This window comes from Argiope bruennichi, chromosome 2 (assembly GCF_947563725.1).
Source record: "Argiope bruennichi chromosome 2, qqArgBrue1.1, whole genome shotgun sequence".
NCBI lineage: Eukaryota > Metazoa > Arthropoda > Arachnida > Araneae > Araneidae > Argiope > Argiope bruennichi.
Genome location: NC_079152.1, coordinates 115,997,866 through 116,457,818, shown reverse-complemented (window position 1 = coordinate 116,457,818; position 459,953 = coordinate 115,997,866). Strand labels below are relative to the sequence as shown.

Sequence of the window (459,953 nt, the reverse complement as noted above, 5' to 3'; positions counted from 1 at the left end):
TGTTTTATTCTCTCTAAAACATTTGTTTTGGCAAATTTATAAAAGAAGTGTATCTTTATATTTTTGTAAAAAGATAAAGTTTATTTCATGAAAATTGCTCTTGGCTCATTTATTTAAAACATTCATTATCACATTAAATTAAGTTCAGCTATGACATTTTGTAATGGGAATTAGCTTTCTTCATTTTGCCACAGAAGACTTTTAATCTTAATTAAATTTATGCGATGTATTTTAAACTCAGTTTAAAAAGATTGTATTGTCAATTTTAAAATTTAACAAATTTTGATCTAGATAGAGGTGTTACTATCTTGATATATTTATTAAGACAATTATCTCCTTGATTGAATTCAGTACTATGAACTATTGCCTAAAAGACATAAAAATTCATTGAACATCCCAGCGTACACAAAGTACAAAAGTATTGTTTTCATTAATTAAAAATTACATTTTGAAAATGTCTAGATTTTAGGATTAGATATGTTAGATTTTGCTTGCATTATATTTTAATAATGCAGAATTATAAATATTTATCGAACTTCTTCTGATTAATACTTATTTGGCATTTTAATGTAATGGAAATCTAAATTTTTCTTCTATGATGTTTTTTCTGTGTATATTATATTTGCGAGAGTAGAAAGTCTTTCTTGAAGTTAGATAAATTAAACAATTATAATAAAGAAATGTATTATATATCTGTGATAATAAATGAAACAAGGGAAAGAAAGAAAAAGATATATAAAGTTCCTTCTCTCCCCCTTTCAACCCATAATTTTAAGAATTTCAATGTCAAGGCTCACTTGATGGTTAACAGTTTCAATTTTAAATACTTTTTTGAAAATGTCATTTATAATTTTACCTTATGGAAGGAATTTTCTAAATGGAATGCAATTCTAGAATCTTTGAAAGAAAGGAGAAATAAAGCACCTGATCAGAAAAATCAAAAAAAGTCTTAAGTTTTAACTTTTGAGTTTTTATTGAACTCTAATTGATGACTGGATCCATTGTTTTTATGTGAAAAGTAGAAATGGATGAAGTAAGTAGCAAAATTTGCATTGCATTCTTTTTCCTAATAGTGAAAAGACCCTTATTGTTGTAATTTCAGTAATATCAGCTTTAGTTATATTCATGTTATATAGTTTTTAAAAATATCCAGACATGTGTGGTGAATTATTGCATCAAAGAAATCAATTTTTTATTTATATATTTTGTTATTGAGAAAAGAGTTTTGCCCTATTTGAAATTCTATGAGATTCTGTATGATTTTTATTTTATTGTATAATACTTAAACTTGCATAATTTTTTCCCTTTTAATGTCATTGGCATACGTAAACATATCAAACTAGATTTGGATATCTGTTATATGTGATATACTGAATGGATAATGTTAAAATTTTACTACTGCATTCATATTTGCATTTTTATTGCACTCTAACCAAAATTGCTTTTTCCTCAACAGCATTATTTTAAATTTATAACATAAATATATGTTTAATTTTAAAATTTTGCATTTATTATTATTATATGACCAATTTTTGTTACATATTCAGTTTTGCATTCGCTTTTATTTTTTTTATTTAGTTTGTAATCTTATCTTATTGATTGTATTATCATTTTTTAGTTAGTCTGACAAACAAATCAATGAGATTTAAATACTATAGAAAATAATTAAACTATCATGACATGCAATCAGTTTTTATAATCAATAGTGAAAGAAGCTTTGAAACAATAGCCTGGTGTGAGTAATTTTTGTTTTTTTTAAATTCTATACCTATTTATAATGCCATATCAATAAAATAAAAAAAGTAAGTGATGCATTTTTATTGTCTACTATAATATATTTAATATTTGAACTTTACATTTATTATACTGCCTACTTTTAAAAAAATATTTATTTTTGTATTCAGTATTGTTTTTAGTTTGTATATTATCATATTGTAATTTTTTTCAATTAATTTAAGCAGCAAACTATTGGGAAGTAATTCCTGTTAATCATCCTGCAGTTAGTTTTTATAAGGAATAAAAGCTTTTAAAGAATTGCATACAATCAATAAAGTAAATATATGATGTTAATAAATATCTGATTATCATTAATTTAATTTATTTATTTATCAATTTTGCTTTCTACCTAAAAAGGAAATGAATTTTGAAATGTTAAGAAAGAGAGAAAAGCTACTAAGAAATGCTATTTGTTGATGTAGCAGAGATAGATATAGCATCTCACAACTTCATTATCTATGAAGGAGATAAAAAAGAATCTCCATATTCAGTTAGCCAAAAAAAACAAATACACAACAAATGCTTTATTGAAATTGTTTGTTACCTGTTTAGGTTGGCCTGCATCTATAGAAATTTTACACTGGAGTGTAATTTATTTAACGAGAGACTTTATTAGAAACTGCCTTTAATCTTTAATATTGCCTTGTTAAATTATGTTAAGTCTGGATTTGTAAATTTCATCCATCGGTAATTGCAAAGATCTTGTGCAAAATACAATTTGTAATTCCAAATACTGAAACATTTTAATTATTTCTGTGTCTCTAAAATCTGTAGCTTGTTTTGGAACTGTAATCTCTGTAATAAATTAAGATAGAAATTTAAACAAAAAAATTCCATAATTTTTTTTTTTTTTTTTTTTAGTTTTCTTTATATATAACATTGATACGATATGATAAGTCGGCCATTTTTATGAAAAACTCATGTCCCGCAATCGAATCAATCACGCGCCAATACGTGTTCCGAAATGGCCACCTTGGTATGTAAATGATCTCCAAGGGGTCGTCAACTATGTCTAACCGCCAGTTCCAAAAATTCCAACTGCACCTTTCATCCGACGGCCTGTTTTACGAGGTCTAACAACGTGGCTATTAAATTCCTCGAGCACCCTCCACCCCTCTTTCCAATTCGCATTACGCCACCGTTTTTTCTCGTGCCCCTTTTATTGAGGGGGAGGGGGTTATTGGAATGTCTTTTGCGGCTGCTGAATGAGCTCTTCGGAATGCGGAGCTTCGTCATAAAAATAGATGATGCTCTCATCATCTCGTGCGTTTCCGTCATTTTTTGGGCTTTCATCCGCGTTTTCCGACGCCAAATTCTTTTCCTTTTACGAGGTGGCACGTGGGATGCGGCCCTCCTCCCCCACCCCCTTTTTTTTCTCGCGATCTCTTCCTCCTTATCAATCTTACCGCAAAAGGGGTTTTGCTTTTCTCTTCCGCCACGGTGACTCTCTGAAAGATAGCGAAATAAATGGGACGTTTGGTGGGAATTAGACTATAGTGGTAAACAGGCTTTGTTAATATTGGGTTATTGCTGATGGTGCATTGGATTTACTATTGAAGTTTCCAGCAGTTGTAATTTCTGAAGTAAACAAAGTTTATGTCATAATAATCAGCTGATACTATTCACTTTTATTTGAGATGCTTACTATCTTCTATGATATAAGATTTTATAGATTAACGATAACGATTATTGATATTACGTAGTACAAATATTTAATTTTGATTATAAATGAATCTTAAATGCATAATAAAAACTGATAATATACTACTATTCTTGATATATTCTATATTCATTATAAAATAAATATAGAATAAATCAAGAAGAAGGAGCCGTATTCGATTTCATTTATTTAATTCTAGTCAATGGGAATATCACATGACCAGAGAGGGGAAAATAAGTCAATACTTGAAGTAATGTCTTGGTTTGAAATTTTTCAACTTTGATGATTTCTATATTTTCTGTCTGCGCCCAATCTAATGACGTTTTCATTCTTCCTGAAAGTTTCTATTTCCTTATATATTAAGCAGAGAGTTCATCATATGTTTTCCTGCCCTATACAAACGCAATTGTTCTTACAATCTTCTTCAGTTTGGTAAATGGAATAGCGATTGGAGCATTGCGTTCATTTTTCGTCCGCTTTGTACGGTTAAGAAGCCAAACTTCATGTTTGACATCTGGTTCACAAGCATTCACGTCATGTTACTAATAAATATATTAAAGATATATTTTTTTTAAAAAATTACATAATTATAAAAAGGATTTTAATAAATGAAAACGTTCTTTTCAAGTTTCCTTTACCTTGAAATATGCTATATCTTTCGAATCAGGCTAATTTTTACAGCAATGGGCTGCCTAATAATTTACAATTATTCTATTCGATGAATTATCTTTATGATTGAATTTTATATCTTCTAATTGTTTCTGTCTGCCTGATTTCCTGATATGAATGAACCGTATCTTATGAAGCAATAGCCTAGCAACTAATAATAGTAATAATACAAAAAGTATCTAAGTAAATAAATCTATATTCCTTCTTTTATTCTTCAAATAACTTCCATTGTGCTCATAAAAATGTAGAGTTCATTTATATAAACAAAAATCGCGTATTACAAATATTCAGCTGTTGACGAGTTATTCAAACTTCGAGAATATACTGCAAATGCATTACAGGGCTCTCTTTGTTACCGAGAAATCTCAAATCTAAGACAATATCAATATTTATATTCATCCACTGCCGCCTATAATGTTGGGCAGAATTAAAAAATATCCCAATCCTTTTAGTCTGTGTCATTTTTAAATGCGAAATCTCAACTTTTGCTTCGGTGTCTAGTAGTTTTATAAATTTAAATTGACTGATATCTTGATAGGCGAATAAACCTAAGCATGGATAAATAGCAAAGGTTAATGAGCTGAAGTCTGAAAATTTTATTATTTTGTATATATGTTGATTCTACTTTCACATTCTAAATGGATATCATTAATATTTTCTTTCAATATATATATATATATATATATAATATACGAGGGGTGTTCAAATGAAAAGGTTCAAAACATCGTACTATGTAACCGTTAACATATTTGCCTGTGCCGCTATGGGAGAACGTAGCGAGACATCTAGGGATGCGATTGGAGTCCCCGGCGTAGATCGGAGCATGCGCAGGAGAGAGCAGACTCTTATAAAGAGCTCCATCCAACAGTACATGTGAAGACAGGATAGCGTTCACATTGCAAAATTCGACGATATCTGAAAGCAAAAAGTCTTACACCGGCCGCTATTCATCGTCGGATGGTCACCGTATACGAGGAAAACTGTGTGTTTAACAAGTCAGTGAGAAAATGGAGTGCCCGTTTTCGTGCAGACCTTGAGAGTTTGGTTGATGACCCGAGACCAGGCAAGCACAGTCATCACGGCCGATCTCATAGACAAGATGGCCGACCTAGTGTGAAGTGATCGGCTTGCCACATTGCGAATGTTGGCGGTGAAGGCGGATGTCAGCGTTGGATCAGTGTGGGCAATTGTTCACGAAGGGCTGTGTTATCGGTAGGTGTGCACGCAGTGGGTTCCGAAGCAGCTGACCGACCAGCACAAGGAACTGCATATGGGGCTACATTCATCACTGTTTTAACATCTGTTTCGGTATCATGAAGACCCTGCTTTCCTGGAGCGGATCGTCATAGGTGATGAGAGCTGATGTCATCACTACGAGCCAGAGACAAAGCGGAAATGATGCAGCGGAAGCATACGTCGTCACCTATCCTTGAAAAGTTCAAAGCCGTGGCGTCAGCAGGCAAGGTGTTGCTCACCGTCTTTTTCGACGTTCAAGGTCCACTACTTGTTGAATTCCTTGAGCACAGAAGAACCATTAACTCCGATGTGTACTAAGATACACTCCAAAGACTACGCAGGTCCATCAAGAACAAAAGACCGGGGCTGTTACTCATGGAGTGTATGGTTTGCTCCATACTAACGCACGTCCACACGTCTCCGGGGTCACACACTCGTAACTGGTCAAGTTCAAGTGGGAGGAGCTCGACCATCCACCCTAAAGCCCGAACATGTCGCCCTGCGATTTTCATGTGTTTGGTACCCTGCAAAAATATCTGAAAGGGAAGTGCTTCAACTCGGACGGCGAACTCAAGAATGTTGTGAACGACTGGGTCTCGTTATGGCCACAGAAATTCCGGAAACAAGGAATCCTTTGGCTCGTTAATCAATGGGATCGTTGTGTTCAGGTCTATGGTGTATACTTTGAATAAAGTCTCCATTTATACCTACAGTGTCGTTTCGGACTTTTTTTATTTGAACACTCCTTGTATATATATATATTTAGTGACTGGTTTCGATTTAAGAGTTCGTGAACATTATGAAAAGAAGAGATACAAAGCAAGGAAATAAAACTTTTAATCTTGCTGTATGTTTACACCTTAATTGAACTAAAAATGATACTTTTTTTTTTAAAAAAATTTCTTTTAAAGAATTTGCTAATGAGCATGATATATTCTACTACAACTTTAGTTAGTTTATCTGTGACAATCAGTTCTAAGATATTGTTAGCAGCCTATTTACACGGGAGCATCTTTTATTGTGAATAATATTGATCGATCAGTTTTTTTCAATGGATGATAATATTGTAGCAATAGTAAATAATTCGGTTTTTTCTAATAAAAGTTATTTCTTGATTTAATTACATAATTTTTTTGAGTTTATATAAATGTTATTTAGGATGACGTTGAATCTTAAGAAATAAAATCACTAATCTTTTTCCACTTTCTTCAGCACATCGGTACATATGAAAGAAACGGATTAACCATCGTCTTCAAGGATTGCTCTGGCCTTTAGCAAAATGTTTAAGGTAGAGGTAAGTTTATTTCGTAGGGCTTCGACGTTAAGATTGATGGGCGAAGCTCTAATGTGAATACCAAATTTCATTTATTTGAGTTATGCGTACAGTTTGACGGATTTTATACAAAAGTGAATAAATTCTACGTTTTTGTTGCTATTTCATTTATATAAGTTGTGTTTTTAAATTATCGCGTTTACATACGTGCAAAAGTAAGAATAGATAGACAGTCTACTATTTGACAGATTTTATTTAAAGTATATTACCGATCTATCTTTCATATCATTTTTTTTTATCTATCTAACTTTTATCTTTTGTCATAATCGTGTTCACTTGTACTCGAATAGCCTGACAGAATTTCTGTCGGTGCAGTGGAGAATTTTCCTCCCTCTCACACAGTTTTATCGAGTTTGACTCGTTTCAATTTGAAAAATTGGATATTTATTCAGTTTTAATTAAATTTCGGTGACCATGCATTAATCTTTAGTCCAATTAAGATATTTGAAAAAGCACATTTCAACCAAAACCCACATGCCGCATCTTAACAGATAGTCTATTAATTTTTCTGTATTTAAATTTTTTAAATTTAATTTGACATATAAATTATATTTCATTATGAGGAAATTCAGATTTTTCCATCAATATTTTATGCATTTTTAAAAATAAATTATATGCTTTTTCCAATGCTAAAATTTATAAAAATAATGCTTTATTTGGTCATTAGCACCCAAATGGGATTTTGTTTTCCGCTTCTATTTCACATTACTCATACTTTTCACTTTGAGTAGACTGATAAAAATTAAATCCATGTGTTTCAGTCTTAACAAATAGCATGGTAAAATTTTTTTTAAAAATGCACTTTTTGTTAAAAAGACAATAACCTGGCCGAACAAGCTGGTCACAAAAGACGATTAGTAGTTAAATCAATATTATTAAAGACGAATTAAGATGTTAAATTAAGATTAATCGAAATGTCAGGCGTGTCCCAAGAATATCATCATGTATTATATCATATCTACCTTCTACCAATGACGGGACATTCCTCCTATGGGGGAGGTTGTACCGTCGCCAGTGATGGCCTTTAGAATCACGGTGTTCCGAACATTCAAATTTTCTGTGTGTCTTCGGGCCTGTAGTAGTAGCCATTTTTATTTACACTTTTTGTTATTCTAAACATCATATTTCAGTCCTCCTCTTATGTAATAAATTGTTGAGTTTTACTTGTCCCTCTTTTTTAAAAAGTATTTTTTTAAAAAAGTTATTTAAAGTCTGTCTTTATATTGCTTTGCTTTAAATAAAGATGTAAATAAAAATGCTTTTTATTACTACATAATTTGCACATAATTATAAAATCAAGATTTTTTTTTTTTTAATATCATTTACGAAATACTTTTATTTGTTCTAACCAAAGACTTTACTAGTGTGCGTTTTGAAGAACAAATCAAGGCTTTTGGGTTTTAAAAAATTCTACAGCTTTGCCAGGATTCAAATTTGATTTTGAATATACAGAGATGTGTTAATTTTGAAAGATGAATGATAAGAACTTGTAACGCAGACTTCTAATGCTCATAGAATTGCTGTGACCAGTTTAGAATATTGAGAAACAATATATTGATATGTATTTGGTGCAAAATTTAATATATGCATAGTTGAATATCAAAAGTCAATGCTTTATAAGATCTTATACCATTAAAGCTACATCGACTAAAGCACATCATCGAAGAATTTCATCATAGGACATTTCGTGCTGCCATCTAGAGATGAAATGGATAATCTTTTTCCAAAACATTAAATTATAATTTTAAGTACTGTTTTTTGGAAGTGGCATGCAATATTTTATGATGATGTTTTGATCGGTGGATTGATTTTTTTTTGTTAAGATTTATTACTGGGTTAACATAATATTCTTTTCTCGCTTTCATTTATGTAATAATTTTTTTCTATGTGGAAAAAAAATCTTTTTCCAACTAGAAAAAAAAAAAAAGGGTTTTCTTACCATTTTATTGAAAATCACTGTTTTAAATGAATAATAGAAACAATTTTTAAAATTAATTTTTATTAGTGTGTTATGTGGTAGTTTTTTTAATTAATTAATTTTTTACTTTTCATTTCATAATTTGTAGTTCATCATTGTCAAAATTTTTAAATCATGAAATCAATCATTTTTGAAATTTGCTATCCGGCCTGCGCTAATAATATGAAATCAGAAATAGATTAATTAAGTTTTGGAAGTATTAGAATAGGATATAATCATTCAAGTATTCAAAACTATATCACACAAGTATTCAAAATTTTAAAATATAAAGAAATGAGTGTAAAATTAATAACAATAAACGAATTACATCTTTATATACATACAACATATCAAGCTCTATAAAAGTATATCTGTATGTGGAGATCGACTTTATTCAGCTTTAAAATATCTTTGTTGTTTTGATAAGCTATATTTTTTAATATTATCTTTAAATGGGTTTCTTATAAGCTGATATAAAACAAAAATATTCTTATTGTTTCTAAACTTGTCAGTTTTTGAAAATTATCTTACAAAAATGAAATGAGAATTCATTTTAATTTTATTTTATACAAGTAATATATAAGCAGTCTTTTTCCCATCAAGTTCCGTTATAAATTGAAAAATCTGCATTAATTAAACATTAATAAATGCTGGAAAATAGCCACAATTTTAGTGTCCAGCCGACTAGATATTATAGTGGACCACACGCGTCAGAGTGGAATGAAAAATTACTATTTTTTGTATATTACCGTTTGATTTTTTTTTTATTCTGTTGGCAGTAAAATTATGCATTCTTCTTCTTTTTTTTTCATGTAGTATTGTTTTCTTTTATTATCGTTTGATTTTTATTATTTAACTAATAGTTACATTTTGCATTATTCTAATTTAAAAAAAATCTTGTATTGTTTTTCTTTCTTCTGGTAAAGAACGTTACTTTGTTAAATAAAGTTGTTTAATGTAAGATAATTATTTCCGAATTGCTATAAACTTTATATTCTTAACAGCAATCATTATAAGAGCAAATTATATTCAATTGAATGCTATCGAATTGAATCCTTTAGAAGAGGGGGGGGGGAATTCATTATTTGTAACAAGTATTTTGCTTCTTAAACATAAAAATGCAGCAAAACAGGTCAGTAGTACCGTTTCAAATTCAACAAATTTTTATTCATTTATTTATTTTTAAGAAATGTAAAAAATAAATGTTAAATATAAGAATTCTTGTAAAGTTAAAAAAAAAATCATCACAATTCTTTTAAAGAAAAATTGTAAGAATTCTTCATATGAAAGTATATCCTTTTAAGAAAGAAGAATTTTGTCAAAATTCTTCTACTGTGTAAAATTGGATATTGTAAGTAAAAGGTTTTATTTTATCACACACTATGTTCTTTCTGGTAACGATTTCTTAAATGTTAAACGATTAAAAATATTTTCTAGTAATTTGAAACTGCATTAAAATTGAATGTTTGAAGGCATGTATTTTATTACATAAAATAATTTAAAACGAAAACTGATGAAGAAAATTTTTATTACAGGATTAAGATAATTAATTACATAAACATCTACAAAAAAAAAATATATACACACGACTTTAACATATCGAAGTATTACAGAGGCTCTGTGTGTTATATACTTTCTTTAAAATTTCTAACTTACGTTAGCAGAAATTAAATGGAATTTTCATTATATATCAAAGAGGAATTTCAAAGGACTATGAATCATTAAAATGAAATTCTAAAAGATCAAGTCTTTTTTAGCACTAAAACGGAGATGATCTTCAGCTAACAAATTAATAAAGATTTTTTAGTTGGTGTTAATAATTTATTTTATATCTCTTACTTTTAAAAATAATTTCAGATAACCTTATAACGAAATGAAAATACACAAAAATTATAATGTAGACATTAGTATAACGTATCATTAGTAATTGTATCTTATGGCATATGAATGAAATTTGAAAGTAAATCATATATAATTATTTAAATTATAAATTTATAAACGTAGATTTATTAATTTATTATTTTATTTTAAAATAAAAATATAATCCAATATTAAAAGAAAATTATTAATTAATTGACAGAAGTCATTTTGATTAATTTTCAAACTTTACCTTTCAATTCCTCCACAGTTAAGGTTTTGAAAGGTAATAAATTTTATATTTAATTATTTTTTTTAATTATTCCATTTTAAATCTTTTTTTGGGCATTCTGATTGAATAACAAATTATATACGTTGAATGCATTTCACGAAAAACAAATATACAAGATACAAAATATTTTTCCAAGAACATTTTTGTTGAAAAACGAATTAATACACAATTTCAGAATGATTATATTATTATAAAATGTTGTATTGCTTTTTTTAAAGAATACCATAAAATAATCTGTTAAGAATTCTACGTTTATTGAAATTTCGAATATAATATATTGGTTCTTAATTCATTTTTTTTATTTCATTATAGAACATCATTTTGAAATGCCATAATATCATGATTGACATGATATACACATGATATACTGAATCATATGGAGCTAAAAGTAATAAAAATTGCATGCTTCAAGAAATTAAAGTAGAATTATTATAACAGAATTTCTGTTTGAATGGGAATAAACAACTTTTCTTCTGCTTTTCGTTTTCATTCACTTAAAAATATAATAGATTAAATCACACAATATATATATATATAATAACAAGAACATTTATCTTATAGAAAATGAGCACCAAAATGATAAGTAGGCTAACATATAAATGCATAAATATGACATGTAAATTATAACCTTTTCCCTTGAGAAATAGTTTTAAAAGAAAGCACTTCTTTTAAATCAGTTAGTGCTTTAAACAAATACACTCTCTTGCTCAATAATTACACTTCCAAAATTTTCTTTCAATTCACTCTAAAACTTCGATACACCAAAATACATTTTTATGTACAATATTATAATTTCTTTGCCCTTTTTCAATGATTTCAGTTCCTGCTGTATCCAAGAATATTTCCTTCATCCTATGTACAAATACATCACATAATAATTAATAATTCTGTGCTATCGAAGTGTACCGGTTTTTCAAAAATTAAAGGTGACGATTGGAGGATAGTAATATTATTCCTAAATTGTATCGATTTTCGCTTTGCTATGTGACAGAAATTTAAAAAGTAGAAAAACGCAACTGTACATGCTACAGCTAGTATTTCAAAGTGCTAAATATTTTTAATCGTGTAAGTAGACTAAAATACAAAATAGCTTTTCAGTTCACTTTTCAATGATCTATACAATACAGATGAGTTTATCTATATTACTTTATAACATGAAAAGGAAACGTACATTTGAATTGGACAATCAACCATAGAAATCACAAAGAACCCGACAAATAGTATGAAATACTTTTTTTTTTTATTCCCTACCGAAGTCTACGCGACAAAATTGTGGAATAAGCATTAAAGGTTCTTTTATTATTTAGATATCGTTGCTTCTGCTTGAATAAGCTTAAACAGAATTTAAAAATCTAATTCATGAAACGAGATTTTGTCGGTCATTATCTGTATCTATTTGACGATTGGTGTAATAATTTGCACAGCGACTGAAGCAGAAATTTTAAGAACTTTATTTAATAAAATGCTTCACATTTGTTTTATAGAAACGTCAGTCGACATTTCGTCAATTTTTCTTTTTTGCTGCACGAATTTTTCGAATTTATCAAACGATTATTTATTGTTGAAAATTAGGTGAATAATTGCAGACGATTTTATTGGAAATAATTATGTTTATTCTTTCATTTAAATAATATTTATGAATTTTTCTTTTATTTATTTTTCAGTTGTATTATTGTAGTAATCAGTTGTGGCAACAATAAAATATTCTGTTAAGAATAAAATTTATGGAATTTGATATTTTGTACTCCAATTAATATCAGCCAAGTGTGAAATAAGTTCGCAGAGTTAAAGTATATTCCACTAGAAGTGTAAATACATGTTCCAGATTTAAAAAAGGTAATGTACTTTTACTTATTTTCTTAAAATATATTCTCATAATTTCAGCACAATTTTTGTTGCTTGCTAGTTGAATTGAAATTTATAGTTTAAAATAAATACTAGAAATGTCAGTTTTATTTAAATTTCATTACTAATGAAGATAGTATCAAACAGAAGCATTGCATATCCACTTGCTAATTTTAATAGCTTGAACGTATAATACATATCTTGATCGCCAGATGGCAGTGCACGGAAAGAGAAAGCATAGTTTTATTTACTTGAGGAAATACCACACGGATGATGAAAAGTTGGATGAGAAATATAGTTAAAAACTGAATACTGGATGCAGGAATTGTCAGCAAAGAGATCAACTTTCAAGAGAATTCTTTCCAACATTAATATCAAAAGTGAGTCATTGAATGTTCAACTGGACTATGACTCCATGAAATTAAATGACATACAGCGTAGTGTAGCTATATTTAGACCATTCTATTTCTGAAAAATTTTCCTATATTGAAATATTTAACATTTAATATTATTTTATAACCTTTGAGTCAATTTCATTACAAATCATAACACATAACTCACGTCCCTATTATTTCGGAATATATACGTAAGGACTAATACGTAATATATCTCCGATAATAGTTGTTTTAAGAAATTATAATTTTTAATTCTATGTTTCTGACTTATGAAGGTAAATGGCATACGACTGGTGGATGATATTCTATTCTCGATTCTTTTGTTCTAATATGGGTAATTTAATGAGATTATTATCTATGTATTATTTACAAGAATTGTTCGATTTTATACATGTGTTTAACTTTTCCTAAGTGTTTAATGATTGGATCGATACTGTAACACAATACCAGGTTTATCGTAAAGTTCAGTACCTAGAAAAGAATTAATGTAAAAGATAAAGCAATTTATTAACACATGTAATCGCTTTTTAGTATTTAAATTTTATGTTAACATTTTCTATTGCTACATCACAGTTAAATATACATTGCTAAATTAAATGCAGTAAAAAGTATTGGCATTTCTATTAAATTTGTATTAGTAAAGATTTAATACGCAAGGCATAATTTTTCTCGCAGAACAAATATAGATGTAATATGCATGGACTATTGTTGAAATTTTCAAAATTACTTTAATATCTAATCTAAAATGCCAAGAATTTGTAAAAATTTGCATTAAGATTCCAAATTGAAATTCAATAGATTTACAGAACTTAATTGGATTTTTGATATGAAATGCTGATAAATATAGGATCACCTTTTCATCACAGATTCTGCGCACATCACCGCAAAAGCAATGCAAACTTGGTGTGCATTTTTAGTTGATTTCTAAAGCAGCTTAGATTTAACCAAGAAGCTTATATGCTTTAGCTGAGCTAATATTTTAAATCTATCAATTGAAACACAATTGTAACACATTCTACAATGTGCTTCAATATCCATCTAAAATTTCGCGTATTTTATCGCAGATTTATAAGCAATTATCCTAGTTAAAAATTCTTGTCTAATTTTGTACCACAGAATAGAAAAAATATGTGGCACTTAAACATTTTAGTTACCAGGTCATTTAATCATTGTACAATAGCCCCATTATTCAGAGACAGTAATGACAACATTAACATTTTAGTTACCAGGTCATTGAATGCTTATTTAATTGTTCAATTATTTATAAGAGTCATGACATGTGAATTAAAAGCGTTATGATGTCAGCATTGATGATAAACATTTATATGAGCAATTATTTTCAAATCATCAATTGCTTATATGATGAATCAGTTTTTATGTTAATGACACATAGCAGATGCAGAGAGGACTAGTAAAAGCTGATGATGGCAACACAAGATCATACTTCCATTTTGGTTCTGTTCATCAAGTAACTATTCCTTCGATACAATCTTTCGCAGCAAAAGCTAGAGATAAAAAATTCTCCTCATATAATCATAATTTTATCAAAAACGGGGAGAAAATAGTTTAAAAAAATGGTATCTGCCAAAGAATGGCGTCACTTGCAACTGGTCCCTATGTAGTAAAACAGCAACACTAAAAAAATTTACAGTCACATTAAATGTTTCTTTTGTTAGATGTCTAACAGAATATAGCCAAAAAGATAGTAAAGCTGCTGTAAAATTGAAATAAAATAACACAAAACGTTTTTAAATTATAGAAGACCACTGCAGGATACTATTTGTCAAAAGCCATTTAGCAACCAAATGAGCAAATTCAAATTTTAGTCTGGATGGCCTATTTATTATTACATCTATAAATCAAATTCAAGACTCAATGAATTTATAATTTGTGCGTTTAGCTAACGATAAAAATAAATGGCTGCCTCTTTAATGAACAAGCATGATCATGTGCAACCACATCCACCCATAAAGAAAATGGTAGTTGCTGGCGTCAGTCTTTTCAGTCATGAGGAAGAGACCTTTCCAGTGAATGCACCTGAAAATTTGTTAAAGTCAATCCTGGAATTTGTCTAAAACAGCTATGGCTCCATTTTTTTACTGATTTGGTGAGAGCATGGTGGTTTGATTAGCACACTCCTTCTGGGCCTTCGGAGATGTGAGGCAGAGGGAACCTTGGCGGGTCTTGTGGACAATTACCATCGCTGGTTTCGTAGAGATGACACCTGTGAGAGTTGTCGTGTAGAAGGAATTCCAATCAATGTACAAAGAATAAGTTAATTTAATATCTGAAAATGAAACTAGATTACTTATAGTTTTTTTTTTGTATTTATTAAGAGTAGTTGTATGGTATTTTTAAAAAATAATTATAAGCATCCGGTGCTCTAAAAATGCGTACGTTCTTTGAAAAACTTGCTAAAAACATTAACTTTTATAAAATTTTCGTGACTTAAATTAATGCATTAATCTTGATATCTCTCCTACTGAATTTTTTTTCGTTGTTTTACCTAGTGTTTGCAAGTTGAGAAAAGGAATTGAAACAGAAAGTGACCAAAAATTGAGTGTTATCAATACTTCCTGGACAATCAAATAGCAATCTGAACACTCTTAATAACTGATATAATTTTACATTTTACATTATTTAATTTGAGTTATAAAATTTCCACGCGTGTTATTAATTTTTGTAAAAATTATTCAAAGTATACATATATATTTTTTAGCATGCACTGCCCTATAAATTTTATTTTCCTTGATTGCATTAATAAATTTATTGAAAGTTACAAAAGATTTTTAAAAATTAATTAGATTTGCAATTTTATCCGAAATATCGTTGCACAATAATGTCTAAAAATGTATGTTTATTTTTATATTAAAAATCTTCTTTTAACTATATAGCACCGAAAACCTGAATACAAAAATATGTATTTAGCATCGAAACAACGCACGTGAGTATAAATTCAGGACTGAACGATAAAAAGTATTATTTTAAAATGTATTAAAAAATTTTAAAAATTGAATAGAAATAAAATTGTTGGTTTTGAAAAACTTATTTTTGAATTTTAAAGTGACACTTAAGTGATTTTTGTCCAATAATATATTCTGAAAAACATTTTAATTTTTAATTAAAAAATATAAATGAAATTTTTGAAAGCATTTTCTTATTGGTCTCTATTATCTAACAAATAACTACATGCTAAACTTGGTAACTCTAAATCGAGTGATTTGACTTATAGTGCGTTTTAGATTATTTTTTTAACCTGCATGCAATTTATGGATAGTATGGCAGTCTATAAATATTACGTTGCCAAAATGAAAGTAGTAAATTTTCAAAAGCATGACTATTTCTGACTAAAGCAAGATCTGTATTTTTCGCGACAATTCTTTTGTTCACTAATCAGGGGTTTTTTTTTTTTTTTTTTTTTTTTTTTTTTTTTTTTCCAATATACCTTGCAAGAGTGAAAGGTAAGTAACAAAAACTCTGCCTCAAAAAATTTTGTATGAATAAAAACAAGTAAAAAAAATGATTACAAATTTTATTTTTTATAGCGAAAACGATTATTTAAAATATAAATAAATAGCATGTGTAGATTTTCATCGCATTTGCAAATAAAGCAAACATACATCGAATTTAAAAATGTATTATGATAAATCAACTGAATATTCATATTTTTCACATATACCAATTTTTAGCAACAACTTTAAAGCGAATGATTGTATATATTTAGTTAAAGTAGAATTAACAGTTTTTGTACTTTAGGAAGTAATTTTACGCTTTAATACATGTTTTCTAATTTCTTAATGTAAATATGTGAGTACAAAATCGGAAATTATAAATGGAATAACCCGATAGAATATATTACGCTAAGCATTCAGAATAAAAATTGAAATTTTTATAATAAAAGATGATATTTAAAAAATTTCTAATTGAGTATTTTTTTTTCATTTAGATTGAAATCAGTTTGCTATAGTAAAATGGATGTTCTATTTTTAGTATTACACTCAACTTATTACAATTATTTAGTATTACAATTTGTAAATTTTATTTTTATGAAATGTAAATTTAAAGTCATTGTGTCGAATTAATAAAAATGATAGCTATATTGGAGTATATATAAAAATAATATGACGATACATTAAAAAAATTAAATATATTCAAAATATTAAATTATCAACTAAAAAAAAAAAGGGTAATAAGAGAGCCAAACAAATAAATCTCTTGTTTCAGTTTTTGAAATATATAATAGTAACAATTTCTTCAATAAAACAAAATCTTCGACCAAAACATTTTTAATTTTCTTAAGTGTATTAGAAGTGAGATTTTATAAAGTATTCTTAAATAGGTATTCGAAAATTAAAAATACGTTTAAAGAGAATAGTTACATTACGGGAAATCTTATTCTAAAGAGATATATGGATATTCAACTAGTACTTGTATTATGCATGAAAACGCTATTAATCTAACACATTCGTTTTACAGTAAATAATGGAAGCTGATCCTAGCCGAAGAGCAACTGCACTTTTAATTAGAAGCAAATGATGATTGTGTGGTAAAAAGAAATTTTTTTGTTCTGATATTCTGGTAGAGCACTTGGCACCAAATGGCATATTGCATCCCAAATATACAGCTTTATTTTTATAAAGTTCAATTCTAATTTTATCTAAAAATCTTTTTATTCGCATAAATTTTTTTTCTGTAGTTGTTGTATAAGATATTCATCAATTTAAATGTTATGCAAAGGATTTTTTGAATCAGGTTTTTTATTCCAGAATATAGGCAACCGTTTATTATAAAAATGTATAGTTTGAAAAAGTTATGCGGTTTTTTTTTTTTTTGAATTAGTTGTATATTCGTAAAAGAATTTTTTTTTTGATAATTACTTTTTATTTTATCTAAAAATTTATGCACATTTATTAACACTAAACTAGAAAATCAATTTAATACATTTCACAGATAATAAATAATTATTAATACAAAAAATAAATTATTAATTTGAGAAACATAATGAAAATCGTGTCATGTTTTTTATCAAACATCCTTGAAATCACAAATGTTTTACGAACTTTTTGAATAGTATATTTGATAACTATAAAACCTTCTCAGATCTAAAAAGCAACAAAATGTGACGAATCTTTTTTCCAATTCTACATTTATTGATAGTTAACATAATTTCTTCAAATTGGGTAATTGCTTTCCGGCTAGGATCAGTAGAAATATGTTGACCCCTATTAACAGAGAATTCCATCTGAATGCTTGAACACCAAATAGAATTCAGTAAATGCATGACTTGTTGCTTTTTCATTTTTAATTGCATGAGTGATTTAGCGATTCTGTAAAAATTAATCTAACACTTTTTCATTTAAATGATTTTTAGTATTGGAAAATGACCCATGATAAAATTATTAACAAACTGGAATGCATACAAAAGAAAAGTTATACATAATATATAGTGTGAAAGTCGATACAGAAAGCAAGTTTATACCGTTTATATTTAGATGCATAAATGTTATCAAATATTGGGGATGCTTTCATTTAATATTCATTTTACTTTATACCAATAAAAAATTTTGTTTTGTGTTACCTAGTCATCAGTATTGAATAATAATAAATTTCAAAATGTTTTGCGTTGTAGTGAGGAAAGCTACGTTTTGTAGTTGCATTTGAATAGATGGAACTCTTAGGAAACGTTTAGGATTCAGGATATACAGTTTGTTCATCCTAATTGAATCATATTCAGGATATGTGATTTGTTTGGCTCAGTTATTCCCTCTAAGTACAGATTTAGAAGAATGAAATTAGGTTAACCTTATATTCTGGAAATTTTTTCTTCCCTTTTCTCTTAGCGCCTGAGGGCAGTGACCCTGTGGATACTGCGGAAGGTGGACCCAGGGGCTCAGGTTCTACTTTAGCTGTTCGGGCGCCCCTGATGGAAGGTGGGGCGGGGGGCGGCAGGAAGGCGTTTTCTTCCGATGAATTGGCATACGAGTCTTCGGAAGGCGGTGGGCTTGGGGCGTAATCACATGGCTCAGGCACACGTCGAGCTTTAGATTTTCGAGAGTAAGAGTAGTCCCTCCTGCTGGTAACAGGCAAAGCTTCCTCGCTGGCACTTCTGACAAGTTGGTGGGAGGAATAAGTGCTGCCTTCATCGTCTCCACTCTGGTCATCAATATCGTCATCTTCCTCCAGTGAGTAGTGATGTCCTCTTTTGGCGGAAGAGGCGCCGCTTGCTTGAAGCCGACCGAGAAGATACTGAAGGCCAGGATCTACTTTACCCTCGCTGCCGGAACGGTCTTGCCTGCCGAGCAAGTAGTGCCTGTCCGCTTCTGGTTCACTCAGTCTGATCTCATCCGAACAGGCTGGGGACATGTGCTGTTGTTGCTGTGGTTGTAAAGGGTGGTGCTCTAATTGTCGAAGTAAGTCTTCCAGGTTCCGAATTCGTATAGGGACAGGCATGGGTTCCTCTAGGTCGTCATCTCTTTGGTCGTCTCTTCCTTTCACGCTACCCAGTGCAGAATAGTTCATGTCGACAACACTTTTGTGGCTATCTTGGGATGGACTCCTTTTGCTGTCACCCATCCTCTGCGAGGCTGAATGCAGTGCTTCTAGGATCTCTTCATGATAGCCATTGATGTTCTTCAAGGTCCTTTCGACATCACTGGATGAGTCCACATTGTTCTCGTCTCCCTGATCGTCTCCGTCTTCCCAGTTATCTGGTCGGCCGTGCTTTAAAATACCCTTTTCAGGCACACGAGTCAGATTATCTGGCGAGAGTTCGATGAAAGTGGACATGTCGCCCATGGGTTGTGAGCTTTCCACGGGCAACTTGGGTGGCGTGTCTTGCTGTCGTCGTTGCAACTCCTGTAATTTGTCCTCCCTGTTGGGGCGGGGTCAACATTCTGTATCGTCACAATTATCGAATCGAGGTTTAATAAGTCGGGCTGGGACATAGCCCTGCTCTCTCCTATCTGTAGACCTTTGGTCAGCGTGCTCAGAAAAATCCTCTTCAGTCGATCTGTTACAAGGGATATAGCCCTGACCAGAGCTGCAACAGAACAGGATAGAAACAGGGCTAGATCCGAACCCAATTCTATATTTAATTTTTATTTATACATAAAAAAACTAATATTTTATGTATAAAAGATTACTACATTTTGGAGATATTTAAGCCAGGAAATTGGAATTCTTTTTATTTGAAAAGCACTTTAGTAAACCTAAGAAAACAAATAGACCGAAGTTTGTTGCGATAGGTAATTATGTGGCTACTTATTTGATTCTTACTTTTAAAAGCATTTATAGTATAAACAATGTAGCTGTTTGTGATGTCTCAATCTTCATAGTTTAATAAAATTAGTGAAATAATTGTTTCAGTTGTTCAAGGAATATGTTTTTTGTAAAGGGTACATTTTCCGTTAATGAATTTTGCAATAAGCCATATTGCACCAAGTGCTCTTCTTTTTTATGTTTTAGAGAATGATAGTAAGGAATTAAAAATTTTCTTTTTTAACTTATTAAATTCTCTTGGTTTTTAGTAATTTATTTTAATTCTTTTTTAATATGAAATTATATTAACAACATTAATTTTTTCTATAAAAATATCATTTTCCCTACTATACAAATATTTCTTGCAAAAATGGTTATACATATTAAAAATTCAATAAAATCATTGATAAAATGTATGTTGAATCCTCGAATATAATTTTAAAATATAAGATTAGTAGGGAATTGCTTTTATTTTAGAAACAAGAATATCAGAGTTTTTTTGGTGTGTGTAAAATTCCGTCGCTTATAAAGCTACAAATGTTTTCAACGCTTTGAAAAATTGAAGAACTAGTTATCAAATTTTATTAAATAGCCTTCTTGAGGGAAAAAAATAGTATACCTCTCCTCTCTTTTAACGGAAACTAAATAAACGGCAGCTAGTAGAGAACAGTACTAGTATTTACATAAGTATTAATGATTTTGGATATTCGTGAATTAGCGAAATATTGTAAGTCTTTTCTTTGAATTTTCTTATTCTAAAATAAATATAGTTGTCATATTATTAAACAGTTTTCAATGTACTTCCAGTACTTCTCTAACATGATAACACAATTAAAACTCATCGATTCTGTCAAATAAATTTGAAAAAATTGTTTTATCCTGCTAATGGTTTAACCTGATAAAGTTTTATTTTTACTGTAAAATGAATATATGGGTGCAAAACATTTTATAACTTAAAATGAATCTAAAATGTCTAAATTTAAAAAAGCTAGAATACTTACCTGTAGGAGGGCATACTGCCGAAAGTTATGATACGGTTGACATTCTCTTGGGAACCATCCATTTTTTTTGCTAGTGGCATGTGCAACTTTTTGCCGAAGCGCTTCTTCAGATAGTCTGAAGCGCCTTTCGGCAGAATCCCGCTGCGTCTGAAACAAAAATTTATTCCTGGAGTCAGAATACGGCAGTCAACAAATCGATTTAAAAGGTGTTGAAATCATAACTTTGAAACGAAATGAATGGCTGATTACTGAAATTGATAGCTTTAAAAGAAGACAAAATCACGATAATTTTACTAATAACTTGTAATATAATATATTAATTTTTCATATAATTCAGATTTTCCCAGCCCCATTTAGTAATTTATTTCTAGAATTCCCTTGAATCTTGCTTGCTTGAGATGCTCGAATTTTTCATGCCTGGCATTACAAAATAATTAATATTGATTTGCAGTCTTTATATATCTTAAAATATTTGGAGTATTTTGAGTGCCATAAAAAATGTAAAATTGTAATTGTGAAAATAATTGGAGAGTTGATTGAAAATTTGAAACAGAAACTATTATATAAGTTTTTTTCTTATTTATAATTTTTCAAAATAATTGTCCTTTATATGTCATCTAACTTATTCAGAATTTTCTTTCCGCTCACTTCGAGGATACAGATTTTTACTTAATAAACGGTTAAAAAAAGTTGTTTATATATTTTAGAGATGAATTTTTATTTAACCAATAGTTTAAGTTTATAATAAGCTTATTAAGTTTATATAAGTTTTAGGGAAAAAATTGCGATGATTAGTTTATTCATGGGAAGTATAAATTTTTAAATTCATTATTGGCACCTGACCAATTTTTTTTCAAATCTGAATTACATAAAAAGTTTTGGAATAAATAATAATATAACTTATTTATTATTAATAATAATAATAATTCTCAAAACCTACTTTCACGCGGAAAGGCTTTTCTTCTTATTTTTTTTCTTTTTGAAATTGTTATTGATTGCATTTTTAATGAACTCTAATTTAACTTTCCAGTAATATTTACTCTTCTTATTTTTTTATTTCTTGATATTTTTAGAACTAACAAGTAAGAGTAAGGAAAGACAAAAGAATTCTTAAAATCTCTAAACATAATATATTTCAGTAATATTGCTTAGTTAATATTAACGTCAACACTCTTAGTAACGTTCATATAAACTTGGTTTGTGATTATTTCTTTCACATATATAGATGCAAAAGGTATTATTAGAACTGTTAATATGATTCATACCTGTAACACGTGGCTAGGAGAGCAAAAAATATGAATACACTTCCCACAATTGTAACCAAAACTATAACCAAAGAAGGTGTACTTAGAGTTGAACCCTTGGTTACTGGAAAAAAAAGAGAACATTTTTATCATAAAAAACTAACTTTAAAAGGGCATATTAAGATAATAATATAACAAGAAAGTAAAAACAAAACAGCAAAGCTTGTATAATTGCAATTCTTCTCAATAAAAAGGCATACAGATAATTATTCGTAGCATCAACGTCTAAATAGTAAATCAAAAAGTTGGATGTCAAGTTATGTAGATTATTGAAGTGGATTAAATGGCAGAAAATTAAAGAGTAAGCAAATGTGAAGTGTTGTTATGGAAAAGTTATTTAAACAGTAAAAGGACGAAATTTCAGAATGAAAAAATCTCTCTCATCAGTTAAGCATTTCATATCGCAAGATGAACAGTGTACTTCTTCTTGTGCACAGCCGAGCACCCTGTCACCGATGAACGAAGCAGTATAGACAGGATTTATTGTGACCGTCTGCTATCTTAATCCATCCACAAAGCAGTCAAACTTTAATCTTCATCTTCACCTACACTCATCATCCTATTTAACAGGGAGTAGGTCACCACTTTGAAAAAACCACCTCAAAATTCTCCTTATTCCTCCAAATGTGCATACAACAACAACAAAAAACTGTCATTTTTTAGCATCATGTCTTTCGATGTTTTAAGATTTTTTAGCACCGTTAACGCTGTGTCAAGTCATTTGCTCAACTCTTAGATTATTTCTTAATTATGAGACCGTTGAACAGTGCAATAATTAAACGAAATAATCATTTTGACTTGACGACAAAGCTGCAAAGATGATTATTGAATATATATGATATAAAAGCAAAATGACTTATGTCTCAGAATACATTGCTTTGCAAATGAAAAATAAGCAGAAATTTAGCATTGCCAAACAATACATATATAAATATTCGACATGTCTGAATTAATGGGCATAACTGTAGAATCTATCTAACACGATGGTCACAGTAAATCTATTTGCTCAACTGAAATACTCATGCTGGTTGCAGGAAGAGGATGTGGATGCTCACCAACGAAGGAACTCCGGATTGTTTTGTTCTTCCAGTCAGCGACGGCGGCGGTGGAGGGAGCTTCAGGGGTTGTGAAAAGGTTGGGAATGGGGCCGAAACCTTCTGGATGTGCTCTTTCGTCTGCTCGCTGGCTGCAATCGTATGATGTCCAGCCACGATCACAGTAACAACTGTTCAGATTCGAACACACCTGAAACAGCAAAGCATTTAATATATATTTTGTCACAACGTAACATTTAAAAAAAAATGGAAATTTTTAAAATTGTTTGAACATTGTCCCAAACAATGATTTTTTTTAATCGGTAAATGGATGAAAGTTGAAAGGCGACTTTTCTAATTTCTGAAATTAAGTTTTGCTACTTGTTTCTTTGGAAACCACTCATTTGGAAGAGCCTATTTTACCTGGTTAGAAAAGTGGGATGTGATGAAGAATATACACTGACTAGAAATCTTCTTCCAATTAAAATTATTACTATTTGAATTTCTGCAGCATTTTCCTCTTTCGCCTTTTATAATGTATTGACTGTTATGGATTTGAAAATAATTCCAGAAGAATTTATATACTTACGAATATTAAATATTAACATTAAGATAAAGGAACTAATTGAGATGTAATTATTTTATAATTTCATGGCTAAACTTTACATTTAAGATCTTAGTTTGAAAGAGCAATTTTGGAATTAAAATTTTCTTTAAAATAGAATATTAAGTTTTACACTCATGTCCGCCGGCGTCCTGAAATAGGGGTAGCGCTTCTTCCCCGTGATCTGGGCTTCCTGGATTCGAGTCCTGGTTCGGGTATGATTGTTCTTCATCTGTTCTATCTGTGAGATTTTTGAATGTGCTTCCCCCCTGTAAAAAGGTGTTGTGCAAGCGAATGTGATGCGTGAGTAGCAAAATCGTATTCTTGGCTCTAGTTGGCACTACTAAAAACAAGAGACGCTCTCCCCCGGCTTAAAATCACTGATTTCGAAATTAGCGGGCTTGTCTATGGCAAGTGTCATTAGAAACAACAACACTCATATCCATAAATTAAGGATAATTCAGAGTGAAGCGGGAAACCGAACTCTAAAATACATATACCACCCTTAAAATGACTACACACGTCTTCAAAAATCATATGCAAATTGCAAGAAACCACCAAATGACACCAAAAACACGTCAGAATCACGAGAGTGTAAGAGAGTGATGTTTAAGGAATAGAGGCAAAGAAGTAAAATTGTTCGCAAGCGCTTTATAAGCCTATCAGTGCAATAACCGCATAGTTATGACACAAAGAACACATTTGAATAATTTTTTACGTGGTAGAATTATCGGCTGTCTGGAATGTGGGCGTATCCAGCTGGAAGTATCCGAGGAACTTGGAATCGCCCAGAGTGTCATCTGGCAACGATTCCAAGATGATGGTAATGAAAGTAGACGTTACAGCACAGATCGCCCACGAGTTACAACACCGAAAGAGGACCGGTTTTCAGGTACTGCCGAAAGCAACAGACGGAGCACATCATCAGACCTGTCTCGTCAGCTCTCTTCAGCCATTGGTACGACAGTTTCAAGGCAGACCGTGTACAGACGCTTAGGACTAGATTGGTCTATATGCTCGTAGGTCTGTCAGATGTGTTCCACTTACTGCAACTCACTGTCGCCTGCGGTTAGCCTTTAGTAAAGAACATGAATTGTGGACACCGCAACAGTGAGCTTGTGTGATGTTTTACGATGAGTTCAGGTTTAGCTTGCAATCTGATTCTCGCCGGACTTTCATATGGAGAGCGCCAGGTATCCGTTACCACCAAGAGAACATCATTGAACGACACCGTTACGGTGGTGCAGAATTGTTCGTTTGGGAGGAATTATTCTGGGTTCCAGAACTGACCTGCATGTTCAAACTGGAACCATGACAGGCCAAATCTATCGGGACGTCATTCTGGAACAACATGTACGTTTGTTTCGGGGCGCTATGGGCGCAGAGTTCGTGTTTATGGATGGCAACGCCCATCCTTACCGTTTAAATATCGTAAACGAATGCTTTCGATCGGAGAATATCACCCGAATGGACTGGCCAGCATTCACATCGGACTTGAATCCAGTAGAGCATGTGTGGGACATGCTTGGCCGACGAGTTGCAGTCCGTCAACCATCTCCTACATGTCTAACGGAACTTCGAAGAGCATTGCTTGATGAGTGGTGTAATATTCCCCAAAATCAGATCGATAATTTGATACTCAGCAAGCCTAGGCGTTGTACGTCTCGGAGACATACTATGTATTAACCATCATACGAACCATGTAATATTGGTTTTTGTAAATAGTTTTTTTTTTTTTTTTTTGTACTTTGCTTCAGGGAGCAAAAAATCGCAATTTTTATTAATGATATCAAACATATAGCATCTTTTTTTGCTCTTTACCTTTTGTTTAATAAATAGGCTTTACAAATAAGTCGCATTTGTTTTGCTTCTGATTCTTTCTTTTCTTGAACTTGCATTATCCTTAACTTATGGACATGAGTGTATTTCAAAAGCATGTTGTGCTTTTGAAATGCAAATAAAAAAATGCATGACTTGAATTCTCCATTTAGAATCTTTATAAATTAAAAGCAAACATCTTAGGATATATTTGGAGGAATGGTGACGATATTTTGAGTAACTCTAGCTCTTCAGAAGAATACTAAAAGTGAAACCATTCATCATTTTTTAAATTAAATTTTGTGAAATTGATTTGCTACTATTTAAAGGAAATTTGAGCCTTCAAAATCATGTTTTGAAGGATTTTTTATTTAAAGAAAAAATTAATTTAATAAACTAATCTGTATTTAAATCAATCCAATTTTTTTAAAAAAATATTTACATTTCGATTAATTTATACGACATATGAATCGCTTTATTATTTTATTACAACTTACTAATAGTTGCATAAAAAATCAATCATAAGTGTAAAAATAATACTAATTCAAAAATTTCTTACCCCGTGTCCGGAGCAGACGAGTCCCATATGGGATGTTGGGCAATTTCCGGGCTCTATGAACTGGGTGATGCTGACGCAAGTTTGATTTACACATATCTGGAAAGAAAGTATTCATTGAAAATCTCAATAATTGTAATAATCCAGTATAATATTTTTACAAAAATATTAAGAAGTGAAAGATTTGTCAATCTAAAAAGGGAGGTGACGGTGTTTTGCTGATTTCAAGATTACCTTGGATATACAAACCATAATCAACCTCAATTTAAGCAGAAATTATATTTTTACATTGTAAACAGAAATAAGAAAATGTCTAATTAATGATATGAGGAAAATTTCCAATATTTTTTTTGTTATAGTTAGAACTCAAGAAATGTAATAAATTATAAAGCTGGCATTAAAATAAAAGAATTAAATCAATTACAGAAAAGAAAGATTTCATGCCAAATTTTGGCAAATTTGTTTCACCTATTTTTATGCTATATGCTTAACATTTGATGAACATAAACAAAAAATTGACTTTGGATGTTGGTTATTTCTAAAATAGATATATTCATATTTTACTTCTTTGGAATCCCAGATGAATTTTAGTGAAATGTTACGATTCTTATTTACGGCTAACAATGCTTTTAATTTTTCATAACCGTTTCTCTTTTTTCACATATAAATAAAATTTTGTTCATTAGAAATTGTATATATTAAAACTAAGGAAAATTTTTTTCATATAGTTACAATAAAAAAAATGAAATTCTAAAAGATACTTTTTTTTTTCTTCTTCTTGCAAAAACTAAATTTGGATTTTAATTTTCAGAAAGTACGCAAATAAAATACATAAATATTATATATTTGATCTAAATCAATGTTTTAAGTTCATTTTTTAATAATCTGCTAAACATAATTTAGTTTAATGCAAATTATTACTTATGGTATTTAAATTCTTCCTTTTTTCCTCATTTAGATTTAAAAAAACATAATTGATCCATAAACTCAAAATGTATAGAAAATTTTGAAAATAATGCTCGGAATTAAAATTTTATATAATTTAGTAAAATTATAAGAATAAGTAAAGAGTTCCTTACCTTTTCTTCAGCGCATTTTGTGCCGTCTCGCACCATGCCTAAATCAGGAATGTCGGGAACACTTAAAGTACCTCCACTCATTCTGATTTTTTTTTTTTTGGAAAAAAAATCAAAGAATTAATTTAAAAATTAACTAACATTTCACAAACAAATGAGATTGTAAGTTCATCCATTTTTGAGCGCATCATTATTAATATTAAAAAGAAAAGAAAAAATAATTTAACAACATATTAAGGCAGAGAAAAAATAAAATAATATAATAGCTTAATACCAATTTTCAGAGAGAATAAATAAAGGGAAATGCTTAACAATAAATTTGAATCATGAAATTTGTGTAAAATATTATTACTATTTTTAAACTTGAGGATGTGCCTATATAGACGAGGCTGTTATCCTGTTAACAATATCTCAGATCTGACCGTGACAGATTAAGAACAAAAACTGACACACATTGGCATTACGTACTTTGGCAGAGTGTTTCAGATATGAAAAAAAAAAAAAATTATTACCTACAACACATTTTAGATTTGAATATATGATAGTATTAGAAATTCTGTTTCCTTGTATAACTCAATAATGATTTGAGCTTGAAGGGTGAGATTTGATACGTGATCTTTATGCTAAATTTGTAAATTTCGGTCAAATTTTAAAGTAAATTTATTTTAAAGAAGTTTTTTTTTTCTTTTTTTTTCTTTAGCTGTCTAAGTGAACATAACTATAAAATATAAATGACTGGTTGTATGAAATTTAATGCACAAACTTAGCACCTAAAGTGTAGAATTGGCAATCAAATTTTGAATTCAGCCGATTTGAACTCAGCTAGAGGTTGACTGTCTGTCCATCTGTACTTTCACAAACATGTAAACGCGATAAATTAAAAATGTAATGACTTCAATAAATGAAATTAGTTCTGTGATCTAACTACTGAAAATGTAATTCTGTATCAAAGTTTGGTTTCGATTAATTAAAAAATAGATTTCTGAGATTCATACTTGGTTTTCTTCTCCGTACCGCGAAACACAAAACGGTCATATTTGAGACTCTTAACATTCTCGGTATTCATGACGTAACCCAAGGTACATAATTTTTATGACTCTTAGGAGGGGGCGGAGGGGGGGAGGCAAAACCTTTATTAGAGATCATGCGAGAAAATCTCGGAAAGACCACAACCACTGGTTTAGATTTAGAGGAATCAAGAGTTATTTTTTTAATTTCATTTTTTCCAAATTCGTTCCTCTGTAAATGTCATTAAAAAATTCTTCTTAAAGATTTTTTTTCCATAGAATAAGAATGAAATTTAGAGTAAAAATTTTTATATTTGCTCGATTCTATGTAAATATAAAAAACAAATTAATATTTAGTGGATCACTTTAAAAGTATTTAGTTATTTTGTAAAGAAAAAAATGAAAATGTTAAAATAATTAATAATGTTAATGATTAAATAAGTATAAATACATTTTATATGTGTTATTTTGTTATATGGTTAAGAAATTCAATTAAAAAACTGAGATTCGTCAAAATGTGTCTATGTTGAAATAGGATATAGCATTGAGTTTGAAAATGACCAATGTGAGAATTCTTTATTTAGTTTTTGTAAATTAACGAATTAAAAAGGTTTCTTAAAATATACCTCTTAATGTATTAAAATTTTAGAATCTGATTTCATCTTCTACTTTTCAAATGATTTTTACATACATTATTATGTTTTATGAAAGAAATTCGGAGATCTTCTTTTAATTGCTTTTTTATATATAAAATAAACGGAAAACTTATAGATCTATTTTTAGATAAATTCCACAACCTTGATCCATATCTATTATTAAGCTTTAATTAAGTTTGAAATATTTGAGTTCATAATCTCCAATTAAACAGTTCAACATTTCAATACACTTTTATCTACTTACGCTATATTATATCCTGCAGCACTTGATTTATTTGTATTTGAAGTATCAAATTTCTGAACTGCTCTGAAAAGATAAAAAAAAAGAAAGAAAAGAGTGAGAAATAAGTTTTGATAATCAGAGAATGACAATCGTGAAGTTTTTTACATCACACATACATACATACAAAGAGAAAGTAATCACACATTTAATTAATTTCCAAAATGCATTAAAAAAGTTCAGGCGATATTTATTAACAATGAATGTTAAAAGCTTAAGTTTTTATTTATATAGATTTTACCTTGGGTAATTTATTCTTAAATCCACATTCTATGGGCTATTTTCAGAAAATATTATGAGAAAATTCTAAAGTTGCATTATTCAAAAATTAAAACAATTTTCAGTATTTCAAGATTGGTTCCCACAGCAGAATTGCGAATCAAAGGTCATTTAGATGCGCCGCATTTTATGCGATATGAATTTTGTGTTATAAATCAGATCCGAAATTTTATAGCCTAATAAATAATGCATTATTATTTTTCGATAAATATTAAGAAAGCTTTATAGAATTAGTCTTCTAATTTTCCTCTCGTATTTCGCCATTCACTTAGAGAATTTAGTCTAGACTTAAACTAAATTAATCCTTAAATTTAATTTTTATAATCATAGGATATTTCGTCTAGAGAGGCTATATTCCCAAAACAAGCTCCATTTTAATTTTCCTTAATAGATTGGAAAATTTATTTTTAAAATAGATTAATGCGTCACTGAATCATAATTCATAGTTTTAAGAGCTATTTAGATTACAGCATATGAAGAAATATTACAGTGCACTCACTTGCATTCGTATTCTGACCCACCAAGGTACACTATTGTTCTCGAATACTGCTTGTCCATGCCAGGGACGAGGGGAGTTCTGGAGCCTCTCTGGCACTGCAACGATCCGCAACGGACGTTTCTAAAAAGAATTATTTTCATTAGGAATTATTAAAATATAATTATTGTTGATTAATTTTCCTTTTCTATTCACAAACAACTGTGTACGTTTATAATTTGTTGGCTGCTGCTGGTATATGATTCACGCCTGTGATTCACTCCCATATCTTTTATAGTTAATCGCTAATAGAGTGGATCTAATAAAACAGAAGGCGTGAGTCACGATAGAGGATATGTGAATCTTCAATTTTTCTATCATTTTGTGTCTTCGATACTTTTTGCTACATTCTTTGTACTTCGTAACTAGTGATTCATGTAAGGTATTGTTGTGGTTGAAAAGTTAAATTGTTCATTCATACTGTTTAAATCTTGTAATTAATATAATTAAAAGCCTTTACTGAAATTATTATTATTATTTATTAAATAATATAGATTCCATCTGCCCAAAGGATTGTAAGGCATATGCATCACATATGGGTTGAGTGGAGACTTGCCATGAACAATTTCCACTCAACCAATATGTTGTGTTTTAGGACTTAGTTATCATTATAATATATTTCAATATATTATGAAATATGAACATATTACATATTAAATGAAACATATGAAATATGAACATATGAAACATGAACATATGAAATATGAACAATATATTATGAAATAGGAACATATGCCATGAACAATTTCCACTCAACCAATATGTTGTGTTTTAGGACTTAGTTATCATTATAATATATTTCAATATAGAAGGGAGTCATTGCTAACAAACATTTCTACAAATATCGTATACAAATCAACAGATTAAGCATCCCATCAAATTAGCTCTTAACGATCTAAATGCATTCTTCTACGTGCCTTAGCGGTAGTTTCCGTTCTAATGAGTTGATAAAAAAAGATTTAACTTCACTATGTTTTTATTTCGACAAATAAAAATATGTAAATCAAATCTGATTTCGGTCGATGTACTTATATTGACAATTTCCTTATAAACTATTAATTTTGTAAAATCTGCCAATTTTTAAATTCAGAATCTTGTGAGCGGTAAAATACTGATTTTTAAAATTTTGAAAAAAATACTCAATTTATACATTTTTATAACTTTTTAATTCTTTCTTGAAATTATATGGAAACATGGAAAATAATGTAATTCTATATGAATATTCTATTGTTACATTTTCAAATTTCACAATTGTTTCATATGTAAATTAAATGGGTTGGGGAAAAAATTGGTTTCTTCTTCTTTTTTCTTTTTTTTTGCTTCCATGTGTAATTGTTAAGATTCCTTAGACCCCCTTAAGGTTTGGAGATGTATACTTACTCCTCAGCGCACTTGACGTAGCCTCCTCTTCCGTCGGTCCCGCAGTTTCCATTTAGACTTCCCTGCGTATTGAAACGGACAAAACATTCTTGCTCCGAAGCAACCGCCCCTGTAAGAAAAAAAATCTTATCTTTAAATCTTGTTGTGATAAAATCATTTTTTTAATTGCATATGCAATGGACCTTGAGTAATAAGAATATTTCTAATACGATTTCATCTGTAACTCGAACTTTTCTCTTCTGATGTCTTGAATTTCTCGTTAATATAATATTAATATGCTGTTTACAATTAGTATTTATTTTGTTTGATACAAGGTCAAAATTAAAAATAGCATTTAAAAAAATACTGAGTTGTTTTCATCAGTTAAATAATCTGTATCACTTATCCTCAATTGTCGTAAGTCAATAATTTTTAGGATAGTTCAGTCGAGGATTTAATTGTTGTTCAGCCTATTCAATAAAAAAATAGCATAATTTTTAGAATTTGATTTTTAAATTAACATATTTTTTTAAAAAAATAGTCTTGTTTATTTTGATGTTTGATTACACTGTAGTTGCATACGTTTATTGATAACAATGGTTAATTTATTAAATTATTAAAATATTTTGAATATAAATAAACTATTTTGTAGAATTACTTGTTGCCTTTCTAGAATAATTTGTTTCTTATTTAGAATTGCAAAATATTAGAAATACGTATTTTATCATTATAAAATTGTCATTTTTCTCTGGCTACACTCATTTTAAAATCATGTATTCTTAATTAGTTTTTGTGTCAATCGAATTTGAGTTGTGGTATCTTTGGTTTCAAACTTATTGAGTAACAAAGTCACACTAGAATACTATTAAATCGATGTCCGGCAAATCATTTATCAATGAAATTTCATAATTTCCTTTCGGAAATTTCGATTCTTGGAATTCTGATATAAATTTAGAAGAACTTCTTTCAAAATTCGTTTGAACTGCTTCTTAGAAACCTTATCTAACTGAAAATAAAATAGGTAATGTGCCAGAATCATTAAAAAAAAGGAATGTCACAGAAATTTTTTATTTAAAGTAGTTATTGATAGAATTTTTCTGAATCATTAATTAAAATTTTTTTTCTTCTCTTCCAAAATTTGAAGGAATCAAAGATAAAGAGATTTCATTGAAAAAATAATTTTGAGTAATATTTCAGCAATAAATTAAAGCAATCATTTAAAAAAAATTATAACTTGTTTGAAAAATAAATATTAGGAATTGTGTGTCCGCTTTTCAGAAACATATAATTAAATGTTAATTTTCAATTTATGAATGGCATCAAAGTTTTAACCTTCCTGTCGGCAGCGTTCAGATTGCTATACTTACCGAAAGAGGCACGTCTCAATTACAGGCTTATTCTTAAAAGTGTCAGTGTTTGGACAGAGGGATTGCTTTCCCCTTTTGAGGTCAGTTCAGCTCTACATGGTCTCAATCATTAGCAGACCACGTGGTGTAAATGGCAGGTGTTGCTTATCTCTGTCTTTCGATTTTTAAGAGCATTTTTCTTTTAGTGGTTAGGAAGAGAGTGACAATAACATAGATTGAAAATACAGAAAGTGTGATTGTTTTTTAGAGGTTTTTCGATTATTTCATAAAACACCGTATAAAATTTGCGTTAGGAATAAATCATTGTTATATTTAATTTGATAAGTATCTAATTTTTATAAATTGAAAGTGTTCGTCTAATATTTTTTTTTTCACTGTAATATGTTTCTCAAAATTTTTTATCCCCTCTTACTGTGAGATTATTTCTCGAAATTACGTACAAGCGATTTAATTCTTGAAAAACAATTTCCTTTCAGCGCATTGCCAATGTATTTTAATATTTTAAAATGCGCGTTTAAAACATTAATTGCGATAAATAACATCAAATTAAAATTTTGCTTCTTCAATATTTAGAAAATAATTATATAATTATGGAATTTCATATGATATTTCAATTTCCGAGATATCGATTTTTAGTGTTTATCTGCATGATTAAAATTTTGTAGTTAAATATATTTTACAATAATTCAGTAATGCTGAAATAACTGGATTATGCAGCTGATGCACCTTATGACTGCAACAAATAAAAGTAATTGTCAAAATATTTCTTTGTAATATCCCTGATACAAATTTGGCCTGGAAAATAATTTAAATAATACAGGTTATTTAGATTATAATTAACCATTTGCAACTGAAATTTTTCGAATGCTTCTAAAGAAAGCTCCCACAGAATATTAAGAACCATTTTAAAATAAATTACAATTTAAAAAAAAATTCAACTTTAAGTTATTCGGGTTACAATCAAAGCTCTCACTATTTTGCAATCGGATAACGACATATCATGGGGTAAACGAATCATTAAAAAAAATTTTCTGAATTTAAAATATTTGCAAATGCAGTTGCAATGATCTTTTTTTACTTATTTCTTCCTAGCTGCTGTTGGCGATCAACACATGTGCCGAGATTGCTGGTCAATATAAAATTTTAAATTAAATGGTTTCTTCAGCAAAACATCTTGGAATTTTAAGTTTTGATAATCATATAACTCCTATTGTTTCAGACACCCTTCTATACTACATAATTTTTGAATTTCCTGTCAGCTGCACGACCGTAAATCCTTAATTTAAAACGGGAGTTAATAAACTTCAATTAATGCAAAACTTTTTTTGTTGAAACCAATTAGGCTTATTAAATTACTAAATTCGGAGAATAGAATCATTCAGCAATAAAACTTTATGTATACTACTGAATATTTCTTTTTAATTTTTGAAATGTTTCAGATGATCTATCATATATCTTATCCAGTGAAAATTTTTCTGATTCAACTGTAATTCAGTTTATTATAATAATAATGTAATTTTCAAGTGATAAAAACAATCATATATTCTATATTTTTATTATATTACAGGATAGAAAGATATTTTAAGAAGGAATGCAACGTTTAAAAATTTTCTTCGCTGCTTGGTTGTAAAATTAAACTTTAGTTCAATTACAAAAAAAATAATCGAAAGGTATATTAAATGCAAGATTTAACAGAAATTTACTAATTATGGAAATATAAGCCATGTCTTCGTAACTTCATCTTGAACAATAGAAAAACAATTTCCATGATCAAATATGTGTAGTAATGATGTAAACGGCTTGAATTATTTTATAACAGTCAAATATTCTGCTGCTGTTAAAACGGCTTAATATATGCTCTTGAATTTATTACAAATAAATAAAAAAAATGAAGTACAAAACAAATGAATCATTGAAAAAAATAATATTTTGAATTTTTAGATGATACAAAAAAAATCCTTTTCATACAGTAATAATTGTGAAAATTGTAATAAAAAACTCATCAAAATCTCATTTAATTTTTAATTAATAATTTTTTTAAAATTTTCAGAAGTAAAAAAATGGTATCTACAATGCACAGTTTCCTTTTCTAAGATGTATGTTCCATCTCTAATATGTAAGCTCTAATAGAGTGCCAAAACGCACAAACATTCGTCTCTGTTAATAATAAAGATGGATGAGTGTGTGCGTCATTATTTGTCTGTATGTTTTGCTGATCTTCAGACCTCACAGTTTGAAATAGAATTACCAAAAGCAGCAACTACATACTTGGACAGTGGAACTCATTTCTTTAAAATTTTAATTTACCCTTTCTAAGGGCATGGGAATTACGCTCATCACCAAATTCATTAATCTTTGAATAAAGTTATGTAAGTTGGCATAAATTCTTACGAATTTTTTTGTAAGACAAAGAGGCTTCATTTGTTTATCTCAGATAAAATGATGTATCTTGAATTGTTTCTTAATTATTAATTGACAAAATTAATTAATTAATCAGATTAAATTTATCTAATAGGTGAATCTCTTTTCCTAGGTCAATCTCAATTCTAAAAACATTTTGTCACAAACTAAATGTCAGTTGTACGCATTAAAATTTATTAAAATGCTAAGATAAGAGATAAAATTAGATCAAGGAGTTAAAAAATGGCAACAATTTAAAAAAAACACATAGTGTAATTATTTAACTAATTAATTATTTACTAAAAGGACAACTCTATAACAAATAACAATTATATGGTAAACTAATTGATATAAGAAGTTTTTTCTCGGCATGAAAATGTTTGCTTGTTATTAATTAAATGATTATTACAGAATTTTCTTTAAATTATTACTTACTCTTCAGAAAGTGAGAACAATTTCTAGCAAATAAACATTTTAAAAGTAGAAAAATTATATTTACCACATATCAAATCAGTGGTTGACGGTTACATGGTATAAATTTTATATGAGAGAAAATGAAATGATATTTAATTTTAATACGTGATAGATACCAACGAACACTTACATAAATGCAATTTTAGAAATGTATTATATACTACCAAACTACTCAATTTGTAAAAAAAAAAGAAACTTTTATATAAAATGTAATGAAAAACAAAATTATAATCTGCTACTTTATATTTGATAAGAAATGAAAGTATACCAAACAATTATTAAATAACGAACAGTACCAAATATTTTGGAAAATCTGCGGAAAGTGAAATATTTTTAATAATTAATTAATAATTTTTATATTAATAAAACAATGTGAATGGCAATTCTGAAGTAAATAAATAAAATTATTTGAAATATATCTAATATTTACACTTAATATAAAATAATCTTTATGCATGTAAATACATTTTTTTAATTAATGAATACTTAATTATTTAATAAATTACCATGAAATCTCCATTACAACGTTTCTTTTACTGCATAATATCTGTGAGATAATTGGAGAAAATGCATCGAATAGTTTTTTTTTGTAGAATACAAACTATTTTTTAGTTTTCTCTCTCTCTCTCTCTCTGTGTGTGTGTGTAATCAGTCTTAAATATAAAGATTTTCAAAAGAATGATAATAAAGCTAATTTGCAAAGTGATTTTGACAGGTTATCTTTTGGAAAATCCAAATTTTATAATTTTTAAGATTAAAAACTCACATTAATATTAGAGTATTTATTAATCGAATGCTTGTGTGAGTATTATAAATTACTTTAACAATAAGTTTACTAAATCAGATCTTCCATTAATAAGCAAATGTGCAAATTAAATGAATGTATTTTAATAAACTTTTTACTTTTGCATTTAATACAAAAACTAATAAATACGTGGAATATTATGAAAAAAAATTATAATGCAGCGCATTTAAAAATAATTTAAAAAAATTAATTTATCATATTTTTATTTTACATATACAGAAATATGAATGGGCAATCATATACACAAAAGAATTTGCACAAGACTGAATTCTCAACCCCCTTCCGAAGTGTCAATATATCGTTTTGTTATTATCGGAAATGCATTAAACTAGGTCTTGAAATTAATAATTTGTTTCATCGAAGAAATGATCTTCTAGGATAAAAGGAATGAAATTATAGGAATATCGATTTTTGAAATCGAATTTCTATCTCGAAATGTCGAAGGTTGTGAAGATGCCAAAAAATACACATTCAATGGAATTCTTTCTCGCTTTACGTTATATTTAACCTTTAGACTAGCTATGCAAAACACATGAAAGAAATTCGATTGTTTGATGGTATGCAGTGAAACACTATCTAAAACATCTATACTATCAAAATTAATGATATGTAAAAATTCCGATTACAGTGCCAATGAACGTTATGAAATAAAAATTCTACATAATTAAAAAAAAATGCTAAAAAGGAGAATCACACTAGGTACTGGTACAAACTTGACTTCCTTATAAAAATAGGAATATAAAAAAATCTACATTAAATGAAACACAGTGAAATTAATAAATCTTCATTTTCATATGTTACCATACGATTCTTTGTATTATTCTTTTTATTACTGAAATTAAGATTCATCTTTCTAAGAGATAGATAGGTCACGATCAGTGGAATCAATCATTAATTATTAATAATAACGGTCAATCCCATTGAATGTAACAAATATATTGAATAGAATACCACAAATATGAAGGAGTTCAATAAGTATCAAATACTAAGATTGCAGTAAAAAGCAATGCAATAATCATGTTTTATCTTTCTTCTGAGGATAATCCGAAATCGATCATATTTATTTCTTGAATCAGCGTAGTGAGGTATAATCTAATCATACTTTAGCCATTACTTTTTTATCCTGATCGATACTACCGGGATAGTTAGAATTTTCTGGAATAAGTGTTACCAAATCTTTGGATAAGGATTGGTTTTCTGCATCTATACGGCTTTTGTTCCAGATCCAGTAAGGTATTCCATGATCTTTGGTCATTTCTGTTCTACCTTTGTAATCAAATAACGCTCCATTTATTCAGCAACAACAACAACAAAAAATCGAATTTGACAGTCAGCGCATTTTCTAATGACTGGACGATTTAATATTTCTGGTCGCGTATCTTGTTCATGACAGATCCAATAATAAGCCGAAAACTTGATTGTACATATCACACTATTTTTAGGGAAGTCCGAGACTCTCTTAGAGTTTTCCGTAATATACTGATTTTTTTTTTTTTTTTGCCACAGATGTGAGTCTTGCATTACATTTATAAAAATGTCGTGGATGTCATTTAGAACAGTTTCTTTGACCTATATTATATTTGCTAGTGTGCTTTTTTTATTGAAAGACGTAATCACTTAAGTAATATCTTTTCATTTCTTTCTTTCTCTCTCTCTCTCTCTCTCTCTCTCTATATATATATATATATATATATATATATATATATATCAGCAACTGTATATCCATTCTTCTACTGTATTGGCAGGCATCATCTAAGTATATTAATTCTACAGAATTTAGGTGTATTAAAAGATGCGTGACAATAAGGCATCCTTTTATATATAAACGGCAACACAAGTATATGACATACATTAATTTTCTTTTGAAAGTCGTACAAAATTTAGCGAAAAAATTATCCGTTTCGAATTTTTAAAAGAATCCTTTTCGGAAAATGTTCGTGGTGGCTGAATTCCTTGTTCGGCTTTCATTGTCTTGAACTGTTATTGTCAACCCAGAAATTACAAGGATGCAACCAGATATCTATTTAGTATAATGCTTTGAGCCAAAATAATTTCCTAAATGCTTAGACACAAGTCCACAAGCCGTAATCTCACATCTTAAGATACCCTATTACCACATTAAGCTCAACAATATTGTAGCGATATCTCCATGATATTGGCAGGCATTCAAAATATCGGAAAACATCGTGAAGATATCGTACAATATCTCAAGCTAATAGGGTAATGATTAGGAAGCCTTACAACGTTGGCTTCCTATTTTGAATGTCATTTTCGATAGAATTGACGCTTAGGGCTTTTTTTTAAAAAAAAAATATCGTATATTTAACCATTTAGTGCTTGTTTTAGATAAATAAATCAATTCCTCTTAATTCATGCAAGATGTTTTGAATATAAAGCAAATTTAAAAAATATTTTTCAAAAAGAAAAAGGAAAGTTTTGTGAAATGACTGTCATGTATTAAATAAATTCTTACCATATCCCCATAGGTATTCACATTGGTTGTCAGGTGTAGGGCAATTCCCATGGTAGCAGAAACCTTCGCCGTTATTGCAGGGGCTGGCATTCTTTTTGTACAAATCTGTCGGGCACTAAAAGTGGAAAACAAATGCATTCAGTTTATTTAAAGAAAAGTTGATTTTATGGGATTAGGTGGTTTTTGAAATATTTGGGATATTGCAGTTTTTAGTTTGTTTATTACTTTCAAAACAGAGCCGAAAAGAACCCGTCTGTTGTTCAGTTAGCGAAGAGTTTCTAAGGATGTTATCTTCAACGATTATGAACAAAAAGATAAAGCCATCGTTCAATGAAATGGAGATTATATTTAGGAAAGATTCTCTTATTGATTCGATATTGGCTTAGATACGATAACTCTGAATAGAATAATGAGAGTCGGAGCTATACTAATATTAGTTACCTCAATTGAAAACAGCCAGAAAAATTACGAAGAAAATCGCAATCTTTTACTATAAGCATAAAAGTTAAACCACAGTTATGCTTCATATATTTAAGTAAAATCTAAAAAAATGGATATATTTTATAATAAATAAATTAGTTCTAAATGTACCTTTTTACGTTTTATACCTTTTATGAGTATTATTCATTATATGAATAAGTTTGTGTCAGACTTAATGAATATTAACTAAGCAACTAACGATGTGTCAATCGTTCAAAAGGAAACTCTGAGGACTCCTAACTTTTGCCATCTTAAAAATGATGAAAATTTTAAACAAAATTAATTCAGTTTCAAGATATTCCTTATTGCTCTAAAAATTTGTTCTTATTTGATTTATGAATTCACTCACTTGCCCAGATCTTCCGTCACAAAACTCAGGAATATCGCATTCTGTTAAAGCAGGACGACACAGATGACCAGAAGGTCGCAACTAGAAAATACAAAAATAAAGGTATGAATGTTTTAAAAAATTTTCTGACCTTACCGTGCTTTACTTTGTAATGTAATGGTTTGCACCATATGTTTAATAATGAAATTAGTTGTTACAGATTCTACTAAATATTTCGTGTTAGAAGAAAAGAACTTCTTAATAAAAATGGAAAAGATTTACAAGATTTTATTTAATTCGGTTTGGTTTATGTTTGCAAAATTTTAATTTTATAATCGATTTTTCACTCATATCCTGATTTGCTAAGGTACTGAAATTTTGTACAGTTTGTATTTTAAAGTAATTATGCATTATTTTTATATGTTGAGAACAATTATAAGTAAATGGATTGGTTTAATTACATTTTTATACCATATAATTGCATTTAAGAAAAATGATTAAAATAATCCTATTTTCAATACTGAACTAGAAATTTGAAGATTAAAAGTTGAAAGCAATACAAATTAAGAAATTAAAGATGTATCCTTTTTAGTAAAATTAAAAGTAGAAATATTTTTTCTTCAAAAATATGGTGGTCAAAAGAAAAATGTAAAAGCTTGAACTCTGTAACAAAATTCTTCTAATAAATTTCAAATGTTGTTATATGATTTGTATAACTAAAAATACTGTAAAAAAGTTACTAAGAATTTCATAAGAAAGGCATTTCCTAGACACTTATTAATAATTAAAACAAATTCTAAATGTGATTAAACTGAAAATATTTCTATTTGTTCTAAAATAGAAATAATCATAGTCATTAAAATGACTGATAAAACCTTTGACCCCTAGAATATTTGAAATTTTTTTTTATAAAATGAAATCAATGTATCAATATTTATATATAAATAATTATAAACTGCTAAAGTATAAACTATTTAAAACAGCACAATTTTTTTACAGCTCATAAAAGTTTTTAGTAAGTAGAATTATGATGAATTATGAAAGCAAAGATGAACTTAATGAATTTTCAAGTATGGAAATATAAAATGGAGATAATTATGTTTTGATTTATTATTTGATTCGTAGCTTTGTAATAAAACTCTTCCGATAAATTTCAGATTATGTTGATATATAATTTGTTATGATCTTGTATGTACCTAATAATCAAATTAAGCATATAAATAAGTATAATTTCAACTTATGAAATATAATGCTTCATTTGAACAGACTAATTATTAATTATCTAAATCTCTACTGTAAAGGAGAATGTAAATGTATTGGCACTCTATAAGTCAGACCATTTGACGTAAATCTACAAAATTTGGCGCATATTTATTTTGGAAGGTAAAAATATGTATTTTAGTATTGTTTTCTGTACATTTTTATTTATAAAAAAAATAAAAACAAATGTATCGTTTTCCATAATTTACCGAAAATATTATAGCACAAAATAAATTTTTACACCAATAAGAATTTACATTTTTTTAAGAATAAAAATTCAATTGCTGTACAATTTTTTTAAAAATATTTTTAACATTAGAAATGGAAATTCAAATCATTTTCATTATTTCATCAAATATTTAATTATGTGATTTTCTTTCATTATTGAAAACTAATGAAGAAGGGATCCTGTGTAATATTTGTGTTGCATATGTGATGAATAAGAAAGTGAAGTTACAGTGTCGCGAAAATTAGAAGACCGTTTAGTTTAGTTATATTAACGTCCCGTTTGAAGCAACACTAGGGCTATTTTGGGACGGACCTCGTAATTTTGAACCGCGGTCAGATGACGAGGACGACATCTGAGCTGGCACCCCCCTCTCCACACTACACCACACCAGCGGGAGGACGAGTTAGAAGACCGATGAATCGAACAAATGACATTTGTAATAACACTATAAATTCATAAAATTTGGACGATATCGGGTCGGTTTATATGCACAGTGAATAGAATAGGTCATTAAAATAACATGGCTTTAATATCTGCTACAATTTGAAACTTCAAAACATTTGTTGAAGAAATCATAAGCATCAAGTTATACAATATATGCATAATCGAAATAGAATATAGCCAATATTTCCAACGAAGCAACCAGCGACATCCATATAAAGTTGATAAATAATATTTTATTGAAAAAAAGCAGATAATATCCATATAAAAATTTATATGCAAACATTAAAACCTTATTTTGAAAATAAGATGCACATATAATATGGGTATTTAGAATGGGTATTTATTTGTAAATTAATTTTTTGGAAAATTTTTGCTACTTAAATAACATTTGAAAGAATATATATAGTTGAAACTTTTAAATTCAGTTCATAAGTTAACATTAATATATTGATTTAAATATTTTGTAATTAATTATTGTAGTTTTTGCTATTAAAATGCCATTCTGTATATTGAGCTTCTACTGCATGATATTTCAACATAAATTGGGCACTGACGTAAATTAATAATATCATAACTTCCCTTTCAAATGATACTTCAAAAATAATCAGAGTAAATAATTTTTTGTTGTTTGCATGCTATTACAAAAGTGCTTTCAATTGTAGAAGTGCTAAATGATGCGTGCACTAACTGAAAAACTGAAGTTATTCTCACCTTACAGTTTTCACAGCAGGGACCAGCGGAACATTCGGCTTCAACTCTTAATTTGCAAGTAATTGGATCACAACATGGATCACTGCGTAGACATTCCTAAAAAATATGTCAAAATGATTTATTTTACTACTTGAAGAATTATAATTGCAATATATGTGATTATGAAGTATTTAAAATGACATTGCCGCATGTTAGTAAAGAAAATGGATTTCAAAATTTTTATGGCATTTAGAGACATTTTAAAATGATATGACTGTAAGTGAGATCAGGGTGATTTAGAATTATTATGATATGATCTGTATTTCATTTTTTACTGCGTTTTATAGCTTTCATTAAAAGTTATTTTAAATTAATATTTTCTAAAAAAAATTAGGGAAAGGGAAGTGCCATCGAGCTTTCCTGTATCGAAATTCTTTTTTGATAGTAATCTTGGATATTTTTACAGAAAATTTCTGTTTATCGAAAAAAAAATTTCTATATAAATTCTCATAAAAATTAAGTATATTTATGTATAAATGATTTTTCAATCAAAAAGTGACTATCATATTCATTAATTAAACTAAATATAAATAAAAAAAATAGTTTCATTGATTCTTACTGCAACATAAAATTTCGGAAAACCAGAAGTCGATTAGGAAATAATAAATACATGCCAATGAATTACATGTTACGATTAACTTTTGTTCTACGAACCCCTTTCTAAACTTGGAGTTCAATTTTTTTTTCTTTAAATTTAATTTAGCTTTAAATTTCTAAAAGTGTGTATGGCTTCTAAGCTTAAATATTTAAAGAAGAATGAAGAATTTAAGCATAATAAAACACGCAAACAGAGGATGAAAAATTAGGCTTGCAAACAAAGTATTAAATTTGGCAAAATCATATTAGTACAGAAAAATCTTTATATTTGCATTGTTTCAAATAAATTTTTTTGATACTTTAATTCTCTTAAGTTACATAAATTCTAAAAAAATAATCGTACATTAAACTAATTGTACATAAAACTGTACAGTAAATTAATTAGTTTTAGTAAAAGAAAACAGAGCGTATTTTGCAAAATTTATATCTGTATTTTGATTTTCTACATATTAGAATTTTTATACATTTAAAAAGTTTCTATTTATTATCATTATTTAATTGATTGTATTTTCCATCATTTGATCTTTTTATCAATAAAGCGTCAAATGAAGGAACTATTTAATAGAAATATTTATGATAATTAATTTTCCTTCAAAATTAATTTTAATTATCAAAAATAAGTACAATGGCAAAGTATAAAACTCTAACAGATATTTTAACAACTCAGACATATATAAATACAATTTCAAACATATTAATAAGGCAAACAAAGCATGACGATCATTTAAAGTTTCATGAAATAACAATACCCATTCAAATGCTGATAGATAATATATTCTACGGGAAGTTCCATTACATTTTCAACGAGAAATCATACGAAACGGATACGATGAAGACTTTAATATTTTTATACACGTTAGGCAAACTAACATTATAAATAATTCATTCATATCTAATTTGTAAATACCATTAAAAATGTTATTTTTTTATTGTTTTCCGTAAATAATAGAAGAATCAGATCTGTTTTCTTAATCTTGTATAATTTATAAAGGTTGTAATATTTATCCCTAATCTCTTATAAATTCACTCCTATATTAGTCATATCAATTTTTTGTAACAATGGAAATATATCGGAATATGTTACAGAAAAAGGCTGCTTAAATTTATTCGATAACAAATTTTTTTAAGTTAGCCCTTACTTACAGACATTTTGTAATATATAATTCTTGCTTCACGACAATTTTTTAAAATTTATATACAAAGATTCCATACACTTAAATTGATTTTTTCCCTAAGCTTTATTTTTAGCATATTTCATTATTCATTTGAAATTTAATTTCACCTTTTTTCATACACACATTTTGTTGAGATATTAATAATTTTCCAAAGAATCTCAGAAAACTGAGACATGGACGATATACTAAACTTTTTCATATAAATTACAAACTTAAGTAAGAAATTTAATACACACACACACACACACACACATACACACACACACACACACACACACACACACACACACACACACACACACATATATATTTATAATTTTTAAATTCACCTCTATACTGCCACAATCGCATTGTTCGCCGTCTTCTATAACTCCATTACCACAAGTACGGAAATCCTCCAGCTAGAAAATTAAGAAACTGTAATAAATACTCAAATAAAAAATAGATATCTAAAAGAAAATTATCTGCTTATCTGTGTAAAAGGAATGATCTTATCAATTAAAAACTCACTGAGTATGCAAATAACAGAAAAAGAAGCAACTTTATAAATATGTTTATACGCAAATATTTTTATTTACTTGCTAGATATTCATAAATTTAAAATTTTAATAACTCTTGAGAATTTTTTAGTGGTTTTTGATTAAATTAACTATATTCTTCAAGAACATATTTTTTTATTATTGAAACCTTTATAAAACCCCCGTGCACCACAAAGTATCACACGGGGCTTACAGATGTAAGTATGCAACACATTGCATAATGAAAAAGAAGAAACTTTAACAGTTATGAAGGATTACAGATGTCAACAATAAATTTACAGAAATTTTCAAAAGCACTTCTGGTGAAAATAAGTTGGTGAAAATCTGGTGGCCAATTTATATTAATGCCCTTGAGAGCCAGTCTTAGGATCTGTCTTTCTTTGACAAACTTGGAACATAGAAGGAGCACATGTTCAACATTTTCCTCCCCACCAATATCACAATCGCAGGAAGATGACGGAAACAAATTAAATTTGTACAAGTAACTTTTAATGTTACCATGACCAGTGAAAAATTGGGTTATTTTGTAATGAGTATAAAAATGATGGCATGACAGTCTTTTATTAATGGATGGATTCTTGTAAAAGGATTTAGGAATATTAACGACAATATCAATTTTGCGCTTAGTGGCAGCCTTTGCAAACCATTTGCCAGTTCATTTCTATAAATGCCCGTTTGTTCACGAACAAATGCAAGAACTATCGAGATATTCTTATCTTTCAGGCTTTTAATTTGTTTTTGGATCTTGACGATTATGTTGTTAAACGAAGAAATACACTTCAGTGAATCCAAGGATTAAACATAATCGGTACAAATGAGATAGTCTGAGATTACACTATTTTGTTCAGTGATCCATTTGATGGCGAAGTTTAAGCATAAAAATTCAGCTACAAAAACTGTGCATTCATCACGAATTCAGAATTGAAAGTGCCAATACCACTTCTGAAAACAACAAATGCGAAACCAACTCTGCCATCAATTTTACTGCCATCAGAATAGCAAATAACAGGGAAAACATCCTTGGTTTTGTCACTACATATAGAATTCAAGAATATTGATAAGAAAAATATTTAAGATATTTTGCAAAAAATGAAATGATAATTAAGTCAGCATTCGAATAAATGTATATGTTACTTGTGCTCGGTTTGAAAAAGCTTTAATTAATATTGGAATGTCTTACAAATTTATACACTAGGAATGATATTAATTCGCAGTTTATATGAACATGCATGCTTATCTATTAGCCATATATAAGCCTCTGGTTCGGTCGTCCCGAAGCTCTTATCTACTCATGAGGTGATATATCAATTGAAGCGAAGTTTCCACACCTATTGGCAGAGACCTACCTCATGAAGGACTACTTTATGTACGATTTGCTTCTCCTGTGACATGATAGAGATCTTTTCTTATAAAGGCTTAACCTTGGTGACGAGACTTGGATTTCGTATCAAAATGTGCACCAGAAAAGCAGCCGGCGTCCTTGCATAGGGGTAGCGCATCTTCCCCATGATCTGGGCATCCCGGGTCGAATCCCGGTTCAGGCATGGTTGTTCTTTATCTGTGTTCTATCTGTGAGGTATGTGAACGTGCCCCCCCTGTAAAAATGGGTTGTGCAAGCGAATGTGTGAGTTTCATCTTCATATGAGCTAGAAATCAAATTTCTGCCCTTGGGTGCTCAGGGGTCTTTACCCTCAGAAGCTATTGCAACCCCTTTCCGTGGTAACGCGGACACGACATCATTAGAACAGTATTTGGTCTAAGGACAATAGACCTTCAAATACCACTCCCCTGGGATTCAAAGGAAGAAAGTTTTATCCGTTTGCTGAGATTAGAAAGGTGTATTCTACAATAAGCTGCTTCCTTAAGGTGAAACTGTCGATTCTGTCTAATACTGCAAATCAGCTTGATAAATTGAAAGTAGCTTTTCAACACATCAATCATTGCAAAACCATATGTTGCATTAGCTGTAAGAGAAAATCTATTTCAGGTTTATTTGACATTCTACCGTATCTTCCGCAAATCCCAGATCTTGCTCCATACGAATATTGCTTGCTATTAAAATGCACCTCGAGAAGTATTTTTCAAGTAAACTCTAGAGAGGGAATAATGAAGTTTTCTGAGCGATGGTAAAAAGGTAATATAACGAAACGTTTCATATATGTTGCAATAAATCAACCTTAAGCAACAAATATTGAGTATTTATTTCATTAGAAAAAAGAAAGAAACCTATAGGACATTCTAATATTTATATAATTATTAATAGACTTGATTTTCAATATTTATGCAATGAATTTGTTGAACTAATCATTTGAACAGAAGATATGATAGTATACCTGATTTGGTTTGTTGAAGAGACATATACCATGCCCTACTCGGAGTGCTCTAATGTAATCTTGGAGACTGCATGACGAAAAATGATATGGCTGGATTTTACTTTCCCCTCTGGAAATAAATATTTTATTCTTTCCAAAAGAAAATTTCCATTCATTTCTAAGTACTTATAGATAAGAAATTAATAAAAAATATGATTAAGATTGAAAATTGCATATAGCTGTTTCAAAATTTAGTAATTAAAATTTCACTCACGATTTAATTATGAACACATTTAAAAATTAGTGCATATTTTTTTTTCATTTTTATGGTTAAGTGTAGTTTTGTATTACCACCTTTAACTTAATAATCAAACTTATTTTATTAAAAATCTTATTTTTATTTTAATAACTGTTATGACTTCTACTTAATTTTTATAACTAAATTAACAGATACAACTTTATTTTAAAAAATATATTTGTTGTGTGGATATTTTCAATAAATATAAAGAAAATCAACAATAATTGTTCACATACAGCACTAATTTATTTCTATCTCTTATAGTATCTTTACTAATTGTATAAAAATGAAAAGCCGAATCTTAACAAATTTATGATTTTTCTTTTACTTTTAAAACAAATAAATAATTTTAAAATTTTTACTTTACTAATATTTTTTTCAGAACTTTATTTCTAATTTAATTTTTATTAATACGTTTTCTAGATTTAAAAATTAATTCGCTACTTTATTAAATTAAGAAAGGCACCGCACTTACAGAATATTTTGAGACATAATACAACTCCACCAGTCCTGACATTTGCAATCCTCTGTAAAAAATCAAAATTAATTTCTTCTTTATTTAATAAAAAAATAATACATATACATAATAATTTTATTTGTAAAATAATACGGAATTACGAATGGGAATGTTCAAATTAACACACACATTTTCATTTTTTTAAATTAAATTCTGTATGAAAATTAAAGCAATAATTTAAAACAAATTAATTATAAAATCGAATCAAAAGTATACATCTCCTTTCATCAGTGTAAATTTTATTGAAGAATTTATAATATAAATATTAAATTTTGTTGCTTTTAACACATGTTTTGTGTATGAATAATGGCTATTAACATTCTTTTCTTATTATTCTATTATTATTCTTTTTTAATTTCATTCGTCCTTTCATCTACTTTAACATGGAAAGACAGTTGTAATGGGATCAATAGAAATTAATAATAAGTAAAGACAATAATTCAGTAATAAATTCATTGTTCAATAACCCCACTGAAATCTGATTACTCCATTAACATGTAAAGATACATCTGAGATTTTGCTTAAAATTGGCCTCCAAAATCAAAATAAGTACAAATACTTTAATCAACGTTTACTTAATTAAAATTAATTAGTAGTTTTTCTGTGGAATTGGTTGATTAATTTTTTTTGAGTAAAACTTAAAATGATTGGGTTTTTTTCCCTGTAAGGTCAATAATAACTGTTATAAGTCTATGTCTAAAAAAAATACCTTTCTTTTAGTATATATGGCTGTACAAATTTATATTTTAACAAAGTTCATAAATCTTTTAATATATGAATACTATCATTTGAATAAATTATAATTTGTTTAAATTATTGGTCATTGTCATGTGAATTAATTATAATTGGTTTGGATGATAATATTATGACTAAAAGGATTTTTTAAACACTCTTAATGAGGGAAAAAAAACTTACCTGGGCCTCCTGTACCATCCGTGTGGTCATGACCCATACCGAGATTGTGACCAAGCATATGTGTTATGGTACTGGCCACCAGCTGAGGTTCGTATATATTAGTATCCTGAAAATCACAACTCTTTTAAAATCCAGCAGCTAAAAGTCAGCTTTCGTACAAAATAACAGAATTTTAGAAAAATAACTAAAGTGGAGCAATTCATTGATTAGGCAAAACCAAAAACTTAAATATTCTAAAACAAAAATTAAAAACAATAATAAGCTTGTAAATGGTTACATTGAAATTTTTTTTTCTTAAAATGTCATATAGTTTGTATTGCAGATTATAAAATCTTCATTTTAATGCTAATATTTTTTCAATGTTTGATCCTGTTTCGATTAACAGTAGGGTAGTGGATTTTTAGTAGTGTAATTCGAAATGTAAATGAAATAAACTAATGCCATGCATTTATATTTCGCTTGTATTTAATCCCCACACACGCCAATTTCATTTTCCAGTGAATCAAATCGAAAATAAAATTGTGAATTACATTTTTTTTCTTGTTCCTGTAGGAATTTTGAATCTTAAATTGATTTATAAATTTTCTTTTAATGTGCCTAGTAGTTAATTAGATTACAAATTCCTTTAGGCTCTATCCTAAATATATTATATTTCAATAATCTAATAGATAAAAGAAATTCGATGATTTTTATTTGCATACGATTTTTGTAAAATATTGAGAGTTTTCGCAATTTATGTTTTGTCTCACTTTCCTCCTGAAAGAAAAAAACCTTTTTTCCATAGAAGAATTATTTTGCTGAGTACCAGAAATTTTTTTGTAACTGAAAGTATTTCCATACTTACAAAAAAATTCTGAAGTTCTTATTTTCTTACAACTTTCTTTCAAAAAACGTGATCATGAAAAATTTCACGTTTCTCATTTCAATTCAAAATTTCGAATTTCTATCTTTCAAAACAATTTTGGATATAAAATTGTCAATAAAAAAAAAGCCCAAAATTATGAGAAGTTTCTTCTGCCTGTAAGTTACTGCATACTGCTTAAACAAAGTAGAAGGGCAGTCGTTTTCTGTAAATTTTCTTTTATATTTGTATTTATTATTTTCTTGGCTTATAGATTCTTATTTTGGTTTTATTTAACTATGTGTTCTTTATTTTCATGTAAAAATGAAATATTTTTCACTATTTAATTAAAAAGATGAAAATATATGATTTACAGCGTGTAAAAAAAGTAGAAGGACACCTACTACATTTATTTATTTGATTGAATGTGCACGAGTAGAAGAGTAGTTATATACTTTTTTAAAACTTTCTTTTGTCAGGAAAACATATTTTGTTAAAAATTTCACTGATGCTTTAATTTCAGAATGCCTAGAGGTATACCCTTAAATGATTTTCAAAAGAGTCAAATTGTTGCATTTAAATGAAGGTAAAGGTATTAGAGAGATCGCACGTATACTGCACCTCAGCCCCAATACAGTTTCTAACTTTATTAAAAATCTAAAGAAAAACGGAATAAGAAAGAATACTGGTAGGCCTAAAAAGTTAATGCCTCGTGATGAAAGAAAACTTTCTCATGAGCTTAAAAAGAGTACTGGAAGTGTTGCAAAAGCTCGAAACTAAGCAGGACTTATTCATGTGTCCAAGCAAAAAGTATACAACTACATCCAAAGGTCAAAAAATTCGTTTTCAAAAAGCGGAGGCATCATCCAAAGCGGAAACAAACACATATTAATAATCGTTTGTATTGGGCTAAGGAACACATGTCATGGACCACAGAATGGACTTCTGTGATATTTTCATTGAAAAGAAATTTAACTTAGATGTTCCAAACGATTATCAATATTACTTTCATTGTCTGAAAAATGCAGAACAATATTATTCAACCAGACAAATGGGAGGAGGAAGTTTGATGGTCTGGTTAGCAGGTGGTTATGGGGGAAGAATATGTTTAGTCTTTCTCAATGATAGGCAGAAGCGTACAGACTACATTAATGTTCTGAATTCTGAGCTTTTTCCTTATAGCTCTGAATCAGGAGAAGAACAGTGGATGTTTCAACAGGATGGAGCCTCAATCCACACCGCCAACGGAGTTAAAAATTGGTTCGTTGCAAATAATGTGCAGATTTTACCATGGCCAGCTAAAACCCTGATCTGAATATAGTAGAAAACATCTGGGCAATGCTTGTTCGTCGAGTATACGCTGGTGGGAAGCAGTTTGAATCTCTCTCTGAACTTCGAGTGGCATTAAATACCTCAATGGATAATTTTTGTCAAACAGAAATACAATCTTTCTATGATTCACTTCCAAACAGAATATTCGAAATCATAAAAGTTAAGGAAAATAATATTCCTTACTAAAACCGCTTATATTTTGTTCTTTTTATAACTGTAAATAATTTCAGTAAAAATAAAAAACAAATACTTATTTTTTTTAAAATCAATTTACCTTCTACTTTTTTTACATAGTGCATAAGGTGTCTCAAAAAAGTGGATCAGGCGTTTGATTATCTAAATATTACATTAAGAATATTTAGAGAATTATATTGTTACTATATATCATCATTACATATATTTCCAAATACAAAATTTCATGAAATAAGGTGGGAAATTGTTCAAATTCTTTGATTTCTGCGGAAATTGATAACAAAAAATTAAATTCCTGTAATGTGTCCATAATGTAAAAGTGTCAGTTAGTAAAACATTACTTTCCATTCACCTATGCACATTCAAAGGTCTCACCTTTTTATCTACAAAACGTGCAAAGTAATACTTATTTTTAAATTTAAACCTTTAAAATTAGGGTATGGAAAAAATTATATTAAATTGCAAATTTATTCGGTACTTGTTAACGGCGACCAAAAAGCGCCAAGAAATTTTTTTGCCAAATTTTAAAAACATACTTAAATGCATAAATATATATATATATAATAAATATGTGCATATATATGGATCAAATTATGTGCGAATCACATGCTGCCAAATAAAATCGCCAAATTGGCGAAATTTTTTCTTGGCGCTTTTTGGTCGCATTTACAACCGCAAGTAATATTTATTCAATACATGAAAACTGACACAAGGAAATGTTTGTCTAGGAGTGCATCATCCAATCATTATGACTTGTAAAAAATGTAATACTCACCTATATTGTTGCTCTATTACTATTGCTACTTGGTATAGTTTAAACACGACATTTCTATTGATTACGCTGTAATCGCAGATATGTACATCTGTCATCGAGTATATTTGCTATATTTTGCGCAACTAGTGTTTTGATTTCTGTCATGTTAACGAAAGATTGTAATTTAATGTATCAAATCAAGCTAAACTATTCGATTTCGGAATTTTGTACAAATGATCTGAATAATTATAATGAGAGCACAATATTTTTTTGGTCATAATAAAAACTATAATAATTTTGACAATAATCTAGTCAGACATATGCAAAAAAAGTGAATGTGCAATTAATATGGAGTAATTCTATTAATTTTTGGGAATCAGTAGAATGGACTGATATAAAGAGGAAAAAATGAATGCTTAATATAGAGTAATTCTATTAATTTTTCGTGAATCAGGAGACTGGACTGAGATAGAAAGGGGGTTGTGAATGTGTAATTAATATATAGTAATTCTGTTAATTTTGGTGAATCAGGAGGTTGAATAGTGATAAAGAGGAGAATCTCTCAACTTATGAAATGGTCTCACCTCGCTGATACCAACAGCTTTAGCAGTACAAATGCTGTCTGGAACAGCCATCCCTACTTCACTTCCTCGAAAATGCTTCCCTCTATTAAAAGAAAATTAATCATTTATTCATCAAAATAAAAACACAGCAATATGAATTTATTATTATTTTGTTTAATGTTAAATATTTAATAAAAGTGTTCATTTCCTGAAAATGCTTCCCTCTATTAAAAGAAAATTAATTATTTATTCATCAAAATAAAAACATTGTAATTTAAATTTATTATTATGTTATTTAATGTTAAAATATTTAATAAAAGAGTCCACTTCCTTGAAAATGCTCCCCTCAATTAAAAGAAAATTAATGATTTATTCATCAAGATAGAAACATAAATTAAATTATTGTATTATTTAATATAAAAATTAATATGAATGTATAATTTTAACTGAGATTTTTAGAAAAATGTTTGGCACAGGATCGTACAGGATGTCCAAGATAGATAGATATTTGAAATTCGAATGCACAATTAAATTGGATTTCGAAAATTAAAATAGACTATATATATATATATATATATATATATATATATATATATGTAGTATGGGCCCCTATGCTACTCCCTGTACCTCGCCGGCAGATGGCAGTAGTGTTCCAACTAGAAGTATAAGTGAGGCAAACGGCAGAAGAAAGACACGGGGTGCGAGAGTGTGTGAGCTTCTAAGTTGAAGGATAATAGCCATGCTATGTTCGCCTGAACTGCAATCAACCCTATACTTTTGTTCTTTTGCTTAATGTTCGTGTAGTCCTGTGTTCGTTTATTAAAATATGGAAAAGACAAACGTGCAGTCTTCTTTCGATTGAGGACACGATCCTACATGGGAGCTCTGGCCGGTTGGATTTTGGCCACTCAATACCCTAGACAAGGATGATGATCATACAAAAGTAGTATCTTCCACAACGGCAAACTGTGAGTAAAACTCTTTAATTGATGATTTTATTCGAAAAAAAATATTTGATGCTTAATCTAGAATTTTGATGTAATACAAACTTTTAAATTTGATGAAAATTACAAGTGTAGGAAAATTGAGGAATAATTCATGAAGTTATTTGATGTTGAAGAAACAAATATTCTTTGAAGAAATTTGTTGATATTAATCGCCTATTTGATGTTCCTTTGATGCTGAATTTAATTCTTCTGTTTTCTTCCACGGTTATTTCATTTTTGAAGATAATTTTGAATTACTAATTTGAAGATTTCCTAACAAATTTTGAATTACTATTTGATGTTGTATTAAAAAATTTGTTTAGAAGAAAATTGTGAATTTATAATTGGAAGATTTCGTAACAAATTTAGAATTACTATGTGATGATTAATTAAAAAGTTTTCTAGAATATTTAAAATAATATTGCTGCTTATAATGAAGTTGATGCTTATTTGAATTCATTTCTTAAGATTACTGGAATGAATATTCTTTGAACGAAATTTCGAATTAATACATTGCATCAAAATATTATTTTTTCATTTTTGAATTTATCTTGCATATTTTCTTAACATTTGTTGATAGCATATTCTGATTGAATATTTGGTGTCTTCATTTTGAGTGTATAGTAATCGCATAAATTTTTGAATAATTCTGTGAAAATTGTCTAAAAACATAGAATAATGGCTACTCTTAACGATTATCCACAAATTGAAAAGTCTTTAAAAACTAGTAGTACGAATAACATAAAACTTCTGCATCGTCTTGTTTTTGGTGAAGACGGCGATAGACAAAATCGATCAAGATTAAGAAAATTTTCGGGATTTCCAACTCCTTTCAATCTAGAGGAAACAAAACAAAAAATACTCCAAGATTTCTCCCTTAAAGATTTAATCGCGATTTGTAATATACTCCATTTAGAATTCTTTACTGATTTGGAAAAATGTTGTGATGTTATCCTTACTAATTTATGTGATATCTCATTGCTGAAAACGGAAGTTTCCGATTTGAGCACTGACAATGACCTTGAAACGGAGCCACAACAAAATCCTAGCCATAACGAAATTCCTGATGCATCGAAAGAACTTCACTCTGAACACCGGAAATCGCCGATTGATTTAGATGCGCTGACTCAGAACTTTCCCCTTTCCTTGAATACTTCTGAGAGTTATTCCGAAAAAACTAACAAAACTTTTTCTGCTTTTAGCTTGAAAGATATTGTCGAATTAATAAAACCTTTTTCGTCTCGTGATAACTATAGTGTGGAAACTTTCATTTCTGATGTGGAGGATATTTTTGATTTATACCAAATAAAAAATCCAATTCATCAAGTTATTTTTGTAAAGAAATGCTTAACTGGCCCAGCTTTAACTCTAATAAGGTCTATTCGCGGAATTAATAATTGGGAACAAATGAAAAAACACTTGATAGAAGAATTTTCTCAAAAAATTAATGGTCTTCAATTACATAATTTGATGCAAGCTAGACGTTTGAAACCTACCGAAACTTTGCAGGAATACTTTTTGGCCATGAGAGATTTAGCACATAAAGGCTCTCTTGATGAATCGTCCTTAATAGATTATGTTATAAATGGCATTCCTGATTCTTCAAACAACAAAATTATTTTATATGGCTGTAAATCCATTTCTGAATTTAAAGAAAAATTGAAAATTTATGAAAAACTCTTTTATGCTTCAAAAACTTTTAAACAACATGTAGATAGGAAAAATGATGATCACACACATGATGCAAGGCTTGACCACAAACGTATCACGCAACCACAACCCACTTGTTACTCATGTGGACTTAAAGGTCACAAAAGTACCTCGTGCACAAATAAAGAACGTGGTAAGAAATGTTATGGATGCAAAAACTTCGGCCATATACATGCTAATTGCCCCAAAAATTCTACCAATTCTATATCAACAGCTAATCGCAACACCTCCACCCCTTCGGATAGAACTGTTCACCCAATTTCTGAATCGTCTGGACAAATTTCCGCAAATCCGATGCATATTCCCATAACTCTTGCCAAAATTCAATTTACTGCTCTTTGTGACACCGGTTCACAAGCCACTATAATTAACGACAAAACATATCGAAGCATTGGATCCCCACCATTGCATCCTTCATACATAACATTCTCAGGAATTGGTCGAGACAAAATACACAGCATTGGATTTTTTCAAGATTTTATTACAATTGAAGACACAACACTCCCTGCCAAAATTTATGTTGTTAGCGACACTTCAATTCCCCTTGATGTCATCATTGGCATGGACTTTTTGCAACAAACCGAGTTTACATTTGGTAAACAGGGCATACGTCTATGTAACAAGAGTACGGATGACATGTTAATTGCTATCGCTAATGTCTATGAAGATTCAGCATCTGTTGTTGATCTTTCCCACATTATTAATAACAAAATTCGTGATGATGTTCAAAACTTGATAAATAGTTACAAACCTAACAAAATTAAGGACACTAAATTGAAAATGAAAATTGTTTTGCAAGATGACATTCCCGTTTGTCAAAGGGCTAGGCGACTCTCTTTCCCTGAAAAACAAAAGGTAAACGAAAAATCACCGAATGGTTAGATAAAGGAATTATTAGGAACAGTTGTTCCGATTACTGTTCTCCACTAGTGTTATGTAAAAAAAAGGATGGCAACTTAAGATTGTGCATAGATTATCGTAAATTGAATGCTAAAACAATTAAAGATAGGTATCCGTTACCGTTGATTGAGGAAGTTCTTGATCAATTACATGCCGGAAAATTTTTCTCCACCATTGATCTAAAAAATGGATTCTTCCACGTGGAAATGGAGGAAGACAGTAAGAAATATACCTCATTTGTCACACATGATGGTCAGTACGAATTTAACAAAGTACCATTTGGCCTTTGCAACAGCCCAAGTATTTTTCAAAGATACATTAACAATGTGTTCCGTGATCTCCTTAAGGAAGGCATTGTTATTATCTTTATGGATGACATCATTATACCCAGTTCCAATGAGTTGGAAGGTATACAGCGCTTAGCCATGGTATTAAAAACTGCATCTGAATATGGATTGGAACTAAATTTGAAGAAATGTAAATTCTTAAAATCAAAAATTGACTTCCTTGGCTATATAATAGAAAACGGCAAAATCACTCCCTCTTTGGATAAAACCGCCGCTGTTCAAAATTTTCCACAGCCCAAAAACGTCAAACAAATTCAAAGTTTTCTCGGACTCACTGGCTACTTCCGAAAATTTATCAAAGATTACGCACTAATAGCCAAGCCATTAAGCGACTTACTTCGCGCCAACACAGTATTCTATTTTGGTCCCGAACAACAATCAGCATTCATAACTTTAAAGCAAAAGCTTTCTGAAAATCCTGTATTGCATATTTACAGACAGGGTGCAGAATTAGAATTGCATACTGACGCAAGTAAATTTGGCTACGGCGCAATTCTCTTGCAGCGATCTGACGATAATAAGTTTCACCCAATTCACTATATGAGCAAAAAAACATCCCCCCAAGAAGAAACTAACTCAAGTTACGAACTTGAAGTTTTGGCGATTATTGAAGCTTTAAAAAAATTCCGCAACTATTTGATAGGCACTAAATTTAAAATTGTAACAGACTGTTCAGCTTTTCAAAAAACTATGAGCAAAGCACAGCTCACACCCAAAATTGCTAGATGGGCATTGTTTTTGGAAGATTTTCATTATGAAATTGTACATCGCCCAGGGAAGCAAATGAAGCATGTAGATTGTTTAAGCCGATATCCTATTATGATGATAATACATGATGACTTGACTTCTAAAATCGTCCACTGTCAAAAAGCTGACGAATATATCAATTCCATTAAACTACTTCTGGCAAACAAACAAATTAACGACTTTATTCTGAAGAATAACATACTGTATAAAATTGTAAACGATTCTGATCTCCTAGTGGTCCCTCAACAAATGCAAGCTGAAGTCGTTAAAAATTTCCACTCTAAAGGACATTTCGGTATAAATAAAACAGAAAATAGTCTAAAACAAAGTTTTTATTTCCCAAACATGCGTAAATGCGTAGAAGATGTCATATCGAATTGCATTGAATGTATTCTCGTGAACAAAAAGCGAGGTAAAAGTGAAGGATTATTAAACCCCATTCCAAAAGACGATGTACCTTTCAGTACATACCACGTTGACTTTTTAGGACCCCTGCCTTCGACTAATAAAAAATACAACCACATTCTTACAGTAGTCGATGCATTCACAAAATTTACTTGGATCTATCCTGTTAAATCTACATCTTCACAAAACGCCATAGAGAAACTCAAACAACAAGAAATAACATTCGGAAACCCAAATCGGATCATAACAGATAAAGGCAGTGCATTCACATCTAAAGAGTTTCAAGAATATTGTGACACTGAAAAAATCCAACATTTAAGTATTACAACCGGAATTCCCCGCGGTAATGGACAAGTGGAAAAAATTCATGGTACAATTATTCCAGTTTTAGCCAAACTTTCTATTGATGACTCCACCAAATGGTTCAAATTCGTCCCCGCAGTCCGAAAGACACTTAACTCCACAGTTTCAAGGAGTACACAAAGAACACCTTTTGAGCTTTTAACAGGAGTAAAGCTCAGAACCAAACAAGATTTACAAATCCTTGAACTTCTCGAACAGGAGAACATCAACGCTTTTATAACTGATCGTGAGAATATCCGAGATGAAGCCAAAAAGAACATCCTAAAAATTCAAGAGGAGAATCGACGTACTTACAATAAGAACCGAAAAACTGCTCATCAGTATAAAAAAGGTGATTTGGTGGCAATACGAAGGACCCAGTTTGGTACTGGCTTAAAACTGCGACCAAAGTTTTTTGGCCCGTATGAAGTGCTACAAGTCAAGCCTAATGACCGCTATGATGTTAAAAAAGTTGGTCAGCACGACGGACCAAACTCTACCTCCACTGCAGCCGACAACATGAAAATTTGGTGCAGAGACACTTGAAACACCGACTTACTGCACTAAACAAGAAGCATTTGTGTTTTTTTTCTCCATGTTATTGTCTACGTACTTTGTCTGTTTTGGTTTTTTTGTTCCTTTCAGGTTTTTCTTCAAATTCCCTCTCCGCTGTGGGCAGCTGGAAGTGTCAGGACGGCCTGTAGTATGGGCCCCTATGCTACTCCCTGTACCTCGCCGGCAGATGGCAGTAGTGTTCCAACTAGAAGTATAAGTGAGGCAAACGGCAGAAGAAAGACACGGGGTGCGAGAGTGTGTGAGCTTCTAAGTTGAAGGATAATAGCCATGCTATGTTCGCCTGAACTGCAATCAACCCTATACTTTTGTTCTTTTGCTTAATGTTCGTGTAGTCCTGTGTTCGTTTATTAAAATATGGAAAAGACAAACGTGCAGTCTTCTTTCGATTGAGGACACGATCCTACATATATATATATATATATATATATATATATATATATATATATATCATGGATATAAAAAATACCGATTCTATATTCTTACGTGATCAGATGCGTAGCATCCTTGGCCACTTTATAGAGTTTTCTGGAAGTATAGTCCAGTAGATTGAGCAGCGTCTGCCGGACATCGGCTATTATATCGATCTGGTCACCGTGAGCCCATGTCTCCACGTACACGACAGAAACACGGGTGTTCACAGTCTTGAAGTACTGCACGAATAAAAGAGATCAAAGGAGGTTATTACAGCAAATTCTACAAATAATTTTCCAAAAATTAATGAAAACATTGAAAATTTGTTTTTAAATTATGTTATACTATCCCAAAGAAAACAAAGATGTCTTATACAGTAGATTCTCTCTAATCTGACCCTCATTACTCCGATATACCTATTTGTCCCATGCACATATTAGGACATGTTTATTTAATGAACTCTTTCCACCACTCTTTCCTGTTGAAGCCTTTCAGTACTTTGTTTAACATACTCCTGTTCAATACATAGTGTTTTTTATATACAGAATGTTTAGTAAATAAGGTTTTTCCCAGTAACATTATTACCTCATTTCTCACATGTTGAAAAATAATTCTTTAATTGAGTGATGCCTGTATGATTCTCTATAGTTCGGATACTCTTTATAATCCATCCAGTGTTGTCCAGTACCATATGTATCGGATTAGAGAGAATCTGTTGTAGTTATTAATCGATAATATATGCATAAAAGAAAAGCAAATATGTTTTTTTTTTCTCACCGAGTGTTTTTAAGTAAGAGTTCAGCAAACTCTAAGATAGATTTGATAGACCCAAACATATCATTTGTATATTAAAACAAGAATTTAAAAGCCCTCCCTTTCCAGCAACACAATTTATATGTGCACACTAGCGACACAAGATAAATAACAATGCAAATGAATGTAGATAGAATTTAGAGAACAGATTAATGCTTTATAAAATGTTCAAACTGTACATTTTCTGTAAGGAGTTTTGAAAAATTTATACTCATACCAATATTCGAAGTAAACAGTTCATAATAATGTACGTATATATTTGGAAATCTTTCCTGTTACAAATGCTCTGCAAATCGATTTGAATTAGATATCCCATAGATTCAATGGTAATTAAATATTTTCCCCAATCTAGGCAGTAAACATCATGGAGTCTCTCTTTAATGAAATGGTCAATTTAGTTTCAAATTCAGAAATATTTTTAATTTAATCAGCGTGATAACATTTTTTTTCTATTTCAGTTATTTTATGGAAAATTTGTATGTTATTGTTTATTTATTTTGATTCAGGATTTCACAGTATTCTCGTTTATACACATTATTATTTATGTGGATATTCGCTATTTATAAACGGTATTAATAAAAAGAATGAAAAAAAAGAGATGGGAACCCAATTAATTATATTTGACAAAATATCAATTTATCTTAATATTTTTGTATATAATTCAAAAAATTTGTATTTATTTTTTAAATTTGTTAATTTGGCAAGTGCACTAATAATAGATTTAATAGATTTGCCTGTTCGCCTTTCTTCTTCGGCTCAGTGGCTTTAGGCAGCTGCCTAGCCTGTCTAATTGGAAATCCATCTTTGTATACTTGTATACGCTAAATCATATTTCCTGCTTTCGGGCTACTGCACAATTTCAACTTTTGATACGTTTTTATTTGTAATAATTACTTGTATTGCCCAGTTATCTTTAGATATTAGAGCGCCCTCTAGTATTCGCTGTAAAAGTGTCCGTTTAAATGTATGTCATTCATTGCATTATAAGATTTTTCTTTAAAAAAAAGAAAAGTATTACATTTTTTTTCTATGAATTAGCATGTAATTCAGTGAAATTTCAGTATGGTAGTGTTCTGATCAGTATTTTCATAATTTACTCATTATGTTAGGCTATTTTTTTTCTTTGAGCCTTTCAGAACAAAATTTGTAAATAGCAGAATAGTTTAAGTGGAATTTTTAATTATGCAGAAAAGAATTCCAATCCCAGATAAATTTAAATCACTAACATTGTAACATTTTGGCAGACACATTTTATCAATACCAGTGTCTGAAATGGCTTTTATCATAATCAGTTTACAGCTCTGATTCGCTTACAAAACTGACCAGAATAGAAAAGAAAGCACTTTGTTCAGAAGGTAAGAAATTCTCTGAAATTGATAAATGGAATTGATTAACAATGAAATAACAAAAACCACTCAAGACGGCGCGAAATGTGAGACCCACAAAATGTCGTATGAAGAACATCGAATGCAAATCCGTTAAATGTCTTAGTGATCATGGATGCAATCCAATTTCAGTTGTTTCAAAGCTGAAAAAGTGAAAAAGACATTCAGATACTAATGCAATAAGCCAAAGCCAACACATGGAAGAATAAAATAAAACAAAACAAACAAACAAAAAAACCATTTGTATTTTCTCGGTAACCGAATTTGTGATTGAAACGGAAGTCTTGGATGAAACGAAGAAAAACTACGATAGAATTCTTTTTTTTATCAAGTTGTTGCGATTAAAAAAAGAATCCAATTACAAAAGGACAAGGAGAACGCAAAAAGTTCGGTAGTAACAAAATTTTTATTGGAAATAATCTTTTATTTTCGTTTTTAGAATGAGATGAAATGAAAATAACAGGCGATAATTGAAATGCGGGAAATATAGAGATAATACCAATAGATGTTACTCAATTTCTGATGAAAGAATAAAAATGTTCTTTCAGATTTTAATTTTTTTTTTTTCAGCAACCACAGATAAGATTAAGAAACAAAGTAGATTTTTGCAAGAATTCAAATATGAATGTACTAAGCTCTAATCAAGTTAAATATTTATACACTTTCTTTTAAACATTTTTGTTCGTTTAAGATCTATAATCCTGCCGTTTGAATGAATTCATCCGGGTATTAAAATGTTTTGTCATTTTTTTTTCCGAATAAATATAAGAATGAGGATTTCCAAGTGATTTGGCAAGGTTATAGAAAAGCAGGAAATTTAAAATCACCTGATATATTTTACTAACTAAAGAGAAAATCATATTTAACTACTTCATTTTAAATATTGCTATTTCTATTTTAAAAAGTTTAAAGCTAATATATTAATATTTAAGTTTTAAAGTAAATAAAAATTTAAAAAAATATTGAGAACTGTATGTTATTTTAGAAAGAAAGAATTTTATTTCATTTGATTTTCTATATATTATTAGGCACTTTTGGGAATTATTTTCTTAGGATTATGAAGCTTTTATGCATATGCATAAAAATTTAAATAATTCAAATGCTTTAAAAATTTATTTAAAACGAACTATAATGTTTTAAAAAAATTTAAGATATATAAAAATTTCAAAATATTCCAGGCCACATAATTTTAATTCTTTTATATTATTTTTTTCTTTATTTTTCTATATAAATTTATTTGGAACAAAACTGCGTGCGATTTTGGAATTCCAATTAAATGTTAATTTTTTAGAAATATTTTTACACACAAAGACTGAATTTTCAATAGAATTTTATGTTTTTCTGAACCAAAATGACTTGTAACTTCTAAAGAAAGTCGAAACATAAAATACATGTCTAGTTTTCTGCTAATGTTTAACTGAAATATTCATTATCAATTTTACTCAGATTCCATAAAAATTAAGACACCTGGAACATTTAAAAAATATTTAAATCTAATTGGTATATTATTTTGAAAAAGTAATTAAATTTTTCTTTTCTGGGCCCTTCAAATATTCCTTTTTTTTTAACTAATGCATTTTATAATGCTATTATATTTGAACACATATTATGGTAATGAAGCAATAAGAAGAAAATTTTATATTTTCCTCCGTTTTTGCTTACTTTAACATTCACAGTTCTCCTAAAAAATTAGGCCTTGAAACTTATCACTTTTGTATTTATATTTATTGCCCTGTAGACTAGAGTTCATAGAGCTATTAAAAACAATTTTTTTGATTCATAATTATTATTCATAGTTTAAATAAGTACAATTTTATTATAACAAAAATTAATGCACGTACCAGATCGACGCAGTTGAGAATCTGTATAGCGTCGCTGACAACTTCTGCTTTTGTAGAATTTCTGTTTTCAAACTAAAATACAATTTCATTGGTTTATTCAACAAAAAAGGAAAAAATTATTTTTGTTAATTTTTATTTAAAAGAAATATAAACCGACTATACAAAATTTAATTAATTCATTAAATTCATACTTACCATAGCTTGATCTATCACTAAAGCTAGTTCTATATATTTGTACACTTGCCGAACATCCCTCTGAAAATATAGGGGAATTAGCCTATTTAAGAATATTATTTTTAAACAGTTATTCTTCAGAGTAATGTAATATATACACGTCATTAATAATTGCATCCTGTGTGAATTAGTAAACGTAGGTAATGGGATTTAACGTTTTTTCTTCTTCTCAGTAAAACATGGATTTATTAATTAAAGCGACAAACAATTGGTTAAAGATATTAAATAATATTTCACAGTTTATTTAGGACCATGTTATAAATGCCTAAAGATTTTTCGTTTATTTTATAATATTATCTGTATATTTTAAAGCATTTTCAATAATGGGTAGATTTTTATTAGTTATTTTCTTACTGATTGCTTCTGTTTTTTCTTTTAATTTTTTTATATGAATATTCAACTGTATAAATTTATAACAACAGTTTCTTTGCCTCTACTTAAGTTAGATAGCTATGTATTTGAAACCCCTGATTTCTCTGTCAAGTTTATAATTTATTAAATAGTAATTCGAGATTCCAGAACATAAGAAAAGCTGAATATCTTGTTTTACACGAACCACCTCGTGGATAAGTTAATGATCCGGATTAAGTCAAATATCAATTACTTTAGATAACTTCAAACTATAGTTAGCCCTCATCTTTTGTTTCTTCATGGAGATAATACCAAACTCTACTTCTCTTTTGTCTAAGTAATTAATTCTTAAAAGGATAACGACAAACTATAGATAGTGCAATTTATCAACTCTCGAAGATCGTGGCATCTAATCTCAAAATGAGGCAAATTAAACAATGGATTCAATAAGATAGATTAAAGAGTATTTTAAGTAGAGGTAGAAAATTAGCCGATAAAAATTAACTTTTGCTTAAAGTATTGTTACACGTTTTTTTACTTGTTAATTTATAAAATGTGTAGGCAGCAGAGCATGAAAATTTAATTACGTTGCTAAAAATTTCGTAAAAATACATATTTTAAGCGTAATTTATTTGAGTACTTAAAAAAAAAATCAAATGGAAATCACTGACTTACCTTAATTCTTGTGGGTGGGCGTATTCTGAACTGCTTGAAACCCCACTCGTGCATACCTGTATTTCCTATAAAATAAAAATTAAGTATTTCACCTTTCATTTCACATAGAAGGGTTATTCAATGTTTTATTATTGATGTATAAGTATATTTAATTTAATTAGTTAATTTCCAAGCAAAAGTCTTCTTTTTTATATAATTTCAAATGCGGTTTAGAAACTTTTAAAGCAAAATTATTTATCAATAAGTTTGAAAAAATATATGGTAACTCACCACAATGAGCTGCCTTCTCCAATAATAACCCCTCTTCATAAAACCAAACTGTCATCTTTTGTTATTTAAACAATTTATTTGTAAACTCGTCGTATATAATTCTTACTCTCTCTTTCATAATTTTGCCTAATCATTAATGTCAGTGCTCTTAAAATACTGTTTATCTATTTGTTTTCATGAAATATTATCGTCCCTGAGTTGTTATTCATTTAATATGTTATTTGCAAGGCATTATATTATGACTTAAATCCCTTCAACATTTTAAATAACGATAATTTTTCTTTTCTATTCTTTTTCATATGTGTTAAAATTAGTATGATTTGAAACATATACGATGGGAAGGCTTGGACGATTAATTTTAATTCAAATCACCATTTTGTACTGTTGTATGTACGTACACCAGAACTTGAAAAATTTCTTGACATGCGAACGATTAGACAAACTGAGGAAAAATAAATTGCTAGAAATTAATAGAAAACTTAAAAGAAATATTGAAAATATTGAGATGAAATTTAATTGGTTGTTCAAGAGTAGGAGTCGCAAAGATGGCTTCTATAACCGAGAGAGAAATTATTAATTTAATATGTTATTATATGTTATTTAATATAACATATTCATTAATAATGTTTATTTTATATGTTATTTTATAATATGTCATTTAATATGTTTAATATTTAATATGTTATATGTTATTTAATATGTTAATAAGTTATTTGAATTATTTTATTCTAAGAATGAATACTTTTCAAAACAAAAAAAAGTTTCAACTTTGCTATTTCCCTTGTATTGATAAGACGCTTAAATTTCAAGTTTGTATCCAATTATTTAAATATCTATACGATTGTGTGTATTTGTATCTCTCTGTATATAAATGACAGAAATTTAATTTAATTACAAATTTTATTCGTGCTTTTAAAATTATTTCTTTTTTTCTTGCAATTTAAATCCAAATATAATCACTGTAACTTTAGCTTTTAAGTTTCTTGATCTTTTGTGTTTCCTCTTTCCTGTCGAGGCTTAATTACTGTAAATGACAACTGTCTAACGTTAATTTGCAATATTACATGAATGACAAGTCCCAAAGAAGTGCAATGTCATCTCCCTTTTTTTTTTTTTTTTTTTTGGAAAAAGCTCCCTTTCAAATGCATAAAAACATAGAATGCGTTTCCACATTCTACTTTTGTCGTTGATCGCTCCAAAGAGAGCGCACGAGCGCAAATACATAGTTATCGAAAATGGAAAAACAAGGTATATTCAAAATTTTTTGCGAAACTTCTACCAACTACTAATAAAACAATAAAAGATGTGATAGAACTGGAAATTCCCTACTTTGTGTGTGCGTGTGCGTGTGCATTATAATGTAAATGTATTCATTATATGTGTAACTCTTTTTTGAGGAACGATTTTTATAAATGTGTAAGTCTATTTCATATATAAATGTATTTGTAAGTATCCTCCTCTCTTTATACATACGTCTTCTTTTGTAATGTATATAATAATAACTGCACCTAAAAACATTCTATTTTTTAAAGTAGTTTATTTTAAATGAAAAATTCACAGAACTTGCAGTTCATCAAACTGTGTTTAAGGTAAGTTTTGGCATAATAAGTGTTACTAGTAAACTTTTCGTTTAAGTTACATCCTAAATTAATAACAATAATTAAATAAATACGGAAGAAGAGAAAAACGTTAGAATTTCCTGCAAAGTAAAACACATAATTTCAATAAATTGTGAATTTGGTTGGAAATCTAAAATAAATTTCTTTTATCATAATCGTTTCGAAAATGATTTAATTAGTAAAATGTTTATTTTAATAACTTACCACAAGTATGCTTGCCTTTATTTTCTGGGAAAAATCTAAAAAGCACATGAGGGTGCTTCCGCTATAACAGAATGATAAAAGAAATTATTTATTACAGCTTTATTTTTAAAATCTCTAGATAAAGTTTTTTCAAACTATGAACGACATTGGAACTAATTCTTCACTAAAACGAACATAATTTCATTACATCTTGCATGAAATTGTCAGAATATTTAGAATTTTTTATGGTTATTTGTCAGAATATTTAGAATTTTTTATGATTAAAAAATAGATTTCATTAATGTGCATTTTTTTATCTAATTATATTTTCATATTCTCTTGAAAATAATATTATGCAAATTATGAATGATATTAGAATAAATTATTTTCTAAAACGAACATGATTTCACTTATATCTAATCAAAGTAATATGCCAGAATTGTTAATTGAAACTAATTATTCACTAAAACAAGCTTTAATTTAATTTACATCTTTCACAAAATAATTTGTCAGAATTGTTACATTTTTCATGGGATAAACAAATTTACTTTATTTCTGTACATCTAAGGTATCACATTTGTTTTTCAAAATATAATTTAAAAGATAATTTTTAAGCTAAAAAATAGCATTCACTTCATCATAGTATGAAGCATATACAGAAGTTTTTCGCAAGTTAAAAATTTAACTTTATTTCTGTACATCTAAGGTATCACATTTGTTTTTCAAAATATAATTTAAAAGATAATTTTTAAGCTAAAAAATAGCATTCACTTCATCATAATATGAAGCATATACAGAAGTTTTTCGCAAGTTAAAAATTTAACTCTCGACGCATGCTTAAAAATTATTAAATTTGTTACAAAATATATATTAATAAGAATTCTTAAATAGTATCCAATACTTCTTAATAAATACTCAGCAGGCATATAATCAAAATATTAATCGATTGTCCTTATTTTTTTATTGAGATGCTTTTCATCTAGTAATGTGAAATAAAGTGGAAAAAAAAACAATATTTTTGTCAAACCAAACAATAATCAAACCAAAAATTCAATTCAAACTGAAATTAGAACTTACTGATAAGTCCCCTCCATAGAATGGGTGAATCACAAATGTTTCGTTCCCCACATGAATTACTCCACTGTTAAAAAAAGAACAGTAAAAATTATTTTTTAAAATTTGGAATGCTTCACAAAATACCACTTTCACAATGCAATGAAAAACAATTCACAGTCTTTACATTTTATTTCTAATTTGTCAATTTCCCCCACTTTCAGATAGCATGATAATGTAGGATAGTAATGAATGAATAAATGATAATTAATTTCATTCATTATCATTTATTCATTTCATTTTTTATTCATTTTTATTTATCATTCATTATATAATGAATGATAAAAGATCGACGGTTTTTAAAATGGTATAGTAAACAATTTATAACAAATATTTTATTCTTGCTAGAAATCAATGAATGATCTTCGGATATTTTTACTGGTATTTGTCTTTGTTTTATTACCACAGATGACAGGTATTGTTCATTCTCAGTTTCAAAAACCCTCCGCGCGTTTACGCATGCGTCAGGAGCTATTTATTTCATTCAATAAAGGGTTGAGAGGGAGAAAAAGGTAGGAGAAGATCTTTACATTTAGCAAAAGGGCGAACACAGATTATTCACAGAATTATGAGGCGTAATAACCTTTCATTTTCCTGCGTACCATCCCTTTAGCAAAGTGCTTGAGTAGTTCTAGACTCGGTTCTGAAACGAACAATATGTGGCGTTCAGACTTCAAAAGCTGTTGAAGACTTCCATTGGGAAAACTAATAGAATTTTCAAAAGTGATTCTATGTAAATGAAATTCTTATATGGTTTTTTCTGTTTGATTTTATTAATATCCCCTTTTAAAGCACATCGAGGACCATTTGGGAAAAAGTTTGTAATTTTAAGCCGTTATCAGATGAAACGATCGATATCTGAACCTGGCAAACTCATAATATACCATTGTAGAATGAAAATCTCCGGCCCCGAAACCAAAATCTCATTACCAGACCACAGCGAACCAATTATTATATGATTAACTGCAGGATTGATATCTTTAGACCTATTATTATAGGAAATATAGTTAATACAAATTTGTAAGCAAGAATCTTGCAAGAATTTGTGGCCATCCTTAATAATTCTAATGATTTTTTATGGATGCTTTAGAATATGAAAGATAATGAGAGAGATCTCAGTGCTCTAATTAGATTTTTATTTCCTGGAAGAATATCGTAATTACCACATTATCGTACTGCATTTTATTGCAAGAATAGGCTTAGTGGCATAGATTCTATTGAAAGATGAGGTGTAACAATAAAATCCATAGCATTCTGACAGAATTGGAACAACTCATCTCTCGATGTGCAGTCATCCCATTAGCGACGTTGCTAAGGTTTTCTGATAATTTCCTATTTCGATTCCACTATATTATTGGTTGAGATTGTGGGCATTTCGAGAGCATTGTCTTCTTTTTTGTCTATTTATCCAACTATTGATAGATTCTGAATATAGAGAGCTAACTATTGGTGGCATTCAATGCTAATAATAAGGATACGAGCTGAAAGGTTTTCTGATCATACTCATTTATTTTCCACAAAAATCACTTAAGATAGTTGATTATGTTAGATAATCGATTTTTTGCGAAAATATTATTTTTTAAATTTGATATTCTTAATGTTTAAAAGTTTCTTTTAAAAAAAGTTTTGAATTTTATTTCCATGTCCATTTTTTTGGGAAATTACACTGATTTTTATATTTGCATTAATATCTGTTTTAATGCCATTTTAAATCATTTGATACTATTTTCTAATGCCTATTCTTGTTTAAATTTGGTATACTATTTTCCCAATATATTCTGCATTCCCTGAAGTAGGTAATAAGTAGTCTATTAATTTAGGATCATTCTATAGTTGTTTTAATACTTCAAAATGCGAGAAAATTGAAAATAAAATTTTTATGTCATTTATCAATCTTATCCCAATACTTAAAGTGTGGTTAGAAATACAGCTTATTTTTTAGTTCAGGAACTATATAATATATTTCATACGTTGTCTGTAACATTTTAAGCAAATCGATAAACCTGCAAATTAACATATCTTTGTTTTACATCTTTTTAGTAAAAAGAGCTTTTTATTCCAATTTAAAAAAACAACTTACTTTTGTCATTATCTGGAATATTTTGGTTTCAAATATATTTTATACAAAAATTCCGAAATGTAACTATTATAGAGCGTTTTTTTAAAAAAAAACTCATCCCAAATGTAGTTACATACATTAAACAGCTGTCAAAGTCTACTAAATAATCTTTTAAAAACCGAAGAGTTTTTTTTCTGAAGAGATGATGGTTTAAAAAAAAAAGTAGTGGGAATATTTTTTTTTAAATTTTCTGTCAGCCAATTTAAAAAAAAAAAATGAAACAGTTTATCATTTATTATCATCTAATTCATCTGAAGATGTAAGAATTTTTTTTTAAATGGAAAAAATTTATTTTATTTATTACTTTCTCATATTTTTTTAGTTTATTTAGAATATTAAGCTTCTAAAAAATAAAAAAAATGATTGGATTCTTATTCAAAAATCTCGATAAAATTGTATTCATAATTTTTTTAAACATTTTTTAAGTTATTCAGATTAAGAATTCCCTTATAGCAAGTCCTTATTAAATATTTTTTTTTCTCCATTCATTTATTTCCAATTGAAGTGATTAATAGATATTATTTAATGTAATGGCATTGTGGTTTTATTCGTTTGTAAATGTAAAAGTAAATGCTTTTAAATAATTTTACAAAGAATGGTATATATATTTGAAGAAATGTTTTGTTCAAAAGTGTAGCAAATCGAAATTTCTTTGGGCCATTTTTTCATTACTGTAGATTTATTTGCAAAGATCCATTTAAAGTTTTCCTGTTATATTGGGGGAAAAAATGAGAATATTTGAGATGAAATTTTCATAAAAATTATTAGATTTAAAACATAGACTAAAGACTCTTAAAATTAATGTTGGATGAAACGATATGTGGGTCGTTTGAAGAGTGCAAAGCTATAGGGGGAGTAGAGAATTCAAAGATCGATAGGAATCAAATGCAAATGTAAGTTTGGGAACGTCATCTTCATGCACAAGAGAGCATTTAAATACCTCCATATAACACCAGATCCATATAATCCAGAAAAATGTCGATCCGGCATCTTTGGGGAAAACAAATGGATAAATTTGCCGAACATTTCCAGAATTTTTGAATGAATATCAAAAACTGTGAAATCTGGTTCCAACATCTCTTTAACATTAAAATATGATGAACGAGGGATTTAATTGTTTATATACTGGCCAGCAGGATCGCCCAAGTTATTCTGCTTTAATTACTTTTTCTGGAATCCCCTGAAGTTTTGTAAGAGTGACACCTCCATGAATAGTGCTATAGATATTGTTTCACAAATCTTGACACAAATATTGTTTCATAAATCTTGATATAGATATTGTTTCACGAATATTGATGCAGATATTGTTTCACACTTCATACTGTTTCACGAATATTGATGCAGATATTGTTTCACACTTCATACTGTTTCACGAATATTGATGCAGATATTGTTTCACACTTCATACTGTTTCACGAATATTGATGCAGATATTGTTTCACACTTCATACTGTTTCACGAATATTGATGCAGATATTGTTTCACACCTCATACTGTTTCACGAATATTGATGCAGATATTGTTTCACACTTCATACTGTTTCACGAATATTGATGCAGATATTGTTTCACACTTCATACTGTTTCACGAATATTGATGCAGATATTGTTTCACACTTCATATTGTCTCACGAATATTGATGCAGATATTGTTTCACACTTCATACTGTCTCACGAATATTGATGCAGATATTGTTTCACACTTCATACTGTTTCACGAATATTGATGCAGATATTGTTTCACACTTCATACTGTTTCATGAATATTGATACAGATATTGTTTCACGAATCTTTTTGAATACTTATGATTACACTATGTCAGATATTTTCATGTTATATATTAATAAATCATTTTTATATGCATATGTTAAATTCTCTTTTTCATTTCTTCTGTACGGCAGCATGTGAAGATAGCGCTACCGACTCTAAATCTGTAATGTATGTTTCTGATTCTACTTTCTCCCAAAATTCATAATTGTAGAAAAATAGTATTTTTCAACAAAGGATGTTTTGTTACAAATAACCATGGTACTTCTTTTGTACATGGTATGATAATCAATGAATTAAAGGTTTCAAATCAAGAAATTTTTGAAATCATGTTTTTGCTTAATATTTATATTCTCATCTTTTAAAAAATTTACTGTGCCTTTAGAGTAAATATACAGTGCAATTTTAAAACTGAAAACTTTTTGTGAAACTAAATCCAATTTATAAATTATTATGAACAGTTATTCTGGAAACTCAGGTAGAAAAATATTATTTATGCTTTTCAAAAACAAAAAAAAAAAAAATCCGTTTTTATAAGTGAAAAAATACTTTTAATATTCTAGAATTACACAACTTATTTTTAAGCCCAGTAAAATTTAAAAACTCTAGATTCTTATCAAATTGAAACTTAATTTTCAGTTCCTTTTACTTTTATTTCAATTCGTTTTTTTTATGTATGGGGGGAAAGAATAACATTTTTGCTTGGTTTTTGATTTTTATAAAACAGGATTTTCCTAACATATTTCTTGTATTACTAAAAAGAAGTCACATTTTTTTGCTTTTAGAAAAACATTCGTTTGCTTATTTGTTTACTTTGAAGCAAAGAAACAAAACTTTTCCTTACATGTTTATTATCTTTCAGAATTTGTTACATGTTTGTTATTTTTTATCTTCTGTTTTTGTTAAGATTCATTTGATCAAAGAAATAATTTGGGTCAGAAGGATTTATTTTCGAAAACAAATAGTTCAATAAAACTGTTTGAGTAAACAATATTTCATTATAAATATTATTCATCTAACTCAAAAAGGCTTTTTAAAAAATTTAAAACATGAAGCAAAACATTTACTCTTTTAAAAGAAATAGAGAATAACTGATATAAAAAGATACAATAGCAGATTTTTTTTTTTTTTTAGTCAAAACCTTTAAGTATATTTTTTCATTTCCCTGCTTTTTGTATGTGAGCTTCAAAACTATGACATGAAAAACCTTTGAGTTTATAAGTTTGAGAAACAAACGTTACATGACGTGGTTTTTAAAAGTATGCCTACTCTACTAATGTTTATAGTAAAAGAATCGCTGGTAAAATTTCGCAGATTCTTTATTTTAGAAATTGCACCAGTATCTTAGAGGCAGATGAAACATTAGTTGCATGATAATCAGTTCAATTTTCGGCACGGCTAAAACTCCCATATGCTGCCGCAATTCAGACAGTAATTAACAATGGATTAATCAGAGAAATTATAGTATATTTCTTACATCTTGCTTGACAGCGATTTTGCAAGTTCTTCACCCTTGTCTTAGGAACACGGTACTGTAAATTAATTTTTTAAGTTATCAGAAGATTGCAGTATTTGAACTCTTTAATAGCCTACACAATTCTAAAAGCATCGGGAAATCACCATATTAAAGATCCGGAATTTACAGGAATGATTTCATATGGATAATTCGTCTATATTAAATGCGGCGAGCATTGCACAGTGTCATGCCTCTGTGGTGGTAACTTAATAAGCCAGACAACAGCCCCCGGAAAGGAATGTACACTTTTGTCTAGTGACTATGTTACTCGGCTATGAACCATAAAGTTGCGAGTTCAACATGCACAAACTTGCACATTGGTGACCCTGGTTCTGAACAAACGCATCCTTCGAGCAGCTGTCGTGGTTCCACCTACCAGCAGCAACCACTCACACACGCTCGCCATAACGCTTGGCGCGATAATCACGTTCGTCGCTCGCCATAACTGGCGCGTTAAAACTCCACCGACTCACTGGTGGGGGAGTATTGTGGTGATAACTTCATAAGCCAGATAACAACCTCCGAAAAGGACTGCCCACTTTTGTCTAGTGGCTATGTTACTCGGCTATGAACCCTAACGTTGTGAGTTCGAACCTCAAACTTGCACACCTCTAACTTCTACGTAGCTGTTACGGCCTCACAACTGATGAAATGAAGAGAGGGGTAGAGTTGCGGAGGGGAGTTGGTGGCTGACACCTGTAAAGTGCGTTTGTACGAGCTCCCGTGGGAACTCTGAGAAAGGATTTTAGATTTAAAACACAAGTTATTATGATAATATCTTATGGATTAAATGATTGATGTCTATTTATATATGTACAATTAAATTTCGATTTAAACTAAAATCATTTCTTGGAGCTCCAATAAATATACACGCTTACCGGTGTCACCCACCCACTCCCCTCCGCAACTGTTCTCCTCTCTTCATTTCATCAGTCGTGAGGCCGTAACAGCTAGGCATAACACACAGGTTAGAGGCATAACACACAGGGATGCTGGCAAGAATTGTATCGGCTTGTTTGCTTATCAATGATTCCCAGTAAAATAAATTCTTACTTGTTTCTGCAGATTAAGCTCAAACTACTATTCATTGTTCCAAGCCCGTCGAAAGGGTATTGCTTGATTTATACATTGCACATGGCTGATCATGCTATTTCTGCTTACGTCAACTGACCATACGGACCAATTGACATTAGATTCCTAAATCTATAAATGATTCTTCACCATTTCGCTAGCCATTTTCTGACACTTAGTGTATATATGTATGGATAAGGCTCTTATATAAAAATTCTCCAATACTTGCCTAGAAATATAAGTGAAATCCTACGATGAAACTGGCAACGAAGAAGTTTTCTTAGATATTATTCATGAACATTATGAATATGTGTTTGTTACTTATACTAAGAGTCACATGAAGGAACATTTGTTTGAAGATAGCAATTGCTGCTTAATAAATTTTTCACTCCATAAAGCTATCATGCCTTCATTTCAAACCACAAAATAGTTCAATGCTAATAAACTTTGCATCATTTAATATATAGTTTTAAAGAGCATTTAAAAACAGTGTGTGGTGGTAACTTCATAAGCCAGATAACAACCTCCGGAAAGGAGTGTACACTTTTGTCTAGTGGCTTTGTTACTCGGCTATGAACCCTAATGTTGCGAGTTTGAATCTCAAACATGCACATTGGTGACCCGGACGTGATTTGAACACGCAACCGTCTGATTATAATATTATTTATTATATTGATGAAAATACATGTTATCAAATAACAGATCATGCATCTAATAGAAAGTTTACCTTATGCCATTGCATGTTCGTAGAGCCGCTATCCCTCCTGGATATTCTTTAATCGTCCCATGATAGTAACACTGTTCTATTTCCTGGAAAAAAAAATAAGTTTTGGAATTTATTCTAAAGTTTTTTTAAATTAATTAATAATAAATTAAACTTTGCACGAAAGCAGTAAAAATCTCCTTCGTAAATATTAGAATTCAAATTTAAATTTATGACACTACTTAACTATTAAAATAATTTCTATTTGTTTATTATATTAAAAACATTTGGATAAGGAAATCATAGAGCATTTAGAAAAAGTTAAAATTTAAATTTTCAGTTTTTCACTAGCAAAGTGGTTGTCTCGTAAGTTTCAATGTGAGCTCATTTCTTCGTGTATTAGATCAAACTAGCCGTTAATTCCTGCCACATAATGGCATTGACACTTATTATTGTCATGGAGTACTCATATTTGCTTCAACATTTTTTTATTTAATAATTTCTAATACGCGCTCAAAAAAAAAATAAAAAAATATGCTAACTCCATTGTTTCCTACGCCGTGAGCGAAAGGATAAATAAACCTTAACACCTATGCATCTTTTCCAAAAATACATAAAATTCCCATGGTTAAGTCGACGCCTGCCAAAAAAAAAAAAAAAAAAAAAAAAAAAAAATTCTATCAGAATTTTGTAATGAACCCATTGAAGGGGGAAAAAATCTGTAACTTTCGCTCTTGTCTTCTGATGCGAATGTAAGCATCGCGTCTTTGTTCCTGTGCAAAAATTATGCCTCCCATGGTAAAATAAATCGTACATCCAAAAAGTCTCTTACTTTCAGTCACGTAAAATTATATATACATATATATTTTAATATCTAACTTAATCCAAATTAATTTCCTAAATTTTTGCCTCATTCGGCCCATGTCGGGGTCATTCTAGAGTGTTCTCTTGTTTCCTGATCCCATTCCACGTATGAAGCTTTGTAAAAATGATGCGGCATCAGTTCCATGTGTCAAGTGAAAATGATCCCTTCGGTGCCCTTATCCAAGGTCAACACGAGTATTCAATCGACACGTGGCCGGAAATCCCATGTTATATTAGACTAGTGATCATTTGTTTCGCCCCTTCCTTACTTCTGCTTTTTGTTCCGCGCTGTTGTGTTTTTGTTCCACACAATGAATTTTAAAATGTAAAAAGTCTCTTCAATGTCTTTAAACCTGCTGCTTTAAGCAAAATAATGCTCTCTCTCTCTCTCTCTCTCTCTCTCTCTCTCACACACACACACACACACACACACAGACAGATATATATATATATATATATATATATATATATATATATATATATATATATATATATATATATATATATATATAAACATTGTTGTTAAATAAACTGAAACCAAGTAATGTAAAATATAATATAAAATAATATAATCTAAAATGTTATAGGGAAATTAGACCTTTTTTCTTTTGTATAATTTGAATTGTTTTTGATAACATCCACTCTTCATTTTAATTTTAATGTAACTCTTTATTTACAAATCGAACTTGGATCAAACTAGTTTATATGAAATAAAAGCATTTCAGACTTGTTCTCACTAGCTGTTATTAATTTTAATTAGGTATCGTTATTTTTCGTTCAAAATCCTTCTTTAATTTTCAAAAGCCACGCATTCAGACTCTAAGAATGTAATTTCGTGCCATCTCCACCCAGATGAGAAATGAGAGTAGAATTTATATATAAATGGGAGCGTTAATTACACCTAAAAGTGTCAGCGGCAGTTTTTATGATATGTTATATCAAAAAGAAAGAAAGAAAGAAAAGAAATAATTCCTCTCGGATTGCAAGAAAATCTACCATTCAACATAAATGATTACAAGCAATCAATAATATGAACCAGTAACAAGACACTGAATTATTTCACCTAAATTAAAAACAAATTATTTCGTGCATTTATATATAGAATAAATTACGAATTAAACAGTTTTTTTCGCAATATAAAAATATAAATTAAATTTATTAAGGACTTCAGTGCTGAAATATTTCAGCTTCTTACTGAATATTCTGGAATCGAAAATAATAAATTGGAAATCATTGTATTAGAAGTTAATTTTCTTATTCACTCCAAAAACTCAATAAAATTTTAGAATTCCATGAAGTGACTAATAAATTGCATTCATTAAAGTTAATTAGTTAATTCTTTCCCTAAAACCATACTTTGATGATGTTTTTTTTATCAAATCAAATTATCGAAGAAGGGAAAAAAACTCTTAATCATGAAATAAATAGAAAATAAAAGATTAAATTCGATTGAAATGTTGGAATGAAAGTAAAATTCCAACTGAAAAAAGAATAACCAAAGAAGAAAATTAAAGAAGATTCTCTAGAATTATCTGAAGAATTGCTTTTAAGAAAAAGTGGTTTGAAAGCCAATTACTTGTTTGAAGCAAAACAGTTTTTCTTCTTCTAATTAGTGTTCTTGTTTTAATGGAAATACAGGTTAAAGCAAATATCTAGTTTTATCAATAGTGATAAGGAAATAGAAGATAGAAATCTGATCAGAAATGAGTATTTTTAAAATGGATTTTTGATGGATTTGTTAAAATTGTTATTGTGGCATCATTTATTTCTAACAAAGGTAATTTATTTAAACTTTCTATTACATAAAAAAGCTTAATTTGGATATGCTTTAAATTACTTTGCGAAAAATTAATTAATTTACGTTCTGCTTCTGTTTACTGTTGCTTGCTTTTTTTTAAACTCATCTAATCGAAATTAACATTTGAAATAAAGAAGATATAGAAGTTGTTCTACAGATTCAACTCTTTTCGTGTGATTTTATTTAACTTCTTCCACTGTTTTAAATTTAAGTCTTCAAAAAAAAGTTTATAAATATTTTCCCCTTACTTTATAATCTTATAGCATTTAGAAATTTTCTATAGTTTTTTGTTCTTGGCATTAAGGAAATATTTTGATTTTGATTATCAGTTAATTTATTAATTCCAAATGAACAGTGATGAATTCAATAAACATTTATTTCAATTTGTAATATTTTATATTTATACTAATGAAATAGAATGTATAAAAGAATAAAAGAAACTAGAAAATTTTAAAGATACGGTTTTAAAATAACATCCTATACACATAACGACTGAATTATAATAACATCAAATTAAACGTCACATAAAGAGAAAGAAAATTTCCAAACATGAATTAAAGATTAAAAATGTATTGTAAACGTGATTAAAATTTCAAATTACTTTTAATTTAATATTTCTGTCAACGTCTTATGTACCTACGATTTTTCTTTAAAATCTTGATTTTTTTTGGTAAAAAATGTATTTTATACTTTTAATCTTATTAATAAAAATATTTTTTTTAAACTTTTTATTTTTACTTGAGATCTACTTTATAATGCCTTCAACAACTAGTAAAAGCTTTATTAATTAACTGTAGAAACAATGAAGGATTGTAAGACACTAAAAAGTTCTTTAAATTATTGAAATACCAGAAGGAAAGGCCAGATATGATGATTGTTGTTATGAATTTAGTTTGGACGCCCACGTGTTTTGAATAGAACTTTAAAAATATAGATTTATCATACATTTAGCACACACATTAATTTAGTTGATATTCAAGTGCATACATTATGACGAATTTAAAAATTATACATTGATAATTCATAGTTTTGTCTCTCTCTCTCTCTCTCTCTCTATATATATATATATATATATATAAGGAAATTTAAAAATCTAATTTAAACTTAATTAATTCCCTAATTCTTAGCTCAATTCAGCACATATCAACTTTATTCTAAAATATTCTCTTATTTCCTGATCCCATTCCACTATTTCTATTTAATTAATTCAACACAAGTACTAAAATTGCTGAATCGGCTAAAAGCCGACAAGTTCCCACACTCCGAGTGAAGGGATAAAAACTGCCCAGCCGAGCACATTCTATTTAAAAGACCCCTTTGTTTCCCTTGTCTAAATGGGTGTGTGTGGAGAAATCACTATCAAAATCTCATTGTATATAAGCACTGCGAAAATTATTTTCCGTCTCTTTTACGCTAATCTGCTTTTGTGCCTCGCTGTGAGTGGACGTGTCTTGTCCGCGCCTCTTGTAAATAAAGCATGCCTATAGGGTGAGAATAAAAAAGAGTTAAAAAATTTAAAATGTCTCTTTTTTACTTCAGCCTGTTTCTGCTTTTCAAAAATTTCGATGAATTCGATAGATTATACAATAATACTGCCTGTTAAAACGTTAATAAAACAAACATTATAAAAATAGTCTAGACGCTTAGTTTTGTCTTTTAGGAAGAATGCAATAACTATTTTAAATATCATGTTTCAGCTTTATAAAGATGAAGCAAACTTTATTTTGCAATATATCTCAAATGAAAAACGATTTTAAGTTCTGTTAATTCTTAATTCCTTTTATATTATTAAATAAAAGAAGATAAATTCTCAATTATTTAATATAATTTTATAATTATCTTTATTGTAATTGTGTATTAATTTTAAACTAAATATTTAGCATTTGTATACCACTAAAATTTTATTGTTTATTGTTTCGTATGTCATTATATCAAAAATTTGTTAACCGCGCATTTTATTCCTACCAAATGGAATAAAAAATTGTTGAAAATTGGCAAAAATTATAAAAGTGAACCAATTATAAAGAATATTCTTCCAAAAATTTGTTTTATTCCTACAAAAATATAATAATAAATGTCGTTATATACAATACAGATTAATATCTATGCAATAATAGTATATTTTGAAAACATGAAGAATTAAAATTTAATAGCAGGCTTCTTTGTTACTGCAGGTCGAAATAGCAATTTTTTAATTCTTTCTTTAGCACAGCTATTGTATCTTATACTAGTAATTCACTGAATTTTTTTCTGAACAATTTTTTTGGTCAAAGATTTGAGATGCTGCAAAATGTAAAATTTTGCCTTCAGAGGCTGGCAGCAAGCGATATATGGTATCAAGAAAACCTGTAATAATTATTTAAATTCAGAAAATTTAATATACCACGTTTTTAAAATGGACTCGAGAGTATAAAATAATTTATTCTTGTCTCGTACAGATTTATAAACTTAAACAAATTTCTAATCCCATAAAGAGGGTCTTGAATATTTGTGATTTGGAAATATAAAATTCATAGAATGATGTAAAATTTGCAGAGGAATAAATTATTTTATACTTTTTAGACCGTTTTAAAAACGCAGCAGATAAAAATTTTTAAAATTTAAGTAAATGTTTTTTGTTTTTCAGAGTTGTCTATGTGATATGTTGCAATCAATTTTAAATTCATTTCCTGATGAGCTAATGGCTTGTCAGGGCGCCATCTGTTAGTAATAAAAGCATTTAACGAAATTTTTTGGCAATGAAATTAAATTTGTGGTAATGAAAGTTTTGTAAAGCTTTTAGACGATGAAAATGAACTTTTATGAAATAACTTAAGACAATGAATTGACTTTAAAGCAGACAAAAAAGCTAGTTAATACTGCATTGTTATTCAGTTCTGAGATATGTTTAATGTGTTATATGTTCTGAGATATGTCTCCAGCTCATCGGGAAGTTAGTTTAAAATTGATTGCGAAATTTGAAATGAACAAGCAAGCAGTCAGAGAAAAAAAATAATAATAGTCCATTTATAAATAAGACAGTCTAATAGATTAAAAATTGAATTAACAGACATTATGTAGGCAAAAAAAAGTGTTTCAAGACTGTTTTGTTCCAAAAAGATATTTAGGTCCATTCGAATTAAAATTTATGGTGGTACTCCGGTCATACAGCAATCTTCTGAATGCCTTTTTCGTGGGGAGGAGTGGCTAATTGGGGTATCTAATACATTTTTATCTATTAGACTGGTTTATTAGATGATTTTTGATTCCATCACTCATAATCAAAATTTCCAGAAGTCGATGGTACTCAAAGCCTTGATAAAGAAACTTAAGAAAAATTTTAGGCACTGTAGGCACTTTTTGCACAGCGAAATGAATCAAATTCCAAAACATGTTAGTTCGAAAAAAATGTTTTTTTTCTCTGCCAAACTATAAATAAATAAATATGCTAATCAATGCTATTCTAGTCAATAAATGTATATGTAAAAAAGATGTAGTTCTTGATAAGTTCTACATCTACATAAGATGTAGTTCTTAGGATCTTAAATGGAAATAAGTAAACTTTTCATTTTTTTAAAGATCATCATCGGAAACACAGATTCGATCACATATTGTAAAATAAAGTTAAAAAAAAAGTTACTCAAAATTCTCACTTACTTGGGTAGACAAGCGTTGAATTCCTTCTGGTAGAAAATGTTTTTGGATTAAATTCGGTGCCAAAAGATGGCTGAAAAAAAAAGGATATTTGAAATTACAAACAATGATTTAACTATCATTTAATAATTTGGATTGTATGAAAACAGAAATAATGGAAAAATTATGGACTGATTTTGCTAAATGATTACACTTTAAAACAGCAGCTTGATTCTCTGCATTAGCAGAAAAATTGGAGCCTGCCAATTCACTTCAAAATATGATTTTAATGCTCTTTTATATTCATTTAATAATATAATGAAAGTATTAACATTTAACCTCTATTTATATTTTATTAATTTATTTTTTAGAAATTAACCTTTGTCCAGGAAGGATTCCTTTTCTTTACTTTCTTCATTTTTATTTATTCAAGACATATCCACAACTAAGAAGAAATATCTGGAATACTAAATAGATTTATACTATGAATAAAAAAATAGATATTCTAATGTTTATTACATATAAAGATAGATTAAAATATACTAAAAAGCTTCTATTGTAAATTAAAATAATAATTTAATTAATAGTTTCAAAGAATACAAATTTTTAATAAAAATTAATTAATAAATGCAAATGAACATGGTGAGTCCGTGAACCATGCATTTATCGTTGATGTAACAAGGGTAGTATAGTAGCCATCTCTTAATATCACTGTGGGACTTAAGAAATTAGTTACCATTAATAGATAGGTAAAAATAACCGACTTTGGTAAAATCAATTGTGTATTTGGGTATATTTCATTGTATCAAAGGAAAAGAAGAGAAAAAAAACAAAAACATTTATCTAAGAGCTTTCTATAATTTATTTCAAAAATAACATGTAAAAAAAACTAATTGTTGCCTATCGACAATTATTTCTTAATTGTTAATTTATATAGTTTAAGTAATCTTAACACTTTTTTTAAAATTGGTTGAACGATGCTGAACGCAATAATTCAAACAATTAGCCTGTTTCATTTGGTATTCATTGGAGGATTTTCTACAAAACGCTTGTCTCTGTCGGATTCATCACCATTTATAGCTTGACAATGATCAATTTTTACTCGAACAAACCGTGAAATTTACAGTTGCGCTGCAGTGTTACGTTCTCTTATTTTAAGCAGACCTTCTTATCTATTAAGGATTTCAGTTTTTTTTCTTTAACATTAAAATCAGTTTTCTTTTACTTTCATAATTCAGTCGCATGCAACATATTCAACAGATTTCAAAGCAAACTTGGCAGCGCAACTGTCCCTTCAAACTGACGCAGAAAGTTCTAGTCCAGACGAAATATGAATGTCTAAAATGGTTTTTTTTCTGCTAATGGTGCAGGCAATTCCCGAACATCAATCGTTTACGCTGTTGGAAATGAATCATGAGTCAATTTACTGCTTTAAACTAATGACATTAAATAATGTAGTAATCACCCCCCCCCCCCCGAATATTTTTGAATATATCGGTGCGGGACCAGAAGATTTTTATAATATAAAGCTGAATAGATTATGATAATCTAATCTAATCTAATCGCCAGTTTTATGTATATGCGATTTAGAAATTGTTGAATAATTTAAGTATTGCCAGTTATGTGTCATAAGTATTGATATAAGTACAAGTATTAAGTATTGCCAGTGATTCCTTAAGATTGCATTTTGGAAGCCAATTATTATCATTTAGAATTATTTAAAGAATATGGAACATGATAAAGCAATTTCCACCCCCCAGCGACCAAGCAAATCAGTTATTGCTTGCTACTAAATTATTTTGAAGTATAAACAGAAATATTACGCAAATTTCAAAAATAATTACTAGAATTTTAGTTTTAGTTTCTAAAAGTTTTCGGGGAACCCCCCCCCCCCAAAAAAAAAAAATATACTAAAAATTTAGTAAATTATGTCAGATATCAAAAGAAACTTCTGAAGAACAACAACTCTTTGACGGTGTAGAAAAATATCAAAGTATGATTAATAATCATCCAACACAAAAAAATAATTTTAAAAAATTCTACAAAATTTTAGAATTTGATCTTGAAGGTGTATTGAGTTACCATTCCAACCTGTGTGCTATGTTTTATTTTTGTAAATGAAATAAATTTGTCTGAACACTTCATGAGTGAAGACCGCATACGAAATAGCATACACAGAAATAGACATTCATTATGCCAAAAATGCTTTTCTGTCTCAAGGAAGAGTAAAATAAAAGGATTCGTCAGAATCTCAAGTCTAATATCTTGATGATTTGTTCTTGTTGTTGTTGTTTCTTATGGCACTTGCCATAGGCAAGCCCGCTGCTCGAAGACAGCGGATTTAAGCCTGGGGGGGGCGCCTCTTGTTTCTATAGTAGCGCTATCTAGCGCCAAGAGAACGACTTAGCTACACACACGTCACAACCCTTTTTATGGGGCGGACTTCACTCACGCATTTCATTCAGAGAACGATCACCCCTGATCCAGTATCCCCAGTGGTATTACTCTCGACATGGAGAGACTTTGTGACCACGACAGATTTAACGCGCGTCAGCCACCAAGCACGCGGGGAATCTTCGGCCGACGGGGTTCGAACTCGCAACCTAAGGGACGCGAATCCGACGCTCTACCAACCAGACTATCCTGGCCATTGATTTGTTCTTAATTGACTTAATTGATATAAAAGAGGGTGGAAAATAAATTCTTATGATCAAACGATGCTTTATTTTATGATCTATCATATATTTTCATTGATATTATAATCGTTTCAAGAATATATATTATTTTTCAAAAAGAAATTATGCAACTTTTGGGAATAACAATTCTATTTTCTCGTCACCCTTTAAATGATTGTTAAAACTATTTACTTACTATTATTTACTTTTATTACTATTATATATTTATTGCTTTTATTTACTTTTCGTGTTCCCCCCTTTTTTATTTCTTTTTTAAAGCAAAAGAATTCGGATTTATTTGGTTTTTCTATGTCTACATGTTGCTTTTTTTTTTCGAAAGATTCCTTTTATACAATGAAAGATTTTCCATCTCAAGGGAATGTAAAATACGAAGATTCTTCTAAATCTCAGGTTCAGATGTCTTGATGATTTGTTCCTGCAAGACTTAATTAATATAAAAGAGGGTGAGAATACATTAATTTCTCATGATCAATTAACACCAAATTTGTTATATGATCCATAGTATATTTCCATTAATATTACAATTGTTTCAAGAATATTTTTTTTCAAAAAAAAAAAAAAAAAACAAATTTTGGGGGTAATAATTATAATTTCTCACCTCCATTTGAATGCTGAAACTATTTATTTACCATTATTTATTTTTATTACTATTATATATTTATTGCTTTTATTTTTATTTACTTTGCATTCTGACTTTTCCTTTTCTTTATTAGCATTTTTACTGTAACAGAATAGGTATTCATTTTCTTTCATTTCTTTTACTAAAGAGTATTTTTTTTTTTTTTCAAAACAGCACAAAGTAATTCTAATTTTATTTAGTTTTTCTATACCTTCACGTTGCTTATTTTTCAGAAGACTCCTTTTTTACAATGAAAGTGATTTTTTATCACTATTTTATATTCATATAATCCTTAATTCATCGCCAGAGCCTCTGTTAAAAATGAATAACAGATACGTCAAATTGAGGCAAAAGTTTCAAAAAGATATATTTTTTGTGATATTAAGCTTAGTATTTTATTAAAATTTCTTTGAGAACAATCTTCTTTTGGCTCCGAAATTTGAATAGTAATTTTTTTTAAATAGGTACTGAGTTTATTTAACTGAAAGTGAACTTACAAATGCTGTTTTTTATTAAAATTTTTTTCCCTTGATTGGAGAAATATTATAATACAAACCTTTCCTAAGAGCAAAGTTTTGAAGAAAAAAAAATCCCCCAAATAATGCTTTTATTATAAAATCATTTTAAAGACATAATGGCACCATCCATTAATATATTTGATTTAGTAAACGAGCTCTGATATTCTTCTTTTTTTTTCACTTCGGATGTGCTCTAATAGCTGTTATTCAGAAGAAAAAAAAACACCGCTGTCTTGTATTAAAAGAGGCTTTATTTTAAATTACGATTCGAAAGAAACTTAAAGAGTAACAATTTTTGACTACTTGCTCCGTTTATAAGGATAATTAATCTGCTAGCGCCTAATTTCCTATTTAGGGAGTTTCAATTCTATATCTAAAACAATTGTAGCCCCTTTTTTTTATTAAAAAAACTTTTTTTTCCACGAAATATATAAAGAGAAAGCACTGTAAGCTTCAAAAAATTCGAACATTGGATGAATCAAACCTCCTTGAGTTTGAATAATATATTTTTGGTTTTATGTGTGTCTCTTTACCTGTAAACACGATAGCTCAAAAAGGCTTTGAGCTAGATAGATGAAATTTGCTATATAGGTATTTAGATTCCTATCAAATTGGGAATGAAATTTATTAGCAGAAAGTCTGTCTGTCTGACCAAGTAATCTCAATAGCTACAAAACGCTAAGACGTGGGCAAAAAAAAAGGGTATACAGGTTTAGCATCTAAAATATAGATATTTAACAAATTTTGAATTAAATCCGTCAAGCAGTTGACCGTCTGTTTGTCTGTATTTTCGCATCCATATGTAAAAGCAGAAATTTAAGAAAATCGAATTTGATAAGTGATTTGTGTCTATAATTGTAGTTCTATGTTTAACCCTGGATTTAATTGGATGTAAAAAGGCGTTCAAAATACAATTATTTTTAGCTTCTTGTGTATTAAATGCATTATTAGAATTAATCACTAACAATCAACGACCGATTCAGTAAAAATGCTAGATTCATACCAACTGTCCGCCAATGCCATACAGCAAATTTCAGGCTTTAAACAAAGTCCATAATTTTATGCTGGGGAAAGGGGATAACGTTTTTATTATATGGAATGCGAGAAAGTTTAAGGGTTTGAGACTCCCGATGATGTTGATACCAACTCAATTTCTTATTCCGAAACGTCTAACAAGGGTTTTAACTGGCATATATCACACATTACTTAATTTTTAAAATCTACACACCGTAATATTGAAGCGCTTTTTATTTTTTTTACTTTCGAAGCAGGGCAAGGATTCTATTTCTTTAAATTTCATGCTTTTAACCCTTTTAGCCCTAATGGGCATACACGTTCCAGACACCAGACATACATTCCTTAATGGTAAATAAATTCTGCTGTCACATGGGTTATCGTAGAAATAACAATTTTTGCATGGGATTTCAAATTTTAATCATGCAAAAGTCAGTTCGAAAGGGTTATTATATACCTATAATTTTTAATTAATTTTTTCCTACCGAAAAAATAAATAAAAATCCACTAAGAATCTTATTTTTCGGTTAAAAATATGAATTAAGGATAATAATAGGAATGACATTTTACTTTGCGGTTATGTTAATCTTACTTTTTTAGCATAATTTTAAATAATTTCAAAGGATTCTATATTAAAATTATTCTAGACGTTAAATTAATTAAAGTGTGTGCATAATTGTAAAAAATTATGATATGAATTATTTAATTTTTTTAAAATGAATGAAATGATTAGCAGTTTTATGAAAATTTAATATAAATTATAATTTTAAAATTCTTTTAATTTGTTTCTTAAAATTTTTTCAGAATATTTTTTTACCTAACAAAATTTATCTTCGAGGCTTTATTCACAGTACATGCTTAAGGATTCTATATTAAAATTATTCTAGACGTTAAATTAATTAAAGTGTGTGCATAATTGTAAAAAATTATGATATGAATTATTTAATTTTTTTTAAATGAATGAAATGATTAGCAGTTTTATGAAAATTTAATATAAATTATAATTTTAAAATTCTGAAAAAATTTTAAGAAACAAATTAAAAGAATATTTTTTTACCTAACAAAATTTATCTTCGAGGCTTTATTCACAGTGCATGCTTATTTGCGATATGCATTGCGTTTGTATTTCCATAGGAAATAATTTTAAAGATCCTTTAATAATGAATTATTATTGTGCAATAGTTACAATTTATACTATGGGAATCTACCATACATCGAAATTTGTTTTTCTCGCTTAGTTTTAAAATTTTAACGGATCATTTGTCTCAATTTATTTTCAATGTATGACGATAAATTTGAGAGTTTCATGGGATACTTAAAGTTAAAAAAATCATAAGATACTTAAAGTTAAAAAATATATTTCGTGAAGAATTTCAGATTTCTCAGAGCGTTATTTTATAAAATTGCTTTACTTAAACATATCACAGTAATTAAATTATAGATTCATCTTAAATCGTTTAGATGAATGATAAATATATTATTATCGTCTGCAATTAACTTAACCATTAAAATTCTGAAAAAAATTTACGAAACAAATTAAAAGAATTTTTTTTTACCTAACAAAATTTATCTTCGAGGCTTTATCCACAGTACATGCTTATTTGCGATATGCATTGCGTTTGTATTTCCATAGGAAATAATTTTAAAGATCCTTTAATAATTAATTATTATTGTGCAATAGTTACAATTTATACTATGGGAATCGACCATACATCGAAATTTGTTTTTCTCGCTTAGTTTTAAAATTTTAACGGATCATTTGTCTCAATTTATTTTCAATGTATGACGATAAATTTCAGAGTTTCATGGGATACTTAAAGTTAAAAAAATCATAAGATACTTAAAGTTAAAAAATATATTTCGTGAAGAATTTCAGATTTCTCAGAGCGTTATTTTATAAAATTGCTTTACTTAAACATATCACAGTAATTAAATTATAGATTCATCTTAAATCGTTTAGATGAATGATAAATATATTATTATCGTCTGCAATTAACTTAACCATTAAAATTCTGAAAAAAATTTACGAAACAAATTAAAAGAATTTTTTTTTACCTAACAAAATTTATCTTCGAGGCTTTATCCACCGTACATGCTTATTTGCGATATGCATTGCGTTTGTATTTCCATAGGAAATAATTTTAAAGATCCTTTAATAATGAATTATTATTGTGCAATAGTTACAATTTATACTATGGGAATCTACCATACATCGAAATTTGTTTTTCTCGCTTAGTTTTAAAATTTTAACGGATCATTTGTCTCAATTTATTTTCAATGTATGACGATAAATTTCAGAGTTTCATGGGATACTTAAAGTTAAAAAATCATAGGATACTTAAAGTTAAAAAATATATTTCGTTAAGAATTTCAGATTTCTCAAAGCGTTATTTTATAAAATTGCTTTACTTAAACATATTGCAGTAATTAAATTATAGTTTCACCTGAAATCGTTTAGATGAATGATAAATATATTATTATCGTCTGCAATTAACTTTATTTCAAACTGAAATTATTATCTGACCTTGAAAGAAAAGAAAAAGTATATAAAATCTGGTTAATTTATCAGGAATTTTTTGCATTTAGATTTCTAAAAAAAACTATCAAAAAATCCTAAAGTATTATACATAAAAATTATAAAATTTCAAAGCTATTTAAAATGAATTAAAGAAAACAGAATAGATATTTTTAAAGAAAAAAAATTCATTTTGAACAAATTAAATAATGGACGATAAAAGCTTCCACTTACAATGGCCCTCCTTTACTCAGAATACCAAATGTTATCAAGTTTGTAGCAGAGGATGCTGCGCTTTTTCAATTTCACAAAGAAATGGGCTTTTAGGATTTCACGAAGCGTGTAATGAAATTATCGGCGTCACGCTGTCGAGCATTTTGCGAAGAAAAATGATAAAAATTTTTAAATAGAAGCTGGTTGCTGTAAAAAATTGTTTTAGGAATTTGTTTCAAAGCAATAATTTCGAAGAATTGTTTTCAAGAAACGAGTAATTAATTATACTATCTAAACTTAACTTTAAATTGTACAGTTATTCATAATATCGATGTTGCAATATTTTAGGCTTTACTTTTGAGAAAAAGATGTTAAGAGTATAAGAAAACGTAATAATGGTCAGAAAATTTTGTCAGAAAATTTTTATTAATGTTTTAGCAGTTCAATCCTCTGTTAGAAAACTATTTTACTTTTTCGTATATGAAATGTACAGGGGAAAACATTCGAATGCGATATTTTGAGGAATCTCTCCATTTCAAACATTTCTGAATTCCTAAATATGAATTTTTGTCATTATATCTGCCTGTAAGTCAGTCTGTCTGTGAACAGATAAATCAAACATTCTGTGAAATAGACGAAGTTTTGCTATATGAATTTTAGACCAAATGTTTAGATTTCTATCGAATTATGAGCGAAGTCCATTCGCAGGAAATCTGTACGTCTGGTTGTTCCAGTACAAATGAACTCAATAAACACAAAGAGACAAAGAGATAAGGAGATAAAATTTGATACACAGATTTAGCCTCAAAAATATAGATACTTATCAAATTTTGAACTAAATCCATCAAACGATTGACAGTCTGTCGATTTGTAATTTCACATGCATATAAACCTAATAAATCACAAACGCGATGACTTAAATCTATGAAATTTGATATTGCGACTGCAACTGTAGCTTTACATCAAATTGTCGCGTCAATCGGTTTGTAAAAAAAAAAGAAGTACCCAAAATATATTATCATGAATCTGTAATGTTGTTTCACAGCACAGTTGGTTCCATCGTAGGAAAGACCCTTTTACGATCAGCTAGCTCTATTGGATGCTTATCGGATGCCAGTTCAGTAACCCTCGGGATTGACGACAAACTTGGCGACCATCTGGCGACTTTGGCAACAAAATGCATGATACTGGAATCTTCCAAAATTTTTGGCGATAGAGCCAATAAGAATCGAGATTTGCTTGATTGTTCGAGAACCTTCTTAGCCGTGTCTTGGGAACTATAAAAGGCCGTGAGACCGAGCTGGAGACAATCTTTTGAGTTCTTCTCTAGTTAAGAGTTGAGCAAGTTTGTGTATTCTGTCTACGCGTCATTATTCGCTACAGAGGTCTGCTGATTAATTTACACCAATAACCCACTACAAGGCGAACCCGTTCACTTTACGGACTTAGTGGATAAAGATCCGTAACAAAAAATTCTCACCACAAATTCAAGAAAAAGATTAGATTCACATCACCGATCTATATTTGTTAACTATCATTCGCCAATATCATACAAGGTATTCGTCGCTTTACCCAAAGTCCACAATTTTATGTGGATAAAGGTGGGATAAGACTTTTATCAGAAGTATGTGAAACAATTGAGGAGAGACCACTCCTGCTTGTTGGCATTATGTCTATTTGCATGCTAACGAAATGATTCCAACGCGGAACGAGACTGAAAAATCAAATTCAGTAAATACTATTATCAATAGATTTAAAGATATGTATCAAATTCTTAATAATATTCAATATTAGATTGGATTGTCTATAGATTTACCTGTTTGTGAGTATATGAAAGCGATAATTAAAAATAAGCAACAAGATAAGTGAAATTTGGAGTTTAGATATTAGAATTGTTGAACTGTAATAAATTTTAGACTCAATGGTCAAATGGTTTGGTTTTAAGTTAAATTTTTAACTCAAATAGTTAAAAGTTTCAAAATGCTGATATTATTTTTTCTACCTTGTTATAATAAAACTAAATAAAAACAAACATCCTCTATTATGCAATTATACGAGACAATCCAGGAGATAATATCTCCCATAAGTAGAATTAATTTCGAATGATTTAATAATCAATTGATTAATTAAAAGATTATTTCGATATTGTTTTTAATTTTTCTTCCTGTGATTTTTGCATGTTTAATGTAGTTTTATTAAAGTTTTCTTACGAATTAAAAAAAATTAGCAGCATTTTGTTAAATGCATTAATTTCGAAGTTTACATTACTGATATGCCTCCCTAAATACTGTGTAAAATGAAATATTACGAACTAACTTCTGATGATCCTGATTTTCATATCATTTTCAAAATAGATGTGAAAGCCGAAAAGAAAATCTATGCGAATATGTATTTTTTAAAACTAAGAATTTATTTTTAAATAAATATCCCCTTTTTTTGTAAAAAAAAAAAAAAAACATTTGCATTCTATTTCACACTTAACTGTTGCCTTTAAATACCCCATTATTTTTATTTGTATGATAATCATAAGAATTCATATCACTCATGTAATATTCTAAAAAATGATTAAAACATAAGCAATTTTCTGACACTCCCATATTTCGAATTTTCTTACATTTCTATGCTTAAATTTCTTTGATTGCGTTAAACAGAAATTCAAGTGGCGGGCAGATAAAAGTTTTAACCATAATTTTTAAACAACGTGAAACAGAAATCCTGCATTTCCAACATAACATTTAAATGTGAATTCCTCTACTCAAACATTTTTAGAATGCTTGCATATGTGAATCAAAAGTAAGATCCCAGTTGATATGAACATCCATTTTTGTTCATGTTCAACAAAACTCCATTATTCACTCTGATTAATCGGTTTGCTGATCTTTTAATCTCACAAATGATTTATTGATTTCTTACTCTGATAAAGGATTCGCTGATCTTTTACCCTGATTAATGATTTACTGATCTTTAAATATGTTTATTGATCTTTTGAAAAACTAAAAAATAAGCGTTTAGAGATTCATATTTGTTACATCCGATAAATCAAGGATTGGGACAACATATCAATTCAGAATAAATTAGTGCAGAAATCTTATAACTTTATGTGCCTTTCTTGTAGAAACGCGATTTTTACACTCACTAAAACATTTTTTATAACTAAATATTAGAACATGTATAATATATGGGCAGTATAGTATAGTGGTCAGAACACCATGAATGACGCGTGTGTTGTGGATCCTCGGTTCGAACCCCGCTTTTTGCTTTATTTTTTACTTATGCATATATATTTAATATTTTTGCTTTTTAAGTTTGTCTACATAGGTGTCTTTCCTGAAAAAAAGACTATTTTACACAAAAACAACGATAATTTTTTACAATTAACTATTAAAGCTTTTTTCTATCTGCTTTCTTCTAACAATATCATATAGCGCCATCTCAGATCCGATTTCACCATGATTAAAACTGATTGTAAGCTCAAAAATATAAGTAATTATATATAAACTATAAAATGAATACTGTAATGTAGCAGATTATTTCGAATAACATGTTCAGTTAAGTGTATTCATGATTTAAAAAAAATTTAAATGACCAGTTCATATTTAGGTGAGATTGAAAAATATTCATATGTAATCAGTGTGTGATTTGCATCTAAATAATTTCTCCAAAAAAAACAAGGTTTTACAAAAAACTGCAGGAAAAAGCAAGGTCTTCTAGATATTAACAACTTATTTAACAAAAATGAGTCAAAAATTGTAAATAAAATATTAACTTCATAGAAGGAAAGGCTTTCTGATACTAAAATTGCTTGCGAGTTCTTCATTACTTCCATTGCTATAAGAGAAGGGAAAAAATATCGCAGCGCCCCTTCTGTCGAAATAAACCAGAAACTGTTAAATTGAACACGACGTAAGAACAAGACAAAGGTCAAGTAAGAATAATGACACATCTGTCAATTATCGTCACTTAAGCAATACTTCGAGAAACGGCGAACACATGTGTTCACTAAGGTTTCATTCCCTTAGAAAGAGTGCCATTGGCCAGCGTAGATTTATAGATTTTTCAGTCTACTAGCGTAACGCATTTGTCCAAAATTGGGAAGAATGTGTCACCTACAGATGCCTGATCATCAAACATGTCTTATTTCCTCGTAGGAAACATGACAAGCTTAAAAGCCAACAGTGATCAAATAGGATCTAAGTTGATTAAGCAAAAAACAATTTTTTGTTAGTGAGTAATTTTGGTCCATGAAAATCACAGCATAAAAAGCAGAAATGGAAAGGTGGAATTAGTGTTTTTTTTCTTATACTTGTTATGGCGTTTTTGCTGATTTGGAGGGATTTATGCTCATGGGCATTGCTTCCCTGGTGAATATCACTAATTACATAGATACTGCAATGAATGATACTGTAATGCGTAATACTGCAATGAAAAAGTATCAGTAAAGCAAGGTTTTTTTTGTGTTGATCAATGAAAAGTATATATATATATATTTTTAAATTTCAACATGCACAATTTTATTCTCCAAATCAGCAAAAACAGCTTTTTGTCAGTGAGTAATTAACATTAACATCGCAGCATAAAAAGCACCAATGGAAAGGTGAAATTAGTGTTTTCCTTCTGATACTTGCCATGGCGTTTTTGCTGATTTGGGGAGATTTTTGCTCATGGGCATTTCTTCCCTGGTGAATATCAGTAATTACATAGATACTGCAATGAATGATACTGTAATACGTAATACTACAATGAAAAAGTATCAGTAAAGCAAGGGGTTTTTTGTGTTGATCAATGGAAAATATTTTTTTAAAAAATCCAACATGCATAATTTTATTTTCCAAATCAGCAAAAAGAACTTTTTGTCCGTGAGTAATTTTGCAACATTAAAATCGCAGCATAAAAAGCACAAATGCAATGCTAGAATTAGTGTTTTTTTCCCTGATACTTGCTACTGCGTTTTTGATGATTCGAGGAGATTCTTGCCCATGTGCGCTACTTCCCTTGTAATATCAATAATTACAGAGGTCTGCAATAAAAAAAATTATCGGTAAAGCAAGTTTTTTTTTTCGTGTATTAGCGTTGTATTTATACTATATCCTTAAGCCTCTTCAAGTGTCTCATTTTTATAATTGCTTTATTTTTTCATTCATACTGTTCATTATCATGTTCACTTATCCAGTTTTATTGTACTCCAGATATTTTTCATTCTAGTTTTTATCATTTTTTGTTATGTTGCAAGTATTCGTATTTTGTCATTTGTATGTTTCTTCCCAATTGATTTCAGTTTTTTTTTAATAAAGTCCATATACGTCTATCCCAAATCGGAAAGGAGCCACTTGAGCTCTAGAAACGGAGGTGTGGTGTGGTGTAAAGTTAAGACGATGATCGGTAGAAAATATTGAAAAAAAATCCATCATATAAAATTTCATCCCAAATCGCAATCTATTTTTTCCTTCGGATATATTTCGAATCAAAGAAAATATTGTTTAGACGAGCCCAGGATAAACATATTTATGCACTTAAAATAGAAAAAAAAATTAGTGGATTAAACTACTAAAAAAGAGAGAAAAATCTATTTTAATCCCGGATGTTTGTCTGAAATTCTCAATTTTATTCTGAATAAACAAAAGTATTATCGCAAATGGGCAGTTTGCGTGATATGAAAGTCATTTCTACATTGCATAGTCAACAGAAAGTTACACGAAATTTCTCTTTTTTCTTTGTGAATGGGAATAGAGATTATATTGGAAAAAATGGCCAGTCAGAAAGACATTAGACCCTGGGGACAAAAATATTCGAAGGAAATATCTGGTTGATTGAAAAAAATAAAAACTGTTATTTCGATTGCTTCACTTAAAATTAGCCCCTCCCCCTTATCTTCCAATTTCGAGAAATATCGCAAAATAAATCCTTACCAAAGTAGTAAGTATACCAGATTCAACAATTGTCCGATATTTTTTTGTCAGCTTGCTTGAGGAACCATTAAAATCAAAGGATATATAAAAGGTTTCATTGAAATTTCAGCATACAATAACTTTAGTGCATCACCCCATAATATATATCTTGTATTATTCAATCGTGTTCTGTTTCTGCAGAAATGCAGAGTACTTCAAAAATATTTACCTGCTTTTACAATTAATGTTTGCACTTCATTTTTGTTAGAATATATACATAATATATTATTTTATGAAGATATATTAATGCTGTCGTGACTGTAACATGTATAATATGACGTAACAAGATTATTTAATAGGCAAAATAAATCATTGACTAAAGATAGCGGGACCTCAAGATTTCTTTTGCCATATTTTTTGAAGTTATTTAATCTTGTGCTTTCATTTATTCATAAAAACTGTGTAATAGAACTCATATATCAGCTGATTGAATCAAATTGAAATCATATATCAGTTAAATTCTGGAACTCTATTCTAGTAATATTCTTCATTAATTACCATTTACAAGCTTTATATATGTTAATGTTATTTTATATATCTAAAAAATACTTTATAATTAAAAGAGGCTTTATAATAAAAAAATCCGAACATAGTATTAAATATAATTTATATTGTGTCCAAGAAAGTTTTGTTATTATTATTATTATTTTACTATTTTGTTTAAAATTAACTTTAAATTTTAATTGTACATTTTTATAGGCATTACGCTAAAATTAACTCTTTTGAAAGTGATTCATAATTAAGTGTTTTATTATCTTCCTTTATTTAAATTTTTTTGTTTAAAAATATATACTTATATCCATAAAACGTACTTGATCTTGAAAGTTGGAGAGAGAATAGGAGTATCCGAATTTTGCAAAACCTAAAGACCTTACAAAATCCAATTCAGACCTATAAAATCCTGAGAATATAGTTGATGCTATTAGCTACGATTTTGAGTATCCTAAGTAACTGCATAGGTGCCAAAAATTTATATTAAACCTATGATATATAAATATTAAATCTATAACTGTAGCAGTTGCATTACTCTTATCTTCTCTTTTGGATACTAGATGGCGATACCTGATTAGGCCATCCCATATGTCAAGCCATAGTGCATTGCGATTGTAACTAGAATGAGATGCGATGCTGAACTGTGAAGCCGCGCGCATGAATGTCTTGTCTTTGTGTTTGTGCTTGTTTAGTGCGTGAATGTGATTATTAAAAGAAATGTTCCTAAAAACATTCGTCCTGTTGCTTCCTGCACGGATCATAGTAATCTACATACCACCACATAATTAAATTCATTTTTATCACAGTAAAAATTATCTTTCGTTAAACGCATATACATTTTTTGATGGTTTTGGTATAACATTTTTCATTTTAGATATTCGAAGGAAAGCAAAAAATGTCCCAAAATTGAGCATAGAACAAGACAGGATTATCAAATAGGCAAAATAGATAACCCTGAGATTCCTTTTATGCAGTATTTTCAGGTGAATTTAATTTTGGGAACTCAATTTATATCCAAGAATCCTGTTTCCGAATATATTCAAATTAATATGAAACATCGTTTAAATATCAAAATATTATTCTAAGGAATTTTTTTCATGTTTTTCATTTCACAATTTACATGCACTGATGAAAATTTGCTTGCACTGATCTGCGAGCAAATTTGGGAACATGAAAAATGAAATCTGTAAACATCTGAACAGAAGTTTTTGGCAAATTTTGTATTTAATATTTAGAATAAGCCAGAAAAGTATGCGATTTTTTTCGTTATAATTATATCTAATACTTGTATACAGATTTTAAATTCACATCAACAAAAAGTATCTAGTTTCGAAAGTTTAGAGGGGAAAGTTGCATTATCTAATCACCCCTACATACCTTAAACCGGCCCCTGCGAAGAATAATATGAATTTCAAACGAATAAAAGATAACCATAAATAATGATATAAAATAGTTACAGATCACATACTTTAAATAATTTTTTCCTATTTTTGCGATTCAAACTAAATCAATAAAATACAACTTACGTGTTCAACTCAAGGTCTAGCTTGAATTTATAGTTGAAAGCTTTCACCAACAAAGATGTCGAATAATAGTGCTTCCCAGTCTGAAAGGGAAAAAGAATGTTTTGAAATTCAAATACGGCTTAAGAGCAAACTCGATATACTTTTGCATCGAAAAGTAAGCTTATATAATTCTCTTACATGAATATTAATGTGTAAGAGAATGAATAATTCAATTAAAGATTTGCAACTCGTTTATCTACTCTTTAAAGGCAATTTATTTCAATAAAAGGCTTGAGAATAAATGATGTACAATAGATACAAACGAAAGTACAATACATGCATGCAAAAAATTATAGTTCATTTCAAATACTGTACACTTTCTAATACCGGCGGTATGGCAGGCTGGCTAACAAAAAAATGTTGGAGTTCTGTGAACTCATCTCTTTGCCCACCAATACCAGAAGACACAGTTTTTATACCAAAACTCACTGTTATAATACGTATTTCTTCACTTCTTATTGAGTACTAAGCCCTCCATTTATCTCAATGTGAACGCAGCTGCGGGTCGGTGAATCATAGAAGTAGCTGCCGGTTACTTGTTGAGTTAAAATAGAAGGCTCTGTAGTTTATATATGTTTATATACCTCACTGCAAAAATTTATTAGAGAAAAAGTAAGTCAAAGGATATAAACGATTCACATTTTAATATGAATTCTGTACACTTCACTGTGCTATACTTAAAAAAACATTAATCCTACCACAAGAACAATTTACGAATACTGTACGTACTGTACAGTTACAATCAGAAACAGCGGTTACAACTAAGGTTCGCTGTACACTGACGAAATAATGAACATATATAAAATCGCTGCTCTTTTCTTGCCACAACTGGTATTTTGTTGCAGGATCGTAGCAGACGCCCGCTTCCAATGCCTTGGCTTGCCTCCCTAGTTTCTGTCTTCAATTACGATAAAAGAAATCTAGGCCGGATAGTCGCGAACCGGATACTTGGGAGTGTGCTGTATTTTAAACAGAATGCATATTATGTATCTTTACAACATATTTCTCATATAAAATTAAAATTACTTTACCATTGCAAAAAACGGTAATTTGCAAGAATGTATTAAAAACATATAAACAAATCTGATAGAAATTACATTAAAATACAAATTTTTCTAAACATAAAAAATTGCAAATATTTTTCAAAAAATAAGAACTAAATTATCTAATTACAATTCTGAATGGAATATAATTGACTAAAAATAGACTCTGAGAATAAAAAAAATATGCACAAACGCTCTTTTATTTGATTTAAAATATTAAGTCTGTAATTGAAAATTAAAAATTAACATAATCCCATAATTTCCCATAAGTTCTGAAAATATATTCATATTTTCCTCATTTAAGTTTAAGATTAAAATATGTATGGCAAATTTGTAATTAAATTAGAAACAGGAAAGGAAACTGAAAAAATTAGAATTTTTAATATTGTCTTTGCCTATTGTTCTAATTATCCATGTATTCAGAATTTTAAATAGTTTTAACCCATAAATGTTTCTATATTCATGACTTCAAAGACAAAAATTAAAATGTTTGAAGCACATATCAGAATAAAGTATACACAAAATGTTCCCTTACCATACGTACCCTTAAAAATCTAGAATAATTCCAATGTGAAAAATGCTTTAAACGACATAAAGAATTACATTGTATGTTGCTTGAATGAATACAGAAGGAATTTTGAAACGATTATGAAATCCAGAATATTACGCAATTATTCATTCACATTAATATCATTTTGTAAAATATTCTAGAAACACTTTTATCTGAAAAAAAAAACACATTCACTCTTTTACAACGAATACTGACAGTTATGAAATTCAAAATTCTATTATTTTCCCATCCAACCAATCAATGCCCTCAATTCCTAGAGGCATTCATTGATAGGAAGTCTTTTCTAGGTAGCCGTTCTAATACCTAAAATTGTGTATTAAAAGCTTCAAAACTAGACTAGTTTTGATCATAATAGAGTGGAATTTTTTTAAAAATTCAATGATTAAAGTTTTAATAATATTTAATTCATTAACTCAAACTTAACTAAGAGAATTCGAGGATTCTATATAAATTTAGATTTAAAATAACATAAAATGCAACTAATTATGTTATTAAGAGAAATCTTTCTGACTGGAAGTATACGTATACTTTTAATCATTCAGAATTGAGCTGTTAGGCAATTATTAGAGAAGGCAGCTATTATAGTTTCTAGCTAAAAAACACGAGTTAAAAAAGAATAGGATTGTTACGCTACTAATGTTAAGTGAAACAATGTAAAAGAAAAAAAAATTCTGAAAAGTTATTGTTAAATGTGTTCTGAGAGTTGAAATGTGATCTGAGAATATCAACTCTCAGAATGCATTCATGATAAAAATTACACTGATTTCTGTATTGCCATTAATTAAAATATTTCACTTATAACAAAAACTCGCCTAGAGTTTTCGTAATTTGATATCTGTCGTGTCTTTGTTTGCCTTTTTTTGAGAATGAAATGAATTCAAAATTTCAATGAGTATCAGTTTGGCATCAGGCGAATATGAAATGTTTCCATTGGAAACTTTTTTATCATAATAGCATTTCAAGTACTAATAGGATTTTAAAATAAGATAGCATATTATCTTTCTTTATCATATTAATTTCTAAATAAAGTAAAAATATTTTCTTCCAGTAAATTGACTCTCATTTTTAAAAATTTACAATAACATAGTAAGTTAATTAATTGTTAAAACATGGATTGTATTTCTGAAATACATTTGGTTTTTTGTGAAAGAATTTTTTTTTATTTATAACCAAATATTGAAACATAAATTATCATCTATTATAAAAAAATCATGGACTGAGAAAAATATTTATTTTAATGCTTATTATTTTTTCATACTTTCATTTCATAAATCATATTTCTAATGATACCTCTCAAAATAATGAGTTATTTTTTCCAATTTACGCATTAATTATCTTGTCATTCTTCTGAATTACTTTTCTTCTTACTTCGTTTCTTGGAAACGTCTTTTGTAATTAATTTTTTTTTCATTAGAAATTCAAATTGTATTCATATTTTGCTAACATCAGAATTATGTTCCCCCAAAATCCTCTATCTTTCTCATGTTTTCTTTGGAACAGCTTAAATAAAAAATCTGCAAGTACTCAAATAAGGAAAAAAAATAATCTTTTTTTTTAACGTTTTGTTTTATTATTGAGAATTTTGACGTTCAGCTAAAAACTTCTAATTTATTTCCTACTTTTGTCAATTCTATATTCCATTCAAACAAATTATTATTTTTTTTATTTGGAAAAAAAATCTATTCTTTTGCTTATTACATGATGACAAAAAACATTTTTTTTTTCATTTTGCAGGTAAGACATTCGCTACAACTTTATCTTTAATAACTGCTCACAGCGAAACTCTTTATTCCATATCTGGATTAATTCTTCATACTGCTTGTTTTTGAAAGAACGGTTTTTTGCTTTTTCGTTACAATGTCAAAAATAATATTTTTATGGTTAAAAAAATGTACTAGAAAGTAAAATTTCTTCATACAAAAAATTTCTACATTCTACGAAGAAAAATATTTTCAAGCTAGTGTTAAAATTGATTTTTTCCTGCTGTAGCAAACGTCATTTTTAGACGACGAATAAAAGAAAAAATAATCTAAACGTTTGAGATTTTATGAAAAAAAATATCGTCTGCTTGCTTAATGCATAAGCATTTCACTTTATACGTAAGAGTTATATTTTGAAATCTATTCAAATTAAAATGAAGCTTCATTTGAATATCAAAATATTATTCTAGGATTTTTTTTTCATGTTTTCAAATTTTCTTGCCGATCAGTGCAGATTTTTACAGCTTGACAAATTTTGTAGTTAATATTTAGAATAAGTCTTTTTGCACTATGAATAAAGGAAAAATATCCAAACAATTCAGGTTTTATGGGCAAAAAATATCGTCTGCTTGCTTAATGCATGAACCCTCTTTTTCAGATTGATTGAAAAAACATTAGAAGACTGAATATTTGATATTGCTGCAGATTGTTATCTAAAGGAATTTAAAAGAACTACTGATTTGAAAAATCTAATTTTTTTTAGATATGAACATATTTGGAAGGAAGTATGAAAACAGTTGTAAGAAAATGGTTAAGGCGACTTTAGAGGAACGACCCATTTGGTTGCAACTTAAGGCAGGAGTGTTTTTTCGTTGATTCGTCTACTGAAATCACGAAATTTTACTCCAAAAAATTAGGATATAAAAAATAAAATATTAATAACAAGCACATCTGTATTATATAATGCAAAGCCTATTTATATTATATAGGTATAAATAAATGGTTATATAATTCTGAAATGACATTAAATGGCTCAATTAAGTTGTAACAAAAAAATTTAATTTGAATATTAATTTCGCAACTAATTCTATTAGAATAATTTGCTTCCATCACTGTCATTGATTTTTTAACTAAACTAATTTGTTTCAAGAATAAAAAAACTTGACAAAGGTTAAAATTATTTTTTATTAAAACAGTGAATAGAATAAATTGTAACTTTTACTTCCATTGCATATTTTCATATATTAAAAATTTGACTGCTATAAAATGTAAAACACTGAATGAGCGTATGATATTTATTGATATATCATGATTATATACAATCTCATTGGTTGCATTCAGTCGGAAATAATTTTTGTACTAATATACTGAATGTAACATCACTATGGTTCTATAGATGGCGCTGTCAAAACGTTACTCGCACTGGTAAATGACAGGATCGATTTTGATCAGAGAGGAAAAGAAAAACAATGGCGGCAGAATCGTTGAATTTAAACGACTGATTTTGAGTTAATTTTTTTTTTATTCTACTTAATTATGATAAACTTCGGATACATTTTCTTTTTTCTAATTTTGTTTCCTTATGTTAATTTTTGTCGTGTTAGTAAACAAATGGCTTTAAAAAACAATTATGTTTTGTAAAATGATATTAGATGTAATCGTAAAATCAATTTTATGTCACCTAAATACCAGCTTTTAAGGATTAAAAATTTATAATTTTTCTAATTTGTACATGTAAGTTACTCCATAAATCTTATCGTATAAAGAGCACATAATATTTTACGTTGAAATTTTTTTAAAGAACATTTCTTTATTTGAAATATTAAACTAGTATCAGTTTTCTGAAAGATACATTCTTGAATCATTACTTTAAAACAACTGAGTAATATCAGATAAGACGTTGAAACAAAGAATTTACGAGTATCTTACTTCTGTAGGCGGGAGGTTTTGAGATTATAAAATGACAATTCTAGTAGAGCTGACTTTAAAAGAAATTCAAAGTAGAATTTTTCTAACATAAAAAATACGATTTTTGATGATGGCCAAAACACACAAATGTTTGCATATAATATTATTTTGAATAAAATTTATTTTTGATTGAAAATTTTAAAATTATATACAAGATGTACTGCTGTATCATATACATGTTCAAATAGTTTAGAAAATGAGAGGAGAAAGGATATAAAATATTAAGAAGAGTTAAGAATGAAAAATAAATATTTTGCATGAAGTAAAAAAACTTATGTTTATTTTCATTTTTATTAAATTTGCAGTTTTTTGTATCGAATTGGTGCACCCTGCTTGGTTCTGTCACTATCAAATTCTTGTTTAATAACGGAAATTTCATCTTGATTTTTTTTATTTTGATGTAACAAGTTTAATATGTGCATTTCGAAAGACTTTTTATACTAAGTAAACGATAAGAGTAACATCTGTTTATTGAAATTTACACGGGAGAAGACTGAAATGTTAATTTCACAAGCGATTATTTTTACTTGTCTTTTATCTCCATGCGAGATAAATATATTTTTTTGTTGTCATTCGATAAAATCATTTGCCTTTAGCAATATTATCATTTGCCAATTATTCGCATTGGCTAAATAATCTTATATATCATGTCAACAATCTATATTTCTATCTTTAAATTATTAAATACTTTTATTTTTAAATTATTGTTCAATTTTTGGTTTAGATTTTGTTACATACGGGTATTATATCCTAAACATAGTTTTTTCGATTTTATAGAGTCTGCAAGATATTTCTTTCAATAAAGGAAATATTTTTAATAAATATTAAAATATTTCTTTAAACATACTGACTGAAAAAATAACATTTTACGTGTTGTTTTAAAAAATTATTGTAATTATGTTTCTCCAAAATAAAATGCTACTTTCAATTATTTTATCACAATTTGACAATAGATGTGAGTAACATGCCGACTAAAAAAAAATGTGTGCGTTTATGTGTGTGTGTGCGTGCGTGCGTGCGTGCGTGCTTAGACGAAAAGATGGAACTTTTGGAATTTTAAACTTCGATTCATTTCCTCCCTGAAAGCATAATTCGCACAAAAAATAAACGATGATAAAAGATGCGCCAGTCTACATCGCGACACAAGAGCAAAGGAGACAGAAATTTTAACATTCAGTGATTTTACTATAAAATTTTGATAGGGATTTCTTTGACACATGTAGATTTAGGAAAGAGAATCTTAGGTATCTTCAAAGAATGTTGTAAGCATTGGGGATTCTTATCTCTTCGTTCGAGTAAGAAAATGCTTCAGTCATCAGTTTTCTAGAGCATTTGTAGAATTAATTAAATAAATAAAATGGAAATTGGAATTGGATCAAGAAATAAGAGAATATGCAAGACGTTATTGGTTTACTTGAGAGATAGCGTGCAATGATTTTATTTTTAATCTAATACAAAAAGGAATATTTAATAATAATGGAATGAATTGAAAATGCATTCAGGTTTTTGTTTGCAGTTTTACTTACCGATCCAACTTTATGATAAGTTCCGCAAGAAAGGACTGACTTTGAAACTTCTATAAATTTAATATTAAGAAGTAAAATAATTATATTATTTATTATAGGGATCAAATATTTATTCCCTATTTATTAGGTTTAAGTTCTTATGTATTGATTGGAAATGTCCTTTTTCTCAGTTATGGCTAAGTTTTGATATTGATCACATAAAATGTGACATTTAGATCTCCAAGAAGTCCTTACATGCTCATGAATTGTTCGAAATTGAGGGATGGTAAAGTCTTCATTACTTTTCACATAATTTGTCACCATATTAACCTCTTGAACATTAAGGATAATAACTGTAACTGTTATTTTCCGCACATTCTCAGCAACTTCAACTCTTCAATAATTAAAACCCAACTACGAATTGATTTGTCACTTTTTTAATTTAATAGTTATTAATTTTTACTGTTTATTTTAATTCAACTGAATCAATAATATTCATTCTTAACTTCAAGGTCAAGCTGAATAGGAATACTTTGGGTCAATGCTATATATATATAGCATGCTCATTTGCTTTGCGTTATTGTTTTTTCTTTAACTTTTTTTTTGTCTTAACTGCTGCGCCGAAATAACTTAATCCACGGTTAAATCATACATTACGGATCATCTGTAAGTGTTTTGTTTACCGATACAGAGCCTTTGACGCGATATTTCTTGGGGAAGAGGGGTGTCTCTTGTCTCAAAAGTTGAAAGTCAGATACTTTCGTAAGGGTAATCTGTGGGTTCGTGAAATTGAGAAAAAACTTGCTTGATTAGAATGGATTGAGATTTTAAGAAACAGAGAACCGATCGTTCTGCGCCTGGCTGCACAGCACAGCCTCTGGTTTTCTAATTGAATTGGATACATCTAAACTCATTGTAATTCAAATATGAAATTTTTTTGTTATTGAAATTAATTTCTAAATGTCATAAACCTCGTATTAGGAACTGTATAAATAGTGCAAATAAGCGCAATTAGTGTAGATACCAGCTGTGCGTTTTTGTGTAGCTTGAAACTTGCTTTTAGTACATTACATAGGAGCCATTATAGAATGTGATTAGCAAATGAGTAAAGGAAATGTCAGTAATTAAGAAAAAAAAGAAACCGACTGTTTTAAATTATTGTAATGGATGTAGTTTATTTATACCCATTGTGGACTAATTGATGCTAAGTAAACTTTTTTTTATTACAGATAGTCACTCGTCCAAAATTTCTTACCTTGTTGGCGTCAGTCTCTCTTGTCAGAACTCCCATCTTTTGATGCTGCCTCACCTGCACCGGATAGATGACCTCGTAGTATCTGGAGGGGATGTTGGCGATGAACTTCTCGTTCTCAGGGTAGAGTCTCTTCAGTCTCTCTGCCTCCGCTGGCATGGCGTGCAGTTTCAGGCCAGCAATAGGGAAAAAAGGGAAAAAAAGAAAGTAGACACACACTGTGGATTATCACTCGCTACTAAAGCTAGGGATTCACTTCTAACAATTCCTAGCTCTACAAATACATGCATGAAATTACTTGCAGATACATGAATACATTTTCAAATTAGTTATGGATAATATTTCTACTTCTACTATCACAAAATGCAAAAAACATAATAATTTTTGTTTTAAAAATAACAAGAAACACAATTCAGTTTTACGAATTATTTTGAGATATTCTACGTTCTACAAAAACATAAGATATACATCAACAGACATTTTCATGATATTTATTTTTTAAAAAATCTCTTTTTTTTAATTGCAGTAACATATAAATTTATAAATGATTCAATAATTATACTAATTTGTAATGCTCAGAATTATTTTTCCTTTCAATAATTAAATCAAACAAGTTTTTTGAAAAAAGTTTTAGATACTTTAAACTTCCGAATAATAAAGTATATTTAGAGGGAAATATTATTTATTTAACCTAAGAATTATCTAATAATCAAGGAAAAAGATTATAATTAAGTATTGAACAATGCGTAAAAATTGTAATTAATTTGACCTGAAATTAAAAGCAAGTGTTTATTAAATTTGATTTGAATTATGGATAATCAAAAACATTGAAATAAATATCGTTTCAACATGATGCTCTGAAGCATGCACTCTGTTGTGATTTTTGGTTCAACAATATCCGTACGAAATGGTTATATCAATATGATGAAGTCCAACACCAAGGTCGCAAGCTATTCCATATTGCGTTATTAATTATTATATAGCATAAAATTTGTTTTAGAAATACAGATTTTTTACAAAAATGTTTGCAATTAGGGCTGTACATTCTAAAATTTATCAACCTATTACAAGCCACAAGGTTGCTAAGCTTTTTTTGGTGCAAAATAACCAAAATGCGTCATTATTTTTTAAACCTTAAATATCTTGCAAGATGTTCCCCTATGAAATAAAATAATTTATGGTAATATATCTGGTAATAAGTATTTTACTTTTCAAAAAAAATAATAAGATAGAAAGCAGTATATCTGATTTTTCATTATAATGAATCATATTCATTTAGTTTTAGAACGGAATATAAATTTAAATTGTAAGATTTTTCTACCATATATGGGATACTTTAATAGAAAATACAATTTTTCTACCTCAAAAGTGCAGAAAACTTCAAACGCATGCTGCTTTCAAAATCAGTAACTAAAATCATCATTGAATAATTTTCACTGATTCAAAAATCAATGAAAAACTATTAAAAAAGCATTAAGACGAAAGGCAGTTCCTTATATATTTCAAACAATTTTTTTCTTTAAATTCATTTGAAATAAATGTTTCAGATATTAATTTTGATGTGTGACTATTTGATGTTGATGCAAAAGGTTCATCGTCAGTATATTTGAACAAAGATACAACTTCAATTTTAACGACAACAAAGTGATTAAATTTTATTCTTTTACCTTAATTTTTATCGCTGAAATCATTTTTATAAACTTTTTTTATTAATTGTTATGTGTAGGTACTGCTTCATAAATCTGCTATTAAATGGAATTTATATCATATGCAAGTAATCGTATTCTGTATTCTGACATGTAAAGTTTGCTATTAAAATTTTATATGTTTAAAGAAACTTTTGTGTTTTAGGGCATTTTTGAAAAATCATCTTTTGTGAGCGAAACTTTTATTTTCCATAGCTAATAACACCACTATGTATAATTATTATTGGCAGCCTATATTATCAACTTTAATTAATATTTTAAAAGAATTTAAGCAAGATTTTAATAAAAACAAACGCATTTAAAAACATTCAAAAGTTGCATAATTACTAAGGATAACCTTTTCTCTCGATATTTATAAACTGAAGTAAATTCTAAAAATGAAAATGTTAATAGTTTCAGTATTCATTTAAACTTTTGCCACGTCGAGTGTATTTATTTCTCCCTACAGCTATTGCATGAAATTAGCTGTTTGAATAGATCACTAAATATTTTTAATTTTCATCAATAGTTTTAATTTGAATAGTGATGCGTAACAGAAGGAAAATAAGAAAGGATAATAATTTATTGTATTTCTTATATTTTTTCTCCTTTAAAATATGTTTATTAAAATTTAGATTTATCGTCAGAGGATGGAAGATTTTAATTAATAATTCTGTGAAAGATAAAAGCTTTTGTTATAAATAAGCGTTTGTAAGGAAAAAAAATACATATTCTGACATTTTACTATTTAAAATGATTCCAGTATTTTATTTGTATTACTTTTTGTGTTCTAAAAATTTTAAACGGTTTATTTATTTAAAAATATTTCTAAAAAGAAATGATATATTGAATACAGAGAAAATTATTATACTATTCTTATGAATACTAAAAGAAAATAATAAAAAAATAATGGAAATATAAAAAAGGCATAACAAAACAATATGTCTGTCAAATTTAATATGAAAGAAATCCTTCGATCATATTAATTATACAGTTTCTTTTTAAAGATATGGATAAATGTAATATTTCTCTTCTAGCAATATTCAAATTTCAAATAGTTATTAAAAAGCAATCATCAAAAGCAATCTGTTTTTTTATTTTATTTAAATTCTTTGAGAGCCGCATTATTTTGACCTTATATCTTTGAGATTTAAAAAAATTTTTTTTAACTGTGTGAGCCGAATATTTTTGTATTTCATTTTAATAATACTTTGTCTTGGATGTTTCAAAAACAGATATGAATCTGAATTATTTCCTTTTGAATTCAACATGCAAAATGAAAATAGTTAGTTTCGTCACTCAAAGAGTTAAATTACTATTTGAAAATATAAAATATAAGAATGGAGAATTCTATTATTTATATAAATATCATTGGGACTAAAACACTAAATATTCGTAAAATGATTTGAACTACTTCATAAATTGAACAGACAAACAATGTATTGCACTTTTAAGATAATTTAAGATATGGGATATCATTTGTTGTTGACTCGTTGAAGTTTTCTCTTTTGTTACGTTGATTAAATTGGATCTTTATCGTTTCTCGATTCTAATAAATATCTAGTGACTTGTGACGCAGCAATGACATTAACAGAATGGCCATTGTGACTGCGGATTGTGAAATCATTACTTTCTTGTATGCGGAGTATGCTAAAAGAAAGAATCGTCAAAGAATTAGACCTTGACATTTTGTCGAAACTTCAAGTTCTCAGACTTCTCAGAATCTAAAATACATTGCTGGAATTATGTCTCTCATGTTTTCTCTCATATTGAGTATTGTCTTGTTCATGGCTGTGAACATGGCAACTCATAAGCGCTTTAAGATAGAGGAATAAAATTTGGTATATTGCCTGTATCTACAAATTTAGAATAATTTGTAGAATTATATCAAGTTTTGAACGAAAGCTATTTAAATGAAGTCCGGCATTCCGAGTACAAGGGAACTCGAAAACTGTAAAACGTAAAGAGCTAAATATTAGATCAAATTTCCTATTTTATATTTATTCCTAAAATGCAGATTCTTATCCAATTTTGAACCTTATCAGTCGAAGTTTTGACCTTCTGTTAGTTTTGTACTTTCACAAGCACGTAAATGCAAAAGCTTATAAATACAATGATTAAATCAATGGAAAGCGGCATGTTTTGTGGCGCCTACAATTGTAGTTAGTTCCTTGCCGAATTTTCTTTTCAGTTGGGGGCTTTTATGGATAAAAGCCGCCTAAAATATATTTTCGCACGACAGATTCAGTAAAAAGTTATGCCAATTTAGCATTATCTATATTTCTAAAGCTATGCTGGCTGTAGATACAGATCTATATTTCTAATTATTTCTATAATTTGATCTATGTTTCTAATCATTGCGGTGATTTAATTCAAATCATCTCACATTAAAAAAATATGTAAGTGATCAAATAAAACAACATTCCTTCAAGCCAAATCCGAAAGCTTTTTTTTTTTTTTTTGTATTTTGATTTACCTTTTAAAGTGAAAAATGCAAAAAACAAGCTTTTTTACTTAAAACAATTTACAATTAAAAAATACAAAATATAGCTGAAGACCCGAAAATAAGTTCGAAACCTGAATATCCTCCGGGAATAATCAAGTGTCAGATTTTTCTTTCTAAATCTCCAAATATGGAATTATCAATTACAGATTTAGTGCGGGATTTTCCCAAATGCGGTATTTTTTCAAATTATTATCTCCTTAGGGATGTTTCAGGAAATTAAAATGAAAAAATATTTTTATTTAAAAAAAAGAATTTGGTTTCTAATTGAATTTTTTACTCTTTATTGTACATTAGTTTGTTAGATAGAATTAAAATTATTGGAGTTTTAGAAAAAAAATTGACAAGTGAGAATTTTTTTTATAATATTCATATTCAAAATGAAAAAAAGATATTACTTATTAAAATCATTCCAAGGAAATGATTATCTTCAAATGATTAATTGAGATTGAATCAAAAAATCCAAATTGGAAATTAAGATTTAATTAAAGGAAGTTTTGTTTATGCTGAAACATAAAAATAAAAATTTTAAATAGAAAAAAAAAGTTATTTGATACTACAAAACGGTTTTTTTTATTTGTGCTTCATTTTATTGCTTTTTGCCATTTTTCGATTATCATTACTTCTTTTTTAAGTTACAAAATTAAATATTGTATTAGTTGGAAAATGTAACAACAATTAACAAACAGTTAATAATTGCTTTTCATTTCTAAATGAATATGCTTTTATTTTAATGAAATTGTCTCTTCTCCTATATTGGAGCTTGATGAAGATTTCTATGTTCTTTAAAATGTTTTTTAGCCAAACAGAGATCGAATGCTAAAATAATTTCTTAATATTGGAATCACTTTCTTGACTTGCAAATGCTATGTTAAAATGAACAATAAACATTCTGATATCATCTTTTTTCTTATATTTATATTTTTCTTTACTTTACCATCAAATTAAATATACCATAAGTTCATACAATAAAATTTGAAGAGTAATATAGCGTTTCTAAATATGTTAAGCAGCTATGCTTACAATACCATTTTTCTTTTCTTGCATTAACTGAAATGAAAAGCTTTTGAGTTCAAAACCTCTGTCAACTCCCTGCGCATCAACTAATCATGATAAAATAAGAATTATTTCACTGTTCCTTTTAAAACATACAAAATCTTCTTTCAAAAAAGATTTAAAATTGCACGATTGATGTTATTTGTCATTTTTTTCTATGTTAGGTATTAAAATTCTTTAAATTGAAATTAAGTTTTGATTAACTTTAGAGATTATTATGATTGAACGTGAAGTATTATTTCCTGTTATAAAAATTACAGACTAATTTTAACAGGTGTATTATAACCTATTATTCAAGCTTGATTATTTTTAACTTGAACTCTTGATCTACAGCACTTTGCTGGAATTAGTGAATGGATAAATTCTTTACAGAAATAAATTAAAGCACTAAAATACAGAACAGATTAAGTAATTGTCAGTACTAATATAAATAAATAACTCGAGAAATGTATTTTTATAAAGTTTTCTATTGAATAAAAATATCTTTTCGATATTATTGAGATAGTTTCTTTTTTTTCATTTGTGATTTATTAACTAGTAATTATTTAGCAAATGATAATTTTTAAAGCTTTTAAACAGTTCCTATAAGAACAATTTATATTTAGAATTCAATAAATTAAGCTGCAGCCATATTTAAAAGGAAAGACATGTTCCTTTATTTAGTATATCCACCAAATTAGGAAATAATTATATGGAGAGATTTTATAAGAAATTAACCATATTTTCAAATATACAGTTTATTTCTAGAAAATGGCTGATTTTTATAGTAGTCTAAAAGAGAAAAATTTGCATTAAAAAAAATTGATAACCACTAAATTAATTATATAAAGCAATTACACTTTCATTTATGGATTATCATCATAAATTTCACTATAAAAATAATTACAAGGTAACTGAAAAGTCCGGAGTCACTTTGAAAACAATAATTCGGAGGCAAATATATAGAAAAATGCAGCTTGTTTGAAATAAAAGGGGGTTTCTTCTTTTTAGTTTTGAAACCAGAATTTATTGGTAATATAGTTTACAGTTTAAAGTGGCAGATGTTTCTGCAGTCGACAGAACATCTGCTGTATGCATGCAGTTTCTGCCATGTGTTTTACAGAATGAAACACTGAGTTAAGTAACGGCTGACGAATGCTTAGTGTATCGTCTTTCTGTTTGGAATACAGCTGCCTAGAAAGAATATTTTATATACCATATTTTTCATAGCAATAAACACAAATTTTGATTTTTTGTTACTTAGAGCTACGAAAAATATAGTTTCTCACCTGATAGCCGGACTTCTGAAAGACGATTATACATCTTATAAATCGGTATGTCGGTCATTATCTCACAGCAAAATGCATACCTTCGACCACTGCAGGGACGTTTAATAGTAGATATTATAAATTATATGCAATAATAATATCTAATTACGTGACAATAAACATCTGGATCCGTACTGTGATTTATGTGCAAATGACATTTTTCTATCTTCGTGCTCTTGCTAAATGTTGATTTTAAAATCTCTCTATACTTATGAATAACCTTATAATTTGTTTTATTTTCATATCTGTATTTCACACAATTCAATCAGTCTCAAATAGATGCGGTTGTTGATTGGATGAATTAAATCGATTTGAATAAGGTATTTTCTACAATACGTCAAACATGTTGAAAGAAAGCAATTGTAAATTTAACATTGAGAATAATTAATTTTACATTAAAATAACAATTAAAAAAGGAACGACAACAAAAAATAAGGAAGAACCCACCTGTGGGGATGCAACAGCCTGTTAGCGTAGCAAAAAAAGAAAAGAAAAAAAGAATTGTAATAAAATATAAATCTAGTCATCCCCTGCCAGGAAAGCATACAACTAAGAAATATAACGAGGATTTATAAAACCAAAAGGACAAAGGATTTTTGTAAATAAAAGATAAATCTAAGGAAGTGACTCTGATAAAAGGGTTCGTTTATTTTATCGAATTTTTTATGCTTTGCAAAAATCTTTTTTTAAAGTAAATAAATAAATAAATCATTCATCAAACGAAAAAGCAAATATCAGCAAAATATTTTCTATCTGAAAAAAAAATATGTTTAAGCAGGCTCGTTTATCACAACTTCAAATATACGACTAAATCCAATCAATAACTATGACATTTTATCTAGAAAATGACATTTTATCCAAAAAAAAATGTCTAGCTTTCATTCAATTGATATGAGAACTCTGCTGAAAAATGGACGATGGAAATATAGAAGCGATTTTCCTTTTTACTGTGTAAAGATATATTGCGAGCTGGCGCTACTTTCTTACTATGAAACTTAATGAAATAAAAATGTTTTTGTAACTATTAATTTGAAATATGAATGCAACATTTTTGTGTTTCTGTATTATTATTCTTATTTAATTTCAGGTATTGTATTCAAAGTTTATACAATTACTATTTATGTACCGTTATTATTGTTGTTACCGGTAAAAACAATATTATATATATTATATACATATATATATATATACAAAATTAGTAAGTAAATTTTCAATTTTTTGCTTTTAGCCGTCGTCAATAAATCCTGTAAGAAATGGCTTATTATTTTAATTTATTATTTGAAATGTCTAAAAAACATGATAAAATTGAGTTAGTCTATTACAATTTACTGCGCATGCAAATTTAAGAAAAAAGGGTATATACTAAAAAATAAAAGCGGAAGTGAAGATGCTACATCTGGGTTAATAATTGGCAAAAGCACACTATTATATATTTGATGTATGAGTTTCATCATAATATTAAAATCATTGCTACAGACTATGTACAAATTAATTATTTAAAAAATTATTAAAAATAAAAGCAGTTTTATGGAGAAGAAACTGATATCATTAGACAGACCTTTTTTCATTTTAAGATAACGCAAGAAACATTTTTTTAAAGATAATAGTTAGGGAAGATGTCAGTTTCAATTCATACATTCCAGTCATAGTAATTAATTATCTGGTGAAGACCGAGATTTTTCGAGCTCGATCAAACTTTTGATATGACGCTTATTTCAATCATTAGCATCTTCTACTTAAAGAATGGCAGTTATGGTGGCATGGAGATTCCTCCATCGGGCATTTCTAATAATATTTTGTAGCTCTACTAATTAGCTAAGCAAAACGTCGAATGTAATGCAGCTGTAAAAAAATTCAATGAAGTAATGATTTATTAACATTTGATGGTTGTTATTCGAAAAGAATAAATAAAAGCAATTTCTGCGCCAAAGGATTCGGTGCAATGATGCACGGTGAAACAGTCTAACAGGCTCCTTAACAAACACATAAACAACAAAATCACAATCGTAACGTGCACAGGAAGAACATTTGCAGTAAATGCAGTACGCAAGCAGTAAATTAGTACAAAACAACTATAAGAAGTCCAAAGAGAGATAATACCGCAGGAGAGACTTCGTATGGTTACTTAAGCCTCTCAAATGTCTACTATTTTCCACTGACCTCTCGCTTGAGCTGAAAGCTGAACTCAACTGGCGACTCATTACTCGCCTCAATACTAAATGACTACAAACAACACGACTCGTGGACTACTCAATAGTGATTGACTGTACTTGAGTGTTCCGGATTTTTATAGTTTCCAAAACAGGGCACAAAAACTTTTAGAAGAATCAGCATAACTCGTGTCCTAATGGACCTATCGTCAAAATTCTTGTTATTTCTAAAATTTTCCATTTTGCAACCAAAGCAATATATATATATATATTACTATAGTAAATAAAAATCGTCAAAAACGTTTACATGTTAATTAACATCCTTTTTCGCTTCTTTTTGGATATTTAAGCGGATAAGCGGAAGTTTACTACATGGTAAATATGACAGTACAGCTTCAAAATAATCATTTTAGTTTTGTAATTTAGTAATTCTTTCATTGTCGAAAGAATTACTAAACTACAAATTATTCTAACCCACAAGAAAATATAATAAATATGACAACACAAGTTTTGAAAAAAATGCATCAATTCTAATTCCATAATTTATTAAATTAATTTAATTTAATGTAATCATTTAGTCATAGCTAGTAATGACTGAAGGATGATGAAAAAATATCAATTATGTAATTTTTGTAAATTTTCATGATGTAAGAACCATTTTATTAATTAAAGTTTGCCAAATATATGGTTAGAATATCTGGAGGCAGAAAAAAAAAGGATTGACTTATTCACATGGCATGTACACTGGCTTGTAATTTTTCGTCTACTAGACTGGGTATCATTTCCTGAATGACATGGCCCAGCACATTTTAGGTGTATTATGTAGGCAAATATTGCTTCTCGTAAGTAAGATAACAATGAAGCAATTGGATTAATTAAACATAGCATCAATTAATTAAGCATTGAAGTGAATTAATTAAGCATAGCGTCACCATCTGGAAGATACTAAGGAGTATCATATGTTGTTCTTAAAAGTCCACTTAATCAATAGATATTATTTATTTTAAAAAATTAAAATTCTTACAAGAATTTAAATTGTGTTCTGAAGTTCAATGAGTACTGTTACCTCAACACTTACCGGCAGAGATATTTTTGTTTTATTCAATTTAATTACTGATTTTTAACTGCAAAGAAAGGTATTTATATTATATAATACTAGGTATAATAAATCAGTTAATTGTTGGTCATTATCAAAGTGAAAGACTGTGAAGATAAAAACATAATTAGAATTTTCACATTATTAAAACTCATTTTCCATAAAATGGCAATATTGCTGAAAAATCTTTTATAAAAGCAGAAATGCATTAAAACTCCTTCCTTGCAAATTTTTATGCTACAAAATGCTCGTTAATAAAATTAATTTAGTGATAAAATAACTTCTCTATTTATGCCTGCAGCTAATAACTGAACAAAGGGGCCGAAATAATAATTTTTTTAAAAAAACTCCTTATACGAAAAGAGGGTACTAAGACTTTAATAAATTATAACTTAGCCGCATAAAAGAGCTGTTTAGTATCTCTTTATGAGCGTGAGTGTTAATAGACTATTCTGAATTGCGAAACGTCCTGATGATAGATGGAACAGAAACCTTGCCAAGATCTGCTTTTCAAATTTGCTGTCTACTTAACTTTTCAGGCAAGTTTAATTAGAAAGAAAGATTTTCCCACTCAAACTTGGAAAGATAACCCAGTTTATTGAGCAAAGTTTGTGGAATGCGTCACCCTTGCGATATTCAACCGGACTTTTCCACCACAAACAGAAGGGTAATTACCATTTTCTAAGTGACGTTAATCACATAAGACGTTATGACAGCAATCTTGCGTTATGCTTTTAATTTATACAATCGGTTCCATTTCGTTTAATTATATCCTTTTGGAAGATTTGTGGAAAGATAGCAAAATAAATTGCTTGAAAGCTATTCAGGAGGGAGATTTATTTGAATTGATATTTATTTAGAGTAGAAAAGGATGATGACGAAAAATAAAATGAAAAATTAGGGACTTAAAATTTTGTTGTCCAGTTTAACGTTAAGTTTCGAGGAAATAGAGCATAATAAATGAAATGAAAGTTAGTGAGGCGTATAATTTGGTTCTAGCAATATTTATTGTGAATTCTAAAAGAAGCATATGATGAGCAAAATGGAAAATATTTTTCCAGAATTCTTTTTACTACAAATACCGCCAATCAATCGTAATATCGCAGCGCATTTAATCGCTAGTTCAGCAGCTTGCTTGCTGCCTAATCCTCCAATTCTGTTACTTGTCGGTGACTCCGACTACTCTCACACACGACTTATTCGCAGCTTTAGAGTGCACGTCATTTATAGTTCCGGGAGGCGGGTCTAGAATCTTCACCAATCAGGGCGTACCTGGGTGTATCTCGGGTCTTAGTGGATGGATCGTGAAAATTCTCTAACTTTCAAGTATTATCCATTTAGTCGCCAAATTCATCGCCAAGTCTCCAAATGGTCGCCAAGCTCTGAGGTCATTGACGCGGCACCCGCTCAGCATGCACAGGACAGATCGTACAACGGTCTTTCTTACGATGACACTATTCGTGCCGGGTAGCAAAATTACTGATTATTACTGATTTGTAACAATATGAAGTTCCGGTTTGTGAAAACTTTTGATAAGGTTTAGCTAATAGTCATTTTAACATTTATTTTTATCATCCAGTGTCAAAATTTAACAATTTTTAAAAATCAGTCATTAAATATTTTCTCTGAGCAATTTTAGGAAATAAATGAAGAAGTGAAGCAAATCATGAAATACAGTTACGTGCAAATAAATTAAAATTCAATTATTAAACAATTTATTGCAGAAAAACCGGATAGTAAAATTTATTTCGAATTCCTTGAAATTAGAAACACAGATGAGGAACTGAATTTGTTGTTTGAAGTTGTAATTCATAATGTATTTTTGATTTGGAAAAATAAATCTTTCTTTATGCTCTCCAATTTTACGTTAATATGTTTTAATAGATTTACAAAATTTATCGCAAACGAATATCATATTACTCCAGATTACAAATATCTCACTTTATAACGTTTTCTAATCTTGTTAAGCTTAAAATAAACATGCAAAATATAAAATAAGTCTACAAGAAAATAAATATGCCAATTTATTCTAATAGCAATACAGTAAAAATGCAAATAATAAAAACGGCATTTTTTACGAAATACTAAATTATAGCTATAATTCAAGATAAGAAAATATGAAGCTTGCTATTACAGTGAAAGTTAGGATTTAGATTACTTATTTACATTCAAGATACCAAATTAATATTCATGCTGTTATTTTTATAATACTAATCATTATAATTAGCATTTCAATTTATAATGTTTATATCTTCTAAAATTATATAAAATATATTAGAATCATATCATTTAAAGTTTTCATTGTATCATTAATATTACATTAAGTGCTTAGAGATTTTGTTTCTCATGATACTGCGGCTGTTCATTAATTGTGAAAAAAAATTTCTTCTCGGAAATCTGGAAGGCAAAAGTAGATTCCTTTATATTTAAGTTACTTTCTGGCAGCATAAATTGTTGATGTTAAAAACAAGCAAAATCAGAGCGAAAAATCACTTTTCAGCCCCTAACTTCTAAGATATTGCAAGTATGGAAAAACTTCAAATGCAAAAGTTTTCCATCCCTTTTGAGCTAGATGGCCCATTTACGAATTCATCCGAGATTTTTACTTTTCTAACAACCTATTCCAAGCCAGTTAAAATCCAAACAAAACTATCTAAGCTATCCTGTTTACAAGATAACTTGGACAAAGCGTTATACTTTCTATCATAAACTTTGAACGGAGGGTGGTTTTGGGTTTTAGGGACCATGATCGGTGAAGAACTGAAGAAATTTTCACGAAGTCTTGCCATGCGAATCATTGCAATAGGTAGCCTTCCTATAGGAGCCAAAAAAGAATTCCTTTATAAAATTGCCTTATTGATGTCTCACTTCAACTAATTATTATTTATTTTCAATTACTAACAAAACTATTCGCAAAAGTATTTGTTATTTTAGAAAGCAAAATGAGAATTCATTTTAAATTCAACGAAAAATACTGCATTTGAAGTCGCAATTTTAGAATTCCTGCAGTTATACAGGGTGTTTATAAAGTCCCGGACCCATTTTGATGTTTAATAACTCGTAAAATAATAAAGATATAAACAAACTTATGGCATTTATTGATGGAATAACTCATATATTTTCCTTTTCAGGTTTGAATATTTTTACTTTTGTAAATATCGTCTGCACGTGTGGTTATTTTCAGATAATTTCATTTTCCAGTCTAAATATCTGTACTTTTCTAAATATTGTCTGCTTATTAATTGCATTTTTCTCTCTTTTGTTTTTGGCAACTATTGCAATGTTACTTTTGATGTGTTTGTTCTATGTAGTACTTTTGTATGTGATGTTTTATTCGAGTGGATATTAAGAAGAATGCGTACACCACAAGAGAAAGCACAGATTTTATGGTGGTTCATAGAAATGAAATCGATAGTGCAAGCACAGAGAAATTTCAGAAGAATTTACCAAAAAGATCCTCCATCCAAAAACAACATCTTGCGGTGGAAAAAGAATTTTCTAGAAATTGGAAGTATCGAAGATAAGAAACGTTCCAGACGTCCTTGCACAAGTGATTTTGATGTTGAGCGTGTCAGAGAGACATTTTTACACAATCCTAGAATATCTGTGAGATCAGCGGCAACAGAATTGGATATGCCAATTTCGACGGTGTACAAGGTTATTAAGAAAAAATTAAGACTGCATGCATACAAAGTTCAAACTGTTCAAGTTTTGGAACCGAACGATAGGCCTAGGAGGATGGCCTTTGCAACAGATATGCGAAGGAGGATAGAAGATGCTGCTGATTTTCTGAAGAGCATAATGTTCTCCGATGAAGCATCCTTTCATGTTTCTGGCATTGTTAATCGCCATAATGTGCGCAAATGGCTCTGTGGATGCCGACATGCTTGTCGCTACCTGGCGTGAAATTGACTGTCGACTTTATATTCTCCGTGCGACGAAGGGGGCACACGTGGAAGTTCATTGACAAGGGTCATGAAACTTTTTGAGTCTATTTAACCATTTATGTTATTAATTTTAATCTATCTTTATTATTTTATGAGTTATTAAACATCAAAATGGGTCCGGGACTTTATAAACACCCTGTATATTCTGAAAACCAATGTTCTTCTAAAGTATTTCGAATTCCTTTTAAGACACATATTCTGATATAATTAATCGAAATACAAACTGTCTTGAAGAATGTGATTTATTGATTCAAAGCATTAGGCTTATAACGAATGTAAATGTGGAATCATTATTTTAAAAGCAAATTCGATAACATATTTCTCTCTGGAGGAGAATGATTTATAGCGAACGAAGCTATAAATCTTGAGACTGTAAATGGCATTATTCCTTCCATTACAAAGCATTTATTTGCAAACGATAATTTTATTAAGAGAACGAATAGCGAATACATTCGATAACTTAATAATTAAGATTTTTTTATTCGATTCCTAATCAAAGCGTTGTTAAATTAAATGTGTAAATACAAATATATAAATGAATAAGTCATATTAAATTATAGATTATTTAATTGTAAGAGTAATAAGTATGAAACTGAAATAAAAGTTGTGTGTAAAATTTAATTATGTGTCGTGTGTTAAATTCAACTATGAATTGTGTGTTTAATTTAAATTTCATATAATTTTACTGAAGTCATTTCACATCTGTTTCATGCAAGATGTGCAATAGATGGCGAAATAAATTGGAATGGCTCATTTAACGCACATCAAGTGACTTTGAATAAATAAAAGTTTGTTAAATAAGGAAGAAATTAAATAAATAATATAAACTAAATATTGCATGGTATAATTTCCTTTCTTTTATTTATTTTTTCTAAAAACTGATAATTATGAAATAATTTAATGAATTTCTTCTAATAAGGGTTCTGAAATTTAAAATAATGTTTTAAGTTATTAATGCTTCATGAAGTAGATGCACTTTTTAACAATATTTATTTTATTCTCTTAGAGATACGAAAGAAAAAATAATGTTAAAGGATATTGCGTAGGAAGTATATAACAAAGAGAAAAATAATATACTCCCTTTTTGAAAAGCAAAAATATGTTTAGCCCTTATTTAGCAGAAAAAAAGTTTATCTAATATAAATTTGTTCTTTTGAAATTTCCAATTCTTAAACAAGAAAATGGTTTTCTTCATATCAAGATATTTGGGCATATTTGAATAAGTAAATTCTTTCATAAAACTTTATGCTTTGTTTCTACCACCGAAATAATTTGTAGAATTTCATATATGACTTATATAAATTAAGTTTATACTACAAACAAAACCCTTTGAAGTCCGTTGTGATTGTACGCTTATTCGAGAAGTATTTGTAAATGAAGCCATTGAGCCTTTTTTGGTTCAGTTAGTTAAAAAAAAATGCTGAATTTAATTTTCAACCTTACATAAACAATAAAAATTTTCAACAATTTTGTTTATATTTATGTTGAAATTTAGCAAGGTAAATGAGAAACTGAGATTAGATTTAGGTGAGGTAGGTTTTTTTAGGTTATTTTATTTGGTAGAAACCATGAAAAAATGACGAAAAACTATATCCTCTTGTAGTCATTATGCCTTTGTGCCATCATGACGTATGAGTTTGAAATTAATGAGAAGACAAGAAAATTCTACCATCCAGATGGTTCATAAAATATTTCCTTTTTATGAAGCTTAGAAGATTATTCAGTGAAAATAATCAAATGTTTAGATTCCAGATAATCAAGAATTAGCATTCCAATCTGCTTTTCAGCAAATTAAATTCTGTTTTGATGTTAAGCAGTTTTTTTATCACAGCAGGAAAAATTGTATAATTTACGAAATATATTTAATAAAACAATGATGTTTATTTCATTTTTTTTAAATTTAAAATTAATTTTACTATATAATAAATTAACACGAAATATAATGACAACAGACATTATATAAGAAATATAATGTCTATTGTTATGACAATGAAACATGTTTTTGTGATAATATGACAAATATGTATTTACGTATTATTATGTAAAAATGTACTGAAGATATTAATTAAATCGAAAATTGGCATTTATTGTTAAGATATCAAAATAATTTTTAAAAAATTAGTATATATGAAATGAATTAATTACATGGCTTCAGGAACCAATTCAAAAAATCAATAATATATGATTTAAAAAAATATATAAGAGAATTAAAGTGAAAATTATATTATTTGTTATTATGCTCAATAATACAATATAGATTCTTTTTAATTTTAAATAAAAATTGCACAAATATATAAATATTTGCATTCAGCATGTAGGAAAATAATTAAAATTTTATGAACTGAATTATTTCTTTAAAGTTAATTAATTAAAAGAGTGGAAAATACTGTATGAGGGGCCAATAAAAGAATATTAAGGACTACGTAATATCATTCATGAATCATCACTGTGCTTTGAAAAAACAAAAAAAGCTGAAAATAAAGATACAACATAATTTCTCACTGTTATGAATGTCAGTACATGCATGCATATAACAACGAAAATTCTTTCAAATGTAATATTAAACATTAAAAATATGTGAATTAAATATAAATTTAATAAAATATGTAAAAATATTACAATTAAAAATGTCAATCTTTAGAATTGAGAGTGGGTTTTTAATTTTTCAACGTGACTGAAAGAATTTTTTTAATAATATATATAATTTACTTCAACATTCTATGAGTTATATAGCTATTCATAAAGTGACCTAATAATTTACCTTATTTTTAAGGATTTTGTTATGTATATGCTTTTAAAGACCGACGTTTCTCTCAAACGCGGTTTGTACCAAAATTTGAACTTTGGCAGTGAAAAAAAATTTCATCAAACATATAGATTTACTTGAAATTGAATTCTATTTCTTCACGCTATTTTGGGTTGAAATAATTTAATTAATGCGCATATTATTATTAATTAAAAAATTTTAAAAAAATTGAATGTAAGATAATAATTTGCTTTCTGAAAATATATTTTTTTAATAATGCTTTTTAGATTTTTATTTTAAAATATCTTGTATGAAATGATAACGTTTTTCCAAAATCTTTAATAATCATGAATCTAGAATGTAAGATATATATATATATATATACTCACACCACACACACTATTTACTAATAAGTATTTGGGCACCGATGCAAATGAGAATATCTGTGTTCCTGATCTACACCATGCCTTCTGTATTTAAATATCGTGTAGTAAACATCATTGGCATTGGTTGCATGCAAGATACCATGAAATTCAGAGCTGTCTGACTTCTTTGTTTTGATAAATAACATCCACAAGGAAGCATATTTGCTTGGTTTCCATGGTCATGCTGCCACCCCTAAGCCTTTGATTACAAAATCTAGCCGCATTGCTCGTTTGAGGTGGTGCAAGGCGTATCGAAATTTGACAGTAAATGTGTGGAAACAGGTTCTCTGGAGGGATTAATCAAGGTTCAGACTCTATTAGGCGTATACATGAAGAACGCCTTTCGCCAGAATGCATTGTGCCTACAGCAAAGTTTGGCGGAGTTGGAATTGTGGTCTGGTGATGATTCTTGTGGAACGGATTGGGACCCTTGATCCCAATTCATGGTAAACTCAACGCCGATTCTTACTCCACTATTCTAGACAACTACTCTGTGACAATTTTACGGGTTCGATCATTGTTATTTCCAGGTTGACAACGCCACTTGTCATTTGGGAGGTCAAAAAATGGATTAGTATGATGACAATGGGACGAATCAATTGAACTAGCTGCCCAGAGTCCAAACTTGAATCTTAAAGAGAACCTCTGGTTCGAATTGGATCGCAGAATTAAGGAGTGCAGCAACAGTCCAAAATCGGTGAAAAAACTTACATGTCTTTTCCAATCTGAGTGGAAGAAAATAGCACTGTCTATCATCCAAAAACTTGTGTAGAGCATGTCCGGAGGGTAAAGGTTGTATTTATCTCAGGTGAATGCTCTACCAACTATTGAATATGAGTAAATTGTGTTTTTCTCTTTAATCACAGGTACACAATTACTTATTGTTAGATAGCGTATATTATATTATATATATATATATATATATATATATACACACAAGATCCACGTCGAAATGTAAGAAAGCATCAAAAGCCAAAAGAAAGCACCAAAAAAAAATGCCAGGTTACCACAGGACAAAACAGAGAACCGGCAGTTGATTTATTTCTATTTAATGTTTTTCAGAATGACAAATAAAAGGACAAAAAATTAGAAAATAAAAAATAAAAATAGGAAATAAAAAACTATAAATAGCAAAAAATGGGAAAAAAATTGAAATAGGATAGGAAAAAAATCCAGTAAAAATATAAACATAGAATAATATAGAACGTAAAAAAAACTAATTATAGCAACACAATTTTTTTTATTAATTTAGCTTATTCCAATTATTTTTTTAATTAATTAGTAATCAATTCTATTTTAATTAAATTTAATTTCGTCAAAAATAATACAAATCGCAAGTTTTAAATAAAATGAAAAAGCTTATATTTAGAAACCGATTCTGGCATTACGCTAGCAACAAAAATAAAATGATGTTTTTACTAAATATAATCGCTTTATACTAAATATAATCGCTCGAATCTAAGAACTGCTACTGTTTAGTTGAACAAAAAAATGCTTACCTTTTCATAATCGATAAATAATTTATATCATTAGCCATTTTCAGTAAAATGTATGAACGAATTTTTTGTTTTGCTAATCACCCGTGATGTCTCAGTTGAAAAATAATCAGTTCATATTTTAATCTTTTTAGGAAAAAAATAGTTTTAAGGGAACAGGAATTTTAACGAATTAAAATACTTCAAAAGATTGGCAGCAATTAATTATAAGGTGATAGCGCAATTTCTTAAGATATTAAAATGCCTTCTTTATTTCTGAAAGCGTTTTATCATAACACGGGCTGATATATTTTAATTATTTCTATCAAAGATGACAGACCTTGGCTTATTATAATTTTGAGCTTAATTAAATGGATATTGTAAAATATAAAAATATCAAGCAAGTCTCTTAGGGTTGCATGCATTTGTTTAAAAGGATAAAAATAAATAAAACTGAAACAAAAAATATGCCTTGCAAAAATTAGCGAATTTTTGTAAATATAAATAAAGAGCGAAATTAATCTTTGTTTCTGAAAAGATTAAAATTAATTGTTCTCATCAAATGATTATAATTAATGTTATCTTTAATTTCGAGATATTTTTGGTAAATTACAAGTGATCAATTAAATATTTATGTTCTCATAATTTATTTAACGTTTTTATTAAAAATCCTTAAATATAAATATCAATAGATTGATTATACCTTTGCTTTGATGAAATATATTCATTGAATATTTTTGATTGATCAATTTTTTTTTGTTTAAAATGTTTTCTTATTATGAATTGTTTACATTACTTTATTCAAAACGAAGATTAATTTTCTAGAAATTTTATATAGTAACATTAAAAAAATATTATTCCTTTTTTAAAATTAATAATTCATACTGGAAGCTATTAAACAATACGTACTAGAATATCGTCTTAATTTTCATAATTAGATTTTGATGCTATTATTTTTAGAGGAAAAAAACTCTTTTTTTTAAATAAATTTTCTTATGCATAAAATTTATATATATTTTATGAAAAATGCAACTGAATGGTTAAAAAAAATAAATGTGATTCAATATCTTTCATGGCAGGGAAATGGCATAAAACATTACAATCACCACTAAAAGAAGATCGACAAACAACAACAAATATTTTAATTTTATCAGGCACATCTAAAAAAAAGTAACAACTCATAAAATATTCAGGCATCTCTTATCATGCATATAAATTTACAACAGGAATACTCTTTAATTAAAAGAGCACATTTTTGTGACAGTTTGAAAAAAAAGTTGTTTTCATTTTGAGTGCAAATAATTATCACAAAATTTCACATGTAGCATTTTAATTAGACAGTATAAGCATGGAAAAATAAATTAGGAGATGAATACAGGGATTCTTAAATTTTATTCTTGCATGAAAGTAAAAAAAAAAAATAATTAGCATGAACATAATAGAATGAAAAAAAAATTAAAAAACAAAGTAGTGAAATACAGAAAAAATGAACATGCCCTTTCTTTTTTGAAGATATTTGGGAATGCTTTATTTATTTTAAATATTTAACAATATTTGTATCAAAATTTAAATTCTTTGGAACTTTTTTAATGGATTATAATTCTTATTGTAATATTCTGATTTAAAAATATCTTCGATTTCTGTTTAATAATCATAAAACTTAATAGAAAAGGATGAATATGTTTCTTTTTTTTACCTAATAGTGCAGCCGACAAAAAAATTCCAATTATATATTACGAGGTGGTAATTTTTACCTTACCCTAAATTCAAATCTTCAGTTTTATGAACATTAACACCCTCAAAGAATTATTACTTTAAACAGTATATAAGTTCAAGAGCATTTAAAAAAATACAAAGGCAATCACCAAAAGTTATACTTTTGAAAAAATTTCATAACAAGATATTATTGAAGATAATTTCAGAATTACTAACAATTTATATTGATTTTACTGTAATATTAAAAGACTGTACAAACTTGTAATATTCTCTGTAGAAAACAATTTTTTCAAATAATCCAAATGTAAACTTGCCAGTAAAATTAATGTATAATATAAAAAAAAATGTTGCTCATTGATAGAAGTTTTAAACAAATGTTGAAAGGTTTATTATTTAAGTGAATTGGATATATAAAAAAACACATAATGGAACTTCTAAATGTTGGAAAGCACAAGAAATATAAAATGAGGCAGCTGAAAGCAAGTCGGACAATGGATGCATTTTGAGATGTGGATAAGTTGAATCTTTAATCTAATGTGATTTCTAACAGTAAATAGTGATATTATTATGTGATATTGCTTTCCAGCGAAGTAGGTCTTCTGATAATGAGGATTTTATTTTAAAGATGATGATGAGGATTTTTACAGATAGAAATCATGGATGCTCAAAGGATGATGACAAGTCAATAGCCCCTGGCCTTGTCGACTTTACGTCAGAATCGAAGAATCTAGAAACTACAAGAATCCTTGGGATAGTTCCATTAGAACTAGAGTTATGTCGTTTGTTCTAGAAATTTCTGTGTTCTGTTTCGGAAACTATAAATAACCAAGAGACAAACCTTAAGAGTCAGTACTGAGTCAGTTGAGAGTAAAAGACGAGTCAAGATAGATGAGTAGTTGAGTGAAGTCTAACTTCTGCGAGTTCTTTTTGAGTGCTATTACGGTTGTTTAGAACGGATTTCTATTTGTGGGTTAATGTTTACTGCAAGTGCTGAACTTGCCTACTCTTATCTGTGTTTTGCTGATTCTGTTTTCGCATTTTCGGATATAATAATATATCGCTATACCCACTGGAGTTTGGATTATTTCCGCAACTATTGTCTCCATAAGTTCTAATAATTGTGAAGGCTAAGAATTACGGTTAATATATAAATTCGAAGGATAAGGCAACTACAGATGGAAGTCAACCTTATCTAAAAATTTACTTTTCCTCCCTTGAATCACTTGAAGTATTTTGCATGATGCGATTCAATGAACTAAGATGCCAAATACATACTCAGTTGGCTAGAAATACGTGAAAAAATTTCTTCCTTCCCAGTTTTAGATATTAGATTTATATTAAGATAGATCGTAAAAATTTTTTTCTTTAAATTCGATAAGACTTACTGCTGAAAAATTGAAATATGTTACCATTAATGCACTTTTTTTTGTGCCTTCAGATTGTTTTGGATCAAAGATCTGAATTTCCACAAACGGCTTTAGATTTTTTTTTCTTTTGAGTCAACAAAATATGACTCTCAAAATAACTCAAGTAAGCCAGTCTAATAGAAGAAATTCTGTCGTTAATTAAGTGGCTGTGTAAAGAAACGTTGAGTGTTTTGATTTGACTAGGAATTGCTCAAGACTGTTGATTCTATTGACAATAATAGTAGTTAATAGTTAAAAAGTATGAGTAATAAATTAGGAATTATGAGTTAATAGTACTAAACTCATTAAATGACTCTGGAGAACAAAGGAAGTCATTCTTGATTTCTGCAAGGTACCATTCTTCTTTTGCGTTTTGCCCTTTAAGTGTGATCAATGTAATACAGAACTCCTTACAAATATATAATTGCAATGAAAAATTATTTTAAATAGAAATATTATTTCTAAAAAACAATTTCTTTAACTAAAACTGTTAAACTGAATAAGATCCGAATAAAGTTTCTTTGAAATATCCAGAATTCAGAATCATTCCATGACTTTTTAACAGTAAATAAATTTCAACGAAATATTAAAAAACTAGCGGAATAATGGCAAGTTTTATTATATGAAAAAATAATCTACCACAAACATTAAATAGGAGCAAATTTAAAATTCAAAAACCTTTTTAGGATATGACTGAACAACACAAATCTCAAAGCTTAAAGCATTTCAATTTATATATCTCATTTATTACAGTGAAGTTCGAAGAATAAATTACGGTAAAATCAGATTTTTCAATCAAATAATAATAACGTTTAATAGTACTAATTTTAATTACAAATGATCAACAGATGTATATATTAAGATGAAAAGATTGAATACAATTTAAATTACTCCAAATCTTAAAACCTAAAAGACTAAGACTTGAAGCATTGGGAATAAAATGATAAGAATTTTAATTATTTTTTGTGTGTGATGTTTTTGTATATTTGATGTCTGCTTTATTTATTTATATAAATAAAGAATTAAAATGGATTATTTGAAAAATATAAAGAAATACAATTTTAATAATATTTTCCTGTAGTTAATTTATCGAAAACAATGAATTATATAAATATTTGACAATGAGCTGCAATTTTTCTGCAGTGAGTAGATATGAATTTAAAAAAAAACCAGGTTTCGGTATATTATTACATATGCGAAGAAAGTGACTAACTAGCTATTTAATATTTGTTATAAAAATTATAATTTGCATTAAAAATTTGAATTTCAGACTATGGTGATTAACATAATAAAATGAACATTTTTGTGGAAGATCTTAATGTACATCAACCATTATAGGAAGTTTTCTTTATATACATAGGGATCTGTGTATGGCTTTATTTAAAAAAAAATTTAAACGACCCTTTATACTTATATTAATGATTTCCGAAAAAATAAAATTCATTTTTTAGGATATCAATTAAATGTGAACTGATGTGGGTTTTAATAGGTATTCCTAAACATTTTTTTCATAATCATTACATCTATGCTAAGATTTTCTGTATTTATTTACTGGAAGAAATCTTTTAGCAAGTACAAAAATATTTTTTTTTAAATTCTGTTTCAACTAGTTGCTTCAGTTTGTGATTTTGCTTGATTTTATTTTCAATTTTTAATAGCTCTCTCTTAATTTATACACCAAATTATTATTTTAAATGTAAACTCAGCATAGCATTATATATTTAACTAGCATTTCCTATTTCAAAATTGAATAAAATTATCGTTATCTTTTATATAATGCTAATCAGCGTTCTAATTTTCAAAAAACATGCACAGAGCGTTAAAGAAAATTTATTAAAATAGCAGAATAAAAGGGAAAAAGCCTTCTAGCCTTACTGTGAACTGACATTATTGGCATTAAAAACCTTGTATTCGAAACATTTTTACCATTTTGTTAGCATAAAATTTAAAATTAGGGAATCCAGAACATTAAATTTTCTTTTCGTCTAATTTTCTAATATATTTATTTTGAAAGGATAAGGTTACTGAAAATGGCTGTTACAGTATTACTTTTTTCATAAAGTACTGTACTTTTTTTAAAAAAAAATACTCATTTAAATTGTTAATAATATTTGAATTTCTCTTTAATGAACTTCTTTCTTGTTAAGAAAACGGAATTCTGTACTTTAACACTCTAATTAAGCACTGTTCGAGCTCCATTAATAATATTTCGGATTATAAATGTTCTTCTGCAGCCATTTATCCTAAGCTTTTGCTCAGAGTTTATTAATTATAAATTTTTCAATTAAAATGTATTAAAATAATACAAATTATTCCTTCATGCAGAAAATTTTGAAATGAAATAAAACACACATTGAAAGACACAGCAAGAAATACGAAAATCAAAATTATGGTGATGTCATATCATGCAAAATGATGAATTAAAAAAAAAGAAGCAAGGATAAAAAAAAAATATGTATGAAAGATCTTCGATCTCAGATACTTACCAATGGGTCGAATCTCATCCGCAAAATCATCAAAAAGATCTGAGAAGAAAAAAAAAGATTTAAATAAATTTCAAAATCCCACAAAAGAAAAAAAAAATGTTATAGAATCAATTTCAAAATCGTAGGAGATGTATGTCATTCATATACCATATTTCAACTACAGGACGTCTTTTGGGACTTTTTAATGAATTTCAAATGGGTACATTTTATGAATATTTGATTTTAAATATGATATATGAATGAAATAAAAGTTTTTACACATCTTAGAAGACAATTATATATCTGAGTAAAAATATTTCAAACATTTAAGATCAATAAAATTTTGCAAACAAGTGAAAAAAAAAAAGATTTAAATAAATTTCAAAATCCCACAAAAGAAAAAAAAAATGTTATAGAATCAATTTCAAAATCGTAGGAGATGTATGTCATTCATATACCATATTTCAACTACAGGACGTCTTTTGGGACTTTTTAATGAATTTCAAATGGGTACATTTTATGAATATTTGATTTTAAATATGATATATGAATGAAATAAAAGTTTTTACACATCTTAGAAGACAATTATATATCTGAGTAAAAAAATTTCAAACATTTAAGATCAATAAAATTTTGCAAACAAGTGAAAAAAAAAAGATTTAAATAAATTTCAAAATCCCACAAAAGAAAAAAAAATGTTATAGAATCAATTTCAAAATCGTAGGAGATGTATGTCATTCATATACCATATTTCAACTACAGGACGTCTTTTGGGACTTTTTAATGAATTTCAAATGGGTACATTTTATGAATATTTGATTTTAAATATGATATATGAATGAAATAAAAGTTTTTACACATCTTAGAAGACAATTATATATCTGAGTAAAAATATTTCAAACATTTAAAATCAATAAAATTTTGCAAACAAGTGAAAAAAAAAAGCGAAAACAGCATATTGATATTTTATACATTTATTTGATAGGCACTAAAGTTTTAGTTTTAGAATTCATACAATGCAATAAATTCATAATCAGGTGATCTGCAAGAGGTCCACTCTAATAGAGGCCCAATAACTAATTTCTAAATCGCTAGAAATACGCATATTCTTTCAACTGAAGTAATCTTTCAAATGATACGATAATTTTATGTTGTTTGAGTCAATAAATGTGCTACTGAAAAATTACGAAATTCTTAGTCTTCCGATGTAGTTATTCATATTTAGTAAATTGTTCAAAGCTCTCTATTTTAAACAAAAAAAAAATGTTGCAGACTTTTGCAACTAAAACTGACCAAATTATGAAACTGATATCGTCATTGTAAACGATTTCATGAGCCACCTCAAGGGAGATTCGACAATCAATGCACGTAACTTCGTCGAAGCGACTGTTGATTGATCTAAAATAATAAAATAACTCTTCTGAAGAATAGCAGAAGATGTTGATGCGTCAAATTATTTATTAAATATGACTAATATAATCTGAAAAGGATTTGTATAGAATTTAGAAATTGTAGATTTTGGTTAGTATGTTTATTGACACAAGCAGTTTAAAGCAGTGTGTGTGTGTCTTAATGACCTATTGTCATTAGTTTATTTAATTCCTTATTATTATGTCTTATTATTTTGTCATGTAATTATCTATTACCAGAATTAGAGTTGGCGTCCTATATATTGAATGTACTTTAATAAGTTAAATTTCAGACTTATTCCGTTGTTTTTACTTTATAATCAATTGTTATTGAAAATAATTGTTATTTGTGATTATTCTAATTGTTATTAATAGTATAATAATATTTTTATTTAGTATTTTCTTTGGTAAATATTAGTTGATTCTTATTTTAGAAAGTTAAGAAATCACATATATTAAAGACTTAAAAATATTTTTAATTTGATAATAAATTTGATTTATCAATAAAACAAATAATTGCAATTACACCAAGAAAAGTTGATTTATATAAAATTGTAAAAATATGTCTATTGTTTAAAAAAATCATTTAAAATCCTTTATAATTTCAAAGAAATGAAATCTTATCTCATTTCTTACCAGACTCAAATCGAAATAAATCAATCGCGGAAAGCAATAATCTTTTATTCGAGAGAAACGCACAGAAAGTTTGAAGTAATATATGGAAGGACGATAGTTTGGGAGAAACCAGGAATAAAAATATGGCCCTGAATTCTTAGGCTATTTGTCATGGCTGTTAGGAAGAAGAGATCTTCACACTTTTCCCCTTCTTATGCATTTCCTACAGTTTTATTTCTTTCGCATATCTATCTTATTTCCTTTGGACAGACTTGTAAAATTCTTCTTTAAATTTTTAATACGAATGTATCACAGTGATATTTTGTAGAGAGAAGAATTCAGAAGAATGAATTTCGTGAGTCACGGAGACGTCAAAGGTACATTATAAATTGAACTACACATATCATCCGACGCAAGCACTACAAATTTCATGTATTGTACAGTGACGTCATTTTCTTTATTCTCTTTTGAAATGCAGAACGAATTCCGAAATTAAATTAGTAACGAAAAAATGACGTGCATCATGTGAGAGTACAGAGTAATAAAAGGGGGTCCAATTTGATTTGGAATTTAAAATAGTGAAATATCATTAGTACATGCTTTTCGTCAGTACGTCATTTCATCCTGATGATAGATAATTACAATAAGTATTCGATTCTACAAGTATTCAGAAGGAATTTAAAAATTAAATGAGTAAATTAGTAGTGTACAAATGATACGCATCATGTGAAAATCTCAATACAGAAGTAATAAAAAAAGGAGATCAATCAGATTTAAAACTTAACACATTGAAATCTCTTTAGTAAATGGTTTTACTCAGTACGTTATTATTATAATTGCTGACAGGTAAATACTATAAGTATTCGATAGCTTGCTGAGTAAAATCGTTAATGAAAAATACTTTAGGAAATAAATACAATTCGCAGTTATTTAATTAAAATTCAAAATCAGAAATGATAAAAAAGAAATTTATTTATTTAAAAAAAATAAAATTTTAATTTTATTTTTTCTTTCACAACAGTTACTTTTAACTTTAACTTGATTCTTTCTTTATTTTTTTACACATTATCTATAGAAAATTCTAAAATTTGATCAACGAATCAGACAGAATGAATTTACTTAGAAAAGCAAGGAAAGTGGCACGGCAGATGAGATAAATAAAAATCACCAAAAATTTGTTGTTGTTTCAATGGATCAGAACACGGCCCTTTTCCTGCCTACCTCAAAAGGTTCAATCTGTCTGAGAGTGACCAGTGCAGTTGTGGTGGGATAGGCACCGCACTTCATTATGCTACGGAATGCATCCTTACAATCTCCTGGCATATGAAAAAACCATCACCAAGCCATGAACAAGAATGGCGGAAAAGAGTCGCCGGCAACTTCCTTTCCAGGCAAAAAATCCACAGTATAATTAAATTTATAAGTGGAAATAGAGACCTATTCTTGCCTCCATAGCACTCAACATCAAGTCTCCTACCAAAAAAGACTAAGGGAAAAAACAAGCACTGCAGTCTCCTGTCACACATTTCAATCAAACAGAGATTGTCTTCATTTCCATTTTTCAAATCATTTTCCATCTGATTTTTTTTTAACTGCATCCTGATCTACTATAACATAAAAAATGTGAACACAGATTATATGTATATTTTTACAAATTTTATCTCTCAATCTGCATTATATTTCTAAGTTAATTACTACAAATTATATTTCTAAGTTGAAAAATTATGTAAACGGTCTCACCATAATATAATTTCTTATATAATTGTAAATTTTGTAAATAGTTATTTTTGTTTCGTTTTCCTACTGTAAATATTTTGTTAATTAAATAAAATTCCCGTAACATGCCTACCAAACCGTTCAGTGACCAGAATGACCGGATACGGGGGTATGAGACGGCGTTCTGTTCTGTTGTTTCAATGGAAGCTTAAAATATCCTTATTGAAAACGACCACAAAGTAAGCACTTAAATATTTTTTATCTAAACTTTTTTAGAAACAGATGAGTCGAAAAAAGTTCCTCAGAAAAATAAGCTTTACATTTAACGTATGTAATCTTGTATTTGTAGAATTTATGGATAAGTAATTCGCGATTTAGGGTGTCTTTATTCCTAGCACACTGATAAAATATATCTAATAAATTAATTATAGCACAGTGTAAGATTTTGAGAATGTGTCAGTTAATTATAGAATTATGAAAAAGGGCATTTTCAAAGACACAGAATATATCATTCTTGGTTCATTTGTGACAAATTAGATTACTTACTTTCCATACATTTTCTTATTTTCTCATATATAATGCATACAAACCAAAAGTATCGTATTAGCCAAAAAATTCGATATCGAGATTTTGAACTATCCATAATTCAGACTTTCTTGAGTACTAAAAGCATATTTTTGGAATTATATCTGTTTTTTTTAACAGATAACTGAAAAATGTTTTTGGCTAGACAAATGAAATTTGGTATGTGGTCTTTATGTCTGATTTTCCTGCTCAAACAGTTTCAGCAGGAAAAATCATAAAATGCATTCAAATTTGATACACAGTTCAAGCATCTGAAGTGGAGATCCGTAAACAGTTCAGAACTAAATCTTTCAGCGAACTGATAGTCGGTTTATACGTTCTCGTGCCTTTTAATGCCACTCATAAACTATACGCAATATGTCAAATTTTAGTTCAAAATGCATTATCGTTATTCAAATGCAATTTCCTTTACAATGCCAGAAAGCACAAATTGTTCACGTCTGGAGCTCTGAATATATATACACTATACTATACACTATATACACTATACACTATGCTTGAGCATTCGTGGCATTCAGAACCTATTTAAGGTCTACAAAACTATGAGTGAGAGAGGAGAGGGAATATTTCCTTTTTGAGGAAATAAGTGAGATTGTTTCGAGAAATATAACTCTTGCTGAATTTAAGCAAAAGGATATAGTGTATATTCACACACACTGTCATTTAAAGACTAAAAAAGCTTCAATCTACCAAATAATGATTACGAAAACAGTAAAATTATTTCAATGTTTTTAAAGAGAGACATCGAAATATGTTTTTAGATTGAAGAATTCTGCTAAAAAGCATTTTAAATAGAGAAACTACAATACAGTATATAATTTTCCTTGTAATGATGCTTTAGTACTCCTTCAGAAGGACACAAGCATCTCAAAACAGCAAATCGATCTCAATGCATTATCTAAACCAGTATCTAAACCAAAAACGTACTCCATTAACGATATTTTTCAAAAGTAACCCACCAAGTTTTTTCCATCTTAGAGAGAGGTGTTAATGGTTTCCTTCTCAGCAAAACAAAAACCACAACCATAAACTCATAAAGTTCTCCAGTTTCGATTATTTCTTAGCACATTTTCGCTTAATGCTTTACCAGCAAAGAGCAAGTCCGCAAAAAGCTGTCACTGCAAATGTTGTGAAATAGAGCAATTTCACAACTCAGTGCCGATCTGAAACCCATCAGGGACCGACGAAGAAAAACGGTCAGTGGATAACAATAGCATTTTCCCGCCCAGGCTCTGGCACAAAGTGCATCAGAGGTTGCTGGTGGGCAGGCTTTGCTCCCCCTCCCTTTTGGGCCCTTTTCTTCTCCTCATCTAATTGCCAGGATCGTTCTTTGTCCTACACCCCCCGCCCCCCAGATGGATGGGTCTTCTGTTGTCCCGGCCATCGGAAGCTCCACCACTTTAGCAGATCTTGGTTATCTGCCAAGATCCATCCGTCTCTCTTCTAGCGCACACTTTGGATGACACTTTATTCCTTTGTTCCGTAGATTTCTTCTTCTTCTTTCTTTCTCTCTCTGTCTTTTTTTTTCTTTTTTTTTTACGGATCCTAATTATGGGTTGGCCGTTATTTGTATCGCATCGTATTACATCAATCTTAATCACTCAATATCGCGCTCCTAATGGGAAAAATTTTGTCGAATCCATTTGACAATAACCTTTGGCAGTTAAATGCTCTTTGCTAGTTAAGGCTCCGAGAAAGAGTCATTTCTTTCTTCTAGAGAATCTTTGGAGAAGTTGTGTTTTAATTTATAGTCTTTGGAAGCATTGCAGCTGAGCTACATATAATAAATGAAAACGTATTTTTGAATCATAATAATAAATTTGATGCAATTTATAAAAACTATTATTTATACATATACATATACGAGAGAGAATCAAAAAGTACAGGGATATTTGAGAAAAAGCACATTTATTCTAATGGTAGAAAATTGAAACTTACATTATTTTTCTACATAACCACTTGGACTTCAACGAACTTTTCTCAATGTTTCACAATTTGTTTCTTTTTTTTATTTCAACAGATAAAAAAATGTTTCAAATTTGCAACCAATTTTGCTTTGCATCAATCATTTCTTCAACGGGCTGCAAATCTTCTTTTTCTTAGAGCTTTCTTCAATGGCCTAAATATTGAAAATCACTTGGAGCCAAGTCTGGCGGGTACTCTAACACTTCGAATTCCAACTCCTTTATTGTTTTATCCGTCCACTAGGCAGAATGTGACCGAGCTTTATTTTGCTGCAGGGTGACACTTTTTCGTAATATGTAAAATATTGGCGATTTCGTCTACTATCATTCGTCTGTTTTCCATCACTATATCCTTAACAACATTCAAATTGTCTTCAATGGTTAACATCGATGGCCTATCCTATCTTTCGTTGCCACATAAAGAAGTTCTTCCCTGTTTAAAGTTCTCTATGCAATCGTAAATTGCGATAAACATTTGTCACCATACTGCACTTACATTCGACAACTAATTTCCAAAGGTTTAACATCTTCAGCAAACAAAAAGCGAATTTCTTCTCTCGTTTCCTTCTTGGTGCCGAAGGACAATGGAGCTTCCATATTTAAGGTCTGCTACACTCCAAAGACTTAAACGGGATTAAGAGCAACACATTGCATAGAAGTGTTGCAGACTTCACCACTAATTCAGCTATGGATACTAGCAGTGCTATGAAATCCTGGGAAGAGAAATTGAAAAAGTCCCTATACCTTTTGACTTTCCCTCGTATTAATTGTAAATATGTTGAAATGACATATTTGATTTTATGAATATAAAGGAAATCGTGGTTGTAGTAAAAATCTTCAACCTGAAGATTTAAATTGATTTCAGCATTTTATACCACCCCTGAGTTCAGTAAGCTTAGTTTTAGAATCATGAGTATCTACTCAAATGAAAGTGAGCATGGTGCTCAACAAATGATTGGAATCGGATAGGTAAAACGGTTTTATTACCCTAACTTAAGATCTGCACCAGATTTTAAGCCAAAATCTGTCGCCATGTCGATTGTCCATCTATATGTCAAATTATAGTTTGTATATTCGGTAATTCAAACGTTATGAGCTAAATGTATGGATTACCAAAAATGCATGGATTTGCATCAAAATTGTGGATTAATTTTCAAATTTCAGATAAAACTCGATTCAGTTAGCTACACAATAAAGTCGAGACCAAAAAATGTAGGACATTACATTGTAAATGTGTAAGAAGTCAAAGGGGATGGGTATCAATCTCGCTGGTTAAAAAATATTTTATTCTGGAACGTCAATATAGTGTTTTATCAATTTTACAGAGTCGAGTACGCATTGTATTATCATTTAACCCTCTCATTTTTAAGATCATTCGAAACCAATACCTCAGAATATTAGAACACTCGAGTTTCTCTTTTAAAAATAAGAAAAATTCCCCACGCACTCAAAAAACGCCATTATAGCTCTTCTTCTTAAGGGGCTGATATAGAGGATTTAGCTTATCTCGGGTATCTTTTTGAGATTTCTCAGAAAATCTCTCAGTTCCCCAAATCCCCTGTGAATACTGCTTCGTTTAGCGCTGGCGTGGTGATCGGCTGTCCAGCAAACGCATCTGGGTGATCATATTTAATGAACAAAACATGTGTCTCAGGAATTAAATCAAAAACAAAGCAACGATAATGATGAAAGAGGAAAGAATTTTGCAATAATATCCAGGCATCTCGGATCCCACCATCATTCAGCTCGAGGGATGTTTGGTGCTTATCAGTATTAATAGAATTTTAATTTAAAATTACACAATCACATCGTGTGAAAATTTAAATAGCCTTGAATATAATCTAAATGTATTTCAAAGGAATTAAATATTCGAATACAAATTGTTCTAAACGGCAAAACTAGGCATCCTACTTAATTCTTTTCCGATATTCGGTTAATTTTTTTGTGTGTATTTGAAACGAAAATTTTAAAGATATCCCCTCTTTATGTAATAAGCCACCTCTTAATTCACTGTCAACTGAGATATTATATTTAGATTGACACAAAAGCATGAAACAACAACGTTAATATAATCAATTTTCAATTAATCAGTGTTATTATAGGGAATATAAGATTTTCTGCAAAATTCCATTTAGAGAATATGACCAATGCAAATAACAGAGATACTCGAAAAATTTTATCAAGGATAAAGAGGTTGTTAAAATGCCCATATTAACATTCATTCCTAATATCATATTCAGTGTTTAATACCATAAACACGTGCCAAGGTTAAAATGAGTTTAGCTTGCAATGTTATACCACTTCTAAAATTGACATTGGCACTATTATCTAGATTATAGAAACCACTCAAAGTTTATTGGGAATAAAAGCAAGCTGGAGATAAAAACTAATGATGTGACTCAAGATGCTATGACGCATTATACGGATTTATGCATTTATCATCTTGAAGTAGGCCGTTCCACTGCCGATATCGTATTCCAGAATGGACCATTAGGTGTAATGGTCAATTTATTTTTATGTCCTCTCTCCATGTTTAGAAAATGGACTACAGCTTTACTTCACGACTTACTTTATCATTCTATTTGTCGTAGCTGACAGGAAACTCCATAAAAATCAACTTCGGCATTCAATGCAAAGAAGCAAGATTTTGTTTGGTAACATAACCGGAATAATTTTACAAAGCTCCATTTTGTGCAGCTGGTTTATACATGCCCTAATTATTCGCGTTTCGCAAAATGCTGAAGATACAATGCCGAGCATTCGTTTATTCATAATGTCTTACAGATACTGTTTCAAACTGATGTTATTTAAACAGCTTGGACTCGGTGGCAATTTAACATCCAGTTAAATCACTTAGATCAAATTAAATACTTGGAATTTTCATGGGTTATTTTACTCTCTCGTTTACGAAGTATAGATGGAATTGTAATCATCAAAACATTCAATTCGATATTTTGACGAATCATCAAAATTTTCAGACCTCTCTAATTTTAAAAAGTACATTACGTCTATCTATTCCACTGCGGGGCACCTCAGAAATGAGCGTGAGAAGCTTCCGCTATGGTGATTGTGTTTGCTATGGTGGTGTTATAGAAATGGTGGGGCTTCTTCCTATCAATGACGGGACGTGCTTCCCTTGGGAAGGGTTGTAACGTGGCCGGTGGTGACCCTTAGGACTCAACTATAGTTCCTATCAGTGGCGGGTCTGAATAGCCGGTTAAGGTTAAGTCTATCTGTCTGTAAGCGACGTGGTCACCTAAAAACGCTTTCAACTAGAGGAATGAAATTTGTTATATAGATTTTATACCAAATTCCACACTCATGGTTTTAAAATATTTGTATCAGTTTTAAATAAAATCGAAATATAACATGTCAAACGAAATCCAAGTATCTAAAAGTTAAGAAATGTACGTATACGATTTATAAAATGTAGACTTTTCATCAAATTTCGTTAAAAAAATATTCAATTTATTTTAGAATAAAACATTCTGAAATCAATTACATGATTGGTATTGTATCAGATTGTAGTACATCAATATTGTGTTAGAAAAAAACATTCAGATATTAAACATATGACTGATATTGCTTGAAAATGTAAAGCATTATTAAATGCTGGTAGTTTTGATGCTATGCAGACACTGGAATAATTTTTATTCTTATTAAATAAAAAAAAGTGTAGATTTTTATGCTGGTAAGTCTCTCTCCCTTTTTAGGGATATTTTGCCCTGGGATCCCTGGTCATACTGTGAAATTTTTTTCAGATTCTATGAACTACTCTTTTTTCTGTTAGTTGTTTTTCATCTCTAACGCTTACTGAATTCTATATTTGAGATTCTAATTCAATATTTAAAGTTTAAAATTTAAAAAAACAAAACAGATTCTGTTTCAAAATGTCTAGTTGGTTATATTGAACTTTAAACCGTTAACGAAGAAAAATATTAACGTGACAATAATCAAAACATAAACTTTTCGATACTTAATTAGAGATTTGTGAAAAGAAGGTTTTTTTCTTTTTTTAGTTAGTGTTTATCTATTTTATTCCTGTTATTCATACATGTAAGAGAATAAAATTATGCACCAATCGATTTAAGAGGAGACACAATAAATCTACCTGGAAAGGGAATAAATCTTGCTTATTTAGTAGTACAGCCTTTCTGGCTTATAGTATGTAGAAAAAAATGGTAAAATATTTATATCCCTTGCAGGAAAAATTTAATTGATATATGCCTCTTAAATACTTAATTTTTTGCGTTTATCTAAATTAAGGAAGAAATATAAAAAGAAACAACAAAAAAACTAATTTTGGTACAAGTATTTATTAGACAAAAAATTATTTGTAGAAGAAGGAAACTGAACTCTAAGAATGCAAATTTGATAGTGAAACAAAAGTAGTGAAAATCAAACAATTCTTCCTTACTTAATTCTTGGGAAAGCTCATGAATGCACAAGTAATGCAAAACGTTTGATTAACAGCAATGTTATCAGACGAGAAAAGATCTATTTGTCTATCCCTCATGGAATTCAACACAGCCTGAATTTGAATAAATAATAGCGGCACTTTTCCCAAAGCTTTCAAAGACTTGAATTAATAATTATTTGAGGAGAAGCTCTGAGTCCCTTTCAGCGTATAATTCAATAGTTAAATCAACATTAAATGATTATTTTACTTTCATTAAAATCTACATTATATGCAAGATGTGAAAGTAGAGAGGATTTTATTATTATTTATATTAATACTTTTATACTAATTATATGCTTAATTTGAATCACAAATCACACAGTGTAAGGCTAAGTTCACTAAAAATTATATTAGAGCATTGAAACATTATTTTGGCTATGCTGCTTAAGTTGATACTGAATATTGATAGTACAAAGCCGGTTTGTTTCTTTTATCTAGATTAACATTCAACAGTTAATTTAGATAAATCTAATTAGCTGATCTGAAAGCTTGACTTTTAATGGAAAACTTAATCCATTAATGTAGCTTTATCGCAATTATTATCCAGTGATATCATGATAATCCACAACACTTGCAGAAAATTCGACTGGTTATTGAAATAAAGGGTGTCCCACAATTAACGCAAGATGTGAATTTACCACCATTCGTGTAGTAAGGTGTTGGAAACCCTATTAAATTAAACCATTTGACAGCTGATAGTTTAGGGATAGTAAAAACGGAGCTGTGGAGTTAAATAAAGCACAATAGAACAATATTTCAAAAATTATGAGAATCTGACGACCGCAGTTCGAAAATTTGGGAATTGGCATCCCAGATCGTGTGATTTAACACCATTGGATTTCTTTTTATGGGATTATTTGAAAACAAATGTCTATGCCAATAAGCCCACAAGCACGCGTGCATTGAAGGAGAAAAATTATGTCAGAAAATGCATCAACAAAATTTAGCTACACTTATGCAAAACGGTCATGGAAAATTTCTACAAATGAGTGCGTATGTGCCAGCAAAGTCATGGAGGCCATTTGCCCTATGTGGTATTTCATACATAACCCCATCCTGTGTACTTTACGATTCAATAAAAATATAATAATTTAAAGGAAAAAAACTGTGTTTTTTATTTAATTCAAATTCTGCGTTAACATGTTGTTCTCTCGTTTAACGCTCCATTTTCACTAACCATAAACTATTAATTGTCAAGTGATTTTTTTAATAGGGTTGCTAACACTTTACTGCACGATTCGTGGCAAATTCAAATCTTGATTTAAATTTGGAACACCCTTTACAGCTGTTTCATAAGAGTGCTATTGATATTTATATATGAATTCTTTCATGAAAATATGACTGAAACGTGCTTAAAAATTTGTAGCAATTATCAAAAGCTAGACTATATCAAATCAACATCTAAATAATCATCGTAAAGAAAAAGAAATAAAGTATTGATTGAATCAACAATGGTAAATCAAATGATGAAAAATATGATTTCGATTGAATCAAAAATAGAGGAAGAATTAATTACTGGAGTATTCACATCAGGAGAGAAAATAAATAGAAAATCTGTTTCCCAGAGGTAGAATTCTAGTTTCACATAGCTATATTTAGTTCTATTGAAGGCTGATAACAGGACTTAGGTGAAGTTTCTCCATTTTCTTATCTTAGGGGACAGATATTCGGGCCTCTCAAACTCGATATTCCCACTTTTATTTCAATACAGAATTGCTTAAAAGACGGTTGAAGTTAATTTTTGCTTCAAATTTAGTGATATAAATTTGTTTTATTATCGATAAATAATAATTTGTCTTGTATTTTTTTAAACATTTTTAAGGCGCAATAATTATAAAATTCTTTTTAAAAAATTCATACATTAATTTTTTTTAAGTGAAGAATATTCAATGTGATATTTATGTGAAAACTATCTTTTATAATTTTTTAGTAGAATTTTAAGAAATTCTCTAAGGCGATCTCTGAAGTTGAAAACCGTCTTCGCGAGTTATATTTGGAAAAATATTATTTTCGATGAGTTTGATGAAAGTTTGGATTTTTACAATGCAGTATAAATTATCAATGCTGGAATGCATCTATCAGAGAGTTAATTGATAAAATGAGAGAAATTTATTTAATGAGAAGCAAATAAGGAAGAAAAAGAATGCCAGTTTTTTAGAATTAGTTATAGCATATGCGAATTATATCAAAGAAATATTAAATAAAACCGCTGAAAAAATTTCTATGTTTCCTATGATTGCGCAAGCTATGAATACTATTTTATTAAGAAAAAATGTTTTGAGGGGGAAATTAAAAAGCAAAACTCAGATTTTACTTATTTTATTCTAATTCTTTTGTTTTAAGGCAGTTTGTTTGTTTATATATTCATTAAAAATCCTGCTCTATTTTCAGTTCATCTGGATTGCTTTCATGGCACAAATAATCAGTCTGTTTATATTGCAGCAAATATTGGTTAATAATTAATATAAGAATAAATCAAATATTTAAAAAATGCATTTTAATTTTAAAACTTTAAATCCTGTAAATATGCTTTAAAAATGAAAGTATAGTACACTCCCGATTATCCGCGGAATTGGGTGGCGCGACCGCCGCGGATAACAAAAATCGCGGATAATCCGAAAAAAGCTAAAAACGGGTATAGCAAAAGAAAAACAGTCATTCCAACTTTGAAAAATCGTTTTATGTACATTAAAACGTAAAATAAACATCAGGAAAGGTTTAACTAACGCTTAATATTTTAGTATATCACTCAAAACTAACCTAAAATGCATTTTGTTAATGAAAACAGAAAAGTGCTTTGTACTTACGAGAGGCGTCAAGGATGCACAGAAAAATTAATACATATGTACTGTTTTAATGCTGTAATGTATTATGTAATTACAAAAGCATAACTGTAAAACTACACCTTTTTGAAGAAATCAGTCATTTGTGTTTGCTTTGGAAGCCTTTTCTCTTTGCTTGGAAGCAAAAAAAAAAAAAAAAAAAAAAAACTTAATGCGACAGGCGCGGATAATCGGGAGTCTACTGTATGTATATGAATAAGGATTGTCTATTATATTGCATTTGAAATCATATCAAACTTTCAAAATTAAATTTGCCGTTGAATAGAGAAATTTTTGCATTCACATTGGAAATGCTTCACGTATTGTCAAAGTATAATTACATATATCACATAATTGCAATTTCTTCTAATCTAATAAATCAGAAGAGATAAAAATTTTCTTTCGTTTGCATGTTTCGAAGTATGGCTTATTATACATTCGCCCTTCGTAAAGCAATGCTTCGAAACATGCAAAGATAAGAAAATTTTTACTTATAACTAACTATATGAAGGATAATAGAGATATAAATCGATAAAATACAATGAAAAGAAATATTCTACTCTAAAATATAAAAACCAACATGAAGCAACATGTGGTTTTTATTCTTATTTTATAATACTTTATAAAGAATTTTCTTTATAGAACTCAAAAAAATTTAGGAAGAAAGATCTAAGAATACGTAAGCTGTTTTCTATGTATCGTCTAGACTCCCAAGACTTCGAGATCTACAGATAAAATAGAACCTGAACTATCGATCCTGCTGATAAAGCACATCGGGTGCTTCAAAGAAGTGTAAAAGAAAAAGAAAAGGCTGTTCTAGAGAGCATCGAATCTAACGGAGCAAATGGAACTACTATGTATTTGAAGATAGTCAATGATCTACTTCCTTTCACACGTCGTTCGATTTGTAGAGCAGTTTTTTTACTAGTTTAGAAAAAAATTCTGGCATCAGAAAAAGTTTAAATCTTTTCCTCTTTTATTTGTACCCTCTTTCTAAGATTTATCCGGCCAGTTTTGTTTGCAATCTTTATGCTTTTTTTTTCTTTTATTTAGAAATCGATGTACATTTTTAGTACTTTTTCTTGCAATGCAACACATTTTGTTTGAATTTATGGAAGCACTTTCATATATGCAAAATTTCGTTTCAGACTTGGTTGTGTTAATTTATCATGGTTGGCCACATTTGTTTAATTTTTTTTATTTTCAATAGTTTTTTTTCTTTTATCGTACTATTATATTTATAAATATACATTTATGGTATAGTAACGAGCAGCTCAATGCTGAATTGCACTCAAATCAAGTTATTACTCTTCGGTGTGGTTATGCGAAATTAATCAACTGATTCAACTATTATCAATAGGCATTTTCAAGTGCTAAACTAGCAATGTATTATCAGTATTGCATTCCATAAAATGTGGATTTAATCGTTTCTATTCTATATAATTTGGTTTCTGTCAGTTTCCGCCCATTTTTTACGTTTGCTTTGCATTATTGGAGTGACACATTTTAATTTCTGGTTTTAAAAATAATCATAAGTTGGATCTATGAACTTGTAACTTAAAATTTAAATTACGTGCCTTTAAAATTATTATATTACTTTAATCTTTAAATGAAACTACCGTAGATTTGCATTGTCTAATGAAAAAAAAAATCTAGATTGATGATTTACAATTTTGAAAATAAGTCTTCTTTTCAACAGCAGCTTTGCTCTATTATAATAAAGACACATGTGGAAAAATCAACTTTTTTTCATTCGCTAATCATGCAAAAATCTAGGAGGCTCAACAACAGACATCGATGCTTTATTTTACACGAAAATACACTAACAAAGCACAGTCGAAGTGCGCAGAAGGACAGTACTTGCAGTAAAAAGTAGCGAACAAACAGCAAATTGATATTAAATAAACGCAACAGTACAAAGCGCCCAGGGAGAATTTGTTAGAGATCAATACTCCAAAGATAAATTTCATTCAATTACTTATTTGTGCTCAAATCAACTGCTACTACTCATTACTGCGCCTTCACTTTTTATAAGTCCTATGGAAGTGTATCGAATGTTCTAGAACAAAAGTTGGAATACGAGTCATAATGAGGCAATTGCGAAGATTCTCGAACATTCTGGCTCCCTCATTTTTGTCGCGTTATGTTTGTCGCTAAGACCGGGGATCATTGATATTACATCTATTCACTGCCATAATGTATCTGTAAAACTATCTTCATTACCAAGAGACTTACTGCATAGAGAAGCAGTATTTCAAATTAGAAATAATATATTAATTCATCGCAACATTAGAAAGCGTTCAAAGAGAATTTGTTGGAGATCAATACTCCTAAGAGAGATTTCACACAATTACTTGCTTGTCCTCTACTCAACTACTACTGCTTATTACTGGGTATTCACTTTTTATAGGTCCTTTGGAAGAACATTGAATGATCGAGAACAAACGCTGGAATACGAGTCATAATGAGGCTATTGCCAAGATACTCGAATATTCTGGCTCCTTCATTTTTGTCGCCGAATGAGCGTTATGTTTGTCGCTATGACCGGGAATCATTGATATTACATCCATTCACTGCCAAAATGTATCTGTAAAACTATCTTCATTACCAAGAGACTTACTGCATAAAGAAGCAGTATTGCAAATTAGAAATAATACTATTAATTCATCGCAACATTAGAAAGAGTTCAAAGAGAATTTGTTGGAGATCAATACTCCTAAGAGAGATTTCACACAATTACTTGCTTGTCCTCTACTCAACTACTACTGCTTATTACTGGGTATTCACTTTTTATAGGTCCTTTGGAAGAACATTGAATGATCGAGAACAAACGCTGGAATACGAGTCATAATGAGGCTATTGCCAAGATACTCGAATATTCTGGCTCCTTCATTTTTGTCGCCGAATGAGCGTTATGTTTGTCGCTATGACCGGGAATCATTGATATTACATCCATTCACTGCCAAAATGTATCTGTAAAACTATCTTCATTACCAAGAGACTTACTGCATAAAGAAGCAGTATTGCAAATTAGAAATAATACTATTAATTCATCGCAACATTAGAAAGCGTTCAAAGAGAATTTGTTGGAGATCAATACTCCTAAGAGAGATTTCACACAATTACTTGCTTGTGCTCTACTCAACTACTACTGCTTATTACTGGGTCTTCACTTTTTATAAGTCCTATGGAAGAACATTGAATGATCGAGAACAAACACTGGAATACGAGTCATAATGAGGCTATCGCCAAGATTCTCGAATATTTTTGCTCCTTTATTTTTGTTTCCGAACGGGCGTTAAGTTTATTGCCAAGACCAGAAGGGGAGGAATAATTGACTTTTCATCCACTACCATTACTGTATCTGAAAAACTATTTTCCTTCCAATTAACTACTTCTCAGGGAAGCAATGTTACAAATTAGAAATAATACTACTAATGCAACACGATTTATTTAAGGCATTCTGTGATTAATTCTTTGGCATAATCATACATATTTGCATAGAATTCTAATCGATTTAATAATGACTATTTTAGATATATTGACGTCATGTAACATTAACAAAAGGTTTAATTTTATAAGCTTCCATAAAATAATGAAATTTGCTTTTATTTGAATACTGAAAGAATTTAAGTTAAGGATACATTTACAGAACTTAGATAAGACACCGATTAATTATATCCCTCAAAATGTGCGTTTTATGCTTAAAATTTTTACTAGGGCAATAATCATTATAATAAGCAGATTTACTTCGATATTTTTAAAGTAACAATAAAGAAATAATAATTGTGCAATATTATTTTTAGGAATAGCATAAAAACGAATCTGTTTATGTTGTGTATAAGATTCACACATACTTTAAAAACATTCAGAAAATGTGCAGTCTTTATAAATGAAAATCATGAAATTTTGATACGAAAAGACATATTAAAAAATCATTTGCGTATTGTAATAAGAAAAAAACACAATTATTTGCTTGATGCTGAGGATAATTATAAAGATCAGATTCCTAATAATCTGAAATGCTGAAAGTAAAATTTTTGGCATCATTTTTAAAACTTGTGGTAAAACGTAATGAATTGCCGTTATCTGGCCACTCTAGAATTTCAACCAAACGATAATAAACGTGTTAGTTCAATAAAGTGGAAGCAAAAATTAATTCACTTCAGTTTTGGAGATGATGTAAAACAGGCTCATGAGATCAATCACAGAGCATGTTTGGGAGAAGCTAGTGTATTACTGTAGCTTCTACAGTAAACTGCAGAATGCATATGACTGACTAATATACATTCTGCAGTTTATTAGAAAAATCCAATTTAGGAAATGTTTATGTAAATTCTACTATCAAGATCTTAAACAAGATTTTTTTTATCGTTATTGCCTAGAAAAACAGGCAATTCACTCTATCCCAAATTTTGAGAGTTGCACGTGCAAGTATACCACATCTGCTATTTATAAAAGGTGTCCCAAAATTAACGCTAGGTGGGAATTTGCCACCATTCGTGCAGTAAAGACTTGGCAATCCTATAAAAAAACCATTTGATATTTGATAGTAGGGTTAGTAAAAAATGAAGCGTTACACGATAGAACAACGTGTAAACGCAAGATTTGAATTAAATAAAAAACACAGCATTTTCCCCTATAAATTGTTATATTTTTATTGAATCGTAAAGTACACAAGATAGGGTTATGTATGGAATAACATATGGGGCAAATAGCCTCCACATCTTTGCTGGCACATATGCAATCTTCTGCCGAAATTTTCCATGACCATTTTGCATAAATGAGATAGAATTTCTTTGATGCAGTTTTGAATTTTCACCTTCGATGCACGCGTGCTTGTGGGCATGTTGGTATAGACCTCTGACTTCAAATAACTTCATAAATCCAATGGTGTTAAATCACATCATCTAGGGAGCCAATTCTCAAATATTCGAACTGTGGCCGCCAGATTTTCAATATTATTGAAATATTGTCCAAAAATGAAGACACGTTGTTCTATTGTGCAGTATTCCATCTTTACTAATCCATTTAAACAATCAGCTGTCAAATGGTTTTTTAATAGGGTTGACAACACTTTAAAGCACAAATGATGACAAATTCAAACCTTGCGTTAATTTTGGGGCACTCTTTATAAATAAAAAGACCAAATGAAATCAAATATTAAAAATAATGCTTAGCATGCAAAATTCTTGAAATTTTGTTTTGTCAATAAATATAATTGTTCGAAGAGTTTCAAAAATTTCACTACTAATAAAGTTATGTATCGTATAAATGAAAAAAAAACTTCACAATAAAAAAATTTGAAAAATCATTATTTTTAATTTATTTCTTGCATGGATAACTTTTTAACAGTTACTTCAACTTTGCTTATACTCCTGACAAACTCATCTATAAAAGTTGACTTTGCTACCTTGTAAAGTATAGTATTGAGTATTGACAGCTGTTAAAGCTAAATAAGTTAATAAAACTTTTCGCTCCAAGGATTAAGAGACTGAATGAAAATATCTTTTACACCTACAAAAATCCTTTCACAAATCCACATGCATCAGTACATACATACGATAAATAATCTATCTGAGATTTTATCTATCAGATTCATTGTCCAACAAAAATTAAAACTAATAGCAAAGATGTCATGAATTATGAAATATTTAATCAAAAATGGATATTGCTCAAGATAATTATAAAAATATTCTATATATATATATATATAATTGAGCAAAAAAAGAGATTTTTTTTCCTTTTGAACATGTTAAGATTTACTGTTTAAGTACAATTAAAAGACTTTTAAGGTCTATGAATTGATTAAAATTGTACGAACAATGCTGTAATTCTTTAAAAAGCTTACTTATATACAAATAAGATATTGAAAGCTTCGACCTGGAAATTTGGATAAATCTTTTAAGATTTAGCTCTCCATGAGCTTTTAAAACTCATTTTGGAAATTATGTCTGTTTCTCTGTGACAGCTATACTTCCCTAACATTATGAATAAGATGTTTAAAATTTAGTGAATTGTTTTATCTCTAAAATTTTAAGCTTGCATGAAATTTCAGGCAGAATTTATCAACCTGTGTTGCCATCCTTATAGAAGTGAACAAGATAGCTCTGTGTTTCGATCCATGAAGTCTTCCTTTTCATACGTTTGTGTTTCCAAAAGCGCAACGGGTTAGTTGTATCAAATTTCACATATATTTTATCAAATGACGCATAATTGTAATTTTGCAACATTCTAACTGAATCTGCCAAATAATTGAATTTCTCCCGAGGTTATTTGTGTGAATTTGAATGCAATAATTCAAAATTGCAAGTCAGTAAAATGAATTTTATTATGCTTCGAAAATTCAGCAATAAAAATCAAATCAAGTAAATCGAAATTTCAGGCCTGCATCAAATTTTGATCCAGATCTGGTTGATGAATAAACAGACTGCCCTTCTGCTATGTCTGTACCGTATATATGAGAAAAATCAAAAGCGCAACTGTTAAATGGAAGTAGATATAGTGTCTAAAAATCAAAATTGTGGAACTGTACCAGATTCGGAACCAACAGTTGTATTGGAAGATATTCAAAATACATGATCTTATTTTTTCATTAAAAGATGCAACTAAACACGCGCGTCTTATTATGGAAATAAATATATGAGGAAATTGAGAGAAACACATTCCGTAATATTTTAATTGCAAGTGAATTTATGCCATAAAACACTCTATATTGAATGAGCATTTTATGGTTGTCTAGAAACTCCATTTCTTATCTATTTTACCACTCTATATTGAATGAGCATTTTATGGTTGTCTAGAAACCCCATTTCTTATCTATTTTACCACTCTATATTGAATGAGCATTTTATGGTTGTCTAGAAACTCCATTTCTTATCTATTTTACCACTCTATATTGAATGAGCATTTTATGGTTGTCTAGAAACTCCATTTCTTATCTATTTTACCACTCTATATTGAGTGAGCATTTTATGGTTGTCTAGAAACCCCATTTCTTATCTATTTTACCACTCTATATTGAATGAGCATTTTATGGTTGTCTAGAAACTCCATTTCTTATCTATTTTACCACTCTATATTGAATGAGCATTTTATGGTTGTCTAGAATCTCCATTTCTTATCTATTTTACCACTCTATATTGAATGAGCATTTTATGGTTGTCTAGAAACTCCATTTCTTATCTATTTTACCACTCTATATTGAGTGAGCATTTTATGGTTGTCTAGAAACCCCATTTCTTATCTATTTTACCACTCTATATTGAATGAGCATTTTATGGTTGTCTAGAAATTGCATTTCTTATATATTTTATCACTCAATTTTATAAACTTCTCACGTTCAGATTTCTATCAACGGTTTTATAGTTTGCACAATGTGAAATATTTGAAGAAGCAGTTTCTTGGAAATTATAGAGATTATTGCTGTGATATCTTCAATTTCTGTAGGGGATTAGAATACCATAAAATATTTCTAAAACCAAATAACAACATTAACAACAAATATCAATATTTTTTTAATTATTGCCGTGAATTCAAAGCGAGATATTTCAACTCTTACCCAAGGTCCATAATTTTATGCGAGAGGAGCAGGCATAAACCTTTATTACAGATTATACGAGAAAGTTTTAGGAATACCACTTCCGCTGGTTGGGTAATATTCTCGGAAGTTAACCATGGATAAAGCACGTACAGTTCTCTTATTTTTAATTATTAAAATTTTAATCAGCATCTTAAAGAAATCGCCAAGACGTGTACATTCTCTACCTCCAAAATATATTTGTGTGAAATTTTGTAACTCTGTATCTAATAGCATGTGCGATATGCTTTGTTAGAACGTGTACATACACATTCACTTTCTTTATTATTAACTGCGTTTTATTTGCAAAATATAAGAAAAAATACATGTGCAAATGTCTTATACATACTTACATAATGCTAATTTTAAATCAAACCAGTTTTCCTCGTAATTTAAGTACTTCAAAGTTTGTCAGAAACTTTTCAAACCTTTCTCTCATTAGCATAACCCATTCGCTCATTAGCATTTGTACATCTTTATTGTTGAGAGTGAGTGGTGCAAAAAAGCAAAAGGAAACAAACTAACGCACAACATTGTATAAAGACCAAAATTCTGACGAACGCAGAGGAAAATCAATTTTCTTTTTAAATTTTTGTATAGAACGTCGCTAGGATAAAATTTTGTCCGTTTATGCCAAGGTTGTGGAGTACGCTTAACAAGAAGACAAGTATTTGTTTAATGCTAATCAGATCTTTTAGAAAAAGTTTGCTCGTAACAAGTTTTGAACGAATTTATTCTTTTTAAGAAACAGGTAAAAAAGTAAACAGCTTTCGCATGAGAAGGTGGAGTGTAATTAAGATTTAAACAGCTGTTTTCCAGGTTTCAAATACCCATCTAATTAGTCGCCACTTAAATAAAGATACAATTTCTACACTTCAGATAACCTGATATATACAATTCTTATTCGAATTTCGTAAGGCATAATGGAAGAAAAAAAAATTACACGTGAAATGTATTCAAAGATTTATTCATAAAATTAAATGTATTCATTGTTGGAATTTAATTTGGAATTTAATTAATTTAATTTATTTAATTCCAAAAATGCGAAATTTGCTGTCTTAACAAAAAGGTACTTTCTATTGGTTTTCGCTTACACTTTTTGTTCAAAAAAGTTGCTTAGAGTTAAAATAACAAAATTAATTTAATAACAATTAATTAAATTAGGTAAAATTTATATTGCTATAATTTATTTTATCTATAAGCAGTTGAATATTTTTTTATGCATAAGCAGTTCAAAAAAAATCTTATACCTTTCAGACATACGTAAATTTACATAACTGTTATAAAAAGAAAAAATAATTAATCAATAGAAGATTAAAAACAAAAGATATTTTTGTTTCCAACATGTAAAAATCTTAAAACGTTAATATTGATTCATTCATTAGACTGTAACGCATAAAAAAAATCAAATGGAAAATAAAAACTAATATCGCAAACAAAAGATTTAAAAAATCAAATCTTTTTTATTTGAATAGATTCTTGTTGAAGCAAATAAAAATACTAATGAAATAAAAGAACTTTTCTAGAATAATTCGTAAAATAGTGGACAGTGGTAGGAAAAAAATGTATTCAATCTATACAATTAAATGTATTCATTTTATCTAAACAGCTTTAATCCAAAAATAAGGACTTGGCTATCTTACGTTAAAAGTATTTTCTATAGGTTCTTTTCTTACTTTTTTTGATTAAGAAAAGTTGCTTTGAGTTAAAATAATATAAAGCGTATTATTATAAAATTTAAAATGCTAAAATTTATTTTATGTATAGGCAGTTTAATAAAACTGTATATAATTTGAATCGCTTGAAAGGTTTCAGTGAAAGTTATTTTATTACCTAATTATTGTTTTTAATAAGTTACAAGCTAAAATTTTGCAAAAAGTTTTTTATTATAGTTTCAGAAAAATATATGTAAATTTGCACAACTAGTGTGAAAAGAAAAAAAATCAATCAATAGAAGATTTTTTTTTCAAAGAAAACAAAAGATTTTTTTTCTTTCAAACATGTAAAAGTTTTAATAAGTTCATATTGATTCATTCATCAGACTGCCACGCCAGAATAAAAAATCTAATGAAGAATAGAAACTGATAGCGCAAACAAAAGATAAAAGAATATTGCAAATCAAATCTCTTTCATTAGAACAGATTCTTGCGGAGAAGCAAATAAAAATAATAATGAAATAAGAGAGTTTTTTCTCGAATAATTCGTAAAAGAATGGATTAAGGGTTTCTTCTCTTACTATTGTATTAATATTTTCACTGTTGAAGTATATTTAAAAGCTAAAAATAATTAAACTTTATTTTTTATGCAATTAGAGAATGTATATAATTTTCTTTTAACTTCAAATATTAAAAGCGTTTACAGTGTACTAATTATCAGTATATTTAAAAGTAGTTTTTCTTATCAAAAATCTGAAAAGCAACTTACGAGATGCATGTAAAAATGTTCTAAATAAGTGTGATTATAACCACATGCATAATATATTTTGATTTTTCTGTAAGGGACGTTTAATGTATTTTTTTTGAAAGTTTAATATTAATTATTTTTAATTTTGATTATTTAAAATAGGAAGAAATATTTTGATTTTTAAATTTTTAGAGTATTTTGAATTTTTAGACAGAAATGTTTTGCATTTTTCTTAGTAACTTTATTCTTTCCTAAAAGATCTTTTATTATTTTTTGTACCTTACAAATCTGGTGTTTCAGCAACAGATTGCGAATGCTTTTTGCTCAGTCCAAATGCTTTAAAGTTGCTGTTGAAATGATTCTGAATAGACCAGTTGTTCTTTTAAATTACTGATAAGTGAAATCGAAATTTTTTTCGGATGAAAGAATTTTGGAATTATAAATATTTTGGACCGTATTTTGGAAGTAAAAAAAAAATCAGAATTCTAGTGCATTAGGAAATAAGTGAAAAATCGACTACAAATTTTTATTATAATAAATACAATAGAAGCCAAGCTAAATAAATTCGTGCAAAAATAATTTCTCACAAGAAAAGTTGGAAGCAAATTCGAAACCATAATACTTAATAATAATTTAAATTAAAAAAACATATACCAAATTTTAAGACTGCAGCAAAAACAGCTAAACAGCAAAACAAAGTTATCCCATGAGCTATTTAACTGAAATTTATATTTCATATTTGTTTAAAACAAAACAGTTATGCAAACATCCTTTATGTTTCTTCATTCGTAAAAAATTAATAAGCTAAATTTAATTCATTCATCAAGCTAAAGCACTGAAAAAGAAAACGAAAAGGCTAGCCGCGCAAACAAAAGATGTGAAAAAAATTTCCCCGGCTAAATTTCTTTCTTTAGAGTAACTGCCTGCACGTCATCATGATAAAAAAAAGTGGTGATGTAAAAGAGCTTGTCTGGAGCAATTCATAGAAGTGAGGATTAAGGATTCATTCTGAATCCATTTAATGTGCAGGGTCATAAAGAGAATAAAAAGCGGGAGTTACAGTAAAAATAAAAATAGATGAGGCCAGGGTGATCATCGTTTCAAAAGATGCCCCCTTCATTAGAGGGGAATAAGTAGGTTAATGAATCAGCAGCTTGTAGGGAGAGTAATTAGGACCGAATGGAAAATGCTCTTACATCGTTTTCTATCTGTGAAGGATGGGATTCGTGATTTTTCTGATTTTTCGAGGGTTGTTTCGCTTTTGAAAGATCATTGATTTGAGACTCCTTCAAAACATTTTCATATTTAATGCTCGAAGATATCCGTGCACGGAATGCCAAAGTTGAAAGCGTTAGATTTAATATATAGATTGAATATTCTGAGTTATTGGATGTTTGAAATGGGGCTTTTTTTAATCATGTGAGAACATGATGTTGTTTTAGTTTGAGGTTTTTGAAGCCACAAAGTGCACGGGCAGAAAATTTGCGATTTATCGCTATTCAGGCATCAATTTTTCGCTTTTAGGGTTATTAGAAAATGATTTAAGAAAAAAAGGTTGTCACATTTGGCGATTTACCGCCAACTAAAAGTTACAGCTTGTCGCGGATATCCGCCATGTACCCGATGCCCCTGTCTGGCCAATAAAAGGCAGGGTCGTAAGAAGTTATAGCTCGAAGAAGCACAGAGAAGAAAATGGGAAGGAACGCGAAATCAGCGAGTCAGAGGTATCGAAAGTTTATGCATATATATATATATATATATAAATTTTCCATTTTTCAAGCTGACAAAAAAAAAGTTTTGGAACTTGAGCGATTTTGAGATGAAAAAGAAACTATCGCTTTTCTAAGAGTTGACGACTGCGCAATACAGTAGTCACGTGATCATTCTAAACCAGTTTAAACCAGGTTTTTGCGGGGAAAAAATCTGGCCTCCAGACAAAGTTTTGGAGCTTTCGACATGGCTGCTTTGGTTCTAGGCATCATCTACGGCATGCAAAGTGTGTCATCATGGTTGAAGTAGGTCAAATAAAAAATTTGTGAAACACAATAAAATGTTTTTTTTCTATTGTTTCTCTGATGCTGTTGGTTATTTTCGTCTTAGTCTGGCTAGCGCTGGGGATTTTCCTGCTACAGGTATCGTTCCAACGCTGTTTTTTTTTTTTTTTTTTTTTTTTTTTTTTTATGGAGACAATATTCCAATAAAAAAAATTGTTACTGCCATTTAAAACATTTGACCTGAACTGTTGTTTTTTGAATGATTTTTGAGAGCATATCTCAAATTGCCTTAAATCAAAATTTTATTCCTTTCCTGTAAACAGTATGATAATTACGATCTCAAATATCGAGATAGTTTTTTAATCATCCTGTATATATATCATTTACTTTCGGCTGCTAATCTTGGATTTCCGAATTTAGAACTTAGTTGAGACAAACTAAATTTAATGAGACTTTCAGAAGTTAATTCGGAAATAGAAATTTAGAATTTTCTCTTAATATTTATTACGTAGAACTGTGCAGAATCATTTTGAATTTTATGATCTTAAAGATTCGTTCATTTGAATTTATCGATACTAAACAATGAAGTGGCGAGAAATAAATGATTCCAAATTAAAGATAAGACCATAAACTAAACTAAATGAATCTACTTCGTAAGATATATTTACAAAGAATGTTAACAGAAACTAGACAAATCAATACAAATAATCTTTATAATAAACATCTGATAATGAAAAGACCCAACAATCGATTTCTATTTTAACTAAAACGCAGCAGTACATTTCTCTAAAGCTTAGTTTTCAAAATAAAAAATGGCTTCGAAATAGTTATTTAAACAAGCTTCGAAACAATTCCAATAATTACTTTTCCAAACAATTGCTATAATATTCTCCTTCTATTATCACTCTTACTTTTTCTGAAACCGTCGAAATGCTGATTACTTTTTCTGGGCTGCTTTTAATAGATGGAATAAATAATGGAGATTCTCTGTTCTTTATTACATAAAGTAATAAGTAAAGAAGAAAAGTAATGGAACATTGCTAAACCTTTCTTCTCTTGGATTCTTAATTTCTTTGATCAAAGAAGATTTCGCTAATTTGATAAAATTTCAGGAATTCCAAATATTTCCATTTACTGATTAACCAATTTTTTTCTTAAATAACAGGATATAATAAAGTGAATTCATTTTTAAAGCAATGAAGAAAATTATGTCAAATCTTAATTAAGAACTCTGTGACATTTAATAAGAATTGTGGTATTGTTATAAAGCTTCAGCAAAACAAGTTCCCATCAGATAAAGTATTTTTATATGACCTAAATCGTTCGACCTAAATGATAGCAAACACAGAACACTAATTAGTTGACCTAATTTGGTTACTGAAAAGAATTAAAAGCTAAAGTTTGAGAATTGCATTGCAATAAACTTTATGTTTTTTCAGAATGAATTACAATCGTTTTAAAAATTGAAAGCCATTCGATTCTTAAACTGAAATGGACAAAGTACAAGGAAAAAAATTAAATATGTTAAATACCGTATTTAAATCGTGCTTTTACATAATTTTTGGAAATTTATCATATCGATATTTTAAAATATTTAAATTAATGTGTTATTAATTCCACTGTACATCAATATAAAATCAATTAAATATTGGAATCCATTTTAATTCTTTTTGATACTATAATTAACGTTAAATACATTAAATATTAAAATTAATGTTTTAAAAGAAAGTCTTTAAAGTCAAGTCTTTAAACTTCTACCATACTAAATTAGGTAACATTCAACTCGGTAATTAAAAGAAAAAGATTATTACCCTGCTTATCTACAAAATGTATCAGTAAATTTAATTATTTACAGATTCCGCAAAAATCTGAAAAATCATTTAATCAGATTTTTTGTTCATATCTGAAATACAAAGAATCAAAGAAAATGCTATCTGCAGATTATAAGTGTGGCCTATGAAATTTTGATTTTAAAGATCACAGAAAACAAAACTATAATTCATCCGAAATATATGCAAATCAATTACTTAAAAACACTTTTATGCACTGACATAAGATGTTCATCTTTAAAAGATAAATATCGTCTCTCGCAGTCCAAAATGTCGTATATCACATTCCATTTGTTTGAAATCAATTATTAGTATCACTTTAAATCGTCAGTGGATTTCATGTCGCCAATGAAACGAAGCAAGATGGCTGTTACGATTAACAATGGGATGAAGCGACCACAGTTAGAAATTGACAGCTTAAATTTTATGAAGGATTACCGACTAATAGATTTCTATGGAAGATTCTGTTTAAACTTTAGACATTTGCGCATAACTCAAGGAAAACAATTTTACATACAAATAAAAAAAATAGCACATTCAATATTTAATAATTTCATAGCTATCATCATCAAAATAATTATTTAATTCCAACGTAACAAATAACAATATCCTGAATAATCAGTTGAAAAAAATAATAACCAATTTGTAAATGATTTTTTTTTCATTCAGAAGATGTTTTTTAATGTAATATAGAACACATAATGTATGCAAGCAGAAGTAATTTGTTCACACAAATTAAAAATCGAAGAAATGTATTATGTGTGGAAATAAAAAGAAAAGTAATGCACACTAAAATTTTAAAATTCAAGAACTGACATCAAAATTAGACATCGATACTTCCGGATTCTATGAATACTTGAATAAAGTGTTTAAAGTTTCCAAGCAGTATTTTTTTTTCGAAATATAGATAAACAGAAAAGCATTTCAGAAATCCAATTGAAAAAAAGGCTTATGTTAGCTGAAACAATTCTATGCTATGCAACAAATTGTATTCATATCAACTATATTTTCAAATCATTACTACCAGTGCAGTAAGGATTTCCCTAGATAAAAGTAGTATTTTAAATTAAGTAAGTAGTATTTTAAATTCATTATTATAAATTCAAACGAATAAAAATAATAGAAATTTTGATAAGAACAATTCATTTTATTGATACACAGAGCTAATTTCAAACAAATTCTTTGAAAATTTGGCATCAATAAAAAAAAATCACAAAGAAAATTCTTTGTTCCCCATTCTTTAAGCTTTAAAGATCTGGTTTTATTTCCGTGTTTATCTGTCGTTGGATTGAAGAAAACTAATTCTGTAAGACGAGTCCAGACATGATCGTTCTAGAAATGAAAGAGTTTGAAAAAATTCCCAAAGGAAATCAGTTGAGGCTTAAGTTAAAAATGACTCTTTTGAGCAGAAAAAAAAAAGAAGAGGAAAGCCATCGGATGAACTGATATCTAAGAAATTTTTTTTCCATTCATCTAAGGAATTCAGGATAAAGAAAGGAATATTGATAGGGATGTCGGGGTTTCTTAACTTTTTCAAAAGACAGATTCTGTTTTATTTAAATAAAAGCAAAGAAACCAATTTACCGTTGAAAGAATTCCGATAATTCAGTATCCGATTCCTCGCTAATGCCGCAAGATTCTTTCCGAAACGGAGAAGTATGCAAATCAGATGCATTTCGTATCACTGAATGGCTGCAACGGTTTTCAGGTCCGATTCTCGGAATATTTCCCGCTACATAAAATTAACCAATGAATCATTTCCTGATGTTTCTGCTCATAAGAAAGATAAAATATTCTGATTCCACGAATTCTCGGCTGGTATAAAGAATAAAATAATGTAGGAAAACACGCTTAACTGAAACACTTAGGTAGAAAAAATATAATTCGGCCAAATATTTATTTTTGAAATTTATTAGAAGATTTTGTTTATTATGTTTTAGCCTTCTCAGAATCCCAAGGTAATTTTTGGCCTTTTTATAAATAGAGCTTATAAGCTTTTTCCCCCTATTTATGGCCTGTAATTTAAAATTTATACTATTCTATGATATTAAGGTCTTTTTCATTAAGTTTGTAAGGATTTTTCTCTTAATAAATGATGTTTCCAGGCATAAAAAAATCAGGAATTTTAGTAGATATTTTATTTTTGTTCTGTGCAAGTCTTGCATTTTTAAGTAAGTACACAAATGGATTTATTATTGGATACGATATAAGTAATACGGAATAAGTTAAAATAAATTTGTAAAGTTTATAATTTATTTTTGTATGTAGTTGATATTTATACGCTAATTAGCTGCATAAGTAAATAATAGCTATTTAAAGTATATACGTAGAAGTTTCAAATTATTTTATACAAAATAGCTGAAGTTAATGTTATTAATTTTTAAGATTCATTGTTTATTTTTTAGATGTTTATAGTTTTCGTCTGCAACTGATATGTGTAGAGCAAGATACAATTGTTATGTGTGCAAATGAAAAATGTGTTTAATTTTTAGAAAAATATGTACAACAGTTTTTAATTTTTTGTTATGCATTTTTCTCTATTTTTATTTATTTGTATCAATTTATATTATTTAAATTTAAAAATATCCCTACATTTTAGAATTAGAATTTAATAATGCCTAATAGATAATATTCGATAGACTTTTGACTAAGTATTTCACATGTTCCATTTCATTGTTTTCACTAAATAATTGGAAGCAAAGATTAAATAAATAAAAAATGTTATAGCAAACCATTACTTTTCATATAACATTTCTAATAACCCATAAGACCACTATTAGATTTAATTTCAATAATAGATAAATTCCACGTAATATAAGTTTCCAAATAACCAGAAATTCTTGAAATTTTTCATGTTATTTCATGCCCACTTTTCACTAACAAACTACCAAATAATTTTATCCCAGTTTAAATGAACTCTCATCTAATAGAGTATTCTTAAATAGAAAATCAGTATATAACTATCTTTTCCCTTCTTCTGAATGCCTTCTATTTTATTAGTATTTTGTAAAATATACTTTAAATGCTAAAAAACATTTCAATGAGATGGTATTCATGTTTTGCAAAAATTCTTTTTATATATGGAGTACACGTTAAATGTATTTTTGAGATTTAAACATAGAGTCTTTTCCATGACATCCCGTGACTGTATAATCACTATTTCAAAAAAGAATTTGAACGAAATTATCAGATTTCATAATATCATCTACAAATGGGGGTTTGAAAAAAATAATTAAATGTATGCCCATTTTTCAGATCACTGCAGGATAAGAATATCGCCTTTTTTGCGATTGAATGAGCCGTAATACTTATTTATGTTGGCCCTCGGCTCTAATAATAACAAAAGCGAATGTGTTTGTATCTATTTGCATTTTACAGTGCAGTGTTTCCGTTATAGATATATCAAATTTGAAACAAAAGAAATTTTGATGGCAGGGAATAGGTACTCAGGAGAAACTTACAAAGAGTTTTAATTAGAATTTCTTAAAAATTTAGAGGCATCGTTTCCCTGCAACAACACCCGAAATTTCTATCATAGAAACATACTTTTTAATACCATTTTAATATTTAAAACAATATATTTTCACCAATATTAATTTACTCGCACAATTTTTGTTAATTTAAGCAATTTCTTAAAATACATCAGAGTGCATAAGAAAAATATATTAAACAGAGAAAGAACGTTTTGGTAACTTTGGTTGCAGCATTAATTGGAATTTGCATCGTTTCAACTCTTATAAAAGTAATCCACATTTTAATCAAAATAATAACGAGGGTTTTAAAGCAGCAGGGTAAATGAGTAAGTTGACGACGAAAAATGATTATTTGGCAGTAATATATATTGACTACATGAATGCATTTAAAATGTACATGTTAAATGTAAGTGTTAAATACATGTATACATTTAATAGTTCGTATACATTTAAAATGCAAGAAAAAAACGCTAATAGCCTGGAATTGAATTCAATATGAAATCTAATATCTTTTCCAAATCATCTCCACATCATTCTCAAAAAATGGTCAATTTCGTTTTAATTCATTTAAACTTTATTTTTTAATAAAAATGAAAATGCAAGAAGGCAGAGATAAAACGCGTCACAAAAGTTCTTGCACTTTTCGAAAAACTTCATAATTCAAATGATGAATGCTACTTTTTAATTTTTTTTCTTTTGGTGACATTTTAAAAATCGTTTGGCTTTAATCTGAGCTTGCTTACTTCTTTGCGTTGTATTTGTTATTTTCAAATGACTCATTGTCGTAAGAAAATATAAACAAAATACAAAAAATTATTTTTCATCATATTAGTGGTAGATAATTTCGCTATATTGCAAAATGTATTCCACTCTGTGGGACAGTATATGATAAAACACTTAAAAGAAGAAAATAGAATTGAAAACAAGATAAAAAAAATGTCATCTATAAAAGTTAACTCAATGTTATAATATATTTATAGTTAAAGTATTGAAAAAATTCCACATTTAAGTGCAGTAAAGATTTCTATAAAGTTTACCAAAAAGTTTTTTACTTAAATTTTACCTGAAACTACTTGACGAAAAATCAGATTAGCTGGATTACTAGAACGTATTGGTCGGAGAAAACTTTTTGTTAGTGCAAAAAGCAGAAATCTCAGACTTTCCTTCGTGAAATCAATAATAAATAACTCCGAAATGCTTTGGTATCATGTCATATTTGCAGATGAAAGCAAGTTTGAAGATTTTTAGCTCTGGTGGATGTGTAATCTTGTGGAAAAGAAAAAAAAAATAGAAAACTTAAAGGACTTAGAATAGTAAAGCATGGCGGTGAAAGTGCTTTTGCGAATAGGTGCATGTCAGAAGCAGGACTAGGTAATTTTGTATTTATTGATGGAAAATTGAATCAAGATTTTTATTTAAATATTTTAAAAGATAGTTTAAAATTATCAACCTTAAGTTAAGGTATTGAAAATAATTTTTTAAAACTTTGATTTGGATAACGATCTTATAAAGGCTGCACTCAACGTTCGCTTCTAGTGTTTCTATGACTATCCCCAAAATTTGAAAATGTCACCTCAGTCGCCGGAGTTAAATCCAATAGAACAACATATTTGGGGGAACTGGAATTTAGAACAGTATTGATACGAAAACAAAACTAAGTACACTATTTTTGAAAGAGCGATGATGCGAAAATAACAAAAGGAAATAACACAATCTATGCCCAGTTAACCTCTAAGTATGAAAGATTTAGTGGATGCCATAGGACATCCTACTAAATATTAATTCACCGAAATTTCACAATATTTTTCAGGATGTAAAGATTTCTTTAAAGTGTACGAAGGCTATTGTTAGCAATGTTTTAAAAAAAATTTAATTAATGATTTTTCAAAAAAAAAAATTCTGCATATTTTAAAAATATTTAATAAAGTTTTGTTAAGAAACGGTTAAATAAATTAATTAAAAAATTGCCATTTTGAAGTATTAATTTTTAGTAACGAATGAATCAGTATTTTATTAAAATTTATAAGCATACCAACAATTTCGAGAGCCACCGTCCTACATTAGTGATGAAATGAAATAAGGAAATAAACTTTCCGCAGAAAATAAAGAGCTTCTTGTGAATTAGTTCTGTGAAGAAATTAAACCTTGATGCTTTAGTAGTTCAGAATTTATGCAAGATCTTAAACAGAGGTGAAAAATATCTTATTCTTTAGCAATTCTGTCGGGAGCAAGCTTAAGGCTAAAGTTAACAAACATGCTTAAGGTTAATATATCTACAACACACCTCGTAATGAGAAACATTTCTTATATAATTAGTTCCCTTCTACGTTTATTAAAATGCCACTCTTGTTCAATCTCACGGTGTTTGTATAGGAACAGAATCAAATGTGAGGAAAGAGAATAAATCAAACTGAATGATGCAAATTCATCAAAGTGTATTGAGAATACAGAAATGCTAAATGTAACAGCTTGAATCTTCCACCGAATCCACTAACTTATCCAGCTACACGCAGTATTGTTAAGAATCTTGCCACTGAAGCATGCATGCTCCAACGAGGTAACCCAATTTATTTTGATCAACAGCATTTCCAATACCCCCTACATGATCGATCGCAGAATTTTCATTATTAATTATCAAATAACTCCAAACCACATTCCGCAGCTGAAATTTCTTAAATTCTTCTTGTCGTTATCGCACAGCCGCTTTCCGCTAATAAGCCTTCAGATAAAGTAGTCACAGTTTAATTACGTCCTAGTCTAATATATTCTTAAGTAGAAAATCAATACACACCAGCTCTTTTCTTGGACTTTTTTTTTTTCAACTCTTACACTTTTTTCACTGTTTAGAGTCACGGCTAGACGGGAGAAACCATAATTTACGCTATCACATATGCATATCACCATTAATTTAATGGTTCATTTTTATACTTTCAAATTTATCGAATAGCTTCATTTCTTTATCATTCTTCTGGCGATGGCAACACGTCGAAGACCTTACCCACAATTCCTTTGTGCTATCTTTTAAAAATGGAGTTCTTCAGACATCAAAGGCAGAGACAGTCGATCGAATTAAAACGAGACATTTCTCGACGCTGGTTTATGTCGATATATAAAAGGCGCCTCCTAATCGAATTCTACCAAGTATCGAATTTCATCACATGATTCTGAAGGATCCTCTTTTTAGCCGATGATAGATTTTGGAAATGTTAAATCATGTGAAACATCTGCGAGTTCGAGAATTCATTTATCTATTTCACTTAAAACTAATACGCTAAATATGAGTCGCGCGACATCTAGTAAGTTATGATTAAAATTTACGACCAAGTGAATTTAATTAATTCCGTAAATAATATTAATCGGTTGCTGACAAGAACTTATTAGTTAATGCAATGTTTAGCAGTTCAATTGACTCTTGTGGTAATAATTAATTAAAAGTGTAATTGATTATACAGTATTATCTCGTATTTACACGCGCATCATTGCATTTTCTCTACATTTACTGCACTTTTTGTTAGACCGACAGATTTCAGAATATTTTGAGCGACAAAACTGTTCTTCGTGTTATACATTTTCTCCCAGAGTACGCCTCTATTTCTCTGGTTTTATAGTGTTATCTGATGTAGTATTATTCTTCATTTATACTTTTCAAAAGCGTAAATGGAGGATAATGCTACATTAGGTATTCCAAATTTTAAAATTACACAAATGTTGTAAGGAAATGGGACGTTAAGTTTATATAATCTTGGTGATATAAAGAAGAAAAATCCAGCATTTTTCCATACTTTTGTAACCACACTTCACCAAATTCAAATCCTTCGTAAATTTTTGAAAATACAAATTAAAAAAAATAGAAATGAAGCAGTTTAAATTTAATTACTGAATCTATTATTTTCAGTTTTTTTGTTAACTTTTTTATTTTCAAAAAGCGTTTATTTTCTTTTTATTTAATTAATAGAAATGCTCAAGATTGGTGTATTTTATATCTTTCAGAAGTTTAAAATTGACAAAACAATTCCTACATGAATTAAAATGCTATTAGTTTAAGTTTCGGTTACTACATTTTGATAACCATTTTGTTAATTTTATATAGGTTATAATAAGTAAAATAATTAAGGTGCATATTAATTTATATTGTGCTTTTAATACTGTAAATGTTGCGGGAAAATTAAAGACAATGTATTTTGAAGAAAATTTTAAATTTAAGCATACACTTAAATAAACATTAACAAATATTATAAACTATTATTAGAATTTCTTTTAGTTTTCAAAATACTATTCGGAATCTGTCAAATAACCATTAATTATTTAATTTATGTTATATTCTGGAAACTAATTTAAATCGGTATTTAAATTAAAAATCTTAAAATTATTTTTTTATTGCTATAATACTTGCTTTAAAATGTTATGTTTAGTTGAAATTTATCATCTTTATGAATATAATGTACAATGTTAACTAGGAATTTCATTTTGAATAAAAAAATATTAGAATCAAAACAGTTTATTCATTAAAATATAATAAATGTAGAATATTCAATAAATTTCATTTATATATTAATAAGTGTTAATTTTCGTTAATAAAACTGCGCCAAATATTGTGAATAAATTTTACAAAATAGCAAATACTTACTGTATTGCTATAATAATTATAATTAATAATGTGTAAAAATTTATAATATGTATTACTTATAATAATTTAATTTATTGATAAAAATATGTCGAATATTAGTACTAAAAATGCCATCATTTATTTAATCAAAAAGATTCGTACAAAGCTTCAGTTTTTACAACTTTCAAAACACTTTCATAGAAAAAAAAATCTTGTAGAATATTGAATATTAAATGTTGAATGCCACCTTATCTGACAGAAATGAACTTCTGCATCATTAAGAAGGATCAGTAAGAATTGGAATAATCATTAAATGCTTTAAATATTTGTGTCATACCTTGTTCTTTTTCACAGAAAATGTCATAATAAAACAAAAAAAATTAAAGGTTTTATCTTTGTATTAAAAACGAGTTTTTTAAATCGGAATTCGGGTTAATATAAAAAACACAAAATTATGTAACGCAGATAGAAATACATTAAATAAATCGAAATTATAAAGTAACCAATCTAAAGTAAAAAATATTTTGAAAACGAAACCAAAATGAAAACGAAACGAAATAGTTTCGGAATCGCAACTAAAAGTTATTTCTTATTCAAACTGAAACCAAAAAAAGAACAGGAAAAACTTCATAGTATTTAGAGAGCGCAAATGCAGCTACTTCTAAAACACAGATGAATTGATACAAAAGTATTAAAATCAAGTTCCTGATTCTTTTTTTATTTGGTTTATTTGTTTTTCCTATTAACTTGATTTTAATACTTTTGTATATATATATAAATTAAATTTTTGTTTGTATATAATGAATGTTTGCTGTTTTTTTCTTTTGGGTTTCTTAGGTCCTTTTCGTATGGCTTTTTTTTGCCTCAGGACTTACATGATTTTTACTTTGACTTTTGATGACAAATTGCTTTTTTGGAAATCTGGATTTAGAAAATTGGTAATATTATCAGACAGAACTTCTACCCACTTACTAAGTAAAAGGTTCTGAAATTAACGCTTTTTATCCTTAGCATTGTTACAGAGGAAATAGTCAATTGTACTTCTTAGAATTCAGCCATAAATTGATTTGTACAATTTTAATAATAAGAGATATACCGAGGCCGTGCGCGAAAAAGACAAGAGCGCTACCTAGAGGCCTCCTGCATAGCTACTTCTGTTTATCTTTTTCGCGCACGGCCTCGGATATACTTATATCACCTATTGAGCTGAGCGCTACATTTACATGCAAATAGACAGTTAAGTACTTTATTTATTTAATCTGAACTTCGTAATAAATTTACGGTTAAAGTGTCCTTAGCATTGTTACAGAGGAAATAGTCAATTGTACTTCTTAGAATTCACCCATCAATTGATTTGTACAATTTTAATAATGAGAGATATACTTATATCACCTATTGAGCTGAGCGCTACATTTACATGCAAATAGACAGTTAAGTACTTTATTGATTTAATCTGAACTTCGTAATAAATTTACGGTTATAGTGATATAATCATATTCCAATTTCATCTCATTGAGTTTAACAAGATTTATCGTATTCAGGTTCCCATTATGTACTGACAGCCCTCCGTGTGACATAGGTCAACAATATTAACACATACCATTGTGCAACAATATTGATGTAGACCGCATACCAAATTAAATTCATCCAGCCCACTTCGTTTACGAGTTGTCGTGTTTAAAGACAAATATATATTTTTTTCCTTTTCTATTTTTTAAGATTTGGAGAGGTTTGAAATATTGAAATTCGTCAAAATCTCTAGAGGAATCTCTTCTTTCTTCCCCACTTTTCATACACGAAAAGATGGAAAAGTTATATCATACAGAAACATAAGCACACAAACTTATTTTTATTTTCTTTCGACGCCAGCCTTTTCCTCCATTTTCTATGTTTGGGTTTTATTATTATTTTATTTTTTTGTAACAACTCAAGGAACTAGATAGCGATATTCTTGTTTAAAAAGGACTTTCACTTCAATCTCGGAGCTTTGAAAAAGTTGTTGTTAGTTTAAAAACCTTTCGTCGTTGGGGCGGATAAAGCAATCAATACACAGCAAAATTTTCTGGCGGCATTTTCTGAAACTCCTATGTAGATAGATGCGAGTTGGTAATCGATTCGATGCCCAACATCCGGGGTGGATACGTGAGAGTTTTACTAGTTCCTGTCTCGTGTTGAACAAATGGGTTGTGAGCAGCATTCAAAATTTTTGGAGCAATTCTTTCTATCAAGTAAGAAGTCAGTCTGGAATTTGAAGTGGAAGTGATGGTCAAATATTTAGAATAATGATAGATCTTAGTTTTTCTATTTAAGTTCTTTCAATTTACAGAAACAATTTTTATAGCCTATGAAAAAATTAAATTGACATAAAGGCTTATATTTCTGTATGAAATATAAAACTGTTCCTCATAGTTTTTTTATTTTATTTTCCTCAATTATAATTTTTTTATTGTTTTTATATTGGAAAATTATTTTAGAAATAATTTTATTATTCTACATTTTCTTTTTTAGGCATAACTTTTAATTTTTCAAAATAATATCATCGCTATAAAAATTAATTAAAATTATATTACTAAATAAATTTTTTCTGACATGATTCTTTAAACTTTACATAAGGTTTAAGCAATACAAAAGTATGACTTAAAAAGTATCTCACTAATATTACGAAAAATGTATAAGGTATATTATTTTTTTTCAAACTTCTGGCTTTTCAATACAACAGTTATCAAAGAGTACCTTTTACGACTATAATCAATTCAATTTCCATAATAATCATTATATCATATGACAAAATAACTAATGAAACCATGTTAGGCTTTTTCTCTTTTTATGTTGTGATGTATGATCCTCTTTCCTTCGAATATGGCGAAGAGTTTCCGAAATTAAATTGGAATAATACATTGGCGTATGTTTCAGAAACATGATTTAGCTTAATTCTTTCTCTGAATGTCTTTTGTTATTTATGGAGAACTAAAAAGATATTACTTTTTGTTTAATAATCATAATACCAACACAGTAAGTTTTGATAACTTATCCGCGGATAATTTAAAAAATCAAAAATTAAATTCAGGAAATTAAACTTTTAAAAATTATCAAAAATATTTACAAGCTACTAAGTTTATAATTTTATTACCGTTGAAACATACTGTTCAGTTAGCCAACCACCTGCAGATGGTAAAAGAACATTTGTTTTTTCAGATGCGCTTGAATTGGAAGATGACCGGTGAAGTTGGTAGCATGCATTTCAAAAATCAGTGGAAGGATTCTAGGATTGTTCCAGATTTTTATGAACCATATTTGGTAACTGGACGTTGATTTCTCGAATGCATGATAGTCAAGAAACTGGCAAGATGAGAGCCAGAAGATATTAAGAAGAGAGATTATATTTAATTTTATCACCGTGTACAATTATCCTTATTTTCGAAATTTTAAATAACATTCCAGTATAGATAGTAAATAAGTATGTAACCTGAAATTACTATCACTGATAGTACTTCAAGATATTAACAAAGATACTATGCTTCTCGTCCAAAGACAAAATAAGATAGTCGTTGTATAATGGGGCTCTTTGGTTATTTGGCAATAATATCTACAATAAGGCATGATGTAAGCAATAAGCAATTTTTATTCAATATATGAAGTATAATTATGTAATAATATGGATGTTACATGGATTTTGCTATTAAAACTAATTTTTTTAAAGTACTTTAGTTGATTCGTCACCATTCGGATGTAACATCTGCCTAATTACTGAAAAGCTACCTAAAGTTTCGCATTCTTTTAATCTTTTTTTTAACACTCAAAGCCGTTTAAATTTTATATTATCAAAATCCTCTTGTCCCGAAACGATGTATTTAAATATACAAAAAATATTTGTTTAGTATCATTATATTAGTTTAGTAATTTATAAGATTTTAACTGACTAATCCTTCGTTTTCAAGGAGTGCTAACGATTGACTTTCATGAAATTTCTTATTCTAATAGTAAAAAACTATCTCGGAGTACTCTTCTCCATGAGCTGGGACTCATATTCTTTTGTCTGAACAAAAGCGGTCTGGATTGGTATAAATTAAAAGCTACACAACCAAGTTTGGCTTAAAAATCTGTTGAATAACCATTAACTTTTATTTGATGAACTCATTTGAGTTTTAAACAAAAAATTGAAATTTTAACATATGTGAAAGTGTCGCTAGTATGAGTCAACGTAACTCTGCGATACAAATAAAAATTTTAGTATTTTCTTAGCAAAATTTTGAAAAATTGTGAGCTTTTATTGAGCAAGACCAAGTAATAAACGTTCATAATTCTGATGGGGGCAAATACTTTTGAAAAAACAATACAATGAACTTTTAAAAAAACAATACAAATACAAATAATATGTAAGTGAAATGTTAAAGAATAATTGTCAGCAAACAAGAATTAATGATTTTTTTTATTATTATTTAAAAAATAAATCATAGAAGCCCTATGGCAAGTAATTTTTTCCCTTCTTCTTTTACCTTAGTATGGCAACCACGTACTTTTGATTGATCCAATTCTTTTATTGTTATCAATCGGTTAACATTACCCAAACTTGTAAGTCTCGAAATGGTCACATTAAGCAATAACTACTGTATTTTGGCTGTGTCGGATTGTATTTTTTCTTTCAACAAGGAACAAATCGAACAATTCGTAATTAAGGGGACATAAAGACTTAAAAGACTCATTACGACTTAATGAAGTGAACAGAAAAATTATCTCCGCTTTAGAAACGATGGATTCTTTATTTTTTAACTCATTAGTGGGGACTTTATGTTATTAAAAATCTGTGCCAAATTTTCTCTTATACATTAATAAATATGCATTTAATTTTAAATTTTCATTTGTCAAATACTTTCAAACTGAAAAACGAATTAGTGTTAGGAAAAAAGGATTAAAGCCTTTTAATAAAAAAATTTAATGATGATATAATTAAATAATAAAATAACCTCTGTAAAAATTACGCACATTCGATAAGCATTTATAATTAATAACCAAGCGCTTTTTAAAATCCAGATTGCAAATTGACGGATAAAAATATGGATTCAAATATTGGGTCCAATTACTGCTACTTAATACTTTTTTTAAATATACACTACAATTTAATGCGTCATTAAACGCATGTTAAAATAATATCTATTTATTTTTAAATCAAGTAATTTTTATTTTATTTAACTATGCTTTTTTATTCTCAAGAAAGTTATTCAAGATTAAAAAATACTTCATATTAGAGAAATATCCTGAAAGGATGAAATATTAAAATTTCTTTAAATGTATGATTTAAAAATTAATTTTTTAATGCATGAAATCATAAGTAGAAAGCTCAAGTCCGAATAACAGCAGTACAATTGTTTAAAATATTTTATATAAGTATAATAACAAAATTTCTTATATTATAATTTCATTTCTATTTATAAAATAAAAATTTTTTTTTAAATAAAATTCATTATTTTCTATGTTATAAAATAAATTATAAAGTTTATCATCAATATTGCAAAAGAATGGATATTTGAAAAGAAAATTTTTAAAAAAGAACTGGTAAAGAATTTGTGCAATAGAAAATCGTTGATACTCAGTTGGTAATACAGTTATCAATAGAAAATACCAAATAATTTTACGAAATACTTTTAGCAATTTGATTAGAAAGGTATAAATTCTCCGAATATTTTGGAATAAAATATTATTCAGTTGAATCCGACTAATTAAAAGATTTTGGGATTGCAAAAATGTTTGATTTATTCAAAAGTTTGGATTAAGAAAATGGCAACAGAAAGAGGAAATACAAATTTTTAAACTATTATTGTCAGCAAAGTTTTACTTTTGTTATTTAGCTGTTTTAATATATATAATCAATTAATAAACAGAAGGTAATTGTTATAAATGGAGGGTTTTGCAATAATAATTTCAATAACTGAATATTTTAACAAACATTTAGTATATTATATTATTTTAAATATGACAATTATGCAATACATTTTTTAAATAAACTGTCCAATTTATATCTAATATGTCTAGGTACATAAAAAGTTTTCTGGAGACATTAACATAATTTAATATTGAAAATAGTAATAGAAATTTATGTGTGCGATAACGTATGAAAAAAGCATGAAACTGACGTAAGATAAATTTAATTAAAAACTGAGTTTCAATCATTTATATTTCTTCTTCTTCGTTTGATGTTTGGTTGAGACTTAATTTCAAAGTAAAATTTATATTCGATGTACATTTGAGCAATATAGGGAATTAAATTTTACCATTTAAGGAATAAGAAAATATTCCCATTTTGTTGTTATTTCGAATTAAATAATTTAAAATAATAGATATTATTTAAACATTATATGAACAGGAAATCCAAGGGACAAGAGAAAACTTATTTGGAGTAAAAATTTTCGAATAAGTGAAATTTCACAATACTTCCATTTAACTAAGAAAGAAAGACATAGTAAAATATGGTTTAAATATAAAATTATATAAAAAAAGAAGTCCATTTAGTGACAATAATCTAGTAAAAACCTTTGTTTTAGTTTAATATTACTTTATCGAAAAATTAAATTTTGATGCCTAAATAAAATAATTTTTGTAGCTACTATTTAAGAAATTTTACTTTTTCTCAACGTAATTTTATACTTCTTTATGTATAATTAAATATTAATTGAAGCAAGCTGTACTTTGTAAGTTTAAGCATTCAATTATTATTTACATTACTTATCTAGGAAAAATTTTATTTGATTTCTGCTTCATCATAAGTGCTCCATTTTTCGTGACGAAACGCTACATACTTTTAAAAAGCAAAACCAACTTCATTATTCCAAGTTCTATGCCACACTTTACTTAAAAGCATTTGAAAGAGATTTTTTTTAATATTTTCTTTTACAGCAATGCTTTTAAAAAGCTTTAGAAACTCCCATGAATAGAAAAGCGCGAAAGCAGGACTTTTATGTTTAGGCAAATCACAACTTCCAGCGTTTGACATCAATTTCACTCTTTGGACAAGAGCCAGTACCATGAAACCTTATTTTTCTTATTTTCCCTAAAAACTGCAGTTATTTAAAAAAAAAATTCCATTCATTGTCTTATTCTTTGTTTTTTAGTTGTAAAAAATGAATAATCAAAATTTAAAATCTAAAAATGATACTTTATAAAAAAAAAAAATGGTATGCAAAAGATTTTCTTAGAGATTGGCGCAAAAAAAAGTTATTCTTCAGTGTCTTGAAAAATGATTTGCGACAAAGAACAAAAAAAGAATAAAGATATCTAGATCAATTTTGCTGGAAAATAAACCAGTAGGCTTAATCCTGGATCTGTAATTCTTGGGAGGATGGAGTGTTGTATGACAAATGTACAGTCAAACGCACCTGCTCTCATTCGCCACAGGAAGTATTACTTGTTCATTCGTGGGGAAGAAAAATAAATTCTTTATATTTATAAACAAAAAAGGAAGAATAAAAAAAAATACGATTTCGTAATGTAGCTCATCATTTTGAGCTAAAACTTTTTATATTTAACTTCAGTTATCAATCTGGGATTTTTTCCCTTTAACTAACATTTTTTTTTCTTTTCTTCCCGGAAATTCCAGTAGTAGCTTGTTTTTTATTTATTATTTCAAAAAATACAATTCTAGTTTATTTCGTGATGCCAACTATTTCTCACTATGAAGTGTTGAAAACTACAAAATCAAAACGTCATTTACTTTTGTAGGAATCTCATATTTCTTTCTTAATGATCCTGTAGTTTCCTTTTTTTATGACATCTGATGTTTTCACAATAACAACAAAACATTTTTCACTCTATTTCCTGTGAATTATCAGGAAAATATTCATTGTTTCTAAGTTCAAATCATTTACTTAAGAGAGCATCAATAACACTCGCTCATTTTATTAATTTTAATTTCTGTAACAGATATAATTATATCTTTGACAGAAAATTAATATTCTGTAATCTATACTTATATAAAGCTCAATGTGTGTGTGTGTGTGTGTTGGTGCTCTACAGGCCAGACCGTTTGACTTACAGATACCGAATTTGGCACATGTGTAACTTAGAAGTCGGGAATGTGAACCTCTGGTCCTTTTTTTAATTTTAATTATTAATTAAAAACTAACTTTCCCGCCAAAAAATCTTCTCATCTTCCCCACCGCCAAATCAGTAAGGCTTCAGTTTTTTTCCCACGCTAATGAGACTAGGCTTAAGATTTTTTGGCCGATTATTTCAAACGATTCTGTTTATTTTCTTAATGTTTGATGCATTTAAAATTAAACATTGTTAATGAATCGATCTTTCAGGTTCATTCCGAAGTACTTTTGAATTAAAATAAAACATAATAAAGGAAATTAAAAATTTCTAATCTGCATAGCGTTACCCCAAATGGCGTAAAAAAATTCACGCATGCGCATTGTGTTTTGATTGTTGACAAATATTATCAACGGATGCGGACTTGATTTAAATTATTTTTATTTTAGTTGCATGCTTTTGTAATTAAATTGTATTATTTTTTGTATATGCTTATAGTTTTATCGTTTTTTAAGTAGTTTTTTTTAACCAATTTTCAACCAATTATTTTAAACAATTCGTTTTATTCTCTTAGTGTTTGATGCATTTAATATTAAACATTGTTAATGAATCGATCTGTTCATGATGAATCTGAGAAAATTTTGTTGGCAAATTTTTGAAATATTACATAAATTAAGAAAGATATTCTTTAGTGCCCATAAAGTTTAAATGCTCAGTGACTCTGTTTTCAGTAATCATATTACAAAAAAATACTTTGTTTCAGTAAAATATATTATTATATTAATTGCAGATTAATCCTTTCCACTTTAATTTAAAGTATAAATTCTACGTGAGCTAACAGAAACTTAGAGAGATACATATTACTTTATGACTGAAGGTCTTTATAATATTATGAGTCATTTATATGATAATCAAAATTTGAAGTTTAAAAATATTTTGATGAAGAAACTATTAAAGTAGAAATTGTATAAAATATTTAATTATTAAAATTTTAACGAACATTAAGATTGGCGAACCGGCTGGTCGCCAAAGGCAGCTAGTAATTAATAATTGTATCTATTACAGAAAATCATAACTCTTGTTTGTATTTTCAATGTTTTGTTACAGAGGTCATTTTGAATGTATCATCATTTTTATTTATATAGTACATTCCTTTAATTTCAGTTTTGTTGTACTATACCTAACAGTGACTATTATTTTGTTTGCAATGTTCTATAATCGTCTAACAAAAGGTGATCCAAAATACAGATGAATTTATGTAATTCATATCTCTCCAAAACTGGAAACATTTTTTTTAATTATGCCAGTCAATTTATAAACACATAAGACAAAAAATATTAAGATACAGAACGGCATATTTCCCACTCAGCAACTGTCTATGATAGTTGTATTGATATAGACCATAGATTCATTAAAATATATTATTAAAATAAATAACGAAATAATTAAATTTCCAAACATACAATGAATTAATCAATTAAATTTCTAAATTTACAATTAATCAATTAAATTTCTAAATTTACAATTAATCAATTAAATTTCTAAATTTACAATTAATCAATTAAATTTCTAAATTTACAATTAATCAATTAAATTTCTAAATTTACAATTAATCAATTAAATTTCTAAATTTACAATTAATCAATTAAATTTCTAAATTTACAATTAATCAATTAAATTTCTAAATTTACAATTAATCAATTAAATTTCTAAGAATACTGCGAATTAGTTAATTAAATTTCTAAAAATACAATCTATGAATTATAATATATGCTTAAAATATTTACATTTTGTTAAATGTAATTGATCATGTTCGTATTCTTTTTATTATATTCATTTTATTATTGCAGTATTTATAATAATTGAAGGTCTGCTCAAATAATATTGTGTATAAACGTCGTTTAGTCGTGAGTCATAAAAATAATTTTTACGAAGTTACTGAGTTAAAAAATAAGTCTAAAATAAATCCTTATTATGATAAAAAAAATATTGAAATATGAAAATAAGTTGCGAAATTTATTAAAAGAGGGTTAATAATAATGCGTTTATTTAAGACCGAAAAAAGTCTAAATCTACCTCTGAAAATTTTTTAAGAAGTTTTTATTTTCACCACGCTTTTTCCCCCTTTTTAGCCTTTCTTTTTTGTTTATCAATTACCTGCTCATGTTCTGACTACCGACATTGGTATTTTAAAAAAATTTTCTATACAGCGCTTTGAACAAAAAATTCATCATCTCCAATCAATTTGCATATACAGTGGTATCCAAGATCCTTCTAAAAGTTCTGATTTGAAGTCTCACTTCGCGAACAATTCCTTGTTAATATGTGATTAAGACTTTCTTCATTAATTACTTGAACACATTTTGAAATAAATGCAGCGGTTAATGCACAGCGCATACGTACAAAAATCACTCTGGTCACGGCGTTCACGGTAAATGCTCACTTTTCTCAACGGAGTTCGGTAGTTGTTCTTAATTTAATTATCTCTCTGTCTACCGGAAGACGTGTTAGCCGCTGTTAGAGCTTTGCAAACACCAAAGAGTTCGACTTAATCGCATTTTTCTCTTGCTAAATGAATTAGCTCCCTCTCTTCCAGAAGAACAAGATCAAAACGATGGATCAGGAATTTGCCTTAAATTAATTAAAGGGCAATGGAGTTGATGGAAAAACCTCGCGGAGCAAGGAGCGGAGGAGATGATGGAGTGGTGCTGTCAAATTGTGTTAGATGAAGATATGTTTATAAGCGTTCTGGAGGACTCGGTCTGAATGGCTTGATTGGGCTGATTAGAGATGATATTGAAGTTTGTAGTACTATGTGATTGATCGAAGCGGGTTCAGTTTTTTAACCCATTAACCTATGTAAATAACAATATTGAATGGTTATTTACAAAGTCATATGAATATATGAAGGCTATTTACTCTAATTGTCGTTTTATTGCTAATTTCTAAGTCATTAGAAACAGATATACATTAATTCCAAATAAAGGAAAATGTTAAAGACAGAATTAATTATATTTTTTGGTTGAATCATAAAATGCATTGATGAAAAATGAGACAATTTCAGATCATTTTAAAGTCTGACTCGTAGAAAGTCCAAAATCAATTCATAGTATTTCCTCAATACTCTTTGTAATTGGCTGAAAATAATATTCAAAATTTATTAAATTTGATTTAAATGTGAGTTATATATCATAATTAATCAAACATTCAAAAAGTAATCGTAATTTCCAGTCTATACGATGTTAGATTTAGACATTTCACAGTCCTATATAGAGCATATTATGAAAACTTCCCTTTGGTCAAATTGGTCTATTTAATTTTACATTTCAATACGTTTTAAATTTATCAACATGTAAATAATTTATTTTAAATTCAAGTTTTATAGATTTTTTTTTTATTTATTATGACTCATGATTGTATGGTATTTATATTTGCACACAATAAACATACGTCCGAGTGTTTAAAAATATTGTAATAACAATATAATGGAATTTAACAGACAAGAATCTGATCAATTATATTTGGCAAAATGTTAATAGTGTCTTTAACAGAATGTATATCTTTTATTTATCTTATTTATTAAAATTATTTATATGAAACTAATAACATTTTTTAAAAATCCATCTGTCTGCTGCTTCCTTTAATCCATCTGTCCTCGGTAGCTGCCTAATCTGCCTAAACGAAATATACGCTACCAATTCCATATTATAAGAAATAAAATGAGATTTCTATTTTAAGATAATAGAAATTTTAATTTTGATGTGTTAAAACCTATGTTTTATATTTCATAGTTAAAAAATTTACAGTTGAAAAATGGTTAATAAAAGAAATCAAAATCATTTATTTCTTTTATTCTTATTACTTTCCTTTAAATATTTTAAATCTCAAGCCATCATCACAAAAAAGAAAACGAAATAAAGACATTTTCCTAAAGATTTGTTCCTCTCTTTATTAAGAGTTATTTTTAAAAATCATGGCAACACAAAGACAAATTCTATGACCTGCTTAAACAAAATCAGGAAAGCGTGTTGTATTATTCCATTTTCTCCTATTTCTTCACACCCCAGCTGTAGCTTACGATACGGTAAAACGTGTGGATTTTGCAAAAACGAACAAAGGCGGTCGCATTTCTTTGTAGACTTTGCAAATGGCTAATAATAAAGGATTTCTTTTGTTCGCAAGGTTCCATAAAGAGTCAATACGACCAAAAAATCGATTTCTTTTATTCGAAACGAAGTCTTCTTTAGAAAAGTTTTTGAAAAACGGCTTGTCTCTGAAAGAATTCTAGAGTTGAATGTTAACAAATTGATCGGCTGCTAGCTAGAAGAATCTATGCAATGCGGTTGCCCTATATTTTATTTCTGGGATCCTAAAATATATTTATTACATATCATATAAAGAATATCCGAATGGTTCAAAGAGATTTGAATCATAATCAATTGATAGAGTGTATGCACAGCTATGGCTCATGAACTGAAGATATTTAAATTACTGAAGATATAGGAGATTAGTATACCAGGAGAAAAATTTAGGTAAAGGCGTGTCAAATTTAGTAAAAGAAAGAAAGGTGAAAAGTAATCATTTGACAAATCATGACTATGTCTGGATCGTGGCTAAACTCGTAATTAAACTAAATCATATATCGAATTATATAATTTTAGGTACTTAAATCTATCCTTTTGTCAGAGTTTATTTAAAAAACAAGAATCATTCGGATAGGCTTAAATTTATCTCCTCTGTACAGATTTTCTTTTATGCAATGAAATAATAATGAATGTCACATATAAGGTATGTTTTCTAATTAGACGGTTAAATAAATTTGTATGTCAAAGGATAAACAACACGTAGTATGAATCCTTTGTAATAATAATATAATGAAGTTGTGGTTGCATGACTTTTGCGTACAATACACTTTGCGTACGAATCATAAAACTGCCAATCAGTTGTCTCGTTTACAATGCGGTTGTGTTACTGATAAGGTTCAGTTCTAGAAGAGGTTACAACATCTTAAACGTTATCTAAAAGTGTCATATTTGGCGAGAGTTAGCCTGATGTTTGACATAATTTCGAATACTTAACGATACGTTCATTAATATAATTTCATGCGTTTTAATACTATAGGAGTAATTTCCACTTTGCTTTTTATGAAAGATGGATTGCTTTTCAATGTATATATTTAAAAATGTAAGATAAAAACATCGGGGAATGATATTTCTGCTCATATAAATAGTGTACCCACTTCGAAATAGTAATCATTTTTTCTAGATTTCAAATATAAATGCATTACTTTACATAAATATAACGTTTTGCATTAAACGAAAAAGTTTGCGTTTCATTAATTTTTGATTTATTTCTTCTTGGTTCGTTTATTTAATTCAATAAGTTCAGGTGTATTTTTTTTTTTAGAATGAAATTTCTATTTCGGATTTTTTTAAAGTTTATTGATTTTCATTTCATGAGAACTATATTTAGCATACTTTGATTTTGAATGAATAATGCAGAGAATTTATATGATTTGGAAGTAAAAAGTATTTTTTACTGTAAATTTTTAGAAAGTTATCAAATAATTCTCTTATTTTTTAATAAATTAAAATTCTAATACCCTCCAAAGTATATATTTGCCAAATTTGATAGGCAAACGGCCTGGTGTGTACAGAGCCAGCATATAAACATAGAGACAAAAGTTTTTTCCTTGTGTTTAAGCATCAAAATTTAGTTAAAATACCAATACATTTTCTCGCCAAATACTCTTGCCAACAGATAACATATGTTTTAGCAAACCTAGACTAATTACTCCCTACCCCCTTTTTTCAAAGAGCTACGCGTGATTTATTGGCTTTTTTATGAGCTGTACGCAAATGGTTGTACGCATCTGTCCCACTACCGAAGTGGTTACCTTTATGTACTGGAAAAATGAATAAAATATTTTATGTCAGCTCCATATTTGCGAATGAAACGTTTTATATTGGTACTTGCGAAAAAAAAGCAGTTTTTTATGGCTCCGTTATTACGAATAAAACGTTAGCAGCAACTTTTATACTTCAGAATAAAGAAATTTGCGAGTACCTTAATTGAACGGTTTCTTTTTAGATCTACAAAAATACTCTTTAAAACGGAGCAAACCTGCAAAATGTAAAATTAAGATTATTATTAAATTAAAATTAAAAAATTAAAATTATGTATTACCCACTTGGAACTTAATTTTGTACTTGAAATATAAAATATACCGTTACTTCGCGATATTTTATAACCTTCTAAAACTTTGCATACGACTTCGATTTAAGTTTATTTAAATTTACTTCGATTCCTTTTTATGGTGATGATGTATTCAGTGATGAAATGCAACATACCTAGGATTGCATGCTTGCATATATTGCAATATATGCAAGCATATATATATATATATATATATATATTTGTATCTAGTTAGTAATACTTGGGAGACCAAGCTCCACTCAGCATTTATTTATTTTTTATTTATTTATTGTAAAATCGTAAATAAAATCCTACCCTATGGCTAGTTTGAAGTTAGAAGCGAAATGAATCTTTGAATGTCTAAAATGTCTATGCGAAATGAATGAAAGCTAATTGAATTGCAAACGCGGGATCGGATATGAGAAAAATGCATGGGATTCCAAGCTGTAATTACTACTCCATCTATGATATGATTAATAGCCACATGTCAATATTTAATTATAAAAAAAAATTTTAATGCAAAATCATGTTTTTACAGGAGAGACATATAGATAAACTTAAAAAGCAAAACCTTATCTAAATATAAAATTTGATCCAAACCGTTAGAGCCGTTTCCAAGATACACGAAATATATAAGAATTTCTCGTTTAAAGTTATAAGATTTATATAGAAATACTTATTGCGCAATGAAAATTTAAGCTCAATATACTTTCACACAAATTAAGATTTAGATTTAATAGAATGTGCATAACTGTTGAATTTATAAAACTATTGCACTATGAAGATTGTATACAATTCATTGTACTATTAAAGATGTAATGTAATACTCAGATAGAATTACAAGAAATATATTTGGTATAAGAAATAAATTGAGACTAAACTTCTTATAAAACATTAGTCAACGTTTCACGTTTTTGTTCTAAATTTATAGCTGTAATAGGAGAAAAAAAAATCATTTTCTTTTATCCATATTTATAAAATGAAACCCGGCATGAAAAGGTTGCCTAAATAGAGTTTCAGAATTTTTTAGATAATACTTTTTTTAATGAAATGAAAACTAATTTGTTAATAATACAAAATTAACGATGCTAACATTCAGTTAAAATCTAACAGAATTCTTTATTGAGAGTGAAAAAATCGTTTAAAATCTAAAAATGCTTTTAAGCTCTCTCATTGAAAGAAGCGTGAAGCATCTATTATCTTTCCTCTTTCAGATATACAAAGAGAAATCCATTATACTTATTTCTCATTTCCCAAAAGATTTGTCTTTTCATAAATGGCTTTCTAACATTTTGCAGAAAAGGTTTGAAGTAAAACAATGACGGATTATGATAAGCGACAGTATTTTACTTTTATTTGCATTACCTTTAATTCTTTACCTTTGCATTTCGGTACATTCTTGAAAAGTATTGTTTTTATTCTGGGTTGTTTTCTTTAAGAAATAAAATAATCTGTCATTGTAAGTTCTTTTTCTAGGATGATTTATTAAGTGAAACTCTTGTTTTCTGAGTGAATAGCGCAGAATCAGAAAATGTTGTTTAATTTAATGCCTTTTAATGTTTTATTCAGTGCAAAGCCCATTTGTTATTTTTAATATGACAAACAAAATATTTTATACGATAATCTTTTTTTGTAAGAAAAGCAATATAAATTATAAAGGATTTCCAGCGTCTATTCATCTTATATATAATTTTTCTCCTCGGCTAAGCGAAACTGTTATTGCCATTATTTTTCATATATTATTTTTTTTATTTAGTTTCACATTCAGTGTAAATATATTGTAGTCATAGAGATCTAAGTGCTTTTAGTTTCTCTGTGGAATTATTCAGTACAACATTTTGTGTTTTATTAGAATGAATCCACATACTCCTATGAGATACAATGAATATGTAAATTTATATATTCAAATCACAATGTTCTTATCTTTACGCTACGATTCAGAAAACCTTTTTAGTCTCTGGTCATCAAATTCTTGCGAGAGAAAGAAAAAAAAAAATTAGCAATGTTATTTAAATAATGGAGTGTTTTAATAATATTACTTTACAGATGGATTATTATTCGAATTTGAAATAATCTGCACATTATCACTACCTTTAAGCCCTATTATATTTTTAGTCAATTACTGAGAGACAAGAAAGGGAAAGGTAGTTTTAAAATATTAGTAACAGACCTAAAAATCCGCCCACTGTGCAGATAGTTGTTGATGTGATAATATTCTATCGTTCCCAGTAAAAAGTTTTTGTTTGAGTACCTACAAGTAATATCTTCACACTGCTTTTTGATAACTCATTATACTTTTACAGGAGCACAGACTCAGATGGCCAAGAAATTGGACTACCCTGGATGTCGAACAACTAAAATTCCAGTCATTAAATCTTCTATTAAGAATATTTTGTCAAACTCTTGACTTTAGTTCTCTCCTAATCTAAAAAGTTAACGCTCATTTAATGTATTTTATGTATTTCCATTGTTTCTCAATTTAATATGTAATGTAAAATGTAATGTTTTTTTTTCCTGTTTTTTTTTTTTTTTTTTTTTTTTCTGGACCAATATATTTTCTCTAGAGGGCCCGAAATATCAAAGAGCTTTTTCCGATCATTATCGCGTGTCTGGAAGCACACAGAAATTCTTTACGGAATATGAAATCTCAAATGAGATATTTCAAGATAGCTGTCGAAAATATATACGAAGCAAAGTTAATGTAACGTTTGAGAAACTGGGGTCTTTATTAATGCTTTTATACAAAATAGAATTTTATATAAAATAAAGTTTGAGTGTAACCCTGTAGAATATTGAAATTTATTACATAAACTTAAAAAGCGCACAAGTAAGGTAGGTACAAAGTTTTATGTAAGTTTTATAAAAACGTAACCAGAGTTTACTTATAAAGAGCCTAAATAGACAAGTTAATTTAAGTCAAATTGAAGAATTGAAAAAGCCACAACTTGGGCGATTTTTAAAATAATTATTTAGCATTTAACTATTTCATTTATTTTAAATTAAATTATACTAATAATATTAAAGTTAAGATAACGTTGAAATTATGTGAAAATTTATTTCCAATACTGAAATTTTCCTAAGAAATCGAAATATTTCCATATCTGTCGAAAAATTATTTGTTTATAAATAAAATAGTATGCATTTTTTAGAGTGACCTTAACTATCAGATATCTGAATTTTTGTAAAATATCGATTTAAAATTTAGATATCTTCTGTAATTTGAAAATTTAGACAAATTTGCTTGATATAATCTACATGAAGAAAAGAACAAAAAGTTGTTGGTAAGTTAATATTTTTATCATTTTAACAGATAATGTAAATTTTACATGTAATTTTTCTTGTGTCCCATGCCATCTACTATTCTCTTATGCCGTTCCATTAACATTGACGGAGGAAAAAGAATATCAACTAAATTTTGCTAAAATGTATCCAGCTGATAAATGTAATTCAGTGAGTTCAGTTAGATATATTAATCTAATTTGGGATGAATTAGATTCATGTACTATTACAGTTTAGCAATTTTCGGTTTATCATTAAGAAGCATAGGTTTCATTAAAATTACTCCAACCTCTCTGAGTAATATTTGTAGATACTTTAAGATAATTAACATGTACAGGATTGATTAAAGGAAATTATCTCCATTGTATTTTCATTTTAGCATTTTGGTTTGTTGGTTGTGAGTTTTAGTGGCGCAAGAGCCAATCTTGGCTAAACTACTCCAGTTGTATGGTTAGAATATTGACGATCGTGGAATTAGAATTTTGGAGTATGCCAATCAAATTTCGCGCTAATGAATCCATTAATTGCTTTATTTATTTATTCCAAAAGCCCACACCACTCCGCCCTATCCTACCTTGAAGGTCCACAATATTTTAAGTCGCCTAATCAGAAAGCTGTAGATCAGGTTTCATTAAAATAATTTCAGCTGTTCTTTTCACATTACTCTGCAAGCTTTGGGGCGTATATCATCTCCAGATGTTTATTAGAGAAGATTTCACTCGAGCACAATTTTAGTTTGGAACATGGAAACATATCAGTCAGGGAATTTGTTAAAGGCATTAAACAAAATTTTCCTTGCCCTTCTTTTTTAAAGGTGGTATGTTTAAGTTGATTTACATAAGCCAAATTTCCTTGGCTTATGTTCCTTATATGCATTAAAACCTACCCAGTTGCTCGACAGTGATACTAAAACAAAAGCACATCAAGTAGACACGTTTTAAGGTGTATATAAATAGATATATAGATTTAAATTTAAATTTTTATATAGCTTAAACATTCTGCAGGACGAGTTAAAAGACAGCTTTTTGGTAGACTAAAAATAGATCAAGAATAAAGAAACAGTCACTTTTACTATAATACATAACGAACTCAAAAACAAAAAGTACCCGTTAAAAGGAATCCATTACCCGTGAATAGATTTTTAAAAAATGCAACAGATAAAATGAACATTATAAGAATAAAAATTTATAGTATTGAAATAAACAGTTTCATGAAATAACCAAATGACAAGCCATAAAGCAGCTTGATACTTATTACGGCAAACAGAATGCATTATCAACATCCGGTAGTACAACACTACAGCTGCATGAAATAACCACATGACAAGCGGTAAGCAGCTTGATACTTATTACGGCAAATAGAATGCATTATCAAATCCGGTAGTACAACATTACAGTTGCATGAAATAACCAAATGACAAGCCATAAAGCAGCTTGATACTTATTACGGCAAATAAAATGCATTATCAACATCCGGTAGTACAACATTACAGTTGCATGAAATAACCAAATGACAAGCCATAAAGCAGCTTGATACTTATTCCGACAAATAGAATGCATTATCAAATCCGGTAGTACAGCACTACAGTTGCATGAAATAACCACACGACAAGCGGTAAGCAGTTTATACTTATTCCGGCAAACAGAATGCATTATCAATATCAACAACAGCTTTGGAATACTTGAAGCAAGTTTTCAAGGCTTTCCATTCGGAGCAATATGTTTTTCTCATGTTGCTACACTCGCAACTATGTTGATGTGCTTTTATGAATCTGTATTCCATTAAACCAGTGTTATCCATTTTCCCTGTTGCCTTCATTCATTCTTTCATTTCTTTCTTTTACTTAATCCACTAACAATGAAAAACAGTCGCCAGTGGATTAAATAATTAATTTGACCGATACTGAGGAATGATTTCATAGAGATTATGTGGAATGACACTTTAGCAATATTCAGCAAACCGTTAAAAATAACATTTTTCCGTGATTAAACTACAAGAAATAAAATTCAACATCAATGTTGTTCAGCTTCAGCAGTACATATTACTAAATTTACACAAATGGCTTCATAAATATTCATTTCAACGCTTTATTGAATCTAAATTATGATTGATGCTTTAATTATGTAGAAATAAATTATTGCGTAAATTATTATTCAATCAATAAACATAAAATAATAAGGAAATTTAGAGTTAATTATTAGCAATCAGATGAGCGCCATTAAAACTGTCAAATATTTTATGATTACACTTCCAAGTATAAAATTTAGTATTAACCTATTCATCTTTAAGCAATAATTAGCTGCATAATTAGTCTAGGAAGAACAAAGACAGTTAATTTATTCGTGAACATTGCGCGAGACCGTTATTTTCATTTCCTTGAAATTAATTTGTGGTTTCTCTGTTAATTTGGCCAAAGAAGGATATATTTGTGAATATTGATGTAAATAAAAATATGTCAATGTTTTGAACCTAAAGTCATTTAATGCAGTTGTATTTTCCTTAAATTTAGTTTACAAATGAAAAGAAGTATAATAGACAGATTTTTTTTCTGGAAACTTGGTATTTTATTCACACTAGTCACATATTGTTAATTTAAAAATATATTTTAAAAATTTGCCTTTTTATCTCAATTGTTTTGAAGTATTTGATTGTGAACAATTAAAATAGATTTACCTCTAACTTAAAAAAATATTTAACAAATATCAAGATCATATTTTTTAATTTTAAATGTATTTCTTTCATTGAATCTTCAACAAATCCTTAGATTTTAATAAATATTACGATAAAATTTAGACAACATTATTAAAAAAGCAATTGAAAACTGTATTGTTCTTCAGTTTCATTTATGTTAATAAAATGATTATTCCAACAAAAAATTTTATCGCACTTGACTGATATATGGCATAACATGATAACTGATCATGAAATTTTAGTAAATTTTCAAATGATTCCTATTTTTCTTTTCGTTCCGTTTTGAGTGTCTACAAAATTGAAACTTTAAATTAATGAACTCATATCAGTATGAGTAATTTATAACATTTATTTAACAAGAATATTCCTTAAATTATTAACATTATCAAGATTCTTAAACTTGATATCGTCTGAAAAGATATATTTTCTAAATTTTTACGTGAAGTGTATTTACAAAATTACACAGTTAAGGTTCTTAGAGAAAATTTCATAAACAACAAAGTATCTTAATATCTGCAATATTTCAGAATTAGAAACGAAACTTTAATTTAATTAAGTTAAGCAGTAACGTTATAAATCTGACTTTGTAATATTTTTACTCTAATTCAGTATTATATATTGCATTTTCTATTATATTTCAATAATAAAATTTAAAGTTGAATAAAACTTTTTTTTTGTTAATAATTCATTTATTTTTAATAATTAATTTATTCATTACATAATAAATTCTTATATACATACATATAATTTCAATCTTAATTTTCTTAATATATATCTTAATTTAGCCCACGTTAATTTTATTCTAAAATGTACTTTAATTTCCTGATCCATTCCCGTATTTTTTTATTTAATTATTTCTAACACGCGCTTAACAAAATCGCTAACTCCGTGGTTCTCAAACTAGGAACGAAAGGAAAAAAAATTCTTAGCACTTACAAATATATTTCAAAGATACCCAAGATTCCCTTGCCTTAGTCGACACGTGGCCAAGAAATCCCTATCAAAATCTCATAATAAAATCACTGGAGGGAAAATTTCTGTCACTTTGCTATTGTGTCGCGATGTAAACAGACATCAATTTATCCTCTTTTTTTTCTTGTACAAATTATGGCTCCCGTGGTGAAATAAATCAAAGTTAAAATTTCAGAAGTGTCTTCTTTTTGGCCTTGCATCTGCAAAATTATGTTTATATATATATAAACACTTCTTTTTTAAATATCGAATATTTTTAATTTTTAAAAATTTATTTTATCTTTATAAAATATTATCACCCACAATATTTGATAATTTACTAAATATAAATACCTTATAGTTAGGCGCTGCAAGTAAAATTATGCTAATACACACAAATCTGGATAATTCTCTATTTCTTTCAATTTTTTGTTATAAAACTGAGCCAGTTTTGAGCTGTAAAACGCAAAAAATAAATCATCTCTTCTACATGATTAATGAGTCTGGCATTTTCAGAAACTCGTTTCTCGTTCCGAGCTGTCAATCCCAGACATAGATTTCCAGAATGAAGCTGAAAGTCTTTTCTAGAGAAAATTTATTTCTACCTTATAATCAATCCGAAGTTTCTGGAAAACTTTGAACTCCTAAAGAACTTCCGAAATAAATGAATCATAAAGTGAATCTACAGGAGTTTTAAAGGAAATAATTCTGTGGCATATAACGCTCCATCTTTTTAAAACCATGAAAAGTGTTCTTACTCAAAAGTTCATCATCCATTAAAATATCAGGGAACATATAATTTATCACTTCAAATTTGATTTTTAGCTGCGATTATGTACTTAAACAATCAAATACAAGTAATAAAAAATTTAATCAATGAAAAAGTCCATGCATGAATGTATGTTTCATTTATTGTGATTCTTCATATTTTATAGCAATTATAAGCATGATTTTATGATAAAAAACAGGTATCAAAATTAATTTCTTACTGAAAATTGAAATGGATTTTTTTTATTGTAAATCAAGAAATGCTAAAAAAATGGAGCATTTTTAAATAGAGCAACAAATAACTTATCTTCAAAGATTGGAAATAAAATGAACTGCAACTTTTAATTTAAAAATTTGTTTGAGAAGATAGTAAACACAAAAAAGGGACAAAACTCATATAGGATAGCATAGCAGAAATGCTAACCAGAAGATACTGTAGTTTTAACCCTAGGCATTTAAGAATCTGACTTTAGTACGAAACACTTATAGTAATCATGCGAACGCTGAGAAGTTGGATTTAGGTAATTTGCAGTCAAGGTCAGTACGCATTGTGTAACCTTCTTTTACTTTTTAAAATAAACTGGATTATTTAGTTTCACTTTTTAACAATGTTAATCTTAATCACTATAAATGATTTTCGGAAGATCTTTCATTTTACTAACTTTGAAAAAATGTATATATTTTTATGTATTTACATATTATGATTCGTAAATACGAAACATTTACTTAAAAGCAAAGCTTTTGTTCACAATATTAGTGAAGCAAACGCTTTGTATTTATAAATACTGTAATAATAAAATTAATAATACAGATAGGATTCTGATCAATTATATCTGACAAAATGTTAATATTATTCTAATATTTCATAATCCATATATTTCTTGTTTCTTTTCCTTTCCTTTCTTTTTTTTACAAATTCATCAGTTTGGCAACAACATAATAGCATTTAATTAACCGATCTGTTTATGCCCCCTCCACTTTTCAATTCTGAGATCCTAGGCAGCTGCCTAATCGAAATCAAATACAAGTCGTACGCTTTTACAGCGTCCCTGTAAAAGTTAAAAGCCGGCGATTTGAAAAAGGATTCGCCCGTTCATTGGCTATTTTACTCTCAAGCGTGCGTATTTGTAAATGGCAGAAACAATGAGTAGTTTTTGTAAGAGTGTACAAATATTTGTATTACCTAAAAGTAAAATATCTTCATCGAAGGAGTTTTTATAAATCAATGACTAGTCATGTCTACAGCTTCAAATATTCTTCTTGGATAATCTTCATCGAAGGAGTTTTTATAAATCAATGACTAGTCATGTCTACAGCTTCAAATATTCTTCTTGGATAATCTTCATCGAAGGAGTTTTTATAAATCAATGACTAGTCATGTCTACAGCTTCAAATATTCTTCTTGGATAATCTTCATCGAAGGAGTTTTTATAAATCAATGACTAGTCATGTCTACAGCTTCAAATATTCTTCTTGGATAATCTTCATCGAAGGAGTTTTTATAAATCAATGACTAGTCATATCTACAGCTTCAAATATTCTTTGATGCTTCCGTGGCATTTCTGGTCATTTATTCTGTAGAATTCTGGCTTATTTTTATAGTTTTTCTATATCTTTAACAATTTTTAATCCCATTGAATAATGCACGCTCACATTTTTACATTTTATAAATCCACTTAATATTATTTTTTGATTTTAAATCTTAATTTATGATCTTATGATAAGTGTGATTTATATATCTTGCAGTGATCATTTCCGTAAATACTTTAGTTAGCGACTGTTTCTGAACATACTGAACTCGACTGAATTTTATTTTAGACAAACAAACATCTAACGGAATATTGGCAACACATGGTATTTACATGTTAAATAAACAGCATTTACACAAGAGAAATCGTTTGTGATTGTTTTTTATTCCCAGACATAGAATGAAGCTGTTTCAAGACCACACAATAAACATTAAATGCATCACACCAATTTAATTTTAAGATTCATTGCGTATCTTGAAGTACAAAAAAGGACGTGGCGTCGCAGAACATAGCAAGACAACGTATGCGCACTCACGTGATTGCAATGCCATGCGTATTGATTTCATTACATTATATTCATGAACTTAAATCTGATTAACCATTACTATTTCCGAAAAAAAATCCAAAGTCTTATTCAATAAGAACATTTCTTTATCAGTCATTCATCCCTTCATAAAATAAAAAAAAATAACTGATTTCTCTTTTTATAGAAGTCAGAACATCTAGAGCCAGTTTTCTGTTTTTATCTGAGCAGTTTTCTTAAAAGCCGAAGAAAGATAAATTTGGCGACTAAAGACATTTACGAGAGAGAAAAGAGAAACGTTTACGAATAGAAACATCGCCAAGTGAAGAACATTTCAGTCGTAGAAGTCATTTAAGTTACAAATAGTCTCCCATTAGCATCATTTTTTTTGTCAGAATTTGCAAAAACGAAATCGTTGCTTTGTATTTTTTTTATATCACTGCTTCATTTTTTTTATTTTTATATTTCTAACAATATAATCTAATTATAGTACTGATTTCTGTATTTGTAAAAAGTATATAATAATAATAAATTTTCATTTTTCAAACATTCCTCAAAGTAAATAAATTTTAAGATTATAATGTTTTTTGTAAGGTGCTATATTGTCTATAAATAATGAAATGTTTGATTAAAAATTAACCGTGTAAAATGAGGCACAGAATAGACCACTGGACCTAGAGCGAAGAACTTTGGGATGCAGTTACTTCTTGGATAATAAGAATAGATTTTTCAAAACTTATAATTATATTTTTATTTAACAATTTATCAAACTTTTATCATTTTTTATCTATAACTTCGAAGCATATTACTGCACCAAAATCAGTTTTCCATCATTTTAAAATTAAAAAAATAGGTGTTATCAAAAATATTTCCGTGTAACGTTTTCCTTTAATTTTCATACATGTTTTTAGAAAGATATTTTTAAGGGCATTTTATTGCAATATTTTTCAATGTTTAAGTTACTGAATTTATACTCGCGCGCGTCGTGACTATACTAATACATTTTTTTTTTTTTGCGGGCACATTATTTCTGCTCACATAATACAATAAATTTTTTTAATGAAATAAGGTAGAATGGGGCATCTAATACTCTCATATTATAATGTATGGGAATTAGAGGTTCGAATTTCCTTTAAATTTTGTCAATGCAAATTCAGGTTCATAATAACCCCACCTTTATTTTACATATGAGTACGTTGTTGATATCCTGTTTAAAACAGAGCGAAACGAAATAGCATATTAGCTCTTCATCTGTAGATTTATTTTGTCAGAAATCTCAAAACGATTCTATTAACTCCTTAAGTAATGCAGAATAAAGATATCATAGTTCGATAATAATAATAATAATAATAATAATAAACGTGAATAAAGACAAATGAAAACAGAATTTTCTTTTTCGCGAACATTATCCTCCCGAGTCGTTGCATAGCATCAATTTGTTTATATAAAAATAATGCACTTTAATAATTATTTAATTTACTAATAATAAAAACTTTTTTTTATTTTTACCATCTTATAGTTTTAGTCATTACATTTCGAAATTTCATTGCAAAACAACAAACGTCTCATTTATACCATATAAAGCAATAAAACGCCATCTCTTTAATTTCGTTGAAACAATCAATTAGTATTTGTAAAATAACAAAAATAAGAAACTAGCATAGAGACGTCACAAACAAAGTATCATGTTCTGCGAATATTATGAAAAATTGTCTTGTCTTAGAATAAGCTTATTTAATTGAAAAATGCGAACTAAACAAATTCAGAATTATTTTGAATGTCATTTACATTTCACAGATTAAGACATCTCAAATCAGTGAAAACTCAAATTATTAGCAAGTATCTTAATAGTGATATGACTTTGATATATTTTTTCTTATTTTCTGCGTTTCTTCACATTTAATTCTTTATATTTCTCATTGAGAGGAGCATAATATAACCTTTTATATATGAAAACAAGTAAATTAAATCAATGCTATCACAAATTTCCATTTTTATGGATTATTATTATTTTATTGTTGTTAATTTTGCTAACTTCATTTTCATAGTTTTTCACTTGGATCTCATCGTTAGGGAATTTCCGGGCTTATTGTCATTTTTAGTTATTTGACATATGCTGATGTTTTCTGTTACAAATCCAATTTTTTTTCAAAATGAGCCTATTTTTTTCTTGGTTGTGTAAAACATCAAAAATATTGGATTTGGGAGGCTGAAAGTTTATCACGAAAATTTGTTCCCATATCAATGTACATTAAAAACAATTAGTTTAAACCTATTCTGCGAATAAATATAATAAAATCTGCATGAAACAATTATATATATATATATATATATATATATATATATATATATATATATATATATATATATATATATATATATATATATATATATAGTAACCAAAAATATAAGCATTAAGTAATTAAAACCTATTATTGAAACAATCTAGAATTAAAATTATTTCGGAAACGAAACTAAATTATTTTGGAATCACAATTAAAAAATTAATTTCTGAATCAAACTAAAAACTTAAAAAAACAAAACAGAAAAAGCACCATTGTATTTAGAGAGTGCAAATGCAGCTACTACTAAAACCCAAATGAATCTAGACTAATTAGTAATAAAAACCAAGTTAAAAGGAAAAAAAAATAGAATCAAAATCAAACCAAATAAAATAAAAATCCGGCCAGAAGACTTTCACAAGGGTTACCCTCAGGCAGGGACTAAAAAAAAAGAAAAAAAAGAAAAGGATTTTTTCTGTGAGGAAATCTAGTTTAAAATGTCCAACAGTATTGACTCCTCGTGACCCGAAAATCTCCTGAAATAAGGCCTTAGAGATAGACCATTTTTCTTTACTCTAAGAGATTCGCCATTTTCTTACAACATATTCTTTTAATTTATTGTTATTGTTTTGTTTCTTTTCTGAAAAAATGGTATATCTCTTAGGTCTAATTTCAGGGAGTCAATATTGTTGGACAATTTAATCTGGATGCTGGATTTCCTCACAGAGAAAATCCTTTTTTTTTTTCTTTTTTTTTTTTTAGTCTCTGCTGAGGGTAACCCTTGAGAAGGTCTTCAGGCCGGATTCTTATTTCAATTGGTTTAATTTATACTTTCTTCTCCTATTAACTTGGTTTTTACTACTATTATATATATGTATATATATAAATCTGAGAAAATTAATTAAAAACTTTACTTTTGAGGTCAATTTCTCTTTCAAATTAATTAATTAAAGTATTACTTTTTTTAATTATTTTTTTCAATTTCTCATTCAAATTGATATATTAAAGTATTCATTTTTTAATTTTTTTTTTCAATTTCTCATTTAAATTGATAAATAAAAATATTAATTTTTAACTTAGTGGCTTTCCTTATTCAAATAACATGTATCATGTAAATAATTTCTATAATCTATTGTTATATTATCTAAGATAAATTATTTAAAACCTAATAAGAATGATAGGCTGCCATGAACAACTACAATATAGGAATGAGATTTTAGTAAATCAAATATTGAATTATTATTTATTCTACTTTCGATTTTTGTTTCAAATTATTGTTTATGCTTCATGCATTTCAACTGCTTATTTGAAACTGAATATTATATGTAATGATATCTCTTACTCTAATTTAAATCCCAATTAATTTTATAATATTTATCTTAATTTAGCCCATATTAACTTCATTCTAAAATGTTCTCTTATCTTCTGATCCAGTTCCCACATTTTATTTAATTATTTTAACATGAGCTCTAGAAAACTGACGACTTCAGCATTTTCTCATATTCAGAAATGTCGTAGTAAAATAGCTGAAGGGAGAAATTTTGCTCTCTTTTACTTTTGTGTCTCGTTGTAGGCTAACGCATTTTTTTTATGATCGTTTGGTTTTATTCATGCCTCCCGGGATGAAATAAAGCGAGGTTAAAACATCAGAAGTCTCTTCTTATCGGCTAAACATCTGCTAAAATATGTTTACTATATATATATATATATATATATATAAATGATGATAAAGCAATTCTCACATTTTTCTTTGTTTTGTCTTAATACAAACTTCCAGAAGAAAGAAAGCCACAGCAAAATAAATGGTAAAGAAGCAGCTTTTTAAAATTTTGTAATTATGTCAATGAGATTCATTTTAATCTAATAATTGTATTTCTAACAGGTTTCTTTTTGTAACGGAAGAAAAAATATTAAAACATTACCCTTTATCAAAGTAGCGTCAATTATCTTTAAATTTTGCTCACCTAAATAATAATTAAGTTTTAATTACTTAAATAAGATTCACTTCAACTTTAAAATTGCATCTTTGGACATGGTTCTTCACACTACAACATCAATCAAAATTGCTCCCCTTAAAATAAAAGACAGAAAATCTTTCTTCGCATTTTGAAACTACACAAATCTGACAGTTCAAATTTAAAATTGTATTTTTGATGCATGTTCATAAAAATAGAGTGTCACTACAGATCTATTCAAAATTGCTTACACTGAAAACACTTTCTTCAAACTTTATAACTGAACAAACTTTGTCGTGAAATAACGACAGGTTTCTCAACATGGATATTTGAAGTGTTATTTGTTTGTGAAACGACCAGCGCCAGTAAGAAAGGTAGATTTCATAGCAAAACTAACATTAGTTTCGTAAAAAAAAAACCAAAACTCTCCACTCCACCAGACTCGTTTTGACGAATGTGCGCTAGACAAAACACAAATAAATGGCAGTATCCTGCTATGGCTGCCACGCTTTTTCAACTCTCCTTTTCCCTAATAGAAAAATTATTCCCCTTCGCTTTCTTTGTGATTTGTTTGCAGGGCTGTGCAAACCACCCACTCCTTTATGATAATGCAACTTCGCTTTTCACCCAGGAAATTCTCTTTTCTAAGGCTAAGAGAAAAGTTGGGCCGCAAGCAGATCGATGGTAAACAGAAATTTTCGTCCAAACCTGCAGGAATGAACCACCTGCAACGAAAGGTTTTCATTTTAACGCTTTTAGAATTCTATTCTGGAACTTGTAGCCGCTTTGAACTTGACGGCTTAGGAGTTGACTTCGTTGTTTTGACAAAAGATTAGAAAAGAACTTTATTCTTTTGATATCGAAGGATGGATTCGGGAAGGATGGATTAGAATGTTGAACCAAGCAGGATTTACCGGGCAAAAAAACATTAAATTAATTGATTGGATAATGGAAAAAAAAGTTAAATATATATGTATTTAATCCTTTCTAAGACTGCCAGAAGTATATTTACCACCAAATTAATCAATTTTTAAATGCTCATATGCCAGTTTTAAGAACAGCTTCTATCTGTTGTTAATCTAAGAAACCACAAACATATTAATGTAAAACTTTACCATATAATGTATTTTAACAATCAAATTAATTAATAATTAGGATAATAATGAGCCATCATCTAGCACCTACGTAAAGGTTGATATGAATTCTCGAGACATTTTTCGATGCTAAAAAACCTAGATACTACAATTTCTTATCTCAAAATATAAGAAAAATGTATTTATTTGTTAATTGTCAAATTTATTAGCAATTAAAATTAAATTTGTTTCATATCTTCTTTTAGATTTCTTCCAGAAAATTTAACTGGAAATTAATTGCCTTTCTAAAAGCTTAATTTGTTACCGGTAGAAATAAGATTTTATAAATTATAAAAGCTGTTTATCTAAAAATATATATGAAAGCTTTTTATTTATTTATTTTTTTTATCTTAATTTGAAATTAATTCCGTTTCGTTTCGCAACCTGCGACTGAAAACAAATAAAAAAAGTAAATTTCAATACTGGATAGAAATAATAATCAATGGTTTAATAGGTATAATGCTGCGATATCATTTCAGAAATTTGTTTTTATTAATACAAATAAATGTGAGTTTTTAAAGATTTATTTTCTTTTTATTGTTTTCAATTCTTTAATAATTAGCATGTCTAATAATTCTTAATTATAAATAGTATAAAGTCTTTTAACCAGTATTTCTCAAATATAATACGAGGTAACGCTTGCTAAGTCAAATTAAATATTAAATGATAATTATTTCTTTGATTATATAAAATTTCAAAATCATAGTCCATAAAGGAGGAAAAAATCGATTATAAAATTATGTGTTTATTAATATCAAAAATCTTATATTAAATAAAAGCATGTTAAATAATTAAATTCATGTAAACATGATAATAAAATGCAAAATCTTTCATAAACCAGTTAACTGCTTCGACCTCTTCGGGATATGCTTTTGTAAATTGTGTCGCAAAAATTTAGTGATGACTTGTATACTCATCAAAAACAGTGTTTGTGTAACATGAAATTATGTTGTAGTGAAATGACTTTTTATTTTTTTTATTTCAATAATCACATTTATTTATTTACTTACACTGATATACATTTTTTTCATATGAACGAAAAGAATCATAAAAAAAAAATTATTATTTTAATTTGCTGTTAGAGAAGGTTATTAAGCAAAGCATGGTACAACACATAATAATCTTTTATTTGTTCCTTTGATTTCGACTTGGCCTCATAGTATTTTAAATATCTTGAAATTTACTAATATATTTGAATTTTTACTAAAATTGTAGTTCAAACTGCAAACTGTCACAACTTATTACTCCTGACGAATAAACTCGTCATAACGCAAAATGTTGTACTTTTCCTTGACGAGCATACTCGTCAAAAACAATGAACGGGTTAAATAAAATATGTCAACTTGATTAAGCAGAAGCAATATTTATAAAATAAAATGCATATTGTGGTTGCTATTGATGTCTTGAAGGTAAGAAATTTAACATGTTTGAAAATATCTAAGTAAAAGTAAAACTCATAACGAAATAAAGAATTTCAACTTCAAGCTACTGCAAATTCCCTATCCTTGAAAAACTCAATAAATTGATAGAAACCCGAAGAAAACAAATAGGATATCCTGGGATCGATACTAATGATGAGAAGACGCAGCTTCCAATCTTTTACCCTGAACCGAAATAAATTGAGGCAACACCCGGAAAAAAAAACCCGAATAAATTTTAATGCCAAAACTTTAAAATCTCAACCACACAACCATCGTATATTATCAAGGGCTCATCAAGATTCAAAACTGGTGGTTTTATGCATTAAAGAGGTTTTAAAAATCTTTGATATCAAAAGAGCAACCTTGGGAAAAGGAAGGAGTTAGCCAAATTCTTAGTTTAATGCTGAGATATTTTATCGTGTAAATAAGGTTAGGAGTGAAGCTTACTAATCAATATAAGATTCGACCTAATTGTAGAACGTAATGGCTTCCTTTAATGTTAGTAATTAGCTGGAAAGTTGAAGTGATTAGAAACAACTTGCGCTTGAGGAAAAGTTTCCACCAGGGTCGGTCGATAATACACCCTTCAAAGAAAAAGAAATATTGGAATTTCCGTGTATTGTCTGCCACCAATTTAGTGTATTATTTATTTTTAGACATGCTGTATCTCCCTGATTCAAGAATTTTTGGAAAAATATCAACTGCATTTTTTTAATTCGATAGAGTATAATATAAATATTTTGTGCACAAAAAATGTATGTATTTAAATACACAAAATATGCCTATAAATGTTAAGCATTTTATAAGAAAGACTACATGTAAGAAAAATACAAAGAATTGTCAAATGGGTGAATCGATATATAAAAATATATATCGACAATGACGTTTCTTCGTATCGATCATGATATTTTTTACGATGACAGGGTGCCAAAATAGAAAGATACAATTTATTTTTTCATAAAATTTCGGTTAATCTAAAGAATCTTTGATGTTCATTTTTTTAAATTAAATATTTTTTAATGATGATATTTAAATAGAATTTTCATTTAAATTGCTTATAGTTTATTCTATTTAAATAGAATAACTATGTACTTATGAAGTTGAGAAGCATCCCCAAAGTAAACAACTTTAAATATAGCTTCTTTTCTGAAAAATATGACAAAAAAATTACGTTTTTACAAAATTTATAAATGCATTTCAAGATGTCTTCTATGCAATAGGTTGCAATTGATTTAATTCTTCACCTCAAATTGTACTTACTTAAATGAAGTTGAAAAGGAAGAATCCGAAATTCATTTTATTAGTTCTCAGAGGCGTTATAAGTTTCAATTTAAATTGTTTATAATTAATTGCAATGAAATTGCAATTTATTTTTAGCAATCACTATTCATATTTCATAAATTATTTTATTAAAATTTTTTATTACTTTTTCATGACTATTCATTGCTGTTCTTTACTGCAATTAAAATGGTCTATTAATTACTTCTAATTGCATTAAAAACAACTAAAAACTTGTTTTTTAGAATTGTATCGCTATAAGTTTCCTTTTCAGTAGTTTGATAGTGGTGGGTCTGACGAGTTGAAGGTTGACGTTGAACTTCAGAATGACGAGAAACAGGAAAGTATGAGGTGGAGAGAAGGATTGAGAAGAAACAATAGGGCAGTAATAAATACGATTGTATGGATTCAGCGCATTGCCTCCTTCCCCTATTTTTCATTATTGATTCGTCTTCATTGCCAGCTATGAGTAAGCGATATGAAGCCGGATCTGGCAGACTTTGATCAAGGTCCTTTCCCTAATGTTTCAAAATAGACCCTCTGATATCACGTAATATTTACGTCATATCCTCTAACTCGTCAGAGCCAAGCTATACCATCACTTATACCACATGTCACATAATACAGATCAATTCCACTTCTAAAAATTATGAAGCTAATTCTTCTTATATTATTTATTATTTCATTCTCCGCAAGTCACCTTCTGTCAGTGAATCTTTGATTTATTCAACGATTCCTTTGAAAAACAGAAGAAATCTTTGTGATATATGTATTAAACAATAAAAAGAACAGTATGATTTTCTGAGGTTGGAGAAATATGTTATTTATTCCAAAATATTTTCATATCTGTGAATTTACCACTCTCTATATATTCTATAAATGTCAGCGAAAGGCAATGAGTGGTACGTGACAAAGAGATATTTCACGCAATGTAAAGAAATAATTCATGTAAGCCTCATTTCGATTTGATTTGTTTCTTGTTTACGCCAAGTAAAATTTATTGTGATAAATTTAATTTATAAACACGCGACGTCTGAAATGAAAAAAGTAAACAAAATAGAATTCTGCATTGTAGTGAACTTATTTATTCTAAATGATCCGCTGTTTGTTTACTGTCCAAATTTTTGTAACTTTTTCGATATTTTTTTCCCCTTTAGTGTTATATAAAATCCAAAATTCATGTGGAGCTTTTTTAATAAAGTTTTTTTTGTACTTGCTTAGCATTTTAAAGATCTGGCTTTAATAAATTTTGTTTAAAATTTAATTCTCTGATCAATCAATTATTTTGACCTAAATTATAAAATAATTTTAAAATAAGCCAACTTTTTGAATTTAATCATATTTCTGAAATGTTAAAAGTATTGTATCTAGAGATATTTAAGAAAATATGCATATAAAATACAAATCATCAACTTTTGAAGTGAACATGAAAAATTGAAAAAGGAATTGATTCTAACTCATATGATGTACAAAATGTTTAATGCGGCTATTTAACTGTAGAATTCATTATGGATTAAGAAAAAAAAACATGTGAACTAATAGTTCAAATTAGGATGATGTTCATTTAACTGTTAAATGGCATGCGCAGTTACTTTAATGATATGTTATAATATGTAGTCATTCTTTTAATGAAATATTTGAATTTACTTTATTAAAAGAATGACTTTATATTTATTTGTAAAACAAACTGTTTGCGTACGTTTACATTTGCGGTATCCAAACACATTTATTGCATTTAACAGTCAAGAAAATATGTGCACAAGTAATTATACTGTTGACTCAATGAATTTCAAAAGCCAAATTTAAAAATTAATATAAAAAAATTATTTAATTGTTTGTATTATTTTAGATTATTTTTCGCGCATACTTGCTGTAGGATCATTTTCAATAATCCCAAGGAAAAAGATCTGCTTACCAATGACAATGAGTTGTCTTTTTAAAAAAATTTAAACATATTATTTCATGTCTAATTTTTTTTAAAATTTTTAAAAATTAGTCACTTTATCCGAAAAATGTTAATAAAACTAGAATTCCGGAATCCATAATTCTAATTCACAATCATTTTCAAAATTTTTTGATGATTCTTGAACCTTTCTCTCTAATTTGAAGAAAGAATTAACAAAATAATTTTTCATTTATTTTTAACTAGCCGCCTTTGGCGACCAGCCGGTTCGCCAATCTTAATGTTCGTTAAAATTTTAATAATTAAATATTTTATACAATTTCAACTTTAATAGCTTCTTCATCAAAATATTTTAAAACTTCAAATTTTGATTGTCATATAATTCATTCATAATATTATAAAGGCCTTCAGTCATAACGTAATATGTATCTATCATTTTCTGTTAGCACCCGTAGAATTTATGCTTTAAATTAAAGTGGAAAGAATTAATCTTCAATTAATATAATATTTTTTACTGAAACAAAGCATTTTTTATAATCTGATTACTGAAAATAGAGTCACTCAGCGTTTAAAGTTTATGGGCACTAAAGAATATCTTTTTTAATTTATGTAATATCTCAAGAGTTGGTCAACAAAATTTTCTTACATTCATTATGAGCAGATCGATTAATTAACAATGTTTAAATTTAAATGCATCAAACACTAAGGAAATAAAACGAATCGTTTAAAATAAACGGTTGAAAACAGGTTTTAAAAAAACTACTTAAAAAACGATGTACTTAAAACTATAAGCATATACAAAAAATATATAACTAACATTAATACAATTTACTTACAAAAGCATGCGACTAACTCAAAAATAATTTAAATCATCCATTGATAACGGTTGTCATAGCAACAATCAGAACAGAATGCGCATGCGTGAATTTTCTTCCCCAGTTACGTAACGCAAATACGTGACTTTTTTCTACGCCAGTTGGGGTAACGCTATGCGGATTAGAAATTTTTAATTTCCTTTATTCCGTTTTATTTTAATTCAAGAGTACTTTAGAATGAATCTGAAAGATCGATTCATTAACAATGTTTAATTTTAAATGCATCAAACATTAAGAAAATAAACAGAATCGATTGAAATAATCCGCCGAAAAATTTTAACCCTAGCCTCATAACTGTTGGGAGAAAAAAAATTGAAGCCTTTCTCATTTGGCGGTGGGGAAAATGGAAGATTTTTTTGGTGAAAAAGTTGGCGGTGGGGAAAATGGAAGATTTTTTTGGTGAAAAAGTTGGCGGTGGGGAAAATGGAAGATTTTTTTGACGGGAAAGTTAGTTTTTAATTAATAATTAAAATTCTAATTAAAAATTCGAAAAAAGGAACCCCAGGTGCACACTCCCAACCTCCAAGGTGTACATGTACCAAATTTGGTAGCTGTAGGTCAAACGGTCTGGCCTGTAGAGCGCCAACACACACACACACACACACATTGAGCTTTATTATAAGTATAGATTGATAGATTAATTGTTTCCTGATGATGAAAGAATTTTCTTGCTGATAAGCTGTAGAAACGAGGATCCGATGATGTTAAATTGTAATTCTTCACTGATTTGGCAAGGAGCCAAACTGAGAAATTAAATACCGAGGAAATTATTTTCATATAATTTAAATTTTAATAGTATCGTTTGCAACACTCTAATTTCTCTCTCTCTCTCTCTCTTTTTAGAGTGCCTTCAATTTTAACTATTCATTTCGATTTTTATCGTCTGCAGTTGGCAGAGCGATATTATTATGATGAAGAAAAATAAAGAGGTAAAACTTATTTTTTTAACGTTTTCATAACTTTATTTCCAATATTACGGTTTTGATTTTGCTGAGATTTATCATATCACGAGCAGCACCGAACGAATTCTGTTAATTGTTTTACAAATGTTAATTTTTTTTTAAATTTTAAATTTACTTTATTTTCTTGTTAAAATTTGCTTCCTTTCGTTTAACTTCCCTTAAGATAATAACAATATCGAATTTATTATAATTAGTGCTATGTCAAAACTTGATCAAGCTTTTAACCAATAAATATTAAATACCTTCTAATACTTTAAAAAGCAATAGAAGCCTGTTTTCTAGAAATGCAGATAGTCAATTGAGTATACGTCATTTTAATAATATCTCATACATATTTATCTCTTCATTAGTTGATTCCTGCTAAAAATTAAGCTAGTTTGGAATTCACACTACAATCTGTATTCAAAAGCGTTTGATAATTAAGAGGTTTAGAGAGGAGGCTAAGGCATTCTGACAAGCTTTGAATTGGATCGAAACATTGGCTTGTTGGTTGGCTGGATTTGGTTTACCGGTGCAAACATGGATTTGGCTTCGTTGCCCAAACAGAGTGTAAAGAGTCTGATAGTGACATTTGAAATTAATGGCTTCGAGTTTTGACGCTGACCGTGACTGCTAGTGATTAATAATTCAGTTGTATCGATTCAAACTATTTAGCACTGACTAGGCTACTGTGACTATTAACAAATAGCTTCGAGTAAAAATAAATGAAAGAAATTCAGTATTTAATAATTTTACATTTCATATAACTCATAAATATGTTTTAAAAAATTTTAAAAACAATAAAAATTCAATAAAAAAATGAGATTATTTCAATCATGGGTGCACATTTATGTCTCGTTTAAAAATAAGTTTCAGGATACTTGTTAATTAAATAAAGGATAAATCAGAAGTTAACTTTTAAAAGCAGCTATTCATAAACAAGTATAGATAAATAAATGTATGCTTAATAATAAAATTAGAATTAACAGATTTCAAAGCTTACAATTTAAGCCACCAGATGGTTCGGCATTGTCAGTATTATATGTTGGATACGCTATTGGTCGAAGTGATGTTTTGGAAATGTTCCATGTAACTAATCCATTTAAAAGCTCAGTCATTGGAAAAAAAATCTTCCTTTTTCAAAGCAGTACAAAATATTTCTCTTTTGTTGTGTTATATCATCAAAAATTATTATTATTATTTTTTTTTGCTAAAACATGTTTTCCTGGTTTTGATAGCTGTATTTCTGAAATTAAGACGATCCAATGAACATTTGCAGGCTATTATTCCTCTCATTATCTTATTCTATTTATTACCATTTGTCCCACCAGTTTCAGAATCATCTAATGGCAAGAAATTGTTGACAATGCAACCAACAAATTATAATTTCATGACAAAAAATATCAGGTTCCAGCTACCCATTCTGTTCAAATATATCATTTTATATTCATCCCATGGGGAATTATTGGTTCTTAAAGTTGATCCAGATTTTTATATCACCCTGTTACCGTTAAAGCTTGAAATCCGTTAATGTGAAGATCACTTAGCTAATCTGCAGATTAACTGATCTGATCCGTTAAAGTGCGGAATATAGAGCCTTTTTCATTTTAACTAGGTAATGTGCACATTAACGGCTTCCGTATCGTTAAAGTTCAAAACAGAGAATGGGTTTTATAAACTTGGTACTAAAACAGGTATCAATGTATACGAGATCTGAATTCAGTGTTTGCAAAGATAGATTTTTAAGTAAAGAAGTTGACCCTTCTGTAGAAATATCTTTACGTCAAACAGCAATAAAACAATCCCATCGTACCGAACAGGGTTTCAAAAAATGTGATTGCAAATCTAAATATACTACAAATATGTGTGCTTATCGCAAAAACAAATTGGCAAATTGTCTATGCAATTCAAATAGATAATTTTATCATTTGTGTCGAAAATTCCTTCCTTTAACTGCAATAGTATTTTAAATCGTTTGATTCTTTGAAGTTTTTCAATTGATTCCATCAACTAATGCGTTGATTGTTCAATTGTATTAACTTGATTCCTTAGATATCAAAAAATAAACAAGCAACATTTAATTTAAGCGTACAGAAACGTTGCTGTTTTTCCAGCAAATACCTTATTTTCACTTCAACGAGTGTCTAGTAGGTAATGTGCCGATTTTCTAGTCAATTTGCAGATTATCTAGGTAATCTTTTCAAGAAATGAAACAATTTTCCGCACTTTATCGGTAACATATATACATAGTATTACACCATGGTTCGCATTTAGACAAGATAACAGCTTCACTTATTCCTTAATTTGATCATCACCATAAGTGACTCATGGTACTAAATTTATTCTCTCCCTTTCTCGAACAAAATTTTTACAAAGATAGTTGGCAAGAACATTTTCATCAAAATGCTCCATTATATTCTTTAACAAGCCCTCCTCTTCAGAAGCATATAATAGCCTATTCCAGAAACGTGTTTAAATTATTAACTTATGGGGAGAACTATTTCCTTCTTAACAATAGACCTCCAAACTAATGCCATTTTTACTCTGAAAGTTATTTTGCAGGTAAAATATGTAAACAATAGAATTCATTTGGGTTCCGGGAAATAACATTTTTATTCTCCTAGGAGAGGGGTTGGAATTAAGCGCATAAAACAAAAAAAAAGTCCGTTTTGTTCCTTCTGTGATGCATGAAATTGCTCTTCCCTTGCCGCCTTTAAACTATAACCAGACATTTTAAAAGTGCTTCAAGACTCTTTTTGGAGAATTGTTAGGGGCTTCCGAGTTGCGCTATTTTCTTTTTCCGTTTTAAATCTGGATGAAAGGTAAATTATGTATCTTTTTAGCTTTGTTGCTATGGTCCGGGAGAAATGTTCATTCGGTTCCCAAACAAAATACCAAGGAATAATCTTTAATATAGAATTAAAATATTCCATAAATAGAATATTTTTCCTTGATTCTTTCATTACAAAAGCAACAAGAATAAATAATTTTTGGCTAATTAATTACAAATCCTATTATGAAAAGAATCTAATAATCACGAGTCATTTATCTATTGCCAGCTGAAGAGCTAACATCTGAAACTTTTTACATTATATGAAGAATTATTTCATTAATACGATAAACGTTAATTTATATTCGAAACTTATTTTTTATCAGTTGGTGATACTTTAAAAATATTACAAAGCATGGTATATGACTTTTTGTGGCGTATTTTATTTTGCTTACATTCAAAATTAATCCCTTATTGTAGTAAATATTTTGTAAATCCACTGTAAAATCTTTTGTAAAGTAAGGCAAGAAATACCGATCAAAATAAAACAGTAAGGAACATTGCTCTTTGATGATATAAACACATAGAACTTGAACAAAAGTAGCTACATTTAAAATTAGAGGGAATAGTCTCCCAAAACTTTCTCGCATACTCTGTCATAAAGGTGTCATTCCTGAGAACTCCTGACATGGCGTTGGCGTACAACAGTTACGAAATATTGACTTTTGGCGTGAATTTAGGGATTTGACGGAATCTCCGTGTCATTCTTGGCGAGTTTTTTTGAGGAATGATCCTTGGCAAGCGGTTAATAGTATCCGAAACCCCAATTTACGTTTTAGATACATTTTTCACCACCGATTGAAATCAAAAATGCACTTGATGTCATAAAATCCCGAACAAAATTTGATATATTTAAATAACTGCGTTTTTGAATTATCCCGTTTACATGTTTCTGCAAGTACAGACCGACTGACGGCCAATTCTTCGTTGGATTTGGCTCAAAATTTGGCAGATGTCTATACTAAATATGCGTAAAGAATTTTACATATTTAATTCTCTTCATTTTGTAATTATCATGTTAAATTATATTCTGCCAGATGGACTTCCTCTGAACAGATTTTAATCATAATTTGAGAGAAATCTGCAAATTTGAAGGAAATACCATTTACCTAATTCCAACCTTCAAGATCTAAGTGCTTTTAAGTCATCTTTGTCACAGACACAGACAGGTAGGCGTATATTTTCCAAAAATGTGTTTTTCGAGAGCAGGGAGGTCTAAAACGTAGAGTTTCGCCAAAATTTCGAGTTCGAATTTTTTTGTCGATTACTATACTTTCTCTATACTACGTATACAAGAAAGTAAAAAATTAAATTTGAATTATATTGAACAACAATTAATTATTAGACATCTTTAAGGCCAAGATATTGAAACAAGTAAAAATTATTAATAGAATATATTTATAAAAGAAAATCTGATTATCGGAAAACGTATTATTGAAGACCTTATTATTCATTAAATCAATCATTGTTGGACAAAAAAGGCTAAAATTCTAAAAAGAACACTTTGCAATTCATACAAATAAGGAAGATAATGTGAAGTATAATAAAGCATTATCAAATAGATTTTTTTTTTCTTTTTCGTCCTTTATTTTTCAAAATTTTGGGAAGTTTATAATGTGCATGATAATTATTGTATTATCAGATCACAAGATCTAGAAATATTACTAGAAATGCATCTTAAAATTAACCTTTTCCCATCTCATTCTTTTCTTAGTTTAATAGAATAAATAAAATCAAGCAATTGCAGATGAAAGAATAAGATTTGAAGGGAAAACACAATTATCAAAAAATCTCTGCTAATTCTACGATTTCAGGAAATTTAATATGAACAGTAAAAAATTTCAAAACTTTTAATTAGTGGGCTTGAAGTTTTTTCTAATGAATGAAGTTTAATTATTTAGAAAGCGAACAAAAACTGTAAAGTTATGAAAACTAGAAAATAAATTCCCACTCATTAGTATTAAGAATCTCAAAATGTTTGGAGAATTTCCGCAAATTGTAACATAATTAAATCCAATTATTCATGGAAAAAAGATAAATAAAATATTATAGCAAAACATCTTTGCTATTTAAAATTTTTGAGAAAAGTTTTTGATGATGAGATAGTTACATTTCAAGATATTCATACTTCTAAAAATACATATCAGCATTTATATTCCTTTAAATGGGATATTATGCGAAGCAGTAAGGATCTTATTTTTGATTAATTTCAGCTTTGAGTTAAATATTGAGGACTGACATCTTTTTATTGCAAATAATCCATGCAACAACATAGAAAAAATTCTTTGAAGAAAAGAAAGTATTTTTACAGAGATTATTTAGGACTACGTACATTTTTGTTGAAAAACTATTAAGGTATTAAAGATTAAATTTCATATAAAGCTATATCAAAAGTACATATACAAATAAGCATGTTTAAAAAAACGTTGAAATGATGGATTTAACTTTTGTTCTCCAAACTCCAGTTGAATTTGTATTTGGGATAAATATAAAGGAAATAAATTCAAAACAATGAACTACAGTATAATTAAATCGCTTAAGAAGGAGCGATTCCGTTAAACTGGGAACAGTAGTAAAAGCCTTTCCAAATGAGAGCTGCATTATTCTGAAGTCGCATAAAACTGGTATCGCGATATGGACTAAAGTTACGTTTCAGTATTTACAGACCTGATAATAGATTATGATTGCCAGTCCTTGTTCGTTCTTTGTGGAAGGAAAAACGTTATTCTGGCATTACCGCTTTCCTTATACAATGTACAACTAAACTTGTTTTTCGTTGAATTTATAGTCTTTGTTTTCACACAATGAAGGTTTACACTTTCAGGCAAAAATGTTCTTCAGTATGTGATTCGAGGCTACTCTGCCAATCGTATTCAAATTTACATTCCAAAATTTCTCACAGCACTTCTCTTGTAGAAAAGGAACCAACCTGAGAAAGGATCTCCATATAAAGTAAACAAGGACTTCCAAAATACTGGATGATTCATAAAGAAGTATACACTTTCCAGATGCTATAAGACAGTGAAAGGCACAAACCACCTTAACGTATTTTAAGGTAGATGTATTCTTAAAGTTTGTGTCTCGCCTTTGACAGAAGTCACATAGGCAGTAGCATGTGGGTCATAAAACTAGTCAGTCGAAATGGCGTCTGCAGTGTAGAGGGTCTTTTAGTATTCTTCAATTTAGCAAAACGGAATCTGCAACTGTTGTGCAGCTGCATTTTTGATCACGATACGGAAAAGAAGTTCCAATTAGAAAATATTTCTGTCAATAGCATGAAAAATTTAAACTGCGGGTTGTTTGTGCAAAGGTATAAGTCCTGGACGACTGACTAACTCAAGAAGTCGGCATTCAATTAAGCTAAAAAAAATCAACGCAAAGGGTGAGTCGTGAAGAGTAGATTTCTCAGCCCACCATCTGAAGAATTTTGATAATATCTTACATTGTTCTTGATTTATAGCGCATTGAAACTGTATACTTCTTTAGAATCACCTTGTATAACGTGGTGGAAAGATTCTTGAAGTGGAACATTCAATAGATCAATGGAATTCAAGAATTAGTAAGAACAAAATAATATTTTTTGTTATCTTCATTTCTGTTCAATAATTTACTAATATCCTTAAATAAATTTGTTTATTGTTAAATTTCATATGAAATTCGCTTAACTGGTAGGACGTTTAATTATTTTACATCGTCTTAGTCGCAATATGTCACAATTAATTGAAACCGGCTTTATTAATAATGATTTAGATATATTAAATTGTACTGTCTAATATATGGATATATAGAAATATTTAATTGTACTGGACCAGTCAATGTAAGCAGCACTTACATTGATTGAAATTTTCATTTTACTTAATTTAGTTTACCATGTTTATTGTAAAAAGATTATAAAACAAGTTATCAGAATTGCAACTTTCCTTTTTTTTATCATCAGATGTGCCATTCAAACAAATATGTGCACTAAAAATTCCAGTAGGCGAATTTGCAGAAAGCAGCTCCAGCCAAAATGGCACTAGACGCAGACTTTTAAAAGCCACTCGTCTGGCAGAAACCACTCTTTCTTCGTTTCGATGAATATTCATGGTCCAAGAATTCTTCCCTCTCTTACATTTTCGTCCCATCGTTAAAGAATTTGTAGAAGACATTATGACGACAGAATTCTTGAAAAGTTTATCATCAATAGTGGATTTAGGTATTTGAGGACTCTAGAGGGGACACTTTATGAGTTTTTCTTTTAAGATGATGGTAAATATATGATAGTTTCATATTTAAAATTATTTTTAGAATGTTAATGATTTATTTTAGGTTAACCTTTATTTTTATTTTATTAAATTTTTGAATATATATTAGTTTTTATTTATCAATTATAATTGCACACCACGCCAAGCATTCATGCTTGTACCCGATATAATTGAAGCAAAAGTTTACAAATGTTCTAATAATTGAGTGAACATAAAGAAACATACAGGAATCTGTCTGATTATATTTGATAAAATGTTTATATTATCCAAATATTTTACAATGAAAAAGTTGTAAGATATTTTGCGAAAACCTATTTATTTGGCAAATAGGAAAATAACGTTTTTTAATAAACCTTCTTGTGGTTCCTTCATTGCCTAGGTAGCTGCCTAGTCTGCTTAGTTGAAAATCCTCCATTATTTTGCCATGTCTATAATTACAGAAATAAACACCGGTAGTGTAATGGTTGAATGTATGACACACAGGACCTCATCAATTGCTCTGTTGTTTTTGATTTTTGAAATATTTGGCTCGATAGCATTTTGTATGATTTAGCTTTAACTAGGCAAAAGGCGTTGTAAATTTTATGAAATTTTTGCAAGGAAAGCACAATATAAATTGATGTGTTTTTTAAGAAACATTAACTATTTGTATCCTTACATTTACAACAAAAGAGAAAAATTAAAAAGTACCGACTCTACCAAGAAAAAAGCAAAATTAATGATTAGAGAGCTATAAATTCACCACTTTTTAATCTCTATCTCTCTCTTTTGCTAAAACATACTAAAATTTATTCAGATGATTAATAATAGGAATGTACAAAAATATATCTAACTAGTTTCTGACGCTATGCCTTGTCATTAAAATTGTATGCAGTTTCACAAGAAAAAATGCTATCCTCATGTTGTGGTAATGCTTATTGCAAGAATAAAAGAGGTATTGTTATTTACTGCTATAATTGGTAATGAATTTCCAAAACGGAGTTTAAATAAAAGTTAAAGCAAAAAATTTCATTTGTTTCATCTGCACAGAAAGGATTCTCAGATTTCTCTACATTTTTGTTGGGCTATTTCTATCATGATATGATTTCTTCCGCAATCGTATCAAATGTCGAAAAACTGCATTAAAACTGCTTTTCGATAACGTTTATAAATCAGGTAATAGGCTAGTTCGCAAATATATCTTTATAAAAATATTAATTAGGCACCAAGTGTTTCTACTGAGGCGATTAATCCAATCCATAAAAAATTTAATTTAAACTTTTATGTCATTTGACTCTAAAACAGCTTCAAAAATCGTCTATGTTGGTAAATAAATATTTAAAAAAGTAATTTAATAAAATAATAATTTAATTTATTAATAATAAAAGTAATTAGTAATTTAAATATTAAAAAAAAAGCTTTTTAGCATCAATTGAAGTACAACATTTTTTTTTTCAATTTTCTATTATTCTTATCGATTGCTTTGACTTACTTCATTTTACTCACCAACAATGAAAAATTTCGATCTGAAGTATAATATAAAGCATGCATTTTATACAGTAGATATCAGATTCTTTAATATTTTTTTTGTTAATAAGTAATCTGTAATTTACAAGACCTTGATGTACGATTATTTAAAAGAAAAGTTATAAATGGGATATATCTAATATCCATAAAAGATTCGGATAGTCCTTCTGAAAAGTACATCATAAAAGTAATAGCCTGAATCCTCAATGTTCCGACCAACAAAATTTCAACAGACTTCATACTAACTTTATACTGTAGAAAGCAATTCCCCATCAAAATCCTTATGGGAAACAACAAAAATGATGACATTGTTCCGTGGACTTGACTGTCTTCTTGCTAGCTTTAACCTCTTCCTTATGTTCTGAATACTATTATTCTATTGGATCTTTCCCTCGAAAACAACGAAAAGGGAAATAAACCAAACAATCTATGGATCACAAATTTCGTTCGCGGTCGGTAAAACTGATTCGCAAAGTGGAAGCGATCATCCCTTTTCATCCAGGTACTTCCTTGATGTTGGAAACAAGCGAAACATAAAATTAAATTTAAGGCAGTTGCCAAGGATTTCCATTCCTCTTTTTTGCTTCCTTTTCCTTTCTGGAAATCTTCTTGCAGTATTTTTTCCTTTCCTTTCCTAGTCATCGCTCTTTGCTTGGCTCTCGTCTCTCGATGCTCTGCAATTCATTGATTTCTCTTCTTCACAGTTGGCACAAGTCCCAACGCAAGTAAAGAAAGAAGATAAAAGAAGAGCAAAAAAAAAAAAGAGCAGCGAAAATTGGCCAGAAAAAAGGCAAAGAAATGCTGTTTAGTTAGAAAAGATTGTCGAAGAAAAATGGAAAAAAAAAACTTACATGTATTAATTTCGCATCAAGTCCCCCTGAACAAAAATCAAAGATGTAAAAGAAAGAATGGAAGAAAAAAAATCTAAGAATATGTAGTTAATTTCATGTTCGAAGCATCTAGGAAGTTTTAGTGCCGAGAAATAAGGAAAAGAATAGGAGAATCACCAACACGAATAGTAATCATACATGAGTGGTCTGAAAAAAAATCCCGCATTCAGTCCAGCTTTTCTATGGGATATTTGGAGTAATAGAATTGGAATAAGAGGAAACCAATGAAATGATAGAAATGCCTAAACGATGTGCCATTACTTTTTTTATGTGTTTGATATTATATTTCTTCAAGGAAGAACGAAATAATACAAACATTGCTAAATTGGAAATATCTGTCTGCCCTAATTCTTTTTCCCAGACAAATTCACTAGAATATTACATAGCATTCCAAGGATGGAATACATAGATCATGTGACATCCAAGACTGAAAATATAATTGGATTTATCGGTTCTATTTCTCTCTATTAAGAAATTCTTCTCCAAGAGACTGTACGATTTCAGATCTATGTTGCTAAATTACGAAATGCGATAGTGAATCAAAATTTTCTTTCAGAAAGATTCGAGAATCATTCACAAGAATGAGGAAGATTTTCTTTCACTTTTGATTAGTTTGAGGTTCAGTTGATAAATGCATTATCCAGTGTTTCAGTTTTCACGCTGAGTAAAAATAATGGTTAAATTGGTTTTTGTCTACAATGGAATAAACTCTAGCTTAGAAGGAGGCAAAAGTTTGAAAGTTTACATACGGGATTGAGCAACAATGCATTCACTAATTAGATGCGATATACTGTTATTTCACATTGTAAAATCACGGGAGTCAGCAACATACGGGATTGAGCAACAATGCATTCACTAATTAGATGCGATGTACTGTTATTTCACATTGTAAAATCACGGGAGTCAGCAACATACGGGATTGAGCAACAATGCATTCACTAATTAGATGCGATATACTGTTATTTCACATTGTAAAATCACGGGATTCAGCAACATACGGGATTGAGCAACAATGCATTCACTAATTAGATGCGTTATACTGTTATTTCACATTGTAAAATCACGGGATTGAGCAACAATGCATTCACTAATTAGATGCGATATACTGTTATTTCACATTGTAAAATCATAGTATTCAGGCCAATGACTTTAATATGTGAATGGTATAATACTGCATTTTTTTGTATTGATATTGTGAATGGTAAGGTATTTTTTTGACACCAAATACCAGTTTACATTATTTTTAATGTTCTATGTTTTTTAAGTGAATATTTAATGTTGATTTGATAAATTTCTTTCTTTTTAAAAGAACTAGTTAGTGACTAAGGAAAAAATTCAAAATAATATCTAAAAAAGATAATAAAATATTATGTATAAGGTAATAAAACATCAGATATTTAGTAATACATAAATTATTATGGATGGAGAATGTTCATAATGTAAATGGAAACAATGGAGAATGGTAAATGGAAACAATGTAAGAATAGAAACAATGTTCAGAATGCAAATGTTCAGATTCCAAAAAGGTATAGATGTGCTAAAATAACAAAGGTATACTGTAAAAGCGGTATATGTCTGGCATTTCTAAAAAAATAGATATTTTATTTTTTAAATTTAAAAAAAAGTTGATATTTCAGATTTTATCATAATGTAAAAAACAGAGTGGACACAGTTAATGTCACAAGCAAGCTATTATCTAGTAAATAAGTGCGCTAAAACAGTCCCTTTCAATTATATACAGCAATTTTAATGAGTAAATTTGGATGGGATTATGATTCATTTTTGTTTGCTAAATTAAAAATGTCTTTAATAAGTTATTACAAATCACATTTCTTAGAGCAAATGGCTTAAAAAAAATATCATTCTTTTTTTTTTATTTTAGGCAATTGTTATGCATATTTCGATGTAAAGAATTATTCGGAATCCTCTAACAGCCTACAAAGACTATAATTATTGAATAACTGTAATAATTCAACATTATATAGAACGTTTAATTCTACAAATTAATTAGTTTAATTTTCAGCCATTTTTTTCACAATTCATCGAAATATTAATATTTACATATTTTATTAAAACCTTTAATTAGATGGTAGAAAATACGATTGATGTACATAATCCATCATTTGAATGTTTTAAAGAAAGTTAATTGTGAATGAAAATAATAGAAACTATTCTAAAAAATTCACATTTCAGCTTTTTAATTCTCGTTGGAAAATAAATGATTCATTTTAATTTTATTTCATTATCATATAATTAATACAAATCTATGAATTAGAGAAATATATATATAAAAAAAAACCAAAGTATAATTTTCTCAGATAAAATCTAATATTCTTCGGAAAACTATTTTCATGATTTTTATTTTTCCTTCATTTATAAATAAAATCAAAAATTGAGAAGAATTTATCATATTTCAAGATTTTATAGTGAAAGTTATAACACTTCGTAAATTAAGTAATGTTTAAAGCTTCATTAAACCACTTTTTAAGTTGTTAATAAATTATTTTTTATTCCCTTAAGGGAATTTATTTACTTTTGAAAAAATCTTTATGTTTGCTTGATTCTATTCAGAATTTTAAAATAAGTATTTTCAATGATTATTGTTGACAATATAAAAAAAATCTTATCAGTTATATTTCAATAAATACTGATTTGAAAGTGTTTGCATGTAATTTCGGCTTTATAAAAACATTTTAATATTTATAATCCAGAGGTAATTATTTGTTCTTTGTAAATAAAAAGTTATTATTCGTGATTCAAATACTTAAAAATTACTAAGAAATTATAATAAAATTTCTTCTTAATCAAAGCCTCTTTTAACTTAATAAAATATAATGTGTCATGTGACATAATAAAATCGTGAAATTTAAAATCATCCTCCATTGGTCCTAAAACTCTTAATTTAAGTGGATGATTATTTCCTTTGTAGTAGATACTCTTTAAAAAGGGATTTTTCAAAATTTTAATCGGATTTCAAACTAAAAATTAATCGGTATAATTTCGTAGTATAATATCGCCCAAAATAATTTTGTAGTACTTTAATCTTCAAAGAATAACTTTTTCAATGATATCAATTTTATTACTATAAAATGTTTTTTATACTTTTAATAAGCGTTGAAAAATATTTTAAATACAATATTTGTATACAATACTTTTCATTGTTTTAATTATCCACAAGATTTATGACAATATCAACTACGTTTTTCGTGTGCACGTTATCGTTTGGCAAGAATAAATTCTTAAAATGAAATAAAAATGCATGAATCAAGATTAAATCATTAACATATCATGACGTTTCAATGAAGAGGTTTGAATATACTTGAATTCTTCTTATTAATTATTCTTAATATTAATTTATTCATTGAAAAAAGACTAAAACTTTAAAGCAATCACGAAAAAGATTTTTTTTTTTAATTTTGAAAGTGAGCCAAAAAAAAGCATTTTTTTTTTAGTTTTATAGTACAAATAAAGTACTAAATCTCTTCTTCTGAAAAGCTTTTGTATTTTAAACTCTGAAAGCAATTGCAGGCCGGAAGTATATTTCACTTCTAAAACCATGCCTCCAAGACTATTCCTTCTCCTTTCAATGGAGATAGTTGCATATAAATCAATTGAAGCATAAAAACTTCAAATGAAGTTATCTAATTTAAATATGAAAAGAGCAGTCGATCGTAATGGCCAGGAGCTGACTGAAAAAAATATTGTTGTCTTTGTTAAAAATGATCTTATCATTCTGAAGAATTTCTTTGAGATAGTAATTGCCTATGGTGCCTTATTATTTTGACAAAGACATCAATGTTTATGATAAGAAAAATTTAAATTAAATTAAAATTTCAATAAATATTAAAGAAATTTATTTTAAACTTAATTCCATCGCAATATTTTTAAATTATTTTTTAGTTTTCAAACACAACTTAAAATAAAAAGCAAAGATTAAAATTTATTCGTAAATTGATTATAATTTGCAATATTGATCAACTGTTTGATCATTTTTTAATCTATAAGTTTATTGATCTTAATTTTTTTTCCTTTTACAATAATAGAGCTTGCTTAACAAGTAACATTTGCGAATACATATATGTGTTGTTGTTTAAAAGACTTTCTCTTTTGATTTTTTACAAATATATTCTTAAAAAGGACAGCATTAGCAGCTATATATTTAATTATCCTTTTTAGTCTTTTATAAATTAAATATTTGCAAGAAACGTGTAGTTAATATAATTTTTCAATCTTTCATGTTAATTATAGCATTTGAAAAAATTTATATTTATTTTAACAGCTATATATTTAATACTCTGATTCTGAATTATTTGAGATTTAAACTTTTATAGCATTCTAATCAATTTATGATAATAGTAAATTTAGATTCTACAAAATTTTTCTTCGGTTTTAATTAAAAGAATATTGAGTTCATTCTAAATAAAGTTTTTGCAAAAATAATTTCAAATTAAGTATATCTCCATAGAATTCAACATACCATATACTATTTCAGCCTTTTTATCTCATTTCTGGCGATTACAACCACATCAGCTAAAAAAAAACAGATTTCAAACTACTGCTTGTTATCTTCAATCTTTCGACTGCAATCAAATCAGCAAAAAAGTCTTACTCTTAAAACATGCGAATTATATCCATGTTGATTATTTCTATATTTTTTAAGCCAAGAATGCAGGCTAATTATTCGTTTTCGGATTAGAAAAAAAAAGGATTTTTTTTTTTATTATTCCTCTGAAATAACAATGCTATTCTTTTCATTTGAAACAAATGACAATTCCACAAAGAATGATTTCTATTTTATTATTCTGGCATCACCTTATAAAGAAGCTTTGTTTATAATAATAATAAAGTTCTCGCTTCGTTATTTTAAAAGTCCACGCAGTTTCTAATTGGATTTGAAATTATTTTTTTGTAACGAGATATTTGAATGCTCAAAATATGTTTTGAAATTCAATACGCAGGGGAAATGTTTTTATCACCATAATGACAATTCATTTCATTACAATAAAATACATTTTTTTTCCATTTTAATCTCTTGTGCATAGGACAATACATTTTAATGATATGTCGTGTAAACTTAAGTAAATTTCATGTTAGGGGATACAATATTTATTTCACTCAACATTTTGAGTAAAATAATAAAAGTATTTTCTTTTAATTTTAGTTATTAATATATTTTTTGTACCTTATTTTTATCTAAAATATTTTAAAGTGATCTGGCTTGGCGAGATCTTTGAACTGTTACAAATATATAATATTGCTTTATTGCGCGGTAAGTCTTAATAAAGAAGATAACTTTACAAATGTAGTAATGGAAGCTTGAAAGTCGAAACAATGACAGCCGCCCTTGGCGACAATAATCACCTTCGCAATATACACTCAACATTTTGAATATAATAATAAAAGTATTTGCTTTTTTTTTAAATTTTAGTTAGTAATATCTTTTTTATAGCTCATAAGTTGAGTTTAGTATATTTTGAATTAATTTAGAGAGATCTTTGTACTATTACAAATATATAATACTGCAAAGTATTATACTACTACAAATATGTAATAGTACAAAGGAAGGATATGGAGGATATGGAAAGGGAAGCTGACTGAATATCGAAATAATGACCACTCGCCTTGGCGATAATAATGGCGACATCGTTCACTCAGCATTTTAAATATAATAATAAAAATATTTCCTTTTTAAAAATTTTTATTTAGTAGTATCTTTTTTCTTTATTCGTAAGATGAATCTTAAATACTTTGAATTAGTTTAGCGAGATCTTTACACTATTAAAAATAGCCAATATTGATTCCTTGTACAGTAAGTTTCCTAATAAAGAAGATAATTTTATAGATATGATAATGGAAGCTGAATGAATGTCGAAACAATGACCTCTGGGCGTTGGCGACAATAACGGCGGCCATTTGACGATTTGGCAATGTCGCAATGGCAATGGCAAATCAATGACAAAAAAGATGTCATATGAAATATCTGATAAATAAAATATGAACATCAAATAAATTTGTTTAATGTATGCTTTTAACCACCATAAAATTCTAATCGAATTCTTAGTCTTCAATTTCACATTGAATGTTTCTATCCGTGCATTGATTGAAACATTTAAAGTAATGATAGAAATAAATGCAATCGTAGGAGATTTTATTTTGACAGTGAATATTTCTATCAATTATCGTCTTATTAATATAATTAACTTTCTTTAAATACAAACAGCTTTAAATTAATCGTGATACACTAGAAGAAAAATTTATTCATTAATGCGAATGGCTCTGTATTCCCTTATTTATCTCTGCTTCGCACTTTCTGAATGGAGTAAAATTTTAAGCAAATTGCATCCAGTAAAGCTGATGTGCAAGGTAATTTAAGTGATGAATATTCTGTAGAAACGTGACAAATCTAGAGTAGGAAAAGAATTTAATACATTGAAAAGAGTGAATTCATTTACATAATGGAGGATTTATTTCTTGATTCTTAAAAAGGCAAGCTTTCTCGCAATTTCTCCATTTTATTTCTTTTGAAAGGGAAAGTCTTTTTTCACGTTTATTTTTAAAGCAAAGAAATTGTTCTTTAATACAGATTTGAATTACTATTTTTGGCATCCGTTTCACTAATGTATTAATTATTGAAATAGCTGTTAAAAAATTTAATCTGTATGAAAATATTTAATTTTTTTTTGTGTGTGTGTGTGTCAATAGATACTTGATTATAAAATGGATCTATCATGTAATGAATTGCTTTATCTTAATAGCTTCTTTTTTAAATTTAATTTTCAATATTTATAACAGAAATAATTTAATAATTTTATAACTGAAACTTTATTTTTTAAAATTATTAACAGTTTAATACTTTCTATAGTTTAATAAGATGACTTGCTTTGTTTTAAAAGTGGACTGTCGCATGATTCAGCGAGTATAAGACTCCATAAAACGCTTAAGTTGTTAATGGATTCTATACAACATTTGCCCCGAATCATAATATCTGTGACTGTCTTTTACGATATAATTGCAAATGCAATAATTTGTACACAAGAGGTACTTTGTCAAATCCGCATTAAGTGATTAATTTATCTTCGAAAACTGTTTAATTATTGTTGATAATGGTCATGTCAAGACGGAAACAGAAGCATTTGTGTTCAGTGTTAGATTTAATCGTTCCATTATATTATTAAGCAATTAAATAAAGAATTCTTTATTAAGAAGAATCATGAAAGCATTGAAAACAAGTCTTTTTTGTTTTGTTTTTTAATGATAGTAATCAAAAAGGCCTAACAAAATTGGCATAGTTAAGGCAATTCATAAAAATTAACCATTAACAATAAAAATCTAATAAAATATGCTTTTTTCTCTTTGGTAAATATAAACATTGGGAATTATATAATTTTTCTCAAATCAAAAGAGTCGTGTTACATATAATTAATTATAGCTTTTAAAAATTCAACAGTAAAAAAATATGAGGAAATTTTAAAGGGAATTTTTAGACAGAAATTCGATAAAACAATGATGAGTTCAGGAAAAAAAATGAAACCAGTACAAAAATTCTACTGAGATGCTCATTAATATCTATTTTTCTAAAAAAAAATTTCTTTTTAATGGTACAGAGACGATATGATTTGAACAATTATTTATGAAAGGTTTTCCTTCTTTTCATGTACTGTTCATTTCACTCTTAAATACAAGAACAACCTAAAAATAATTTTTGTCATTTCATATTTAATTATTATACTTATTAAACTATCATTTTATGCCCAACTTATTATAGATTTCATGCTTATAAATATTAGATTTCAGTAAGAATTTTTATTTTTATAAGCTAATTATAATAAATATAATATAAAAAGATTAATAATTTATATATTAATAATGGAATATAATGAATTAATATGAAATTGTGTAATTATTTAATTATGAGTTTTGATGCAAATGCATCCGTTTGTTGTCAAATAAATGCATGTATTTGCGACAAAACGTGTGTTTAATTATTGGGTTTTACCCTTATGGCCTTATTTTTATATTTTATCAATGTTTTTTAGAACGCCACCAAAATATTAGGTGCTCTTTGATTTTCAGAAATATAGGGATTATTTGCCTACTTTAAACCATTTGAACATTATTTAATGTACAATAACAGAGATGTGATTAAGTTGTGACATAACAGAAATGTGATATGAAATTAAAAAAAAGGAAATAATTTTTTTTTAATAATTCCTTTACTTTCAAAATAATGTAATCAATTTTTTAAGAACATACTTTAACTCTATTTTAATAAACCTAATAGCTAATTTTAGCCAAATATGTTTCTTCTCTGAGTATATAACAACTTATTCTACTACTTTCTATAAAACAGTGTAAGAACCATTCTCCTTTTCATAAATGTTTAATTGCTAATACCTCAATACAAGAATTTATTTCGCAACTTCAACCAAGTTATGCTTTCTCTAAACCTAATTCCATAAACCACATTTGAATGTTGCAAAATGCGCTGCATATTTTATAGTTCAAGTATTTCATAAAGCTGAAATTAGTAAAATGTCCAATCTTGGCGATCGTCTAAATTTGGTATCTTTTGCCTATGTCAGAATAACTAAAGTTTTATACATTATTAAACTAAATTTAATTTCAGAATGTGACAAAAAGTTTCATTCAAAAAAATCGAACAATTTTATAATAAATTGATTTTTAATGCTAAAAAGAATTTATTTTTTCACCATGTTTTACTATATATCAAAAATTTTATAAAGTATAATCAAATCAAGTTTGGTCAAATATTACACATACAGTCGCTCCAAGCCAAACTCGGACATCAAAGAAAAGATACTAATACAGTCAAAATTTGTAAATTAAAAATGATAAGAAATTTAGTTAACTGAATTTTCAATAGCATATTTATTGCAATTATAAAAGCAGATAACAAAAATTATAAATTAATTCATTTTAACCAGAAATTATGGCAAAAAGCAAAATAAAAGAAAAAATAAGGCACAAGCCAAACTCGGACGGATAAGAAAATTTTAAAAACTAATAAATATTTCAAATGGATAATTGTTTTATATGCAAGTCCTTGTTTTTATAACCATTTTAAGACACTTAGGCATAAATAAACTTTTTCACAAAAATTAATTTAATATTTTCTTATCCCTGCAAAAATACTCTTTTCAATTCATTTTTACAGGAAATGGGGTGTTCTCAGATTTTTTTTCAGGTATTCCAATAAATTTTAGATGGAATTTATATCGGGGCTTTGGGGTGGAGTGTTCATGACGTGAGGGCAATTATATAGAAGCCAGGAACGCACTCGATAAGAATCATGTTTCGAATCATTATCCTGACAAAATCGCCAGTTGTTGACAAGAGAAAGTTTCAGTACACATTGTCGAAAATTTTTCTTTAAAATGTCGAGGTTATACATTCTGATCCATTCTCCCTTTAATAAAATACAGAGTTCCTCACCCAGTAGTTGAATTCGAGCCCCTGACCAATACTGATCCACCACCATGCTTCACAGTTGCTTACAAATTTTTTTGTGCGAAATTTCTCCTTCGATTTTCTCCAGACGCAAGGCTTGCCATCGGTTCCAAAAATGTCGAATTTGCTCTCACCAGTAAATAAGACATTTTTCCAATAAAAAAATCCTTGTTTTCACGTTCCTTGAAAATTTAAGTCCTTATTTTGCGAATTTAAATCTTAGTTTGATTTCTCTTACTTATGGAAAGCTTTTATCTGATTTTTCCCCCATTGATTTCTACCTTATGGTGCACATTTTTATATTATTCATGGGATAATTTTTTTTCCTAATTCCTTTTTAGCAATAATAGATGTGTTTGGTGCACTAAGGTGTGGTTTTGCTCTTACTTTTCTGATTAAATATCAATCATCTACTTCTTTGAAAATCTTATTGTGGGTTGTCTTAGGCATATTTCCTACCTGATTATTGGTTTTTAAAGCATTTTATGATGTCATTAAACATTGGATAACTTCTGTTGGCAATCTCTGATATTTATGGCACATACTTTTCATTTCCAGCATGCTTAATAGCCAATTTTCTTAACTCAAAGCTCGTTTGGCCTCTTTGCCCTAATATTTAATTAAATTATTATTTAATTCCACAATAAATGAAAATAACACAATTGGAAAGTTCCCCTGAAGAATTATAACATTAATCATAAAAGTGGCATTAATTTTTACCCAAGGTTGCAATTATTTGGTGTTTAATTGTGAGATGTCCGAGTTTGGCTTGCGGACTCTTTTTCACAAATTATAATTTTATGGCTAAATTTTTAATTATAATTTATGAATTGGCGCTATTTGACTTTGTTTTCAGTTGTACAATAAATTCACTGTCATAAAAACCTTTTAGTGTTTTTTCGAATTCACTTTAGCTAAAATATTTTGGCAGAGCAAGTTTTTTTTCCTGTGGTGTCCGAGTTTGGCTTGTAGCGACTGTATATATTTTTGATAAAACTTGTAAGTGCAGGTTCGAAAATACAGATTTTGCACCAGAAATAAAATTACTATCCGAAATTACTAAACGGAAATTATATGCATCTACATAAACGAGAATCAATAATTCGTGAAAAATAATTAGAAATTTATTTTGTGCTAATTTTTTATAAAAATTAACGAATAAAATCTATTGATTGTTGAAATTAAAATTTTTACCAAAGTTTTAGCTTTTAGTCAAAAATATAATAATTTCCTTATTCGATTACCAAATCATTTAAAATTCAATGGAAGATGCTTGTAAATAAAAATTAAATTATTTTAGCAAACAAAAATAAAGATTGCATGAAAAAGTCATTAAAAATTTCATTTTGTAGTATTTTTTATAAAAATTAAGAAAACAAATACTAATTATTGAAATGAAATCTTTTCTATTAAAATTTTATTTTCTTTAAATTAAAAATATAGTGAATAATTAATATTATTATTCCATTTTAAAATCATTCAAAATTAATGGAAAGGATAAAATAATGGAAATAGGAATCCCTGTACAATGTAGATTAATTCTTCGCCCAGAAATAGATTTTAGACATTTTAACAAGCTAAAACTTCCAGTCTTGTGTGCTCGAAACACCCTTCCATTATCTCGTCTTAACATGGAATTCTCAAAGATTAAAAGTCTAAGCTTCATCGTAGGCCAACACGCCACTCAGGCATGGTTAATGAAACACTACGCGTTACGTTTCTGCAGTTGAAATCGCTTCAAAAGTTTCTGACATGCGGAATATGTTAAAGTTCCTTGATAAACGAGTCAAGACTTCTCTTAGTAGAAACGGACCAGTAAAGATTATGAGCGTCAGCGCAGTCGTTCAGAATCCGAAACCTTGGAGCGAAAATTATGTGATAGTGATTATGACGTTAATGAAGTCTCGTTTCGCGTCAGTTTGAGGGAAGAAAACGCGATTCAGCAGTTTTGAAGCAATTTGATCAAAATCGATTTTCAGAAGAGCAGAGTGAATGGAAGGCGAGTGTTTCTCAATTTATTGGTTGTGGTCCCCTGAAACCTTGAGAAGTGTTTCGCATTGCAATTTTGTTATAAATTATGGGAGAAGGAGTTGCAACGAAGAGATATAAAAATTGATTTCGAATATATGTTTTTGAAAAGGGTTCTTGTTTCAGGGATCAGATTTCAAACGAAGATTATCATTAGCAATCTTGGAATTAAAAAAAGATTTTTATTTATATAATTAAAATAATTAATTGTTCCAAGATAAAATATTTGTACGTAATTGCACAATACGCTCTAAAATAACATTGTGCTTTCAAATGTTGCTTACAAACTTTATAAATGGATGAAACGTACCAAGAAAAGACATTTTTACTATAGAACATGTGTTTTGTAATTGGAAATAGATACGTACAGAGGGAGCTTCGCCAATAAATTAAGTAAAAGCAAATGATACACAGCCTGTTTCACAATATTGTACTCTATTGTGGGATATTATATATTAATCAATATTCCGCTATATTATACAATATTGCGAATATTGATCAGTGTCATACAATATTGTACACTAGTTGTGTGTTCCTAGAACATCAAATAAAATAGGCAACACATGCAAACTTAAAATTTTACGATGAACAGCAACATGAATTATAGCAAGTAAAGCATCTATATTCAGATTGCAAATTCTATGTATACTCACACAATAATTCAAAAATTTGTTAATATATTGAATAGCATTCTACTTGACATTATATCTGTCTTTACGCATGCTACATGTAAAGTTGCAAATAAAAAAAAACCTGTACGGTTGCAATTTTGTTTTTAATTAAACACAAAAACTCGTGTATTTTTTTTCTTTTATATAATTCACTGACAAATAAAACAGTACTTAGTAACAGTTCCTCTTCGTATTTACATGTTCGTAAACGATAAATTCTGGGATACGTTCTGAAAATATTTGACATGTATTTCTCCATCTTTAATTACTGTTTTTTAGGTAACCTGTTATACAATGCTTTGCTCTCGAGTCAATCGTTAACAAGAATTTACATGCAGTTATGTACAATTTCCAATTTTGAACCAAAAATTTAAAAAAATTGTAATTGTCATAAACTATATAATTACACCCATTTTCTTTTTGAATTAAAAAAAAGATACGAACATTTTTTTAAGAGATATGTTTACAGTTATATTTGTTGAAAACTTAACTGATAAGCGAATGCCATTTAATTAAATTCAGTTTGATAATATTATAAAACGTTTTTGTACAAATTTTTTTAAAAATAAAATGCTATGCATTAATTTATAATTAATGTTTTATCTACAATAAGTAATTTTAATTTGTTTCGTCATTTTGTAATTTATTTTGCAAGCATTGCGAATTACGAAATAGCGTCGCCTTTCAACAAGCAAAAGCTTAGCGCTGTAAAGCCACTTTTACATAGTCAAGTTTCTTGTTAGAATTATCGACAATAATAACCGATAAAAAAAATTGTCCCAGCGAAGAATTGATATCCACATATTATCTATAAGTATATAAACATGTCTTATAAAGCATATATATATATTTTATTACATAATTATTATTCAGATGTCTTACATCTACAAGAAAATTATGGCAAATAATAATAAAAAAATGTTTTGAGTTAAAGCTATTTGAGAAATAATAAACATATTACAGCCTATGAACAATAAAGCTTTATATCAGCAAGTAGAACAAACAGATTTATAACATTTTAAACCCAGGCACGTATAATTTCAAATACACTCCAAGTGAAATTTCAATTCCAAAAGTTTTTTTTAACAAGATTTTTTTAGAGATGCAATATAATTTATTTTTATTACCATGTCGACTGTTCACTTTTAGAATGTGGATTTCGTTAATTTTAAGAAAAGTCCTACCATCTCATCTTTTTGTGGTAGATAAAGATATGGAAAGAATAAAAGAATTTGTGAATTTGATTTTACTAATTATGTGAATTTCTTAAAGAAATATGTGGTCGTTTTGAATTTTGTAATTATTAATTAGATAAACAGCAGCGATTGATACGGTTTGACATTATTCTGGCAATTTCAATGCATATGATTTTAAAACTATGCATATAATCTTTACATAACTTTTTCGACATGAACATATCAAAAAATAAAATTTTATCCCCGATGTTTTAATACAACCTTGGAGAGTCACAGTATTTATTAGTCAAAATTCCATTTTAAAATATCTTACACTAATTCTTACCGATTTCATTTCAAAGAAAGACTTTTATAGAGAATTGTCAATTTATAATACAGAGCAGAAGTTATAATGTTTATCACTTATTTTTTCAAATGATACATTTAGAAGTGATTTACTTAAACTTTGGTTCTGGATTCCAAATGTGAATCAATGTTAAGATTATTAAAAAAAAATTAGATTACTTTCTCTAACATTTGTAAAAAAATGTCAATATTTGTCAATTTTAAAAAATTGTAATAAAACTCGAAGCAATAATTATTTCACATTTCAGTACACAATTTCCTTTATTTATCACAAAATTAACCACCCATATTTTAAAATTTACTTTCCTGGTTTTGGTACGCGACAAAATATTTGTAGTAAAAAATTAAGCCATGATTTTCCTATCCTGAAAATGGTCAGGATTATCAATGAAAGTTTAAAAAAAGCCTGCTTTAGGAGAAAATTGAGTATTTATCTTGCAAATTATATATACTTATTTATATTCACATCTATGAGTTCGAGGCTTTTAAATCTACAAATATAATCTTTATAATTTAACAAAAACATTTATATATTCAGATGGCAAAACTGATTCATTGTATAGCATATACTGAAAAGCATAAGGTATTCCTAGTCAATTTTTAAAATAAGATTCTATATTCTTAAATCATATTTCTACAAAAATTCAATAATTAGCATCTTTTATTTATTACACCAGTTTAGTACTAAAATGCATCTTAAAAAATCCCACATTTATTTAAACAATTGCTCCATTACATTCATTAACATAAAAGTCGTATTTTCTTTTTGCTTATCGGATGTTGTAATTGAAGCACAGTCTCTAACATGCATCGCAGCATTCCGCTCCGGAATTCCATTTAAAAATTGACTCGTAAGCTTAATAAATGACATTCGATTTTTTTCTCCGCTCTCCTTATTACGACAGGAATTCGCACTTCATTTTCTCTGGCTTTTAATTGATCCATCTCACCAGGGACCCGGTTAAATTGGGGATTTTTTTTCCTTCTTCCAGTTCTATAACTTTTTTTTTCAATACTAATTTGGAACCCAAAACACCGAATATTTGGTTGGTTACTCATGCTTCTAGTAGAATTGCAAAGAACATCGGTCAAAAGAGATAATTCTTGAGCCAAACGATTTTTTTACACTGCTGCCACAGCGGATGAGAAAGAGAAAAAAAGATTCTTTTTCTCATTGTCTTGAGAAAGATTTGTCATTTTGGAATACGTCCTTTATGCGAGTTGAGTTATTTCTTTCCTGGTCCTTTTTCCTGCGTGAAATTTCTCGCAGTTTCCTTATAATTTGTTCTCTTTTCATTTTTTTCTTTTTTTTACGAACACATTTTTTTTTAGTTTTGAATTTTATCTCAGATGGGGAACATTTATATTATTTATGACATGAAAAAATTCCGTTTCATTTTTTATCCCGTGATGATATGGATTCGGATTACTGTAGCGCTAAAGTAGCTTCTCATTTTAAAAGAACATTTTGTTCCGAACAAAAATTGGACACGTTTTTCTTTTACACACTCTATCAAAGGAAATCGGGGGGATAAGGCAGTTTCTGAAGCTGATATTTTGTATTGCATATATTTTACAAGCAAAAAACGGGAAACATTTCCATCTTTTGAGGGAAAAAAAGGATTATTTTTAAAATCTAATTTAAATACGGTTTTAAGGCCAGCTGTATGTAATTAAATAAAAATGAATTCAAGAATAGTTAAGTTCCCAATTGTAAATAGAAAAATTATTAAATAAAATATTCCAATAAAAAATTTAATATTCAATCAAAATAAGCTTTAAAAATACAGCATAGTTTTTTTTAATTTCATACAATCATTTTTTTTTCATTTTTCCATTATCTCATTTTTATTTATCTTGTAGTATAACTGAAGAAAAAAGTATTATTTCCAATGAACTTATTATTAAAATTGAAATTATCTTTTTAATGAAATAATTAGATTATTAATTACACATTACTGAAGTCAGAAAATATCAATTAATAAATCTTATAACTTTTATGTGGTATAAAAGTGTAAACCTTAAGATTTATTAAAATTCTTACAAATGAAATTTCATTTTTATTCCATCAAATAAAAGGACAATTTCTTTTTAAATATCGTCTGCGAAATCTCCTCTCTTCGCATTGAAACATTTAATAATTTTCACTAAAAGATGGAGCAAGTTAAACTTTGTTGAAAATGCAGTGATATAAAATAATCATAGAAAAATTTAAATCCCATTATTGATTTTTCATTGTCATGATCTGATGTGAGAAGGAAAATACTCAATGCCCGAATTATTATTCTCTTTTACAACATCAGATGTTACAATTTATATTTCCTTCCCTTTTTAGATAAAAATCTAATTATCACTCACTGGATGAAACTGTAAAGCAAAAGAGTACATCTATTGAAGGAATCATGGAGTCCACAAATAAGCTGTTTAAAGAGAATCAAACTCAGCTGATATAACGCTTATGCTTAGAGGAATAGATTATCCTGATATAGAATCTAAATCATTTGTAAGTAAAAAAAAAAAAATGCTGCTCAAAATCAACATATAAAGAATTCTTGTACTAGTAAAGAATTCTTGTATCTATAAAAAATTGCTGTGAAACAAATGCTATAGGCATTTTAATATTGTTAAAAATATCAATATATAGAATTATATCTATTTGTATTAATAGTTACTGAAAATGCATTTCGTTATGCATTTTTTTTGTCTAGAACTGGTTTGAGTTTGCTCTTTTATTCGTTTTTATTAAGTTATGAATATTTTTTATATTAATTTTTTACAGGATAGCTGGGATCTGCTCAAGTGCAAAATTGCTTTAGGGAGTCTAGAATTTTTATTATTGCTATTCGATTACTAAATTAAATGCTGATTAGGTATTTTTCTTTCCGTGTTCTGTTCGTTCTTCCAACTGCTTAATTTTCCTAAAGCTTAAATCAATCCGATGGTAACATAATTGCTGGGAGCAATACAGAATAACTAATCAGTTTTAACTCGAATTTTGCTAAGTGTGTCCTTTTTTTAGTTAATGATGAATGCTGGGAAAAGGGTATATCAGAAATGATTGTAAAGTATTTCAATACTGATAAAAAAAATTTCAGACGAGTTTATTTCTACAAAAAACGATTTTTATTCATTGCTCTGATGGTTAAAAACATTTAAACATAATTGCATGTATTGCATTGTTTTTTATGTATGTATTTTTGCAATTTTTTTTTTTTGTGTGTACATTGCTTTTAGAGTATGCAACGCTATTTTTTTATAAAATAAAAATATGTAGAGGGGCAAGATTGTTTTTAACTAAATTATGAGGTTGATGAAATAATAGACTAGTTTTAGGAGCAGTTAATTATTTTCTAAATTCCACATTTCACAAGACAAAAGAAACACGAAAAATACACGACACTCACTAGAATACAATCTAATAATGACCCTCTAGAGGATCATGGGAAATATACCTTGTTGTTAATAAGATAACGCCATCTGTTGTATCAAAAGAGAAGATAGTAGAGTTAATGTAACTGCTACAAATGCTATTTTTTTAAAATAACAGATGAAATCTTTTCGAACTTTGTGTTGCTTAGCTTACCATGTTGCTTCATAAAATAACCGTCTATATATCATTACAATATAGAAGAAACAAGAAGGGAAAAAAAGAGGTATTAGTTATTACTTGAAACTTACTTAATTTCTTAATTAGATCAACTTTCAAAATTTATTAAATATGTATATAAAATTATATAAATTATTATATAAAATTTATTTCAAATTTAAAAGTAGTTTGTGTTTAAAGTACAAGATATTTAAAATATTTAATGGACTAAAATGTTGAATTATATTGATTATTAGACAATATGAGTAACAAAAAGAATACAAAGTATGAATCTTTATTAAATAAATATAATGTGAAAGCTTTTTGCTTTCCTATGAGAATAAATGAAATTTTTAAATATATGCTTATTAGTAGTTAGTTAACAGAATAATTTATTGTTTCATAATATAATTTATTTAAGTACGTTAGTTAATAGAATAAATTGTTATTTCATAAAATTATTAGTTTAACTTATAATTTATTATTTTATTAAATAAATGAAATTATCTGTTTATTCCATGTTTTAACTTATTTCATAGAATTTTCCAAGAAGTAACAAGTGAATAAGTTAATGATAAGCCATTTTTTGACACAACTTAATAGTACATACGTAAACAAGAACACTTTAAGTTTATATGTTACGGTTGAAGTTAACAATTCTATTTGTGTGAATAAAAGTCAGTTATTATAAATATTAACCAGTTAATATTAAGAATCGAGGAAAAATCCTCTTAATTAAAGTTATATGTTTATTATTTATTATATCTGATTAATCTCAATGATTGTAACCTATACTTTGTTGCTACAGTTTGCAAGATTTGAAAAACCAATCACCTCTACTTTTTCACTTTAACAACTTTAAATAACTTAAAGCTCAGTCTTACAAAATACAATAAATTTAATATGAACTCGAAGCTTTGAAAATGACGTTTTAAAAACTTTCTTCCTATAATTACCCAAGAAATTCACCTTTTTCAGTCTTAAGAGTCTTTCTTTTTATCTTCTCTGCCAGAAATTTTCATTACACGTTAACCATCCAATTTCTTCTTCCTCCAACTTTCCGTTCCTTACATTCTTTTTTTTTTCTGTTACAACATTTGCTCTCTTCCCTAGAAGATCTCATACTCTACTTTTTATCGGCTTTCTAACACACACCGAAAAGTTCCAACTCCCCCAGATCTGCTTGTTCATTATCTTATTTTTTTATTTCTTCTCATCCTTCAGAATGTCGAAGAAGTCTTTTCGAATTAAACGACTCCAATCCTCGTTTTCCAACAAATGCTAATGAATTATCAGGGAGGAGGGGATTCAGGCTGTAATTATCTCTAATGGACGTCGTCTCTTAATCGCTTGTCCCAGGAATGGGCGAGTTGGACGAATTCCCAACCTTGAGTGATTGTGTGTCAGGTAAACGGATAGAACTCTAAATCCAATAACATTTCAAATCAAGTTGAATGCCGCAAGGATAAAAGTAGGTCAAGTGTAAGCAGTACGAATATGGGGGGATAGGACAGCATCCTATTCCCCCTCCCGTAAACAATTTATCGATTAAATGAAGTCCATCAGAACATTTATGGGGTGGGTTTATATGTAATGTGAGGCCTAAATTGTGTCTCACTCCTGGGAATTCGATTATATTGGGAAATTATAGCCAAAGGATTTAATTTCCAGAGAGCACTGCTAGTGATTATGACGGGAGTGCCGCAGAGAACTCGTAAGAAATGAGAAATGTGAAGTTTGTGAAGTTTAGAGTTATTAAATTCCCTTAATTCCGAGATTAAAGGTTGTATGAAGGGAAATTTAGATGTTCTAGAATGAGAGGCCTAGGTTCAATTTCACTGTCAAATATTCAGTAATTTTTTAGAAACATTTACCGAAGGATTTATTGTCGAGTTTATATTAATGAAGAATGTAAAGTAATTTATTCAAGAATATTAAAGAACGTATTTAAAACGGATATTTAAATTGACCTCATAATTTTTAAATGATTAGATCCTAATTAAAACCCAATATTCCGATTTTTTTTACTACTACCCGCCTTTGGCAACCAGCTGGTTCGCCAATCTTAATGTTCATTTAAATTTTAATAATTAAATATTTTACGCAATTTCTACTTTAATAGATTCTTCATCAAAATATTTTAAAACTTCAAATTTTGATAATCATATAATTCACTCATAATATTATAAAGGCCTTCAGTCACGACGTAATATGTATCTCTCTACGTTTCTGTTAGCTCACATAGAATTTATACTTTAAATTAAAGTGGAAAGGATTAATCTGCAATTAATATAATAATATTTTTTACTGAAACAAAGTATTTTTTTGTAATATGATTACTGAAAACAGAGTCACTGAGCGTTTAAACTTTATGGGCACTAAAGAATATCTTTCTTAATTTATGTAATATTTCAAAAATTTGCCAACAAAATTTTCTCAGATTCATCATGAACAGATCGATTAATTAACAATGTTTAATTTTAAATGCATCAAACACTAAGAAAATAAAATGAATCGTTTAAAATAATCGGTCTGAAACAGGTTTAAAAAAATTACTTAAAAAACGATGTACTAAAAACTATAAGAATATACAAAAAAAAAAATATAACATAAATACAATTTACTTACAAAAGCATGCAACTAACCTAAAAATAATTTAAATCATCCGTTGGTTGTCATGTCAACAATCAGAACATAATGCGCATGCGTGAATTTTCTTCGCCAGTTACGTTAACGCAAATGCGTGAATTTTTCTACGGCAGTTGGGGTAACGCTATGCAGATTATACATTTTTAATTTCCTTTATTCTGTGTTATTTTAATTCAATAGTACTTCAGAATGAATCTGAAACATGGATTAATTAACAATGTTTAATTTTAAATGCATCAAACATTAAGAAAATAAACAGAATCGCTTAAAATAATCCGCCGAAAAATGTTAACCCTAGCCTCATTACGGTTGGGAGAAAGAAAAAATTGAAGCCTTACTCATTTGGCGGTGGGGAAAATGGAAGATTTTTTTTGGCGAAAAAGTTGGCGGTGGGGAAAATGGAAGATTTTTTTTGGCGAAAAAGTTGGCGGTGGGGAAAATGGAAGATTTTTTTGCCGGGAAAGTTAGTTTTTAATTAATAATTAAAATTTCAAAAAAAGGGACCCCAGGTGCACATTCCCGACCTCTAAGGCATACATGTACCAAATTTGATAGCTGTATGTCAAATGACCTGGCCTGTAGAGCGCCAACACACACACACACATTGAGCTTTATTATAAGCATAGAAGTATAGATATAGATATAGATAGATATCAAGTTTTTAATCCACGATACCTTTCAATGTGCATGCAAGCTGATAACGATTATTGATCTGCGATTTATTGAACTTCTAATCCAAGGTTTTTCGAATTTCAGAACCCACGATTATAAAGTCGAGCTGCTGCTGAAGATAATGAATTTTATAAATGAATAATTCAAAATGTGTCAAAAAAATTGGAGAAATATCGAGAATTATTTGTTTACTAGTCAAAAAAATTCAAGTATCTCAAGTTCAAATGACACTAAAGAACATTGGAATTCAAAACTTGTGGAATTGGATCCTATCTTCCTTATATTTTGGAATAAACCTTTTATTAATTAAATGAAGTTCTTTAAATTTTTTATCGGATGAGTCTATGTGTGAATAAACTGTAATTACATTTTTATAAATTCGATTGCATTGAAAAATTACTTTTTATAAATTTAATAAAATTGGTAGTATGTTGAAGATTGTGAAATAAAATGTATCAGAGAATAGATCTCCAGGGTGATTATTATTAAAAGTTTTGAAGTTAACAATAATATAAAACTTAAAATGAATCAGAATTTAGTAACCTTTCATATCGATTTTCATGGGATTATAAACAGGGATTTTTATTTTGAAAATAAACTTTTGATTTTATTTTTGCTTGCTGATATAAATACTTTTGCTGGGGAATAAAATAGTTATATATTGACTTATATTATAAAAAATTGACTAAATTGATTATAAAAAATTGACTGTCTAATTAATTAACACGGAAACTTTTATGACAATTTCAATTACCCTTTAATATTTTTGAGAAAATTTCAAGTACTTTTAAATAACATTACGAATGAATATGATATAACAATGGCTACCATTACCAGATTTGAAATCAGCGGTTGACAGATGTTTGATAAAATCGTCACATGTAAAAATATATTTAACATTAGTTCTCCGTGAAACACCAATGATAATGTAAATAATAACATATTTATAAAATTATAATCGATTGATTTAACTTTATTATTTCGAAACTATGGATGAGGCTTAAGGACAAAATTTTCAACCATCGACATAACGGCGAGGACAATATTTTCTGCGGCATTCCATTATCCAAAATCTATGCAGTTGCGATGAGGTTGGGCTCACGATATCCCTTTTAATTCACATGAGATCCATTATAATTTTCAATGCAACGGATTTTCAGATTTCAAACCCCATCTGTGTCTAAGCTGTTAATCATTACGCCGAATGTAGAAGTTCTGAAGATTCATAAAAGGAATTTCAAAAAAGGAAACATCTTTAAACGTAATTGAAGTTGAACGTAAATGAAGCCAAGTCAAAATTAATGTTAACCATTAAAATTAATGGTTAACATTAATTTTGACTTGGCTGTTTACCTAGTTAACTAAACAGTTTCATAGTTAATTTTTTTTTAAAAAATTTGATTTTTTAAAAATATAGATTACATTTCTTTTTTATCTTTACTTTAATTAGTTGAAATTTTATTTTTCTAGTAACAGACATTTCATTTAATATTTCATGTTTGAATGCTGTGCAATTCTTTATTTTTAAAAAGAACGACTTATTACCATTTGAATTTGCAAAATTAATACACTTTTAAAATATATGAAATCCATTAAATTATTTTCGACAATTAATAATTTGTACAATCAATAAAACACTGTTTAATTGTGACAAAGTTTTTTTATGGAAGATTCTACTCGAAATCCATAAAAATAGTCAGTACTTAATCTCTAAATTAGCCAGTAAATAAATAAAAATAGCCAATCATTTAATTTAATCCCACATTTAATTAATAATTAAATGTGGGATTAAATAATTTGTATGCAGTTTGCATTCAAATGAAACATTTTCCTCGAACAAAAGCGTATCTTAACTCAACGTATCATTACATATTTTTTAAATCTCTCATAACATTTCTTTATGCGAATGCTGCAAAAGTTTTAATGCCCTGTTATATGTAATTAAATAAACAATCCTCATAAATTGATTAGATTTCGTCTGAAAAATCCATTAAGCATTTTAATTAATATGAATATGTATCACTTAAAATATGAATGTATCATTTATTTTAATTTCCCGTTTGAACATTCAACTCAAAATTATTGATGATAAAGGTAATTTATTTTCATAGTAAATTCAATTAATTCATATTTATTATTTTCATATTCATCATATTAAAGTTTTATTCATTAATTTCAACAATATTTAATACATTCTATAACATACTATTGAAATTTGCAAATACATGTTTTTCTAAGATATATGACTATTCAAGGGATTGGTTTAGTCTATTTTGAAATACTCATGGAAAGTACAGTGGGTAAAAAATCGTTTCCGTACGCAGCTATGACTGTTATTAAAAGTTTAATTTTTGGCACAAAATATTTTGTGATGAAAATGAAAATTTTAAAATTGGTTTAACACAATTTCATTTATTATTTATGAATATTGTGAAAGAAAAACTATAAAGAAAATTAAATACTTATATGGAAAGAATAAAAAAAAGGCCGCTAATAAGGAACAAAAAAGTTTCCGTACGGTATTTGTATAGTACATGAAAAACCTTTTTCATGCAGACCAACTTGCATTTAATGATCGGTAGGCCTACATCACTTCTCTCAAATGTTGTGGCATAACTCCCACCAATTTTATGTTGTTGTTGTTGTTTCTGGAGAAATATTACTCCAAATGTCTTGAATGACCTTTTTGAGTTCAACCTTGTTCTTTGTGTCATATTTTTTTTAATTCACGACCCATTTCTTCCAATAAATGTCCTATAAGGATTAAATCGGGAGACTGGGGAGGGCTATGAAGCTGTTTTTTAACATTATAGAAACATTACTCTTGACAAATCTTGGAGATGTGCTTAGGATCTTTATCCTGTTGAAAAGTAAAGTCCATTCCAAGGGACAGTTTATCTACATTGGTTAAAACATTTTGTTTTAGAATGTCAAGATGTATGTACCTATCCATATTTCCATTTATAAAATCCTAAATATCCGACCCTTATCCTAAATATCCGACACCAGCAGCACTTATACACTCTCATACCATATTCCAACCATCACCATGCTTCACAATTCCACATAAATTCTTAAGTAACATATGCTGTTTTGATTCCTTCCAGATCATGATTCAACCATCTGAACCACAGATATTAAATTTTGATTCATCACTAAAAAGGACCGATTCCCTAAAAAGATAGAGGCTTGCTTATATGCTTCTTTGTAAACTCGAGACGCTTTTTCTGTAGCAGAGACTTATAACAGGCTTCTTACGGGCCCCACATCCATTATAACCTTTTTTAAATGAAATTTCTCACAATTTAAGATGCGAATTTAATGTTGTAATTAACCATTAAATCAGTTGTAAATTGAGGTGCACTAATCCGAGGGATTATCTTGCACCTTACACATGATATTTCTTTTATGCAAGCGATTTAACTTCGGAGTTCTTCCGGATCGATCTCTATCCTCAAATTTTTACACATCACGGTATCTTTCAATAATATACTGCACTGTAGACTTTGGTTTGTAAGTCATTTCACTGATTTTTTTTCATAAATAATCCATTTTTTCGCAACCGAATCACTAACTCTCGAATGGATTTCTGAATTTCCATTTTAAGACGATCAGCGAAACATTGGAATTAAACAACTGTTGTTATGTCGTATTCTTCCCTCTGACAAACCATCAAATTTCGAATATTTACTGTGGATTAGTTGTAGAACACGTCAGAAGGAATTTGCATATTGCGTACGGAAACTTTTTCTGCCCGATACTTCGTCATTTATCTTAAAAATTGCAAACGGACTTGCTGAGTTTTTTAAAAAAGAGAAGTTTATTATGAAACTCCCTTTTAAAGACTCATATTAACAATATATAAGTAGTTTATAAAGATAAAAAGCAAAGATTAGAAATTATGCTAGTTTATTTTTATTTTAGTCTTCCGTACGGAAACTTTTTTTTACCCACTGTATATAAATACACTTCTTCGATATTAGGAAGCATCATATTTTAAAACGATTTTTAAGATTCATTAATTGCAAAACAAAAGGAAATAGTATTTTATAGGAAAATTATTATTTATTATTTTTAGAAATTGCTTAAAATTTAGTTTTGTGATTTTTTTTAAATCCAAATATTGTAGAATTGGGCTTCAATGGCCTGAGCTGTTGATATGATGCCTCTTCTGCTAAGAAGAATACGTCTTTTTCAAGTTTTTCTTTACAATCTTTGCAATATTTACGTCCAGTTACAGTGTGTTTTGTTTTTTTCAAAGAATCGACATTAGCATGGGATTCACCTTGACAATTATTTTCTGAAGCAGATTTAGAAATTCTTAATATGGTTATTCTAATGCAATCAAATTGTTATGCAGCTAACGCAATTGCACCTTCCATTTTTCCTTTGATGTATCAATAACTATATGATAGAAACTCGATTTTTACTAGAAATTCTTTTTTTCCCGTTTTAATTTTACAATGGATTCACTTTCAGTTGAAATAAAATAACCGATTTTGATCAACGGATGAAATTTGAAAAATAGTAATAATTTGTAAAATTAGGTAAATCTGAACATTGAAAGATGTGACAAAACAAATAAGAGATCGATTGGAATGTTGATTTTGACTGAAAACTTAGCAAATTTTTCACTACAAAATTACTTAAGCTGCTTTCGCCATTAATTCCCATTTAAATATTCACTTGGTACTATCATTATGGGACAGAGAGGGAGTACTACATTTAAGTGTCGAGGATCATCATGATTGAAATGGGTGAGTACCTCCCAGTACTATTACAACACTTCTCACAAAATTTAAAGATTATATTTATTCGAAAGTTCTTCGGAAACTTTTTCCAAGAATGTTCGTTAAATCTCCTGAAGCTCAGCTATGAGGTATAAGCCTATACAGAGATCTCGAATAATACGATCAAAAATTTGTTTAATAAGCTTTCGGATAGATGATGGAATTGCTGGTGTCAATAAGTAAGTCAAGATGGCATTTCAGTGTTGTATTTTGAAAAAACTGAGATTTCCCTTTAATGTCTTATAGAAATTAGTGCAAGAAATTATGAAGCCCCTTTTATTTTTTAAAAATAAAGTGATCTCCTTTTTTTAAGCAATAGATTTGACCCGATATTTGAAGAACGGCCCATTTCATTTATCTGCAAGATTTCATGCTAGCTATTTTCTCGTATACGAATTTCTGAGGATGAAAATTTAGTAATCATCAGAAAATTTGACACCGAAAGTTCGATTGCCACATATTTAACTTCACCCAAGCCATTTTTAATTCTATCTATTGGAAAAATAATTTACTGAAGTGGGAGAGAGAGAGGGAAAAATAAAATTTAATATCTTCTCTTCACATCAAATGTGTGGATGTTTTTCACATTTTAGCAAAACGGTCAAGGCTATATTTTTCTGTGCCGGCCCATATCCATAAGAGCATTTAAAATCAAATATACAACTAATTACATGCATTGTTAAATTACTGTTTAAAATTGTTTAATTACTAGAATCATGGATTATCCCTTTCTAGGGCCGTGGGAAGTATGCTTCCCACCAAATTTATCAATTTTTGTATGAAATTTTGTAGGTTGGCATAAGTTCTGACAAATTTTTATAGAAAGACAGAAATTTGGATGCTTCAGTTCTTTATCTCAATCAAAATGACGTGTCTTGATTTGTTAATTATTAGTTAACCAAAATAATTAATTAATCAAATTAAATTTATTTAATAATCTAAAAGAATCCCTTTTCTTATTCTAATTTCAAGCCTAAAAATATTTTAACATAATATGACTAGAAAAAAATGGCCCTTTAAAGGGTTAAATCAATTATTCAGGTGACAGTTTTCATACGTGCAGGTAAATGCGATAAATTAGAAATGTAGCATAAAAATATTTTATATGGTTTTCATACCATATCTATATATTCATGTCAAATTTTGGAAGTTATCAACCAAGCAGAAATGATGCTATTCCGAAACGAATAATTGTGTAACAGATGACATGTCAAGCGTTGTCTTTTCACTTGTATGATACTTACGTCAGAATGAAGCTTCTTTCAAATTACAAAATGAAACTGAAAGAATATCTTTGTCTTGACTTTTTACTTTCTTCCATACGTAGTATAGAGAAAGTATACCAATCGTCAAAGTATTCAAACTTGATGTTTTTACAAATCTCCACATTTTAGACTCTCCTGAGTTCGAAAGAATGCATTTCTAGGAAACATCCGTCCGCCTGTCTGTTTGTGACAAAGATATTCCAAAGACGATTTGAGCTGGATGGTTGAAATCTGGTATACAATCTGTACGCCAAATTTGCAGATTTCTATCAATTTTAAGTAAATTCTGTTCAAAGGAAGTCCGTCTGCCCATCTGTTCGAATATAATTTAACACTATAATTACAAAAAGTAGAGAGTTACACAGATAAAATTCTGTACACAGTTTTAGCATCTATATTACAGATACCTGTCAAATTTTGAGCCAATTACAACAACGGTTGATTGTCTCTACTTTCAGAAACATGTAAACAAAATAATTCAAAAACTCATATCAAAATTAGTAGGGTATTTTATATATTATTTGATATAAACAGATATCAAATTTAGTAGGAAATTTTGTGATTAAAAATGCGGTTTTGCAACAAAATTTTTGTTATAATCGATTGAGGAAAAAGGAATTTTAAACACAAATACCAAATTTTGGATGCTATTAACGCATGCCAGTGATTAATCGTCAAAATTTCGCCAAGAATTATACGATAGATTCAATAAAAATTCTAAATTTACGCCAAAAGTTAATATTTCATAACTAATGTATAGCTATGCTATGTAAAGTGTTCTCTAGCATGAGAAGTTGATTAGAGAGTACGCCAGAAAATATTGGGAATATATCTTTCACTGGTTAACTCTCCACTTACTCTAAACCGTCATTAAATTCAGAATATTTCATTTATAGCATTCTATTCAAATTCAATCATTCAATTTGTCGACAGCTTTTACTTCGATCTATAAACATCTAATAAAATATATAAATATCCATCTAACTGTAATTATTTGCATTTATTATCACTATATATAAATCTTAAGTAGTGTTTAGTTCTGTAATATACGTTTGGCAGTAACATTTTGTTAAATAAAATCTTATGCTTATGATGTGTTCAGACATAATTTGTTGGGAAGCACCTACCATAATAACACCGAATTAGTAGAATTTCCATGCGATAAAATTCTTAAAGTTTCAAAATGTTAAAAAGTAAAAAATAGGACATAAATGAATTTTATTATTATAAAGCATAAATAAAATAAATATTTTTATATAAGAACTAGAAATAGAAACAGAGGTTCCGAATGGTTGAACAATCCAAATAAAGCAGGAGATAGTTATTGTCTCTAAAACTTTCTCAAACCCCATATGGCAATACAATTTGAACAATTTCTGTGCACTCTCTCGAAGCAACATTTTCCAGAATAAAACTCCCTATAATGGTGCAGCACAAAAGCGGGAAAAGTGTTCCTGGTTGTTAAAAATACAATTGTTTTCTTGTCCAATTGATAAGGGATTTTCTCCCGATTTCCAGGAAACAGGGCTTCGTGTTTTGTTTCCCCCCTTTTATCGATTGAAAAGGTTTGACGGGCAAAATCGATATTGATGGTGACACTTGGATCGTTCTAACTTATAAAAGGAATACCGAGAGAAACGGTAGTTTTGTTTTGCTGTTTTATTTTTCTGTAGGAGTCGTTGCGACCTCCTATACAATGGCTGAATGCGACTATTGGACCAGAAATTTAATGATTTCTCTTTGCTGACACACTATACAACTCTGTAGTTCATTATTCCTATTCTTTTCGTTATTTTATCTCCTGGAAATTTTCTTTTCTCTTTTGTTTTCACAGGGGATGAAGAGGATGAAATCAGCTGTAAATTAGATACCAGCTAATCAGATACCCGAGATAATTCTTTTTTTTTTCTTTAGAAGAAAGAAATTTTCATAATGAGAAGTATTTCGTCATTCAAGTATGATGTTCCCTTTTTTTATATTTTAATAAAAAAGTCTCAATTTACTTATTTATTTTAGATACCAATATACATAATACCTATTTGTACCCAATTTATACATTTCTCTACACGTTTATTGATCTTTTAATTTAAAAACTAATTAATTTCTTCGTTTTTATCTTAATTTTACCCATTCTAAAACGTTCTCTTATTTTCTGATCCAATTCCTACTGGTTTAATCAATCTAACACCCGGTCTATAAAACTGCTGAAATCAACATTTTCTCACTCTCCGAATGAAGAGATAAAAATCTTTAATACTTGCAACATTCTTTTAAAGATACCTAAATTTCCCTATCCTAAATCGATAAGTCTCAAAGAAATACCTGTCAAAATCTCATTGTAAAAACCGTTGAAGGAAAAATTTCGATCTCTTCTGCTCTTGTTTCGCGACATAGATTGACGAATCTCGTCGCTTCTGTCTTGTACACAATATGCTTCCCGTGACGAAATAACTCAAAGTTAAAATTCCAAACATTTCTTATTCTCGGCCATGCAACTGCTAAAATATGTTTATATATATATATTGAAAGGGTAAAAGAATATTTGTATGTGCAATTGATAAATTTAAATTCAGTTTAAAATTTAATGTTAGATTTCAACTGAGTATGATTCATAACTTGTAACTCAGAATGGGGGCACCAAGAGTATAGGGAGAAGTAAGGATTGTGTTAAGTTACCCTTCCCCCTCATCCGTCTCTTCTAATGAAAACTGTATTAAGATTCTTAAGATTCCTTAAGATTCTTCTGCAGTTTTCTGGCCCTTTCTAACTTGATTATAGTCTTTCTGATTACTCCGGGTGCATCGGCAGGGCGAGGATTGCACCTTTGTGGTTACCAAGTATGAAAGGAAATCTGGTATAACAGCTTAAAAACCTCTTGAAATGGGCATATTATAAGTTGCAAGTTTTTTATATATTTCTATTTAAAAAGAAAGGGGTAAATCAGAAATTCTGCATGCTTATTACTTTTTCTTTTAGTTTTGTAATAGACTTTAACTACAGAGATAAGCCGTATAAAAAGGGATCATTATGATTGGATGTTATGCTCATTAACTATCCAACTTTTGCATAAGATGGAAACGGCCAACAAAAGTTGAAAAAAATCTTCAAACTATTGGCAAAAGGCTCGAAATTTTTTTCATTTTTTTAAAAAAAATTTCAGAATATTGTAATATGTTAAAATGATCATTATCCATAATGAATCTTCCTCTAATTTCATTGAGTTCGACACATTCTGTTAATGTAGCGCTGAACCGAGCTTATTTTCCCATATAATACATGTATTGTCTTTCATCCTTCCGAATCTGTAGAAGTATTCATTAAATCTTCCATGTCCCGATATAATTTGCACTATCATTGGATGAAATATTCTTCTTATAATCTTTGGTTCCAGTAAGAATTCATATATTATGCGTCCTTTGCAGGACTTCATCCACATATCCTACTACTGCATAATCATCTCTATTATGATTTCTTTCTTTAATATTCAGAATGATTTTGGGACTACAATATCTCTTTGGTCTGTTTGTGTAGCTATTTTTTTTGAATATTTATTTGCTCTCTCGTTTTCGCATCCGCATATTCTGATGTGTAATAGACTGAGTTTTGTACTAGAACGAGAGGAACATTAGAAGTGTAAGGCGTACAAGTGCAAACTTTTACTCATCTCTAGAATCTATTTCTCATCTGGTATTATGAAAGGGAAGGGATGAGCGTTAGTTCAGCTTGTGTTATTTAGAGAATTAAAAGCAGGAGAGATTCAAATGTGATTTCTAATCTGTATCAGGGTTCAATCAGGCTTCGAGTATCAGGGTAAGTACACCGATTAGAAATATATAGATACTGCCATAGTTAAAATAGCTATAGTAATTCTTAATTTGAATCATAGACATAAATCATTAATATACATTGTATATTTTAACGAATCCATAGTTTTGAACTGAAAGTTGTAGATAATTCGATAAACTTTTATATTCGAAAGAACATTGGAAAATAATTTATTGGATAATTTTTCCAAAGCTAGAGCCTGCAGAGGTAACACAAACACATCTTAATGAGAAAGTTGTCAAGTATATTTATTTTATTCTTTGTATTCTTGAAATTAAATTAGTTATGGCATTTTTGAGGCTAATAAAGTATTTCAGATTCTATTAAGTCTTTCATAAGGTAAATCAAATCCTTTATATAACCCCAAAAATCGAAATCACATGAAATAATACTTGTTGAATAAGTTACTAATCTAAAGCACTAAGATACCAATATAGATATTGATATATGATGTTTATGCTTTTGATAGGTGATGTTTATCTCAACACAATTTCAATGTTGAAGACCACTTCCACAGAAATAATATTGCATTTTCATTATAAGAATATTTATTTACAAAAAATATATGATATTCTGTTAATTATGAAACTCAGAAACATATTTTGAAAAACAAATGTGACAAATAATTTCTTTATATGACTTTTCTTTATGTTATGGAATCCAAAGAAATTATTTCTGTTTAAATTTTTAGGTTAATTACAACTCACACTGCATTTTCCTTTAATGAATTTCGCTTAGTGAAGAATTTGAACTTAATAGTAATAGAGTAGTTGAATAGTAAAATAGAAATTGAAAGTAATAAAAGAGTGAAGTAATGCAATTTTCTTTAGTGAAAAATTTGATCTTAGTAGTGATAGAGTAAGAGAAAAGTGAAATGAGAATAAAAAGTAAAGTATAGTGTAGTAATATAATTTCTTTTACCTCACTTTTCTATACATTGTGAAGAATTTGAATTTTAATAAAATATTCCCAAGCAAGAATGAATGAAAGAATATAAGGAGAAGTAAATTGATTGCATCAAAAAATTGATTTTTAAATTTTAATGAATTTTTATTTTTTAATGAATTTAGAGACAGATTTATCAGCATTACATTGTGAATCCATGGATACAATGTGGGTGTGTCTAGAATGTGCCCTATAATCGTATGTTTTTACTTTTTGTGATTATTGGAACATTGCCACTATTAGTAGGTATATCTCGTTCGCTGAATTAAATGTAATGAATTTAACTTTATGAATACGATAATTTATGAGAATTTATGCAATTAATTTTTTAAACAACCTCTTATTTTTAACGATTTTTAACATCGTAAAAATGCAATTTACCAATTTGCTTTAAATCCAAAACACACATAAAAATTTTTCTAGCATTTAAATATAAATAAAAGTAAGCTATTGCCAAAAGCGTAATGAGAAGCAAGATTCATTTTAAAGCGACATCAAACTGTAATTGTTTTTAGAAAAAGTGCAACTTTAATTAAAACTAATCAATTCAAAATCATTATTTGCATTTTTTCAAATAAGTATACGAAATGGGATTGTAAATTGTTTTAAGTTGTATATAAAATCCCTAAGGATATTAAAAGGCAATGAGATGTTATCACAAAGGATTTTACCAGCATAAAACAATTCACAAATAAAATTACTAAAGTTTAGAAAAACAGTGTCTGGGCAGGTTAAAAAATACAAATATCCCTTTTTTATGTTCGATTTTTTTAATGAAATACAAAAAGGAATATTAAATAGCTCTTAATTAAAATTAATTAAATAGATTAATTAAATAAATAGCTCTTGATTAAAAGCAGATGAACAAGACACAAACCCCTCTAAGCTTCATATTTGGATAGCTATTATTTAGGAAACTAGGAAGAGGTGACTGAATTCTAGAAATGCATAAATTTTCATAATGTGAATCAATTATTTCTAGTGCTCTTTTGATTGTTAATGTCTTAAGGCTAATTAATCAATGGCGAATGGGGTCCTGTTTCAACTCGATGATTCATTCTTTCGGTTTTTCTGCCTTCGATTGTAAATTTGGTTGTTAATCAATCGAAACCAAAAGCGTAATTCGATTTTCTTCAGATTTAACATGGGTATCCTTTAAAGTCATAAAAAAAGTTGTTTACATAAGAAATTTAATTTTTCTCCTCGATTTTAAGATGGTAGCAGTTTCAATGATTTCAATATATGGCGAGTTAATGACAAATTTTGTACTGTTCAAACACTTGGTTCAATTTTGCTATGGCGAGTTATTTTATTGTTTAATTATTTTAATATTGATACAAACGAGTATTTAATTGTAACTCTGAGGGTGCTAATAATAATGTTAATGAAGTTTTCCAATTTTATACGCCTGACTCAATAAAATATCCAACAAAGAAGAAGTAAGTATTTTGAGTCTTAAGTTCTCCAGCATTGGCTCAAGTAAATATTCAACAAAAAAGAAAAGCACGTATTTAATTGCAATTTTCTTAATACCGATAAAATCAGACAACTAACTGAAATTGCAATCATTAGCATTTCTGAAAGGCGTAAATAATTCGCATTCGAAAGAATAAATCAGAACATAAAATAATAGTTCCCTTTTGTGAATTGCTTTATCCAATTTAAATTTATTTATAACTTTTTTTTGTTTATTTACAACAATTATATCCAAGCGTCTCATGTTGAGAAAGATGATCTATTATTTATTTAATATCCGAAACTATGTTTTCTTAAAAAGGAATGGCAACAGTAGTTTAAAGACTTCGATGAAGAATTGATCTTAGATTATTCTTACTTTACCGTATAATACGTATAAAAAGAGGAAGCATTGAAGTCTTTAAATAATTCCATATTTTGATGAATCTAAACATTTAGGGCTTTTCTAAGTCCAAAAAAATGAATTCTTGGGATTATGTCTGTTTTTCTGTGGCTCTGTGGAACTTTTTATGAACAAGTAAACTCAAAAATGCTTTGAGTGAGATAGATGAAATTTAGTAAAGTGAATTTTATGCAGATTTAATATCAAATTTTGGATGAAATGCATTTCCAGAAAATTTGTCAGTTTGAGCACAAGAGAACACGATAGTATAAGATAAATGGATGATTTTGATGAACAGTTTTAGTATCTAAAATGTCCAAACTCCAAATCCACCTTTAGATTAATTGGCTGACGGCCTGTGCATTCGCAGACATGTAAATGCGATCTCAAAAAAAAACTTAATTTTGACCTTAAAATTATAATCCAGGGCTAAACTGTATTTATTCTCAGTAGGTCGAAGAAAGAGCATGCGTAGTTAATTTTCCTCTCTATAAAATGCTCGTGTCCAAGATTCTGAAAATTAGATACCGAGTACTCTTGGTATTACTGTCCTAGCTCAAGGTCCCCAATTTTTATGCGGGAGAGAGAGACAAACCTTTATATCAGAAACATGCGAGAAAATTTTGGGGAGACCATTCAACTCTTTCTTTAAATGACTTTTAAAGTAATAGGAAAAATAAAATTTTCAAAAAATAAACATATATGTACACTAATGTATAAAAATACAGCAATGTAGTGTCATTTATGAAGGCTTGCTACAAGGCAACGTACTCCTTAATAATTTCTCCCAGTGGCACATTGAATGCAGTTATTAGTTTGAAATGAGTAGCACAAACTATGAGTGCGTTTGACGTGAGCTTGTAGTACAAAGTTTACACATGCAGTTACAACTAAAGGAAATTCAGCTATCCAAAACTTCCATTAATAGCTCTAGAACCATAGCTAAGAAAATGATATAGAAACAACCAACAGAATCATGAAATAAAATTAAGGATGCAGTTTTTTTACTATTCATAGAATTTAAAAAATTATTGACAGATAAAATTAAAGAAGTTTATGTTTCTGCAACCATTCTAAATTTATATGTAGTTAATCAAAATTTGCTTCCCAATGAGTGTATCTTGTATGAAACGCGTTGCGTATACTCAAAAATTAATAAATTTTGAAACAAAGAATAGACACAGTTCTTAAAAATGTGCATTTTTCTGCGGACAGACATTTTTTTCAAATAATTATTATATACCTTAATGGTTAAATTTATTATTGATAATGACATATTATTAGACTTTTATTAATATAAAAATGTACTTTAATGCAAGATTTATCATGACATATTTCATTAATTTTGACTAAGTATTAATCCGAAGATTATTAGTAGTAATATCTGATAAATATGTATTCAAAATTAGGTTAATTATTTTCTAACGTTATATTTTACTTTTAATGCATTGCAATTTTTTTTTTGCAGTTTACTCAAATATATTTTCATTGGGACTGATAGATATTATTATAAATGGAAAATTATCATAACCAATCGATCACTGAAAGGATTTTAAATAATTCAAATACATTGCAATCACATAGGAATGAAATTTACTGCAATTAAAAGAAAGTAAATAATTATGCTTTATTTCTTTGAAAATATTATTTCAACTGTCAGGTTTAATAGCTACTTTTATTTGTTAGAAAATGAAATAATATTATAAGAATATTAATTTTCTTATCAAATCCAGAAGATAAAAGCATTTTTTCTAAATGTGGTTAAATCAATTCGTAAAACGCCACTTTGACTTGTTTTTTAACAAAAGTTTATATTTCAAAAAACGGGAAAGTAATATCGGAAAACATGTATAATACACAAATTATTTCAAAATATCTCATTTTTTTCTCACACCTCGTTTAATCAAAGCCAATCATATCCATAAATTTTGTTATGCGGGAAAATTATTAGAGACTGTTTCTTCCAATAGTAAATAAAAACTAATGTCATTTTTTTACGAATATATAATTTTTAAAATATTGTTAGCAAATTTGCAGATTATATACACATCAGAATTCTTAAAAACAAATTTCTTTAATGTCTTAATTTTTAAATCTTCTCTAATCCTCTAAATTTCACTATGCATATATGCTTTTTTAAAAAGATATTAAAAAATCTCATTTTTTCAAATCTCAAATTTCAAAATATCTCATTTTTTTCTCACATCTCGTTTAATCAAAGCAAATCATGTCCATAAATTTTGTTATGCGGGAAAAAAACAGAAAAATGAAATTCAAATTCATCTAACTAATGTTTAAAACGAAAATAATTATATATGAATAATTATTATATTACAACTATAATAAATATAACAAGATTATTGTTATTATTATTATAGCTGAGAGAACTTAATTTAAGCTCATTTGATATATATCAAATTTGCTGTTCTATTTTAAAATTTTTCTAATTTAATTCTTTCGAATTTTTTTGTCCTAAGTCTTTTATGTATCAAACTATATTAAATAAAATTATTTGTTGTATTCTTATAAAAACTGAATTTTGTAATTGAATTTTTATTAACATGCATTTCACGTATTCTCAGTAACAACACAGCATTTAAATAATTTCAACTTAATCAAAATTGGAATACATTCTAAGTAAAATATTTAATAGTAAACTTGAAGTTAAAAGAATTGATTTTTATATCCCATGATTTTTTTAATCATGAATTACAAAAAAGGATTTAAAAATATTGAAAATTACTAAAATAAAGAATTTTCTTTTGACACACTAATCAAATTCCTTTCCAAAAACCATCTTTTTAAAAATTATTATGCATTTCACGTATGCTCAGTAACAACACAGCATTTAAATAATTTCAACTTAATCAAAATTGGAATACATTCTAAGTAAAATATTTTATAGTAAACTTGAAGTTAAAAGAATTGATTTTTATATCCCATGAGTTTTATAATCATGGATTACAAAAAAGGATTTAAAAATATTGAAAATTACTAAAATAAAGAATTTTCTTTTGACACACTAATAAAATTCCTTTCCAAAAACCATCTTTTTTAAAATTATTTTTAAGTCTAAATCTTCTTCAAACTCTGATATTAGTAGCAATCAAGAATCTTTCAATTATTTTTGATACACTGAGACACAATGGGATTTTGTGTTAATTAAACGATTTATGAAATGCATGATCTAGTCATATAATATAATTTTATTAAAAATTGTTTTTGATTATTAAAACTCAAATACAAATCATAATTTGATTTAACTGTCCTTCAATCACTATAGAATCGCAGGTGGATTTTTACAGCAATTTAAAGGAACAATGTATTCAGCACTACATCAAAACGGGAAAATTTTATGCTATTAAAGAATAAATTAAATGCAACATGAATCATTTGTTCGTAAATAAAATTCCAAGCAAGATTTCATCATTTTAATTATTAATCAATCATTTAATAACTTAGTTAGTACATAACTTTGATGAATTTTAAAACAATCAATTATTTTTCATTCACCATAACAAATTTTAAATCAATTAATTTCAAAATGTAAATTTTTCCTAATTGCTTTTAACTAATATTATTTGAATTAAAAAGAATATTTCCTTTAAGTTTTTCTTAGAATTTGAAGTTTTTGTTTTGTAATTCAACTTTTAAAGATTTGTCAAATGTTTCATGGATTTTTTTTGTAACTATCATAAAATGTAAAAGTATATTCCCTTAGATTAAAAATTGTTTTAATAAGAAAAATTCTCTCGGGCTGACATTTTTATTTGATTGCTAAGATGAACGGATCACAATACTGGAGCAGCAAGTGCAGTAGTTTAAATAAATATTCTATTTTTCATGCGAAAATATTTTGATATCTGATACACAAACATTGAATTTTATTGAATATAATACAGAAAATTATTAATTAAATAAATTGGAACTCTAGTATATTTTCGAAACTGTGCTATTATATTAATACATAATTTAATTTTCTCATACAATTGGCATTTTACTGTATATACATTAAAACAGTGATTTTGTTTTAAAATGAATAACAACTATTTGCAAAAATGTTACTTTTAAGTGAAATAAGTATTGCTGCTTTATTTTAGGGATCAAATATATTTATATCTGAATAATGTGTTTAAAATTTGGCTGCAGAGAGAAAATATTTTAATTTGAAGAATGATAAGTAGAATTAGAAGAATTTCAGTACTTCAAAAACAGTAAAATAGCTGTTCAATTTTAAAAAAATAATATTTAGCTAACGGAGTAGAAAACAATAAATAAAAATATATTTCTATGAATTTATATGATAAATATTAGCGTCAAAAATAAAGAATAATTATTTTTCCTGATTCTGCATTTTCTGTTTCAGAAGTACATATAAAGTAAATGCATTTCATTTTTTTCAGGAAAAGATTTCAAATCAAAATCTTTATGTTGCCTATTATTTAAAGTACATTTTTCAACCATTTTTACTGAATTTTTTTCGTGATATGTACATTTAAATACTAACTAAAATCAAATAGGAACAAAAGTATATTTCCACTTCCCTCAACTGTTCGTTTGACAAAGTATATAATGTATATTTAGTTTGAAGATATTACAATTCTTTTCTTGCAATTTTGAAGATACCGCCGAACGTCTGCCAGAAAGTATATCACGTCATTGTATCATTTAAGCTATAGCATAAATATGGTGTAAATATAATTTGGTGGATAGGAATGTTCACCATGGAACAATCTTTTAAATTTTAATTAGAATTTCAATTAACTGATACGAGATTTTAAGTTTTACCTTGATAAATTCGAACGAATTCTATCAAGAATGATTTTTACACTATTTTTAAAATTAAAAATTTCTTTTTTTAATGATAATAGTGTATTTTTTTTTCTGAATTCAGGCAACGCTTTAAAAAACATTGGGAATACTTTCCAATAGTATTACTCAAAGATTCAAACCCTTTTCATATATTTCCTAAAATTTAAGCAATGCTTAAAAATACATTGGGAATACTTTCCAATAGTGTTACTCAAAGATTGAAACCCTTTTCATATATTTCCTAAAATTTAAGCAATGCTTAAAAATACATTGGGAATACTTTCCAATAGTGTTACTCAAAGATTGAAACCCTTTTCATATATTTCCTAAAATTTAAGCAATGCTTAAAAATACATTGGGAATACTTTCCAATAGTGTTACTCAAAGATTGAAACCCTTTTCATATATTTCCTAAAATTTAAGCAATGCTTAAAAATACATTGGGAATACTTTCCAATAGTGTTACTCAAAGATTGAAACCCTTTTCATATATTTCCTAAAATTTAAGCAATGCTTAAAAATACATTGGGAATACTTTCCAATAGTGTTACTCAAAGATTGAAACCCTTTTCATATATTTCCTAAAATTTAAGCAATGCTTAAAAATACATTGGGAATACTTTCCAATAGTGTTACTCAAAGATTGAAACCCTTTTCATATATTTCCTAAAATTTAAGCAATGCTTAAAAATACATTGGGAATACTTTCCAATAGTGTTACTCAAAGATTGAAACCCTTTTCATATATTTCCTAAAATTTAAGCAATGCTTAAAAATACATTGGGAATACTTTCCAATAGTGTTACTCAAAGATTCAAACCATTTTCATATATTTCCTAGCTTGACTTTCTTCTATTGTTGAAAGCTAAAGAAGGATACGGTTTATCATCTTCACAAGTTACTTGACGCATAAGGGAGTGAAGTTAAAAGATAATGAAAGACGACGCTTAGTTAGAAGATAGATTTCCCTGACAGTTTAATGGAATGATGGGATTTGACTGGATTGCGAAGGTTCATTTACACAATAAACTAAACAAGTATAAGGCTCATAAAAATAATATTCTAATGCTTATCGCAATTTGATTCTTGAAGATACTTTTGTGTAGAAATCAGGAAATCCTACATAAAAGACTTGAGTGAAATTAAGCACCCGCCAATATTTTTTGCAAACTGACTGGTCACTGGAAGCGATTTTACATAAACATGAGAATTTTTAGATGAGGAAGTTTATTTTACACACATTTATAGCTATTCATGCCTTATACATTCTTTGTAAATTTTGGCAATAATCTATGTAGGTGTGAATTCCTCTTTTTATTTTAATCAAACAAAGTTTATTTTTATTGTGTTTTTAAATAATAAAATCTTTGCTGAGAATTATTTCTCCGAACAAAAATCGTAAAAGTTAACAGCAAGTATGAATAGTGGAATTTTGAAAATAAGTGTATGGTTGAAATTAATACACTTTTGAAGAACCTGAGCGAGGAAATCTCTCATTATTACAAGTTATATGTATATAGTTAAAACTGCTTCAACAGCAAATCTCTTTAAACATTCTAAAGTAATTTTTCCATTATAGAATTGTGGGGTAAAAAAATATAAGAACATTCGAACTTCTTATGCGAAATATCAAAGTATATGATATCTTTTTAGAAATAATTCATCTGTTTTTAAATTTATTTTAAAAAACTATTCGTGATTATAGAAAAGATAACATTGACATAAAAATCACTTAATATAATCGCAACATGATTATGCATAACTGTAATTATAAAAACAATGAAAAGTATAATTGTTAAATATTCTTGAAAACATTTTGAAAAAAATTACTAAAAATCAATTAAAATTACTACTGCTCTAATAGAAAAATTTCTAACGATTCAATAGATGCACTTCATGACTTATTATTATTGTAAGACGAATTATTTAGTTTTCCCATTATATAATTTTAAATAGAACATAAATCTTGCCTTTAAATAAAAAAAAAGTAATTTCTATTTATTCTATGCTATTATTTATTCTTTCTATTTATTCTATGCTCCAGATTTTATGAACATTTTTTTTAACATAAATTTTTTGTGAAATGCATAAAATCGACTACGTTGCTTTATTTAAAGACTAAGACATTATTCATTATATTTATCAATAAATAGTGTTTATTGCACACAAATGTAAACTATTTATATAGTGATCACCATTTTGAAAAGCGTTTTAAAATCGTTTCAGCTAGTTTTAAATTGCATAATTATTCTCTTAGACACACACAAATAAATTAACTATTTGCTTTTAACGACCGAGTAAATGTACTTAATAACTGAAATCGTATTAAGTTTAAAACGCTGTATTATTTCCCCATTTAAATCGTCTAGACGTTTTAAATCTAAGAAAATCAGATTTAGCAGTTAACAGTCTGAAATATAAATACTGAACTTAGATAAGTCTATTCCATCAAAGCAGCTTAACTGGAGTCATATGTCTTGAGACAATCCAAGTTCTCTTAATTTCCCAAGTGGTGACGAGTATTTACTTTTCTTGCATTTGTCTCTAGACTGCTTTTAAAGCATATTTATATGCCATGTAAAGGATTTTTAACTCCAATGCTTTATAAAGAAATGAATCGTCTGATATCTGAATTGTCAAAAGATTTTGGAAATAATTTACACAAATTCTTGAAATTCATTTTATTTTTAAATCTTTCTATTATCTACATCATGGTTATTGTGTTATTGAATAGGTATGAGAATTTTTGGTGCTTCTCAGAAATTTTACGTACCATACTTTTATAATGTGAAGTCGCATTATTGAGATATCATGGAATTATTTTTTTTCACGAAATTTTTTTAGCAAACTAACGTAATATGAAAATATACATACTATATTTCATGAATTCTCCTTTGATGTAGAAATTATATCTCTTAATTTTGCAAGTATTTTTGCCTAGCGTTATAGATACGGAATTTTATCTATAAATAAACTTTATTTTTCAACTCTTTCTTCTTATATTTTTTCATGTCTATTAAATTATTTAAAGAGATGTACCATTTCTGTACTAAAAATGAACTGCGATTTATAATTTTGGCTCTGATTTATTTTCATTGAAATAACAGTTGTTTGGATCGGAGAAGTAAGTTCCATTTATTATTGATAAAATTAAATAAGCTGATGAAAATTCCTTTTTACATCAAGTATTTCTATAATCTAAATTTTAAAAAATGAGCTGAACCGAAATTTTTGTCTTAAAATTCTAGACAGTTCTTCAACGAACTAACTAATTTCAAAAAAATTCTAAAAAGTGCTTAATTTATTTCCCCAGATTTTTTTGGGCGAAAATATTAGCAAAAAATAATTTTAACAATATCCTTATATAATCATTTTTAATATATTCTTTGTCATAAATTATATTTTTCATTGCATTGAAAAAAACAATACAAGATTAAAACTTCTTTGTAAAAACAATGAATAACTTTGCCGAACCATACATAAAATATGCTTTTACTTCTTTAAAATGTTTAGAATTTGTACTTTTATTATCATTAATAAGATGACACTTCTGTTTCAGAGTTAAGTTTTGTTTTCCTATGTCTTTAAATTTAAATTGTTCAAAATATATTTCTTTCAAAACTTAATGACCTTCAAAAATTAAAAATCTTATAATTACGTATAAGATTATATGCTAAAAAAATTATGGCTTCTATTTTCTTATTCTACAAATAATGATTTGATTTACATTTGTGCAAATGAAAAAACTGTACGCGAATATCACAGCACACATATTTAATAATAACTGCTTATGGGGAAAAAATTCTAAGTAATGCCAATATTTTATCTTTAATTGCGTATTTATCGAATGTCATTTCGATTATTCATTTAATTATTAATTTGATTTGTTTGCAACCCATGGATTATATGAAAACTCTTAATTTATCTTCATTATTTATTGGATTAAATCAAATTAGATTATCTGATTGCAGATATAACTAAGTTAGCAGCTGGTCTGGTTTATAAAGAAGTTTTTCATTCTTGATGATAAAGCAAATGTTATTTTTAGCTTCCGTTTTACGAATTCTTTTTCTAACTTGTAACTTTAGAATAGTCTAAAGATAATAGAGAAGACTTTAGCTTTAGATTTCGTATAGTGAGCCAGGTCTCTGAATGGAAATTTTTTAGTTGCAGAAATATTTCAGTTTAATATAATGCTTTTAAAAAAATGGGAAGAAAAATAAAGATGTGGCAAAAAGTAGTATAAAATTTCAGCAAATATAATACCAACAATTTTGAAAAATCTTGGTTATATTGTTGAAATCTTTTTCTGTAATTGTTGTAATTGATCGAGGTAAATTGAGACCTAATATTTAACAGGGAAATACAGAATTGGATAAAAGTGATAGGAGACAAGAATATGTCTAGGACCTGGCCGTTCATCAAGAAGAACGGAACTAAATATTTTGCGAACTTGGAGACTTTCAATTTCTAAATCAGTTTTAGAATGGTTTGATAAATTCACAAAGAGGCATGGTAAATTGTATTAAAGTACTTTCATTTTAGATTTGAAATATTCTGAAAAACAAAGAACGCTTCTGAAGACAGTTTTCAAAGAATATGAGCATAAAAATTTATTTATAATAAATGATACTATTATTTTAAGAATTTTCCATATTAAACTTTCACTGTTAATTTTTATGAATGGAGACTCAGTCAAAAATTAAAATTGTTCCCTTTTATGAACAACTGTTCTCTACATCCCAGTTCAAATGAACGAAAAGTGATGCATATTAAATTTGTTTTCTTTCTGCCTAATACGATCGCTAAATTAAAATTCATAATCATAATTCCTAATTCATTTCATAATTGAAAATTTAAATATTATAACCGAAGAGAAATAAATCAGCATTTGATCTTTGTATTTGAAAGTCGCTTTTATAGATAAAATTTAAATCTTATATCTAAGCATTTAAGCCAAAGTATAGGAAAATTATGCCTAAGTAGGCAAGGTAAACAGTTTTTCTAAAGCTGATTTTGTAGAAGAAAACAAATAGTTTTTGATAAAAAAAAAAAGCTAGATAACGAGCAAACTGATACTGGAAATACAAAATTAGTTAGGGAATTATTCGTTTCATTAGGAAAACTAAATGCCGCATTTACGTTCGAATTGTTACACTTGGACCAAAACTTTATTGTGAAGGATTATCCAAACAATTTGCACATACTGGAATACGTTTTTGAGCAGGAATTCAAATATAAGGACATTGATAGCAAAGTAAATGAAAAACCATTCAGAAAAAAATGATACTTGAAGAAAGTCAAATTGCTCAAAAAAAACTTGACTTATTCTTAATAATCATGATTTTTTTTTCACTTCTCGGAACATTCATTTGAAACAGCTTCGGCGAAAAATTTATGCATAAAATTTATTAGACACTCTTTCTTCCAATAGTAAATAAAAACTAATGTCATTTTTTTACGAATATATAATTTTTAAAATATTGTTAGCAAATTTGCAGATTATATACACATCAGAATTCTTAAAAACAAATTTCTTTAATGTCTTAATTTTTAAATCTTCTCTAATCCTCTAAATTTCACTATGCATATATGCTTTTTTTAAAAGATATTAAAAATTTCAACTGTGATTTCTATTCATCTCAATTTCTAATTATTGAATTTTTAATTTTTTTTAAATTCGACTATAAAGATTTGATTGTGCTTTAATTTTAACTAGGCATTATAACATGTACCTCATAAATATTTTTCATAAAATCTACTTTCTTTAATGTAAATTTATTTGTAAAGTTAATTTATTGAGGAATGATGAGATTTTTTAAAAATTTTAACTGAATTCAAATGTTTCCCCTTAATTTGTTTCTAGAATAACTACATATTTCATTGCGATGATAAAATATACACCCATCTAAGCGCAATGTCAATTCATTCCACAATGTATCATTACTATGATAACCGAAAATAAAGAACTTATCATCATCTAAACATGACGACAAATAAATTTGTGGAAAATGGGGAACTTTCAAATTTATAATGTTGTACGATGTGAGTACTGTTTTCCAGAATGCAATATTATGGAAAAGCTGCCTGAATTTTTATACCATATTATATAGAAACAATGTTATTAAGATGTTGTTATAGATGGATAATTGTTTGGCCATTTATTGAAAAGCACACTAATTTGAAATATTTTAATTCACGGAATGAGTCTGTTGACTAATTCACAAGTCATTTTTAAAGTATATTATATATATATATATATATATTGGTTTTCAATTATATAAAATAAATATACTAGTATAAATTCATCGACCATTCGTTTCTTTAATTTCGACTTTCAAATTCAATTGATTATTATAGTTATCGTCTTTTGACATTCTTGACTTTCATAAAGAAATCTCTCATAAACTTTTTTAGAACTATTTCGTTCCTAAATGTAACTTTCACTTTCACATCATTTAGTTGCATTTACAACTGCAACATTCATATGCATTTGATCATGAAGCTGAATATTGCAAGAGCGTTTGTAAAATGAAGTAGGCAATGATATAACTTTTTCTCTTGCAAAACGTTGTAAAACCATTTCCGTTAGATTTCAATAAAAACTGTGGGTAATGCATTTAAAAAATGAATTATATGCGATAAAAGTATTTTCGACAGTGTCTTTTGTATAAAAAATGATTTGTTTAAATTAAATTAAAACTGTTTTTCGCAAAACCTCATTTTAAAGTAAGTGTCGGGTTAACTCATTTTTATAAAATTAAATGAATAAGCAGCAATTGTAAATCTACTGTTCAGTTGAGAAATAGTAATGTTCACTTATACCTAAAAATGTTCATTTATTCCTAAAATACAACTCTCATAACAATACCGTTTTTTTCATTAACTAATACAGAAAAGTTAATTCGTAGTAGCTTAGATGTCTTAAAAGCGAAATAAATTAATATAACAAAACCGATATATAGAAATAAATAAATAAAATGCTATAAGATTATCATTCATCAATAAGAATATCATTCAAATATTTCCAGCTACATTGAAGATTTAAAATTCTAATCTAATGATTATCTTTAATTTGTAGCTCTTCGCAGTTATTCTTTGCTTTTAATAGCCTTTTTGCAATTTATTCTTTTCATCCAAAATGTCAAATTTTCTTTCATGCATAAATTGTTTCTATTTTTTAAGCGCTCAAATAATTGAAAATAATTTTCATATTTTCCTTCAGAAGTGCAATTATATTTAATGTCCTCCTTTTCAGAATTAGTTATTTATTTTTCAGTTAATAAATATTTTAATCACATCTTGATGTCATTTTTTATTTCCTAAACTGAATGATGAATTTACATTGATATTATAATTACATTTTCACAATTAGAAATTTTTTAAGGGAATTTCGTTGAATTCCATACTTATTCGGTGGCTTTTTTTCCGTTTTTGGAAAAAATTGCTTTTTCTTTTTTTCTTTTTGAAAAAAAAAATTGAAACAATTTGAATATATTCTCAAATTTTTAGAAAACAAAACAAAAAAAAAAACATTCTGATGTTCTGCTGCTTACAATTTAAAAAATACAAAAAGAAAACTTCTAGATAAGTAAAACATTGTTATTTTAAGAGATTTCTTTCAAAATAAATATAAATTTAAAAGAACTAAGTAAAATTAATGAGTTATCTATTCTAAAATTAAAGTTTCATTGAGAAATGCACAAATCACTGAAATATTTTTATGTTGACGTGCTTAGGTGCGTAAGATTTAAGAACAGTTAACTTAATAACTTTTGGGAGAAACTTGAGATTCATTTTTTATTGTAAACATCACATAAAATATTTTTGCAAATATATTCAATTATTTTAAAATTATACAAAATAAATCTGTATATTTTCAATAGGCTTACTTGGTTATTATTTATAGGTATTATATGTAGGTTATTATTTTTAGGTACTTATAACATTTTTTTTGTTGGGATTTTTACTATTAGTATTGTATGCATAATTATATTTAAATTAATTTAAAATATATGATTATTTAGCAGGTGGAACGGCATTATTTAATCATGAGAAATCATTTGCACTTGCAAATTCTCTAACATTGTGCATTTCATACAATTTTCTGAAAAACATTTTTGTAAACTAATAACCCACCATAAAATAAAACCATACTTATGATTAAAAAAAGCTTCGACTTTACATAAAAATATTCAAAACATATTTTATTCCCCCCTCCCGAAAAAAAGATGACATTTATGACTTCAAATGTTCTTTTATATTTTGATTTAAAACATATATGCAAATCTTTGGAACTCTTTCCTACCTAATAAATAAAACATCCCACTTTTAAAGCATGATTTTACTACAAATCCTCCCGTTCACCACCCTTTTCATCACGTGTTCAAGTCAAACGAAATTGAGCCTCGAATTAAACTTCTAAACAACAGATGATCCTTGCAACCTGCGTGAGGCGAGCTAAAGGATTCGACTCTCCACCGTATCCTTCCTTTCTTTCCCCGTCCAATGAGAATCCCTGCGGTGGGGTAGCGAGCGGTTCAATAACGGCGGGCTCGAGAAGAAGCCAGCGTGGACCCCAACCACAAACAATAACAAAATTTCCAAGAGGGGCTGAGGAAAACTCTTACCTCTCTCGTTCTTGGGGACCCCCACGGCGGCACAGAGGGCCCACCATCCACAAAAAAGGGCCCAGATCCTCAGGTTGGAAATCATCTTATCTATCGTCCGTCAGGTGAAGAGATCGGCCGGTCGTCGGCTGCCTGCACCCTCATCTGCTGCGGGGGTTGCTCTTGAGCGTCCCTCCTCGTGCGCATGGCCACGGAAATCGTCTGGTGAGGAAGATGGCGGACTCCAGAACTCCAAACGATTCCACGTGATCACTACGTTCTCTTTATATATCCCGGAAAATCGTCCCGGGCCAACCCACCCCTCCTCTGCTTGGTTGGATACATTGTGGAAGATTCCCTCCTCCCATGGAATTGCACCATAAATCAGATCTTTAGCCCTGCCTCGTTTAGAAACGTCGTTGATTCGATCCTATCTTGTGCCCCCCCTGCACTCCCCCCCCTCTTAATGCCTTTGATTCCTTTTAATGTTTTTGTTTTCGTTCCCTTTTGCATTTGCTGGGCATGAGGTGGAATAAATGCGATAACTGCAGCAGTGGTTTTATCTGGATTGCCGCTCCTTCCCTCCACTGCAGGATGAGCTGATATGGCCCACTTGAGAGTCTGCGCGCGGGACAATTGCTAATTCATACGTGACCCTTTTGTTCCTAAATGGGACCCTTTTAAAGTGCTCGTTCAGACCAGGGAGAATAAAATGAGATAAATACCATGGGATGCTAAAAGTAATTCGTTTGTAATAAACTACGCTGTTTGTTTGCAGTATGTGCAGATTTTTCGGTTGATTTATACTTTCAGACAAATTTTGTGTTAATTAAAATTTAATACCTGAATGAAGTGTGATAAACATTTGAGGTACTAAAATTAAACCATGTTTTATGAAAAAAAAATACTATGTGATTTGGTTACAATATGCGTGTATTAGTCAAAAAATTTTTGCTTTCTAATATAAATTTTTTTCAATTAAAATTTAGTATAAGAAATTTTGTTGCATGAAAATTTGATTCTTTTATTTCCCCCCCCCTATTCCTACAAAATTTATTACAAATAATAAGAAGTATTAATTTAATATTACATTTTAGAGAAAAATTGTTCACTGTATTAAAAAGTAAAGTTATTTTGAGCTTCGAAGAAGTTTTCGTATATTTAAAATTAATTACATTGAGGATGTAAAACTATACACTTTTTCAGATTATTCCATTAAAAATCAGAAGAAATGACTCAAGGTATTATTAATTGTAATAGTTTAAAAACTTCAGTTTAGACATAAAATTTAATGCATTTATTTTTTTAATGAAATCAGTTTGAAGAAGCGCATAATATGCAAAAAATGTTAAAACTGTTATATAATAATTATGGTAACACCGGCATTAGTCTAATAGGCTACACAAAAGAGGTTTCATAAAAATTTCTTTTAGAAAACGTTCATTGAATTTTATAAATATATTTATATTGTTTTTTGCGCTGTTTGAATATTAATAGTGACAGCTAAATATCAATAACTAATTTTAAATAGAAAAGCAAATGCAAACAAAAACTGAAATAAAGTAATATAATGTTATCATTGTAAATGACTGAAGATGCAAATGTAATTTAATCCAAATTTAATTTCTCTGAATTTTGTTTAAAATGTAACGAAAAATTAATTAGTGTCTCAACATTATCTTAAAATTATTTAGAAAAATTTTGAAATCCCAATAACAAAAATTATTCTCGATTCATTGTTTTGTAATATTTCTAGACAGCTTTCGAAAGTATATAAAAAGTAAGAAACTTGTTTAGAAGAAACTAAAGGTGTAAATCTGTTTACTAAGATCGGAATTATACTTATTTATTAAGAAACTGAAATACAAACACTATTTCAACATTAAGAAAGGAACTTATGTTATTTAAACTAAATTTTAATGAGGAAATTAAATTTTTTTCTAAGCAGATATTATTAACGTAACTTACTCTTAAGCACGGGATATAGTTCCTTAAAAATAAGATATACAAATAATATTAGTATTTTCATGGATATAGGATAGGTGCAGTAAATTTGATTAAAAGTAATAAAAATTTCCAAATGCTTTAAAATGAATAAAATTACAAATGTTTTTTTTTCCTCCACTTTAGAGTGAAGAAAAGCTTTCAAAATATGAACAATTCATTTCTGTTTGCTGAAGAAACATTGGAAAATATTGAAATGACAAAATAATGAAATGATATAAAAAAGTTACTCACTTAATTTAATCAAAAGTTCTGATATTAGATAAAAATTGTAATCTGATTTTAAGCGATTATAATCAAAATTTCCAAAACCTTGAAAGTTATTCGATATTATTTGAATTTTCTTTGATACATGGCATAGATCATAAATTTAGAGTAGAAAAAAATAATAAATTCATTAAATAATATTTCATATCTCTTATAAAGACTTACTTAAGGTAAACCTATACTTATAATAAAGCTCAGTGTGTGTGTGTGTGTGTGTGTGTGTGTGTGTGTGTGTGTGTGTGTGTGTGTGTGTGTGTGTGTGTGTGTGTGTGTGTGTGTGTGTGTGTGTGTGTGTGTGTGTGTGTGTGTGTGTGTGTGTGTGTGTGTGTGTGTGTGCGCGCGCGTTCGTTGACGCTTTGCAGGCCAGATCGTTCGACCTACGGCTACCAAATTTGACATGTGTGCACCTTGGAGGACGGAAATATGAAACTTGGATCGATTTTTGAATTTTTAATTAGAATTTTAATTGAATGAAAATTAAGCGAAATCTTGACGTTTTTCCACTATATTTCCGTCTAAATGAACTAAATTATATTTTATGTAAAATCAGTCAATAAATACTCCGATGAATTACGAATTTTAAATTTTTACATAGATACTCTGCAGTTTGAATAATTTTTAATAAAATATTCTTGGGACATCAACATTTTAAATAAAAATTGTTAAACTCCAGTCAACTAAATCCATCACTAAAACTGACTAATGCAATTTGAATATCACTCTTCTATAAAAACAGGCGATTTTAGAACACTTCATCGACCGTCTCAAAGAAGATACGCCAATTTTCTGCCATAGTTTCCCGACAGTGATTGCCCTGTGATTATGAAAATGTTGATTGTTTCTAATATTGATATATAAAAACTTCATAAATCGGTCAGATTAGACCACAGAAGATAGAAACGTTTATGTATTTATTTAAAAGTTGAAGTGCCAAAAGTATTTTGCAGAATATGATTCCTTAGGGCAAAAGGACTACGTAAAATTTATTAACTTCCTAATTTTTTTTCATAAGTACATTTATTGATTAAAATAAAATATTTTTATTTATATCAATTAAATATTTCGAAAGTAAAACTAAAACTGAATTTTAAGATGAATCAGAGAAATTTTTGTTGAATAATTCTTCAAAATAGTATATGAATTACGAAAGTTATTCTGCAGTGCACATACAACTTCAATGCCGAACGAGTCTGCTTTCAATTTTCATGCTTAAAAAAGACATGGTTGGTTTCAGTAAATACTGTTTTTATATTAATTTCAGTTTAACATTTTCACTCTAAATTAAAGTTAAAACTTTATGGGCGCTGACATAAAATGAAAGAGAGATAAGTAGTATCATGAACAAAACTGTTCAAGGCCTACATAGTAGTACTACTAAAGTAAATAACTATCAAAATCTGAAGCTTAAAAATATTTTGCAGAAAGAGATCAAGTTACATAAAATATTTAATTGAAAATTTCAGCGATCACTAATATTTGCAAACCGGCTGGTCGCCAAAAGGCGGCTAGTACAATATAAAATCAAAAGTACTTGTCAAATAAACTATATATTATATAAAAGTATGTCCATGCTGATTATTTAATCATTTTACAATAAAATATTTTCGGAAATTTAATCCAAATTTGGAGACAAATTTTCGCCTCTCGTCACCGATAGGACTGCGTTTTGGAAACAATACTGAATGATTCTTAAAGGGCTTTTATGGGTACATATCTAGCAATTTTGGTTTCAAAACGAAAAGGTAGATACATTTTATCGAAATTTATCGGTGGTTATTTATGTGGGAGATTATGAGGCTAGGACATTATCTTGTAATCTGAATCGTATAAATAAGGGTTTAAAATCTTAAAAAATTCAACAGTATCAGCAATGATTGCTTTTTGTGGAATAAACACATTTTGATTAAAGATCTTGTTACTGATTGGCTATCAATTTTCTAATACTAAAAAGAATCTTAACCCTTTCTAGGACCGTGGGAAGTATGCTTCCCACCAAATTTATCAATCTTTGTGTGAATTTATGTAGATTGGCATAAGTTCTGATAATTTTTTTTAGTAAATCAGAAACTTAGATGCTTCAGTTCTTTATCTCAGACAAAATGAGGTGTCTTGATTTGTTACTTAATTATTAATTAATTAAATTCAATTTATATAATAAGCTAAATGAATCCCTTTTCTTATTCAAATTTCAAGCTTAAAAATATTTTAACATAATATGACTAGAAAAAAATGGCCCTTTAAAGGGTTAAAGAATTCTCTAATATTCTACTTAGATTACACTCTATTTTTTATTTATCATATATAAATACAATGAGAAAGTATTGCAACCATCAAAAAATCCAACCTAGAAATTTTTACAAATGTCCATATTTTTTCGAAAAACATAATTTTAGAATTGTCTGTCTGTGAACACGATAACTCAAAAAGGCTTTAAGCTGGACGAATGAAATTTGGTAATGTTCTTTGACCCAAATTTTTGTATTTCTTTAAAATTTCGAACGAAATCCATTTATAGACCTTTTATCTAATCCAATGATATGAAAAATAAACATGATAGCTACAAAATTTAAAGAGTTATATATTGGGTTGGCAACTAAGTAATTGCTGAGTAATTTTTTAGAAAATCAAAGACAATTTTTTCATGGAACTAAATAACTTTATTCTGTAATGTATTGCCCATTTTGATCAATGACCTTTTGTCATCTTTCAGGCAGCATCATAATCCCACGTTCATAAAACATCTGGTTTTTATTAGCAAAAAACTGAATCAGGTACGATTTGACAGTAATCCTCATTATTGAAATTTTTACCATTCAAGGAGTTTTGTAAAGATCGAAACAAAAAGTAATCAGATGGTGCAAGGTCAGGACTATATGGTGGATGTGGCAAAACATCCCAACCAAGCTCCAATTATTTTTGCCGAGTGACCAAAGATGTGTGTGGCCTTGCATTGTCATGATGGAATACAACACCTTTTCGTTTGTCAATTCGGGCCGCCTTTTTTCAACTGCATTGTTTAATTTCGTTAGTTGTTCAATGTAGACATCAGAATTGATCGTTCGGTTGGGTGGTAAGAGTTCAAAGTAGACAATTCGTTTGTAATCTCACCAAACTGATAACAAAACTTTCTTTTGATGAATATCAGCTTTTGGTGTTGTTTAAGATGGTTCACATGTCCTGCTCCACGATCTTTTCCGCTTGATATTGTTGTAAACAACCCATTTTTCATCGCCAGTTATCAGTCGTTTTAAAAATGGATAATTTTCATTACGTTTCTTTAGCAAATCGCAGCTGTTAATGCGTTGCGTTAAATGCGTTTCTTTCAGTTCGTGAGGAACCCATGTATCGAGTTTTTGAACATAGCCAAGTTGTTTTAAGTGATTTTCAATGCATGTATGTGATCTCACGTGTTGTACTGTGACGATCCGAATCGATTATTGCTTTGATTAGGTCGTCATCAACTTCAACTGGACGACCAGAGCGTTTTTCATCTTTGAATGAAAAATCACCAGAACGAAATTTGGCAAACCAATTTTGACACTGCCGTTCTTTTAAGGCTTCGTCACCATAAACAGCACATAACTTTTTATGAGCTTGCAATGCGTTTTTCCCTTTGCGGAAATAAAAAAGCAAAATATGACGAAAATGTTCCTTTTGATTTTCCATTTTTCAACGAACGCCAAACGAAAACTACGCAACCGATCAAAAAACTTTTTTTACTGATTGACAGCTGAAATGCCAACTATTAAATAACAAAATGTGTTTTATATTTGTACTACGTCTGCAAACCTAAAAATTCAACTGAAGCCATCTATGAGTGAAATCCGCAATTACTTAGTTGCCAACCCAATAGATTAAATTTAGTATTCAGTTTCAGTATCTAAAGTATCAAATTTTGAATAAAATCCGTCAATGTATCGACAGTTTATTGATCTATTCATTAACGTAATTGTAAACGCAATAACTGAAAAACGAAACTAATTAAATAAATGAAATGAAGTATGTAATCTTGTTACTAAAATTGTAGTTCTGCGTCACATTTTGATTTTAATCTAATTGTAAACATCCAAATTGTATATTCAGTTTTTTTTTTTTTTTTTTTTCATATTACTAAACATAAAAGGGTTTCTTGAAAGAAAAATCTGAGTTCTCATAGCATTCCCGGCCTTATCAAATATCTATAATTTATAGGTAGAGGAATGGGATAACATCTTTATCAAGATCAATCGAGCAAGTTTAATGGAGACTATTTCCGCTGATTGATTTTTATTAGTTTTTATGAGATATGTTTCATATTAAAATAGATATACCTTCCATTGCTTAGGATTAAAATACTGTCATGTATATATTTTAATGCGGAAACTAAATAATATAAATTATTATAGCACACATAATCATGTTATTACTTCATACAACTTGATTAATTGTCTTTGGTATTCATTTATAGATGAAAGGTATGCCAAATATTTCTAACAGTTCTTTTAACTATCATTAAACAATACCTTAAACCAACAAAAAAAATTCCAAATATATGAAACAAAAGTTTTAAGAAATAATGATAGAGCAGATTGGAGTCTTATTATTATCATATTTCGACATCATAGGTGTTAAATTTAAAACAACTGAAAAAAAAACGCTGCGTATTAAGAAATTAAATATGAATTTAAAGTTAAAATTTTGTCTTTTAAGGTGATACTAAAGTATTTTTCGTAAAATAAATAAATTGCTGCAGAAAAAACTGAACTTTGAAATTTGTCAGTATTATTTCATTGGCTTAAAAAATAAGCTTGCAAAATTTGATTGAAATCGGCCCATTCATTTAGGAGATGCATACATACAAAGTATATAACCACTGCAACTTTTATTTATTGTAAGATAACACAGACTGAGGTAATAAGATTTCGCTGTTTCATATCATGATTATGCTTATCCCCGTAATGCCTATCATTCTCATTTCAGGAGAATTGACATTTTATTTATTTATTTTGTTTGTTTTGGGAATTACATGCTGACTTGTTGTCCAACTCCAAATCAATTTTATTCGACATATATAGGGTGACTATAAAAAAAAATGCTACCATTCCTGCGAACGGTATGATAGCTATAGTCTCATATATCGGAATAGTTTTTATATTATCACCCTGCGTATCTCACTTTAGCCAAATTTTGAAATCAAAGTGTAGGTAATCTAAAATTTATATTTTACATTATATTTGAAATAATGGATTCGATATAATGGAAATAATGGATTCGAAACTCATATTTATTTTTAATATTTAGCTACATTTTAAAAAATCTTTTAATGTTTATAAAAAAAATATAATGACTTCATGTAGATTTTTTAAATCATTTTTTCCTGAAAAAAGTGCTATTTTTATTTAGAAAAGAAATGTTATTTCCACAACTATTTCTTAATCATAGTGCTTTCAACCCTTTCTCTAAAATTTAGACTTTAAAATAAAATTGAGCATTAATGTGTTAGAATAGCATTCATGAGAAGAAAAAAAAACTTTAGTTCCTTAGTTCTTTTAGTAAAACAATAATAATAATAATAATTCGCATTATACTTGTTTTGACGAATAGGTATGCATTCAAAATATTTAAACAGAAATTGCTTCCAAGAATAGTGTGTATTTCTATTCAGTTCCGTTCGATCCTGTAAAATTCTCACACAATCGATATTTTCGATAATCATGCATCATTAGAGCGATGACTGATGAGATTTTAACACTGACGTTGATCGATTTAAAGCTAAATATTGGCTTCAAAACATTGAGCTGCCAAGAAGCTACAGTGTAATGGATACTCAGTGAAATATTGAAGGAGAAATATTTTGGCTTCCAAAACATTATCTCATTTACATTAGTGCTCATGATTGTAAATATCTGTAATAGATATTCATATTGATGATGGTAATAATATGACTATCTATATAATAATTAGACACTATTTGATGGCTTAAAAAATTTTTAGGAAGTTCATTTTGATGTTAGGCGACTATTTCTTGATAATAATCTTGATCTTCTTTTCAGTCACTTTTAACTGATGGAAAAGGAGAATGCATGTCGGTCGGTCTGTGGGTTGACGTTCCACATTCCTGACTATTTCATGTACAATTAATTAACTTAGGAGGAAGCAGCTTTAACTCGGATCAGTTTCTTAAATTTTGCTTAGTTAAAATTAAGCAAAGCTTTAATGTTTTTCCACAATAACCTCAAAAAAAAAATTTAACACTTTTTTTTTACAATTCAAAATATTGTCTTTATAATTATACTGATTTAGTCGTGCAACTTTTCCTTCAATTCTGACAACTTTTCCTTCAATTTTGACAACTTTTCCTTCAATTTTGACAACTTTTCCTTCAATTTTGACAACTTTTCCTTCAATTTTGACAATTTTTCCTTCGATTTTGATAACTTTTCCTTCGATTTTGACAACTTTTCCTTCGATTTTGACAACTTTTCCTTCAATTTTGACAACTTTTCCTTCAATTTTGACAACTTTTCCTTCAATTTTGACAACTTTTCCTTCAATTTTGACAATTTTTCCTTCAATTTTGACAATTTTTCCTTCGATTTTGACAACTTTTCCTTCAATTTTGACAACTTATTTTACGCAATTTTAACAATACATTTCATTACTGTAATAAAATGTAAACCGTTTTCATTATTCATCAAATATTTTATGACTTGATTTTCTTCCATTATTAAAAGTTAAAAAGTGAAATATCCTTTATTATCTATGCAGTTTAGATCAAAAATAAAAAAGAGAAGTTGCGGTATCCTGAACAACAACGCGCAATTAAAAGATAGATTAGCCGGACTGTTAGGTGTTACGACTTGATTTCTTTTGGAAGGTTCTTGTACATAATGTACAAATAGAGCAAGTTTAAGGCTATTAAATAATTTAGGTTTTAATGTCTATTAAATTTGTTACCGAAATTGTGAACATCTAGTAATGTATAAAAGACTTAAATGAATTAAACAACAAATATTAAGAGCAAACGTTGACCATCAAAGGCAAATGTTTCAATATATTCGATATATGGAATAGTTCAACAATTACGGAAAAAACAATCGCCTTCAAAACATAAATACATTATAGCTATTAATTTTGATTATATAAATCTATATAAATCAATATATTGTAGGCAATAATATTATTACGATCTGTAATTTTGTCTCCCGGAGCAGTTTGTCTCATGTTCCAGAAGAGAGTTTCACGGTCAGTTCATGGATGGTGAATGATTACCAAATCAATGACTCTAAGCCTTGGAGACAAAATTGCGATCATTTGGTGGAAAGGAAATTGGCGACAAAAGTGAAAGTTCTCAAAAAAATACAAAAATTATGCTGATATTTCTATGAGGAGTCGAAATTGGAAGATCTTTCTGGAAAATTCTATATCCAGTCACGGAGAAAATTAAAATCCTAGAAAACTAAAGATAGTCTGTCAACTGAATTTTCTCTTTGAAGCATTGATCGTGGAGCGAATTCTCTAGCTGCAATCTGAAGCCTTTTACTTAGTAACTATTTGTTGTTCCCGTGCTATTTATTTCTGCATTTGCGGTTTTCGGCTGCGTTTTTTTTTTTTTTTTGAATAAAGAACCGTTATTTGTTGATGAGTATATTATAAATATAAGGAATAACTTACTTTATTCATCATTTGTATGGAATCAAAACTAATCTGTTGATTGTTAATCAATTTCTGAAAATATTAAAATAGTATATTGCCGACAAGAATACACAAGAGCACGAAATACAAAAATATTAGCACATGAGATGCGAGTGAAAATCAATCGCAGAATCCCGTGTTTATAAATATAAGAAAGGAACACTTTAATAAAAGTTCACACAATAGTCATGACCAACTTTCGACGTCCTATATCCCGTAACATTCATTTCAAAATATGGGGTGCGCCAACTGAAGAATATAAAAAAACACAAAAGAAAATATAATATATGGGTTTTTTTTTACATTTGTACTTTTCACCTTCTTTTATGAAGGATGTCAAAGTCAAATGCTACATCGAACAAATAAACTAAATCCAAATTTGTGTGGGCCATCAACTTTTATAGATACGTACGTTCATTCCGAAAACAGAGCATAAAAGAAGAGCATTAGTAGATTTAATGTTCTTTCCTTAACATTTGGCATCTTTATTCTGCTGCAATCTTTCGTACTTCGAAGAATTGTATGTACTATCATATCGTAAAAAAAATCAATTTCGTTTGATGCCAGAAAGATGTAGCTATAATCGTTAGTTCTCGTATTACTCAAGCAATGGAGCTGTCTGTCTCATTAGTTTGTTGCAATATGAAAGAATAGCTCCTGGAGCTACCGCCATTCCCCCCCCCCCCCCAACCCGTCGAATCCTGCCTTCGGAAACATTGAAAAACGTACAAGGAAAGTAGAAAGAGTTTTCTACCGTGTGAATATACTGGTATCATAGAGAAGACAAGTGAAAAGTTTGTTGTTAATAAAGTTACCCGAGGAATGATTTTCGACTTCATTACCTATTAAAAGATATCTTCTTGAAAACTCCTTACATCATTTCTATTGGTAACAAAAATATTTTATAAAGAAATAGAGTTTTTGCTTATGAAAAATCCCAAATTAATACAAGAAACATTATGTAGAGAGAATGTTGGACTGTTCTGTAACAAGCCAGTAAGAATGTTCAACATCCAAAACATTACTCCTTTAATCTTAAACAAGATTCAGCCGTCTTACTCCCACTCCCTTCCACTTAAGAGCGCAAATTATGACGATGTAATGGAACCGGCTCGCAAATACGTCCCATAAAATGATATGTAGTTCTACGACGGTCTACAACCCAACGACACAGCAGATGAACCTGACATTACAGAGGGTAGTGTGATGAATAAGGGGAAAATAATTTTTTTCTTTGTAAATTCAAGTTGTATGTATATTTTGTTAATTTACTTTAAATAAAATAATATTATGGTCAAATAAATTTTTATTGTGAAATATTTTTATAGAGGTAGACAGACTGTCTATTTGGTTGCAAGAAAGAGCTAGCTCCAACATTTCAACATGCGCCACGTCACCTGGAAAATATATTTGAGTGAAAATACTATCATAATATGTAGGAATAATTAAGAAGATTGATCAAAAGAAAAATCTTCGCACAATTTGGAATTTAGAATTTTCAAACGTTTTTTACGGTTTTCTGCAAACATGGATATTTGGAGCTACATCCTTTTTGCATCAAACCCTTCAATTATTGTCTTATTTTTTCTAAAATATTCCTATAACACAAAATTCGTAATTAATGCTCATTATAGTTATTATTTGATGTTAATTAAACTTCTTTTTATGTTAGAGAATATTCTTCCATCTATCCATGTTACTAATTTTTGGAACATTTTACACTCCTAACTTCCTCATACTCTGAAATCACACTGAGAACGTTCTTATGATCACGGACAGTTTCTTTAAAGTACTCTGAAGAGGAAAAACTTAATTCTAACCATTTGTATTTCCTACATGATTCTTGGAAATTTTCAGAATGTATATTTACTGAATTATTACTGATGTTTATTAGATAGTTTATTTTCAAGCAGTTGTTCTGCTCTTTCACAATCACATTTTATCAAAACTAATTCGAAAAAGTAAATTCTAGTAGCTAAGCTTATATAAGCTTATATAAGCAATCTAAAAAAATTAAGTTACCATCATGGTACATGACAATCATCATTTGTCACATATTCTAATGAGTAGATATAACAAACATATAATATAGTGATTCTTCAGTGAATTGAGTGGTTTGAAACTAGCGATATCCCTGCCATTTAGTGAAGATTCTATCAAGATATCTCAAAGTTAACAATTATAAAAGGCAATGAGTATGATACTTTCATTGACTTACTACAAACCTACACACACACACTGTTTTTGTTACATAACTTATAAAATTGCATATTTTTGATTATATATTTTTATGTTAATATAATTATACTTTGAATCTAAAAAACAAAATTTTTATATTGAAAGAAAATACAATTTTTCTTTGAGCCAAATAAGAAAGAACTTTATATTTGTTCTTGAACCAAATTTTCGAAGTGAAAAATATTTAAGACCTCATTATAATATCTACAGTAGACATGGAAGAAGTACTAAATTTCACCATGGTGTTATCTAAAAAAGTAGGAGAAAAATAATAATATCAGTACCAAATCCAGAATTTGAAGAGATTCTGACGCAAATAATGCTAATCTTTTCTCCTAAGTGTTTTGTATCTGATCTGAGAAATACGATTTATTATAATCTGCAAGTCGTATTGGATATAACCAGCATCTATAATGGAGTTTTTATTAGCATGTGGCAACCTAATACCAGTATCATCCAAACGAAAAACACCGATTTAAATATGATAACTATTGTGAAGGCATATCCATAGTAATGGGTCGTTGTGCTTGTTGCAAAGAACCATTCAGTAAATAATTCCATCCATACGTTTATGGATGGAATTATTTAATCAAATCACTACCTTTTGGTGCTTGGCAAGTTGATCTGTCTTATTAATAACTCTTGTTCATTAATAAGAGATCAAGTGCCAACCACCAAGGATTCTGATTCAAATCACCAAGATTTTTGATTCAGTTACCAAATATTAAGTATTCTGATTCGAGTCCATTTTGTAGTTCTCCTTTTTGAGCAAAAGCACTATAAGATGCTAATTGATGCTTCGACAGAAAAACAAAATACTGAATAAAATGTCCATTGAATAATCTGACGGAATATAGCATCGTAAAAAAGAGTTAATCTAGGTGATAGTTCAATTGATAACTCCAAAATGCCCATTTGATGTATTTTTCGAATATAAAATTGATTCTGGTTCAGAAAAATTGTTATTACATAAAACAGATAATTATTTTCGTGCTAAATATCCTTTTACTCTTAATAAACAAAAAACACCTAGAAAACATGAGAAGAAATGGAGTTAAATGGCAATACTGAGCTTTTAAACTGCGATTGAGTATTTTTCATTATCTATATAAAGAAAGTTGGCAGGTGATATTTTAGTGAATATTTGAGAATTTTGGCCAAATCTTCGACAATAACACTTATCTGATATCAAGAATTAATGATGTATCAGAAACCCTTACAATAACTGGTTATTTTCAATGCTGGACCAAAAAAGAGAATGTTAACATGTGGGCATCCATCCAAGTCACAACGAAAGATATCTTTCAACGAACAAAAACAAATTAAGATTAATAGAATGCATTTCATTTCTTAAAGCATACCTATTAGTACGAGCTAATGTGATGCAAAAAAGTTTAAATTTATATATTCGAGTCGCTGTAGTGCTTAAAAGTTGAGATAGATGTATAAAAAGAAAAAAATTAGAAAATTTGATATCTTCCAATCTCGTAAAGCGTCTAAATGATCCTACAACGGAAAATGTCTTTATTGAATTTCTTATGTCGTACTTCTGTATTTTTAATGCTATAGTGTAAAAAATGTTGCAATAGGCACTGCTCTATAAAAAAAAATGATTTTATCTTTTTAGAGAATATCCCCTAATAGCCCAGATCCTTTAAAATCTGGAAAAAAAATGTAGGATTTAAAAATTTTTCTCGTAAATTTCAAACAAAAAAACGTCGACCCATTTTAACCCTTTCACTTCTAACCTGGCCATACCAGCTGTATAAATTCTATGCTGGCTTGCTTCTGTTTAAAGGATGGGTTCAGGATAAAAAGCGGAATATCCCCTTGCTCATAACTCTTTTTACATCCTGCAGCCGTCTCTTGAAACAGAAACCGGATCTCTGCTATATATCACTAATAACTTTCCACATACTGGGAGATTCTCTCAAATTTGTTTATAAAATGAACTTGAATCAATCGCTTCCCCATCCAAGAACCGAAAAAAAAAATGGAAAGATAACTCGATGAAATGAATCAAACAAACAATTCATTGCAGTAATCTCCTAATGTTAGTTTCGGATTGTCGAATAACCCTACTTTTCCACCCAGTACAAAAATTACCGGAACAATAAATGACGACCAAGACTTTTAGTAAAATTCCTTATTCATTTAGGTAAGAAACAATACTAGAAGCAATATCTTCGACAGACCTGTAATTCGAAGACATATGGCACATATAAATCGAACTAAGTCTTTCATGACGGAGCAATAACGCTTCGTCTTCATTGTTTGAAGAAATCATTTTGATTCTATCCTTTCTATAACTACAACGTGATTTTTTTTTCTTCTTTCAAAATAAAAACCAGCTGCCCTGAATCCTGTTTACTATTGTTTTGTAAATATTCTATAATATTCTTCTATTGTGACTGTTTTTGTTCCCAATACCATATCTTTCAATAAGTTTGAAAGCAATCGGTTTCAGCTACTAAACAAATACCTGAAGCTCATTCGATGCTATAGCAGTAACTACACGGTCCGATACTCCTTATAGGTAGCTATTTCACACTCTTGATTCGAATGCTGTTTTGATACATTCAGAATGTTGATAGTATAGCTTTTATCTGTTTCCTCATCAGACGTGGGTTATTCTTCTAGGTACAAATTGCCTTGAATTCATCATCAACGTATCGACGTTTGCTGAATAACTTCACTACATTTTCTCCAAAGCCTCAAGCTCGTCCATAACAGCTAAAAACTTCCTTTTTACTTTCTCCTAAGCGTAGTGTAGAGACAGTATAGTAATAGTCAAAAATTTGAATTAGATTTGATGAATCCCCACGTTGTAGATATCCCCGAGTTTGAAAAACATTTTAGAAAATGTCCGTAAAATTTGTTACACTAGCATAAAATCATATATTTAGATTTCTGTCAAAGTTTGATCAAAATCCTGTCTCGCGCCTGTTCAAATTTAAGTTATCAGGGTTTAGTTTAGTTTAGTTATATTAACGTCCCGTTTGAAGCAACACAAGGGCTATTTTGGGATGGACCTCGTCATTTTGAACCGCGGTCAGATGACGAGGACGACACCTGAGCTGGCACTCCCCTCTCCACACCACACCAGCGGGAGGACGTTTGGTCAGGACGGATTTAACGTGCAACAGACCCCCTTACACGGCGGTTCTTCGGTGGAATCGGGTCTCGAACCTGAAACCCTCCGGTTCCGAAGCCGAGACCTTACCATCAGGCCACCGCGGCCTAAGCTATCAGGGTATCTACAAAATGAAGTGAAATATCTGGTAAAATTTGTATGCATATTTAATATCTATAGTATGGACAACTGTCAAATTTTGAACCAAACCTAAAGACGGATCTCCCGTCTGTCAATCTGTATTTTTCAAAAATGTACTCTATAACTCCAAAACACAATGACTTAAATATATCAAATTAAGTATGTCATTTTGTGGCTACGAATGTAGTTTAGTGCAAAATTTTCATTTCAATCGGTTTGGAAGAGCGCGTCTGAAACAAAAATTTAATTTTTGGATATTTTTGAATGCATGCCAGGGATTAATCGCCAAAACAATCGCCAAGGATCACTCAAGGGATTCAGTCAAAGGATAACATTTCGTAACTATAGTACATCAGTGCTATACAAGATGTTAACTGGGATAAGTCTTCATTAGAGAATATACAGGAAAGTTTTGGAAAGACCAGTACTGCTGATTTGAAAATATGGTTCTCCTTGCATCGATAGTAAGATTTCGTAACACTGCAATACTTATCAGAGATGAGTCGGACAATGAGTGAGATATCTGGTGAGTTCCTACTATTACCGAAGCAACAGATTCGGTAATAGTAGGAACTAATATCTCATCAAAAATATTTTCTTTTTGTACCATTGAATTTTTAACAACTAAAAGAAAATTTTAGTAGTTGACCTTTTTCTTTAACAAAATTTTTTTTCAAAATTACGTTGGAACAATTCCTCTTATGTAGGGAGTGTGCTTGATAATAATGTCTCCCCCGGGGAAATATAGTACACTGATTCGTATTTTTCTTCGAAGACGATGAATTCATTTCACAAATGAAGTGAATAGAATATATAAATATCAATAAACTATTAAGAAAGATCAATCCAAGCATGACATGCGATGCAGAATTTTACTCATTCACTAACCCCGAATTGCACTTAGATAGATAATAGATAACTAATACAAGATGGAGGCGGCAATCTAGAGTGGAAGGAACCAACACTAGATTAAACGGCATGGACGAATGGAAATTTCATGCGGTGTTGCTAATTTAACAAAATATAATGAATCTAAATCAGTTGATGGCTAATACTTAAAAATCGACTTTTCTTCTTTTAATAAAACATTTTCAGGTTTTTAATTCCTTTATTTTCAAAGTCAAATTTTTGACCTCTATTTTTAAGAATCCGCATTTAGATATTGCATCTTATTCGTAAATTTTAAGGGACATTCTCTAAACAGATAAATTATTTTTTTTTATGTAGCAGTTCTATCTGGAACTTTTTCATAGTATCAAAGAAAAAAAAATGAGATTAAAAGACGAAATATTTTACAGCATTAAAGAAAATGTGGAGAGAAAAAAAATATTATGAAAAAGAGAAATTCTTCCAGGTTTTTTTAAGTATTTAGTCGAATTGCGCTATGAAAGGATAATATCAGCTTTGAAATTTTCTTGTTATTTAAATATGTACAATTACAACTTTATTGAGGTATAGCAATTCAAAAATATAAATCTGGACTTCTTCACGTCATCCAAATGTGCTTAAATTGACAGTAGGATTGATTTTGTGTTGCGAGTCGAATAACAAGTTTTTTTTTTAACTAAAAAGACAACACGTGCAACTTAATATTTTATATGAACGTCCTTACTGTGAAGCATGCAACAGAAATGCCTTTCATAAACCGATCCGATGCTTGATATCAATGCGAATGCAATCAAATAAGGATATGTATCATGGAGTATTTAGTTCGGAACATTAATGTATTGTTATCAATTTGTAGTATTGCTTCCCTGCTGAATAAATCTCTTGGTAACGAAGACAGTTTTATAGATATAGTAATTAATTTCTGTTGAATGGATACCGGATCAGTAACCCCGGCTTTACTGAGGAATTTGGCGTCTTTGACAATGAAAATGAAGAATTCCGAACATTCGAGAATCTTAACGATAACTCCATTGAGAACTGAATTTCTAGATCATTTCATATCCTTTTGATACTATAGAAACATAAAAGCAGGAGCCAGCAGTCGAGTCGAAAGATGCGAGCCGAGCGATGATTGATTACGATTTCTCTTTGCGCATTTCGTGTTGTTGTGATTGCTTAATAGCGATTGACTGCTTGTGTGTTATTGATTTCTGCAAGTATTATTTTGTCTGCATTTTTTGAGTGTGTGTATAAAACATCGTTATCTGTTATTGAGCCTGGTGATATTTTACGGTACTTTCACAGCACGGATTTTTTTCCCTTTAACAGCATTTTACAGACGTAATGATACAGCATCTACAGGTTTTGGGCACATAACTGAATTTTTATGTTTTCATTGATACCTATTCTACTTTCAATTTTATTATTATGTATTAGCATAATATGGCTTATAATAGCTTCTGGATTCTTCAAATATTCCTGATCAAAAAATACAATGTAGTATCTTCAAGTATTGTAGTGGCTTTTAAGACATTTTATGCAAGGTAGAGTTACATAACAAGAGAGGCAGTTCAATCTGTTTATTTATTATAACTTTAACTTGTCATCTTAAAGCAAAGTATATTAAAAACGCTTCGCATTTTTAAAATTAAAAGTGCTAGAAAATATAGTAGTAGTATATCAATGAAGTTAGCATGATAAAGAAATTAATCAGCGTACTTTTGAAACGTACTTTTACGCTTTTATATATCAGCGTACCAGAAATATATAATTGTTTTAAGATACACTGCTTAAGCAGAAAATAAGAAATAACAGGAAATAATATGCGCCACTATCTTTCGTCTTCATAGTGCGATAAAAGATAGTCTGCAAAGACATATTTCAGATAGATATCGTAATGGATTTTTAAAGCCATCAGATACTGCAAATAACAATCAAAATACTTGAAAGCATGACTAAAACCATCATTACTGAAACCTATATAAAATGTTTAACAAGAATTTGATGAAATTTTAAAATAATAAGGAAAAGATAACATATGACTTCAGGTGAATAGGGAGGGTTAGTTATACTCTTTTTAACAGTAGGGCAGTCTTTTCATAGATTCTTTCATGTTCAAAATACCAAAAAATTGAACCTATGAGAGCAAAGTAAGACAGTTGGTGCCGCACTTTAGACCATCTATATTCTGCTAATTTTATAATGTTGATTTGATATATTGATTGATTGATATATATATTTATACTGATTATATTTTGAATAATTGATGAATGAACAATTTTATATTGATGATTTAACATTGTTTTGAAATATTATTAAAAACGTCGATTCTTTTAATAGTTGGAAACTTTTCAACAGTTCTCCATACAATGTTAAATAGAGTTGTCGATACATTCAAAGTTTTTTTTTCACATTGTCACTTGAAAATCAAATTTAATCCATCAAAAACAAAGTGCCATAAAGATTCATTTCATTTAAAATTTTATACGATAGGCAGTGTTATTTCAGTATTTTAATATAAATTTAAATAAAATATCTATAAAAATATGCTGATAATATTAACCGTTTTATAGCTTTTCCTTTACTAATCAGCTGGTATATTATTAAACGGAGTTACAAATCTTTATATAATATCTTTACTGTTACCACTGAAGAAGAATAACTCATGTGTTAAATACATTTATTCGGATAATTGAATCAGAAATGAATTATATTGCCAATTTCTGTCAAGTACTTCCATCCGATTAGGAAAATTAAAAGCTGATGTTTATTTCCGATGTTTTCTTGGATAGCATTGGATTTCATTTCGCAGTTCGTTTAGTTCCAAAAGAAAGTTTTTTTTTTTTTTTTTGCTTAAAAATGTTTTAATCCTTTGTGGTACAATATTAGTTCACCTAATAATAAGATAACATATCTTATTTGGAGCATTTATTGTTATTTTACTTCCTATAAAAGCCTAAAAGGACACATGAAATACTTAAGCGAGTCGAAGGTATTTTTGTCTTCTAAATCATATTCATTGTGTTTTAGATTTAATAAAGATTCTGTAATACCTTGCACCAATCGGAGCATATCGTTGATTGCGAAGAGCTTAAATAGATTTGCAATCTCACAATATCATTCTTTGTGAAAACAAGCCATGCAACTTCGAAAATGTATTTACTACATATAAAAAAGGCATTATTTTTGGAAAATGGCCATTATGAGCTGTAAAGGTACTTGGACAACAAATAAAGTATTACAATGGCTTTTAGCATCGGATTGCGTTTATTTATAAATGTAATTCAGTACAACAAAAATCGAAATATCTTGAAACATTTTAAAGAATTGTTTCAATATTCAATCCTTCAGTCGACTCATGAATTTTGAAAAGACAGCATTCCTTTCCAAAAAGATGAGTTTTCTATGCTAAAAAGTCTAGTTTGAACATGCAGTCAGGCGCTCGTTATCCAAAAAAATTCTCCCATAGAATTTAAGGAAGTGCGCTGCTGAATATTTTTAACGCTTTTCAAAAAGTAGCCATGGAAATTTGATTACTCCTGCCCGAAAGAATGGATGGTTGACCTCTTTTTTTAAAGATCGGAAAGTATTACTAATATGATATAACGACGTGCCAACTTGATGCTGTTTTAGATAGAGAGTTCTGGCTTCTATATAAATGTTTCATCAACAAGCAAGAAGTATTTAAAGTATTCTTTTTTTTCAAATCAGTGACTCAAAAGCCTAATCAAGTAAACGCTTGGGAAGAAATGAATATTTGATTTTTTTTTATTTGTAATTTTTTATCTCGATATTCTAATATACAATATACAAAAATATTAATTAATAGTTATCGCAGAGGAAAATATGTTGAATATTTTAATTATTAACCATTATGCATCTCTTTATTCAAGTATTCTTTAAGAATAGATATAGAACAAGAAATATAAAATTGAAAAAAAAGATAATATAAGGAAAGAAAGATTATATAAATCTTAACTTCAGCTTCACTGCTCAGACATGGATTAACTTTATGGTGCATTTTCAAAATTAATAAATTGATGTTACGGGGCCATCTTATGGATCAGCAACTAATTTCATACCAAATTAAAGGATATCTCAATTCCTTTTTGGAAAATGATAAATTAAAATTTTTACGGCAATTAAAATGTTATTTATTTCTAATTTTAATTAATCTGACGAAAATAAAAACTTTTAAATCTCTACACAATACATAATCACACTGAAACATCCAAGGAATTATATTAATTTCTATAGCTTCTACCGTTTTAGAGATGGTGTACAAGATGGATAGACAGACATAACACGAAAAGGCTATGTGTGTGTGTGTGTGTTTAAGCATGAAAATTTTTATAAAGGTCGAAAGGAATTACATAAAAATATTTTAATGGAATCTATTACTATTAAAATGCTTTCAATATTTGACTGACAGAGTGAAACTCAATAATAATTTCTTATATATCCAAGAATATAAATTTCTAAAAATATATATATACATATATTCAGAAATTTATATTTTTCTTTTAAATTTAATAGAAGAGTGTTTATTCAGCACGCTTACGCCAAAGACGGCTAAGACGAGCTCATTTTTAAAGAGGTACTGAATCAGGGAAAAGGAAATTGATCTGTTTTATGGAAGTAAGTTCTTTATCTCTATTCATTAAGAGGGCGATAAAGATCAAGTCTTGAGGCTATAGAGAAAGACCTTTTCATGATTTCGCCTTTATGAAAAATTGCCTTGGAATAAATTCCTAATTACTGCATTGAATTTTCGTGTGCAGAATTTAATAAAGTTAGATTTAAAGCCATTTATTGGAGTTTTCCCAACTTTCTGGAGCATTTTGTTTTAATGTGAGAAATCATGGAAAAAGAATTTCCCAAGCATCATATCATATTGTAGCGGTTATATAATTCTACTACCTTCTCTTTTGATATAACAGATGGCGCTACCTTATTAACATCAAGGTATATTTCCCATGATCCTTCTTGAGGGTCATAATTGGATTGATTGTATTCCATGTGAGTGCCGTGTATTTTCGTTCTTGTTTTTGTTTCGTGTTGTGAAATGTGGAACTTAGAAAATAATTAAATAACTGTTGCTGAAACTCGTCAATTATTTTCATCTACCTTATAATGGAGTTATAAAGAGTCTCATCCCTCCACGACATTATATTAATTCCCCTTTAGCCCTATAAAGTCAAAATGGCGTCTTGTACAGCCAGAGAAGTAACGTGCAACCCAAAGCAAAGTAACTGTGCTGAATTCATTGAAACGGGTTATAGCTCCCCTAGCAGTGAAGTCAGGAGGTATCGAAAACTAACTCAAAAAATAAAAGAGATCATTTAAAAAGCTCAGTTAGAAAAATGGGTGCTATGCAATGATAAGCACACAGGAAGATATTTCATGGAATTATCTGCAAAATTAAGCGGAAACATTTGCGATTAAATTTACGAGTTTTCTGTGAAAAAGGATTCATGTAAATGTATTCTTCAATACCCCCCCCCTCAAGTGCGTTTTTCAGATTTTTTGTTTTTTATTATAATTTTTGGTTACTTTCTTCTTTGCTTAAACTTCACTTCGACGTTACTAAACTCGGAAGAACTATATAATAATACTGAGGAATACATCTTTTTTGATTTTCTAGACGAACCTCTTTCAAGTCAAGGAAAATTCATAATTTTAATCGCAAATATCATTACCAATTTTACAGATAACTCCTTAAAACTTTCTTTTTTGTTATTATTATGGCATAGCTAGCATTTTTCCAACTGGCTTTCTTGCCCGATCTCTTTAATTATATTTTTTCAGTTATTTTTTGTAACCTAGGAATGTGAATATTCTTCAGTTCACATGCTTAAAGGAGTATCTTTTTATATTAAAATATGACAGAATTAATTTATAGAAATATTATCAAAATACAAAAACAATGAAGACTAATCTAAATAAATTAAATTTTCATGAAATTGTTTGTTTCCAACAGGTGAGATAGGCACAAATAATAAAAGTTCCAAATGAGCATCAGTTTAAGCATAGAAAACAAAAATTAATTTTGAATACTTATCATGAATCAAGATATCGTTAATTGAATTTTTTCAAAGATTTATATTAAAAAAATGATTTTTTCCCCGAATACGAAAATTTACTCAATATTGAATTGTAACTATTGAATATAAATCGGTAGTTATAAAGTAGGCAGCTACATTATCGATAGTCATAAATACAGAAATATCAAATTTGTAACAATCCAATTGAGTTCAAGCTTATAGTATTAAAAAGAAATGTTCCAAATATTTGTAACTTTTCAGATTTTTTTCCCATCCCATTATGAAATCATTCACAAACTTATACACTTATCTGATGAATGATTACGACTATAAGCAGTTCTGAATAGAAGCACCTTAATTACACACATTAACCATTTAACTGCGTACACTGAATGACTCATATTAAAAGCTGGACTGAAAATATTTTCTATCTTATGCTAGCCAATCCTGCAATTTCCACAGTTAAAGTATTTATCTCTTAAATAGCACTGAATTGCATTAGACGGTTTTAGCTTTGTATATAAATAACATTTGCAGACGTCGTGTCGAAAAAAGGATTTTAGAATTCCTCATATGGTGGATTAAGTTGCCTAACTTAACGTTTTGCAAACGTTGTCAAATAAAAGAGCCTCTTTACTTTTACTCAAGCTTGTGATAAGTGGCTAGACTTTTTGCTGCTGTTTATTTTTACTTTGTTATCTAAGCAGTGCTGAAGATGATAGCAACATTTTTTGGGGTAGGAAAATATTGCATGTGCAATAATTTAATCCGCCAGTTTTACTGATTTAATTAAGCAAAAGCAAACGTTGATCATGGGGAAAATTGTATATTGTCTGAAATAATTTATAGAACAGTTTTTCAAAACATTCTAAAATGGCCAATAAATGTATACCAGAAATATATACGTCATTTGAAATTTACTCTCTTTCCTATTTAAATTTAAGAAGGAAGTAATTGAGAGATGCTGTTTCCTATTTGACTGCAAGAAGGAAGTAATTTCAATATTGGATCCATGATGCAAGATTTCTGACATTAAATAATTTTCACTACATCTTTCAAACAAATAAACAGTATTAACTGTGAAGCTGGAGTTGCAACCGCGAATGGAACAATTGCCTATTTAAATTTGAATTATTTAATATCCATCATCGTTGTTGTTTTTTTTAAAATGAAAGTCACGATTGGTACATTAGAACTGATTGTTAGAATGAATTCTAGAATTTTTCCACTGACTAATGTGTTTCAGACAAATAATAAAGTGTGAAAAATCATGCTCAGACTGATTTCCATATCGCCACTTATTTTTAAAAGCTTTTGGCATTAATTAGTTTCAATAGTAAACATTTTTTTATAAACTTTTCTGCGATTTTATCAGTATTTTCTCATATAGCTCTTTACTATATTATGTTGGTATTTTTGTCGCAAAATCCAATTTCGGCCATACGACAGCATGCTTGAAATCAAAAGTAAAAATCTGTAAGAAAAGATTTACAATTCTTTTTATTGATGATTTTCTTGATTTTAAGCAAAATATGGCAATCGGTTAACACGTTAAACACCAAGCCTAATTTGGCATCTTTAGCCTCTAGTTCGCGATATTTGTTTTCTTTGATAATGTTGACAACCAGAGATCTATTTAAAGTTATGATAAAACTGCATTCATTAAGATGCATTACTTTGTGATCTCCAGATTAAAAATTTTTAAGATAATATTTTTAATTTATATTGGGGCAAATCCATGAAAAAAAAATGAATCAAATGGCAGAGACACAGCTTCTATTAATGAAAGCAAAGATAACGCTTCAGTTACATATCCCATATACTGAGTGAAAAATATGAGCATTTTAATCAATGCTATTTATCATGTAACATCAATTTAAAATTAAAGCGAAGTAATTTTACCTTTATATAAGCATTATTTCTTTGAAGCAGAGTCGTGACCTAGGACAGAAAAGACACTTCAAATTTTTAACTTCGTTTAATCTCTCCCTGGAGGCATGATTTATTTACAAGCAGCACGGACAAGGCACGTCCGTTCACAGCGAGATACAAGAGCATATTAGCGTAAAAGAGGGAAAAATTAATTATCCCTGGTCTTATATACTATGAGATTTTGATAAGGATTTCTCTACACGCCTCGAATTAACCCTTTCTAAGGCCGTGGGAAGTATGCTTCCCACCAAATTTATCAATCTTTGTATGAAATTATGCAGGTTGGCATAAGTTCTGACAAATTTTTTTAGAAAGACAGAAACTTAGATGATGTAGTTCTTTATCTTACACAAAATGGTGCGTCTTGATTTGTTACTTAATTATTAATTAACCAAATTAATCAATCAAATTAAATTTATATAATAAGCTGAATGAATCTTTTTTCTTATTCTAATTTCAAGCCTAAAAATATTTTAACATAATATGAATAGAAAAAAATGGCCCTTTAAAGAGTTTAGTAAGGGAACTTTAGGGATCTTTTAGAAGAATTTGTTTAGATGAGCAATTTTTATCTCTTCACTCGGAGTGTGGGAACTTGTCGACTTTTAGCCAATTCAGCAATTTTTTAGAACTCGTGTTAAATTAATTAAATAAAAAATGTGGAATGGGATCAGGAAATAAGAGAATATTTTAGAATGAAATTAATATCAACTGAATTGCGATAAAACTTTGAAAATTAATTAGAATTGAAATTATATTTAAAAAATATTATTATATTATATATATATTTATATATATACAAAATTTGCACCAGACTTTTAATGCTATTATTAATTTATGATTACCATGCAACACGATCAGCATATATGGAAAAAATCTGCCAAAGGAAAATGAAGCGTATTGCTTCCACTAAAACAATATTTCATCTAACAAAGGGGTCACAATGCTAATGCCAACATGAGTGTCGTGAACGCGATTTGATTTAAACAACTCATCGATTTCTGGATAAAAGCGCAAACAAAAATTTAAGGAAAAAATTTTTCCACGCTTTTTTTTTTTTTTTGTAAATATCAGTTTTATTCAATTCTTTTCTTACAACTGTGAGCATTATTTCTCACACTATCAAATTAGTTTTGTTCCATATCATTATTACAAATTAAAAAGACTGATTTTCCATTCTTTCGATAATTAGAGAATTTTATTATTTTTATCGATTCTAAATGCTGGTACAACAATGAGCTGTAACATTTCGAACGAGTGTAATTCCATTGTATGAGATTAGGTTGTCTTCTTGGAGAACTTTCAGATGAAACTGGTCCAAATTTGTATTTCTCTTTCAGAAAAGACCCCAACAATTTGTACGAAGGCTTCGAAAATCTTTGCTGATATGCGTATTTATCTACCATATATGCACATCGAACTTTTGAATAATGAGAGCTAAGAGTATATCTTAAGAATAGAGCTCTTAACTTCTCTATTGATGTTAATTATAGCCATGCGACTCCCTAGCCCATTAAGCCGCTGGTGAATTACAATGATCAAATTGTGCATCTTCTGGTTATGTTGTCCCATATCATCATTGTGACCAATTATAGTTTTTAAAAAAAATTACTAGCAACTTTTTTTTTAGTCTAATTATGAAATTACAGAAAGAACATTGGAGAAAACCTATTCTGAGCCTAAATCAGATGACGAGGACGACATCTGAGCCTGTGACCTTTCCAAGCTTGCTTCGAACCACGAGGGAGAGCGCAAATGAAGAAAGCAATGTTCGTCAGGTCTGCATACAAAGCGGATCCTCAATGGAATTTTGGTTTCGAGCCCACAAATCTTCTCATATTAAATCAGAATCAAAATGTCATTTTGAATTTGGTTTTCATTTTTCCACAGAAATGTTATATATAATATTCTTTATGTTTAACTTTCCTATCATTTTCTTTTTAATTCACCAATTACAGAAATTGCAAGGTAACCGACCAGTTTTGGAAGAAATTTTTTCAATGAATTTTTTAATAACCTTTAATTTTTTTCGACACATTTTTAAGTATAAACACGAAGATGTTTTTTTTTATAAATTTAATATTGTAAACAGAGAAAATTGTAGCAAATCTTAATGAAAATTGACCAAGATGGTTAACCCCTTAACTGTTTTGCCCGTATGCCATACGTGCATCGATTTATCGAATTTTGGTAGTTGTAAGCAAAACAAACCATTCATAACGATTACAATTTAATATTAAAATTACTTCGAATACATAGATAAGTATTAAATGGATTTCCGCTTGAATCAAAATAAGAAAACATTCCCAAAATAGAAGGTGTCATCTTATTAGATAGTAAAGAAAATAAAACACTTAAGTGGTTAACTGTACCCATATTGTAATGCTGTAAATCGTAATTTTCTTTGTACACAAGTAATACAGGATAATAGTCTTTGAAATAATCCAAAATCTAAAAAACGTTTTGAAATGCAAATTAGAGGAGAAAATGTGTAAAAAATTTTTTTTTTCATTAATCTACCACTTAATTTCGATATAAACTCCTTACATGAAGAAATATTCACAAAATGTTTTCTACATTCCATTGTCCATGTTTTTGAAATCCATACTGTAACTTTCAGGCAATTACCTCTATTAAGCTTTGAGTTGTGGTGTTGATGGTGAGGTATTTTTATGAAAAAGTGTCTAGAAAATTACCTGCAAAGATTTCCTTTTAATTAAAAATCATTGTTCCTATGGTTACTGGAATTTAAAATTTTTGAGAAACATTGATCTGGCCTTTTTTTTTTCTTGGAAGTATTTCTTACTTTGTTGGCCAAAAAGGTTTTTCGTTAAGTATTTTTTTTTTTCGTTTTAAAGAGAATGTCTTTTGGAAATAAAGATCATTTTCAATTAGTATCAATCCACTTAATATATAATTATTAATTCTCAACTTTAATTCTCTTTAAGACTGTTAGTAAAACTTTATAGTCCTAATTAAATTGAAGCGCATGTAAAACGATCACAGCTGCATGTATTTTAATACTACAATATTTTGTTCTGGAATTCCATAACATGTTATTAAAATATACATTTGTATTTTACGTTTTTCTCTAGAGACCTTTACAGGATTATAGTTGATCTATATTTTTTTTTTTTAAATATACACCTTATTATGTCTATTATGTGCTGTAAGAATCCTGTCATTTTATCCCTGAATGACTTCCTGAAAACCTTTGCTCATAAATACCTGTATCAATTATCAACATCTTTCGAACACTGACAACGCAAAACAATTACAGTAAAAACTCATACTGTCGCATTCGGAAAAGGTCAGCTAAAGAAACCGCTACCTACACTCACATAATTTGAGCCGGCGTCCTGGCATAGGAATAGCGCGTCTTCCCCGTGATCTGGGCGTCCTGGGTTCGAGTCCCAGTTTGGGCGTGGTTGTTCTTCCGTTGTTCTATCTGTAAGATGTGTGAGTGTGCCCTCCTGTAAAAAGTGGTTGTGTAAGCGAATGAGTGATGCGTGAGTAGCAAAGTCGCACTTTTGACTCTAGTTGGCGCTGCTATAAAAACAAGAGACGCTCCCCCACCGGCTTAAAATCGCTGTCTTCGTAACAGCAAGCTTGTCCATGGCAAGTGCCATAAGAAACAACAACAACATGCTTTGAAGATAATCTGTCTTGGGAAAAAGGGATAAAATACCTAGAACTGATACTAGATAAACTCATTTTTAAAAGCCATGTCAACAGTAGTAAAAAGAAGTTCTGGGCTAAAGTCCACCTCATTATCCCCTCATTGGAAGGTATTCCCCCCTTTCATTAAGGAATAAAATGTTGTTATAGAAACAATTTAAGACCTACCCTCACTTATGCTGTTCAAATTTGGGGTTTTGCTGTTAAAACTAACCGAAACAAAATTCAAGTTTTACAAACTAAAATACTTCGTTATACTTCAAACTAAAATATAATACACGCCTCATTACTAATGTTCTCTGGTTTATCCGGAATGATATTTTACACATAAAACTTGAAACTCCAAAACTCGATGATTTCAACAAAGAACTTTCGAAAAAATTATTTAATCAACTCAAAACTTATGAAATTTCCTCAATGAAGGAATAAATTAACTATGTCCATTGCAAAGGAAAATATGTCTTTCCTTACTCTTCTACGAAATGGATTGCCGCTTACACCTCCACAGCATCTTCCGAAATTTAAGTTTCATCTGAAGATTAGCTTCAATTTACACCTTAAACGCATATAAGCAATCCTTTCTCTACTCGCTGACATACCAATTGTACATTACTTTTTGTTTTTCATTTTGCTTCTAGCTACCTCAAACTGAATAGAAATGCCTAAGTATTAATGCTCTTCACGCATCTAATTCAAGAAAAAAACTGCAAAAGTAAAGAAACATTTCAATAAAGCATTTAGGTTATCTTGTAATTGCCTTTGTTGTTATGAATTGTAATTCCATAATAGTTTTTCAATTTATCACTGTAGCGAGAAGTCAGTTTCCCTTTTTCAATTGGCTTTTTTGTGCTTTTTAAGTTTTGAAGGAGAGTTTCAATCATTTTCTATATATGCTCAAGATCTTCAGATCAATTTCTTTTCCTGAATGCTATTTAATACTAGTTTTATTTTGCTGCAGACAAAATATATTATAATAGTTTTACTAATACACTTAGGGGAAAATGATAAGCAGATTCGAAAAGTGAAAAGCGTGATAAACAAAAAAGTATTATATATTTTAGCAGATGCTTGGCCAAAGAAGAAGAAACTTTTCAAATTTTAATTCATTACGAGAGTCATAATTTGTTCAGAGAAAAAGCGATAAAAGATGTGTCAATCTACATCGTGACAGAAGATCAAAAGAGTGGGAAATTTGTCCCTTCAGAGATTTTAATAAGAGATTCGGATAGGGATTTCTTTGCCACGTATCTTAGGCAAGAGAATCTTGGTTATCTATAAAAGAATGTTGTAAGTATTAGGGATTTTTATTCCTTCGCTCGGAGCGTGAGAAAAAGCTGAAATCATCAGTTTTCTAAAGCGCGTTTAGAAGTAATTAATAAGGAAATAAGAGAACATTTCAGAATGCAATTAACATGAACTAATTTAAGATAAAATTTAGAAAATCAATGGAAAAAAGGTTCTCTTATTTCCTGGTCCAATTCCCACTTTTTTTTTATTTAATTAATTCGACACGCGCTATAAAAGACTGCTGAATGCACATTCTTTTAAAGATGCCCAAGATACTTTTTCCTAAATCTACACAATCAATCCCTATTAAAATCACACTGTAAAACCACTAAAGGGAAAAATTTTGCTCTCTTCTGCTCTTGTGTCGCGATGTAGATAGACATTTTTTTACCACTTATTCTTTGTAAGTAAATTATGCCTTCTTGTGTTGAAATAAAAATCTGAAATTTCTTCAGTCTATTCGGTCACGCAATTGCTAAAATATTTTACATATTATATTATATTACATATCATATTGTTCTTCAACTTTCTAACAGTAAATGGTAACGCATTAACAAACAATAATCAGGGGACCTAATATAAAATAAACAAGCTTCCATGCTGCGTAAATCGTGCAACACACAAATATTGATTTACATATCCATATTTTTAGTTATATTCATTAAAATTTTCTAGAATTGGTTAATAAATCATTTGCAAAGTTACTTAATTCCAAGCAAGCCAAAATTTAATATATGCGAGCATGTTTCCGCTGTTATTATTAACGCTCGTCCCATGCAATAAGATTACAGCCGTTGTCCTGTTCTCTTTCCAGCTTTCGTTAATTGTCCTTATATCCACAAACCTTACGTTTCTCAATGAAGTACTTCAATTATCCACTCCAGCATTCTGGCTGGCTGCGTTTGTAATTAACTTAGCAATTAATACCCTCCACCTTAATTTGCGTTGCGCTGTAATTTAATACTTGGCTCTCAGAGACAAACTAAGCAAAGTACTTTACTTATTAAATTGCCTTCGATAAGTTGAAATCTCGGTTAATTGAAGATCAAGAATATGCGGACGTGCCGATAGCAGAGGCGTGCTGTCCAATGTATGGATCGATATTCTTAATATCATGGAAAGAACAAGATTTTAATTAATTATTTCCGGAATTAAGCCGTCTTAGGCATGCTTAAGTATACTTAACTGATCATCTCTGAAGATCATTTTTGAAAAGAAATTTTTACAGTTGTGAATAGGAATTTCATGTAGGGAAATCAACAACACAATATATTCAGATGCATTCATCATATCGATTTGAAAATTAGTTTTTATTGTAAATACTTGATTCTATATAGAATATTTTATAAAAACCTCTGAAAAAATATTTAATTCCTGATACATACAATATGAAAATAAAAGTAATGATATTTAAATGCAATTCCACTGAAGTCCCAGCATAAGACATGCGATGAAAGCATCCAGTTAACATCTAGTTTCGAAATTTAATGCGGGCTTTCTTAAAATAGATCTTATAATTCTGAGCCATGATTAGCTGGAGAGAACCAGAATCAATTATTCAGTCCAATGATCCAAAATTATCAGGAATGATCTATCCAAAATGATTTCGCAACTCTCTAAAAAAGATGTAATCATCGTTTTGCTTCTCTCTCCTTATAAAATTATGAATCTTGAACAAGGCGTGAACGCCATAAATGCTCAGATTTTTTATTTTCAGAGACAGCACATGAGAGTTGTGTGCTTCGTAGTATAGTGAAGAAAATCATTCTTGCGTATTAATCGCATATTAATTTAATTTAATTAATCACATATTAAATTAATTTAGTTAATTAATCGCATATTAATTTAATTTAGTTAATCAATCGCATATTAATTTAATTTAATTAATTAACCGTATACCATTTGGCGAGCACCAGTTTTGAAATGGTATATTAATGTGCAATTTTTAGCGATAAATTCCTGAAGTTCGTTTAATGCACATATTTTGTAGTGCGTACGTGTTTGTGCATTGAATCGATTCAAATAAATTTTGGTACAGAATTACAGCCGTTATCATAGGATCACAGAAAAAATTTCAATTCATTACGTTTTTGAATTATCTATTTTATATGCATTCAAAAGTACGGACTGACTGAAAGTATAGCAAAGAATAGACTCAGCCCTCTTGATGGATATGGTACCAGATTGGATACAGATCTTCACTTTAGATGCTTTAGATATTCGGATATACCAACTTTTATCCATCTAATTCTTTGCATTTTGTAGTTCTCGCACTAATTTGTATTCAGACAACTGGACAGACAGACTTCTGAATGCATTTCTTTCGAATTTTGATAAAAATCTGTTTATTTGGTGCACAGACCATACACCAAATTTCATCACTCTAGTTAAAAGTGTTTTTAAGTTATCTTGGTCTTAGTTAGACATACATTTTTCCAAAATATGTTTTTCGAACACAGTAGGTTCCAGAAGCGTAGAGATTCGTCAAATTTTCAATTTCGACTTTTTTTTATTACAATACTTCCTCTATACGTTGAATACCAAAAACCAAAAAGTGATTGAAAGCGTACTAATATTTCGCACACCTAGATCTAAAGGGAGCTAACTCAAAAATCTTAATTTTTGAGTTATGTACACCATCAAATTTCTTATTTCAATACCTACCGACTAATAAAAGAGATTTAAAAATGATCTTCACTATTCGACGCTAGATAGCGACAAATGCCTCTTTTGTTGAACTAGCCAGCCTCACTCTCTCTCCACCGCAACAGGACATCTCTAGTTGCAATCAGTATTACAAGCGGAACGCACTTGCCTGTCGTAAACAAATTGTAGTTATTTTGAGTTGTACCCGTGTTGTCGAAATTTGAAGCAGTATTTGTTTGAGTTCTCGCCATTTTGATGGTTTGTGCTGAGTAAATTAATGCAACATTCTGAGTTGAACCAGTATTGCTGGCAGGGTGAGTAAAATTTGTATTTTTATTTAGAATTCTTGCCGTATTGTTGAAACATTTTTGAATTTATAGTTGAGTCTGTTTTGTTGAGTCATTTTTGAAACTCTTATATTTCTTTAAAAAACAAGTTAAATTTACCTTTTTGGCTATTGGCGATTGGAGTCTTTTCATCTGAATATAATTTTATTTACATTCTAGCAATTACATAGTTTGTTCCTTTTTTATTGATTAATTTTTGAGTTAGATCTCTTTAGATGAGCTCCACCAAGTCTAATTTTACAACATCGCTAATGAGATCGAAAACGTTATATAATAAAAAAAGATAATCGGGTTTTTAAAATTTATTTGACGCACAGGATCCTACAATTTAGTGAAATAAACATTTTCTATTTCAGACAAACACTGAAATGTGGATGGTTTTTAATAAATATAGTATTAGAAAGGGAAAAAAGGCAATATCACTCCTATCATATTTACTCAACATGCAACTCTGGAAGATGACTTGAAGATGTCATCAAGTAGTGATGAAGTCTCATCTACAGAAACTCATGCCGCTTTATCCGTGGTTGATAACTCTATTCCGAGCACGTTTAAACAACAAAAGACTGGTGCACCAAACTATTATATTTCACCAATCCGAATCGATGAAAGTGATATTGAAGACTCCGATGAAGATCCTAATTTCCGATTGGTTCACAAAAGTAAGACCCCATCCAATGTCATACCTTCTATTGCATCGCTGACGTCTTCCAGCACTAGCAGTAGCAGCTCGAATTCATTGAAATCTAATAGTTCGTTGGACACTGAAGATGATAGTGAGCAAGTAGACCCTCAAAATGTTACGATTGCTGGAACTAATTCCCAAAAGCCCGAGGAGAGAAGAAAGGAGTAGAAAGAGAATACGTAAACCAGCGAAGTGGAAATCGAAAGTTGCAAAAGTGCTAAGAGATTCTCGCAAAGCCTACCAGTCTTTCTCGAAATCGAAGAAACAAGTGCCACAGAGAAAAGTTGGACCACCCTGCGGAGAAAAATGTCGGCTAAAATGCAAAGATAAGATCGATGAAATGGGACAACAGCTATTTGATGCATTTTGGGGACTCGACAATCTTGAAAGACAGAGATAATTTGTAGTACGAGACTAGTAACAAATAAAACCTAAATATCGATACTCAAGCACACAAGATTTTAGAGCACTTAACACCGCCTTTTATTTTGAAGTTAATGGATCCAAAATTAGAGTATGCAAGCCCTTTTTCAAATCCACTCTTGACTTCAGCTAAAAAGCGATAAAAACAGCACTTTCCAAGAAAACGGAATCGGGAGTTATTCAAGCCGATTTGAGAGGCAAACACGTCCAATTATTGACTCACAAATTAAACAGAGCGTTATAGATTTTATAAATTCTGTTCCAAGGATTGAATCTCACTACTTGAGAGCTCAAACAGCAAGAGAATTTATTTCAAGTGACAAATAATTGGCCAATATCTGCAGAGATTATAAAAAAATATCTACTTAAAGTTAAAAATCAAGATTATCTTAGTAAATTATTGTCATGCCCATAGTACACAACGATACTCAAAACTTTATTCAAATAAGTACAAAAACAGTGTTATAGCTATGGTTGGTTGACCTCAGAATTCTGAGTGTTTTTGAGTTTTAACAGAGTCCTGAGTATCGTTCTGTAATAATGACATTATTAAAATCTAATGCTAAGAATTAACAGAGAAAGGTCATACTTAAATATAAATAAAATGTGATTTTTTATGTGCATTTAAAATTGTTTTTTATAGAACGTCAGGTTCCTATATTTTTTATGTTGCGTTAAAATTTATAAGAAACTTTCATTTCTTAGTATTACTTTTATAATTAAATGGGACATAAGAGACTGTCATTAATTAATTTTTATAGTATTATTAATAACAAATATTGATTGATTTCAGTATTTCTACTGTTTTCTTGCTAATTTATCTTCCAATATACCCCTACTGCTGGTCCACAGACCGCTCTATGAATTGGACTAATTATAAATAATACAAAATGCTATTACATTTTAAATTTATTTTGCTTTTTCAAAAGAAAGCCAACTAAAAACTAAATTCACCAACAAGGGCTCAACTAAAAATAATGAAACAAATATACATACATTATAAAGCAATAGGGAAATAACTATAAAAATGTAATTTTCAGCCCCAAAACATGATTAAAACACAAGATTCCTACAATATCTTTCTTCTAGCTGCATATATAAAGCATAAATCAATACAGAAAAGTCCTGCAGTGCACAGGGACACAGTAATCAGTTTTTCGTCTTTTCTGAAAAAAGTGCTTTTTTGAGTTAATACCTGTTTAGATCTAGGTGTGCGATTTATAAATTAACAATGTAACTCATGATAATAACTAAAGATGTGAAATACTGGACAGCAATTCTCATTTCGAGCAATCTTATCGAATGACTCGCAGAATTACGCGATGGCTCATACCTGTACGCTTCCTTGAAATATCTTGTAAAAAGCATCATTTACAATGGCAGCCTAGTACATCTTGTTACTTTTACCTAAGATCTTGTTACAGGAATTATTGTAATTCAGGCTGTCATAAAAGAAATACGGTTTATAAATCCTTATGTTTACAGAATAAAGGTATTAAGAGCATCTCCAGTCTTGAATTTGGCAACTTCGGTTGATATCTATAATTTGTTAACCCATTCTAGGGCCATGAGAAGTATGCTTTCCACCAAATTTATCAATCTTTTTATGAATTTATGTAGGTTGGCATCAGTTCTGACAAATTATTTTAGAAAGTCAGAAACTTAGATGATGTAGTTCTTTATCTTACACAAAATGGTGCGTCTTGATTTGTTACTTAATTATTAATTAACCAAATTAATTAATCAAATTAAATTTATCTAATAAGCTAAATGAATCCTTTTTCTTATTCTAATTTCAAGCCTAAAAATATTTTAACATAATATGACTAGAAAAAAATGGTCCTTTAAAGGGTTAAATAAATATTGCCTTACTTTAATGAATTTTTCTTCATACCTATTTTAATCCTTGTTTTTCATTATTTCAAGAGCTTTTGATGCGATCATGTATTTTTGGTGGTCTATGTTTACTTAGATACGTTTTTTCACTCTTTAAATTCTGAACAAGAATTTAAAAAAGCTGTATATCCAAAAAAAATATATCATTATAAGCAAAAGATGCACCAAAATCCTAGATTTTTTTATTTTTTTTATTTTGAAACACTTATATCAAATTGACACCTTCTTAAGGTCATTGTTGTTAATTTACGCATTAATAGTAATAAAGTATAGTAAGATTCAACATCATTTTATCCTAATTCTTTCACGAATAAAAAAATCTTCAAGAGAATTGTCTAGTATATTGACTCATTAAAACTCAAATTCCCTAATGAGTCTATCTTTTAAACGATTCATTAAAGTTCCAAATATTTTTCTTAATGAATCCTGCCGGTATTGCGAAATCCATTTATTACCGAATTCTTTTTCTATAAAACAATGGAAAATACCAATCTTCAGTTAATTACAATGAAATGCGTTTCAGGAAAAGACAAATATTCGAATAGTGTTTGATAGATTTCAAAATTATTCAACAATAGCATTATATTATTTTCAAAAAAGAAGTATTTTTAGGCGAATAATAGGAAACAAATAGCCAATTTTTTAAATGATTCAACTATAAAGTTCGCTTTAGGTTATATATATTGTCACGTAGATACTTTAGTGTGGAAGGCAATGACACACACACACACAAGAAGTAGAGCTAAACCAATTTATTAACTCAACTCTGAACTGAGAAAGTGACTGACAAATCCTCTGTTTTTATACTAGCAGGGAAAGTTCCAGAATACTTTTCTAGAGACAGTAAGATAAGTCCAGAACACTTGTCCGGTAAACTAAAGAAATGTCCAGAATCTTCTGGAACATGAAATAAAGGGAAACATGAAATCAAGGAATTAAATATTTACACAAACTGTGAATCGCATTGCCTCTAGCGGGATTCGAACTCACAATCTCTTGATTATGAGATCAGTGCTATGACCATTCGGCCATGGAGAGTCGACTGCCTCTTTTCAGTGCGGCATTATATTATTGTTAGAAGAATTGGACAAGATTGGATTAATCACACTGGCTAACGACATCGTACAGAAGAAATAGTGTACACACTGGGTATATGATTCCTTTGCTTTAACAACTTCTGCTATATACCACTATACCAATACCACCAGATCACCACAATATTTACAATATTTGGAAAATATTGGGAAAATTGTGGATTCTGAGGAATATCAAATATCGGATGAATAATATGCAATATGTAAAAATAAACAGAATACTGAAATTTTTAAAGCATTGATAAAGTAGCATTCTGACTCAAAATATTAACTTTAACTTTTATGCTAGAATATTAAATGCAATATTTTTTCATTAAAAATCAAATATTTTATAGTATTATGAAAGAAATATTAAAAATTCTACACTGAACGACTTTGCATAATATTGTGAAAACTATATTTCAAATTCTATATTTATCAAATTTGATCAATGCTATATTGACTTTTTCCAAAACTGAGCTTTATGCCATCCAGAATTTCCTTTATTAATGTTTAAAAGATAAAAATTCACAAAAATAATAATAGCGTATTTGCTTAAGAGAAAAATAAATTAGTGATTTTTCCTTCTGAATCTTGATTGATTCTAATAATTTGTTGATTGATTGGTTCTTCGAAATAACTAGATTTCAAGGAATACATCTAGTGTCTGATAGATTTGTGAATTGTGCAATACTGACAAAAGATTCTTTGAATAATTATTTTTTAAGTTAACAAATATTTAAATCTGCTCGGAGACCGATAAATCTATTTATACAACAATTAAAATTTGTGATAGCTCTACTTTTCCAGAAAAACAAAACATCGAAGAATCAGATATAAAATTGCAGAATAAAACTAAAATGTTAATAAATTGCAGCTTGTGGATATACTACCAACATTTTGTTTGGGGGCATTTGGCAACAACCATATCTTTCAATAGCATCTAAAATAAATTTATAACAATGCCTGTTATTTTTTCAAAACATATCCGAAATAAAATTCGCCTTTAAATGTATCTGTGGTACCATTAAATATTATAAATCTGTGAACACATTGGCAACATTTTTGTTGCATGAACAAATGTGCCTTATTTCTTTTTTTTTCTTGTAATAGTCGCATGGAAAAATCGTGAAAAATAGCATTTCACCATCTCCCATAATAACTAATATAATGCATGTTGGATGGCAAGAAGATGCACTAAGCAAGCGAATACATTTTTATTTACAGTTATAGTAAGAAAAGGCATTCTCATCTTGTCTAAATTTAGACTAAAATCGAATTTCATAATGCAAGAAAACTCCTTTTATAAACCAGGCCGTGATATTCAAGATAGATTCATTTAGTTATTATTATGAGAAGATCATGATATTGTCAATTACACATGGATGGTTCATAGATAAGCTCATAGGTAAGATTACCCTCTTCTTGAGTTTATTTAAATAAATTAGTGATTAAATTCTATATTACATTAAATAAAATGGTAAATCAAATCCCATCTAATTTTCCATAAATTAGTTAAATCCGTTAAAAATCTAGAATGTATAGTGAAGTAGTGCATTTTCGATTTCTTTCAAAAATGATGTTCATGGGGTTTTTGATCATGTATATAGGGGTTATAAAATTTTATATAGCAACAAAATTCGCAAACTCAAGTCAGTTGTCGGGACTGGGGGGCTGGGTTCATCCTTTTTTTCTTGTCATTCTAAATATATAGATTCTACATAAACTTTTTCTAGTTAATAAATATGAAAATAATTTTTCTAAGAAGTATATTTATTTCACTTTTACATTAGACTTCAGGATTTTTTTTCTTGTTCATTCGCAGTTCTGTAAATATTTTTAAACGAGAGTAAAGAATACAAGAAAAGTGAGCGAAAAAATTTATTTTCAAGTAATATTTTAAATAAAATTAAATCAACTCATTGACTGCCATTTCGTCTTTTGATTGGGATTTGTTATTCGTACCTTTTATCTAGTTATATGGTACCTTCTCTATCATGATGAAGAGTAATATATAACAGTAATTTAAGTAGATTGAAGGCTGGGCCGGATTAAGCCCTCTAGAGGCTCTGAGGCAATCTCTCTAGGCCCTCTTCTCCCCTCTCTAGCTTTCTACATCAGATATTTTTTATAGTTTCTAATTATTTATATAAACAATTCCATATAGCAAATTCAAAAATAGAAAGTTTTTTTTTTTTTTGTCAAGAGAATTGATTTTGATAATTACCATACAAAACAATCAAATTTAAGAGTACCCTAAACAAAATAGTAAAAAAAATGTTTGAATAAAATATAAATAGTATTTATTTATTGGATCGTCTTTATTTATAAAACAAATATATATATTTATTTATTTAGAGCTTTTAAAGAGCATAATATAAAACTCGTAAAAGATAATATTTGTATAATGCACTAACATTAAAAAAATAGTTCATTTTATTTTGAATTACTTCAAGCGAATCCTTGGAAATGAAATAAAAGCATAACATTAACATACTTCATTAAATATCCCAAAAAATACATCGAACTTTTGGAGGTCTCCTCATGTTGTGGAAATCCTATGTTGTTGCCTATTTCACCTACTTGATAACTTAATTGTGATTGAAAGTGTGAGTCACAGGTATGAGTTATGACAGAATTGTGTTAAAAATTAGCTATTATCAAACATTTACCAAAATAAACTTAAATTATTCAACAAGTAATATATAAAAAAAAATGTAAGTCAATTCGTACTTATTTTCTTATTATTTATATACATCTTATATTATTTATGATCGCGTCATTAATTTCAGAGCTTGGCGACCATTTAGCAACATGGCGACGGATTTGGCGACCAAACAGAAATTGCAGGACAAATTTAATTAATTAATATTTGAAAAAAACTGTATTAACATCAAGTGTCATCCACTACGAGTTTTAAAAAATGTATTTGAACTTGAATGAATGAATAAAAAGTATTTTATTAACGATTAAAAATTTGAACAAGATTATATATATATATAGGGAGAGTGGGAACCAATAGTAGGAATTGAAATTTAAAAAAAGGGAAAAATTTAACAATACAGAAAAAATTGACGATATATTGAAAAAATTGAATTCAATAAACAAATCGCTGTTGCATCTATTTATACATTTATTTAGAGTCGGCATAAAAAAGATCGTCCCCGTTTTCAAGAAAAAAAATAGCTATTTAATTTCTCAAATTAATACAAAGTAAAGTTTAATTGAAGTGGTAAACTTTATGTAATACATAACTTTAAAAGCATCATAATAATAAGGTTTCAAAAACTGAAAATTTAAAGATAAGACATCTTGAAGATAAAAGAATTTTCATTTATTTCGATTACTCAGAAATAATTATGTATTTAATAATTTATAATGATCGGAAAAAATTTCCACACACAGTACAAAAAATAACTAAATACTTCAAAAACTCATTAAGTTTGTGCATGCCTTGGATTTCAACATTAGGGATTTTTATCGCCAAAAATTCTGGATATTCGAGACCTTCCCTTAGCCAATGAATTTAAACTTCTAATTAGATGGCACGTCCTATTTAATAGAATGATTAAACACCGATTAGATTGAACACCGCAAATGAAATGGTTATCTGTTATATTATATGGGGGTTCATTTCACTCATCTAAAACGCCGTGTTAGCCAACGCAAAACTAAAACCTACACAAAGCTTTACTTCAAAATTAAACAGAGAACATCAACAGTTGTTTGATAATTGCTTTAACAAAAGCTGGTAGAAATTTCAGTCATTATTCCTGATGTTTCTCGTGCTCAACATGGCGTCAAACCTTTTCTGACGAGGCTGGAGCTCCGACGCCTTTGTCTCAACGTGCGTCATCCATAATCTCACTGAAGGACCTCCTTTCGGACAACTGTCGGTGCGATCAAGGAAGCATTTCGTGATTGGGAACACACCGAGACTATTCCCTCTTTGTGAAGTCTTAGCGCATTCCTGCTATTAACTTTGGTAAGACCATAAGACCATAGAAGATGCATGATTGCCTTCTACTGTTCTGTTCTAAATTGTTTTAAGACTTTTGTACAAAAACCACTTCTTTTATACCGAAAACTTCTGAAACCTTTCAACATGAATCCAGAAAGTAAGCACTTAACTTGCGGTTATCTATTTTATGGTGAATAGTGCATTCATTGAAACTGTTTTCCTCAGAAAGTTTATTCCATTGGTTTTCAACTTAATTATCAGCATAATGACTACCGTTGTAGAGTTGATAAGCGTACAGTTACCCTTTAAGTCTATGGACGCAATTATATTCAAAGACATAAGAACTAAATATTTTTCAGTGTGTTTTGGTACCCTTGGAATTATAGATCTAATTATTGGGACTATGAAACATTATTTCCAGAAACAAACATTATTATGGTTAAGAAACTGCTGGAATTTTCATTTGAAGATTTATGTCTTTCGGAAGAATGTTATTCTGATATTATATAAATAGCTTCTAACTTTGTTTTATTGTATTTTTTTTGTCTTGTTGATCATATAATAATTTATTCTTAGCATTATTATTTGTGAAACTTTGGATATTTATTTGGTCGGCCATATTGTGATTTATATTTCATATTTGTAAATACATATTACTTTTTAGTATTTATTTATTTTATTGTATTTACTATGTTTATGTACTTGATATTTATGCTTTATTATTTGTATTTTGTATTTGTAAAAAGATTTATATCGACCTCGCTATGCTTTGCGAATCGCAATAAAATTTTGATATTAATTATTAGCATCTCTTTCTGAAGCACATACAAGTTTAATGGTAAAATTGAATTTTAGTGTGAGTGTGCCAACAACGCCAAGTCGCCAATAAAGATGGCGGGCAAAATAAATACTTCCGCGGAATACTTACGGTTACCATTTCCCGCCATATAATTAGGACTTTTTACTGATAAGTATTTTTTTTCAGACTGAACGGTGCCTTCTACAGATGCACCGGTATCTGTAGAAGGTACAATTGAATACCAATAGCATTTGGAAAAAAGCTATATTTAGTAATGAAAGAAAACTCAACATTTTTGGCAGTGACAGCCATCGTACTGTATGGAGAAAACCTAATACTGCTTTGGATTCAAAAAATGTACGTCCTACAGTTAAACATGATGATAACTCCGTCATGAATTCAGTTTGCATGACTTCATCCGGAGAAGGAAATTTAATTTTTATAGATGGCATTATAAACGATATGGTTTTTCTTTGATATACTTAGCAGCAATCTAAAGAAAAGTGCTAAAGATTTGGGTTTAGATGGAAATTTCATTTTCCAGTAGAACAACGGCCCCAAGCAGAACGCACGTAACGTCAAAATATGGTGTCTTTTTCATTGTAAACATCATTTACACACACCACCACAGTACCCCAACATCAATACCATTGAATATCTGTGGACCACACTCGAAGCAGTGGTCCAAAAACACAAAATTAGAAACAAGTCCCATTTAAAACAAGTGTTGCAAGAAGAATGGGGTAAAATATCTTCAGATACCACCAAAAATGGGTCGAATCGGTACCATGACGTTTAGAGGCCATTTTAAGAGCCAAAAGACATGCAACTTAATAGTGACACTTTGTTTCTATGCGTGATATTACAAGAATTTCATTGGTGTATTCTCAATTTTTTGAGGCAAAATTCTACGTATTTTTATTTAAAATGCTTCTGAAACTTTTCAATTTAGAAGATTTTCGTTGATTTTTCTTTATTTTAACTCTAAATTAAACCACTTGTTATGTGTAAAAATAAAAACATGTTTGCACTTTCCGGTAATAAGTTCTTTACATTGAAAGTAATTGAAAGGATTTATTAAGTAAAAGTAAGGTGTACTCACAATTTTTTGAGCCACTGTATATACATATTTAACTCACCCTTCATCCATTCTATAGGTTCGAAATACTCCCGACATTACAAATTATGAAGAGAACCAACCGTTAGAATAACAAAAGAATCACGAGAACTGCGAAGAATTCCGTTGCAGCTGTCTTTTAAAGTGAGAATGCAGACGATTTTTTAAAGCGCATACTGACAATTAAAAATTGCAAAAGAATATTTTCTGTTCGTATTCACATTAAAAAAATAAAGAAGAAAATAACTTTTAATTATAAGCTTAACTTTCTTTATTTAATAAACTTTTAATTATAATAAGGAACAAAATTAAAATCCTTAATCAATATTTTAATATTTTTAATTTAATATTTTTCATAATATAGTTGTAGTTCATGTACAACTCAACCATTGCAGAAAATAGTAAACAAAACAGCATTAGGGTTGCTAGAAGAGCGTTCCGATGGGTTGCCATATTGGCGAAAAACTCGGGGGTACACTATTTTTCATTTTATCCTGTTTAATTTGAGATGTGCTGTAACGGATTTCTTCTTTAAATGGCGCTGTTGAAGTCTTTTAATATATACAGGTATAGTATTGTACTTATATGGTAGGCTTAGGTTACAAAGAGATACAAGATGTCGGAGAAGCTTCATGGTTTACACTCATAATGATTGTTTTCTTGTAAATAATGTTTGTAGTTTTACATAAGCCATGATGAGCAAAAACAAGCAGTTGGAAAACCATCTTGAAATTCATCCACCACTTAACCTCATTTACAGAATAAGCAACAAACTTAAGAACCATGATCAAATAAAGGTGATGACCTCTTATCCGACATGTGATCCCCCAAACCTCAGCGTCCTCCCTTCCTGCTCGACATCACATTTAACGTAAATCAGATATAAATTTACGGCATGTCTTTTGGGTAATCGGGTTCCAGTTAGGACCCTCTATTTCAGCAGTCGCGAACGTATCAGCATAACAATGTTGCTCATCTTTAGTTTTGAAAAACACTGTTTATTGGCCATCAAATTTAACAAATGATTTATTTTCCTCACCCGAAAATTGTTTCAATTTCAGTCATAGAATGGACGCGTTTTTGTTTATTTGATGCGAGAAAAGAAATTAAACGCATAACGCATATACAATTTAAATTTAATTACAATTTAAAATATAATATGCATTTTAAAATAAAATTGTGAATTCGTTAATAAATGTGATAGAAAAAATCTATAAAAAGAATTAGGAGCCTTGATATATCTCATTTCTATTTTTTTAGAATTTGATTATTAGATATTTGAAATAAAAATTGCTTGATTTTTTTAATTACTGTTCCCGAAGGATTTTATTTGAAGAGAAATTAAATTATACTCTGTGGTTGGTTACTTCAAATGTTTTCGTATCTGTACGGTTGGTATACGTTGTGAAAGTTTAAACAATTAATGTGAATGAAAAGTTGAAAAATCTATTTTCCTTTTTATACTTTTTACGATATTGCATACAAATGCCAATTTTAATATCAAATATTATACATTTATGCACTGAAAATTTTAATTTAAAAATTTGCGTTGATAATTTTTTCCACTTATGAATTATAAATTTTTTATTTAAAACGAAAGCATGCCTTTTTTTTAAATTAGTCGAAAATCTTAGAACATTTAGCTTTCATATTTTAGTCATCACCTGATTCCATTTAGAAGATTTTTAAATTTTATTCCTTGGTTAACTTGCTAAAATTAACAACCATAAGCAACCTCGTATCGATTAAAATAAAATCCCTACTCTTAATTCTTTAAAATTATTTATTTAAATATGTTTATATAATTACTAAATATATGAATTTTAATATATTTAATACATAATTAACTTTGCAATATAAACGTTTGTTAACTAATTCAATATGAAACCCTTACCTGAACATATGAAGTCAAATATATAATCGTCGAATTTCTACTTCAAGCATTGCTAATGCTGAAATATGAATTCAGATACTTTCATCGTCAGAGAAAAACGTTACCAATACTAATAAATAAAATGGTTATTAATGTAAACATTGAAGTGCTGCGGTCACAGTTAAAAATTATTGCTTAAAGCTTAATCCAACTTTCACTTTTAATGTAAAATATTTTTGAGCCTTGAATCATATTTAATGGTTGCTTTATCTCCTGTCTTAATTCCGAGCTTTTCTTGACTATGGGTTCTGATTACACTGTCTGCTCTCTGCACAAATTATGATAGCATTAATTCTTGTTTACAGCAGGTAATTTTAACAATATTCACTATGCATGCACCTCTGGAATGAGTAGTGGTCATTTTTTTTTATTTGTTTTGCTTCAATGACATTCTAAAGCTTCGCTAACCACGTGGTCCGAAACTAAAAGTTTCGCTAGTACTTCGAAGAATGTTCTGAGAAAAGGGAATGGAAAAAAGTCACAGAACTGGAATGAAGAAAGAAAGTAAAAAATATCCACAACTCTCACTTTTTTCTCTCAAGCCGAGGTAGCCTGGCGATAAGATTTCAGACCCGATTCCACCGAATAACCGCCATGTAAGCGGGTTTGGTGCACGTTAAAGACATCGGGGCCAAACTTTTTCCAGTTGGCGTGGTGCGGAAGTTAGGATATGGAGTACCAGCTCAGGTGTCATCCTCGCCATCTGACTGCGGTTCAAAACTACGATGTATGTCCCAAAATAGCCCTAATGTTGCTTTAAAATGGGACGCTATTATAACTGAACTGAACTTAACTCACTTTTTTCTCACTGCATACTGAAGCATTAGAGCAACAAACTGGGGGAAAGGTACAGTTTCGAAATCACATTGTATTTTAGGTATGAAAATGTTTTTCTCGTGAATTTGCACGGCACAAATGCTGTCCAAATGCATCCTACTTTAAGGGCTTATGCCAGCATTTTTTGCTTCTTCGACGGAGATAAGAAATACTTTATCTAACTACATTAAGCTTTGCCCGAAGCTTTACAGAAACGAATACTTTCCTCAGTCGCTACTTCTATAGATATTCCAAGGTGCTTGCTCTTGTCACAAATGAAAGTCAGCAACACCTAAATGTTACATTTGGTCAACATTGAGCAGTCACCCAGCAACCGTAGAACTAATAAGGAAAGTAGATAAGCCCCAGAAAGATTTAAGGGTTGCCATAAAAATTAATAATAGGGCATTTATGTCACTTTCTAAAGCGAAATATCTTACAAGGTCAAAATAATGTCGTGTCTTGGGTACCATTCATTCTTATTAAAGACTGAAGAAGACTAGAGAGCGAAAAAATTATATTATGTTCCTGTATCATCCATCTCCCATGCTTCGCCACTGCTACTGGATCGGCTTAGTGGTTTTCATCATTGACCTGCTAATTCTTTGCACCATTAATACTTTGGATTTGAATGCTTTTTCAGCTAAAAATATTAGGACTTCCAAGCTTATGCAAGAGCTTGTAGTTGAATTTTCAAATATATTCTTTAATATATTTTTGCTTATTAAAATTTGCTGAATTAACATTCTTCGTTATACTTGCATGATGCTTCATTTTTTTTTGTCTTTTTTTTCTCTAATTCTTTTTATACTAGTTCATTAAGAAAGAATTTCAGACTCTTTATACCATGTGATTCCGAATCGCTTTGCCCCAGCTTTCTCTAACATTTATTTCGTTGGAGAATAAATGGAATATATGAATTTCCTTTATATTTGAATGATGATATATATCTATGAATTTGATATGAATGTCCCATATATGAATTAATATGTATATATGTATATCTATGAATATACGAATTTCCCACTCTCCAAAGTATAAAGAAAATTCTGCTAAACAGACGAAGATTGAAACCAAAGTGTCGAATTTTGAAAGAAATACTAAGCGACACTGTAAAAAGTTTCATTGAAATGAAAAAGGTAATGATAATCTTACATTTACTCTAGTGGGGGGAAATAAAATAAATAAGGTGAAATTATCTTTGAAAATATAGGTAAAACCTTTACCTTTGAAATGTTTTTAATTTAATTCCTTCGCATACAATGACATGTCTGAAACGTGCATCGAATTGCTGAATTTTTATTTTTCAATTCTTACTATAAGTTCATACTCTCCCTATATATATATATATATATATATATATATATATATATATATATATATATATATATATATATATATATATATATATATATATATATATATATATATATATATATATATATCTTGTTCAAATTTTCAATCGTTAATAAAATACTTTTTATTCACCCACTCAAGTTCAAATACATTTTTTTAAACTTGTAGTGGATGACACTTGATGTTAAAGCAGTTTTTTCAAATATTAATTCATTAATTAAATTTAATTGAATGAAAACAATATAATAAACAAATAAACTGGATTAGAATCGAGCCAATATCTGCAATTCCCCGCCAAACGCAGCTACGGTAATGTTGAACGAAGAATGCTACCATTAATACTATCATGGGTATCAACAATATATAAGATGCAAGGTAGAACTTTAGATTATGTATTACTATATCTAGGACGAAAACTCTTCACAGCAGGTCAAGCATATGTCGCCTTGAGTCGTGTGAAATCATTAGATGTACTATTAATTAAAGAACTGGACTGCTCGAAACTCATTGGAAAGGTTCCTTGAAATAATGAAGCATTACAAGAGATGGATAGAATGAGAAGTTATAGACCACCATCAGGTTCATAAATTAGAAACGAAAACAAATAGAAACCGAATAAATAGTAACAAACAAAAATAACAGTCCAACACCATATATAGAAAGGAAAATGGTCAATTCACTTTCTCTTTTGCCACCTAATATTGTAATTCTGCCATATGTATATACATATTTATATTAATTGTAATTATTTAATAAAAAGTAATAAATAAAAATTTTCTTAATTGACTTTAAAAATTTTTTATATTACTTGTTAAGTCTGTAATTAAGTTAAAGTATTAACCAATTTCTAAAATGCAAAAATCGTTTAGAAAGGTTTCACTATCTCATATGTTGCTTATGTTGTTATGAGAACAAAATAACAATAAATATCCAAAAGAGGACTAATTAGGAAGTCTAATTAGGAAGTGAAATAAATTCATTATGTTAAGAGGCTAAAAGAAATTCATTCTCTAAATAATTACTTGATATATATTTTTAATTCTCAATTTTCTTAAAATTCCTGTATTGACTAGTCGATTCTCCAATAACAAATACGAGAAATAAATTATATCAACATTCAAATAAATGGCTTACCAGTTCAATAATTAAGCTTTATTATTTGGGTTATCATATTGTCGATAGATTCGTAACCGAAATCAGTGTTTCAGAACATTTAAGTAGAAATTATGCATAATAAAAAGAACATATTCTAGGGAGGTTTTTTTTAAAAAAAAAATATGTTCAAATTTGAAATTCTTTTTTGAAAACTGAAAAGAATTTGATTTGCCTACATACAAGAAGAGTGAGTATAAATCATTTCTTATACTGAAAACTTTCAAAATTCAGCTAAAAAAAGCGCGAAACATTTTTATCTTGTAATTATATCTTTAAAAAACATTTCCATTATGCAAGTTAATGTCAATCAAGGCACAAAAAATAATAATGTTACAAGAGCGGTTGAATACTAAGACTCCCAATTCCTAATGAAAAATATATTAATGAAAAAAAAATGGATCTCAGAAGAAGAAGAGATTTAACAAAGGCAACCTTCCACTTTCCTATCACTGCCGTTCCAATAATTAATCTTTCTCTGCAAGAAAGACGTATCTTTCATTTCGAGAAAAGGCGGCAGGTTTTTTTTCAACATAAGAGTACTGAATGCCTCAATAATTCAATTAAACTTCTGAGCTGACATTTCGACCGCGAGTTTAACTCTTCCATCGAGAATGAATTTTCACTTTTCCAGTTGAGCATTTCTGTACTCAACTTTATCGACCAACTTCAAATACTTTTACAGCAAAATAAAAAATTATTTCAGGTTTTGAGAACTGGATTGATTGAACCCACAAATTTCAACTAAACTAAATATCATCTTGAAATGAAAAACGTATTTTCTTTCAAATTCAGAGTAAATGAAAAATTATTTTATTCTTCATACGAAATGAGGAATTAAAAAATGGATTTTCCAAAAGGTCCACTTTAAATGTAAATATTACGCCTAGCTTAGTTTAGAGAAAATGTTGGTTGTTCGATTCTGATTTCAATGTCACATTTATAACAGAACAAATTTCATGTAAATTTATTTATATATAACCCAAGGCAAAAGACTTAAATGAAGCAGGAGATATAACGAATTATATCAGAAACTTCCATTATTAAAATAATATATTTAAAAATTCTCTCACTTCAATAATTGAAGATCAAACTTTTTGGACTTACAAACTCAGTTCACTTTTTCTCCAATCAAAAAATAAACTTGAATCAATTTGAATTCTGAAATATGATTTGCACATTTTTTTTATCAGATCTACCTATATGCTACCTATTTGCCTGTCTTAAGAAGCACCCGGGAAACCAAACATTTGTACCACTTTTTTAAAGAAAAATATGATGAAAGAGCCAAAACATATTGCTATATCCTAGATGCAGTTTAAAACTTAGTCACTTATGATGACTTGGAGCGAAAACGGTTAATATGTACATTGATTTACGTTCACAGTTGTTACAAGTTTTTGTTCGCCTGTTCGCCGATAATTTAGTGAATGTTCAAGAAAAATAAATGGGTAGTTGACGTTTTTTTTTTAATCTAACCGTAAATCAAAAGTGAACCAGTTTTATTTTTAAATAAACCCTCCGAAAAGGTAATCAATTCTTATATAGAAAGCTGTAAGACAAACTTTTACCCAACATATTCTTGGTATTTAAAATCGGTTTGACATGACAAAGATTTCGCGCTTTTCAAAACAAGATAAAATCTTGAAATAAATAATAGACCAAATTTGATTGTAACCAGCATCACAAATTATCTTTAGTCTGTATATTTACCTTATGATTTTATGACTTTGTCATCCGCCTTAATATTTATTCTTTCTTCCTTAGTAAAAAATTAGCCGAATTGATGGGTTTTATAAATTATTTTCAATTTCTGAATAAGAAAAATATAAAAAAGTGTCCATTTAAATTATCGTATCATGTGAATAATAATAACACTTTTTCATTATTATTATTATTCCACTTATGAGAAGCAATTCTAAGCAAAAAATGCATGCATATATTTTCCATCGATGCCTTTATTATTAATTATCTTTCCTTTTAAAAAAACCAAGAAAATTTCTATACTTTTTTAAAGAATATTTTATTTTTTCCTTTTTAAGAATGTTTAAAACAAATAGAAAAAGTACGAAATTGTAATTCATTATTCAAAAAGAGGATTCTAAAAAAATTGCTCATTATATTGAAAAAAAAAATCTTATAAAAATTTATTTGCACTTGTACTTTCACCAAAATTTTTTCAGACAAACTCTTCCATCATGATTAAATCTTGAAGAAATAAAATGCTTTTGCGTAAATTTGCATTTTTAATTCATGCAGTCTTCTATAAATTAGTAATCCAAAAATAATTAGAAACAAGAAACTGCAATAATTTGATTAAAATTGCTTCTTTTTTGTTTCAGAAACTCATTTATTAACTCCTTCTGAATTCTTTTATTCGGAATACATCTCGGAACTCTTTTTTTTTTATCGTTTGCACTTTGTGATTTTTCTAACCGAATTTCCATTGAATAAATTAGCATAAGTTGAAACTTGGCGCATAATGATACATGCATTTCACTAAAGAAATGAATATTTTTTCTTTTCTATTTTTTTTTTCCTTTTAGCTTAGAAACAAATGCTGTGATTGGTGTAGCCATTTTTCGTTCTTTATTTTTTCCTGTCTTTTGTTATATTCAGACTAAATGGGCAGAATTCCAACAATTGAAGATGTATTTTGTTTTGTCTCATAAAAAGTAAGAACCCTATATTTTACATGAGATCCTTTTTTGGTACTTTTTTAGTTCTGCTGTATTCGATTAAGAGAGTAATATATCAACACACAGAACCTGGCAATTTTCTCTTGTTTCTATCCATAAATATTTCTGAGAAATATGATCCCATTTATCATTTTGTTGTTGTCATAAACTAATTTGAAATCTCATAAATTAGAATTCAAATCATTCACTGAAGGATTTAAATTCTAAAAAGAATTTTATGAATATATCGAATGAAAATAAATTACAAGTCTTCAATAGTTTTATTATGAAATTTGTGAAACTGCTCCAATATTTGTATGTAGTTGTAAGCATGAAATAACTTAAAAGTAATTTGAGTATAAAAATCATATAAAAATGAGCGATTATTTGAAAATGAACTAACTTAACAAAACTCAAAATGTGTCCCATAAACTTTTTATAATGCTGGAGTACAGTGTCCTCTAGTTCATCCGGGTGGCGTTTCGAACATTACTTTTTATGTTAATTTAATTTGACTTTTTATGTGTTTCTTACCTCTTCTAATAGTTTGAATTTTGAATCTTAAATGACCATCTATTATACAAAATTACTTGCACACTATATTGGATACCCAATTTATAAAAAATTATTAGGATATTGGCAATTTTTAATAATGATAGTGTGCAGATATGAAAGTGATCTGACATCTTTTGGGTATTAATGATGATTAATACTTAAAAGAAGGCACCAGAAAGGGAAAAATATAAATAATGGAATTCATTTGAATATAGAAGCTATCCCTAGTATATTTTATGAAAACTTATGGGCATTACTAATGATTTGTTCAGCGTTCTGCATATAAACAGACATGCCCCAATCATGTCTGTTTATATGCAGAATCTGTATTATCTTTATTATCGATGTCAAAAATATCCGTTGTTATTTATGTTTACTCCAGGTCAATATATTTTTGGCATTGGACCTGGTAATATGAAAAGCTATTATCAGATTTATCTTATTTCATCGGTTTGGAACATGTAGACACATCGATCGTCGGAATATAAAACCAAACCTAAGGAAATAAAGACAAGAGACCATGTATTGTCACGTAGTGAGAACTGACTCCATTACGTAGTGTAGCACTGGCAGTTATAATTACTATACGAGAAAACATTTCTTTAAATACTTGTAAATTATCCTGAATAAAATAAAAGATGAAGATAACTTTATAATTAATAGCAACAAAGAAGTTTTGGATTTTCTAAAAGATAACAACATTAATAAACTTAATACTTATGATTTTGAAAATTTGCACGCTAATCTGCTTCATGAAAAATTAATAAATGTCTATACTTTTATATATAACAATTATTTAAATGAAGATATTATTACAAAAAATAACTGGCTAGAATTATGTAAATTCAATATTACCGAAAATTACGTTTTCAATGGAATTAATTTTTATAAACAAGTAAAGGGCATTCCAATGGGAACAGCTTTCTCAAGTGCATTAGCCAATATTTTCCTACATTACTATGAGAAAAAAATAATTAAACACAATTTAATAAACGATTAGAGATATATTGATGACTTGCTTTTGTTGAACTTAGATAATAATAATATTGTTTCTAATAGTTATCCAAAAGATTTAGCGCTAACTGAAGCAAACAAAAATCAACTTGAAGCTACCTATCTGGATTTAAAAATCGAAATTCCTAGTGGTAAAACATTAGTTGGTATCTACGATAAAAGGGATGAATTCAACTTTCAAATATCTAAACTTAAAAATTGCCATTCTAATCTAAACTCTAAAATTTTCAAAAATTTGATTTTCTCACAATTTAATAGGATTAAAAGTGTAATAACAAACTTCCTTATATTGAAGCAACAAATAATCTCATTAAAAACTTAACTACTAATGAATTTCCTAGAAACTATTGCAATATAGAAGTTTTAATAAGAGAAAGATTCACTTCTTACTAATCTTTTGTCACAACTAAAAATAGATTTTCGGTTAAATGTCAACTAACTCAATAGATGGCGCTGAGACCCTCCAATTGTTTATTACTTTGAATGACGAAGAATTTTTACGCAGTAAGAATGCTGGAAACGTAATGAAAGCCTTTTTTGTAGAAATTTTACCTGCTACTGGTATGTGCTTTCCTTTTTGTTTTTATAATTGGTTGTGAATGTTATTTTATAGTTTATATTATGTTATTATAATTTTCACTTACATTGGAGATTGTAATTTATTGTTTTATTTCTGTAGAAATTAGTTTATCTCTAAGGCCTCAATTTCAGGGGATTTTCGGGTCACGAGGGGTCAATATTGTTGGATAAATGTCAGACCCCTCACAGAAAAAATTCTTTGTTTGAATCCCTGCCTGAGGGTGACCCTTGAGAAAATCTTCAGGTAGGATTCTTAATTTCTTTCTTTTTGGTTGTATATTTATTCTTTTTGCTACTATTAACTTGGTATTTTTACTAATTTGGTCACGTAGTGAGAAAGTGTAGTATCTAAAGAACTTGTGTGTCTATGCGTGCGTTGCAGCTTCATTGGAAAGGTCATTTGATTAAAAGATGCTACCAAATGTTGGAATAGAAAAATATTCACCTTTGGGGCGATTACTTTAAATTTTTTATTAGAATTAAGCGTTATTTTGATTTTTTCCGCAATAATTCCCGGAAATATTATTACATGAAACTGGTTTTTTTATACCATTTTCAAACTTTGAAAATTGTGTTTTTAATGCAATCAATTTAGTTCTAATGCAGATTTTTCCTAAAATTTTTTAAAAAATTTTTTCGCATAATTTCCAGCAAGATTTAATTGTTGCAATGATATTCACACTGTATTTATTGTTTCATCACTGTCTAATCATATAATTTTCTTCTACTGTGGAAAGTTGAGGAGGAAGAATTCTGTTAATTGCCAACATGAGAAATGAGGAAGTGAAATTACATTACCCTCAAATTCAATGAGAAAATTAAAATAGATTACAAAGACACCCAAGAGACTGTTCGTCGACAAACTGATGAAGAAATTACCTCATATATATATACCTCAGCTGTATTTTTTATGAAAATACTAATTAACACAGCTAGCGATGCACACATTTATACGTGAAAGCACTAACTCACTCTTGAAAGATCAACAATATGTCAAACTTAATTGCATTATGATGTCATAGGATTCGATTGCATTAAGAAGAACCATGTATATGATAAACATTGCATGTATAAAACTACTCAAAAAATATGGCTTTAATGTCTGTCACAAATTGTTTAAAAATATTTTGCTGAGTATATCAAGAGCATTAAATTACACAGTACGCTTTTTTAAAAATCTTAAACACAACCAACATTCCTGGCAAAAAAGTTTGTTGCCAAAGGCGGCCCAATAAAGAAACGTAAAAGACATTTAAGAATGGTGGTCTTTTTTTTTTTCACTTAATTGTCATGTCCATGCATCAAATGGGCATCAGATTATCTGATGCCCATTTGACGCATCTGAAAGGTAATTAATTGGGGATCTGAAAGGTGATTAATTGCTTCTGAAAGGCAATTAATCAAAAATTAGCGTCTCATTTTTAAATCAACATTACGGCTATTTTGGAACTGGTCTCATCAATTCTGAACCTCGGTTAAATGACGAGGATGACAACAGAGCTGATACTGCCATCTCCAAGCTTCCGCATTACCCCAGCGGAAGGGCATTTGGTTCCGACAAATTATTGTGCACCAGGCCCGCTTACATGGCAGTCAGTTTTACGGTGGAATCGGGTCTGAAACCTGAAACTCTCCGATCCTGATGCCGAAACCTTATCATTGAGTCACCGCGTCCTTTTTTATGTTTTATAATTCTATATTAAATCATTGTAAGATGCTAAAATTTTATACCAAGATTGCACATAATCCACAATTACCTTAAGTATTCTGTAGTTTCTTAATTTAATCATTAAGGCAAAGCATCCACAAAATAGGAAATGCATCTAATTAGATAATAAAAAATGCATAACAGCTAAAAGGGTTAATTTTCTTTTAGTATACCATGATGTTTCCAACTCTTTCTTCATACTGCAGAAATTTTTTATATTTTAATCTATAAATTGATAGTAACACCTAAGGCGATTTTTTTTAGACTTTTGCTCCACGCCAGTCTGAGTCCATTTTCCTTCCGACAACAAGTGAAAGGAATAGGTATTGAACCATTAGTTCTCCATTGCAAAGTCCAGATTGCAGCATTTTATTTTTAAAACTTATTAGTAAATATGCATTTTATACATTTGATCACTAAGTATTTTTTATTAGACAAGAAATACAGTTTGCCTTAAGAGACGCGAAATGAATAATTTCAAATTATGGAAAACAATTTTAAGAACAAAATAAGCCCTCGCCTGAAATGTCTGAATAGAAATTTTTGTTTATAGTATTCTATTACTGCCATCGGGAAATAACGAAGAAGAATCGATGCCGCTATGCAATGTTATTGTTGTTTAATCTCCTAAAAATTGTCACTGAAATCCTAAAAAATCTGGAAAACATACTGATAGTAGACAAAAAACTTCACTTTTTTTTCATTTAAGTTTCAGCTGCAAAGACTTTTATTTTGACAATATAATTAGTCTTTTCTGTATTTGATGCTAAAAGTCATTTCCATTCGATAGTTATTACGTAAAATAATCCATATCTGCCTCACTTCAAATTTGCATGCGATTAATTATTTTTTAAAGCAGTTGCATTAATTGAGTTCTCATTTCTGATCCTTTCTTGGCTATTTTTTCCCTAATCCTTTTTAATAAAATATAAGCTCGATCTAGACTCCGAACAGACGTCATCATTAAAAAATACATAATTATACTACATCCTGTCAAATGCATGTGTGTTTAAGTTGTGCAATTTCAAAATGAATTGTGCAATCTATAAATCCAATATGAAGAAATTGCTAAGGAGCTTAGTAAGAATTTGACTCTCTGATTAAGGATTCCACTGAAACTGTTCTTTTTATGTCTTTGAAAAATGGATCAGAAAAACAGTCTGGCTTGAATAAATAAGTCTGATATTGAGTATCTAGAGTAGTAACGTAATCTGATTTAACACTAACAGTAATGCAAAAGTTACCTCATATTTAATCTTATCCAATTATTTTATATCTTTTAAGTTAATTGATGCATTCACTCAATTTATATGGTAATGTAATTGTGTGCTAATAGGATAATGAATATGTATGCTTTGCAAGCGATAGGATAGGACCCGTTCTAAAGCTACACGATAAATACGACGTTGTCATATGAACAAAAAAAAAATGCTCAGATGACGAGGATAACATTTGAGATGGCATCTCAGTTTTCATAATTTTTATACTATTAACAATATGGGAAATACTGATATACGGTGACTTTAGTTATATAGTTACATAGAATTAAGTAAAATCAAATTAGATAGGAGAAGGAAGAAATTTTTATTCATCAGATGCACACAGTAAGCATTCAGATAATTAAACTCCTTCAGCTTACCAGCAGTTCCTGACATAAACATAAGAATGAAATATTTGAGTTACGTTAATTTGCATTATGGCCAAAGAATTACATGAATTTACATATACTGGAAATTAAGCATATATAATCCAAACAACCAAAAGTCTTCACTGAAACGCGAACAGACGGTCTGACGAACCGCAGCCAAAGACGCATATAATAGACCACAGCGCCATGTTCAAACTTCTTCAGAACGTGACAATATTAACGTCTCTCTTTGACGAAATACGAGGGTTAATTTGGAACCTAAGTCACATTTCGTACCATGGTTTGATAACATACACTTAATGGAAGATTTAATTCACTGTTTCAAAAATCATCCAATTCAGGAACAGTCCAAGAAGACTAAAAAGCTCGACAATGAAAAATAAAACCTTATTTCACAAGAAAGGAAGTAGCAAAACAGAGAAGAAGCATTCGTAAAGACAATACAGAAATCTACAACACGTTAACGGACAGAAAATTGCTAATTAAATAGTAGCATAGCATCACTCAGAGTAAAACAACTGGAGAGCTCACTCTGTGATCAACACTACAAACAAAGCAAATTCACTTGACTGATTCGCTTTAACTCTCTCTAGAGTTTTTATGTAAATTTCCGTGAGAGAGTAGAAAACTTCTAGAAGGATTTCAGATCTCGATTACTTATGGAGATTTCACCAAAATTCTTGTATTTTAAAGAACTTTCATTTTTGTCACGAAAGTTATCAAGGGTGTCATTGTTCTGATGTCCATTAAGAATATCTGTAAATCTCTCTTTTCAGTAATGAGTCTGACATTGAGGGAAAGCAATATTAGAGATAACAATACCGTAGGCTCACACAAATGATTAATCTGCGTCGACACAATGAAATCGAGTATCGAACCTGCAATCCTTTGATCTCAAAAAATATGCGTTATGTACACAAAGGCCAAGCTTTAGTGCGATATATCATGAAGAAATAACTAAAAAATATTTAACAAATGATTAATAGTGTTATTAATCGACGAAAAGGATATAAAATATAAAAAAATTCTTCCCACTTTGATCCTTAATAATACTGTTACGAACCTGTGATGCGGCTTCCCAGCATAGTGGGTTCCATAGGAGATCCCAAAGCTTGGCGGCAAACTTGGCGACCATTTGGTGACTTGGCGACGAATTTGGCGACTTTGGCGCCAAAATAGATTATACCCGAAACATCGAGAATTTTCCCGGAGCCGTCCAGTAGGAACCGAGTTACGCCTCGAAATTTCCTGATTGGTTGAAAGTCTTCTAGCCCCGCCTCCTGAGACCTACAAAAGGAGCTGCAACTGCCGGGGAGTGACGGTGAATTGAGTCGTGGACCAGTGGAGTCGAAGAGTAGTCGGAAGCGACGGTGAAGAACTCGTCTTCCAGGGACTAGCGGAGCAGCGACGGAGTAGAGCTGCTGTGTATACTGTTGTATGCTGCACGTCTCGGTTGAAGATAATAGTCTTCTGTGCTGTATATAGTTGTCGTCTTTGTGCTGCCCTGTGTGTCTTCGTGTAAATAAACGTCGTTGTTTTATTTTCTACTGCCGCCTGGTGAACGAGTGTTCTCCACACCATATAATTTCCACTATCCAAACGAACCCCGGAAAATTCGGAACAATACGTATAAAATATAACCTGAATGATCTAATATTTAGCCATAAATTTCAGCCTGCAAATTCTTCACTATATTGAGGGAGGGTATAACTGAACATAAGATATAATCATCTGACTGTGTTCTTTACCAACACTATTTAAAATTTAGTAAACCTATATGAACTTTAGCAAAATACTGCTCACCTATGTCAGGCCAGCTGTCGAAGATTTTCCTGGTAATCCTTCAAGCAAAAGCAAATGTGTAACTGTTTCGTAGGAAAATCCTCCAAAATCAACAAACCCTTCTTATTTACTCTCACTCATTGGAATATACCCAAACTTCTGTCTTAGCCATAATATATACTGTTACGAATCTGTGATGCGGCATCCCAGCATAGCTGGTTCCATAGAAGGTCCCAGAGCTTGGCGACAATTGGCGACTTGGCGATGAATTTGGCGACTTTGGCGCCAAAATAGATTATACCCGAAACATCGAGAATTTTCCCGGAGCCGCCCAGTAGGAACCGAGTTACGCCTCGAACGTTCCTGATTGGTTGAGAGGCTTCTAGCCCCGCCTCCTGAGACCTATAAAAGGAAGCAGCCGCAGCTGCCGGGCGGTCGTGAACCAGATCGGAGATAGTAGGGGTGAATTGAGTAGTAGTCTTGGACCAGTGGAGTCGAAGAGTAGTTGGGATCGACGGTAAAGAACTGGCCTTCCAGAGAAAGCGGAGCAGCGACGGAGTGAAGCTAGTGCTGAACTAAGCTGTGCGCTACTGTCTGCAGTAGAGACTGTTGTATGCTGCTGTTTATGCTGTTTTGTATGCTGCTGTTGTATGCTGCACGTCTCGGCTGAAGATAATCGTCTTTTGTGCTGTATATAGTTGTCGTCTTTGTGCTGTCCTGTGTGTCTTCGTGTAAATAAACGTCTTTGTTTCCTTTTCTACTGCCTTCTGCTGATTGAGTGTTCTCCGCACCATATCACTTCCACTATCCAAACGAACCCCGGGAAAATTTCGTAACAATACGAAAGGTGATTTTGATCAAGTACTTCAATTCATGGACTTGGCTAGATATAATACAATAAGCAGGATTAAATACACCACCATTTAAAAATAAGTTACTTTAAATACATAATATTAATTCATATATATTTGCAGAATTTTTATTGGTCTGTTTCTTCAATGGAATTTTTGTTTGAACTGGGTGATTTCAGTTTATATGGCATTAGGTGGGTAACAAACCCATTTTTAAAAATTCAGTATTCTCAAGAAGTTTTATTTCTTCTCAGTTACGTGGATAATTTTTATCCCAACTCAAGGACTCGTTTTTCTCGCATCAAGCTATCTATTTACATAAATAAAATTAAAAACGCATTTTTTACATTTCTTAAAGAAATTTAAATTAAGGGGCAAATTTCTTTCACTTTCTTTCATAAGTATTGTGAAGCATAAAGAAGGTTTTAGAAAAAGTTTTGTTAGGACTATTTTTTTTTTTAATTATGCTCATTTGTTGCTCATCTCGCTAGCAAACAACTTGAAAGCGTCCAAGATTTTTTTAGTAGCTAAATAATGAATCTTAAACTTAAAAATTACTTTGAGGTTTTCTATTACTTCATCAACGGGAATTGTCTCCCTGAAACTTTCTCGTTTATTTTTTTTAATAAATGAGAAAGCGCACACTTTTATATTATTAATGCCATTGGTTTGCCGCAACATTAACAACAAAAAAAAAACCTAATGGTGCAGTATTTTTTTGCTATTAATTGCTAGAATTATAACACAAACACAAAACAGGGAATCTATATTTTAAACAGGGCAATGACCCTGCTAAAAATGCAGTATCTGTCAAGATCCTATTGGTCAAGCCTGGCATTCCCTTCGTTACTCTTTCGTCCCTATCCTACCGATGTCGACATTGTGATTTCTTAACTCTCCTTGTTAATGTCAGCATTAGACTTGAGACTGAAGATGTAGCAAAAACAACAGCGACGAAAGGGCCGAAAGGGCTTTTAGTGAATGACCTTGGGTTTTGCTTTGAACTGTGAGAAATTCGTTTGGAGTGGCAAAAGGATTAAGGAAGAGAGTATATTGAAGATTATACTATCGAAATTGTAAATAAATTAAAATAAAAACTTTAAAGTGTGGGCCCAGTTATTTTCTTTGCATACCTCGTAAAAAAGGATTTTTTTTCAGATGAATTATGTGTAACTTCTTTGAACTATAAAATATGCTTTTAATAGTTACAATAAAGGAAAGTTAAAATGATGCGGCTTCTAAAATTGAACCATTTTATCCAGTAAATTAACTGGAAAGCATTCCAGGATCGTCATATTGATTCATGCGCTAAAAAATTTACCATACAGATTTTATTTTACTTTAGATCCAAAAAATAATTTATTCATACATTAGCCATGGAAGAAAACTAAGAATAAGCCTTGATTCAGGTGTCGTCCCCATTATCTGACCACCATCCAAATTATGAGGTCCATCCCAAAACAGCCCTTATGTTGTTTCGAAACTAGATCTAAATATAATTAAACGAACTAGAAATAATGCCTTTAATTTTCAAGCATTTTATTCACAATGATTAAATAGTTAATTTACTTTATTAAATTCTGCATTTAATTATAGTCTGATAAACTAAAATTTGACTTCCTTTCATGGATGCTTAAACTGAAGTCAAAAAATGGGATGAATTTTATAATATTCTAAAGTTTCGAATCTAAATGTTAAACAAATACTAAATATTAATTTGCTTTTATTGTATTAATTCAAGTGCTAAATGCATTATTGTAGTGTGTGTGTCTGAGTATATAAAAACGAAGAAGCGGTGGTTGAGTTTTTTCAACGATTCATATTCTTTAAAATCTCATGGATACAGTCCCATTTTAAGCTTTTGACGACTTCTTTGCACAAGTCATGGTGAGAAACACAATGGTCAACCGAGAGGATAAGTAAAAAAGAGTGAAAGTTTCAGCGTGAGAAAGAATTTCGACCTTATATAGTTTCAGAAAGAATTTGTAAACATCTGTATTTTGAATCCATGAGAAAATTAAAAACGCGCGCAATTCAAAAGATAATATTACAATAAAGACGGAATTAGGGAGATTAAGAAATTATTTCAAGAAAGTAATTAATTTGAAGATATTACATATAGTATAAAAGAAAAATTGATTGTTTACAACCCAGCCGTTAAAATAATCTTCTTTTGAGGAGCGATTAGTTTGCGAAACAATACGGCGTTAATCACTATAAACTTGACTTCCTTAATTTTTTGCTCCTTTATTATTTTATAGGTAAATGTTTTCGTTAAATTATAAACATTCAAATTGCTAATTAAGATTCTAATGAAATATCAAATTATTCAAGCCTATGGCGCTGCGTCTAAAAAAGACGTACAAAGACTTAAAACGGCAATGAAAAATAATGAATTGCGATAAAAAAAATCTAATTTGAATTACTTCATCAGTCAATGAGGCCAGAAATTTAATAATGTCAGAAAAGTTAAACAGGTATTTAATTTTACCTTATTTTGAATTATTATCTCATCGTTTTATCTTTTCAACGATAATCCTAATTTTGTTCAATAAATAAAAAATACCACATCCAAGTATTTTAGAAAATTTCGTCGCATCATTTTTTTATTATTCATTACGCTCCATTTCACAATTTAGTCTTTGAAACTGCGGAACTAAAATTCATGTTTTTTAAAATCAAATTACCCCAATTTTCCCAGCTAAGCTCCTGAATTTTAACACTGCAATATTATCCTAGAGTATGTAGTACTAATTTATCAATCAATATTTGCTTTTAATGTTGCTCACATTTTTATCACGTAATCAAACTATCCTCATCTTAAAAGAGAATTATTCAAATTCTGGGAAGTAAAGGAAGAAAGTGGAGCTGTTTATTATAGTTAAAGAAGCTTGATTGAGATGCGCATATCATTAACATGAATTACAAAGATTGCTTATTGATTAGAGAGGTAATTTCGCGTGTGAGCCGTTACACTGACTTTCTAGGGAGTATAAGAGCTCGAAAAAAAATAAAGGAGGGAAATAAGCTATATATCCCATATTATTTATTTAGGCTGGCATTTCTGTATTTCTGCCGACGTACTGGCATTGGGGTAGCGCTTCTTCCCCGTGATCTGGGCGTCCCAGGTTCGAATCCCGATTCGGGCATGGTTGATCTTCGTCTGTGTTCTATCTGTGAGGTGTGTGAATGTGCCCCCCTGTAAAAAAGGGTTGTGCAAGCAAATGCGTGTGTGTCATCTTCATGAGCTAGAAGTCAGACTTCTGCCCTCGGGTGCTCAGGGGTCTTTACCCTCAGAAGCTACTGCACCCCCTTTCCGTGGTAACGCGGACACGACATCATCATCCTCTCAGTATTTCTTTAGTAAACACATGATAAAAAATTTAAATAAAACACAGACAACTGTTTGAATATCATTCCAATTATGAAAAATAATGTATAAAACGAAAAAAAATTTATGCATAATGCGTTATCATAACATAATAATGTTTTTTTTTTTTTTTAAATTGACATTCCATTTTGTAAATCTATCAATTTACAGAAAGAATGCCAGCCCAAAAGTATTATCATTATTATTACTTTCTTGTGTATTTCAAACTTTAGATTTTGATTAATCTCCATGTTTCACACGTCCATGAGTTCGGAAGACACATTTTTGGAAAATGTCTATCTGTCTGTTTGTGACAAAGATAACTCGAAAACGGTTTAAGCCATACAGATGAAATTTGGTAGATGGTCTTTACAACAAATAACAGATTTTTATCAAATTTCGTGCCAAGGAAGTCTGTCTGTCAGGCTGTTCGAATAATATGAATCAGTACGATAACTAAAGAGAGCTAGTGAAAGTCTATAAATGAAGAGATCTAAAATTCTGTACACACATTTAACATCTATAGTGTAGACAAATCCAATAAGGAATCGACCATCTGTACATCTGTATTTTCAGAAACATGTAAGGGTGTTAGTTCAAAAACGCACTAAATATATCAAATTCGGTATGTGATTTAGTGGCTTGAAGTGTGGTTCTGTGTTCGTTTTGTTTCATTCGGTTGGTAAAGATGCGTCTAAAACATATTGTTACGAAATTTTCGGGGTTCGTTTGGATAGTGGAAGTTATATGGTGTGAAGAACGCTCAATCACCAGGCGGCAGTAGAAAATAAAACAACGACGTTTATTTACACGAAGACACACAGGACAGCACAAAGACGACAACTATATACTGCACAGAAGACGATTATCTTCAGCCGAGACGTGCAGCATACAACAGATTCTACTGCATACAGTAGCACACAGCTTAGTGCAGCACTAGCTTCAATCCGTCGCTGCTCCGCTTATCTCTGGAAGGCCAGTTCTTTAGCGTCGGTTCCGGAACGTTCGAGGCGTAACTCGGTTCCTACTGGACGGTTCGGGAAAATTCTTGATGTTTCGGGTATAATCTATTTTGGCTCCAAAGTCGCCAAATGGTTGCCAAGCTCTGGAACCTCCTATGGAACCAGCTATGCTGGGAAGCAGCATCACAGGTTCGTAACAATATATTCATTTTTCGGTTACTATTACCGTATGCCAAGGATTAATCGTTAAAAAAACTTGCCAAGGATGGCACGATTGATTCAGTAAAAATACTAAATTCTAGCCAAAGGCTAATATTGTACGCCAATGTCAGGTAAGGTGTTCTCTGGAATAATACTTTTATTAGAGAGTATGCGAGAAAGTTTTGGGAAGACCACTCGTTTCATTTGCACTTGGATGAATTTCGAATTTCCTTTAAATGTATAGACTAGTTATCATTTCATTAATTTTTATGTGTTGTTTGCTTTTGTATATCCTATAAAAATATATATATAAAGCATTAAATGTAATTTGAACATCCACCAAAATTGTATCGTATGAAGCGCAAGTATCGAAAACCTACCACTTTTTTGCGCATGCGTCAGAATGCGTGTATTTATTCAAAATAGGGGTTAGAGTAAAGATGGAAGGAGAAGACGTTTATATTTAAAAATAATTGATGAACGTTGTTTGTTGATGAAATTTTTAAAAATATTTCTTAGTTAAAATTGTGTAATTTTATCCAAACTAATGAATTTTCTCCAAATTAACTTATAAAAAATATTTTTCATTTTTATCCAGATTAGGTTATCATCGCTTAATATGAAAACGCAATAATGCGAAGTTCAATAACATCACTGGATCGAAATTGGTTAAGTATATGATCACTTCTTCACTGTTCCTCACTTGATGGAAACGCTTAATCAGCAAACAGGGACCTAACATAGGTGACATTATTTCAAATAATTTATTCTACAAACCAAAAGCACGGCTGAATTCAATAAATAATTAGTGGTCAGTTTTTTTTTATAATAATCTGCTTCTGAATAATTATAGAAGATTGATTCATGGTAACGATCGCTTTTGCTATTAGTGACATCTGAATTATTATTTTTTCTTTTTTGGTTAAAAATAATTACCTTCACAAACAATGTTTTTGTATAAACTGTAGTACATATCAGTATTCAGAACAACTCAGATATCATCCACCAATTGTTCTGCAGAACTTTCCAGGATCACCAGGACCTTGGTTTTATTGTCATTTGGCCGTGATTTAAATTTTCAGCAGCCACAGAATACGACATTTATCTAAAGGATCAAATTCAATCAAAAAGGTGTCTGGCTTTTGATTAAATATTTTGCTAGATGTGCATAAAAGGAGAAATGGGTTCAGAATATGACATTTATCTAAACAATCAAATTCGAATCAAAAAGGTGTCTGACCTATAATGAAAATACACTAAATGTATATAAAAGGAGAAAAACGATCTCAGAATAGAACATTAATCAAATAAATCAAATCCAAACGAAAAGAGTGCCTGACCTTTAAAGAAAATAGTAAGTGATAAAAGTGTTAAATGATCTTGAACTTCAAATAGTTTATTTTAAGAAACGAGAAATCTTGTGTTCGAGTTCAATGCACTTTTTAGAATCACAAGAGAATTCAATTCATGCCCTACTATTGGATAAAATCTTTCAAATTAAATGAAAGAATTCGATGAACGAGGTGACAAAATTGCAGACTGATTTTAGATCGCATCAATGACAATACATTAAGCCTAAATTATCCTGTCTGGTGAAAGCTTTTTCTTTTTTGTTTTGGAACCAAAACTTCTCCTAAGCCTTATTTTGTCGTTTACAGCTTAGTAGATAAATTTATTCATTTTAGAATTTTAAAAAAAATTGCTGTTAACTCGAAAAACGGATTCGGTAAGAAACGGTAATGACTCTGACTACTCTAGTTTAATGTTCTGTAAAATGCTACTTTGGTACAAAATTGCTTTAGTAAATATAAGAAATGCTAAACATAATCTTGATATGCCAAATAAAGGGTGTTCCAAAAGTAACGCAAAATTTGAATTTGCCACCATTCGTGATGTAAAGTGTTGGCAACCCTTTTAAAAAATCCATTTGACAGCTGATAGTTTAGAGTTAGTAAAAAAGGAGTGTTACACGATAGAACAATGTGTTAACGCAAGATTTGAATTAAATAAAAAAACGATGTTCTTTTCCCCTTTACATTGTTATATTTTTATTGAATCGTAAAGTACACAAAATAGGGTTATTCATGGAATAATAACACATAGGGCAAATGGTCTCCACGACTTTATTGGTACATACGCGCTTTTTCGTCAAAATTTTCCATGGCCATTTTGCATAAATGTGGCTGAATTTCTCCGATGCAGTGTTGAATTTCCTCCTTTGTGCAGGTATGCTTGTGGGCTTGTTGGCATAGACCTTTGCTTTCAAATAACCCTGTAAAAAGAAATCCAATGGTGTTAAATCACAAGATCCAGGGGGGCCAATTCTCAAATTTTCGAACTGTGGTCTCCAGACTGTCATTATTTTTGAAATATTGTTCAACAATGAAAACACATTATTCTATCGCATAACGCTCCGTTTATACTAACTCTAAACTATCAACTGTCAAATGGTTTTTTTAAATAAGATTGTCAATAATTTACTGCACGAATGGTGGCAAATTCAAATCTTGCGTTAATATAGGGACACCTTTTATAAGAAACAAGGAAGTCTTTTTAAACGATTTGAGGCAGCTAGGTTATACAGAAATACCTTTAGACAAGATAAAATAGTCTGTAATTATAAAAACCCTGCATTGAAAGTCAAATAGCTTCACAAAGCCCAAAGGGGGGTGGTCTTCCTAAAACTTTCTCGAATACTTTCTAATAATGGTGTTAACTATTTATCCCCATATAAAACCGTGGACCTTTGATAAGGCTGCGAATACCTTTCATGAAATTGGCGAACAATAAAAACCAAATATGGATATTTGGCTTAAATCTAGTATTTTTACTGAATCTATCGTAGGGTGTTTAGCGATTTCTTTGACGATTAATCCCTTTAATGCAGTTAAAATGAAAGTTCCAGGAAATCGAAAATGTAATTTGGATGCCTCTTTTTCCCCATCTATTTAAACTTTACTCATCGATAAAAAGTTTAATATAGGACAACAATTGTAGCGATAAATTCATATACCAAATTTCATTTATTTAAATCATTACGTTTTCCAATTATTGCATTTATATGCTTAAGAGAATACGGCCTGACAAACCTTTGATCCTCTGAAAAATTTGGTTGAAAACTTGAAATAAATCTACTTGTTTCAAATTTTATCTATCTGTCTATTTACGTTTTAAATAGATTCCTATAGGAGGACTACCTATTGCAATGGCTCTCAAGAGAAAACTCCGGGAAAAATTCTTCAGTTCTTTACTAATCACTAATTTTTTTATAAAATTATTTTCAGAATTTTTTTTTCTGATTTTTTTTTTAAACGTTTACGTAAGTTTTATATCCACTTGAATTTTTTAGCACAATATGTTGGTAAAATCTTAAACCGATTTTATTCGCATTTCTAAAATGTGCACTTTATTTTTTAAATTTATGAGTTCCCGGTGGTTTAGTGTTAAGGTTTGAGCTTGAACGATCCAAGATCCGAAACTTGATTCTTTTGTTGAATCTGTTCTAGAACTTGGAATCTTACAACTTGTACATAAACATGACGCACTTTAAATTTGATGACGTGCGTGCGTGCGTGCGTTTGTGTGTGTGTGTGTGTGTGAGTGAGTGATTGAGTGAACATTTTTTAGCAATTGCGTGGCCGACTAGAAGAAATATTTGATATTTTAAAGCGTCGATTTATTCTATCCTGGAATCATAATTTATACAGATTAAAAAGCGGATAATAATACGTCAGTCTACATCGAGACACAGCAAAAGAGAGAGAAATTTTTCCCTTCAATGATTTTTACTATGAGATTTTAATAGGGATTTCTTTGACACGTGTAGTATTAGGAAAGGGAAATTTAGGTATTTTTAGAAGAATGTGGTAAACATTAAGGATTTTCATCCCTTCGCTCAGAGCATGAGAACCTGCTGAATTCATCAGTTTTTTAGAGCACGTGTTGAATTAATTAAGTAAAAAAGTGGAAATTGGATCAAGAAATAAGAGAACATTTTAGAATGAAGTTAATATGGGTTAAATTAAGATAAAATTCATAAAATTAACTAGGATTTAAATTAGATTAAGAGATATCATTACACACACATATTATATATATATATATATATATATATATGCACCACTGAAATTTTAGATTAGTATTATCAAATCCATAATTGGGTGAACTGTTTTCTATTACTGTATATGTGAAACCACTCCATTTGAAACACGAACTAGAGGGACGAGTTTCAGTACATAATCTTACACCAAAAGTGTTGATATGGGTAAAGTTTTGGAGAAAGCCAATCAGGTTCTGTTTGTCTATCCGTGAAATGCAAACTCGTAGATCTTTTTGTACCGTGTCAAAGAGATTATGGATACGCATGAGAACTACACTAAGTGAATCGAGTGAATTATTCCTTTTTGAGCTGAGATCTCTAATTCAAAGCTGCGTGCTCATGTAGCTGTTTAATAATGATTTGCTGTTTGCCTGTGTGTGGTTGTGATTTCTGAAAGTGTTGTCTTTATGTTCATTTCTGTTGTATTTTTGCATTTTGATGCTTATGTTCCGTGTTTTCTTGCCGAATAAAACTCGTTATCCTTCATCTAACTTATTGGTCGTTTCATCACATATCCACAGAGCGGATTTTCTGTAACATTGTGTATATCAGTTTTTGCAGCCAGACTTCAATTAAAGAGGTCCAAAAGACCTGCTCTAGTTTCTTCATTTCGTGACAAAACTGGACACAGTACAAAATTTGCACGAAATTAAAATGAAAATGAGCGACAGACTCTCCAGAAATTAAAGGTTAAACTCTTTAATTTCGGTTTTTACGTTCTTATTTATTGTGGCATCAAAAAAATTAATTTATCATCAAAACGATCATCAAATTTTCAAAAGTCATCTATTTAAAATTTAATTCTGCAGATTTACACTTTAAAAGTAAATTGTTTCTGCGTGCATATCTAAGAGATATTAAACAGACATTAAATTACTAATTTTAAACATTGAATACTGGAAATTAATTCGTAATTCGACAATGTTTTAAGAAAATTGAATAGAGTTAACTGTCTCTGAAACACGAGCCCATTTATGAATTGCTGTTTATTTAAAAAATAAAAACGCTGTAAATCCTTTTTGCATATTTCCAACAATCTATTGGGAGCATTTATTTAAATGAATTTTGTATCAAAAGTGATGACTAATTCTATGCATCCACTTGTTTGGAACTTCATAATGCTCCTCTCTGACTCTGAAAGAGATGTGAAAAGCTTTTCGAGTAGTGCGAAGCAATTCATTCATAAATCATGCATTAGGGAGAAATTAATTAAATGCGTTTATTGAAAAATGATCTGAAAGCTCTTAGAAGAATAAAAATAAAAACAACATTTGATTAAATAGGAATATTTCAGTTTAATGAATGTAATAATTTATTTAGAAATTAATCGTTGCGAATTAAATGAAACACAATTAGTTCTTCATTCAAAGTATTTTTAGATCAAAATGTTGAAAACGATATATTATTTTATGTGAATATGAGTTAACTCGTAAATAAAGTATCATAAAATTATCCAAAATTTGAATTTATAGCGTTTGAGTTTTATATTTAATTATTTATTAGTCATATTAGTTGTTGTTGTTTCTTATGGCACTTGCCATAGACAAGCCCGCTGTTCGAAGACAGCCGGTTTAAGCCGGATGGGAAGCGCCTCTTGTTTCTAAAGTAGCACCATCTAGGGCCAAGAGAACGACTTTAGCTACATACACGTAACAACCCTTTTTACGGGGCGGACTTCATTCACGCATTTCATTCACTCATCCACAGATCGTAATTTAGACCTGAATCAGAGAACTATCACGCCTGATCCAGTACCCGCAGTGCTGTTAGTCTCGACATGGAGGACTTTGTGACCACGACAGACTTTACGCGCGTCAGCCACCAAGCACGCGGGGAATCTTCGGTCGGCGACACTTGCAACCTAAGGGACGCGAATCCAACGCTTTACCAACCAGGCTATCCCGGCCAGTCATATTAGTAGGAACTATTATTGATTCGTTTTTTTTTACTTTCTCGTAAACGTAGTATAGAGAAAGTATAGTAATCTCCAAAAAATTCGAAGTCGAGATTTCGATGAATCTCCACGTTTTAGAACCCCATGACTTCAAAAACACATTTTTAGAAAATGTCCGTCCAACTGTCTATCTATCTATCTGTTTGTGACAAATCTAACTAACACTTTGAGCTGGATAGTTGAAATTTGGTATACAATCTTCACATCAAATTTGCAGATTTTTATCAAATTTTGAGTAAAATCTGTTCTGAGGAAGTCCGTCTGTCCAGTTGTTCGAATATAAGCTAACACCATAATCACAAAACGAAGAGAGCTAGACAGATAAAATTCGGTACACGGTTTTAACATCTATAGTGCAAATATCTGACAAATGTTGAGCCAAATACAACTATGGTTGACAGCAGTCTGTCGGTCTGCATTTTCAGAAACACGCAAACGTGATCAATCAAAAACTCAATAACAAATATATGAAATTTAGTATGGAACTTTGTGACTGCAAGTGCAGTTTTATGTCAATCGATTGAAAAAAACATGTCTTAAACAAAAATCCGAATTTTTGATGCTATTAACGAATGACAGGGATTAATGGCCAAATAACTCGCCAAGGATTACACGATAAATTCAGTAAAACTGCCAAATTCGAGCAAAAAGTTAATATTTCGTAACTAATGTACGCCAGTGCCTTCCTTATAAGGCGTTCTCTGGCATGACAAGTTTATTAGAAAGTGTGCGAGAAAGTTTTGGGGTGACCGATCCCACTGGTTTTTCTCAATAGTTAAAATAATTATTTTTTCTAATTTAATTTAAAGAGAAAGTAACTAGTAAAATTATTTTTAAAGATTCTTTTTTTAGGGATAAGGAAGGTAATTATATAAATCCTATATAAAAAGGTGAACAAATATTTATATAATGTCATTTATGGTTTTTTTTTTTTTTTTTGAGAAACTTGAAGTTGTAACGAAAATTTTTTGAAAAACTACTAATATATGCGAAAACGCCATCATTATGACCGGACAAACACAGATTTTTAAAGAAGAACGACAAATCAATTATTTTCATTCAAGACGCATGACATAGTTCAGGCGGGGAAACATAACTGATATTCAGTAACTGTAAGACACGAACAATTTCTTTTCTAATTTGATGATATTGCAATAGAAAATATTTACAAAGTTTCTGTGCATGTCCCAGTATTTTATTAAGAAAAGGTAAGAAAAAAAATGAATGCATAATTCTGTAAACATTCTTCATTTAATGCATTTTTGCATGCGAATCATTAGCTGCAAGAAATACATCAAATCTTAATTCGATTCCTTTCCCTGTTTTCAGTATGTTAAATAAGAATGTAAGAATAATAAATGAAAAACTTTATTCTTACTTAAAATTTTATGTAAGAATAATAAATTAAATTAAATTTAAAAATGAGCTTTTTAATAAATTTTCATGTAGCATTTTCTTTTAAGTCATTAAGTCTCCACTCGATTTCCGACATAAACATGAAATCATAAAAAGATACATATTCATAATAGATGTTATGGTTTTCAAGAGAAATAGTTATTTTTATATCATTTTATGACAACAAAGTATTCGAAGTAGATAAATACGTAGATAGTGAAAAAATACATAGGACAAAATAATTTTTTATGCTAAAAAGAGATTGTAAAAACCCTGCATAATCATACAAATTTTAGAGCTTTCTTAATTGTTTACCTCCGAAATCTGTTCATTCGGTAGTATCTGTAATGTATAAACTATATTGACAGGATTCTTATAATGCTTATCCTTAGAGAAATTTCCGCATTTTCAAAATAGCTTCTTCACATTTTGATGCCAGATTACTGAGTGACTTCTTCTTTGAGCGATAAAATCAGATCAGAAGACTATATGTGTTTAATGCACATCCGTATCATCAAATAAAAGCTAAGACCAATATTATTGGTTCGGCCCTTAATTATCAGGCTTTTCTTTATCGTGCTATATTTTAATAAAAATTTGCAATATTTTATGAATTTATGAATGAAAACATTCTTCTACTTTTAGGCTATAAAAATGCGTTCGATAATCATACTCATATTCGTCGTATTATACTGTACCATTTTGAGAAAAGATGGAAAGCAGCGCAGTCATTTCGCGATATCAATAAACTTTTCGGTGAGGGCACAATCAGCGGAAGTCGATGCAGGGAATGATTGGCTCGCTTCAAATCTGGTGACACTAGCTTGGAAGATAAACCAGGAAGAGATCGACCATCGGATTTCTACGACCAGGCACTTTTGTCAGCCGTGAAAGGGGACGAAAGCTTGACAACTCGAATGCTGGCCAACAACTTCAATGTAGACCATTCAACCAACGCCATCCGTCTCAAAAAGCTTGGAAAGATAGGGAAAATGACTGGATGGGTCCCCCACAAACTCAGCAACAACAACAAAGCCAAATCTACACGAATTTCCACCGATTTGCTTCAAGGAAACAAGCGGGGTCCGTTTCTAATGGATCTTGTCATTGGGGATGACAAGATCCTTCTCTTCAAAAACCTCAAAGAAAGAAGGTTTGCGTATCGCCATGAGCTTCACCAAAAAAAAAAAATAAAGAAGGGCGTGCGCTGTAAGAATTCACTGTGGTGTGTTTGGTAGGACAGAAGCGGAATCATCCATTGGGAAATCATCTTTGACGGGAGCTGTTATTGGCGGAACGGCTACGATGAGCATCAACAGTGGCGGATTCCAGAAAACAGTATATATTATAACAGTATATAATCACAAAAAAGTAAAGAAACATCTTATTTATTTAAATCACAAAAAAAGTGTAAATATCACTATTCAGTCTGTGGTACTATTACAAATTTTTGAAATGTTATCTGAAAAAACATAATGCATCAATTGTACTGTCATTAAGCCTGAAACGTAATTTTGTGCAAAAATTACCAGCTGTCGAAAACGCGCTTTCGGCATTTACGCTAGTTGGTGGTACTGTTAGCAATGCGCGATATACTTTTTCAAAGTATTTACTTTTAAATCACTCATCTTCAAATAAATCGATTTCTCTTCGGAAGGTTTTGGATATAGCTGATTTCTGTATTGTATTTTGGGTCGTTTAAATTTTTTTATTTATCGCTAATTCTAATTTTTGTTCACGAGACAATTCCTTTTCACTATCGACATTAGTTCATCATAATCTTTGATAACTGAACCGAGTTTTTTTTTAAATATAGATAGGTTTGTGGGTAAACAATTTTAAGAAAATTTACTATAAACTTAATCAGATTTGAATTGGTTATTTTCTTTTCTTCATTTTCATTTTTAAAATCATTAATTATGTAAATACCATAAGACATTTTCTATTTCGGTATGCCTATCTTCTGTGCGATTTTTCAATGTATTATATAATTCTTCAGATAGTGATGTGTGCTTTTCTTTCAATGACTGCAACATGAAATTTATTGTTGCATTAGCTGTTAATAAATTAGAATCTCTCAGACATAATGCCTCAATAGTCAGTTTTATTGGAAGTAGAGCTGATGTAGTTCTGGATATTAAGTCGAATTCACTATCTGAAAAATTAATTTACAGGTTTAAGTCGATTATTGGATATTTGGATTGGATTTCTTAGTTTCAAAAATCGTTCCATCATTAGGAGTAAACTGTTCCAACGTGTTTTAGAATCTAATATTAACATATATTCTGTTTTATTTTCAGTTAGTATATATTTTAGTAATATATCATTTTTATAGGGGAATGTTTAAATATCTTAACAATTTTTCGAACTTTATAAATTATAGGAAGCATTTCTTGATAGTTTAATATTTCATCCTCATTAGCAATATCTTCTTCAACAATTACATTGTCATTATTTTCATTGTCAATATCACTCTCACTCTTACTATTTTCAAAGTTGGAATCCGAAATTTCTATATCCACAGTATTTGGATTCTTCTGTTCTTTATTTTTTTGATATAATACATCTATTACTCCTAAACTTTTTTCATAATTGTTGCCCCATCAGTCGTTATTTTTACAATATTTTCTTTCAAGGATAATCAATGTTTCACTAATTTAGATTTAAGCAATTAATTAATCCATTAATTAGCTAATTAATTTCGCCCGTTAGGGAGACATAAAAACAAAAATTTATACTATTTTGCTATGTTTCGCGATACCTGAACATATAGTGGAGACAATTTTAAAAATGTCTAGTAAATACCGAAAAACCGGTATTTAAACTTGTGAATACCGGTATCACGAAATTGTACAAATGGCTCGAAATACCGGTATTCGGTATCCTGGTATACCGGTATTGCAATCCCTAAACACATCTATTACTCCTAATTGAATTCCATGTGCATAGCACAACTGCTGATTTGCACCAATCAACTTTCCAACTTTTTTCATAATTGTTGCTCCATCAGTCGTTATGGATACAATATTTTCTTTCAGGGATAATCCATGTTTCGCTAATTTAGATTTGAGCAATTAATTAAGCCGTTAATTAACTAATTAATTTCGCCCGTTATGGAGACATAAAAACAAAAACATATACTATTTTGCTATGTTCGCGATACCTGAACATATAGTGGAGACAATTTTAAAAATTTCTAGTAAATACCGAAAAACCGGTATTTAAACTTGTGAATACCGGTATTACGAAATTGTACAAATGGCTCAAAATACCGGTATTCGGTATCCCGGTATACCGGTATTGCAATCCCTACCACAGAATTCTCCCACAGAAGCGTCTGCGGACTACCACGTCAGTCGGTAGCTGAAAAAACTGGCAGGCGAACAAAGTTTATGACAATTTCGGTAATTTAGTGGCGGATGTCAAAGCTTAGATTGCCTCCAAGAACCATGAATTCTTTGCCCAAAGAATCAACCGTCTTCCAAGCAAATGGAAAGCAGTTACGGATTAATGATTTTAAAAATTTTAATGTTGATTTCTTTATGTTTCCTTTTTCATAATAAATGGTGTTCAAAAACTCCTGGTAATATCGTTTAAAAAACGCCTGATAATTATGCACCAACTATTTTCCATTTATGACAATAGCACATTGTCTAACAAATAATAGAACCGGAAAACAAATACAGATCAGATTTTACGTATGTGCTGAACAGGCATTACTCGCATACTAAACCTACACACAAAACTACATATGAACAAGATTTAAAAAAATCATGTTGTGGAAGTACCGGAATGTGATGCTTTTACAAGTATTCTGATAAGAGAGACCAGTGAATTGGCGCCAAATCATAATTAGCTTCCAGAACTTGGCTTTCTTACGACGAGAAGTTTTGAGTGTATGTAAACTCAAGTAATGAATGAAAGCCATTATCGCTAATAGGTTTCATGATATTCTTCGCATGCTCTGCGAGAAGTGGATCAATTCATTTACATTTAGAAAATATTCTGAATGTTTTGGAGCTTTTTGTATGTAATAGCATAAATTTTGCATTATTTTTGTTCCGGATAATCAACACATATTCATGTCATATAATCGTCATATGAATAAAAAATCAATATTAAATTGAAAATCCGTCACTTGTTTTCATAATCAACATCTTCATTCGTTTCCACATCATTGTAAATGGCTAATAAATTTCTTAAAAAATGATGCTTTCAATCTATAGATTAGATTATTTATATAAAATTTAATTAAATGAATCACCTATAAAGTTGAATTGATTTTACTAGATATTAAATTTAATAAATAATCATTGTTTAATTGAATTATTATACATTGAATTATTATTGAATTATTGTACATTGAATTATTTTTTACATTTATATGAACATTTTACTGTTTTTATTACTTGTTCCAAATTAGATACTTTCGTAATTTGGATTGTTGTTATTACTTCCGTGGTTGAGGCCGTGTAGCTGAACAGATGTGAAAAAAATCATGCAGATGTAATCTCTTAGGCTAGAAGTTGTAGCTTTTTATTCATAAGAAGAGCATTTAAAACTAGAAAAGAAAATCTTAGACACCAGCAAAAGTTTAATGCAAGTCTCCCGAAGACTTTTCCTCACAAGTACTCAATACGGTACATTTTATGTTTTACTTCGTTGTATTGAGAAGAAAATAAATGTTTTGAATCTTGTTTCCCTTCATTGATTAAGTACAAAATTTGATTTTGGTGTCAAACCCATGTTCCAATTTAACTTTATATGTTTGTTTCTGCCTGTTTGTTTTCACGTATCCATGGAGATTGAAGGTCCAAACAGATAGATAGTCAGCTCTTTAATAGAGTTAACCCAAAATTAATAATTATTTATAACTGTAATGATAAAAAATGTATCAAATTTTTGAAAAACCGCCGCATTTCTTAGTTATCGTATTCACTGGTAGACAGACACGCATAATTCCAAAATGGCTTAAATCAAGCCAGAGACATCTAATCAGTGAAGATTCGGCAAAATTTTAAGGTCAACGTTTTACTATTACCAAACATTCCCTGTTTATGAGAAAATAGCAAGATTTCATTCTTATCCAGGAATCGGATTCGAAGTCTCTCATGTGCGTTTATTGACCACCTCACTGTTAACCAGGATAATTGAATGACATCTGCCTAATTTTTAATTATGACATTAATAGGTACATTTGTAGGTGGAAAGTAAAAGGTACAAGAAGAAGCCAATGTACAGGAGAAGATGATTTTATTAATCTCCTATCATAACCCCGTTATTATCTATGTTTTAAAGAATATCGCTGTATGCACTGGCCTTAATAGAGGTGAAAAATTATTACATTATATTAATAACAAAAACTTTATTACACAAACGTAACCTAAATAAAAAAAAAATAATGTTATTAATATTTTTACGAATCTGTAATGTTGCTACTCAGCACAGTTGGTTCCATCGCAGGAAAAAAAGTTTGATGGACAGTTCTATTGAATGCTGATGGGATGAAGTATCAATGATCCCGGGCTTGGCAACTACTTAGAGACCATTTGGTGACTTGGAAACGAATTTGGCGACTTTGGCGACAAAATGGATGATACTAGAATCGTCAAAAATTTTTGGCGATAGATTCCATTAGGAGGCGATTTAATGTGATCTTTCGAGATTCTTTTCTCCCGTGTCTCGGGAACTATAAAAAGGCCATGAAACTGTGCTGGAAGCAGTCATTTGAGTTCAGCTCAAGATATCCGTTAAATGAGTTCTTACTCTAGGCGCTTTGTGTTAATAAGCGTCGTCCTTTGTTATGAGGTCTTTTGGCTGTGTTACCTACTACAAGCGAACTCGTTGACTTTACAGACTTAATGAAGGAATTTCCGTAACAATATAATGCGGATTATCATCTTGTGCTTTAACGTGCCTGAGAGAGCTATCATCCAGATGCTTTGGATTTTAGTTGCTCTATATGATGAAGCCATCACTATACGAAGTTGCACTTTTATTGAAACATTTGATCCAATGTTTCAGTTAAATTGAGTCGTGAGTTGCGAGAAAAGTTTTCCTGCTACACAGTATAGTTATGTTTAAATCTATTAAAATTGATTCCACGTTTTACAGTTTGGGTGCATCAGTTGATGGAGGAAGAAGATTCAGCTGTTGTTTTTGCTGCAGTAGTGGTACTAAATTAATAGTGGTCAGTAATGGTCAAAAACGGAGATGCAAAAAAGATTATTTACTCGATTTACGACGGCAGAATGACAGGCACTTCGGAGCCGAAAGAGCGCACAAACAATTGTCTTGCTACGGATGATTCAAGCCTTCTTTTAAATAAGGTGTATAAAATAACTATTGTTGGAGTGTATCCTAAAATGATCCTTGTTGCTTGGTATTAAAAGCTCATAGATCGAAATTCCAGCATAAAAATTAAAAACTATCAAGTATCCAATCAATGGCGAATTTTAATATCTTGAGACTCTAGGCAGTGAACCTTACGAGATCCCTCTTTTAATATAATAGTAAATTTAATTTCATATTTCAGGATCTTTTTTACTTATTAGCGATTTATTTAGGTTTAATATTTTTATTTTATTACCATTGTGAACATATATTTGTTTTCCTTTTTCTATTATGATTCCAGAATGCCGGCATCCACGATTTTATACAGCATTATTGAAGCAGATATTCGCTTTGTAAATATTCTAATAACTAAGTGAATATAATTAGATATATATAATCCGACAAATTATATTTTATTATCTTGATAATATTCTAATATTTTATCATTAATAAATTTGTATTTTATTTATTTGGGAACTAAATTTTTTAATCAGTCTGTGAGAGGAATCCCTCTTGATCCAGAGACCCCAACCAGCTATCTAATCTGTCTAGTTGGAACTCCTCGACTTTGGTTAAAGTTGGGAAGTATTTGGAGCACCGTACAACGCAAAATCCAACAAAAATCTACGACTTTATCCAACGTTAGAAAGTGTTTGGAGTACATACTTGCAGCGCAAAAATCAGATGCTAAAAATAATTATTTACTTAATTTTCTGCAACAGAATGACTGCGCTTTATAGCCGTAAACGCATACAAATGAATGGCTTGCAACGGACAATTCTGTTTTATTGGAGATTTTCCTTTTTGTTTCAAGCAAATAACAAATACAGGTGTTTTCTCTGAAAATCATCCAAGAAGGCATGCCCTTCGCATATTAAAGGAAAGACTGGCTTCTACATCATGGAACTATCTCAAGTATCTCGCCTATTTTGGTCGACAGAAAATGATATTTTTTCTCCTTATTTTCAAACTTTTTCTCACGAATTTTGCTAGATATGATAAATCAAAAAGGGTTTTAATTCACTTCCAGTATTATATATATTGGATAAATCAGCTGAAATGAACGAATGACAAAGTTAACAAGCAATGTTGTTCGTATTAACAATTAACCCTTTTCAAAATTAAATTTTCGATAGAGTCAAATATTTTTTCACAATTACAATCATAAAATAGAATTGACTGCTTAGAATCAACTGAACAAAAATCAATAAAATATTTAAAAGGCATATCAAACTATTAAGCTGGATTTAAGTAATGGACGTGACCCGATTACGTCTCAACCGAATGTTATTGAAAAAAAAAAACTCTGAAGCGGAGGAAATCTATCAAATCTTATTATAAAAGAAACTCCTTCACAATGCGCAGAAATAGAATTGAATATCAGATGATGATGTGGAAATAGCTTTCTTTGACCTCAATGTGTTTCATGATAGATTGTTAAACTGAAATGGCGTAGATATAAAATGGCGCCCGAATAGGCTTCAACACAATGTTAAATGGCACTCCTTAGCATTGAAAAAATGTTTGCATTTTATTTATTCATAACCAAAGTGGAATATTTTGTAGAGAGAAGACATTCCTTTAAGTCATAAATTCCGAATTTCGAGGAAATCTTTTAGTGGATTTAAGTATGCTTGAGTTTCAGCTGAAATGGTATGTTTGTATTCAAAAGTCAAAAATCCCATAACAAGGAGGTTTTAATAGTTATCTCTTAAATTTTTGTTATTCTAATATTTCATACAAAAAGATGAAAAATATTATACGAGAGCTCAAACCGATATATAACATTTTATAATTTACATTTTTCTTGTCATAAAAAAGAGTTTTCCTTTAGATAACTCTTCTTATAGATAACTCTTAAAATTGGTTCTAAGTCAAATATATTTGATTGCTTCCCTTTATTCTTATGTAAATAATTGTAAAGTATATTTAATGCTAATTTATAAATTTATATTTTAAATTAGTTTTTTTAATGTGGGTTTTCATATCAGATGCGTTACATTTATTTAATTATGATAAAAAAAACAAGCTCAGTATCTACCCAAATGTTTTAAAGAATCATTCATAAGAAAGAATGCATGAAATCATCAGATTGTAAGGAATCATTAGTTGAAAATGCACCATCAGAATGCATGAAATCATTAATTGTAAATGCACCTGGAATCCTATCAAATCTGCATCTGAAATCCTATCAGATCATTCTGATTCCAGGCGTATTTACAACTAAACCTTCAGATTTATTAAGTTATAAAGGTTTAAAATATCTATTAAAATTTAAAATATTATTAATACATAAAATGGGATAGTGTTTTTCTTTCATAAAAGGAAAGTCAATCGTTTAATTTTAATTTACTTAAATTAAACTTAAATGTTACGCAAAATGAGAGCTAAACCAACTTGATGATACTGAACTGTGGTCTTTATATAGAAAAACGTCTTTATATAGAAAATTCATTAAATAGAAATTTTTAAGCTATATAAATGATACTGAACTCAATTCAAAAAAGTTCTCGTTTCATCTTTTAATGCCACTTAATATCTATTTATCAAATCATCGTTCTACTTAAAAACGTCTTTATATAGAAAATTCATTAAATAGAAATTTTTAAGCTATATAAATGATACTGAACTCAATTCAAAAAAGTTCTCGTTTCATCTTTTAATGCCACTTAATATCTATTTATCAAATCATCGTTCTACTTAAAAACGTCTTTATATAGAAAATTCATTAAATAGAAATTTTTAAGCTATATAAATGATACTGAACTCAATTCAAAAAAGTTATCGTTTCATCTTTTAATGCCACTTAATATCTATTTATCAAATCATCGTTCTACTTAAAAACGTCTTTATATAGAAAATTCATTAAATAGAAATTTTTAAGTTATATAAATGATACTGAACTCAATTCAAAAAAGTTATCGTTTCATCTTTTAATGCCACTTAATATCTATTTATCAAATCATCGTTCTACTCAAAAACGTCTTTATATAGAAAATTCATTAAATAGAAATTTTTAAGTTATATAAATGATACTGAACTCAATTCAAAAAAGTTCTCGTTTCATCTTTTAATGCCACTTAATATCTATTTATCAAATCATCGTTCTACTCAAAAACGTCTTTATATAGAAAATTCATTAAATAGAAATTTTTAAGTTATATAAATAATACTGAACTCAATTCAAAAAAGTTCTCGTTTCATCTTTTAATGCCACTTAATATCTATTTATCAAATCATCGTTCTATTTAAAAACATCTTTTTATAGAAAATTCATTAAACAGAAATTTTTAAGTTATATAATTGATACTGAACTCAATTCAAAAAAGTTATCGTTTCATCTTTTAATGCCACTGAATATCTATTTATCAAATCATCGTTCTACTTGAAAACGTCTTTATATAGAAAATTCATTAAATATAAATTTTTAAGTTATATAAATAAGGAAGGAAAAAGGTTTAAACTTACCCAGTCATTTTGTTGACTTTAACACATGTCCTAAACTGTAAAAAAGTTTCCAATTCTACTTAGTAATTTTTTTTTAAAAATTCATAAACATTTTCATATTTTTTTTAAGAGGGAAATACATTATTTTTAATATTTTCTTGAAATCCTCTTCACATTGTATCAAACACTGTTAGCATGTTTCTTGTAAACTTTGTATTAATACCTCTTCATTATCATTTTCATTACTTACTATAAGAATTTCATAACATTTCGTAACATTTCTTAGTATATCTTGTTCTGAACTTTGCAATATGCCCGTAAGCTATTCAGCAACCACAATATATTTATCCACAAAAAGAAAATGGAAGTCTTATCATCTTCAAAAGCTCCATTGTCTTTCAAATATTCCACTTTTTTACGGCTTTCAAGATTTGTTTGATTTTATTAGAATTTCAACGAATAAGAGTTCTGAAATATCGCTGGAAAAAAAATTATTATATTAATTATTTTTTATAATAGGGACAGCAAATAACACATAAACGTCTTTCAAAATCAAGATACTGTGGAAAATCCCTTTTAATAGAGTACTTTATTAAATGAGGGTCGATTCTACCTTAAATAGAATAGATGCTCAAGCTTGTAAATGCGCTTGGAAAAATGGTATAAATAAAAGAAAATGGAACTTCTATGTTTTGATCAGGTTTCAAAAACAAACAGCCTCTTTCTAATTGTTAGAAAAATCAGAAATGGGCGTTCTTCTACTCTCATTTTATAACTTTTCTCTGTTTTCTGTAATATTTTTTTGAAAATTATTATAATACTTTCTGCTTAATAAGTGTTATCTATTTTTTTTTCTCTATTATCTATTTTTCTTTCGAGAGAGCTCTTAGATCACTTGCATAATATTTCATCTTTTTCAGTGAAATCATTGGCAATCATTTCGCTTTTTCTAACTTTATAGGCATTTGAATAATGGGAATTAACCATGTTTTTGGTTTTATCATCTATAAATGGCTGTAACCACCATCCTGATCTTCCTGGTTATTCAAGCCCCAAAATGTAAGTTTTTTCTCTTCATATTTTTATATTTATTAATTATATATGTTAAGTCATATGGTATTGTAATTGATAAATAAAAAATAAATGTAATGTATGTTTGCATTTTCATTGGAAATTGTGAATGCTTATCTAAAATTGTTGCGGCAAATGTTAATATAGAAAGGACCTTTAAATAAATACAATCTTTGCCATGGTAATAATTCGAAAAGAAATTTAAGGATGCTTTTGAAACATTAAATATATATAATAATATGTACAAAATGAATAAAAGCTGGGAGGGATCATTCCCCCTTGTATTTTTTTCAGATAATTCTTATGAAACTCAAGAGGAAAAATAACAAATATTGAATTTTCAAGCACCACGCCATATAACTCTTTTAAATTAGGTAAAAAATACATTTAAATAAAAAAAAATACTTTTAGACTTTAACTTTTTCAAGAATACTGACATCTTTGTGTATGTTTATTTTTTATTTTTTTAATTTAAATTATCTTTTGTTAAAAAGTAAAATCTATATAAACAAACAGTATAAACAAAAACAATCTAATCAAATAAATAATTGCATCATATCATATATAAATAATTGCATTATCATAGAAATCACAGAAATATTCTTTCCTGAAGAGGTTAAATAATTCTGTCAAATTTATTCGAAAAGCAAATTAATATCCTTAGTATAAATTCTATTAAAATCCTATACATGTTTGATGAACCCAATTTTTGTTTGTGCATTGCTTTAAGTTGATTTCACTGCTACATATAATTTTTTTGCCATGTGGAAAACAATATAGAACAAGAAAAATTTTAGAGTATCCTTGGAATATAACAAAAAATTTATTAGGTCTTGAATTTTTAAGAATTAATCCTTAAATTTTTTTCTATCGAAACTAAATTTTAGAATATAACATGAATAAGGTTGTCAGAATGCTTATGACCAAGCTAATATATTCGTATGCTGGCTCTGAAACTTTATGGGAAAACTTTTCATATGCAAATTTTCTTCTATCGTGACCAACCTTTTGCACACAGTTCGTGCTGTAATATTGTATGAATGTATGTTTTGTTTAATATTTCCTTCTAAGTTATTTTGAAAGAATCATTTTTTACGCATCAGGAAAATTTAAATATATGTATCAGTGAAACTTTGTAAGATATTTCAAAATTAATTTGAACTTTGTATTCCATTTTCAATCATTTTCATCATTCCTGAAATCTTACCTGAATGTTAAGCTAATTGATGAGTTGGTACTGAAAATTCAAGAAGTCAATCATTGGACATATCAAATATTGCAAATAAATTATTACTTGTGAAAATAATTATGGTTGTTTCAAGATATATAAATAAGAAATAAAATCTAAGATGAAGGAATCTATTTTGATTACTTTTTCTCCCAAACTATCAGATGTTTAATTCCAATTTTAAATTAAGATTTTCCACCAAAATATTAATTTTGTTTTCTATTTTTAATTTTTCAAACTTTGGGATGATTTATAAGTTCCATGTACTTTTTATATCCTATATCCTGTAATAAATATAAATTTTATATTTTATTAATACTCATCTATTACATATAAATTCTGCTTTTATACTTTACTGATACTGTCAAAAGTTATAAGATAAGGTAAATTTCAAAAACCTCTACCGTACATATCTGATTTGCTTGAACTGTGTCTTTACTGTGCCATCTTTCTCCCGCTTTTTTGTAAATTACCTGTACAGCTTCATATGACTTCTTTTTCTGGAACAAACTTTTAGAAGAAAATTACATATTACAAATTTATCCACATAACTTTTAAAGTGAGTAGGTTGAAAGTGCAGGCAATTGAATCATAACAACTAAGGTAGAAACTTATTTATTAAGCCGTCATAATGTAAAGTACGATTGCAATAAATTATATATACAGTACTTCTGATAATTAGAAAATATCCCAAACCTGTAATGAACGAGAAATGTAAGTGTCTTTTCTATCATATATAAAGGCAAAAATAAAATTTGGATGCAAGACCAATATAAAATTGTAATTATATGTGATTAAATCTAGGGAAAAAGTATGTCATTCTTGATTTATTATTTGAAACTTTAGAACATATTTATCAGTTTTCCACAATACTGTGCCTTAAATCGACGATCAGTTAACAAAACTTCTGTGTAACGAGAGTAATGGTTAAACGGGTTATGTTTGTAAATCCATCCTCTAATCTATTTAAAATTCCAAAACTCATTAAAAAGAGCATATCATTGCAACTAAATTAACACTTGTTTTTTGCAAACAAATGTGTTTGCGCTTTATCCGTCAGATACACCAGTATATATTGTTAATATTAATAAATAATATAAGTCAGTAATAACATAATATAGTTACGTGTAAACATAATTTAAAGTATACACAAGCAAAATTACAATAATTTTTTTCCGAAACAAACTAGGAAGAAAAGAATCTCTCTCGCGGACGTAGCAACATCTAATTATTGAATTACTAGCCGCCTTTGGCGACCAGCCAGTTCGCCAATCTTAATGTTCGTTTAAATTTTAATAATTAAATAGCTTGAACAGGAGTTTAACCCCCTTCTTTGCCAATTTGCGATAACGCGCCAAAGCTGGCAATCTTTATTATGCACTATGATTGAACATCTGCTCCTTTGCTTTTGAACATTTCGCAAGGCCGTTGTTGGCGATTTTTAAAAATTCGGCCAAGCAGGAGGTTAAACTCCGGTTGTACCATTAAATATTTTACGCAATTCCAACTTTAATAGATTCTTCGGCAAAATATTTTAAAACTTCAAATTTTGATAGTCATATAATTCACTCATAATATTATAAAGGCCTTCAGTCATAACGTGATATGTATCTCTCTCATTTTCTGTTACCTATCGTAGAATTTATGCTTTAAATTAAAGTGTAAATGATTAATCTGCAATTAATATAATAATATTTTTTACTGAAACAAAACATTTTTTTAATAATGTGATTACTGATAATAGAGTCACTGAGCGTTTAAACTTTATGGGCACTAAAGAATATCTTTCTTAATTTATGTAATATCTCAAGAATTTGTCAACAAAATTTTCTCAGATTCATCATGAACAGATCTATTAATTAACAATGTTTCATTTTAAATGCATCAAACACTAAGAAAATAGAATGAATCGTTTAAAATAATCGGTCGAAAACAGGTTTAAAAAAAACTACTTAAAAAACGATGTACTTAAAACTATAAGCATATACAAAAAAATATATAACTAACATAAATACAATTTAATTACAGAAGCATGTAACTAACCTAAAAATAATTTGAATCATTGAAAACAGGTTAAAAAAAACTACTTCAAAAACGGTGTACTTAAAACTATAAGCATATACAAAAAATATATAACTAACATAAATACAATTTACTTACAAAAGCATGCAACTAACCTAAAAATAATTTAAATCATCCGTTAAATCATAATGGTTGTCATGGCAACAATCAGAACGCAATGCGCATGCGTGAATTTTCTTCGCCAGTTGGGGTAACGCTATGCAGATTAGACATTTTAATTTCCTTTATTCTGTGTTATTTTAATTCAAAAGTACTTCAGAATGATTCTGAAACATGGATTAATTAACAATGTTTCATTTTAAATGCATAAAACATTAAGAAAATAAACAGAATCGTTTGAAATAATCCGCCGAAAAATGGTAACCCTAGCCTCATTACTGTTGGGAGAAAAAAAAACTAAAGCCTTACTCATTTGGCGGTGGGGAAAATGGAAGATTTTTTTTGGCGGAAAAGTTGGCGGTGGAGAAAATGGAAGATTTTTTTGGCGGGAAAGTTAGTTTTTAATTAATAATTAAAATTCTAATTAAAATTTCAAAAAAAGGGACCCCAGGTGCACATTCCCGACCTCTAAGGTATACATGTACCAAATTTGATAATTGTATGTCAAATGACCTGGCCTGTAGAGCGCCAACACACACACATTGAGCTTTATTATAAGTATATAGATTACTTCTAAATTATTATTAAGAAGTAATCATATATCAATTAGATAAGCCGCGACTAACGGAATATCAAAGGGTATATTTCGAATAATGAGTGGTGGAGTATTGTTTCTATCTTATATGAAAACAAGCATAAGTGATCAAACTTCATCATTAACAGAGACAGTTACTTCATTGTCTATAATTTGGATTTTTTGCGACTTCAACAGAAATTTATTTATCGCATCATATAAAAAGCAAATTTAAGTATGTTAAACATTAGAAGTCGATGAATGTAGTTAATGAGCCGCATTAACTTCAATACGAGTTTTTCCATAGCGGATTTCAGTTCGCCTTTCAATATCCCCATTTTTACATATTCTCATGGGGGAAAAAAAATGCAAATATTAACTCTGGACTTCTTTATTCTATGTTGGTTGGCTAATGTACACACAAATGATGATACAGTTTCTGTGTAAAATTGCAAGGATTTATTACTCCTTCTTTTATGCTCTGAATAAATATTCGCTTCACTTAGCAAATCCATATTCCTAAAGGTCTTTTTCATAAAATATCCCTCATTTTTTTCCCCAGCCAGTCACCAATGGCCGAGTGCCAGAAGTCGCCAAAGACGCATGCATGAAAGCAAGAAGATAAAAAGTAATTTTCGCTGTTGCTCCGATGGTTACCGATTTCGAACGCATCGTTTAACCCCACGTCGTGCATATCGATTGAGTTAGTTCCAGCAGAAAGATAGCGGCGTGTGCACGCCAGTGATATGTATTCCATGCATTAATGATAATAATTTCGGACCACCTAATATTGAGCAGGGCGACGGAAATCATTACAGAATTTTCATTGGATTCTTTTCTTTTCGAAACCTCGTTCGCATGAGAAGGATATGACATTCTTTCGGTGGTTGGTAATGAGGAGGGGATGCATAATTTGTTTTCTGTCCTGTGAAAAAGCGATGTTGTGATAGCTGAAGTACCTGGAAAACAATGCCTCTGGAAGAGGAATGATTATCTAAAGATTTTGTTTTGTGATGCATTTGACAGCTTGTAACATACAGCCAGCGGGGGTGGTCTCTCCAAAACATTCTCGCATACTCTATTATAATCTTGTCATTCCAGAGAACCCCTTACATGACAATGGCATACAATAGTTACGAAATAATAACTTTTAGCATCAACCGATTGAAACAAAAATTGAACACAAAACTGTATTTGAGGTCACAAAATCCCATGCCAAATTTGGTATATTTGAATTGCAGTGTTCATGTTACAGGAAGAATGTTACAGTTTACTTTTTTTCATTCATGTTACAGTTTTCTTTTTTTCATTCATGTTACAGTTCCCTTTTTTTTCTGTTGACATGTTTCATACATCACTAAAAAAATGTGTATCCTCTCAATAGTTATGTTAGCAAATTTTCTTGAATTTTCAATTTTAAGTCTGTCGGTCTCCATGTCCTATAGCCACATGTGCAAATTCGATAGCATCAAAAATTTCTTCAACTGGTAAATAATATTTGATGGGCTCATTTGAAGAAATCAACTATTTTACTCCACTGATTTCCATAATGTCAAACCTTTTTAATCTGTGGTACTGAATGAAGCAGATTTTGCTTCTTCAACCTCAGATAAGAGAGCGTTGTATTCATCACGTGTAATAACTTGAAAGTTATTCTGTTATATATATATATATATATATATATATATATATATATATATATATATATATATATATATATATATATATATATATATATATATATATATATATATATATATATATATATATATATATATATATATATATATATAATAACTGCAAGTAATTTATTTAATCCGTTTTTGACGAAAAAAGCATTAACATTTTCTTCACTCATCGTTAATAAATCAACTGCAAAACACGTTGCAGCATGAATGAAACTAGATGACTGCATTGGCTTTGAAAATTTTGCGATCAAGAAATCTAGATTCATAATGTCTTTAGCAAGACACCACCAGAAATAACTATTGAAAACGGGTTCTCCCTAGCGCTATAAGTTAAAACGCGTTGTCCCTAGTTCATTCTCGTTTTGACTGATTTCGGGTTTTCATTGTAACATTCAAATGTTTCTGAAATTACAGACAGACAAATAATCAAGCCCTTATTGGATTTGGCACAAACTTTGACAGGTGCCTGCATTATAGATGTTAAATTTGTGTACCGAGTCTTATCTATATAACTCTCTTCGTTCTCTGCGTTTTTTATCGTGCTAACTTAGATTCGAAAACCGGACAGACGGACTTCCTTTGAACATATTTTACTCAAAACTCGAAAGAAATTTGAACATTTGTTGCAAATGCCTTATACCACATTTCAACCGTCTGGCCCCAAACGTTTTTAAGTTATCTTTGTCACAGACAGACGGACATTTTTCAAAAATGTGTCTTCTGAAAACTTTGGGAGGTCTAAAACATGGAAGGTTCTTCAAAATCTCAAGTTCATTTGACGATTACTAAACTTACTCTATATATCGTATACCAGAAAGCAAAAATGAGTACAAATTTTAAAACTAAGTTATTTGCACCATGTTTTTAGTCATACATTGTAATTAATATAAGACATACAGGAAATTTAAAAAAAATCAACTGATTTTGCTCATGGTTGATGTTTTTTTAATTCATTTAAAATTCTGTGGTGCCTTTTGGAAGTTTAAATTTAGCTTCAATTTCAAAATGTAGCCAACTATTTTAAAACCTTTTTAGGGAAGAGCTTCTGTTTGGGGAAGGGTAAGCACTATTTAATTTAATCTACAAATAACATTTGATTATTTTCTTCAATTTAAAAAAATCACGGATATTCATATGACTAAAATAGTCGTATCATAAGATGCAAAGGTTTAGACAAAGTTAATATCCAACTGTATTACTAAGTATTTCAACACATTCAGAATCTATACGAAAACAATATTATGAGTGGAATATATGAGTGGAAAACAGTATTATGAGTGGAATACTAAACAATATCATGGAAAATTATGAGTGGAATAGGAGTTTGTTATCACATGACAACACGCTGAATAACGTAACATTAGAACGCTCAACTCTTTTTTTCCTCCGATTCTTACCATACGAAGAATTGGGAAAAGGAGATGATGTTCGAAAATTGAAGTGATGCTTGACGATTTGATTTTTTAATGAAACGATAGCCAGTATTTTTAATATTATATTTTGTCATTTTATATATTTGTTCCGGTGCTAAGTGTATATTCTCTAACTGCAAATTAAAATATTTTAAATGCTGGATCCTTTTCTTTCTTTATAATTCTGGTGTATTTCATTCAAACTAACATATATAAACTTCGGATGAAAACATAGTTTGACCTGTTTCAAACATTTATGGTAATCTGTAAATACAAATAAATTTAATATAAGGACCCTCAAAAAGTGGTCGTTGCAAAACGACTATGGGAATTTACAATATTTGTGAATATTTCAAAAGCTATTTGAGATATGCCAATAATTTTTTGGATTTCGATATTTTATCAGCTCCCATGTCAATTTTATTTTATTGCAACTCACTTTTTTTTCCCACATTCATGATTAAAAATTCATAAAAAAATATTACATTTTTATTATTTACGCATTTATTTCGTGATTTACGAAATGAAATGCGATAATTTTCTTTTAGTGAGTGAAAAAAATAATAGCATCCGAGATATCGCCGAAAGTTCATCAGACTCATTTAACATTGGAAGCATTATTTTTCAAAACTCTATAACTCTTGAAAATATCAGCAAAATTCCATAATATTTTATTTAGAGGTTAATTTCATGACGAAAAAATCTATTGAGCGAAAAATAATTGATATCCGTAATGAAAAAAGTTTGAGTTAGTAGTTAATTAACCATGTTTATTAATGCGATTAATCAGTTTGTCGATTGGAACAAACTTATTCTCTAGAATTAGTTCCATCGATACCACTTGTATGAAAACACAATCAAAAATCAAAAATAAAAATTACAAAAGTGTTCCATTCCTTTTATTGACGAATGCATTAAAGTTAAATACAACCTAAATTATCTGAATTGCAAAATATTCCTCTTAATTAGAACACATCATTTTTAAGAAAATTTAATATCATATATATTGCGAACAAAGAATTTTATTTTCCTGTTCGGAATTGCAATATCTCTCTGAGAATGTTCAGTTTCACAAATTTCTCTTCACTTTTTTTTTATGAGTTCGAAGTTCAGCAGTCGAACAATCAAGTTGAATAACAATATGGGTGAGTAGAAAAATTCTTTCGTGCCGTGTCGAATAATATACTAAATGGAAATATTTGCATATGGCAATTTTTCTGCATTTGATAAATTTTCATTTCAAAAATAAAGGTTTCCAGGACATTTGATCACAATATTTGCGATTATCCTCTCTAAATTTAGAAACAAAAATACTTCTGCGAGTTTTTTTGTTTGAAACTTCGTGCGTACAGGAATAAATAAAAGACAAATGTTACATTAATTGACACTTTTACCTAGAGAAGACCATATAAACATTCAAGTTTTGAAGTACTTGTTATCAGCCTTTAAAGAATCCAGATTATTTTCATACTATTGCTTACATTATTTCTTGGAACTAAGTAATTAGAAAGATATGTCTAGGTGTAATGTTTTGGAAAATAAACACTTGTTCCATAATTTAGGTGCATCTTGTTCGCATATCACATTTAGCTTAACCAGTTGGTAGAGTTATTGAAATATTTTTTTCAACACCTATATCAATTTATTCATTTCAATACGCGCTGTATGCTAACGAATATAATATAGAATAAGGTATATAGACGCAAATGAAAACAAGTTAGCGGAAAGTTTTGTTTCATCGCTTACCATTCTATGGCCAACTTGATGTAAGAAACGTATCTTCGATATGGAATAACTTCAATGTATCCGGTAACAATATAGCAATATGATATAATATCGATTAAGCTGTTTTTGTGATTTATGCTGTGGGAATGCAAACCAGTGATCTTACAATAACTGAAAAGATTTATTATATTGTTACGAAATTTCCGTTGTTCGTTTGGATAGTGGAAGTTATATGGTGTGAAGAACGCTCAATCACCAGGCGGCAGTAGAAAATAAAACAACGACGTTTATTTACACGAAGACACACAGGACAGCACAAAGATGACAACTATATACAGCACAGAAGACGATTATCTTCAGCCGAGACGTGCAGCATACAAAACAGCAGCATACAGCAGATTCTACTGCAGACAGTAGCGCACAGCTTAATTCAGCACTAGCTTCACTCCGTCACTGCTCCGCTTATCCCTGAAAGGCCAGTTCTTTATTTTCGAACCCGACTACTTTTCGACTCCACTGGTCCACGACTCCAATTCACCACTGCCCGCAGCTGCGGGTGCTTCCTTTTATAGGTCTCAGGAGGTGGGGCTAGAAGACTCTCAACCAATCAGGAACGTTCGAGGCGTATCTCCGTTCCTACTGGACGGATCGGGAAAATTCTCGATGTTTCGGGTATAATCTATTTTGGCGCCAAAGTCGCCAAATTCGTCGCCAAGTCGCCAAATGGTCGCCAGGTTGTCGCCCAGCTCTGGAACCTCCGACGCGACACCGGACTCTGTCCAGTACAGATGACTGTAAAACATTCTTTCCGAGGGTGGAACCAACTATGCTGGGAAGCAGCATTACTGATTCGTAACAATATAAACATTACATACCTCTTCGTTTCACTTGGCTTAACTTTTTAGGTATTGAATGTGTGGTATGAAATTGTTACCAAAATCTATGACCTCCCATTGTAAATGAATTCATAGTTGATTTTTCGGAATCTCACATGTATGTAATCTCCCAATGATTCTTCATCCTTATTATTACAGAATAAATTGTTTTGTAAACTTTATAAAAAGTTGGTTAGCACAGTGTTTTCTCAAGGCAAGCTATATATATATAAACATAAACATTTCTTTTTTATTCACAAACCCGATTGTATTGACAATATTATACATATTAAAATTCTCAACCAAAGCCTTTTATTTAATAAATATTCAAATTTCAATTCTTTCATTTTGAAATAATTATTTTTATTTCCTCCCTATTTCACTTATTTTACGAAATCCAGTATTCTATATTTTGCTGGTAAAAACATTTACCAATAACCATTATTGAAACATCGATTTATTTTATACCAAATATTAGGGCATTTCTAATATTGGCCATCCTTCTTGACAATTCGTTGGCCGTAGAGTTAAAAAAAATATAGCTCAATAAATAATTGATCCTTCCATTTTTATTGAAAATTCTATTTCCTTTTACCTCTATTTTCTTCTTTTTATTTAGTTCTGCCATCAATAAATTTTTATCAGTTCTAAATTTAAAAATAAATTCCTTTCCAAATTGGAACTTCCAACGTTTTCTTATTAAATTGGAAAAAGAACTATCAATATCAAATCCTACATTTTATCGTGTATGATTTGTGCTACCCTTGTCATGTGGTCCAAAATGACGAAATTTATCCTCATACCATTTCAAAATGGAACATTTCAAATGGAACTACACGGATAGCCGACAAAATATATGGCTGCATTTCATGATGAGAAAATTGCGGTAAAAGAGCTGTTTTAGACGACAGGGTGGGTTATTTTTAAATTTACGTTCTGAAGATTTACATTTTATGAATTTGTAACATTTATTTTATGAAAATAAACATTTATTTTGAAACATAAACTTTTATTTTATGAATAAAATAAATGTTTATGTTCGTCAACTTATATCCTGGATCATTTTATGTGGAAGAAATTATACCTTAGAAATTATAGAAATTTATTATGTCATAGTCCTGCAATTTCAACACAGGAATCGCCTTTATAATCGCCATGTACCTAGTAGCTTCGCTAGCACGTTGAACTTAAGAACTGTGAGGATAACAGGAACTATACATAATCAATTGAAAAGAATGAAGGATGTTATACGAACGGATTTCAGAGAGAATTCTACCTGGTGCCTGTAGAAGGCATCTGTAGAAGGTACCAGGCAGAATTTTTTAACTTAAAAAAAATCCTACGTCTTCGCTAACAGCGGAAGCGGGAACCTAGTAGCTTCGCTAGCACATTGAACATAAGGACTGTGTGGATAACAGGAACAGTACATAATCAAAAGAAAAGAAAGAAGGGAGAAAGAAGCAATCAGAACATTCTCCATACAAAATTTCAAACAAACATCCTTTCCTAACTTCATCAACTCGTAAATATTATATATATATATATATATATATATATATAACTCATCCTTCGTCCATTCTACAGGTTCGAAATACTGCCGACATAACAAATTATGAAGGGAACCAACCATTAGAACACCAAAAGAATTACGAGAATTGCGACACCTCACTCTACATTCTTAAATTTAAGATGCTCATTAATCATTCATCAACTCAATAGTTTCTGAATAAGAAGTGCATGTTTTAAAGTCAGCAAACTTTTGAATTTTTCAATTTTAATGAAATTTAATGAATGGACTTTTCAATTTCAATTAAAATTTTTTCTCTTGTTATTTTTCCGGTAATTTGATAATTCAAATGTTCATCAAAATTTTGAAAACTGGAAAATTAACTTTGCTGTTAGTTTTCAAAGTATCTCCAAGCGCAGTTTTATTAGACAGCTATTCTTTTAAAACATTTTTGTTGTTATTTATTTGCCTGAACTTTTCTAAAATAACTTTCTATTAGTAGCTGAAACATTCCATTTACTGGTTTTTTAATTGGAATGTCTGGATGTGTAATTCATTGCTGAATTCATTAAACTGAAGGCGAGACGTGATTTCATCTTTTTTTTTCTATCCACTTGGCTTAATATATTTTTGTTTATATCTGGTAATTTTTTTAACGGTTTTTCACCGACGTTCTTTTTTTCCCCTTTTTTGGAGGAACTGAAAAAACAACATTTGTATTTTAATAAAAAATAAAAGCTTTTTATGGTAGTATTCTTATATTCCGTTTTACCATGAATGTAAAATTGTATTTTATTCATTGATCACTTTTAATATAGTTAAAAATATATTTCTGGTTCGGATCCTTTAAGATATTATTATTACTTAGTTATTAAATAGCTATTTTATCTGTATTCGAAATAATAAATTGTTTAAATATTTTAACTAGTTGAACATATTAAATTAAATTCATTTATTGTGTATTAAGTGGAATGAAATGAAATTTAATCTGCGCTATATATCCATGAAAAGGCGAACTCAAATGTCCAATAAATTCTTGAATATCAATAATAATAAAAAGCAGAATAAATATTTGTAATAACAATGAAAATTAATTTAACTTAATTAACATCACAAAAAATGATAAGTATTACTGAAAACTATACCTAAAATAATTAAAAATTGAGAGAAAATTGAACATTGCATGGCAGTTAAATTGGCATATTTAAAAGATAATTTTGAAAACTTTAAGATATTGCAAAAATATTTCTTTTTATTTTATAATATCTTCAGAACTTATCAAATAAAAATATCAAAACTTCATTTAATTTTCAATTAGTTGAATGTTCTGATTAAAATCTCAGATACTAGCTTTATAGTGGCACATTTCCACCATTCAAAGTATATTTGTACCAAATTTTCTAAATTTATATCCAGCGGTTAAATCCAGGTGCGGTCGAATACAAATCTTACCCTCCAAAGTTTCAAAAAGAGAAATCACTTTCTTCCTACTTCTGATAAAAAAATCTCAGTTTAAAGGTTATCTTGAAATTTCGCACTGCATTAATCTAAAGGTTAAATACATAATTACTATATTGTATATAGAATAAAGGCTGAACATAATTATTCACCACGCATTTTTTTTATTTAGTTTTAAATCTCAATTTTAGGAGTTTTGATAATGTCACCCAGAGCAAGTACATTACTTGCCTTTCCCCTTCCTTTTGTTGCACTGTTCAACATCGAATAGCAATTAGTATTCTGAACTTGAAACTCAATTGGAAACTGAAAGGGACCAATCAGAAAAAAGCCGGCTTAGAAAGTTCCACATTTCTACTTGTGTTCCAATATTAAGAATTGCGCATACACCTACACTGTTTGCCTACTAATGTTTTTAGTTCACTCAGAATTGATTTTTGAGTGAACTAAAAACAGGAGAACCAATCTATTATTACATATTTTGAAATTAAATTGACTTTTCCATCATCTAAAACTTTAAAATAATACCCGTTGAAAAACAAAGTTTTATTTTGCCTTTCTAAAAACTCCAAGCTTCTATTTTATTTTATAAAAGTATACAATACGAATAAAATGAATTATTATTTTAGTATTGGTCCAATAAATTTATTTCTAAATCATTAGAGACAGATATATGTTCCATGTTGGATAAAAGACGTAAAGAATTCAATTTTGTAATTTTTGAGTTAATGACTGTACTTTTGAGAAAAGTATGATACTTTTTATGCACCCCCCCCCTGGTGCTTAAAATTCCTGACATACTAACATTTTAAAGGAAGTTCAACCCAGCTGAAGCTAAAACTGGGTGAATTATAGAGTATTGAATATCTTTTTTTGGACCATTTTAAAAACCGTTGTGAGGCAGTTTCTCCAATCAATGCATGGTAATTGCTTGAGATGACTATTGATCGATCTAAATACTGAAATTCAAAGTTTCCTAGCTCGGTCGGTTTTTGCAGCAGAACTTCTGACACTGATTAATAAATTCATGGAATTGTACAAGAATTAAGAATTCACAATTCCTTCCGCAATGAAATTACAAACACAAAAACATGAAATATGATTATTTATTTCATTTAAACTATTTTGCCATTTACAAATTATACACATCTCAACAATTTAGGAATTAGCTGTTGGGTGATAATTAGATTAGATATTCCGACTTTCCTACTGCTAAAAAAAATTATGAATTCTACATAATTTTAATGCAAAACCGTATAAAAAATAACACGGAATATATGTTTAATTCATAGCTCTATTATACTGTGTAACATTGCAAAAATCGAATTCATGAATAAAATGTTTACATTGACTTATCTTCTGATTTTTTCCCTTTCTTGATTTAATAAACATAATGTGAAACGTTTAATAAACAAAATATTGTCCTCATTTCAAATATGCTGGCAGCTTTACCGAGGAACAAACGCTACCACTACGTTGGATGCCAGTTTACAGAATTCCCCCATTTAAGTGCATCAAGAAAAATACAAGCGAAGCGTTGATGAATCGGTCGAATTGTCCTTCACAAAATGGCATTCCGTTACGCTTCGTGTCAATTCAGCGAAAATTGCAGCAAATAGTTTCGTTCCACCCACCCTCACCCCTTTCATTATTCTCAATACTCGATTTTAAATCGGGAACAAAGATTTCCTTTCCAAAAGATTTATTTTTTAAAGTTTTATTTCCTCACAGAATTGTTGCGCTTATTTCAGTAACAATGTTGGAAAAAATTGAAGAAGCTAAAACTTCTACAAGCCTGAAATATTCCATGATATTTTCTTTGAAAAGTATTTAAATCTTCGTTTCACAAAGCGGAAACGAAGAAATCATAAAATTTTAACACGCATGAGTAATTCTTATAAAAAACCATCAATTTCTTTGTATTTAATACAAGAAGCAAGATAATAAATTATGTCATATATGGTTGATTGGTTTGATTTTATGACGCAAGGACCAGATTTGATCATTCTGCGCCAAACATTTGTTAAACATTGTTTTCGTGTTGAAATTTAAAGCATTCTAAGAAAAAGATAAATTAAATCTGATGTAAAATTTGAATATCTTTTAAAAAGGTAAAAATATTTGAATGAGGGTTATCACCTAAAATGTCATTTAAGTTAAAAACAGTCGCGCCGAAATGAACTTGTCGTTGTGTACTAAAATACTGGCATATACATAGAATGTACTTAACCTTTAAAACACAACTGCAATTATTACAAAGTGGCGCATGATCAGAGTGCAAAAGATGCCTTTCGGTCAATAGGAGTGGCCTATTCGAAGTCTCGTGATAATGACATCTTTCTTTCTGGGCAGAATTTTACTTTTGAAACCTTTGACAGATGGCTGTATTTGAAATAGTTTATTCGTAGATAGTTTTTCCCACGTAGATTGCCGGAATTTATTTTGAATTAATTTTATTGCTTGTATGCAGCGGGTAAAGGAACAAAATTTTCTTTCAATATGGTTCAACTTTCTCTGTCATGAATGGAAACAAAGAAATTTAATGACTATCACCTAAAAATTATATTTAGTATTTTTCGCATTAATTTAATGAATTTTATTATAAATATAATTTTAAAAATATTAGATAATAATTCAAAAAATATATAAGGAAATTTTATTATGTAATTTAATATCACATAAAAAATTAATGTAAACATAGCGAAAGGTTTTTTTGTTTGTTTGTTTTTTCTTCATTTTGTGATCGGCAGATAGCGAGTCATCTGACCCATGAACTTTGAAGTTGGTTTTGCCAGTATTGTTTGAAATATTTAATGAAAATTATTATTACATCATAGCAAGCATTTTCATTGCGCTTGAAAGTGAAATGGTGACCAGAAAGGAAAAATGAAGCTTTAATTAACAGCAAATCAACAGAAATTGAGTTTAAAACAACATTATTTGTTAATTCTACTTTTAGACACACCGTATGGCCACATATCTCGATTTTGTACAGGCCATCTTTATTTTTTCAAGCACTACACAGATGAGATTTCGCAAATTAGCTTTTTCTCTATCAACAACTGGAATGGGAACAACAACATTACCTCCAATATCAACTTCAAGATGTGTTGTATCGGAAATCTTTTTTATTTGTTTGGCTTGCTTTATTAAATTTTCCTTGACTTCCTCTCTAATTCGAAAAATATTGGTCGACTTCTTAGCAAGCATATGCTCCCCTGATTGTACTTGTTCAGTTTCTTGTTCCTCTGCATTCATATCCTCGAAAATTTTCTGAAGCTCATCCTCGTCTTCGATAGTTTTTATAATATCTGATGGCAAGGTTGAGATTGTCATTCCAACCCTTGGTTCAATCCCAAACATAGCTTTGTATGGTGATTGTTTAATTCCTGAATGTAGAGCTCTGATTTTCATGAATTGGACAAAACGAAGAGCATAGGGCCACTTTGCAGTTTCATTATCCTTCATCCATGAAGCCAACATATTTTTTTACGTTTTGGTTGGCCCTCTCAATCGAACCATGTGACTGGCTGTAACGAGGCTTCCCATGAACAATCTTCAATTCTGACCAATACTTACGTAAACTGTTCTATAACTGAATTTACAAACTCTCTTCCATTATCAGATTGCAGTATGCAAGGAGCCCCAAATATCAAAACGATATCAATTATTTCAAGGCAACCTCTTCCGCTCTTTCGTTCTGAAGTTGTCGTAGTAACACAAATTTTATTAAATGGTCTGATAAACCATAATAAACTTAAATTCATTATCTGCCTGAGATTGCATGTCAATCAAATTCACTTGGCAGTGACTATTCATTTCTGAGTGAATGATAGGTTTAAAAACCAAAACTTTCCTTTTCATATTTTTTTTTCTATTGACATGTTTCACACATTGATAAAAAAAAAATTGTATTATCTCACTGGTTATGTTAACATATTTTCTTGAAGTTTCAATTTTAAGTCTGTCTCTACCACCATGTCATATGGCCATATGTGCACTTTTGATGACATCAAAAATTTCTTCAACTCGTAAATAATATTTGATGGGTTCATTTAAAGAAATCAACTTTTTTATTCCACTGATTTCAAGAATGTCAAACCTTTTTAATCTGTAGTACTGAACAAAAGTCTTGCTAATGGCAGATTTTGCTTCTTCAACATCAGATAAAAGAATTTTGTATTCATCACGTGTAATCACATTAAAACTATTCTGATTTTTTCTGTGACAATTGTAATTGTTCAAGAAATCTATTCTTCCACTTTTTAGAACAAAAAGCATTATTAATTTCTTCACTCATCGTAAATAAATGAAACAGCGCAAGATACAAGAATAAAATTGGACAACTTCACATTGTTTTGAAAATTTCACGAACAAGACATCTAGATTCGTACGGTTTTAATTTGACAAAACCGAAAATAACTAGAGAAAATCCGTAGTCCTTAGCGCTGTAATTCGGGTTTTCCCTGGCGCTGCCAGTCAGAACGCGTTCTCCCTAGCGATGTCAGTTAGATCGCGTATTCCCTAGTTAATTCGCGTTTTGACTGATTTCGGGTTTTCACTGTAACAGCTATATTAAGTTCCCAGCATCAAACAAATGATTAGTGGAGTTTAAAAACTTTCTAATTGGAACTGACGAGCATCGCGCATAGAAATCGTGCAACATCGAGGTTGTCGAGCGAAAGACAGCAGGGAGCAAAGCTCCCTTGTATTCTATATTATATTATATATTTAAATTGTCCGGTATTCTTGATAACGGAGAACAGTGCTTTATAGCACAGTATCAAAATACAGCCGAAGAACACATGAAGATAACACTTGTAGAATTCAATGGCAAATACACGAAGGCAACACATCGTTAGTAAACAATTGAAGCAGCAGAGAGATTATGAGATAGTTCGGTGGAAATTAAAAATCTAAAGGGGGATTTCATTTGATTATCAACTAAATTTAACTCTATCTCTCAGGTTTTTATAGTCTCTGTGGCAGGACAAAGAAGCTTCTAGAAGGATATTATATCTACGCTCTTAAATGAGATATCTCCAGAATTCCATGAGTTTCGAAATTGTTTTTTTCAAAGCTGCGAAATTCATAGCTAAGTTACCAAATTTATCACTATGATCTGGAGTTAGTGAGCTTCATTCATTCAGCAGCCATAAAATGTCTGTAAAATTCTTCCTTATCAAGAAAACAACTGCGCAGGGAAGCAATATTACGAATACATATATTATAAATACATTAGATATCTTGGATAACCTACCACATCAATAGTATTAACTTAGTCATGTCTACCAAATTTGCTAAACTAGTATATCTTACTACAAGAAGAAAAAGTCGTTTTTTTTTTTAATTATAAGTGCATAATATAAATGTAACATCTTGATTGGTTTGAAAGATCGCAAAAAAAACTGACGAATAAAATTGGCGAAATCCTTCTAGTTGTTGAGACTGGGACTTCTGCTAAGATTCCAGTTTGTGATATGTCTCAAACTCTGAGGAAGAGGAGCAAGGCAGTAGAGGGAGGACGATACAAGTATATCTAAAAGTCATGAGCTTTCAATATAAAACAAAAATTAGGGATTTTGGACCAGTTGTTGGGACTTGGGTAAAGATTCCTTGGTTTTTCTCATTCTTATAAATTTCTAGTTAATATATGATGTAATTGGAACCCAGATGTAGTTAATATATGATAATTTACGTAAATTGCAAATCAGGTTTTTTTTTTTTTTTGTCTTTGCATTCCGTAATATTCGTGGGTTTATGTAATTTTTTACTCTATTAGAGGTGAATTATTTTATATACATTGCAAAAATAACAATAAATTTCATTTCAATGAGTATTTAAACTGATTAGCATTGTCTTACCTAAATTGCCATTAAAACATTCTGTTGAGTAACTCGTTGATACTTGGTTAAAGATTTCAAATTATATTTAAGTTTAAAAAAAGAAACTACTTTGTAAATACAACAAATTATTTATCATATAATCAAAAATTAAAAACACATTAATCATCTATTACAACGTTTAATACTTTTTTCAATTTACTCTCTAAATCAAATGCTTCAAGAGAATATTATGAATCTTGAAAAATCAAGTGAATTCAATAATTCCTCAATAACAACTTATTAATTTAAAATATTATATTGTAAGTAATTCGCCAGTCACGAATACGAATCTAAGGAAGTGACTCCTTTATCTTAACGCATGGTTTATAAGGTAAAATATAATGTCTTTTGCCGATTTTAAACGATAAATTTTGTCAAAATTAACTTTCTGTTTGGTATATTTCCTTTCTTTCTAATTTTTAACTGTTTAAATTTTTTTTTTTCTCTTATATAAAATATCGAAAATATTGTAATTGTCAAAAAATTCGAAATCAAGATTTTGATAAATCTTCACGTTTGAAATCTTTCGAAATTCGATAAAATTTTTAGAAGTCTGCTTGTTTATAAATATGATAACTCAAAATTGGAACAAATAAGACGATTGGAATTTGTTAGGTTACATTAACGTAAAAATTGTTGAGTGTATCAAATTTTGGCCGACAGAAGATTCATTCCTCTGATCGTTCTATAAATACTATAATTTCAAAGTACAGCGAGCTAGAAATATGAGATTTCTTTTTAAAAGATTTTACTTGATTTGTATTTCTGTGTTAATTTGGATTTCTTTCTTCAACAGGCTGGCTGTCACAGTATTTGCCCATATGTAACTGCAATACATCACAAACCCAATGAGCTAGATGAATGAATTTTATTACTCGAACACAACATCAAAATAAGAAATCTGCGTCTCATTTTGGGTTTCATTTGTCAAATAATAATTCAAATAGTCAATAGCAAATTATCTGTTTGCTTACCAAAGCATGCATTTGGGAATATGATAACGCAGAAACACAATAAGGTAAACGGCTGTTGGTCTGTGATCGTAACATCAAGACTGCAGATTTTCTGAATTCAATTATTGAAAGATAAATGTTGAACATGTGATCCTTCTATGTTCCAAGTTTGTCAAAGAAAGACGGATCCTAAGACTGGCACTCAAGGACATTAATATAAATTGGCCTACAGAGTTTCGCCAACTTATTTCCACTAGAAGTGCTTTTGAAAATTTCTGTAAATTTATTGTTGACATCTGTAATCCTTCATAACTGTTAAATTTTCTTCTTTTTCTTTTTGTAATGTGTTACATATTTACTTCTGTAAGCCCCGTGTGATACTTTGGGGTGCACGGGGGATTTAAAATTGTTCAATAAAAAAAAAATATTGAAAGATGGAAGGTACAATTATATACTCGATTCTCTTTATGTGATGAAACTTGAATGGGCCATAGTATATGAGAAAATCAAGGGGTAAATTCATTGAATTAATTTTGGGGGTAAATAATTTAAAGTCTATACTTATGATACTTGTACAATTTTTTTGGTAAATTATACTGCATCAAGTTTTTCTCCGCGATAAATTACTAAAAAAATGCAAATAGACGCTAACCATCTTGAGAAATCATGTCATCTATAGAATCATATTATAAAACTTGACAATCTTGGTAAAATCGAAAATTGCCAAGTAAAATAAACCTTACCACGAACCAAGTACCGTTATGAAACTTGAAAGAAGCTATCCATGAGAATTGTAAAGTACTGAAGGACTAGACGCTTTGGCGAGATGGCGACAGAAACTAAATTTAGTTGGTGCTGAGTGGCAACGTGGAGAAAGTAGCGTGGAGCGGAATGATGTGGTGAGCGTGAAAAAGGAACACCGGAAGGAATAGTTTATTAAAATCTAAAATGTCTCATGTTTAAATGCTAGTGTTTGTAAAGTTGTGTAATGTAGTGATCGTCCCTATGTGTCAAAAAAGAAATAAACCAATTCGGTTTAAAAATCGACCTGTTTCTTTGGAATAATCCACGCTACCATATTACACAATCATCACTGACGCATATTTGAAGCATAAAAATAAATCTTCCGTATCACTTTAAAAACGACTGACACACTTGTTATAGCCCTTCAAACACATATCGAGACACGAACTAATTGCAATTTTTTTTTTCTATTTTCTTTTGTAATCTATACAATAATTAAATTTCTGTTGCAAATTCTTCTTTCAGATAAGGGATTTAAGTGCAAAAACTTTTAACAAGAATATTTCTGCTGGCAATGAAACAGACTCCCATGGAAGAAATATCACTTATAGGGGGAAAATATCAGGATTTCACACATCATCACTTCGTTCTATAAATACAGAATGAAGATAATCAGCATAACGCCTTTAAATTTTTTTATTATTATTATTTTGTGTTAGTATTATCTTAATTGTTCTCTGCTCCTCGGTACTTATAACGTTTAATACGAATTTTCTATCACACAAAGTAGGGCTTCAGTTTGCTTTCTGAAAACCCTTTCATCATCTTTATTCCTCCAGCTATGGCTTGCTTCTAGCTGTTAATGTGTCAGCGAGTAGAGTTTAAATAAATAGAGTTGTAGGAAGAGAATCCTGCACTGGGTGGGAAATGTATTGGCAAATATTGATTTGGAAGCTAGGTCATTATCCTGCAGAAGAAGTCATAATTCCTTTTCATTTCAAAGATCAAATCATAAGTCTGAATTCGCTTATGTAAAATATCAAACATAAGAATTGGTCGTTTGTTTGATCTTCAAGCACTCAGTAAATATATCTAATTCCTCTGACATCTAAAAAAAAACTTATCGCTCTTGTTCAAACAAGAACGGTATCAGCATCAATCACTTCTCGACCCTTTTTAAATCTTTTAAATTATATAAAAACTTACGTCCACAGCAAGCATCACTTGTTGCAATAGCGAATATATTTTACCACGAATTTCCAAGTTTGAAATAGAATTTCATTCCTGAACACATAATATTTATTAGGACCGAGATAGATTTGAACTAATCGTTTTTAAATAAAATTATTACCAAACTGCAGCCATATATGGAGTTGAATATAGAAGATAGAAGAGGAAATAACGTCCGTACATCCTTCTTTTTGATTTGCATTTCACTCAAATGTAATGTAAGTAGTCTTGCTGTTTTCTAGCCACACCATGTACAATCTTGAATTCTATACTAAACTTATTGCAACTGGGCGACTGTTTCTAAATGCAATAAATTTCAAAGCACTCTCCGGAATACATATCAGTTTGTCATAGCATGACAGTGTTTATAGGCTGGCATATTATTTGCAAATTTCGTCTTGGAAAAAAATCATTCTAAATAGTCTACAGAACAAGTTTTTGGAACTATCTGCCAAATTTGGCATGTGGTTACTTTTTCGGTATTAAGGCTTTTTCAAAAATTAAATTAGATTTTTGATTAATTAACTATTAATCGAAATTTTAACATTTCTGCTCTATGATTTCAATGCATTTTTCCCCTTTAGTATTGATAAAAAGTATTTTCGACACAATTTTGTGACAATGCATTTCCTTTCTATTGCTGCACGCAACAAAAGACGAAGATTTTTTATAATAAAAAGAGGAGTACTTTGATATTTCTAGAGCACTCTTCTTCGTGCTGTACAATTTTAAATTAGCTTAAATAAAATAAAAAAATTATTTCTGAATTTTTATTTACAGCTAATCTTATTTATAAGAAAAAACATTTAAGAATACTTTATATCTTCATTGTTGACCAATTTACGAAATATTCAGTTAAGAAACATCTCCAAGGGAGACTAGATTAAAAATTGGCCTGTCATAGGATCGAATGAAGATTACCAAACTTTGCCAAAATTCATTTTTATCTACCTATACTTACGATTAATTCCCGTACTTCAATGCTCACTGTGCTGAATATTTTCGTTCTCTGGTGAGAAAAATTCAAACTTCACAAATACCAAAGAGAGAAATGCAGTCTTCTAAGATATATGTTGGTGTTACTTCTCTGCTGAGAATGCAAATCTCACTCGGAAATTCGGTTTATTTATATTAACGTCCCATTTTCGAGCAGCACTAGGGCTATTTTGGGATGGACCTCGTAATTTTGAACCACGGTCAGATGACCAGGACGACGCCTGAGCTGGCAGGCACCCCCATACATACTTCCACACCACACCAGTGGGAGGACGTTTGCCCCCCGACGGATTTAAAGTGCACCAGACCCATTTACACGACGGTTCTTCTGTGGAATCGGGTCTCGACCTTGAAAGTAGAGACCTTACCAGTAGGCCATCGCTGCTCTCTTACTCGGAAGAATTTATTTCAACAAGACCTCTGGTTGGTCTTCCTTCTCTGGTGAGAATCAATAACACAAAATAAACAAATCTATTCCTTCCATGAAGAAGTGATGACTGAGTGTTTCTTAAAACATATGCTTTATTTAATATAAATATTTAAAAACTACTCATCATCCACAAGACCAAAATGAATTCCTTTTTCCAATTCAACTCTTTATTATCCAAACTTGGAAAAGAAATTGAAATTATTTCATCGACATGAACGAATTTCAATATCATGGCAGCCACCGGCGAGAAGATATCGTCTGCCTATAGTCCATTTAAGAGAATTGGAAATGGGATCACATTTCAAAATTCCAGTCCTTGAACGGAAAACCATTAGTTTTGTAATAGAATTACGGTCGGTTTTTATTATTATTATTATTATTGTTGTTGTTTATTTTACTTTTTATTTCATCATTTTATGTTTAATCACAATTACTAACTAAACTTTAACATATTTCAAAACATTGGATGTTTTCTAACATGACAGTGCTTTTAAGCATATCTTTCCTTTCATTTAATGATTCAAAAATCGTTAGGCACGGAATGCAGCAGCTGATGCAATCAAGTTTAAAGCATTATTATGCTTTGTTTATTTCAACTGATTAGTGATGATTTCAACTGGTGATCTCAGTGAGATGCAAACACAAGGTCTAGTTCGGACTCTCGATTCCCAAGGGCGTAATAGGTTCATTTCTTCGTGAAGTCGGTATTTATCTCATCATTCATTCAGATAAGTATAAAAGAAACGCTTCGCATTTTTAATACCAGAGGCAGGAAAGCTTATTAAGATAAAGCATTTTAAAGTGAACAAAATTAATTGTATATTTCTGTTCCTATTGAAATTAAAACTTATATTCATATCGGTGAATGTTTTGAAAATATACTCTAAAAAATAATTAGTACATGAAGGAAAAAGAAACAGTATTAAATAAAAGCAGATCTTTGTACCTTAAATAATTGTTCAGAACTCACAAAACTCGTTCCTATTAAACTATTGTTTTTGTATGTTCTGTAAAACGTTTCCGCATAAAACTATTTCAAGATATTTATCTCAAATTAATTTGTTTTCGATCGAGTACATTATAAGCTGGCAGCCTCAAACTGAAAAGAAATTGCAGCTGAAACTCTTGTAATAGACACTTTCTGCCTTAATGTCAATAATCCGTAACTTGAAATTGTAGTTTCAGTAGTTTATTTAATATAATTTCCGATTCAAGCTAGTATTTTCAGCATTTTATAAGCGATTCCCATTTCTCTTAAAAGATTAAACAATTTATTACAACTTAATATTGCAAAGAAAAGTTAAACTCCCCGAAATTTTGTGATCATAATATTTAAATAATACACCTTCATTTTGATTTTTTTAAAAAGAATTTTTACAATAATATTTTCGATAAATTATTTAGAAAAATAATACCCTCTCCCTGCTATCGCTTTGTATCAAATTTTCTTTTTCCAATGAGGATAAATGTAAGAAATTAAATTAATAATATATAACATTAAGCAGAAAAATTACATCCATCTCTCTGTCGATCTCAACAATTTCTCCTAAACAGTGATCGATAACTATCTTAATTTTACACATGAAATTCTGAGATGCATTTGTAGATCTCTTCTGTTATTTCCAATTCTCAAAATTAAGATATTTAATTAAATAGTGAAAATCAAGATAATTCCCGAGATATTTTGTCAATAACTTTGAAAATATTTGAATAAGATGAATAAGTTATCTTCCTAATTAATTTTATTGCAATATAATTTTTTTTCTCTAATTTCAACAATCCTATCAAAATTTATTTCAAATGAAACAATTAATTTAATTAAATCAATCAATTAATCAAATGACCAATTACTTTTTTTTAATTCACTGTCAAATGACCCCTTTTACATAAAATCAAAATTAAACTAAAACCACTTGATTATTTCTTAATTCAGTTCTGAAACAATAAAAATATGTTATCGTCATCTAGAACACAACTGTATAGATTTTTAGAACGCTAATCATTAAATAGGGAGTAAAAAGGATTGATAAACGCAATAAAGATTGAACAGAAATGCGTAAAAAAAATCAACTAAATGTATTAATAAACCAGGATATTCAGGACAATATGAGAAAACTGTACATTTGCATATATTTAGTTGGTATTATAACAACTGCTTAGAGAGACAGCGGCATCTTTGTTCATTATGGAACGGAATGTATATCCACTGTTTCTTGGAACACGCAAACCTTTCTCGGATTTAATAAACCTCTGCAGGAAAAGTGGCGAGACAAAATCCCTAACATTCCTAGAACGCGAACCTGATAAATTTATTGAGCTGCGTTAAGTATTTCTCAAAACAGACTCAGACTAAATGACTTCTAGGAACCTCTACCTACATTTTTCCTGAAACATTCCATTAAACTGCTTCGGTTCCATTAAAATTTAAGGATCTCAATTTGATGCTGTATTATAAACTTCTAGTTACTGCTAAAGTATGTCATTTTCTTCTATATTAAACATAAAGGAATTGTATTGTTATAGTAAAAATAATATGTTTGTTTATAATTAAAATAATGAAACGGTAAACATTCTTTCTAGATTTCGTATATGAAAAATAAATAAAAGAGATTTCTTTGAAGTACATACTGTGTCAAGTCTAAATTTTAGTATTTATGGAAAGAATCGATTGGTTTCATTATAAAACAATAATATTTTTTAAAATATTCATATTTTAAAGCAAATTGAACATTGCTATACCGAGAATGCTTTAACCATAAGACGGTACGCTAAAAAAAAAAAAAGAATTATGAATAAAATCATTCAAAAATTTGCATAGTATTTAGCATAATTCCCATGAAGTTTTCCTAGTAATATGCTTAAAAAATATTGAGGGCTACAGAGCTTGAGGGGTATAGAGCACATGTTATTTTTGATTATAAATAGTCTCAAAAGCATATTACCACCCAGAAATAAATAAGTTATCGAGTGATAACATTATTTCCTATGCATAACAGATGCATAATATTTGCAAGTGTGTATATGAAAATTCATAATAATTCAATGAAACTAAACTTTATTATGATGCCAAAATTTTAAAAAATCTTGTTTGATAAAAGGGCAAAAAAAAATTGCACCATTTTATCATTGAGATTACTTGTTAGTTACATTTTAAAAAGTAAATTTATGAGCTTTCGGCAGCTCCATAAAATTCTAAGGATAGTCGGGAGTTTACTGTAATTTATGTTGTTGTTGTTTATAATGGCACTTACCATGCACAAGGGATTTTAAGCCAAGGGAGCGTCTCTTGTTTTAGTAGCGCCAACTAGGGCCAAGAGTACGTTTTAGCTACTCACACATCTCATTCGCTTGCACAACCCCTTTTTACAGGGGGGCACATTCACACATCTCACAGATAGAACGGAGGAATAGCAACCATGCCCGTACCGGGACTCGAACCCAGGACGCCCAGAACACGGGGAAGACGCGCTACCCCTATGTCAGAACGCCGGTACTGTAATTTATTAAACAGGGAAATAAAAAAAGATTAAAATGTAACTTGGCTATTTATTAATAATCTAATGATAAAAAAAATTTGTCAACTATTGAAATGATTTCTAACAATATGCTTGAATTTTCAATCTCGTCTATTATAATTATAAATTGGAGTTAGTCATACATTAGATTAATTCAAGATTCTTTTATCACATATTAAATGGAAATATATACCTTGTTATATAAGAAATATTTTACCACATAATTTTTTTTAAGACTAAGACCTTTTGGTCCAATTAAACGGTTGTCCTAATTCAGAAAATTTCATATAAAATTAACAACAAACAATTTTCCTTCATCATTTTAATAAATTAATGAACAGAAATATAAGTTACCTGAAACAGAGACAAAACAGAAATATGAGTTAAATAATACAAATATTCAAATACTGGCTGCACAAATAAATGTAGTTTCTAATCAGATATTTTAAATCTGATGATTTTGATTTTAAGATCCTTTCTATCACTTTATCTTTAAAATGTCCTTTTTCGTCCTTTGATCATTCTTCATTTAATTCTAATTCTTTGTTGTAAGGGACAAGCTATGATAATATTTAGTTATTTCAGCAGAAGTGCGAGAATTAATGATTGTATTTTAATCTTATAAAGCCAAAATATTTTATTGCAAAATGTAAAATTCCTTTTTTTTTTTTTTTTTTTTTTGGAGGGAAGATTTTGAAGATTTATAAGCCCAGCAGAAAATAAGTTTATTAATATGCTGCACGCTTGAAACGTAATAATGACAAAGGTAAACTTGATTTGATTCTTTCACAGGCACAAAAAAAATACTATCAAATCCAAAAAGAGCTTGAGTACGACAGAGGCATAATTGCCTCCCATGTAGTGATATGCATCAGTTTATTAACAGTTTGTTATTGAAAAGCAATAGTTTATTTGCGTTTCTTGAAATTTAGCTTAAATAACTGGTTGGCCCATTTAAATCAAAGATCAAATATTTGGAAATTATTGTTCTATGATACAGAAAAATACTATATGTTGAAATTAATAATAATGCCAATATAAACATTAACCAGCAGAATCTCGGAGCATCTTTTCGGCTGCAATTCTGAATAATTTAATTTAATCCACATACAGTTTTGAAGCTACATGGAAACAGTTTTAGGACTGTCCTTGCCATTTCGAGCTATGATCGAATGACTAAACACATAGCAGATAAGAAGTTTGAACCATATTAGGAAATAAATTGTATTTGTGAATTGCTGTATATTGTATCTTGCACGTATTGAAACGTTGCTCTATCAAAAATCCTCGCATGACTGTCTTTAACAGGAATTGAGTCATTCCCTTTTGAGATTCTCAAATTCCGAAAACAAAACTGAACCACATATGATGGTTACCGTTTCTTTATTTTTTCAATCATCTTGAATTGGATTAGGAGAATTCATTCACTGAAGGGCTTTGAATTTGAAGGCGTCATAGAAATTCAAACAGGTGGTATTTTTGAACAATGTCTCAACTCTGATTAAACACGTATTGATTTTGACGTCAACAAAAATATAAATGTTTTAATTTAAATCATTATATTCAGATCAGAATCATTAGATCAGAAATACTCCATTATAATAGCTCAAAGTTTTAAAGAATTGTCCGGAATACCAAAAGAAGTAACAATGACAGAGGAACATAAGATCATAATCGTAATGTATAGCTTATAGAGGGGAATGATATGACAATGAAGGTCACTGCAGTTCTAAGAACAGGATATTAAGCATTAAAGGACATCGCACTACAGCAAATACCTACAGAATTTTTTTCTGTAGAAAACCTTTCTCTGAAAATATTCCACTGAATTTCCTTTCGGAACATGGTGACAGATGTTCTTGATATCACATCAAGACCACCAAATTTTGCACAGCCAGATTCATACTCTTGTAGTACATAAAATTTTCCCAAAAAACTATTTTTCTAGGACTAACAATTTACGAAAAAATGGGAGAAAAATGTATAACGACATACTCGGTGTACACAAACAAAGAAAAAACTTTTTCAGAAATTAGGAACATTGGTATATGCATATCTTTACATAGAAAGATATTCAAATTACCTAAAATGCGTATCAAGGTAAGCATGCGAATTATGGAATAGCTGACTGCATTCTAGCAGCTGTGTGGTGTCCTAAAAAGTACACGCAGCGTGAAGACTAGCAATTAAGAAGCTTTCTGTAGTAACTAGATCTCGAATTACTTCAGATGATCCCATAGAAAAACATCTAAAAATATCAGATCTAGCGATTATGGCGACCACAACACTGGATCCCCCTCACATCTAATTCAGTTACCAGGATATTCCACACCTAGCTATTCATGTATGAAAAAACAGAAATGAGCCAATACACCATCATTTATTACATCACAGATAAACATCAAGCATGAATGTCCCGTGAGACTTTTAGGCAACAAATATGGTCTAACAATGCCATAACATTGGCATAGGTCAGCGAACTTGATGTTTCAGCAAACGAATTGCACAAGGATTGGGCTAAACACATATGGAAGTTGGGACTGTTGAAAACCTCTTCTCGCATCCATCCACAAGATACGAGCAATGAAAGCATTATCATATTCATATTAATGTCACTGAAAGTCATCTAGATGTAGACCTAGCACGAGTATCTTTTGAAATTGGTATAACCCCTCAGCCTGTAACAGACTCCGCACAGTATTGCTGCACTCATTCATTAAGCTCCCTGACTATTGGGTGTACCAATAGTGTACCATTGGGTGTACTCAACACAAGAGTTTCTTTCATCCACCAAAGTATTGAATATTCCTGTTCTAGTGTAGACCTAAACCCTTCTTCCATTAGTACCGTGGAGATTATATGCCCGGTAGACGCTTCTAGTACTTCTGTCTGTCGTCCAACCTGGGAGTGATTTTGGCATCGGTGAAAAACGCTATGAATAGAAATCGGCTTACTTCTTTGCAGTTCATAAGGCATTATCATTATAGTGACTGAATATAAAATGCATGTCATAATCTTCACGAACAGAATGCATTATTGCCATGCGAAGGTTACTAGTAGCTACAAAGTGCAATCTTTTCAAATACAATTCAAACAAATCTTGAAATCATTCCACAATACGCCCATGCATGGTAGATCATTTGAACATTTTCTTCAACAAATTTATACAAATACGATGCCCAAGTTCCCATTAAAATTTTTTTTCGTACACCAGATCTGACGCCATATTCTTCTCTCGCATTTTCTCAAAAACTTTGAGTCTTAAAGACTCAGTTCTTAGAGTATTTTTCTTGTGTACTTCGAATAATTAATCTGTCTGAACAGAGTTCGAGTGGTCTTGATGAGACACCCTGTGTACATATGAAAGGTAGTTTGAAAAGAATGATCTCCTCTTACACACATGCATAAAAAAGACTCTTCCACAAAAATTTCTAAAGAATTGTTAAAAATGAAGCTGCGAAATTTTTTTAATTTTCAGGATAATGAGCCATATTTTGAACAACAGAAAAAATTTCACATGTGATATCCATTCCATTCTAATTATTCACTGTCAATTTACTTTGCAATATACCATGCAAAATATGCTGGTCATTATTTATTATATATTTTAATATATTACAAACTATTAAATGCATGCGGAAAAAATCTCTGAAAAAATCCTTCAGTACCATTGTAACTCAATCACACTAACGATCACATCACCCTGTCTCATAAGAGAGAAAACAAATTACGCGTCCCTTTCTCATTACCAATCACAGGAAAAGCTTGATACCTTTTTCATGCAAACGAATGAAAAAAAAGAACCAAAAGCAGCCAATGAAGAGTCTGTAATGTTTTCCGACGTCCTGTTCAAAATTAGGAGATTTGAAATTATTATCGTTAATAAATGGAATTCGTATCGGCAGTGTGCATTCACACGACCCTATCTTTCTGCTGGAACTAAATCGATATGCACGTCGTCTGGTTAAACGATGCGTTCGAAATCGGTAACCATAGAAGCAACAGCGAAAATTACTTTTTTTTTATTTATCTTCTTGCTTTTGTGCATGCGTCTTTGACGACTTCTAGTACTCGGCCATTGGTGACTGGCTGAGGAAAAAAATGAGGGATATTTTATAAAAAAGAAATTTAGGAATATGGATTTGCTAAGTGAAGCGAATATTTATTCAGAGTATAAAAGAAGGAGTAATAGATCCTTGCAATCTTAAACAGAAACCCTATCATCATTTGTGAGCCAACCAACAGAAATCTTATTGTAATTTGTGTATTAATTCAACTAGCACAGAACAAAGAATACTTTTTTGTACAAAAACTAATAAAAGAGGAAATCTAGAAAAATTCCAGTAAAATTTCTCATAAATTCCCGTATATTAAAATTATTTTAAAATATGTTGATGTTTAACAAAATTTGAGTTTGCTTTCGTAATATGTAACGTAATAATATAATGTACTCTAATTGTAGCTTAACAGTTAAGCTCCAACTGTTAGAGATAGGTATATAATTCTGATTGGAAGAATGCTTTAAATGACGGAAAAAATTATATTTTATGTTGTCTGCGTCAATAAATATACCGCTGAGAAACTTAAAGCTTAAAGTTTTATACAGTCCTCCTGTACTATTACTGAATATATTTAGTATTAAGAAAGGAAATATGTTCTTATGTTCTGCGATCAAAATTGACGGATTTATGAAGCTCTGAATTTCCTTATCTTAGAACAACAAGGACCATCTTGAGGAAAAGGAGCTCGTTTATCTTCCTTGGAGCATTCTGTTATCATTCAAAAAACTTTTTAATAAAATTATGTACTGAAAGTGAATAAAAATCTACAAGTATTATGCAGTCATTAAATTAACAGAGGTGTTAATACCCACAGTTTTCTGATATACTTCCAAAATATGATTCAGTTTATGTTAAACTTATTATATAGTTATATAGTTCAAAACACCGATAAAGTAATCTATTATAACATCTGGCTCATTCGCCGATTTTGTCCAAAATGTAATATAGATCTGCAATCCTGATGTAAAGATCATATTTTAAATTTTATTCACCTAATCAAAGATATCTTGTTCTTCTTGTACATGCGGATGGATAGACTAGCATAGTAACCATTCTAGAATTGGATAAAAGTTTTTTACATATAAACAATTTGGATGCAAAAACTACGTTTAAATTTTTATACATCTCTGTCTTGTTGTTTTTTTTTTTTTTTGTGAGTAATTGTATTCTAGTAAACAAGGACAGAAAATAAAGACATTTACAGTACTGATGTAGATTTGAATATCCCTCACAAATCTACATCAATAACTGTAGATTTGTGGTGATAGCCAAAAGGTACCACAAATCTACAGTACTGATGTAAAGATCGTTTACCAGATTTCATCCATCTAGTTTTTTCTATCATTAATTAACTGTTTCGCGTGTATAGATAGAGAGGTATTGAACCGAAAAGGGGCTTTTGCTCTTCCATAAGTTGTAAAATGCATAGATTTATCAAAATATCATCCTTAAATTAACAATTAATGTTCTTTTCATATGAGAAAATATCAACTGTATAGTAATTATAAAGAAAGTAATTAAAAAATAATATCAATTTTTGCTTTATAAATATATTCTCTGAATACACGAAAACATTTCATTTTCAATATAAGCGATAAGAATAACAATTTACTTACTGATAAAGTATGAGAAAAACATGAAAACTGAAATAAGATTATTTTTAATAAATAACACAAGAGTCCCAAATGACTTTTTATATGTATATATGCACTGAAATTTATTTATTTTTGACCAAATCGTTGCCAACTAAGAAACTCTTTTACGGATTCCAAATAGGAAAAAAAGTTAAAGCTCGATAATAAATAAATGATGCTATTTTTGGGGCCAAAACAGGTTATTTTTACCAATTAGTTTAAATAAAATTCACCTGCATAAATATTTTTTAGTTTGTTTAAATATAATTAGAGCAAATTATTATCTTCATTATATTAACATGATTTTCAATTTAAAACATTCCCAGTAACCGATTGCATTCTAAATTTAATTGAAACATTCATTTCCATCCAAGCTGTGTGGTATATTCCCTCGATTAAATGAAGGAAGTGAGTATTATCTCACGGGAGTTTGGCAGTTGGCAATGGAAGAATGGGATTGCACGCGTTATAATAAAGCGAGTTTCGCATTTGGTTAGGTCTAAACCTCTTCCTCCCTCATTCAGAACTAAATCTTTACCTCAAGAATGCCGAATTCATGGAACCGAGTAATTTAATGATCAATTAGCATAATAATGTGTATTGCATGCGTGTAAAGTTTTGAATACAATTGAATTGTAATTGTTAAGCATTCATTTCATCAACAAATGGTATTGATTGTGATTAAATGGAGAAAAATGGCAGATAAAGTTCTTTTTTATCTAACAAACTCTTTATATATGTTCTATAATAGTATAAACTACTCGGCTTTAGAGACCAGCTAGTTCATCGGGTATAATGGTTATATGTATTTTTATTTAAAACGTTTAAATATAACTTCATATCTATGATTCCACCAAATCGTCAGACATTAAACCCGTGCTTTTTAATTTTCTTACTATGTACCTTTACTGTGTACATAACCTTTTTAATGGAAACTAGTCCCATGACATCATAGCATCTTTAAAAGCATACACTATAACTCAACTGTTATTTAAATTCCACGGTATTGTAACTTCACTTTTTTATTCAGCTAGTAAACGACACAGGCATTAAACATAATCCACCTTCTTAAATTTTCAAAAATGATAAAAGAAATTTCGCGATTAAATATTTGATGAAACAATGAAAACAATTTAAACTACAGGGTAACAATGTAACTTATTATTGGAAATAAAACAAGGAATATTTTCAAAAATTATTGAAATTTCAGAAAAAATTGCACAACTATTAAACTGGCATCATTAAGGAAAAATATTTTGATTTTAAAACTATGAAAATTCATCTTTATGCAATAATATTTTTGGAAGGTACTGCGGGAAAAAAAATCGGCCTTTCACTTAATTTTTAATGAATTACAATTTCAAAAAATCACTCCGAGGTGCACATTTCTACTCTCCAAGTTATGCATGTGTTAAATTTGGTATCTGTAGAGCAAACAGTCTGCCTTCTACAATTCCCACATATAAACAGATGTACACAAACGTTCATCTTTACATTATGTAGAGATATTAATACATTTCTATTGAAGGCATAATTTAAGAAATATGCCAATACATATACAAATATACCAATATATTGGAAATATACTAAATCAAAATTCCTCCTATAGAATTAAGTATGATTTATTGGTTTACTATCCGATTTTAAAGAGGTATTAAAATTGTTACAAGACTGACTTCGTAATTTTGAAGTATGGAGAAATAAGGACATCTGATCTGGAATTTAATTCTCCATACTTCAATGCCACGAAAACGTGAAAACATCTGCCCACGATGACTGATTTAGATTCGCTTCAGGCAAGTCATTCTTAGAACAATTCGGCAAGAGCAATAAGTTGCTTGAAGTACCTTGACAGCAGTTGGGTCGAACACACGTATCTCCCACAGCGCAGGAGTGCTGAGCGGCAAGTCATTAGCGATACTTTTACTAGGAAAATCATATCAAAATCGTAAATATGAGCATTTTATCCAATTTCTAACAATGTGCTTAACATCGCTAATCATTTTTCCTGCGTTTTGTGACTTGTCGATACAATTCACATATGCATACCGGGTCTTAATGTGGACAAGTCACATTGAGACGCGGATATCCAATGGGATCGCCAAACTTTAAGATTTTGATTTCAAAGCCGCGATCAGGCCACCAATCCGAATAAATAGGAAGTGCTTGAATAAGATGAAACTTAATCCTTCTATTCCTGGCTAGTATGGAGTATTTTATGTCACATCAAATTTCTGACTCAATCAGTGCTTGCTAGTGAACACCAAGTGAGTAAAAAAAATGAAACAATACTTTTTTTTACAATATTAACAGGAACATTCGTCCAACAAATTAAAAAGTCGACAATCTAATAAAAATTATCACCTGAAGATACCTGGGAATGAACATTGCATCGTAATTACCCAACAGCCTGAGGAACGTGTTGAGAAAGCATCCGGTAAAATGTACAAAAATCTGAGGAAATTCTGTACAACAGTTGAATGCGTTCAACAGTTGGCTTTCCCGGCCACTGCTCGTAGGCAGTGTACACATACAATCAATCTAAAGATGATACTGGAACCATTAGATCATGAGATTCCTGATGCCGGCATCCATTGCTCTACATAGTCATTCTGGCACTATCCGATTGTAACACACTATGTATATGGTAGAATTTAAGCGTCTGCTTACGCAAATGCAAAGTACATTATAAAGACATTCGCAAACGCTAGATTTTGAAAAGGGGTTTCTACATTTTCAACTGTCTTAAAGTAACTAGAGGTTCTCACTGAGAGATGAAAGGACCCCAATTTGGCACATCTGTATCATTCATATTACATCAGCAATGCAATATACCTGAAATGAAAATAACAATAGTTCTATTCTCATTTGGTATAGCATTTGGTATAAATCCAGGTGTAAGGCAATAAGAAAAGGATATATGACCTTTATCATAGTACTTGTTTAATGCATTACTTTTTTCATGAATTGGAGTACTTGTTTAATGAATGTAGAAGTCTGATAGTTTAATTATAAGGAGTTAGGTTGATTTTCTGAAAGACCTTTAAGGAAGATTGGTCCACATCTTCTCATCGCTTTCAAGAAAACTTCCATCAATCAGTTTGACGACACTGAGAAATTTATTCTTAAAGTGTACACCACCAGCTTTTCAGCCATAAGAGCACAAACATAAATATGTGGACCGGTAGTTCCTTTTGTGTTCCATAGATATGTGAGCCTTTAATCCAGTATCCTCAAGCATATCATGTCATGCTCTGCTTTGATGGAATAATGGACATGAAGATCATTCAAGGATGATATTGTTACGAAATTTATCGGGGTTCGTTTGGATAGTGGGGGTTATATGGTGTGAAGAACGCTCAATCACCAGACGGCAGTAGAAAATGAAACAACGACGTTTATTTACACGAAGACACACAGGACAGCACAAAGACGACTACTATATACAGAACAGTACACGATTATCTTCAGCCGAGACGTGCAGCATACAACAGTATACACAGCAGCTCTACTCCGTCGCTGCTCCGCTAGTCCCTGGAAGACGAATTCTTCACCGTCGCTTCCGACTACTCTTCGACTCCACTGGTCCACGACTCAATTCACCGTCACTCCCCGGCAGCTGCAGCTCCTTTTATAGGTCTCAGGAGGCGGGGCTAGAAGCCTCTCAACCAATAAGGAACGTTCGAGGCGTATCTCCGTTCCTACTGGAAGGATCGGGAAAATTCTCGATGTTTCAGGTATAATCTATTTTGGCGCCAAAGTCGCCAAATTCGTCGCCAAGCTCTGGGACCTCCCATGGAATCAACTATGCTTGAAAGCCGCATTGCAGATTCGTAACAATATTGTTAAACAATATAAGAAAGGCAGGTAAAGAGTTTTTCATCAGATATTAAAACATTTTTATGTAATCTATGCAAAATACACTTCTCTTAAGTATGTCAGTTAAAACAAAGCATTTTGATAACATAATTTATTTGCTGTAAAAATTATGCATTTTATACTGGATTTTCAAAATGCAATTGTATCACTGTTCATAAATTTTATCAGAAGTATTTTCAGCAAAATAGATTATATGTTCATCTGTACGAGGAAGATAACTTTTTTCATCAATCGTAATTAAATTTTATGTAAGGGAATTAAATATACAGGACTAAAAGTGATAAATAACTTGCGTAATGCCAAAAGTGACAAAGCTATAAAATCACAAAATAAATTGCTCGCACTTGTCTTAGAAACTTACTCTCAAGAGTTTTATTCAATCTTTGAAACAACTTATAGAAATATTAAACACTTTTCACCTTTACCACAATATTAAGCATATTTCATTTGACATTTTAGCATGAAAGACAGTGTTTGATTGTTGTTGTTATTTTGCATTTGCTTTGTTTATCATCTTTTATCTTCATTTAATCTCAGTTTAAACAAAAACAAAAAAAAGTTCTGAAAAATTTCACTGCTGAACATGCTTGCTTAAAATTTATAATATAATGGCCACGGGAGCGAAATTTAATGGGGATTTAATTTAAATGTATGAAATTTAATTGTGTGATTCTATTAAAAAGAAAACATAGTCATGCTACTAAGAGTACGAACCATAACGGAGTAGGGAATAGTCATGCATTTTCTTCTGCGGTTTTTTAATATTATTTTCAAAAATTTACTCATAATTATAGCAACGATACCATGAATACAAAATTATGTATTTGATATTATTGCCACACGTATGCTTCATAACCTCAGTAACTATTTCAATGAAAAATATTGTTGCACACTGTACTTTAAAAAATATTTTTCTAAGCTTCTTTTAGATTAAAGGAAAACTTATACTGAAATAATTTTAATGTCTCATATGTCACATATTTTGAATTTTCAAGTCGTAAAAAAATTATTTTTATGCAATACTATGTTCCGAAATTATTTAAGGAAAACGTCAACATTCTGATTAAATTTAATAAAACGTTCCTCTTTAGTGAGCACTTACAACCCAAGAAGCGATTATGTACCAAATTTGGTCGTAAAGCATTCCGAATGATTTTTTTCGTCGAGCATGTATAATTACATACCTTACAGGTAGGGTGTAACTAATCTTAATCGGTTAACGATGGTCAAGTGGTAAAGTCTCAACCTCAGTGGATTGAGAGACTCTATTTCACTAAAGATCCAAGGCGTATATGTGCTCTATGCGTCCTAATATTGACATCACTGAACACTCTTCCCCACGTTAATGTGGTGCAAAAGTTTCGAAAGGGTACGCCACCTCAGGTATCATCCTCGTCGTTCAACCACGGCTCAAAAGCGCGAAGTCTGCCTCTAGTGATGCTTCAAAACTAAAAATAAATTCGAAATTATACAACCTGTAATCGTAGTATAGGCTGTATAATTTAATCAAATTATCATACAATGTTATAGCATAAGTTAATCATTATAGAAAAAGTTAATCAAATTATCCTATCAATGCTACAATGTCAAGCAATTTAGGAATAATATCCAGCTTATAAACTTTATATTCAACCATTTACAAGAAAAGGACAAGACTGAGGACTGGACTGCTGAATTAAATTGCAACGAAATGATAGACATTATATGAAAAAATGACATCTTTATTCTACCCCAATCGGTGTTTATTTATTATTTAATAATAAATGATAAAAAAAAATTTCATTTGCTCTCTTATATATAATTGCTCTTATACTCTATGGAGAATAACTCTTGCTCTCTATTGTTAGAAAAATTCCAATTTGTTCCTTTAATTTTCAAACACCGTAAGATTATTAAAAAAAAAGGATATATCAATATGAATAGATTTAAAATCCCACATTTTAATTTTTTCACCTTTCTCTTACTACCAATATCCCCTTTCATCCACCGAAAACTTTTTTTTTTTACTTTGCATCCTTTGCATGGAAAAAAAAACCATGACTGCTTCGAAACAAAATTGAATCACTTAATTAAGAAAGTTTCAAAACGCTTTTATTTTAACTATATTTTTAAAAGAAATGCGATTTATCCTCTGTTTCTTAATCTCTTTTCTTCGAAGCTTCTTTTGAATTCGGCCGACCGTAAAATTATTCTCAAAATTAGTTACACTCTGATGACCTGACAAGAAATGCTCACCTCTGAGCTAGCTAATAAAATTTTTAAAAAAAAACTGTACTTTTTCTAAATAATTCATTATATCTGAGCTAGATAATTTTAATTATGATATCAAAATAGCAATGCAGAAGTAAGGATTAGTTTTTGTTTCTCTTAATTAAATGATTTTTTTTAAGATAATGATAGTTTTATATATGAAATTTGTTTCTTAATTCTACAACTTCAATTAATTCAGGAACTTAATTCATATATGAAAATAAGTTAATGAATTAATTGGAGTTGTTATTTATACATTGCAAGAACTAGATACTTATGATGCAATCAGGTCCATATTAAGACCAATAAACAAATTAATCTCTTAAAAGATTTTGTTCTCATATATAAGGTATCCACTCTAATCGGGTATCTAAATCATAAAAGATAACATATTGTTGGGAAAATGCTTTAAGAGACGTAAAGAGTTGTATTGCTACAAATTTGTAATATCGACACCTTGAGTAGCTAATCTTGTATTAAAGAAGAGACATTTACAAAAATTCTCATTGGATGCTAAATGGATACCAGATCAATAACCTCTGACCTTTTTAATAAATTTGACAAAACGTTTGATGACAAAACTGAAAATTCTAGAAAACTACAAGAATTATGACTATATCTTTAGCCTATATCTATATCTTGAGCCGAGATCCATAGATTCTTCTTGAAAATTCGGTACCTGTCACGGAAGCTATATAAACACGATAGAACTAAAGCTAGTCAGTCTAGTAGATTCTCTCCATAGAGTATTGATCGCAGAGCGAGATCTTTAGTTGTTTATGCTGAATTCTTTTCCGTTTAATTATCTGCTGTTAACGTGTGTGTTGTTGATTTTTATAAGAAATTTTCGGCTCTGTTTTGCTATCTGCGTTTGCTTGTGAAATAAATTTTGGAAAGAAAATCGTAATTGTGATTTTTCGACATCTCACCTGATGATTTCTGTAATAATATTTAAAAATGCTTAAATCAATATATTTCTAAAAAATTGTAAAAGTAAATTATTATGCAATCATCCAGTTCAATTAGTCATATTTAGTAAAATATTCTTGACACACTAACATTTTAAATGAAAGGAAAACATTCTACATTTTTTCCCTTTCGCACATACTTATCCCTTGATGTCCTAAACGCCCACTTTATTTTGTTCAGTGGCTAATCTGTCCTAAACGCCCACTTTATTTTGTTCAGTGGCTAATCTGTCCTGCACTTCAAAGCTTTTGATTTTCTTTATGTCCTTGCATACAAAAATATTAATTCCGTCATTAGTTTCGAAATTTTAATATATACAGTAAGAATATATATACATTCAAGTTATTTTGAATCGGAAGAAAAAAATATTTTTGGAATTATGCATGTTTATGAATATAATAACTCTAACACACAAATTAGATGAATAAAATTTGGTGTGTCATCGTTAAACCAAAATAATAGGTTTCTATTCAAATTTGAAAGAAACGTTTTAAGAAAACTCGATGAATATATCTTTTCTACAGATTAGAAAATGATGATTCAAAAATACAACTACTGAAATTAATAAAATTTAGCATTGTAGCAGTTGCATTACTCTTATCTTCTTATTTGGATACTAGATGGCGATGCTTGATTAGTCCATCCCATATGTCATCCCATAGTGCATTGCGATTGTAATGAGAATGAGATGTGATGCTGAACTGTGAAGCCGCGCGCATGAATGTCTTGTCTTTGTGTTTGTGCTTGTTTAGTGTGTGAATGTGATTATTAAAAGAAATGTTCCTAAAAACATTCGTCCTGTTGCTTCCTGCATGGATCATAATAATCTACATACCACCACAGCATATGGTCTTATTGCTAGAATAGTAGATCCTTTACGAATTTTATTCCGAATTCGACAACGAATTGACTTTATATCGATTAATTTATTTCTATGTACATAAACGCAATAAATCAAAAATGCACTAGCTTCGACGAATAAGATTTGGTATCTGAACTACTACATTTTTTATCTAATTCCGGATACAATCGATAAAAAGGTATCCAAAATGCAAATTCAGATTTATTTATTATATTGTGAAACTCGAATCCCGTTCGAGAATATAGAGGGAAAAATTGCTTCCATTTATTTCCTTTGATATTTTATATAAAATAATTTTAAAATAAGCCTCTAATTTTAAAAAATCTACCTTTGAGAATTTTCAAATATGTAGATCAAAAATCAGTAAACTGAAATAATACCTACATTTACCTTTTATTTGGCCTATGTTAACCCTTTATCAGGTTAATTCCAAATGTACTGTACACTTGATTTCGTACACAGATTTCTGAGTGATAATTAAAATAAATTTCTAAGAATTAATTGATTAACTTAAAAATTGTAAGAAAGCATCAATAGATTATAAATATCCTGCTTACTAGTATGTGAATTCAAAAACTTTTTTACTAGAACATTTCACCATTTGTCAATTAAAAGATAAATACGCGAACTGTGGAAATTTTTAAACAAAAAAAATGGCCTTCTGTTTCCTAAAATTTACTTCCAACTTTGAAGTATTGCGAAGAATATATACAATTTTGTAACAAACACCTTTTACTATAAGTGATTTTACTTCTTACTAGCCGCTTTTGACAACTAGGTGGTTCGTCGAGATTTATAGTTGCCACAAATTGTAATTGAATGTTTGCGCAATTTGGACTGTATGGTTTCCTCTGCAAAATGTGTTTGAACTTTAAATTTTGACAGAAATAATTCATATGGTTTTTGAATCATTATATTATTCTCTTCATTAAGCTTATATTTCTCTATTTTTTTATCTTTATACATCCAATTATATTACAGGAATGAAATACTGTGTTAAAAATTGGATGCGCTTAAAAAAATATTAACCATTGCTTATTTCTGAAAACAACCATTAACTGTCAGCAGAATAAAATTTTATTAAAAGATGTTTTATACTGAAATGAATCGAATCTTCATATTTTGATCATCAGCAATGGGAAAAACAGCTAGGATGAAATATTAGTAACAACAATAAACACGATTTGAGTTTCATTTCAGCTACAAAATATATTGTTGTAAAATAGGCCTCATCTACTTTTAATTAATTAAAAGCGGACAAAAATTATCCCGCAAAAAATCATTGAAAAGATAATCTTTTGAATTTTAAGATAATGCAATATCGTCTTTGTGTTGTAATATTTTCGGATAATATGGTGAAAAAAAATCGAAATTACTTTTATTTTGTAATTAAAATTTCTGGAATAAAATCCCATTGCCATACCATATTTGAATGCACATCTATGCCAAATTAGGCAGCCTATAGTCTAACGGTCTAGCCTGTAGAATACACACACACACATTCATCTTTATTATCTGTAGAGATAGAAAACGGTTGACTTTCAAAATCTTTCACTTATATTAAAAGTATCACATTTTTCTTAAATGAACTTATGAAGCAATGAAAAATAGCCGAATGAAATATTTTGCAACTACTAAAAACATTTCTATTTGCCTATTACAAATATTTTAAGAATTTATTTTCAAGCAAAAAGACTATTAATCTTAACCGCTAACTTAGTTTAAGTCAGCAAGAAGTCATAAAATATGCAGTTCACGACCTTGTCATGAATAGTTCCTTCTTTTTTTTTTTATGCTGCTGGAGATGTTGACATTCTTTCCAGACGCCTGGACATGAAAATATTTCATAACAATTTAATTCAAACCTGTTTGAATTTCTTACTGAAGAATGAGTAAAATACTTTTGGAGGTTAACAGAGATTAAAGTCATGTAGTTCAGTAAAAGCTCTTCAACACGCCTCATGTAAAATTTATTTATAGCTTTTTCGTAAATAAAGAGAAATAATATTGCAATTGTCAGAAAATTCAAACTCGAATTTTGATGAATCTTCACTTTCCAAACGTCTTTGAGCCCGAAAAATGGGTTTGGGGAATTATATATGTATAACATGATACTTCAAAAAGTCTTTGAACTAGATTAACGATATTTGATAATTAGATTTTACAACACATTTGTAGATTTCATTCAAATTATAAATGATATTCATTCAGAGAAAGTCTGTCTGTCCGGCTGTTGGAGTGCAAGAGTTCACAATAACAACAAAACGTAAAGAGTTTGCTAAATAAAATTTAGCCCACAAATGTAACATCTAAAATATAGATTCTGCTTTAATTTTACGCCAATTCTATCAGAGGGTTGACTTTATGTTTGTCTGGTTTTCACATTCATGTAAACGCAATTACTGAAATAAATGAAATTTGGCATGTGTTCTTGTGACTATATATCAATTCTATATCAATTTTTGGCTTCAATCAGTCAGAAAAAAAATGTGTCCAAATATGCATTCAGTTTTCGGGTACTTGCGTATTAACCCCATTCCAAATATTAATTGCAAAAAAAAACCTGGCCAATATCGCACGATAGATTCGATAAAAGTGCTGGTTCCACGTCAAAGATTATTGAAATTTGGTGCACAGATTTGAATCTAAAATATATATTCTTATCAAATTTTGATCCAAATCTGGCAAAGGATTGATTAGATATATGCAACCGATCTGTACTTTTGCATGAATGTGAATGTCAATGACTTAATTTAGTGAAATTTGGTGCGTGAGTTTGTGATTATAACTGTAGTTCCATGTCAAATTTAGTTTCAAGTAGTCGGAAAAAAACAACAACTAAAACATATATTCGCCTAATAGATTCAATAAAAATGCTAGATTCATGTCAAAGATTAGTGAAATTTGGTACACAGATTTGAATCTAAAATATATATTCTTATCAAATTTTGGTCTAAATCTGGCAAAGGATTGAGTATATATATGCAACTGATCTATACTTTTGTATGAATGCGAATGTCAATGACTTAATTTAGTGAAATTTGGAGCGTGAGTTTGTGATTATAACTGTAGTTCCATGTCAAATTTAGTTCAAGTAGTCGGGGAAAAAAGACAACTAAAACATATATTCGCATAACAGATTCAATAAAAATGATAGATTCATGTCAAAGATCTATATTTCGCAATGATTATTCATCAGTGACATTGGTGAATTATAGACCTTACCCAAGGTCAACAATTTTATATAGGATAAGGGATAACACCTTTATTTGAAAGTATGGGGAAAAGTATTCAGGAGACAGTTATCGCTGGTTAAGATTATTGGCTTATTTGAACATATATTAGAAGCTGAAGGTATTCTGATAGTATCAAAAGATACATCAAATTGGCAGCATTAACTTTAAGCCAAGATTGGAATATTTAATTTTAATTCAAATAATACGTAATAATATAATTATAATTTTATTTAAAAAAACTTTTATAATTTTTATTGAAAAAAGACTTTCTGATGCAGTGAAATTATTGACATAAACAGAAGCCCAACTGTGGATATTACAAACATCAAGATAGATGTTTGCACTATATCCACGGTTTGCCTAAATTGTTGAGAAAATTGCTAATGTTTGTGTTGCTGAATTTCATAGGAGAAATTTTTTTAATTATTTCTTATTTTAAATAATTATTTAAAAAATAAATACATAATATATTAAAGTATTTCTATTCCTGGAATCAATGTTCCTTCGGATGGAGACAAAAAGTAATTTTTAGTTTTCCAGACTTTTTTTTAATCATTTGCGGAAAGCAGACTTCACAGTAGATAGATTTCATTCAAAATTTGATACAAATTTACAATGCTTGTGTGTGTGTGTGTGTGTGTGTGTGTGTGTGTGTGTGTGTGTGTGTGTGTGTGTGTGTGTGTGTGTGTGTGTGTGTGTGTGTGTGTGTGTGTGTGTGTGTGTGTGTGTGTGTGTGTGTTTGCTCTCTACAGGCTAGGCCGATTAACTTACAACATCCACATTGGATATATATGTTGGAGAGTAGAAATGTGTATTTTGAAGCGATTTTTTTTTAGAAATTTTTATTAAAATTTTAAATAATTTATCTAAATTTTGGCGTTCGGCAATAGTTTCCAAAAATATTATCATACAAAAATTAATTTTTCACCATTTTAAAATTTAAAAAAAAAAACTGTTTATTTCTACCAATTTAGTAATTGTGCAAATTTTGTAATTTTTAATTTTTTCGCATGTTAAAACAATAAATTACATTATTGCCCTGAAGTTCAAACAGTTTTCATTGTTTCTTTAACTATCTGATCGCAAAAATTTTTTTGTATTGTTGAAAGTTTAAAGAAGGAGGATTTTGTTTAATATTTGTGTACACTGTGAGTACACGAAACATATTTATTTAAAGTAATCATATGTCTGGCATACATATTTAAAGGAATCTTTAATGTCTGGAAATTTCAGTGTATCATGAATATGAAGTAATATGTAAAAGATTTAACTGAAATTAAAGATAACCAATATCCTCAGCGAACAAGCTGATCGCCAAAGGCGACTACTTATTAGTAAAGATAATCGATTTACAAATCCAGTTAGTATGAATAATTACTGGTTAATACTAACCGCATTTATTATTCATAATAACGGATTAATCACATAAATTCAAAATTTATTTATTTATTTAGAAAAAACGCACACAACAGAAAAAACTCCAGTTGCATTATAGAGTATATTACAAATTGAGCAACGTACACAAAATAAGAGCTGTATGTAATGAATAACAAGAACTATATAAAACATATTTTATATTTAGTACGTGCGTACAGTCAATCTAAAAACACACTCTAAGAATTAAGAAGTTGTTATGTCTGAATTCTATAAATATTATAAATGTACAAAAGATTTAAAAAGCTAAACCTGTGATTTAAAGTATCATAATTCCATTTTCAATAATTTCCTTTATTCTTTATACTCATTTATATATACGTTCATTCCAATTTTAAATATAAAGTAAAAGCTAAATTTATGATTTAAAATATCATAATTCTATTTTTAATATTTTTTTTCTTTTATTCCTTATACTCATTCATATATGCATTCATTCCCCTTTTAATTATAAAATAAAAGATATATTTATCATTTAAAGAATAATAATCCAATTTTTAATGATTTTCCCTTTGTTCCTTATACTCATTCATATATACATTCATTCCCCTTTTAATTATAAAATAAGAGATATATTTATTATTTAAAGTATAATAATCCAATTTTTAATGATTTTCCCTTTGTTCCTTATACTCATTCATATATACATTCATTCCCCTTTTAATTATAAAATAAAAGATATATTTATCATTTAAAGAATAATAATCCAATTTTTAATGATTTTCCCTTTGTTCCTTATACTCATTCATATATACATTCATTCCCCTTTTAATTATAAAATAAGAGATATATTTATTATTTAAAGTATAATAATCCAATTTTTAATGATTTTCCCTTTGTTCCTTATACTCATTCATATATACATTCATTCCCCTTTTAATTATAAAATAAAAGATATATTTATTATTTAAAGTATAATAATCCAATTTTTAATGATTTTCCCTTTGTTCCTTATACTCATTCATATATACATTCATTCCCCTTTTAATTATAAAATAAAAGATATATTTATTATTTAAAGTATAATAATCCAATTTTTAATGATTTTCCCTTTGTTCCTTATACTCATTCATATATACATTCATTCCCCTTTTAATTATAAAATAAAAGATATATTTATTATTTAAAGTATAATAATCCAATTTTTAATGATTTTCCCTTTGTTCCTTATACTCATTCATATATACATTCATTCCCCTTTTAATTATAAAATAAAAGATATATTTATTATTTAAAGTATAATAATCCAATTTTTAATGATTTTCCCTTTGTTCCTTATACTCATTCATATATACATTCATTCCCCTTTTAATTATAAAATAAAAGATATATTTATTATTTAAAGTATAATAATCCAATTTTTAATGATTTTCCCTTTGTTCCTTATACTTATTTATATATACATTCATGCCTCTTTTAATTATAAAGTAAAGTATCTTATAGTGTAGGGTTAACACGATGCATAAAATTTCAAACACAGAATAAAAAAAAAAATGATTCATATAAATTTTTATTCGTACAAAAAATGCCACCAGAACTACAGATGTAAAATTTGAGAAATATTACACCTTATTTGACATGCTTCCGAAAACCGTCTTAAAGTATTAAATAAATCATCAATAGCTGTTAAGTATCCCATTATGTTACCCTAAAAAATTGTCGCACTCATCTCTAAAAAAAAATGAGAGGGAGAAAGAGATATGAGACAAAAGCTTTGGGGCTTTTATCCTGCAACTCTGATACAAAATTGGGACATAAATCAAATAATTTTTCTTTCTTCCCCCCGACAGAAGGTGAGAAATTTACTGCCGATACTCAGCTTTAAAATTGCTATGCACCTTTTCTTACCTTCAGAATGATGAACGACTCGACAAGGGTGAAGAACAAAAGAGTTATATATGAACACATGGTATATCATTAGTCAGCAGTTTTAAAATAAATCATATCACTTCAGGGCCTAAGTCCCCGTTGCCATGTTGACAACTTTAGAGTATAAAAAATTGGATTTGACTTTAAAAACGTTTTAGATTTTACTTTCTCGAATATGAAGATGAAATATTTTATAACAGTCAAAAAATTCGAACTCGAAACTTCGACGAATCACAGCGTTTCAACCTGCCCGAGTCTGTAAAACTCATTTTTGGAATTTTGTCTGTCTGTGATCCCGATAACTGGAAATTATTATTATATTATTATTTGATTTATGGCCGCGAAAATTTCTGTTCTTCCTCTTTTTTTCATCGCATTAAAAAAACAAAAATAAAAACTCAAACAAGTAAACTTTTACAAAGCGTTTTAAATGTTTTAAAGTTGTAAAATGTAGACGGACGCTTAAAGTGCGTTACGGCCGCCCTGTAGATGTTTCACTTGAACGCACTAGATGCATTACGGACGGCGAAGAGGTTAAAGAAAGTTTGTCTGTCCTACTATCCTATTACAAGACCCAATTCACTATGCCACCGAATGCTTACTGACTCTCTCATGGCACACCAGAAAGCCAGAAACAAGTCTCGAGGAAGAATGGTACAGGGGAGTTGTATCGAATACCCTTTCACGCGGCAAAATCCACTCCATAGTAAATCATATTCATAAATACCAAGACCTCTTCAAGTCTACACAATAACTGAGACCAAAATGCCACTTGTCAAAATCAATTAAATTATTCATTCAAAAGTGCAGTTCTCACGAAGGAAATCAAAACACAGGACCCAGACGGACTATTATTATTCTATATTTTATTTTATTTATTTCCTCCTCTCCCCCCTTTTTTTTTTCTTCCTGCCATCTTGTGCTCATCCAACTGGTTAGATAACTTAGTGTTATAGGCACCGGGGCGCAGGATGGCGTTATGTTATCCTATTACAAGATAACACAAAACGAAAAATGCTAAATAAATAAAATTTAGTGCACAGATTTAACATTTAAAGTATAAATCTGTGTCGAATTTAGAACCAAATTCGCCAAAGGATAGAGCGTATATCGGTTTGTACTTTTTATGCAAATGCGATAATTTAGAAACGTAACAACGTACGTAATAAAATTTGGTTCTCAGTTTTTAGTATCCGAATTGTAGATCCATATCGAATTTGTAACACAAAGTGTCAAAGCGCTGACCGTCCATTTTGTCCGGTCTGTACTTTCACATGCATTTAAATGCAAAAACTCAAAAAAAGCATAATTTAAATAAATGAAATTTGGTATATGATTTTGTGATTGCAATTATATTTCTATATGAAATTTTGATTTCAATCAATCGATAGTAAGACGTCCCAAATGCATATTCTTTTCTTTTTAGTATTTGAATATTAATCACATCACCGCGATTAATCGCCAAAAAATTATAAATCGTATGCTAATTGGTTCTTTCGTAACTACTGTTCGCCAATGGCATGCAGTTAATAATGCAAATACCAGGGGGGGTTGCTATACTATGAGGCATACAACTGCAATATGCAGAATTCTGAAAATAAAAATTAGAGAATTCTTGGCATTCACGCCTTTTCCCAAGATTCATAATTAAATTCAGAGGTGGAAAGGGAAATAGCACCTTAATTAGAGACCGTGAGAGAAACTTTCAGGGAGACCACTTCACTAGTTGAGTATACACTAGAAAAATTATCACAATCACCCCGATTTTATTTTTTTTAAACATTTTAGAACAACATGAGTCTAAAAAAACTCATTTTAAAATTATGTCTGTCCTCGACCCCGACTGCTCGACAGCTGAACAATACAGACTAATGATATTTAGTATGAAATCTTTACAACCTAATTAGAGTTTGTTTTAAATTTTAATCAAATCCGTTTACTGTCCATCTGTCTGTCCGTGTGTAGATGACTGCAACAATTCAAAAACACAAGACAGATAAATGATTTTTGATATGTGATCTTTTTCACTCAAATTGATTTTTTTTCTTTTTTTTTTTCCAAATTTTGGTTCAGATATATGTTGTTGTTGTTGCTACTTATGGCACTTTACAAGCCCACTGACAGATCTGTCAGCGATTTAAGCCGAGTGAGCGTCTCTTGTTGTTTCAGTAGCGCCAACCAGGGCCAAGAGTACGACTTAGCTACTTCATGAGTCACATTCGCTTGCACAACCCCTTTTTACAAGGGGGCACATTCGCATTAGAACACAGAAGAAGAACAACCATGCTCTAACCGGGACGCCCAGATCAGGGGGAAGACGCGGTACCCCTATGCCAGGACGCCGGCGGTTCGGATATATTAAAGCATAAAGTACACATGAGTGCATGAACTCTACGACTCAAATCCCGCACAAGTTATCTAAAAAAAAATTTGGTATAAGATTTTTATAACATAATAGTAGATCTAAAGGAAATTTTGGACTGAATTAATCAAAAGGAAAAGCACAAAAATAATTAATTTGAGGGAATAAGAAAATACAAACCGTTACTTAAAAAAAAAATTACATATAGAAATTTATACTCCCGAAATTCTCCAAAAATACTTCTAAGTTAAAATACTTTGTCAGTAACAATCAAGTTTGTACTAAGAAATAATAAATTTGTTTTCCATAAATTACTTTATTAAAAATAACAGGAATAACTACAATTTAGTTTTCATACTTGGGTGAAAATCCGAATTTTGGTTTAGAAAAGTTGTTTAGCATTTGATTTGATTTATTTTATTTCATTTAGCTCCCATTTATTAGCTTTCACTTAGCGTAAAATATTATTCAGTAACCAATTGTAATAATAAAGTAATATTATTTCCATTTTTTGGCCATTATTCCTTTTTTATGAAATTTTAAAATATCATACGAAAAGTTGTGTGGTACTCTTCATCTGAAATTGTTCTCCAATTTCTATCATTGCTTTTCATTTCTTCGGTAAGTTTTTATTTCCTTGACATTACACAAATTATTAAATATAGTAATAATTATTTATTACAGCTACATTATCTATGAAATATCTAACAATTTTTAATAAAATAAAAAATTAATTACTGTGTGTTATTTTGAAGCTAAATTAGAGGAACTTTGCTTGCATTCTCCCATCAGAAAATTTGTACTGCTACCACCAGATAATAATGCTCATTTTCCAATCACAATCAAAAAGAAAAAGACAGCCCATCCATGGGGAGGGATGCCCTTTTCTCACTTCTCTAATGGGCATAATAATGTTGTAAGGTCGAGTTACCCACACTTTAATGATGGGCATACCTCTTATGGTATCAGTTGTATGGTAGTCGGTAATTGTCATTAGAATCTTAACTTTAATTCCTGATTCCTTTTAGACGATATGTTGATATTTCAGTTACTCCGAATGATTGTTCAAAACAAGGATCTAAATGTTGTAGACTAAGATCTTCCACATTCTGAGGGATTTCTATATCTTACACAGTATCCGGAATATCAGGACAACAGAACAATGTTCATGTCTTCAGCAAGAAAATAACCGAATACCATTGTGATTTAACACGTTGACTGCCGTATCGCCCATATTCGCATGACAAGCAAAAGTTCTCAGTCAATGTAGAATTTGATGCTAGTAGAATAAGTCTAGGATTTGTTTATATCTCTTTGATTTAGCATGTTGTTCAGCACGTGAATCACTCGTGATTTTTACAGAAGAGAAGACCATCTCATACCCCCCGTATCCGTAAATCAGATATTTTCTTTTCTACTACAATTAAAAGAGAACAAATAAGTAAGCATCTTATTAGATGGAGGTCCGAATCACACGCACCAATCAGAGCAGCGAACATGTTAATATACTGAATCTCTCTGTAAAGACCGTAATTACAGTAATTGAATCTGAGCGTACAAAAGTGTGGGATAATTAACAAACTTTTTTTTTCCTTCAGATTTCTGATTTTTATTATTAATTCTGTTTCCCTCGGTATTTTCAGCGACCAGACTCTTAGGCGTTTGAGAATCTAAGCCATTTTTTTAATGCATTTGCAGTACTGATCGAAGAACGTGGCGTGATTTTAACTCCAGAAAAAAATATCTTCCTTCTACGGCTGCTTTAAATCAGCTGCAACTTCTCGCTCGATTCCAGTTTCAATCCGAGTTTCAAATATCTCATCGTTGTCTCTGCAGTTCCGAGAAAGAACATTTTCACATTTGTTTGGTCCGCTCTTCAGCTAAGGGGTTTAGTTTCTTTTGCAATCACCGACCCCCTCCGCTCTCCAAATATGTTTTATCATCTCTATGAGACAACTAGTATATTACTGTATACCCTATAAGGTCTCGTTTGTGGCTTTACTGATGACATATGAGCTACTTCCAAAGGATTTTCCTCTACTTCGTAGTAGATTTTTTAACCTTATGCCTACCCAAAATTCTATTAATCGCATTTATTTCCAATCTAAATTCCCATTAGCGATTTTTTATTTTTCGATTGTGCTTGAAGCAATGGCTTTCATGATCTCTTTTATAAAATATTCTTCAGAAGATTTCATATGGCAAAATCTCGTTTTTCAATTCAAAAATGTTGGCATTCGAACTTGCTTCGAGGCCCTATTTTGGAACCAAGTACTGAAAGTCCAAATTTTGTGTTTTATCCCAAAAACCCTACTTGCTTATTCAATCAAAGTAATATTATATATATGTAAATATATATAATATTATATATGTGGCCGAAAAGAAGAAACTTTGGAAATTTTAACTTCGCTTTATTTTAGTACCTGAGGCATAGTTAAGAAAGAGGCGATGTAGACTGACGTCTCTTTACATCTCGATGTAAGAGTTTTTCCCTTTAGTGATTTAATTACGAGATTCTGATAGGGATTTCTTTGACATGCTTAGACTTGGGAATCTTGGGCATCTTTAAAAGAATTTTGTGAATTTTACGGTTTTTTATCCTTTTGCTTAGAGCATGAGAAAATGAATAGTCATCCGTTTTCTAAAGCGCGTTTTAAAAATAATTAATTAAAAAGTTGTAATTGGATCAAGAAATAAGAGAACATTTTAGAATGAACTAAATTAATATTATATATATATATATAAAGGAAGGCTTATTCCAAAGAAGTTGGAATAAGCCTTTATTCCCTTAATTAAACGTATCCTTCCAATTGCAAAATTTCATCAAATAATGCCAAAATATACAAAAACATTTTTGGCATGTGTAAGGGGTACTAATAAAAAGTTACAAAAAAATAAATTTTTATACAGCCCACATAGCAAAAATATGCAACTAAAGTAAGTGTGTGTATTTATTTGTTGTTGTTGTTTTCTTTTTCCACGTTTAGACCTCCCTAAGCTCGAAAAACGCATTTTTGGAAATGTCCGTCTGTCTGCCCGTGACAAAGATAACTCAAAAACGCATTGAGCTACAAGATAAAATTTGGTATATAGGCTTAAAACCGAATTTTTTAAAATTTCTATCAAATTTTGAGAATAATTCGTTTAGATGAAGTTTGTCTGTCCGGCTGCTCGAATATAAGTTTGCACGATGCCTATAAAACGAAGAGTTAGACACATAAAATTCGGCATACAGATTTAACATCTTTAGTATAGACGCCTGCCAAATTTTGAACTAAATAGAAGGAATTCATCGTATGTCGGCCTGCGCCTTCAGAAGCATTCAAACGTAATAATCTGGAAACTCGATTTCTCTATACGTAGTATAAAGTATTGTAAAGATTAAAAAAATTCGAATTCAATATTTTGATGAATCTCCATGTTTTGCACCTCTCTGAATTCAAAATCACATTTTTGGGAAAATGTCTGTCTGTGGCAAAGATAACTCAAAACGCTCTGATCTATACGGGTGAAATTTGGTATGCGATCTTTCTACCAAATGTGCAGGTTTCTATCAGATTTTGAGCAAAATCCATTCAGAAGAAGTCGGTCTGCCAGGCAATCCGAATATAAGTTAACACAATAATTAAAAAACAAAGAGAGTTAGATGAATAAAATTCGGCACACAGATTTAACATCTATAGTGGTCAAAATTTGAGCGAAATTCCACAATGGATTGACCATCTGTCGGTCCGTATTTTCAAAAACGTGTAAACGCGATAACCGAAAAATGACAAGACTTTTTCAGAAATTAAATTGGTAAAAAGGTAATTGAGAAAGCTAATCTGTTTCTGAAGAGAAAATCCAAAGACTAAAATTGAAGTTTACTCGTATATACATATCCTACAGATCCAAAAAATATAAAGCTAAGCAACTTACCTAACCGGTGTAGATAATGAACGAATGTTACGTTAAGTTTTAGTTTCACTTTTTCTGAACAATTGCAACTAAAGCAAACAAACCTAATCTGATAACACTAAAAAAGACGGAAATATGATTTTCTTCTTCTTCTAGTATCTTGACCAATGCAGATGATTTCAAATTTGCAAAGATTTCAGTCGTGCGCGCTTTGGTTATCGTTTCCTACTACCCCATCTGATCCTACATAATTATTTTTGAGCGAATCATATTATTGCCACACATAGCGTTCATGAATTTCATGTTTCAACACAGTATATTAAATCTGACTTTTTTTTTAATTTTTATTTTGTATTTCTCATTTAGCAATAAAAATATTTTTTTTTAAACTTTGTCGTTAAATAGAAACAGTTAATAAATTAGGAAACTTTCTAAAGAAAACTCTTGAAAACTTTTGGAGATCCAGATTAGAATCCAAGCATGGATTTGATTGGTTATTAATATCCCATTAAGAAGCTCATGAGTGCCATTACAGATAAAAACAGACTGTGCAATTTTGATAAATTGTAATTAGATGCATGCTCTTTCTCTACAGGCTATATAAGGCAAAATGATGAGATTTAACTCTAGACAACTCTAATTCAACATCAAACACACACAGTTGAATTTCGGTGAGATTGGGTCTCGAATTTAAAATCGCTTATCTAAAACTCTGCACCACATAATATATTATGTGAAGAATAAAATACGGAGCATAAAAATCAAGATGACAAAATTACATATAAATTTCATTTATTTAGTTGTCAAGTTTACGAGTTGCTCTGATCTGATGCTCAATAAAGGACAACTTTCTTTTGGACAATAGACTTCAAAGGACAATAGAAATTTACGAATGTATAGAAACTATGACTGCATATTAACCTATTAACTGGTAATTAACTTAAAGCCAACTCATTTCGCATAATTTTCATCATACTTGGCATAATTTTCATTTCGCATGAAATATTTCCTCATACATGATTAACAGATTCTAATTTTAGTACATTATTGTGGAAATCTCCTAATGAGTGCACTGTGATCGAAATCCAACACACTGGTTAATGGGGGAGGGGGGGAGCGCTTAATTTCACAGAAAGCACAAAGCATGGGTAACAAAAATGCATTAAATGCGAACTAAAAAAAACAGTATTTGCAGAAAATCATAAAACAAACAGATATTTAATCCATAATTCGAAATATAGAGTGCATAACTAAAAGCTCACTCCACAATCAACACTTCAAAGCCAGAATCTAATGCGCGTATGAGCACCTCGGTCTATATAGTCTCCGTAAAAGTATATGGAATTTTCTAAAAGATTAATCGGCTTCAAATAGATATACCCAGAATTCTTGCATTTTGTAGAATCTCTCACTTTTGTCACCAGATGGTCGCCAATTCCGAAGGTTATTGATCTGCATCCATTAAAATATATGTGTAAATATCCTTGCTATAAAACTAACTGCGCCAGAAAACAATATTAGATTTGTAATATAATATTTTTGGATTGTTGTTTTTAGAGGGACAGGCCAAATGTTTATTTCAAAAATGTGTTTTTCAGTCACAAGACACCTCAAATATGAAGATTCATTAAAATTTGGGAGGGGGGTGAGTGAATTTTCAGGCAATTACTATTTTCTCTTTGTAAAAAAATACATGAATAAAATAAGGGAAAATATTCATTAACACAACAAACCAATTACACAATGAGTATACTGAACAACACTTTGTTACAGAAAAAGCCATATTTTAAATTATTCCTATTCAAGTATTCTTTCTGATGAAATACCTTCGGGTTTTAATTGCTAATTTCTCCAATTTTTGCTTGCTCATATACGAAATATAACAAAGACAATATATTGTTAACCTCGCAAAATTTTAATACAAGCTTTCGATGAAACTCCAGTTTCAGGCCTCCTTAAAGCATATTATATATATATATATATATATATATATATATATATATAGAGTTATGTTTTCTATCTAAGAACATAATAATTCGAAAATGCTTTCAACTAGACAAACAAAATTTTGTATGCAAATTTCGCACCAAATCTGGTAATTTCTATAAAATTTTGAACAAAATCTGTTAATAAGAAATTTATATTCGTTCGAATACAGTTAGGCACAATAAGTACAAAGCATAAACAGCTTGATGAATGAAACTTGGTGCACAAAGTTAACATCTAAAGTATAGATTTGCAACATATTTTGAAACGAATCTCTCACAGGTTTGACCATTTGTCATTCTGTACATTTATATACAAGTAGATATGATAGTTCTAAAACATAATATTTTATGTAAATTAAATTTGATATTAGATCTTGTTACTAAAAATTATAGTTCTGTATCATTTTTTTTTTTTTTTTTTGGATTGGGAAAGAAGAAGAAAAAAAAAAAAAAAAAGACATTCAACGTGGGATTCTTGGTTTTCTTCATTATATTATGAAGCACAAAACTCTCACTGGGAGACTTTGAAGATAAAAATCTGAGTACTTGCAACATTCAGCACCTTCCCCCAGAACCACAATTATATGTGGAGGCATAGAAGCACATCTTCATCAGAGAGTGTACAAGAAATTTTCAGGAACGCATAAATATTCATATTTTCATCATAAAATTGTTTTTGATAATGACTGACATTATTACTTTGTTCCCACTATACACTTTGATAATTTCCTTTAGGTATTTTTTCAATTCAAAAATTCTTTATGTATACTGATTATGTCTTATTAATCCATTCAATTTTACTTTTGTATGCATTCAAAGTCAATTTCTTATAATTAAATCTTACAGTAAAAATAGTAAAAGAGTCAACTTTAAGTAAAATTATTTATTCAGATACTAATCATTCTAAAACATTGTTTTAATAACAGTTTAAAAGTTTTTTTTTTTTTTTTTTTTTTTTTTTTTTTGTTAAAAACGAGAATTCTTATATATTTTAAATGAAATGCATAATATAAGAAGAGAAAATAAACTTTCTAATAAACTTTTTATTATAACAAACATACATACAACAAACACAAAGAAAAAGAATTTAACAAAGAAATATTAATTAAAGTAGAAAAGCCATATACAGCCCTAAACATTGCAACCATTAATAAAATATTCATATTTAAAAAAAATTAATATAATGCCATATTTGATATAAACTTTTGCATATAAAAATATACCTTTGTACATCCTATAAAGTAAAAATACTGAACGATATAATAAAAAAATTTTTAAGTTTCCATACATATATATCTGTATGTCAGCCCACTTTCAAATGTGATTGAAATATATTTCTGTGCAAAAATTTAATCATTTAATATATCGCCTTCCAAGCACACAGTCTTATAATTTTGATGCTACTTTAAGATTATCAAAAAGTTTCGATACGACAGATGCATCACCTTCTATTTTTGTTCCTTTATCAGACAAAACCTAGAAAATAAATTTTAAAAAATAAATTAGAACCCATATTAAAACAAGTATAATTATGGTAATCATCTTAAGGAACTATCTGAAACTGCAAAAGGTTAGCAATGTAAAATCGACATAAATAAGAAATGTAAACAATAAAACATCAAAATCTTTAATAAATTAATAAAAAGTTTTTTAAAAGCTTATTAGCAAACAAGAAAGTATTATTTCAATAGACTGCCTTTAATGATACTTTTTTTTTCCTTAGTATGCAATTAATTCATAGAAAAATTATAGAATGACAAAATCATTTTCATCATCATTCTGAAATTCACAACCAGACGGGTGACTTATAGCTTATAGGGAATCAAATTAATCAATTAACATAATTAAATTCTGAAAATAAACTAGTGTATTGCCATCACACACAAAATTTCAAAAAAACCAAAAAACATAAGAATATTTCAGCACATCATAGTGTAAGCTATTCAGCACATGTAAAATTTATAGCAAGCTACATCAAAAAGGCGAAGTTAATAAGAAAACTCCTTCACAAACATGAAACAAGTCAATTTAAATAGAAATGATAAGAATAGCTAAATTCAAAATTCTGTATTTCATAACTAATAAAATTTTAGGACATAAATTTATTTTCAATAATTAATGGAAAGAATTTTATAAATTATTGCAGCAGTCAATAAATAAATATTCAATCAAGATTACTTATTTTCTTGTTCCACTAACTAATTATTTTTTATATCAATATTAATCACAAGATAAGAATTTTATAGATGAATCGAAATACAGTAATATTTTAACCTTTAGCACTCAGATGATGCCTCTCACACAGCATTCATGACAGTGAATGATTTTGACGTTTTATTTATTTATTTATTTTTTTCAATTTTAATTTTTAAAAATGCATAAAAATAAATGCAGGAAATTCAAAAAAAAAAAATTATATATATATATATATATATAATTTATCGGAACAATAAACAAGTTCTTGTATTAGGAGAATAATTATGCATCAAATTACTTTTCCAAGTGCAAAGGGTTAAAATCTAAACAAATCTGTATGCATTTAAGTTATGCAAATAGGTAACGATATATTTTGAATATAATAACTTTAAAAACTATAAATAATGCATTTTCACTGCAGCATTGTTCTGCGTTAAAAGGGTATTGTGCAAAATTTCAAAGAAATAGGCTTACTTGATTTGGATTCTTTTTGTATTGAATCCAGTCAGCAAAGACATCATCATCAATGGTAATTGAAATGGTAGGTTTTACACCTTCCTTTGCAGGTCCACGGCACAACATAACTTTGTCACTCTTCAAATCCAAGACTACATAAATAATAAATTTGTTATTCAATATACTTGGGCATATCTTTAAAGCATTTAATACTATTGTAAGCAATATTTTAACAAATTCCTCATAAATTTTCAGAATATTAGATTCAAACAACAGAAAAATCTAAATTCTAAGAATATTATTTTAATTATTAAGTATGCACCTTAATAAGATTTATATAAAAATATATTTTCAATTATTCTCAACTCCCATAGCAATTGTAAAATAAACTTCATTATAAAACAATGATTTTTTTTTTATTACAACATATATAAATATCTAAAAAGGCGAAAAAAGTTTTGAGAATCCACTTTTTTCAATTTTATAATATTATCAGGTTTATTAAAATAAATATTCAGAAAAGTTAATAATGAATAAAATAAATTTTTTAGTATATTTTGCTAAGTAAGCAATGGATGATACAAATGCAATTCATGAATATAAATCATTTTCTTTATAACTAATACAATAAAAAAAAATTAACAGTAAATTAAGAATTGCAATAATATATTTTTAAAAGCATTTCTACATATGGTAACTTCTGAAAGAGAAAACTCGTACTTCAAGAATAAATACTGAAAAAACAAAAAAAGTAGACAAACACTTCAAGGGGAGAAGCAAATGAATATGAAGGGGGGAAAGGAAATGATGATTTGGTTTATCTTTAAGGCATTTAGAATCATCATAAACAGTATTTTAAATTATTCAAAACTTTTATTAGTTTTGAATTTGTTTTTAAATAATCAAAGCATTTTTTAAAAAAATAGTTTTTATACTTTTCAAGTAATGAAGCATTTAATGATACCAAAAACAAATAAAATTGCCATTTGAAGAAGTGAACAGTATTAAAATCAACAAATCAATTTACCTAGAATTTTAGTTTAAACAGTGACATAAATAAATAGAAAATCAAATTCAGTATCCAAAATGAAATGCAAAATAAATTTAAAACATAGAATAAAAAGAAGATAACATTACTAATTATCTGCAGACAATGATGTTCTTAACTCCACACATAAAATTATAATGATTTCAATAAATTTAAGTGTAAGTAAAAATTATAGATCTTTTTCATGCAGTTCTCTCTTTATAATTAATTGAAAATTTCAATAAATTATATTTCTTCAATAAAGTTACTATTTTATTCTCTCTTTATTCTTAACTGAAAAATATTCTAAAGTTTTTCTTTTACTGCTTTTTAATAGTTACATTAGGTAATTCCTCACTCGTACAACTGACTTGTTTCAAAATAATTATTTTAGATTTTCAATTTAAATAAAATATTTAGATAATATTAGTTTTTAAATTATGTTTGTTTTATATCATATTAGATGACATTTTAGTATTTGTGCTTTCTTGTCAGTACTTACTCCATTGTGTCTTTTTCTTGCCATCCTTTGTAACATTCCATTCAAAAACAGTATTTAACTTTGTAATCAACTCTGGTTGCCTGGATACTCTCTTGCCTAATTCCACAAAGCTAGTTTCACTTCTCAGAGTAGGATCAAAAGGCTGCAGATATAAAATAATAATAAAAAATAAAAGATGTAATATTAAAAATGGCATATAATAATAAAATATCAATTTACTTATATAATTTCAACATCTAGTTAATTTATAACTGCTGCAATTATCATAATTTAAATGATAAAAAAAAGCAGGGGAAATAGTCTCTATAAAACTTTTTCACATCTCTCTAATAAAGTTGTTATCCCAGAAGACTCCTTCTATGGAACTGGTGAACAATAGATACAAAATGTTAGCCTTTGGAGTGAATTTAGCATTTTTACTACATCTATTGTTTGATCCTTGGTGAGTTCTTTGGCAGTTAATCCCTGGCATGCAGCTAATAGTATCCAAAAATCGAATTTGTGTTTTAGACATGTTTTTACCAACCAATTGAAAAGAAAATTTCAGGCATTTGTAACAACAAAATTCCATATTAAATTTAATATATTTAAATCATTACATTTATAGATTATTATGTTTACAAGTTTCTGAAAGTACAGATTAACAGATGGTCAACCTCTAATTGGATTTGGCTCAAAATTTGATAGGTGTCTATACTATAGACATTAAGTATATGTTTTGATTCATCTAGCTCTCTCCATTTTGTGGTTATGGCATTGACTTGCATTTGAACAGCTGGAGAGACAAACTTCCTCTGAATGGATTTTGTTTGAAATTTGACAGAAATCTACTAATCTGATGTTAAGATCGTATACCAATTTTCATCCATCTAACTCAAAGTGTTTTTGAGTTATCTTTGTGACAGACAGGCAGACAAACATTTGCCAAAAGTGTATTTTTTGAACTCGGAGAGGTCTAAAATGTGGAGATTCGTCAAAATCTTAAATTCGAATTTTTTGATGATTACTATATTTTCTCTATGCTACATATATGAGAAAGTAAAAACGTAATACATGAGAGATGTTTTTGGCTCTGACTTTTTTTTTCAGCAACTTATTTAAATTAATGTTATTTTTATACCAGAACAAAGGAGAGAAGCTGTCTTGCTCTTGGAAACAAGATGTATAAATTGTTTATAATGTTTGTTCATATGTTTTTATAAATCAGAAACGACTAGCTGTAGTTTATTTAAATTTATTGTGCTTTATTATTTAAGACCAATTAACTTCTGCATACATTCTACAAAAATGTATTGTAAAAGTTTAAAAAAAAAAAAACTCAAGCATTGAATTATTTTTAGTCAATATTTCCATAAAACAAAATTCTATTTGCAATAATTATGATAATTTAACTCTAAAACAGTCTAATTTAGTTGGTTAAATCTGGTTATAATAACATACTTACCATGAAACTGAACAGAATAAGAGAAACACCCTTTTTAGCTTCTCTGGCACACAAAATTTTATTATCACACTCATGCTTAATTCGAGTCACAGCAAACATATTTTTCTATGATTATAATAATCATAATACTTCATAAGTAAAATAGATAAAAATAAAAAGGACCTACCTTATCACCCAAAATAGCAGACAAAACAGGCAATTCCACTGCACGGCCCGATTTCAAAATTTCTTGCCAAAGCTGATTCAGTTTTTGTGTTAACATAATGTTACCTTTAATTTTCAATCTGCCAGTCATGAATGCCTATAAAAACACATAGATCAATACAGAATTCAATTATCTTAATTTTTAGAACAGTGTTTTCAGTAATAAATTTAAAGTTACTGCATTACCACAATTATAATAAACTAATTGTGTTTAGAAAATTATGAATGAAATTAAAAATTCTTGTAATCTTTAAACGCTTTATATATTAAATCAATTTTTCATTTTTAATATTTTAAATAATTTATAAATAAGTACACAATTAATTTTTTAATGCTTACAATTTCTTAAATAGAAAAAAATTAAAATTCTTGTTTTCAAAAATCATATTCAAGATTTTTCGAAAATACAATGGTTCAAATTTTAAAACAATATTTCTGAATATTAACTATCTTGGATATCATTATTAATGATATTAAATTAATATTAAAAGAGTCAATGAATAATAAAGAATATATCCTGCAAGTAGCTTTGACTATAATCTTTATTTGGATCGCAGCAATTAACTAAAAATCCACTAGAGTAAGCACTGCAATGGCAAGTTATAAATTTATGAAATCATCTACATAATAAAATACCCCTTGTACTCTTTTACAGTAATATAAAATAAAACACAATATACAATATGTATACATAGTAAAATACAACATACAATACAGTAAAATACATAGTAAAATATAATATATAATACAGTATAATAAAACATGACTTAATGATATAAATGATTTAAAATTTACCCTTTGAGGATTAAGTTTTCCTAACATCATGAGAATAACATCTTCATCTTCCATTGTCAGCGTAACATCAGCTTTTCCAGATTTGGGTGGTCCTCGATAAATTGAACCAGAGCCACTCTTCAAATCAACAGCTATGAAAATAAAAATCTTACATTTAAGTTTTACAGTACAAAAAATAATAATCCAACAAATATAATCAACAGATACAGTTAAATAAACTGCATGCTCTTTTAAACATCTTGAATTGGAATATTTTTAGATACCAGCTCTTTCTAGTACTCAGAAAACTAACTGATCTTTTATTACCACATGAATCTCATTAAATTTACATTTATTTTACATTTCCCAAAAAAATTATGTAGTGATAGATAAGAACATATTTGCCTATTACTTATTATCCAAGATTTAACTAACAATCATGTCTGCATGCTACTGTAATTTTAACATATACCCATATTTATACATTAAATAAAAAAAAATTTATCAATAAGGAAATTTATAAAGCAAGAAAAGAATTATCAAAATACTTTTAACTGGTCCCCTGCAAACTTAATTGAATTGTAATTGTTAAACAACTGTGGTTCTTCTTATGTAATTTTGATTGCAATTTTCTACATTCTAAATTTGCAATAAAAAGAAATACAGGTAAAAAAGTTATTTGATCATAAAATTAAGGAACTTCACAAAATTTATTGTTTAAAAATATTACACTATTAGCCTAATATTACACTATTAGCCTTTTCTCTAAGATTAGTGCAAAGATTGTTTTATCAGCAAATAAATTCTTACTCCATTCAGAGCCTTTCTTTCCTGACTGAAGGACATTCCAATGGTATACAACTTTTATCTTCTGTGCAAGTTCAGGCTCTTCATGCAAACGCTCTGCAAATGCCTCAAACACAAAATCAGCTTTCATGGCGATAGGTGGCTATGAAAACAAAATACACAGAATGAAGATGAGAAGAAATCATTAAATACAAAAATTTATATTTAAAATATTAATTCTTTAAATATATATATGATTTATTATTGTTTTTTCATTTGGAGTTCATTAATTTTTTGTCACATAATGTAAAAGCAGTAGATTTTATTCAAAAATTCATATTATTTATTATTATACAACTTGCATGATACTGAGATAACAATTAGTATTACAAAAAAAATGAAATAAATTCAAACAAATGTCTGTTGTTCCAAGATGTCAAAAATACCCAAAGAATTAATATTTTTTAAAAAAGGTTTTAATGAGAAATGATTTTAAAAATTAGCCTCATAAATTTTAACAAATATTTGGAATGCTTTCCCTTTGCCTGTATGTATGAAAAACTAATAACATAGTTCAATTCTCAACATGAATATAATTTTCTTCATGGTCAATTCCTAAAATTTCCAGTTTAATATATTATAAAAAGACTATATCTAAGCTTTAATAAAAATAAATTAATCCATAAGAGCTCACTTGTCTACACAGAAAGGGTGTTGTCCAATCTACTGAGTTTGTAAAGCCTATTTGCATTTATTCAGTTGTATTTTATAATATTTGCCAACTTTTTTTTCTTAACTGATAACTAATGACTTCACAGGAAAATTTATTAAATCATCAATTACTGACACTCTGTAAACACAATTAAAATGTGAAAAACTTATTTCCCCATCAAAAATCATCATAGTGAGTTTACAAATTAAAAGTACAGTCTGCAAAAGCCACAGAAGTGAATAGCTTAAATCTATGCTCTAAAGTGCATGGCATTTTATCATCACTTAGTGTGCATGACAAAAAGCAACTCAAAGAGTAATGTTTCTAGAGCTACAAATCAATTCTACTTCTAATCATAATAAAAACTTATGATAGTACACTTTTTTTTTTTTACTCTTCCTATTTAAATTGTTTTTCTTAGATTTGTCTCTTTAAATAATTTCATTTTTATTCTCTTAAAAAAATAACATTTCTAATTTAATATGTATGATTTAAATATTTTTCTTTCATTCTATTGCCATCAATTAATATCTTCACAAAAATACTGAGCAAGAAATTGAAGAATTGATTTGAAGAATTTTTTAAACTGATCCTCTAGTCTTCATTGGAATGGAATTTAATGATTTATATGCACTTGTGAATTGAAATAATCTTGTCAAATTCACTTAATTGTCATTTGTTTCATATACTAAAAATGAGTATATACTAAATATTTTCCATTTAATACTATTAAAATGCAAGAAAATTATTATGTTTACATTTTTGTTTCTATATGCTATTGAAAGAAAAGGGGGAGGCACTTTCTCTCAATTCCACAGAAGCATCCTTCGAAGTGCTATTGAATTTTGAGAAAAATTACCATCGTAATCAATCCTTAAGACTTATCATTTTTTGAAGTACATGGTTGTAAATTTCATATAATTTACCAAAGGGAAATGTGTTGATATAGATTTTTAACAGTAAATTAAGTTAAAAATAATCATTTAAATAAAACCAGAGACATCCAAATGAAAATCAACAAAATAACACAATTACTTTTCTCTTTCTTTAAAGAATTCTTCACAAATAATAAGAAAGAAAATATTACCTCTTCACCCTTATATGGAGCAAAGGACATCTTTTCATCTTCTTCTTCTGGATTCTCCCAGATTGCTTGTAATTTTTGAGAAGCAAGAACATTCCCAGTGATTTTAAGTTTACCTGACATGAATGCCTAAACAAAAAAAGTCAATTTTAAAATATATTTTACAACAAAAAAATAAACTATAAAAACTTCCAATTGCATGTTGTAGCACACTTCATTATATTGCTTCATGTTAAGTTTAAATAAATTACATTAAGACCTTAATACCTTAGGTAGAAGTAGAATTAACAGACTTTTAAAAAACATAGTTATGTATCTTCAAACTGTATTATTTACAGTAAAAACAATACATTATTCCTTTGCATTATTTAAAAATAGAATAAATTCATAAAAATGTTGATTTTTTTTTTAATTGAATGAAGGAATTTGAATTGAAATACAAATCTTTTATGCACACGATACAAACGTGAAAGAATTTCAAATAATACTTTCGTTTCTGAGTGCCTGACTATCATATAAAAAATGGAAGATAAGTAAAATTTGGGCAATAATATGATATATTTCAAAAAAAGTTATATATAAAACAAAAATGAAATTATTTCGTAAAATATAATCTGAGGAAAGAAATATTTCTGGAAATATAATATAAAACTAAAGGAAATATAAAACTTTTCATTCCATAAACTTATGATTTTAAAATTTTGCAGCTTGAAGGTGCAGAATTGGCTTGGTATTCAAAGTTCATTTATTACACTAGTTATGTATGTTTTCATAATATATAGTAAAATTTACCATTTCAAAAATAAACTAAGCAAATTATGGCTCTTAAAACATTTTTTACTTAGAATTAAGATTAATATGCAGTTGGCAATATTGAATTATTTTTGGGCGATTTCTTGCCAAATATATTGGCAATTCTTATTGCAACACTATAAGTCATTTCGTACCATTTTTTAGTAGTCATACAAATAATCATGGAGAACTATTTCAATTAGATTAACCCTATCAGTTTTTAGGGCATTATTCAATACACCTTGTATTCTAATCATAATAGTACCCCTCAAGTACATAATTTTTATAATTGCTTTATTTTGTTTTTCATTCATACTGTATATTATCAGATTCATTCATCCAGTTTTATTTTACTCCAGATATTTTTCATTCTAGTTTTTATCTTTTTTTTTTTGTTACACTATACATATTTATATTTTGTCATTTGTATGTTTCTTTCCAACTGATTGCTGTGTATTTATTTATTTATATTTTTAAATAAAGTCCACCTACAGCTATACCAAACTGAAATTGGGCGACATGAGCTCTAGAAACGGAGGTGTAGTGTGGTGTAAAGTTGAGTAGTCATACAAAATAGTGTACTTTTGGCAGGTTTTCTGCATGCTTGGCAAGAAATCGCACATCAACCTTAAATCTTGTCACTTTTTTTTTTTTTTTGATATACTTAAATCTTTTCTAGTCTGGTAGTATATAATGCATTACCACCCTATTTAATTTTATAAAATATATTCTTTGGATAATTTCTAATAAGATGCGTTATATTTGTAAGAAAACATTACTCAATTATATTGCACTTGCAAGAGAAAAAATTAAATTTAAATCCTAAATGCTGATGCATTCATTTAACAAGCAGGTTTCATAGAGTTAGTCAATTGTAAAAATTATTAAAATGCATAAATAAACCAATATCAGAAATAAAAACTTACCCTTTGAGGATCTTCCGATCCATCCATAATTTTTGTGAAAATATCATCTTCTAATATGAATGTACAATCTGGTTTATCATTCTTGGGAGTTCCTCTGTAGACTGATCCAGGGCCATTTTTTAGATCCAGCGCTATAAAAAAATGAACTTATAATCAACCGTTTAAAAAAAAACATTAAAATTATGTCACTAAATGGATGGATAAAATTTACGGTCAACGTTCGGTTTCCTGCCAAGCACAACAAAACTGTGCCGTCGACCAAAAATGTTCTAGTCTGAGATTGCAATAATTTCTTGATAATGTATCATATCAACATCTGTACTTCCGGAGGTGCTGACCAGACTCGAATGAACAGAATCAAAAATATCGAAAATAACCTTTCCGGATGCATATTTTGTTATGTCACATAATAATAATCATAATATATTTATTGAAATTGATAAACTACACCAAGTTAGAGATTAAAAATCAAAGTAAATCTGATAATAAAATTTCATTTAATATTTGCAACAAACACAGCACTCAAAATAAACATAATAAAGCATGGTCTATTATAATGTTTTTAAAATTTCTCACAGATTTGAAATTTTGAAATTTCTGTTTCATGGAGAAAACTAGCAAAAATTTCAAATGAATTATCAAATTCATTATTGCGAACAGAATTATCAAATATTTTTTTTTTATTCAAAACAACTTTTATACCTTGTTTTACATATGAATGAAACAGTGCGGACATCACTCAATTATGTTGATCACTGATCTCGAGTAAATAATATCAGATTTTTTTTAAGATGAATAATGTTTACAGAATGGCATCTATAAATTGCGATATGCGTGATCCAAAACTCGTTCTAACAGCAAATTGCAAAAATCATTCGAAACATTTTAATTGCAGACTACTGGACCTAGAACAACCAAATTTAGTACGAAGCTACTTCTTGGGTAGCAGGTGCTCATAAAAAAAAAAGAGAGAATTTGAATATTTTAATTAGATATTAAAATTAAAATGTAACGAAATTCTAAAAAAAAAAAAAAAAAAAAAAAAAAAATGTAGCGAAATTCTAAAGCTTTCCCTCAACAACTTCAGAGCATACTGCAATACTTTAAAGATCGGAAATAAGCTTTTCTGAGATATAAATTTTATTTTCATGCAACTTTTTCTTTAATTTTAATAAATTAGCCTTAAACTCAATTTGTAATATGCTATTCCTCCTTATAAGTCCATGCCTAAAAACAACAAAGATGTGATTAATCAATGTAAATATTTTATAAGTTCTCATATCATTAAGTAAATATAAATATTAAAATTTTTTTAATCATGTATTACCGATCAACCCTATCATATTTTTTTAACATAATGCTTTAAAGCTGGAAATGTTTCGGTAAATAGTATGATATAAAAATCGATATGCACAAAATGTAATAGTTGATACAATCAAGCTATACGACCGGGTGACAAATGAATCAAGCCTATGACATTATCAAATTATAATGTTTTGGGCAAAAAATTTGAATCGCCTTTAATTGATTTCTCTTGCATTTAAACTAGAGTATGAATTAATTACAGCAATTTAAAATCCATAAAATACATATAAAGAACATGATTTGTATACAATATAAAGCCATGAATTAATCAATGCTATAATATTGGATGACAATAGCTAATGCGTTTTCAGGCTTTTCATCAAATTATATTAATGATTATAAAAAAAACAGCATTCCGAATTTAATGTTTGTGTTATTTCATGAACAGCGTAAGTATCATTAGCTATTCAGTGATGCGGAAAATAAGAAAAATGATAGAATAATAAGTTATGCCTCACAATTATGTTGACTCACAAAATCATTATCACTTCAAATAATTCTGTACCATATCAAAACTGTCAATCAAAATATATGCTAATTTTTGCTACAATTCTGACATAAACTTGCTTATTTGTCGTCTATTTATCTATAAATGCTTCACTTGTTTTCTGAAAAGATTATAATGAAATTACGTCCATTTAATTTTAAAGTAATTATCCTTAAGATTTTATTTCAAAAGTAACGAATGACGAGAAAAAATTCATATTTTGTCTCAAATATTTTCCTTTTTTTCTCTTTCTTTTGTTCTTTCGGTTTCAAACTTTACTTTTGTAATGTTACTTTTTAATTGTAGTTAACTGATTTTTCTTCTTAATTAGAAATAAATCTTCTTAGATATTAAGTAAATTATGAACTTATCCGGGTTTGAGTTTGAGTTTGATGAAGTTTACTGGCGCTAAAACCATTTTTGATTATGCAGCGCCAACCATAAGGTAAATGCATACATATGGTTCATTAAAAAGGTACATGGTCACATTTTAAAAGGTTATTTAAAACCTCTGCTCTAGAGAAGAAAAAACTGTTGTAAAGATTTGAAGCATTAAAAGAGGATGAACAATACTCATATAAAATAGAAGAAGCCTATCATTTTTAAAAAGGTAAAAAGATGAGGATGAGGATCTTTGTTAAGGATGTCTTTTAAAACAAGGTGAGGCGAATGAAAACATTGAACTCGTTGAGAGTTCAAACGTGGGCACTCTATAAGAATGTGTCGGACTGTCAAAAGGCATTGGCATATTGTACATCGAGGGGCGGAACTGAGTTTCCAAGTAACTAACACACTGTTGTATAAGTCAAATTTGGCATCATTTTAGCCTTTACACTCGATAAGTGTAAAAGTGTAGTTTAAAACTTTGGTGAAATTACGAACATTAAGTAAAAAGAGGAGAATATGTAGAAGTAATAACAAACGTGAAGGGTTCGGTTGAATTCCAATTCCAATCTGAGTTTTAAATAAATTGCTCGAGGAAACTCAAAGAGCAAAAGCAATACAAAAAAATGAGTTCTTTGATTTGATAGTGGATTGGTTGGTTGTTTTGTTAGCTGGATCGACGGATGGGTGGGATTTAATGGCGCAAGAGCCAAAATTAGCTAAACGTTATTTAATTTAAAACACAACTAATATCCAGTCGCACACAAGAACAATAATTAATACAATCTCATACATTCCAATCATTTTTATAGCCATTCACTAATAATAATTTTGTTTGCATTATCACAGCTAATTAAAAGGAATAAAAATTTTGAGTTTTTATTTTTATTTATCTCCTTCTAGCCGCTTTTTTTGCAACCAGCTTTTTTGACGATATTAATAGTTTCTAAAATGTTCAATTAAATATTTTAACTGCTGAGCTCTTAACGGCTTTCGCGGCAAAATAATTTTTCGACTTGAAATTTTGATAGGCGAGTAGTATTACTTTAAAAGCTTTACACCATTCTATTCACTGTGCAGCTGCCTACATTTCTATCATCCCACCTTAAACTTGAACTTTAATTTGAAAAAAAAAAAATGATTAAAACTTCAACTGATATAAATACTTGTTTTGTTGAAAACATTCAAACATAAATGCGTGTTGAAAACATTCAAACATAAATGCGTGTTGAAAACATTCAACCATAAATGCGTGTTGAAAACATTCAACCATAAATGCGTGTTGAAAACATTCAACCATAAATGCGTGTTGAAAACATTCAACCATAAATGCGTGTTGAAAACATTCAACCATAAATGCGTGTTGAAAACATTCAAACATAAATGCGTGTTGAAAACATTCAAACATAAATGCGTGTTGAAAACATTCAAACATAAATGCGTGTTGAAAACATTCAAACATAAATGCGTGTTGAAAACATTCAAACATAAATGCGTGTTGAAAACATTCAACCATAAATGCGTGTTGAAAACATTCAACCATAAATGCGTGTTGAAAACATTCAAACATAAATGCGTGTTGAAAACATTCAAACATAAATGCGTGTTGAAAACATTCAAACATAAATGCGTGTTGAAAACATTCAAACATAAATGCGTGTTGAAAACATTCAAACATAAATGCGTGTTGAAAACATTCAAACATAAATGCGCTTTAACAATTATGCATCATTGCTACCTTAGTTGTAAATATAACGAAATGTCATAAAATTTATTAAAAACATATTTTAAACAAAACATCTGTTCGATATGGAAAAATAAGCTGTATCTCCGTTTTCTGATCATCAATAATAGAAGAAAAATCCAGGATGAAATATTTGTAACAATAATGAAAATAATTTGAGTTTCTTTACAACACTGAAATATACCGTTGTAAAACAGGCTTAAAATTATTTTTTAAAAAAACAGACAAAAAATTATAAAGTAATTAAATTGATATCCGTTAAAAGATTATTTTTTGAATTTTATCATGGTATAAGCCTTATTTTGATACTATTATATTTTCGACAGATATAAAGGGAAAACATGTCAAAATTTCAGGTGATTTTTAATGATTAAATTTCAATTAATGTTTAAAAAAACAGCTCTGAAATGCGCATTTCCAGTCTTAAAAATACATTTCAACAAATTTGGTTAGCTCTAAGTCTAATAGTTAATCTCGAGCTCTAAGTCTTTGTTTAGCTCTAAGTAAATACACTTTCCTTTTTATTAATAGTACAAATGTCCCAGCAACGATTTTCAAAAAAAAAATTATTTTTATTCATTAATTATTTAATTCAAGAAATTATTTATTAATGCAAAGAAAGAAATAAAAATCTTGATTTGTCCTTTTGGTTCTTAATTCAAATCCAATTAGAATTTTCATAAGACAAGCATTCATCCAAAGAACTGGTTAAAAAAATTGTTCATCCATATAATTGTTTCCAATTGATGATAGAATCTTTACTATCACTAGAAACCATCCTCTCTTAGAACAAGTATCAATATAAATTCTTAAACAAATTAACATTAAGGTACAAAATGACAGAGGAAAATAAGAGCTTACGTCTACATATAATCCTTAGCTTACCATGGCTGGACATACGAACGCCCATACTCGGTGGCGAAATAAAAGAAATGCTTCGAACATTCGAACAGGAAGGAAAGTTTACTACAAACACTGTTCTTCTCGAGAACGAGACGAAAACTATGCCACATCTTTTCCACTCAGGTAAAAATAAACTTTCCCTTTCAGCTCCCGTATACTATCGTGATTTCTAGATCAAAAATGAAGTTTAAAAACAGGTCATTCAGTCACAAGCGAAAGACTTGCAGTCCAATGACCGATGAAAGGGGCAGTTGTTAAGGTACAAGAAAAGGAAGTTGCAGGCGATCCGAGAAAGCAATTAATAAACAGTCTCCTAAACACGCTGTGTTCCTGTTCATTTGAGTTGTTTCACTTCCTAAAAGCTTTCGCAATGTTTACTATTGTATGCAAAAAAAAGTAAAAGTAGGCTGGAATGGTGTTTGACACATTAACAGAGACAATCAAGATTCTTTTTTTTTTTTTTTCTTTCTTTTTATTGAGATAGTAATAGGTTAATACAGAAGTTAAACAAAAGCAATTCTACAATGGAGTCAATTCATATTCACGCGATACGCGTCGAAAAAATTGCGTGACATCACTTAAACAATTTGCAGTTATGCTTGACATATGGTGTTTGATGTCACCTCATTAAAAATAATTCAAGATGAAAGCGATTATACATCCCTATTCAATATTTCACGTGGATCAATATTTTTTTCATAAGCACAATTAACATTTGTTTTTGCGATTTTGAGGAAGTCTTTAAGTTTACAAGCTTAGATATTCATATAATTTCAACACAGTAACTACATATATTAAAACTAAATTCTGATCAGCTTTGACTATTCTTTTGCAAGCCAGTGGAAGAAAAAAATTTGGCAACAAATTGTCCATAAAATATTAGAGATTAATCAAACTTAATCCAGAATTTTAAAAAAGTATACAAAAGATTTTTATAACCCTAAACTCTTTCATATGCAAGAGATTTTTATAATCCTACACTTTTTCATCTAATTACACCGAAATCTAGTTTAAGACTCATTTTCTTCTCGCCTCTTTAAAAAGAGACGAACTTTTTTTTTTTTTTTAATGTCTCCCTAAAACCATGGCAATACTCAGAAAAAATCTTTGAAAAAGTTTTTTGAATTTTTTTTAAAAACTTTTATTGAGTAAGTATAGACATTTTATTCATTTTCTGAGCATATCATTCAGTTGTCCCGTTTTCGTATTCTGTTCTATGACAACCTTTTAAAAACGCATCTTCTGTCAAAGAAGCATACGTAATAATAGAGCAATATTGGTAAAAGCAGGTAATAAAATATATGCGATTTAAAAGATGATGATGAAAATTAGCATTTATGCTTTATTCATTGCCTACGCGATTTCGAGCTTCAATAATCATTGCCTATGCGATTTCGGGTTTCAAAACCTCCTAACCAAATCAAAATCATGTTCTCACATGATAATAAGGATGTCGTAAATCCCTTTTTAAAGATGCGTTATATTCTGCTTTCATACAAGGAAAGACTGTTCACGTTTATGGTCTCGTGTATTTTTACAGCATAACAAACTTGAATAGGGAGAAAAGGAATAACCTCAAGGAAGTCGATAAAACAGCTAAAGAATTCTTTTTAGCTAAAAGAAATGAGAAAATGCGAATCTACGATTTTACACAACGTAAAGACTATTTTTAAATTACAGAAAATAAAATATACAAATTACAAATAGCATAGTTCATAGTGTATAATAATGCGTTTCTTATAACATACAAATGAGATTAAATTACATTGCAATTAAAATTTAGAATATATTACTTTAAACGCAAATGAAGAACATGACAGGTAACAAAACTTGCACAACAGTTCAAAAACAATGTTCTAATGCGCTAGACCGCACTTAGGAGATAAAGAAATAACAAGGTAGTAAAGATGGGACAGGTGTTATCATTAGGTATAATAAAAATCTTTAGAAATTTTTACATTTTTCAGAGCTTCAGCCATTAAAACGTATTCTAGTGAACATGTTCAAATGTGCGCGACTTCTTGTGGGTATCAGCAAAAAGAATGCTTCTTATAATTCATTTAATGTCTGTTTTAGTGACGTTACGCGTGTTATTTTGGAACGAGTCTCGTCACTGAGACAAAGTATAACGATAAAAATGATTACTTATTCATGACAAAATAACGCGAGAACGTTCAACCCTGGTGGATTTAAAATGAAACAGACCGGTAAGCATAATGGATCATCAACATGAATGTAATGGGGCCGAAACGCTGTTCCGTACTTCTGATTAATATTATTAATAATAATTTTCAGTAATAACTAATTAAAGAAATTGTAGATTACTTCCTAAAAACAACGCGATATTAGTCCGCCCGCCCCCCTCTTGAAAATTTGATTGGTATTTAGAATTAGCAAAAACAGGTAGCCATTGGAAAATCTTGGTGGGAAAAAGTTAAAAACGTCAAAATTACAAACATTTCATTTCTTTTTTAATGATTTGATTTTTAAAATCCATATATTTTATATCATAGCCTGGTTTTGACGAGTAAGTGAATGTGAAGTACAAAACGCGTGATATCAGACGAGTGTATCGTGATAGGTTAAAAGATGCAAGTGAAAATTTGTCAAAGTTGGCTACATTTTGCTCTTTCATGACACCAAATTCGTCAACAATACTCTACAAAGTGAAGGTGGTACATCGAGATCATATTCATTACAACTCTAATTTCTCTGCGAATCGTTCTTCATTTCATATTTTCATCCTTCTCGGCGAATTTACTCGTTTGTCTGTGGTAAAAGGTCAGTCGCCAACTATTTAAACTACACTAACTCATGTCTTGAATTTAGTTGAAATCACATTTTGGGATAATTTTGTCATTTTTTTTATTTATTCATTCGATTCACGCTCTGAATTTATGGTACGCATTATATCAACATTTGATTGGAAATAAAATACAAGGTAATAAGTTCAGATATGGATTGTTTCATTATCGACATCTTATTATTTCACGATTTCAATATCTAAATAAATATCATTTTAAATGCAAAAAAAAATTATTATAAAATGATCACCCATTCCATTCTCCCTTCTCTTCAAATAGGGTCATTCAGGTCAATAACCACACAGTTGATCACTGTCAGAACGCCGCAGTCCCATCTTAAAATGTTGAATATCAACATTTAACACACACCAAAGCAACATGGTGTAGACATAGCTAAATAGATTATGTCGTCGTTATTCCCCATTGCTAAATAAATTACGGAAAACTGCCAAAGATTTCCTCACATTTATGTTAATACATTCTTTTCAGCATCATATAATCTAATGCTTAATGTTTCCAATTGTTCTATAACCCTCTAACGTTTCCAATTTTTAGAAAAAAAAAAAAAAAAAAAGCGTAGTCTTGCGAAGTATACAGTATAATTTTTTATAAAATATATAAGAACTGTAAAACTATTTAATGTAGATGGAGTTTCCTATTTTATTTCATTTGTTGAACGGCAAACTTTATTTTAGTATTGACTGATATACATAATTCATGAATACAAGTTTTTTGTTTAACACATATGCCTCTCTCTGCAATCAAGACCGTTTCGCCTATTACTCCAAACTTGTTTCATATATAAAGTATTTGACTCCATTTTGATAATGATAAAAACGAGACGCTAAATAAAAGTTCAATGCGTGTCAGAGTTATTCTAACATACAAACAGACAGACTTTTCGTAGATAAGTCCGCTTCGGTTCATTCAAAATTTTAAAAAACGTAAAGTCTCATATTAAATTTCATCTGTCAAACACGTCCGTCTAAGTTTAGATTGTCATATTCGTTGACAGACAGAATTTTAAAAAGTGGTTTGTTTGTTTGTTTTCCTGTGAGAAATATCTAAAATGCACAGATTCATCAAAATCTCAAGAACGGATTTTTTTTGATGAGTTGAGAATTTTCTTTTGGCGGTACTACATACGCTAGAAAATAAAGGGCGCACTTATCTCACTTTTCCCATAAATAACCCAAATAAAAAAAGAAATTCTTCTACCATTTTTTCTCGCCTTTCACCACTTTTCGTTTATTCTTTTTGTTCATACCGCTCCAGGACTTATGTTTAATTTACCGTCAACCTGTCAAATGTCTCAAAATTGAAGGTATTACCCTGAGGTTAACGTGTGGCCGCATCTTTTCCTCACTCGTACTTTTTTATCATCTGGCAACCGCTTTCAATTTATTGTATTAAAACCTGACCATGAATAGAATACAAGCGATTTATTTTTCAATAAAAAAATGCGAGTGATAAAAACTTCAAATGAAGAAAATATCAAAATAAAATAATATTTACTACCAAGATATGAATTTTAAATGGAAAATTCGTAAACAAGACTTTTTTTTTTAGTTTGCATTCTTTCCTTTATAAAAACTGTCTCCATAACAAAATAACATATTTTTATATAGTTAATATTTTCCATGGAGATTTGCTGCATTTTTTTAAAATTTTTTGTATTGCTGAATATAGAGATAGAATTGTAAAACATCAAAAAGTTCGAATTCATGAATTTGACGAATTTCCATGTTTTAGGCCTCCGTGAGTGCGAAAAACATTTTTGGAAAATGTCTATCTCTCTGTCTGTGATAAAAAATAGCTCAAAAACGTTATGTGCTAAACGGATGAAATTTAGCTTATGGTCTTCACACCAAACTTGCAAATGTCTATCAAATTCCGAGCAAAACCCATTCAGTGGAAATCAGTCTATCCTGTTATCAATATACGAAATAAAGAGCTAGATAGATAAAATTCGTTGCAAAAATTTAACATCTAAAGTGCAGAAGACACTTATCAAATGTTGATCCAAATTTAACAAAAGGTTGATCGTCTGTCGATCGATACATCCAGAAGCATGTAAACTTGATAACTCAAAACACAATGCCGTAAACCTATCAACTTTAATATGTGATTTTGCGACTACAATTGTAATTCTATGTCAAATTTTGGTTTCGATTGGATGAGAAAAATGCATTTAAAACACAAATTCCATTTTTGGATACTATAAGCCGTATGCCACGGATTACTCATCAAGAATCAAAAGACAGATTCAGTAAAAATGCTTAATTCACGCCAAAGACTCCAAGGTCCATAATTTTTTATGGGGGATGGGCGATAACAGCCTTTTTAGAGAGTATATGAAAACTTTTTGGGGAAATCCCTCCCCCGGTTTTTAATGTAAAAAAGTAATCCCATCCTCTTTGATTTTTCAAGCAATGATTGCAGACTCAATATAATAACTCATTTTTTTTTTTTTTTTAATCATCTCCATCAGAAATAAACGATATTCGACTTCAGTTTAATAGCTTGTAAAACTATAATCTTATTTATAAATAATCACAGAATGTAATTGTATTAATTTACAACCTTTTAAAAAAATTTCAGTTTAAAAAAAAAAGGTTTTATTGAAAAATGAAATATAATCTTAACTTCTTAACAAATAAAATATGTTGTTCTGTGTAAGCTTTTCCTCGGTATCAAAAAAAAAATTCTTTTACTGGTGTACTAAAAAACTTTTTTGCTCCATTTTCAGATTTTATTCCTGTCCATTTTTGGCAACAATTAGCCAGAATTAATAATGGTTGCAAAAAAATTCAATTAGATATATTTTTTTGTAACCTGGTCATAATGGCTTAACACATTAATTTACAATACAACAAGAATATTTTAAAAAATATTTATTAAAAACATACTTCATACTGAAAATACTCAACACAGAAAATTATGTTGAATCTTCATATTTTAAATAGCAACAATGATGGTTGGGGGTGGGGGGAATTAAAACTGGATTTAATATTAATAGCAAAAATGGAAGCGATTTCAGTTTCATTTTAACAATAACATATATTATTGTTAAAAAAAATGCCTGAAATATTTTTAAATTGTTAAAATTGAGTAAAAAGAAATTACAAGGCATTTAAAGTGATATCATTAAAAAGAAAACTTTTTAAATTTTTAAATTTATTTTTAATTGACATTTTGTATTAAAACAACATTATGTGTTTAATCTACATCATCAAAAAATAAGCTTAACTAAACAACTAACAAAAATAGCTTAACTAAATATCTACATCAATCTTTATTTCAAACAGTAAAATGTAAAGCTTAAATATTTTGTTTCTATGAAGCTAGTAATATCTAAGAGCTTTTCAAAAACTTTAACCAGATCTTAAGTTTGATGGTATTATGAATGTGTTTTGCTTTTCCTTTCAAAAGTAAGTAATTTTTAAAAATTGGTTAAAATATTCAAAAAAAAAAAACTTTTTTATAGTTTTTTTTATAGGTTTTTTTTTTTTTTTTCAAAAAAAAGCCAAAAGGAAGCAAACATCTAATTAACATTTCATGGAATTATCGCAAATAGACACAAAAAAAGTTAAATATTCGCATAAAATTACATAACTACTTTTTTTCTCCTTTTAACACATAAAATTTTTTATATTTTATCATAAAAATTCTGTAATTATTTAATATAAAACCAGCCAATGAAGTCCTAAAAACTTCTCTACATAAATGATGTACTTTAAACATCATAAATAATAAATAATCTATACTTATATAAAGCTCAATGTGTGTGTTGGCACTCTACAGGCCAGACCGTTTGACCTACAGCTACCAAATTTGGTACATATATACCTTAGAGGTCGGGAGTGTGCACCTGGGGTCCCTTTTTTTGAATTTTTAATTAGAATTTTAATTATTAATTAAAAACTAACTTTCCCGCCAAAAAATCTTTTCATTTTCCCCAACGCCAAATGAGTAAGGCTTCAGTTTTTTTTCCCAACAGTAATGAGGCTAAGGATAACATTTTTTGGTCGATTATTTCAAACGATTCTGTTTATTTTCTTAATGTTTTATGCATTTAAAATTAAACATTGTTAATTAATCAATCTTTCGGGTTTATTCTGAAGTACTTTTGAATTAAAATAACACAGTATAAAGGAAATTTTAAAAATTTTTAATCTGCATAGCGTTACCCCAACTGGCGTAGAAAAATTCACGCATTTGTGTTACCGTAACTGGCGTTGAAAATTCACGCATGTGCATTGTGTTCCGATTGTTGACAACATTATCAACGGATGATTCTTGATTTAAATTATTTTTAGGTTAGTTGCATGCTTTTGTAATTAAATTGTATTTATGTTAGTTATATATTTTTTGTATATGCTTATAGTTTTAAGTACATCGTTTTTTAAGTAGTTTTTTTAAACCTGTTTTCGACCGATTATTTTAAACGATTCATTTTATTTTCTTAGTGTTTGATGCATTTAAAATTAAACATTGTTTATTAATCGGTTCATGATGAATCTGAGAAAATGTTGTTGACAAATTCTTGAGATATTACATAAATTACGAAAGATATTCTTTAGTGCCCATAAAGTTTAAACGCTCAGTGACTCTGTTTTCAGTAATCATATTATAAAAATATGTTTTGTTTCAGTAAAAAATATTATTATATTAATTACAGATTAATTCTTTCCACTTTAATTTAAAGCATAAATTCTGCAAGAGCTAACAGAAAATTAGAGGAATTCATATTACGTTATGACTGAAGGCCTTTATAATATTATGAGTGAATTATATGACTATCAAAATTTGAAGTTTTAAAATATTTTGATGAATAATCTATTAAAGTAGGAATTGCATAAAATATTTAATTATTATAATTTAAACGAACATTAAGATTGGAGAACCAGCTGGTCGCCAAAGGCAGCTAGTGTTCAATAAATTTACTAGATTTTCTATAAGATTTGATTCTATAGAATTGCTTACTATATTTTACAAAGATTAGAAACTATTTTGTAGAAATTAAAATTAGTAAATACTAGGCTTGTAATATAAAAAAGAGTTAACTGAAGTCATAGAAAAATATATATCTACTAACAAATAACAATACAATATATATCTATTAATAAAAAAGGGAGAGATGTGTTGGTGCTGTATATATTGTTTGACTTCAAGTTACCAATTTTGGCACAGAAATATTTTGGGAGTTGAAATATACACTTTGGTGCGATTTTTTTTAATGTAAACTAAAATTTTAATCAATTGAAAATTCAACAAGATTTTGGTATTCTTCTGTACAAACTTCTAAAAATATAAGTATATAAAACTGATTTTAACACCATTTTGAAATTTAAAAAAATGTTTGAAATTAAAAAAATGATATCTATATAGTCTGTAATTATTTTCCTAATTTTTTTTTCAATCACAAATTTTACTGTTGCTATGAAATGCCAATTGTTTTCATTATCTCATCAAATATTTAATCATGTGATTCTGTTCCATTGTTACAAGCTAAGGAAGAAAGATACTACTTATCATCAGTGCAATTTGCATGAAGAATTAGAAAGTGCAAAATTAAATTACTAAAAGGACAAGTGCAGTTTGATACAGACCATCTAGACGCTTAAGTTTTTAATGGCACTATGATATCATGGAACTCGATTCCATTAGAAAGGTTCATTTACACAATAAACAAAGCAGTTGTAAAGCTATTAAATTAACATGGCCATTTTGCCACAATTTTAATGCTTAGAACTAATTTCTTTAGGAACTATGAACACCAAGTAGTGCATAAAAGATTTGATCGAATTCGAACACAATCATTATTCGCAACAAGCCAATTGGTCATCAAAGGCAGGTATATAATAAAAAATAATAAGAAATGATCTAAAAAGACAATTATTAAATTTAAATCTTATTGACATCTACTTACAGATCATGAGTAAAGAAAAGAAAAAACCTTTGCAGAGATTGTTAAAAATTAAACATTTCTTACAGATACAATTAATTCAACATTTTATAATATAATACTTTATCTTAAAAATCAATGATACACATGATTGCAAGTTCAAATACTAAAAAAAAAAAAAAAAAAAAAATCAATTTATCAAAATACCTTCTTAGAAATGGTGTGAATTTGTAACCTTGCTGTGACAAAATAGTATTTTCAGCTAAGGAATTACTAGTAGAATAAGTTTTATGATTCTTATCTGCTCTAAGAAATAAAAATAAGATTCAAGCTTTTATTCACTCTATGTTTTGGAACTCAGTTCTATTACTGCAGAAAGAGACTGTTGTAAGTACATTTCACAGAGAATTTTAAAAAAAGGCCTTTTTTGCCAGATGAACAGTTTAATAGTTATCTTTGTTATAAATATGCAATTAAAGCGAAACATGAAACATTGAAAACTATTAACATTTTATGCTTGTGTACTCAGAATGCTATTCTGCTCAATGCAAACAGTGATTTGATTACACAATCACAAAATTGATTCTTTTGAAACAATTTTCTTCTTTTGAATAGTCTTTTGATAAATGAAATGACTTTTTGTAAACAAAACAAAAAAATGCCTAAAAGTTTGAAAAATTGTAATATTACACATTTCTCTGAAAAAAAAATTTATAAAAAATAACTCATCACCCAATACTGAGAATGAAAGGAAATTCGTTAAAATACCAGCATCAGTTCTGAACTAAATAGCATGTGGTGAACTTCAAACACTTTCCGATCGATCCTCAAAATACGAGTGTAATATTTCTCAGCATTTGAAAAGTTTTCAAATGTTTCTATAACGAAAGGAAATATATTTAATATGATGTATTCATACAGGCAAAGTACTAGGTATATTTCATTGTTACACTATTCACTGAATTTACGAGATATTGCGGAGGAAACTGCTGTAAAATTAAGTGGCTGTAAATGTCTGGCAGTAAAAGGGTTAACAGCTTTGCCTTCATTCAAAATTTGGTGTCTAATACATATAGAAGATAGAATTATTGCATCTTTAAACCAATTTAGAAGTCTTTGTACAACTTTAGCATCCAGAGTGTTACATATGTTCTTCTTACATAACCTCTTCTTACAGTGATGTCATCAGAAGACAGATTTAAAAAACATATTAACTTTCATTCATTCTTAAAGAATAATTAAAATTGCTGTTTGTTCAAACCTGCATTGTTTTAACAATTTTTTAAAAATAATTGGCAAATTTTAATTATACTTGTTTTATAAGCAAGAACTTAACTAAAAACTTACTCCAAGTAGATACAACTTTCCCATCCTTCTTTATATTCCACTGGTAAATAGTTTTTATTGAGCTGGCTAAATCAGGATTTTTTTTTAATTTCTCAGCCAATTTTTCAAAAATCTTGTCACATTTTAAGTCAACTTTAGGTTCATTCTATAATGAGAATCAAAATCAAATATGCACTAATTAGTAATGTGATTCTGATCCAAAAAAAAAAATATATATATATATTGAAAATGTAAACTTTAAAATACTTGCATCAAAATCTTCTAAAGATCCTAAAAAATTAAAACTTACTTTTTTTTTAATTGTCATTAACAGCTAGGAAAATTTAATTAAATGACCTTGTTATAATCATTTAAATATTAATATGAATTTTAATTTTAAAAATAATAAATGTTAACATATTTTTACTGAAGACTTTTCAAAAGTAAAATATCCAATTAGCCAGTCATTTATATATTAGTCAATAATTTAACTATTATAAATTAATTAACGAAGGCAAAATAGAATACTAAGTAAGTGGAGTAAATATACAAACAAATAAGTTTATTAATTCTATTAAATTTTTGGTCTTCAGATAAAAAAAAAAACATAAAATATTGCAATTTATTAAATGAATTGTATGAACTAATGCATTTTAAAAGGATGCAAGATATAAATTTTCAACATAAAATTTAAAATCTTGAAAAAAAAGAGCTGCATAGAAAACCTTAGTAATATAATTTCATCATTCACATTTTGTAAGATAAGATAGTTGGAGGTTTATTTTTTTATCAGTACCTCTACAAAAAATTTCACTTTATTTTCCAAATTCACTGATTAGCAAAGTAAACAAATACTCACTTGAGGTTTTGTTAGATCAACTTTTGGTCGTGCTGATAACAACGGTTTGAGTTTCTGAGTCAGCATAATGTTGCCTTTGATCTTTAGTTTTCCAGACATGAAAGCCTTTAAAAAAAAATAAAACACATAAATGTAAATAAAAATTTAAACTTTTTTTTTTTTTTTTTTTACAGCTTGAAAATTAATGGATTGAATGAAATTTGAAATATCGTTATGTATCATCAAAATCATAATCCATGTTTAATTGTACCTAATAATTAATTCTAATCATTAAGTACAATTCAATGTGCAAAACTTTTTTATTAATATCTTTACTAAAATAGCTATATGGACCAATATTTAGTGCCCCATGATAGATATGCATGCTTATCACAATTATTAATTTTAGCTTTATGTTAGAATCTTATAAGCAATGCACACAATTTTAAAATGGTGATTCAAATACAATACAACTTGCCTTTTGAGGATCCAATTTTCCAGTAACTAATGCAAGCATATCCTCATCCTCCATAATCAGAGTGCACCCAGGTTTTATTCCATTGATAGTGCCTTCTACAATTTTCCCTGGTCCATTTTTTAAATCAACAGCTAGAAGGTAAAAAAGATAATTTAATAAATACATCCAAGTTTTTTAAAGTTATACTACATGTATTTATAGTAATAACTATCAGCACCTATTGCTTCATTAAAGATAATAATCTGAGAAAAAATGTTCATGAATTAAAAGCTATAATATTTGGCAATTTATTACCATGCACATGCAATTCAATAACCTTACACAATATTGAAACAACGAATGAGTCATATGAATATAAAAGAAACATCTAGAGTTGGATCATAGAAAAACTTCAATAAAAAATATTTAGCATTTCCACAAAAGAAGTAGTATTTAAAAACATTAGGTTAATAAAAAACAATGAAATCAAGTTTTTTTTTTTATTATTATTGTTTATTTATTCGTTTAGAAGCTTGAGCTTAGCTGCAAAAAAGTCAATTCTAGAATTTAATCTATTCTGAGATAAATACTTCAAATTTAACAAATTCTCAATTACAGAGAATTTAATTTTTAAAAAAAATTTCTATTTCAAATAAAAACATGTAATATTGTATACTAAGCAAAGAAATTATTATATCTTACTTTACTTATTTCATTTTTAATTACACACTATAATTTTGACATATGGATTCTTTATCTACATAAATTACATCTGGTCAAAATCATCTCATATTTTTTTTATAATACAATTCTTGATATATCTTTTTAATTCATTCCCTCAACATTTTTTACAAAGGAATCTCCCCTTTTAGCAAGAATTAAATAAAAGAATTTTTAATTTTTTTAATTGTACAGCCGTAAAAATTCTATTTTAATTTAATAAACTCTAATAATAAGTAAGATCCCCCAATCTTGTGGTAGTTAGATCTATTCAATTATCAGTAATTTCAAGTAAAAGTTCAAACAAAGAAAACTTACTATATGTAGCTGCAGTTTTGCCATTTTGTAAAATGTTCCATTCATACACAGCTTGTATTTTAGAAGCTAATTCAGGCATTTGAGCTAGTTGGTCTGCCATTGTTTTAAAAATAAATTTGCTCTTTAATGCTGGTCCTGACTGAAAAAAAAAATAGAAAACAGCACAATTAAAAAGTATTCAGAATTAAATACTTGAACATCAGCAAAAGATCTTGAAATTTTTATCAATATTTAAAAGGTGCTGAATAGCTCAATACATAATGCAATTACTTTATTTCACTTAATATAACTACTTTAATTTAATTTAAAAAATTAAAGAAGAGACAGTATTAAATAAAAATAAGAAAATGGTTTAAGGAAATATTATATTAAATATTATAAAATGAATACAAATCTAAGGTTATAGGTAATAAGTGCAAAATAAACATTAAATTGGATTCTTACTTTAACAGGCATCGATACTGCAGGTCCATTGGTGGCATTAGCTGTCCCAATCAGATCAATGTAAGCTCCTGAAATAACTTTTTTGCCTGTTTCCACACACTGTAAAATGAATTTTTTAAAACTTTGTCTTACTATTTCACATGCAATAGTGAGTACATATAAATATATAAAATTACTCTACAACTGTATATAATAAGATATGAAATTTCCATATACAATTTGTATAACTATATAATTGTATATAAAAATAAAATAATTGTTGCTCATAAAACTTATCTAATTGAGTAAATAAAGATTTTCTTACCATGCTTTCAAAATGTATCCTATTATTTTCTTTCCACATTTCAGTTCGCAAAGTTTGTCCAGGAAGTATCGTACTTGCAAATCTTGCCTTAATAAAAATAATTAGAGTCGATTATTGAAATAGACAATGGAAGTAAAACAAAATAAAAGCAATAGCAAACAATAATGTCTCCCTACAGTAAAAATTTATACACATTCAAAACAATTTTTGCTATATATTATCAATCTACAAAATTCATAGCTTTTATACATTATATATGTACCAGAATATATATTCTCTTAAACAAATGGTGCTATTTCCATACTTTAAAATATAAATTAAATCAATCAAGTTCAAAAGTACTGAATGAAGTGGTAGTTCATGCTAAATTACTGCTTATACTAAAGTCATATATTGCAAAATAATGATCTCTGCATAACATAAATTAGGTACTTTTTAATCAATTTTGAATAGTTTAATAATTAGTTTCTAATTAATAATTATATTTTTTATCTGGTAAAGATTTCTAACACAGAAATTCTAATAAAAAAATTACTAACAAATAATAATTCAAAACTATATAAGCTCTTGTCCAGCCTTGATATCCAAATTATATACATTCCTTTATTTGTGCTTGTATTATGGATATTTTATATTTGTTTACAAGGATTTAGACTATTGTGACTGAAATTTTTTTAAAGTACAATTGAAGACTAAAAGTGGAAAATATATATGTAGAAACAGAAATACTGTTTATTCACATTAATCAAAAATATTTAAAATTAAATCAATTTTTCTGGTTTTATTTTGAGAAAAAAGACCAATAGTTTTTTCTTTGATGCTCATAAGACTATGAAATCACTTAAAGACACACATTGATGAATAGAAACAAGCAGCCAGAATTCCATATGATAAATTCTCTAAATCCCCACAAAATTTGATAATTTTCAAATTTTATTCCTCTATTGATTTGGTTTTTAATTTATGTATATAATAGATGCAAAAAGAAAAACATGATTCAAGTTCTTTTTTTTTTTTTTTTTGGAGGGGGGGGAGGGAAAATCAACATCGAGGTTCCTTAAAATCTCCAAGTTGAATGTTTTGATAATTATAATTTCTCTCTTTGCACAATACCAAATCAAAAAAATAAATAAATAAAACCCTTAATTTTTTAGTATTATATCTATCTATATAAGTGCCAGGACTTTTCAATATAAATGCACTTATTGGCTCAATATTTCAGAAGCTGCCTTCAGTGAAATTTAATACATTCTATCCTAAGTGGATAACAGTACATTTGGTATTAGAACCACAGCATTTGATATTCTCTAAGAAGTTGTGTTCCTTGAAGCTTCCTGTATGTATTTTTTCCTATCTAAGTCAGACTATCTTCTTTTCAATCTTAACCCAGATCAAGTATAATAATATCATTGCAGAAATTTTACAAGTGCCTCACTCCAGGTATTTCTATGTTTTAAGTAAAAATTATTGAAAAATTATTTTGAATAGAAAAAAGAATGTTATTCAAATTTATTTACTATATATATATATATATATATATATATATATATATATATATATATATATATATATATATATATATATATTATCTCATTAACTTTTATCTTTCATCTTCCTTTATAATTTATTTTCAAATTTCATCTCCCATCTCAGCAAAAAAAAAAAAAAAATGCACAATGAAAAATATATTTAACTTAGTTTTCCTACTGTGGGTGTATTTGGCTTACAATGCTTTTTTTAATAAAACACTTTACTGGGAGGTAAAAATATTGAAGTTACATTGTTAATATGTATGCTCAATCAGAAGGAAATGGGACAAAAGAAAAAAATTCATAATTTGAAGGGGAAAATTACTTTATGTAACCTTGAAGTTCTTTTCCCAACTTTCTTAGTTGATGATGGATGAACAGAAAGATTAGAATGCTAATAAATTTAGATATTACATGCAAAACCAAACAAATAAATGATTACATTTTTGCATTAAAAAAAAAAAAAGGAATATTGTTGGACTGTTCTGTACTCATTAGTGGTATGTGACTGAATGTGAATAACAGAATCTTTAAAGGAGCTCAAGTGAAAAAATTTAACAATGAATATTGTTATCTTAACTGGTGAAAGTTGCTTGAATTGCAGATGTATGTGAATTAATATATAAATAAGGAAATGTTATTCAACAATCATAATAAATGCATGATTTACATTTAAAATCAATATCAGATTGCAAATGAAAAGCTCTAATTCCGCATTTAAAGAGTATATTCCTTGATGTTGTGTACAAACAATTGTATAAAATATGAATTATTAGAATTCATTTTTAAACTAAGAAATGCATTACAATTATCAACATTAAAGTTGCTGTTAGCTTGATGAAACTGATTTATTTATGAATAGATTCATCAATATTCTATCATTAAAAATCTATTCTAATATGTAAGCAGATTTATATGCTTTTATACCTTATTAATATACTTTTATTTGTATATCTTATCCATAAAAAGTAGTACAGATCTCATTAAAACATTTTGTTCCCATGCCGCTCTTAGAACAATACACAAGTACTCTATTCACCCTATAAATAGTTCCAATTTCTTCTACCTGTATGATGGCTAATGAAGGGGGGGAGAGAAAAGGTAAACTCTGAGGTCTAAATTTCGAAGGGAGGGTCATTTTATTACTCATCTGCAAAAATCTGCATTTTTAAGAAAACCTGAAATTTTTCTTGAATAAAGCTAATGAAAATCTAAATAAATCATTAAAATAACTGCAGTACATAGAATATATAGTTATTTATATTATACTTAGAGCTATATCAAAGAAAAACTAAATATTTTGTTTACAACATTTTATTAAAAGACAGAAAGAAGTGGTACCATATCAAATTAAAATTTTAATAAATATTAATAATAAATTTTTTTAAAAGTTCTAAAGAAATGGCTTACCATAACTGCTTTGAATAAGTTCACATCGTAATTAGCAAACTGTTTCAATACATGCCTAGTAGCATAACCTAAAGAACACAAGCCATGGAGAATTGGTTCAGAAAATCCTGAAAAAACAAACATATTTAGTATATATTTCATCACTAATATAATATTAGATATATACAATAATGGAAATTCTCAGTGTTAATATTATTTCTCAGGTTATAAACTTGATTTAACATTTACAGTGAATACTGATCCTAAATTTTACATGCATTATTTCACATAGTCCAAACATTCCTTATTAATAAAATGTTCACAGAAGATTTTCATCATAAGTATCTTCACTCATTTTAACAATAAATCTTTCGTAATTAGCAATTTCATTTTAAATTTTAAGAATTTTGCATAATGTCTTAACATTATAATGAACTGCACTTGTACAAAGCAGAACTATTATATCCATAAAAAACTGACATCATTAAGGTAAAATTCTTATTTGATTTTACCCACATTTAAATCATATTTTATAATTACTATTATTTAAAATGCACAATAAAGCCTCTTCAAAATAAAATAAACAATGTATGGTTGTTTTTATACAAACAATTTTAAAATGAATTAAGCAATAAAATATCAACTTAGAATTCAGTTTATCTTCAAAGCATAAAGCTGATTTAAATAAAAATGTTATTTATGAATCATTATTTTAAAAAAAGAGGCGAGTTTTTTATCATAGCTGTTTACTTCTGTAATAGCAAATACAAAAATTATGATTTATTCAACATACCTCCAATAGCAGCAAAAGATGGGTCAATATGCATAGGATTTTTATCACCACACAGTCTATATAAAGCTGCCTAAAAATGAAAATATCATACATTTATTATAATTAAATGTATCTCATAAAGAAGAGGAAAAATTACTCAAATTATGTTATGCATCTTACATCAAAGCTTAAGTCAATGTAATGAAACCAATAATGCATTAAATTATAATATTTAATATACTTATTTTTAAATTTTTATATCCTAAAATACAGAAAAGCATGTTCATAGAATTAACTCTCTTCTTATCCATATCCTAATTTGCTTTCTTTCATAAATCAATTACACACACATTTAAATAAACTGCTATGGTATTTAAAAAAAACTGGAAAGGTTAAAAAGATATAAATAAAGAAACCAAAGAAATAATTATATACTTTTATGTATATTTTATGTAATATGTATTATCAAAATTTAGCATTTTTCATATGAAGTCAAAGTATGGTTAGTAAAATAAAATAGCATCAACTAAATAATATGCATGTCAATTTCTAGATCTTTCTTAAATATTTAATGAACATTTACGCTATGCATAATATGCGTAATCATTTCATATTATGTATACATACAAATGTAATGATTATGGCTAATATATTTCTTAAAATTAGTCAAAAAAGCTGAAATATGAATGTATACAAACATTAAAAAAGTAATAAGTATTCATATAATCTGGAACACAAATAGTTGAAAAAACAAGCAGAAATGAACATAGAAAATTTCTAATAACCTGATCAACAGAGGTTTTTTCTTCAATTACAGCATCTGGTTTACGATTTGGTAGAGACTGAACTTTCTTGCCTTTGTCAGTAGATCTCTTACCACCAAAATTACCAGCACCAACCAGAAAGATGGTCCATTCACTGCGCATTACCAGTTGATTATTTTCATCAAAAGTATCCTCTAAAATTAGAATTTAAAAAATATGATGCTTAGCACAAATATTCAAACAGGAAAATAAAAACAAATAACAGATAACTGAAAATGAATGTTTTAATGTTTTCAATTCATCCATAATATAGAATTATATACAGTGATTTATACTTTAATATACTATATATTCCTAAAATCAATGCCAAAAAGTTAGGCAATGATAAAAAAAAATCTGTTTCATATTTGGTGAAAAAAATCAAATATTTTTAAATACAAGAAGCTTTAAGATTTTAAAGGTTATCCTAATAAATATCCCAACAAATGCTAACAATAAATTTTAAAAGTCATGAAAAAACATTGAAAAATACACTTAAATATAAAAGTACCTAAATCTATATTTTTCACAATATTGAATATAATCAACTATGTGACTCAAATATTTAAAGAAAACAGAGCAGATTTAAATGAACAAGATATTGAGATTTTGAAACATCAGATAACATTAAGCCAGTAATTTAAAATGGTATCTTAAGGAATTAAAGTTTTAAGAATGATGTTATACATTAGTAAATAACAAAATAGTTGTCCATTCAAAGAAAATTACTTGTTACAAGAATCTCATTTTAACAAATCAAACACAAAGTTACGAATAATTTAAATAATAATTCAGTAAATGATTCTAGCTAACAATGTATTAGTAGCATTGGAATTATAAATCTTCGGAGAAGAAAAATATCACTAGATTGCATACATTCAGAAATTTAGCATGTTATATATTTTCTGGCATACCACATGAAGAAAAATTAAATGTTCACATATCATGACATTTTTCAACTTGTTAATGATTTAAAATGCATAATTTTTGTGATTTTTTTGAGTTACAAGTAATATATTTCATAACCAATCATGTATAATATAAGATAACTGATTTTATAGCCTGTTTGATTAAATAATCAAAGATGTAGTGATGTAGAATAAATACACATAATTAGTTATTTTTTAATTAGAAAATAGTATGTTAAATATTATAACAAAGGATAAAATAAAGAAACTCCACAAAAGAGGACAAAACTTATAAAATTTAAAACATTTATTTAGATAACTAAAATTTACTAATTACAAATAAATTCTTCTAATTAACAAAATAAATTCTACAACCGAACTAAATATTAAAGATACTCAATTTTAAAATTATAAAGCAGCATGATTCCTGCACTTCACTATATAATAAATACATTTAAATACAGGGATGTTAAAAGTCCAACTTACCTTCAACAATGACAACAGCACCAGATCCTTTATCTAGAACATCAACTAAACGACATTTAGAAGTAAGAACACCTGAAGGTCGGAATGGCTGATACAATTCTAAATACTGTTCCCCATGTAGTAACTGAAATAAATTTCATATAATTAAAAAAAATTAAGTATTTTGCTTGGGTATATTAAATACAAATTTGCATTAAAATCTGCCAAAATATATGGAAATTAAGCTGCATATATAAAATGTATGAAAGAATTTCTATGTCATAATTCTAAGCAGTAAAGAAACTTTACGGCATTCAATAACAGAATTAGCAAGTCAAAAAGGAATCAAAATTTCATTTGCTCTTAAAAATCTATTAAACAACAACCGTCTTGCATAAACTCTTATTAATTTACCGTAACTGAAGAACAGCAAACATTTTATTCCTTTCCATGTTAAGAAAAAGAGTCAATTTACAGTTAATAATAATAGTCACCTCAAATAGTAATAAAATACAAATGTTGTTTCTAACATGCATTTCAGAACTATTGATAAATATTTAACAGATTAAATTAAATAGTTTTATTTCAACTATTCTCAGAATATTTTGAATTAATTATCAAATTCATCCCCTTCAGGATGAACAATATGCATATGTGTTTGTACTAGGCTCCTCTTAAGTGTGGATACTGGCATCCTTGCATTACAGCAGAATTTGATCTGCAGGATTAGATACACAGATGTGTCAGGCTTTTGGAATGAAATATTTTTCCATCAAATGTATTATTAGTCCATAACTCTTTCAAATGATTGGTCTCGTACATCGGAAATTATATCTCTAAGGTCACATTAGAGTTTCTCAAGTATTGTGAATAATTTGATCTTCACAAATATAAATAGAAACATATACTAGCGAATGTAAAGAGGAATATGAACTCATTTTGAAGTAGTTATTCATTATATTTCTGCTCATTTGGGATAGAATATTATGGAAGGTATTCTACCAAGAGTTTGTATGAATTATCTAGCATTTAGATGCTTTAAATTACAATAAAGTACAATAAACTTTTTTTATAATAAATAACAAATATTTTAATTGATTTTTTTTTATTTTATTAGAAAATGAGATCTATTATTGCATATTTAAATATGATTTCATTTTTAGGTAAAGGGTACTTTTTACACAATATATATTTTTTAATGAAATTTAATATCTGTCAGACAGCAGAATAAACTGCTCAAGCTTTTATGAACAGTCGGCGTTTGCCAGGTCTCATCTTGTGGGAGCACTTCTTTCCACGTGCATCAGTCCTAAACAGGTTAATGAACTGGATAACAGTAATAATGTGAAAACAAAATAATTTACTTTTAGTCAGTAGTAGAACAATAAATATGATTAGTATCAATTTATTTTTAAAAAATTCTTTTGAAAATACAAACAAAATAGGTATTGTGAATGCTGATTCTTAAAAAATAAATTTTAGAGTGGAATTTAAAACATATTACTTACTCTTGTTGGATCACCATTAAGCTTTTCAATTTGTTCCCGTAAAACTTCTGAGCTAAATAAAGTGTTCATACCAACAATAGTTCCAAATGTTGGCAATACTTTAAAGTTATCTGCATTTTCATACAAGAAATCAAGAGCTGAAGGTTCTTTGACAGACATGCCAACTATAAAATAAAATAAGGAAATATAAGTAATGGATAAAACTGTATATACCTGCTAGTATGTGTGAAAAAAAATTTCATGTTTTCTTTCTCTTTCAATTTAAATATTTTTTCCTAATGCAATTCAATAAAATTATTAGTTTTATTTTTTAATTTTTAAAATTATGTCATCTTTCTTGTTCTTAATTACATTCTTTTTACAAATTCAAAACATTTCAATCAAAGCTCTCTTTTTTTTTTTCTCTCTCTCTCTCTCTCTCTTTTCTACTAGTGTTTGATTACTCTTGTTCTATAATACCACGAATCTCAAGGTTAACATTTTGTATTCTGCCATCAATAGTCACTGATATCAATATCATCATCTAATTATTTTCCTCTGCAATTTCCTATGCAATTCCTTGGCACTGTAACAAATAAAATCTGCAATGATTTTATGTTTTTTTTTTTAAAAAAGAATGCTATGTTTAAATGCTTATTTCCTACTCTTTTTACTAAATAGTTCCTTCTTCCTCAGTAAAGTGCTATTGATTATTATTATTATACATACATCGAAAATTTAGACAAAACTTTGTTATGGCAATTATGATATATCGTTTTCTAATTTTGAATCTAATATTTCTGTGTAAACAGAAGGGAAGGTAGGATAAGAAAAAAAAAAATCCTTAGTTATGTTTATAATAATCTTTCATAATCTTTAATGTGCCCAAAAATGTATAGATGTAAATAAATGCCTACAAAATTACAATATTCAATAAAAAAATTACAGTTTCACATCCTTTCAACAGTTTTAATATATAGTAACAAGTCACAAGTATTCAGGTATGAGACCTTTTTTTGCAGCCTGCAGTTTACTATATTATATTTCCCTACTACTTAATTTAAAGAATTAAATGACCAGCATTTTGTAATGGATGCTGGTGTTCAAGGATGAGGGTTAGTCTTTCTTTCAAAAAAAAAAAAATTATGAAGGCCATATATATCAAGAAGGGATGTGTCCATGCATCAGATCAGTACTTCAAGAAGGAGCAGGAAAGTACTGGTAGTGACAGCAATAGAAAATAACTGTAACAAATGTATTCATAAAATGAATCCATACTGCAAAATTTTTCCTCTTCTTTACTTATTTTTTTTTTAAATTGAATTACCTAGTAGTATGCTCTACCATCACTAAATGAGTTACTTTGTCAACATAGTTTTGATATTACAAGATAACATTGCTCAGAGATATGAATATGCTGACAGGTATTTAGGATTTGCTAATGTATTAATAAAAATGAATGTCAAAATAAATACCATTTTAATATCTTTCAGAAAATGCCAAGTTAAAATGTATTAAAAGTCAAGCAATTAAAAATAAAAATTCACAATAAATTCAAGTATGCATTCTATTTATTCAACTTTAATTAGAATTATTAGTTTTTAAATTTAATCTATAAATTAAACTTAGTACTAAAAAAGAAAGTAACGTATTTTTAGGCTATAGTAATTTAATGAAATATTTAATCATTGCATAATAGGTTCTTATTAAATATTTCTATAAATAAGTGGAAATATTATAATTTTTATTCAAAATATACAATTTTTTGTATGAAAGATCATATACAAAAATTTAATATTTCTGCAGCAATTAAAATTTCCAAGAAAGATGAAATAATAAATTATACATGAAAAAAATTATAAAGTTGAAGAAAAAGATAACATATTTCTGCTTTACTTCAAAACATTAGTTTATTAGAAGATAAATCCATTTTTAAAAGTTAAACAAAAACAAAACTTTAAAACTTATCACAAAACTTAAATAATGTGTTCAACCATAACATTTAATGCTTATAACAAAATGCAACCGTTAATTAATATAAATATGAAAATAACTATACCTGCTAATGCATATAAAATTGCTTTATCATGATCATAACGGAACACATCAGGATCATCATGAGATACTTTAGTAGGTCTTGGCTTAGGTTTGGATTGGCCACTAAGAGATTCCATAAGAGAAACAGTTTGATCTGCAAAATTTAAAAAGCATTTTAAATAACAAATGTCAAAAGATAAATAAAATAAAAATCAAATAGAAATTTGACATTAATAGAATGAAACAACTTCAAAATTTAAATTCCAGCAGAATATTAAAGCTCTCAATAATTAGTATAATATGAATAAATATTATTACAAGCTATTTTCAAAACATTCTTACATGTAAATATATTTTGGTTGTAAATTTAATTATGTAATGTACAAGCAGTTCAGCAATGAAAATTTTCAACCAAATACTAAAACTTATTCAAAGAAATACTTGTTGTTCCCACTAAATAAAATTGCATTTATCCGGTTAAACACTATTAATATACAAGAATCTAGAGGTCAAATTAAAGAAAAAATTTTAATGAAAAAATAATTTAGAAATTTAAAAACTTAAGTCCTAATTTAGCTTCTAATAATTATAAAAACAGCCTAGATAATTTTAACAAAAACTGAGAGAGAAATCTGTGTATTCATTCCATGAAAATGTTGAGAAAAAAATACAACTCAAAATGGGGGAAAAAAAAAGAAAAAAAAATCAGTAACCTTTTATTTTTTAATTTTATTTAATGAAATGACAGACTTATCAAGTAATTTACATTTATAAAATAGAACATGTAGAATTTAATGCTATTTTATCATACAAGGTAGTAATTAATCAAAACCTTTCACATTTTTCACTGAATATAATTGAACTAAAATAAAAGAGAAAAAAAGTTGCACAAAAATTCTTTTGTAATCATGCACTTACCCTGAAGATTTGATGGCGAAGTTGAGTCACTCATATCAATAATGTTAGACCAGTTGTCCCTAACTAACATAAAATATTCCATTTAATAAAATTTTAAATTAGAAAAGCATATGTACAGGAAAGGTAAAAAAATATGGAATTTCTTACCAGCTTCAACTGTTAAAGTCTCTGGGGGTATGAAAGCTTTTCCAGCTGATCTCTGCCATTGATCTAAATATATATATATATATATATAATATCTTAATTTTTTAATGTATATGTAATGGAAGAATTAATCAATAATTTTCACAAAAAGATAAAATCTGTTCATTTTTTTTTTTAAATTCAAGATAGGTGAAGCATATGTAAATTAACAATATCAAAAAATTATTCTTATTACAAAAAAACCTTCTGGAATAATATGATGTTATATATTCGAGAATAAAGTACCAAATAATGAATTTTGTATTTACTATTGTATGTTATGCTTAAGTGAGAGTAATGTAGTTTATATATTTTTAATCAATGCAAAATTTAATAAATGAATCTATTTCATTGCAGAACAGACTACATATAAAACAATAAGCAATTCTGAAAACAAAGCTCTACAATTTTTCTGTCATGATTTGTGAAACTAATGATTTCAAAACATATTTTGTAGTTGGCTCCCAATTGGTTAGTTAAATTCAAGTATATATTTCTGTTTACTCGCTCATTACTTCACTGTATTAACAATTCATTACTATAAAACTAAAACATGTGAAATGAGTATTGTTAGCATGCTCTTTCTGAAAGTGAATTTGATAAAATAACAAAAATACTTATTTGGAGATACTACATTAGGAGGAAACAAAACTATCATTTCTGCACTGACAACTGAATTTGGCACATTCAGGATGAAATAAACTAATTATAATTAGCCATAATAATGATATATCTTAAATTTGCTTACATTTTCCTACCCAGCCTCCGGCAGCTTCATATACTCCACCATTATCTTCACAAGACTCATGGCACAGCCAAGCTACCACAGGACTCACACAAGATGGTTTTAATTGGTCAAATATATCTAAAAAATAAAATATTTAAAAAAAACTGTAGAAAAATAATAATTTGCAATACAGTTTGAGTAACAAAAAAAATAATTAATTGTGAAATATGGAATTCATTGTACTAATATAAAATAATCCAGGTAGCAAAATTCAAAGTCAACAGTTACTACTTATCACTTCATATGTTACTCAAATTCAGCTTAAAAGATCTGATAATAAGTTATTACAAGCAACAGCAAAAAAAAATTTATCTAATGGTTATTAATCTTCTTTTTTAATTAGCAAATAACAAAAGTATAAGTATCAGATGCATCTATCAACAAATCAAAACATATTTATACTCACCAGGAGGTAAAATATCTTGAGTTAACCTCGATGCCGCAATAGGAACAATAGTATTACAATGAATATTGTACTTCTTCCCTTCAATTGCAAGAGTATTAGACAATCCTAAAACTCCAAGTTTTGCTAAAAATCATATAAAAAAACTATTTTTAAAAAATGGTATTAATTTACAACTGCCACTAAAAAATTGCGATAAATTAGAATCATATTTCTAAGATTATTTTTGTCTTGCTTTAGATTATTAATGATAATAAATGCAATAAATAGAAAAAATAAAGATAATAATAAAACATACAGATATAAATCTTTAATAGAATATCACTATTAAAAATTGTTCCACAAAAATATACAAAATAATAAAAAAATCATTTTAATGATATTTACTATTGCTTAAAGTATCTTACAATCATAATAAATATCATTAAAATGAAAATTGATTAATGATCACTTTAAAATCAATATCTTTAGAGTGATAAGTATGGATTATCTTTAAGATACTTAGGGAAAATCCAATTTCAATCACAAAATATTGTTTTCAAAATATTCTTCACTCTTGTATAGTTTTGCATCTTATTACTTTTTCAAGTGTAATGGAAAAATTACTTCTATTGAAAATGTTGATATATATGTAAATTTGAAAATATTTCTTTGCCATCATTATTTAATAAGCAAGCAAGAACTGTTAAACAAAAAAATTGTGGACCTTCAGCATAGCCATGACTACTTTGAGTACAGATTTTTATTTTCAAAATCCTATACAAAAATGTTTCATGTTTCAGAAGTATAATAAACAAATGATGTGATGATGCATTTTAGGTGAGTTTTTTAATTGATTGAAATGAAAATCCGATACAGAAAAATCTGGTTACACAACTACGTAACAAATTTCATTTAAAATATTGTATTTTTAAGTTATTCCATTTGCATGCCTATGAATGTCAAACATCAACAAATTTGTTCCAAATTTAATATAGTTCTGTACTTTAAATACTAAAATTGTAAACCAAATTTAAATTATGAATTGTATACCACATCACTTTATCACATTTTATAGTTATGTTCACTTGCACACAGACAGGTAAGTTTAATAAAAAAATGTATCTGGTTCAAAATTTGAAAGAAATCTGCAAATTTGGTGCAAGAAATACGAAATCTAAAAGCTTGGTGTCTTTTTACATTAAAATGCTTTCAAGTTATTATATTCATAGACAGACAAACAAACATAAATCCTTTTTTTTTTTTTCGATAGAAGAAAATCTTAATATCAAAATCTTGATTTTTTTTCACAATTATAATCATTTCTTTTTTATATTATGCATATGAGGAAGAAAAAACTGGGCTCATACAAGTGTATGGCATAAATACAAATATATGTCAATAATAAAAAATATTCGAAAGTCTTGTTGTTTCATTAAATTTCAGAAACAAGTTTCATAATTTGAAAACAATCAGAAATTTTGCAAGTGAATAACAAAAATTTATCAGAAAAAAGATAATAAACATAGCTTATCAAAAGAAAATAAACAATGAACAAAACACTGATAATAAACAATACACAAAAGCGATGTCTTGAAAAATAACAAACTTGCCAGAAAGTAAAAAAAAAAAAAAGTAACAAGTTTTTAAGTTTACAAATCATTACTGAAGAATAATGAGTGCAAAATGCAACAAATTATTATAAGAAGTAACAATGGAAAAAAGCAACAGCTGACATGCATTTAGAACAAATTTCCTTAGATCAGATTTCATACTCCAATTTATGTATTTATAACATCTGTTTCGGAAATTAATATTTGCTATACATTGGCAGTATTTTAAGGGAAAGATAATTATTCTTGACTATTAGTAATTATATTTCTAATATATAAAAATACTATGCTTAAAACATAGTGATAATTAAAAGGATAATTGTCTACACTGCACTATAAGCACTATATAAAATATACAATTTCAGAATTTTTACATTAATAATTTTAAAAAACTACTTCACAACTCAGAACACATAAATTTTGAAAAATGAATGAAGGCATACCAGCAGAATAATTTGATTGTCCAAAATTTCCATAAATTCCAGCACCTGAAGCTGTCATAATAATTCTGAAAAAGAGTCAACTTTGAAATTTCTAGAAGTAATTTCAGCTATATTAACTGATTAAGATCATGTGCAAATTTATACCAACAATATAAAATCATAAATTTCTAATGTTTCAAAAATATATAAATATATCAAATTATACCTTCCATAGTTTTGTCTCCTAAAGTAAGGCCAAGCTGCTTTGGTAACTATAAAAGAACCTCTTAAGTGAACTCTGTGAATAAGATCTGAAAATAAAAGACAAATATGAAAATAAAAATAATTTTTAAAAAACGAGACTTAACTTCTAAATGTATTCATAATATTTCAATTTGTTACAAAGGCTCTATATTATTTAATATGAAGTTTAAAGCAATCATATAAACTTCACTTGAAAGAATTAAACTTAATAATTAATTTAGAATTATAGCTTTTTTTTTTTTTTTTTTTGTAAAATAGAAAATGCAGTTTAAAATAATTTTTTATATACACCCAAACTTAAAACTCATTGAAAATGTAATGAAAATTAAAATTTTATAAGCTTCTAAATAGGCAAAAATTAAAAATTGACTGAACAATTAATTAAATTAAACCAGTAGAAAATACACCTAAACTTTCAGAGATAAAATGCTAAATTGAATGAAATTATTGAAAAATTTTTAATGAAATATTATAATGCTATTTACCCCAATCTTCAAGTGAAATGTTCACAAAAGATTTATCTCGTAAAATACCAGCATTATTGATGAGAATATCTAAAAAACAAAAACAGCATGTAATATTTCCAATTTATTAAAAAGTACAAATAATATTAGATAATCATACAATCAGTAATTGCATGAATAAGAAAAAATTATTTAGTAATATATTAAAAATTAATAAGTATAGAATATGTAAAATTTCTTTAAAATTCAAGTAATGCATATAAGGATATCAAGTAATCGTTTGGTGCCTTATTAAATCAAAAAAAAAAATCTTATTAAAACAGATTCAGGAGAATTGTAAAAATTTTAAATCCCTATTATCATTACAATGTAATAAATAACTTTTCATATGGAATACTGTTGCCAATTCAAAATAAATAATTAAAATTCCAAATTAGCAATTAGACAAATGTCGAAATTCAATATGTGGATGCAATCATTTTATTTTATAAAGTTTCTTATAAAAGTTTAAGATTTTAAGATTATTAGGGTCTAAAAAGAATTCTCTAGCTTTTTTTATGGTATTCATATAAAAAATTAATACTATTTTTTTTTTTTTTTTTTTTTTTACATCCTGCTTTTTAACAAACAAAAACTCCCAAGAATATGCTATATAGAGTGTGTTATGAGCTTGTATTCAGTGAACTATCAATTCGACAACATTATTTTTCAAATGATCAATTAATCAAAATAATAACTTTTCTTGTTTTGAAAATATAGCCTTTGAAAGAATAAGTATACACTTTACAAATTCAATGTTCATTAATCTTCTTCATAATTTTATGTTTAAAATCAGCACAGTTCTTCAAATGTTGTAGTTTTCCTCTACTTTTATTAAAATACATTAAGAATTTTTAACCTGAAATTTAATTATATCACAGTTTCCTCATACATTAGATTACAAAAGACAAAAATGTAAAATATGCTAGAATTTACCTATACGTCCAAAATTATCAACAGCAGTTTTTATTATTTTCTCCCCTTCTTCAACGGAATCTATAAAAAAGAAAATTTATTATTAAAATCCTAAATTTCTGAAGTATAATTACTACATTATAACATAAAAATTATTCACACAGGTTAATGAATAGAAAATATATGTTCATTCATTAATCAGCTTAATTATTCTACTATAAGGTCAAAATAGAAAACAAGAAAATAGTAAAAAAGATATAAATAAATATAATTAATCTTTTAAATTGTATAAATTGATAAAAATTTATGTATAATGTTTTTAAAATGTTAGAATAAGTACAAATGAATATGTACTTATTATAAAAAGAGAGATATATATATACTCCACACTGTCATTACTTGAAAGAGTTACTTACAAAAATCTTAAATAACTTTCATATATTACAAACTTTCTATGATACTTAATTTACAAAGTAAAAAACATTTTTAAGTCTTTTTTAAATTTTTAATCTCTAATTAATTTCACATTTATGTCATGATCTCAAAAGTCTGAATTTTATTATAACAGAAAATTTTAACATAAAACTGAAGCTTTCAAAGAAATCTTAGCTTGTCAAATGGAATAATCAATATGTAAAATTTTGCCAAAAGTGCAATAACTATTTTCAAATTTAATTACACAAAAGTAATTTTAAAAAAAAAATCAAAAAACTTTTTTTTATTTGTAGATTTTGAATGTCTTTCATTTTTGATGAAATATAACAAAGTGTTTCATGACATGTATTATTAAGTAATAATTACACAGTTGAATACCACCAAAAAAAATGAAATTAGAATATTTGTGCAAAATCTAAGTAGATATTAAAAAAAAATTCTTAAGCCACAATATTCTAAATTTTGTACAATACTAATCATAAAATTTTTAAGAAAGTTTTTAAAAAAATACTAATAGAAAAATAACAGGAAAATTAGATACATTAGATAATATGATGATTTTCATTAGCTTAAAAGCAGGAAAGTTTTTCTTACTATAATCTGCTACTGCTTTTCCTCCTTTGGCCTTAATTTCTTTTACCACTGCATCTGCTGCTGCCGAACTTTTTCCTTCTCCACTCCTGGTTCCACCAAGATCATTAACTGCCAAATTAACACAACACATTAATTTTGAAGGAAAATACAAACATCATCAGTACCAGTACTAATGAGATGAGGGGTATTGAATCACTAAGAAAGTGCAGAATCATATTTACATCATTTTATTACTGTTATGTAAAAGAAAATGGCAGTATTTACTTGCTCACACAAAGTGATACACTTTCTGACTATGTATCTAACATTAAATATGCTATAATTATATAAAATATACATAAATAATAATTTTTAAGTCTACTTTTATCTAAAATCCTTATTGACTAAATTGTTATTTTGTGAAAGATTTTTCATAAAATATTCTTGAATACAAAATTAAAATGGAGGAAACATTTTAATATCTGATAATAATCAACAGATAATATCAAACAGGATGGAAAGCATGAACAATATTGAAAGTTACAGAGAAAATATAAAAAATAAAAACATTACTCGATACATAAAAAATATTATACTGAATGCACAAATTTAAAAAACTTCAGCTCAACATGTTAGACAAAAATGAATGCTATATAAGGCTGATAATATTATTTTATGATGATTTTTATGACTTTTCTTTTAATATTCATAATCAGTTCAAGAATTTTTCAATACTTTTTAAGATTTTCTAAATGATATTTAAATTTGTTAAATAAAATGAATAGTGTAGTCAAAAAATGTAAAGGAAACATTTGAAATTTAAGTCAATCTATAATCTATAACTTTGACTTTATTAAATATGATTAAATATTTATCAATGAGTTGATTCAAAATTACTATAAAACATGAAACAGATACAAAATTTAGTTATTAGATTCAGATAAAAGTAATTATGAAAATGAGACATTAAGTCTATAAATAACATGATACATAATCAGAACTGCAGGTAATTAATGATAGTTAATTTTCAGCTTCTAAGATGTTTTTATCAAAATCATTTAATATCCAAACTGAGTTTTAATTCATAAAGATGAAAAGTAAAAATTACAAAAATTAATGTTTTTAAATAATCTTATAAATGCAGAATCAAAACATCTGTATGTCTTAACTTCTATGTTGCAATAATTAAATCAATTCATTAATTAAGAAATAAAATGAAAAAAAGATTTATGTTTCAAAGCACATATTGTGTAACAACAGACACACAAGTTCATTATGACTTTTGTTATCCTTAATGTTTTTTGGCAGAACAATCAACAATAGTTGTTCTATTTGTGATGCCAATATGACCTTGTTTTGCAAAGGACAGTCTTATCTATTAAAAGATCTCTTCTTTCTCAACTCTATAATTCAATTTGAAAAATAAGATACATAAGTTTGTAAAGTAAGATACATTTGAACAAATTTCATGAGGAAAATATGATCAAGAAGTAAATATATAACCTCTTTGTTCTATTGAAATATAGTTTGTCAAACTAATATATGCAACCAGCTCATAGATTCAAGGAACAGATCAAAAACAAAATACTAGTGGCTTCCATTGTTTCATTAATATGTTTTGTACTACATAAGTTTGGTTTCTTTTTATACAATATTTTGATACAGCAGTGAGAATAGCACAATATTATTGTTTTTTAGATAAAAGTTATTTAATTTAATAATAAAAGAAATGTCAGCAAAAAGTGAAGAAATATTGCAATTCTCAAACATTTATATAATACAAAAGTACCATAAATTGACATAATACAATATAGTAAATTAATCCTTATATAATTTTTGGTTCAAGCTAAACCTATAACTAAATTTTAACGAAAATTACAAATTGGTATGCTTGTTCCCCCCACCCCCACCCCATTAACAACATTGTTCCTTTTGTTTTTGCTTCTTTTACTTTAATATTCACATGAATGAAATATTTTTGGTTTAACAGTATTATTCATTTTTTTAATATCTCTTTTATGAATCAGTTGTAGGTGTTCTATAATAGATAGCAATATTCAAAATAATGAATGAATAGATACAGAATATTGGTTGACAATCCTAGAGCTTTATTAGTGAAAAGGTTAACAGTTTAAACATGTTTTTAAAACACATAATTTAATTTGTTTCAATATATTAAATATACTTATATTCATATAACTATATACATTAATATAACTATATTGGATAAGATTAGATAGATTTTTTTGTCATTATTTTTTTTTTAGGAAAATGGAAATTATATGTATTACATGAAATATTGAAATTGTATGCAGGATGTATTTCTGTTCTGCAGAAATATTTTTGCAGCATTGCTGAATTTTGAAGTGATGTGCAAATTACTAATATAAAAAACAAAATTTAAGTTTCATTAAATGTCAAAATAAAAAAAATAAAAAATCCTTTACTACATGATATATAAAAATGTAAAATTATGAATAAAATTGTTTTTAAGCATAACACTTCAATAGATTGGTATATTAAAGATTTTCAAATAATTTCTAATTTAATAAACATTAAATTAACAAATTTAAGCCAAAAGGTAATAAAACTATCTCCAAATTAATAAAATGTATTTTACCAACAACAGCCGCTCCTCGCTCAGCAAGTAACAAAGCATATTCTCTTCCAAGTCCTAAAAAATATGAAACAATTAATAATCTTATTCGTCTATTTTCATAAATCAATATATATATAATCTTAAAATTTATAGATAAATTGTGATTTTTTATGTAGAATTAAATATGAATAATTTCCTAAAAAATTACTGAATCTTTCAAACGAAAAAAACAAGTAAAACAAAATAGAAAGCATGATATAAAATTTACTTCAAATCTTACAGAAGAATGGATGCATGTCAATCTAAAAATATTACATAATTTACGGACTAATTATGTTTATTACTTAGTTTCTTCTATAGCTTTAATGAATTAATCTAAAAAAAAATTCCAATTTTTGGCTCAGAACCATTTAGTTAAACATTCAAGTTCTTCCAAAAAAGTGAGGCTAATATTTATTTTCTTAAATATTGCAATTAAACAAAAACTTTTAAAAGTTTCAATTAAAAAAAAATGGCAGCTGTATGAAAAAACTTAATTTTTATACAGCACCTGTAAGTAAAAAAAAAAAGTATTAATTAAAAAAACATTTATTTTACAATCCTTTATAAGCACACAAAGTTCCACATTTGTTAAATCTACTCAGATGTTAAAAGACAAATTTATTGATCATTTTTTCATACTTCAGACAGGTGTTTGAATGAGTTTTTACTTTTTAAAAGATAATTGCACATATAATAAGTTATTTAAAGGGTGAAATAAGTAAATAAACTATTTTAATCTTGTTAAATTTCAAAAATGGTTAAATAACATGGAGTGTTTACAGAACTTGTTCAAAATTAGCACTTTTGACACCAGTACAAAGTTACATGCTTCTAAGAATATTTGTATAAGTGTTATGCACTTCATTATTTAAGACAGCAAGTAAGACAGACTTACTGAATTTCACAGCAAAGTTTACATTAGCTGTAAGCAATAGCTGTATTATACACTAATTAATTTAAACTTTATAAAAGTCAATAGCCATTCTATAAAGTGATCTAGAAGAAAACTCAACAGACCCTTGTATACAAATTCCATTTGTCAAAGAATTCTACCTTCAACCATTATATTATAGTTAACTGTGGTGAAAAAGAGCAACAACACATATAAAAGAATTGCCAAAGTTAATCCATCCATTAGTTAGGATTAATGCTTTCAAAATTAACTGTACATATTGGTTGCCATTTAATGTCTTCTATGCAAACTGCTAACAACCAATAGATTACAAAAATGCCACACCACAAATTTACAGAAAAGTGTGATTAATGAATCCTTCATATAAAAAAATGGATTTCCATTATTCCTAAAATGATTGTTCTGACAACTGATGTATCCATCTATAAAGTAGCCAAATTACATTTACATACAAATTACATATCTTCCCAAATTATATTTCTCAGGAAAAAAGATTTGATTTTGTCTCTAGCATGCAATTACAAAACTCCAGATGTTAATACGATTTAACTGTCCATGGCATCTCCCAACTGCTTTATGGATAGCAGCTATTACATTGAAATGTTCCATGCACTATTGTTTTTGGAGTGTTGAGTTCTGAACTCACTATTTGTTCAGCAGCATGACGGCACTTTGAAAAATAAGCCAAAATGTCAATAACTGTGTCGCATTTATAATATCTTATCCTCCTTAGAGAAGTAAAGTTCTTGTAATTTGCAATCATTACATGGTTCTATAAATACACTTCCTTGAATGATGCCAAGAATATGGAAAATGACATGAGCATTTTTCTGCAACTAAGTTGGCATTGCTATTACATCAACATATCAAAACATCCATCATCACTATTTTTTTTTTTTAAACAAGATTGTGCAAACAACTGCAAACAATAAATCTTATCTTTATAAGATATTGGAAATGTTCAGTTTCCTAAATTTCTTTTTCCTTCTTTATAAAATCAAAATTTCAAATGTAAATTTATCCAAACTGTTGAATTATTAGTAAATTTATTTTAAATCTTGATTATTGGTTGATGGACTATTACACAAATATTTGTAAGACATTTTTTTTTTATACTGAATAATTTTGAAATTTTTAATAACACAAATTAGTGTAAAGGCTTTCTAAATTTAGAAATAAATACATCTCTTCAAATTTTGTAGATAGATACATGAAACTTTGCATGTGTTTATATGAATGTAAGAATTTTATTGATATTTTTATACTATAAGGCCATATAAAAATTTCATATCTTAACATTTTACTATCAACCTTCACAGAAACCAACATATTTTTTATAGTGTAGTAAACAACATATTTTTAATAAAATAAGTTTCCCATCTTATTTCATGAAACTTAAGAATTGGAATTATATTTCCAAATGCACTCTTCAAGGAAATAAATGCTTGCTCCAATTTTGAATAGAACCATGTATATTAAGTAATGCTAAAATGTCAATATCTGTATCACTTGTATAATATCTTATCCTCTCCATGGAAATAAAGTTTCTGTAATTTGAAATCACTACATGGTTGTACAATTTCAATTGTTTTAAATAAAAAGTGAATGTTTTTTAAGTAAAAAATAACGAGGCTTTTCATTAGCATTAAAACAAAATTAGTGGTTACTTCTTCATTGCAGAAGAGGAAGTTATTAATTTTGCAGGCAGCAAGGTTTTTAAGCAATTCAATGCTATATCCTTATTGCATACCAAAGATGAGGAAGTATATTCATTACTATAATTACAAGCAATTAGGCATACAAAATTCTAGAAAAACAATTTATGGAGGAAAAATGCAGGATTGACCAGTTAAAATCTTTTACTATCTAAGCAGGAAATTAAGAGTTAACTCTCTAAACAGAAAAAACTTGGCTGTTTCCTTTCATCAAGTTCAAATTCAAAAGAAATAATTCACAATTATTTGCACACTTTCCCTAAGCATCAATAGTAAAAAATTCTTCATATCTCAAAAATTCAATCATGACTTATTTACTTAAACACTCACATCCTATAGCTAATGCTGTTGAAAAAGATCATATTCCAAACAGAAAAAAAGGATATGGAAAATCATTCGCATAAAAGAAAAGTCAAAAAGATAATTCAAATAATTATTTTTTAAAAGAAAATTTCTCTTTATTCATCTAAACACAACAATATTCCTTAGTATTTAAAAACATGCTGCCTTTCTGTAATAATGTGATATTTGTTTTCTAATTCAAGGAAATTTGTTTTTTCAAAAATCTTGTTTAATCAGATGGAATTCTAAACATATTTCATTGTACATGCATGAATAAAGATATTATATCAAGCTTAAACTAATAATATGAGTAAAAACTGTCCATTTCTACTTATATTGTTATATCTAAAGAAACAGACCAGGTGCATTTATGCATCGAGAGAATCTACATAATGATAAATACACCTAATTTAATAATCCTGAATATGATATTAATGTATTAATAAATGTTATGAAATAAATATTTGAGCAGAATTTGATTCTAAATACAAGTAATATATATTATACAATAATAAATTTATATTTTAAAATGAGAAATGTTCAGTTTCATGGAGGTTTGTTTTATGACTTAAAATTTTAGTGTACTACTGAATAGGATGCCCAAAGCATTTTAAAAATGACAATAGTAAATTGTAATCAGTATAATCAGAGACAAATGGATCAATTTGATATATAACGAAACTAAGTCAGATTAAATGTGAAGTTTGAATATTTGGAACTGAGATTTATTCCACTAAGATTTGATAGCTAACAGATTCAAAAGGATTTTAACAGACTTTCATTATATATAATTTTTTTTTATGACTGTTTGTTGCAAATAGTTTTTCTTGGTCAGCTACTAAAAAAAACAACTAATCATGTCAAATAAAAAAAACTGATAATGCAATTTAAAATTCAGTAACTCTACAGTCAAGTTTACTAATCTATCAGAATTTTTAATCTCAATGTAAATTTTGTGAAAAATGTCTTCAGCAAGCATGCAAAATGCATATTCTAAATAATAAACCCATAAAAATAATTTAATAGCATATTCTGAATCCTTTTCAAATACAAAAATTGTCATAATAGTCACGACTAATTTCAGAAGTGAAAGCAAAAGAATTTCATTGTTTGTATTCTTTTGGATGAAGTAAACACTTCAAATAAATTTTTCATTACATACAATCAATTTATTATCATTTTCCAAGACTTTATCTTCTATAACAAAGAAGCAATTCAAGAAATATTTTTGACATTGCAAAAAAGAAACTTCAAATAAAATGATTTTTGAAGCTTTTGACAAGAATATATCACATATTTAATCAATACCTTCATACAAAGTATTGCCCTGCTTTTATGTTTACGTTTTTAATATTAAGTTTATTATTATTATTATGCACTTGAATTAAGACTTGTATGATAATTAAAATAAATGATTTCCTACAATTTATGTTTTTTCCCAGTTTATGATACCAATTCTCTATTCCATGAAAACTTCAGATGTTGAATAATACTGCATATAAGCTTCAACCATTTTTTGACTAGCTGATGTGATTTACCTAACAGCAGATTTATAACATAATACTATAATAGATTAAGTCACTGAATTTAAAACAAGACAGAAATAATCTGAGAGCTAAACTATTCAATAAATGGCTACATAAGTGAAATTTTCACTTTTGAGGTTATAAATCTACTTACTAATGATATCTACAACAGAAATTAAGCAGTTTTACAATGCAAGAAATACTAGAAACTGATTTACAATACTTATGAAAAATAAACAGACTACTTGATTATAAAATGAATACATAAAAACTACAAAATCAATAGTTACAATCTTAGTTACAACAATCATTAATTAGAAATGAAAAAATCGAGGGGATGTTAGTATTCTCTAAAATTTGAATCCATTGGTTTTTATACATTTACAGTGCCAAATATTCAGTTTAATACATATAAGACAGTGAAATCAGTTATCCACTTCATTCAGTTTAGCAATGTAAACGTAAGGAGGTATACACTTCCTGCTAAAAAAACTGCGGGATACAGCCGGAGGCAAAGGTCAGCATTTAAAATAAAACTAATACTTTTAAAATATTTATTTATTTAGGATTTTGAAACTTTACCTCCACCAGCACCGGTGACAACAGCAACTCTGCCTGAAAAACGTAACTGTCCGCTTTGGACACCCATATTTAATTCCTTCTCAATCTTTCTCACTAAGAGAATTTAACGCTCGAAGGAAGGAAGGAAGGAAGGAAGGAATGAGGTTTGTTTTCCGGCGTATGCTCCTGAACGGATTCTTAGCTTGTGCCGGGTTCACAAAAATCAAAACTCGAATATCACAAAATTTTTTTTAAAATCTGTCAGAAGCCACAAGGAAAGCCGACATAGCCTTCACTTTATCACGACCCTGTACGGAGAAATCACAAATCCAGTCAAAAGAGAGTGGAACACAACCCAACTTAGCACGGAGAGAATTTCTCGCTGACTCGTATCTACTGCAAGAAAGAACAAAATGTTCACAAGTTTCTGGAATCTGGCAATGGGCACAATTTGGTGATTCAATGAGCCTACATTTATGAAGAACTGCATTTACTGGAAGAGTCCTAGATATTAATCGTAATATTAAAACCTCATTACGTCTAGATAAATTAATTTTTTTAAGATTGAAAGAAACAAGCCATTTGTATTTTTCATAGTATTTAGAATTTTCCCATTCTAAATCTTGTTTATGTCGTATGATTTTAGTGTAAACTGAACAAGTGTCTTCGGGCGAGATCCAGTCACAAATATTTGAAGAAGTTAAAGCTTGCTTAGCTAAATCATCAGCCCGTTCATTTTCTGCAATTCCCACGTGGGCAGGAGTGTATATCAGTTCTAACGAGGAACATGTCTTTAAGGCATCAAATATAACGCGGGCCACAAAAAGGGCACTTTTGGGAGAATGGAAATTTAGGCATCTCAGGGCTGTCAAATTAGATAAACTGTCAGTCAATAAAATATAATCTTTATGTTCTTTGACAAAGTTCATTACAGCCAGAGCTATGGCAAAACCCTCCCCTGAAAACACAGAGTTAATGTTGTGAACCGTTCCCTTAATGACTTCCTTCGAGGAGCAGTTTATAGCCGCCACCGCAGTAGAATTCTCATTCTTGGATGCGTCTGTGGCCAGTATAATTTGATTTGGGGGTAGCTGTGATTTGAACTCGGTGAACAAACGTTTAATTGTAGTCGAATCCAAGCTCTTTTGTTGGAAGCCGAAGTCATGGGTTTTAATGGTAAAATGCTCACAATCATCCCAACTAACCGGGACCATAATCGGGATTATTTGGTCCAGGGACAGGTTTTTTTGATGGCAATATTCTTCTAAAGTGCCTGCGCAGGGAAGTCTTTGGAAAATGCGGTTAGAGATTACAGACTTCACCTCGGAAATTGATCTCGAAACTTCAGTGTATTCGCGGGCTGAAAACTGATTAACAAAGAATAACACGTTTTTCTTTTCAAACCTAAGTCTCATATTTATTTCATTTGATATTTTAAATAAAATTGGGATAGGTGTCCACCGTGGGAGTCCAAGAGCAAAACGAAGGATGTTGTTTTGTATCGTTTGTAAAGCTGCAAAACCAGCTTTATTTGTCATGCCAACCGTATGTGCTCCAAATTCCATGGATTGTGTAATGCACGCATTGCAAATCTTTATCAAATTAGATGCGTTTGCACCCCATCTGGGAGCAGCCAAACTTTTGATCACATTTAACTTTTTAAAGGCTTTAGTTCTGATCTGGTCGATATGTGAATGGAAAGACAAGGTTGAAGCAAACTGAATGCCTAGATAGCGAACGTTATAAGACCAAGGGATACTACAGCCGTGAAAAAGGACTCCAAACCCCACTGGCGATTTACGAGATGAGAGGTTTATAATATTACTTTTCTGGGGAGCAATATCCATATGCCATTCGTCGCACCAGCTTTCCAGTTTAGTAACACAGAACCGCATCTTATTTTTGATCGCTTCGATATTGTTTTCTTCAACTAAAATAAAAACGTCATCTGCATATATAAAGCAAAAAACATCATTGGGTAAAATGCTATATATGTCATTCATAAAAATTGTGAAGAGCAACGGAGAAAGAACACTTCCTTGCGGAACGCCCCTTTCGTGCTTAAAAAGTGAGGAAGACACTCCTCTCCATGAAACAAATGCTTTCCTTTCATGTAAGAATTGTGAGATCCACAGGGCAATATTACCCTTAATCCCCGATTGTAAAATTTTTAGCATCAAGCCGTCATGCCATACGTTGTCATACGCAGACTTTAGATCAAAAGACATACCATACACAAGTTTCTTATTAGCTCTGGCTGTTAAAATTTTATTGAGTAGGGCTGCAGAGAGACTGTCACAGCCTTTGTACGGGAGGAAACCAGCATGAAAAGGAGAGAAAAATCTTTTTTCCAAATAATACCGCAAAAGCCTGTCCAGAATAATCCGTTCAAAAATCTTTCCCAATACTGATGTTAACGCGATGGGTCTGTAGGATGTGATCTCTGCTGCATTTTTCTTGGGTTTTAAAATAGGAATAATCTTTGCTATTCTCCAGCTTTCTGGAACAATCGTGTTCGCCCATAAGTTATTGAATAAATCGAGAATTTTAAATTTATTTTCATCGGAAAGACAAGACAACATTTTCTTATTTATCTTGTCCATGCCAGGGGATTTGTTTTTCGTTCTTTTTAATGCGTTTTGGAATTCTCTATAGGAAAACGGACGGTTCAACCTCATTTCATCAAAATTTTCTGGATCATCTACTGAGAAATCTAAAGGAATACGCACATTTGGTGCTCTCTTAATTAAGTTAGCTGCAATTGCATTTGCTTGAGCAGTCGGCGCTATCAGAGTAGTACCCGAAGAGAGAACAAGATTGGATTCACAGGGAGACTCATCTTTGTTTAGTAGGGCTTTAACGATGCTAAAAGCCTGATGGGAAGAAGCTACCTCCTGACAAGTTTTCTCCCAAAAGCTGCGTTTTTTACACTTAACATATTTTCTGAGAGCTGCCGCCATTTCTTTATATGCCGTCCAGTTTAAGATGGAGGGATATGATTTCGCCTTTCTTAACAATTTCCTTTTGAGGGCCTTAAGGTAGTTACATCTAGCGTCCCACCAAGGACAGTGCGAGTGTGTTGATTTAGAAAACGAGTACGATGATGAGTTTGCGCTTACCTGGAAGATATTGGTAAGTCTATCAAGGGAAGAGACATCCCCATTACCTTGAAGAAGAGCATTGACCTTCTTTGAGAATTGGCCCCAATTGATGTATTTTCGAGTATAGATAGACTTTGCATCTAAATTGCAAAAGGAAATAAAAATGGGACAGTGATCGCTGTCATACATATCATGCGAGATCTCAATATTAATCTTATTAATTATATCTGCGGAGCAGATGGACAAATCTAATAACGAAGGGGCTTGAGTCCCCTGGTATCTGGTATATTGTTTCGTGTTAAGCAAGCACATATGTTTTGTGCTAATCCAATCCAGGACCCGGTTTGCATCGGAAGATAAATGATCGCTCCCAAGTGCTGGATGGTGTATATTAAAATCCCCCAGTAAAACGAAAGGAGAAGAGATTTGCGAGTACAAGGATTCCAACCAGTTGTCATCAAATTTACCTCCAGGAGAGTAAATATTGATAACCGTTAGTGGGAATTCTGAATTTGGTCCAATCCATATTTTAACCGCTAAGACCTCCACTGTTGACGGAGGAAGTGAGTGTGACAAAATCTGGGCAGGGATATTCTGTTCTACTGCAATTAACAATCCACCTCTAGTAGAATTTTGTCTTTCAGCTCGAAAGATTTTTTTGTTTTTAAGAGAAAAGGATGCAGACTCATTGAGCCATGTTTCCTGCAAAATTAAACACTGGGCCGCCGAAAAAGGGGGGGCCTGCAGCCAAGGGATCTTATTTTTGATCCCCCTAACATTCCACTGAATAAACCTCATGGAAAAAAATAAATAAGAAAAAAATTAATAAAGATTATAATAAAAAGTAAAAACTTTCAATTTTTCCCCTTAATTATCCGATACCCGAGAAATCCTCCGCAACACTGAAATGATTTATTTCAGCGAGGGACCGTTGATCGTGCACAACGCCTGGGCTCAGAACGTGACTATATTCCAGATTGGATTCCAGAAGGGCAATTTTAGATTGTAGCGAGTCAATCGTTGCCCTTTGAGTCTCGATTTGTTTCCGGAGAGTAAAATTCTCTTCAACTTGTTTCTCTAAATTTCCCTGAGTTTCCCCAATACGTGCAATGCACTGTCTGTTGACTTCTTGGAGTTTTACGAGTTCATTCCCTTGGGGTAGTAGAGCAGAAATTAGTTTAGTTAAGTTCTGTAACGCCGAGTAGAGGTCCGTTATTTGTTTTTGGGGGATTTCGGTACACTGGACCGGCAGATCGCCCTTAACCTTTTGTGCAAAAGATTGCGATTTCGCTATCCTCCTTGCTTCCTGAAATGATATGTCTTTTTCTCTGACCAGGTTTATAATCTCTTTTTCTAGATTGTAAAAACTACATTTTTTGTCGAGCGCATCGTGATTCTCTTCGCATCTAAAACATTTAGTGGGTAACTTACAGTCCTCGGCATGTGAGCCCCCACAATTTTTACACCTCTTATCTTGTTGACACCGGAGTTGTGTATGACCGAATCTTAAGCATTTATAACAAACCTTAGGGTTTTCAATAAATTTGGACACTTTGAAGATAAGTCTGCCGATCTTTATTTCAGATCGATTTGTTTTCCCAATTTCTTCAATAAGAACAATTGGGATAGGTTCTGCCGTCCCCTTCTTTTTAAATCTAACTATTTTTGTTGCGATAATATCCTGTGAAGCGAGTTCTTCATTAATTTCCACTATGCTGTAATCCGTGTCAACATCACGGATGATGTATTTTGTTACAATATTCGTATCAATGATACGAATCCTTGCTTCCGGAACACTCTTTACAAAATCAGTTACTTTCTCCACTGAGCTAAAGTGCCGAGTAACTAGAACCAATTTTTTGTATTTGTTTAGGGAAAAGGTGTCTTCTTTGTGGGTCAGTGGTCCGAACGTGTCATTGATTGATTTGGGTTTAATCCATGGCGACGGGCCATTGTTACTATCAATGCACAATTTTATTTTGGGGCAACCCCTTTGAATTGCAATGTTGGCTTTGTCTCTCTCCGAGAACTCATTTGTAAGGATATAATTTATTTTCCTATCCTTATATTTCCCCTCTGACTCAAAGTCTTCTGGTTTCCTCTTCGTCATTACTGACGAAGAATCTAATACGATGCAGCCAGAATCAAACTAGCAGAAACCGAAAACAATTAAAAGGAAAAACTAGAAAAATCCTACCTTGATTTTAAAGAATCCAGTGCCAGCCACCTTGGCACCCCAAAAATAAAGAGAAAACTTCAGCTGAAGTCAACTCAAAAACAAACTAGGGAAACACCCCCAACAGAAACGCCATAACAATATTTTAAGAGAAAACAAAAAGCAAAAACTGTGAACAAACTAATGGCAAAAACAAACACACGAACATGCACAGCCTTTACTTCTAGCTGCCTTCCTTCCACGCACCAAAAATTAATACAGAAAGGAGAGCCGGAAAAACACAACCGTCTACCTTCCTTCCTCCGTTCTAACGCTCGAAGGAGGAAAACCGAAAAGCTGGAGATAAACAAAAACAAGAAGGAAAAAAGAAGTAAATGACAAGTTGTCAGTCACGTGACTTGCTAAGCAAGTCAGTAAAAATTCTTCTCCGTACTTCTTCGCCTAAAGCAAGATTAGAGTCATTAATTTTTTCAAATAAAAAAGTTCAAAACTACAAGAACTGTCGATATAAATTAAACAGCTATGCATTGTCTTTTTGTATTTCATATCTTTTATCAAATTCTCATCCGATATAAAGTTCAAAGTTTCTTCGCATCTAAAAAAGAACCAGCTCTAAAGCCCAAATGTAATCGATAATTCTTATCAAAGATAAATAACTTGAATGAGAAATATCATAAGATCAAACAGATAATAGACTTATCTGTCTAGCTAGAAATATTGGGGAAAGATATAACCACTAAAATCCGGAAAAATCTTCAATAAAATTAGATTACCATGATGAATGTGTGCTTGGTCTTTGGAAACAATGCCTTTTCTTAAATCAAACATTAGCATATAGACAAATGAAATTCAAAGATTTACGTTATAGTTGCCAAGATCATCATACATCTGTTTGACAAGAAATAGACCAAGCTAGTCAGGATATTTGTTTGATCTAACAAACACATTCGTTTATAATATCTCTGAGTATTTCACATATAACGTTTTTATAAATGACCAACAAACTATAGAAATAGAGAAATACTAAAATTTAATATCATATCTGTTTAAAAGAAACAATGAATATCATTCATGAAAGATATTTAAAAAAAAAAAAGTTACGCGCCACTCTTTCAGCACAAAATATTGTACAATATCATTATGATGTTGTTGAATTGAATTTTGAAAGCCGTACTCTATCGTGAAGATATTTTAAGGGATTGAGATGAGTGAGGATAGAACCAGGGACCTTGTGGTTCACAGTCCAGTAACATAACCAGGATACAAAACCATATGCTCGTGTAGTGTAGTTGTTAATTGGCTTATAAGCTTTCACTACAGACTCGCCCTCCAGTGACTCGGAGGTGAGACGAACGATATGGCTAATGAGTAGTGATGTATCATGGCTAATGCGCCTGTCCCATTTGAGTAGCGCCAAGCATTATGGCAAGCGTGTGTGGTTGCTGTTGCGTCAAGTGAGTCTCACGACTTTGGGTTGCTGCGGCCTTTTTGAGTTCCTGCGTCAAGTGAATCTGATGACTTTGTGTTACTGCGTCAAATGAATCTGACGACTTTGGGTTGTTGTGTCAAGTGAGTCTGACGACTTTGGGTTGTTGTGTCAAGTGAGTCTGACGACTTTGGGTTGTTGTGTCAAGTGAGTCTGACGACTTTGGTTGCGGGCAGATGGCGCCACAACAGCTGTACGAAAGTTGAAGGTTCATCGTCCGAGGTCACCTATGTAGCGGATTGAGATGAGCGAGGATAGAACCTGGGACCTTGTGCTTCGCAGTCCAGTAACATAACCAGGATACAAAAACATATGCTAGTGTAGCGTAGTTGTTAACTGGCTTATAAGCTTTCATTACAATATTTTAACAGTATTGTTAAGCATTTTATGCTACGGCCTCACTGGCACAAAATATTGTTCAATAAGATGTTATTTGTTCGATTTTTAAGTCGTGAATTCATGAAAATATCTTAAGAATATTGTTGAGCATTTTCTGCTAATAGGGAAAGAAATGCCAATATTTATATTCAGAATCGGCGATTACAAGTTAGGTTACAAACAAGTTAGCGGTTAAAATTATATTGGAGAACAAACTTAAAATGGAAGCTCGATGGAAGCAGAGGCGATGTTTATAATGCCTCATTGAAAAGAGGCAGTCGACTCTCCATGACCGAATGGTCCAAGTTCCTATCTCATAATTAAGAGATTGTACGTTCGAATCCCGCTAGAGACAATGCGATTCACAGTTCGTCTAAATATTTAATTCCTTGATTTTATGTTTCCCTTTATTTCATGTTCCAGAAGATTCTGGACATTTCTTTAGTTTACCAGACAAGTGTTCTGGACTTTTCTTACTGTCTCCAGAAAAGTATTCTGGAACTTTCCCTGCTAATATAAATGCAGAAGATTTGTCAGTCACTGTGTTCTCAGTTCAGAGTTGTGTTAATAAATTAGTTTAGTTTAGCTTTGCTTCTTTTGTCTGTCATTGCGTTCCACACTAAAGTATCTACGTGACATTCTTTGGTGGAGGTGTCGGGTACGATTCCAGTCAGCGTGGAAACGGATTTACGACGAAGCGATCGCCTTAAAGGCCTTGAACCAGAATTTTGACTTTATGATCCACCTCCCAGAAAGACAAGGAAAATGCCTGTAGAACAGGAAACTAAACGGGTCATCCTGACATCAGCACAGCTACAATACAGGAATCCGTCTGTATTTAAAGGAGAAGTGGGGCAGGATCCAAACAAATGGCTTAAAGAATATGACAGAGTATCAAAACTCAACAGATGGGATGACATGACGTGTATCGCAAATGTGTTCTTCCTGGACGGCACAGCGAATCAATGGTACGGAAATAATGAAGATAAATTGACTTCCTGGGTTGTTTTCAAATCAATGTAAATAAAGGCATTTGGAGAAACACGGCACTATGTAAAGAAGGCAGAAGAGGAGCTAAATTATAGAGCTCAAAAATCTGGCGAAAGCACGCAGTCATACATCCAAAGCGTGTTGGGATTATGCCATCAAGTCAAACCAGATATGTGAGAAGAAGTGAAAGTGTCTCATCTGATGAAAGAAGTCGCCGAAATGTTTACCAGCCACTACTGACGAAAGAAATAACCACTACAGAGGACTTTATTAAATGGTATAGAAAAATAGAAGAGATGCAGCAAAAGAGGATCCTCGGTAGGAAATTTGAAAAGCTCCCAAATGTAGTACCAATGGCTGCAATTGACCAACAACTGGATCTGGTAACACTAGTATGTCAAATAGTGCGTGAGGAGGTCCACCGCCTCATATCACCAGTAGTCCCTAACTCCAAGACAAAGGCATTGAAGCCATTGTTCGAGAGGAAGTGGAAAATGCTTTGGATCCTTTGTCATAGACAACACCAGAGTGGACAAAGGTCAAACCGAGACTCCAACCTTCCTATGCTGACGTTGCCAGACGACCTACACCCGTAGCACAGCAAGCACAGAGGAAGACAGATGTCTGAAGGACTCCTGATAGAAGACCAGTCTGTTTCCATTGTGGCCGCCCTGGCCATGTAGTTCCATATTGCCGAGATCGCAAAGCTATTTTTGAGGCATATCGGGCTAATAGGAGAGATTTCGGCCGGCCGTCGTCGAATGAGGGACACTATGCCGATGAGTACAGCCGACCAGCAGTCTGAAGTTTGTCGCCCAGCCCATCACGAGAACGATCGCCGACACGCCGCTATAGATCTCCGGCGCCATATAGAAGATCCAGTCAATCTCCTAACCGGTGAAATGAAGAAAACTAAGCGGTGCGACCTTCCTTGGGGGTGAAGCCACTAGTGACAAAAATCCTCCGATTGCCGCAAAGATGTCCGGAAACAATATTGAAGTAATCGTCGACAATGAACCAGTACCTGCCCTTGTGGACTCTGGGGCCTCATTTTCTGTTATCTCGGAGAAGTATCGTCGCCTACTGAAGAAAGTTATGTTTCCAACAACTAACAATGTTCTTTTAAAAGTAGCCGATAGAAATTACTTGAGACCAGTGGGAAAATGTACGCTTCGTCTAGAAATCAATTGCTGACCTCAAGCTTTTGAATTTATTGTTTTGCCGCAAGCAGTCACAATATCATCCTTGGTTGGGACTTTTTGGGCGCTTCTCAAGCTGTTACAGATTGTGGCCGTTCGGAGCTTTGGTTTCAAAACACCAGACTCCAGCCGTTTATTCACTTTGGAAGATTATACAGTACCTGCTCGTTCTATCAGAAATATCATCATCTTAGGCCGTAAGAACCTTCGAGCTATCGACGTAATAGTAGAAGGAAATAGGATGCTCCTCTTGAACAAGGAAGTTGTTATTCCGTCTACTATAGTAACGCTCCTTAATGGTAAAGCCGAAGTATGGGTTGCCAACGGACAAGGGAAACCTCAGATCATCCCTAAAGGTATGTGCATCGGATATGCCGAACCCTTACGCAAAAACTGCGTAAACACCATAGATGAAGGATCGCTTTATTCCAGGACCACTTCAAAGGCAAAGTTGGGTGTTATCGACTATACCATGATGATAGCTCCGGATTTGAGGATCGACCAAAAAGAAAGAATGTTTCATCTAATCCAGAGGCTTTCAGAAATTTTCGACCAAGAAAGGGCGTTCAAGAACGGAAGTCAACTCAATGTTAAACACCGAATAAACACAGGCGACCACTTACCTATCGGTCAGAGAGCTTACAGAGTGTCCCCATCCGAAAGCCGCATTATCAGTGAGGAGGTAACCAAAATGTTAGAGACATCATTCAACCATCAGAAAGTCCATGGTCATCTCCAGTCGTCTTGGTCAGGAAGAAAGATGGAAGTTGGCGTTTTTGTGTTGATTTTCGCCGACTCAACAAAATTACCAAGAAAGACTTGTATCCATTGCTCCGTATTGACGACACCTTGGATTGCCTGAAGGGGGCAAAATATTTTTCGTCTATGAATGTCTACTCCGGTTACTGGCAAATAGAATTTGATGAAGCCGATCGTGAGAAAAAAGCTTTTATAACACCTGAGGGATTATACGAGTTTAAATTGATGCCATTTGGCTTATGCAACGCTCCTGCAACTTTTCAAAGGATGATGGATAATCTTCTGCGATATTTAAAATGGACAATGTGCCTTTGCTATTTAGACGACATTGTGGTGTTCTCAGAAACATTCGATGAACATCTTCAGAGGTTGATTACCGCCCTTCAGTGTATAAAGAACGCAGGTCTTATCCTTAATCCAAAAAAATGTCGCTTTGGAGCAAAAGAGATAAAGATCTTGGGACACCTAGTATCCAGTGATGGCGTACGACCGGACCTAGAAAAGGTAAAGGCCGTGAGTGACTTTCCCGTGCCTAGGAATATCCATGGCATCAGAAACTTTCTGGGACTTTGCTCTTACTATCGCCGATTTAGAAAGGACTTTTGCCATAAAGCCGAACCTCTACAGTTGTTACTGAAGGAGGACACAAAGTTCTGTTGGGGATCTGAACAATTGGAACTTTTAATAACTTAAAGAAAGATGTTACCTCCGATCCTGTCTTAGGCCTTTATGGCGAAAATGCACCAACGGAACTTCACACTGACACGAGTGGATACGAAATCGGCGCAATATTAGTTCAAATATAAGATGGGAAGGAAAAAGTAATAGCTTATGCTTCGCGTACTCTGACGAAGGCTGAGAGAAACTATTCCACAAATGAAAGAGGATGCCTTGTGGCCACATGGGCTATAACTAAGTTTCGGCCATATATATTTGGAAAGGCTTTCAAGATCGTCACTGACCATCATTCCCTGTGTTGGCTGACAGGACTGAAGGATCCCTCTGGAAAACTCGCTAGATGGGCGATGCGACTCCAAGAATACGAAGTATCAGTGGTGTACAAAAATGGAACGAAAGACAAAGATGCTGATAGTCTGTCCAGAAACCCATTAAAAGTCGATGCTTCATGGTCTGGGGACTCCATAAGTGCCACTTTATTCACTAATCTCTCAGAAGAACAGATGAAATATCCAGAATTGTCAAGAATCATAAAGGACCAACAAAGTACCGAAGCAAGCAGGCTGGGAAACTTTGAATTAGTCGAAGGAATCCTCTAGCTTTACCCCCTCAGGGGCTCACTTTCTTTAGGTGGGTACGGGTGTCCCAATCCCGAGGTACCCAGGGATCTTTACTCCCTTTCAGTTCGCTCTCCTCTCCGCCTTCTGCTGTCTGCTATGTATTTCCTTCCCTCGACGGCAAGCGAGGGAGCTCTCCATGAGAAGCTGTCGCTGCTCTGTTTGCTTCTTGCTTCTCATGGACAGCCAATGTCCCATGTGTTGGCCGTGCGTGGCGACCCATTTGGCGACCCATTTGAAAGACGGGTGGTATACTGTGGTCCCCTGTGCATCAATCGGCTGGTAGTTAGTCACCTGAGTGGCTAATCTGCTAGGGATCAAGTGAAGGAGTTACTCCTTGGGCTTGGCGTTAAGGGTGGTCACTGTCCCCGGGGGTAACTCCGAGCGTATAGGTTCCGGCTAGCACCAAGGTAAGCGCCGAGGCTGGGAATGGCCAGAACCGGTGGCTGCCTTCCCTTGTTAGGCTCCGTGGTGGGCGGTGCCGTCGGGCCCGAATCTTATATCATATCGTATGGGCTCCTCCAAACGCGGTCCCTTCAGTGGGCGTAAAAATGTTCCTAAATTTACTACAAACATGAATCAATTTGACACGTATTTTATCATGAAGCGTATATCTGAAAAAAATGAAACCTTTAATTCTGTCTCCCCATTTCTGGTACAGAAAGCCATCGCAGCAACTGTAGGCGAAGTGTCCTCTATTAGAAAGATGCGTTCAGGTGATTTGTTGGTTTAAGTTTGCACGAAAAAGCAAGCCCAACAAATCATTAAATTGAAGGCTTTGGCTACGTTCCCTATTGCGGTCACTCCTCATAACTCATTAAATTATTCAAAAGGTGTTATTACCTGCGGGGAACTGTTTAATGTTCCTATTGAGGAAATAACACACGAACTGAAACCTCAAGGTGTAACGCATGTACGCCAAATTACCATTCGGAGAGAAGGGCAAATTTTACCAACAAAGCACTATATTTTAACTTTTCATTCTACGAAATTACCTGAATGCATATATGCGGGGTACATAAGATTGCCAGTTCGGCAATACATACCAAATCCTTTGCGATGTTTTCAGTGTCAGCGTTTTGGGCATTCCAAAATTAATTGTCGAGGAACACTCACTTGCGCACGCTGTGCTGAGAAAGGTCACGACAGCCAGCAGTGCACGGCGCAAGAAAAGTGCGTAAATTGCAGTGGTTGCCATGCCTCATATTCCAAATCGTGTGAACGCTGGCAGCTTGAAAAGCAAATTACAAGCATAAAAATTAAAGAGGACATATCCTATCCCGAAGCAAGACGGAAAATTTTAGCATCAACACCCAAACCTGGTGTGAGCTATGCATCCGTTGTGCAAAAGTCTTTCTGTGGAAATTGTAGTTGCCCAAACTGTAAAAAAACAGTCAATAAAGAGAAAACTCAGGAAAAAATTTCCGAATCCGACACTGAGGCATCTTTGACCAGTACTCCTGAAAGTAGTAACGCTGTTGCACATAAACCCAAACCAAAAACAAATAAATCTTTGAAGTTAAAACTCCAAGCGTGGCTTGGTTGCAAAAGACATTTCTCATAAACTTAAAAAAACTACTTTACGCAGTTCTGTAGCCCTAGGACTTGCAAACAAAGGTGTTGCTCATAAAGACTTAACATCCATTTTTAGTGGCTCCCCGAAAAGTCCGGCAACCATCTCACTCCATCCGTCTGAGGAGGAGGATGAATTTGAAATGAGTTGCGATGCTTCGCAACCTCCGAACATTGTTCCCAGAACCTCCCTTGCAAAAAGATTTTCTTAATGGGTACTTTCCTCTCTTGGAATTGTCGCGGCATTAGATCCAAACTTTCTGACATCAAGTCCATTTTAAACAAATTTCATCCAATCTGCCTTGGGGTACAAGAAACTTTCTTGACACCCAACATCCCTATCAAAATACGAGGCTATAACTGTGTTCGGAAAGATGCAGACACAGGAACCCGAACCTCTGGTGGTGTCTGTATCTTTACTTCAAATCTATATCCGAGCACATCTCTCAAATTGGATACATCCCTGCAGGCTGTGGCTGTGCAAGTTCACGAACTAACTTTGGTCACAGTCTGCTCTATTTACTTACCACCTCATGATGTTATTCGTCAACATGAACTTGATGATTTAGTGGACCAACTTCCGTCCCCTTTCATTTTATTTGGCGACTTCAATGGGCACAGTACGTTGTGGGGTTCTGATTGTACAAACTCTCGTGGGCGGCAGATTGGACAATTTATTTCTAACAACTGTCTCTGCCTGCTCAACAATGAGGAAAAAAAATATTTCCATGAGCCTACACGCAGCTTCCATAGTCTTGATCTAGCCATGTGTTCACCTGAACTTCTTCCAATGATAAACTTTCAAGTATGTGATGATTTATATAATAGTGATCACTTCCCAATTATTATCTCTAATATTGATAGATGAAATACGGATCTTCGCAGTCCACATTTCCTATTCCATAGGGCAGATTGGGATGCTTTCACACAACTGGCAGTTATCACAGAGGATATGGTAAGAGGTGTAGACATTTCGGAAGCTTTACAACATGTCACTGATGTCATAATGAACGCCGCTAATAGAAGTATTCCCAAAAGTTCACCACGTCTAAGACGATTTCGTAGACCGTGGTGGAATGACGCATGTCGCGACAGTTATAAGAAACAGAAAAGGTGTTGGAATATTTTCAGGAGATACCCAACGACAGAAAATCTTCTTGCTTTTAAATGTGCCAAAGCCTATGCTCGACATATTCGTCGCCTTAGTCAAAGGGAATCTTGGAAGTCCTTTGTTTCTTCTATTACATCCTGCACCTCCAGTAAGATTTTGTGGAGAAAAGTCAAAGCCGCAAATGGGATTTATCGGGAATCGTTCTTTCCTGTATGGGGTCAATTCATGTGACGTAAAAGTCACATGTCATGTACCTCTTGCGCATGGCATTTAAGTTTCATCCGCACCGCTTTCGTCGAGCAGTCTGCCATTAACGTTCTCCGCCGAGTATGAAGCGGATTTTTTGTTTACATTTGAAGTTCTAATTTTTGAATCATTTTCTTTCCTCTTATTATGTGTTAACTGAGGAAATATTGGTGTGCTGATGGATGCATGCTTTAATGCGAAACACAAGAGTGACTGCCATGATAAAATGTTTTCTTATTTTCCTTTCAACAATCCTGACTTAGGTTGATAGCTTTGATATAGATTGTTTCAAGCCTTCGAAGTCGGTGATATGCTCCGATCATTTTGAAGAATTCATTTAGTGTGTGTCCATTTATTAAATAGAGCTGTTCCAGAAATTTGTTAGAAAAACTCTTCGAAGAAAAAGAAATCGGTAAGCGATTTGCCATCAAAAACAATCAAACAAAATCGTGAGTGCATTTCTAATTTACTTTATTCACATTTGTTGAAATTTCTGATA

General features: G+C 29.1%; 3 protein-coding genes across 10 annotated transcripts; all 3 read right to left on the bottom strand.

Moving 5' to 3' along the window:
- Nucleotides 1-11,003: 11,003 nt before the first annotated feature.
- On the bottom strand, nucleotides 11,004-256,481 carry LOC129990169 (disintegrin and metalloproteinase domain-containing protein 11-like). 7 transcript variants are annotated; one of them, XM_056098133.1, is made up of 31 exons: nucleotides 256,196-256,481; nucleotides 128,804-128,842; nucleotides 111,804-111,821; nucleotides 104,809-104,957; nucleotides 96,728-96,807; nucleotides 81,214-81,283; nucleotides 74,940-75,022; nucleotides 67,704-67,767; nucleotides 66,648-66,708; nucleotides 64,555-64,619; nucleotides 63,490-63,549; nucleotides 63,295-63,366; nucleotides 59,328-59,494; nucleotides 52,853-52,934; nucleotides 49,150-49,255; nucleotides 48,193-48,244; nucleotides 47,441-47,549; nucleotides 44,898-44,969; nucleotides 42,758-42,853; nucleotides 40,135-40,215; nucleotides 39,306-39,420; nucleotides 31,808-31,916; nucleotides 30,392-30,511; nucleotides 29,578-29,640; nucleotides 27,674-27,755; nucleotides 26,598-26,693; nucleotides 23,638-23,827; nucleotides 22,544-22,646; nucleotides 21,279-21,425; nucleotides 18,823-19,891; nucleotides 15,121-15,244 (listed from the first exon to the last, which is right to left on the bottom strand). In XM_056098133.1, the coding sequence occupies exons 1-31, from the start codon at nucleotides 256,278-256,280 to the stop codon at nucleotides 15,215-15,217; spliced, it is 3,735 nt and encodes a 1,244-aa protein (XP_055954108.1). In that variant the 5' UTR covers nucleotides 256,281-256,481; the 3' UTR covers nucleotides 15,121-15,214. The 7 variants fall into 7 exon arrangements, with proteins under 7 accessions (XP_055954113.1, XP_055954108.1, XP_055954110.1 ...); XM_056098135.1 differs by lacking the exon at nucleotides 111,804-111,821; XM_056098132.1 differs by lacking the exon at nucleotides 111,804-111,821 and having other exon boundaries at nucleotides 104,809-104,983; nucleotides 128,806-128,842.
- A 96,433-nt stretch (nucleotides 256,482-352,914) lies between these two features.
- On the bottom strand, nucleotides 352,915-353,442 carry LOC129962302 (uncharacterized). Its single transcript, XM_056076049.1, has one exon. It carries the CDS (start codon nucleotides 353,440-353,442, stop codon nucleotides 352,915-352,917), a length of 528 nt encoding a protein of 175 aa, XP_055932024.1.
- Nucleotides 353,443-393,178: 39,736 nt separating this feature from the next.
- LOC129955732 (peroxisomal multifunctional enzyme type 2-like) lies at nucleotides 393,179-450,916 on the bottom strand. Of its 2 annotated transcripts, XM_056068247.1 has the most exons (32): nucleotides 450,741-450,916; nucleotides 445,163-445,280; nucleotides 440,064-440,117; nucleotides 437,465-437,572; nucleotides 436,457-436,516; nucleotides 435,503-435,571; nucleotides 434,980-435,064; nucleotides 434,775-434,839; nucleotides 432,743-432,865; nucleotides 432,298-432,414; nucleotides 431,514-431,576; nucleotides 431,367-431,429; nucleotides 430,471-430,602; nucleotides 428,433-428,596; nucleotides 426,946-427,069; nucleotides 425,534-425,706; nucleotides 424,770-424,839; nucleotides 423,998-424,104; nucleotides 421,059-421,145; nucleotides 420,755-420,853; nucleotides 420,311-420,449; nucleotides 419,294-419,424; nucleotides 418,837-418,941; nucleotides 417,999-418,143; nucleotides 403,057-403,187; nucleotides 401,342-401,467; nucleotides 399,567-399,705; nucleotides 398,778-398,908; nucleotides 397,945-398,079; nucleotides 396,335-396,476; nucleotides 394,824-394,957; nucleotides 393,179-393,629 (listed from the first exon to the last, which is right to left on the bottom strand). In XM_056068247.1, the coding sequence occupies exons 2-32, from the start codon at nucleotides 445,227-445,229 to the stop codon at nucleotides 393,540-393,542; spliced, it is 3,378 nt and encodes a 1,125-aa protein (XP_055924222.1). In that variant the 5' UTR covers nucleotides 445,230-445,280; nucleotides 450,741-450,916; the 3' UTR covers nucleotides 393,179-393,539. The 2 variants fall into 2 exon arrangements, with proteins under 2 accessions (XP_055924222.1, XP_055924223.1); XM_056068248.1 differs by lacking the exon at nucleotides 450,741-450,916 and having other exon boundaries at nucleotides 445,163-445,351.
- Between the last annotated feature and the right edge of the window lie 9,037 nt (nucleotides 450,917-459,953).

What these genes read in the sequence shown, in the direction of transcription:
- LOC129990169 (XM_056098131.1), bottom strand. Translation starts at nt 256,280, where the DNA reads ATGATTTCCAACCTGAGGATCTGGGCCCTTTTTTGTGGATGGTGGGCC. An exon ending in CGAACATGCAATGGCATAAG is followed by an intron (nt 67,768 to 74,939) that starts GTAAACTTTCTA and finishes TTTTTTTAACAG; the next exon opens with TGGAGTAATTCATGTGGGGA. An exon ending in GGGTCAGAATACGAATGCAA is followed by an intron (nt 29,641 to 30,391) that starts GTGAGTGCACTG and finishes TTATCTTTTCAG; the next exon opens with AGCAGTTCAGAAATTTGATA.
- LOC129962302 (XM_056076049.1), bottom strand. Translation starts at nt 353,442, where the DNA reads ATGTTGGCTTCATGGATGAAGGATAATGAAACTGCAAAGTGGCCCTAT.
- LOC129955732 (XM_056068247.1), bottom strand. Translation starts at nt 445,229, where the DNA reads ATGGGTGTCCAAAGCGGACAGTTACGTTTTTCAGGCAGAGTTGCTGTT. An exon ending in AAAAGCAGTAGCAGATTATA is followed by an intron (nt 436,517 to 437,464) that starts GTAAGAAAAACT and finishes TCTTTTTTATAG; the next exon opens with ATTCCGTTGAAGAAGGGGAG. An exon ending in CAGTATCGATGCCTGTTAAA is followed by an intron (nt 420,450 to 420,754) that starts GTAAGAATCCAA and finishes TTTTTTTTTCAG; the next exon opens with TCAGGACCAGCATTAAAGAG.